Genomic DNA, 561,291 nt, shown 5'->3' with positions numbered 1-561,291 from the left:
CGACTCCCGCGTTCGGTTCCCACGGGGTCTGCGCGCGTCCTTCCGGGCGCCCCTGGTTGGGGAGGCCCACGTGAGGCTCCTCCGCCCTCCCCGACGCTCAGAGGACTGGCTTTGCACCAAGCCGAGAAGCTCATCGCCCCTCCGGGTGCCGGGGCTGGGGGCAGGTGCCGAGCGTCCTGATTGGCGCTGGCCCCAGTCCTGGGAGAATCCCCTGCTAGAGAGGCTGCCTGCTCCAGGGAGAAGGGAAGGGATAAAACAGCGCAGGCTGTTGCCTTCCAAAGAGGCTTCCGTTAGCTCCACTGCCTTTTTGCCTAAGAAATGTAAACTTGGAGTCGAGCGCCCTAGGAACGCTCGCGCGGGGGACTTGGCTTGCTACATACGGATTGGGTCCAGCACGGACGCTCCCAGGAAAATGAGAGTCTTAAGGACCAGGGTGTGTCGCTATCCACTGGACGTTGCCTTGAGAGCAGCCTGAAAGGCTCATCTGTTTTCCTGTTTCCGGCCCGCAGTGGTCCCTGGAAGTCCAGTGACACCTGATGTTCCCGCCGTCGAGGGGTACCCGGTCCTCGTGGCGGGGCAGGGAGTCAGTGTAAGATCAGAGTTGTGATGGCAAGATCTGGCAGGAAAAAGCAGGAAAGAAGAAGCAATGCTCTTCCCCACCCCACAACACAAGAAGAAAACGTTAACGGTGCTCTAGGTTTCTTGTTAAATCATCCTCTTGTAAAGTCTTTTAAAAGTTTTTAAAGTTGCTTATGTGCTGTACCCCAAACAATAGTTCTGACATCAGTAGTTCAGAAGATCTGCTCGAAAAACTTGACAGGATGAGGTGGAAACTCATCTTTTTGTCACTTTCTAGCACTTGCAAACTTTTGGAACTTTTACCTGTTTTGGCCTGTTTACCTTTCTCCTGACCCTGCTCTCCAGTCTTGGTTGGACTGACGGCTGGGGAGGAGGGAGGGATGGAGTCACCCAGGTTAATGCTCAAGGAAGGAGGGTTCTCCTCCACATCAAATGTTTTCCTCTTCATACCCCGGACAGTCTGGAGGATTCAAAGCAAAGGTGAATGAAGTATCTATTTGAAAAACAAACAAACAAACAACAACAACAAAAAAAAAAACCCTGAAAAACCATAGTCCCTCAGCTCAGGTCCTAGTTGTAAAGGAAGGGAGTAAGAAATATAGTACTTGGAGCAAACTTTATTATTCCTAAAGCACTTAAAAAAAACACAACCATCCATAGGCACACCTAATCATGCCAGCAGGTTTGCCATTCCCTCAAGACTCCACTTGTTTTTCCCTCTCTCTCTTCACAAGTTTTAAATTTTGACCTCAGATTTTCTTGTGCTGCCTTTTCTCACACAAAACCTCACACCTACATTCTTCCCTCCTCATTTCTCCTTGAAGACAAGGCAGTGAAATATGAAGAGATGCGTTATTTTGTTATAAACAATTATACACAGAGAAAATGAAGACAACATACAGCCTTAGAAATCACGATTTACTAAACCTTGTAATAACCACCCAGCTCATTGCCATCAACCCAGATCCCATTCCCTTTCATAAGTCCTTCCCCCTAAAGCAACAACTATCCTAACTTTATGGTAATTATTCCTTATACATCTTTATAGTTTTATCATCTTGTTATACATCTCTAAACGCTATAGCTTTTGAACTTTCTATAAATGGAGTAGTGTAGCATGAATATTTTGTTGTGTATCTGGCCTCTTCTTTCACTTGGTTATGTTTAAGAGGTCATCTATTTTTGTTGCATGTAGTTGTAGTTGGGGTCATTAAAAATAATACTGCTAACAACATTCTTGTATATACATATATTTCCTGGTGTGCAAGGGCAAGCTCTTCTGTAGTGTATATACCTTGGAGGGGAATTGCTAAACTATAGGGTATACTTATATTTAACTTTATCAGATATTGCCAGATAGTTCTCCAAAGTGGTCATAAAGTTTACACTCCCACCAGAGATGTACGATAGTTCCACTTGTTCCACATCCTTTTCAAAACATAATATTGTTAGACTTCTTAATTTTTCTCAATCTGATGGCTGTGGAATGGTATCAAAATTGTGATCTTCTTTTTATATCCCTAATGACTAATGAGGTTGTGCACTTTTACCTGTGTTTATAGGCTAATCGAATTTTCTGTTTTGTGAAATGCCTCTTCAGAACTTTATCTGAATCACAAGAATCCCTCAGGTTTCCCTTTTATAGCCACACCTGCTCCCCCTTGGCACCCCTTCCCATCCCTAACCCCTGGAAACCACTTGTCTGTTTATCATGTCTACAATTGTGTAATTTCAAAAATGTTATACAAATGAAATCATACAGTGTATAACCTTTTGGATTTTTTTCCTACTCAGCATAATTCTTTAGAGATTCATCCAGGTTTATTTATTGGGTGGTATGGATGTACAGGTTTTTGTGTATATGTTAAGTTTTCATGTTGCTGACATAAATACCCAGGAGAGCAATCACTAGATTGTGTGGTAGTTGCATGCTTATTTTATTTTATTTTTTTACATCTTTATTGGAGATAAGTGCTTTACAATGGTGTGTTAGTTTCTGCTTTATAACAAAGTGAATCAGTTATACATATACATATGTTCCCATATCTCTTCCCTCTTGTGTCTCCCTCCCTCCCACCCTCCCTATCTCACCCCTCCAGGCGGTCATGCTTAGTTTTTTAAGAGACTGCCAACTTGTTTTGCAGAGTAGCTGTACCATTTTTCCATTCCACTAGCAATGTATAAGTGATCCCATTTCTCCACGTCCTTGCCAACATTTGGTGTTGTCGCTGTTTTTAAGATTTTAGCCATTTTGATAGATCTGTAATGATAGCTCATGGTGGTTTTAATTTACATTCCCCTAGTGGCTAATGATGTCGAACATCTTTTCACATACTTATATGCCATCTATATTTCCATCTATATGTTCTCTTTGGTGAAATATCTATTTATATCGTTTGGCCATTTTCTAAATGGATTGTTTGTTTTTTTACTGTTGAGTTTTGAGAGTTCTTTATATATTCTAGTTCCTAGTCCTTTTGTGCATGTGTGGTTTGAAAATATTTTCCCCAGTCCGTAGCTTGTCTTTTCATCCTCTTTACATGAATACTTCTTCTTTTCTTCCTTTGCAGAGGAAGTTTTAAATTTTGATAAGGTCTGATTTTTCAGTTTTTCCTATTATGGGTCTTGATTACTGTAGCTATATAATAAATCTTGAAATTGGGCAGGCTGATTCTGCCCACATTATTCTTCCTATTCAAAATCGTTTTAGATCTTCTAGTTCCTTTGACTTTCCATTTAAACTTTAGAATAATCTCTATATCTACAAAGAACCTTGCTGACATTTTGGTAAGAATTAGGGAGAGAGCATTCAGTCTTTTCATCATTAAGTATAAATTAGCTGTAGTTATCAACTTGACAAATTTGCCTTCTGTTCCTATTTTTGTGAAAGTTTTTGTCATAAGTTAGTGTTGAACTTGGTCAAATACTTTTATATTGGTTTATATAACCATGTGATTTTTCTTTTTAGCCTATTAATGTGGTGACTTACATTGATTGATTTTTAAAATTTGAACAGCCTTGTGTCCCTGGAATAAAACCCACTTAGTTATGGTATATAATTCTCCTTATGTGTTGCTAAATTCTATTTGCTAATATTTTCTTAAGCACATTTGTGTCTATATTCATGAGAGGTATTGGTCTGTAGTTTTCTTTCTTTATACTGTCTTTGTCTGATTTTGGTATCAGGGTAATACTGGCTTCATAAAATGAATTGGGAAGTGTTTCCTCCTATTCTGTTTTCTGGAAGCGGTGATGTAGGTTTGATGTTGAGTCTTCTTCAAATGCTTGTAGAATTCTCTGGTGAAACTATCTGAGGCTGGAGATTTCTTTTTTGGAAGTTTTTAAATTACAGATTTAATTTCCTTATAGGGCTGTTAAAATTGTCTACTTCAGATTGGATGAGATGTGGTACTTTGCATTTTTCAAAGAACTGACATTTCATCAAAGTTGTCAAACTTATGGATGTAGAGTTGTTCATTGTGTTCCCTTGGTATCTTTTTGATGTCTGCAGGGTCTGTAGTATATTCCCTGTTTCATTCTTGAAACACTGGTAATTTGTGTTATCTCGTTTTTTCTTTGTCAGTCTTACTAAAGGTTTGTTGATTTTATTGATTCTTTCAAAGAAACAGCTCTTCATTTACTGATTTTCTCTATTGTTTTTCTGTTTTCGGTTTTACTTAGTTCTAATCTCGTCTCCCTTCTTCTTCCTTTAGGTTTATTTTGCTCTTTTTTCTTAGGTTCTTGAGGTGGAAACTTAGATTATTGATTGGAGACTTTCTTCTTTTCTAATACATGCATTTAGTGAAATGAATTTCTTCTCAGCACAGCTTTCACAGGGTCCCACAAATTTTGATATGTTGTATTTTCACTTTCATTTGATTCAATATGTTTTTTTTTAACTTCCCTTAAGATTTCCTTTTTGATCAAATGGTTATTTAGCAGTGTGTTGTTTGGTTTACACATGTTTGGAGATTTCCTGTTATCTTTCTGTTATTGATTTCTACTTTGATTCCATTGTGGTCAGCCTTCTTCTCTCCACTTTTTCTGTCCTGGCTAGAACCTCTAGTGAAATTTTTAATAGCAGTGGAGATAGCAGACCTCCTTGTCTTGTTCTTGATCTTAAGGGGGAAAGCATTCAGTCTTTCACCATTAAGTATGTTAGCTGTGGGTTTTTCCATAAATGTCCTTTATCAGGTTGAAGAAGGTACATTTTAATCCTCGTTTGTTGAGTGTTTTTTATTTTAAAAGGGGGTGTTGGATTTTATCAAATGTTTTCTACATCTATTGACGTGATCAAGTGGTTTCAGCTTTCATTCTGTTCAAATGGTGTATTATATTCATTGATTTTTGGATTTAAAACAACCTTGCATTCCTAGGCTAAATCTCACTTGGTCCTGGTGTATGATCCATTTTGTATGTTGCTGGATTTGATTTGCTAATATTTTGTTGCAGAGTTTTGCATCTATATTCATAAGGGATATTTGTCTGTAGTTTTCTTTTCTTGTAATGTCTTTGTCGGATTTTGGTATCAGGGTAATATTGATCTCATAGAATGAATTGAGAAGTGTTCCCTCCTCTCCCACTATTTTGGTAGTTTGTGAAGGATTAGTGTTAATTCACCTTGAAACAATATGATTCATCAGTGAGGCTATCTGAGTCTAGGCTTTTCTTTGTGAGTAGTTTTCTAATTACTAATTAAAGCACTTTATTTGTTATAGGTATATTCAGATTTTTCTGTTTCTTCTGGAGTCAGTTTCAGTAGTTAGCGTCTTTCAAGGAATTTGTCCATTTTTTTCAAGGTTATCTAATTTGTTGTCATACAATTGTTCATAGTACTCCTTTATAATCCTTTTTATTTCTGTAATGTCAGTAGTGATTAGCTTTTATTCTTGAGCTTAGTAACTTGAGTTTTTTCTTTTTTTCTTGATCAGTCTAGCTAAAGGTTTGTCAATTTTGTTGATCTTTTTCAAGACACAGTTTTTGGTTTCGTTGATCCTCTATTGTTTTTCTATTTTACATCACACTTAACTTCCACCCTAATCTCTATTATTTCCTTCTTCTTGCTTTGAATTTAGTTTGCTCTTTCTAGTTTCTTAAGGTAGAAGTTTAAGTAAATTGATTTGAGATCTTTCTTTTTTTTTCTTTCTTCTTTTTTAATATAGCTGTTTATAGGTATACATTTCTCCCTAAGCACTGTTTTCACTACATTCCATAAGTTTTGGTGTGTTGTGTTTTCATTTTCATTCATCTCAACTTTTTAATTTTCCATTTGATTTCTTCCTTGACCCATTGGTAATCTGGGAGTATGTTGTTTAATTTGTGCATATTTGTGAATTTCCCAAATTTATTTGTTATTATTATCTAATTTTATTCCATTCTGGTAAGAGAACATGGTTTCTATGATGTCAAATCTTTAGAATGTATTGAGACTTATTTTATGGCCTAACACATGGTCTATCCTAGAGAACATTTCATGTGCACCAGAGAAGAATGCTGTTGTTGGGTGAAGCATCCTATAGGTGTATGTTATATCCAGCTCTTTTATAGTTTGTTCAAGTCTTCCATATCCTTGTTGATCTTCAGTTTAGAGAATATAATGCTTAATGAAATAAGTCAGACAGAGGAAGACAAATACTACATAATATCACTTATATGTGGAATCTAAAAAATAATACAAATGAATGTATATACAAAACAGAAATAGACTCACAGATACAGAACAAACTTGGGGTTACCAAAAGGGAGAGAAAAGAGGGGAGAGACAAATTAGGGGTATGGGATTAACAGATACAAACTACTATATGTAAAATAGATAAGCAACAAGAACATACTGTATAGCATAGGGAATTATACCCATTATCTTACAATAACCTATAATGGAATATAATCTGAAAAAATACTGAATCAGTATGCTGTACACCTAAAACTAACACAATATATAAATCAACTATTCTACCAATTTAAATAAAACTTGAAAAAAAGAAACCCAGGATGAAGGATCATGTGGAGAAAAAGCATCACTTTTGCCATATACTATTCATGAGAAATGAGTCACTAAATCCAGCCCACACCCAAGTACAAGTGCACTTCCATTCACCCTACCCTAGAGTGTAACTCCTTTAGGATCTCAACCCAAAGCAGAGGGTGGTTTAGCAGCATCCCTACCTTTGGTGAACAATGGGCTCCAACTTTTGACCTCTAACCAGGATTATCAAATGCCCCCCAGTGTCCCAAATGTAAGGTTCATCTCTTTGGATTTCTATCCTCTCTTGGGGCTTTAACGCTAGTAATTCCTTATTAACTTGTTAGCTCTTTGATGCTTTTAAGATTTTAAACATGTTTTATCCAACCTTTTAGTTATCCTCAACTTACCCTTCAGGAGTATGGGTCTGTCACTATCAGAAGCAGAAGATCTCCAGTTGCATGTGTGAAGGTATTGTTTTTGTTTTAATCTAGGAGGACTTATTTTTGGGTAAAAATTCCGCCATTTGGCTAGAGATCTATAAGACTACATCAAGGAAAAAAGCAATTACCTACATCCCTTGCTCTCTTAGATGCATTCTAGTAAAGTAAGTTGTAACGTCAATAATATTTTTCTATTGACTTTCGTTATAAAATAAAAGGACCCAGGACCTCCCTGGTGCTCCAGTGCAGGGGACACAGGTTAGATCCCTGGTCAGGGAACTAAGATCCCACCTACTGTGTGGTGCGGCCAAATTAAAAAAATAATAATAGGGCTTCCCTGGTGGCGCGGTGGTTGGGAGTCCGCCTGCCGATGCAGGGGACACGGGTTCATGCCCCGGTCCGGGAAGATCCCACATGCCGTGGAGCGGCTGGGCCCGTGAGCCATGGCCGCTGAGCCTGCGCGTCCAGAGCCTGTGCTCCGCAACAGGAGAGGCCACAGTAGTGAGAGGCCCGCGTACAATCAATCAATCAATCAATAATAGGGCTTCCCTGGTGGCGCAGTGGTTGAGAATCTGCCTGCTAATGCAGGGGACACGGGTCCAAACCCTGGGCTGGGAGGATCCCACATGCCATGGAGCAACTAGGCCCGTGAGCCACAACTACTGAACCTGCGCGTCTGGAGCCTGTGCTCCGCAACAAGGGAGGCCATGATAGTGAGAGGCCCGCGCGCCGCGATGAAGAGTGGCCCCCGCTTTCCACAACTAGAGAAAGCCGTCGCACAGAAACAAAGACCCAACACAGCAAAAATAAATAAATAAACTAAAGGATTTCATTTCTTTAAAAAAAAAAAGAAAAGAAGAGTCCACCTGCCAATGCAGGGGACACAGGTTCGTGCCCTGGTCCGGAAAGATCCCACATGCCGCAGAGCAACTAAGCCCGTGCGCCACAACTACTGAGCCTGCGCTCTAGAGCCCACAGGCCACAACTACTGAGACCGCCTGCCACAACTACTGAAGCCCGCGTGCCTAGAGCCTGTGCTCCGCAACAAGAGAAGCCGTCGCACCGCAACTAAGAGTAGCCTGCGCACCGCAACTAAGAGTAGCCCCCGCTCGCTGCAACTAGAGAAAGCCCGCACGCAGCAGTGAAGACCCAACGCAGCCAAAAATAAATAAGTTTATTTTAAAAAATAATAATAAAATAAAAGGACCCTTTAGACAGGGACTACATCACCTCAACCTAGTCTCTTTGGCCAGTGGAAACATCTCTTCCTCCCTTATCTGAGAAGGCTGTTCCTGTCTTTCCAATGCTGTCTTGGTGTTGTCAGTATAATTGGGTAAATAAAAATTATTTTTAGCTAAAGACAGGTTTTGCTGGTGGAAGCTTCAAAAAGGAGTGTTAGTTAGTTTAATTTCTTCCATATGACCAACTCTGCCGTCTGACATTCAAGCCACATTTTAAATCAGAGCTAGGATTTAAGTTTTTCTTTTTAAAGATGTCAAATACTGTTTAATCAGTGATTAAGACCACAGATGTCTCTAGAGAGGGGTTAGATTATAAAATCCAGCTCAGTGGTTTTCTCTTATACAGTTCTAGAATCCCTTATCCACAATTTGAAATTCAAAAACCTCTGAACATCAGTATAGAAAAGATCTCATTTGAGAAAGAACCTGAGCCGATCTGACCTGATTTGGTGGCAAATCTCAAGCAACAGTGAGGCTATTTAAAATCTTTATTTATCTCAGTTGGTGCCAGTATTTATTAATTCTGCAAAAACACTGATGTATTTGAATGCCACTCCAGTCTCTGTAAGGGTTATGTTATGTTAATAGACAGGATATGCACCAAATTTCCTTTCTAAATTTAGGGGGGAAATTGATTTTCAAAAACTGTTCTCCATGAGGCAAGGGGAAGACTTTGTTGCTCCTGGGATGTAAAGAACAAGGAGGAAGAGAGGAGGACAGTGGACACAGGCACATGTCACCCCTTCCTGTGAACTTCTTCCCCCAAATCTTCAGCAAAGTTTCTAAACTGACAATATGCATTTCTGTGAGTGAATTTGTGGGTGTGTAGGAACAAGTGAAGGGGGTTGGCTTTGTGCCTGTTGCAGTGCAGGTCAGGAAGGAAGAACATGTGTGAATATACATGAGACAGAGAGAAATGTGAGAAAATGAGTTCTGAAAACTCCCAGAAATAATGCGGGTGTGGTCTTCTCTCACAAGTCTGGTAAGGTGTAATGAATTATCCAACAAAAAGGGGTGTGCTACCTCTGTGAAGGTCTGAATTTTATCTTGCATTTAAATTTATTCAACTTTGCATTTTCTTCTGTCTCCCTTTCTTGGTCTCCCCAATACAAGTGAAGCATCTATCCTCTCTTAAGATAAAGTCTTTTATTTTATAGTTGCTTCTTGGGAATCAGGAATTTTTAAAAATATTTATTTATTTATTTGGCTGTGCCAGGTCTTAGTTGTGCCACACAGGATCTTTGTTGCGGCATGCAGGATCTTTAGTTGTGGCATGCAGGATCTTTTAGTTGTGGCATGTGGGCTCTTAGTTGCAGCATGCGGGATCTAGTTCCCTGACCAGGGATCGAACCCAGGCCACCTGCATTGGGAGTATGGAGTCTTAACCACTGGACCACCAGGGAAGACCAGGAATCACGAGTTACTGGCTTGAATTTTAAATAATCAGGCTGCAAAAACAAATAGTATAGTCAATAGTCAAACGATTAACAGCATGAAACTTTTAATCAAACAAACTGAGTCTGGATCTTTTCACAGCCACAGTAACCTTGGGAAAGTTATTTAATCTTCCTTAACCTTAGTTCCTCAGCTGCAAAATGGGAGATAAATACTCTCTACCTCTTAAGGCTACACATACGGAGATTGCCTAGCCCAGTGCTTATGCAGAGTTAGTGTACAATAAAGACAGCTTTAAAAAATAGAGAGTTGCTAGGGTCCCTGACTCATCTCTGTGTGCTTCATGTTCATATCACTATCGAGCAACCCTTTTTACTTTCACACTCTAGGAAGCCTCTCTGAGCAGGTTTGTGTTCACATCCTCTCCTCTGGCTCCTCTCACCTGCCCTGGTGGCCAGGACAGGCCCATGCACGAGACTAAGCAACCACTTTACAGCCAGTGTAAACTGGCTGTAACTAAAAGCCAGCTAAAAGCCAGCTAAAAGCCAGCTGCTTTTAGAGTTGAATGTGGTCAGTCTCTTTTCTTGGGTGGGTGGGGGGCTGGTGGTGGTGGTACAAATATAACTCACTAAAACAATGTGCTGAAATGTATTATAATCATAGTAAAGTACTTTCTCACCACTGAGTTAAGGTAACTGGTACAGCAAACTGAGGGTAAAAAAAGTGTGTGGCTGTATGGGAATACAGTACTAACGCCCATACCCTGAAAGCTCCACCCAGCACCAAAGAGCTTTAGGGCATCTATGTTTCCATATGAAGCGAAGTTGACATCCAATTTCCATTTGGCATGGGCCACCAGAATATATTGAAGGATGAATCCGTTTCTGAATAAAAATTCACAAAACAGCTATGGGATAATTCAGTAAATAAGTAAAGAGCAATTTCTTATTCAGACTTGTAACCTATTTAAGTGGTTCCTGCAGTTGCTTAAATCAAAGGATAGTGATTTAAAGAAATAGAGGGACTTCCCTGGTGTTGCAGTGGTTAAGAATCCACCTGCCAGTGCAGGGGACACAGGTTTGAGACCTGGAAGATCCCACATGCCGCAGAGCAACTAAGCCCTTGTGCCACAACTACTGAGCCTGCGCTCTAGAGCCCGTGAGCCACAACTACTGAGGCTGTGTGCCACAACTACTGAAGCCCGCACGCCTAGGGCCTGTGCTCCCCAACAACAGAAGCCACTGCTATGAGAAGCCCGTGCACCGCAACGAAGAGGGGCCCCCGCTCGCCACAACTAGAGAAAGCCTGCACACAGCAATGAAGACCCAACACAGCCAAAATTAAAAAATAAGAAGAAGAAAGAAAGAAAGAAAAATAGAATTCGTTTGCCTTGGTCTGTTTTTAGCCACCTAAAACATAGGCAGGATATTAACGTATCTTTCTCAACACAATTATATATTTGGCAATTAATTCACATGGTTGGGAACCTCTCCAGGCCCATGTGAACTGGGATTATTAGCCTATCTTCACATGGAGATAGAATATATAAGTGATTTACTCAAGTTATGCAAAAGATCTGAATAGACCTAGGAACATCGCTGGCACCATAGTCTTTCTTTGCCATCAAGGATGTAGCATTTGTCTTGTTCCTAGAGGAAAAGTTTTCAGCTTCTCATCATTAAGTATGATGTTAGCTGTGGGCTTGTCATATATGGACTTTATTATGTTGAGGTACATTCCTTCTATACCTAATTTGCTGAAAGTTTTTATCATGAAAGGATGTTGACTTTGTCAAATGATCTCTATTGAGATGATCATACAATTTTTAATCTTTCATTTTATTAATGTGGTATATCACATTTATTGATTTGCATATGTTGAACCATCCTTGCATCCTGGGGATAAATCCAACTTAATCATGACATATGATGCTTTTAATGTGCTATTGAATTCTGCTTACTAGTATTTTGTTGAGTATTTTGCATGTATGTTCATCAGGGAAGCTGGTCTGTAATTTTCTTCTTTTGTAGTATCCTTGTCTGGCTTTGGTATCAGGGTAATGCTGGCCTCAGTAACAAGATAAGGATGCCCACTCTTGCCACTTTCATTCAGCATAGTACTGGAAGTCCTAACCAGAGCAATTAGAAAATAAAAAGAGACAAAGGCATCCAAATTGGAAAGGAAGGAGTAAAATTGTCTCAATCTGTAGATGATATAACTGTATATATATATAAAACCCTAGAGTCCACCAAAAAACTGTAGAATTCATTTTAAAAATTTAGTAAAATTGCAGGCTATAAAATCAGCATACAAAAATCAGTTGTACTTCTATTCATTAACAACAAACTATCATAAAGAGAAATTAAGAAAACAATCCCATCTATAATAGCATGAGAAACAATAAAATAATCAGAAATAAATTTAACTAAGGAGGTGAAACATCTGTATGCAGAAAACTATAAGACATTGATAAAATAAATTGAAGAAGACACAAATAAATGGAAAGATATCCCATGTTTATGGATTGGAAGAATTAGAATTGTTAAAATGTCCATACTAACTACCCAAGGTGATCTACAGATTCAATACAATACCTATAAAAATCCCAGTGGCATTTTTCACAGAAATAGAACAAGCAATCCTAAAATGTGTATAGAACCACAAAAGACCCTGAACAGTCAAAGCAAGCTTGAGAAAGAAGAACAAAATCGGAGGCATCACTCTCCCAGATTTCAAACTATATTACAAATCAGTAGTAATCAAAACAGTATGGTATTGGCATTAAAACAGACACATAGATCAATGGAACAGAATAGAGCACCCAGAAATAACACATGCAAGTATGGTTAACTAATCGTTGACAAGGGCTCCAAGAACACACAATACGGGGAAAGGAAAGGATAGTTCCTTTAATAAATGGTGTTGAGAAAACTGGATATCCACGTGTAAAAGAATGAAACTGGATCCCTATCTTACACTGCTCACACACACACAAAAATAACTTGAAATGGATTAAAGACTTAAATGTAAGACCTGAAACTGTAAAACTCCTAGAAGAAAACACATAGGGAAAAAGCTCCTTGACATTGGCCGTGGCAATGATTTTTTGGATATGTCATCAAAAGCATAAGCAACAAGTGCAAACATAAGTAGAACTACATAAAACTAAAAAGTTTCTGCCTAACAAAGGAAACAATAAACATAATGAAAAGGCAACCTATGGGATGCTAGAATATATTTACAAGCCATATATTTGTTAAGGGGTTAATATATAAAATATATAAGGAACTTATACAACTCAATAGCAAAAACAAAAACAAAATAATGATTAAAAATGGGCAAAGGACTTGAAAAGACACTTTTCCAATGAAGACATACAAATGGACAACAGGTAACATTAAAAGGTGTTCAACTTCACTAATCATCAGAAAAATGCAAATCAAAACCACAGATAGCACCTCACGCCTGTTAGGACAGTTTTTATCGAAAAGACAAGAGGTAACAAGTGTTGGTAAGGATGTGAAGAAAAGGGAATTCTTGTATACTATTGCTGGGGATGTAAATTGGTACAGCCATTATCAAAAACAGTGTAAAATTTCCTCAAAAAATTAAAAATAGAACACAGTAGGATCCAGCAATCCCACTTCTGGACACATAGCCGAAGGAAACAAAATCAGTATCTCTAAGGTATTTACACTCCCATGTTCACTGCAGCATTAGTCACAATATCCAAGATATGGAAACAACCTAAGTGTCCATTGACAGATGAATGGATAAAGAAGATGTGAGATATATATATATGAATAATATGAATATAAATATGACTCAGCCATGAGAAAGAAGGAAATTCTGCCATTGTGACAACATGGATGGGCCTTGAGGGCATTGTGCTAAGTGAAGTAAGTCAGAGAGAGAGACAAATGCTGCATAATATCACTTATATGTGGAATCTACAAAAGCTGAACTCACAGAAACAGAGAGTAGAATGGTGGTTAACAGGGGCTGGGGTGTGGGGGAAATGGGGAGACGCTGGTCAAAGAGTACAAGCCTTCAGTTGTAAGATGAATAAGTTCTGAGGAACTAACGTATAGCACAGTGAAGACAGTTAATAATACTGTATTGTATGCTTAGAATTTGCTGTAAGGGTGGACCTTAAATTTTCTTATTACACACACACACAAAGGTAACTATGGGAGGTGATGGATGTGTTAATTAACTTGATTTGTGGTCATCATTTCACAAAGTATACGTATATTAAACTATCACTTTAAAATACGTACAATTTTATTTGTCAATTATAGCTCAATAAAGCTGGAAAAAAGAAAAAATGGAGGACAGCAACATCACAACAACAAAAAGAGGAGGTAATATTTGCCCTCTAAAAAGACTTTATATAGCATATCCAGGCACAAGGGAAAAGAATGGTGTTCTCCTAATTAGCAAGCTGCTTGAAGACACAGGGGAATCATGATGAGGTCATTCTAAACACCGCAGTTTGGGCAATGCTGAGTCTGGCCAGAATGGCCTAAGTCCAGAGCATTATTTATTCAGGCCAAGGTGAGCACCACAAGTCAATATTTTCTTCTTATATCAGAAGTTATCATTAAAAATCTACCATATAAATTGTTTTCTCATATGTCACGTCTCATAGAGCCAACTGTCCTATTTCCTGTGGAAATTTCTTTGAAACCACTCTCCTACTATTATCATTGCTGTCCAAAGGAGAGCCCTAAATCTTTGTATTTAGCTCAGTATTGGTCTCCCAGGCTCTCACATCAGAAGTGATTTGCTATTGTCATCTGGACATTTGCTGCTACTTCACATCCAAACTCACATTTATAGTTTTTCATGGCATATCACCTCATAAATCTATATTCCTCTTTCTTCTGAGGCCATTCTGTCTGAACTTACCTTAACCCTACAATACTAAATATATTTGTCTCACTGATTATACTAGAAAAATTTTTGCTTCAACCTAATGAAGGATACATAACCATTTCAAAAAACGAGTGTGTTGGGGCTTCCCTGGTGGCGCAGTGGTTGAGAGTCCGCCTGCCGATGCAGGGGACACGGGTTCGCGCCCCGGCCCACATGCCGCGGAGCAGCTAAGCCCGTGAGCCATGGCTGCTGAGCCTGCGCGTCCGGAGTCTGTGCTCCGCAACGGGAGAAGCCACAACAGTGAGAGGCCCGCGTACCACAAAAAACAAACAAACAAACAAAAACACGAGTGTGTTGGATTTGTATCACTAAAACTAATTGTAGGCATTAATATACAACCTTTTCTTTTGCAAATTCAAATTTTGCAAATTTTAATTCCAAGTTAAATTTTAACAAATAAATTAAAATTCCAAATTAAATGCCTGGCTCAGCAAATAAATGTCTATGTAAACTTTTGAGCTTTCCTCAAAAAAAGAAGCATTTATTTCAATAATCAGCTGTGGAAACAAGATAGGGATAAACACTCATAATCTTTCCATTTATTTTCCCTACTAACGATGATCTTGAGCTTTATATTCCATCTATTTTTTTCATATATTTTCTGAGTGCAAATCAGTGCTTTTTTACACTAAGGGCTCACAAAAAAATATACAGATTCTGGTTTGAGATCCAGCATAATAACCTGCATAGACGGGCTCTTAATATTTTCTGCTGATGTCAACAAAGGTGTTAATTTCAGCCTGAAAAACAAACATCCCTATGGATTCTTTCTATGGCACTGGTTCCTATTTTATATCAAATGCAAAGAAAGGGAAACCAGGGGACCTTTTCCTTCCCAGAAACTTGCTGCCAGTGGTCTGAGGCAAGAGTCCAAGTATTGCTTTGACCCACTAAAATCACATCAGAGGCCAGATGTGAAGGCTGTCTGGCTGTACCATCTGTCACCCCGTGATTACCAGGATTGTTTTGCCTACTTTGGAGGAAAAGGAGGCCCTGCTCCTCCAGCACTGCTCCATGTTCCTAGAAAGAGGAAATCCATTCCTTTTCAAAAGTATACGAGGGTTACAGAAGCTTAGCCTTGATTCTCTACTACTGTTTTTGTTTTTGTTTTTTTGCGGTACGCGGGCCTCTCACTGTTGTGGCCTCTCCCATTGCAGAGCACAGGCTCCGGACACACAGGCTCAGCAGCCATGGCTCACGGGCCCAGCCGCTCCGCGGCATGTGGTATCTTCCCGGACCGGGGCATGAACCCGTGTCGCCTGCATCGGCAGGCGGACTCTCAACCACTGCACCACGAGGGAAGCCCTCTACTACTGTTTTAAAATCACTTTATGGAAGCCAGCACATGGCATCTTGATGGCTTCCCTAATGGCGGTCAGGGCTTATAACTGGGAGGATAAATGCCCCTGTGTGATATGAAAGGTGATTGGGCTGTAAGGATGGTAGGGGCTCCTTGCAAATACCCAGCCTGTCTTTCTTCTTGATTACCATTCTCAAACACTGTCCTCATTTCAGCCAGGGCTGATGGGAGGCCAGGCCCCAAAGGTAGGAGGCTGATGCTCAAATCTCCTAATGGAGCTTGACAGCAGCAGGATTAAAAGCACAAGTGCAGCACCCAGAAAACAGCACAGGAAAGCGTATGCATCCTTTCTATGCCCGTGCTCCTGCTATGGGCTCTTTCTTTTAGAGAGCTGAACCATAAGATAAATCTTTTCATAGAAACAGAGGTTTAAAAAAATAGTGATGAAAGGGCTTTGGAAAGTGGGAAAAGAGGACAGAAGTAAACTTTGCTGGGAGATTTCCAGGGGCCAGGATCTAGGCTTGTCTATAGAACAAATTCCTTTTGGGAAGCAGAGAGATCTGTGTACAAAAGACAAAATGACAGTTGCAGTAATACTATTATGCTAGGTAGATTCATTTGTAAAACCAACTATTGACTTATTCTTCCAGGGCAAGTAAGAGCCTTCTCAGACTGGCCCAGCCTTGTGACTTTTCCTCTTCTGGCATCCTTGGCACTGTACCTCCTGGGTCTACATTTCCACTTTGGCATTGAATTGTTGCTTTGCCTTGTTATTCAACTATTTCACCTGAGTATCCCTTGCCTCCCCAGTGAAACGCTAAGATCCTCGAGGGTAAAGTAATGCATTAGAACTAATTCAAAAGTATTTACAGTGTCTACACTATATACTCAGCTGAAGGGAATTCAAAGAAATTTAAGGGGCTCACAGTTATAGTTGGAAAAATAAGACACACAGAACAACTATATGTCAATGCAAGGCAATGACTGAAGTCACAAATACATGGGGTTATATAATGAATATCCATCAAATTGCTTTCAAAAAGGAGACAATGCTAAAGAGACATCAAGGGAGCGATTTAAGAAGCTACAACTCCAAGAGGAGAAGCTTCAGGATGGTGCCTTTCAGCTGGCAGAAGGAGAAACAGAAGGGTCCATTCTGACCTTATCCCCTTGAAGATAAGAAGGAATGTTCTTCTCTTTCCAGAACAATAGCTATCCAGCTAGCTACAAATACATTCGTTTACTGAGAATCTGGGATTAACTGATGCTTTAACAGGATTGACATGCTGCACATATGCCCAGGTTTTGAAACGAATATGGAGCTACTGCTTGGGACATGCGCTGGTGCCTTAAGGAAAAGGACTAGAGTGACTTAGGATAGACACCATTAGCGCTCTTCCCCTTCTGCTAGGGTAGTTTACCTTGGTTGTAAGTTGTCCAAGTTGCTTTGTCTTTCTATCCGTATGGCCATTTACGTGATCATAGACAGTGACAACTGGGAAATACGTCTATGTGGCAGACATTTCTCAAAAAAAAAAGACCAAAAGCAAACAAATCACAAACCCGCCACCACCCAACAATTGTCATATGAAAATATGCAAATGCCAGAAAACCTGTCTAGAGACAATGAATGTGGGTGCTCTCACATCTGTACTATGATTGAGCTGAAGGTGGGACCCAGCAGCAGAGAGGAAAAGGAGAAAAATCACTTCCTGCCTGGAATCTGGTATTTGGCAGCCCCTTCAAAGCACTCTTTCAGGCTGAAATGACTTGTCATCTGACCTCACCCGGCCAGCACCAAATGCACTCTGACAAGCCACTTAAGCACAAAGCCTTTCCTTTTACAATTCCTGGAACAGTAACTTTTGTCTATAGTCGCCAGAGATACAATCATTCACAACTGAGTCACTGTACATTCCCAGGACTCAAGACAATCAGAGATTGAAAATAGTTTTAGAAGAAAATGTGCTTTGAAGAGACATAGAAAGGACTAGGGATAGGAAAGATAATATTAAAAGTAGCTATGTGCTCACTCTGTGCCAGGTGTTGGTTTCAGCCCTTTATATGTGCTGTTTCATTTCATTTGTGCAACAACATGCCAGCTACTGTCCCATTTCTCTGCCCACTCACAGCAAGCCTCTGGAGTGAGTTAATATTGTCCCCACTGTCTCACTTCTCATTCATTCTTCCACCCATCGTAATCAAGCTCCTATCCCTACCCTCCACTGTCAAGGTCACCAACCATCTTCATGCTGGGAAACCCGGTAGACACACTACATGTAGCTCCACACTCAACCTTTTGGCAACATTTGGCAAAGCCGACCACGCTCTCCTTGAGAGCCTCAAAGGCTGGTCTTTCTCAGGCTATTTTATGTTTCTCATAGGGTTTATCAGGACCCAAAGCTATTTTGTGTCTCTCCATACTAGAATGTAAGCTCATTGAGAACAGGGACTCTGTTTCGTTCCCTGCTCTATCCCCAGGACCTAAAACGATGCCTGGCACCATTGCCCCTGGGATAAGATACTGGAGGATTAAGGGAAATGGATGGGAGACTTTTTTCTGTAGACCCTTCTGAATCTTTTCAAAGACTCAAGTTAGGGCTTCCCTGGTGGCGCAGTGGTTAAGAATCCACCTGCCAAAGCAGGGGACACAGGTTCAATCCTTGGTCTGGGAAGATCCCATATGCCACGGAGCAACTAAGCCCATGCGCCACAACTATTGAGCCTGCGCTCTAGAGCCCGTGAGCCACAACTACTGAGCCCATGTGCCACAACTACTGAAGTCCGCACGCCTAGAACCTGTGCTCCACAACAAGAGAAGCCACCTCAGTGAGAAGCCTGAGCACCCCAACGAAGAGTAGCCCCTGCTCACCGCAACTAGAGAAAGCCCGTGCGCAGCATCAAAGACCCAACACAGTCAAAGATAAACAAATAAAATAAATAAATTTATATTAAAAAAACCAACAACAAAGACTCAAGTTAAAGAATCTTGAAAAGTCATTCATTTCTCTCCCCTACCTTTTTGGGGCCATACCAAAGTGCCCCGAATGTTGTTTTAGAGGAAGAGGAATGGAGACCTATGGGAAGTGATTTTTATAGGTCACCTTGATAGTTTTGGTTTTCTTGCCATCTCACTCAAACCCAGATGTATTAGCAGTTGTTTTATTAGACATTGTCAGTAGCCACTTATGAATCTGAGAAAACATTATACTTGGGAAGATGGGCATTTTTCATCACCCTTATAGTCCTAGGCAAGTGTGCAGTGGGATTCCTTGATGTTGATTGTCCTTGGAAACTGGGAGCCAGTTCAGGCTTTATTAAACCTGGCCCTGGTTTCTGGCCACAGATGCAAACTTCTCATCTATAATTAAGCAGCTGATAACTTTACAGGAAAGAAAGGTGATTTGTGAGCCCAAGATAGATTCAAGATGGTACATGCCCCTCTCTCTGCCAGAATGTCAGACATGGCCTCTGTAGGTCTGGACGAAATAGTGGAAGTCACCACTGAGGTAAGGGGATTGTAAATCATGGAAACAGATTGAAGCACTCCACGGGGTTCTTTTCATGAGTCACTCTTCTTTCTCTGGGACCCACTGTGTTTGGGACAACCCTACAGAGTTCGTGTTTTAATACTTGCCAAGACTGAGGTTGTGAGCAACAGATTTACATACATAATGCCATTCAGTGATGAAGGAGATTTCTAATCTTCACTAGAATTCATATTTACTTTTAGACTAACCAATATTAATCCTTATCTAAATTCTTTTTATTCCCAAAATACTCCAAGTATTATTACAAAAGCTACTATTCCAAATTTCAAAGTTACTATTAGAGAAAGCTATTCATTCCTAAGGCTTTAGGGGCTCAGACATAAGTAGATATAAAGAAGGGAAGAGACTTCCCTGGTGGCGTAGTGGTTGAGAATCTGCCTGCCAATGTGGCGGACAGGGGTTCGAGCCCTGGTCTGGGGAGATTCCACATGCCGCAGAGCAACTAGGCCCGTGACCCACAACTACTGAGCCTGTGCTCTAGAGCCTGCGAGCCACAACTACTGAGCCCGTGTGCCACAACTACTGAAGGCCATGTGCCTAGAGCCCATGCTCTGCAACAAGAGAAGCCATCGCAATGAGAAGCTCACTCACCGCAACGAAGAGTAGCCCCCGCTCTCCACAACTACAGACAGCCCGCATGCAGCAACGAAGACCCAATGCAGCCAAAAATAAATAATAAATAAATAAATTCATTTTAAAAAAAGGGAAAATAAATTACATTTATTGAGTACCTCTTACATACCTAACATAGCTGAGATATTGGCATGAATTTGGGAAAATAAGTGTAAGTGACCAATATGCTTTGTAAATACTCTTCATGAAACATGAGTTATGGACAGCAACTGCTCTTAGAGTAGAGAAACCTTGGTATAGAACCAGAATGACTTAGAATGAGAGGAATCTGGATTTCTTGATTCTAATTTCTCACGCTGTCCTCTAATAACTGGGCAGTCCTCAACACCTAAATCAGGAATATATAAAATCGTATGTTTGGTCTTATCCACACTTTAAGAGACAGGATGGGAACTGGGGCATGGAAACACTCTTAATTCCACTGCAGACCCACTAAATCAGAAACTTAAAAGTGGGCCTATTGTCTGTATGTTCTAAAAGCTCCACAAGTGAATCTGACCCATGTCTCTGATTAAGATCCCATACAGCACTGTGTCCTGAGCCTCCTTTGTAGTCTGTGAAGTCAACAGCCCCGCTTGATCAGATATAGGCTTTTGCTCCAATCAAAAGACTTTTTTTAATTAACTTTTTTTTAAACTGAGACATAATTCACATGCCATAAAATTCACCCTTTTAAAGTGCACAATTCAGTGGCTTATTCATAAAGCTAAGAAACCATTTCCATTATCTAATTTCAGAATATTTTCATCACTCCAAAAAGAAACTCCATACCCATTAACAGTTATTCCCTATTCTCCCCTCCCCCCTAGCCATTGGCAATCACTAATCTACTTTCTCTCTCTATGGATTTGCCTATTCTAGAAATTTCATATAACTAGAATCATACAATATTTGGCCTTTTGTGTCTGGCTTCTTTCACTCACCGTAGTGTTTTCAAGGTTGATCTATGTTGTAGCATGAATCATTACTCCATCCTTTTATGGCTGAGTAATATTCCATTGTATGGATATACCACATTTTGTTTATGCATTCATCCATTTGTTGTCATGAGTCATTGGGTTGTTTCCACTTCTTTCACTATCATGAATAATGCTTCTATGAACATTTATGTCCAAGTTTTTGTAAGGACATCACTTTTCATTACTCTTGGGCAAACAGCTAGGAGTAGAACTGTCAGGTCATATGGTAATTCTGTATTTAGCCAGACTGTTTTTCAAAGCAGCTGCTTGAAATGTATGAGGGTTCCAATTTCTCCACATCCCCATAACACTTATTATTTTCTGTCTTTTTTATTATAGCCATGGTAGTGATTGTGAAGTATTACTTTGTGGTTTCGCTTTGCATTTCCCTAATTGCTAATGATGTTTAGCACCTTTTAGTGTGTTTATTGGCCATTTGTTTATCTTCTTTGGAGAAATATCTATTAAGATCCTTTGCCCATTTTAATTGGGCTGGTTGCCTTTTTGTTACTGAGTTGTAAGATTTCTTTATGTATTCTAGACACAAGTCCCTTATATATTTGCAAAAACTCTCTCCCATTCTTTGGGCTATATTTTCATTTTCCTGATGTATCCTCTGAAGTACAAAATTATTTTGATGAAATCCAATTTGTCTGTTTTTTCTTTCATTGCCTGTGTTTTTGGTGTCATATCCAAGAAATCATTGCTAATCCAAGGTCACTGAGATTTATGCCTGTATTTTCTTAGGTCTTTGATCCATTTTGAGTTAATTTTGTATATAATGTGCTGTAGGGGTCCAAGTTCATTCTTTCCAGAGCATATGCACAGCCTCAAACAGCTTTCTGGAATCTCAGGAATACGTACATCAGAGCTTTTCAAAGTTCTAGGTATATCTCATGCCCTACTTTTCTTTTAAGACTTTTGGTTCAGCTACTGTCCCAACTATTATCTACTGCCTCAGGCATTCATGATGTAAAATAATTGTCTCTGATTGTTTTCAATAAATATCCCCAGGGAATAAGTTGTTTGCACTGGTTGAACTCTGCCTCAAGTCAAATAAAGATATACTTGTTAGTGGAGTCTTCCAGGGAACTGCTAGACAGGTCAAAAAATAAAAGTTCTCTGGTAATGGGACTGTGAAGAAGCTCCAGTCCTACTGCGCCCCTACAGTAGCTGCCACGCTGCTGATTTTCACTGTGATTGTTGGTTTCAAGACCACCATGATGCTGGGGAAAGAGGGAGTGGAAATAGGGCAAGTTAAAATGCCACAATGCGTGCTCTTCTCACCAAGTTTTTCTTGAACTTTCCTCGAATTGCTGCAAGTCTTTGGTTAATTTCCAGAGTTCTGAACAAGATGATTCTCACAATGTTGCCAACGTTTTCTTTGCTTTTATGAAAGAGAGAATTTTTGGAGATCTTTACTCCACCAATTTCCCAGTTGGCTTTAGGTCCTGGACTCCTCAGCTGTCTCCTTCTCATTCTTAAATGACCACTTGGGATCCTAGTCCCCTCTAAGAGATCAACTTATCTATCTTTCCACTACATGCCAAAGAAATACCAACTTTAGCAAAAGAAAATGATGCATTTTTTTAAGAAAAGGAGCTTTGATTAGTTATAAGTGATTCATTGGAATGGTAAAAATGAAAAATTTCTGTTTCCAAAAGTCTTGAAGGGAGATAACTGTAGTTCAAGGTTTCTGCCACATGACCAGGTCCTCTCAGGGTGCTCTTCTTAGGAACATGGGGAAAGTTTCATAGACTTTGAGTTCTTAAATGTATGTACAGCAAAAGATACAGCTGGAGACGCCAAATGTGAAACAATATTATTCCCTGAACAGATTCAAGACACACAGATAAAATTCCTGCTTGGAATGTTATTGTTCTCTCTTCGCTTTCATACAAATAGATGTGGAGACAAGACATGGGAAAGAGTTATACTTTCTCTCTTTTTTTTTTTTTTGCCGTTCGCTGGCCGCTCACTGTTGTGGCCTCTCCCGTTGCGGAGCACAGGCTCCGGACGCGCAGGCTCAGCGGCCATGGCTCACGGGCCCAGCCGCTCCGCGGCATGTGGGATCTTCCCGGAACGGGGCACGAACCCATGTCCCCTGCATCGGCAGGCAGACTCTCAACCACTGCGCCACCAGTGAAGCCCCAAGAATTATACTTTCTGATAAGATCTTTGGACAGTTTCCTTTTCAAGGGGAGGTAATCTGATCCTCCCTATCCCCTATGTCCTCCTTTAGGCCTTCACTACTTCTACATGAATTATGGACTATTGCAATAACCTCTTAACGAGTGACCCTGTTTTCAATCTTGCCTCCTTCAGTCTATGCTTCATATTTGCTATCAAAGTGATCTTTACAAAGTGCATTTGAAATCCTTCAATGACTCCTTATTGCCCTCAGAAATCTCCACTCCTTTGTATGGCCTGCAAGGCCCATTTTCATTTGGCTTCTGTCTATTTGGGGCAGCTTTATTTCTTCATTACCTTATCTGCTCAGTGATCCAGTCGTACTGATCTACTTGGAGTTCCTCAGATACACTCTTCCCTTGCTCCCCACATCTCTATACCTCTGCACATGTGGTCTCTTTGCTTGGTGCATACTCACTCTCCACCTTATTTATCTATACACTTGTCTCTCAATTTATACGCAATTAATTAAGTGAAGAAGAAATGAACTTCTTTAAAAATAACCATGAACTTATTTAAAACTTACTCAGTTTAAATTCATGTCAGAAGTTTTGGATCTTGTGATGGCCAAGCTCAGAAGAAAGTGTCCTAATCACAGTACTGCACTACTTCCAGCAGGATGTAAGCTTGTTTCCTAGCAGGTATACACTTTCTTAATTTCTACATGGTACTATATGGTTCTGGTGTTCTCAAATTAATCTCTGTAAATGTATATGTGTTTTAAAGCACAAGGAAAAACCCCCACAAATTAACATTTCCATAGGCCCCTAGATGAAGCAGTGAAAAAAGGTCCCTGTTAGTTCACATAGGTGACAGATCAATAGTTGAGATTGCTGCCTAGATGAAAGTGCTGAGGCTAGATCATTACTGAATATCCCTATTTTTCTTATGGTGGAAAAACAGAGGAGAACATAGCTAATAAGGGTTGGGTAATACCACTAAATTCAAAACCTTTATTTAATAAACACTTTGCATACCATATATGCTTTTATAATGAGCTATTAGTTTCTGGTCATACTTATCTATCAAAGGGTAATTCCCAAAATGTTACAAGCCTGATTTTTAAACAAAAAATAGTGAGCTCATTTCAAAGTTTTATTAACTCTAGTGATGAAACCAGCAGGATGGCAACGTTGTTTTTAAAGGCAATGTGAAAACTTGGGATTTCTATAATTAATGAAGAAAAGAAAAAAGAATGGTGAAATAAATTTGCTAAGTTAGTTTCAATTTGGGTAATGTCCTACAGGACAATAAACTACAAACCTCAGACTTATCTTCTTTAAATTGGCAAAAAAGAGAATCACTTTATAAATTTTACAGACTTGTAAAATGTTTGGGCCATGATCAGTTGGGCAAATAAAGTTAGGTAGGCTCTTTAGAAAATGCCCTTAGCTTGACATAAAAGGTCATAAGATCATCTTTTAGCTTCTTTAGAGGTTCTGGGTATTTTCCTTAAACTTATTTTTTAAACTCCCCATCTCTCCCGCAACTGGAATATGTCTCCCATACTTCCTTTCTTCCTTTTGTGCTTTTGAAATACCTTTCCAGTGGTTTTTAAATACCTTCTATGCACTAAAACCGGAGACAGGTAATATGAAATTCAAAACCTAGCATAGGCGAAAACTTCAGAGAAGTCTTCCCTGCAACGTATCCTGCTCTCCAGCCCTAGGCTGGGTCAGGCCTTCTCTGCTGCCGAGGATACCTAAACATGCTCCACAGAGCATTTATCAAGCCTACAGTGGCTGCTCATCGGCAAGTTCCCGCCATCCTGCCCATCCTCTCACCAAACTGTGGAATCAATCCTTAAAGACAGGAACGACATCTGTCTTTAGCATCTAGCACAATGCCTGACACATGGTAGGTCCCTGGCAAGTATTTGTTGATTGAATGAAGAAGCTGGGCTTTAGCCATCCAGGACCAGTGGGCTAGACATTTATTCACACTTGGCTTTAGTGTTTCCTCTTAGAGCATATTCCTCAGTTTAAAATGGGTCCTTTGAGTTGGGGGAAGTGGAGACTTAGTTATCTTGGAGGAAATCTTTAACGGCCATCTTTCATTTTGTATGTGACTGGATCACACATTTTTGGACAAAGTGATGAAGAAATTTAACATCTTTTCATAGTTAAAATAATACCACTTCATGTTGCCACAGGTGAGGAATTAGAAACAAGGGAAACTGGCGTCTGTCTGGAGAAGGGGAGGGTTGATTAGGAAATAAAAGTGGTCTCAGTTATGATGAGCGTCAATGGAATGGTTTCTTCTTGGCATAGTTGCAGAACTTAAGTTAATTCTTGTATTACTTTGAGGTATAGCAGCTAAGAAGGGCCTATTTGGTCCTGGACATTTAAAGCCTCATTTTCTTGATTCATTCACTGCTTCTCCAAAAGACAAGCGCTCCAAGAAAGGTCATCGAAATGCTTATAGTCATTAGCTATTCCTTTTGACTTGGTTTTATCACATTCCCCTCCTAGATGGCTAAGTTCCCTGGGAAGAAGATTGGGGTTCGGGATAAAGTTGTAAATGGATCCCATCAGATCCTAGTTTTTGCAGCAGCGGAAATTTTATTAACCTTTAACATGAAAGTAAGGGTGCTGAACATTCAGCCTGAATGTTCCTAATGGTTGTGGACAGTCTGCTGGGCCTGCCCTGAGCATTTTGTTCTTGGGACATGATCTACTAAAATGATTGAAAACAGTGCTCTTACTCTGGTGCTCAAGGTGTAATCTTTTTCAAGTAAGATTATTTAATTAATTTTAAAAATTATTTTTGCAATTTGAATCTTATTTATTCCAAGATTCCCACCTCATCAAGGTGATAGGAAGGATAAATGCCCAGTGCCAAAACAAGTTTAAGATACTTCCTCCTAAAAAAAAAAAAAAAAGATACTTCCTCCTAGGACAATACCAAGAAAAAGAAAAACATGATGTTAAGCCAAAGGTAAAGGACTGATGGGGAAATCTTCAAGTTGTTGAAGCAAATATGCAGAGAGCATAGACTCTCTCCCTTTATATGTGCAATTGTTAAAAAAAAAAAGAGGGAAGATTTAGTCAGGGGACTAGATTTCACTATAAGACACTAATAGTTACTAAAAGTGATGGGTAAAGTTTTAAACTGGATAGCCCAATCCTGCCTCTAAAAAGTGAAACAAGGGTCATGCTGCCTAACAGGGCCTGCATGTGCTGTGATGGGGGAGGGCAGGGCAGGGCCCCTCATGGGGGGCAGCAAACAAAGGTCAGAGAGAGAAGAGTTGAAAATGAAAATCTAAGAATGCTGAGGATCAGTATGGCTCCTCCCCAGTTTGGCTGGGTCAGTTCTGCCTTACAAGATCTGGCAGGTGTAGGATTTCCCTCTAGAGCCCTGGGCTGTCATCTAAGGTGTCCTGAGTTCCAACTAGCATCTGGTCAGTTTTCACGAAAAGAAAGAACAAGTTCTTGCTACTGGCATTTAGTTGATCCCAAGGCCTCCTTTTTTTTTTTTTTTTAACCCTCTCTCTGCCTGGTCAGTTGCACTAGGGAACTGTCTTCTTTTAGTAAAGGATGAGCTCTTTTGGTAAATTTAGTACCATGGAAACAGGAAGTTTTACAGCCTGTGTCAAATAGGCCATAGTAACTTTTCATTGAATTAGAAAATGACAGCCCTCTCATTGAGTGACCAGTACAAGCTGAAGGTTCACCCGGAATGAAGGGGGAGAGAGAGAAGAGAAAACCATCCTCCCCCAAAGCTACTTCTTGCTCCATCTTCTAGTTTATGCATTTTAGCCATATTCCTACTACATTTCTGCAAACCGCTGTAGAGTTTTCTAGTTAGCAACTGCATACTGAGATGGTGATTTCTCTAATCAGTAATTCAGGAACATAACAGTGCAGAAATAAGGTGGGTTGCAAATTTACACAAAGTTATTGAGTAAACATTGTTATTCTAGTTGTTAACGATTATTTTTCCTACTGGGACATTCTAGGAGGAAATGATTTTCAGCGGCAAGTCTGCTTCTCGGGGCCCATGTGTGCACTCTCTCATCCTCCCTCTCCCGCTCCAACTTCCTGTTGGCGTCATTCGAGACTGACGCCAACAGGCTTCCTGTGCTTGCTTTAATTTATCTCTGCCCAGTGCATCGGGGTCACAGTGAGGTTAGAGCAGATGTTCTTCTCACTGCTGCTGCTTAATATTCACTTTGCTTTTTCTCTGGGGATTACCAGAGTAGGAAAAAACCTGGGGGGAGATGATTGGATATAGAGGGTGTTTGGAAGCTGTGGTGCTTTCTTTGGAAAGGGGGCAAATGTGGTCAGTCAGGCCCAATTCCCAATTTTGTTTTATCAGACAAGCAGGAACCTCAACCCCACTATAAGGTCCTTCTAGGTAGGAAGTATCTTGTTTATTCTCATACCCTTGGAGTTTAGCATGGGGCCTGGCATATAGAAAATAAACAACTTTTTGTTAAATAGGGTGCTGAGGGACTTGGTGATTGCCTGGGCAGAGAGACATGGACAGTCCCCGTGCCTTGACCCAGAATGTCCCAGGACAGAAGGACCATCACAGCTGGGATATACGTGCAATCCCCGCCTCAGCCAATAACCTCCTCTCCAAACCACACACTCTCCGGTTCTTCAAATATTTTTCATAAGACAAGTTGAAACAGAGGGGATATAACGCAATGGAAAGGAGCGTAGTCTTTTGAAATCATTCATTCATTCAACAAATATTTATCAGGTACCTATGTGCTATTGTTTTAGCCCCTTGGGTTATAATAGTGAACAAAATAGGTAAAAATACCTGCTTGTGGAGTTCATATTCTGGTTGCTGGAGACAGACAATACACAATAAGAAGTTACATCATACATTAGATGTTAGGTGCTATGGAAGAAAGCAGGAGGCACTGGGAGTGCGGGGTCAAGTAGTAATTTTCAAAATGACCTCTTTGAGAAGATGCAGATACTAGAGGGAGAAGACCCAAGGCAAAGCCAATAGTGGGAGCTGCCTGTTTTACTCGAGGAAAGCAAGGTCAGTGTGGGAGGAATGGAGTGAGCAAGGGGGAGGTTGTGGGGATGGGGGCAGAAGGTAATGGGGGGCACACGTCAGCTAGGGCCTTACGGGTAGGGTTGGCAGAGTTAGCAAATAAAAATATGTATTCCAGTTACATTTGAATTTCAGATAAACAATGAATATTTTTAAGTATAACTATGTCCCAAATATTGCATGAGACATACTTACACTAAAAAATGATTTGCTGCTTATCTGAAATCCAAGGTTAACTGGGCATCCTGCATTTTATCTGGCAATGCCACTGAGGGCCACTGTAAGGACTCTGAGTAGAACTGGGAGCCCTTGGAGGGTCTCAAGCAGAGGAAAGATTCCTTCCAACTTATGGTTTGAAAGTTTCTCTCTGACTGCTTTGCGGAGAACAGAGTGAAAGAGCAACGCAGGACGCAGGGAAGCCAGATGAGGCTGCTGAAGTAACCTGGGCTACACACCGTGATTCAGACCAGGTGGTAGGAGCAGGCGTGGTGGGGAAGGGGTCGGATGCCAGATACATTTTGAAGGTAAAGCCAGTAGGACTCCCCCGCAGATTGGGTGCAGGATGTGAGAGAAAGAGGAGAGTTGGTGATAACTCCCAGGGTTTTGGCCTGTGTAGTTAGATGGAGGGAGTTGCAATCACGTGGCTTACAGAAGACTCTGTACAAGGCATGGTTTTGGTTGCAGACAGGGCAAAGACCATGAGTTCCATTTTGGACCTGCTAAGTTTCAGATGTTTGGGTATCTGAGTGTAGAGGTCAAGCGGGCATTTGAGTATATAGTTCAGGAGAGAGGTCTGGGCTGGAGATAAATATGTGGGAACATATAGATGATAATTAAAAGCCATGGGACTGGAGGAACTCACCAAGAAAGTGAAGGCTGGTGTCCTCCAGCATTAAGAGGTCAGGGGGAAGTAGGAGGAGCCAGGAAAGGAGATGCCAAGCATTAACCAACAAGTAGGAGGGAACCCTAGAGAACGTGGCATTCTGAAGGAGAGAAAGGGCGTCAAATACTACCGATGGGTCAGGCAAGATGAGGACTGAGGGCTGACTCCTAGCATCAGCAATGTGGAGGTTACCGGTGACCTCTACAGGAGCACTTTCGATACAGTGGTGTGGGTGGAAGTGGAGGGGGTTTAAGAGGGAATAGAAGAAGCATGGTGTGAGACAATGTAGACAACTCTTTGGAGGAGTCAGACATTTAGTTCCTGCCACTTACTAGATGTGACTTTGGGTAACTTAATTTTCTGAGCCTCAAGTTTCTCCTCTTGTAAAACAGGAATAGTAATAGGGATGCTGTGAAAATTAAATAAAAGATGTAGAAGGTATGGCATATAATAAGTACTTAGTAAGTTAATATTAACATTCTTATGACACAATATTAATTTCTGTCAGTGTGGGCAAGATTCTTAACCTTTCTGTGCCTCAATTTTTTTATCTGTAAAACAGGAGTACTAGTACCTACTCCACAGTGGTGCTGAAAGGATTAAATGAGGTGATCTGTATAAAGCGGATAATCTGTAACAAGCAGCTTGTGGCACCTTACATAAACTCGATAAAGCTCTTATTATTCAAGCAATACTCTTGGGAATGATGGTCTACCTCTTCTGTAAATGCGGTGTTGCCCAGAAGTGAACAGGGTGCTGAACTTATATACGATCCTTGTGTTAATGTGACCCAAACTCATTAGCTTTTGATGGCAGCTGTCTCTGCTGCTTTGTGATGTGTACAGCCCTATGAAGTGACGGTTATTAGAACTGATTCAAGATCTTGTTGTGAGTCAAACCCATTCTCTGCACCATAGAAGTTGCTTGTCTTCACCAGAGAGTGAACTCACAAGAGTTAACAGTTGATTTCCATTTCCTCTATAGTCTTTTAACACAGGCTGCAAGATTCCTGAAGGCATTCTTAATCATTCTTGACGATCCAAGGAAGCCACGGACCTTCCCCCAAGAAAACACAAACACACACAATTTAATGCCCTGGGATAAGAAAATCCCTTTAAAGACTCAAAATGTGCTTAAATTGTAAGAATTTTGCTTTTTTTTTTTTTACAACAGAAGTTTATAAAAGAGGGTAAAAACACATCTGCTTGGAAAGTCCAAAATAAAGATGGAAAGGTGACTTTTTTTTTCCTTAGAACTTTTTCAATGGAGCAAGGTAGCATTAGTAGTTGTAGCTTCCAAATATGGTTATGTTGGTGTTTCCCCTCCACCTTCACGTAATAAAGATGGACATAGAGTGTTAAAGTCTAAGTTCTGTAAAGAGAGAGCTCTGTGACAGCTTCTTGTAGGGTCAAATTAGAAGAAATTTTAAAGTGTGGTAAGAGCATCCTATGAGAATTACTCCAAGACCCTTACTTCCCAAAGAAGTCACTTACGTCACTTTGTTTTTTTCAAGTAAAAAGAAAGGTTGGATGAAGTGAGCTCCAGAATCCATCCATTTCCACCACTGAAACTCTACAGTGCTGTGAAACAAAGTATTTCAAGGAAAAGATTTTTAGCACCAGGTTTGGCAACGGAATTCCTGTCCTAGAGCGCCACCTAGCAGTGGGGAGACAGCAAAACCCAATCTCGGAAGAACCACGTACTTCAATTAATTTAGAACACAACAGATTTTTTAAAATGCAGCTTTGTTGAAATATTCCTTTCACCAAATGTACTCTGAGAGGTAATTCAGGTAGAGAAAGTCTGGGTTTATAATCCCCAAGTTAAAACTCCCACGAGGTTTTCACACACTACTTCCACTCTTGCTTTCTGACCCGTTTTAGCAGCTGCTCCTCAAAGCTCAGCTGTGTCTGGTCTTGAAGAAAAGCCCAGGAAGTATCACCAACAAACTCTTAGCTAACGCCCTTTGTGACACCAGATCACCCCCAACACTCCTACAGACTCCTTCCAAAGACAGCAGGAAATTCAATTTCCTTAATGTTTCATATCAAGTTTCCAGTTGTACCCGTTTATCTTGTTGAATCAACTGGTTAACAAAGAATAAAAGAAAAGAGTTACTGCTGACTTCATGGTTGGTCATGTGCTTCCCACACTCGTCACGCTGCCGTAACACTTGGTCCTTTTTGAGAGAGGAGAGAAAAGCCACCACAACTCAGGCATATAACACCACCCACCTTAATCTTTTTTTTTTAACATCTTTATTGGAGTATAATTGCTTTATATTGTTGTGTTAGTTGCTGCTGTATAACAAAGTGAATCAGCTCTACGTATACATATATCCCCATATCCCCTCCCTCTTGCGTCTCCCTCCCACCCTCCCTATCCCACTCCTCTAGGTGGTCACAAAGCACGGAGCTGTTCTCCCTGTGCTATGCAGCTGCTTCCCACCAGCTATTTGGTAGTGTATATATGTCCATGCCACTCTCTCACTTCGTCTCAGCTTATCCTTCCCCCTCTCCGCGTCCTCAAGTGCATTCTCTACATCTGCATCTTTATTCCTGTCCTGCCCCTAGGTTCTTCAGAACCTTTTTCTTTTTTAGATTCCACATGTATGTGTTAGCATACGGTATTTGTTTTTCTCTTTCTGACTTACTTCACTCTGTATGACAGACTCTATGTCCATCCACCTCACTACAAATAACTCAATTTGGTTTCTTTTTATGGCTGAGTAATATTCCATTGTATATATGTGCCACATCTTCTTCATCCATTCATCTGTCGATGGACACTTAGGTTGCTTCCTTGTCCTGGCAATTGTAAATAATGATGCAATGAACATTGGGGTGCATGTGTCTTTTTGAATTACGGTTTTCTTAGGGTATATGCCCAGTAGTGGGATTGCTGGGTCATATGGTAATTCTATTTTTAGTTTTTTAAGGAACCTCCATACTGTTCTCCATACTGGCTGTATCAATTTACATTCCTACCAACAGTGCAAGAGGGTTCCCTTTTCTCCACACCCTCTCCAGCATTTATTGTTTCTAGATTTTTTGATGATGGCCATTCTGACTGGTGTGAGGTGATACCTCATTGTAGTTTTGACTTGCATTTCTCTAATGATTAGTGATGTTGAGCATCCTTTCATGTGTTTGTTGGCAGTCTGTATACCTTCTTTGGAGAAATGTCTATTTAGGTCTTCTGGCCCCTTTTGGTTTGGGTTGTTTGTTTTTTTGATATTGAGCTGCATGAGCTGCTTGTATATTTTGGAGATTAATCCTTTGTCAGTTGCTTCGTTTGCAAATATTTTCTCCCATTCTGAGGGTTGTCTTTTCAACTTGCTTATAGTTTCCTTTGCTGTGCAAAAGCTTTGAAGTTTCATTAGGTCCCATTGCTTATTTTTTTTATTTCCATTTCTTTTACCCATAGGAGGTGGGTCAAAAAGGATCTTGCTGTGATTTATGGTATAGAGTGTCTGCCTATGTTTTCCTCTGAGATTTTATAGTGTCTGGCCTTACATTTAGGTCTTTAATCATTTTGAGTTTATTGTTGTGTATGGTGTTAGGAAGTGTTCTAATTTCATTCTTTTACATATAGCTGTCCAGTATTCCCAGCACCGCTTATTGAAGAGGCTGTCTTTTCTCCATTGTATATTCTTGCCGCCTTTATCAAAGATAAGGTGACCATATGTGTGTGGGTTTATCTCTGGGCTTTCTATCCTGTTCCATTGATCTATCATTCTGTTTTTGTGCCAGTACCATACTGTATTGATTACTGTAGCTTTGTAGCATAGACTGAAGTCAGGGAGCCTGATTCCTCCAGCTCTGTTTTTCGTTCTCAAGATTGCTTTGGCTATTCGGGGTCTTTTGCGTTTCCATACAAACTGTGAAATTTTTTTGTTCTAGTTCTGTGAAAAATGTCATTGGTAGTTTGATGGGGATTGCATTGAATCTGTAGATTGCTTTCGCTAGTATAGTCATTTTCACAATGTTGATTCTTCCAATCCAAGAACATGGTATATCTCTCCATCTGTTTGTATCATCTTTAATTTCTTTCATCAGTGTCTTATAATTTTCTGCATACAAGTCTTTTGTCTCCTTAGGTAGGTTTATTCCTAGATATTTTATGCTTTTTGTTGCAGTGGTAAATGGGAGTGCTTCCTTAATTTCTCTTTCAGATTTTTCGTCATTAGTGTATAGGAACGCAAGAGATTTCTGTGCATTAATTTTGTATCCTGCTACTTTACCAAATTCATTGATTAGTTCTAGTAGTTTTCTGGTGGCATCTTTAGGACTCTCTATGTATAGTATCATGACATCTGTAAACAGTGACAGTTTTACTTCTTTTCCAATTTGGATTCCTTTTATTTCTTTTTATTCTCTAATTGCTGTGGCTAAAACTTCCAAAACTATGTTGAATAAGAGTGATGAGTGGGCAACCTTGTCTTGTTCCTGATATTAGTGGAAATGCTTTCAGTTTTTCACCATTGAGAATGATGCTGGCTGTGGGTTTGTCATATATGGCCTTTATTATGCTGAGGTAAGTTCCCTCTATGCCTACTTTCTGGAGAGTTTTTATCATAAATGGGTGTTGAATTTTTTCAAAAGCTTTTTCTGCATCTATTAAGATGATCATATGGTTTTTCTCCTTCAGTTTGTTAATATGGTGTATCACATTGATTGATTTGCATATATTGAAGAATCCTTGCATTCCTGAGATAAACCCCATTTGATCATGGTGTATGATCCTTTTAATGTGCTGTTGGATTCTGTTTGCTAATATTTTGTTGAGGATTTTTGCATCTATGTTCATCAGTGATACTGGCCTGTAATTTTCTTTCTTTTTGTAACATCTTTGTCTGGTTTTGGTATCAGGGTGATGGTGGCCTTGTAGAAGGAGTTTGAGAGTGTTCCTCCCTCTGCTATATTTTGGAAGAGTCTGAGAAGGATAGGTGTTAGCTCTTCTCTAAATGTTTGATAGAATTCACCTGTAAATCCATCTGGTCCTTGGCTTTTGTTTGTTGGAAGATTTTTAATCACAGTTTCAATTTCAGTGCTTCTGATTGGTCTGTTTATATTTTCTATTTCTTCCTGGTCCAGTCTCGGAAGGTTGTGCTTTTCTAAGAAATTGTCCATTTCTTCCAGGTTGTCCATTTTATTGGCCTATAGTTGCTTGTAGTAATCTCTCATGATCCTTTGTATCTGCAGTGTCAGTTGTCACTTCTCCTTTTTCATTTCTAATTCTGTTGATTTGAGTCTTCTCTCTTTTTTTCTTGATGAGTCTGGCTAATGGTGTATCAATTTTGTTTATCTTTTCAAAGAACCAGCTTTTAGTTTTACTGATCTTCGCTATCGTTTCCATTATTTCTTTTTATTTCTGATCTGATCTTTGTGATTTCTTTCCTTCTGCTAACTTTGAGGGTTTTTTGTTCTTCTTTCTCTAATTGCTTTAGGTTGTTTGAGATTTTTCTTGTTTCTTGAGGTAGGTTTGTATTGCTATAAACGTCCCTCTTAGAACTGCTTTTGCTGCATCCCATACGTTTTGGGTCATCGTGTTTTCATTGTCATCTGTTTCTAGGTATTTTTTGATTTCCTATTTGATTTCTTCAGTGATCTCTTGGTTATTTAGTAGTGTACTGTTTAGCCTCCATGTGTTTGTATTTTTTACAGATTTTTTTCCTGTAACTGATATCTAGTCTCATAGCATTGTAGTCAGAAAAGATACTGGATACGATTGAAATTTTCTTAAATTTACCAAGGCTTGATTTGTGACCCAAGATATGATCTATCCTGGAGAATGTTCCATGAGCACTTGAGAAGAAAGTTTATTCTGTTGTTTTTGGATGGAATGTCCTATAAATATCAATTAAGTCCATCTTGTTTAATGTATCATTTAAAGCTTGTGTTTCCTTATTTATTTTCATTTTGGTTGATCTGTCCATTGGTGAAAGTGGGGTGTTAAAGTCCCCTATTATGATTGTGTTACTGTTTGTTTCCCCTTTTATAGCTGTTAGCATTTGCTTTATGTATTGAGGTGCTCCTATGTTGGGTGCATAAATATTTACAATTGCTATATCTTCTTCTTGGATTGATCCGTTGATCATTATGTAGTGTCCTTCTTTGTTTCTTGTAATAGTCTTTATTTTAAAGTCTATTTTTTCTGACATGAGAATTGCTACTCCAGCTTTCTTTTGATTTCCATTTGCATGGAATATCTTTTTCCATCCCCTCACTTTCAGTCCGTATGTGTCCCTAGGTCTGAAGTGGGTCTCTTGTAGACAGCATATACACGGGTCTTGTTTTTGTATCCATTCAGCCAGTCTATGTGTTTTGGGTGGAGCATTAATCCATTTACGTTTAAGGTAGTTATCAATATGTATGTTCCTATTACCATTTTCTTAATTGTTTTGGGTTTGTTATTGTAGGTCTTTTCCTTCTCTTGTGTTTCCTGCTAGAGAAGTTCCTTTAGGATTTGTTGTAAAGCTGGTTTGGTGGTTCTGAATTCTCTTAGCTTTTGCTTTTCTGTAAAGGTTTTAATTTCTCCGTTGAATCTGAATGAGATCCTTGCTGGGTAGAGTAATCTTGGTTGAAGGTTTTTCCCTTTCATCACTTTAAGTATGTCCTGCCAGTCCCTTCTGGCTTGCAGAGTTTCTGCTGAAAGATCAGCTGTTAACCTTATGGGGATTCCCTTGTATGCTATTTGTTGCTTTCCCTTGCTGTTTTTAATATTTTTTCTTTGTATTTAATTTTTGATAGTTTGATTAATATGTGTCTTGGCGTGTTTCTCCTTGGATTTATCCTGTATGGGACTCTCTGCACTTCCTGGACTTGATTGACTACTTCCTTTCCCATATTAAGGAAGTTTTCCTTTCCCATATTAAGAGATTTTCCCATATAATCTCTTCAAATATTTTCTCAGTCCCTTTCTTTTTCTCTTCTTCTTCTGGGACCCCTATAATTCGAATGTTGGTAAGTTTAATGTTGTCCCAGAGGTCTCTGAGACTGTCCTCAATTCTTTTCATTCTTTTTTTTTATCCTGCTCTGTGGTAGTTATTTCCACTATTTTATCTTCCAGGTCACTTATACGTTCTTCTGCCTCAGTTATTCTGCTACTGATTCCTTCTAGAGAATTTTTAATTTCATTTATTGTGTTGTTCATCATTGTTTGGTTGCTCTTTAGTTCTTCAAGGTCCTTTTTAAACGTTTCTTGTATTTTCTCCATTGTATTTCCATGATTTTGGATCATTTTTACTATCATTACTCTGAATTCTTTTTCAGGTAGACTGCCTATTACCTCTTCATTTGTTTGGTCAGGTGGGTTTTTACCTTGCTCCTTCATCTGCTGCATATTTCTTTGTCTTCTCATTTTGCTTAACTTACTGTGTTTGGGGTCTCCTTTTCAGAGGCTGCAGGTTTGTAGTTCCCGTTGTTTTTTGGTGTCTGCCCCCAGCGGGTAAGGTTGGTTCAGTGGGTTGTGTAGGCTTCCTGGTGGAGGGGACTAGTACCTGTGTTCTGGTGGATGAGGCTGGACCTTGTCTTTCTGGTGGGCAGGACCGCATCTGGTGGTGTGTTTGGGGGTGTCTGTGAATTTAGTATGATTTTGGGCAGCCTCTCTGCTAATGGGTGGGGTTGTGCTCCTGTCTTGCTATTTAGCATAGGATGTCCAGCACTGTAGCTTGCTGGTCATTGAGTGGAGCTGGGTCTTAGCATTGAGACGGAGATCTCTGAGAGAGCTTTCACTGACTGGTATTATGTGAGGCCAGGAGGTCTCTGGTGCTCTAATGTCCTGAACTCGGCTCTCCCACCTCAGATGCTCAGGCCTTACATCCGGCCGGAACACCAAGACCCTGTCAGCCACATGGCTAGAGTGCCTTCAGAGTTGGAGAAGCTGGCCTGCAGTAGCCGTTCTTCTGTGCTGAACATTAGAATCACGTGCTTCTTCCTTGTTTTGCTCCAAAGGCAGTGCTCCACAGAGAAAAACAGTAGCCTTGAAAATAGTCACAGCTCTGAGATGGGTTTTTTTTTCCTTTGTGCTTAGTCGGATTTCACTTGCTCACAGCGGGCTACGTGCAGAGGCCTTGCACCTGGCTCTTCCGACTGGAGTTCCTAGTGTGGAATGGCTGCCGCCAGCACCTCAGCTCAGGCAGGCGTGTGCAGAAGTTGGGTGAAGGACACTTCATCCAAGATGGCATCTGGGGGCCGTGTCCCACATTAAATCTTTACAATATTTAGTGGGAAAATGCCACCATGCGAGATCAAAGAACCTGGGATTTAGATATCAGATGACCAAAATAAGATCATTTTCGGGGACATAGGGAGTTGCTAATCCACGGGGTTAAAACCTCAGTAACACAGCTAAGTTCTAGGGATCTGCTGTACAACACGGTGCCTATAGTTAACAATGTGGTATTGTCCACTTGAAAAATCTGTTTAGAGGGTAGACCTCCTGTTAAGTGTTCTTACTACAATTAAAATTTTAAATTCAGTTGCAGTAGTCAATCAGCACCCTATTTTTTTTTTTTTTTTTTTGGCAGTATGCGGGCCTCTTACTGCTGTGGCCTCTCCCGTTGCGGAGCACAGGCTCCGGACACGCAGGCTCAGCGGCCATGGCTCACAGGCCCAGCCGCTCCGCGGCATGTGGGATCCTCCCGGACCGGGGCACGAACCCGCGTCCCCTGCATCGGCAGGCGGACTCTCAACCACCGCGTCACCAGGGAAGCCCAAGCACCCTATTTATTTAAAATAAAAATGATTTTCTAACACAATCGTTCTCAACTCCTCATTCCCAGGCCAGTGTTTCCGAGGGATAAAACGCTCCAGTCTGTCACAGTGGCTCACGTATCTGTGTGTGGGAGGGAAAGTGGGGGGTGGGGATGGTGGGCTCTGTCAGATGAGGCAAAGGACGAGGAGATGGGCAGGCAGGACCGCGCAGCAGGAGTAGTTTGAACAAGTTGAACAGCAGCCTCCTCTAACCCCTCCCTGAAGAACCATCACTGTAAACTTGAAAGCTTATGGTGTGAAAGGTCAGGGCACGGTGTGTAGTTTTTCTTGTAGTTGGGATTATCCTCCTGCACAGTAGTTCTCGGCCCTTTCTGCTCATTGGAACACCTGAGACCAATAAAACCAGAACCTTTGGAGGATGATGTGGTCCAAGCTGGGGACGTTTTTGAAAACTCCTCCAGGTGATTAAAACACAGGGCCAGGATGGCAAACTGCTACCCTTCCTGTGGGCTCTGTAATGTCGGTAACGGTCAGTCACGAGCATTTTATATTTCAGTGTAAATCTTTAATTTAACCTTTGTCATCTAACAAGTTTAAAGCTGGTGGCAGTTTCCCTGCTCGTTTCTTTAGGTGCAAATCACTACACTGAATTCAAAACAGGAAAACCTCACAATATTAATCTTCCAAGTCAATATATTCTTAAAAAGTATTAATGGCATAAAAGTCATCAAAAACTAAAAAGGAGGTTCTTGGTAAGAAGAGTAGATTCTCTGGTGTCTTTCATTTTGCTCTTGCCCCTGGAGGCCATTATTTGGCACCATACATAGCGCTGTCACAAGCCTGCCCCCTCCTCTCCCTCTCTCTCATTACACAACTCAATTTAGCCCCAACTAAGAGGTCACCAGAAAGTCCACAAAAGCAGTTTATGTCCAAATTAATATATTAACCCTAAAGAACACTCTTAAATCAATTTCTTTTGTTTGAACACTGAACTGGAGTCTGTGGTGCTGAAAGAATTTTCTGGAAAATAAGATGGGAAGTCAGAGGTGGGGCTCCAAGAATAAAGAACGATAAACTAAAAGGAGCCAATTTGGTAAATCAAATTTTTCTGAGAGACGGCTAAGAGGCTGGTTGCTGAGAAGCTGCAAATGTTGAACTTAAATTTTTTTTTATTTTATTTTGGCACTTTCTTTCACAAGCCAAACCAGGAAAATAACCGAATACGGTTTGTGCAGAAGAGTGACCTGGACAAAATATCTCTGGTCCTTCTACTACTCAGTTGTCTGATCTGTCTTATCTGCTCTTTATTCAATTCGAAATGCAAAGTTAAAATGGGCTGTTTGCTCATATTTGATTAGACTCTTCCCAGTAATGCGTTCTGTTTAATAGATATTCAGAACATAACCTTGTAGAAAATAGATCAAGATTTCAATTGACCTTAATTATATCTTATTCTCTGTCCTGTTTATTCATTCACTCAATAAAATGTACTGAACATCTACCACCTGACAGAAAAGACATGAAGGTGGCTTGGCCTAAGGTGGTGGCAATAGCTCCACAGAGAAATAGAAGGACTGGTGAGATATTTAGGGGTAGAATTTGACAGCCCTTTATGATGGGCTGGATGTGGGACGAAGGGCAGGGAGCAGTCAAGAATGATTCTACTCCTAGGTTTATATCTGAGGTAACTAAGGGATGGTGGCAGGGACACCAGGGATGGAAGTGGTGGGCAGGGAGGAGGGCAATTTTCCTGTTCAAGAATGTGTAGGGTGGGTTTGAGTCACAGACTCCTAAAAAACAGGGAACAATTTTGTACGAACATGCACTTTCTGGGGAGACGGTCCTCAGTGTTTGACATTTATTTAAAATAAAGTTAATGACCCCATAAATGGTTAGGGATCACTGATGCACAGCATATAGAACTTGGAAATTCTTAAACATTACATTCAGGTCAAACAGATGGTTCTGCCAAGTTGTTCAAGCAAATGGTCTTTTTTTTTTTTTTAATGTAAATCTTCTCATGTGCCACAATCACATTTTTGGTAATGACAGGGAATATTTTTTTAAAAAATTTTTTAATTTTTTGGCTGTGTTGGGTCTTCACTACTGCACACAGGCTTTCTCTAGTTGCAGCAAGTGGGGGCTACTCTTCGTTGTGGTGAGGGGATTCTCATTGTGATAGCTTCTCTGTTGTGGAGCACGGGCTCTACAGTGCAGGCTCAGTAGCTGTGGCGCACGGGCTTAGCTGCTCCATGGCATGTGGGATCTTCCCGAACCAGGGATCGAACCCGTGTCCCCTGCACTGGCAGGTGGATTCTTAACCACTGCACCACCAGGGAAGTCCAAGCAAATGGTCTTTAATAAGACTATGTCTCAAGAGTATTCTATGCTTATGATCTGGTACAAGAACAAGGTAGCATCAGTGAGTGTTAATTTCATTCAACTTAGCCAAGACACTTGATAAAAATTCTGCAGAACTCTAGAATTTATATCAAAAACTAATTTCCACAATAAGTTGAATGACTTTGTAAATCTGAAAAGATTCTAAGCAAACCCAGTACAGAATGCTGGTTTGTTGATAATTACATGTTTGCTAGAACTGATTTGGCTTTTTTTGTAAAACTCACCATTTTTCTCTTAACGCAAGTTTTGAGGCAACTTTGCTGAGCCTCATCAATCTGGGTAAAGTCAACTGTTGGGTCAATTCCATGTAGAAACCAAATAAAGACCAAAAAGTTTTGGTGGAGTTATATTTCTGAATCCAAACAGTTTAACAAAGATAAATCTGCATCAACTGCAGAAAAAGTTGTCGAAAAACACAGTCTACCTGATCATAAACAGTTGTTCCACTGCCTAAAATGTGAGATGTAAGAAGGATGCTATCACTTAACTATAGCCAAATGTTCTACCCCTCTCCTCTCAATTTGATTAAGGTGGTGGCAGCAGCTCTACAGAGAAATAGGTGGACTAATGAGACATTTAGGAGGTAGAATTTGACAGGCCTCTGCCCCACTCCAGATGAATACAGGAATGTTATTACTTTTAAAATTCAGAAAAGAAAGGATAAACTTGTGGCTCTGGCCCATATCATGTATGTCTACTTCAGTTTCATCCTTCTAAGCAAAAGGAAAGACCAGTATCTGTTAAGGAGGAAGGTATTGTGAGGAGGAAATATGGAACATCCTATGGGGATATATTTTGCCTAATAGTATTCTAAATGGTTCATACACAGTCTTATTTAATTGACAGGTATTGTCATACACATGGTATGAGAAGAGATTTTTCACCAGAACATATGAGTAACAACACTGTAGTAACAGGATGCTTTTGTCAAGGAGTCATTTGTTGTAGTAAGAAATGAACTGAGCTCAGTCTTTGGTTTCTACCTGTGGTCCTGTGGAATGACAGATTAAGGAAGAGTTTGTACCAAACATCACTTAAATGGAGTTGAGAACCACCTGGAAATACTCTGCTCGAGGCAGAAGAGCTACTGCAGCAGACTCTGAATGTGGAACCAGGAAATCAAGGAAGTGACTGAAAGAGCACTGAATTACAGTCACAGCAAGATGGGCCTAGGTTTGTAATTCATGTGTGGAATAGTCTCAAAAGAGTATTTAAGAAACTGGAAGATGGTTTAGAAGGGTTTGATCTGTTGCTATGAAGGTGAGAAAGAAAACAAGTCTTTGAAATGTGGCTGCCAGGTACTTAAGAAAAGGCTCCAGTGTGAATGAATCTCCAATTTCATGGAATAAAAGTATTTACAATACAGCAAAGGTTTACAAAGGCCGAAGTACTTGAAGAATAAAGAGGTCATGCCAAAAATGAAGACATATATTTTGGTCAAGAAGAATGTCAAATATTTGTTTTCACAACTACACAAGAGATTTTGTATTTTACTCAACTAAGCTCTTTGGGTCACATATTTAAGTGACATTTTCGTTCCTGCAGAATTATCACAACAAAAACTATATAAAAAAAAACCTAGACATTTTTGACAAAACAAATTCCAACTTCATAAATACTTAAACAAATCAAACAAAATGCTGTTACAAACTCCAAAGATTAGGCTAATCATAATTCTTTGAGCCCAATAACTTCCCATTAGTTCCATAACATAAGTTTAGAAGGCAGAAATAGAGTAATATTTTGGTTTCCTCATCAAATTATTTATCTAAATTGCACCAAGAAGCAATAATCAAGTAAACATTGTTTCCTATATAACCATTTTTCCATAAACTAAAAAACATTTTAAAAATTTAACAGAAATATAAAACAAACTTTACACCAGACAGAAAGATAAAAGCATTTCCTGATATCTATGCTTATAATCAAGAAAATTTAGCTATGAATAAATTCTCTACTCAGTTTTGGGGTATGTCAAACACTCAATTTCATGTGAAAAGTGGCACACGATGATACTTCTAAAGTTGGAGAAGTCCTTGCCTGAGAAGTTAAAACAATTTCTGTCTACGTGGTTAAGAATGGCAGAGTTTGGGGCTTCCGGGAAGATGGCGGAAGAGTAAGACGCGGAGATCACCTTCCTCCCCACAGATACACCAGAAATACATCTACACGTGGAACAACTCCTACAGAACACCTACTGAACGCTGGCAGAAGCCCTCAGACCTCCCCAAAGCAAGAAACTCCCCACGTACCTGGGTAGGGCAAAAAAATAAAGAGACAAAAGGATAGGGACGGGACCTACACCAGTGGGAGGGAGCTGTGAAGGAGGAAAGGTTTTCTCACACTAGGAAGGCCCTTCGCGGGCAGAGACTGCGGGTGGCGGAGGGGGGAGCTTCGAAGCCGCGGAGGAGAGCACAGCAACAGGGGTGCGGAGGGCAAAGCGGAGAGATTCCCGCACAGAGGATCAGGGCCGACCGGCACTCACCTGCCCGAGAGGCTTGTCTGCTCACCTGCCGGGGCGGGCGGGGCTGGGAGTTGAGGCTTGGGCTTCAGTTGGAGCACCGACTGGCGTTGGCAGCGTGAACACAGCCTGCAGGGGGTTAGTACGCCACGGCTAGCCGGAAGGGAGTCCGGGAAAGAGTCTGGAGCTGCCGAAGAGGCAAGAGACTTTTTCTTCCCTCTTTGTTTCCTGGTGCGGGAGGAGAGGGGATTAAGAGCGCTGCTTAAAGGAGCTCCAGAGACGGGCGCGAGCCGCAGCTAAAAGCGCGGACCCCAGAGACGGGCATGAGACGCTAAAGGCTCCTGCTGCCGCCAACAAGAAGCCTGTGTGCGAGCACAGGTCACTATCCACACCCCGCTTCCGGGGAGCCTGTGCAGCCCGCCACTGCCACGGCCCCGGGATCCAGGGACAATGGTCCCGGGATCCAGGGACAACTCCCCCGGGAGAACGCACGGCGGCGGCTGCCGCCACAGGCTCGGCCCGCACTCCGTGCCCCTCCCTCTCCCCGGCCTGAGTGAGCCAGAGCTCCCGAATCAGCGGCTCCTTTAACCCCGTCCTGTCTGAGCGAAGAACAGACGCCCTCCAGCGACCTACATGCAGAGGCGGGGCCAAATCCAAAGCTGAGCCCCTGGGAGCTGTGAGAACAAAGAAGAGAAAGGGAAATCTCTCCCAGCAGCCTCAGAAGCATCGGATTAAAGCTCCACAATCAACTTGATGTACCCTGCATCTGTGGAATACACGAATACACAACGAATCATCCCAAATTGAGGAGGTGGACGTTGAGAGCAAGATTTATGATTTTTTCCCCGTTTCCTCTTTTTGTGAGTGTGTATATGTATGCTTCTGTGTGAGATTTTGTCTGTATAGCTTTTCTTCCACCATTTGTCCTAGGGTTCTATCCGTCCGTTTTTTTTCTCTTAATAATTATTTTTTATTTTAGTAACTTTATTATATTTTATCTTAATTTTATTTTATCTTCTTTCTTTTTTTCCTTCCTTCCCTCCGTCCTTCCTTCCTTCCTCCCTCCCTCCCTCCCTTTCTCCCTTCTTTCTTTCTTTCTTTCTTTCTACTTTTACTAATTCTTTCTTTCTACTTTTTCTCCCTTTTATTCTGAGCTGTGTGGATGAAAGGCTCTTGCTGTTGCAGCCAGGAGTCAGTGCTGTGCCTCTGAGGTGGGAGAGCCAACTTCAGGACACTGGTCCACAAGAGACCTCCCAGCTCCACATAATATCAAATGGCGAAAATCTCCCATAGATCTCCATCTTAACACCAGCACCCAGCTTCACTCAACGACCAGCAAGCTACAGTGCTGGACATCCTATGCTAAATAACTAGCAAGACAGGAACCCAAGCCCACCCATTATCAGAGAGGCTGCCTAAAATCATAATAAGTCCACAGACACCCCAAAACACACCTCCAGACGTGGACCTGCCCACCAAAAAGACAAGATCCAGCCTTATCCACAAGAACACAGGCACTAGTCCCCTCCACCAGGAAGCCTACACAACCCACGGAACCAACTTTAGCCACTGGGGACAGACACCAAAAACAACGGGAACTACGAACCTGCAGCCTGCAAAAAGGAGACCCCAAACACAGTAAGATAAACAAAATGAGAAGACAAAGAAACACAACAGATGAAGGAGCAAGGTAAAAACCCACCAGACGTAACAAATGTAGAGGAAATAGGCAGTCTACCTGAAAAAGAATTCAGAATAATGATAGTAAAGATGATCCAAAATCTTGGAAATAGAATAGAAAAAATGCAAGAAACATTTAACAAGGACCTAGAAGAACTAAAGATGAAACAAACAATGAGGAACAACACAATAAATGAAATTAAAAATACTCTAGATGGGATCAATAGCAGAATAACTGAGGCAGAAGGACGGATAAGTGACCTGGAAGATAAAATAGTGGAAATAACTACTGCAGAGCAGAATAAAGAAAAAAGAATGAAAAGAATTGAGGACAGTCTCAGAGACCTCTGGGACAACATTAAACACACCAACATTCGAATTATAGGGGTCCCAGAAGAAGAAGAGAAAAAGAAAGGGACTGAGAAAATATTTGAAGAGATTATAGTTGAAAACTTCCCTAATACGGGAAAGGATATAGTTAATCAAGTCCAGGAAGCACAGAGAGTCCCATACAGGATAAATCCAAGGAGAAATATGCCAAGACACATATTAATCAAACTGTCAAAAATTAAATACAAAGAAAATATATTAAAAGCAGCAAGGGAAAAACAACAAATAACACACAAGGGAATCCCCATAAGGTTAACAGCTGATCTTTCAGCAGAAACTCTGCAAGCCAGAAGGGACTGGCAGGACATATTTAAAGTGATGAAGGAGAAAAACCTGCAACCAAGATTACTCTACCCAGCAAGGATCTCATTCAGATTTGATGGAGAAATTAAAACCTTTACAGACAAGCAAAAGCTGAGAGAGTTCAGCACCACCAAACCAGCTTTACAACAAATCCTAAAGGAACTTCTCTAGACTAGAAACACAAGAGAAGGAAAAGACCTACAATAACGAACCCAAAACAATTAAGAAAATGGAAATAGGAACATACATATCGATAATTACCTTAAATGTAAATGGACTAAATGCTCCCACCAAAAGACACAGATTGGCTGAATGGATACAAAAACAAGACCCATATATATGCTGTCTACAAGAGACCCACTTCAGACCTAGAGACAGATACAGACTGAAAGTAAGGGGATGGAAAAAGATATTTCATGCAAATGGAAACCAAAAGAAAGCTGGAGTAGCAATTCTCATATCAGACAAAACAGACTTTAAAATAAAGACTATTACAAGAGACAAAGAAGGACACTACATAATGATCAAGGGATCGATCCAAGAAGAAGATATAACAATTGTAAATATTTATGCACCCAACATAGGAGCACCTCAATACATAAGGCAAATACTAACAGCCATAAAAGGGGAAATCAACAGTAACACATTCCTAGTAGGGGACTTTAACACCCCACTTTCACCAATGGACAGATCATCCAAAATGAAAATAAATAAGGAAACAGAAGCTTTAAATGATACATTAAACAAGATGGACTTAACTGATATTTATAGGACATTCCATCCAAAAACAACAGAATAAACTTTCTTCTGAAGTGCTCATGGAACATTCTCCAGGATAGATCATATCTTGGGTCACAAATCAAGCCTTGGTAAATTTAAGAAAACTGAAATTGTTTCAAGTATCTTTTCTGACCACAACACTATGAGACTAGATATCAATTACAGGAAAAGATCTGTAAAAAATACAAACACATGGAGGCTAAACAATACACTACTTAATAAAGAAGTGATCACTGAAGAAATCAAAGAGGAAATTAAAAAATACCTAGAAACAAATGACAATGGAGACACGACGACCCAAAACCTATGGGATGCAGCAAAAGCAGTTCTAAGAGGGAAGTTTATAGCAATACAATCCTACCTTAAGAAACAGGAAACATCTCGAATAAACAACCTAACCTTGCACCTAAAGCAATTAGAGAAAGAAGAACAAAAAACCCCCAAAGTTACCAGAAGGAAAGAAATCATAAAAAACAGATCAGAAATAAATGAAAAAGAAATGAAGGAAATGATAGCAAAGATCAGTAAAACTAAAAGCTGGTTCTTTCAGAAGATAAACAAAATTGATACACCATTAGCCAGACTCATCAAGAAAAAAAGGGAGAAGACTTAAATCAATAGAATTAGAAATGAAAAAGGAGAAGTAACAACTGACACTGCAGAAATACAAAAGATCATGAGGGATTACTACAAGCAACTCTATGCCAATAAAATGGACAACCTGGAAGAAATGGACAAATTCTTAGAAATGCACAACCTGCCAAGACTGAATCAGGAAGTAATAGAAAATATGAACAGACCAATCACAAGCACTGAAATTGAAACGGTGATTAAAAATCTTCCAAAAAACAAAAGCCCAGGACCAGATGGCTTCACATGCAATTTCTAACAAACATTTAGAGAAGAGCTAACACCTGTCCTTCTCAAACTCTTCCAAAATACAGCAGAGGGAGGAACACTCCAAAACTCATTCTACGAGGCCACCATCACCCTGATACCAAAACCAGACAAGGATGTCACAAAGAAAGAAAACTACAGGCCGATATCACTGATGAACATAGATGCAAAAATCCTCAACAAAATATTAGCAAACAGACTCCAACGGCACATTAAACGGATCATACACCATGATCAAGTGGGGTTTATTCCAGGAATGCAAGGATTCGTCAATATACGCAAATCAATCAACGTGATACACCATATTAACAAACTGAAGGAGAAAAACCATATGATCATCTCAATAGATGCAGAGAAAGCTTTTGACGAAATTCAACACCCATTTATGATAAAAACCCTACAGAAAGTAGGCATAGAGGGAACTTTCCTCAACATAATAAAGGCCATGTATGACAAACCCACAGCCAACATCGTTCTTAATGGTGAAAAACTGAAAGCATTTCCACTAAGATCAGGAACAAGACAAGGTTGCCCACTCTCACCAGTCTTATTCAACATAGTTCTAGAAGTTTTAGCCACAGCAATCAGAGAAGAAAAGGAAATAAAAGGAATCCAAATCGGAAAAGGAGAAGTAAAGCTGTCACTCTTTGCAGATGACATGATACTATACATAGAGAATCCTAAAGATGCTACCAGAAAACTACTAGAGCTAATCAATGAATTTGGTAAAGTAGCAGATACAAAATTAATGCACAGAAATCTCTGGCATTCCTATACACTAATGATGAAAAATCTGAAAGTGAAATCAAGAAAACACTCCCATTTACCACTGCAACAAAAAGAATAAAATACCTAGGAATAAACCTACCTAAGGAGACAAAAGACTTGTATGCAGAAAATTATAAGACACTGATGAAAGAAATTAAAGATGATACAAACAGATGGAAAGATATACCATGTTCTTGGATTGGAAGAATCAACATTGTGAAAATGACTCTACTACCCAAAGCAATCTACAGATTCAATGCAATCCCTTTCAAACCACCACTGGCATTTTTCACAGAACTAGAACAAAAAATTTCACAATTTGTACGGAAACACAAAAGACCCCGAATAGCCAAAGCAATCTTGAGAACAATAAACGGAGCTGGAGGAATCAGGCTCCCTGACTTCAGACTATACTACAAAGCTACAGTAATCAAGACAGTATGGTACTGGCACAAAAACAGAAAGATAGATCAATGGAACAGGATAGAAAGCCCAGAGATAAACCCACGCCCATATGGTCACCTTATCTTTGATAAAGGAGGCAGGAATGCACAGTGGAGAAAGGACAGCCTCTTCAATAAGTGGTACTGGGAAAACTGGACCAGTACATGCAAAAGTATGAGATTAGATCACTCCCTAACACCATACACAAAAATAAGCTCAAAATGATTAAAGACCTAAATGTAAGGCCAGAAACTATCAAATTCTTAGAGGAAAACATAGGCAGAACACTCTATGACATAAATCACAGCAAGATCCTTTTTGACCCACCTCCTAGAGAAATGGAAATAAAAACAAAAATAAACAAATGGGACCTAATGAAACTTCAAAGCTTTTGCACAGCAAAGGAAACCATAAACAAGACCAAAAGACAACCCTCAGAATGGGAGAAAATACTTGCAAATGAAGCGACTGACAAAGGATTAATCTCCAAAATTTATAAGCAGCTCATGCAGCTCAATAACCAAAAAACAAACAACCCAATCCCAAAATGGGCAGAAGATCTAAATAGACATTTCTGCAAAGAAGATATACAGACTGCCAACAAACACATGAAAGAATGCTCAACATCATTAATCATTAGAGAAATGCAAATCAAAACTACAATGAGATATCATCTCACACCAGTCAGAATGGCCATCATCAAAATATCTAGAAACAATAAATGCTGGAGAGGGTGTGGAGAAAAGGGAACCCTCTTGCACTGCTGGTGGGAATGTGAATTGATACAGCCACTATGGAGAACAGTATGGAGGTTCCTTAAAAAACTAAAAATAGAACTACCATATGACCCAGCAATCCCACTACTGGGCATATACCCTGAGAAAACCATAATTCAAAAAGAGTCATGTACCAAAATGTTCATTGCAGCTCTATTTACAACAGCCGGGAGATGGAAACAACCTAAGTGTCCATCATCAGATGAATGGATAAAGAAGATGTGGCACATATATACAATGGAATATTACTCAGCCATAAAAAGAAACGAAATTGAGCTATTTGTAATGAGGTGGATAGACCTAGAGTCTGTCATACAGAGTGAAGTAAGTCAGAAAAAGAAAGACAAATACCATATGCTAACACATATATATGGAATTTAAGGGAAAAAAATGTCATGAAGAACCTAGGGGTAAGATAGGAATAAAGACACAGACGTTCTAGAGAATGGACTTGAGGATATGGGGAGGGGGAAGGGTAAGCTGTGACAAAGCGCGAGAGAGTGGCATGGACATATATACACTACCAAACGTAAGGTAGATAGCTAGTGGGAAGCAGCCGCATAGCACAGGGAGATCAGCTCGGTGCTCTGTGACCGCCTGTAGGGGTGGGATAGGGAGGGTGGGAGGGAGGGAGACTCAAGAGGGAAGAGATATGGGAACATATGTATATGTATAACTGATTCACTTTGTTATAAAGCAGAAACTAACACACCATTGTAAAGCAATTATACTCCAATAAAGATGTAAAAAAATAAATAAATAAAAAGCAGGAAGGAATCGCAAACAGGAAAACTAGAGGTGAAACCAGGTGATGCTCACTGCATACAGTACCCTAAGTGGTTAATAAAATAATAAACGATGGAAGCACGACTGCTTCCCATCTACCACGACCCCTCCCTTAGCTGGGAATTGGGCATCTGTGCCAGGCTATAGTCTCCTGTTCTGCAACCTTCCCCGCAGCCCAAGCTCGCACCAGTTGCCAGTACGTGCCATCCAGTGGCTCTGCAGGAACACTCATTCTCTGAGGCAGGAAGACCTCAAACACTGGCCCCTTTCTGAGGTCCTAGGAGGGGAGAGAATTGGGTACCTCTGAAAAGGCATCAGGTAGTGGCAGAGCACTCCCCATGGATCCGAGGCAGGAGGAGTGTGCACTGGGTGAGACCCTAGGAGAATACACATCTTGGACACTCAGTCTATCTGTAGGTGCAGGGAGGAAGGAGCTGCCAGGTGTATGCATGTCACACTGCCACTTTTAGTACCTCGGTTTGGGCTGTTACATCCCCAGGAGCTACTCCTGCTTTGAAACCTTAAACCCCTAATGGCCCTTCTCTTGAGTACAATCTGTCCTTTATCTCCCTCTCCCCATCATTCTACCTGTACCTGTTCTTCAGCCTCAAATAGACCTGGTAACAGTCATAATCGTCATCACCACCATCATCATTGCCATCCTCAAGGCTACCACATACTGAGTGCTTACAATTCACCCAGCACTTCGAGAAATACTGTATGTGGATTGATTCCATTAATCCTCCCAACAACACTAAACCAATAATAATAGAGTTTTTAATCCCTTGTTCCCTCATTTAAAATATATATTTATTTATTTGGCTGTGCCGGGTCTTAGTTGCAGCATGCGGGATCTTTAGTTGTGGCATGTGGGACCTAGTTCTCTGACCGGGGATCGAGCCCCGGGCCCCCTGCACTGGGAGCACAGAGTCTTAGCCACTGGACCGCCAGGGAAGTCCCCCCTCATTTTCTTCCAGGCTCTTTCTGGATTTTTTTCCTTTCCTAACCAACTGTACTGCACAAGCCAAAGAGTTCTGAGTGCCTGCTACCCCCAGAGCCCTCCTCTGAGGAAAGTGGTTACAATGGTGGGGGGCGGTTCTTGTTCTGTCTTGTGTCATATCACTGGACTATGCTTCTGGTGCCAGTGGTTTAGTCTGGGGGTGGGACCCAAGCCCAAAGTGGCTATGGATAGGCTGGACATCAGAATGACCAACCACCCATGATATGGGTCTGTGAGAGTCTGTCTAACAGAGATGCTCCATATTGGATAATGACAACGTCACCCAATCAGATTTCCTCTGGAGGGATGAATGTGAGACGCACACTGGGACAATGAAAGGCAGCCTCCACAGAGATGACAAGATGACAGATGATAACCATGGTAACTATACGTACCTGGATTTGTGTTTACTAAGTGCCAGGTGCCCGGCTGAACGCTTCTCAAATTTTAGATTATCTTTCAGCAGTCTTACAACATAGATACTATTAGCACCTCCACTTTACAGATAAGAAGACAGAGGCTTAAGCAAGTTAATCCATTTGCCATTGGTTACACAGCCATGGTAGGGAGGAGATCCAAACCCAGGCAGCGGGACTGAAGATATTAGTCTATTTCTTTAAATAATAAACATTTTTAAGTTTTAAAAAGATTAACAGGGCTTCCCTGGTGGCGCAGTGGTTGAGAGTCCGCCTGCCGATGCAGGGGACACGGGTTCGTGCCCCGGTCCGGGAAGATCCCACATGCCGCGGAGCGGCTGGGCCCGAGAGCCATGGCTGCTGAGCCTGCGCGTCCGGAGCCTGTGCTCCGCTGCGGGAGAGGCCCGCTGCCGGAAAAAAAAAAAAAAAAAATTAACACTTGGTTGCCAGGGGAAGGGGGTGGGGGAACGAGGGATGAATAGGCAGAGCACAGAGGGTTTTAGGGCAGTGAAGCTACTCTGTATGATACTATAATGGTGGATACATGTCATTATACATTTAACCAAACCCATAGGATATACAAAGCCAAGGATGAACCCTAATGTAAACTGTGGACTTTGGGTGGTAATGATGTGTCAGTGTTGGTTCATCGACTGTAACAAATGCACCACTGTGATGGGGGATGTGGATAATGGGGAGGCTGTGCATGTGTTGGGGCAGGGGGCATATGGGAAATCTCTGTATCTTCTGCTCAGTGTTGCTGTGCATCTAAAACTGTTCTAAAAAATAAAGTCTATTTTAAAAAGAAAAAAAAAAAAGAATGGCAGAGTTTAAAGTATTCTGGTTCCAAAAGGCTAATGACAACAAGAACTTACTAGGCCAACTGGTGACTGACTAAATGAGACAAATGACACCTGTTAGGAACAGGGCTGCGTTCAAAGCACACGGACAAATTTAGCTGACAGGCGCCTTGGTTGGCATCTTGGAAAACGTCAAGATCTGAACGAGCCATCAGAAATGAAATCTTTTAAATGTCTTAGTGATGGCTCCTGCAAAATTATGAATAATGTGGCACTGTATACATAAGTAAAATGAATTTAATTCTGAAAAGATACCAACAGTTTGTTAGAAAGGCCTTGCTACCTAGTATAAATGTTAATAGGAAGCCTCAGAAGGACTGCTCTGTAATATTTTAGTTTCTCAACCCTGAAGATGCCCCCTACCCTGATTCAGATTCTTCAGCTGTACAACTGGCCCACTGTTATTTAATCTATCCACATTCAAAAATATGAGATCTTTGTAAATCAATCCCTCTCCCCACCAACACCAGGGGCTGCTCAGCTATCTATCAGAACCACCATTCTTTTGGACTTATGCCCAAACTGTGTCTTCTGGCATCAAATCATTTACATGACACAAGATGATGTTGCAATATTTTTCCTGTGGAAAGGGCCCTGAGGAGCTAGGAGTCAGCAGAAATGGGAATTTAAGCTGTGTGACCATAGGCAAGTCAGTCTTTCTAGGTTTCAAATTTCCTCATCTGAGGTCCCTGCTACACCAAAATTCTACAATTCTAAGTCTTTAGGTTAGACATAGTCTGACTGCAGGCAGAAGTCTCTAGTTATCCCCATACCTTGAAATGGACAACTGGCATCTCAAATGTGTGAGAGAGAGAGGGGAAAGACATGGCTCACTCAGCTGGAATGGCCGTCTTTTGATATCCCATGGTGTGTTTTTGGATGGGAAAGGGGTACTGGCACAAGCCACTGGAGTTAAAACCTGAGTGGCTAATAGTAAAGCCGCTCTCTATTCTACCCCTAAGGAGTTTACAACCAGGATTCTCCTGTGTGTTCTCACCCCCATTCCCTCAACACACACCTCAGGCCCCCACTTCCCAGTCAACATTTCTTGGGGACCATCACTACTTCTAATAGATCCTTAACACCAAAAATATGGGCGGGGGGAGGGCCTGTTCTAAGTATAGTAGATATCAACCCATCTTTTGTCAATAAAATATAATTAACCCTTAACCACGAGCATCTCCCGATATTTTGAACATTTCTTATTGCTATCCCTGCCCATATACAGAAACCTATTTATTCATTTTCAAATGATCTATTAAATTTGTTTGATGCTTTGAGCTATTTCAGTTAACTACCAAACAAAGCACACCTTCTGGGAGAAGGTAGGGAAACATATTGGCAGATTGGCTGTCCTAGTCAAAGTCAAGTAGTCAACATGTACGAGCCTCCAAAGGTTCATTCTTTACTCTGCTAATTCAAATAGGATCTTAACTATTCATTACTAAACAGGGTTCTGTCAAAGTGTGTTGACACTCATTAGTCTGACATGGGTCTGTCTAAATGATTCTCTGTGTGGCGATTTGCAAATGGATAGGATTCTGAAAGAGCCTTATTAGCACAGTGATTCCATTATCCCCATCTAACTGGCAAAGTGTGAAATTAGTTGCTGTCAGGTTACCCGGTGTTGGTAGAGTTCCTGCTGGTGGTTTTGTGCCATTATAGAGAGGGTTACGGTTTGACCTACTAAATATGTAAATACTGCTTCTACCAGATTCACCCTGCCGGAAACCCAATAATTGTCCATCTTGAGAAGTGATGAATATAACTCAATATTCTGGGTTTTTTCTCTAAAGAGTGAATTCTAAGAAGCATCATCCAAAATGAATTTTCTTCTTTAGAAACAAATTGTGGATAATTATCTAAACTTGTATGAAAAACAGCTTTTCCAGTTCATATCACGGTTGAGTATCACATACGAAATTTAACTGTCATGTGATATTTAACTGTTCATTGATCCTCCATATAACTCTCCAACTGTCTTCTCCAATAAAGATGTCTGATGGAAAATCACAAAAACCCCAATGGGAAACCTGTTCTTTCCGGGTCAACTATCACTGACGTTTCCAGACTACAGTTTTTTGGTCAATTAGTAAACCATCATTCTTATAGATATGTTGGAATTAAAGGTAAATCTGGATTTTAAAATTTTACTGCATTTAACATGTTTTCTCTAAAGTTTTTGAACCAAAACACTCAGTAGTTAGAGACTTTGGGTTAAACTTTGTTTCATGATCACTTCATTCTAAGAAAGAAGTTTCAACCAGTAATACTCTACATTGAAATGCACTCTGATATTTACTCTCATCTCACTCCCTTCCTCAGTGGACATTTTGCTGATTAAGTAACTGAGAAGGAAAGAGGAGACATTCCTTACTGTAGAAAGAGAGAAAGGAACTAGGGGCCAGTTCTGCCATTTAACGCCCAAACAGGAGGCCTTAGAAGAGGGGCTAGAAGGGTGAGAACCTAGTCATAGGCAGCGTGCCAGTAATTCACACCTCTTTCTCTGATTTTACCACTAAGAAATGCTTCTGTGTTGGATTTTTTACATTTGGGTATAAGTCTGGTATTTTATCACAAAGAAATTTGTATCACTCACATTCTTTAATTTCACCTTTCAGTCTTTTCTCCTGATGGTTTATACTATGAGCTAAACAGAATGTCACATAATAAATTGGACTTCAGAGAACATCATGTTATATAAATGCTTAAACAATACCACTGTTTAACTATTGTTACATTAAGGCTCCAGGGAACTATGATGACTTACAGAGATGGCTCAGCTAAGTTTCAACAATCGGTCTCTATAATTTTGCTGTCAGTCTTCAAGAAATTGCCTACATTGAAAGATAGCTTAATTTTTTTTTAATGTAAAAGGGTTCACATGACCAAAGCTTCATGGTGTGGATTTTCTTACTGATCCTAGTATTTCAAAGAAATAATGATGGTAAAGATTGGAGCCCTTGATTCTCTCTATGATATAGAAGTTTTCAAATGAGAAAAGGCAGCCTTAAAATTCAGACATCCTTTTTCTGGAAATAGGGATGTGAGAATTTTTGTCTTACCACATATGGATCACAAAACATTAGTTTTTCAGTTTACCTTTATCAGTCATGATATATACAAGAAAAACATTTATACACTGTTATAAAACAGAAACTAACACACCATTGTAAAGCAATTATACCCCAATAAAGATGTTAAAAAAAAAAAACATTTATAGAAACACAAAAACTCCTTTAAACTACTACATTGAACAAAGGTGAACAAAACCATACAGAAAAAGTAACATCCACAAAAATGAAAATTAACATTAAACATCAATACTTACACAACAAAGGGGACTGTTCGCATAACAAAGCTAACAGAGTCACACAGAAAGACAAAAGCATCAACTATCAAAATACTACTTTGTCTCAATACTTCCTTCTCTTTTGGCCTGGGGGGTCACCAGGCCCTAAGCATCTAGTTTATTTTTTCCTCCCTGCTCTCTCATGCTTCCATCCTTTTCACACTGGGGTACCAGTGCAGGAGTCTCCTGGATGTGGCCAGCCGCGCAGCAGCTCCTAAGGCAGCAGTGGCTGTGCTTCGAGGAATGTAGAGCTTCTGAGAAATCTGGTGCTCAGGAGACAAAATCAAAGACAGCTGGTCCATGGCTCCCTGACTCTTATCTTTGAACACTGTAATAGCATGGCTACTAGAAAAATCTTCATTCTCTAGGCTCTCTGGAGAGCTTTCCACTGAAAAAGAAAGAAAACACAGGTCTTTTCAAGAGGTTCTCACACTCTCCCATTCTAGATCTTTACTAACGTGTGTTACAACCATCTTCTGGTTAGGTGGTGCCAATTACCAATGGCAAATCAGAGAGAAAGAGACTCAGAAACCAGTCAAAAAATGGAAAGGAGATGAGGATGGGGGATCATGCACTGAGATAAAATAAATCTTGTCAGGATGAGGGCAAAGAAGAGAGGAAAAAATATCTACTTGTGAATAAGGAAGGGAAGATCTCTTTCTAGGACATCAAAAAAATAAATTGGGTATAATTCCAATTCCAGGGAAGAATACTTAAGCTCCCTTACTTCCTCCTCTCAGCAGTGAGCAAAATGGTGTCCCAGGGGCCTTCTCTATTGCGAAAGTGGTCCCAATTCCAAGTCTGCCAGCATAAAAACAAAACTGACCAAACTGACCATAAAAATGAAAATTAACATTAATTAACATTAACTGTGTTTGTTAAGAAATTCCAAAAGCCAATTATTAGCCACAAAGAGAATTCCTTGGGAATTAGTTTAACTAAGAAGAAATAATCTTTTCAATGGAATAAACTGCTGGGAACTCCATGCTGAGAGTTCTTAATAGCCACGGAAGTGGATACTAGCATCCTCACATGTGTACTCTAGACCAGGGCTACTGAAGGAGCTGGTCTATGAATTGTTTGAACCTGCCTGCAATGAGAGAAGGAGCTTTTGCCAACATATAAACCAACACACTGCTTCCTTCAAGAAAGTCCTCCTTTAGGAAAAAAAAAAAATCTAGGGGAGCTAAACAATGTGCTGTTGTGTTGTCCATCATCACAAATGCTTCACAGACTAGTACCGGTATGCTGACTACATTCTGAAAAGCACCGCTCTAGACCTTAAAATTACAGATTTCAAAAATTCAGAAAAATATCAGGTATAATCCAATATCTTATTTTGCATCTTTAGCATCTAGCAGCAGTAGCATGTGGTACACGTGCCATATAGTTATGATAAATTAAATTAAGGAGAATTTTACAGGATATTCTAAAAAGTAAAACTCTGACCGCAAGACTATAATTAATGCCCACTAGAGTGGAAAAGAGACAGTGAGTTCTAGTGAAGTAATGGGGCTTTACAGGAAGTCGTTGGTGAGCTCAGATTTTAAAAGGTATAAAAACATGAAAGGAGGGACACACGATGAAAGAATTTAAAAGAGTAGCAAAACTTCTGCTTCCAGACACGATGCTAATTAAACAGGGATTGAAAAATAATCTCTCCTGCTTTAAACAACTGAAAAACTGGACCAAGTATATAAAACAACAGCTTTCAGACACTGAACAACAAGCTCAGAGGACAGTGCTCCCTGAGAGACGGGAAACAAAGTGAGCCCTACAAGTGCCTGAGCTCACTGTCAAAATAAAGCCCAGGCTGCAGTACAGGGAGGGAGAGTCCACATTGAGCCTGGAGGTCTCCCTGTGCTGAGAAGACAGAGTTTGGAATTCATGGAGGCCAGGTGTCGGGAATTCGTGGGGGAAAAGTACAAGTGAAGAGGCAGCTGCAGAGACAGAAGAAGCCGGAGACCTGCAGAGGTCGCTTTGAGTCTTAGGCTAGGTAGCGATCTGGCTCACGTATGTGAGGGGACCACCAAGGCCAGGGAGAAAACCTACCTGAAAGGAGTAGGCAGAACAAACACTAGGCATTTTATACTGGGGCAAAATAGTTTTGTGTTCCCACCAGCTACAGTGTAAAGACATCCTAACACATAGGACATCAAGTCCCATCAATACCCTCAGAAAGGTACTGCCTAGCAGGGCCAACAGACTTAAGGCTTTTCTAAATCAGCCTAATGAAACCTAAAATAAACACAGAAATAATCAAAGCAATTTCAGGTAATTTAATTACATTCCTACCCCCCCCCAATAAATTATACATAGACAACAGGGAGGGAGGGAAGGAAGGAAGAAGGAAGGGAGGGAGGGAGGGAGGAAGGAAGAAAAAGAGATTCAGCCAACAATATATAATTCAGCATCTCCCATCCAATAAAAAATTACCAGATACACAAAGAAGCAGAAAAATGTGACTTGTAATTAGGAGAAAAACCAATCAGTAGAAGCCAATTCAGAAATGACAGATGACAGAATGCAGAAATGATACATATGCTAGAATCACAAGACAAGGGTATTACAATAGCTGTCATAAGAACACTCCAAGTATTCAAGAAGTGAATGATGAGTATGCTGAAGAGAAAGATGGAAGATAGAAGAAAGACCCAAACCAAACCCTAGAGATTATAAATTGAACTTCTGAGATGAAAAATATACTGGATGGGAAAAGAACATATTAAACACTGAACAAGAAAAGGTTATATGATGCTCATAGATCAGAAGACTCAATATTAACATGTCACTTCTCCCCAACTTGATCTAGAGATTAAAAAAAAAAATCCCAATAAAACTTTTAGCAGGCTTTCAGTAGAAATTAAACTAATCCTAAAATTCATATGGAATATGACCTAGAATAGCCAAAACAACTTGAAAAAGAGGAACAAATTTATATGATTTCAAGACTTATTATAAAGCCACAAAAATCAAGACAGTGGTATAAAGGCAGACGTAATAATAATAGAACAGAATGAAAGTCCAGAAATAGACCCTCACATATACAACTTAATTGGCTTTTGGCAAAGACATCAAGGCAGTTTAATGGAGAAAGGACAGTCTTTTCAATAAATCATGCTGAAACAGCTGAATAATTATATGTAATCAAAATAAACATTGATCCTTATATCACACCATACACAAAAATTAACGAACTGGATCACAGACCTAATGCAGGACCTAAAACTATAGAACTTTTATAAGAAAATGTAAGAGAAAGTCTTAGTTACTTGAGTTAGGAAAGATTTCTAAATAGGACACAAAAAGTTCAAACTATAAAGGAAAAAAAACCCAACAAATCTGATTTTATCAAAAGGAAAACTTTTGCTCTTCCAAGGATGCTGTTACGGAAATGAAAAGGCAAGCCACATACCTGAAATATTTGCAACAGATGAATCTGACAAAGGTTTTGTATCCAGAATAAAGAATTTTTACAAATCAATAAAAAGATAATCCAACAAAAATGCACAAATACTTGAACAGGTAATTCACTAAAGAAGATATACAGATGGTACATAAACACATGAAAACATAGTCAACATCACTGGCAAATAGGGAAATGTAAATTAAAACCACAATAAGATACCACCACACACCCACTAGAATGGTAAAATTTTAAAAGACTGGCAACATAATATGTTGCCAAGAAGATGAAGTAATCAGAACTTACGTATATCGCTGGTGTGAATTACCAAATGGTTCAGCCACTTTGGAAAACATTTTAGCAGTTCTTAAAAAGTTAAACAGGGGCTTCCCTGGTGGTGCAGTGGTTAAGAATCCGCCTGCCAATGCAGGGGACACAGGTTCCATCCCTGGTCCGGGAAGATCCCACGTGCCGCAGAGTAAGTAAGCCCGTGCACCACAACTACTGAGCCTGAGCTCAAGAGCCCGCGAGCCACAACTACTGAGCCCGTGTGCCACAACTACTGAAGCCTGCACACTTACAGACCATGCTCCGCAACAAGAGAAGCCACTGCAATGAGAAGCCCGTGCACCGCAACGAAGAGTAGCTCCTACTCGCTGCAACTAGAGAAAGCCCACGCACAGCAACAAAGACCCAACGCAGCCAAAAATAAATAAATAAATAAATAGATTTATTAAAAAAAAAAAAGTTAAACATGCAGTTAGCATATGACCCAGCAATTCCACTCCAAGGTACTTGCTGAATAGAAATGAAAAACATACGTCTACACAAAGAGCTGTATGTGAACACTCACAGCAGCTTTATTCATAATGGCCCAAATCTGGAAACAATCCAGATGTCTGTCATCTGGTGAACAGATAAACAAATTGTGGTATTTCCATACAACTGGGTACTACTCAACAATGAATAGGAACAAACTTTAGACACCAGCAACAACATAAATGAATCTCTAAAAATCACGCTAAATGAAAGAAATCAGACATAAAAACTACATACTGTATGACTCCTTTTATATGAAATTCTAGAAAAGGAAAAGTAACATGCCAGAAGCCAGAAAGTAGGGGGAGGGAATGACTGCAAAGGGATAGGAGGAAGCCTTTTAGACTGGCGGAAATATTCTATTATCATGACTGTGGTGCTTATTACAAGACTGTACACATTTGTCAGAACTCATAGCATTGTACACTTAAAAACTGGCAAGTTTTACTGTGCATAAACCTGACCCCGCCACCCCCCAAATTGCAGAAAAAAAAGAAGAGTGGCAAAGTGAAAGGGAACAATTGGAGGAGTTCAGACAAATGCTAACATCAGCAATTTTTCAAGTCATGTTCTGAAAAGATAAATGAAGGTTTTTAACAACATGGCAAACCATTGCATTTGTCAACTGTATGTTAACCTACCTGAACCAGAGTGTTTTTGTGAGGAATCGACCACTGCAGGAGTTGAGTTGAGCGCTGTGGACAGCTGAATTTGCTTTGGACAAGTCTCAATGCTGCTAGGCTCAAACTGGCCACCTTCTGCTGACTGCTGTGACTGGATAAGAGAGATGTAGAACTCCTCCAATTCGGGCAATGTGGGAGAATCTGAGGAACTCTTTAAGTTTGGTTGCTACAGAATGGGGAAAACGGGGCAAAAGCATAAAAAGTAACTGTTAGTTCAACAGTAAGAATTAAGTCTATTTTGTTTCCTTACTTATATACAAAAGAATATTTTCATATCATAATTAATAAATAAAACTCCCCACTTTTAAAAATCTAGATACTCTCTGGAAAACAAGTCCTTCTCTAACTTAGTGACCATTAATTCAAGAAGCATGTATTGAATGCATATTATGAGCAAACATGGTACTGAGGGCTGCCAAGGAAGAACGGCAGGGAATGAGAGAAATAACATTCACTGAGCACTCATTGTCAGGCACAATGTTAGGTTCTCGGCATGTGTTTCTTCAATGAAACATCAGAACGTTTTTCTAGGTTAGGTGTTGTTACATCTTCTTTATTACAGCTTCCTTTACTTAGCATAATGCTTTTTTACAAGAGGCTTACCAAGTTATCCAATGTCAACCAGTAAGCGACAAGGCAGAGAGATGAACTCAGGCTAGCCCATGTTCTCTGCTCCATCACACCGCCTCCCAGTAAATACGATCCCTCTCCCTAAGGAGCTCACAGTCCTCGGCTAGGGAAACAGTACACATGCTGCAGGTGGCCATGAAGAAGGCATTAACTGCATTCCGCAGCATCAAAAACATGCTAGGAGAACACAAAGGACTTAAAGGAGGGCTCCTCAGAAGAAGTGACAAAATGGAGTACTAAGAATCAGGGTTTGAGAGGAAAAGATGAACTTCCCAAACAAAGCCTCGATTTGGGCTAAAGCGAATGAAGTGCCAAATTGTAATCAACAGATCCTATATCCTACCACAGAGCCGCTGCTGAAATAGCTACAGTTTACAGTGACTCAGAGAATTTGTCTTCTGTGATGCTAACTAACTGGCACTGACGATTAAGTGGGCCCCGTCAGGACCAGGCCGTAATGAACCGACCTAAGTGGCTTACAGCCTGGGATCTGCCCAGGGTAAACTGAAACAAAATTTATACAAACAGAAAATGTAGCTTTGTGTGTTCTTCAGGCTGTGGAGTAGACATTTAATATCAGCTGGCATTCCTTTTGCATTCCTTTTTTCTTCCATTACGAAACACCTTGTTCATTTTCAAACATGGCTGGCATGGATGTGACTGATATATAATTATGTCATATACAAATGGCTGTGCCCCTTTATCTGGCAGCAAAAATGAAAACTCTAAAAGTCCACATAGCTATCCTGCCACACAATATGCTACTTCAGGAGAGCAAAGAGCTGGATTCAATTTTTTGCTTAATTTATGCAACTTCATGTATGTGCTTTAGCTACCCTTTAAGTTTATTCTCACTGAAAATGAGGTTCTTTCAATAAAGCTTCAGTGATAATTAAGTAAATATTAATATGGCAAACTTTTAGAGCTGGAAAGATCATTAATCCAAATCAGTCCTTGTAGACGGATAAACTAAGGCCCCAAAAGCCAACTTGTTCAAACTTGTGGTAAAGACTAAGCCACAGATGACAGAACTCCCAGACAGGTGTTTTTTACACTAAGCCCTGCTGCCTATTTTCAGGAGTTTAACAAAATCAAAATCAGAAACAGTTTTTTTAAAAGCTGTATCTTTTTCTCTTTCCTGATAAATATGATTTTGAAGAAAGACAAATTGTTAAAACATATTTAAATGCATGCTGACAGCTTTTCACACTGGAAAAAAAGAACCTAGGTGAATGCCTCCTAAATGTGTATGCCAGTACTGAAAGCAAGTACCTGCGGGCAACTTAAGCACTTAACTGAAAAGTAAGAGTCTCTTCCTCTAAACAGTGGTTTAGGGTGCTGCTGCTCAAAATGTGATTCACCATCAAGCAGCTTCAGCATCACCTGGAAGCTTGTAGGACAGGGAGAACCTCAGTCCCCGTACCAGATCTGCTCAGTCAGAATCTGCATTTTCACAAGATTCTCAGGTGATCTGTATGAACATTATAGTTTGAGAAGCATTGCTCTACCAGATTTATCCCTCTGTAGTTATCAACTACTGACTCCCTCGTAGTTGTCTGAAAATATACCTTTATGGAACTAGAGGTTAGTGGCAGATTTTCAAGAAACATGTTCATGATTTCTGAAACATTAACTTATGCAATCAAAAGCACAGCCCCAAACCACAACATACAACTTCATGCCCACTAGGATGGCTATAATTATTATTTTTTTTTTGCGGTATGCGGGCCTCTCACTGTTGTGGCCTCTCCCGTTGCAGAGCACAGGCTCCGGACACGCAGGCCCAGTGGCCATGGCCCACGGGCCCAGCCGCTCCGCGGCATGTGGGATCCTCCCGGACCGGGGCACAAACCTGTGTCCCCTGCATCGGCAGGCAGACTCTCAACCACTGCGCCACCAGGGAAGCCCCCTATAATTTTTAAAACTAGATAATAGCAAGTGTTGGCAAAGATGTGGACAAATTGCAACACTCTTATATTGCTGGTGGGAATGTAAAATGTTGCAACTGCTTGGAAAAGTCTGGCAATTCCTCAAAACACTAAACACAGAGTTAACATAGGACCCAGCCATTCAACTCTTAGGTATATACCTAAGAAAACTGAAAACGTATGTCCACATAAACACACATACACAAATGTCACAGCAGCACTATTCATAATAGCAGAAAAACAGAAACAACTCAAATGTCCATCAGCTGACACATGGATAAACAAAATGTGGCCTATCCATACAATGGATTATTCAGCCACAAAAAGAAGTAAAGTACTGATACATGATACAACATGATGAACCTTGAGAACATTACGCTAAGAAGCCAGACACAAAAGGCCACACACTGTATTGATTCCAATTATATGAAATGTCCTGAAGAATAAGTAAATCAATACAGAAAGTAAGATGAGTGGTTGCCTGGGGGGAAGAGGGTTGGGGAGTTTGGGTGGGGGTGACAGCTGAAGAATGCGTTTCTTTCTGAGATAATGAAAATGTTCTGAAATTCTTATGGTGATGATGGAGGCACAATATGCTAGTAAACTAGTGAATATACTAAAAGCCGTTGAATTGTACACTCTAAATGGGTGAACTGTATGGTATGTATATTATATCTCAATTAAGTTGAGGAGACAGAGGATGGAGTCTGAGCCCCACGAGTGCGGAGGAGCGTTGACAAACTCCTCAGGCTTTCAGCTGAGATCTCCAAAGAATCATGCTTTAGGAGTAAGAGCCACATTCAAGGACTAGGGACAAAAGTGAAATACAGCAGTCCTCACCAAACCTAAACCAAGCCTCAATATGTGTGAAGGTGACTGGCTGGAATCTGCCAGCCACTAGACAACTGAACCCTCTTTGGAGAGGAAGCTATTTCATCCAGAGCCTCTCTAAATTCCATAATGTTCAACATTCAATTAAAAAGAACCATGAGGTATGCTCCGCCTGTCTTTCCCCTCCCCTGAATGCCCAAAACAGGATCAAATGACAAGATCAAATAGAGAAAAAAGACAGTAAGAACACACTCAAAGGTAATTCAGATATTGAAATTATCTGCGAAAAACTTTAAAATAACTATGATTATTAACATGTTCAAGAAAATGGAAGTTACAGACAAAATTGAGGAAAATATGGAGAATTTAAACGGAGAACTGGAATCTATAAAATAAAGAATCAAATGGACAGTCTAGAACTGGAAAATAATATGTTTGAAATTAAGAGCTCAACGTGTGGGTTTAACAGCAGACTGGATCCTGTAGAAGACAGGACTAGTGCACTGGAATAATCAATATAAAACCTCCAAACAGAGGCATTGCAAAAGAAAAAAAGAGAGCGAACAAGAAAACAGAGCCCAAGTGGGACTCAGCCAAAAGTTCTAACATACGTAGAACTGAAATGCCAGCAGGAAAGGAGAGAGATAATGAGGCAGAAGCAGTGTTTGATTAGATGAATGGACCAGAATTTTCTAAAACTGATGAACAGTATCCATCTGCTGATTTAATAAGCTCAGTGATACATATGCAGAATAAATCCACAGGAAATCACATCTAGATAAATAATTATCAAAATGCTGAAAGCAAAAGACAGAAAAATCTTAAAAGAAGCCAGAGGGGGAAAAAAAAGACATACCTTCAAAGGAGCAATGGTAACTGACAACTGGCAATTCAACAGAAGCCAGAACATAAAGGAATGACATCTTCAAAGCATCGAAAGAAAACAGTGCCAACCTATTATTCAATACTCATGGAGAATATCCATCAGAAAGGAAGATTAAAGTCAGAAATATGGGAAATTAAACATCATACTCCCGAACAACCAATGGGTCAAAAAAGATCAAAGGTAATTAGAAAATATTCTGAGACAGACAAAAATGAAAACACACAGTATACCAAAATTTATGGGATGCAGCAAAGGAAGAATTAAGAGGGATGTTTCTAGCAATAAAACATTAAAAACACATTAAAAAAGGAAGGAAGATCTCAAACAACTCAATTTTACACCTTAAGGAACTAAGAAAAGAAGAACAAACTAAGACCAAAGTTAGCAGAAGGAAATAGTAAAAATTAGAGCAGAAATAAATGAAATAGAGAAAAGAAAAAAATCAATGAAACTAAGAGTTGTTTTATATATTGAAAATATAAACAAAACTGAGAAACCTTTAGCTAGACTAATGAAGAAAAAAAGACTCAAATGATATCAGAAAAGAAAAAACATTACAACTAATGCCACAGAATTGAAAAGGATTTTAAGAGACCATTACAAACAACTGTACACAAACTAACTGGATAACCTGAAAGAAATGGATAAATTCTTAGAAACATACAGTCTTGCAAGACTGAATTAGGAAGAAATAGAAAATCTGAACAGACAGATTACTAGTAATGAAATTGAATCAGTAATCAAAAACCTCCCAACAAAGAAAAACACAAGATAAGATGGCTTCACTGGTAAAATTCTACCAAACATTTAAAGAATAATTAATACCAATTCTTCTCAAAGTCTTCCAAAAAACCGAACACTCCCAAACTCATTTTACAATGCCAGCATTACCCAGATACCAAAGGGATAGTGGTTTTTTTCTGAAGGGGTGATGAAAATGTTCTAAAATGGATTATGCGGGTGGTTGCACAAGTCTGTGTATACTAAAAGTTATTTGAATTGCATACTTTAAGTGAATTACATGGTATGTGAGTTATAGTTCAATAAAGCTATTATATCTTAAAGAAAAACTACCTGAGAAACAAAATATAAAAGTTTATTTTATCCTAAAGCTAAATCTGTGCTTTAAGTAACCTACATTTCTGGAACAGACTGTTCTATGTAATGCAGCATACTTTTATCAATGATCCCATGCAAAGTAACCATATTCTGTAGAAAATATATCACTCAGAAGGTTCATCTTCCACAAATCTGCTTTTCAACAATTCTCCTAGACTTGAGTCCTTCATTTTCAATGTAATGCACAAAAGTACAGAGACCGTTAGCCAAATTTCACGATTCATACAAACACTCCTGCTGTTTTCAGGATGGAGAAACACAAAACAAACGGATTTTGCTCCAGGGTTAGTGTTTTCTGCCAAAGCAACAAAAAGAAAAAAACTGGCCTAGATGATAGGACAGATACAGAACTTAAAATGTATGATTAAGTGAAAATACCTGTTTTCCCTATCCCTAATGTAGAGGCTTAATCAATCTTTTAATTCTAGTCTCAGAATTTTTTTCTGGAGAGATGAATAACTACAGTAAGTTAACTGAAATTTATTTTTAAATAAACATACATTTTTATGTATATGTATTGTACCAAATGCTAAGAGAGGGATCATTAACCAGAATTTTACTTTCTAAAAGTGAAAGTATTTCCTCATGAAAACTTGTAACAATAACATTCGTTAGACATTTACATTTTGAATTCCGGTTGTGCCAGTATTTTTTTCTTGAGCACCCAGTCCTTCTGGTTTTTCAACTTCTACTTCCTTCCCACTCACAAGGCCTGAAGGCTGCCATGAATCATCCCATATAGCTTTGGGTGTAGAAAAACACCAATCCTATAGAGAAAAAAATTGCAACAATAAACTGAGACATAGTGCCATATGATCCAAATGGAGGATAACTTGGGCAAGGTAAAGGCAAAGAGGCAATGTATACTAAACAAGAAAAGATATTTATTAACTTTCTATATCAGTGTGAGTTTTCCCCCTTGCTTCACTGGTCCATGCTCAACACACTGAATTCCTCTGAATACACAGATCACATTAAAAAAACACAACTCTCTTTGTAGTATTTTCTTCAGTACTGTTTTCATGGTTAGATGATTTTCATGATCATCCAGTATTTAAATGGCACAAATAACAAGGGGCAACTTAAGTGTTGATAGTTCTTCTAAGAGCTGGTGGAAAATAAATTAAAATTCAAATATATAGGGCCCAATATTAGTAAATATACTCACTGCAGAGATCCAGACATAATATTACAAGGCAATGCAATAAAAATTAAATTAGGGAAAACTGTTTATTTCTAGATCCTAAGGCTGTGACTAGGTGCCAATGGTAAAACAAAAATCATAATGATTGATAGAATAGGTAGCCACAATAAGTCCATGGTTTACTCTCCCCTGCTTCATCCTGCCCCCATCCCTAACACTACCATCTTTGGTGAGGGGGGTGGGTGGGGGTGGGAATACATTCTTCTGAATTATTGTCTGATTAATCCCTATGAAATGCAGAATGCATAGCTTTTTTGAGGCTTGGACAATTACATTAATACTTCCTTTTGCAGTAGTGATTTGCTTTATGTTTTCCCAGGGATCTAACCTTCTGTGGCATTTCTTTACATGATGAATATGGTTTCTTTCCATCAAGCCTTGAGGTAGGTAAGTGGGAGGCAGCATCACTTCCTTCTCCCATTCCAGCCTGCAAAGGTATCCAGTTCTCATCCCATATATCATCATCTATGGTTACTGACTCCAGGCATGGCATTCCAGTGGGAATCTCATCCTAGAATGTATCAGGTGACAAATAAAACTTTAATTTATGATTCCTGTATGTATTTTGAAATTTAGGTTGAAAATTTTTCCTAACTCCAGGTAAAGATGGAAGTTTGAGTACATAATGTATTACTCTCTCTCCTGACACATCACCAAAATAAAATAATTTAAGGTATAAACTTAGGGTCAAAGAGAATGTAAAAGGAGAAAACATCACCTATGTTCTGGATACAGGAAATCAGACAACTGACAACTTATTATGCAGTCCTGAGAAAGTGGAATCCTGAGCTTGGAGCAGGAAAAACTGAGAGTCAACCCAAATGTACACCATAAATACTGCAAAAGTTCAGGAATTGCTCCTACGGAGTTTTTGGAATTGAGGGTGTAAAGTGGGAATGAAAACAAGAGCTCTCGTTAAAAGTCTGTGTAAGAAGCAGTTAGATCTCCAGGTACCCTCCCCTATTTAAAAAACCCAGGAAGCTACACCTCTTCCTCCTGCTGGAAGACTAGAGGTCTTCTGGAGGGTAAAGCTGAGGACGCTGCAAATATATAATAAAAACAGTACAATTAAATGAAGGGTTGTTTTATACTGAATATAGAGCTCTGTCACTCTCTTTTTGATAGCAGGACAGAGATGAGAGTAAAGAATGCAGAAACTTGAAGATAGATCCAATCTGATTATCCAGTCTGAACAACTGAGAAAAAAACTGGGAAAACAAACATACATACAAAAATAAAGTCTCAGGGAACTATGGGACAATACCAAAAGATTTAACATTTGTGTCGTCAAAGTCCAAGAAGAAGAAGAGAAAGAATGCAGTGCAGAAAAGTTATTTGAAGAAATGTGTCTGAAAACTTCCCAAATTTGGTTTGGGAAGACACAGACCTACAGATTCGAAAAGCTTAGCAAAACTCAAACAGGATAAACTCAAAGAAATTCGTGCCTACATAGATTACGATCAACATGGTGAAAACTAAAGACAAACAAATATCCTGAATGAAGCCAAAGAAAAATTACACATTATTATAGTGGAACAACAATTTCAACACTGCACATCTTGTATCAGAAAACATGAAAGCTAGAAGGAAGTGAAATGGAATTTTTAAAGGGTTGAAAGAAAAGAACTGGCAACCTAGAATTCTACATCCAGCAAAAGCGTCCTTTAAGAATGAAGATGAAATAAATACATTCTCAATGAAGAAAACAAAAATAATTTGTTTTCCACAGACTTGCCCTAAAAGAATCACTAAAGGGAGTCCTTTGAATAGAAAGGAGATGATACCAGAAGGAAACTTGGAATATCAGAAATCAAGGAAGAGCAATAGAAAAAGTAGATATCTGGGTAAATATAATAGACTATTCCCCTCTTGAATTTTTCAGAATGTTTGAAGATGGAAAGCAAAAAATATAACATTATAAATTCTCAATATACATAGTTATTATACATAGTAGAAAATAAAGAAGGTGGGAAGGGGTAAAGACCTATATGGTAGTAAGATACCTACATTCCACTTGAAGTGGTAAATATTGATTAATTCCACTGTGAAAAGTCAAAGGTGTATATTGTAATTCCTAGAGTAATCAGTACAAAACCATACATATACAATGAAAATGTAATAAGTAAATTAAAATAGGCTACTAAAGAAGAATGCTAAATAATAAAAGAATACTACCAAAAAACAGGAATACTAAAAGAAGAAAGGAAGAGCAAAGGAATGAAAAGCTGGGGAAATGAATAGAAAGATAATAAAATGGTAGACCTAAAATCAAAACATATTGATAATTTTATTCAATGTAAATGGACTAAACATACTAATTAAAATTCAGATTGCTGTGCCTGGACCTAACCCTTCCCACCTGCAGGCTGGAACCAGCCCTGGGACACCCAGAACCATGCAGCCAGCTGTGCTGGAAACCAGCTCCACCACCAGCAGACTGGCACCGCAGAACCAGACGACCCAGAACCTGGCCCAAGCCACCACACAAGGCAGAGCCTGGCAACCAACCAGGCTGAGAGCCAGACTTGACTACCAGTGCACCCACAGTAGTGGGCCCAGTCACAACAGAAGGGCCCATGCAGCCCACATGGGGGCATCCCTATAGAATATAGCTCTGGTGACCAAAGGGGAGTGTGCTGCTGGGCCCCACATGACGTCTCCTATATAAGGCCACTTTCTAAGAGCAGGATATGGAACAAACTAACCCAATACTTAGATATAAACATAGAGAATTAGGCAAAATGAAAAGAGGAATATGTTCCACATGAAGGAATAAGACAAAACCCTAGGAAAGGAACTAAGTGAAGTGGATATAAGCAATTTACCTAATAAAGAGTTTAAGGTAATGATCATAAGTATGCTCAAAAAATGCAGACGAAGAATGGATGAACACAGTGAGAAGTTTAACAAAGAATTATAAAATATAAAGAAGACCCAAACAGAGCTGAAGAATACAATAACGGAAATAAAAAATACACTGGAATATCAACGGTAGACTATATGATACAGAGGAACATATCAGCAAACTGGAAGACAGAGTAGTGGAAATTACACAAACTGAACAGAAAAAATAATTTTTTAAAATGAAGATAGTTTAATAAGAGACCTCTGGGGGCATCAAGCATGCTAACATTCACATTATACAGGGGTCCTAGAAAGAGAAGAAAGAGAGAGAAAGGGGCAGAGAACTTACCTGAAGATGTAAATAGCTGAAAACTTCCCTAATTTGGGAAAGGAAACAGATATCCAGGTCCAGGAATCACAAAGAGTCCCAAACAAGATGAACTTAGAGGTCCATATCAACACACATTATAATTAAAATGATAGAAATTAAAGATAAAGAGAGAACCTTAAAAGCAGAGAGAGAAAAGCAACTAGTTACATATAAGAGAACTCCCATAAGACTATCAGCTGACTTCTCAGCAGAAACTTTGCAGGCCAGAAGGGAGTGGCATGATATATGTCTACAACCAAGAATACTCTATCCAGTAAGGCTATAATTCAGATTTGAAGGAGAGATAAAGAGTTTTAAAGACAAGGAAAAGCCAAAAGAGTTCAGCATCAGTTTTACAAGAAATGTTAAAGGAACTTCTCTAAGCAGAAAAGACCACAACTAGACATATAAAAATTATAAAAGGAAAATCTCATTGGTAAAAGCAAACATACAGTAAAGGCAGTAGATCAACTACTTATAAAGCTAACAGGAAGGTTAAAAGATAAAAGTAGTAAAATAATCTATAACCACAATAAGTAGTTAAGAGATACATAAAACAGAAAGATGTAAAATATGATGTCAAAAAACACTATATGTGAGGTAGGGGAAGGGAGTAAAACTGCAGGGTTGTTACAGTGTGTTTGAACTTGAGATCAGCAACTTAAAATAACTATATATATGTGCTTTTAAAACTTTACATATATGTGTGTGTGTGTGTGTACATATATACATATACACACACACATACAGAGAGCAAGAGAGGGATAGGGAGGGAGGAAAAGGGGGAGAGTTAGTTATATATAAACCTCATGGTAACCCCAAACCAAAACTCTATAATAGGTATACACAAAGAGAAAGGAATCCAAACATAACACTAAAGATAGTCATCAAATCACAAGGGAAATGAGCAAAAGAAGAAAGGAACGAAAAGAACTACCAGAACCAATCAACAAAATGGCAATAAGTATATATCTATCAATAACCGCTTTAAATGTAAATGGACTAAATGCTCCAATCAAAAGATGCAAAGTGGCTGAATGGATTTAAAAAAAAAAAAAAGACCCATCTAAATGCTGCCTACAAGAGACTCACATCAGATCTAAAGACACACACAGACTGAAAGGGAGGGGATGGAAAAAAGATATTCCATGCAAATGGAAATGAAAAGAAAGCTAGGTTAGCAATACTTATATCAGACAAAATAGACTTAAAACAAAGACTGTAACAAGAGACAAAGAAGGATATTACATAATGATAAAGAGATTAATCTAACAAGAAGATGTTACAATTGTAAATATATACACACCCAACTCTGGAGCACATAAATACATAAAGCAAATATTAATAAACATAATGGATTTTATTATAAACAATAATAGTAGGGGACTTTAACACTCCACTTACATCAATGGACAGATCATCCAGATAGAAAAATTAATAAGGAAACAATGGCCTTAGATGACACAGACCAACTGGACTTAATAGAGGTATATAGAATATTCCATCCAAAAGCAGCAAAATCACATTCTTTGGATGTGCACATGGAACATTCTGCAGGATGGATCACATGCTAGGCCACAAAACAAGTCTCAATAAATTTAAGAAGACTGACATCATATTAAGCATTTTCTGACCACAATGGTATGAGACTATGGAAGTCAACTACAAGAAAAAGCTGCAAAAAACACACCAACACATGGAGGCTAACCAATATGCTACTAATCAAAAATGGGTCACTGAAGAAATCAAAGAGGAAATTTTACAAATACCTGGAGACAAATGAAAATGGAAACACAATGATCTAAAAAATCTATGGGATGCAGCAAAAGCAGTTCTAAGAGGGAAGTTTATAACAATACAAGCTACAAACAAGAAAACAAGGAAACAAGAAACATCTCAAATATACAATATAACCTTATATCTACAGGAACTAGAAAAAGAGAAACAAACAAAACCCAAAGTTAGTAGAAGGAAGGAAATAATAAAGATCAAAATATTGTAGAAATAAATGAAAGAGAGACTAAAACAATAGAAAAGATCAATGAAACTAAGAGCTGGTTCTTTGAAAAGATAAACAAAATTGATAAACCTTTAGCCAGACTCATCAAATAAACAGAATCAGAAATGAAAGAGGAGAAGTTACAACTGATACCCCAGAAATACAATCATACAAGACTACTAAGAACAATTATACACCAATAAATTGGACAACCAAGAAGAAATGGATAAATTCCTAGAAACATGCAACCTTCTAAGACTGAATCAGGAAGAAATAGAAAATCTCAACAGACCTATTACTAGTAATGAAATTGACTCAGAAGTTGAAAAAAACTCCCAACAAATAACAGTCCAGGACGAGATGGCTTCACAGGTGAATTTTACCAAACATTTAAAGAAGAATTAAAACCTATCCTTCTCAAATTATTCCAAAAAATTGAAGAGGAAGGAATGCTTCTGCATTAATTCTATGAGGTCAGCATCACCCTGATACCAAAACCAGACAAAGACACCACAAAAAAAGAAAATTACAGGCCAATATCACTGATGAAGCACTAAACTTGTAATTACCATACAACTCAACAATTGCGCTCCTGGACATTTATTCCAGAGAACTTATGTCCACACAACAACCTGTGTACAGACATTCATAGCAGCTTCATTTGTAATAGCTAAAAACTAGAAATAGCCCAAATGTCCTTCAACAGGTCAATGATGAAACAAACTATGACACATACATGCCATGGAATACTACTCAACAATGAAAAGATCTAACTATTGATACATGCAATTACTTGAATTATACTGTGTGAAAATAGCCAATTTCAAAAGGTTACATACTATATGATTTTACATAGCATTTTTTTTTGTGTGTGTGGTACGCGGGCCTCCCACTGCTGTGGCCTCTCCCATTGTGGAGCACAGGCTCCGGACGTGCAGGCTCAGCGGCCATGGCTCACGGGCCCAGCTGCTCCGCGGTACGTGGGATCCTCCCAGACCGGGGCACAAACCCACGTCCCCTGCATCAGCAGGCGGACGCTCAACCACTGCACCACCAGGGAAGCCCTTACATAGCATTTTTAAATGACAAAATTTTATAAATGGAGAACCAATTAGTGGGGAGAGGGGTGGTGGGAGGGAGTGGGTGGATGGATATAAATGGGGCAACACAGGGACCCTCGTGATGACAGAATTATCAGTATCTTGACTGTGCTGTTGCATACATGAACCTGCATGTGTTAATACTGTAGAGAACTAAATATACATACACACACACACACACACACACACAAATAAGTACAAGTAAAACTGGAGAAATCTGAACAAGATTGGTGGATTGCATCAATGTCAATATCCTGATCGTGACACTGTACTACAATTTTGTAAAATGTGACCACTGGGGGAAGTGGGTAAAGATTACATGAGATCTTTCTGTATTATTCCCTATAGCTGCACATGAATCTTTTAGTTACCACAATAGAAATGTCAATTAAAAAATAAAAAAGAAATAAAACTAATTCAACATTATCTTTGCCAGAAAACAGAAAAGGAAGAAATGCCTCTAGACTCATTTTATGAGGCCAGCATTACCCTGGTACTAAAACCATACAAAGATAGTACAAGAAAACTACAGGCCAATATCCTTCATGGAAATAGACATAACAATATTCAACAAAACATTAGCAAATGGAATCCATGGTGTATAAAAAGAATAATACACCATGACCAAATGGGGTTTATCCCAGGAAAGGCCAGTTTAATCCAATATTTAAAGATCAATTAATGTAATATACCATATTAATGCAATAAAGGAGAAAACATGATATCAACATATGCAAAAAAATCATTTAACAAAATTCACATCCATGCATGCATGATAAAACTTTTCATCAGGATAACAAAGACATCCTCTCTCACAACTCCTGTTCAACATCGTGTCTGAAATTCTAGCCAGTCCAATAATAAGGCAGGAAGGAAGATAAAGACACATAGATTGGAAAGGAAAAAATAAAGCTGTCCCAATTAGCAGACAACACTATTGTCTATGTAGAAAATCCCAAAGAAATCTACAAAACACCTCCTAGAACTAATAAATGAATTTAGCTAGTTCACATCATACAAGGTTGAAACACAAAAATCAATTTCTACATACTAACAATGAAAATATAGAAACTGAAATAAAAAGATATCATTTATAATTGCTCCCAAAGTAAATTAAATAATTAGGTAAGTATTACCTAAGTTAGCTTAATCTTTGTTAGCTTTAAATACCTAAAGATAAAACATGTTCTGTATATTAAAAACTGTAACACCTTGATAAAGGAATAAAAGAAAACCTAAATAAATATATATACTGTGCTCACAGATTAAAGATGTTAATTCTCCTCAAATTTACCTACAGATTTAATGCAATTCCAATAAAAATCCCAGATACAGATAAGTTGATTCTAAAATTTAAATGGAAAGGAAAAGGAACCATAATATTAAAAATAATTTTGAAAAAGAGTAAAGTAGGAAGAATCATACTACCTAATTTTAATAGGTATGAATCTACAGTAATCAAGACAGTATGCTACTGGCAAAGAAAGAGACGGATCAATGGAGCAAAATAAAGTCTAGGAATAGTCTCACACAAATATGGACATTTGATTTTTGGAAGGTCTACAAAGACAATTCAATGGAGAAAGCATAGTCTTCTCAACAAATAGCACTAGAACAATTAGACATCCATATGCAATAAAATGAAACTTAACCTAAATCTCACACCTTATAGTAAAATTAAGTCAAGATGTCTTGACACTGAAAACACTGTACATAAAAGAAAAAAACCTGATAAACTGAACTTTCTCAAAATTAAAAACCTTTCCTGTATGAAAGGCACCATTAAGAGAATGAAGTTACAAGTGGGAGAAAATATTTGAAAATCGCAAAACTGACAAAGGGCTATCCAGAACATATCCAGAACAAAAACCCAACAGTAAGAAAGAAAAAAAACAATAAAAAAATGGGCAAAAGACTTTAACAGGCATTTCACCAAGAAATACATGTGGATGGCAAATAAGCACTTGGTAAGATGGTCAGCATCACAGTCATTAGGGAAATGCAGAGTAAAACCACACTGGGATACTACTACACACCTATGAGAATGGCTAAAAATAAAAATTACTGACAATATCAAGTGCTGATAAGATATGGAGCAACCGGAACTCACACACTGCTGGTGGGAATGCAAAATGGTATACCCAGTCTGGAAAACAGTTTGACCACATAAACCAGCAATCCTACTCCTGATTATGTTTATAAAAAAACCTGTACACAAATATTTATAGAAGCTCTGTTCATAATTACCAAAACCTGAAATAACCAAAATGTCCTTCAGTGCATGAACGGATATACAAACTGTGGTACATCCATACAATAAAATACTACTCATCATCAAAAGAAATGAACTATTGACACATGCAACAATTTGGATGAAGGTACTATGCTGAATCAAAGAAACCCCTATTGGGAAGTTACATACTGTATGATTCCACTTATACGATAGTTCTGAAAAGGTAAAACTACAGTGACAGAAAACGTAAATGGTTGCTAGGGCGTTAGGGATTTGGGGAGATGTAATTATAAAGGGGTAGCACCAGGGAGCTTTTTCAGATGATGGAAGCATTCTGCATCCTGATTGTGGGGGTGGTTACATAAATCTATACGTGTATTGATAGGACAGTACTCTGTATACAAAGTCAATTGTGTACTGTATGTTGATTTAAAGAGAAAGAAATATTAATACCAGAGAAAATAAAAGTTATGCAGGAAAGGAAAATTTGCCATAACATACTACTTGGCTGTAAATAGCATTTACAGAGTCATAGCAATAAAATATTGAATGGTGATCTAATGGAAAGTTTGATATAACTATATTAGTAAGATGATGGTGGGGGAACAGAAAGGATATTTTTGTGGTGGGGGAGAAGGGATGAAAGAGAACTAAACCCTCATCTCTAGTAGGAAGAAGGGCATACATACTTAAAACTGAAGAATCAGGAAATAACATAAGCATGCTATTTAATGAAAGAAATCGAGGTAAATTCCAAAAAAAGCAGCTAAAAGAGATGAAAATGGTTGCTCGGTGAAATAGGAAATGTAGGGGAAGGGGTTATAGGGAACTCTAAGCTGTGTGTACACAAACATTTGTTTGTTTTTTTTAAAGCTGTGAATACATAAACATTTGATTAAAATAAAGTATATCCTTCAAAAAAGTTGTCAACATTTTTCCTGATGGGTTTTCTTAATACCGTTTCTCAATACTAGTTTCCATTCACTGCATAATTCTTGAAGACTGTCCAGAGAGATGGGATAGTAAAACACATCGAAGTCAAATAACGGCGTTTCTTTTTTCGTGATCAAGGCTATATTGCTGCAACTTTGGTCTTGGTGACTGTTGAAGAATTTGTAATTCATCTGTGGGAGATGCTCTGATGGCACTGGAGCAGTAGGGTTTAAAGAGCTATGTTATTCCAGTAACCTTCACTTATGAATTAATTACATTACATTAATTACATTAAAAAAAACTATCTTCCCTTCTCCTACCTCATTTTCTTCCTTCAGATCTTGTAGCTCGGAGATGGAACACTTTGGATCGTCTTCACAGCTCTTCTCTTGGGTTTTCAAAGAATTGAATTCAGAATCCTTTAACGGCTGCTTTGAGGTGATTGACTTAAGGTGACTGAAAGCCTTTTCATCATTAATATGTTGCTAGTAGATAGGAAAGAGAAATTATTTTATTTTCTATACTATTTCTAAAATCTACTTGCCTATAAATTCTGAGGGGAATTTTTTTCTATGGTTCATGCATATGCCGTATTATTTTCTAACTTTATGCATGACCCTAGGTCTTCCCATCCTACTAAACTAGTTCAGGCCGAAAAACATTTATGGAGTACAGATTACGTAATGTGTACATGGTAGCTCTGTGGATATAAAGATGAATGCAACAGGTCTCAGCTCTAAAGGAACTCAAAATATAGCAATGAAGACACACAATCAGATAATCACAGCACAACCTTCAGTGTACAGCCAACACAGAGATATGACCAAAATATCACTGGGGAAGGAGGATGTCTGCGAATTAAAGGAGATAACGCAAATTGTTAGGATGCCTAAAAGAAGAGTAGGAATTACAGGGAACTCGGTGTATAGAGGTAGGTGTATGTGTGTGTATCTGTGTGTGTAGCATATGGGAGTCTTGATATGTTAAAATATAGGCTGGGATAGGATAGAGGAGCTTTGGACCTTATCTTTTTTCAGAAAAGATGGCCTTATTTCATTTTCAGGACTGAACTATGATTATTTAAAGACATCAAACAGTGATGATAAGATATTCTAAAAACTTTTAAGGTTGAATTCAACTCACTATTTAAGAATCAGGAAATATAACTGTTCTAATCAAATAATAACTAGCAAAAATTCAGGTTTCAGAAAGCCAAACAAGCCCAATTAATTTTAACTAATTTTATTTTATTATTATTTTTTAATAAATTTATTTATTTATTTTTGGCTGCATTGGGTCTTCGTTGGCTGCATTGGGTCTTCACTGCTGTGCATGGGCTTTCTCTAGTTGTGGCGAGTGGAGGCTACCGTTCGTAGCAGTGTGTGGGCTCCTCATTGCGGTGGCTTCTCTTGTTGTGGAGCATGGGCTCCAGGCGCACGGGCTTCAGTAGTTGTTGCGCACGGGCTCAGTAGTTGTGGCTCGTGGGCTCTAGAGTGCAGGCTCAGTAGTTGTGGCGCATGGGCTTAGTTGCTCTGTGGCATGTGGGATCTTCCCGGACCAGGGCTCAAACCCGTGTCCCCTGCATTGGCAGTTGGATTCCTAACCACTGTGCCATCAGGGAAGTCCACTAATTTTAAACTAAAATGAAATCTAAAATGTTGACATCATTTTAAACATGCAGCAGTAAACATTCATACATATTTTTCAGAGTAGGTTAATCTCTCAGTAGTCAAATGGCCTTTTAAAAAATTTTTTTATTGAAATATAGTTGATTTACAATGTTGTGCTAGTTTCAGGTGTATAGCAAAGTAGCCTTTCCTTTTTATCTTTTCTAATAGTAAAAGTCCGCTAAAAAAATAACATCATCCCTATAATTTAAAAAGTCAGATATATAAAACATACTTACATAAAATAATATTTTCATATTTTATTCAAAGAAAAAAGCTTTGCTGTGTCCAAAAAAATAAATTTTGGGCTCTCAAAGTGAACCCAATCTATATTCTTAGCCCAGTATTTGTTGCCATGAGGAATATGAGACTCAGAGGACATGTCTATTTATCTGCTCATTTGTTGAAAAATCATTTAACTTATTACTTACTAATGTGCTTCACTTTACTTATATCTAAAATAGGGATCTTAAAGCACCAATCTGGTAAAGTGGTTGTGAAGATTAAATTAACTAGTACATGCAAGTACTTAGAACAGTGCCTGCCGTGCAGTATGAGTTCAATAAGTGTCGGTTATTTTTTTTTTATTATTGGTATTGTGGGATGGAATAATACATAATATTATTATTACTGTGGGTAGGAGTTGCCACAAGGTTTACAGAGAAAGTAAGAAATGAGAATACTTCAAGAAGAATCTAAGGAGTGTAGAGGGAAGAACAGCATTTGGGTCAGTGCAGGTAAGGTCACAACTGCAGCAAGGCAGCAGTGGAATTCAGTGTATGAGAGAAATCATACAGGAAAAGCATGGCTGAAGTAAAGGTTTAAACCAGCAAATGATGAGAGACAAGATAACTGTTAAGATTACTGCATAGTTTCCAAACTCTCCTAGGTTAGGAATGCCTCAGTTTTGTCATCAGTAAAATAAGGTTAATTATAGTCACTACATCACAGGGATTTTATAAGTATTAAATAATATATTTAAAGTGCCTTTTATAGTGTTTGGCATATAGTAAGTACTCATTAAGTATTAACAATAATAAAAAGAATATGATGATGTTTGCAAAAACCTCTTACCGTGGTATATAATTCTCTCTCTTTTGATTGTGGATTTATCTCTCGATCTTCATTAAAATAGTGCTGCTGGGAAGGAAAACCCAGTTCTGTCAGGACAATGTCCTCTGGCCCTGCACTGGATTTAGCGTATAAAGTTAAAGGGTTGAGGTCTCTGAAACCCTAGGATTAAAAAAATACGAAGGAAATTTAGTTTCTCAGAGAAAAAGTGAAAAAGTTAGCACTTCATAATTTTCAAATGTTGTGGAAATGCATTATCTTCTAAAATTTAAGTCAGATTTTTTTCTATAGTGATAGTTTTTGCTAGCCACAAAAATTATCAACATCAATATTAATGAAAATGTAGACACTGCTATCAATAATTACAAAATAAGAGACTGTTGCACTTCTCTAAGAAAACTTCAGAAAATTAAATAATTGGGGGTAAGACAGAATCCTCAATCAATTATTTAAAATAAAAGTATATTCTAAAGGAAAATAAGGCAAACGTAGTTTTTTGTGATCATGTGAAAATTAAGAAAGTGCTCTGCATTAAGAAGGCAGGAATCTCACAGATATCGCTAAAGAATAAATCAAATAACCTTCAGTATTAAATTCTCTTATACCTTAAACTGTTGAGATTAAATACAATACATTACAAAATACATCCAGACTGCTCCACCTTAGAAGGAACATTTTCTTGGCATACAATAGCATGGCCCTCTGTTCTCAAGACATGATGGAAATAGATGTCTTCATGTGAGGACGTATCACACAGAAAAATGTTAAGGATTCCATCTACATATTCATCCACTACCCCCACTAATGGCTTCAAACCACACAACTTCTGGAACTGCAAAATAGCTCCGGATGTCCAATGTTCCTGAAACACAAACAAGATATGAGATTCAGATGACAGATGCAAACATGAATTATAAAAAACATATACAAAAATGAATTCCTAATGAACTAGAGATTTTAGTGGGAAAATCAAAGCATGAAAATACTAAAATAACACATTTGAGGATATTTATGATTTGGGGATGAGAAAAGTCAGAATAAAGGAAAAATGATGAAAATGGGATAATGGGAAAAAATTTATTTTAATGTGATGAAAAACTTTCATGTTTGGAAATGTTTGAGTTAGATTATTGGAACAACCCTCCTACAGAAACTAAATATTCTAGATAAAATATTTTTTAAATATGTCCCCAAAGCATCAAAGAACTGACAAAAGTGTAACAAATTATCAGGCCAAAATTAAAGGGAAAGTGGGAACTATTTTTGCCTTCAGGGTACGTGCTAATCCAGGCAAATCTTCACTTCGGTTTTGATGGTCTCACAGGTCAAAGAGGACAGAAATCAAAGCCAGTAACCACCCCGAGAAGGGAGTCCCTAGGGGTTCATGCTCAGGATAAGGAGGAAAAGAAATAAACTAGCCTTCACATGGATTTGCAGCTCAATTTTCACATCACCTGGGTGATACACAAATCCTCAGGTTGTTCCTTTAAATTAACATGGCTCCAGACTGGTCGTACTGCTAGATACCTGGCAGAAGCGAATGTAAATCTCTCTGGAGGTAGGCAATCTCAATCTGTATTCAACCATTTTTACAAAAATTTTTAAAAGTCAATGAGCAGTACACAGACAAAGATAAAAAGCATATAAAGAGACAATGAATCACAAGGAAGAACAAAGAGAAACAACATAACTAATACAAAACCTCAAAAACTTTAGATATTTGAATTTCCAGATGAATTATAAAAGAACTAACATACTATGCTTAAAATAAAAAAACAAAATTAATTTGAAAGCTTCTGCGGAGACCTGCAATCTATTTAAAATTGATCTAGCAGAATTAAAGAACCAAGAGAACTTTTAGAAAGTAACAATATAATAACCAAAATTAAAAAATAGGTTTATTCAATAGCAGATTAGGTAGAATTAAAGAGTGTATCAGTAAAGTGGAAGGCGATTTGGAAAAGTTACCCAGAATGCAACACAGAAGACAGAAATATGTAACATACAGAAGAGAGGTTAAAAGATATGGAAGGTAAATTGAGAAGGTTTAACATACTTTTAATTATTCTAGAAAAAGAGAGGCAGAAACAGAGAGAGAGAGAGGGAATATAAATATGAATATGGGGAAATGACAATAATTGAAGAGATAATGGCTGGGAATTAGCCAGATTTAATGAAAAGTAACAATGCACAGATAAAAAGTCCAATGTACCACAAAGTACGATAAATAAGAATAAATCCACACATAATCATATTAAAACTGAAGAACACGGTTTTCAGACTTCAGAAACATGTTAGAGTGGAAAAACTACCTTTGTCTTCCCCTTTCAATCTACATTCAATGAAACATCCACAACTCAACAAAGGTGTCTCCGCCCAACACAATAGGGCACTGGAGAATTCCACACATCTACACACCCAAAGCTGGGTGTACTGGAACGCACAGTGGGGGCAAGGGAACCTCAGAGCCCGTGCCTGCAATCCTGGCCCTTCAACTGAGGCAGCGGAGCCCATAGCTTCAGAGAACCCAGTAGCAGCAGGGAAGGTGGTGCACACACTGTGGCCACCTGACCACTCCCGGCACCCATGACCACAGGCAAGTGGGGAGCAGCGGCAGTGGGGCCCGCCACCCTGTCCCTCCAGCATCTGAGGCGCCCATGACCCCTCCTCCCATCCCCCTTCCCCCACAGAAGATCCTGTGTCTCAAGGGATCCCAGACACAAGGAAAGAGCCAACCGTCCTGGTGACGACAGCGGCTCTGGCAGAAGCATGGCAGCAACGACCCTGGTGGCACAAAAAGCAACAAAGAAGGCATAGAGCCACACCTATTACAGGGTAGGTGGAGGCTGAAAAGTGCTAACTCTCAAATATGACCAGAGGCAGCTCAAGGAAGAGAAACCGAAAACTTGTGTGATGGTGCCACCTACCGGAGGGAATTTAACTCCTAACCTGTCATTTAATATTAAATGCACTGGCTCAAGAACACTTCATCAAACAACATGAAGGGCCACAGTGACATGGTACCACAAAAAGACAATGACAATTCTCCAGAAACCAAAGTTATGGAATGTTCCAATTTAACTGATAGCGAATGCAAAATAGCTGTTGTGAAGAAATTCAATGAGCTAAAAGAAAACTCAGAAAGGCAGTTTAATGAGCTCAGGAATAAAATGAATGAACAGAAGGAATACTTTACCGAAGAGACTGAAACTTTAAAAAAGCACCAAATAGAAATTCTGGAGCTGAAGAACTCAATAAATGAGATGAAGAATACATTAGTCTGGGACTAGAGCAGACCATATGGAAGAGAAAATTAGTGAGCTTGAAGACAGAAATCTAGAAATGATACAAGTAGAAGAGGAAAGGGAAGATATTTAAAATGAGGAAATCCTACAAGAGCTCTCCAACTCTTTAAGGACAGGCAACATTAGGATAATGAGTATCCCAGAAGGAGAACAGAGGGAAAAGACAGCAGAGAGATTATTTAAAGAAATAATACAAACCTGGGGAAGAAACTGGATATACAAGCCCATGAAGCTAAGAGAATATCTAATTACCCCTATGCAAAAAGACCTCCTCCAAGACATAATATTAAAATTGTCAAAAGTCAATGACAAAGAATTTTAAAGGCAGCCAGGGAAAAAAGAATGGTGACCTACAAAGGAGCCCCCATTAGGCTACCAGTAGATTCTCAGCAGAAACGCTACAGGCCAGGAGGGAGTGGAATGACATTCTCAAAATACTAAAAGATAAAAACTGTCAGCCATGAATACCCTATTTCAGCAAAGTTATCATTCAGATATGAAGGAGAAACAAAGACTTTCCCAGACCAACAAAAGCTGGAGGAGTTCATCAACACTAGACCTGCCTTACAAAACATGTTGAAAGGAGCTCTTCAACCAGAAAAAAAAATGGCAAAAATACAAAAAACTTTGAGCAAAGTAATAACAAGACAGAACTGGAAAACTGCAACTCTCTATCAGAATAGATTTTTAAACACTTTATTAATAAATAGTATAAAATCTAAAGGGAGAAAAACAAATATAGCTCTCTTAGTTTGATAACAACTCACAACATAAAAAGGGGTAATTTAAGAGAACAAAAACAAATTTTATAGGGGAAGAGGAAAAGGACGGCACTTGTATAGGTAAATGAATATAAGATGCTATCAGCAGAAAATGGACTATTTTAATTGACATGTCTCATACAAACTTCAGGGTAAACACAGAACATAAAAATAGAGCAGAGACACAAAAAACAGCAAAAGAGGAAGCTAAGAAAAATATCTTAGAAAACCACCAAACCAAAATGGCAGACAGAAACACAAGGAAAAAGAAACAATGGGGGGAAAAAAAAGAAACAATGGGAGAGTTAAAGCAACCAGAAAACAAAAGCTAAGAAGCCAACATCCAACTATCAATAATTGCCCTAAATGTAAATACACTAAATTCACCAATCAAAAGACACAGAGTGGCTGGATGGATTACAAAGCAAGACCCAACTAAATGTTCCCTCCAGGAGACTCACCTCAGCTCTAAATACAAACATAGGCTCAAAGTGAAGGGATGGAAGATGATTCTCCAAGAAAACAGCAGTCAAAAGAAAGTAGATATAGCCATACTCATATCAGGCAAAATAAACTTCAAATCAGAAAAGGTAACAAGAGACAAAAATGGACAGTATAATAAAGGGGAAAACACATCAAGGAGACGTAACAGCGATTAATATATTTGCACCTAATATAGGAGCACCAAAATATATAAAACAATTATTGATAGACCTAAAGAGAGAAATTGGCAGCAACATGTAATAGTAGAGGACTTTAATAACACCCCACTTACATCTATAGATAGATCATCCAGACAGAAAGTCAACAAGGAAACACTGGCCTTAAATGAAACAACAGACAAGATGAATTTGATAGATTTGTACAGAACATTCATTCCACCCAAATGCAGTAGACTATACATTCTTCTCAAGTGCACATGAAACTTTCTCAAGGATAAACCGTATGTTGGGATGCAAAACAAGTCTCACTAAATTTAAGAAGATTGAAATCATATCAAGTATCTTCTCTGATCACAATGGAATGAAATTAGAAATCAACTACAAGAAGAAAACTAGAAAAGTCACAAATACATGGAAACTGAGCAACATGCTACTGAACAACTATTGGGTCAATGAAGGAATCAAAGAAGAAATAAAAAATTACCTGAAGACAAATGAAAATGAAAATACAACATACCAAAATCTATGGGATGCAGCAAAAACATTACAAAGAGGGAAGTTTATAGCAATATAGACCTACCCTTAAGAAACAAGAAAAATCTCAAACAATCTAACCTTACAGCTAAAGAAACTAAAAACAGAAAAACAAAGGGCAAAGTTAGTAGAATGAAGGAAATAATAAAGATCAGAGCAGAAATACATAAAATAGAGAGTAAAAGGACAGTAGAAAAGATCAATGAACTAAGTGCTGGTTCTTCAAAAACATGAACAAAATTTGACAAACCGTTAGCTAGACTCACTAAGAAAAAAGAGAGAAGGTCCTGATAAATAAAATCAAACAAAAGGCAGAAATAACAACAGATATCACATAAATATAAGATTGTAAAAGAATATTATGAACAGCTATATACCAACAAATTAGACAGTCTAGAAGAAATGAACAAATTCTTAGAATCATACAAACTTCCAAGACTGAATCAGGAAGAAATAGAGAATCCGAATAGACTGATCACTAGCACAGAGACTGAAACAGTAATCAAAAGCTCCCAAAAAAACAAAAGTCCAGGACCAGAAAGCTCCACAGGTAAACTCTACCAAACAGTCATAGAAGATTTAATACCTATCCTTTTCAAAGTATTCTATAAAACTGAAGAGAAGGGAACATTTCCTAACTCATTTTAAGAGGCCAACATCACCCTGATACCAAAAGCAGACAAAGACAACACAAAAAAAGAAAATTCAGGCCACTATCTCTAATGAACATAGATGCAAAATCCTCAACAAAATATTAGCAAACTGAATTCAACAGTACATCAAAAAGATCATACTCCATGATTAAGTGGGATTTATTCCATACAAGAATGGTTCAATATTCACAAATCAATCAATGTGATACACCACATTAACAAAATGAAGGATAAAAGCCATATGATCATCTCACTGGATGCAGAAAAGGCATTTGACAAGATTCAAAGCCCATTTATGATAAAAACTCTCAATAAAGAGGATACAGAAGGGACATATCCTCAACACAGTAAGGGCCACATATAACAAACCCCCAGCTAACATCACACTCAAAGGAAAAAAATTGAAAGCTATTCCCCTAAGATCAGGAACAAGACCAGGATGCCCGTTCTCGCCACTTTTATTCAACACAGTGTTGGAAGTCCTAGCCAGAGCAATCAGGCAAGAAAAAGAAATAAAAGGCATCCAAATTGGAAAGGAAGGGGTAAAACTGTCACTATTTGCAGATGACATGATTTTATATAGAGAAAACCCTGAAGACTCCATCAAAAAACTCTTAGAAATAATAAATGAGTAAAGTAACAGGATACAAAATCAATATATAAAAATTTGTTGCATTTCTATATGCTAACAATGACCTAGCAGAAAGAGAAATTAAGAAAATCCCATTTGCAATTGCAACAAAATAAAACATTTAGGAATAAATTTAACCAAAGAGGTGCAAGATCTGTATATTGAAAACTATAGGGACTTCCCTGGTGGTGCAGTGGTTAAGAATCCACCTGCCAATGCAGGAGACACAGGTTTGATCCCTGGTCCAGGAAGATCCCACATGCCGCAGAACGGCTGGGCCCGTGGGCCATGGCCGCTGAGCCTGCGCATCCGGAGCCTGTGCTCCGCAACGGGAGAGGCCACAACAGCGAGAGGCCCGCGTACCGCAAAAAAAAAAAAAAAAAAAGGGCAGAGGAACAGAATAGACATTTTTCCAAAGAAGACATACGTATGGTCAACAGGTACATGAAAAGATGCTCAACATCACTAATTACTATGGAAATGCAAAACAAAACCATAATAAGATAGCACCTCACACCTGTCAGAATGGCTATTATCAAAAAGGCAAGAAATAAGTGGTGGCAAGGATGTGGAGAAAAAGGGAAACCTGTTGGTGGGAATGTAAACTGGTACCTCCACTATGGAAGACAGTACAGAGAGTCCTCAAAAAATTAAGATTAGAACTATCATATGATCCAGCTATCCCACTTCTGGGTATTTATTCAAAGAATATGAAAACACTGATCTGAAAACATACCTCAACCCCCATGTTCTTTGGCATTATTTACAATACCCAAGATATGGAAACAACTGAAGTGCCCATCAACAGACGAATGGTAAAGAAGATGTGGTATATATGTACATAATGGAATACTGCTCAGCTTTAAATATATATATATAAATGTCTTGCCATTTGCAACAACATGGATGGAACTTGAGCATTTTATGCTAAGTAAAATAAGTCAGATAGAGAAAGAGAACTACCACATGATGCCACTGATGTGGAGTATCAAAAAAAAAACGAATAAACAAACAAACAAAAATAAAATAATGTACAAACCAAACCAAACAAAAACAAATACATATATATGGAGAACACAGTAGTGATTACCAGAGGGGAAGGGGAAGCGGGGAGGGCAAAATGGGTAAAGGGGGTCAGGCCAACTACGGTTACAGATGGAAAATAAATTTTTGGTAGTGAACACGTGGTAGGGTATCCAGAAGTAGAAATATAATGTTGTACACGTGAAACTTATATAAGGTTATAAATCAACATTACCTCAATTACAAATAAATAATTTTGTTTCCTAAAGAGTAAATTTACAAGTTTCAATTTCATTAGCAGATAGTTTTAATGCCATCCTGAAATTGTTAAAAGCATAGTATCCTTTGAAAAAATATCCTAGGGCTTCCCTGGTGGCACAGTGGTTAAGAATGTGCCTGCCAATGCAAGGGACACGGGTTCAAGCCCTGGTCCTTTAAGATCCCACATGATGCGGAGCAACTAAGCCTGTGTACCACAACTACTGATCCTGCGCTTGAGAGCCCGTGAGCCACTGAGGTTGCGTGCCACAGCTACTGAAGGCCGCGCGCCTAGAGCCTGTGCTCTGTAACAAGAGAAGCCACCGCAATGAGAAGCCTGCGCACCGCAACAAAGAGTAGCCCCTGCTCGCCACAGCTAGAGAAAGCCCGTGCACAGCAACAAAGACCCAAAGCAGCCAAAAATAAATAAATAAATACATAAATTTATAAAAAAGAAAGAAAGAAGAGATATCCTGGATTATTGAGGTCTTTCTTCTATACAGATAGCAAATATCTATAAAATAAAAATCTATCCTGCTTTTTAAAAAAGCTGAAGAACACAAGTAACAAATACAAAATTTTAAAAACAGCCTCAGACAAAAAGGATATTGCCTTCAAAGGAACATCCATTAGATGGACAGCTGGCTTAAATATCATAAGGGAAACCAGAAGCCAGTGTAATGATAACTTCCACGTAATGAAGATAGTAACTACCAACCTAGAATTCTATACCTACTGAACATATCTTTCAAGAATAAGCACAAAATGATATTTTCAGGTGAACATAACTGAGTTTGCCATCAATAAACCCTCACAAAATGAAATCCTAAAAGATACAGTTCAAATAGAAAGAAAATGTTCCCAGAGGGTTTGAGCAGCAAGACTGAAGAGTTAAGAGACTGAGAAATACGTGACTAAATCTAAATGGATTTGTTATTATTATATGCAGTTATTTTCTTGAGAGGTTAAAAACAATAATGTTAATTACAAAACAAAAATAGATCAGAAGAGGACATTAAAGAAATTCGTGTTCTAATGTCCTTGTATTGCTACACACATATGCTGTACTTCCTAATCACTGAAATAACATAGTGGAATGATTAAAAACCTCTTCAAAATAAGGCGTACAAGGTGAGAAAAATAATAGGTAAGCCAGTGACTTTTCACTAGGGCCACTGGGTTCTCTCCAGTGCTTGCGAAGTTTAGCTGTCATCTAAGGATTTGGGCAGATTTTATATCCGTACAATGATTTTGGAATGCACCCATTCTATGGCTCCCTCCCTTTAAGTATTACACCCTAACTTCTAGCTGTTTTGCTATTCCCAAACAATGTCCTCTAATCCTGCAAGCCAGCAAGGCTGTAGACTGGGGAGTGACCTCAGGAAAGAAGCTGAAAAATTCCTGACTCACCTATTGCGGTTTGACTTCCAAGGGTAGACTTCTACTTTTCTGCCTGCTTTAGATTTTGTATATGAGAGTATTAGCTCACCAAACCAGAAAAAAGATATAGAAATAAAGACATGAATGAGATACATTCAGTTAAAAAAATTTATTGAGCACCTACCATGCACCAAACATTGATCTAGGCACTGGAGATACAGTGGTAAATATGACAGACAATATCCCTGATCTCAGGAATTACAATGTTGTATGTGAACAAACAATTAAAATAATACCAGATAGTGTTATAAAGATAAAACAAGGGACTTCCCTGGTGGTCTAGTGGTTAAGAATCTGTCTTGCAATGCAGGGGATGCCAGTTCGATCCCTGGTTGGGGCACAAAGATTCCACATGCCATGGGGCAGAAAGCCCGTGCACCACAACTACTGAGTCCATGTGCTCTGGAGTCCGTGAGCCAAAACTAGAGAGCCCATGTGCCACAACTACTGAGCCCGCACATTCTGGAGCCCATGCACCACAACTAGAGAGCCCGCGTACTGCAACTAATGAGCCTACACACTCTGGCGCCCGCACGCCACAACTAGAGAGAAGCCCACACACTGCAACAAAGAGCCCGTGTGCCTCAACTAAAGATCGCGCATGCCACAACTAAGACCTGATGCAGCCAATAAAGAAAGAAAGAAAGAAATATTAATGGTACAGATGAACCTATTTGCAGGGCAGACATAGAGAATGCACGGGTGGACACAGTGGGCAAAGGGGAGGGTGGGATGAATTGGGATATTAATTTTGACATACATACACTACTATGTGTAAAATAGATAGCTAGTGGGAACCTGTTGTATAACACAGGGAGCTCAGCCCGGTGCTCTGTGATGGCCTAGGTGGGTGGGATGGGTGGAGGAGGGAGGTCCACGAGGGAGGGGATGTGTGTATTCTTATGGCTGATTCACTTCACTGTGCGACAGAAACTAGCACAACACTGTAAAGCAATTATAGTCCAACTAAAATAAATAAACATTTTTTTTTTTAAAAAAAAGATAAAACAAAATGATGATGAATGACTGAAGAGGAAGAGTGCACTTTAAATTGACTGGTCAAGGAAGTCCTTCTTGGGGAAATAACATTTGGGCTTAAATTTGAACGACAAGAAGGAGCCAACCATGAGAATTCTTTGAATAAGTTATTTCAGTGACCAGCATGGGCAAAAGCCCTAAGGCCAGAAGCAGTTTAGGAAGGAAATTGCAAAGAAAACGAAAAAGGGAAGCCACCTGGCTGATATGAGAGTAACGGACATTGGCTATGAGTGGGTCACAAATTTAGCCCTGACCTCCCTGATGGAAGTACTAAAAAGAAACCTAGTCAGGGCTAAAATGCACCCTAGAAAACAATGCTGAGTAGTGACTCGCACAAAAACCATACTTTGCATAATTATTTATAATACTCAAAAATCAGAAGTGGACTGAATTAGTCTAACAATAAAGGGACAGTTAAACAGGCTACAATGCACGTTTAGCTAATATATTACTTATGTACCTATTAAAATTGAGAACTATAACATGTAAATGTATTTATGCTATAATGTTGAGTGGAAAATGGAATATAAAATAATATGATTACTATTTTATATAAGCCTAAAAACCCTACAAAACCCTCATCCCCAACATCCAATAAACTGAACTGAAAAACTCATATCAAATTTCTAAATTGAATGCATTTGAATGGTGGCATTACAGATAATGTTTTTTCTTCTTCTTTTCTCTTTATTGTGCTTTTCAGATTAAAAAAAAGTAAGGAATAATCCACGTATATGTTAGCAACTGATAAGTTATTTAGGTTAAACAGACAAATATGGTGTAATAAATGTGTATGGCATGTATAATTAAGAGTTCTGAGGGAAAAACATAAAATTAGGTGCATAACTATAGCTACATAAACCAATGTATCTATATGGATGAAAATGCCTCCTGCTCCATCCCACTCCAATCATCTCCCACCACTAGAGAATTCTTTAAAAAACATATATCTGGTTGTGGCAGTTCCCTTTAGTCGCTCCCCAGTCTGGACATTGCGTCCAGACTCCTGCACATGGCTATGGGTCTCCTCCTTAGTTTACTGTCTACTTCTCTGACATCATTTGCCATGCACCAATTCCAGCACATCCTCTATTATGCAGCCAAACAGAACCACTTAAAATTCCTCATATTTGAGATATTTCATGCTGCTCTCCCTTTGCCTGAAACGCCTTTCTTTTCTTGTCTGTCCAGTTGTAGAACTAATCTTCCTTCAAAGTTTCATGCAAATGCCACCTCTAGTATGGGGCCTTCTCTGATTACCCCGAACAGAGACGAGCGCTCTTCCTTTTGCATTTCTACCACACGCTGCAAAATTTTCTAGCAAATATGACACAGCACTATTATTTTTGTCTACGTGCCTATCTTTCATACTGTCTACAATGATTTCTTTGAGGGCTCATTCTATGTTTTATTTTTGTATTCTGAGAACCTAGAATTGTTCTTGGCATCAAATGTTTGCTGATTAAACAGGAAACAAGCAAACATACCTCTACTGGTCTCACCCAAGCCAAAGAACAGGGGATAGCCTGAGCTGGAAGCCTGGTGTAGCAGCACCTGCAACAGATAATCAAATATATGAATAGTTAATCATATTTCAAAACTGCATTTTATGGAATCTCTTATCCAGTCCTTGATTTAAGCTTTTCACACCATTTCAGAGTATTTTACTCATGCATTTTAAAATTAATGTCTTACACTTTAAAGTAACCTAAGAAATACACTTGTAAAAACATAATAGTCCTTGAAAACCATGCAATTAAAATATAGGTAGGATATGTATAACTGAAAATAAATAAAATATAGGTAGGAACAGTTCAACCTTCATGCTATATAAATGCAACTCTTCGCATGACCCAAAGAATGATTTTCTTAACATAAGATTGAAATTTAGTCTCATGGTTCATTCAGATTCACGGTCATGTGAAAGAAGACGTGAGAGATTATAATCCAACTGTGATTATAATGACCAAATGACCATTTGCCAAACCTGCACTAAGATGAAAGGGGGTGGAATGGAGGGTAGGATGGAGGGAGAGAGGCAGGAGAAAAGGAAGAGAGATCCTAAGCCCACAGAGTTTCAGCATTACAGCTCAAAACTTAAGTTGTCCTTATTCAGTTTATTAACTCACTTGAGGAACCTCAGGGAGGACTTCTGAACAGTTCCAATATTTCCAAAGTCTGGATAGAACACTTCAACTTCCTGTTTCCCAAGAATTCGATGGATAATGACCCGATACCACCACTTATCCTCAGAAATCCTTACACAACAGAGACGTCCCGGTTGGATAAAATACTCTGGCATGGCATATCGATCAGAAACCAGCTGATTAGAATAACAGCGCCTGCGGAATTCCATAATACACAGAAACCCATAGGGAAAGAAAAAATTAAAGATCATTTTTATTGATGTATCAAGAGCAGCAATGTCTTGGCAAAAAGCAAAGAAAAAAACCCTCACTTTTTCTGATTTGGTAATGCTTATTATTAATACCAATTAATTTTCTTTTTCTTGTCCAAATCCCTTCTCTTTATCAACAAACTTCTTCCAATAGAAACTTACTAAGTGATTATTATGTAACATTATGCCAGGTGTTCTTGGGTGGTAGGTGAGTATATAATGTGGTAAAGTTAGAAAAAACTTTTGGAGAGATACAAAGTAAATTATTCTTGTATGTGGCACCAATGTAAAAATCAGACATTTGTTGTACATGAATAAATCTAAAGTAACTGAAAATGTAAACATTTTACATAGTGTTTACTAACAAAGGACATGATTTTTCACTAGAGAAAAGATAATTTAGAGCAGTAGCTCTCTAAGTGTAGTTCACAAATCCCTGGGACCCTGATACCCTTTCAAAAAGTTCCTAAGATCAAAGCTATTTTAATATTTTAGTATTATTATGAAAATAGTTATTTGCCCTTTTCACTATGTTAATATTTGCAATGATGCTGTAAAAGCAAGGGTGGGTAAAATTCCCGGTGCCTTTGCTAAATCAAGGCAGTGGCATCCAACTATACTAGTAAACATTTATTTTTCACTGCCATGCATTCACATTAAATAAAAAAGAAAGAAAAAAGAGGCTACTTTCACTTAAGAGTATCCTTGATAGGGTTTCCCTCGTGGCGCAGTGGTTGGGAGTCCGCCTGCCAATGCAGGGGACGTGGGTTCGTGCCCCGGTCCGGGAGGATCCCACGTGCCATGGAGCGGCTGGGCCCGTGGGCCATGGCCACTGGGCCTGCACGTCCGGAGCCTGTGTGCCATGGCGGGAGGGGCCGCAGCGGTGAGAGGCCCGCGTGCCGAAAAAAAACAAAAATAAAAAAAATAAGAATGTCCTTGATAAAGCAATAAAAATTATTAAGTTTATTAAATCTCAACCACTGACTATCTTTTCAATATTCTCTGTAACAAAATGCAAGTACAAGTAAAATACTTCCCAAGTTGTCTTAATGAAAGGCACTTTTGCATTTCAGTTGTGAACTGAATGAGCTGCTTTTTGTGTGTGTGTATAGATTTATTTTTACTTGGAAGATGAACTAGACACTATTTTCATGGAATACCATTTTTGCTTGAAAGGCCACTCACAAACTATGTTTATTCAGACTTGCATATTTGCCACACATTTTCTCAAAAATGAAGCAAGCTTGCCACTTCAAGGAAAACATTGACAGTATTTATTGTCAATGATAAAATTCAAAAGCTTTCAAATGAAAATTAGGATTTTGGCAACGCTGCATCCACCACCATAAACATGACAGCTTCCTAATACTTAATACTTTTCTGATGCAATCAGTGATACTATTAATGAATGTGATTTTTTAAAGATATATTGTGTGATGAAACATGTCAACATCCGGAAGATCTATATAACTCAGTGAACCAGTATTTTCCAAAAGACCAACACATGATGTTTTAAAATCGTAGATGGTGGTAAAATTCAGGACCAGTTCCATTGAGTCCACACTGAGAAGTTCCCTATGCTTACTCTAATGTTAAGCTACTGCTGTCTTGAAATTCTTAATACTTTTTAAACAAGGAGTCTTACATTTTAATTTTGGACTGGAGCCTGCAATTACCTAGCTAGTCCTGGATCCATTCAAAGTGCAAAGGCAGAAAATGTATTTTAACATAGTAGAGTTTGAAAAGTTCAAATTCCACACTGAAACTAACTTCAAGAAACTACCACTTGTCAAGTTTCAGTGCACTATCAAAGAGTATTCACAATTTTCTGAAAAGGCTATTAAAATACTCCTTTTCCCAATTATGTATCTGTCAGAGGCCAGATGTTTTCATGTACTTCCACCAAAATAAAGTATTTCAAGAAATTAAAGACAGAAGCAGATACTGAAATCCAACTTTCTTCTAGTATGCCAGATATTAGAGATCTGCAAAAATGTAAAAGAGTGCACTATTGTAATTTTCATAAAAGTTATTTTTCATAAAATGTTATTTATATTCAGAAAAATGAATTTATCGTTATTTTTAAACAATATTTTTTACAGTTTTAATTTCTATATGATAAATATTGATAAACAAAAGTTCTCTTCGGTCCTTAATTTTTAAGAGCCCTGAGACCAAAATGTTTGAGAACTGACTTAGAATGAGATACATGAAAAATACATTGAAAACAACAGATTCCTACCGCATTTCAATCATCATGTCTTCAAGTAACTCTGATGAATCCCTGCTATAGATTCGGATGTAGAATTGACTAGGAGAGATGATACACTCCACAAAGACCCCCACGAGGGTACTGGTACCTAATGGGGGTAGTTTGCATAATTTCTTGTCCCGTACAGCATCAGGTGGGATATCATGATTTGCCATTGCCAAGTTGAGCTGTGATTTCTTAATTTCTACTTGCTACAAGTTAAAAAAAATCAAAGAAACCACTATAAATCTTTGAGTAACATTTCAAACTCTATGACAACGTTTCTTAAAATATATTTCATGAGTCACCTTTATCAGAATCACCTGGCAAATAATAAAAATGAAAATTCTTAGGCTTTAGCCCAGACTCACTCACTAGAAGTGAGGCCCAAAATTATGCCTTTAAAAAAATTCCCTAGGTGATCCTTACCTACATTAAAATATTAAAAGTACTGTCTTACGATATTAGGTAAAGAGTGAAAAGTGTGTCACACAACTGCCATATATAAAATTGAAAACATCGTACTTCAAATACTTAGGCTGAACTAAGAGTCTCATCCTACCCAGTTCTACCAACAAAGGCAACTTTAAAGAATGGATTAAATTTCAGGGCTTCCCTGGTGGCACAGTGGTTAAGAATTTGCCTGCCATTGCAGGGGACACGGGTTCGAGCCCTGGTCTGGGAAGATCTAACATGCCATGGAGCAACTAAGCCCTTGTGCCACAACTAATACTCAAAATTTTTAAGTACTTTATACTTTTAAGGCTTAATACTGAACCTGCGCTCTAGAGCCTGTGAGCCACAACTACTGAGCCCACGGTGCCACAACTACTGAAGCCTGCGTGCCTAGAGCCCGTGCTCCGCAACAAGAAAAGCCACTGCAAGGAGAAGCCCGCGCACTGCAACGAAAAGTAGCCCCCACTCGCCGCAACTAGAGAAAGCCCGCACGCAGTGACGAAGACCCAACACAGCCAAAAATAAATAAATTTATTTTAAAAAAAGAATGGATTAAATTTCAGACTAGTCTTCCGATCAAAAATACGGTTTCTCAAACACTCTCATTCTCAAATATATTATTTTCCTTCAGGCCTTTCTACTGTCCTCTAGAAAATATAACAGGCTCTCCAAACAAAATGTTTTCCTTCCATGAAAGAAGCCAGGTGTAAAGGGCAGAAGGCAAGAAGAGTAAGCAATTAATTCCTTAGTAACTACAAAATAAGTAATAGGAGATGAGAATACAAAAAGGGAGAAGTGTGTGTGGAGATATAATAAAGGAGAAAAACAATAAAAGCACCCTCTAACTGAGGCTAGGTGCAGGGGCAACCTGCAGCAGTGCTGAGGCATCCAGCTACAATAGAGCTCCTCAATTCTTCCCTCAAAAGTCCTGGAGGGTTGTGAAGCCTACTGAAACACATGGACAGAGAATCAGCAATGTTATCCTGAAACAACTGTTAAATCTTCGAAGACAACTGAAAAGCCTGAAATGAGACTCAAGGAAAGCTAGTTATACAAAACGCTGAAAACCAGAATAAATGCTGCATAAGGTGACTTCAGACCAAAGTTCTGGTCTAGCCTAAGAAATCATACATCTAGAAATAAGACCTTTCTCAAACAGCATTTTTGTCTAAAGAAACATTCATTCAGTTACTTTCCATAATGCTGAATCTCCAGGGCACACAGCCATCAAACCTTACTCACCAGCTGTAAAGGCTTTACCACCAGATTAGGCTTCTTGCAAATCTTCTCTTCTGGCTCTTTGTGGTTTTCTGAAGGGCAATCCTGTGTAGTCTCCTTGATAACAGTAGTAGACAGCGAATTTCTAGGGGGACTGGACACACAAGCTTTGGCTTCTATTTTCTTATCTGATTGAACTAAACATGAATTTCTGACTGATGACACAGCTCCATCTGAAATGACCAATAGCGGAGCCTATGTATATCTATTAAAATAATTTGGAAACTGTTAATAAGCACATTCTATGTGCCAGGCACTGGACAGATAATGAGAGATGAGAGATATGAACCTGTCTTTGCAGACCTTTCAGTATGGAGAGATGTAACAGAAGTTCCAGATGGGAACAAATCTTACGTTATTTATGTTGGGGGGGGCAAGTCTGATAAGGTTTTTTTTAACTTTGGTGAAAGGTTTTATTTTACAACATCCTGATTTCAATTTATTTCTTGTTCAGCTTTAGCTGTGAACATTCATTTGTTGCTTAATGTACAACGTATGTGACTACTTAATAGTCCATAATACAATGCCTTAATTTTTAGGGAATTCCCAAACCAATCACATATTTTGACCATACAATCATACAAATTTACACGTGTATGATGATTATAGGAGGCTGACACATTAAAACAGACCCCAGATAGACATAAAACCATAGTGGCTCCTAAAGAAATAAACTAGTAACTGTACAAAGATGTAGGTACAAGAATATTTATCACTGTATTTTTTATAATGATAAAAAAATGGATACTCTCTACATGTCCATTGACAGGAGACTGGTTAAATAAACTATAATACGTTACATAAAATAATTATATGTAGTCAAAAAGGAAGAAATAAACTTGTATATGCTGTTATAGAAAATTACCTCTATGAAGTATAAAAAGCAAGGACTTATATAATGTTTATACAATACTGTTTTGTGGAAGAAAATTATACATATGATAAATAATTATAGAGAAGAGGTCCAGAAAAAAACACTAAAACTATCACTGCTAGTTACTACCTCTGCATTGCTGGAATTGTTTAAACAAGCAAATACTGCTTTTGTAATTTTTTTCTAAGTGCAGCTAGGCTCACATATACATTTTAAAAAGTCTGGAAGGCTATATAAAAATTCTAATGGCAGTTTTGGTGGGAGTAAAATGTAGAGAAATATTCACTTTCAACTTTTTACTCATCTGTGCTATCTGAATTTTTTAGAATGAATGTAAGTTATTTTAATCAGAAAAATCAACAAAGATACATTTACATTTTGTAAAAAAAAACCCACAGCTGTCCACTTTAGCCACTTGTAGAAACTTATAAAAATGTAAGTATCATACTGTACTATAGATGGCAAGACATTACCATTATGGGAACTGAGGAAAGAGTATATGGGATCTCTCTGTGTTCGTTCTTAATAACTGCAAGTGAACCTACAATAACCTCAATAAAAATTTCAAAAGAAAAAAACCACTAAGCCAAACAAAAACAAAAGTCAAGTGCCCTAAATGCAACGTGATATCCTGGAGTAGATCCAGAAACAGAAAAAGAACAAAACTGATAAAATCGGAATAGCCTCTGGAGTTTAGTAAATAGCAGTGTACCAATGTTAATTTCTTAGTTTTGATAAACATATCATGGTAACGTAAGATGTTAAAATTAGGGGGAAACTGGATGAAGGGCATATGAGAACTCTGTACTATCTTTGCAACTTTTCTATAAACCTAAAATTATCTCAAAATAAAATGTTGTTTTTTTTAAATGACAACTGCTGAGTCTCAGCGCACACCCATTTATTCTGAACGTCCATATATTTCTAAGAACCTCCATATATTTCTAAAAAGAGTTAAGAACCACTGAACTATCTAGAGCTTCCCCCTCAGAACACCATTTCAGAAAATTTATTTCTTCAGAATTATTAAAAAATCTGGACAATGAAGAAAGCAAACTTAAAAAACTCAGATTTTAATACAGTAACCTCATTGCAACATATATCACCAGAAAGGAGGTCATTATATACAAAACATTTCCAAGGCTAATGTGTGATCTGTTTGGTTGATGTGGTTACAATAACGCCTATTTACATAACCAGTGCTTTCTTTTTCCTTGTTCTTACAGAGACAATTAAAAATCAGGTTTGCATCATATTGTAATTCAACTCACCAGGTGGTAGAGGCTTCATATCAGCATCAAACACCAGCAAGTCTTGTTCTCCTTCCCTGAACTCAACATGGAGAATGTCACTAAGAGCTCCAACAAGCTCGGTCACATTTAAGAAGCCCAGATTTTTGGGTGAAAGTTGCTCTTTAAAAATTACCTGTCACCAAAGCAAAACCAAAAACCAAAAAAAAAAACAAAACAAGAATATAACATATACAGATGCCCATGGACAATGCTTTAATTTGGACTTAACCAAACTAAATTTGTAAGGGTGAGTTAACTCAGGCATTACAACAAACCCTTGCTTCCATGCAAGTATAATACAAACCAAGAGACCTATAATCCCTCACCATAAACTTCTAGGCCAACTTCAAGTTCCTTTTACAGCATATGTTAAATTGAAAAGAAAATTAAGGGACATTTTTACCTCTCATTTTACACAATGTCTGATTATAAAGCAAAAAGTCTTTTTTAAAAAAGAGGGGAACACACAAAATACAAAAATCATAATAAAACTTGATATTTCTCTATTTTCAGAGAAAGAGTATTCACTACCACTTTCCACATGCAATAAAATACTATTTTTAAACATTTCCTTAAAATTTTTGTTTATTATTTCACCCTGGAAGTTGGGATAAATAGGCAGGTGTCTATGTATTTCCTATAACTGTCTGATTTTCTCGCCTTGGAAAAGAAGAACTATACCAAATACAGATAGAAGAGAATATATATAAGATAGATAACAAGTATGTTTGGTTTAAACTGCACAGTGAATTGGTAAGTTTGCCCTTGTTAATAAAGACGTCCCATTAAAATGTCTGAATTCTTAAACTTTTGTCTCCATAACCAAGGTAAAGCAGTAGAGCTAACCGTAGTTCTTGCTCTCTTCCTCTTGACTAGGTGTTAGTAGGAAATAAATCCCTGCTCTGACTTAATCACCTTGGGGAAGACCAACAGGAACACAGAGGGCAAACAGTTCTAAAGGATTGACCCTTGACAAAGGGTGGGATTTCTGCAGTGCATACTTCTTGTTGGTGTAGTAATGTTCTGAGACCCAACTCAACTCTTTATTGACTTCTCCCAGGACACTTGTAAAAATGGGGCCCAGCGTCAGTCAAGTCACGGTTTAAAGGGTCATTAGTATCACATCTATAGCCAATCACAGATATCCCAAGAGAGAAAGAACTGGTAGAGGACAGAAGAAGGGTGGTGGTGAGTTAGATTTGGTACTTCTACTTACTTCCTTGTACATTACACATTATGGCTTCTTTTCTTTTTATGTTCATTAGTCTAATGGTTTCTTTACCTTCTCGGTAAGTGCCCAGTACTATGAATGTGCAATTCAGCTGCACACATGACTAGGTTGGGAAGGATTCTTTTTAATGTAAGTTATCAATTTTTTGAATAAGTGATATTCAGAAGTTTTGAAAAGGTACACAGCAAAAACTTAGTCTCCAGCCCACTCCCATCCCTCAGTTGACCAGGAGATCACCTCCTTGGAGGTAACCATTACTACTAGTTTCTTATGCAAACCATCACCAGCAGATTCTTGTGAAACTTTCCAGAAACTGTCAAAACTTGAACATGCATCATGCTTCAACATAATAGATTACACCTGTTGTATTTTTTATGAATTAATACGGAGGTTAATTCCAAATCCTTATATGAAACACAGTTGAGTAATCTTATCTCAGAAGCAGTTTCTTTTAGTAAGTTAGTTTGGTCCATCCATTGATATGTCAAATACACTGCCCTAGGTCCTTTGTTATGCTATCTTCTTAATATACTCCCAACCATAAGCAAGAAAGTAATTGGTGTGTATTTCTACTCCCACTCTCTTACTTCTCTTCCATCTCCAATCCATTCTGGTTGTTTTATTTTTTCCTTAGAGTTTATATTTATGCCTTCAAATATATGTATATATCCTATTACATGATTTCATTTCCTCATGGAGTAGATTTTGTAGATGATACACTCATAGTGCAAACACTTTATTTTCTGCAAATTGGCAGCTGGACCCAGCGGCTTGATAAGACTCATGCTCCACCCCTATGACAAGACTATTGGTGATGCCATGTTCTAAAAAGAGGCACATATAATGTCTGGTTGTCTTTTTTTTTTCTTCTTGGTGTTGTTAGGAGCCATTACTGGTCGATGCGTGATCTACTATTTTATTGAGAGGCTTAACATAGTGATATTCTAATTCTATAAATTCTTTTTTGTTATTTAGTTGGAATATTTTATAGAGATATGCTCCCCTCATCTGCTATTTGGTTAACCAGTCCTACCAGTTCATTCAGGAAAGTGAGGTAAGTGACTGGCTCTTTCTCTTTATTTACCATTTTCTAAGGTAATGCATTGGTTCTCTATCATCTTCCATGATAACCAATTAGCATTTTTCTTTTTTAATTAATTAATTAACTTAGCAGGGGCTACTCTTTGTTGCGGTGCGCGGGCTTCTCATTGCGGTGGCTTCTCTTGCTGAGGAGCATGGGCTCTAGGCACACGGGCCCAGCAGTTGCAGCATGTGGGCTCAGTAGGTGTGGCTCGCAGGCTCTAGAGTGCAGGCTCAGTAGTTGTGGCACACAGGCTTAGTTGCTCTGCAGCATGTGGGATCTTCCCGGACCAGGGCTCGAACCCATGTCCCCTGCATTGGCAGGTGGATTCTTAACCACTGCGCCACCAGGGAAGCCCACCAATTCATTTTTAATATCATATGAACTCATAGAATTAAACATATTTGATGGGCTTCAAACCAGTGCAATTATTATCCTTATTGAAACCTGAAATAACACTTCACATGGATTCCTAAGCCCTTCTAATGTGAACCTAGTCTTTAATAGTCCTTGCTGGTCTGGAATTGTAAGATGTTCCAGGTTCAATTTATGCAATTAGAAATCCTTGTACATACAATTAAAATTATCTCATAATTACCCCCATATATCCCATAATAATAATAATTTTTTTTTTATTTTTATTTTTTGCGGTTCACGGGCCTCTCACTGTTGTGGCCTCTCCCGTTGCAGAGCACAGGCTCCGGACACACAGGCTCAGCAGCCATGGCTCACGGGCCTAGCTGCTCCGCGGCATGTGGGATCTTCCCGGACCGGGGCACGAACCCATGTCCCTTGCATCGGCAGGAGGACTCTCAACCACTGCGCCACCAGGGAAGCCCTCCCATAATTGTTAATATGCTCTATATCAGGGGTGCCCAACCCCCGGGTGGCATACTGGTACTGGTCTGCGGCCTGTTAGGAACAGGGCCGCACAGCAGGAGGTTAGCGGCCGGCGAGCCAGCGAAGCTTCATCTGCTGCTCCCCACTGATCGCATTACCGCCTGAACCATGCCCACCCCCGATCTGTGGAAAAACTGTCTTCTACAAAACTGGTCCTTGGTGCCAAAAAGGTTGGGGACTGCTGCTCTATATCACATTACTCAGTAGTCTCAGAAAAACAGTACTCACATTACCATCACCAGTATAATTAATAAAAGCAGTTTACATTTTTTTCCTATGCTCACCCCTTCTCTTTCTACCATTTTGTGTAACTGTCCTTTATATTGTCAGAGTATATAGCCATTATATACTATATTCTCTTCTTTCTAACCCTCATTTGGTCTTAGTTTTATAAGTGGTGCTCATGTTCAGTTCTTTTGTTGCTGTCCCTCAAGTGATTTTGGTTACCTGAAGTTCATTCTTCAGTAGACCCCTTGAGGTCTCACGGGAACAATGGTTCTTCAATTCTTGCATGGCGGCAATAGCTTGTCTAGTTCTGTATAGCTGAAAGTCAATTTTGCTAGCCATAAAATCCTTGGCTCACATTTTTTTTCCTTGAGTGTTTAAAATATGTTATTTTTTAAAATCCCTTTTCTTCTAAACATGAGAATGTTTAGAAGAACACTGAAGGGGGCTTCCCTGCTGGTGCAGTGGTTGAGAGTCTGCCTACCGATGCGGGGGGCATGGGTTCGTGCCCCGGTCCGGGAGGATCCCGCATGCCGCGGAGCGGCTGGGCCCGTGAGCCATGGCCGCTGAGTCTGCGCATCCGGAGCCTGTGCTCCGCAACGGGAGAGGCCACAACAGTGAGAGGCCCGCGTACCGCAAAAAAAAAAACACTGAAAATGTTCTATAACCTAATTTTGTCTCCTTTATAGGTCACTTGTTCATTTGTTCAAAGGATTATTTTTTTCTTTAAGTCACTGGTTCATTTGTTCAAAGGATTATTTTTTTCTTTAAGTCCAATAATTTGGTGTTTGTCATTCTGGGTTGATATTCTCAGGTATGCAGTGTGTTCTCTCAATATATAATTTCAAGTCTTCCATTTCAGTAAAGTTCACTCAAATTATAGTTTTCAACATTTGTTCTGTTCCATCATTGGTTTTATTTCATACGTTGGCTCTTCTCTGCCTGTTTTCAATGCCTGTTACTTTCGCTTCAATCTTTCCTGTTCATTTTTTCCTAGTATTTTCTTATGAAAATTTTTAAACACAGGAAAAGGTGAAAGACTTGGACAGTGAACATCCGCCACCTAGGTTATATAATTATTAGTATTCTGCTATATTTCCTTTATCATCTATATAGCCATCTACCTACCAAACCATCTTACCTTTTTTATGCATTTCAACACGAGCTGCAGACATCAGTACCCTTTACCCCAAAATATGTCAGTATGCACATAATTAACTGAGTTCAATATCTGTTAGTTTTTAAACATAAAATTTACATACACTGAAATGTATAAAACTTAAGTTTATCATTCAATTAGCTTTGATAAATGCACACTGTGTGCCGCAAACTCACATTTAAGATATAAAACATTTTCATCACTCAGCAAGTTCTTTCTTTCCCAGATAAAACCAACTCTCTTTTTCCACCATAAATTAGCTTTGGCTATCCTAGCAACTCAAATAGAAGGTATCCTACACTGTGTACTCTTCTGTTCAGCAGCAAGTGTTTCTCAAATTCATCCATGTTGGTTCATCTATCAGTAGTTGATTTATTCTTAATGCTGAATAGTACTTCATTGTAAGAATATACCACAGGGCTTCCCTGGTGGCGCAGTGGTTGAGAGTCCGCCTGCCGATGCAGGGGACACGGGTTCGTGCCCTGGTCCGGGAAGATCCCACATGCCGCAGAGCGGCTAGGCCCGTGAGCCATGGCCGCTGGGCCTGTGCGTCTGGAGCCTGTGCGTCTGGAGCCTGTGCTCCGCAACGGGAGAGGCCACAACAGTGAGAGGCCTGCGTACCGCCAAAAAAAAAAAAAAAGAAGAATACACCACAATTTCTTTATTCATTTTCGTACTAATAAATAATAGAGTTGTCTCCAGTTGTGGCTATTAAGCATAAAGCTGTTACAAATATTACTGTACAAGTCTTTTGGGGGAACAGAGGCTTTGATTTCTCTTGAATAAATAATTCTGGATCAAAGAGTAAATATACATTTATTTTATAACAAACTGTCAGAACATTTTCCAAAGTAGTACCATTTTATACTTGAACCAAAAACGTATGAGTTTACTAGCATTTGTGTTTATTAATCACTCATACATCTACATTTGTGAAGTGTCTGTTCAAATCTTTCTTTAACGGAGCTGTTTGGCTTTCTGTAATGGAGATATAGAAGGTTCTCTATGTATTCTGGATATGAGTCCTTTTTCAAATGTATGATTGTATATATTTCTTCCCAGTCTGTGGTCTGCCTTTTAATTTTTAAATGGAGTCTCCTAAATAGTAAAATTTTGATAAAGTCTCATTATCAATTTTCTTTTAAATGATTATTGCTTTCTATGTTCTAAGAAACTCTTAAATATCCCCAGATCGTAAATAAAGTTTTCTTCTAGAAGCTTTAATTTTGAATTTTTCCCATTTATGCCTATGATATATCTCTAATTTTTGTACATGGTGTGAGGTTGGGGTTGAGATTCTTTTTTTTTCCTACATAAGTAGTTGTTCCAGCATCATTTGTTGAAAAGATTTTCCTGTCCCCACTGAATTCCTTTGGCATCTCCATCAAAAATCACTTGAGTGCATAAGAACTGAACTCCTTATGTACTCTCATATATGACAAACTTATGGATTTGCCAGTATTTACAAATAGCCTACAAGAATTATGATGGAGACAATACTGAATCTATAGATTAATAACAATACTAAGCTTCTTACCCATGAGTGTTACAGCTCTCCATTTAGTCTTCTTTAATTTCTCTCAGCAATGTTAGTATTTTTCAGTACAGATGTCTTATGTTTCTTTGTTAGACTTATTTTCAAGTAATTTCACACTATTGTAAATAGAATTTTAAAAATTTCATTTTCCAATTGTTTGCTGCCTCCATATGGAAATATAAGATTTTTATATTCATCTATATATTATTTTTATTATTAATCTATATAATTAATATACAACTTTTTTATATTCTTAACTTTGGCCTTAATAAATTCACTTATTAGTTCTAATAGCTTTTCATGGATTCCTTAGTACATTCTATGTAGACAATCATGTTTTCTACAAATAATGACAGTGTCACTACTTCAAGTTTTTGTGCCTATTTTTTTCTTATTTTATTACACTGTCTAGGACCTCCAGTAAAACACTGAATTAAAGCCATGCGAATGGACATGGTAGCCCTGATTTTAGGGGGAAAGTGTCCAGTGTCTTACTATTAAGTATGACAAGCATAGGTTTTTCATAGCTATCCTTTACCAGGTTGAGGAAGTTCTATTCTATTCCTATTTTTCTGAGAGTTTTGATTACAAATGGGTATTAAATTTTGGTAATTCTTTTTCTGCATCTACTAAAATGATCATATGGTTTTCTTCCTTATTCTGTTAACACGGTGAATTATGTTAATTCCTTTTGAAATGTTACTCCAACCTTGTATTGCTGGGGGAAAATACCCTCTTGTTCACATATTGCTGGATCCAATTTACTATTATTTTGTAATATTTTTTATGCTATGTTATGATAAACATGATCTAATTGGGTTTTTTTGTAATGTCTATGTCAAGTTTTGGTAGCAGGATAATGTATTCATAGAAAATACTCCCCAACTCATTCTATTTTATGAAAGAAACAATGTATGATTAATATAATTTCCTCCTTAAAAGTTTGACAGAATTCACCAATAAAACCATATGGGCCTGCAGTTTTTTCTCCTTCTCCCTTCTTTTGTGGAGAGGTGTTTTTCTTTCTTTTGTTTTTTTTAAATAACAAAAATCCATTTCTTGATACTTACAGGGATATTAAGATTTTCTATTTCATCTTGCCTCAGTTGGGTAATTTGTGTCTTTTGAGGAATTTGTCCATTCCATCTAAGTTGTCAAATGATAGGTACAGTTGTTCATAATATTTCCTTATTGTCCTTTCAGTATCTGTAGAATTTATAATGATATAATCTCTTTCCTGATATTGGTGTTTGTGTCCTCTCTTTTTTTCTAATTTAACTAGTTAATGGTTTATCAATTTTGGTGATCTTACAAAGAATCAATATTTGGCTTTGTTAATTGTTGCTATTTTATTAATGTCTATTCTTGATTTTCTTATTTCTTTTCTCCTACTATTTTGACTTTACTTCGCTCCTCCCTTTTCTAGACTTCTTAAGGTAGACCTTCAGGTCAATGATGATTTTATACCTTTCTTTTCTTCTAATTTAGGCATTTTAGAGCTATAAATTTCTCTTTGAGCAATGTTTTAGCTGCATCTCACAATTTTTGACATGTTATATTTTCATTTTCAATTGGAAGTATTTTCAAATTTCCCTTGTGATTCTGTCTTTAATAAGTTATTTAGCTACATTCAATATCCTGTAATAAACCATAATGCAAAAGAGTATGAAAAAGTACACATATATATGTATAACTGAATGACTTTGCTGTACACCAGACACTAACACAACATTGTAAATCAACTATACTTCAATTTTTAAAAATAAGTTATTTAGTAGAGAACTGTTTAATTTCCAAATTATCTAGAGGGTTAATTCTTAGGTAATTCATTGTATTGATTTTTAATTTAATTCCATCTTAAAGAACATACTCTGTAAGATTTCAGTATTTTGAAATTTGTTGAGACTTATTCCATGGCCAACTACATGGTCCATCTTGGCGAATGTTCCATGTGTACCTGAACAGAATGTGTATTCTGCAGTTGTTGGGTACAGTGTTCTATAAAAGTCAAACAGATCATGATGGTAGAGAGTGTGGTTCAGATTTTCTATGTCCTTATTCATTTTTTTGACTATTTTATTAAATGCCAGAAAGAGAAAACCCCTATAATTGTGGAGTTAACTCATAATTAATTCTGTCAATTTTTAGATCATTTATCTTAAAGCATTATTAGGTGAATACACATTTGACTGTTGTGTCTTCCTAATTAACCATTTATCCTTATGAAATGTCCCTCTATCTCTGATGATACACTTTGCCTAGAATTCTGACTTTACCTGATTTTTTTTAGTCACTTCGATTCTTTTATGCTTACTGTTATGTATGATATATCTTTTTCATCTTTTACTTTCAACCAATCTGTATCTTTTTACTAACAATGTATTTCATGTGGACAGCATTTAGTTCCATCTCATAACTTCATTAATTGTAATATATACTCCACTACATTTGTGAAATTATTAATATAATTGGACTTACAGGTACCATTTTTTAAATTGAAGTATAGTTGGTTTACAATGTTGTGTTAGTTTCAGGTGTACAGCAAAATGATTGTTTATACACATATATTTTTCAGATTCTTTTCCTTATAGGTTATTACAAGATATTGAATATAGTTTCCTGTGCTATACAGTAGGTCCTTGTTGTTTACCTATTTTATATATATTAGTGTGTGTCTGTTAATCCCAAATCCCTAATTTATCCCTCCCTCCCTTTCCCCTTTGGTAACCTATATAATCTATGTCTGTGAGTCTGTTTCTGATTTGTAAATAAGTTCATTTGTATCATTTTTTAGATTCCACATATAAGTGTTATCATACGATATTTGTCTTTCTCTGACTTACTTCACTTGGTATGATAACCTCCAGGTCCATCCATGTTACTGCAAATGGCATTATTTCGTTCTTTTTTATGGCTGAGTAATATTCCATTGTATATACATACCACATCTTTTTTATTCATCTGTTGATGGACACTTAGGCTGCTTCCATGTCTTGGCTATTGTAAACAGTGCTACAATGAACACTGGGGTGCATCTATCTTTTTGAATTATGATTTTCTCCAGATATATGCCCAGGAGTGGGATTGCTGGGTCATATGGTAGCTCCATTTTTCGTTTTTTAAGGAACCTCCATACTGTTTCTCAATAGTGGCTGCACCAATTTACATTCCCACCAACAGTGCAGGAGTGTTACCTTTTCTCCACACCCTCTCCAGCATTTATTATTTGTAGACTTTTTGATGACTGCCATTCTGACTGGTGTGAGGTGATCCCTTATTGCATTTGCATTTCTCTAATAATTAGCAATGTTGAGCATCTTTTCATGTGTCTGTTGGCCCTCTGTATGTCTTCTTTGGAGAAATGTCTATTTAGGTTTGCTGCCCATTTTTTGATTGGGTTGTTTTTTTTTTATAATGAGCTATATGAGCTGTTTGTATATTTTGGAAACTGAGCTCTTGTTGTTCACATTGTTTGCAAGTATTTTCTCCTATACAGCTAACATTTTTGCTATTTAATTTCTGCTAATCCCATTTGTATTTTGTTTCTCTCAAACTCTGTTCCTTTGTTGTCCTTCAAGCAAAACAGCTGAACAGTAAACCCCGTCTTCCTTTGAGTTTACTATTTTTTTTTTTACTGAGTATTTTTATACAATTCCATTTTAATTTATCTATTGGCTTTATAGCTAACTCTACATTATTTATTGTTCTATACATCCTTAACTTTTCAGTCTTACTGTACTACTTCACATAAAACACAAGAACCTTGCAAACTATAGTTCCATGTACTGCCCCTCCACTCATTATGCTATGGTTTTCACAAATATTACGTCTACATGTTACAAACCCAATTATACAGTGTTATAATTTTTGTTTTAAACAGTCATATACTTAATTGATTTTTTAAAAAGTCTTTGATATATACCCACACATTTACCATTTCCTGTGCTCTTCAATCCTTCCTATAGATTCAAATACAATCTGGCATCATTTCCTTCAGCCGGAAGAATATTCTTTAGAATTTCCTAAAATGCAGGGCTGCTTACAATTAATTACCCATTTTTGATTATCTGAAAATACCTCTACTTTACCTTCATTCTTCAAAGTTCTTGAAAGATACTACCAAGATACTATACTACTGGAAATAAAAAATTGGGCAGAGTGGAGTTTTTTTGAAAACTTTAAAGATGTCATTCCACTGTCTTCTAGCCTTTACTGTTCCTAATGAGAGGTCAGCCATCATATTTAACATTGTTCCCCTCTATGGCAATGTGTCATTTTTCTTTAGTTGAATGATTTTCTAATTACTTTGAGTTTTCTGCAGTTTGACTACAATGTGCCTGTGTAAGATTTTCTTTGTATTCATTTTGTGGGCTTTTCTGGGCTTCATTTTTTTTTTTTTTTCCTGGGCTTCTTAAATCTGTAAACTCTTTCATAAAATTTACAAAATTTTCAACCATTATTTTCTCAAGAATTTTTTCTCTTTTCATTTTTTCTCCTTACCATCTTTCTCTCATCACAATTACACATATGTCAGGCCACTTGGTATCAACCCACAGGTCTCTCAGACTCTGTTTTTTTTTTTTTTTTTTTTGGCCACGCCACACGGCTCACAGTACCTCTCAGTTCCCCAACCTGGGACTGAACCTGGGCCACGGCATTCAAAGCACCGAATCCTAACCACTATACCACCAGGGAACTCCCAGATTCTGCTTTTAAAAAAATTTTTTTGCATTTATTTTCTCTCTCTGTTCTTCAGATTGGATCATTTCTACCAATCTGTTCTGGGGTTCACCGATGTTTTCTTCTGCCATTTCCAATTTGTTCTTAAGACACTGCAGTGAATTTACTTCAGATATTTTATTTTCAACTCTAGAAAATCATTTGACTTTATAATTTCTTTTTCTCCACTGAGGTTTCTTATCTGTTCATTTAGTGTGAACATATATTGCTTTACACTCTTTTTAATGTGGTTTTAAGAATTCTTTAAAACCTTTTTGCTAACTTCAACATCTGCATCATCTCAGGATCCGTTTCCATTATTTTTCTCTTCACCAAGGGTCACATTTTCTCTTCACCAAGGGTCACAACAAAAACGTGGGTTCTTGTTTCTTAATCTATCCAGTAATTTTGGTTTGTATCCTGGACATCATAATAGGTAAGCTGTAGAGACTGTGGAATCTTTTACAGGCCTTCTAAGAGTACTGCTTTTCGCTTAGTTTTAGCTGGGAGTTAACTTGACTAATCTTAAGTTCTGACTCCCTGTGGTGGGCAACAGCTGAAATAGATTCAGTTCTTTTAGCCTTACTAGGCTGCTTTGAGTCTGCCCCAGGCATGTGTAGTTCAACAGTCAGAGATTTCAGCACAATTTATGTGCAGAATTTGATGCTCCCTCTCTGTAGCTCTCTCCATCCTATGATTTCTCCCCTCATTTTTCAGCTGCTTATGTAGCTCCAAATCAGAAGCCGGTAAAACTTCTGATTTCTATCCAATCTCCAATTCCAAACAATGTATGGGGCCTGCCATCAGGCCAAAATCCAGGCAAACAAAAAGGTGCCATTCCCTCCTCCAGGTGCTGACTCCTTTCCAGTTTCTGCCTGCTTTTGGACAATTTCTAGTACCTTCAGAGAGTGATTTTGCATATTTTGTCCAGAACTTATAATAATTATCTTCACAATTGTTCCAAAATAGGCTACTCAGACATAATATTACCTTAATTTGTTGGCATGCCTGGGTTTCTCACTAGATTTCAAAAACCTTAGTGACACAGCCTTTTACGCCTAGATCCCCAGTGCCTCCCTCATTTAGTTTGACTTTCAAAATGGTCCTCGTTTTTACCTACCGTTTTTCTTAAGGAATTAGCTGTTATATTTTTTGCTCTTGTAATCTTTGAAGTTTAATCTTCATTTCTGAAATGATTTTTCCTTTTATTTATAATTCTTCCCTGAGTACTGTTCACCTTATTTCCAAATTCGTGTAATTCAGATTTATGTTGTTCTTTCATGTTTTGTATCACTTTCTTAATATATTTTTTTGAAAAAGTAGGTTTCAATTTTGATCTTTATTAGGGACATGTCTTTCTGACATGCCTTTATTGTCAGTAGATACGTTATTCTGCTCCTTATTCTCTTTTTTTCTTAAGACAATGATGCAATTTGACCCTGATCCTCTTCTGTTGAAATTCACGGAATTGTGAAATTCATTTTCCTGACTTACAGGACATCATTCTGGATTGCTTTCTGCTTCACAGAGCTCCTCCTTCCATTGTTTTCATATACTGTTTAAAAATACAGTAGGGGGCTTCCCTGGTGGCGCAGTGGTTGAGAGTCCGCCTGCCAATGCAGGGGAAATGGGTCGTGCCTCGGTCCGGGAGGATCCCACATGCCGCAGAGCGGCTGGGCCCGTGAGCCATGGCCGCTGAGCCTGCGCGTCCACATCTAAGACTTCTCTTTTTCTACTGTCCGTATCCTGCTCAATTTTTCATTAGTGTCTGTAAGGGAGCTCTGGCTGGTCAGTTTCAAGAATTCACAGGAGCTATGATGCTCCAGCCCTATTCAACTCTTACCATGAAACATTCTCTGCTATTAGATAAGTCAAATTATCATCCAGTTTCAGCTGCTGTTTTCAGAATGGCTTGCTGTACATTCTAGTGAATACCTGATGGCTATTTTGCAATTCTTTTGTCCCTAGGTCCATCAGACATTGGCTCTCTTGCTTCCCTGTTTTCTCCTGGCACAGACATATTATGAGGCTCTTGTGGCTGCTGCTGCTTACTCTCCAGCAATTCTTCATGGGAGACATATTACCCAATTTTGTTATAAATATTGTCTGTGGATTTTTTGTTTTGCTATCTAGTTTCTCTGACTGTTGTTACGTGGCACTTCAGGAAGATCCAAAAACTATGCTGCCACTGCACTATCTTCCCTTCAATTAGCAATTTAACAAAGGATCTTGAAAGAATGGCAGGCGGGTGCCCAGGTATTTCAAGAGGACAAATCACACAGGTAGCTTTTATAACATGTTGGATAAATAAAGGGTTAGTAAGTGTTACTACAAGTTAGAATAAAGGTTAAATTAAATCTATAATTATTATATATTTCTAATAATAACGTTGAATTTCTGCCGAAGTCTTTTTACTAAGAAGGGCAAAGAGCTTCCCTGTAACATTAAAAGCTTTGTTGATTCACAGACTTAGAGAATGAACTTATGGTTAGCAAGGGGGAAGGTGGGGTGGGGGAAGGATAGATTGGGAGTTTGGGATTGACATGTACACACTGCTACACTTAAAACAGATAACCAACAAGGACCTACTGTATAGCACAAGGAACTCTGCTCAATTTCTGTAAAAACCTAAATGGGAAAAGAATTTGAAAAAGAACAGATACATGTATATGTATAACTGAATCACATTGCTGTACACTGGAAACTAACACAACATTGTTAATCAACTATACTCCAATATAAAAACAAATCCTATTTTAAAAAAAAGGTTTATTTTAATTTCTCCAAGATTGTTGACTTTTAATCTTAACTCCATGAATTTTTATTACAGGAAGCTACTTTTGCTAAAATGTTAGTTGTAGAAAACTATTCACTTTGAGTTGTGAATCTAGCATAGGAAGTTTATTTTTACCCATAAATTTTGTGACAATTAAGTCATATTCTATTACTTTATTACTCTATTTTACACTTTATTCTTTTTATTTATTTTTGGCCGTGTTGGGTCTTCATTGCTACGTGTGGGCTTTCTCTAGTTGTGGCGAGTGGGGGCTACTCTTCGTTGCGGTATGCGGCCTTCTCATTGTGGTGGCTTCTCTTGTTGCACTGCATGGGCTCTAGGCGCAGAGGCTTCAGTAGTTGTGGCACACAGGCTCAGTAGTTGTGGCTCGCGAGCTCTAGAGCACAGGCTCAGTAGCTGTGGCGCGTGGGCTTAGTTGCTCCGACGCATGTGGGATCTTCCCGGCCCGGGGCTCAAACCCATGTCCCCTGAATTGGCAGGCAGATTCTTAACCACTGAGCCACCAGGGAAGTCCCTACACTTTATTCTGTAATTTCATTTTTAGATAAGTGACTTGACTTGTTAATCCAAAACACATCAAGACTCTTTGTTTTAGCTTTCTCTCATGGGCCTATTTGAAATAAACTTTTTGGCTCTAAAAGATTCATTTAAATTCACAATGTGAAATTAAGTTTTCTCCATCACTGAGGGATGATATGCATCTTTTCTAAGTTTTCTTTTTTTTATTCTACTATGAGTTTTAACAGTTATCGAACAATTACTACGTGGCAGGCACTGTTCTAATTACTTTATTTTAAGCCATTTAAACTTGACAAAACTCTATAAAGTAGGTAATATTATTCTGACTTTACATATCATCTATGAAATAGCACATAGAGGTGATGTATCTTAACCAGTATGCTATGTAGTATCTCACAACATCCGTGTTCATATGTACAAATATGTGACAGTGTTCATGACATAGTAGTTAAGAGTTAGGATAGTGAAGCCAGACTGCCAGGGTTTCAAATCCTGGCTCCACCCATTATTGGCTACCTGACCCTTAGGCAAGTTACCTTTCTGTGCCTCACTCTGTTGTGAAAACAAATGAACTGCTATAAGAAAGGCATTCCAAATAGAGACTGGCACGCCTAACCATTTTTAAAAATTGGGTAGATGGCAGTATCTGAATTATCATTCTGCAATGTGATTTTTTTTCACTAAAACATAATTGTTCCAAAAATGATTCATGTTGCATGGATGAAATCTAGTTCATTTATTTTATCTGCTACATATTACTCCATTGTATAAGTGTCAATCTCAATTTATTTATCCATTCTCCTACTGATAGCCATTTAATTTGTTTCCAGTTTTTTACTGTGCTGCAATGTGTGTGTCACATGTATGTCTGCATGTGCACATGTTTAAGAGTTTCTCTAAAGTGTATCTGTAGAAGTATTAATAGAACTCCTGAACCATCAGGGGTGCACATCCTCAAGTAAAGTGATATTGCCAAAATGCTCTCCAAAGGGGTTTTGTCCCACAAGCAGTGTATGAGTTATTCTGTTTCTCCATATCCCCACTGACACTTAGTATTATCAGGCATGAAAAATAACTTTTATTCTAATAATATAATAATAGTGGTAAAAATATTCTTCCTATGCATAATGAAGTATTTATTAAGAATCAGATTCTTAACTCTTTTAGTAAAGAAGAGGCCACCAAAATGCAAAGCAAGATGTTTAAGTTCTAGAGCATAGACTTGGAGGATCCAAGGAATAGCAACAAAATTTTTATCAATCATAAGCAAGCCATAAAAAAACATGGCTGGTGAAAAAGAAAACACTCACCTCAAACTCTCCAAGAAGTTTAGAAATAAGTAAACCCTCTGGAAACTTGGATACAACCTAATAAATAGAAAATTGAAATACAATATAAATAGACACCACTGGAATCCTGGGTGACAAAATATCAAAATAAGAAAGTATAAATTTAAAAAGTAACAAGGCAAAAATAACATTATTATTGAGTGAATGAATTTAAGTCACAGTATTGTTTTAAAAATCAGTTTCCAGGTTTTTTTTTTTAATATTTATTTATTTGGCTGCACCGGGTCTTAGTTGTGGCATGCGGGATCTTCGATGCGGCATGAGGGATCTTTAGTTGTGGCATGCAGGATCTTTTTGTTGAGTCATGAGGGATCTTTAGATGTGGCATGTGGGATCTTTTAGTTGTGGCATGTGGGCTTTTAGTTGTGGCATGCAGGATCTAGTTCTCTGACCAGGGACTGAACTTAAGCCCCCTGCACTGGGAGCGCAAAGTCTTAACCACTGGACCACCAGGGAAGTCCCAGTTTCCAGTTTTAAAAAAAGTTATAACAACCAAAAAAGGCAGTGAATTCCAACATTTCCAGAGTTGAGAAATCATTCTTGCATAATACTGCAATGCCACAACTCCCCAGAAATTCCTAGACAGTTCTTTAGCTCAGCTAACATAATTAGCTTTAGCTCACATAAAATAAATATTCTATGGCATAATTTCAAGCATTCTAAATGGCAGAAAAGAAATGCAATGCACACTATAGAAAATGCTGGAAAACATAGTTAAGCAAAGATAGTAGCCATTGTTGTCCATATGCACATAAAAATACCTTTACTGAATATGAAAATAAGGTCATTACTTCTCCAGCTTTTTAGTATCATATCACAGACTTCTTTCCATATCAGTAAATATAGATCAACATGTTTCCTAGTGAAACTGAGCAGGACCCTGTTGGGCTCCTGGGCACAGAAGCCTTTCCATGTCCCCCGCTTCTTGTAGGGAACAGACTCCAGCCTCCATGACCTTAATGAGTTCCAAAGGGCAGATATGAACAGCTGCTAATCCAGGAAGGGAAGGGATACAGAGTCAAGGGAGAAACAGCCAAGAAAAAACAGTACAGCCTTGGAACAGGGTCCTGGTTCTGCCTCAAAGGATATACATAACAATGTCTTTAAGCTCTTCATAGAATTAAAACATAACAAATGGAAGATGTCAGCATTCTTCATACCAGAGAAGACCACCTGAGGCCAGACTAAAGGAACCAGAAAAACTCATCAAGATTACCTGAGACGAGATTAAAGGAATGCAGTCCCTGCACACACCCTAATCTTATCAGCAACTCCACCCTTGAACTGTTGCCATAAAACTCCTCACCAAACTCCCCTGGGTTGGGACACATAGTTTTCAAGGCACGAGCCTGCTGTGTCCCCCTTTGCCTGGCAAAGCAATAAAGCTATTCTTTTCTACGTCACCCAAAACTCTATGTCTCCGAGATTCAATTTGACACAGGAGTACAGAGGCTGGGCTTTCAGTATCACTAGCTACAGTTTCTTCAAATAGTCAATATAATAAAATTTGTTTATTTAATTATTTATGGCTATTTCCTATTTCTCATCATCACAAATATTGCAACAATTATCTTCATACTTACATTTTGCATACTTGTGCAAATATTTTTAGGATAAATTCCTAGAAGTGGACTTGTTCTATCCCAATAAGGTACAAAAAGCTTTGTGTTTTCCTAGACCTTTCCAGATATTGTATCTTATTAAAAATTCTAATTCAAGCTTCAGAAAAATATAAAGTAAAACTTATTCCAAAATCCTATGACCCAGAGACAGTTGTTGCTGCATTTCAGAAAACATCCTTTCAGAAACCTTTTTATGCACATACATACTCACATTACAGTTTTTACATGAAAGGACAACACTAAACGTGCTATTCTATAAAACCTGTTTTTAAAGTCCAACAATATACCAAGAAGATACTTCCATGTAAATTAATCGAGATCCACCTAAACCTTCTTATGAACCACATGACACTCCCTAGTTTGGGTGGATAATGTAAGCAATTCTTTTTTCAATGAATGCTTAAGTGTTGTCTAGTTTTTTGTTACCATAAAAAAAGTCATATTGAACATCCTTAAATAAATAAATAATTGTTAATAAGTAAATAATTGTTGGACACTTTAGTCAAATGTCCAAACAAAAAAACAGGGTCTGAATGCACCAAGGTTTTTGCATTTCTCCCAGTAAAACCACAACAGCTGAAACAGAATAAAATAAGGCAGTAAGAGTTGTAACGATACTCTCGACCATTCAAATCAGAATTAACAGCTCCCACCAAAATTTTAAGCATACATACCCTTTGGCCCAACACAAAACAGCCAAAGAGCTTTCACAAATTAATGAGGAGAAACAATAAATTAGGCCAAGGACATGAACATGCAATTCACATAAGAAATGTAAATGGCTATTAAGCATATGAAAAGATGCTCAGTGTAAAAATCAAGAGGTATAAGTTAAAACAACATGATTGGATAGTGACATTTTACTGTCAGTGGGAGTGTAAATTTGCTCAAACCTTTTAGAGGGCAATTTAGTAATATTTATCAAAACAAAAATATTCAATACCTTTGGCAACTCTACTTCTAGATAAATGTTCAAGGACATTAACTGCAGCATTTTTTAATAGCCAAGGCTAGAAATAACCCAAATGTTAATAACGGATCTCACAAGTGAAATACGGTATACCAACACAATGGGATACCATGCACTGTTTAGAATAATACTTGACATACATACATATAAAACTGGTATTGGAAAGATCTGTAACTTTTAACAATGATTTATTGGGGTGAGGGGAAGAAAAGAGAATTTTTGGAGGAACTTACATTTTCTAACTAATTTTGAGAACATTAAAAATGTTTAGGAGTATGAAATTTATTTTTTTCTAATCTTAAAAGATTAGCCACTCCATTTGTAATATATTTGAAAAGATAGGAATAAATATAAAACTAAAATATTTGTAGGCAAATTAAAATTAACCACAAATGATACCCAAATGTATAATCAATTATTCTCATCCATTTCCCAGAAACAGCAAACACTTACAAGTTTTATCTTATGTTTTAGCTCTGGATTGATAGTCCCTCCAGGTCCAGTTTGTGCAATAACTGATTTGAAGGTATTCTCCAACTATGAAAAAACGGGGAAAAAATTTTCAAGTTACAGTCAAAAAAAAAATAGTCAAAGATAAATCTGAACAGTATTAAAGGAAACATCTATCAAAGGAAACGTACGTCAATCAAATGGAAGAATAGTGTTCCTAAGAGGCACTGTAACATTTCATACCCTATAAAATACATTTAGAGTTGATGGACTCTTTTTTTTAATATAGTTTTTTAAATTTTTATTGGGCTATAATTGACTTACAATGTTGTGTTATTTTCTGCTGTACAGCAAAGTGAGTCAGTTATACATATACATATATCCATTCTTTTTTAGAGTCTTTGCCCATATAGGCCATTACAGAGTACTGAGTAGAGTTCCCTGTGCTATACAGTAGGCCCTTATTTGTTATCCATTTTATATAGAGTAGTGTGTATATGTCCATCCCAATCTCCCAATTATCCCTTCCCCACTTCTCCCCTGGTAACCATAAGACTGTTTTCTACATCTGTGACTCTATTTCTGTTTTGTAAATAAGTTCATTTGTACCATTTTTTTAGATTCCACATATAAGCAATATCATATGATACTTGTCCTTTTCTGTCTGACTTACTTCACTCAGTATGACTATCTCTAGGTCCATCCATGTTGCTGCAAATGGCATTATTTCATTCTTTTTTTTTAACATATAGACTTTTTAATGTAGAAAGGTTTGAGGGTTTTTTGTTTGTTTGGGTTTTTTTTGGCCACGCAGCTTGTGAGATCTTAGTTCCCTGACCAGGGATCGATTCTGGGCCCTCAGCAGTGAAAGCGGGGAGTCCTAACCACTGGACCACCAGGGAATTCCCTCATCCTTTTTTATGTAGTTGGACTCTTTATAAAACTAAACACTGAAAATTTCCAGGATAATTAACATTCTCTATAACAATTAGATTGAGTCTTCAATTACAAAATCCCATACTCTTTTTTTTTATGCTTTTATTTATTTATTTTTGACTGCATTGGGTCTTCACTACTGCACACGGGCTCTCTCTACCTGTGGTGAGTGGGGGCTACTCTTCATTGCAGCGCACGGGCTTATGTGGTGGCTTCTCTTGTTGCAGAGCACAGGCTCTAGGCATGCGGGCTTCAGCAGTTGTGGCTCGCAGGCTCTAGAGCGCAGGCTCAGTAGTTGTGGTGCACGGGCTTAGCTGCCCCGCGGCATGTGGGATCTTCCCGGACCAGTACTCGAACCCACGTCCCCTGCACTGGCAGGTGGATTCTTAACCACGGCGCCACCAGGGAAGCCCCCAAATCCCATACTTTTACCCAGTAAAGATTTTTGTCACTAATTTTCTTCTGTTTATAAAATTATTCAATGTTTATTAAACACACTATTTAATGCAGGTTAGAGATGGGATGGTGGAAGGTCCCTGGGAGCCAGGAATATGAGTGAGCCAGGGCACCGGTGGAATGTCTCGCCTTAAGGAGACAGGAAGGAGAGCTCTGCTGTTGTAGTAGAAATGAAGAAGGACCAGTAGGGATACAGAAAGGCTCTGTAAATGTGGGGTCAGCAGGTGGAGAGAGTTACTATCTGATAGCTTCAGTATTCTCTCTGTGAGTTCAGAAGCAAGGCCCACTCCTGAGAATAGGAGGAAAGGAAAGGGAGCTCAGACAGCTGAGAAAGTGGAAAAATAAAGTTGAGGGAAAAAATGGATGATTATCTAAACTCAACAGGTAGGCAGTAAAAATAGGTGAGGCCTGAGTTAAGATAGCAGGGGTCAGAGGATTTTAGTAGAGAGAAGCCAATGGCATAGAGAGGCCCCAATATGGTAAAAAGATGATGCATGGGAATAACTGAAAAGATAAGCTGGAAGCACAGGAGGTTAGGAGTAGAGAGTATCATGGAACATATCCAGACACCAAGGTCCAGTGAAGAGCCACAGAGTGGAAACCTAAAGTAGAATGAAAGGGTGGGAGGGAGACACAAGACGGAGGAGATATGGGGATATATGTATATGTATAGCTGATTCACTTTGTTATAAAGCAGAAACTAACACACCATTGTAAAGCAATTATACTCCAATAAAGATGTTAAAAAAACAAACAGGTGAATAAAATTTAACAGGAAAGCAAATAATAAAATTCAGGATATTTTTAAAATTATAAAAAGTAGAATGAATGGAGTTATATTTAGAGCTGATAAGTAAATGTAAAAAATATACATTAGAAAAAACACAAAGATATAAAGAAAAATACAAATTACCTAAAATCCTATCACATAGACATAATCACTATTAATTTATTCCTTCTAAACTTTCTATTTTTTACTATTTCTTCATATTGCCACTTGGCCTGTCATTACTTACAAACTGTGTGACCTTTTAGGTTTCAGTTTCTTCATCTGAAAAATGAAGACAATCTCATTATCTCCTAAGGCTGACATGAAAGTAGGATCTGAGAAGGGGGAATTAGATTCCTAAGGTTATATCACTAACTTTCACAAAATGCCTCAGCCCTTGGTCTTAGGTTCTTTACATTTCTTCTGGATCTGCCATGAGATAATTCCCTAAAGCTCTCCCCAGTGAACAATGGGAGAACCTAAAGATAATTGATTTTTCACATCCCAACATGCTCCCACCATTTGAAGATTCAATACAACCACTTATTATAGTAAGTCCCCTACATACAAACGAGTTCCATTCCAAGAGCACGTTTATAAGTCCAAGTTGTTCGTTAAGTCCAACAAAGTTAGCCTAGGTACTATATAGTACTGTACTGTAATAGGTTTTTAATACTTTTCACACAAATAATACATAAAAAACAAACACAAAAAAATAAAGAAAACATTTTTAATCTTACAGTACAGTACCTCAAAAAGTACAGTAGTACAGTACAACAGCTGGCATACAGGGGCTGGCATAGAGTGAACAGGCAGGAAGAGTTACTGACTGGAGGAAGGAAAGGAGGTGGGAGACGGTAGAGCTGAAGGATCGTCAGCAATAGGAGACAGAGGGCAAGCTGCAATTTCACTCACACCGGACGCTGGTGGAACGCACGTTCGCATCTTTGAAAGTTCACAACTTGAAGGTTCATATGTAGGGGGCTTACTGTAAATTACCACTGTGCTAGGTGTTTCAGGGGACAAAGAAAGGGTCACTTTTCACAGCTACACAAAAATTCACCAATTCTGATAAGTTTTTTTTTAATGCATGTTGATATGACAGCTGTCACAATACAACCTAACAAAATTGTTTCAAATGAAGCTAAAGACAACTAGGTGCTACTAGAGCCATCTTATGGAAAAAACCGAACGAAGTTTTTAGCCAACCCAATATTTGCCAAGCCTGGGTTAAGATGTCAAAATGATAGGCTCTTAGCTAGGAACAGAATGCATCTCAAGAAGATAAGAGAAAAATGTTTTTTGCCTCAAGCTAGATGAGTAACTCAAGCTGACGTTAAACTGAATGCGGTGAGGGAGATTTTTTAAAGTCCAAGTAATCCTGGGACTATCTAGATAAGTAGATAAGTAGAGGGCAAAAGTTATAATGTTGTGGGGGAGAAGTAGGAGTGGGAGATAATCAGTGATTGACATGAAGAAAGTAATCAAGAGGACACCCTGATTTCAACGATGTTTTACTGTCAGATGCCTACATACCAAATAGAAAAAATGGACAATAAATCAAGTGAACAAAAGATCATAAATAGGGGCATAAATAAAGATGGAAACGAACCCACTATATATATATATATATGCCATATTCAGATAGGAGCCTACAGAACCAGAGAAGGGGCAGAGAAGAGCTTTGAATCAAAAAGATATACTCCTCAGAAAAATGGATGAAGATAGGAATAGGCAATTGATTAAAAATTAACACTGGCTAGCCAATAAAGTTCAACCTCTAATAAACAGACATTAATAGTCAGATATAGTTATTTGCCTATCAAATTGGAATATTATTTTTACAATAATGCTCATTTATTCATTTAACAAATATGTACTGAACACAAACTATGTGCTTCACATTGTACTCAGCACTGAATATACAGGGGTAAATAAACTAGGTATGATCACTGCCCTCATGGAACTTGCAGTCTAGTGATGGGAGACCAACATGAGACAGTCATATAACTACATAATTACAATTATGATAAACATTATGAAAAACCCACAGAGTGTCATGATAGAATACTATGCCTGAAAGTGTTAGGAAAGCAATGTGAGATCTAACTTAGACTAGGGTTGGTGAGGAGGGAGAGGTCAGGGGAGGGTGTTCTGAAGAAGTGTCCATTTATACTGAGTACTAGCAAAGGTACAAGGAAAGAAGCACATACACATGCATCTCATGTGAGTGTTAACTGAAACAACTTTTATGGAGGACAACCTAACTACATACATGATAAGCTATAAAAGTACACATTCCTTTAGATGTAGTGATTGCTCCTCTAGAATTTTATCCTGGGGAGTAACAGAGATATCTGCAAATGTGATCAAGATTTTCATCAATAAGGTTATGTTTAATTGCAAAAATAGCAACAGTCTAAATCCCCAAGTTTATGTGGAATCTAGAAAAATGGTACAGATGAACCAGTTTGCAAGGCAGAAATAGAGACACAGATGTAGAGAACAAACGTATGGACACCAAGGGGGAAAGAGGGGGTGGGATGAATTGGGAGATTGGGATTGACATATATACACTAATATGTATAAAATAGATAACTGATGAGAACCTGCTGTATAGCATAGGGTTTCTACTTTGCTATACAGTAGAAACCAACACAACATTGTAAAACAACTATACCCCAATAAAAAATAAAACATTAAAAAAAATCCCAAGTTAAAAAATAATGGCATATCCATAGTGCCATTAAAAATTATGTTGCATTACAATATTTAACAATGTGGGATGTTCATAATTCTGACTAAAAAAGCACGTCACAAACCTGAACCAGAATGATGCTAAATTTTATTTTTTTAAAAAAGAAAAAGTCAACTTTTCTGGGTGATAAAAGAATATGTGATTTTAATTTTCTTCTGTGCTTTCCTGTATTTCAAATCTTTTGCAATCTATCTGTATTACTTTTGTAATAAGAGAAAAAATTTAAAAAAGACACCTGGGTGGTATTTAGAAACATGAGGGTGGAAGCATTTTGGAAGGAAAATACATGAAGCTAAAAGCAGAAAGGAACAGAAGTTACGTCTCAGAGGGATATACAGCAGGTCTTTTGGCCATATGGTAAAACATTAATACATTTCTGATAAAGATCACAAAACTGGCACAGACACACATACAGGAGTGACGCTTTCAACTGCTCAAATATTTGCTAAGTATCTCATTTGACTAAAAACTAGGCAGTATGAAATTTGACTTGCCAAACTAAAAATTTCATCTGAACTCATGGGAAAATAGGCAGGGAACAGCTACTCTAAGTTGGCCAGAGAATGCAACTTCCAGAGAATTGCACTAAAGAACTACTGAAGGGCTCCTTTTGACAGTAATTGCTTAATAGATCCAGTTACTTGTTGAGGATACTCTTAACAGACACTGGAGCCAGGTCATCACGTGAAATTTAAAATCCTTCTTTTCTTATATTCAATACAAATCACAGCATCTAATTCATGTAAAAACTATCAATTATTTGAGTGAAAAAGTTAGTTGCAAACTAAGACCCAGCCCTGATTTTTAATTCATTTAAGATCAGAACTTCTTTTATAATTCCAGGTTTACCTACTTTAAATCTCATGCTGAATATTACAATAAATTTTCTAAAAGTAGGGCAGGATGGGGTGCTGATGAAATAATGTTAAGACAGGACAAGAAAAATTAAACATAAAATTCTCTCTCTGTGCATTTGAGCCACTACCTGCTTTACTGTGTATTGTACATCTGCAGTATACATTAACTAGATCCCCTTGAAAGACACAGGAATGCCTACTTGCCAAAAAACAGAAATAAAAGCAAAAAAACCCAATTTCCTCCTGGCTCCAGCAAAGTAACTCCTTAGGAGATAAAATTCCTTTCTCAATCCTGTAGGGGGGTCACAACAACCTACTAATTGCCTTGTTGAACTATGTAAACTGTCAGTATGTTACTTTGATGTATAACCCTTTGTCTCAAACACTGATGTAACTGTGCCTTGACCTCTAACAGGTGGAACAGTTTTCAGAGCTTTCTGAAAGACAAGGTTATAATTCCTGGGTTATAATTCTCAGGCTGGCTCGAATAAAATTTCCCATTTCTTTCTTAGATCGACTATTAATTTTTTTCATTGACAGTACTCTTAGTTGTAAGGCTGGAGAACAAAGAAATGTCAGATCCCTGTTACTTTGACCAAACACTCTTATGGGCAATAACCTGTTAATGGGAAGTGAAGTAACATCACTGTTAGCTGTAGTCTAGGTCTATACACTAAGGCAGAGAATTCTGAAGAGCTGGGCTGGACAGTGTCTGAGGCTTCATTCATTAGAATGATAACAGCTAATCCATACTTGCCCATTCACATTTTCATCCCTCATCTAAACTTCCTCTGAAGAGGTCAAAATAAAGGAAATTGAATAGAATGTGGTAAGTAGATTATTCATGTCTTGCAAAAACAGGGTTTAAATTTTTCTAACCATTTGCTTTTGTGAAATAAAGCAGGAAAATGGGAAAAGGTAGGATACTAATGAACAAGCCTGCCTGTTCCTCTTGCAGGTGAAAAAGAAGCTCCAGTCCTCATTTTACAAAGGAGAAACTGATTGTTTTCTAAATGTTTTTTCTATGACAAAAATAATATACGTTCACTGAAAAAAACCATAAAATACAGATGATCAGATGAGAGGCTGTCTCCCAGGCTACAGTCCTCAGTAAGGTCCCCAAATAAAACATAACTCACATACAACTTTTAGGTTGTGCATTTTTTTTCAGTTGACACAGTGTAGAACTGGCACAGAAACACAAAATTACACACCCCAAATTATAATCCAGCTAGATTAAAACTTTAAGTTTTCTTTTTAGCCATGAATCAAAAAGAAACCAATTTTTTTTTAGAGATTAACTATCATGCTATCATTTATTGAGGGTGTACAACTGTCAAGAACTATTCTAGACACTTTACAAATCTTAACCCATTTATGATACAAAAGTTATCCACACTTTACAGATGAGAAATCTGAGTTACAAAGAAGTTAATCAATTTGCCAAGTTTACATGGCTGAAAAGTGGCAGTGGTGAAGTTCGACTCAGTCAATCTAGTTCAAAACTTCACTGTCAACCATTCCCCCTCACCAATTCCCACACAGGTCAACTCAAATCTCACTTTCCCCTGGAAGACAGTCTTGACTACTTTAGTCCTTTCTATATCCCACATGACAGAATTAGCACCTACATTACAGAATGTTCTATATTCTTCATTCCTATGCAGCAGAAAGCATAAGGCACCAGAAAACATGAGATGTGGACCCAGGGGTGGAAAATGTATTTTGGGCTGCCCTGTTCTAGCTGTTTGTCTTGGGTCAACTTAACTTCTCTGGGTCTAGTTTTCTGCCATAACAATATTTTTCTCTTGAAGTTCTCATGAAGGTCCAGTAAAGAAACATAAAAGAACTTTGTAATTTTAAGGCACTGTCCCAATATTTTTCATGCCTCTCATTCTCTTTCTCTCTTAGTCTGTACCTAATTAGATTATGTCTCAAATTCAGGGCAATTCTTGTCTCTTCCTTTTTTCTCTCACAGCTTTCACAATTTTTCTTTGCTTATGACCTTTGCTAGGACATTGGTTGCTAAGCAGACTTGCTGAATACTGAAACATTCAGGGTCCCAGTCTTTATTAACCTCCAAAGCTTTATTTCCCAATGGACCCCCAGCCCAAAGATGACTCAGGAACCCAACAGGTCTTCTGGCCCTGGAGACTTGCCTGGCCTAGCACTCTGAGAGCATTACACAGGAGGCACAGAACACCATTTATATTAAAGTCACATTGATTTAGATTCTACTTAGTTACGTCATTTAGACATGGTAAATGTGCTTCTAACTCAGAATTTCGCCTTGGGCAACATCACGAGCTTGGCAAGTTTCTCTTTGGTGTCTAACCTTGTCACTTCTCTCCCCTCCAAATCAGCATGTAGAATTCCCATGATCCTTGGATCTTCTTTAAGGTAAATTAATCTTTTGATTTGTGTATATGCGTGTGTTACTATAAAATGGAGGTTTATGTTTTATTTATTCTTAGTGCAGATGAGCAGTTTAATTGAAGTCTTTGGATGACTATAATTTTGCGTAAGGCATTAGCACCAACAGTGGAAAGGTTAGGCATTCCATTGCTGTTAGGGTCTTAGACGAAGGGAATTTGAGACAGATAAATATTTCAAAACTCATCAGAACGACTAGAAAACAGATAATGCCTATTCTGAATAATTATTTCTCTTGTGAACTTTCAGAATTTTTTCTATACAAAAAAAAAGTGAGCTGATCCTAATTTAAAGTTCATTGCTGCATTGCAATTTGAATAAAGCTTCTAAAGGCTATTATTTGAGACTTCAGCTGGAAAAATGACACATCTAGTTGCCATGTGTTCACTAGAGTTAAATTTCCTAAGACTTATTGAGCATCTGCTTAGCATAGTAGGTCATTTAAGCTGAAAAAGATATGAGTTGTCTCCCTCTAGATGCTTATGCATATGCAGAACCATGAAGAACAATGCGAACAGACAAATCTGAGTTTAAGTTTTTGCAGTGAAACTTTCTAATTAAGAAATTATTTAACCTCTCACACCTCAGTTGCTTAGTCTGTAAAATAAGAATTATAAGTCTAATATCCCAGATATCCTGTTTTATGAGTAACTTAAAATGAGACAATATAAGAAAGTGCAGGGCATATCATGGTCTCTCAAACAAATAACAGTTCCCTTTTTGTCTATAATATACTGCAGATTATGATGAGTGAGAAACCAATTTTAAACCTTCAAGCGGGGAAGAGCTTTGTAGGTATGAGATCAGAGGCAGAAGTAAAAGAAAAAGACTAACAGATTTGATATTCCTAACTTGTGAACTTCTATTTCAAAAAAGGAAAATGACAATTTAGAAAAATACATTTCTAGCCTATGACAGCCAAAATTCCTTCACTTCACTAAGCAAAAATTGACTAAGCAAACTTTCTTCCACTCATTAAGATGAGCATATCTCAAGAGAAAAATAGGCAGAGAACAGATAATTCATCAAAATAAATTAAAGTGGCTAATAAACCATTTTAAAAGCTCGACTTTGTCAGTAACCAAAAATGGATATGAAACAATTAGACTATGTACAGCTTTCGGTCAGAAAAAATATTTTTGTATTTAACCCTGTTTCAAGAATTAACATTTGAGTTTTTAACAACCACATGAAATCCCATGGGTTATATAACCAAAAGGTATGGAGAAAACAGACACTAACATACCATTAGTTGTACAACTTTTCTGGATATCAGTTTGGAAAAAAATCATTTTTAAAAATGAAAATATTTTTTGATAAAATTAATGGGGCTTCCCTGGTGGCACAGTGGTTGAGAGTCTGCCTGCCGATGCAGGGGACACGGGTTCATGCCCCAGTCTGGGAAGATGCCACATGCCGCGGAGCGGCTAGGTCCATGAGCCATGGCCGCTGAGCCTGCGCGTCCGGAGCCTGTGCTCCACAATGGGAGAGGCCGCAACAGTGAGAGGCCAGCGTACCGCAAAAAAAAAAAAAAAAAAAATTAATGAAAAGGAGTCCAACAGTTAGTTCATTGTAACCTTCTGAATTTCAAAGATAAAGACAGGAATTGACAAACATACAGTCAGTTTATCTACCAAGGAAGATGACCATGCTGGTGTCAGGTCTCTCCAGCACAGGAAATGTCAGGAAAAACAAAAGAAATCTAAACAACGGGGAAATCACTATGAAAGGAACAGGAGTGAAAACTATCTTTTGGCAGTAGGACTGTGAGTAACTTTCTTAGGCTGAGTTTTCTGTATTAAGAAAACTTCATCATTCAAAACAAAGTTATGGCTCCCACTGTCCTGCCATAAACAGGTCGAAAATAATGAGTTACAGATGTTAAATAACAGTGCTGCAACTGAGCGGTGAGTCTTAAACTGCCTCACCTGACAGCCTGGAGAGTTCAGTCTGTAGCAGAGAAAGAGGTAATAGAAACAGATGAACTGAGGAGACAGATTCCAGTTTGGGGAGGAAAAGGATGCTAATACACAGGTAGGTATGGAGAGTAGGGATTGGCACAGAGAGATATAGCTCTGCAGGTCTGCAGAGGGACCCCTCAAGTTTCTGGATGAGTACTGATGTGTGCATAAGGTGGGGGAAGGGGATGTTCTCTGAGGCTGGGGAAACAAACGATAAGAAGCAAGAGGCCAAACAATACCCAGAGCTCACAGAGAGCTGAGAAACATTAAGTGCTCCCACTAAGGCAGAATGGAAGGACCTCTTAACACATCCAGGTGAATCCTCAGAAAGATAATGCCTCAGTGGTGGAGCCAAATTAGCTCTAGACTGAAGGTTTCTCTGGACTAGCAGTCTTAGCCTGCTAAGGGTTCTATAGCAAAATAACTTAGATTAGGTAGCTTTAAACAACAGAAATGTATTTTCTCACAGTTCTGGAGGCTGGAAGCCCAAGATCAGGGTTCCAGCTAAGAAATAAAATATCGCTTGCCATATCAGTAAATAAAGGATGTCGAAGTCATCAGCAATTGTAGCTACCCCAGATGGTGAGCCCTGATGGAACTCAGGATAAAAACAAGGAATGCCCACCATCTAGCAGCCATCGGACTGCAGCTACTTCCAACGGTGCAGCCTAAGGAAACTCAGGATGGGAAATCATAGGATACTGACCCCAGATAGCTGAGGTGCATATCAAAGGAATTATTTCAGTGAACCCAGACTCTTGCATCTTCCCCTACATAAAAAAGTGCTAAAAAAAAAAAAAAAAGTGCTAACTAAATTCCATAACTTGAGATATCTAGTTTTGTTTTATTTAGAGTAGTCTTTTGTTCCAACTACCTGGTATTGTTATAAAAACTCCTATATATCCTGGTTTTCCCCCCCTTCCTCTTTGGAACAGTTTTCTCAGCGTTTATCTGAGAGGCTGTCTCCCAGGCTTGGAGTACTAAGAATGTCTGCTGAATAAAACATAACTCTCTACTTACAGGTTGTGCAATTTTTTTCAGTTGACACAGCATAGTTGGATCCTGGTGAGGATTCTCTTTCTGACTTGCAGATGGCTGCCTTCTTGCTGTGTGCTCTCACGGCCTTTCCTTGGTGTATGCACATGGAGGAGAGCAAGCTCTCTGGTTTCTCTTCTTATAAGGGCACTAATCCCATCACGAGGGCTCCACCCTCACAACTTCATCGAACTCTACTTCCCAAAGGCCCCACCTCCAAATACTATCACATTGTGGGTTAGGGCTTCAACATATGAATTTTAAAGGAACACAATTCAATTGATATTACCCGCCCTAACAAATCTTAAAAGCAAAACTCAAAATGATCGATTCCAAGTAAATTAACTGAGTGAAGCTCAACAATTCATAATGTCTAGCAGCTAATCAAAGTTACCAGCCATGCAAAGAGGTAGGAGAATGTGACCACATCAAGAAGGAAAATAGGGAATTCCCAGGTGGTCCATTGGTTAGGGCTCCGTGCTTCCACTGCAGGGGGCACAGGTTCGATCCCTGGTTGGGGAACTAAGATGTCACATGCTGTGGTGCAGTCAAAAAAAAAAAAAAAAGAAGGAAAATAAATTCAAAACCCAGAAATGATGAAGATGATAAAATTAGCAGTTAAGGTCATTAAAAGTTATTATAAATCTTATAAATATGCTTATGTATATAAAGAAAGTATGAACATAATAAAGAAATAAATAAAGGACATAAAAGAGATCCAAGTAGAATATGTAGAACTTAAAAATATAATGTCTAAAATGAAAAATAATCTGGATGGGATTAAATGCAACAGAAGATCACTGAATTTGAAGACAGCAAGAGAAAGTACCTAAAATGAAGCACACAGTGGGGAGGTGGAGGGGAAGAGACTCAGAGAAAAAAAAAGAACAGAGCCCCAACAATCCACAAGGAAATAACAAGCAGTCTAATATAGGCATCCTAGAAGAAGAAGAAAGGGGAAAAAATACTTGAAGACAAAAATTCTCCAAATTTTCTAGGAGGGTAGATCTTATGTTAAGTGTTCTTATCACAAAAATTTAAAAATAAATAAAAATAGGGAATTCCCTGGTGGTCCAGTGGTTAGGGTTCTGCGTGCTCACTGCCAAGGGCCTGGGTTCAATCCCTGGTTGAGGAACTAAAATCCTACAAGCCACGTGGCATGGCCAAAATAAATAAATAAACATATAAGATAAATAAAATAAAATAAAAATAAAGAGGGCAGGTGATGAATATGTTTATCGTATTGGCTGTGGTGATGGTTTCAGAGGTATATAATTATCTCCAAATTCATCAAGTTGTATACATTAAACATATACAGCTTTTTGTATGTCAATCATACTTCAATAAAGATTTTTAATTAGAAATAAATTTCCAGATCTCATGAAAATTATAAAACTCATCTGCAAAAAGCTCAGTAAATTTCAACCAGAACAAATAAAGAAAACTCTACCAAGGGACACCAGAATGAAACTGCAGAAAAACAATGATAAAGAGAAAATCTTGAAAGCATCAAAGGGGGAAAAAAAACGCGTTATATACAGAAGAACAAAGAATGACTGTAGATTTATTGTCAGAAACTATGCAGACCAGACAGCAATGAAACTGTCTCTGAAGTTCTAAAAGAAAAAGAACTATCACCCCAGAATTCTATACCCAGAAAAAGTATCACTCAAAAATGAAGACAAAGACTTTTTCAGATGAACAAAAGCTGGGAATATTCATTGCCAACATATTTATGTTATAGGAAATGTTAAAATTTTCCAGGCAGAAGGAACATTATACTGAAGGGAAATTTGGGTGCAAAGGATTGGAACTTTTAAAAATAAATAGGTAATTTATTTTAATATTTTTATTACTTAAATGTTGCTTATTCAAAATAAATACTTTAAAGCAAAAATAAAAATGCATTAAGGAGCTTATAACATATACACAATTAAAATGTATCACAAAAATGGCACAAAGGATGGGAAGAGAGAAATGTAAATCTATTGTTCTAAAGTTCTTAATCTACATGAAATAGTATAATATTACATGAGGATCAACTGTGATAAATTAAAAACATATGTTGAGAACCCTAAGGCATCCATTAAAAATATTTTTAAAGAGTTATAACTAATAAACAAATAACAGCAACAAAACAGAACCATAAAAAATACTTAATCAGGAATAAGGTAAGGATGTCCCCTCTCACCTCTGCTTTTCAATACTGTTCTAGGAGTCCTAGATAATTCAATAAGATAAGAAAAGGAAATAGAAAGCACAGCTGACCCTTGAACAACATGGATTTGAACTGTACAGATCCACTTACACACAGATTTGTTTCAGTAAATATATTAAAAAGTTTTGGAGGTTTATGACAAGTTGAACAAACTTGTAGGTGAACCGCGTAGCCTAGAAATATTCAAAAAAATTTTAAAAGGTATGTCATGAATGCATAAAATACATGTAAATACTGGTCTATCCTTACATAGGCATAAGATGAGTGATATTTAATATAAAAATGTCTTCATTTTCTTACTTTTTTATAACTGTGCTTTCAAAGAATTATATTACTGTACAGTATGTCTCTCATAACTGGAGAAACTGCTCATCAGCCTATCATCACAGGTAAGTGTTTTTTTAAAAAAATGAAACAATGCTTCCAATACTGTATTATGAATATAATACTGAATGTCATAAAAATTTTATAAGTCATTCGTTAGTTAGGCTAGGCTACCATGAAGGAATCATATCGATTACTTTAGGCTATCATAAAGCAATCACATTGCTGCTTCTACAACATCAATGCATGAATCACTGTACCTGTAACTAATATTTTCTGTTTCACATTATCTTTTCATTTCTGATGTCTAGTTAGTAATATGTATAATATATACAGTGTTTTGTATCATATAAAACAATATTGATATAAGTACTGACAGATGGTTCATCTTCTTGATAAATATAGTAGAGTTCTGTAAATGTATTTTTCTTATGATTTTCTTAACATTTTTTCTCTAGCTTCCCGTATTACAAGAATACAGTATATACTAACATATAATATATAAAACATGTTAATCAAATGCTTATGTTATCAGTAAGGCTTCTGGTCAACAGCAGGTTATCAGTAGTTGTTTGGGGGGAGTCAAAACATATATGCAGATTTTTGACTGTGCAAGGGGTGGGCACCCCTAACCCCTGCAGTATTCAAGGGTCAACTGTATAATAATTCAGAAGGAAGAAATACAACTATCTTTGCTTGAAGATGACACATTTGTCTATATAGAAATCCCAAAGAATCAACCAAAAAACTGGAATGAATATGCAATTATAGCAACACTGGCGAATACAAAGTTAATAATACAAAAGCCAATCACTTTCCTATATACCAGCAAGGAACAAATGGAATTCTAAAGGAAAAACACATAGCCATTTACATTAGTGTCCCCAAAATGAAACACTTAGATATAAATCTAACAAAATAGGTACAATCTATATGAGGAACAATACAAAACACTGATGAAAGATATCAAAGAACTACTACTAAATAAATGGAGAGATATTCCATGTTCACAGATAGGAAGACTCAATACTGTCAAGATGTCAGTTCTTCCCAACTTGATCTATAGATTCAATCCAATCCCAATCAAAATCCCAGCAAGTTTTTTTGGGGGGATGTAGTGGGATAACTGAGGACATGGAAAGGAGACGTGACCCATGAGCCCCCCCCCCCCAGCAAACTGGGGGCTGGCGAATAAGCCAGAACTGCAAACAGTCCTGATTGCTTTGAGCCCCCCCCGGCAAACCGGGGGCACGCGAATAAGCCAGAGTTGTGAACAGTTCTGAATGCTTCGAGCGCCCGCCCGCCCCTGGCAAACCGGGGGCCTGCAAAAGAAGCACTGAGTGCTTTGGGCACTGATCCATGAGATGTCCTCAGTATAATCAGAGTGGTGGGAACGCAAGGAAATGTCCTTGTGCTACTTCAGTATAATCAAAATAATGGTGGGAACTTTGTGCTGTTCTTGCGCTCAAGGACGAAGCACGGCAGGTGCTCACGAAAGCCAATTATTGCTTGTATAATTAATAAAAACATAGGTTGCTGCTTTGGCACTTCTGAAATGTTAAGAAAACAAGTCTTAAAGTGTAAATCTAGATAATACTTTAATAAAAGTTACCACAGCAAGACAGACGGCGCTGTTTTGCCTGAGCGAGCGGCAGCCCTCTACTGCTGTGCTTTGGCACAATTCATCTCGTGTGATGAGCTTACTTTTGGCCCTGTCCTAAGAAATTACAACAGGAGGATATCAAGAAATCAATTCTAAAGTTTATATGGAGAGACAAAAGACCCAGAATAGCTACCTCGATATTGAAAGAGAAGAACAAATTTGGAGGACTGACACCATCCGACTTCAAGATTTACTATCAATATAAAGCTACAGTAATCAAGGCAGTGTGGTATTGGCAAAAGAACAGACAAATAGACCAATGGAACAGAACAAAGAATGCTGATATAGATCCACAAAAATATAGCCAACGGATCTTTGACAAAGAGAAAAGGCAATACAATGGAGAGAAGAGAATCTTCAACAGTAGTGCTGGAAAAACTAGACATCCACGTGCAAAAACCTGAATCTAGACACAGACCTTACACCCTTCACAAAAATTAACTTAACATGGATCACAGACCTAAGTGTAAAACAGACTATTAAAACTCCTAGAAGACAACATAGGAGAATACATAGATGACCTTGGGTATGGTGATGACGTTTTAGATACAACACCAAAGATATGATCTGTAAAAGAAATAAGTGACAAGCAGGACTTCATTAAAATTAAAAACTTCTGCTCTGTGAAAGACAATGTCAAAAGAATGAAAAGACAAGCCAAAAACTGCCAAAAAAAAAAAAAAACCTGCAAAAGACACATCTGATAAAGAGTTGTCATACAAAATATACAAAGAACCCTTAAAACTCAACAGTAAGGAAACAAACAACCTAATTAAAAACTGGGCAAAAGATCTGAACAGACATCTCACCAAAGAAGATATACAGATAGCAAAGTAAAAGATGTTTTACATCATATGTCATTAGAGAATTGTAAATTAAAACAACAGTGAGATACCACTATATACTTAGTAGAATGGCCAAAATCCAAAACACTGACAACACCAAATGCTAATGAGGATGTGGAGCAACAGGAACTCTCATTCACTGCTGGTGGGAATGCAAAATGATACAGTCACTTTGGAAGAGAGTTTGGCAGTTTCTTGAAAAACTAAACTAAACGCTTATCATACGATAGAGCTATCATGCTCCTTGGTATTTACCCAAAGGAGCTGAAAACTTACGTCTACACAAAAAACTGCACACAGATGTTTATAGCAGCTTTACTCATAACCAAAACCTGGAAGCAACCAAGATGTCCTTTAGTAGGTAAATGGATAAACTGCAATATATGCACACTATGGAATATTACTCAGCACGAAAAAGAAATGAGCTATCAAGCCATGAAAAGACACGAAGGAACCTTAAATGCATATCATTAAGTGAAAGAAGGCAATTTAAAAGGCAACGTTTGTATGATTCCAACTATATGACATTCTAGAAAACACAGAACTATAGAAACAGTAAAAAGATCAGTGGTTGCTAGGGGCTAGGGAGGAGGGAGAGAAGAGCAGATGGAGCACAAAGGATCTGAAGGGCAGTGAAACTATTCTGTGTGATACCACAATGGTGGATATATGTCATTACACATTTGTCAAAACCCACAGAATTTACAATACCAAGAGTGAACCCTAATGTAAACTGTAGACTTTGGGTGATTATGATGTGTCAATGGAGGTTCATCAACTGTAACAAAGGTACCACTCTGCTGCAGGATGCTCATAGTAGAAGAGGCTGCATGAATGTGGGGGCAGGGAGTATATGGGGACCCTCTCTACTTTCTGTTCAACTTTGCTGTGAACCTAAAATTGGTCTAAAAATTTTATTTTTAAAAATTAATCCAGGGCTTCCCTGGTGGCGCAGTGGTTGAGAGTCCGCCTGCTGATGCAGGGGACACGGGTTCGTGTCCTGGTCCAGGAGGATCCCACATGCCACAGAGCGGCTGGGCCCGTGGCCATGGCCACTGAGCCTGCACATCCGGAGCCTGTGCTCCGCAACAGGAGAGGCCACAACAGTGAGAGACCCACATACCGCAAAAAAAAAAAAAAAAAAAAATTAATCCAAAAGAAAAAAATAGGAAAAAACCCCACAAAAATTAGACTTAAATCAAACCATACCAGTAATTACACTAAATATAAATGGTATACACACCCCCATTAAATGACAGAGATTGACAGATTAAATAAAGAAGCAAGACAACCAAATACTGTCTAAAGGAAACACATTTTAAATACAAAACAGGTATGTTAAAAATAAAAGTATATAAAAAGATACACAGTGCTAACATCTAAAGAAAGCTAGCATCACTATGGTAATATCAAACAAAGTAGACTCCAAAACAAGGAACATTATGAGCCATAAAGAGGGACACTTCATAATGATAAATAGGGCAATTCATCAGGAACACATATCAATCCTAAATATGTATGCACCTAACAGAGATTTATAATATCTGAAGCTGAAAGGTAAAATAGACAAATTCACAATTATATTTGAAGATTTCAACACTGATCCTGTGGTAATTAATGGAAAAAGTAGGAAAACATCAGTAAAAATATAGAATTCCTGAATGACACTATAACCAACTTTACTAATTGACATTTATAGAACACTCTACCCAAATATAGCAGAGAACACTCTACCCAAACATTCCTTCAAAGCAGATATGAAACATTCACCCACATATATATATTTTGGGCCACATAAGTCTCAATATATTTACAAGGAATGAAATCAGACTATGTTTTCTTAACACAATCAAGTTAAATTATAACTCAACAACATCTCTGAAAAGTCCCCAAGTATTGGAAATTAAACAACATGCTGTTAAATAACCCGTAAGACAAAAGAAATCACAAAGGAAATTAGAAAATATTTTGAACTAAATGAAAATACATCACATCAAAATTTGTGAGATACAGCTAAAGTAGTACTTAGGGAAAATCCATAGCCTTAAATGTTTATATTAGAAAAGAAGGACCAAAATCAATGACCAAATTTTCTTTTCTTGCTCTTAAGGTAAATATTAACCCAAAATAAACAGAAAGAAGGAAATAATACAGATAAGCATAGAAATAAATGAAATAGAAAACAGGTGGGAAAAATCAATAAAACCAAAAGCTGGTTCTTTGAAAAATCACTGAATAAATCTTTAGCCAGACTGATCATGAAGAAAAGAGAAATTATCAATATTAGGAATGAAAGAAGGTGCTTCACCACAAATCCTACAGATCTTAAAAAGACAATGAGTGAATATTATAAACAAATTTATTTCAACAAATTTGACAACTGAGATGAAATGGACATCTTCTTGAAAGACAAAGTATCAAAGCTCATTCAAAAAGAAATGGATAATCTGGGACCTCCCTGGTGGCACAGTGGTTGAGAATCTGCCTGCCAATGCAGAGGACATGGGTTCAAGCCCTGGTCCAGGAATATCCCACATGCCATGGAGCAACTAGGCCCATGTGCCACAACTACTGAGCCTGCATGCCACAACTACTGAAGACCACACACCTACAGCCCATGCTCTGCAACAAAGAGAAGCCACTGCAATGAGAACCCTGTGCACCACAACGAAGAGTAGCCCCCGCTTGCCGCAACCAGAGAAAGCCCGCGTGCAGCAAGGAAGGCAGAACGCAGCCATAAATAAATAAATTTATTTAACAAAGAAATGGATAATCTGAATAGTTCTTTATCTGTTAAAGAAACTGGGTCTGTAATTTAAAATCATTACCCAAAAAATCCCCAGGTCCAGACTGCTTCACTGATGAATTCAGTGGAATGTTTAGGGAAACCTAATACAAACTCTTGCTAAAAAAAAGAAGGAAAACGTCCCAACTCAGTTCAAAAGGCCTGTATTACCATGATTCCAAAACCCGATAAAACATTACAAGAAAACTACAGAAAAATATACCTTATGAACATTAACACTAAGGTCCTTAACAAGAAAACAGCAAATCACATCCGGCAATATATAAAAAGACATGATGACCAACATGCTGGATTCATTCAGCAACATAAGGTTCCTTTAATGCTAAAAAAAAAAAAACCAAATCAATGTAATTTATCATACAAAGAGATTAAAAAAGAAAAAGCTCTACAGAATTCTGACTCCAATTACAATGAGTGTGAGGGTGTTTCCCCATATCCAAGCAATTCTTCAACACAAGCTGGGTGTCCTACAATTCAACTCAATTCTGACATTGGCGATTGCATTCAGATTCCAAGGTTAAGGGCCAAGTTCTACAAGACTGAACCCCCACCCCATCCTCTGACTTCAGATGACAATTGCAAGTCCAGGTTGTTACCTGAGCTTCTGATCCAGTGGCTACAAATCAGGTTTCCACAACCCTCTCCTTGGGTTCAATTTAATTTGCTATAATGGCTCAAAGAACTCAGAGAAACATTTTAATTACTAGATTATGGGTTTATCATAAAAGGATATAACTCTACACCATACACAAAAAGTAACTCAAAATGGATTAAAAACCTGAACGTAAGACCAGAAAACATAAAAATCCTAGAAGAAAACTTAGATGGTGAGCTCCTTGACCTCGGTCTTGGAAATGATATTTTGAATTTGACACTGAAAGTAAAGGCAGCAAAAGCAAAAATAAACAAGTGGGACTACATCAAACTAAAAATCTACGGCACAGAAAAGAAGACCTCGATAAAATGAATGGGAGAAAATATTTGCAAATCTTATATTTGATAAGGGGTTAATATCCAAAATATATAAAGGACTCTCACAACTCAACATCAAAAAAAACTAAATAATTCAATTAAAAAATGAGCAGAGGATCTGAACATTTTCCCCAAAACATACAGATGTCCAATAGGTAAATGAAAAGTGGCTTGATATCAGTAATCATCAGGGAAATGCAAACCAAACCACAATGAAATATCACCTAACATCTGTTAGAATGACTATTATCAAAAAGACTAGAAATAACAAATGTTGGCGAAGGTGTGGAGAAAAGGGAACCCTTGTGCACTGTTGGGGGGAATATAAATTGGTGCAGCTACTATGGACAACAGTACAGAGAAACACCATATCATCCAGCAACTCCACCACTGGGTATTTATCCGAAGGAAACAAAAACACTAACTCAAAAAGATATCTGCACTCCCATGTTGCAGCATTATTTACAATAGCCAAGACATGGAAACAACCTAAGTGTCCATCGAACGATAAATAGATAAAGAAGTTGTGGAATATGTATATCAGCCATAAAACCAGAAGGAAATCCCACAATTTGTAATAACAATGGATGAAACTTGAGGGCATTATGCTAAGGAAAATAAGTCAGACAGACAAATACTGTATGATCTCCCTTACATGCAAAATCTGTTAAACAAAAATAACAACAACAAAAACCCAAACTCTTAGAAACAGAGAACAGATGGGTGGTTGCCAGAGGCAGCATGCTGGGGGCGGGCAAAATGGGTAAAGGTGGTCAAAAAGTACAAACGTCCAGTTATTATCAGTCCTGGGAATGTAATGTACAGCATGGCAATTATTATTTATATACATATTAATTGTACATTAATAATAATATATATTCTATGTTAATAACAATATGTATTCTATAATTAAAAGTTGCTAAGAGAGTAAATCTTAAAAGTTCTCATGACAAGAAAAACAATTTGTAACGATGTGTGGTGATGGATGTTAACTACACTTACTGTGGTGATCATTTCACAATACATACATATATCTAATCCTGTTGTAATCCCGTTGTACTGAAACTAATATAATGCTATATGTCAATTATATCTCGATTTTTTTAATGAATGAAAAATAAATAAATAAAAAGATATAACTCAGGAAAAGTCAAATGGAAGAGATACATAGGGCAAAGTATATGGGAAGGGGCAAAGAACTTCCATGCCTTCTCCTGGCATGCCATTCTCCCCAAATCTCTAGGTGTTCACCAACCTGGTAGCTCTCTAAACCCAGACTTCTGGGGTTTTCATGGAGGCGTCATTATATCAGCATGACTGATTAATCATTGGCTATGACTGAACTTAATCTCCAACCCTCTAATTACATGGCTGACTCCAACAGCAACCCATCCTTAGGTGATTTCCAAAAGTTACCTCATTAAAATAACAAAAGATACCTCTATTGCTCTCTTTACTTAGGAATTTCCATAGGTTTTAGGAGCTCCGTGCCAGAAAAGGATGAAGACCAAATATATATTTCTTATTATAAATCATAGTATCACATCCTATAATCATCTCAATGGATGGAGAAAAATTCAATATACGTTCATGGAAAAAATTCTCAGAATCTAGGAATAGAAAAGTATTTCCTCAATCTAATATAGGGCATTTATAAAAATGCTACAGTTAACATAATAGTTAATGATGAAAAAATGAATGCTTTTCCCCTATAGTTAGGAACCAGGCAAGAAATTTTACTCTCACCACTTCTATTCATTATTAAACTAGAGAAACTAGCCTTTGTCATAAGGTAAGAAAAAAATTCATATAGATTGAAATGGAAGTAAAACTGTCTTTACTCCCAGTATAAACTAGAGTTGAGTTTATTGAGTACCTTGATTCAAGGTCACAGGATACAAGGTCAATATACAAAAAAAATTTATTTTCTACATACAAGCAATAATTAACTAGAAAATAAATTGACAATACCCTTTATAATAGTATCAGAAATATGAAAAATGTAGCTGTAAGTTTAACAAAATATATGCAAGTCTTGTTTACTGAAAACTATAAAACAGTGCTGAGAGAATTTACAGATCTAAATCAATGGAGAGCTATACTGTGCTCAGGAATCAGCAGATTCAATATTGTCAAGATGTCAATTCCACCCAAACTTATCTATAGATCCAATGCAATTCTCATCAAAATCACAGAGAGCATAATTATTTTTGGTAGAAATTGACAAGCTGATTTATATCAAGTTAAGTTTATATGGAAATTCAAAGAACCTAGAATAGCCAAAGCAATTTTTTTTTTTTTTTTTTTTTTTTTTTTTTTTGCGGTACACAGGCCTCTCACAGTTGTGGCCTCTCCCGTTGCGGAGCACAGGCTCCGGACACGCAGGCTCAGCGGCCATGGCTCACGGGCCCAGCCGCTCTGTGGCATGTGGGATCTTCCCGGACCGGGGCACAAACCCACGTTCCCTGCATCGGCAGGCGGATTCTCAAACGCTGCACCACCAGGGAAGCCCGCCAAAGCAATTTTTAAAAGAACAAAGCTGTAGGACCTAACCATATAATTTCAGCATATTATAAAACTACAGTCATCAAGACAGTGTGATACTTGCAAAAAGACAGATCAATGTAGATCAGTGGACCAGAATAGAGAGAGAGACAGAGAGTCCTGAAAGAGACCTACACATAGATGAGGTCAACAGATTTTACAGAAGTGCCAAAGTAATAAGGTAGTCCAGTGAGGAAAGAATGTTTTTCAAAAATAGTGCTGGGGATTCCCCTGGCAGTCCAGTGGTGAAGACTCCAAGCTTCCAATGCAGGAGGTGTATGCTGGATCCCTGGTTGGGGAACTAAGCTCTCACATGCCATGCCCCATGGCCAAAAATAAATAAATAAAATTAAATTTAAAAATAATAAAAAATTTAAAAATAGTGCTGGAATAATTGGCTATCCATATGCAGAAAACTTTGATCCATACATGGTACCTTACACAAAAATTAACTTGAAATAGACCTAAGAACTAAAATCAAAAAACTTATAGAATAAAACATAGAAAAATATTTTTGTGACTCTGGATTAACCAAAAATCTATTAGGTAGGCAAGAACCAAAAGAAAAAAATAAATAAATTAGATTTCGTCAAAATTAAAGACTTCCCCACAAAAGACAGGATTCAGGAAATGAAGAGGTAAGCAAGACCAGGAGAAAATATTTGCAAAACATGTCTCAATAAAGGACTTGTGGGCTTCCCTGGTGGCGCAGTGGTTGGGAGTCTGCCTGCTGATGCAGGGGACACGGGTTCGAGCCCTGGTTTGGGAGGATCCCGCATGCCGCGGAGCGGCTGGGCCCGTGGGCCATGGCTGCTGGGCCTGCACGTCCGGAGCCTGTGCTCCGCGGCAGGAGAGGCCACGGCCGTGAAAGGCCTGCGTACTGCCAAAAAAATAAAAATAAATAAAATAAATAAAATAAAGGACTTGTAACCAGCATACATAAATAACTCTTCCAACTCAATACAAAGAAAACTCGATTTTTAATAATGAGCAAAAGATATTATTAGACACTTCAAAGAAGATATACAAATGGCAAATATACTTACGAAAGGATACCCAATATTATTTATCATTAGAGAAATTTCAGTTAAAGCCATAATGAGATACTACTATACACACACTCAAATGGCTACTGTTTTTTAAACTGATAACATCAAATGTTAACAAAGATGCAAGTGGAACTCTTATACATAGCTCATGAGAAAGTAAAACTGTACAGCCACTTTGGAAACAGTTTGGCAATTTCTTAAAAAGTTAAACTTACTGTCTGACCCAACAATCCTACTCCTAGGTATTGACCCAAGAGAAATGAAGTCAATGTTCATACAAAGTGTAAGCAAATGTTCATAGCAGCTTTATTCATAATACCCCAAACAGGAAACAAATATTATCTAATGGTGAATGGATAACAAATTGAGGTATATCAGTACAGTGGAATGATACTCAACAAGAAAAAGGAACAAACCACTGATACATACTGGATGAATCTCAAAAGCATCCTGTTAAAGAAGCCAGACACAAAAAGCTAAGCATTAGTTAATCCCACTTATATGAAACTCTTGGAAAGTCAAAATTATACTTATAGAAAGCAGTGGTTGCCTGTAGCTGTAGTTGGGGAAAGATATCAACTACGAAGTGGCATGAAGGAACTTTGGGGAGATGATGGAAATGCTGTTTCTTGATTTTGATGGTGATTACACAACTAGATACATATGTTAAAACTCAAAGTGTACATTTTCAATGGGCAAAGTTTACTATATGTAAATTATGTTACTGAAGCTAATTTTTTTAAGTTATAGAAATGAAGCACTTTTATGTCTTTAATTTCCATGTGCTTATTTGGAGCTCTACTTAGGTTGTTATCTTGCTAACATAATCAGGCTTTTGTTGGCTTTATTCTAGTAGGTTTTACTCAAAGTCCTTCAGCATCATAGTCACAGAAAAATACCAGGATTGCAGTGCTCAGGGCCAGCCATTCAGGTGAAGATATTCATGAGTTAAGTTGCAAATATGCTCCTATAACTTTGGTGAGAAGCTGCAACTAGAGATACAGATTTGGGAGTCATCTGCAGAAAACAGTTGAAACCATGGAGTTGATAAAATTGTACTCTTTTTTCACTGCCACCTCTCACTTCTTAACTAATCCACAGAACCATAGAAAATGCTTAAGTTAAATGTGAAATAAGTGAACGACTTGAATTTTAAAAGGTCAGCTTTTCCATGAGAGCTAAGTAATAGCCACTGAATTTAAACACATTTTTGGTGTATTTATAACTCCAAAGTCGGATATCTCACCTGGTTTAATTTTTCAGTGTGATTCAGCCTTGAAGTCTCCACATTTGACCTAGAAGTATTCTCCACGTCCAGTATTTGCTTCGGTGGTTCCATGTTTGAAGTGGGCTGTGAAAAGCGTGCCATTGCTACTGGGGAACCTGTGGGATATGACCCTTGTTGCTTCCTTCTAAAAGGCTGGGTAAAAATTTTACCTTTTGCGAATAAAAGAAGAGGAGAGAAAAATTATCACTAACAATTTCTAGTTTTCTGGTATTTATATATAGAGGCTAGGCCCTCAACTTAGAACTAAAAATTAAGTAAGCTTACATTTTTATATTAAGCCAATAAAATTTACATACAAGGGAATGATTAGTAACCTACAGAAGAAAACCAAAAGATCATAAGTGTGTTACTGAAAGGTTGGGGCTATCTAAAACTCCACTTAAGGACACCTGAATATAATTACAAAGAGGCAGGATTCAATAGGTATAAACCTAAAAAGCTGTATCCTGTTTAGGAAACCAAAAAGTCTTCAAATAAGGAATCTGCTTGAATTATGCTTTTCAAACTGGATAACCATCTAGTGGTATGGGGGGAGGGGTGGGGAATGAAAAGCTACAGAATAAAGGATATTCTTCTAGAGTATAGATTTTTTTTCTTCAAGATTTGTATGGAGGGGAATACTACAGGAGAGGTATATTCTGTTATACAACATGAAAGACAGATCACCGGACTCCACTATGGCCTAGCTCTTTCTTTACCCTAAGATCAAGCTCACACACACAAAAAAATTACTTCCAAGATATCCTGATGAGGAATAAGGTACCGTGTATGGAGAAAATGAACAATTCAATCACTGGGAAGGAATATCCACCCCCCACAAGTCAATAAGTTGGCAAACTGCTTTATACAACTCAATCTCACGTAAGTTTAATAGCATGAGTTACTCTCCCAAAGTTTGAGCAGCGTAAGAATACTGATACAGGGAGTTCCCAGGTGGCCTAGTGATTAGGATTCCGGGCTTTCACGGCCGTGGCCTCGGTTCAACAGTTGGGGGTCAGAGAACTGAGATCCCACAAGTCGCGCAGCAGGGCCAAAAAAAATTGTTTTTAATTTTTAAAACAAATACTGATACGGTTGAGGTTTAGACTCAAAACACTCAGTGGCCCCTACAGCCTTCCCTGACCAGAGTCTGTAAACCCCCTAGCATATTCTTGTCAAATTACACTTCCCACCACAATTTAAATATTGGTTTGTAAATTCATGATATTCTCATGGTTCACCTATATTAATCTAAATACAAATTTTGAGAAAAAAAGAAAATCATTGAAACAGGCATAGAATTCCCCAAATAGGCAGTGTATAGATTCTATACAGTCAAGGGTCTAGAGGGACACTATACAAATGATCACATCAGTTTTCTGAGCCCTTAAGGGAGACAGTGATTGGGTAGGAAAAGCTCACTGAATGAGCAGTAGTAAGAGTTCAGTATCTAACTCTAGCTGTACCACTTTTCAAGTCATGAAATTTTCAGAAAGTCATTTAACTTTCTTGAGCTTTGGCTTCCTTAACTATAAGGATAAGATTGGGTTACTCACCCAACTTGTCTATGGTATGAGAATCCAAGGTAAATTGCTATACAAATAAGGTGGTTATCATTACACTACATCAATTACTACAATGCCTGCTAGGATATCAAAGATCAGTGTTAGCAAAGATCAGATGGCAAATGCTACAAACTAGTATTATTATTATTATTTTGCGGTACGTAGGCCTCTCACTCTTGTGGTCTCTCCCATTGTGGAGCACAGGCTCCGGACGCACAGGCTCAGTGGCCATGGCTCACGGGCCTAGCCTCTCCGCGGCATGTGGGATCTTCCCAGACGGGGGCACGAACCCACGTCCCCTGCATCAGCAGGCGGACTCTCAACCACTGTGCCACCAGGGAAGCCCTAGTATTATTTTTAAAACTTTTCATTTTCCATGTTATATCTTCTTTACCTGAACACATATAACTAATGTTCTTTTTCAGTACTCTAGAGAGAGCTGATCTTGTGTCTTCATAATAATAGCTACCACTTATTATGAGCTTACTAAATGCCAGGCACTTTACAGACCCCCATCTCAGCCTGACTCCAAGAGGTAAGTATTATTATTCCTATTCTAGAGATGAGGGAACTAAGACTTAGACATTTTAAGTAACTCGCCTGAGATCATATAGCTAGCAAGTGGTAGAGCCAGGATGCAACTTCAACAAACTGTTGAAGCTTAGCCATTACATACATACGTACATATGTACTACAACTGCTCCAAAGTCTGCTGATCTGCAATAGTTACCAGTGCTAATATGCTTACCTGCTGGCCATCCTCTCTGCTTTTCCTCAGATAGGCTCTTCTTCAGCATCAACAAAGAACCTGCTCTGGTCTGTTCTACAGAAATGACATCTGCAGCGGCATTCAGCGCCTCAAACATAGAGAAGAAGCCATACTGCACATACTGGAATGATCGTCCAAATCGCTTGGCAAATGCGTTCTCAAAATCAGAAAGGAGAATAGGAGATAACGTCAAGAGGTCTTTCAACTCACTCTTCACGACAGCTGGAAGAATAGGGGGCACCCTTCCTCGGTAAGGTACTCGCCGTTGAGATCTGGGCCCAAAGCGAACACTGGCCCTTCCCTTCTGCATGGAGTTTCGAACCTTATGGCTGCCCCTCTGTTTTGCAACTAAACTTGCTATTCCTTTGGTGGATTCATCTGGAATGGCTAAGGAGGTGTGAAAAAAGAAATCATATTTAGGTGAAAACTTACTTCCTTCTTTATTCTTTGCATCTGTGGTTATATAATTTGTAACTCTCCAAGGAGCTGTGTATATAGGTGACATGATAAACACGAACCCTTGCTTGCTCCATTTCTTGCATTTTAGACAACAGCTTGTTAGCTTCTCTACTACAGGATGAAGAATGAACAGTAAAACCCAATTTATTATCACTGCTGCTAATTAACTCCTGAAAGATCTGAAACTCTGGAGACGAACAATAAACTTCTCGACAATTATGTTTCTGTGCTTTATGAAATTTTAAACGTGATTTCATAATTTGAAGTCCCATTGTTAAGTTTCTCCTGACTTAAGGTGCAATAATATTAAATCACATGCACAGGGTAGTTTTTGTGAATGCACAGTATTCTGGGGAAGGTTTCTTGGTTGTGCTAAAGCTCTAACTCTGTCCACAACCTCTAAGGTGCCTATGATCCCTCTTCTCCCTCACAAAAGTAAAATCCCCTGCTGGGGATGCAGGATAATTGCAGAGCTAGAACAATTCTTTACTAAGTGATTATTATTGCAAAGTTCAAAGACCTTCAAATCTTAAACCTACCTTTCAGTATTACAGTACCGTCCCCACAGGGGTAGACACTGACAACATCAGGCATACCCAACACCAGCTCCATGGTGGACCGATACCCAAGGTTTCGGAGTGGTAAACGGTTGCCAACCATAAAAAGGTACTCCTTTTCCAACTGCTCTGGGGTCAAACCATCTTTGGTGGAAATGAGAAGTGACCTTATTTCCTTCCTCAGGCATTCCTGTATACGCTCTTGTTCAGACATTGCGCCCTACAAGACTTAAGACAGAAACACTGCTCGTGAGGAAAAGCAGGCAAACCCAAGATGGAAAAATAAATACAATAAGAAGTCTAAAATGGCCAATAGTGGAATACAAACAACTGAGATGCGACTTCTACAGGTGATGAGGCAGAAGCAGTACCTCGAGGGTGCTCTGAAACTTCGTTTAGCAAAGCCCCCATACAATTCAGTCTTTATCCCAACCTGTGTTGATTAACCCGTGTGCATCGCAAGAAATCCCTGCCACGGCCTAGTGTGTGAGAAGTCCGACTTCCTGGCTCGTTTTTCGGTGAAGCGTTAACTCGGATTGCTCGGGGTCTCACTCTACACTGCAAACTTCGTATCAGATAAATCTTTCGTCCACTCTTTGGGAACCAGGGCTGGGAAGGAGGCAAATGCAACACCCCTTTCCCAGCGCGAGGACAGGGCTCCGCGTAAAGACGCTCGCACCGGCATACTTTCTCCACCCCAAACCTATGCGGAGGATCCCCGCGTCCCCTTCCGAGTCAACGACCTCATCGTTGCCCACCCCCTCTCTTCTTCGCTCGGGCGACGGGTGGAGGTGGGGTCCCCTGCCCCGCTCCCAACGTCTCTCAAGGGTGCCGGCAAAATGGGGACTTGTCCTTGCGCCTGCCCCGGTGACTGCCCACGACCCAGGGTAAAAGAGGCAGGCCGGAGGGAAGCAGGCGAAGCGCCCCTCACCCTGGAGCTGGCGCCGGCGCTGCCGTTGTGGGCCTCGCAAAGTCAAAGGCGCTCCCTTAACTAGCTGCCACGTAAGAGGAGCTGCGAAGCGGGTTGCGCGCCTGCGCACTGGTGCCGGAGGGCCCGCGTGGCGCTCCCATGGCGCCGCGTTCCGGCCCCTCAGGGACAGAAGGTCGGGCAGGTCCTGGCTGCTCCGGAGTCTAGCCTGGGTTCAGCCGCAGTCCTGGGGCCGCTTGGCCGGGCTCCCAGGCAGCGTAGGTGGCCTTCTGGGATATCCGGCGCCTGCCTCTTGCGACGTGCTTGGAAGACACGCGGGGCGGCAGCGCGCAAGAACCCCTCCAAAGACCTCCCAGCCAGGGTCAGGGAGGGTCAGTCCCGCCCTACGGACGGGCAGCCCGATAAGGAGGCTGCGAGGTTCTTAGCCTCGGTGTGCCTCTCATTCACCCGTGGAGCTTATTTAAGGAAGAAAAATGATGCCCAGGTCTGATCGGCAGAAATTCTGATTCAGCAGGTCTAGGTCTATTGGGGGAAATTTTTAGGCAATTCTGGTGCTTGGTGGAGAATCACTGCTGAGCTAGATAGATGCAACTTTGGCTCCCGGAAGAGAGGAATGCGTGAGGCAAGGAGGGCTTCTTTTTTTTTTTTTTTTTTTTTTTTTTTTGCGGTACGTGGGCCTCTCACTGTTGTGGCCTCTCCCGTTGAGGAGCACAGACTCCGGACGCGCAGGCCCAGCGGCAATGGCTCACGGGCCCAGCCGCTCCGCGGCATGCGGGATCCAACCAGATCGGGGCACGAACCCGCGTCCCCTGCATCGGCAGGCGGACCCCCCACCACTGCGCCACCAGGGAAGCCCGAGGAGGGCTTCTTGAATGACTGGAGAACATTCCAGGTGCCCCTGGAGATGAAAGAGCTGGGAAACTAAAGAAGAGGATGTATTTGAGCAAACAACCTGGGGGTGTATTTATTGGATAGGTGGAAAGAGCCAGATTTATAAGGTGCTAGAAAACCAGAAAACAGTATATAAGAGGTGTAGACTAGAGAGGCATAGTATGAAGACTTTTACCTTAAAATATACAATCTAATTAAAGGAACAAGACAAACCAAAAGATAACCAAGGAATTCGAATCAAGAAGGAAATCAGAGCACACACATCTACTTTAGCTTCCATCTAAAATCCCATGACATTAAAAAAAAAAAAAAAAACCTCTAAAAACAAAATGTTCCATCAATGAACCAGGAATATTTTGTAATCTCTGAAAGACAGAAAAGATTTATGGGCTGGTTTATAGCAGAACGGACAGGGCTAAATAGCGCAAATTAACAAAAAGGAAAATTATGAGACATGAAGAATGGATCCAGCCAGACGTTCCAACATCTGAATGACAGATGTTACAGAAACAATGGAATGGTGGTGAGGGTTGGACGTTTAAAAAGAAGAAAATGTCTCAGATTTGAAGAAAAACACAAATTTTCAGATTAAATGGGCCATCTGAGTCCTTAGGATAACTAATGAAACTAAGATCCCATCCTAGACAAAACCTAGGAGAAAAAGAAGAGCTTTTATATAGAAACAGGTTACCTATAAAGCAATGGAAATTAGACTGCCATTGGATTTCTCAATGGAACAATATCTTCAAAGCTGAAACTGGAATTCTTTACCAGTCAAATCAGCATTTAAGTGGAGGAAAAGACATTTCAGACACGCAGAAATTCTGAAAGTTTATCATCTCGCTAAACAACTTGAGAATGACTCCAGCAAAATGAACAATGGATTGAAAAACGACATCCCAGATTTTCATCGCCAATTATCTAAGATAATAGGTAACACCTATGGAGCACTTACTACATGCTCTTTGCATAGATTATCAAGTTTTCTTCCCGATTACTCAGAGAAAGGGACAGTTATGATCCCCACTTTAAAGAGAAGAAACTGATAGAAATGAACAAGGATGTAAGAGTGATAGGCAATAAAAACAAAACTTTTGATTGAATATAGAAAGTTATTGGTGAGTAATGTAAAAAAAAAAAAAAAAGGATTTTTTACAAAGATATTCTGGAGCTAAGTCCCAGATCAATAACTGCTGAGTGTCAGGGGCTGAGTTTCTTCAATAAGGAGACCCCCTTTGGAAGAGTAGCTACAACTGGAATTATCACTTGCTTGGGTTTACAATAATGCACTGTCATTCTCTGAGACCTGTCAGACTTCTGTGATGGCTAAACTGGGAAGTAAATGGGAATGAGGTGGGAACCATCACCCTAGCATCTTTCACGCCTTTGATGGTGACACTCACCTCTGGAATTCTCCAGGTATGTGGTAATGCTTTTGATCTACTATTTTGGCACTCCACTTGGCATTTTCTTCCAGAATAGCCCTTACTCAATGAGTGAATGTGCCCATGTAGGAATTCTGTCAGTTGCTAAGATTACCTATTCCAGCTATTTACTTGGCAAGTAGGGTACTAACCACAGGATGAATTCATAGTCCCACTAGCCCTGCCCAAAGGTGAACTTGGACCAGAATTTAATTCATTTATCACCTAACCCCTATAAGCTCAGAATGCTGACAGCAAACAGTGACGTTTGTGTTTGTTTGAAATTAGTGATAGTTACTGAAAAGTTTAGTTCCTCCTTTTCTCCAGATCAGTTATCCATAAGGGACTGCAAGACCTTTGGGGAAAGGCTGGAGAAAAGGTTTGCAGTCCTTAGGTACAGTGTTTCAGCAGCATCCTTCTTTAAGAATATTTAGGCTACACGCAAGATGCTCTGGGTCTGGGATCTGATTTAGTTCTTGGAATAGGATTGACAAGTCATGTCGCTCACTCACGAGAGGCCTCTGTTCACAAAGACCAAGAATTGTTTTGTTGGTTTGTTTGCTTTTGTAGTTACACAAATCAAAAAGACTTAGTGAGTCCTTTGTTGAGTTCATTCCTTGGGATCCTACAATTAATTACCACAACCAGAGAGCTCTGTGAGTCAGGCCAATGTGTTTGCCATCCTGCAGCCTATTATGATGACCAGAGCCCACTTTTCTTCTGGTAATTAACTGTCTCCATCTGGTCTCCTCCCATCCCTGCTTGTATCTGGGAGTATATTTCCATTGCAGCTGCTCCTACCAGCATTCCTGCCTTAGAGAACAGCCAGTAACGAGTTTCTGTGTTGTGTGTTTTAAGCCTCTGAAGCTTTAATATATGCCTCATGACAAGTATGAGAGAATCTTTTGAAAACACAGCAAAGGAGTAGGTGAGTTAGAAGCTCCTGATAGAACTTATACAGCATTCCTACCTCCCACAGTTTTTTAACATTATGCCCAATTTGGGGCCATGTGATGTCACCGTTCAATTCTATTTCCCACAGCAATTACTCTAAGCCTTTGCCATCCCTATTAAACTTTTTTTTTTAATTTATTTATTTTTGGCTGCGTTGGGTTTTCGTTGCTGCACGCCGGCTTTTCTCTAGTTGTGGCCAGTGGGGGCTACTCTTCATTGCAGTGCGCGGGCTTCTCATTGCGGTGGCTTCTCTTGTTGCAGAGCACAGGCTCTAGGCATGCAGGCTCAGTAGCTGTGGCGCACGGGCTTAGTTCCTCCGCAGCCTGTGGGATCTTCCTGGACCAGGGCTCGTACCCGTGTCTCCTGCATTGGCAGGCGGATTCTTAACCACTGTGCCACCAGGGAAGTCCCCTATTAAACTTTTACACACTCCTGCCTCACCACTAGAAAGTGACTTTGCTCCGACTCCCAGAGACACACAGAAAGAGAAAGGGAGAGAGACAGAGAAATACTTTCAGCCATTCCTTCCTGGCCAAATCCTTGAATAAACTGTCCACACTCATTCTTTCCCACTTTTTCATCCACCATTCCCTACTCAATCCAAAGCAATCAGCCTACTACCCTGAACGTCTTAAGTCAGTCTTACCAAAATCATCAATGACAAATCTTCTAACTGACAAATCTTAAAGACTTTTCAGTCTTTTCATCTTAGATGATTTCTGCTGTTTACGCTTGGTGTCCCCTCCCTTTCTGAAAATCTCTCCTCTGTGGGTGTCTCAGATGCTGCTGCACTGAGCTTGGCACCTAGCTTTCTGCTCTTATTTCCTATTTCTCTTATTCCATTAAATGTCCATGCACACCAAGGTCTGTCCTTGGCCTTTCTCCTTTTTACTCTTTCCCCTCTTCCTGAGCAAGCTTTTTCACTCTCACGGCTTCAGCTTTGTCTGACGCCTTCCAAAACACGTGTTCTTTCAAGCAACAAATATCTTTTAGTTCCCACTATGTGCCAGGCACTGTTCTAAAATATGGAACTATAAGAGCAAAACAAAGTTTCTGTTCTCCTGGACCTTACTAAGGACAAACAAAAAGCAGATAAATATATATAATATCAAGTAATGATAACTGCTCTCAAGGAAAATAAACCAGGCTAAGAGGGAGTGAGAAGGGGCTGGAGTATTTAGAAAACACTTTGTTTAACTTCTATGAAAGTGATTCTCGACTTGTGGTTCCAGAGCAACAGAATAACCTAGGAACTAGTTAGAAATACCAATTATCAGACCCCATGCCAGACTTGCTCAACCAGAACCTGGGAGGAAGCGGGTAGAAGGAACCCAGCAATATGGTTTAATAAGCCCTGCAGGTGATTTTGATGCCCTCTAACGTGAGAACGGAGCTCCTCCTGCTTCATCTACCATGAATAGGTTACAGGTGCGGTCTAATAGACTGATTTTTTTTCTTAGCCCATAAGGGTAGCTTGAGGGTTTGGGGAAAAGGAGGTGCTGGGGACCCTCCAGCCAAAAGTAACCTCCACCCACACTTTTCAGAAGGCAGCCAAGTGGAGTCAGCTGGCATGCCCATGGGCCTCCAGCGAGCCATTTGATACTCACTGAATTTGCTGCGGGAAGCTGTGCGCTGCCAGGTATCGACTTCTGCCTCCGGGACCGCCCCTGCGAATCTTCGGGGGAAGTTCCCGTCTGGATGCGCACGGAGGCTGCGCAGCCGAAGGCGAGGCCCAGGGAGGGCGGGGCAGAGAGCCGGGTTCCTGCGCGGCGCGCTTCTGGCGCCTACAGCCGCTTCTGTACCTGAAGTTTCATCATTATTTTGAAGTACTCGTTAGGAAAAAGTTTGACTGGTTTTGAAATCCACTTGTACCATCAAGGGAAATATCAAAATCACATTTGTTGATGAAAGAAAAGATATTCAATTCTTTGTTCCACTGGTGTAAATTGTGTTGTAAAAATGGTTTTTAAAAGTTTTTAATTTCACAGTATATATATACACCTTAAATATGTACAATTCTTACTGCGATAAAGCTTGAAAATCAATGACTAAATAAATAAATTTAAAACAAAACTGTGGGGCTTCCCTGGTGGCTCAGTGGTTGAGAGTCCGCCTGCCAATGCAGGGTACACAGTTCGTGCCCCGGTCCGGGAGGATCCCACATGCCGCGGAGCGGCTGGGCCCGTGAGCCATGGCCGCTGAGCCTGCGCGTCCGGAGCCTGTGCTCTGCAACGGGAGAGGCCACAACAGTGAGAGGCCCACGTACCACAAAACAAACAAACAAACAAACTGTGAACACGTTTGTCATCCACGGTAACAAAAATATTGAAAGCTTATCAAAAAGCCTTGATTAGGAATTTCATGTAGGCGTTTGATCTGACAGAAGGCCTAGTTCTTGAAGTCCATCTGAGGATCACCTGGCTACCTCTTAATATGGCTCAAACTGGGTCTCCTCTGACTCTACCCAGGTAGAATTACTTACCCCCTCCTCTGTGTCCTCGTGGTAACATGCAGATCTGTGGTTCTCAGCCCTGAGCAGTTTTGCCCCCATGGGACACCTGGCAATGTCTGGAGACACTTTTGGTCACTGCAGCTGTTGGGGAGGTGCTCCTGGCATCCAGTAGTTGGTAGAGGCCAGGGATGCTGCTAAAGATCTTACAATGCATAGGAAAGCCCCCTACAACAAAGAATTATCTGGTCCCAAATGTCAACAGTGCTGAAGTGGAGAGACCCTGCTGTAGGTCCTTCTGTCATAACATACACTTTATCACATCTATGTGTTTACATATCTGTTTCTTCCTGTTAGACTCTAAGTTCCTCAAGGGCATGTCTTACCTTTACATCCTCAGAGGTGAGCAGTGCTAAACGTATAGTAAGTGCTCACTATGTATCTGTGGAATGAATTAATGAGAGAGGAGTCAAGTCAGTTTTATCGGCACCTAACAAGTGGAAAACTGCATCTCCAGGCAAAGAAGGCCAGAACATAAAACGCTTGAGAGCAGTATAATTAGGGGAAGTGGGTCTGACAGAGATGCCTGCAGTTATGACCAACTGCTCAACCTCTAAAAGTCAAAATCTCTTAAGTCTTCTATCCCCTCACCATCCTCCCCCGCCCCTTCATAACCCCACGTGGTCACCAAATTCTGCTGATATTCTACCTCAGAAATATTTCCTGAATCTAACCCATTCCCATTGCCAAAGTCAGCTCTCATCAGCATCACTTTCCTAGACCACTGCTGTGCCCTCCTGGTTGGTTTCTCTGCCATCTACAAATTGAGAAAGTCAAATATAACTCCCTGTAATCTCTTCCAGCTTTCAAATGATAAGATTTGCAATTTCATCTAGTGATAATGAATTCCAGTTTTTCCATTACATAAGTCATATAAATCAATATTCACTCTCTTCATTATGGATATAAAATTTCAAACCACTAAATGAGAATAAGTATATTAATTTAGAAAGCCTTGAAATCTATCGTGACCTTTGTTTTAGAAACAAACTCATAGCCAGCAACTTTAATTGGTCCTCCCCCTCTCCTAGTAACTCCGTTCCCACAGATGTCAGCCTCGTAACAAACCCAAACAAGGACTAAAGCGTTAAGAATTTAAAGATGTGTACATTAATATTTTCAGCAAAGGGATGACCAACACTTTCAATTAAAAAGGAATCTAAAAGAAAACAGCAACATCATTTTAAGAGTAGATGAGGCCAGCCAGCTACAGACTCGTGCTGCTGCCTCAGCACTCCCCAACTCCTCCACCTTCGAGATGCTGTGTTGACTTTTTTAACATGGAATGTTACACATTTTATCAGATATTGTCATTGTCATTCATAATCCCAACAGACTTGTGTTATAAGCAAGTGCTTGTGTTACTGTTATAAATGGATATAGAAAATGAAGTAGTGATGATATAACAGCAAAGGAGATGAGAACAAGTACCCAACATGGGCTCCAACACCAAGTATGGCTTTTTCTCATCAATTTTTTTCCTACAAGAAATCCCTCTATCTTATTGGGAGACAGGGTACAGCTTTTTTTTTTTTTTTTTTTTTGCGGTACACGGGCCTCTCACTGTTGTGGTCTCTCCTGTTGAGGAGCACAGGCTCCGGATGCTCAGGCCCAGTGGCCATGGCTCACGGGCCCAGCTGCTCCGCGGCATGTGGGATCTTCCCGGACCAGGGCACGAACCCACGTCCCCTGCATCGGCAGGCGGACTCTCAACCACTGCACTGCGCCACCAGGGAAGCCCCAGGGTACAGCATTGAGAATGTCATTTGGCCAACTATTCTGCCAATTCTTGGATCAAAAATTGAGGTACAATTTTAGTTTAAGAGTTTATAGCTAGGACTCTAGATCAAATTAATTCATAACAGAATCAAAGGCTGAGAAAAAAATCAATAAATGCTACAGTTTCATGCTTTTCCAAATAGAGAAATCTTTTCAGGATGATAAAAAGACTAATTATGTTAAATATCAACTATTAATTTTGAGTGAATACTAAATAATCATGTTACTTTTCCCCCTATGGGCCAAATGCAGCTTCAGAATTTTTTTCAGTATAGTGTTCTGGGCAGGAACTATTAACTGAGTCAGGCCCTTGAGAGGAAACATTTGTTCTCCCTATAATAATAATCAGGTTTAGAGAGTAAAAAACAAATCTATTTAAGTTACTTTATTACTAATCTTTTCATTACTTTATTCCCAGTGGCCTAGCATGGCATATATGGAAGAAAGTAATGGAATGGTTTTTCCAGAGCCAACTTGAGTTACTTCAGGTCCTCATTCTTTAATAAAACTTTTTGAGAGAAGAAAAAGCTATCACTATGTGAACTCAATAAATACTGAAAAATTTAAAGTAAGTGAACAATACAATAATGTGATCTGAGCTATCTGAGTAGAGTCATAAATCTCTACTTTGAATGGTTGTCTAGACCAACCTAGCATTCGGTGAGAAATTACTAATAGAGAATAAAAAAGAAATGATCTATTCAATGTTTCAATTTCCTCAGATGCAGGTGGGGCAGCTAACCCAGTTTGCTGCTGGATGGAGCATGGCCAGTGAACCTTAAAAAAGCAACACTCCTGCCTTCATCAAAGAAGCATGGGAACAGAGCCTAGCCAAGGACAAAAGTGTTCCTTTCCTAAAACAGAAGTTAAATCAGATCCCTTCTCTTCTGATTCTTCAAGAAGTAACATCATTAACAGGCTTAAGCATTAGTAAAAATAATAATAAATTAGTAAAAATAAAGAAATATACATGAGAGAGAGAGAGAAGAGGTCTGGAGAGAGAGAGAGAGAGAGAGAGAGAGAGTTCTGGGAGAATTTTCCTCTCCTTCCCCCTTTTAAAATGTAAATATTCCCAGGAGTAGTCAGTCAACACCTTTACCAGTGAAAATCTCAGCAGAAAGAGTAGGGCCAGGATATAAAATAAATTAGGAGAAAGAGGAAAGGTAACCTTGGGAAGATCTTAAGGGAGAAGACGGGGTTGCTTGGGGAGAAGTTTCTAATTTTACCTTAAAGTTACCCTAACTGGACGACCTTTTATTTCCCGTAAGCTCTTTAGTCTTAAGCGAGGACCACATACCCCATTCTATACGATATTTACAAATCATAAAGCAAAATGCCATCGCACCTTCAGCGGTTTGCGGGCCTCCGTAGTATTTCAGCTCAAATTTTCGTCTCTAGAAACACATTTTAAAACGCCATAAATTGGCATATGGGTTTTCACAAAAACTCAGTGTTGAAGGTGGCACCAAGTCTCAGGGGTGGCGCGCCCCGTCCACAGCTCTCCTGAGAAACAGCTGCCGGGTTTCACCCCGAGCAGAGCCCCGCCTGCCCACCGCCCAGGTCCCGCCCCCGCCCAAGGTCATTATAGTCCCCCGGGGACGTGCCCCGCATCCCTGCCAGCGACTTTGCAGGAACTGCGCTCCTGGATTCGGTCGTTCTGAGGATGGAGAAAAGGGCTCGGAGCTCCTCCAGAGAGGCCCACGGGAGAGGCAGCGGGTCCGCCCACAAAGAGAACAAGAGGGCGAAGGCCGAGAGGGGCGGCAGAGGCCGCGGGCGCCGGGACGCCGGGCCGGAGCAGTCGGCCCTCGGGCGGGCAGGGAGCCCGGGTGAGCCCCGAGCGCCTGCAGCCACCGTGGTGGACGTGGATGAGGTCCGGGGCTCTGGCGAGGAGGGCACCGAGGTGGTGGCGCTGCTGGAGAGCGAGCGGCCTGAGGAAGGTACAGCGGTCAGGCTGAGGCCCCGGGAGGGGGTGCGGCCTTTCCAAGTGGTACCCAAGGGATGTCAATTAAGGTGCAATGAGGCACCGCACTGAGAGCTTCCGAGGCCAGAGCAGCCTGCTGGACCTGCTCAGCTTCCCAGGAAATGAAAGCCGCGAGCTAGGACCCACCGACCCCTCAGTGGTGGAGACCAAAATGCATCAGAAGAAATACAAATAACATCAGCTAAATACCACTGTTCTCAGGGGTCAGCCAAGGATGGGAGGTGGGAGGGAGTGTGATCCAGGTTGGGGACCAATCAACATGGTTCAGGGCAACTATGTAGCTTATTCTCCTCTCCTCATCAGACTTTCCTAAAAGTATTTTACACTTTGCAGTGATCATACTTTCTAAAAAGTAGAGGCAGCAGAGCCAAGTAGAGAAAAGCTAGATCTCAGTTTGAATCTTAGCTAACTATTTGATCATAGTCAGGGACTTAACCATGTATCAAATGGGGACAGCAATAGTACGCACCTCAGAGGGTAATTGTGAGGATAAAATGAGATAAGACACTCAAAGCACTTATCTTGCGCAAAGCCTGGAGGGAAAGAAAAAAAAAACACCCTTGCAAGCTAAAAGAGGCAAGTTAGACCAAAGGGAGGGAATCACAGGGAAAGGTGTCTCTTTAGCTTCTGCAGGTGAAGGAACTCTTAGGAACAAATTTATCTGCTTCCAATCCTTTCTATAATGAGTGGAAGAAAAAACTCATTACACCTTAATTTCAGGGTGAGGGAGGTTTAAAGGAAGGTAAATAAGGAATAGTGTGTTATACTACTTTCTGCTGACTATGAAATTTTAACATCTCCTGGCTACCAGCACTGCCCTATATGCTGTAGCACTGAAAGCTATGACTTGAGAAAGATTCCAGCAATTGGGATGTAGTTTGTGTTGACCATGTTAATGCTGTTTTGCCTAACTGATGCCCTTTCATGGGTCAGAAACTTCTGGTCATTAAAGGGTTATTGGATTCACTGCTACAGTAGTGCTGATGTTAGAGGTCTGTAAGTATTGTGCTTCAGACCACATCGGTGGGGTAGGGAAGGAAGGGAGCCCCATTTTTGGAGCTCCTACTGTGTGCGAGGCACATGCTAGGTGTTTTACTGAGTATTATCATTCCCGTGTCACAGATGAGAAAAAATGCTGAGAAATTAAATAACTTGCCCAAGATCTACAGGTGGGAAGTGCAGAAGCCAGCATTCCAGAATAAAACAGTCTTATTGAAAAGCCCATCCTTGCAGGGTGCTGCCCCTGATTTCTGGTCATGGTTCCAGCACTGTCACCAACTAGCTGAGGCCTTGTGGGCCTCACTCAGTCTGTTCAGCTATAAAGTGACTAGAGCTTCAGGCCCCCCCCAAGCAATGGATGAGCCCATTAAGGATGAGACACCCTTGCTGAGCCCTTGTCTGGGAGGTTTCTGTGGCTCCCAGAGGAAAGGGGAACAGACATATCAACATCCCCTCTCCTTCTCACTAGTACCACACTCCCACAGCCAGGCTACCTAAGATTTGGGAGAAACTAAGAGAAGCTTCATTTTACTGAAATGTTGAGGATTCTCAGACTGTCGTATCTCAAGGCGCTTCCTGCTTTAACATGTAGTGTTTCACTATTCACTTACACTAAACAAATTGGATATTCAAGGAACTCATTCTAAGAGAATAATATTTTGTGAGTAAAGCTTCAAGTTAGATTTGGGTATACATATTAGTTTTCTGTTCACATCCCTAACTATGGTATGAAGGAATTTTGAGGACTTTCTTCACTTATAAAATATAAATTTTGTTGGTATGTGCATTTATTTATTTTTACTTACCATGGTTACCACTGGCAAATGAAATATATTTATAAGCTAGCAAACATGGCAATAACACTGTTATTGCTCTTAGGGAAGAATATTGCAAAAACTAATATGATGTTGATAGAAACACCTCTCCCAAAACTGCATCTCCCAGAGTAGGTTGCATGAGAAATAAATTCCATAGAACATGAAATTGCTTGGAGAAGATATCGCCTGGTCAAATGTTTGGGAAATACTAGGTTAAACAAAGCAAAGAATGCTTCTTTGCTGCAGGGATTCTCCTAGCTTCAATATGCCAGTGACTATTGGGAAGCTCCAGGAGTGGGATACAGTACACAATATTTCCTAAACTTGTTTGCTCCAGGAACACTTGCTTTGTGGAGCACCCTGGAGGATTAGTGTTCCGTGGGACACCATTTAGGAACTGCCATACATTGGCATTTAGCACTGAATTTGGTTTTGTGCTGGTGCAGCTTGTATATCTGCCCTCTTCGAGTAATCTGCACATCAATTTGGTGATGACCTTTCCAGTTATTTTGCAAGCATGGAAATCACATTTTCAGGCCTACTAATTAGTTATCCATTTCCTTCCCATCCCTTAAAAATAGACTTTTCACCATTTCTAATTTTAGTCACCTATTCCTCTATAAGATTTTTAAACTGACAAATAGTATCCCTTTGGCCAGTTTTCTAGTACCTGTGGATTAAAATTCTTGAGATTTCTATAACCATTACATTTAAATCATTTTCAGTATCCACTTCTCCTTCCTTCCTACATTCAACAAGTATTTATTGAGCACCTGTATGTGTCAGGCACTATTCCAGTCCTGGGACACGGTTTAAACAAGACAAGGCCCCAAGAAGCTTATGTCCTTGAGACTGAATTTTCCCTGATACCATTTCATTTATCACCCAAGCAACCTGGATGGCCTGAACTCCAGTTCCATATCACTTTTTTATAGGCACAAATGGGCTAATATTACCCCATATAGGTGATTTTCAAAGACTGTCTAAAGATCCACACCTGAAGCCAAAGGGGCTCTCATGGAGGAATTTCAGATATTGGGGCAAGTGGTAGATGGAGCTGTAATTTCAGGGAAGATGAACCTCTGGACACATGTGGTTTGAACCACTTCAAATAGAAGAAACTATGCAGAGAGGGACAAAGGGTCCTGTTTTTTCTCAAAATTATACTTCTAGAGGATACTAAGGAAATATCACCTAAGTATGGCTGTGTGTGTGTGTGTGTGTGTGTGTGTGTATGCCTTTTTGGCACATGCATATAAAAGGAGCACAGCTTCTGTCGTCTAGTTGGAAATGGATAGCTCAAAAGTAAAGCCAATCGTGTCTAACAAACTTGACAGCAATCTGCTTTTCACACTGAAAAATAAAGACTTAAATGGAACCTTTGTAATGCTAAGAGCCTTTGGAACATAAATCTATTTTGTAGCAATTTTATTGATCGTGTATTTTTAAGGTACCTCTTTAAGAGGGGCTCAGATAGAAAAAGTACTTTTGTAGCAGTTACCACTAGGTAAACATGAGTTTTAAATGACAACACCAGACGTGTAAAAAAACACAGTTTGGTGCTTTTATGTTTATATGTCATTTCATTCTTATGCCAGAGATATGAGCTATTCCACGAGATAGTTATTATGAAATAGTTATGCAATAGCATTTCCTTGAATAGATGAGGAAACTGAGAGGTTGTGTACCTTGCTTAAGGTCATTTGGACAGAAAATGGTGGAGCCAGAACCAGAACCCAGACCTTCTGCCCAGATTCTGTGGTTGTTCCAGTGTACCCTCCACTGCCTTTCCAGGAGCCTGCTCCACCTTCCATCTGCCCACAAAGCCCTTCACACAGACCGTGCCCTCGGCTCTGGGAACTGACCACGCTGATATCCAGCTCGTTCCTATTTCCAGCAAAGTCAGCAAACTGCTCTGACCCTAATACCAAGGACTGGACTAGAGGTGCTAGTCAGTGAATATGGTGAAGTTCCAATATAATTATTCTTTTGCTTTTTTTTTTTTTTTAAGGTACCAAGTCTTCCAGTTTAGGGGCTTGTGAGTGGCTTCTTGTCCTCACATCCCTGCTCTTCATCATTGTGACCTTCCCTTTTTCTATCTGGTTCTGCATAAAGGTGAGATTCCATGAGGACCCAATAAGTAATTTCCTGGTGCCTCTCACTGACTGCACCATGTCCACTCTCATTTCTGTGTTTTGGTACGTGCTGTCTGCTCTGCATGGAATGCCTTCACTCCCACTCACCTTCCAGGAGAGCTCTTACTCTTTATACCTGCTCAGAGATAACTGTGAAGCCTTCCTTGACTCCTCCAGACTGTCATTCCCTTCGACATGACACGATGATGCTCTCGTGTCATCCTACTTTCACATCAATTCTAGCAATTACCACATGTATAATATTTGTGGATACACAATCGCTGCCATTAGACTGAGAGCCCCTTCAGGACAGGAGCTATGTCTAGTTCATTGACACTCTATAACACAAAGACCAGCCCAGAAGAGGTCATGATGCCTACTCCTGACACCTCCAGGAAACTTCTCAGGCAGCTTCTATAGACCACAGATGATAATTACCTTGGGCCCACAGGTGGTTACACATGGCTGTCCCTGAAGTAAATGAAGACCTGTGTCAGTTTGGGAAGCACATACCAAGATGGAATTAGAAGTGCAAGAGATTTATGGGGTGGCATTGTCTGTGAAAGATTAAGGGGAGAGAGAATAAGAGTAGGCAGGGAAAACCTTCAGAGGATGATGCAGATCTGACACCTCTGATATGAGAAGGGGAAGGAAGGATTGGACAGAGTGCCTCAGACTGTGGGATACCTCCAAGAAAGTCTTGGCCAGACTGAAAGGGAGCTCCAGAGCAAAGTTTGCCTCATAGATGAGTCTCACAATGGGCAGAAATGGCCAAGCCCTTGTATCCCTGCCATTCTTAGTCATTGGCCAGAGCTGTCAGGGAAGAGCATGTCCTTGGCTGGAACGCTACAGATGCTGCCGGGGCTGTGGCCGATTTCACTCCCCACACAAGCTCTCCTTCCTCTTCTCCTTCGTCTTTGTGAAAGGGTGTTGGATTTTGTCAAATGCCTTTTCTTCCCCCATTGAGATGATTACATGGTATTTGCCCTTTATTCTGCCCTTTATTCATTGAATTTTGGATGTTAAATCAACTGTGTATTCCTAGAATAAGTCCCACTTGGTTATGATGTATAATCCTTTTTATATATTACTGGAGTCAAGTTGCTGGTTGTTTGTTGAGGATTTTTGCATTTATATTCATGAGAGATACTGGTCTGTAGTTTTCTTGTCTTGTGATATCACTGTCTTGTTTTGGTATCAGGGTAATACTGGCCTCAGAGAATGAGTTGGAAAGATTTCCCTCCTCTTCTATTATTTGGGAGAATTTGTGAAGAACTGGTATTAATTCCTCTTTAAATATTTGGCAGAATTTGCCAGTGAAGCCATCTGGTCCTGGACTTCTCTTTGTGGCAAAATTTTAAACTACTAATTCAATCTTTTAATTCTGGGTCTTTTTCATTTTTCTTTTTCTTCTCGAGTCGGTTTTGATAGTTTATGACTCTGTAGGAATTTGTCCATTTCACCTGTTACTAATTGGTATATAGTTGTTCACAATATTTTCTTTTATAATCTTTTTTATTTCTGTAAGGACAGTAGTGATGTCTCTGTCATTCCTCTTTGACTCCTGATTTCAGCAATTTGAATCTCCTCTCTTTTCTCTTGGTCAGTCTCGCTAAGTATTTGTCAATTTTGTTGATCTTGTCAAAGAACCCACTTTTGGGTCAGTTGATTTTCTCTGATGCTTTTCTATTTTCTATTGCATTTATTTCCACTCTAATCTTTATTTTCTTCTTCCTGTTTACTTTGGGTTTACTTTGTGCTTCTATTTCCAGTACATTAAGGTAGAAAATTAGGGTATTATTTTGAGATATTTCTTCTCTTTTGTTATAGGCATTTACAGCTATAAATTTTCCTTTAAGCACTACTTTAGTTACATTCCATATGTTTTGGTACCTTGAGGTTTTGTTTTCATTCATCTCAAAGTGTTTTGTTTTTTTTAATAAACTTTATTTATCATTGTGTTCTGAATTTACAGCATTTTAAAAATTTATTTACTTTTTATTTATTTTTGGCTGCATTGGGTCTTTGTTGCTGTGTGCGGGCTTTCTGTAGTTGCAGTGAGCCAGGGCTACTCTTTGTTGCAGTGCACAGGCTTCTCATTGTGGTGGCTTCTCTTGTTGTGGAGCATAGGCTCTAGGCACGCAGGCTTCAATAGTTGTGGCTCGCAGGCTCTAGGGCGCAGGTTCAGTAGTTGTGGCACACAGGCTTATTTGCTCCACGGCATGTGGGATCTTCCTGGACCAGGCTCGAACCCATGTCCCCTGCATTGGCAGGCAGATTCTTGACCAGTGCGCCACCAGCGAAGTCCCTCAAAGTGTTTTTTAATTTCTTTTGTGATATCTTCTTTGACCTATCAGTTATTTTAGAGTGTGTGATTTGATTTCCATATATATGTGAATTTCCCAAATTTCCTTCTGTTATCAATTTCTAATTTCATTCCATTGTAATCAGAGAATATACTTAGTGTGGTTTCAATCCTTTTAAATTTATTGAGTTTTTTTTATGGCCCAGCATATGGTCTGTCCTGGAGATGTTTCATGTGTGCTTGAGAAGAATATGTATTCTGCTATTGTTGGGTGGAGTTATGCATAGCTATCTGTTAGGTTTAGTTTGTTTATAGTGTTGTTCAAGTCTTTTCTTTCCTTGTTGACCTTCTGTTTAGTTGTTTTATCCATGATTGAAAGTGGGATAGTAAAGTCTCCAACTTTTATCATTGAATTGTCTATATCTAACTTCAGTTCTTTTGGTTTTTGTTTTATATATGTTGGAACTCTATTTTTAGGTACATATATGTTTACCATTGTTATACTTTCCTAACACATTGGCCATTTTATCGTTACACAATGTCCCTCTTTATCACTAATAACATTTTTGCGTGTTTGTTTTAAACTTCATTTTGTCTGATATCGGTATAGTCACTCCTACTCTCTTTTGGTTACTCTTTGTGTGGTATAGTTTTTTCTCTTTTTACTTTCAACCTATTTGTATATGTAAATAGAAAGTGTATCTCCTACAGACAACATATAGTTGGCTACAGGCTCTTCCTGAAGGGTGATCTGAGCACCTGCATGGCTGCCGTAAGGTCTGTAAATAGCTAATGAGTGATGCATGTAAAAGCTCATAATGCATCAGTCACAGCAATATACAAGATGAAATATGCTGTGACTACTTTGATTGGTGGAACCAATTATTTTTTAGATAACCATGACTCTCTGATCAAAATTCTGTCCACAGTCTCAAAAATTTTATACTTTTTCATTGGTTTCTGAAATTCTTCATTTACTAAGTATATATTTTAGAAATGTAAGTATTAACAGAAATTTTTTCTTGGTTCTCAAAGCCAAAGATTTCTGATACCTAGGATCACTCTCACACCAGGGTCTTCTGAAGACTTCATTTTAATCTCTTGGAGTGATTCAAAAGTATTAAATTTTCCTTTAGGTTATACAGGAGTATGAGAGAGTAATTATATTCCGACTGGGACATCTGCTTCCTGGAAGAGCCAAAGGCCCTGGTAAGAATGATCTTTTTTACCCCCCAGAGACTTGCCAATTTCTTCAATCCATGCATGTTTGTAATACAGCCCTCAGATTACATGAAGTAACTTGATTCATGATATCTTCATTTTTCAATCTGTTACTTGTAACACAGGTTATTAAGAAATTCTTCAGAGAGCATTACTACCAGGTCACAGTGACCAAAAGAGAGAGTGGATGCAAAAAGCTGAATGCCAGGGCCAGGCTGGCTGGAGTAGCAAGTAGGCTAGGACCTAAGACCAGGCACTGGTTTGAGTAGAACATGTAAGTGGTCTGAGTCCTGTGAATTCTCAGAGCAAAACTGAGCTAGTTCAGGATCCAGGGAATCAGAACACACCAGGCTAGATAGGCAAAGTTCAGCATCCAAGTAACAAATTGGCCTTCAGTTCATGGAAATTTAAGAAACATAGATTAAGCACTTCCCGTGTTTCATTGTTTAACTACAAAGGATATGAAGATGGATGAATTAGACATGGTCTCTAGTCTCTAGGACCTTAAAGTCTTACAGAGTTTGTATCCAGAAGTCCAAGCTGATTATGGGGCACAGATAGAAGTATCGTTAGTTTGAAAAGTCTAATAGTTGGGGTTTGAAGAGCTAATCCAGAAAGACATGAGAAGAAGCAAAGTCCCACTGTGCACAGATTGGAAAGGGTCCAAGTTCCAAGCCAGCTCTACAGAAACAGATAGAGAATAGACACCAGACTAGGAGACACAAATCAGTTTGAAGATTCAGAGCCAACAGATTGGTTCACACAGAAACAGAACCAGACCCTGTAGTTCCAGAACAGGGACTGCCTTGTTCTGGTTCTAGTTTTTGGTATCCTTCTCGATTGGGTCTGAGAAGGGCTAGTAGCTGGGTGGCTCCTCAGGGAGATCATGGGTGCTTGAGGTACTGCTGATTCCAACAAAGCTTTGGCTCTTGTACAAGCCTACAGTGTCCAATGGTCTCTCAGAAAATCTCAATAAATCAATCTAAAATATTGACTGCACATTGACCCTATACATTATATGGGGTGGGTGAGGACTAACTAGCCAACCAGAAGGCTGGTATCATGATGTTGCTATTCTGATTTCTTTGGGGCTCACATTTTAAGAAATACCACATGGAGGCTGCTGGCTCTAAAGTTCTTACACACACGGATTCAAGAAATAGTTTTACAGAGCACCTAAAAGGCACTAAGGCTAACGGGAATGCATAAGATGCTCTTGTTATAGAGTTTAAGTCTAGTGAAGGAGACAGATGTGTAACCCAATATCTGGACAGGTCAGCACCATGACCAAGGTGACCATACAGCCCATTTTGCTGGGGATAATCCCTGTTCATGCCTGTTGTCCTGGTGTAAGTCATAATAGTGCTCTCCTTTCACCCTCAAAAGTGCCCCAGCTTGAACAACAAATTATTTGGTAGCCTTAGTAACAACAAACACACCATGGGTGGAGGTGGGATATGGGGAGTTCTATGGGCAATTGGAGGCTAAGAAAAGCAATGCAACTTGACGCCAAAAGAGTGAACCCCAAATGGCCTCCATGCTAGCCATTCACCTGTCACTTCCCCTGCCCCCTCTTCTAGGCCTTTTCTTCTTTTTGCCCTGCCTGGATACCTACCACAAGGTTGACCTTCGCCTCCAAACCTTGGAGATACCCTTTCATGAGGTAAGCCAAGTGGTGGATTTTGCTTTCTTTCTACATTTTCCCTGGCCAAGCTACCACTTCTGGCCCAGAGGAAAATGACTATTTTTGCTCAAAAGTAGAAAAGAAAAAGAGATATGGGCTACATCAAAATTTAAAACTCCTTTACAACAAAGGACACAATCAACAGAATGAAAAGGCAACTTACAGAATGGGAAAAAAACTGCAAATACTATATCTGATAAGAGGTTAATATCCAGAATATATAAAATCTTATAACTCAACAACAAGAAAACAAACAATCCAATTAAAAATGGACAAAGGCCTTTGTGATGGTTAATTTTATGTGTCAACCTGGCTAAACCATGGTACCCAAATATTTGGTCAAATACATCTAGATGTTGCTGTTAAGGTATTTTTTTTAGATAAGATTAATATTTAAATCAGATGACTTTGAGTAAAGCAGATTGTCCTCCATATATGGTAGATAGTATATATACTTGACTTGAATACACATTTCAGTACAGACTTGAATAGACATTTCTCCAAAGCAGATATACAAATGGCCAAAAAACACATGAAAAGATGCTCCACATCACTAATCATCAGAGAAATGCAAATCAAAAACACAATGAGATACCACCTCACACCTATCAGGATGGCTCTTATTAAGAAAAAAACAGAAAATAATAAGTGTTGGCAAAGATGTAGAGAAATTGGAACCCTTGTATACTGTAGGTGGGAAGGTAAAATGGTGCAGCTACTGTAGAAAACAGTATGACAGTTCCTCAAAAAATTAAGAATAGAATTACCATATAATCCACCAATTCTACTTTTGGGTATAAATGCCAAAGAATTGAAAGCAGGGTACTGAAGAGATGTTTGTATACCTATGCTCATAGCATCATTTTTTTTCACAATGGCCAAAAGGTGGAAGCAATCCACATGCCCATTGATGGCTGAATAGATAAACAAAATGTATATGCCGACAATGGAATAATAATCAGCCTTAAAAAGGAAAGAAATTCCGGCATATACTACAACATGGCTGAACCTTGAGAAAAGTATGCCAAGTGAAATAAGCCAGTCACAAAAAGACAAATACTGTATGATTCCATTTATATGAGGAACATAGAGTAGTGAAATTCAGAGCAACAGAAAGTGAATGATGGTTGCGGGGACTGCCGGGAGGAGAGAATGGGGAATTGTTCACCAGTTTTCAGTTTTGCAAGATGTAAAGAGTTCTGGACACTGGTTGCCCAACAATGTGAATGTACTTAACACTACTGAATTGTGCACTTAAAAATGGTTAAGATGGTGAATTTGATGTTTTGTGTATTTTACCACAATTAAAAGTTAAATGTAGAGATAACATCTAGACTTCCCTGTTACTGATTCAGATTTATAAGCCTTTCCTAAACTGTCTCCCACTTTCAGTCTGAGGTTCTTTCTCATTCTTTCTTCTGGTAAATGGAAATGTGAATAAAAATAATATACTTTTAAAAGGCTTATTTTATATAATAAAATATAAAAAGGAGTAAAACTTATACCTAACCCTATCACCCATAGAGTTGATATTTTAGAATGTATCCTTTCAGACTTTTCTATATATGTGGTTGTAGTTTCAGACATATATATGTGTGTGCATTTGTTTGTGTATATATATATCACATCATACATACTATTTTGCAACATGTCTTTTTTCACAATCTATTGTTATCACTTTTTCATATATTACCTATGTTTCTACCTCTTTGTTTTAAACAGACACACAGCATTTCATCGTATGGATTTTACTCAACTAATTGAGTAACTGGAATTTACTTAACTAATTCCCTAGTGTTGATATTATTTCTACTTTTTTTATTACAATAAGCAATACTATGAATCATATCCTTGCAGCTAAACCCTTGAAATATATCCTTGTGATTAATGTCTAAAAATGGAAATGTTGTGCACATACATCTTTTAGGGCTTTTGATATGTATCACCAAACTGCCCTCTAGATGCACACTCAATACATTTGAGCGCTTGTTTCCCAGAACATGTTGCTCTTTTAGGAGATTTTTTTGGCATCGGTTTTAAAAGACCTGATATACAATCAACTGAATGTTTTCATGTAAGAAAACTGTTCCTGATTTTTTTTTTACAAAAGGATTTATAAGATTCCTTGAAATTGTGAGTTCTTTAGTGTATTTAATACAAACTCCATAATTAAAAAAAAACACGTCTATTTTGATTAAAGGGCGAGCCAACTACTCTTTCTTCTTACCATCATCTTATGCTGAGAAAATACCCTTTGAACATATTTAGCTCCTCTATCCTCATGTGGGAAAGGAACCCAAGAATCAGGGTTGTCATCCAAATTTTTTTTCTGCCTAGGTTGTAACCAAAGACATGTTTGTAATGGAGATAGACGCCATCTGCTACTACCGAATGGAAAATGCCTCTCTTCTCCTAAGCAGTCTTGCTCATGTGTCCAAAGCGGTCCAATTCCTTGTGCAGACCACCATGAAGCGTCTCCTAGCACATCGATCCCTCACTGAAATTCTTCTAGAGAGGAAGAGCATTGCACAAGATGTAAAGGTACTTAGATGAATTTAACACCAAGTATGCTGAAGTATCCCTTTATCTTTTATTCCTTTCTTCATTGGCCATTTACTGAATCTTCCATGTGCCATGCATTCAAAGGTACCGTCCTGTAAGGAGCTGACAGTTAAGAGGTTGCCAAATTGACCCTGAGCCAATCATAGGCACCAATCTGTGCTGATTAGTCAGTCATTGCCACAGTTTTTGTTCTCAAAACAAAAAGTGGCTTTAGACTCATTGTAAAGTGCCCACATAGCACAAGGTGGTGGGGGTGGCAGCTGGCAGGGGTGGTGGGGCTGGACAGGGTGGGTTGGTGGGACACAGAGATGATAAGGAATGCATCTTGGGACCTTACAGTCTAGTTGGGGAAACAAGCAAAGTTAGATAATGATAAGTTCAAATAAGACTTTCAGATGAAAAGAGGTAAGATGTCACAGACCCTTATGTGATTCATTACCCAATCCATCACCTAGATTTGATTGAGTTGGAATGATAGGAGGGAGAGAAAAGCAAGAGCTGCCTCACAAGCAGCAGCGTCTAGGCCGCAGGCAGCAAGCTCAGCGACCTTGCCCACAACCAGGGTAGGCATCTTCACTTCTTACCAAGACAAGCTGGCAAAGGTATTCAGAAGAGAGACGAGAACAAAGCAGCATTCTAGGCAGCTGGCCAGTCGGGCGGCAATTACCACCAGTGACGGAGCCTGTCATTGAGGCCATGAGGCACCCAAGCCCAGAACTGAGTTCGGAGGCTATGACTCGAGTCTGGCTGAAGGAAGACCTCAATAGAAGGAACTAAGGATCGAAGGCATTGATAATGATTGTGCCTGATGGGGCCTGAGCAGACACAGCTGAGAAAATGAAGTATCCAAATGTTCGTGACGTGTCCAATTCATCACTGATAAAACTGGGACTAGCATCCTAGTGGAAAAAGGAAGAATTCAGGAAATAAGAGAAGCTGAAAGGAGAAGAAGTTAGAACAAGAAGACACAGGGGAGTTTCTGCTCTGGAATTTAAAAACCACTCACGTTTCTCCCCTCTGCCCTCCCTTCAGCCTCTCTTCCTGTTCATCCCTCCCCTCCAAAGGATAAAGGATAAGGTCCAGACAAGCTTGCCCTTGTTATGTTGAATTATAATTTATGCATTTACATATTTTTCTTCCCATGCCATGAACTCCATAATGTCAGGGGTCATATTTTATTCATCTTTTGTCCTCAGTACCTGGCATGGGGCTGTTACACAGCAGCCAGATACTGGGTTTTTGGATGAGCGGATAAATGACTCAACTGTTGTAGCCTCACCTCTTGCTGTCCTTCCCCCAGTGTATCTAATCCTCCAGCGGACTTAGTGTTTCTCCAGTGTTCAGTGAGTCTATGCTTCCATGCCTGCTCTTAGGCTGTTCCTCTGTACCAAATATTTCCCTTTTCCCTACAGGCAAAATCATATTGTTCTTTAAGATGTCACCTCCTCTATGAAGTCTTTTTCAACATTCCTTCCTCCCATCAACCCCCTAAATTAGTCTTATCAGGGTTCCCAATGCACTATTTATCTAGCCACCAAGAAATCATCAGAAATAAGTTAAAAAGGAAAAAGAGTATGGCCCGCATATTGCTCCATGGCCTGCCCCCCTTTCCAGAACACACAATTCATTTTCTTCCCACTCCTGGGATGGGGAGGTGGGGAAGATGCGTGCCACAACAGGAAGTGAAAGCACCTGTAAATGAATATCATATGGAAGAGAATATCATATGAGAGAGAGACTAAAGATTTTGGTTCTCTAATAAATGCATTTTAGAACAAATTTAGCAAATATACCATCTCTATTATTTCCTATTGCTTCTGTAACAAATTACCACAAACTTGATGGCTTAAACTACCACCAATTTAACCTTACAGTTTTTAAAAAAAAATATCTATTTATTTATTGGCTGCATCGGGTCTTAGTAGTGGTGCGCAGGCTCTTGGTTGTGGCGCACGGGCTTAGTTGCCCTGCGGCACATGGGATCCTAGTACTCTGAACCCACGTCCCCTGCACTGGAAGGCGGATTCTTTACCACTGGACCACCAGGGAAGTCCCAACCTTACAGTTTTGAAGGCCAGAAGTCCAAAAGAAGTTTTACTGGGCCAGAGTCAAGGTGTCAGTCAGCAGGACTGGTTCCTTCTGGAGGTTTTGAGAGGAGAATTCATTTCCTTGCCTTTTTCAGCTTCAGGTGACCACCTGCATTTTTTAGATCATGGTCCCTTCCTCCATCTTAAAAACACAGCACTCCAACCTCTGCTTCCACCATCACACCACCTTCTCCTCTTCTGTAGCCAGATGTCCCTCCACTTCCCTCTTATAAGGACACTTGCAGTTGCTTTTAGGGCCCACCAGCAAGATCCAGGATAAACTCCCCATTTTAACAGCCTGGAACTTAATTGCATCTGCAAAGTCTCTTTTGGGGTAACACTCACAGGTTCCAGGGATTAGGGCATGGATGTCTTTAGGAGCCATTAGTCAGCCTACCACACCATCTTTAATTCCACAAATATTTGTTGAGTGGCACTGTGCAAATTAAACAACTTTTGCAAGGCCCTATAACGTTAAAACAAAACAGGGAAGTACATAATGAGAAATGTGCTTTCTCAGTGCAATGGCTATCGGTGCATAGGGGTGCTCTCCTCCCACCTGGAGGTTCTTACTGACATCTAAACTCTTCCCTCCACAGGTTGCCTTGGATGCAGTGACCTGTATTTGGGGAATCAAAGTGGAGAGAACAGAAATGTGGGTAGGAAATTAACCAGGAAGAACAATATGATAAAGGGAGATATTTAGGTTTTATTCAAAACTTCTATTTGAAAAATTACTTTCATTGAATGAGTACTGTAGCCATATTGGCATAAATTTGGAAGAAAGAAAAAAATTTACCTATTATCTCATAGCCATAACATAACCACTGTAACATCTGGGCAAATTACTTTCATATTTCTATGGATTTAAACATTTTTAAAAGATAAAATTCACATAACATAAAACTCACCATTTTTAACCATTTTAAATTACAACTCAGTGGTTTTTAGTATATTCACAGAGTGATGCAACCACCACTACCATCTAATTTCAGAATATTTTTATCATCTACAAAAGAAAGTCTGCATCCACTAAGCAGGAATTCTTCATTGCCTCCTCAACCCCTAGCCCCTGACAACCACTAATCTACTCTCTGTCTCTCTGGATTTGGCTACTCCAGGAATTTAATATAAATATTATAATCACACAATCCGTGGCCTTCTGAGTCTGGCTTCCTTCACTTACCTTAATGTTTTCAGCATCCAACCATGGTGTAGCATGAATCAGTACTTCATTCCTTTCTATGGTCGAATACTATTCTATTGTGCAGCTGGCTATACCACATTTTGTTTATCTACTCATCAGTTGATGGACATTTGGGTTGTTTCCACTTTGGGACCATTATGAATCATGCTGCAATGAACATTCATGTGCAAGTTTTTGTGTGAACGTGTTTTCACTTCCCTTGGGTATATACCCAGGGGTGGAATTACTGGATCATATGGTAACTCCATATTTAACTTTCTGAGGAACTGCCCATTTTTCTATCTATGTATTTTTTTATAGTTACAATCAGGGGGAAAATACAATTTTGTATCTTTCATGCAATACATTAAGTATTGTTCTCATTTGGTCAGTTCTACCCTTTTCAAAATCAGTTCTCTTTTATAAACTTAGATGACTTCCCCCATTATTAATAGTACGGCTCTTCGAGGCTGTTCTTCATTATTGAAATTTAACAGCCGGGATTTAGATTAAACTTTAAGTGGGAAAATGTTCGTAGTATATCAACACAAAATTTGTTTCACTTGTAAAGAGAAAACCATAACTCTACTATAGCATCAGTGATAAGAAAAATCAGCCTTTGAGGCACTGCCCTGAAGCTGCTCTTCCCTGCCCACTGTCTGCGCAGAGGTCGGGGGCCACACACGCTGCTAAATCAGGATTCGCTGTGCGTCATGAAATGACAGCAGGGAAGGTGGCAGGTCTGTACGAAAGCTCCAGCTGCTAAAAGCAGTGCTGCACACCTACCTACCCATGCCCTTTCTCTTTCAGTAAGGATGTGAGGCTGCCAGCCGGGCTGCAGCACTCGCTGGCGGTGGAGGCTGAAGCACAGAGACAGGCCAAAGTGCGGGTGAGCCAGCCCTGAGCAGGCCGTCCTCCTGCACGGCTGCTCCTTGAGGATCCCCAGAGAATCCAAAAGAAGGCCTCCTCGTGGAGAACATTTCCCCTTCGCTCCTCACCTATTCATCCAGGCGCTGGGGGGAATCTGGCTCGTACCCACACCACTCTATTAAAATTGCTCTCCTCAAGTGTGTTAACAGCCTCCTAACTGACCAACGTAAGGTCTCTTTTCCTGTTACTCCCTCTCTCTGAATTATTGGTAACAGTGACCTGCTCCTTGAATCTTGCCTTCTCCCTCTCTCCCTAAAGGCATCTCCCCGTGCTCCATCCCTCTTCTCTAGCACTGGCATTTTTCCCTGGGTAATATCAGTCACCTGTCACCTCTAGGTTAATGACACCCCGACCTGTATCCCTAGCCCTGCACAAGCTCTGGAGGGACAACCACGATCAGGGCCCAATTCCCTCAACGCCAGAGCTGAGAGAAGGCTGTGCTACTCATAGCCTCTACTCAGGCATGCCAGGGAGAAGGTGTGGCTGCCGGCCGCTCCTGACGAGTGAGGTGTGGGCGGGAAGGGTGTTGGGAAGAGAAAATGAGGACTGGAGGGGAGGTGGATTTCCCTTAAAGAACAGAACGTAGGTAAAGAAAAACCCCTAACTATGTAAGAGGGTGGATAACTTTGGAGCTTTGGTGGAGGAGGAAGGCAGTCCTCTGGGCAGAGTTGCTTCTGGATCTCTGAGTCCAGTGCCCTTTGCCCACTTTAAGGCGACACCTTTCCTCTAAATGGCAAAATCCTACTACTCTTCCAAGGCCCACCAGACATAGTAACTCCCCTAACACTTCCTCTATACTTGTCATGGCCCTTAAAAACTTCTACCCTAAATTACAATTAACAGTGTAATCTCTCTGCCTAAATCAAGATCCTTAAGAACAAAAGATAGTCTGCTCACCTGTCACACAGTAGATACTAGTGCTTGTTTGTTGAGTCACGCTAAGTAGGATTAAAACCTTCATGGAGCGAAGAAGAAAAATCACTTTGCTTTTCTTCACATCCCTTGTCTAGATGATCGCTGCGGAAGGGGAGAAGGCTGCGTCCGAGTCCCTGAGGATGGCAGCCGAGATTCTATCAGGCACTCCAGCTGCTGTTCAGCTTCGGTACCTCCACACCCTGCAATCCTTGTCCACAGAGAAACCTTCCACAGTGGTTTTACCTTTGCCATTTGACTTGCTAAATTTCCTGTCTTCTCCAAGCAGTAGAACTCAAGGAAGCATCCCTTTACCAAATCCTTCCAAACCTGTTGAGCCACTGAACCCTAAAAAGAAAGACTCTCCCATGTTATAGGAGGAAACAAGGATAATGTGACTGCAAAGAGGGCTGCCATATAACAGCTACAGCCCTAAGCAAGGCCCTCTGTCCTCACTTCCTGCCCTTTGGTTGCCATGTGGAATGCCCTTGGAATGTATGAAGTCACAATGCAGCAACACACGAGAAGACAGTGAAATCATGTAATGACAGAGAAGCCATATAACATGCTTAGGTGGATCATCTAATCAGAGTAATTATGGGAAAGAGCTTTAGCCAGCATTCTACTTTGGAAAGAATTTTGAGTCTATATGTGGCTAAATTTTGACTTCTGAAGATGTAGTTCAAACGTCCTTTTCTCTGTATGCCCTCTGGTCCCTTTGGCAAGGTCTTTGTTGCTCCCACAGCCCTTTCTACATGTCCCTATCATTATGCTTATCACACTCTGTTGTAATCTTGAGATGCAGGCTTCTCTCCAACTCTCCATGCAAGTGACACTTCCGTGTTTCTGAGTGAATGAAAGAAAAAGAGATGTACTTGGGCTGGATATAAAATTTACACCTAATTAAAGAACTTAAAAGGAATTATTTTTATAGAGACTCTTTTTTTTAAATAGAGAAATAAAGGACAAAAACACTTATCTGGTATATGTGGCTTAAAATCTGAGGAAGCATCACTATAAATATGGGGCTGATGTATTTTCAGGGTTGGCCCATACCCATCCCAGTGTACTGGTTTATTGGAGTTAAGGTAGCATCAAGGGTTGCTGGTCACTTTTCACCCCCACATGGATGGTTCCTGATTTCAGGTTGGCAAATGTTGGCAAGAGCAATGAAGGAGGAGGTAGGGCCATGCTGGTTCAGGCATAACCAGAAGCAGGAACAGAACAATAAGTGAATGCCAGGGTAGTAATGCAACAAGGGCCTTTATGACCCTTAATAATTCCTTTTAGCAAGGTTCTTTCTGTCAAGGGCAGATTTGCCTATATATCTGAGTGTCTGTGGTATCACCCATTGGTTGGTCTCCTCTGATGTCTGTCTCTAGTCAACATTTAAATTGCTCATTACCTTGCAGAGGCACCTTCCAGATCTGCTTGAGTAGTCTACGGTATCTTTAGGTACTTCCCAGCTGTTAAGGTAGGAGGGCTTAATGGGAAAGAATAATGGGGATAAGCTGCTATGAAACTGTGTGCTAGGTGAAAGGGTATAATGAATAGTCAAAGGCAAATTCTTCAGAGACCAGTTAGGTGAGTTGATAGTGTTGTCCACAAGGTCCTAGCAGCAGAAATCTTCTCTTGAGACCCAGGTGCTGTATTCCAACTGGTTACTGATCTTGAAATGATAGGTAGAGGACAAACTGAACAGTATAATCCAAATCTAGGATACATACTAGGGATACATACAGTTTTTCGCTGGAAATTTACAGAGTGGCAGTGTCTGAGTCAGTTCAGGCTGCTATAACAGAATTCCATAGACTGGGTGGTTTATAAACCACAGAAACTTATTTCTTACAGTTCTGGAGCCTGGAAAGTATAAGATCAAGATGCCAGCAGATTTGGCATCTTGTGAGGGCTCACTTCCTGGTTCATAGCCAGCCGTCTTCTCACTATATCCTCACATGGCATAAAGGGGAAGAGAGTCCTTGGGGGTCTCTTTTATAAAGGCACTAGTCCCATTCACGAGGGCTCCACCATCATGACCTAATCACCTACCAAACACTAATACCATCACCTCCTAATACCATCACACTGAAGGTTAGGATTTCAACATATGAATTTGGGGGGTGGGGTGGGGGGAGGACACAAACATCCAGTCTATTGCAGGCTGTAAGCTGATAAAAGGGATAACATATTCTAACTTGGTATTGGAGTACACCACAACCAAACAACATGGTTGTAAGAGTGGAACAAGTCTACCACAATGGTATTCCAGGGCATTTGGGGATTGACAGTGACTCTGGTCTAGACCTGCATTTATTGCACAGGCATGTGACTTAAGGGCTGGTGTACTGCAGGTTGTTGGACTCCAAATCACCAGAAAGAGGTCATCCTTTTTGACAGGACTAGAACAAATAATCCTAAAATTTACATGGAACCACAAAAGACCCAGAATTGCCAAAGCAACCTTGAGAAAAAAGAACAACGCTGGTGGCATAACCCTCCCAGACTTCAGACTATACTATCAAGCTCCAGTAATCAAAACAGTGTGGTACTGACACAAAAATAGACACATAGATCAATGGAACAGGATAGAAAGCCCAGAAATAAACCCATGCACCTATGGTCAATTAACCTTCAACAAGAGAGGCAAGAATATACAATGGGGAAAAGACAGTCTCTTCAACAAGCGGTGTTGGGAAAGCTGGACAGCTACATGTAAATCAATGAAATTAGAATACTCCCTCACACCACATACAAAAATAAACTCAAAATGGTTTAAAGACCTAAATGTAAGACATGACACCATAAAACTCCTATAAGAGAATATAGGCAAAAAGTTATTTGACATAAATCATAGCAATATTTTCTTAGATCAGTCTCCCAAGGCAAAAGAAATAAAAGCAAAAATAAACAAATGGGACCTAATCGAATTTAAAAGCTTTTGCATAGCCAATGAAACCATCAACAAACTGAAGAGACAACCTATGGAATGGGAGAAAATATCTGCAAATGTTGAGACCAACAAGGGGTTAATAACCAAAACATTGAAACAGCTCATACAACTCAAAAAAACAGAGAGGGTCATCCTAGGGGGGCTTAGCAGGGCTACCTTAGAACTTCAAGGGCAACTCCAGCTCACCAGCATATCAGGGTAATGCTGGAGCTCTGCAGTTTGGACTCCCCTATATCTGGGAGGCCTAGCAGGTCATTCTGCCAATGCCTCTGTGTTCCATATTCTTGGGGATCATGTCTGCATGATAAAGTATGTTCCTCCTCATTAGATGGCTCCTGGCTGCTACAATGTTCTTTGGCAGAGTCTATCAGGACTGTGCAGGTTCTGATGTCCTCTAGAATTCTGGCTTGTGTGTCAATGCCATTGCTGAGTATTTGAGCTGAGCAATAAGTAGAGAATGTAGAAGTCAAATTCCTTCAAAGAGGGTTCATCAACTGCACTTCTAGCTTTTCCTGAACTTGGGGAGGAAAAGTAGCACTGTAACTGAGAGCTTGGACTCTGCTGTCAGATATACCAGATTTGATCCAGACTCTGTAACTTACTAGATGTTTAACCTTGGACATGCAACTTATCCTGACATAAATGGGGATAAAAGTAGAACCCACCTCACAGAGTTGTTGTGACTAAATGCGATAATACATGTGAAGTGCTTAGCACAGTGCTTACATGAGATAAATGCTCAATAAATCATGACTATTACTATATTTCTGGTTTTAGCCCAGTAGCTCTAAATGACAGTAATTGGGCTCAACCAAATGGGAGCCTGGCCTCGTATACAGGTTGTTGTCCCCAGGCTTCAAAGGTAGCCCCAATGGCTAGGAGCTCCTGTCCCAGGGTTGTTGTTCTTGGACAGAACCAGCTTAAGAGTTTGTATATGAGGTCTCCTGTATTAGAATCCTCCCCACAATATTTCAAGCATTTGTTTCAAAGGTGTAGAGCTCTTTAGCATGATAGTAAAGCAAAATCTAGACAGAAGAGAAGAGTTTCTTCTCTTGATGAGCAATAGTTCCGGCCAGAAATCAGATACACTCTTCTTTCTTACCTGGGTTTGACTATTTGGGTGGCCAGGGTGGAAAATGGGAATGGATTACCAGCTGTACCTTGTGAACTTCAGGATCTGCTGGACATCTGGGATGGAAATATCTTGTCTGCCAAAGAGCAGTTTGCCTTGGTGAGACAGATGATGGGAACTGTTAATCTTATCTTCAGACTTTCAAAATTGTTTCTCACAGCTGGCCTAGAGATAGCCTGAAGTATGCCTCTGTCAGATCACGGGCTCATGGAACCCAACCCCTGCAAGTACAAGAGGATGCCCTCCAAACAAAAGCCACTGCAATCCAGAAAGGCATGCAGGAGCCCTTTCATCAGCCATTCCAGAACAACAGGAACACTGCCCAGGCCAAATGACATTGCTGTGTACTGGGATTGTCTAGGGAGCGTCTGGAAGGCTGCCTTCACTGGTCTTGCTCTCAGATGCACCACCTAAGAAGTCCTGCTTTCTGAAAAGCTGTACGTGGCAGAGCCCATCTTTGAGGTCAGGGGGATTGGTGGACTTGCTCAACAGTCCTGAATAGGAGATTGTCTTGAGGCTGTGGCAGACCTGGCTGGAATGAACTCTCCATTCTCCTGAGGCAGAGGTAGAAGTCCTGATGAATTCTAGACACTGCTTCCCATCAACATGGCTACAGAGGACCTCAACCTCAGGCACAGATAGCAAGCACTCCTGTTTTGGAGGTATGCAGGCCCTAGGCAACTGGGCTACAGCAGTTAGACTCCTAATTTTAGAGCAGCTCCTCTGCTTCCTGTGGGGAAATGTTTGCTGGTAGGTGGCACACTTATTTAAAATTCCACAAGTGGGCAAATAGTGCTCTAGAGAGTTGGGGCCTACAAGCAGAATTCTCAGCAGTCTTTGAAAGTGAAATGCAAAATGTAGGTTCCCCAGGCAATATCAGAGTCACTGATCTCCAGCTAGGAAAGGCCAAGAACAAGAGGAAAGCCCAGTCAATGTGTGCCAGAAAGCACCTGACAAGTGACCTGACCACAGTCAAGTCAGTAGGACCATAGCAGAGGACCAGAACTCTTGGGAGAGAATCACACAGTGCCCACATGCATGGAGTTGGTCTGGGTGTGTGATGAAGAACCAGGCCCGGTGGACTGGGGACTTGCTCCAAGTTCTAGGATTCCTAAGACACTACCACCTTGGCTTCCCAGGGACGTGGACCACATCACCACTGAGACTGGGGACTGGGACCCAGTGGAGTGTGATGAGGCACTCCAGTCAGCACGGCTGTCTGGACATCTGAACACAGAGTGGCTGGTCTCCTTCAACACAAGCACAACAGCCTCACCTGGCAGCCCCACGGACAGAGAAGTGTAGCAAGAGCTCCTCTCTCCACTCTGCTCAGGAGACCACCTCAGGGTGACCTTGAGATGTGGCAGGACTCAAGGACTATCTAAAACTTCCCACACATCAGCTACTTGGGAAAGTGGAGGCTGCCCATGATAACTTTCAGGGAGCAGCAGTGCAGAGGCCTTCTCTGTAGCATACTTTTTTTTTTTTTTAACCACCTAACATTCATGATGCCTTCCTACCAGCCTCCTGATTCTCTTTGGGTATTTCCTTCCCCCAGACTGTGTTCTGTCTTGGTGGAACAGCAGAGCAAGGTGTCCATGCTTCCCTTTAAGGAAGCTAAAGAGATCCCTGAAGTCTTCTCACCATCCCTGGTACATCCATGGGGTGGTCTGTGACTACGAGGTAGCCTTTCTCCCTCATGGGACTTTAAGAATAATGTAAGGATGGAAGAGATGACTGGTGTTCATTTGGTGGTAGCAACTGGGTGAGATAGTGAAGCAGTTTTGCTTCTGAAATCTAAAACTACCTCATCCTATCTGTTCCTAGCCTGATTCTTTAAGACTTTCCTTCAATCTCCTGAGCTCCCCAACGTGCTTTCAATAAATTATCCTTTCGCTTGTGATAAGAATGGCTTTTTGTGGCTCACAACCAAACCACCCCAACTAGGTCTATGGTACCAAACATCTCATTCTAATCGTAGTGGCACCAGGCATAACTCTGACCTTTAAGACAGCCTTCCACCCGATGGAGTGGACACATTCTGAGGGGCAAGACGCTCATGTTCAGGGATGGGGGCTGCTGGTTTGTATGGAAATGATGACTCATTCCTACAAAGTAGGAAATTAATTTTTTTAAAAGTAGGCTGAAATCCCACTGAAAAGCCCCAAATTTGCTAGAATCATTCAAGAATCTCTTCAGGAAAGTGAAAAGGGTAGGGCTGGCTCTGCCCCAGCAAGTGGTTAACTGGAAGCACAAGCCAGTAGCCTGAGCTGTGGCTTTCAGCTGGGCCATGAGCCTAGTCAGCTGTCTGAAGAATTTCATGTTTTCTTTCCCCAGAATTAAGAAGTCATCCAGTAGGCTTAGACTGACCCCAAACATTTTTGAGACCCACCTCACAAACACTTTGATATGTGTGGGCAAAGGCAGGCCTGACCAGTGGTTGGGCTTCAACAGGGCTGAGGACTCTGGAGTCAGAGGGTTTCTGAGGTTCAAGGAGCAGGCAAAGGCCTACAGTTCCAGGAGATAAATCCAAAGGAACACCAAGTATGCGGAGCCAAAGCAGGTGCAGAAAGCTCGGAGGTGTTTGGAGCCAGGGGGAGATAAAGCAAATGCAAGTGAGCCAGGAGCAGTGAAGTAGGAGGGGCCCCTGCTGAGCGACTGCCCAGACGTCCATTTGTCATTTGCAACATATTTTTGCAGCTTAGTCCATCTCTAAGCCTAGATGCATCCAGGGTCACGAACAGAGCAGACAAATGAGGCAACAAAAGTTAAAAATGGAGATTCTGGGTGAATCTTCAGCAACACTTAGCCCCTGTGAAGGAAGCCATCTGAGCAATGGCCTGGTGGCCCATCGCCATTGTCAAACAATCCAGACACAGGTCCAGCAAGCTGGGGGCTCTGGCACCAATCAGCTCTGTGACCCTGGGGAGTCTTATACCCATTTGGGGCCTCTATTTCATTCTGAGAAATGGGGATAACAGTGTCTCCTCCACCTACTTTGCAGGGTTATTGTGAAGACCAGATAAATCTTAAGAATGCCTGAAATAAGAAATCTGAAAATGCTGCAGAAACCTAAGGGCATTATCGGGATCCTCTCTCTCTCCCTTTTTTTTTTAGTTTATTTATTTTATCTATTTATTTTTGGCTGCATTAGGTCTGCGTTGCTGCACATGGGCTTTCTCTAGTTGCGGCAGGTGGGGGCTACTCTCTTCATTGCGGAGCACGGGCTCTAAGCACGCGGGCTTCAGTAATTGTAGAACGTGGGCTCAGTAGTTGTGCCTCGCCGGCTCTAGAGCATAGGCTCAGTAGTTGTGGCGCACGGGCCCAGTTGCTCCGTGGCATGTGGGATCTTCCCGGACCAGACCTCGAACCCATGTCTCCGGCATTGGGCAGGCAGACTCCTAACCGCTGCACCAACAGGGAAGCCCAGGATCCTCTCTTTAAATTGAAAAAATAATGCTTTTTATTTGCCACTCTTCTCTGCAGAGTTCAAAGTCCTCAAAAAGCATTATTTTCTTGACAGAAACTGACACTTTTCATAGACTTCTGCTGGGAAATCAATTGAAGAGGCTAGAAAACCTTTGCACAGCCTATTTTTAATCTTGGAAATAAGCTAATACACCGATTCCTTACAGCCATCACTGTGACTTTTAAAGAGAAGATGTCCCTGAGTTGTCTGTCAAGGCTTTTCTGGTAGCTGTTGCAAAAGGAGTCCCTTCAATCAAGCCACAATGTCCACTCAAAAGTGCAGAGATATCTGGGGTGGGTACAGTGACAGAAGCCATGGTGAAGCCTAGTGTCCTATGTTTGCTATTTGGATTTCATCCTGTAAGTGGTTTTAGTCCGAGTTCTGGATTTAGAACTCTCCTTGCGCTGTACCTCTGAAAAGACAAAAACAATTATTGTAGTAACAATATATTTACTGAGGACTTTTAACTTTATAAAGCATTTAAAAAATTCTGTTCTGCATGAGTAAGCCCCAAGCTACAAACTATTTGCCCAAAACTTGACTCTACATTGGTTATTGGGATTGAGAATGCATTTTCTCAAAGTTTCAGTGTAGTCAGTTAGTGGGTCCTGGAAAAGAGCAGTATGTGGTCAAGGAGAGAAGAGAAAGAAGAAGAATATTTCTTCCTTCCAGTACATACCCCAAGCTTGGTGGGAAAAAAAAAAAAATTCAAATAGAGCTAGTATCCAGAACCCTCCCAAATCCATCACTGTAGCCCTTTTGTATCTCCTGGTCCCTCCCTCCAGTGTCCCGTGCACAGACCCTACACAAGCCCCACCCTTGGGATGGGTGCAGGAGGACTTCTGCTGTCAAGCCTGCTCTCCCTGGCTGCTCCATGACACCAAGGTTCTCAACTGGAATCCTTCCAACTGGTGCTGCCACCTTCATCCCACATTTGACAGTCACCTTGTTCATACCCTGTCTTGCCCCCATTCCTAAATCATAAGCCTCACTTTGATCAGAGACTAAGCCATATTCATCCGTGTAAACTCTCCTCTCGATTCGTTTCTTCATTAATAACTCAGAACACAGTGATTTACTAATTGTTAAAAATGCCATAAAACAAAAATAAATGTCTTCCTACTCTATCCAAATCTCTTTACTCAGCATTCACAAGGCTCCTACCTTTGCCATATGATTTTCCATTCCTTCACTGCACAACTATCAGGAGAGAAGTGATCTCCCCGCACTAACTCGTATAAATATGACCCAGTATATGCCATATGCATGTCAGATTGCTCCAGGGGTGTCTGCATTTTTTAAAGGAGCTGCCTGCTAATTCTAAGAAATGTCTAACTTGTGGGTTTTTCGGAGAAATGTTCAGGTCACCGCATGGCATGGGGACTGCCTTGCTTAGCAGCCAGTTTCCCTAAGCTTTGCAAGGCTTCTCATCCTCTACTTTTGAGCCCCTGGCAATGACTTTGATGAGGGTGTGGAGGAGGGGAAGAGTGGCAGTAACCTAACCTTGTGTAGGTTATTGTTTGCAGGTTGGGGCCTAACTGTATATCGTTATCCTCTACCTAAAATTATTAAAACCTTTAAATTCTGGATTTAAACTAATCCCCAAGACTTTTATGGAAATGGACAAAACTAAAGTCACTCATTCCATGTTCAGGTAACCGCTCTAGTTTAACACATAGACCTTTTGTGTGGTTTGCATACAGTATTTAGTTTTCTGTAAACTGGAAAAAGTCTAGTTTCCAGATTATCAGGATAAAATTACACCACAATAGGAGAAGATACAATTTTTTTTTTTAATTCATGAAAACTCCCTCACATATATTCAGACGTAAAGCTAAAGGATTTTCACACCTGTAATGATTAACATTTTACCAGTTCAGAGTTAACAGAAGGGGAGAAAATGGGCTCACACTCCTCCTCCAACACTGATATGATATACCATAGCTGGGCCAGAGACTGTGAGGGGTTGGCTAACTTACTGCTTTTGCTGGGGGGGCATAGGTAGAGACAGGGGTGACAGAGAAAACAGAAAGTAGATATCTGCCCAGTACTACCCCTGGCACCAGGACTTGTCCTAGGAACTGACGCAGGTTGAAGATGAAAGCAAAAATCAAAAAATAGCCTCCAATATTGGGGATATTAAGAACTGCTTGAGGGCAGATTATAGATTAATTACAGGTAAGAAAATGAAGAGTTAAATTCCTTTTCCTATAGAATAAAGAAGATTATTTTCATCATAGACAATCCACTAAGTACTAAAAACTAAAGACAAAATTCCCCACAAACCTCTATCAACCAGAGACAATATATACCAATGTTTGGGCATATTTTGTTCTGGTTTTTTTTCTAGCTTTAAAATATTGTATCATATCCTGTTTCCTGCATTTGATATTTTAACATAAGAATTTCTCATGTCATTACAAATTCCTTGTAAATACCATTTTAATGGTTGTATAATATTCAGGTATTTTAACGTAGCATAATTTATTTAATCTTTCTTCCATGATTGGAAAGGTAGGTTGTTTTCATTTTTTCTTCTTAGATACAATGATACACTGAACATCTTTGTGCATTAATTTTTGTTTCTGTATTTAGGATTATTTCCTTAGACTAGATTCTCAAGAGTGAAATTATTAAGTCAAAGTATATGTGTATTTTTAAGGCATATCCATACATACACTCAAATTATTTTCTGAAAGAGCTATATCTGTCTGTCCACCCACAAGTATTATTTGTAAAACTAATTACTTTGCCCCCTCTGGCCAGCATTGTATTCTTTGCTTTTAAAAAGCTTTGCCAGGGCTTCCCTGGCGGCGCAGTGGTTGAGAGTCCACCTGCCGATGCAGGGAACGCGGGTTCATGCCCTGGTCCGGGAAGATCCCACATGCCGCAGAGCGGCTGGGCCCGTGAGCCATGGCCGCTGAGCCTGCGCGTCCGGAGCCTGTGCTCTGCAACGGGAGAGGCCACAACAGCGAGAGGCCCGCATAACGCAAAAAAAAAAAAAAATCTTTGCCAGTTTTATAAGTAAAAATTGTATCTCATGTTAGTTTATTAGTTACCACTGTTAGTCATTTGGTTTTCCTTTTTGTGACTTGTCTGAACAAGATAATTATATAATTATATGTGTGCGCATTCCTAGGAGAAGTACGAACTAGTAGATCATCACTAAAGATATTGATACTCTTCTAAAATATTTATGACCCAATCAAATTTTTGCTCATAAATACAACCTAAATGAAGCAAAATGAGAAAGCAATCCTCACCTTTCTTTGGAGATTTTGAGGCTCTTTCTACTGGCCTGATTTCTTCTTCTTCATTTTCTTCTTCTTCTTCAGATTCCTTCTCTTTATACTTCATCAGTATTTCCTCTAGTTCTTTCTCCAGTTCTTTATTTCTTATAAGGGTATAATGAAGTTTTTCATTCACATCATCAAACTTCTCCTCTGCTTGTCTGGCTCTGCTTTCAACCTCTCTGATGTAGACAAAATCCAGAGAAACATAATAAAATGGAAAGGTTTAGAAAAGTGCCTTTCATATCTAGAAACTCATCCAAAAAAGGCAGTGGGATTAGAAGAATATATCTGAACAGTACAAATAAGGGAAGCAGCAGCATCAATGTTTAGCCAAGAATTGGGGGCCTAGGGGCTACTCTGGATGGTAATGTCAGAGTGCAGACATGGTGTGATTTAAGAATACAATATATTTATCATTTCTTAGTGAAATCTGACTTTTGGGTATTTGGAATTCTCCATCAATAGCCAAGGAACCCCTTTTCAGTGGTTAATCTTGGCTTCTCTTTATTGATGTGATCCAACAAACAAATAAAATAGTGTCCCTTCTTTTCCAGCACCTTTAAAACCAGATCTTACAATCAAGAAAACCAGTTTGAAGTGTGTTTCTTAATTACTAGGGCACAAGTTATATGTCTATATTCTCTTCTCATAGCTTTCTTAGCTATTTAACTCTGTTGTCATTCCTACAATTTGGGTTATGTAACCTTCTTTCCTGCACACAATAGCTTCTCCCACTTTCATATATTTCTCTAGTTCATATCTTAGAAACATACTGAGTTGGATCCCTCCTAACACTCTACTCCCACCCCAGATATACACATACACACTTGACTTCCTCCATCTTCACTGTGGCTGAGGACAGATGTCCCTCCTGGAGAGTGTAGTTCACTGCCTCTAGCAGAAGATTTGAAGATACCCATCCCACTTGTAAGGAAAAAGGAAGCAGGAGAACCAAAGGTAAGCCAAGAAGCGTGCATTTCTCAGCTAGACCTCCTGGTCAGCAATCTTTGTCTTCTTACCATTGTGGTGTCTCATACTTACATTAACTTCTCCTGCATGCGTTCAATTACAGCCATTGTTTCAAGATACCTTGGGGCCAATGTACCTTCATTAGCTGATTCTCTCTGACAAAGAAAGTAGTACTATGAATGAACTGAGAGTCCCAAAGATAAATAGCCTCTTTCTTCAGTATGTTCTGGACCAAGCCTTCCTTTTCTACTATTCATGTTTATATAGCAGATGATTAAGCACACTCTTTTTTTTTTTTTTTTTTTTGCGGTATGTGGGCCTCTCACTGTTGTGGCCTCTCCCATTGAGGAGCACAGGCTCTGGACGTGCAGGCTCAGCGGCCATGGCTCACGGGCCCAGCCGCTCCACGGCATGTGGGATCTTCCCAGACCGGGGCACGAACCCGTGTCCCCTGCATCGGCAGGCGGACTCCCAACCACTGCGCCACCAGGGAAGCCCTAAGCACACTCTTAATACCAAAGAAGAACAGGGATTTCCTGTGGCCAAATACCATACCAGCTTGCAAATTATTCACACTCTGGTGGACATAAATTTGATTAGAGTTGTAAAGAAGAAGCAGGGAGAACAATATCAACAGAAAGAAGCAGGGAAAGAAGAAAAGATTTAAAAAATAAAGAGAAGGGTAAACATGTTTCTTTAATTAAGTTAAAGATCAAGGAAATTAACTATATCTTATTAATAATTTACTTCATTAAGCACATAACAAATTGCAAATTGCAAAATTCAATAAGATCTTTCAGTTCCTTAGGGAACTTCATAAATATCAAGGCAGAGAAAATATGAAAAAAATAAAACCTCTTTTACTTATTTTGACTCTATATTCCAGAAAACAAAATAAGAGGAAGACAAAAGAGAAAATTTAGAAGACAAAAACTATAAGCATATTTTAAAATGAATATTATGAGATATTTTCCTAGAACTGTGTACTTTTAAAAATCTCATTTATTCATGTTTCCCAAACAGAGGCAAGTAAAAGTTAAACCCCACCTTACAGATGGAAAGGGAGATCTAAGAGGATAGGCAGCCTGCCGTAATCACAGAATGATCTAGCTGATTAAAGCAAAACCCTCATCTAGGCCTCTCCATCCTCAATCACACATTCCGTTGCACTATGCTCGCTGTTTCTAAAAGCAAACCAGCGAAAAGAAACTGTATCAAACATTTTCACTTTTACTCTAGCTCTTTTACTCTCTTCTTATTTTCCCAGTCACATATTTTCCTCTTTCTGTTTTGCTTCCCCTTTGGGCAGTTTGTTTGGGAAGTAAATGCTGTCATTGTTCAGCCTGGACCAGCAACCTGGTCCAGGCTGTGCCTATACAGCACATACTACTAATTTATTTGTTCTTTGAATCCAAAAGAAAGGCTTCAGAGCAGAGGCATCTGGAAATGCAGTTCCACACATGATTTATATAGCTGCATGAAACAGTTTTAACTGTAGGTGGAAAGCAAAGTAAACCAGGACTGTACTCTGCTAACTGTACACATTTGAGCCTTCCGACTCTCTACTAATTCAACAGATAGATATTTAGTTACAGTGTGCGAGAAAAACATCCCTCTGTTTTGACACCAGCAAGTATTCTGTGGTCCATTTCAAACCCTCCAGCAGGAAATTCCCATGGTCCAAAATGCTGGACGTTGGGTTTCTAGAATTATGGCCTCCTCTATGTATGCCAGGTGACAACCTTCCCTGCATCACCCATGTACCGACACAGATGCCTCAAGGCTTATCACAGATACTGCCTTGGGCCCTCTTCTCATATTTTGAAGCTTCCTCTGGCTTTTATGCTCTTTTACCTGCTGTATAATAGAGACAAACATGGGCCGCACGGCTCTTGGAAGCAATCGCATTAGACCTTTCTTGTTCATGCCAACCTGCTGTAGCTTGGAGCTAGTCTCTCTCTCTGACTCTAATTATGCCTTTGGCCTTTTTGGCTTGGTCTTCCTGAGGTTTGACTCTATTAATGGACTTTAGATTGGACTAATAGCTCTGGCTTGAGCCTATCGCAGGGAGGATCTGGCTCTAGACCCAGTTGCTTGGAATCCAACACTCAGTACTGAACTCCTAGCCAGCCACAGTGGCCCTGTCACCTTTGGACATATTTTCTGGAACCACCAATTCCAAGGACTCTTCCCTGTTGCTGTTATAAGATGGGTAAGTTAGTTACTGCTCTTAATACCTATGCCTGGGGTACATGGTATTGTGGGAGGAAAACACAGGCTTCTAAGGGCCTCCTTCAGCTTGGTGAAAAAATACTGCTGATCCCCCAAGTCTGGCCCCTACTCTCCCTTCCAAAGGAGTTCATAGGTGATCCAGCAAAATCTCCCATTTTCCTCATACTTACAACTCTTTACAGACAGCCAGGACCTATGGTTTGAAGACAGGCCTAAAAGAGATGGTTTCTAACATCTTGCTTGTTAAAGTAGCTGAGCTGTAGGCAACCCAACTCATGCAGCCAGGCGGCAGTGCTTAGGGTCCACTGTAGCTCTGAGCACTTTGGGTAGCCCCAGGGAGAGCCTGCTGAATTTAGTCATCCCATACCTCCACCATTCGGTTGCAGTGTTAGAGCTCAGCTGCTTCTCCTCCAGGGACAACTTTGGAATGAGTCCAGTTCAGAGAGGGCCACAAGGGGTGCCCTGCAACAGGATCTCAGACCTGATTAAACTGGGCTGCACCTGAAGGCAGAGCGGCCTTTCCCCAGGATGAGCAGAGGCAGAGTCAATGCTGCTTACTGGGGTCACTTGATTCACCAGTGAATCAGGCAAGTGTCAAATTGGGTATTGCCTGAAACAGGCACAGCAGGCCAAGCTTTGTACACGGTTCCTGCTTTAAGTATGGTCTTCAGGAATTCCCACAAAGTCCTAATTTCCAGCGAATTGAGGAGAGTTTGGAATAATTGATAGTTCACCCCTTCTCCTCCTAGTTATGGTGGACACTAGGGCATCAGGTAACGATATGAATGAGGCCCTGGTTTAGCAGGCCAAGCAATTAGCCTGTCCAAGGTGGTGGTGACTTACCACCACTACTCCTGTTATCACTCATATCTCAACCCCCAGAAAATCCTGAGCTGGAGTCATTTGAAGGAGGAGATACGAGGAGCAACTGGAATTCTCCATGCTCAGGTCCCTAGCCTCCCAGTGGTCTGGAGCTGCTTCTCACTAGAAACCCAGGACCCAGCTATCTCTTGGCGCTCTCCTGCGCTATAACTCAGCTCCCAGAGACAAGACAAGTTATACCTGCAAACCACAAGGTTTCTGCTTCCCTATCCCTTCCTTCCTTTTCTCTTTCCTTCCCCAGTGTCAATCAAACATACTGCCTCTTGGGAGTTGTTTTCAGACCAGAAAGAGAGAGTGCCACTGCCCAGTAGGACTGGTGCCTTGGATCTGTATCCTTGCTAAATGGTTGCTTATGTTCTTAGGGCCAGAGGCTAAGTGTCTGTCAAAAAATAAATAAATTTTTTTTTTAAAATAAAGGAAAAACAAACAAGCAAACAAAAGCAAAAGAAAATTTTACAGTGAAACTTTAAACTGCCCTCAGGGAGCCCCAATGTCTTTGTGAATGGAAGAAGCACAGAGCCAAGGCCCTTCCTGCCCCATGAAGCCTGCAGTACAGTCCAAATCAAGATAGCACTTCCCCCAGCTCCGCTTCCTGCCCCGAATCTATGACCTCACAAGCCAGGTCAAGGACTCTCCATTCTCTGGGTACCAACATCTCCAAAGATCAACCTTGTCTTCACTTGCCTAGCACAATTAGGGGCCCTCTGTTTGAGTACCTCGTGATCCCTTTCTACCTGTCCAGTGGTCCGGCCACCATCCCATAGGATGAATGTGATTCTTCTTTACCTCCAGGAACTTGCAAGTACATCTGGATGGCATCTTAGTCTACTCCCCAGGCCTTATGGTCAATGAGAACCTGGACAGTTTGGTCTTCAGTGATCTATAGTAGAACATTAGCACCTTTTCAAAGCCTAGAGATAGACTTTCTGGGCCCCATCGTCCTCAGGTGAGCTAGCCACATAGCACCACACTGTTCCAGATGGAATTCTGGCATCCTGGAGCAGAAGTCCCACACCACCAAAGACAAGCACCACACCCTCCGTTTTGCCCCAGGCTACAGGTTCCTATTTTCCTGTCAGCTTCCTGACTCACTCTGGACCTGACCCTGATGCCTTGCCTGGATAGCATAGCAGGGTTTTCACCTCAGGGGAGCAAATCTGGGGCAGGAGGGCTTTGGGTGGGACTCCTGGGGGGTTCTCAAATAGTAAAGTGCTACCCTTTACCTGCCTTTTTAAAATATGTCTCATGACATTGCATTTACATTGCTTACCCTTACCTCTTTGCCTCACAGTCTTAACGACTGACATATTAACATATCATTTTAGAAACTTGTTGAAAAGGCATTATTTTGGGAGAATGTGATCGTAGCCTCCCCCCACCCCCATGTACCACTCTAACTCCAATGTTGGCAGCTCCTGCCTGACTCTCCACATGGTATCTCCCAGTTCTTCCTCCCAGAGTTGGAGTCTAGTTCCTACAACCCCCCTGGACATACATCCCTGCAATCTGCCTCTACTTTGGACCATGCTGCCACTTCAGTGATCTAGCTGCCATCCACCAGGACCCTCACCACAGCTCCTCACCCCGACATGCACCAGTGCCTATTCAGATGTGTCAGACTCCTAGCAATGAAATGGTTCTTAACTTTGGGGTTGAGAAATTTGATGATGTCTATGGATTTCTGGCACATACCCCTCTTCCCCAAGAAAATGCACAGTATGAAAACACATACAAAATGGTGCATACCATTTCAGGGGATTAGTGGGATGAAGCCCACCCAGAGACTCCTAAAGTCATGGCATCCTGTACAGAGAGATACCAATCTAGAGCTGACTTAAGTGTGAATGGTCTTAGAACATTTGTGAAGGAATTTTAAATCTGCTTTCCTACTGAGTTTCCATAGCTACTGTCTAAAGGTTTCCAATTTCCCAATAATTCTTGTGGTATCTTCTCATCACAGTTATCAATAGAGCCTGCTGAATGAATATATTTAAAACTTGGTCAAATACTGACCAAGACATTGTTAAGGAAAGGGATGAAATGCTGATTTGAAAGTGAGGTTTAGGACTTCCCTGGTGGCACAGTGGTTAAGAATCCGCCTGCCAATGCAGGGGACACGGGTTCAAGCCCTGGTCCGAGAAGATCCCACATGCCACGGAGCAACTAAGCCCGAGCGTCACAGCTATTGAGTCTGTGCTCTAGGGCCCACGAGCCACAACTACTGAAGCCCGAGCACCTAGAACCTGTGCTCTGCAACAAGAGAAGCCACCGCAATGAGAAGCCCACACACCGCAAGGAAGAGTTGGCTCTGCTCACCGCAACTAGAGAAAGTCTGCGAGCAGCAACGAAGACCCAACACAGCAAAAAATAAAATAATTAATTAATTAATTTAAAAAATAAAATAAAATAAAATGAGGTTTAAAGAAGAGAATGAAAAGTTTTTATAAAGCTAAGGTGAACAAATGAGTTTTTCCAAGGATGATGCTGGGAGAAAAAAATATCTGGAAAATATATTATTCAGGAGTTCCCTTGGAAAAGCTAAAAGTTATGTTAGATCCATATCATTTTTACAAATGTTAAATTCCCTAGTTATTTTTTTCTCTAGTTTTGAATTTCCTAGTTGAGTTTCAGCTACATACCCAAGAAGACAATACATCTGTTCCAAACAGAGGTTGGGAATGGACATTTCCGTCTACTCCAATGACTCGAATGAGTTTTTCCTTCTCTGTAGATGTTGAAGGTTTCTAGGGCACAGAAATACCACGGACGTGTTAGTGAGCTGGTGTGTGACACGGTGGCCTGGCAAGTTGCCTGGCACCATGTCTGAAGCTTTCGTTTTCCATTTGCTTTAATCATTCAACAAGCATTTTTGAAAACTTACAGGAAACACTGTGGGAGAAATTAGTGGGGATGGGGAAATGGGGACAAGGAGAGATAACAGAAAAACAAAGAGGATTTCTTCCGGACCTCAGGAACTCACAGAACAGTGGGAGAGATAAGCAATAAAATAATTATGGTCTACATGATTACTTTTAGCATAGAGGTGTGTTCCGAGAGCTATGTGCACCCAGAAAAGGGCCCTGCATTGTCTAGACACTCAGGGATTTTTTTACAGAGAAAATGATATTTGAATAGGAGTTTGTAAAATAGAGAGAAAAGGGCCTGAACTAAGGCCACAGAAGAAGGGAAGGAGGGGATTTAAAAGGTATGACAGACTTAGTGGCCAAAAAATAATATTTTCCATTTATTTTGCCTTTTATATGCCAAGCACTGTACCAGAAGTAAAACAGAAAATGCTGGTGAAAAGAGGCTTCGGTGTTATATAATATTTTTGTTCTGTTGTACTGCATGTAGAGTGAGTAGAGGATCTATGTCACAGCCTGGGGTCATGCCAACATTTAAACTACTCACAGAAGAAACACCCCAGGGAAGTAAGTTAAGACAAAATGGAGAGTGATCATGGGTTCTGAAAGCTAAAGACAATAGTAGTCCACCCAGGAATTAGCAAGGGCTCTTATGCCAGACTGAACTAGGTTTGAATGCTGGTTCTGCAATTTATAGCTATATGATTTTCAGTAAGTCAGTCAACCTTTCTGAGCTTCAGTTTTCTTATCTGTAAAATGGGGGCAATAATATTTACCTTGAGGTTGTGTTGTATAGATAAGAGTTAACATGTGCAAAGCATATAGGTCATGGTAGGCACACCATTATCAGTAGTTACCATTGTATTTTCATTACTATTATTATTACAGATGCCCCAAGAAGGGTTGTTTTTACTACTAATGCCACAGCAGGGGTGGAGACAGGATAAGGAGAAGAGAGGTGTGGATGGCCTGGGGGGAGTGAGAAAAGGCAGCTCAGAATGGGAGCTGAAGAAGTGGAGACAAGGAGTTTAAACAACTATTTGAAAAATATGGCAATGAAGGGATAAAGAAACAGCATCAGGGTGAGAGGTAGACTGTGTAGCTAACAGTAGTATAGGTGAATGAGGCTAGTGAGAAATGGCTGAATTTAGAAAGGAAGAGGAACACCCTATCCTTGGAAAATAAAGAGATAAGTGTGTCTGCAGGTATGATTAAACCTATATGAGGAAAGGAAAGAAGTTGAAGAGTTCACTCCAGATGCGCTATTTCTATATATATTCATTCTTTAAAAATATAAAGGAAAAGGAAAAAAATAATAATCTTACCTCTTCTGCTTTCTCTTCTTCCTTTTCCTCCTCAAGTTTCTTATCCTCCATATTTTCTTCATCCTTTTTAAGAAGCTTGCCTGTTTCAGGTGTAGTTACTTCTTTTACAGTAACCTGTGAGACAAAACAATATTATATTATAGCTTAGTGGATATAAATATTTTAGCAGAATACTAGCAATGTTTCCATTCAAAAGTATTTAATGAGCATTAATTTTGCAACTGGGCACTGTGCTAGTGATAAGGATACAAAGGTTAATAATAATCCCTGCCATTAAGCAGCTTACAATTCAGTGGACAAGAAAATGCTATGGCTACATATAGTCACAGAGTAGGAGCACTTAATCCAGATCTGGTATTGGGCAGGGGTGAAAGAGAGGGTTAATCAGGAAGGTTTCCTGGAGGACAAAATGTCTGAGTTTCTTCTTGAAGGATGAGTGAGGAGAAAAAAGATGGCACAAGGGAGTTCCAGGCAGAGAATGTTATTTGTACATGATTGGCTCTGAGAACAAAAGCAGTTCAAGAGGACAGAAACTTAGAGGCAGATGGGCAGGGGCACAATCACAGAGGACGGGCTAGAATATTATGCCAGGGAGATTGGATTTTATCCTGAAGGCAGTGAGATACCTATAAATCGATTGACCTGTTTTGCATTTTAAAACAATCACTCTAGCAACAGGCGAGTAGATTTAAAGAGGAGGAAGGAAGGGAAGGTGGGGTGATTGATTGAATGGATATGGGATGGTTAGGGAAAGGAAGCATCTTGAATGTCACCTGGTATATACACTATATACCACTACATAGGCCACTGCATAGATGATAATGCCATTCACAGAGATAGTGAACAAAGTTAGATAAGCAAGTTTGGGAACATAGATGAATTCAGATTAGGCTGTGTGAGTTTGAGGCACCACTAGGATAGCCAAGTGGAAATAAGTAAGTAGCTGAATTTGTGGATCTGAAGTTTAGATTGGAGGAATTTTGGCTAAAGGTAAAGATTTAACAGTTATCTACATTTAGTTAAAGCCAAGAAAATAAATTATATCGCCAAAGAAGAACTTGTGAAATGACTAGAGGATGAGGCCTTAGGACAGGAACCTAGTCACATAAAGGGTCAGGGAAGAATGAGGAGCCTGCAAAGGAGGGTAAAAGTTGTCTCAGAAATGTGAGAGGGCCACCAAGAAAGCCAAAAGAGAAGAGAGAAGGAGTAAACAGTGTTGAATATCTCAATGGAGTCTGCACAAATATTGACTGAAGACCATCCTACAGAAGTTTATTGCAGCAGTGTTTATAAAACAAAGCTAGATATAAGCTCAATGCCCAAGATAGGAAAATGCACTTAAAAATTATGGTATAAACCATACAATAAGTTATTTTATAGCAATTTAAAATTATGCTGTAGAAATTATATACATGGTATAGAAAAATATTCACAATATATTAGGATATTTTTCCAAAGTGAAAATACCTTGTTTTCATGATAACACACTACTGATGTAAAATATTTGAAAGCTACAGAGAAATTAATAATCTGAACCCTCACAGGTAACAACTTCTATCACTTTGCTGAATATTCTTCTACTCTGCTTTATATACATATAAACGTGTTCATACAAATGAAATAATAATATACGTTATGTTCCCTAATCTACTTTTCTCAATAACATATCGTGGGTGATTCTTATTTCACTACATAATCATCTATTTTATCTGTACAGAATCCTATTATTTGAATGTACCATAATTTATGAAACCAATTCCCTACTGATCAATATTTATATTGTTTCTGGTATTTTGCAATTATAAATAATGTTGTAATTAATATTCTTATACAGATATATGTTAGAATTATCAGATAGACTACATAGTTATACTTACACTTTTAAAGAAATAAGAGATCGAAACTGTGAAAGATTACAAAAATAATCAGACTTGAAAAAGAACCAAACAGAACTTCAACAATTAAATTTAAAACTCAACAGAAAGCTTTAATAGCAGATTAAACTCAGCTGAAGAGCAAATTAGTAAATTGGAAAGTAAGTCAGAAGAAATCATCCAGGATGCAATGCAGAGAGACAAGGAGATAGAAAATATGAAAGAAGGTTAAAAGACATGGGGGACAGATTCCAATATATATCCATTCAAAGTTCCAGAAAGAAAGGAGAGAGCAAATATAGTAGAGACAATAATTGAAGAGATGATGACTGAAAATTTTCTAAATCTAATGAAAGATACCCAGCCAAAGAGTCAGAAAACCAAGAGAATCCCAAGCAAACTTTGAAAAGAAAATCTTCACCCACATGTATCAGAGTGAAACTACAAAATGCCAAAGACAAAAAGAATATCTTAAAAGTAGCCAGAGGGAAGAGATGGATTAACTTCAAAAGAACTGACAGGGCTTCCCTGGTGGCGAAGTGGTTGAGAGTCCTCCTGCCGATGCAGGGGACACGGGTTCATGCCCCGGTCCGGGAAGATCCCACATGCCACGGAGCGGCTGGGTCCGTAAGCCATGGTCACTGAGCCTGTGCTCTGCAACAGGAGAGGCCACAACAGTGAGAGGCCCGCGTACCACAAAAAAAAAAAAGAACTGACAGCTGGATTTTCAGTTGTCAATTTGGTAACAATACAATCCAGAAAACAGTGGAAATAGTATCATAATACGTGCTGAGAGAAAAATCATCCTAGAATTGTATACCCAGAAAAAAAAAATTTAAGAATGAAGGTGAAATAAAGATATTTTGAGACAAACAAAAATTGAGTTTACCTCCAACAGATGCTCACTCATGAAAACTCTAAAGGTTAAGGCAGAATGAAAGAGGAGAAGAATTATTCAATGCAATCAGACAAGAAAAAGCAATTAAAGACATAATAATTGAAAGAAAGAGGTAAAACTATCTCTATTTATAGGTGATTTGATTGCATATCTGGAGAACCTGAAAGAATCTATTGAAAAACTACTGAAACAATAAAATAATTTAGTAGAGTCACCATACATAAAATTAAAATACAGGAATCAGTAATACATACACAGTTACCAATTAGAAGATATAATGGAAAAGAAGATCTTATTTAAAATACCAAAAAATAAAATAAAATACTCAGGCCTACCTTACAAGCAACGTGCAAAATGAGCAAACTATAAAACAGTACTGAAAGGCATAAAAGTAGACATCCTATATCTCATATACTTCATAGAACAGCTCAACAGCATAAACATGTCTGTTCTAAGTTAATACATAAATTTAATATCATCCCAGTTTTTAAGAATCATATATTTTCTAGAGGTAGATTATATAGAAGAATAAGTAAGAGAGAATAGCCATAAAACACCTGAAAAAGATCAGTGAGGAAGGGCTGGCCCTACCAGATCTAAAAATGTATCATAAAGCCTCAATAATTAAAAGATTGTGGTGATGCCTTGTGAATAGACAGATTAAATATAAAATAATAGAAAACCCAGAAATAGACTTAGGTTGAATATAGCTATTTTCAAATATTAGAAATACTGTAACAGAATAGATGGAAATACTATAATGTGGGAGACAAATCAGCCCTTTCATATCAACCCAGAAGACTGAACTAGGACCAGTAGGTAGAAAAAAAGCTACAGGGAAACAGGTATCATTTAGTTCAATAAAAGAATAATGTTCTAATAGTCACTGTTCACCAAAAACGAAGGGACTAACTCTGAAAGTAGATCTCCATCACTTCAGATATTCAAACATAGGCATAATGATCAAGCATAGGTGTTATACTAAGACTGACGCATCAGATGGTTGGTTGAATTCAACCACCTTTAAAATCCTTTTTGTTCTTAAGTCTCTGTGATTCCGTATAGGTTTTGAATTTTTTCCTAGATCTGATGTGCAGCCAAGATCATGTCTATGGTATTTCACTAAGTTTCTAAAACTGTACTGTAATTAAGATGTATAATGTTGTTGAGATGATTCAGTGGTTAATTCAAAATAATTCTGGCCAAGACGTGGGCAGCAAAGAAAAATGAGAATTTGTTAAAGGTGTATAATTTAGAAAGGTGGTGTTTCTTCGGTGTTTAAATGTAAAATAAGGGAGTTCCCTGGTGGTCTAGTGGTTTGGATACGGAGCTTTCACTGCTATGGCCCGGGTTCAATCCCTGGTCGGGGAACTCTCACAAGCCATGCAGTGCAGCCAAAATTCAAAAAAAAAATTTTTTTAATAAATCAATTAAATAAAGGTAAAATAAAAGTACTGCAAGTGTGTAGATAGAACCTTCCTTCTTAGACCCAGGAGCATTGACATATATGCCATCAGATCATACCTGTATAGTTTATGTCTCTGATAGCAACGGGAGCTTCTTCAGACTTTGCTGGAGGTGAACTTCCTCAAAGAGACTGAAGTAAAAATAAAGGTTTGTGACTGCCATTAAGTACATGATATTCATTGACTTGGGATCCTCAGTAAACAGGTAGTTAAAACTACGGGATTAACATAGTAATATGGAGAGTGTAGAATGAGAAGGGAAAACAAGCCAAGGACAGAATATCAACATTTAAGAGGCAGGCAGAGGTCAAAGACTAAAAGAAGGAGTGTGAAAAGGAATAAAGAAGTAGGAGAAAGACGGAATTTTGGTCTTGCAAGGAGAGATTACCAAAAAAGTGAATGGTTAACAGGAAATGCTACAGAGAAGTCACGTTAAATATGGGATTGGAGATACCTAGATCTGGCAATAAGGTCATTAGGGACCTTATAGTAGTTTTATAGTTTTAAGAAACTATAAGTTTCTTAAACTATAAACTATAACTTTAAGTTTTATAGTAGTTTTAGAGTTTTAAGAAAAGTGATTGTGATAGGAAGGAGGGAAAGTAGTAGTAAAGAAGAAGACAATATCAAGGGGTATATTTTTTCAGATGGGAGAGAGACCATGTTTATAGAGAGGAAGGCATTAAAGATACAAAAGAAAGAAGACAATGTGCATGGGATTAAGTACTCAAAGGAAGAAATAACCTTGGATGGGAAGACTGAGACTTCAGTGTGAAGGGAGGAGGGAGGGTGCGTGCAGAAGCAGAGAAGTCTGAGGCTATGACTCAGGAAGTGGCAGGTAACTCCCCTCTGAAAGCCATCCTTTCCTCAATAAAGTAGGAGGCAAAGTCACCCTCCAAGAAAGTGAGGAGAGACGTTTGGGTGATGATTCTCTTCTTTAGAAGGGAAAAGAGTTGCCAATGCTCTTGGTCACAACCAAAATTCTCTTCTCATAGAGCAAATGAATGAGGATTCAAAACATTGACTGGAAAAAGTCACAGTACCCTTATCTATTGAAATACAGAAAGAGCATGAATAATGACCAGTGCTAACACATGGCAAATACCTCTTCTCCAAGTAGGTGCCATTTTTCTTCACGTGTCAGTAACTTTATTTTCCTGCCTTTGAGACCAGAAAGGAGGTGAGAGCATGTGGTGATCCACTCATAACATTCTCTCTGAAAAGAGATAAAAGATAATCACTAAGCAGAAAAAATCAGATTACACCAACTCATTTATTCACTCACTCCTACTGAGGAACTGCTAAGAACAATTCCTCTAAATATAACTCCATTCAATTAACTTTGTATCAGTTCAGTTCAAAGATTTGTGCAGAAGTGATTTTCTATTAATATAGACCTAAATCATATCATCTCTTATTGACAGCGTTTGGGATCTGGGTTGAAATGGGACAAGTAGTGAAGTGCTATAAAACTAGATGCAGAAAGATTGTTGGATTTACTAAGGCCTAATGGTTTGCCTCAATAAATGTTATGCAACTGACCAGGGTCAACTATAATTGTATAACAACAGCAAACACTTACATGGCACTTTATTATATGCCAGACTCTGGTCTAAGTATTGTGCATTATCAACTCATTTGATCCTCATTATGAGACTATTACTATCCTCATTTTTTTTTTTTTGCGGTACACGGGCCTCTCACTGTTGTGGCCTCTCCCGTTGTGGAGCACAGGCTCCGGACGCGCAGGCTCAGCGGCCATGGCTCACGGGCCCAGCCGCTCCGCGGCATGTGGGATCTTCCCAGACCGGGGCACGAACCCGTGTCCCCTGCATTGGCAGGCGGACTCTCAAACACTGCGCCACCAGGGAAGTCCTCCTCATTTTTTAAGATGAGGAAACTGAGGAATAGAGCAATTAAATATCTCGCTCAAGGTCACATATATTACATTTATGCACTGTGCTTCAATTCTAATCCAGGTGGCCAGGGCTCTTAACCACAACAAAAATATTATTTCCCCTGCCCCAATAAAGTGAATGAGTAAAGAGTTGAAGCACTTTTTTGGAAAAGGTGCTCACCCCTTATCTATTGAGATACAGGATTTCACCATAGCAGGTCTCATCCCTGCAAAGAGAATAGAAAAACTACATTTACTTTACCAAGATCTTCTAACAGCTAAGATCTGGTTTCAATGTTTAAAAGATGCATTATTCCTTATTAGTGAGAAAAAGCAGAGGGAACTAGGAAACATTATTTCCTCTGGGGAAGGTGATCTGTTCACTCACACCATCAAAAAAACTGTACCATGTGGTGAAATAATTACCCACTTTAGGTCCTTGAAATAACCCATAAAAAGCAGTAATACGTCTCACATTTTTCCCATGATTAGACGTATTTATTTATTTATTTATTTTATTGATTTATTTTTGGCTGTGTTTGGGGCTTTGTTGCTGCACGTCGGCTTTCTCTAGTTGCGGAGAGCGGAGGCTACTCCTCATTGCGGTGCGCGGGCCTCTCATTGCAGCAGCCTCCCTTGTTGCGGAGCACGGGCTCTAGGCACACAGGCTTCAGTAGCTGTGGCATGCGGGCTCAGAATTTGCGGCTCGTGGGCTCCAGAGCGCAGGCTCAGCAGCCATGGCTCACGGGCCTAGTTGCTCCGCGGCATGTGGATCCTCCCAGGCCAGGGCCCGAACCCGTGGCCCCTGCATTGGCAGGTGGACTCCCAACCACTGCGCCACCAGGGAAACCCTAGACTTATTTTTAATTGTGGAATTACTGTGAAATGTCAGAGCCAAAAAATTTTAAAAATCAAATCCAAACCCTTGTGTTATGGATAAGGAATGGAAGCCTCTATAGGTAAAATAAGTTTACCACAGCTCTGTTAATGTCACTGATAAGTTTAAATTCTGCATTCAAAGGGTTAGGTTGATGTCTTACTGCATATCAGAAAAGAGGGTCAAACAAGGGAGATGAAAGTGTTAGGTTCTAGTCCTAAGTTCAACTAATTGGTTGTGACTTCTTGAGTAAACTCTTAATAGTCTTCATCTATTAAAAACAAATGAGGTTGTTGGTTTACTCTAGATGACCCCTATGCACTGGGTAGCTGGTAAAAACATTCACTGGCAGTGGGGGGGGATTCCCTAATTTGTAGCATTTGTTGATTTCTATAGTATATACTCCCACTATGGCAATTTCAATGGTATTCATTAATTCAGTATGTTATCACTGAATGTGGAATTGGGAAGAGGTCTGCACGGTCAGCTCTTGTGAGCCAGCATGCGCCTGCATCATGCCACTGCTCCTAAAGATCCTTCCAACTACAAAATCTGATGCATATTTTAACTTTATCGTGTGTAGAACAAAAGCATTTGTTAATTTTGCAAATAGTAATTATATTTTAAAAATCTTAGTTCTTCAAACTTGGTCAAACTTGAAAAAGAACAAATTTGGAGGATTTACATTACCTAATCTCAAAACTTATTTTAAAACTACAGTAATCAAGACAGTTTGATAATGGTGACAATGTTGACACAAAGATCAACAGAACATAACAGAATGTCCAGAATAATATGCACATGTATACGGTCAATAGATTTTCAACAAAGATGAAAAGACATCTTAATAGAGAAAGGATAGTCTTTTCAACAAACGGTGCTAAAACAACTGGATATCCAAATGCCAAAAACTGAACTTCAACCCATACCTGTCACCAGATAAGAAAAAAAATGGGTCACTCAAAATGGGTCACAGATCTGAATATACAAAACCTAAAACTGTAATATTTCTAGGAGAAAATCTTCATGGTGTTACTATACAAAATTTTTCTTATCTACAACATCAAAAGCAAGACCCATAAAAGAAAAAAAATGATAGATTGAATTTCATCAGAGTTAAGAAGTTCCCCTCTTTGAAAGATGTTAAGAGAAGAAACGGCAAGTCACAGACTGAGAGAAAATATTTCTAAATCACATATCTGATAAAGGACTTGTATCAAGAATATATAAAGAACTCTTAAATTCAATAATAAGAAAACAAGCAAACCAATAATAAATGGCCAAAGATTTGAGCAGACATTTCACCTTTTTTCCATAAATAGTTTGTTAATTTTATTTCACTTGTAATGGTTTAAATATCTCAATTATCCACTACCCAAATTATAAAACAATTGCATTTCTTTTTCTAGCATTTTTCCAGTTTTATTGCGATATTATTGATGTATAACATTGCATAAGTTTAAGATGTACAACATAATGATTTGATATATGTACGTATTGCAAAATGATTACTACAACAAATTCAGTTGTTGTGGTAACATCCATTACCTCACATAGTTACATCCATTACCTCACATAGTTATAATTTTTTTTCTTGTGATGAGAACTTTTAAGATCTACCCTCTTAGCAACTTTCAAATATAACTTTCACCACAGGAGATGTAATGACAAATAAGCCCATGAAAAGATGTTTAACATCATTGATCATGAAGGAAATGCAAATTAAAACCACAATGGCATATCGCTACCCACTTATTGGAATGTCTACAATTGAAATCACTGACCATATCAAGTGTTGGTGAGGATGTGAAGCAACTGGAACTCTCATACACTCCTGGCAGGAAAGTAAAATGGTTTAACCACTTTGGAAGACAGTTTGAGTTTCTTAAGAAGCTAAAAATACATGCCATATGACTTAGCCATTCCATTTCTAGATACTTACTTAAGACAAATGAGAGCAATGCACATGTACAAGGATAAGCATTGAAGTTTTGCTTGTAATAATAAAAAAATTGAAACAATTCAAACGTTCATCAATAGAGAATGGTTGATAAATAAACTGTGTATATCCATAGAATGAAATACTGCTCAGCACTGAAAAGCATGAACTTTTGATAAAAGCAACAATATGTGTGAATCTCAAAATAATTATGCTTAGTCAAAGAAGTCAGACAAATAAAGTTTACATTCCATAAGATTCCATTTATAAAATGAAAACTAATCTTTGGTGTTAGAAAGTGGATCAGACGTTGCCTCGGGACAGGACGAGGCTGCAAGGAGAGATTAAAAAGGGGTACAAGGAAACTTTGAGTTTGTTGGATATGTACTTTTTTTAATCATAGTGATTATTTTACAGGTGTACGCGCAGTTTGTTGTAAATCAATTAAACCTAAAAAGTCTACTTAAAACAAACAAAACAAAAGTAAGGGGAATACAGAGTTATTACCTTCATCTTATCCAGTTCATTAGGTTCCTTAGTAGGATTTTTTCCTAAGTGATCTACTTTACTCAGAGCCATAGCTGTTACCATCTCTTTGCAACAACTGGAAAAAAAAAAAAAAGAGCACACATACATTTTATTGTTGGTTCCTCTCCTAAGTCCAGATACAGTGGAAGTTTACCATAATAATTAAGCTACTGACTGACCAGAGAATAATTTGTTTCTTGCTCGGTTTCTCACTCTTGTCCTCTTCCTCCCCTCCCTTCCCGTCACTCTTGACCACTGGTAACACTGAATGGAAATGAAGGGGAAACTGGCTAGATTGTAAAAGCTACTTCCCAAATTTGAAGTAATCATAGTGACAGTATGCTTCCTAGTTAATGAATTACAATTTTTATAGACATCTTCTTTATTTGACAGGAATCTTCTAGCTTTTCAGATATAAGATTTTTTTCAGTTTTTGTTTTTTTAAGAGATGTTTTGGTTGGTGTTTAGTGAAATATGTAAAAGTATACCTTTAACTTTGCATGGAATTACACATGCAACTTATACCTACTCCCCCACCGTAGGTGCAAAAACGCAAGATGCAACTTATTTATGCAAGTAAGTGATTTGTTTTGTTTTGTTTACTAATTCTCACTCCCACATACATATACACTTCCCATCCTGCCTATGCTAACATTGTTTTCAAAGGAATTCTAAAGCCATTAAGAAAACACCAAAATCTCATATTCCAACATGGCAGTGTTGAAGCTAGTTTAAAAACCGAACTAGCATTTCTTTCAAGGTTTTAAAACAATCTTTTATTGCTGCTACTTAACTGACCTTCTTTCCTCTGCTTTTTTTTCCCTTAATTTTTATTATAGTTGATTTACAATGTTGCTTTAGTTTCTCCTCCGTTTTATGTCACATTTAATCTTCAAAAGGAAAGTAATAAAATAACCAGATAGTTTCACCTGCTCAAATAGATGGAATATCGGGACAACATTTTTGCCAGGGCAATCGCATCTAGCTCCAACTTGGCAATTCCTAGGTCACGTTTTTCAGCACTTTCCTCCTCCAACTTTATGAGAATATCTGGATCAGGAAAGTCAGGTACCATTAAAATCAGAAAATTTACCATCCATTGAACCATGGGTATATGCAATTCATCCATCTGTTTAAAAAGATGATTATAATACAAATGACCCATTTAAAATAAATCGAACAGTAAAAACCATATAAAAACAGAACTGATCATACCTGTGTCCAATTTTCAACAACACTATTATTCTTAATGAAATCAAATCATCACTACTCAACTACTGTAACCTTACTTTCTTTTGCTCACTATACTACATTAAACTACCCTCTTCTTTAGCTTGGTGAAGCATATTAACCAGTTAAGGCCACAGTTCCCACCAGTGTGCACCAAGGCATCCCAGGGCTTCACAGTGAGCTCTCAAGGATGCCATGGGATTTTAAATTCTTGAGGGAGATAATAATGATATGTGACACCTGTCAGACATAGCATGAATTTGACATGATTCAGTTTCAACCTTAGATACACTATATCACTTTTGATGACACCGTATCTTTGAAAGCTGGTTTTATTGGTGGTTGTGTGATTAAAAACAATTACTGTGTGAAAATCAAGGTGGGACAGGAAGTGAGGATGGCAATGTCCAATCTGATTTCAAGGTTAGAGAGGTTTTACAGTGCAGAAGTATATACATTCCATTAGTAAGTAATTTTGATTAAATGAGAATAAAAGGATTTTTTAAGTGGAGGCGGGGAGATGAGTGAAATAGATGAGGAAGATTAAGAAGTAAAAACTTCCAGTCATGAAATAAATAAGTCACGGGGATATAATGTGTAGCGTAGAGAATATAGTCAATAATATTGTAATACTTTGTATTTTGACAAATGGTAACTGAATCTATCATGGTGATCATTTTGTAATGTATAAAAATATCAAATCACTATGTTGTACACCTGAAACTAATATTTTAAGTCAATATACCTCAATTAAAGTTTAATTAATTAATAAAAGGGTTTTTTATTTCAATGAAGTTAAACTGAGACACATTAAATTTTACAAAGTATCTTTGGGCAAACAACAATTCCAATTAGGCAGTGCCAAACCCCAAAAATGGTTAGAGGCACTCTGTAGGTAGGAGCTAGGACAGAGATTTCTACAGAGGAGACACTAAGCAAAGCAAAGCAATTATTTAATTGGCTGTAACTTCAATGTTTGCCTTATTTAGGAAAATTTAGTTATCTGGCTGTTATGAGAGTTGTTCTTGAGTTTCATTTTTTCATATTCGAGAGGATCTAGCTGACTGTTTTAGAATTAGTTTTCCTTGAGTTTCGTTTTTTTGGATTCGAGTGCATCGACTCTGGCTTTGGTTTGTTTACACAGGCTACTAAAAGCACTAAAGCCATGTCCAATGGTCTCCTTGTTTACCTATTTTAACACGTATTATAATATTTTTCCAAAAGTTATACTAATATTTAGGACATAAATATTTAGTAAGCTGTTTGAACCTCCCTATGTAATAATAAATTGGACTGTGTGGTAATTTTTTTGGCTTAGGAGTGTGAAAATACTGGGGCACCCTTAGGCACTGAGAAGAGAGAAAGTTTGGGAACCTTCGCAAATGGCTTTTGCTGAGGCTGCGTCCCAGAAATAAGATGTAAAAAACTTTATGAAATGCAAACGTCAACCATTCTCTTCAATGCCCTATGTAGTCCCTTTCTCTGGTGAGTTTCTAAGTGTTCTTCTTGGCTTAAATATAATCTACTTTGAGAAGAATTTTTAACTTTCACTGGACTTAATTTGCTCCTTATCCTATGTTGCTATAGTACTTTGTACATATCTCTATTATAATTGTTTGCATATCTGTCTCCTCATTTAGTCTGTGAGTCTTTTTAAGGCATGGACCATCATTTTATCCCTCAATACCACACACAGTACTTAGCAGGGAGAAAGTGCTTAATAAATGTTTGTTAAATTAATGAATAAAAATGAAGCTTGGTAGTCTATCCTTGTACTAAAACCCAAACTTCCTGCCTCAAAAGAAAAGGCCATAAACGACCTAAAGCAATCTTTTTATAAAAATAAATTTATTTTATTTATTAATTTTTGGCTGCGTTGGGTCTTCATTGCTGTGCACGGGCTTTCTCCAGTTGCAGCGAGTGGGGGCTACTCTTCGCTACGTTGCACGGGCTTCTCATTGCGGTGGCTTCTCTTGTTGAGGAGCACGGGCTCTAGGCGTGCAAGTTTCAGTAGTTGTGACTCATGGGCTTAGCTGCTCTGTGGCATGTGGGATCTTCCCGGCCCAGGGATTGAACTCGTGTCCGCTGCATTGGCAGGTGGATTCTTAACCACTGTGCCACCAGGGAAGTCCCGAAAGTAATCTTGATTAGTGTATTTTTACACCTGAATTAACACATCAGGAAAAGGGCAACTCTTCCTGAGAAAGAGTTTAAAAAACCACTACCTTCTTTCCACAAGCCAAAGATATTTTCCCCACTAAGCCCCTGCTGCTACTCAATTACATTAATTCTTCTTAGAGAATTAATTAATTCTCTAAACTGTTCTTTCATATACCAATGGCCTGGATGATACTGTCATTGAAATAACTCTCATTTTCGCTTACAAAAAATATTAATAAATCCTTAAACCACCCCTGTGAAATAAACACAAATATGTGTTATCTTCATTTCATAGTTATATTAGAGAGATTAAATGGTAGAGTCAAGGTCATGCAACAGGTCATAGGTGAATTTAAAATTAGAATCAAAATAAACACACTTTCACTAAGATATGGAATCATTCTCTTTAATTAGATGGAGAGTGAAAATGATAATTTATAAACCAGAGATTTACTGTGATTCTGATATAAAATTCTTAAGAGAAACTTTAAGATTAAGTGTTTTTTCATAAAACGGCTTGTTTCAAATTTACTAATCTTTTCAGGGATGGCAAGTGGCAACACAGCCATCTCCTAGCTGATATAAAAAAAAAAATCACACTTAATTTTTCCCTTCAAAATACAATTGATGTTTAACAATGAGTAAAAGAAATTTACATTATGGAGCAGTCATTTTGAAAATGGAGAGTTGGAAGGATTTCCATCTTGGTATGATTTTGTTGCTGAAAATGATATATAGCTCACTTTTAAAAACTCTCAAATTTATATACTTGAAAATCTGGAAATATGTTTCTAATTCTTTTAAAATCTTACAAATAAAGTGTATCAACTGGTTGGGGATCTTTTGTTAGAAAAAAGAAATGCTACATTGCCTAATGTTTATAAGAACAACTGATTGACATTATGGTAGATGGAAAATTTTACTAAACAATTTGTTTTAAATCTTTACATAACTGATTGATGGAATTGAAAAATGAGCATTATTTAATAAATACAGCCAATAATAAACTTCTTCAATTTGCATTGTTCTTTTGTGAGCTATTATTTCAGCAATGACAGTCCTTAAAAACAAGTAACAAAGTAAACTGAACTTAGGAGCAGAACTTCAAATGGCTTTATCACTAAGTATTAACCTGTGATTGTAAAACAATTATGAAGCCTGTTCAATCACATCAGTTTTTTTAAAACCATTACTAAAAATTATTTTAAATATTATTCATTTCATCTCTTTTGACTATTTGTTTTTATTTTATAATGTACCAAAAAGGTTAACAGAGAAATTCTCATAAGTAATTTAGAAATAACTTGTTCAAAGATTTTTTGCTGATAGAGATACATGACAAAAAAAATATTTGAAGATCACTGTTTTAGACTGCCAAGCAGCACAGATTAGATGGAGTAAAGGTATAAAGAAAAAAACAAAACAAAACCAAAAAATCTGGAAGAAAATGGATCAGACAGGAAAATGAATGGTGGGTTAAAAAAAGATAAACTTTTCCATTTTTAAATACTTATACCAGTTAATATGGATACGCACAGTTCCTCAAGGAATGTATAATCTTGCAAGTTTTCTAGGCAGCTTAACTATATTATAATGCTGTAGTGTTAAAATACAGAAGTATATAAAATATAAAAATGAGAAGTATATAAAGGTACTTTCTAAATAATTCTATATTATAAAAATTGAATTCCACAATATTAAAAATTGAGAATATGATTCCCCGGAGATAATCCCCAATGGTTAGCTGAGTATCCAATGGTAAACTTACCGAAGAAGGGGTTAATGTAGCAACACCATAAAACATCAACAATGCTGGAATGTTCTTTGTTACTTCATTCGAGAAATATTTATTGAGTTCCACTATGTGAGAGGCACTCTCCTACCCTTTTTCTTCTTAATTTTGGTTGTGTTCTAAGTCATAGAAATTTCTCCCAAGCCTGGGGATCCCCTGGATCCATACTTCCAGTCTTAACATATTTGCTCCTCAACTCTTGATGTCTCTATGTTCACAACGTGCTCATAGACTGTGATATAATGCTTCATAAGTAGTATTCCCATACAACATGCTGATCTCTGCCTTTCAAATTCCCAATTTAAGCAATATTAAAATTAATTAAATTCATTTTATCAATTTTGTAAGGTAAAATATTTGCATATTAAGTTTACTTATAATAAGAGATTCCTGTATAAATTTAGATTATAATTAAGACTAGGAAGTGGAAGTAAATGTAAAAAACTAAGACATCCTTTGGAAATTATTATTTCATGATGTGCTAGTTAAGAATTCCACAGGTTTAGTTCTTCAGAACTGCAGGACAATTCCCTATTTGTTCAAATAACTGTAGACCAATAGTATTGTAGCATCTTGTCTTTCTTCTTAGAAACATGTTTCTGTCATTCCTTCAGCCAGTCAAGGGCACCAACATAAATTCTTAAAATGATTAATGCTATTGAGGGAAAATTTTTTTGGTATACCGAGTAAAGAGTAAAGATAATAATTAGATCTCAAAAACTTTTGATCATCTGTGAAGCTTCATTCCAAAGGCAGGAACATACTGCAGTTAAAAATCCACTGAGGTTTCCCTGGTGGTGCAGTGGTTGAGAATCTGCCTGCCAATGTAGGAGACACAGGTTCGAGCCCTGGTCCGGGAAGATCCCACGTACTGCGGAGCGACTGGGCCCGTGTGCCACAACTAGTGAGCCTGCGTGCCACAACTGCTGAAGCCTGCATGCCTGGAGCCTGTGCTCCACAGCAGGAGAGGCCACGGCAGTGAGAAGCCCACACAGGGGAGAGTAGCCCCCGCTCACCACAACTAGGGAAAGTCTGCGCATAGCAACAAAGACCCAACGCAGCCAAAAATAAATAAATAAAATGAATAAATTCATTAAAAAAATCCATTGAAAATCATTTCAGTAATTATATTATATAAGTTCCCATTTTTCCCTCCCAACCTCCTGCTTCAATTGGATAGGCATGACTTGGTTTTTCCTTGAAGAAAACTCCCAGCCAAGGCAAAAAATAATCTAACAAATTCCTACAAGTACATACTTGGCGCTGAAGTTCCATGTTACCATTGTTAACTTCATTGCCTATCTTCAAAAGCCATTGCTGAATCATGTTAAATATATGTGCTTGGAGTACCCTGAAGAAAAAAGCAAGTAAAATAAAGATAAGTGACTTACTTAAGAGTATGAAAGTAACTATTGGATAAAAGAAAGGGTTTTATTTGGCTGGGGCTAGTAAACTTCAGTGTGTACAACTGTTTGAGAGCTCAGAGAAAGGTGAATCAAACCCCTGAATTATCTTGTAGAATGGCTACTCACTGACAGCCTTCCTAACCTCACGAGGGTTAGGTGTAAGGCACTCTGGACAATGCAGACCTTACTTTCAGTGTTAGACCTCTACTGTAAAGACTTATTACACTCACTCCCTTTACATTTACTTCTAGACCACTGAGGCCACAAAATGAGAAGAATGAGTTTTAAAATCCTCTCAAGAGATCAACTTCCAACATGACAGTGGGAGGAGAAAAGGTGACCCACTCTCCAGTGAAATTAGTGAAAATTACTAAAACAAAACAAAAACCATTGAAAGCTTCTGGAAATGGTTCTAAGGACAAACAGCAACTGAAGAAACTTATATTCAAGACAATTTATGAAGATTCAGCAGGAAAGGCAAGAGTCTATGGTATTTGAACCGAAACTACTCTCGCTCTTCCCCTTTTCAGCTCAGGGAGGCAGAAACTCCACCCTAGACTGCTGTAGTTAAGAACCCAGGACTCCCTCACCCTCCAGCTCCCAGTCAGATGGCTTTCTTACTTGGAGGAAGAGGATGTCAGAGTTTTTTATCTGACCCCAAATACCCATTGCTGAGGCGAAGTACTGAGAAAATGCAGTTGAGACGTGGGGATTCCCTTCTACCCAGCAGAGAGCTATGGGAACTTACGAGCCAGAATCCACATCTATGTACTGCGGAACAGTACCAATAACGTTTAACGATGCATCCAACTGAGATTTCATTTCATTAATTTTTTCATTAAGTCCCTCCCATTCTTCAAGAAGCAGTTCAGGAAACTCCAGCAGCCTTTTCAACTTGAAAGAACAGAATTCAAGAGAACTAACCAAACTTGGAAGAATTTTAGAGATACCTGGAAAAGTGAGAAAAGCATTAACTTTTAGAAGTATTTGTAAGTCTACTATCAATAATAAATTATGAAATACTCATGGGCAGGGGCATATCTTTTTCCATTTTCTTATTATCCTACAGCTTGCCTAGCAGAGAATCTTGCAAAGAGTAGTTCCTAAATAAATATTTAGTGAATAAAAACTATGTAATCAGTGCTTTTCTGACTGATGGACTATTTCGTTGATAACAGTTTTTACTCTGTCTTCTCTTCTCAGCTGAGAATGAAATGCATTAAACCCAGAAACCATGAACTGCAGTTTCTGTTAAAGGTATTAATTCACTGAGTTATCCTGTTAAGAAGACAATGATGAAAAACAGCTTCTTCATGATTATAAGATAGTTAATAACAGAAACTAGAACAGATATAGTTCTTGAGTCATTTTTTCGGTCATTGTTCAGGTTTACATGAAGTTTATAGTTTTGGTCTGAATAACTATCAAGTTTGGATTCTAATTTTTGACTGATTCACTGTGAGATCATGGCAAAATACCCTCTCTATACTTTTGTCTAAACTCATTTGCAAAGTAAGAAATGAAAATGCTCCCATCTCAGAGATATATAAAGAGAAATAATTTAAAAACAAACTTTTTCTTGTCCTTGATGAAAATATTCTCACTACCTTCATCAGTAAACTTCAGTCTTTCAGGAGTATTCAAAATGATTTGTTAATTTCACTCTCATTCATCATTTTGACTTCCTCTTTTATTTTAAATCATTTACCACCTGGTTGCATATGTCTGTGAATATACTAAAAATCATCGAACTGTATAAATAGATGAATTGTACTGTATATGACTTATATCTCAATAAAGTGATGCTCCATGCTTTATTTTCCTTGATTTTAAAAACTATATGTATTATTTTGTTTTTAATATTAATTGTATTGAAAATAATAATTACTATTAAAATGCTTTCTATTGTCAAGCCATCTCATTATCATTATCATTGTTTTTTTTTCCTTACCATTATCCCCATTTATTCTTATTTCAAATTCTTTGTAGAGTCTTCCTGTACTTTTCACAATTTCCTCCATGTGCTTCTGCTCTGGTGGTAACTTTCCCTCCATACTTTTATGGCGACTAAATATCCCAAGCCCAATATCTGCCCAGCTTTCCTGTAAATGTTTAATTATCTTGAGACAATCATATTTTGACATTAGAAGATCCCCAGAAAATTTGTCTTTTTCTTCAGCCAACATCTAAAGAGTGAAAGGGGGATGAAGAAATAAGCACATTATTCACTGATTTCATCAAAGTCTACTCAGGTGACTCCTAAATATTTTGGAATTACATATCCTATTATTATTTGTCATACCATTTCTTCATATGACATATATTTTATTTTCAAAGTTAAATTTAATCAATTTTGATACTCTGTAAGATAACCCATAGTTTACCAGGGATGAAAATAATTATATTAAATCCTATATAGGTAAAAAAATTAGTGATAGGCAATTAAGTCTCACAGAGCTGAGCATTTTTAATTACTATTTGCTTTGGTAAGGATGTAATATTTCTGTTTACATGATCCCCACTAAACTGGGAAAGTTCATAGAATGTATAGGTTTTCATTTATCTTTTTAATCCCAAGCCCAAGTGCTATATCTGACATATCAATAAATATTTGTGGAAAAAATAAAGGGCAACCTATATATAAAGCCTGCCATTATTTATGACTCAGATAATGGAAACAAATCACCCACACTTATCAGTAATCAGTATAGGGAAGCACTGTAGCAGAGCAATTAAGGGTAAGAATTTTGGAATTGGAGAGACATGGACTCAAATTCTGACTCAGCCATTTACCATTTACAGATAACTAAGGCAAGTTAACATTTCTAACCTTCAATTTCCACATCTGTGAGATGGGGACTATAAAACCTGCCTCATGTGGATGCTACGAAGAATATGTAAAGCAACATGTGGAAAGCACCTTCAGCCTGACAAGTTAATGAATGAGAATTATTATTATTCCTACTAAAAAAAGAAGCATGATTTTTTTCAATTTTATCTATGCAATGTCAAACAGATAAACAGTAAAAAAAAAAAAGTCACTAAACTAGCTATGTTTTATATATGACAACAAACATCTTCAATTCTTAGAATATTCTGCTCAAATCATTCCAAAAGAAAAGAAAATGGTTTCCTGGGATCTGGATGTGATTTCATTAGGTCATGAGTTTGATGTTCACATTGGAGGATTTCAGTATCATATATTTTCCCTTGTCAGACTACTATAACATGATAGTAATTTGATTAATGAAACCTATTTTCAAAGTTTGAACCCTTTTAAAAAGATGTTATTAATAAACAAAGTGTGATATATACATACAATGGGATATGATTCTACCTTAAGAAGGAAGGAAATTCCGATATATGCTGCAACATGGATGAACCTTATGGATATTATGCTGAAGGGAATAAGTCAGTCACAAAAGGACTAATTCTATATGATTTCATTCATATGAGGTTGCCTGGAGTAGTCAAATTTATAAAGACAGAAAGTAGAATCGTGGTTGCCAGGGGCTGGGAGGAGGAGGAAATGGGGAGTTATTGTTTGTTTAATAGGTAGAGTTTCAGTTCAGGAAGATAAAAAAGTTCTGGACATGAATGGTGGTGATGGTTGCACAACAATGTGAATGTACTTAATGCCACTGAACTGTACTCTTAAAAATGATTAAAATGATAAATTTTATGTTATGTATATTTTACCACAATTTTTTTAAAAGATGTTATTAATTTTAAAAGTCCAATTTGTCCTAAAGAAAAAAGCCAGGTAGGGACTTCCCTGATGGCTGGGAATCTGCCTGCCAATGCATGGGTCACGGGTTCGATCCCTGGTCCGGGAAGATCCCACATGCCACGGAGCAACTAAGCCCATGTGCCACAACTCCTGAGCCTGTGCTCTAGAGCCTGCGGGCCACTACTACTTAAGCCCTTGTGCCTAGAGCCCGTGCTCCACAACAAGTGAAGCCACCGCAATGAGAAGCCCATGCATCACAATGAAGAGTAACCCCCGCTCGCCACAACTAGAGAAAGCCTGCATGCAGCAACGAAGACCCAAAGCAGCCAAAAATAAATAAATAAATAAATAAATTTATTTAAAAAAAAGAAAGAAAAAAGCCAGGTACATGAGAGGCACAGATGTTACTTATGTCCGACAATTAGATGAGAGAATCAGAACTACCCTAACTGCCACCCAAGTGTCTTTTCCCAATTTTTTTCTGGCAGCCTAACTTTGACTCGAAAATCTAAAATAGAACAGAAAATAGAATCTTTAAGAGTATTTTTAAAAGCCCCTGTAGTCTTGATGCTTTCCTTATCTTTCGTAAAACCTAGTACGGCATTTTTAAAGGATGAGATGTGACTCAGTTGTAGGTGAAGAGTGACAAGTTTACAAACAGCATTTTGATTACCAAGCTGTTTACTAGAAAGTCTTACCTTTTGCCACTGCTTGAAGTCTTGAACAACTGATTCAAATCTATTTTCTTTACTAGGGGATAGAATGTCTTTTCCACTGAAAGAAGGAAAAAGAGCAAGAGCATGGTCTCATAACAATATATAAACAAAGAAAATCATGAACCCACACATTTACAACAATTAATAATGTTTCTCCCTGATGATTTTCCCAAATGCCTTTCAGGTTCAGCCTCTCCCTCATAGGCATTTATTTTTAAATTTACAAATATAAATATAAATTCAGACACTAATCAGACCTGAGTAAGCAACTTACAGAGTCAGAGGCCATGACAGTATTAAAAGAGTGGTCTCTGGGTCCTCAGCACCCAAAATTAGGTCATCATAAGAATGATTCCTGCTGAACACAGCAGCCAAAACAATACATAAATAGAAAGGAAGCCTAAAGAACAATTAAAACTCAACATTTAGGTCAGGAGCCCCAACTTCTGTTAAGAGTTTCCTTTAATATCTTTTGAAGCCTCACAAGGAGAAAGCTCTTGATAAAGAAGTTCCTGAGGAGAAAGGGAGAAGGGAACCACTGCCACCTGTGCTCCTCTCCCAGCTCAGCTCAGTCAACACACAGTAGAAGCGGACAATGGCAGCAGCAACCAGCTTGGATATGTACCAGCTTCAGCTTCCACAACTTCCAAATCTACTCACTGGGAAACCTCTTAGAGCAGGTTTAGATCCAGGCAGGTTGGGTTTAAATCCCAGCCTCCAGGATCTAATGCCTGATGATCTCAGCTGGAGCGGATGTAATAATAATAGAAATAAAGTGCACAATAAATGTAATGCTCTTGAATCATCCCGAAATCATCCCTCCCAACCAGTCCGTGGAAAAACTGTCTTCCACGAAACTGGTCCCTGGTGCCAAAAAGGTTGCAGACAGTTGTCTTAGAGGATATGAAAAACTGAAACCGCTCTTCTCAATTCGAAATGGAAATGGTACCTAAATGTGTTTCCTCAACAGACGAAGCATCTTAAAGTTAAAAAAAAAAAAAAACTTTAGAAATCACTGAGTCCAGCCTGCATTCAAAGTACGGATTCCCACTAACCTTGGCTGTGATGTAGTCATCCAGCCTCCAATAAACTACTTTGTTAATTAACAAAGGAAGGCAGCTTCTTCCATTATCAAATTTCTCTAATTGTTACAAGATACGATATCCAATCAGAATCACCCTCCTTATAACTGCCAGTCATTGATTCCACTTCTCGGCACATACACTATGCTACAGAATTTGCAGATGGATCCAGATATTCAAGTCTGCCAAGAGTAATGACATAAGTTGACTTGATTTTAAAAAGAGAGTAAAGAGAAGAAAAGAAAGAGTTGGACTTAAGTGGAAGCAGCAGCAGTTGGGTACAGGGATCAAGATGATCAGAGATGATTTGCACCAGAAACTGCAAGACCATTCAAGCTCCTAGCAGGATTGTGCCCGTGTAAGGGCAGCTGGTTACCTCACCAAAATCAATGTTAGAGTAATTACAAGGTAAAAGAGAAACAAGATAAAAAGAGAGGAAGAATTGGACTGAGTTATCAAACATGACGTCATATAATCAGAAAAACAAGATTCTTGGAGACCCACGTATTATTTCTGAAGAACTGCTGCCATTTGACAAGGCCATCCTTAACACTTTGCAATTTTTCTCTTGTAGACTCTTCATTTTCTTCCACTTCCTGTTTAAATTTATTCACTAAGTTTCTCCATTTCTCCGTCAACTTCTGCAACAGTGCAACGTCTGCAGTGTCCTAGATAAAATGCATGGAATTAAACCACTTATTCATTTATTCATGTAACAAATACTTATTAGCATACACCAGGCCATTATTAATATTGCAATACTAGAGTCATATGTAGGAAATAGATCCAAAAATTGAAAAGATATTCCTTTTTCAAAGTATCAGTGACACTATTACACAGTCCCTTTGGTGGTGAATTTTTCCACAATAAAAAAAGCATTAGGAACAAGATTTTTTCCTTTGCAACATAAGCCCAGTTTCCTCATAGGGTTTGGCAGGCAGTGCAGTACATTGGAAAGAACAGGAATTTCAAAGCCAGACAGAACCAAATGTAAATCCTAGCCATTGACTGGCTATATAATCTTGGGGGATATTATTTAACTTGAAATTAATTTTTCTTATCTATAAAATAAAGACTCTAATATATATCTCACAGGACTGTTATAAGAATTAAATGAAATGAGTAGTGTAAATGGTTTGGCTCTAGAAACATACTAAATGCCACTTCCTTCCTTTTCAACCTAGTGTGCTCATTGAATTGTCTCATAATATTGCACAGAATGCATCAATAATGCAATTATTTCAATGAACACAGTTACATTTTTGTTTAAGCACTATAACTCTATAAGTAACATCTGCAGTGTTATTAACTTAGACAAATTGCTTAAATTGCTCTAATTATTACAGACAAATGTAAAGAAGGGCCTTTATTCACTTCTCCTTAGATTTTTCATTTTGCCCCCAATAAAGTACAAATATAAAACTATATTTAAAATTTAGTCTATAAATTAGGGACTCCCCTGGTGGCGCAGTGGTTAAGAATCCACCTGTCAATGCAGGGGACACGGGTTCGGCGGGGGGGAAGATCCCACATGCCGCAGAGCAACTAAACCCGTGCGCCACAACTACTGAGCCTGTGCTCCAGAGCCCATGCTCCACAACAAGAGAAGCCACCACAGTGAGAAGTCCACACACGGCAAAGAAGAGTAGCCCCTGCTGGCCACAGCTAGAGAAAGCCTGTGCACAGCAATGAAGACCCAACACAGCCAAAAGTAAATAAATTAATTAAAATTTTTAAAAATCTATAAATTAACAAAGGCTTCTTGTAGCTTCAACCCTCAACAGTTGAAGTCTCTTTTCCCATGACTTAAGTGAATTGAGCTTTACCTTAGTTGACAGCAGTATGATGAAATGCTTAGTATATTTATTCCAGCCTTTTTCATTGAGGTAAAGTCTTTTAGCCAACATGACTTTATTTCTTTCAATTACCTATTTTTAGAAAGTACTAAAATTAGGAACCTAAAACATTAACAAACCATTGTAATTTATTAAACCCAAACCAATATCACACACCAATTTTTCACTGAATCATTAATTCAATAACAATTTCTTATTTAAATCATGAACTAGGGGCTTCCCTGGTGGTGCAGTGGTTGAGAGTCCGCCTGCCGATGCAGGGGACACGGGTTCGTATCCCAGTCCGGGAAGGTCCCACATGCTGCAGAGCGGCTGGGCCCGTGAGCCATGGCCGCTGAGCCTGCGCATCCAGAGCCTGTGCTCCGCAATGGGAGGGGCCACAACAGTGAGAGGCCCACGTACCACAAAAAAACAAAAAACAAAACAAAACAAAAAAATCATGAACTAACTTGAATCATAAATTCATGTTTTCTAAAACTACTGAACTGGAACCAAATTGAACAAAGTATATAGCAGAGGTTCTCAATTTTATCTCAAAACCCCTTTATACTCTTAAAAATTATTGAGAACTCCGAAGAGCTTTTGTTTATATGGATTATATCTATTGTTATTTATTGCATTGGAAAACTGAAATTATTTAAAATATGTATTTGTTAATTCACTTAAACATTAATAAGCTCATTATATATTTAACATAGTTTTTCTGAAAAATAACTACATTTTCTAAAACAAAAAATAGTGAAAAGTACACACAGTTTCACATTTTTATAAATCTCTTTAATGTTTGCTTTAATAGAATAGAGCTGGATTTTCATTTGCTTTTGAATTCAATCTGTTGCAATATCCCATACCATGTAGCTTCAAGAAAAATCATATCAGAATGAGAATGAAAAAGGCAGAAGATAACTCAGTGTTACAATGACACTAGTTTTCACCTCATGAAGGGTTTTATGGACCTTCAAGGAGGTTCATGGACCATACTTTGAGAACCACTGATATACTGAATCAATTATATAGTCATTCAGTGAATGACTGACTGTTCAAGACACTGTGCACATATCGGTGAACAAAGTCCTTATTTTCAGGGAGTTGACATTATAGCTGTTATTTCCTATTAGGGATGATCCAACACAAAGCCCCATTAATTCAAGGTATTCTTCTACAGAAATCTCTTACCACTGGTCAGTTAGTTCTCTACTGTTTGAATACTTCTAGAGTGAGGGAACTCACTTGTCATCTTTTTTTCTCCTACTGAACATGCTAGCTCCCAGATTTGTTTCTTTTTTCTTTTAAACTGAGGTATAGTTGATGTACAATATTATATAAGTTTCAGGTGTACAACATGACAGTTTTTAAAGGTTATATTCCACTTATAGTTATTATAAAATATTGGCTATATTCTCTGTACTGTACAATGTATCCTTGTAGCTTATTTATTTTATACATAGTAGTTTGTACCTCAATCCTCTACCCTATCTTGCCCCGCCACCTTCCCCTCTCCCCACTGGTAACTACTAGTTCGTTTTCTGTATCTGTGAGTCTGTTTCTTTTCCAGGTTTGTTTCTTATGTTATATATTTACTTTCACAGTTGTTTTCTCTGGACATGTCAATGTCCCTTTTAAAGTTCTGCATCAGAATGGAACATCTGTGTCGTAGATGAGGTCTGACTATTAAAGAGGAAAATGGTATAAAAATTTGAATCTGTTGAGGGTCATAATTTATTGTTAATATTATAATTTCCAGATGTGAAATTAGGCAACCAACCAGCAAACATTTTAGAAAAATAGAACACTGTATTGTGGGACATTACTACTTTCCTAAAGCATCACTATAATTGTCCACAGGCTGCCATATTTCAAGTCAGTTGTCATCTTGGGTACCAAGGTAATAGAACCAAAGCGAGTTATCAAGTGATCGTAATACAGTTACATTATGTAAAAAAAATAAGAACCACTTTCCCTAGTTTATTAGTGTATAATTAAAGTTGAAAGTTTTAACATGTTCACAAACAACAGAAATAGAATTCTGGCTCATACTCATAGGTTCTGGTGGAAAAAAGAGCCCTTAATTGGACAATAGCCAGCTATCCAATAGAGAATAAACAAAAGAAAACAATGTAACTTTTCCTTTTCAAGGCCCATAATAGAATAGCTGCATTATTCATCAATTAAATATACATCTTTGGGCTTCCCTGGTGGCGCAGTGGTTGAGAGTCCGCCTGCCGATGCAGGGGACACGGGTTCATGCCCCGGTCTGGGAATGCCACATGCTGTGGAGCGGCTGGGCCCGTGAGCCATGGCCACTGAGCCTGTGTGTCCGGAGCCTGTGCTCCGCAACGGGAGACGCCGTAACAGTGAGAGGCCCGCGTACCGCAAAAAAAAAAAAAAAATATATATATATATATATATATATATACATATATACATATACTTCATTTTTTTAAATTTTGTCTACACGGAAACAACCTAAATGTCCATAAGCAGATGAATGGATACAGAAGGTGTGGTACACACACACACACACACACACACACACACACACACAGTGGAATATTACTCAGCCATTAAAAAGAACAAAATAATGCCATTTGCAGCAACATGGATGGACCTAGAGACCATGTGAAGTAAGTCAGACAGAGAAAGACAAACATCATATGACATCACTTACATGTGGAATCTAAAAAAAAAAGTACAAATGAACCTATTTACAAAACAGAAATAGAGTCAAAGATGTAGAAAACAAACATGGTTACCAAGGGGGAAAGAAGGGGTGGGAAGGACAAATTGGGGGATTGGGATTGACATATACACACTACTATATATAAAACAGATAATGAATAAGAACCTACTATATAGCACAGGAAACTCTACTCAGTACTCTGTAATGACCTATATGGGAACAGAATCTAAAAAAGAGTGGATATATGTATAACTGATTCACTTTGCTGTACAGCAGAAACTAATACAACATTGTAAATCAACTATATGCTAATAAAAAATTAATTAAAAAAATTTAAAAAAATTTTTTAAGATATATATATATACACACATACAATGAAATATTACTCAGCCATTAAAAAGAATGAAATAATGCCATTTGCAGCAACATGGATGGACCTAGAGATTATCATACTAAGTGAAGTAAGTCAGAAACAAAGACAAATACCACATGATATCACTTACATGTGGAATCTAAAACATGACAAAAATGAACATATCTGCAAAACAAAAACAGACTCACAGATATAGAGAACAGACTTGTGGTTGCCAAAGGGTAAGGGGGGTCGGGGAGGGAATGATTGGGAGTTTGGGATTAGCAGATGCAAGCTATTATATATAGGACAAATAAACAACAAGGTCCTACTGTATAGCACAGGGAACTATATTCAATATCCTCTGATAAACCACAATGGAAAATATGAAAAACAATGTATATATATGTATAACTAAGTCACTTTGCTGTACAGCAGATATTAAACACAACATTGTAAATCAACTGTACTTCAATAAAAATTTAAAAATAAAATAAAATTTTGGGAACTTCCCTGGTGGCGCAGTGGTAGAGAATCTGCCTGCCAATGGAGGAGACATGGGTTCAAGCCCTGGTCCAGGAAGACCCCACATGCTGCAAAGCAATTAAGCCCATGCACCACAACTACTGAAGCCTATGCACTCTAGGGTCCGCATGATGCAACTACTGAGCCCACGTGCTGCAACTACTGAAGCCCACACACCTAGAGCCCATGCTCCACAACAAGAGAAGCCACCACAATGAGAAGCCCGCACACTGCAACAAAGAGTAGCCCCCGCTCACTGCAACTAGAGAAAGCCCACATGCAGCAATGAAGACCCAATGCAACCAAAAAAAAAAGTAAAAAAAAAATTAAAATAAATAAATAAAAATTTTGTCTAGATTATTGAAACTGTAAAATGAAACTTTATCCAGCCAAAAAATAAGTTACGATTTCAGATGAACCAACCTTTACGGACAATTCATATGTGGCTGAGCTCCAGATATCTCTTTCTGCCATTAACTGTTTAATATCACTCTCCATCCTTCCTCTTTGTAACGTATATAAGTCATGATATTCTTCTACAATTCTAAAAGAAAAATTTAAAAACAGCTATATAAATACATATTTAAAAAATAATTTTGTTCTAAAGTAGGCAGTTTGTGCCTTTAAAACTCATCACAAGGTAATTATGGTATAACTTCTGGATATATTAGTAACACTAATATACACTGAAATAGAAGAAAAAATACTCACATTTCATGAATAAATCTTACAAAGGTCCTAAAGTAAAATGTTCAATGTATTGTTCCCTGCTCTAAACACTTTTCATCATATTCTTCTTGATTCACTAGAATTTTCACACCATGGTACTCCAGTGGTATAACAACACTATATCTAATGAAAAATTCTGAATACAAGTAGTAGTAATATAGCTGTTTTTCTTTTTTTTTTCTCACAGAATTTAGGATTCTTTATTAAGAAGAGACAAGCGCACAAAGCCCAATAATTGTGAGCTACATTTTAAAATTATATATAATTAGTATAAGATTTAAAGAAATTCTCCACCAATCAACCAAAAGCTTAAGTATAATTAAGTACATTTTTCTTAAATCTTTTTTCTTCTTGTTTACCAGAACATACCTTTTCCTTCTAACTTACACTGAAGCTTCTTTTAGAATTAAAATCCCTTCTGAGGTTAAATACAAACACAGAAGTTAGAAAGTGACTGGTAGCCTTTCACAAATCTTTTGAAAACACTTCCTCCTAAGGAACATTAATTTTTCTGTAAGAATAAAAGGTCAGTGACACAAAATTCTTCTAATTTTGTTGAAAGCCATTAATCGCCAACATCAGTTCCTAAAGCCTCCTTCTATTTGGAGGCATCCACTTGTTCAAACTGAGAAAAAATTAATCACTGTAGGTGGCACACAGATGAATGTACATATAAAAATTCAACAAGCAATAACCTTAAGAGTTATGCACTTTACTATCTAAAAGACCTCAATTTTAAAAAGGGAATTAATGACCCTTATTTATCTTTTTTTAAAATATCTTTATTGGAGTATAATTGCTTTACAATGTTAGTTTCTGCTGTAGAACAAACTAAATCAGCTATATGTATACATATATCCCCATATCCCCTCCCTCTTGAGCCTCCCTCCCACCCTCCCTATCCCACCCCTCTAGGTTGTCACAAAGCATCAAGCTGATCTCCCTGTGCTATGCAGCAGCTTCCCACTAGCCACCCATTTTACATTTGGTAGTGTATATGTGAATGAGTCTTATTTATAACAGTCAAAGAAAAAATTCAGAAACAACCTTAATGTCCAACAACAAGGGACTGGCCAAATAAAATATATAATGCAGCTCTATGATGAAAATACTCTGTAGCTAATTAAAGATCATGTTCTTAGGACTTCCCTGGTGGCGCAGTGGTTAAGAATCTGCCTGCCAATGCAGGGAACATGGGTTCGAGCCCTGGTCCAGGAAGATCCCACATGCCACGGAGCAACTAAGCCCATGAGCCACAACTACTGAGCATACGCTTTAGAGCCCACGTGCCACAACTACTGAAGCCTGCACTCCTAGAGCCCATGCTCCACAACAAGAAAAGCCACCGCAGTGAGAAGCCTGCGCATCTCAACAAAGAGTAGCCCCGGCTCACCGCAACTAGAGAAAGCCCGTGCGCAGCAATGAAGACCCAACGCAGCCAAAAATAATTAATTAATTAATTAAAAAAATAAATAAAAAATAAAGGTCATGTTCTTAATACTCTGGTACATAGGAAAAATTTTTGTGTACAACATAAAACAAGAAAACCCAAATGACAATAGTACATATTCAGTTTATATCATTTTTATAAAAAATATATAGAAAAAAGAAAAATATATTGAAATATTAATAGTAGTTAACTTTAAGAGAATTGTGAATGTTTTTAATTTTCTTATTTATGTGTTTCTGTATTTTCCAAATTTTCAACAAAATAGTCACTGTAAGAAAAAAATATTACCTACAATATCTAATCACACACACACAAAATGAACCATCCTACTTCAGAACCATCAATGTTTAAAGAAAATGAGATTTTTTTTTCTCTCTTTTCTTCCCCTTCTCTCTGATTTTAGATGTTTTGTTCTGATAATCGACATTAGCACAAAAGAAATTCTAATTTATTTATTTTTTAAAGATTTATTTTTTTTAATTTTTTTATTTTATTTTATTTTTAGCTGCATCGGGTCTCAGTTGTGGCATATGGGATCTTCATTGTCGCGTGTGGGATCTTCATTGAGGCATGCAGGATCTTTAGTTGCGGCATGCAGCATCTAGTTCCCTCACTAGGGATTGAACTCAGGTCCCCTGCATTGGGAGAGTGGAGTCTTAACCACTGGACCACCAGGGAAGTCCCGAAATTGTGATTTTTTTAAATTTATTTTTGCTTGTCTGTGTTTTCTAATTTTCTTATAAGGCACATGTACTGCTTCTATGATAATATAATAATATTTTAAATCAACTAAATAAAAATTAAATGCAATCATATATATCTTTTGATACATACCCAAGAGCTTCCTAGTAATCAGAACTCTAACAGAAAATGAAATAGAATATGAAAATGAAATAGAATAGAGGTTAGCAAACTACAGCCTGTGGGTCAAACCTGGCCCACCACTTGTTTTTATATAGCACATGAGCTAAGAATTTTACTTTTTTTATTTTTTATATATTTGATTTATATTTTTAATGGTTAAAAAACAATAGGAGAATAATATTCTGTAACACAAGGAAATATTATAAATTCAGATTTCAGTGTCAATAAATAAAGTTTTATTGGAACACAATCATGTTCTGGTATTGTCCTTGGCTGCTTTTGCACTACAGTGGCACACATTACAAAGGAACAGTTGATTGAGTAGTTGCATCAGAAACCATATCTCACCATCTGGCCCTTTACAGAAAAAGTCTGCTAACCTCTGAAATAGAATAAAAACATTAGGACCACAGCAGAGTCACTAAAATCTAAGAAAGAACTACACTCACACTACTAACTAGGAAAATGCAAACAAAAACCAGGTACTTTTCATATCTATCAGACTAATAAAAGATATGAGCAAAAGGGAAATCTCATACACTGATTAGAGGATATACTGGTACAACCACTTTGTGGAGTATCTGGTAACATCCAGCAAGACAAGGCTATGCATATCCTATGACCCGGTAATTCCACTTCTAGGTTTACCCCCCTGGAAAATTCGCACACAAGGAGACAAAAGATGTGTATTACAACAGTGTGTGGAAGAGTTAATATATACAATGAACTTTAACATATATTAACTCCTTTAAGCACTGTTGTAATTCAAAAAACTTCAAATGCTTCTAAACATTTTTATTTCTTGAAATAAGGTGTGAAGCAAGTATGACATAATGGCTAACATTCGGTAACTCACCTGGCATTCTTTTCAGCGTCTAAAAGAGCTTGTGCCAAAGCTCTGTGGGCCTTCTCTGCTTCCTTTGTTAATTTCATATCATGTGCCTGAACCAAACACAGCTCCCTGAAATAAAGGAAGCAAATTTTGTATTCATAGTTGAAGATTTTGAAAACGTTTCTACCTAGGAAATCAGATTTATACTCAGGAATCTTCTCAGTTATCATGTGTACATCTCTTCCTAGTTTTTCTACCTTATAAACCAAATCAAGAAATCTAGTGTTCATTCAGGTGGACTCTTACCAGGTTTGGCAATGGAATCAGACTGGCTAGAAAAGGCAGAAAGAAGATGGGGAGGATTCTCTAGAATGGAGTGAAGGCAGATGCTGGCAGGCAAGGCCTTAAGGCTGCTCTGTCCTACCCTCTGACATGCCTATCCTATCCTCTTCATTCTTGTCACTAATCATCTGGCCACAAGGTTGGTTGATCACTAAATGTGATTGCTATTATATATAATGCTTATTCTCTTTGGGATTTGAACCTTAACATCCATAATCATGGTGCTGCTCTGTAAACCAAGCTAAGATAAGCATCTCTATTTTGGAAGGAAGAACAAGAGTTTTTTCCCTATCAAACATACAACAGACCCCTAGTTTTGTGTTAACCTGTGTAACCCATGTCTCTACAGTTATATCCAGGTCTTTCTGTTCTCTTGCAAAACACGAAAAGAGAATCAGAGAGTCCTCATCTTTAATCATTCTACTTTCCCTGAGTATTTTTTACTCTCTTTAGAGACAGGGCTTTGATAAGCACAGTTTTTACCTGATCAGTTCCTCAATGACATTATTAAAATTGTACAGTTCTTCTAAAATGCGCTGGTCCATCACTCGCTGAGTTACCATGTCTTTGTAGAAGTCAGTCATATGCCAGGCAATTTGATCAAGCATTTGTACATACCGCTCTCTGTATGAGAAAGAAGGAAAACAAGACATCATGCAGAAGAAAAGGAAAAACAAGCCAGAAAATATGTGAGAGAGAAAGTAATGTTAGGGAAAGAAATAGCGAACAGATACTCACAAAAGATATGTGGGGAGAAAAAGACAGAAAAAGAAAAGGATCTAGGCTGTGAATTCCTGCCATGCTCATGAATGAATGCGCATTCCAAGTGAATGAACTGTGGAGAATTTTAATCAGAGTCATAAATATTTGGAATATAATGTCTGAGATGTAAAACAAAATAAGGACTTTTTTTATTTCTTCTTCTAAATTATAAACTCTATCAGGATAAAAACTATGTCTTACGTATTTACAAATTTACAACATCTAACAGAGTGCCTTGAATATAGTGGAATTTTTCTAAATAGTTTTTTTGGTAAATAGTTGAATTCATGAATAAAACCACTTTCTCAAACTGACCCAAATGTAAAAAGACACTAACTGTTTAAAAATAAACAAAGACAAAGAAGTCTTTAAGTGCTAAGAAGTAATTTCTCTTGCTTCTGAATAAAACCAAACAAAATATTTGGAAATGATCACAGATGATAAATTATAAATACTATAACTAAGCAGTCTTCATTTATTTTAAAGGTGATCTAGGTATTGTATTCTAAGCCTGAGACCCTAGAATTTTAATATCTTTGAGTTGAAATAATCATTTAGCTTGATCTCTCACCCACTGACAGAAAGAATTATCCAGCCCTTGCTTAAACACTTAAAGTGACAGGGAGTTTATCAGCTCAATGTGCAGCTCATACATTGGGACGTATCAATTTTTAAAACACCTTCTTTAAGACCCTCCCTCATGGCAATATAGAGACAAAATATTCTGAAGAGCCCTCCCATTACAACACAACTATATCCATGATAAAGCATACTTCTTGAAGCATTACTGGGCTCACAGAAAGAAATAGAAGTCTCTAGGGATGAAAAAACAACAACAAACTAAATACGGTAAGCTAACAATGGAGTGTGAAGTGGTAACCAGTATTCACTAGGAAAACCCAAGGTCAGAGGTGGCCCAGTAAAAATACCAACATTGGGTCCCAGAGACTAAGTCTTGGGCTTTCTTCAAAGTGGGCAACCTGGGAGTAGGGCTATTGGATGAAGCCAGGATTCCAGAAAAGAAAAAATACAAATCATCTCTTCAGGAAGCATCCATGATTTATACCCTGAGGATTTCATGATTAAGATTAGCCAAATATTAGTCACACAAGCAAAGACTGGAAAATACTCATGTAAATAAACCATCATGAATGAGACGCAGAAGAAACAACACACAGTAGATTTAGATACCAATGGTCTTCATATATTAGAATTATCAGATTTAGAATACAAAACTATGTATGAAATGTCTGAGAAATAAAAGATGGAATTTGAACATGAATAAGCAACAAAAAACTTATCAAATATGATGAGACAGATATGGACACAAACCAACAGAACTCTCAGGGGAAAAATGTAATTATCAAACTGTAAAACTCAATAGATGAGTTACAGCAGAATAGATGTAGCTAAAGAGAGTATTAATGTCCTGGAAAAAATACCCAGAATGCAGCACAGAGACAAGGAGGTGGAAATTATGAAATAGAGATAAAGAGACGAAGAGCATAGAATGAGAAGATCTAATATAAGTCTAATCAGAGTTCCAGAAAGAGAAAACAGAGAGAATAGAGAACAGACATTCATCAAAGAGATCATCACTGGTACTTCTCCAAAACTTATGAAGGACATTAATTTATACATAGGATTGTAGTACAGATATAGGTGCAAGAAATAAAAAAAGAAATCCAGAGGAACCAAATACACTCTCCTTCCTAAAATAACAATGACAACAACAAAAAAAGACACAGTATGTGAAACAATTTTTGACACTGGGTATCAAGCAATGAAAGAAAGTGATTCCTGAGACACCAGAAATAAATAAGGTAAGCACTATGATTGCTCCAACTTGCTGGCCTGAGAGAGTTTTCAGGCCATGCAATAAGGAGATGGAACCCGTGAGGACCCCACTGGACTCCCTAATTTAAGGAGACAGAGCTAAGAGTCTAGAAAGATGAAAGTGGCTAGAGTTCAGAGGACAAGCTACCAGGGAGAAAAGAGCTGCACAGAGAGCTCTGGAGGTCTACAGAGGGTCCCCCTCAAGTATTCAGCTAAGTAATGATCAGGGCATAAATGTGAAGAAACTTTCTGAGACCAGGGAAAGAACCATCTGAAAGGATCAAAGGTAAGAGTGCCTGGCACTCACACATGGCTCAAAATCATGCCTGTTCCACCTAGCCAAACTGGAAAAATTCATGATTCATGAGGCAGTGGATAGAATACAAAGAAAAGTCTAGTCTCAGTATTCAGGAATAATTAGCCCTAAATTGAGCACTGTTCTGGTCCTGCCCAAAGGTCCCAAAAGGTCAAACTGTTTTCAAGTAACAGTTGTGTCCCAGAATAAAGCTCAAGAATATTTTTAAGAGTACAAAAATACATAGTATCCAATAAGGTAAAATTCACAATGTCTGCCGTTCAATCAAAATTACCAAGCGTGCAAAGAAGTAGGAAAACACAACCATGAAGTGAAAAATCAATCAATCAAAACTGACCCAGAAATGGCATAAGTGTTAGAATTAACAGATAAGGACATTAAAAGTTATCATAACTATATTCCATATGTTCAAAAAGTTAAGGAGCATAACCGATTCACTTTATTATAAAGCAGAAACTAACACACCATTGTAAAGCAATTATACTCTAATAAAGATGTAAAAAAAAAAAAAAGTTAAGGAGACATGGATAGTATTTTTTAAAAGACCCTAACTGAGCTTCTAGAAATGAAAACTACAGTGTCTCAGATGAAAATACCACTGGATGGGATTAAAAGCAGATTAGATACTGCAGAAGAAAAGATTAGTGAAATTGAAGATACAGCAATAGAAGCTATCCAAAATGAACAGTAAAAGAGAAAAAAATAAAGATTTCAAAACATCAGTGACCTGTGGGATAATTTCATTATTAGTGGCCTAATATATGTGTAAATAGACTCCCCTGAAGAGGGGAAGGGCAGAAAAAATACTTGAAGAAAAATGAGCCAAAAAATTTCCATATTTGATGAAAAATATAAATTCACAGATCCAAAAATCTCAATGAATACCAAGCATAAGAAACATGAAGAAAACTACACCAAAACACATCATAGTCAAATTGTTCCAAAGCATATCATTGTTCCAAAGCAATGATATTCTGGCATTAAATGCCCAGAATTTAATGAATTCCACAAAATAATGGTCAGGAAATTTTTCATCAGATTAAAATTCAAGTGAGAGTAAAGAAACCAGTCTGGAAAGACCACATAACATATTACCTCAACTGTATGATGTTCTAGAAAAGAGAAAAAGGATAGAGACAGTAAAAAGATCAGTGGTTACTGAGGGTTCAGGGTGAGGGGGGATGGGAAGGGAGGAGGGATAAATAGGTGATGCACAAGGGTTTTTAGGACCATGAAACTATTCTGTATGATACTGTAATGTTGTGATACCGACTGATACCATATTTTGAAATCAACATGGACAAATTAGTGTGCTTTCCATGTGTAGTATATTTCACTAAGAAAACTTGAAAGAACTGGGGATGTTTAGCTTAACAGAATGCATAAGAGGAAGACAAAAAGCCTGTTTTCAAATATTTAAAGAGCTATAAGATGAAAGGAAGAATGGACTTCTTTTGAGGATTTTTAGAGTACAAAATTAGGATTAGCAGGTAGAAGTTATAGGAAGGTAGATAACACTTATATAAAAGAGGTGTTTAAATTTTTTCTTATGTGGAATTTGATACACAAAGTAATATCGGCAATGTAAATGAGGAATCACAATGATGAGATGACTACTAAGGAACACTTCGTAATTTTGATTAAGATATAATTTACATGCCATAAAATTCACCCTTTAAAAGTGTATGATAATGTGTTTAGTATATTCACAAAGTTGTGAAACCCTCAACCTATCTAATTCTGGAGTATTTTCATCATCCTCAAACACCTCTTAACGGTACCCGTTAGCAGTCACTCTCCATTCTTCTTTCTCTCATTTCCTGGCAACTACTAATCTACTTTCTGTCTAGATTTGCCTCTTCCGGACATTTCATATAAACTGAATCATACAGTATGTGATCTTTTGTGACTAGCTTCTTTCACTTAGCATAATGTTTTCAAGGTTCATCCATGGTAAATCATGTATCAGTACTTCATTCCTTTCTATGGTTGAAAAATATGCATTTGTCAAAACCCATAGAACTGTATAACAAAAGAATAAACCTTAATGTAAACTATGAACTTCAGTCAATAATATTGATATATTGTTTCATTACTTATAACAAATATACTACATTAACACAAGATGTTAATAATGAGAGAAACTGTATACAGAGGACAGAGGGGTATAGGGACACTCTCTGTATTATCTGTTCAGTTCTTCTGTACATCTAAAACTATGTTTTTTATAAATTTATTTTATTTATTTATTTATTTTTGGCTGCGTTGGGTCTTCATTGCTGCATGTGGGCTTTCTCTAGTTGCGGCGAGCGGGGGCTACTCTTGGTTGCGGTGCATGGGCTCCTCATTATGGTGGCGTCTCTTGTTGAGGAGCACGGGCTCTAGGTGTGCAGGCTTCAGTAGTTGTGGTGCATGGGCTTAGCTGCTCCATGGCATGTGGGATATTCCCGGACCAGGGCTCAAACCCGTGTTCCCTGCATTGGCAGGTGGATTCTTAACCACTGCACCACCAGGGAAGTCCTAAAACTATTTTTTTTTAAACTTTTTATTTTTTAAAAGAAAGTAAGGTGAACACATTTTTTAAAAAATGAATAGGTAAGTAACAAGCTGGGTGAAAATATTAAGTATAGTCAATCCTTGAACACTGCAGGGGTTGGGGTGCCCACTCCACTGCAGTTAAAAATCTGTGGACAGTCATCCCTTGGTATCTGTGGGGGATTGGTTCCAGGATCCACTGTGGACACCAAAATCCAACGATGCTCAAGTCCCATAGTCAGCCCTCTGTATCTAAGGTTTCAAATCCACAGATTTAACCAACCATGGATCATGTAGTACTCTATTTATTAGAAAAAAAAAAAAATCCATGCTTAAGTAGGCCCATGCAGTTTAAACTCACATTGTTCAAGGGTCAAATGTATGTATGTTTTAAAATACATTAAAATATATGTAAATATAAAATAAAATTATATATATAACAAAAGACTAGTTTCTGAGATGTATAAAGAACTCCTAAAGCTCAATAATAAAAAGACAAACAACCTGATTTAAAACTAGGCAAAAGATTTGAACAGACATTTCACGAAAAGAATATATGGTCAAGAAGCTCATGAAAAAGTGTTCAACATCAAAAGTTGGCAGGGAGGGACTTCTCTGATGGTCCAGTGGTAAAGAATCCGCCTTGCAATGCAGGGGAGGTGGGTTCAATCCCTGGTCAGGGAACTAAGATGCCATATGCCATGGGGCAACTAAGCCTGTGTGCCACAACTACTGAGCTTGTGTGCCTCAACTAGAGAGACTGCATGCCACAAATTACAGAGTCCATGCGTTCTGGGACAAGCACCACAACTAAAGAGCCCACCCGCCCTGGAGCCTGCACACCACAACTAAAGAAGAGAAGAAAAAAAAACCCGCATGTCACAACTAGAGAGAAGCCCGCGCATCACAGCAAAGAGCCCACGTGCTGCAACAAAAGATCCACATGCCTCAACAAAAAGATCCCACGTGCTGCAACTAAGACCTGACACAGCCAAAAATAAATAAATCTTAAAAGAAAAAAAAAAGAGTTGGCAGGGAAATGTAGGTTAAAAGCATAATAACATACCATTATACAACCACCATAATGTCCAAAATTAAAAAGAACTACATAACTAAATGTTGGCAAAAATATGGAGCAACCAGAACTCTCACACACTGTTAGCAGGAGTATATAATGGTATATACTGTATATAATGGTACAAACACTTTAGGGAAAAGTATGATTATCCTCCTGCATGCCGTGAGGCATGGCCAATAAATAAATAAATAGATAAACTTAAACTTACTTTATCATGTTTTGTACAACATGGGGAATATAGCCAATATTTTTGAATAAGTGTAAATGGAAAGTAATCTTTAAAATTTGTGTAAAAATAAACAATTTTTGAAAAAAATTAAAAAAAACAAACTTATAAACTAGCAATCCCATTTCTACATATTTACCCAAGAAATGAAAGCACATGTTCACAGAAAGATTCTTACAAGAATGTTCACAGTAGCTTTATTCATAATAGCCCCAAACTGGAAACAGTGCCCATCAATAGGAAAACAGATAAAGTGCGTTTTGTTCCATTCATACAATGGAATACCACTCAGCAATAAAAAAGAACAAATTGCCCATACATGCACAATGTGGATGAATTTCAAAAACACGCTATGTGAAAGAAGCCTTACATAAAAGAGTATATACTGTATGATCCCATTTGTATGAAGTTCCTAAATAGGCAAAACTAATCTAAGATTCAAAGAAGTCAGAACTTCTGGAGAAGGAGGGGTGGGCATTTCCAGGGAAAGAGCATTAAGGAACTTTGTGAGGTGGCCGTAATATCCTATATCTTGATAAGGGTTTGGGTTATTTAAGTGTATGGATCTGTCAAAAGTCAACAAATGCAGACAAGATTTGTTCATTTTATTATATGTAACTTTTACTTAAAAAGGAAAAAAAGGCAAATAAATAATGAACTCTGATTAATGACAGACACGCTGAAGTATCTGAGGGAAATACACTGATGTCTGCATTTTACTTTGAAGTACATGAAGTTGGTGGATAAACAGAAGCATGGCTAGATGGATAGACAAGCAATAAAGTGAGAACAGTATAATGTTAACGGCAGAATCTAGATATATGTGTGCTTACAGTAAAATTCTTTCAAATTTTATATGGGTATTTGGAAATTCCCTTAATAAAATATTGGAAAAAATGAAAATAACAATAATTGAAAAATGTCAGATGCCTGCATCCAAAGATATTTATAGTGTCAACCAAAAATAATTACTGCAGTAGCCCTATTTCTGTGTAATCTGAGTCTTATTCAGCTTATAACCAATCTGTCATTCTTCCCTCTATAAAAAATGGTTATTATGAACCTCTATTTCATATGAAACCCTCCTTCTACAGTAACAGGCCTAAGAGACAGTCGCATGAAAAGCAGAGACACACACAAGCTGATCAGAAAGACACAGAGCAGGGACTTCCCTAGTGGTGCAGTGGATAAGAGTCTGCCTGCCAATGCAGGGGACATGTGTTCAATCCCTGGTCCAGGAAGATCCCACATGCTATGGAGCAACTAAGCCCATGTGCCACAACTACTGAGCCTGCGCTCTAGAGCATGAGAGTCACAACTACTGAAGCCTGCGGGCCTAGAGCCCGTGCTCTGCAACAAGAGAAGCCACTGCAATGAAAAGTCTGTGCACCACAACAAAGAGTAGCCCCTGCTCTCCTCAACTAGAGAAAGCCTGGGCACAGCAACAAAGACCCAATGCAGCCAGAAAAAAAAAAAAAAAGAGCAGAAAACTATAGTGACAAGCAAATGGGGCTGATACAGAGTATTTCCAGGGCATGCATGGTGTTACCATTTATTGGGGACAGCTACTGGATCCTCACAACAATCCTGTGAAACAGGGAGGACTTTAGAAGATACCAGGCTCAGGACAACAGAAGTCTTCCTCATTGAAGGTAGGCCCTAGACCTTCAAAGAGCTCCTAACACAACAAAATGCCGGACAATAGATCATTCTGGACCTACTGAATGTTTCACCATTTCACAAACACATCATGAATGTTTGCAGCAACCACCCTGAAACCTCATTGCTTATCCCCACGTACTGTGTATTCTTAAACTCCAACTCTACCCCATTCTAAAACCTTAGCTTTGAAACCCTATTCTGATCCTAACTCTGGCACTTTAGAGTTAGTATTTTTGTCTCCCTAGTGTCTGGCTCAATTTTTCTTAAAGAAATTTGGCTTTGACTTGCCTGCCTATCTCTTTCTGTCTAGACTTCCTGGAATAGGGCCCCACCCTATTTTGGCCCCTAGAAGCTAACTCCTGAAATCAGCTGGAAGAGTCCCACTCACACCAATTCCTCATTAAAGGAAGGTTTGGATACACAGTTAGTTATCTACTTCCTCTGCAATGATTCCTCATCTATCTCTCCTGGCTTTGTTCTTAGAGTGACAACTGAGCCTTTAGTTGCCCCTATCCTCATTCTAATTGGGCATTCTGAAGCTCTTGATGGTGTTCCAACAACTTACCCCTTAGTATCTATTCTTGACCAGTCTCCTATTAATGGCTTTGCTCCTAGTTTCTCAGCACTGTCAGATAGGCAGACTCTGTTTCCACAAATCAGATAGTGGCTAATAGGGCAAGTTCATATTATTAATTCCCATTCAGGAGAAACAGATATTCAGAGAAATCTAATAATTTGCCTATGGTTTCATGGCAAGATGTGTAATTTGAACCCAGTATTCTAATTCTACTATTCCTTTCTGCTTTTGGAAAGTGCCATAGTCATAAGGAAAAGAATTATAGTAATAATAGTTATCATCATCATCTATAATAATTATCGTATTGAGCGCCTACTTCTGTGCTTGCATTATTCTATGAAGCATCTTAATGCCTGACACAGAGTAGAAACTCAGTAAATATCATTTAAGAATGGAAAATTTTCACATAGTGGGACTTCCCTGGTGGCACAGTGGTTAAGAATCCACCTGTCAATGCAGAGGATGTGGGTTCGACCCCTGGTTCAGGAAGATGTTACATGCCACCGAGCAGCTAAGCCCGTGCGCCACAACTACTGAGCCTGTGCTCTAGAGCCCACGAGCCACAACTACTGAGCCCATGTGCCACAACTACTGAAGCCTGTGTGCCTAGAGCCTGTGCTCCACAACAAGGGAAGCCACCGCAGTGAGAAGCCCACACACCACAATGACGAGTAGGCCCCGCTCACCACAACTAGAGAAAAAGCCCGTGCATAGCAATGAAGACCCGATGCAGCCAAAAATTAACTAAGTAATTAAATTAATTTTTTTTAAAAAAGAAAAATTTTTACATAGTTATTGTCTTCATTTACAAATAAGCAAACTAAGGGGTAGACTTTTACCAAGGTCACACACCTAGATGATGATTTAAAATCAGACTGGTCTGTCTCCAGAATCTATACTGTTTCTACTTTTCCATGTAGCACTTCACTCCCAATCATAAAAGAATATGGTGCCAAACATCCCAACAGAAATCACCTTAAGGAAGTTCTCAACTAATATATTTTTACTATAGAAAATATAATAGAAATGCACTTAGGTCCCTTATTATCAATAGAGAAATTACTTTTGTGATTTTCTTTTTTTTTTTTTTTTTTTTTGCGGTATGTGGGCCTCTCACTGTTGTGGCCTCTCCCTTTGCGGAGCACAGGCTCCGGACGCGCAGGCTCAGTGGCCATGGCTCACGGGCCCAGCCGCTCCGCGGCATGTGGGATCCTCCCGGACTGGGACACGAACCCGTGTCCCCTGCATTGGCAGGCGGACTCTCAACCACTGCGCCACCAGGGAAGCCCTGTGATTTTCTTAAAAGCAGATATAAATATAATTCTAATATAAAATTCAGGAGGAAACTGGGGTACTCCAATGACAGCTCTAACCTGATTTTGGATAGTAGTTCTCCTCTATCTGCACAGTCCACACTGACTTGTCGAATAAGTTCATGAAATACTATATTATAAATGGTCTGTTCCTTCTTCAATATATGAAATAGTTTGTGCATCTGGCAAAAGATAAGTAAGATAATCAGTATTTATTACAGTCTTGCCAGTAAAAAACATCTTAGGAGGTAAGCACTCAATGTGAATAAGTTTTAGAAACACCTTGATTAATTTGTTCACTTACATTTTCCTTTATAAACATATATAAAAAATGATATATTAAAAAAAAATCTATGTCTAATCATGCACCTTTTTATATGATGCACTGAGAAAGTCACAATATCACCACTATGTTATACCTGCCAAAAATACAAAATCTGAATTGAATAAGTACACATCAGACAAACCAAAATTAAGGAACATTCTATAGATATTGAGGTCAAGAAAAACAAAGAACGGTTTCAGATTATAGCTGTCTAAAGGAACATGACAACTAAAAGCACTGTGTGATCCTAGGATCCCAAAATGGAGGGGAAAATAGCTATAAAAGCCATTACAGGGACAATTAATAAAATTTGAAACTTGAATATGAACTATATTAGATAATACTATCATATCAATGTTAAATTTCCTGATTTTGATAACTACATTATGGATATATGAGATTGTCCTTATTTATAGGAAACATACCCTAAAATGTTTGGTGATAAAGAGGCATGATGTTGCCAGCTTACTCTAAAATGGTTCAGAAAAAAACCATACACATAGAGATACACAGAGAGGGAAAGAGAATGACAAAGCCAATAGGGCACAGTGTAAACAATTACCAAACCTGGGTAAAGGTTACAGGAGTGCCTTATATTGACCTTGTCTATAAGTTTCAAATTCTATAAAAATAAAAACTTATAAAACAAACGAGAAATAGCCCCATAAAGAAAAACATCTGTATCTATGTAAGACTGAAAGAGCTCTTTCATTAGGTGCAAAATAAAAATTATAAGTGATAAGAAAGCATGGTTTAATTGGCAATGTTTTTAGTGGTACATAAAATAATAAGGGTCTTATAATCAGTGGTGCCTTATATTCAATTAAATACAATAATAATGACTAAAAATTAATTATACAATGTTTACCACATGCCAAGCACTGTCCTAAGCAATCTACATTCATTATGTCATTTAATCTCTACAACAACCCTATGAGGTAAATAATATTATTATCTGTAATTTACAGATGAGGAAATCAAGGTACAAATACATTAAATGACCTGCCCAAGGTCGTCAGCTAATAAACGGCAGGGTCAGGAGTCCAATCCAGGCATTCTACCTCCAGAGTGCATGCTCTTAACCACTGGTTTACATTGATCTTTGTAATTACCTTGGTTGGCCCTGTATATGCCTGATTTTCCACACCAGCCCTCTCTAGCATAGCATCCATCACATCATTCAGCTGGACCACTTCTACTCTTTTATTAGGTTTCCTAAAAGATTAAGATGGCAGACATATATAATTAATGTTACAATAGGTCATGCTCAGATGGCAAAAGGAACATAATATGTATAAAGAAAATGTACATACTATGGAATATTAATGGTATTTTAAAGCGTTATACCTATATGTACAATACTAATCTAGTGGGATATCAATAATACAGTAAAACAAAATACAAAAACAAAACAAAACAAAAACCAACAAAAATGCAAATAGTATGATCCTCTTTTTCATAAAAGAAAATAATGTTCCACCTCCCAAAAAAACTCTATACCCCTATTGTGTAAGATTGTAAGAACACAGAAAAATGTGGAGTAATAAACACCAAGCTGGGCTTCCCTGGTGGCGCAGTGGTTGAGAGTCCGCCTGCCAATGCAGGGGACACGGGTTCGTGCCCCAGTCTGGGAAGATCCCACATGACACGGAGCGGCTGCGCCCGTGAGCCATGGCCGCTGAGCCTGCGCGTCCGGAGCCTGTGCTCCGCAACGGGAGAGGCCACAGCAGTGAGAGGCCTGCGTACCGCAAAAAAAAAAAAAAAAAAAAAAAAAAAAAAACACCAAGCTGCTAAGATCCGCTACTTCACAATATAAAAGAAAAGGGACAAGGGATAGATAAGAAAAGAAGCCTAAAAAAAAAAAAAAAGAAAAAAAAAGAAAAGAAGCTTATAGCAAAATGGAGAAACACTAATGGTTATATTTAGAATATAAAAGTATTTAAAATATGATCCAGCAATCCCACTTGAAATCAGGATCTTGAAGAGAGGGACTTCCCCGGATATCCAGGGGTTAAGAATCCATGCTTCCACTGCAGGGGGCACGGATTTGATCCCTGCAGGGGACTATGATACTGCCTGCCGCATGGTGTGGCCAAAAGAAAAAAAAAAAAAAAGGATCTTGAAGAGACATTAACACTCCCAAGTTCACTGAAGCACTATTCACAACAGCCAAGATGTGGAAACAACCCTTGATCCATTGATGAATGGATAAAGGAAATGTGGTGTGTGTGTGTATACATATATATATATGTATACACACACACACATACATACATACATACATACTGGAATATTGTTCAGCCTTAAAAAAAGAAGGAAATTCTGCAATATGCAACAACATGAATGTCCCTAGAGGACATTATGCTAAGTGAAATAAGCCAGTCACAGAAAAACAAATACTGTGTGATTCCACTTACATGGGGTATCTAAAATAGTCAAACTCATAGAATCAGAAAGTGGAATGGTGGTTTGCAGGGGCTGAGGGGAGAAGGAAATGGAAAGCTGCTCATCAATGGGCATAATATTTCAGTTATGCAAGGTTCTACAGTTCTGCTGTACAATACTGTGCCTATAATTACAATATTGTATTGCACACTTAAAATTTTATTAAGAGGATAGATCTCATGTTAAGTATTCTTACCACAATAAAATAAAATTTAAAAACAAACCCAAAAAAAACCATTTAAAATGGTAAAAAAAAAAGTGTTTTTAGCACTTTGATATTATTATAAATACGTAAAAAAACAATATGCAGGGCTTCCCTGGTGGCGCAGTGGTTGAGAGTCCACCTGCCGATGCAGGGGACGTGGGTTTGTGCCCCCGTCCAGGAGGATCCCACATGCTGCGGAGCAGCTGGGCCCGTGAGCCATGGTCACTGGGCCTGCGCGTCCGGAGCCTGTGCTCCACAACGGGAGAGGCCACAACAGTGAGAGGTCCGCGTACCACAAAAAAAAAAAAAAAAAAAAAAAAATCAATATGCAGTTGGACAAATGAAAACACTGATCAAATGATAGAATTGTAGGCAATTATTGTCTTGGCTTTCTGCAGTAATTTTAATATTTTTGTGTAATAAAGTACCAATAAAAAGAAGAATATGTGTATATAGTTATTCCTTCTTAGAAACACTCTCAAAAATAAACAATACTTACATGGATGGGAAGAGCAATAGTCTATTTTCACTATCTGTGAGGAGAGTAGTATATTTGCTGCAATAAATAAGACAGGTAAATATTATTGTAAGAAAACTGTCTGGTCTATTTATCACATAACAAGACATGAAAAACTTAAGACCTCACAGAATTGAGAAGCTTGGAGACAATCAGAAAGGTCCATCGTTTTACACACAAGAGGATACTTAAATAGCCTTAGACATCTACAGACACAGATATAATGATACTTATCACATTTTAAAAAATTTTAAGTAAAAGAGCTTTAATCACATTCCTCAGTGTATCACAATACAAAAATTTCTTTGATTCATTAAGAAAAATGACATTTCAAAGGTGGAAGAATGTTTTAAGGCCACTGAAGTCAACAAAGTTAAGTGACTAAACAGGTTATAAAATTAATAAGCAGAGCTGAAACTAGAAGCCAAGCTTCCTGATGCCCAGCATATTTATCTGTCCTCTGGAAGTACTTGCTTATACCTAAATGGGTATCACAATGAGAATCTCATGGTAATTCTTCAAATTCATTATTATTTATATATCTTTTTTCTTCCCCTAGTTAAAAAACACTTCCTTTGGTTCTGCCCCCTACTGGAACACAGTTGGTTAATAAGGTCCACTTTCAGAATTTAGATTAGTGAAAAATATTCAGGGAATATAAAGACTCAAAAACGTTTCAAAAATGAGTATGTGAGAGGGACTAGAAGCAATGATACCCCAGGAGCAATGAGTACATCTAGCACCCAGATCTTGGTTTCTAAGAACGCTTCTACACTAAAAGGCAAACAGTACTCCGTGGAGAAGTGACTCATAGCTCACTCCAAAGCTGGAGCTGGGAAATACAAGATGAACCTGAAAATCTTATTGAGCCAGAAAATAAGAGAACATTCAAAGAATGATGGGGACATGCCTAAAGAACACAAGAGCCAGCTCAAAGGATCTGGCATTAGCAAAATCAGGAAAAATTTGAACATCAATGATAGCAAAGAATTATAACTCACTGAAAAAAACAGAAATCTATGAGTCTATATTGTAAAATGGCAACTAATATATACAAGAATGATGGAGCTAAAAAAGTCATCAAAAAGATCTATAAATAGTGGGTTACAAGGAAATACACACTAAAGTATTTGGTGGCAAAGGGTCATGAGGGACTCCAACTTACTCTTGAATAGTTTTAAGAGTGTGTGTGTGTGTGTGTGTGTGTGTGTGTGTGTGTGTGTGTATTAAAGCAAATAAGGCAAAATGTAAACACTCAGTGAGTCAGGATAGAGGGTATACAGGAGTTCCCTGTCCCATTTTTGTAACTTTTTTATAATTTTGAAATTATATAAGAATTAAAAGTTACCCAAAAAATGAGTTCCGTTTAGTTCCCTTTGGCAAAATATTGTTCTGAAACCCACCATCATAAGGAAATGCCATTTAACATACGTATTGGATAAGGTAAAAAGAGTGACAGCTTCTGAGTATTTTACTATAAAACCTAATCCAAAGTTCTAGTTTTTTAAACTATGAAACATTCAAGTGTTGTTTCAGAAAATAAAAGCAAGATCCCATTTTCAATCCCATTAGCAGAAATCAAAGAAAACTTGAAATGACTAGTCTGAAGGCTGGAGCTAAGCCCTAGAGTGTGCATTACAGATTCCAATTTAGAGGGCTACTTTCCTTTGTCATTGCTCAAAACCATTCCCAAAGAGGCACAGCAAGCGTTCAGAACAAAGATCTATTTTTTTTTTAATTCAAAATTAAACAGTAGGAAAAGACAGAGAACGATTTAATCTAAACTAAAATCTCAAACTCTCTTTTTAAATTGAAATATAACTGATCTACAATATTATGTTAGTTTTAGGTATACAGCAAAATGATTCAGTTATATATTTTTTCAGATTTTTTTCCATTATAGGTTATTACAAGATATTCAATATCTTGTAATAGCACAGTTCCCTGTGCTATACAGTAAATTCTTGTTGCTTCAAACTCTTTTAAGTAAGACTTTTTTCATTAGTTTTTGATACCTTCCTTAAATTGTATTAGGATGGTAAGCCAGATGTTTACTCACTTCAGTGTAGATATTGCTTGGGAACATGAGTGAACTGCTCAGGTTCCTCTATGTCTGGGAAGTAGGAAACAGTTCAACTTGTCAGATATTCAGTATATACCACAGTACTCACTCATCATAACACTCCAAACCTGAAACTCCTGTATTTGACACAATATGAAATTCTTCAGGAATCAAAGTATCTGTTAGTTTCTTTGGCTTAAAAAGAAAGAAAGAACAACAAGAATGAAAACAAGCAGATGAAAAAAATTGAGTTTCACAAATCCTAATTTCTATACCAAAGGGATACTATTTATTAAGAGATTTTGATCAGAGAAATAACAATATTAGTAATATGGGTCATGGCAAGGAGTAATAAACTTTTAGCAGAGCACAAATTAAAAAATTAGCCAAGGGGTTTCCCTTGTGGCTCAGTGGTTAAGAATCCGCCTGCCAATGCAGGGGACGTGGGTTCGACCCCTGGTCCAGGAAGATGTCACATGCCACCGAGCAGCTAAGCCCGTGCGCCACAACTACTGAGCCTGTGCTCTAGAGCCCACAAGCCACAAATACTGAGCCCATGTGCCATGAAGACTGAAGCCCGCGCACCTAGAGTCCGTGCTCCACAACAAGAGAAGCTACCGCAATAAGAAGCCCATGCACCACAACAAAGAGTGGCCCCCGCTCACTGCAACTAGAGAAAGCCCACGCACAGCAACGAAGACCCAACGCAGCCAAAAATAAATGTTAAAAATAAATAAAATTAAAAACTAGCCATGAATTAAAGAACAATCTTGGTTTTAGTATTAATTACACAAAAATCTATTGACTTTAAAATTCAATAGGAATGTAAAATTTACCTTAGCAACAAGCCAAAAATAAGAATTCTACAATTCTTTTTTCTGCCTTTTTTAAAATTGAAGTACAGTTGATTTACAATGTTGTGTTACTTTCAAGAATTCTACAACTTTAAACTGTTGGTTTCTTTTAAAAAAAAATCTAGTCTCCTACACTGTATTATCCAGATTAAAGTAAATAACTGTAGTTTGGAAAATGGCTTAAAATAAGATATGTTTGATCATCTCCCACTAAATGCCCTTTTCTAGAAATAATTAGAAAGTGCTATGAAAACATAAACAATGCAGGTTGTTATAGTATGACATGGCTTTATATTTGGGGGAAATTTTTTTCTTAAGTAGAGAGAGGGAGAGGAAATTATTTGTCAAATACTTTATTTACCTTATGAGGCACAAGGACACCATCACGTGACTGTAATGAACGGTCCATTTGTGGGGGACAAACTGTGCTCTCCCTAGTCTCTCCTTTAACATATTTAACATCGTACAGAAAAGAAATATCCCTAAAAGATAAGAAAAATATATTTACAAAATAAATTTTGTTTGGCTACTGGATAAGAGTGGGTAAAGTCCACACACATCCTTCTAGTGGATACAAAGGGACACAAAACTGGTCTCCTTACCTCATACTTTACTAAGAAGGCTGAGGCATTAGGGTTTTCCCCCCCGCACTCTTCCTCTTCTCCAGGTCAAATTTCTCATTCGCCTTTCCTTCAGCCTCATGTTAAGATATATTCTCTTCCCCAGGATTATTTCCTCCACTTAAGTCCTTCATTTCATCTTTGCCCACATCCTTGGGGACCTCATTCCATCAATCCTAATTTCTGTGTATTTCCTTCTCTCTTGGAACATTCCCCCTGGTCTATAACTCAAGTCTTCTCCCCTTCTAAAAATCTTCCCTTGACCATACATTGTTGTCAAGTTACCTTGATCTATCTATCTCTCACTTTCTGCTAAACATCAGACTTCTTAAAATTTCCCTGCAGTTGGGAAATCATTCTCCAGAAAGCTGAGGATGACTTTCTACAGCTAAGTCATCAGTTCTCATCTTCCACTATTTTCCTGGAATATTTTCCAGGGTTGATCACCTCTCTTCTTAAAAACACTCTCCTCTCCTCTGTCCTCTGTATGACTGGACTCTCCTGGTTCTCTCATCCTACCTACCCCTTCTTGAACATCTCTGTGACCTCCTGCCTACCAAATGGAAATGCTCCACAACGTCCTGTCCTCATCCTTCTGTGCTCTCCCTATACTTTCTCCCTTGGCAATGCTATCAAATCTCACCTTATCATATTTGTTACCTCTAGATATGACTGAATAATTCTCCTTCATTCTCACTTTTCACCCTTCTATATTCACTAATTCTGTCAGTTAGCAGCACCACTCTACTCATCAAAAATCTAAGCATCCATAATTGATTCCATCCCATCCTTTGTCCTCAATATCTATCACTAACACTTATTAATTTTACAGTCACCCTCCTCTTGTCTCTTGCCAATGCCAAATCAAGGTAACTTTTGCCATGTAAGGTACCTTTTGCCATGTAAGGTACGTATCCACAGGTTCCAAGGACTGCAGTGAGGACATTTCAGGGAGGTCATTATCCTGTCTATCACACTACAGATCTTCACATTTTAAAAAGTTCCAACTCAGATGTCATTTGACATTAAAACTTTAATGTCAGTTTATTGCTGCATTCAGATATAGCTAATTGTTTTTTCAAAGTACTTCAAACATCTCATAACTACTAATTATTATATAGTAATAATTATAGCCATGGTCTGATGGCATAAAATAAAGTACCAATACTTATGACACCAAAGCCCCAGGACACAGGAATGAAGAGCCTAAATTTCTACCACTTTTTCTAGCACTGAGACATAGCTGAGTAATAACACCTTATATTTACATAGCAGTGTATAGTTTTACAAGTGCTCTTGCATTCATTATCTCATTTGTGCTTTCTATATCCCTGGGAGGTACACAAAATGGAGCAAGTCTATTATTCCCTTTTTACAAGTGAGAAAATGGAACTCAGAAAGACTAAATAACCTACCCAAGTATTAGTAACTGTAAACTTACTATTAAGTGATATTTCAGTAAGGAGCATGGAGGGAGTAAATTTTTTTTTGGAGGGAGTAAATTGATAAATTAACCATACACAGAAAATTAGCAGATTACAATCTTCACAGGGAAAATGTTGTAATTTTGGATATTTTTAGGAATGATATAAAAACAACAAATATAGACTTCCGGGAAGATGGCGGAAGAGTAAGACGCGGAGATCACGTTCCTCCCCACAGATACACCAGAAATACATCTATGCATGGAACAACTCCTACAGAGCATCTACTGAACGCTGGCAGAAGACCTCAGACCTCCCAAAAGGCAAGAAACCCCCCACGTACCTGGGTAGGACAAAAGAAAAAACTAAACAGAGACAAAAGGATAGGGACGGGTCCTGCACCAGCGGGAGAGAGCTGTGAAGGAGGAAAAGTGTCCACACACTAGGAAGCCCCTTCGCGGGTGGAGGCTTCGGGAGGCGGAGTGGGGGAGCTTGGGAGCCGCGGAGGAGAGCACAGCAACAGGGGTGCGGAGGACAAAGCGGACAGATTCCAGCGCAGAGGATCGGGCCGACCGGAACTCGCCAGCCGAGAGGCTTGTCTGCTCACCCGCCGGGGCGGGCGGGACTGGGAGCTGAGGCTCCGGCTTTTGTCGGAGCGCCGGGAGAGGACTGAGGTTGGCGGCGTGAACACAGCCTGCAGGGCGTTAGTGCACCGCGGCTGGCCGGGAGAGAGTCCGGGGAGAAGTCTGGAACTGCCGAAGAGGCAAGAGACTTTTACGTCCCTCTTTGTTTCCTGGTGCACGAGGAGAGGGGATTAAGAACGCTGCTTGAGAGAGCTCCAGGGACGGGCGCGAGCCGCGGCTAAAAGTGCGGAGCCCAGAGACAGACATGAGACGCTAGGGCCGCTGCTGCCGCCACCGGGAGGCCTGTGTGCGAACACAGGTCACTAGCCACACGCCCTTCCGGGGAGCCTGTGCAGCCCGCCACTGCCAGGGTCCCGGGATCCAGGGACAACTCCCCCGGGAGAACGCACAGGCGCGCCTCGGGCTGCAACGTCTCGCCGGCCTCTGCCGCCGCAGGCCCGCCCCACACTCCGTGCCCCTCCCTACCCCCGGGCCTGAGTGAGCCAGAGCCTCCGAATCAGTGGCTCCTTTAACCCCGTCCTGTCTGAGCAAAGAACAGACGCCCTCCGGCGACCTACACGCACAGGCGGGGCTAAATCCAAAGCTGAGCCCCTGGGAGCTGTGAGAACAAAGAAGAGAAAGGGAGATCTCTCCCAGCAGCCTCAGAAGCAGCGGATTAAAGCTCCACAATCAACTTGATATACCCTGCATCTGTGGAATACCTGAATAGACAACCAATCATCCCAAATTAAGGAGCCGTGTGGATGAAAGGCTCTTGGTGCTGCAGCCAGGAGTCAGTGCTGTGCCTCTGAGGTGGGAGAGCCAACTTCAGGACACTGATCCACAAGAGACCTCCCAGCTGCACATAATATCAAACAGCAAAAATTTCCGAGAGATCTCCATCTCAACACCAGCACCCAGCTTCACTCAACGACCAGCAAGCTACAGTGCTGGACATCCTATGCCAAACAACTAGCAAGACAGGAACACAACCCCACCCATTAGCAGAGAGGCTGCCCAAAATCATAATAAGTCTACAGACACCCCAAAACACACCACCAGACGTGGACCTGCCCACCAGAAAGACAAGATCTAGCCTCATCCACCAGAACACAGGCACTAGTACCCTCCACCAGGAAGCCTACACAACCCACTGAACCAACCTTAGCCACTGGGGACAGACACAAAAAACAACAGGAACTACGAACCTTCAGCCTGCAAAAAAGGAGACCCCAAACACAGTAAGATAAGCAAAATGAAAAGACAGAAAAACACACCGCAGATGAAGGAGCAAGATAAAAACCCATCAGACCTAACAAATGAAGAGGAAATAGGCAGTCTACCTGAAAAAGAATTCAAAATAATGATAGTAAGGTTGATCCGAAATCTTGGAGATAGAATGGACAATAGAATGGACAAAATGCAAGAATCAGTTAACAAGGACCTAGAAGAACTAAAGATGAAACAAGCAACGATGAACAACACAATAAATGAAATTAAAAGTACTCTAGATGGGATCAATAGCAGAATAACTGAGGCAGAAGAACGGATAAGTGACCTGGAAGATAAAATAGTGGAAATAACTACTGCAGAGCAGAATAAAGAAAAAAAGAATGAAAAGAACTGAGGACAGTCTCAGAGACCTCTGGGACAACATTAAACGTACCAACATTCGAATTATAGGGGTTCCAGAAGAAGAAGAGAAAAAGAAAGGGACTGAGAAAATATTTGAAGAGATTATAGTTGAAAACTTCCCTAATATGGGAAAGGAAATAGTTAATCAAGTCCAGGAAGCACAGAGAGTCCCATACAGGATAAATCCAAGGAGAAATACGCCAAGACACATATTAATCAAACTGTCAAAAATTAAATACAAAGAAAACATATTAAAAGCAGCAAGGGAAAAACAACAAATAACACACAAGGGAATCCCCATAAGGTTAACAGCTGATCTTTCAGCAGAAACTCTGCAAGCCAGAAGGGAGTGGCAGGACATATTGAAAGTGTTGAAGGAGAAAAACCTGCAACCAAGATTACTCTACCCAGCAAGGATCTCATTCAGATTTGATGGAGAAATTAAAACCTTTAGAGACAAGCAAAAGCTGAGAGAGTTCAGCACCACCAAACCAGCTCTACAACAACTGCTAAAGGAACTTCTCTAGGCAAGAAACACAAAAGAAGGAAAAGACCTACAATAACAAACCCAAAACAATTAAGAAAATGGGAATGGGAACACACATATCGATAATTACCTTAAATGTAAATGGACTAAATGCTCCCACCAAAAGACACAGATTGGCTGAATGGATACAAAAACAAGACCCATATATTTGCTGTCTACAAGAGACCCGTATGCTAACACATATATATGGAATTTAAGAAAAAAAAAAAAATGTCATGAAAAACCTAGGGGTGAAACAGGAATAAAGACACAGACTTACTAGAGAATGGACTTGAGGCTATGGGGAGGGGGAAGGGTAAACGGCGACAAAGCAATAAAGAGGCATGGACATGTATACATGTACATGTATACACTACATGTATACACTACCAGTAGTGTATATCTAGTATACACTACTAGATAGCTAGTGGGAAGCAGCCGCATAGCACAGGGAGATCAGCTCGGTGCTTTGTGACCGCCTGGAGGGGTGGGATAGGGAGGGTGGGAGGGAGGGTGACGCAAGCGGGAAGAGATATGGGAACATATGTATATATATAACTGATTCATTTTGTTGTGAAGCTGAAACTAACATACCATTGTAAAGCAATTATGCTCCAATAAAGATGTTTAAAAAAAAAAAAAAAAATAAAAAATAAAAACAACAAATATAATTTGCTGATTTGATCTAAAACAGTGTAAAGGTTAAGGGTTCGCTTTGAGGAAAAGCAGGGATTAAGCCCTTGTTTTTCAAGGTTTTGCAGGTCATGAAGCTATGTTACCTAGCTCTTCTCAGATGTGCAAATAAAAGAGGCCCTAAAGTCTTCTGCCTGATATTTTCCCTTCTACTAGGGTACAACAAAGAATAGGAGAGTAAGGGGACAAGTACATGAAGGCATGCAAAAGCAAATTTAAAACAAGTGAAAAGTCAACAGAGCCAGCACGTATTGCCATCCTCTTGATAATCATCATACACAAAAAGGTAGACCCATGTCCTCTTCAGATTGTATTCTGGTTCATTAAAGATACTTCAAGCGGGCTTCCCTGGTGGCACAGTGGTTAAGAATCTGCTTGCCAAAGCAGAGGACACCAGTTCAAGCCCTGGTCTGGGAAGATCCCACATGCCGCGGAGCAACTAAGCCTGTGCGCCACAAGTACTGAGCCTGCGCTCTAGAGCCCACAAGCCACAACTACTGAGCCCGTGTGCCACAGCTACTGAAGCCCGTGCGCCTAGAGCCCACAAAAAGAGAAGCCACCGCAATGAGAAGCCTACGTACCGCAACGAAGGGTAGCCCCCGCTCGCCACAACTAGAGAAAGCCCGCGCACAGCAACAGAGACCCAATGCAGCCAAAAATAAATAAATGTATTTTTCTAAAAAAAGATACTTCAAGCTTTGAAATCTTGATTCTATGATTTTATTCTCTGATTTAAAATCGATGATTCTATGATTTTACAATTTTTCCGATTCTGCTCCTCCCAAGGAAATCATACAAAATGAGATAACGATTCTATTCATCTGCATCTACCCAACTATTTTCCTTCTTTACCTTCCAGCTCCCGTTAGGGAAACGGGATGGTCAATCAGATATTTGAACTTATTTCTTCGAATAGGGTTATGCCAAACGTGGTCAACAGGGCGTGGAAGAGTACCCTGGGAAAAAGAAAAACATGAATACACAGCAGAGGGCGCTCTAGTCAAGTGAAATCTATTCTTAATCATTTTTGAGTATTTACATTAAAGGCATTTGAATATTCTATGGAAAAAGAGAGAGCAGAATTCTTATTTAATACCAAGTAGAAAGACTGAAACTAGGACAATTCATTAGTGAAAGAAAAATATCAAGACTAAGAGTAGTAATGATCATTTAGGTAAATCACATAAAAACAGGTTAATGGAAATACTCAAGTATTTCCTTGAAAATATGCAAAAGAGTTTAGTTTTCAATCTAGGAAATTAATTTTAAAATATTCTTAAGACAATCTGGATTACATAACATATGCTAAATAAATACTTAATGAACCGGATACCAAAAGATAAATGTTCCCAAGTACTTTATATATGTATATACACACCTTTGGGGTTTTAATTTTCTTAGGAGGCAGTAAGTTTTCAGGACAAGGACCAGCATTGGCTGTATAGGTCAGAGAAAGTAGAACTTCCTGAGGGATGAACTCATTCTGAAGGGAAGTAGGAAGGGGTTTCGACGGATCCACCAGACTTTTTTTCTCCCTTAGTTTAGGAAGTCCTAAGAAAATAATGGGAAAGAAAAGCTTACTGTAGTTTTTTTGAGAGTTAATTAGAGATTCCCAGGCTACCTCATCAATCCCATATATATGTTGCTAACAGAGAGAAACATTGCTTCCGGTTGCCAAGAATAGCAGCAATATTTAAAACACTGAAAGTCAACTGGTCAAGAAAAAGGAACTCATATTGTCTGCCCTACTCACACTTACATCAGACATGAGTTCAAAAACTCAGGTACAAAGATGAACCTCCATTATTCCAAATTCAAAGTTGAAAATTAAACTCACTTCGCTTGATCAACTAACCGAGATAGCATGAAGATGATGGGAATGTCTATTTTCCCTTTGATGTGAAAATGACAAAAGAAATCTCCTCTCCTCAAAACTGTCAAATTATTTAGTAATTTTTTCTATATAAGTTCAAAGGTGAAAATTAAATTGGAATATTTATAGAGTGAAAGCTATCTGAGTTGGATTTAAATGTAGAATTGGGATCCTTAGAAATGAAGAGAGTAGAATAATCTGAGCAAATTAGTGCAGTAAAACTCAGTATAAAGAGTGTTCTACTCAGTTTGACTAGGGCAGAGGAGTTATAAAGGTAGGGAAGTAGGCCTAATATAGGAAAAGGTCTCCTATACAGTCAGCAAGGAGGGGTAGGTTGTCAATCTTCTTAAAGAACTCTCAACTAATCTATGCCCCTCACATAGAATGGTTTGTTAATTTCTGTAAGGATGTATCATGCTTTGATCACCATCAAAACCTCTGAAGTTCACATTACCAAAAGTCTATCTCTTGAAAGTTTGGGATGGAGTCAGAATATCGGAGGAAATAAGGAAAAAAAAAAAGTTAGGTGGGACTTTAGCAGAATATCCCCTAAAAACAAGATGTAGGTGAGTTGGAGGAAGCTTTAACATAATGAGGGGTAGGAATGAGTCTAGCAGATTCTTTTTTTTTTTTTTTTTTGGCATGCAGGATCTTAGTTCCCAGACCAGGGATCGAACCCGAGCCCCCTGAAATGGAAGCGCGGAGTCTTAACCACTGGACCGCCAGGGAAGTGACTAGCAGATTCTTATTCCAGTACAGATCTGCATTTAGCTATATATGAATGAAAATCTTATACAAATAATTACTTTCATTCAGAATAATTACTAAAACCTGACACAAATACCCCAAAAAAGTACTGTTTCATACAACCATTGGTATTTAAAATAGGTTGAATTCAGAACAATATAAAACTCATTAGCATTTGAAAAAAATTACAAACACAGTCCTTACGCAGAGCAGTGAAAAATATTATAAAAGGAATGGCTTTTGATTTTATTGAAACAAATGTATTGGAAAAACGAAACTAATTAAAGTATCCTGAAATCTCAAATTAAGGAAAATAGTGAACGTATTGTGATTTCTGACTATGGCCATGATTATTTATGCCTTGAAGAACTTTACCTGTCTCTTCCTTGGATGCAGAGATTTTCACATTTTTGCCCTCAGGTGTTGACGTTGAGGGCGTTTTCGGGAGCGACATAGTAAGCAATGCCTCCTATCACTCTCTAGTAATTTGAAATAGCCCTCCAGAAAGCTAACCTAGAAACAAATCAGCGGCATTACTGGGATTTGGCAGGGCTGCCACATTGACCTGCAGGAAAGAGAGAGAAAGAGAGAGAGAATGAGAGAGAGAGACCCGTTAACTGTTTATGTTAAAATTGGAGTTTACAATTCATCTAGCATGGGTTTTCTTTGAGGAGACTTCCGGGCTCTAAAGTCCTCCGATGCGACTAAGAAGCCTGTGGGTGGATCAGAGTCTGGGCCCAGGTCGGGAAGTACACGCTCGGCCCACCCCTCCGACCACCGGCACCACCTGAAGGCGCCCCTCGCTCGAGGTCCCGGCCTCCCCACAGGCAGCGCCTGGCGCACGCAGCCCCACCGACTCGCGGTCGGGCAGAGTTCGCACCGTTTCTGCATCAGGAGTGATGGGAAACCGACACTTGCAGCCCATACCTGTAAACTGTGCTTCTCGCCAGACGTCTTGTAGCCGCACCTTTTCCCAAACGCCTGCCTGTCGTCATAGAAACCGAGGACCCCGGGCCTTAGCAACCCTCAATGGCGGCTGCCTTCGGCGGTGCCTGCGGAGGACTGAAACGGCTAAGAAACAGTCTCTCGGGGATCCCATGTGTTTTAAATCTCAACATAGATTCAACAGCAATGAAAAATAAAAATGTTTAATCGGGCCGTTCTCACGGAGTCAGAAAGTGTCTGGATCCAGGCGCTTCCGCGGCAGGCGGTCGCTCTCCCCCTGCCCCGGGAAGACTTCTTAGGCTTGTGACCAAAGGCGAGGTAGGACTTGAGCAAGTTTCTCGCATCACTCTGTCCCACTTTTTTGTTGTTTCCTCTGTTATTCTAAAAGCCACATTCAGGGGGAAATTGGGTAAACAAAAACTCTGTGTTCCCATCAGTTGAGGCATTATTGCAGAAGCTGCTCCTGTCCTTGGCATTTCCATCGAGTCTTCCTTGGATTATTAAGCACCGCCCGCGCCCCCCTCCCCATCCTACTCTTAACTTTCCGTGCAGGGGGAAGGCATTCCTAGGTCTAGACTTTTTTTGGCTGGAGGCAGGTAAGGAGACTGCACTTCAGGCAGAGCCAACCCAAGTCAAATCGTTGGGTCTTACTGCTTAAAAACCTGTTCTCAGGAAGTAATGGGATAAACACATTAGAACGGAGGAGCTGAGAGCCCGCCTCTTACCACCACCAGGATTAGCCAACTAAACTTGGGTCTGCTCGCCCAAAGCATAGCCTGGTTGTGATGAAGGAAAATAGAGTTTATTGGAAGGTGCTAAGCAAGGAGTATAGGCTCAAAAGACCTGAACTCCCCAGTGGCTTTCAGGGAAGGGTTTTTAAAGGCAGGGTTTTTAAAGGAGAGAGTCGCAGGTGCCTGATCAGCCTGTGGACATTTTTCTGATTGATTTCTGGTTGTTGGGGAGATAGCCAGGTGGTATTTCGGGAGGCAACATCATCAGCCTTATGGTTCCAAACGGTCTGGGGTCTATGTGCTTTTGTTAGCATGCAGTCAACTTCTTCCATTTGGTGGGGGAGTTAGTATATGTAAAAAACTCAAGGATATGGCTCAGAATATTATCTATAGCCTTTGGGTAGGAACTAAGGGCCATTGACTTTTGCTTTATAGCTAAACTATTATTTTACTTGACTGTTTTCCTTTCTTTCTGCATTTTCTCACTTCTCTGAATTTGCTCTTTGGAACTTGGGGAAGGCCTAGGAGGCTGAAGCTTTTCTGCAAACAAGAGGCAGGGGATGGGGGTGTGGGGCAGTGTCTTTCCCCCGGAAGACTTCACAGGGTCCTACTGCTTGGTTTCAGGATCATTTTGTATTAGGATGAAACCTTAATGCCAAGTAATGCTGGTGGATTCCCAGCATCTAGATGCCTCTAGTCTGAAAAATAAATTTCAGGAGGGAAGAAAACTTCTCTTGTTCAGTCATCATATTCCTTAGTACCAAGCATAGTGCCTGGCACAAACACCTTCAATACATGATGTTTGAAAATCAGCTGGACAGTTCTAATGCTTCTGTGTTTATATGCTTAAGTCTCTGGGTTTTGGGAGACTCATAATAGCTCACAGAAATATGAGCAAAGTGTTGAAAACAAAAACAGTACAATCTCTATGCCCCTTTTAATTCTTCTAAACACCTTGGGTATCTAAACATTTTAGCCTTTAGCCCTATATCCCATCATCCTAGGTTTTTTCTAGATTTTCCAAGAATTAAAATACACATAGCACACACATATTTCACCTTAAGGACTGGCAACCATCAAAACAGGTGAGGGGGCAGAAGCAAGGCACAAGCAGGTGGAAGGTAATTTTCCTCCAAAGTTTGTCTTCCTCCCTCCTCACTGGTGTCCTGACTCTACATTAGAGTTTGGAACCATAACCAGGATACTGAACTTCAGAGGTCCCAAAACTCCAGCATCAGTTTATACATGGTTTATCAAGCTTTTACATATTAGAAGAACAAAGTAATTCATCTTTCACATTCTTAAGTTTTAAAAAATCTTAAGTAGGGCATTGATAAGATGGGGATAAGTGAACAGATTCAAGAGATACATAGAAAGTAAAATCTAGGGACTTCCCAGGTGGCGCAGTGCTTAGGAATCCACCTGCCAATGCAGGGGACACGGGTTCGAGCCCCGTCCGGGAAGATCCCACATGCCACCGAGCAACTGAGCCCGTGCGCCACAACTACTGAGCCTGTGCTCTAGAGCCTTTGTGCCACCACTACTGAGGCCCGCGCGCCTGAAGCCTGTGCTCCGCAACAAGAGAAGCCACCGCAATGAGAAGCCCTTGCACTACAACAAACAGTAGCCCCTGCTCACTGCAACTAGAGAAAGCACGCATGCGGCAACGAAGCCCCAAACACAGCCAAAAAAGAAAGTAAAATCTATAGGATTTGGGAAGTGATTGGATCTATGATGTGAAGAAAAAGACATCAAATGTTACTTCTCATTTTCTATCCTGTGCAATGGTGTGGTGATTACACATACCAGTTCCTGACCAAAGGTCTGGGTTAAAGTTGTAGAAGTATATGAAATATAACTACAAGAAAAGATAACATAAGAACATTACAATAAGACCATAACTATTGAAGAATACAACTGCTACTCTTGGGAAACTCCTCTCATCATTGTGAATTATACACAATGATGAACGCTAAAATGTTGTTAAGACAAAGTATTACTGAGGTCTTTGATGGAAAATACCATAGCAAAATGCAAGCAGATAATAATTTTCCTAAATAGAAAATTTCAAGACATAGTAAAAGTGACACAGTTATAAACAGGGCTAACTGTGCTTCTTGATGTTGGCTGACTTCTGTGGCAGCTTTATACCACTCAGCAGTAGGGTCTTCCAGGGCTTCAGGTGGACAAAACAATATCTCGGAAGAGAGCCAGTCAGTGAAATCACCAAACATACCCTGAACTAGGACCAAACAAACACAGCGTGTGCTTATGCACCAATCTTTACCAACTCATTTCCTAAGTGTGAACAAGGGTGATACACACATCCATTTGTGCTTAAATACAGCACACAAAGCTCCCTGGAGTCTGAGTGGGAAGTAGGCCAGTATCTGTATTTAACATAACAGAAAAATGAAGGTATCAATCACAAATGTTTAAAAGGAGACGGTGAGAAAGAAACCTGGACACTGCTCAGCAAACACTACCCAGGGGAAGAGTAGTATGGAAGAGTATTGCTTCCATAAAACAATGGCATCTGTAAAACTGAAATGATGCTTCAGTCTGTCTTAGTTTTTATGTCTTGCAATTCACCGAAGTACCCTCCTTCGGATTTCACCTTATAATAGAGAGACCATTAAGGCGGGAGGGTTAGACCCGCGATAGAGGTTCCTGCTCAGCCATTGGTCGGCGCCACAGGGGGCCCCCTTCAGTCATTGGTCGGTGCCACAGTGGGCCCCTCCCCCAAGCGAGCCAGCGTCAATGGGCGACCCTTAGAGGGGCTGCTAGAGTGGTGGTCGTCAGGTGGAGAGTAAGAGGCAGATTCCAGCCTTCTCCCTGGGGCCCTCCAGCTCCAGCTTCGGCTCCACAGAGGCCTCACCAGGACCGCCCACTGGCCGGGCCCAGGCCCTGAGGCGGCAGTGAACCTCTCCCCCATCTGTGCCTCTGCAGCCTAATGGCAGCGGCCATCTGCATGGGACACAGCCTGGGGCATCTGGCCCCCACCGTTTGGGCAGCCTGAGGAGCCTGAGGGCCAGCTGGGTCCTGGGCGCCTGGCTCCCTCAGCCATGACAGCTGGGCAGTGTCTGGGGACCTGGCCCTGAGGGAGCCACCAACTGAGATCTGCCTCTTCAGCCAGGCCTGGGCACTGGGAGGACCCAGACTGGGTGCTAGACGAATGCTCCAGGGCACGGTAACCACCCACCCTCCCCGCGCCCCACCTCGCAGGGACTCCCTTCTCTTAGCCAGGCCTGGACCTCGGAGGGCGAAAGTTGAGCCTTGAAACCTTGCCCTTTCCTGTCAGAACAAAGGATAACGTTTATTTGTTATGTCCCTGTAAACCTGTCCCTGTTAAGTCCCACGATGTTACAGGAACATGGTGACCTGACCATGACCGGACCTCAAGAACAAAGGATCTGACACCAAGAAGTTTGCAACAACTAACCATGCCCCTCCCTCATCTTTCCTGTAAAAGGGCTTTGCTGAAAGACTTCAGGGAATTTGGGTTTTTTTTTAAGGCATGAGCCACCCATCTCCCTGCATGGCCCTGCAATAAACCTTTCTCTGTCCCAAACTCCAGCGTTTTGGTGGTGTTTGGCCTCACTGTGCGTCAGGAACACAGTTGCGTTTCGGTAACAACATGGCTGTGCCTTGAGGAAGAAATAGGCTTTTTGTCTGGTTCACAGCCTATCTTCAGTGCGCATCACATGGTGTTGATGCCATCTAGGCAAAAAAAAATCATCTTTCTCATTGTACAGTAAGCTGGGCTTCTGCAAGAGAGTAAATTTAGTGACCATGGCCAACCTGAGTATGCCACCCCAAGTGCAGTTTCTCATGCTACATTTACAAACTGGTGTTCCAGTTCTATAAGTCAGATTCATGAATGCAGTTAACTTGGGTCCAAACACAAGCTCAGCCTAAAAGGACAAGATCCTAAACTTTAGTAAATTCATCAAGGAAAATTGCCACACTGTGGCTTCACCCCCAGTGGCAAAGAACAGTCACTTGGTCCAAGAATCAGGGGCACATCTAATTTCCGAAGGGACTTCCCCCTTCCCACTCCTCTGGCACTGCAGAGGCAGGTGGGTAGAGCCAGACCATGGAGGCTAACTCAGTACTTCTTGGCTGTTATACTATGATATATGCTTCTATGTATAGAATGTTGTGATGTCAAATCCTACTCATAGTAGTTTCCTATTATAAGGAGATTCTTTGGAGGGAAGGGAAGCAACGTATCTTGCTTCAAAATTAGTTTTCCCAAGTCTTGTTTGAAAAGGCACACTTCCCAGTCAACAGATTTTCTCTTTTCATTAGAAACCTAAATCCATTTCTACCCACTGGGGAGCAGGGTGGGCAGTACACTTTTAGAAATACCCATTCACAAGTTTTAAAAGGCCAACAGGAAAAGAAGTCAAGCAACAAATAATGACCACAGAAAGAAAGGAGGCTCAAGAACCAGGGTCACTGCTTTTCTTGATGCAAATACAAAATCACAACTGGGCCCCATTATTTCTTTGTAATCTGTAACGTGGCTCCCTCCATTATCCTGAAAAAGAAAATTCTAACAACATTGTAAATCAACTATACTCCAATAAAAATTATTGGCTATATTCAGCATATAAAGCTGTGTGCTATTAAGGTGAAAACCATTTATGAACATGAAACACATAGTTAATATAAGGTTAATATCAAACTTGAGTTACTTTTAAAATGAGACATGGTGTTTTTCCAAATTTATTTACCACATTCTTCACATATGCAATTATTTTGCCCTTTTGTATGTATTCTTTTTAAAGTTTAAAAAATGTTAATGCTAATACAATGTGTGCTAAACAAAGTGATGATACCAGTGATTAGACAAAGATATAGGGGGTGGGGGAGGAGGAATTGTAATTCAGGAAAAGAGCAAACAAGAACGAATTAGAAAAAACCTCGTTAATTACAGGATAACCCTTATAACAACTTCAGATTCCCGGGACTTTTCTGCAGCTCTTAAAACACTATGGGTTTAATGCACATGCTGGAAAGGTACCAACACATGAAGGAAGCTGCCTTACTGGCCCCAATGGCAGAGCCTTGGCTAGGGCTTCAGCTCTCTTCCCACCCAAGTGGCATGTTTGCACATGGGAATTCAAACTGTATCCCTAAGAGAAGAGAAATACACCTACCATCTCATTAAGACAAACTAAAAGAACACCACAAAGCATGGTGAAGTATCTGCTAGCATAAAGGCTAGAAGAAAGCATTTAGAAAAAGAGTACGGAGACAGTTTTAGATTTTTTAAAAAACTGCATAACTTCTGAAATTAAGCCTTTATTTTTCTCAAATCCAAATTAGCTATTTAAAAGTCTTTATACTTCACAAGAAAAGAAGGAAACTTTATTAAGGGTTTTACAGATTGTACAGCTTTCCTACTAACCTAAAGCTTATGAATTTTATCAGTATCTACCGATTTTCACACTGGACATTAAATTCAGGGTGGGGAAAAGCACGGGTGGACCAAGTAAGGACTCCTCTCCACTGCAACCAGAGTAGCTGTATTCTACCTCCTTCATAAACTGGCTTCCAACACTCTGTGACCTGATAGAGACTTTAGTGATGTTAGAAACTAATCAAATACTTACATAAGCTTCACTAACAATATTCATTTTATTCCTCAAAACATTTACGTCCCAGTTCCCTCCATTTCTGAGCCATAATCATAAAGCCTAGAGATAAGATATGTGAAAGAATGTCCAAGGCAGGTCTTTCTTTGATAGTAAATATATATACACACACACATATATAACTATTATATAAATTACATGAAATTTTGCATCAGCAAGCAAGTCATTGAACTATCTTCCATTAAGAAATTCATTCTGCCTTCCAAGACTAGAAGCATCCTTACACTGGCAGAAGTAAGGCCTCATTAGCTTCCGTCCTCTCCATAATTTCTAAAACTTAAGTATAAAGTATACACACTAGTTCTAAACACGATTTAATACTTAGGTAAAAGCATTTCTTTTCAGAAGCTTGCCACTCTACCCTAATGCTAAACAGATAAATCTGAAAGTATCAATAATTTTGGAGAGCTGGAAACAAGAATGCTTTTAGCAATCCTGTTAAATTCTTACCAATTCTATTATGTGAGAGCCTGTATCTATCAAGGTGCAAAGCCAATTCACCATCAGCCTGAGAGTCTATTTAAAAGTATATATTCTTGGGAGTGTGCAGCATTTGAAACACCCTCCCGCCATCCCAGGTCTTTTTTTAAGGATTCCAATGAAATAATAGTAAGGATTTAGGTTTGGAATTTATGGAGAGTAAGAAAATAACGAGGCCCTATTTCTGCCTGGGCTAGTGGTTTGCAGCAACCGAATGAGGTAGTTATTAATCCCCATTTTACAGGTGAGGAAAACTGTGGCTCTGATAAATTAAGCAACTTTGGGTGCCACTGCTAGTAAGTATGGGGCTATCTTAATCACAAGGCTGTGCATGGACTTTTTTCACCACACCAGTGGTTTTCAAACTGGGTATTGGGGGTAAGAGGAAATGGATATAACCAAACAAGGGCTCCAGCCCTGCATCCCTGTCTCAACCAGAAGCAGCATGATTTACATGCTGGGCTTAAGCCTAACAATTTTTTTTTAAAGGTTTCGAAAGTAACATGTATAAATTACTATACCACACCAGGCCACCTGCTTACTACAGCTATGTTAGTTCATCTCCGTTATTTTCCTCCAAAGAAAACAATGAACTTTACTCAAAATTACTTATGACCGCACAAAACAAAAATATTTTTGCATAAAAGACTTCAACAATTCATGCTATGTAGCCCACATGACCAACTTCTAAAACATAAATGTTGTTAGGTTTCCTATAAAGACTTCAGGATTCAATTTTTCAGGTAAGTATAATTTTTAAACTATGATAAAAACTGCCTATACTAAATGAATTACTTCTACAACATAATCTGTGTATGCAAATATAGAATACTTACTTTACACACTTGTACTCTCTTAACCTGCAAATATCATCCACTTTCACCCTGTAACTATTGAAAATGGAAAAAACATTTCCACTACTCCTTTTGCTTCCAAATGTTGTGGTTACCGAGAGGGGTAAAAGCAGCCTCAATTTTCTAATTAAGCTCTAACATGAGGAAGCAACTTTACCTAGGCAATTGCAGTAATTAATCCACCAAAAACAAACAAAAAACCCCTCCATTTTTCCTCACTACCCAGAATTGAGAATAAGAGCTTCTAACAAATTTATGACAAAGTTAGAGATATTAGTTGTTCTCTTAGATAACACACCCAAACTAATGATTACTATCATTAATACTTTATAGGAAAGAAACTTTAAACTCATTACTTTTCTTTTTTTTAAAAAAATTATTTATTTATTATTTTATTTTGGGCTGCATTGGGTCTTTGTTGCCGTGTGCGGGCTTTCTCTAGTTGCGGCAAGCGGGGGCTCCTCTTGGTTGTGGTGTGCGGGCTTCTCACTGTGGTGGCTTTTCTTGTTGTGGAGCACAGGCTCTAGGTGTGCGTAGTTGTGGCACACGGGCTTCAGTAGTTGTGGCACGCGGACTCAGTAGTTGTGGCTCTGGGCTCTAGAGAGCAGGCTCAGTAGTTGTGGTGCATGGGCTTAGTTGCTCCGCAGCATGTGGGATCTTCCTGGACAAGGGCTCGAACCCGTGTCCCCTGCATTGGCAGGTGGAGTCTTAACCACTGCGCCACGAGGGAAGTCCTGGAATACCCTTTTAAAAATAACCTTCTTTGAGGTACACTTTTGTCTGTTGAGGTTGGATTTGCCCAAACTCAACTGGACCAAAGGTATGGGAAACTTAGCTGAGACCTTGCGGTATAAATTAAGTTGTGACTATTAAGAAACTTTACTTACCTTCTTGTGAGATTCAAACTAACTTTTTGAAAACAATTTGAAAAAGATTTCTCAAAACTTTCTGGATAGCAGTAGGGCTGCTAGAATACCAAGATAGTTTCTCAAGTTGGCTGCTTCTCAAATTTTGGGTAATTCATAAGCCTCCCTTCTTTGGGTTGAACCTACATGGTCTTCAAAAACCCTTCCAAAGCTCAGTCTTTACCAACATAATCATGTGTCATTCAAACAACCAAAATAATTCCTACACACCACACTGTATTAGCTATAGGCATCTGATAACATGGAACATCACACAATAAAGTACATTTTCTTGAAAATGATCACCTATTAATTTATTGCAACTAAAGTACACTACCATTAGAAGTATAATAATTGAAAAAAAAGTATAATAATTGAGCAAATGCAGAAGCCAGCTTCTGTATCTTTAATATTCCCTTTAATATTAATGGTGGTGATTAATACTTATGTAACAGACTTACTAGTCTGAAAAATAATTCATGTCAGTATTTATTAGATAAAATAACTGTACCAAAGGTTACTTCTAAATAACTTCAAAGAAGTTATTACCTGAAAGTTTAAACAACAAAAGTTATCTTCCACATAAGTTCCACAATAAAATAATTTAAACACATTATTGACTCTGCAAGTTCTTTTAAAAATTACTATAGAAATTAAAAGAGGAAATATTTTTCTTTGTCCTGTGCCACTTCTTTTTCCCTTCCTACTTCTGTCCCCTTCAATATATAATATTATGGATGCAAACTCAAGAATTCAAGGTGAAAGGGATAATTTTGCTTCACAGATATCACGACCTACACTGTATAGCAAAAACAAGATAAAAATAGAACTGAACTTTAAAAAAAAAATACAAATTAGGATATATAACAAGATTATCTTTGGAAAAATAGATATTTTCTCTTTACTAGAAATAGCAAAACATTCCACATTATTTTCTTTCCCAATTGCATGGTTAATGAGCATACATTCCAACAATGCACATGAAAAAATTTCTAAGCCAGGGGTACTTAAATGATTTCTTCATCAATGTTTTGGCTAATTCAGTGGCCAAGAAAGCATGATGTTTAGTCTCAAATTAGATGCAATCAAGAAACAAAACAGAATTTCTGATGTTTAAGCTGATATGACCCAGCAAAAATCTGTCATTATATCAGCTACAAGTCTCCCTTCTCCCAAAAAGGAAAAAATTAAGAACTGCTTAAAAGTGTACAAGCTTCCAGGAAACTTCTAACAGCTCAGCTTCAGGTGACCTAGTAATGGAGTGAGCCATCTGTAAAGCCTGGAGTGGTCCAAATAACACAGATAACTTCAGTAACGGCTGGAAACAGATGCTGGCCCCAAATCAGGTAGAATACCCAATCTTCAGTCAAGGAAGGAAACAAAGTCCAAGCTTCTAAAACACATAACGACAAGTCCAGGAACGTGGCCGGATGTAATCCAGAAATGTGGGCTTTAAGGGGAAAAAAAAGAATGGAAGAGTAGTTTATTTGTGTGCACTGTACGTATGAGATATGGGGTAGATAGGGGGTGTTGATGTTACACATGGCACGTCTCTAAAATGCCTCCCAGCATTTCAGTAACCTTCAAGCTATAAGCAGCTCACTAATTCAAAAGATGTTCATCATTTTTATCTATAGCACAGATTTACTTGATTTAGAAGCTTTACATGAAGCTAAGTCCAGTAAACTCTACACAACTGCATGGACTCCTGACCAAATTCTAAAGAGGCACTACCTTTTTTCTGTATCTTGCATTTTGTTTTAGCACAGTCCTATTTTTAGTAGCCCTAAATCTAAATGGTGGTAGGTTAAGGATGATAATATACACAAATTACTATAATACAAAGCTTAAATTACTGAATTATCTAAACGAGGAACAGATGAAATAGTATGAAATTTCAGAAATAGAAAAGAGATTAGAGCAGGAATTTAAAAAAGCTTCATGGGGACTTCCCTGGTGGTGCAGTGGTTAAGACTCCACGCAGGGGGCCTGGGTTCGATCCCTGGTCAGGGAACTAGATCCCACATGCATGCCGCACCTAAGAGTTCGCATGCCACAAGCAAGGAGCCCATGTGCCACAACTAAGGAGCCGGCGAGCCGCAACTAAGACCCAGCGCAACCAAGCAACCAACCAACCAAATAAATAAATAAATAAGCTTCATGGACACACTGCATCCTAATCAGATCTTGATAAAATCTGACAGGTGAAATCTGAGTGCAAAGAGCAGAGTGACCAGAGACAGAGTCCAGAGTCCAGAGCAGTTAGTTCAAATGCACAAAGGGGACTCATAGGAAATAAGGAGGGGATGCGAGGGCAGCATAGCAAAATCAGGGTGGACAGAAGCTTTGGGAGAGAAACTGATTAATTTGATTTTAAACATCTTCAGTTATAGGTATCCGTGAGAAATACCCAAGCAGATGTATCAAGAAGCCCCCCACCCCAAATATTTGGGAGTTTTCTACAAGCAGCCGAAAACTAAAGCTCTAAGAATGAGACTCTTACAAAATTACAAACAAGAAAAATACAACAAAAACAGGGAAATGGGCTCCTAGGCATATGAGTCTAGCTGGACATTTTTATAGAGTTCATTACTTCGGGAAGGAAGAGGTAAAAGATGCATATTTGGGGGTGGGGGTGGATACACATGCCACTGGGAAAACCTTGGAGAAGACCTACATTTTCAGGGCACAGGAAGAATATTAGAAGGAGCTAAAGAAAAATCAGATAAAGAGAAAAAAAAAGAGAGAGAGAACCAAGAACTAGGAGAGTTCAATGGGAAGAAAACCAAAGAAAAGAAAAAGTTCAAGGACAGTGCAGTAAGATAAGTTACTGCTTTTACGCCACATTTCCCTCCCCTTAACATTAATTTATCACCATCTCCACTACTCCCTTCCCCTTAACACTGCCCACCAACCCTCACAATCACGGGACAAATAGGTTACTTCACCACTCCAGCCTGATTGATGACTCACATTTTTCAAGGGGCAGTGTTGACGTGCATACCACTCTTGAGAATAAAAGCACAGGAGGACTCCATTGCCCGCGAAAAGGGAAGTCCACATCAGAACATTCCAAATTGGCCTTTTCCGACTATCATTGGCAATGAAGTTGAAAGCCACTGAAGTTAGGAAAACAACAAAAAATATATATAGTCATCAAAACAAAATCTACCAGGAGATGAGGGGCCTCAGATATCTGCTACAATCATTTAGTTATCATAAACAGCATCAACTGTGTATATACACGTTCTATGCTGGCCATTGGTCCCATAAGTACAAATGAAGCTTCACTGTTTAAATTTATTAATCAGTGATTATTTGGAAAGCAATCAGTATTCAGAACAGGTGAAAACATATTTCATGGACGCATTCCTATTCTAACTTGTCCCTCTCCACCCCACCCAAAAAAGGGTTAGTTTTTTTCAAGGAGTGAACACTGAACAGAGTTTAAGAATGGCGAGGTTGTTTATCGTTTTTATGAGCTACCAAGTCAGTGTTATCTACAGTCTTCAAGAGCTTATTTAGTTCATTTCTCTACATCAAAGTGTAAGCATCCTGCAACAGAGTTGTACATAATTACTCAAAATTAATGTTCTTACCATCTGATAAACAAACATTGCCTTGAAATGGTATTACTATCTAGTTTTCTACTTTGATTTTATATTTTATTTTCTAAATTTCTTTTAGCATAATACTCAGTACTCAGGAGATGCCAAGATACTTACTTCCAAAGAACATGAAGAGCACGAAAAGCACTGGATAGAAAAAGTTCAAGCAAACAGCCAAGGCATATTCGTGCACTACAGCAGACACAGCAAAGACAGCTAACATGGCAGCTGACTTGAACTTCTTTGTGAAAAACTAGGGTAAAAGGAAAATATTAGAGGCAATTTTCAGAAAGTAAGTAATTAAACATGAAGTACATAAGACTTATAATTAACACACACTAAAGGTACCTATTATATTCATATTTGATTTTCTAAGTCTACTTGGAGTAATCCAATGTACTAAAATAATGACAAAAACATCTATGCTTAAAAATCCTTACTTTACTAAATGACATATTTTCAAAACCATTAATGTTGAAAGATCGAGCATATTTTCAAAAACATTAATAACTTATATTTGTAACTCACTATGGTTGACAAAACATAGTTTTCATTGCTAAACGGACACATCAAATCTAGAGTAGCATTGTACAGTAGATTGGGCAGGTACCATTTTTACAGGTAACAAAACTAAGATTTAGAAACAAGGGACTTGCCTCCATAAGTCAAATTACATTTATAAATGAAAGAACATTCGAATACTGTGCTATTTGCACCACAACACACTGTCATTTAACCAAATAGTGCCCTTACTTAACAATTCAAACCTGCAATCCAGAGATACCAACGTTAATCAACCATGAGACTCAAGACTACGTTTCTTCAGTCTAAATAAGCGATGCTCTAAAGAATGTCTCAAAGACATATATTAATAATCTATATCGGAGAGCTGTAAATCCGAACATAGGTGGTTTCTCCACTTCTAACAAAGGAAGAAAAACAAAAAAACAAATGGAAAAAGCTTGGGCAGATTATTTGCTGGCAATGAGACTCCAACAAAATGATCCATTACTGGTGGATCATTTCAACTTCTCCAAATGCCTGCAGGCATTCTTACTTTGTAGTCATGTAAAATCAAAATCCAGAGCAAAAACATGGTCTTAGTCCTAGTAACTGTAGATACTGGTCTCTAAGCAGTGCTATTCAAAGCAGAAGGTTTCTTAAGACATTAACGGCTCACAAGAGCATTGAAGACAACTAAGTATAACTTCCTCCAGCTGTACAATAGTAATACTTTCTGGAAAAGAATCTCCATTTCTTAAACAACATTAACTAAATCTCGCTGCTTACCCAGAGAAAGTCCTTGTAAGCATAGTAATATAGCCAGTCATGGACCACCACATTCCAGGTCCTGTAATAGTTAGAGTATGATGTGGAGTTCCACCAGTCCTAAGGAAAAAAGCAAAGGTATACATATACACAGAACCAAAGCAAAACCTACTCCCAGGGAATATACACACATAATATAACACCTAGAGTGTGTTATGATAAATTGTTAGTCCATACACTGATGTCAGAAAAATCTTCAAAGGCATTTTGGTTATTAGTGTTCAATGTGACATTAATCCTAGTTCTATGGATGATTAAGTTCCCAGGTTCACTATCTCTTTATCACACAAGTTATGATGGAAGATATACAACATAATCATTAAATCTAATGTTCATCTAAATAACAATCAGTAAATCCCCCTTAGCTTGCTAAAACACAATGAGAGAATTCTAAGGTCACACAGACTTAGATAGGGTGATAACCCTCAAGAGCAGTTTGCTGGTATCATAGACAGCAAAATTTAAGTTGTACCACGAGTGAGATGGGGGCTACCTCCAAGTTCTGGTGCTCCTTTATATATATCCTGTTTCTTACTCTAAGATCAGACCAATGGAATAAGACATAAAATTTGCAACACACACTCGCTGCTTCTTTGAGAAAGGAGGGGTAGGCTTGGAGTGTTGCCAAAACATGAACAGACAAAATTCTAGAGGGCTTCAGGTGGGATTACAGAACACTGTGAACCACTCTGCCTCTACTCTACAACTTAATTCCAACTTTGGAAGTGTAAGAATACTATCTGAAGCAGAATTAATGCCTTTCAAAGTAAAGGAGGGAAAAGTTACTTCCTTCATGAACTGTTCAACAATCTTAAATAGAATAATTTGCTGAGATCACTCCTACAGCACCAGACAGCCGATTTCAAATGAATAAAAAGTCAGCAAAGTCTCAGAATGCCCTCTGGACACCTGCTTTCCCACTATAATCACCAATACAGGATCCAGCAGGAACCAAATGCGGTACTAAGGGAGATTTAGAGGTAGAAGAAAAGACAAGACTACGTCACTTAAATCAGTAATAGAATTTCAGACAATATTGGTAAAACCTGTGGAAGAAAACGATTTCACAACATTTATGTTAAAAAGCTAGTAGCTAACAATGCTCAAATACTTAACAGTGAGTACACAAATAAAATGTGAAAAGGAAGATGAGTCCAAGTACACATTACCTTATAAAACATCCTGTCACCAAAGCGTAACATCTCAGCAAAGGCATTGAGCCAGCAGTGCAAAAAGGCAAAAAAACTAAGGAACAGTATCAGCACAGCTAAAAATAAGATGAACAATATTAAGACTCTTTCCAAACAGCTCACATACCAATCAGTTAATTATATGTCGTCATTTGCTTAGCTGGAATTATTTTGTAAAATAAAAGCTATTATTCCAGCTTACCCATTCCAGAAATGATAGAGTATATTTTGAAAGTTAATTATTTTAACCTAATAAAGAAATAACTTTCTTCCAAGTGGGTTTTATAGACAAAAATGACCCAGCCTGTTTTTAATGGAAATGCCTAGATGTATGGCTTAACTTGGTGGTAAAAGTCCTTTAAAATCTGGCCATGTATTCCTCTAAACCAGCTGTTTAAAACTGGGAGAGATTTTGCCCCCAGGAGATGGCTGGCAATTCTGGAGACATTTTTGGTTATCACAATTCAAGAAGCGGGCCTTGTGCTATGATATCCAGTTGTTAGAGGCCAGGATGTGGCTAATATCCTACAATGCACGTGACAGCCCCCCAAAGAAAGAATTATCCAGCCCAAAATGTCAATAGTGACAAGGTTAACTTATCTCTGCCTCTACTCCCAATGTAGCAAACATCATCCGCAACTGAACTTCTGCCATTCCAAAATACTCCATGCCTTTGAATCCACCCCACTACCTGGAAGCAACTTTCCACCACCCCTCTGCCCGGCAAATGCCTATTTATTTTTCAATACCCAATGTTAAATGTCATCTCCACTATGAGACAAAGTTCAACAGCACCTTAGTATATTATATATTACACTATATTTTGAAATACCCATTTACATGCCCATCCTTTTCATTCACTTGTTTTTTCAAAAAATATTAGCCTACTATGTATAAGACAATGTAGGAGAGACTATGACTGGCTATAAGATACAATGCTTAAGCTTATGGAATTTGCAGCTTAGTGAGGAAGACACACATATGTAACACATATCCCATCAGAGGGACAGATAAAATAATTTATTGGAGTAAATCTTGAGGGGCAATCAGGGAGGATTACTAGCAGATGTCTGGGAGAGAGGGAGAAGAAGAAAGAACGTGATGGCAGGAAGCAATACCAACATATAATGGGTAGAGGAAAGAGAAAGAGTAAGTAAAGGAAACTGTAAATATAACTAAACTGCAAGCTTCCAGAGAATAAAGAGTATGTATGTCTGGTTCACTGCTATGTATGGTATGGCCAGAAAGACAGGAGAATAAGTGGCAAGACAGACTTCAAAATGTGGTCAACAGCACCCAATGCTTCATGGAGATCAAACAGAATAAGGGCTAAGCCAACTACTGGAGGAGATTAGAGATTTTAATAAAGGCCATTTCAATGGCCTGGTCAGATTAGGAGCAAGATTACAGTGAATAGAGAACAGGAAGATAAAGCATGAATACAGACTATCCACAGTCAGAGAAAGCAAAACTTGAGTGAAAGAAGACAAATGGAAAGATTGGCCAGGGACTGGAAGGATGCTTCACCTGTCAGATAGATGGAAAGAGGTTAAAGATGGGTATAGATGCATAGATGAGTTTATAGCGAAAAGCAAGTAAATCAAAGGTGCTCACACGCAATGGCTTTCTATTTTCCTTGCAACTTTATGAACAGCCAAATTAACCAGTACCCATGTTACCTGGCAAGATGGAGTTAAATATACATAAGACCAGAACACGAGCGCTGAAGGGCTCCTGTTTGATATTCCGAAACAAGGGGGTGCAGAGCCTTTCAAAGACGTAGTACACATAAAAAAAGCAACCAAAAACCTGGAACACAACAAAGATAATTATAATAAAGATAGCTTGATCAGGAACGATAAAAAGTGATTTTTTTCCTTCAAAAGAACATATATATGTGACCTGTAAACTAACGTTTACACATATATTCCATTTAACACTAGTATATAAGATTGCCGAACTGTAATCCTTCAGAGAGAGTACTCAAGCCTAATTTCTACCACACCTATTCCCAACCCTTTACCAGATGGCATTTTTAAAAGATCAGACTCTGGAATCTCTTTTTCCTGCTACATGAAACTCATAACAAAAGAACCTATTTCATAAATGGGTATTTGATTGACACAAGATTTTAAAATGGGATCTTCTGGGATTTATGATTCTGATAAGGGGTTGAGGGAGTGTCATACCACATCCACACAGATATACATCCAAAAATAAAATAAAAAACAGAACGGGAGGGGGAATTTAATGTAGATGCATACTGAAGTAACCAGATGGAATTATTTTACTTAAAAAAAATTTTTTTTTTAATTGTAGAAAATTAGTTTTGACGTATTGGCAAAGCAAACACCATTTACTGAACTGGGAATAGTTTAAAGACTTCAGTAAGAGTTCTAGGGCTTCCCTGGTGGTGCAGTGGTTGAGGATCTGCCTGCCAATGCAGGGGACACAGGTTCGAGCCCTGGTCTGGGAAGATCCCACATGCTGCGATCCCACTACATCCCTAGTAGCAACTAGGCCCATGAGCCACAACTACTGAGCCTGCGCGTCTGGAGCCTGTGCTCCGCAACAAGAGAGGCTGCGATAGTGAGACGCCCGCACATCGCGATGAAAAAGCGGCCCCCGCTCGCCGCAACTAGAGAAAGCCCTCGCACAGAAACGAAGACCCAACACAGCCAAAAATAAATAATAAACAAATTTTTTTAAAAAAGAGTTCTAGAGCTCCCAGGAGACATGAATTAAACAACACTTTAAATATATTAAATTATTATTATATTCAAATCCCCATCTCCCACCAGTCAACAAACCTTAGGCACAAAAAAAAATTTACCTGTGCAAACTGCATAGCCACATAACCCCATCTTACAGTGGGTGTCCTAAAATGGAAGAAACAAAATTACTTTCTAAATAAAGTAAATAAATGAACTTTTAAAAAGGTCCTCACAGTATCTTCCCACACAAAATATCTTTTTTTTTTTTTTTCTGTTATTTTTTTTGCGGTACGCGGGCCTCTCACTGCTGTGGCCTCTCCCGTTGGGGAGCACAGGCTCCGGACGCGCAGGCTCAGTGGCCATGGCTCACGGGCCTAGCCGCTCCGCGGCATGTGGGATCTTTCCAGATCGGGGCACGAACCCATGTCCCCTGCATCAGCAGGTGGACTCTCAACCACTGCGCCACCAGGGAAGCCCCCAGAACATCATTTTTGACATAGGAAATACTTGTACAATTCTGTCAAGAATGACTGAAATAAAATCAGATTGCTAGAATCACGATTTGGGGTTTCCCATGCCAGCAAGAAAATTAAAACCCATTCCAACTGCTCTGTAGCCCTACATGAACTGGTCTACCTACCCCACCTCCTTCCTGGCACACTCCTGGTGCTACCCCATTTCTGCTTCATAATGCCATTACCTGGGATAGTTGTCACGGTAGATGAGGGTAGGAGCAAATAAGAAGTACAAGTACTGGTTGACTGTGGGTACTGGAACAGTGCCTGGAAAAGGAAAACTATGCTTAGACTGGAGGCTCTTCAATTTCTTTCAGCAAAACTGAAAGAGGAAAATAAGCACAGAATAGGGAAGACAAAAAGCTACCTCTCCTTAGCTCATGTTGTTTCTTCCTGCTCTCCCAAAATGATGACTTCTTATTCCTCAATTAATTGAATATTACCAATCCCTCTAAACTAAGTTACTCCTGTGACTTAGACATAACTTCCAGAGTTTGAAGTAGCAATTCAAGAAAAGTAAGCACACGGGGTGTAATGGCTCTATTAACATTCTATACAAATAACGCAGAAGTTGCAAGAGTCTAATGATCAATGTTTTAAATTTGGGGAACCAAAGGTAAAACAGGAACAATCAGGAAACAGTGAGGAGGTCTTTCAGATCATATATACATTTTTTTCCTCCCCTCCCAACAGGTTTCTTTTTTTTTTGGATCCTTGTATTTAAAATCAAACATAAATGTCTACAGAATGTAATATGCCATCCCAGTAAACACCAAAGGTTGAAATACCCTGTGAATAATCCTTTGACTTATGGAATTACATACTTGATTTCTCCTTGGCTGAATTGAGTACCCGAGGCACATTCTCTCTGACAAATGAGTGGGCCTTCATTATCAAACGAATCTACAAAGCAGGGGGGGAAAAAGATGAATTTTCTTTCACTGTCTTGTCTCTTATAAGCAACCATGGAACAGCACTAGATTATAAACAAAGAACTTAATTTTGTATATACCAACTCAAACTCACTTTTATGGACTAAAACAAATGAAAAACAAACTCTAAAGAGAGACATGTTATTACTCAAATTATTTTGCAACTAACAGCACCATCTGTTACAGGTATATTACAAATTAAGAAATTAAAAGCCTGTTCAAAGAAAGTCTCCTGAAAGGGTCCTTTCCATCAGTCAAAAAGAGCATTACAGACAGCCAAACCGAGCATTACAGATAGCCAATAAAAGTCAGAAAATTCTGAAGGGCGTACAAACAAAATAAATCTTTTAGATGGCTATATGACAAAACAATGAATCTGACACTTCAAAAGTAGAGTTTTTAATTACAAAAATATTTTATACTTTAGATGGCTTCTACAAAAAGTGTTCAAGAACAAAATTTGAATTCATCCAGAACAGTTCAGTGTAATTTATTTCAATTATCAAGAATCAGAGAACACTGAAGGTAGAAGGAATTTTAAAAGACAAGGTGATGGAGCTTCCCTAGTGGCGCAGTGGTTGAGAGTCTGCCTGCCGATGCAGGGGACACAGGTTTGTGCCCCGGTCCGGGAGGATCCCACATGCCGCGGAGCGGCTAGGCCCGTGAGCCATGGCCGCTGAGCCTGCACGTCCGGAGCCTGTGCTCCGCAACAGGAGAGGCCACAACAGTGAGAGGCCCGCATACCGCAAAAAAAAAAAAAAAAAAAAAAGACAAGATGATGTAGTTTAACACTTTAATTTTATAGATAATAGCACAAAGAACCAGATATGAAAATTTATCCAACTAATACAACAAAAAATAACAATTATTATTAACTAAGCATAGCATTGTACTGAGCAACACTCAAAACCTTACCTGTTCGAGTATAACAATGAATCGGGAAGCTGGTGGTAGTGTATACACTAATACAACATAAAGTGGTCCCAAACCTAGAACTCCAGTCTGGAAGACCACAAAAAGGAAGCAATGCAAGACAGAATGGACTACTGGATGAGAACTCCTGTGATAGCCTCTGGCCCAGCGTTGAAACAGGAAATAGGGAACTGTAAGTGTACATAAGAACATGGTGCACCACGTCCACATAGCAACAGTAAGTTTGCCAAAAGCGTAAGACATGAGATTGAACTCAAGCACTAGCCTGGGGGAAAAAAGCACAGAGAAAGAACACATAAGTGGATTTTTAATAAGCACTGATTTATAAAATTAAAAACTTTCAGACCCAAAACTTTCAACTTTAGGAGACACAACAACGCTAATACACAGAAGTCATGGATGTAACACATGTGCTCCTAAGCCTCAGCTTCACAACTTATTTATCTATTTTCTAAAAGCTCTAGGATAATATGGTCTTTGAACATAAGATACCTAAACTACTAACCTAAGGTAACAAGACTCTGAATTTCTCAAAGATTAGATTCTCACATTAATACATTTTAAACTCTAAAATACGCTATGGCAAAGTAAATACTTAAAATATTTAAATAGCAATAATTTATGTACAAAAGATGATTTTGCAGAATGAAATAGTACAATTCGAAAATCCAATATACTATTATGTTTATCTCAAATTTTAATTTACTAATAAAGCACATAATTCAATGTATGATTATCACACTGTCATTTTTAGTTATAATTTGATTTTTATATTAAAAAAATCACGTTTTTCAAACGTTAAATTCCAATAACTACCTATTTTTAGAAACAACCTAAAATGCATACCATAGCAGAAAAATTGGTAAGTCGTATATACAATATTCTCTCATTTAGGAAAACTACCTAGAAACTACTAAGATGGTCTATTAAAATAGACCATTTTAAAAATAAAAGTCAGGGCTTCCCTGGTGGCGCAGTGGTTGAGAGTCCGCCTGCCGATGCAGGGGACATGGGTTCGTGCCTCGGTCCGGGAAGATCCCACATGCCGCGGAGCGGCTGGGCCCGTGAGCCATGGCCGCTGAGCCTGCGCGTCCAGAGCCTGCGCGTCCCGCCTCCACAACGGGAGAGGCCACAACAGCGAGAGGCCCGCGTACCACAAAAATAAATAAATAAATAAAAGTCATAAAACTTCTAATATTCTTTATAGTTGTACTTTTCAGGAGGGAGAACTCTCACCCTCAAATCAACTGCTTTGGGATTTTCTGAAGCAATTTAACCAAATCATCTTTTTTCAAAATTTAAATATAGTGAAAACTCCCAACACCCCATGCATCAACTAAGCAAACAGATATACTGTCTTACCTTCCTTCATCAATGTAATCTACTACAAGTGTGCTGAGAATGAAGAGAATGAGGAGGGCAATGAACATGTGATATATCGTTCTGATGTGGTCCACCTCAAACAGCTCACTGTAAATGTAGTTCCAATAAAATTAATCGATATTTAATTTTAAAACACCATATATTAAAGACTTTACTTCAAAGCAGTTCAGAAGATGCTTAATCCACACTCCAAAAACATCTCAAACAGTAATCACAGAACATTACTCATGAATATCAGTATTCTAATGAAGAAATCAATGATAAATAATCAACTCAGATAACATTTCAAAAGACACATTCATTACCTACTCAAAATGCACCTTTAATTTTCAATTCACAAATGAAGTTGCCACAATTAATTTACACTTCCTATTTTTTCCCCCATAAAATCTACACAATCGGGGTTCTAAAATAAGTAAATCTGAGAAAACTATCAAGTCTCAAAAGTTGGCTAGCCAAAGAAGAGATGAAAAAAACTTATGTATCAAGAAGACAGCACCACCGAAACTCTCTTGAAGTGGTTTACCTAATTAGAAAATTTCTGTTCTAGCAGCACAACTTCAAGGAATTTATCAGAGGACCAATAACCATTCTTACCTCCAACTCCTCCTTTGAAACTAGATACAGAACCAAAAGTTCAGAAAGGAGGACCAAGAGATGGCAAATGTACAAGAAGAAGTATCAAAACCAATGTATTACATGAATACAGAACAAACCTATTAAACATTCATAGAGTACTCAGTGATTCTAACCATCAGAATAGTTTGATTTTTTTAAATGCAAAAAATTAAAAAAAGCAGCTAAAAATACTCACTCTAAGAGAGATCGCCTTATAACAAAAATCTTTCCATGTTCTGGAGGTGCTCTCAGATCTCTGGGAAGAGCAAAAAATTAAAATATGAGTACTTCAAGTATTACAAGAAATTTAAACCTATGGATAAGAAAAGCAATATTACCAACTACAACTTAAAATATTAACTGCCTTCTCACTATGACCCAGGTACTGTGTTAGGGTTTTATGCATGTTTTGTCATTTGCTTCTTCTGAACAATGCTGTGAGGTAGGTGCAGACATATCTGATTAGGAAGGAAGAGATGTTAGACAAACCTAACTAGAGCAGCACTCAAAAGACCCCACAGCCCAGCCCCTATGGAGATGCATTCCTGGCATCACAGGCTGACAACCACTCTTCCTTCTCTTAAACACCCCTAAGGACAAGCCTCCAGCCATACTTTCCTCAGTTCACATACTATTTTGGTCTGTCCTCCAAAACTGCACTGATGTTTATGATACCCTCCCCTAAGGTCTTCCAACAATCCCTAACAGCCTCCTGATCTAAAAGGTTACCTCCAGTTACTAAAACCTCACATTTTAACATCTAACATTATCACCTTCTTTAGGGCTTCTTGCAGTACCATTAGCACTTCTGCTATGGTTAGCTATTCTGGTCAAAACAGTTCTCCAGAACAGGACAGAGACCAAAGAGGCATAAAACCAAGGGAAGTACAAAATGGCAAATTAGCACACACTGGCCTTTGATAGCCTTCCCTCTACTGCTCTGGATGACTGACCAATTAAAATAACGTATACTAATTGCTCTGTACTTTATTACAAGTACTGTATAGGGTACAATAGAGAGGCAGTATGAGACATAGTGAAGAGCACAGACACTGGGTTCAAATCCCCACTGTGTAATCTTGGAAAACATTTAACTGCTTCGTGCTTCAGTTTCCTAACCTGTAATATGCAGTTATATTATGTGCCTCACAGGGTCATTGTTTGGTTTAAATGTAAAGCATTCAACAAGCGTTAGCTATGTTATTTTATAAGTCAGCATGGTCTTAAATGAGGTATGCATGTTTGTTATAATCCACGTATTAAGATGAAGAAACCCAGCCTTCAACTGTTTAAAACAGCAATACATGGCTAATAAAAGGTAGTGCGGTGTGAATCCAGGCTTTTTTAGTGCAATCCACATTGAGACCACTGAGCTGTGCTAGAGTAGACTTGTGCATTAAAAGAAACTATTACTCATACTTACTTAGCTCTGTGGCTGTTCTCTCCTTCAAGAACAGAAAAGGATGTGAGGGTACAACCACCATTGTCTAATGATGCGGATTTTTCAATGAGATTGGTCACAAAATCATCAAAGTGACTGCCAACTTCCTTCATAAAAAAGGGCTTCAATTCCTAGAATTTTAAGACAAATAAAGGAAAGCATTAGGAGCTAACTAGCTTATGAGTTGTTGACATTTTTTAAAGGGTTCTCCTAAATAGAGCTGGATCAAAAGGAATCCATGATAAGTGAATTCACAGGAATAAAAACAGAAAAGTGATTTCTACAGCTGACCTGTAGTTTCAGAAACTGCTACTGAAAAAGCAACATGATGATTTGTCCTTTTAAGAATGTATACCCTTTGGACTTCCCTGGTGGCACAGTGGTTAAGAATCTGCCTGCCAATACAGGGGACACGGATTCAACCCTGGTCCGGGAAGATCCCACGTGCCACGGAGCAACTAAGCCTGTGTGCCACAGCTGCTGAGCCTGCACTCTAGCCTGCACTCTAGCCTGCACGAGCCACAACTACTGAAGCCCATGCACCTGAAGCCCATGCTCCGCAACAAGAGAAGCCACTATAATGAGAAGCCCACGCACCGCAACGAAGAGTAGCCCCCACTTGCCACAACTAGAGAAAGCCCACACGCAGCAACGAAGACCCAACGCAGCCACAAAAATTAAAATAAATAAAATAAAAATTTTAAAAAGGCATGTATACCCTTTTAGGCATAAATCAAAGTAATCACCTACTAAATGAACTCCTACGAATGATATACAAAAACAAAATAACAGAAATGCTAAAAATGACGGTATTTTTCTCTCTTCCAATTTCTATATGGAAAACAAAAATCAATATTATGTCACCATTATATAATCTTAAGTCCCCTTTCTTCTCAAGCAACCCCTTCAGTGCCAAGTGTCCAGTGTTTATATTGAATATTTTAAGTCATGCCATTTCTCTGTGATACCAACATTTATACAATAATGTATACTCTTACCTCCACAGCTACATATTTATCTAACTATAACACACACTTTTATAACACAGATTATACATTTTAACACTTTAAAACTTAGTTTTTGAAAAGTATGAGGCAAAAAAAAAATTTTCTTCGAATTATAATGGGCCACCTACTGTGGATGCTCAAATTGTAAATTGTGGTATTTTAAAATTGGCAGGGGCTTCCCTGGTGGCGCAGTGGTTGAGAGTCCTCCTGCTGATGCAGGGAACACGGGTTCGTGCCCAGGTCCGGGAAGATCCCACATGCCGCGGAGCGGCTGGGCCCGTGAGCCAAGGCCGCTCCGCAACGGGAGAGGCCACAACAGTGAGAGGCCCGCGTACCGCAAAAAAAAAAAAAAAAAAAAATTGGCAGGACTCATCTACACAAAGGAAAACAAAGTGTTACTTACTAATTTTTCAAGAAAAAAAATGCTCTCTCCTCTAACTATATTATTTAGGTTGAACCTAAAATATCTGAAGTAGCCTTTTTTCTGGATTCTGTTTTTGTTTTTGTTTTTCTGGACCGTTTTAACAAGAGCTTGGCCAAGTCTTTTAAAAGTAAAGCCTGAAAATATTAATGTATCTAATGGAACTATATGAAGGCTTTTCAAACTACTTCCTTCCAGAGTTCCCAAATGTTTTTAGGGTCCCGGGCAGTGAGAACTGGGCGCAAAAGGCTTTCTGTGTTCCCCATTTCTTGTTTGTAGGAAATAGGCTTCATTCAGCCTCCTTGACCTTCCCTGAGTTCCAAATGGAAGGTTCAAACAGCTGCTTATCAGGGAAGGGAGGGGATGCAGAAACAAGGGCTGAGCAGTCAAGGAACAGCCTTGGGACAGGGTCCTGGCTCCTCCTCAAGGAATATACTATATCTTTGAACTCTTCTGCAGAACAAAGGCCCCCACCCAGATGGAGGATGGCAACCTTAGGCTGAGTGCAAGATTCCTGGAGCACTGCCCTGTTACCTCACCACCAACCAATCAGAAGGAAGCCAATACACCCTACAGCCCTCACCCCAAATTTTGCTTATAAAAACTTCTACCTCCAAACTGTAACAAGGAAGAGCCAATTCTGACTCCAAGTTGGATCTGTTTCTTTTACTTTAACCTTTGCGTTTCGTTGCTTCTGTTATTATAATCACTGTCTATAGCTGTAAGCATACATAATGGCCTGCCACAGGGAACCCTGTCCCTCTGTCTGTTAAACTAAAAGGCCTTTGTTCAGCTCACAGAGAGACATTCTGACCCTGCCCACCTTCATTCTGAAATTTTTCGATAGGCATGATGCTGTTACCGAGTCCAAGCTCGCTCTGCTCGCCGCACAACAGGCCAATAAATCGGGGGATGAGGTGTTGAGGCAAAGAATATGACTTTATTCGGAAAGCCGGCAGACCGAGAAGATGGAGGACTGGGGTCTCCAAAGAACCATCTTATCGGGGTCTGGATGCCAGTTTCTTTTATAGAAGAGATGGGGAGGAGGTGAGGAAGTAAAGTAAAAAGGCCATTCATCTTGCAAAATATGTGTTAATTTCTTCTTTTCTGTAGCCATTCACAGGTGGGCAGGGTCAGATTGTCTCCCTATGAACTGAACAGAGGAACTTTAGTTTAACATTCAGGCAGAGGGGCAGGGTTCCCTGAGTCAGTCCATTATGTATAATAACAAAAGCAACGAAAAGCAAAAGTTAAAGTAAAAGAAACAGATCCAATGTGGAGTCAAAATTGGCTCTTCCCTGTTACAATGCTTCCCTAACCAAAAACAAAACAAACACCCAAAAAAGTGGCACTTGAAAAAAAAGGAGCGGGAGGTGGTGGTGGTGGTGGTGGTTATTTTCTCATTAAGCTCTAGCACTGGACTGCTTAATAAATGAAGGTTTTTTTCAGGTACAAAAATGCTGTCTCGCGTAGAAATATACTAAAAGAGAAGAAGGGAAAGAATTTGTTCATTCCACTAAGTGCTAGGTGTAGTTCAGGGCACTGCTGCAGGCACTGGAAATACAACAATGAACAAAACCTAGTGCCTGTCCTCATGGAACTTAAAATTCCAGTCGGGGTAAACAGGACATACAGTATGCCAGATGGTGTTAGGGAAAGAAATAAAGAGAAGGGTCTGGGGGAAAGAGGGTGCTATTTTTCATAGAGAGGTCAGAGAAAGCCTCAAAAATAAGATGACATTTGATAAAATGTGAAGAAAGTAAGAGGGCAAGTTAGTCGATAACTGTGGGAAAAGTACCAGAAGAAGCATAAGGGTAAAAAGTCCTGAGGCAGGAACACCCTTGACGTGTTTGAGTAATAGCAAGGAAATAGGACATTATAGTTGAAGCAAAAGAGTGGTAAGAGTTGAGGTCAGAAAAGATGGGGGAGGGTGGCAGGAGAGGGGCTAAACCATGTAAGGTCTTAACACTTTACCCCCTATTCACATTAGTCCACTGAAATTTTATTCAACACTAAAAAAGGAGCCTGGAATCTTTTAACTAGGATTCCTCATACTCTGGATCTAGCACCCTTCCCAATTAAGTATCGGGTCAAGTAGACCAGAAGCATGGGGGAAAAAAACAAGCCATAATGATTGTTATAAAAAAATCAGTAAAAGCTGATATTTATCTACCCAACTCAAATTAAAAATACTCAACTTCTCACGGCACAAGTTCTTGTGCCTTACTCACTACTCGCCCACAGATGAGCCGCTGCCATACATGCCCCAACACTTGCAATTTCCAAAGCCTACAGCAACCTCCTTATCCTCACCCTCCTCATCAATTGAACCATTCTCTTTTCCCCTTCTTTTTCTCCCCATATTCCAAAACTCCTACTGTAAGCAAAGAATGTTGCCCACCATTCCAGTTCTACAAGGATCAAGCCACTGCTACTGCAGTCACCCACCCTTGAGGGGAATTCAGGATGGAGAAAACAAGGAAGCATTCTGTGCTTTGGATATACTGACCCCTAGACAGTAAATTGCACACTAAGGAAAATTTTCAAATGGCCCCAGATTCTTGCATCTTCCTGTACATAGAAAAGCACTAAAATCATTAATTTGAGATGTCTATTCTTTGTGATTAGCAGTAATCCTTCTATGCTTGACTACATGTTTTTCCCAGGCAAAAATCTCATATATATCCTGGCTCCTCTCCTGCCTCTTTTAAACAGTCTCCTCAGAGCCACTAAGAGGCTATTTCTTGGGCTATGAGGTCCCTGAATAAGGTTCCTGAATAAAACTTAACTCACAACTTTTCCCTTTTGAGTTGTTCTTTCAGTGGACAGTGAAACTGAGCAGGAACCTGCCGGGCCCTCCCAGGTATAAAAGCCTTCGTGTTTCCTGTTTCTTGTTTGTAGGAAAAAAGCTTGAGCCTCCTAGACCTTCCCAGAGTTCTAAAGGGCAGATTCATAGAGTTACTAATTAGGGAATGCAGAAACAAAGGAAAAGCAGTCAAGAAAGATGGTTCAACAATAAAACAGAGTCCTAGATCCTCCTCAAGGGATACACATGACAATCTGATACATATCTTCGAATTGTTCTAAAGGAACAATTCCAGGTGGAAGATGGTAACTGCAGGCTCAGACCCCAGACTGGTCTCAACCAGAAGGGTGATTTGAGATTCCTGGAACAGCACCCTGTTACCTCACCACCAACCAATCAGAAGAAAGTCATACATCCTACAGCCACCACCCCAAATGTTGCCTTTCAAAACTCTTCCCTGAAAACCACCCGGAGTTCATGTCTTCTGAGCATGAGCCACCCATTCTCCTTGTGTAAGCAGATAGGGTAGGGGGTCCTCGGAGAAAGAAAACTAGGCATGGTTTTCTTGACATATGAGAAGGCATTTTTGGCCTGAGTAATATTGTGATCTAAGCCTGGTCACAATGCTTGCCCTTGAACAGATCTTATAATTCATGATCTTAAGGGAAGTAAGGGAATGCAGAACAAAGGAAAAGGAGTCAAGAAACAATAGTCCTAGTTCCTCCTCAAGGGATATACATAATATCTTTGAGTTCAGCAGAACTAAGGCCCTCACTCGGGTGGAGGATGGAATAATGACGTTGACCCTCATGACTTCAACTAAAGCTTAGACTCTGTGGACCTTTGGCCCAATTCTATGCTTCTCAGCTCAAGCCCCTTCATGAATATGCATGTACCCTTACCTTAAAGCTTCCCCAATTTTGCTGTTGGGGAGATCCCCAGTGTTCTCAAAGGAATAAATCCTTCTCCCGCTCTCTGCCTTGGTTGTGTCTTTTGGCTTGACACCCACCAAGCAGTGAACCCAGTTTTTCGCGTAACACTTGCTTGGTCCTTGCAATAAACTTTTCTCTGCTCCAAACTCTGATGTTTTGGTTGTTTGGTTTCACACTGCACCAGGCACACAAACTTGGGTTTGACGGCAACAGCATGAAGGCACTTCTTAATGCTGATGATATAAAATTCACATTTTATGGCAAGACGAGAAAGATTTAAACATAATATTTTTCTTTGCCTGTTTGGACCTCCTCCCTCCCCTTTACTGTGTATTGTGCATGTGCATTAACCAGACCTCCTTAGGAGATAACATTCCTTCTTAATCTCATCAAGGGTCACAACTCCTTAGGAGATAACCTTCCTTCTTAATCTTGTAAGGGGCCCCAAAGACCATGACCTACTACCTGCTTTTTACCTCTAGATCTGGATTGCGTAAACTGTCAATAATCTGTCATTTAAAGTACAGCCCTCTATCTCAAAAACTTAATATAACTGTCTATGACCTCTCACAGGCAGACAGTTCTTGGAGCTTTCTGAGAGGCTGTTCCCAGGTTATAATCCTCAATTTGGTGCGAATAAAATTTTCCACTTCTTTCTTAGAAGGACTTACTAATTTTTTTCATCAACGATGCCTTTGTCTTCTTTCTCTATTAGGAATTAAAGTTGATTGAAGCTGCTGCCACTGGGACGCAAGGAAGAACTCTATTGTGGACACTATTCAGTTTCCTTAGCCTCCTCCTTTCATGTATCCAAGTACTGATAGAAATAAAGAGTGACTGCTTATTACTGTCATTCCCTTTGTAAGAGGGAAACACAGTACAAGAAGTGCTCCACTTCTGCCTTCTAATGAGTTCTTCTATTGCATGAAACTCGTGTTTATTAGAACTTCAAAACGTGACAATAAATCTGTCTAAAAATTTCTATCAGTAACCTGAAAAGGAGACAAGCTTATAGGCTTTCTAATTTACTTATCTTCTCAATCTCATCTCTATTAACATTAATTTCATCCAGCCCATGGACTATATGATTGTCCCAGCACAACAGATAGACAGAAGAACAGAAGGAAGGAGGCAGGCAGTTAACTAGAAACTAGAAAAGCAAGGTGCTTAGATAATCTATCAAAGAACCTCATTTTTAAAACAAGCAGCTAAAGGAGACAACCTCTAAGATTCTAAGAATGGGGAACAACCACCAAGAAGCAAAGATTCTACGGGTGGAACGCAGTGAAGGCACCACGAGTGATCAGAGACGAGGCTGGAGAAGCAAACAGGGTCTACAGTTCATGCAGGTTTTTTAAGGTTTTTTTGTTTTGTTTTTTTTTGCCATGTCACTCGGCTTGTGGGATCTTAGTTCCCCAATCGGGGATTGATTGATTAATTGATTGATTGATTTAGGCCACACCATGCCTTAGTTGCGGCACACGGGATCTTCAATTGCAGCATGCGGACTCCTTAGCTATGGCATGCATGTGGGATCTAGTTCCCCGACCAGGGATTGAACCCGGGACCCCTGCATTGGGAGCATGGAGTCTTACCCATCTGACCACCAGGGAAGTTCCCCCAACCGGGGATTGAACCTGGGCCCTGGGCAGTGAAAGCAAGGAGGAGTCCTAACCACTGGACCGCCAGGGAATTCCCCCATTTTAAGAATTTTTCATTTTATCCTAAGGGCAACTGAAAACCAATAATGTTTTAAGCACAAGGTTTATAAACATATTCAGATTTGCACTTCAGAAAGAGAACACTTCTAAAAAGCCTTCCAAACAGAGGTTGCTTTGGACTGAGTCTTAAAATGTGAAAAGAGCAGGGTCGTTTATGGATAAAGTAACCCTTACAGAGGCATGAAAAAATTATAAAGTAGGCTGAGAGAAAGAAACACAAAATAAACATGTATACTCTGAGTAGAGTATAAAATATTATACTCTGGAACTTCCGGGTTGGTGAACCCATGGTGACGCAGGGAGAATGGCTCACTCAGAGAGCATGGAACCTCCGCACCCTTTCCCCATACTTGCCCTGTGCATCTCTTCCACCTGGCTGTTCCTGAGCTATTATATCCTTTTATAATAAACTGGTGATCTAGTAAGTAAAAAAAAAATTAAAAAACAAAATATTATACTCTGGGCTTCCCTTGTGGCACAGTGGTTAAGGATCCGCCTGCTGGGGCTTCCCTGGTGGTGCAGTGGTTGAGAGTCCACCTGCCAATGCAGGGGACACGGGTTCGTGCCCCGGTCTGGTAAGATCCCACATGCCACGGAGCGGCTGGGCCCGTGAGCCATGGCTGCTGAGCCTGTGCGTCCAGAGCCTGTGCTCCGCAACGGGAGAGGCCACAACAGTAAGAGGCCCACGTACCGCAAAAAAAAAAAAAAAAGAATCTGCCTGCCAATGCAGGGCGACACGGGTTTGAGCCCTGGTCTGGGAAGATCCCACATGCCGCGGAGCAACTAAGCCCGTAAGCCACAACTACTGAGCCCTCGAGCCACAACTACTGAAGCCCGCGTGCCTAGAGCCTGTGCTCCACAACAAGAGAAGCCACCGCAATGAGAAGCCCGAGCACTGCAACGAAGAGTAGCCCCCGCTTGCCGCAACTTGAGAAAGCCCACGTGCAGCAACGAAGACCCAACGCAGCCAAAAATAAATAAATAAAATAAATTTTAAAAATATATATATATTATACTCTGACTCCACAAGGTCATATCACTAGTTCATGAATTACTTGTTTCTCTGATTTACCGTCTGGCTTTGCACAGAGAATCTTTTAACCTCACAGTGGCATGGAACCAGAAACCTGACCTTTTCGGGCAAAGCAAGTAACACAACAGAACAGGTAATACAGTGTTTAAATTGAATCCCCAAGAGAGGGCTCCCCTAACAATTCACTCTAACGTATACGGCATCTTATTCTTTTCCATCATTGTACTTAATACAATCTAAAATGCTTTATATTTCTATTTTTTGGTGTCTTAATGTCTATCTCCCCCACCTGACTTTAAAACCATGTCTATTTGTTAACCACTCTACAGTCACCTCTCAGCAAAACAACTGCCAAGACTGTAGGTGTTAAATATATTTCCAGACAGCTTTTGATATCAACTCCTGCCCCCGAAACCCCTACTCATACCACTGCTTGCTTTATTCAGTATCTATTATAGAGCAGAAAGTAGATATCTAAAACAAAACAAAACTACATAGCCCTGATTTCTCTGTGGAAAATATAAAGGGAAAGGGACTAAAAATCACTACTGTTCTTATTGTTGATAACGGCTGTTAATAATTGAATGACTGCTTTATGCTAGATACTCTCTTAGGGCCTTTTAAATATTATTTCTAGTCTTAAAACAGTCTTTGAAGTAGGCAATAGAATTCCTATTTTACATATGAGAGATCTAAGCGTGAACAAGTCAAGTGATGTGACTTACCCAAGGTCACCACTTGTAGGCTATAGAACTAGGATCAGAACTCCAGTCTATCTGACCTCAGAGTTCGCATTACATTATATTGCTTTCCACTGTACTTTATATAAAATAGTTTCTATATGATTAGCACCATAAGCCAAAAAAGTAAAACCTAAAAAGTCAATGATGTACATACATGTAGCCTGAAAATGGTAGGTAATCTAGTAAAAAGGTGTTGTTTGGCTTAGTTCTATTACAAACATTTCACTTGCAGGCATCAATGTAGAAGAGGTTTAAAGTCCTAAACAGTGCACTGTAATAAATTCCTCCTACATAGTCAAAAAAAGTCTTGAGTATAACTGTTACATAATCCTTAATACAAGAAGCCAAAGGTTCAAGATAAACCAGGAACTAATCAAATTAGAGCTCTGAATTTTAATCCCTTTTTATTTAAAATAAAATTCATCCTGGGCTATTTCCCAATTTAAGTTAGACTACAGTATTCTTGATATCATATTGTTATCAGTCTAAACTGAGCTGAAACACATTTATTTACCTTAATCTACTTAGGTAGCTCCTGCATCTTAACTATCCAAATGGTATATATTACAGTTTCTCATCATCACTGCCTACCTCCTTCACTTCATTAGCCATTATTAAATGCTAGAAAACCAGAAAGGAGTAAAAATATTACATTCCCAGTAGTTACCATATGATACATCTGTACAAATGACTATCATGAAATAATTTTTTAAAAATCACATTTTCAAAGAATATTTTAACACAAAAAAAGCCACAAAATGATGTTAAGAAAAATATACAACTGAATATATAAATGGATGCTGATTTTGCTAATGTATCTGACACACATGCCTGCATGTGTCTACTTGGATCTGTGCATACGATATAAGAAGGAAAACAAATTACGGGAGAAAATAAACCAAAATATTATCTCCAAGTGGTGGGCATATGGGTGGTGAGTGTTTCCTTTTTATACTTTGTCTCATAAATTTTCTGCAATGAGCCTATATTACTCCTATAATCAGAAAAAAAAACTACATTAATTAAGAAAATATATTCCTCCTGTTCTTGAAACAATCCTCCTGTTGTGATATGGTATCATAACATTAAAATAAAATCTTTTAAACCTTGCACTTTTTTCCTAAAAGAAAGTACCTTATCTAAGATGCCACTGATCTTTGTTTGGCACTATGGAAAAAAAAGCTGCCAAGTGAATTACACTACACAGCACAGTGTTTTCTTGTTTCCAGAGACATTACAAAACAGAGAGTAACCATCACCTGTAAGATCTTCAACAGAGCTCTAAAATCATGTAATTTCTTACCAAGAATACCAACTTACAGTGACATCACCTTATAGCTTTCAATGAACCTTTTAAAGGTATCTAACTCAATTGCTGTTCCTCTTGCTTATCCATTTTATACATAGTATTCTCGGCTAGCACGAGAACAGAAACGACGTCTTCAAAATCTCAGCACCTAATGTAGTGCCTGACCGACAAAGGAACCAAGTAAGTGTTGTTCATGCAACTAAATTACTGAACGTTCCTAAGGGGCAATGCGGCAGGTACATTTCTTCATTTTGTAAATAAGTGATGAAATCATAAAGAACAATGAACTGACTTTCCCAAGGTTCATCAAAGCAGACTAGAGACTAATACATTTATTTATGTATTTAAGTACAATGAGAAAAGGCAGAAAGGGAAATAGAAGAATGCAGTCACACTTACACAGCCAAAAGAAGGTAAGATTTGACCAGAAGATCAGGGGTAGTAAACTACAATGGATAGTTATTATAGTGACTGTTAATTGTCAACCTATCATTTCTCACCCCCTTCCTTAGTACTAGAACCCCTAATTTTTACCTGGGCACCTAAATGCCCAGAATCAATAAATTTCCCAGTCTCCCTTTGCACCTAGGTGTGGCCAGGTGACTAAGTTCTTGCCAATGAGGTACAAGCAGAATCGGTTTGACAAAACCTCCAGAAAAACTTCCTTAAAAGGCAGCTGGGGGGCTTCCCTGGTGGTGCAGTGGTTGAGAGTCCACCTGCCGATGCAGGGGACATGGGTTCGTGCCCCAGTCCGGGAAGATCCCACATGCCGCGGAGCGGCTGGGCCCATGAGCCATGGCCGCTGAGCCTGCGTGTCCGGAGCCTGTGCTCCGCAACGGGAGAGGCCATAACAGTGAGAGGCCCGCATACCGCAAAAAAAAAAAAAGACAGCTGGTACCTGTTCCTTGCCCCCTTTCTTCCCCTATATCAATTCTGCTCTTTGAAACTCAGATGAAATGGCTGAAGCCACTTGGACAATGAGAAGACAAATCACAGCCTACAAATGGTGAGGCAGGGAGGTAGAAGGAGGAGTCGCTGAGGACCAGAGTCACCATACCAGCTGTGGACCTCTCACCTCTGGATTATTTATACAAGAGGAAAATGCACTTCTATCTTGTTTAAGCCACAATTACTTGTGTTCATCTTGTGTTGCTATTACGGCACAAGCTAATCTCAACTTATACAAATGATCAAAGAATTTCTGGGCAGAAAACCCTTCGACTTGTCTTTCCAGCAGTCTGCCAACAAATCAAATAAGTTGGCACTATCCAAAATCTTCTTACTTTACTTGAACAAGTGATAAGCCATGAAGAGGAGGCCTCGTTTGCAGACATGCCATTTGAGTCGTACTCATTACAGATTGCTCATTTAATGGTCAGGCAGCTGCACTAGATACTAATATGAAAAACAACACTAGAAATGCTATATAAGAAGCAAGCGAAATATAAATATTTTTAAGAAGAACAGAAAGTAATTTTTCATCCCTTCAATTTTCACACTAGACCTAACATTTCCTCTATAAAATTGTGTACATTAATAAAAGTTCTACAAACATCGATAGTAAAGATATCCTCTTTTCTCTTCTTAACATACTCACTTTCCTCTGGAAACTGTCCTCAAAGGTGAGGACAGGAACCCCATGTCCAGGTTGGGGCTGTACTATATGGCCCTGCCCTTCTGAACAAAATTCAATTCTCTCTCTCATAGACCTGAAACTCTGAGCTTAGAAAGCGTGACTGGAAACCTTATTAACTGAAAAATTCAGAAATAGCTGAACTCTTGCCATTAAAATAAATATCCTTTCCAAAGCCTGAGTGTGTTCGACTTCTCCTAGGATTCTATGAGATACATTAATCTTTCAAATACACTTCCTTTTATGCTTAAATAAGGCAAAGTAGGTTTCTGTTATCTGCAACCAACAGAAAAAGTATAAAACAATGTTAAACAAAGCTAATTTCTCTACTAATGTAGAGAATGTAGCTCTGATGTAGCTGGTTGGAACCTAATCATTTGAATCTCCCTTGGACTGTTCCAAGATCTTTAAAGGCTTGTTACAACACAATTCTAAGGATTTCAAAAGGTCATGATTCAGAGTTACACAGTGCTCTATGACCCCACTAGCACCATATTTTTTTTTAATTAAGTACTTCAAAGTTTTTTTTATGACAGCATTTAGACCTAGAAGTGACCTTAAAAAATTCAATCAGTTCAACCCACTAACGTCATCACCTCTCTCATTTCTCTTCCCTTAGGACTAAAGAGCTTGCTCAGTACTTGACAACCTTCTTCACACCTTTCCTTAATAGGAGCTCCTCTATCTGTACATATAAATTTTCACTGAATTCTTTGTAAGTTGCCATATTTAGCAAATAAAAATACAGGAGACACCCCCCCAATATATATATTTAGGACAGTTGGTTAAATTTGAATTTGATAAACAACTAACTTTTTTAGTCTAGGTATGTCCCGAATATTGCATGATGACCAACAAACTATCTGTGGTTTGCCTGATATTCAAATTTAACTAGGCATACTGTATTTTATCTAACAACTCTAGTGCCATGGAGCCGAAAGAGTTGCCCAGTAAGAGCTATAGGCTATTCCCTTTACAACAGGAAGCAGAGAATTAGGAGCAAAAGTTTAAGTTAGCTACACAATGATGACACAGATTGTTAGAGCTGAAGGGGACCCCGGAGATAACTAGTCCAGTGTTCTTACTTTAAACATTAGGGTAAGAGTGGCCAGCTGGGTTGGAACATGACACCAAATTACAAATGACTAGAAAGATTGTTCATTTTCATTTGTCTCTAAAATTATTTCTAAAAACCCACAAGGGAAAAGAACAAGTAAATTTCATGGCTCTGAACAATATTCACATACCTGCCACCTCAATGGTCATTGCATATTAGTAAATGTTACTAACAAAGCAAAACAACAAAAGAACATAACCAGTTAGACATCACTGTTATGAATGGGATAATTTAAGTAAATAAGATTACATACATAAAGCACCTACCTAATATAAGGCCTAGCCCATAACAGGACTTCTAAATGCAGTTCCCTTCTCCTCCCTGTCCCTATTTACTCAGTCTAGAATACTAAAATATTACAGTAGCTTCCAATCTGGTCTCAGTGTTTCCAAACTCTATAGAGTATCTTCAACTTTGATATCAGTATAGCATTCCTAATGTATCTCCCTCAAAAACGCTGCAATTAATAATGGCAAGATGTTCAATCTCTTCAGATACCAAATTGCCAATTAAAACACTCCTAAGTCAAATCGTCCATAAGTTCCCCAAAGGAATTTTGGTGATTCACTCAGAACAAGCAGTGTATAACAAATAGAGTATATGCTAAGACCTTAGAAGTATAAAAGGGAGGACATCATTTCAAGCTGGGGTATTTAGAAAACTTTAATTTTTTTTATATTTAATTAATTAATTAATTAATTAATTTATAGCGTGTTGGGTCTTTGTTTCTGTGCGAGGGCTTTCTCTAGTTGCGGCGAGCGGGGGCCACTCTTCATCGCGGTGCGCGGGCCTCTCACTATCATGGCCTCTCTTGTTGCGGAGCACAGGCTCCAGACGCGCAGGCTCAGTAGTTGTGGCCCACGGGCCCAGCCGCTCCGCGGCATGTGGGATCTTCCCAGACCAGGGCTCGAACCCGTGTCCCCTGCATTGGCAGGCAGATTCTCAACCACTGCGCCACCAGGGAAGCCCTAGAAAACTTTAGAAGCAGCAGCATTTGAGTGAGAATTTGAAGGATATACAGTATTTTGATTGGTGAAGGTAGGAAGTTAAAGGAAATTTCAAGTAGGAAGAGCTTCATGAACAAGGGCATGAAGATAGGAAAAAAAAAGGCTTACAATCTAGCCCAAATTTTATTTTTCTTTCTGTCATGCTCCACCAGGGGCACAGATGCTAATCAAGTGTAATTTCCAAGACACAGTTTAAGTTTCTTTCCTCCATACCTCTGTTCAAGCCATGCCCTCCCTCAATGACCGGGAACAAGTCTTGCACAACACAGAGTAATAAATAATACTAGCTAAGCCAACCTCTACCTTTCCCTCCACTTCTATTCCCTTTCTTCATCCATTTCTTTCTCTCTCCTTCAAATCTTTCCAACTGACCAAACTAAAGAATAATATTATTCACTGATTCATATATAAAGTAGAGAAGTAGAATATTCTCTTTAAAAACAAAGTTTCAACTTAAATCCTTGAAACATTCCCTCCATTCCCCCTCTCCCCTCCCCTTTTTCTTCTCACTCTACATTCCCTTTCCTCTTTGGGTTACTGATGCTGTATTTTTTTTAAATTCCCCTCCCACCTCAGATTTTTAAAATAAATAGCAATGACAGCAGGGATGGACTGCGCTTTCACGAATGTGAAAAACGTTCCCTCACAAGCAGAGCACAATAAGGGCTTTGTGTTCTTTCTGGGAAGGGGACAAGGAGCAGAAGAGGAACAGAAGGGGAATCTGAAAAGGAATGGAAGGTGTCCAGCCCGTCTAAAGGAATAAAGGTCAGGAATACTCTGGTAAGCCATAAAAACAAAATTTCTTCATTGTAATGACTAAATTTGCAAGAATGGGCCCTTAAAAATAGCACATATGCCTACAAACTAAAGAGTTTTCTTTTGTTAGCCAAAATTATAAATTAGCCCTCAGAGAAGTGCAAGTGACCAAATCATCAAGTCTTCAATCTCTTATAATGGGATAACAAATTTTTAACTGGAAAAGACATTAACCAGAAATGGCCTTGATCACTGTAGTTTTAAAGGCTTACACAGGTAACCTAATGGAATCAGGAAAAATAAAATGTAACACATTATTAACTAGAAGTCTAGACTCTCAGTTTCAAGTATAGTCAATATACCTTTTGAATACCACTTTATAAAGCAATGTAAAGTGCTTATATTGTAGAAAACACATATATACCTCCGGAACTGGGGGCGGGGGGAGCAGGGAGATATCACAATGTTAAGCAAATAGGTACTTGTAGTAAAATGTCTAGTGAGAGCACCATCCCTGGACTCAAAAAGTGCTGGATCTCCAACAAATGAGATGACAGTGAAAATACCCCAGAACTGGAAATAACTGAAAAACTAGCTCTCACAATTACAAAGACACTAATATCAAAGTGAATGCAAACAATCTTGCATATACTGTTTTATGAAACAGGATAAAAATATCTAAATTTACAGTATTCTATATAAATGCATATATATGCATGCATGCATATGTAACTAAATTAATAAAAACAGGGCTATTTCATCCACATCATTGGATGTTTATATATTCAAGTTGGCCAATAATTTTTTTTCTTTTGCTGAGCACTTATGTATTTTTGTACCATATAAGTCATTTGCTTTTCAGGTTTATTATTTATTGACTAATCTCCTGTGTTAGAATGTGAGCTTCCTGAAGAAAGGGCCTTTTATTTCGATTAGTTATGTATCCCAGGGCTAATAACAGAGCCTGACATGTAGAAGGTGTTCAAAACAGTGTCAGGGAATGAATAAACTGATAAGCAAATTGCCTAAGTTCACAAGGTAGGTTATAGAGGTGGGTCCGTCTGACTCCAAAACCCAAGCATTTCCACTAAGCCTATGTTAGTACAAGTTATTCACATGCTTGGAGGAAACCATTCACTGAAATAAACTTTTAAAAAGAATAACAGACATGTTGTATTTCAAAGGACTCTTAAAAACCTTAGAAATTTTGGAAGTGATCTTATTGGGAAAACGAGAGGCTGCCTTGGATTTGAAGTCAACTTACCTTTGGCACACAGAGTATTAGATTGTTTTTATATAAAATTATTTATTTTTTAAATTTATTTTTGGCTGCATTGGGTCCTCGTCACTGCGTGCGGGCTCTCTCTAGTTGCGGCAAGTGGGGGTCACTCCTCACTGCAGTGTGCGGGCCTCTCACTGTGGTGGCCTCTCCCACTGCAGAGCACAGGCTCTAGGCGTGCAGGCTCAGTAGTTGTGGCTCGCGGGCTGTAGAGCGCAGGCTCAGTAGCTGAGGCGCACGGGCTTAGTTGCTCCATGGCATGTGGGATCTTCCAGATGAGGGCGCAAACCCGTGTCCCCTGCATTGGCAGGAGGACTCCTAACCACTGTGCCACCAGGGAAGTCCCAGTTTTTTTTGCTGTTTTTTTTTTAAGTGTTCTTTGTCCTCCAGAATTTCCTGAGGTCACTGCTGAATTCTAACTTGTAGAACTGTTTGCTCTGCTTGAAATGTCTGTTATTTAGTTATTTTTTGGCTGTGCCACACAGCTTCCAGGATCTTAGTTTCCCAACCAGGGACTGGACTCGGGCCACCACAGTGAAAACGTCAAGTCCTAACTGCTGGACCGCCAGGAATTCCCTGAAATGTCTTGATGTTGTTTGTGAGTTGATATTTCTATTTCTTCTACATCCATAACAGGGAATCTACTTCTAAATTCAGATTCAATGTTTATTGAAGGCCTATTATTTACTATGAAACATGATAGATACTTTCATAAAGCACCTACACAAGCACTTACACAAGCATTCAACTGTATCATGTTTGCTAAAATTGAGTTTCACTGGTAAAAGCCAGAAAATGAGAGTGACAGATGATAGTACAGAAAAAAACAAAAAACAATCTGGTTCTTACGTAGGAAGACGAGATGGCAGACCTTATTTTCCTGTTTCATGTCGACTGCTAAGAAAGGTAAATAACTCTTTATACAGTTTAGCATTAAAAATTGTACTGAATAAAACTCTGTACCCTAAAACTCTACATTTTTGTTTCTGGAAGAGGGAGTTACTTACCTCTGCCTCTGCTGTCAACTGTATCTTCTTTGCTATCAGCTGTTTTAAATCAATCCGACCTAAGGAAAGAAAAAAATATAACTTTTAAGTTGATGGAGATAGTTACCTATCAGCATTATTTAAATCGTGAAGTTGAAAAACAAGCAAAAAATGACGACTATGTAAACTATGGTACAACCACAAAACATGATACAACTCTTAAAAATGAAGCATGGGCAATATAAATAGAAGGAAATTTATACATAAAAATGCTAAGTTGAAAAAAAACAAAACTACTATATGTACACACAGTACTTACAACTATATTAATCATAGGATGCTGACAGTATAGGAAATTCTGACAGTAGAGGAAATTAGTTTCTGTGAATGGATCCTGCAACTATGAGTAGTAAAATGTACAAGCAACAATAGAAAAACTAAATAAATCGGACTTGGTCAAAAATTGAAAAAAAAAAAGTTTCTGCTCCAAAGAAGTAAAAAGACGCAAAACGGGGAAAAACACTTGCAAATCTGATCCGGGACCTGCATCCAGAATATGTAAAGAACTCCTACAACTCAATGGTAAAGACGAATAGTCCAACTTAAGCATCTGAAAAGACATGTCTCCAAAAAAGATATACAAATGGTCAATACCATCTGAAAAGATGCTCAATATCACTGGCCATCAGGGAAATGCAAATCAAAACTACAAAGAAATATCATTTCATACCCACTAGGATGGTTATAATCAAAACACATAAGTGTTGGCCATTGTACACCTTAAGCTAATACAATGTTATGTGTCAATTATCTCAATAAAGCTAGAAAAAGAGTTGTACAAGCAGGAAATTTTGAGAAGAGCATTATTTCAGGGATTGGATGTGATAGCTTTTCTGTAATACAATTAGAGAGTGTTAATAAACACTTGTAACAATGATGTTTATAAGCTTGGTACAAATAAAACAGAGTTTATTATTTACTATTTTTAAATTTTTTTTGTTTGTGTTGGGTCTTCGTTGCTGTGTGTAGGCTTTCTCCAGTTGTGGTGAGTAGGAGGTACCCTTCGTTGTGGTGCACGGGCTTCTCATTGCGGTGGCTCCTCTTGCTGCGGAGCACAGGCTGTAGGCGCACGGGCTTCAGTAGTTGCGGCACGCGGGCCCTAGAGTGCGCAGGCTTCAGTAGTTGCAGCACATGGGCTCAGTAGTTGTGGCTCATAGGCTCTAGAGCACAGTCTCAGTAGTTGTGGCCCACGGGCTCAGTTGCTCCAGAGACCTGGAAGCAACTGAGAAGTTGTGGGATCTTCCTGGACCAGGGATCGAACCCACATCCCCTGCATTGGCAGGAGGATTCTTAACCACTGCGCCACCAGGGAAGTTCCAAAACAGTTTTTTAAGTGAGGAGAAAAAAGCTTTGACCAGAACATGGAGAAATTAAAACCCTCCTACATTGCTGGTGAGAATGTAAAATGACACAATGCTTTTGAAAAAGTCTGGAAGTTCCTCAAAAGGTAAACACAGAGGTACCATTTAACCCAGAAATTCCACCCCTAGGTAAATACAAAAGAGAAATGAAAACCCCCCTCCCATTTATAGAAAATTAAAAATCCAAGCCTCCAAAAAAGATCTAATAAGATCGCTCATTATCCTATGATATTCAAGCAACTAATTTTAACATTTTGGTAAATATTATTTGTCCTTTTACTTTGGCAAAAATTAAATAATAATATTAAATATAATATTATAAATATACATACTATAAAAACAGAGTCATTATGAATACTGTTTGGTAACCAGTTTTCATTTAACATATTGTTAGTATCTTTGCATATCATTATATGTTCTTCCACATCATTTTTATTGGTCTACTATTCTATTTTTATGGCTGAAATAGAATTTATTTAATCCTCTATTGGACATTTTGATTCTTTATATCGTTTCACAATATTCCACTTGGAAAAAAGGCATGGAGAAGGTCCAAAATGCACCTAATGAAAGCTCTATAAGGAGACGAAAAATTTGAAGTAATAATGGCCGAGAACTTCCTGGAAGTGTTAAAAAAGAGCCAATCGTCAAAGGAAGATCAAAGAATCCCAAGCAGGGTAAAGAATCATCATAGTGAAACTGTGTAACACAGAGGTTTATTTAAAAACAAAACACAAAAGGACTCTTAAAAGCACCCAGGAAGAAAATATCACCTTCAAGAGAACTGCCATTATGCTGAGTGTCTGACTCATCAACACCAACAACAGAAGCCGGCAAACAGTGAAATAATATCTTCAACTGTTGATAATAGTGAAGTTTATGACTGGGAAGGAGGCTAGAGGTCATATCGCAGAGAGCCTGTGCGTATCACAACAAGGGCTTTGAGGAAACTAAGAATTTTAAACAGAATAGTAACTGATCTGATATTGGAAAACCCCACTCTCTGGCAGGAGAGGAAGAAAGGACCACATAAGAGAAATGCAATAAATCCTGACAAGAAATGATGTCGCCATAAGCCAAAACAATAGCACTGAGAATGGACAGGAGAGGATAAATTTTGAAAATATTCCCAAATTGGTAACTTATTAGGTAAGAAATATGAAGGTAAAACAAATATCCATTTGATTTTTCCATGAACTGTAAAAATACTTTTATTTAGTTCTCTACCATCTATGATCGGACCATGGATTCATAAATAAGTTATTTACTTCATAAATAAATGAATACAGAAACTTCTTTCCTTCAACTAATTACCATAGGGGGATGGGGAAGAAGACGCCAAAGATTAATTCTCACTACCTGTGCATCATTCCCAAAAGTAATCTGTCTATCCATAAATAACCTAACCACCATTCAAACTGGCTTTGAGGAGTCAGGGTCTGGAAAGCAGGGAAAGAGTTTTTTCTCACTTAGACTAGAATCTCTAAAGGCCCCGCTCCAAGTGACAGTAAAGTTATATAAAGTCAAAGAAAAATATATTAAAAATCCAATTCAATTCATTTTCTTTCACCTTAAAACTAACCTCACACAATATTCAAAATTACTTTCTTGCTACTCACCCAAACTTAAATGTCATAAAAATCAAAAGAATAATACTCTAAAAGCTAACATCCAGTGATTTAAAGAACTATATACAGGGACTTCCCTGGTGGCACAATGGTTAAGAATCCACCTGCCAATGCAGGGGACGTGGGTTCTATCCCTGGTCTGGGAAGATCCCACAAGCCGCAGAGCAACTAAGCCCCTGCGCCACAACTACTGAGCCCACGTGCCACAAATACTGAAGCTCGTGCACCTAGAGCCCATGCTCCACAACAAGAGAAGCCACTGCAATGAGAAGCCCGTGCACCGCAACGAAGAGTAGCCCCCACTGGCCGCAACTAGAGAAAGCCCGCACACAGCAACAAAGACCCAACACAGCCATAAATAAATAAATAAACAAATGTTTAAAATATATAAAATTAAAATTAAAAAATAAAGAACTATGTACAGACACCCAACCACATAAGTCAACTCAAAGTTTCTAAATTTCTAAAACATTGACCATGAAATAGGGATAAGCCAGGCCTGAGGGTCATGCAATTTCTGAAATACCTGCCTAGATCTATTAATATCACTAACTGATAACTGATCATTAACTGATAATACCTATTAGTAGACCCAAAGATAAATCCTTAAAGAAAGCTCCTCTAGATTTTGTTTTTTCCTAACCCTCTTATCTCTAAGAAGTCAGGCTTGCGACATTTATCTTCATGAACACTACCTCACCCTTGTAAAGTCTACAACATTGAATTGAGTATTTAAAAATTTACTCCTTGAAGTATCAAAAATCTAATTTGAACCAGTTTTGACAAAGACCTTCCTAAAATTATTACATGCTTTACCACCTTAAAAAAAAAAAGAGAGACTGTACATAATCTTTATGTCGAATAAAAGATCATTTATTGCACTGTGCTATTATAGTGACACCTTTAGTAGGACTGAAATGAGAGCAACGGAGCCCACACTAAACAGCTCCAGAAAGTTGTGCCTTTCTACTAGGGTTGCTTCTTCACGGCTCTTCACCAAATCTGATTCCTGTAACAATCCTATACTTAGCTACTATGCCAAATTTACTGCCAATGTTACCCAGAAGGAAAAGATAAATAACCAAGCTTATTAAATTAGTAACGCACTTATTCATTCAATTATATACTCACTCACTAAATAAAAACCCTCTGAGAACCCAATACATACGGGGTACTAGGCATGTATTCCAAACCCCTCCTTTAGGATCGCAATAGAAGTATGCAAACATAGATAATTACAATACACAGAAGGGCTGTGGGATCATCAGGGTGGAGAGAGCTTTTGCAGAGCAAGTCAATATTTGAGCTGACTCAACTGATAAAGAAAAATCACAGTGCACAAGGTATTAGAAAGATTATTTCAGGCAATGGAAACAGCATGAAGACTTGTAAGGACTTGGGTTTTCTGGGACTTGACCCTGAGTCAAATGCCTCTAAGTGCCAAGCTCTCTTTGCTTTACAATACTGTACTTAATATAGGCTTTTGCCTAAGGGCAGCTTTTAACTCCTTACCTTCTAGGTTACCAGTTACTTTCTAGATCAGTGCTGCCCAACAGAAACATAATGTGAACCACATTATGTAATTTAAAATTTCCTGGGAACCACATGAAAAACTAAAAACAGGTGCAAAGTGAGTCTTTGAAATGTGGTATGTATTTTACAACTTTGGTGTTATCTCAATTCAGACTAGTCACAGTTCAAGTGCTCAACCGGACCAGACTGAACAGTGTAGTTCTAAATCAGGGGTCAGCAATTTTTTTCTGTAATGGGCCAGAGAGTAAGTATTTCAGGCTTTGGGGGCCATATGGTCCAAAAGCACTATACAGCCATAAATGAATGAAAGTGGCTGTGTATGACAACTCCTGTTCTAGATGGCTGAATTTACCGTGAGTCTGGCTGACAAAACTGACAGGTATGCACAGTTATTTTTTATAATCTCACCTGACTGTGGTGAACAATGCTGGTTGCCTCCACCACAAGGGCATGTGTTTCATTCCCCTTGCCAGAGACTGATTTAAGAATGGGCACGAGCACCAGTCAGATATGGCCCACTCAGGTTTAACTGAGAAGAGTGTAAAGGAACTATTGTATAAATGTGTGGGCAAATTTAAGAAAAGCAACAAAGGATGGTGTAGCATTCTAGGGCTAGTAACAAGCAACAGGAAAGCTGTTACTATCCTGAAAGGGCAAAGGAGGGAAATGGTTTAGGAAACCCAAAGAGAACTCCCTGGAGAGAACTATTAGATAGAAGAGATGGTTACTCAGCACAGAGGGAACTTATGTTATAAACACACACCTTACTCTCTGCCCTTGGACCTCCTATCAATGCCACCCACCCCAACCATGACCGAACCCTACCAGAAACCAGAGGGCATGGAAGCCATTTGATTGTGCCCGGGGAGGCTGATGCTCTGGACTCTAAGTAGGGTAGAAAAGAGTAAAGAGGTAAAAGGAAGACAGCATAACTTGTAATCTAGTTCTGGCCAGTGAGACATGAGAAGTCTGTTGGGCAATTTCTAGGAAAGATTTCATTGCTCTAAAGAGAGGCACAGGGAAACGGGGTTCCTTCTGATGGAAATTATTCTTTTGCTTTCCCAGTTTTCTTACCCAGCCTACAGTCACTAACCCTCTGTCATTATTTCTATCCTTCCCTCATCAACGCCACTAATTTCTTGGACCCACCTAGCCACAACCCAATCCCAGATATTGCCTGCTACCTGCTTTCTCTGATTTCAAACTGCCATGCACTGCAGAAATATAATACAGAAAATGGGCCCACTATAAACTGTTGCTGTCTAGCGTTAACCAGGCCTGCAATAAAAATGAAATCTTTGTCTCTGCCTCTTGATGAATTTCTATAATATTCCTCCCAAGCGTAGTTCCAAACATTTTCCACCTTCAAGTCCCAGCCTTACAAAGCAAACTTCAGTTGATCATTTTGGGGACCAACTCCTGAAATGTCTTCTATCTTAGTTTTCACTATCTTTAATCCTCTTCTCCACTGTTCCTTTGTCAGAGGAAGGGGTAGCCCATCTCTTTTTCAAGACTACCCCTTTAAACTATATTGCCTTGATCCTTTGAGAAACTGTTCAAATCATTCAACACACTGAGCCATTTATTTTGTCCACATTACATTCAGCACCAAAGCAGTCTTTAAAAATTTTCTGAAATTATGATATTGATGTCATAAGTGGTACTCAAAATTTATCTGCGAAGTATTACATATTTACTTAACGTTTTGGAAACAAATATGTAACTGAAACAAACTATCACTTCATAGAATTTACTGCTTAGGATGAAGATTCCTCTTTTTAGTGAAATTTTCTTTAAATTACATAATAATAAATATGGTACAGAGATAATGGCAAAATTATAAATAACTGAAATTTTGGAAACAATGTCCTTTGGAAACAAACAACAGCCCTTTCCAATGAACCTCTTATCTTTCAAGACCCAACTCATGCTGTCTTTTCCTTTTAATATAAAATGTCCTGGAAAAGTGGTTTGTACTTCCTATCTTCACTATCTCACTAGCAATTCATCCCCAACATGTTTCTGCAACTCTTCCTTTTCTGGAGTCACTATGGCCTCCAAATTTCTAAATTCTCATCCTCATTAAACTTGCTGCAAGGAGTTCCCTTGGTGGCCTAGTGGTTAGGATTCCAGGCTTTCAATGACAGGCCCCCAGTTCAATCCCTGGTCAGGGAACTGAGATCCCGCAAGCTGTGTGGGATGATATCATATATCGCTTATATGTAGAATCTAAAATGTGATACAAATGAACTTATTTACAAAACAGAAACAGACTCACAGACATAGAGAACAAACTTCTGGTTACCAAAGGGAAAAGGGGGTTAGGGAGGGATAAATCAGGAGTTTGGGATTAGCAGATACAAACAATTATATATAAAATAGATAGGGAATTCCCTGGAGGTCCAGTGGTTAGGACTCGGGGCTTTCACTGGTGTAGGCCCAGGTTCGATCAGTGGTTGGGGAACTATGATTCTGCAAGCTGTGCAGTGCAGCCAACAATTTTTTTAAAATAAGAAAAAAAAAAAAAAAGATAAACAAGGTCCTACTGTATACCAAAGGGAACTATATTCAATATCCTGTAATAAATCATAATAGAAAAGAATATGAAAAAGAATATACATATATATAACTGAACCACTTTGCTGTACACCAGAAACACAACATTGTAAATCAACTGTACTTCAATAAAAGATTTAAAAATTAATTAATTTATTAAATTTTAAAAATCAAGGCCTACTTATAGTGACTAAATTCCTAACGATGACTAAGGCCTACTAGGCAGTGATGAATCACCATTTTTCAGGTTCCATTTCTTTTAGTTTCACTTCTTTTAACTAGCATTTTCTTTGTCTCCTTGTGGTAAGTACAGAATTAGCTAATGTGTAGGCACTGACTAGCAGGTTTTTACCGCCTAGAGAAGTTCAAACTCATTTTAAAATCCTGATAATTTTCTAAAAAACTCTCATTGACCATGCCTTAGAAGATCTTCACCCCAGCTTCACCTTGCTCTCCATAGAGATATAAGTAATCTAAAAGAGTCATGTGAAAGCCATCTTTATGTCTAAGGATGGTTGGGTTTAGGAGTAGTCCTTTAAAGAACCAATCATTTATCAATCTTAGAAGCAAAAGGGGAGATACAAAAAAAAAAAAAGTATAATCCATCTATAGGGACTTCCCTAGGGGTGCAGTGGTTAAGAATCCGCCTGCCGGGCTTCCCTGGTGGTGCAGTGGTTGAGAGTCTGCCTGCCGATGCAGGGGACATGGGTTCGTGCCCCGGTCTGGGAAGATCCCACATGCCGCGGAGCCGCTGGGCCTGTGAGCCATGGCCGCTGAGCCTGCGCGTCCGGAGCCTGTGCTCCGCAACGGGAGAGGCCGCAACAGAGAGAGGCCCGTGTACCGCAAAAAAAAAAAAAAAAAAGAATCCGCCTGCCAATGCAGGGGACACAGGTTCGATCCCTGGTCCAGGAAGATCCCATGTGTCACTGAGCAACTAAGCCCATGCGCCACAACTACTGAAGCCCGCGCGCCTAGAGCTCATGCTCCGCAACAAGAGAAGCCACTGCAATGTGAAGCCTGTGCACAGCAACAAGGAGTAGCCCCCGCTCGCCGCAACTAGAGGAAGCCCGTGCACAGCAACGAAGACCTGACACCGTCAAAAATAAATTTTTTTTAAAAAGGTATAATACATCTAAATCCTCTATTGCTCCATCGACCTCAAAAACCTTTCAAAATTGTCTACTAATCATATGTCTACACTACAGAGAAAGGAACCTGAACTAGAAATGAGGGTCAGTATATAAATATCATACAGAAAATGAGATTTAATAGATAATGTTGAAACAACTGGCTGGCCATTTTGAAAACCTGTCAAATTAGATCCCTAGCTCACTTATTATTCAAAATAAATTTCAGATGGATCAAATATTTGAATCTTAAAAAACCCAGGGCTTCCCTGGTGGCGCAGTGGTTAAGAATCCACCTGCCAATGCAGGCGACATGGGTTCGATCCCTGGTCCAGGAAGATCTCACATGCCGCAGAGCAACTAAGCCCGTGCGCCACAACTACTGAGCCTGAGCTCTAGAGCCCATGTGCCACAACTACTCAAGCTCACGAGCCACAACTACTGAAGCCCACGCACCTAGATCCCATGCACCGCAACAAGAGAAGCCACTGCAATGAGAAGCATGTGCACTGCAAGGAAGAGTAGCTCCCGCTCGCCACAACTAGAGAAAGCCTGCGTGCAGCAACAAGGACCCAACACAGCCAAAAATAAAATAAATAAAATAAAATTAATTAATTAAAAAAAAATTTTTAAGTTATCAAATTATCAGCTAGTAACTCCCATTTCTTTTAACTAATCTTCCTAAAATGAACCAAGATATCCAAACTCATTCTTTTGACCTTAAAAAGTACAAAAGGTACTAATTAATATTCAATAACTTTACTGCTGCTTTTAACTATGTCTCATTGTACAAAACCTTTTTCAAGCAAAGTGGAATCTGTCATCTCTCAAAATGCCATAGAGTTTATTCAAAAGGTCACATCATCCATGACTGAAGAAGGTTGAAGAAACAGGCACTCTCATATGGCTACTGGGAGTGCAATATTTCCAGAGAGCAATTTGGCAATACCCACCCAATAAATCTTATGACCTAAAAACAATTTCTTGGAATGTAGCCAAGGAAAAATCATAAACACTTGAACGTTTGCTTATCTGTACTTTCTAAAACAAATATGTTTTGCTTTTATTCTAAGGGGAAAAAAAATGTGTTCTCAACCTACTCAGTTGATCAAAGCTCTATGTGGACTGGCCAGTTTTATGATTAGATGCATAAATTGGATGAAGGGGCTAAATTACAGAATAACAATGATATTAACTTTTTTTCATATATTTTTGCCAAGGGACTCTCAATCTTTACAAAAGGCAGGTTGTTCTCTCTGTTCAAATACTTATGTACATATCTCAAAGAACACTGAAATTGAATAGAATTAGAAGTATATTAACCAAGTTAATATTTGTTAAACACTTAAAACAGTGCCTGGCACATGATAAACTGTTAGCGGTCATTATCATATTTACTCATTAATTAGCTATCAAATGAACAATGCAGCAAAAAAAATGGTAGTCAAGAATAGGCATTACCTGTAAATTAAGAGAAAGGTAGAGAATGTCCCCAACCTGATAAAGGGCACCTACAAAAATCCACAGCTAACATAATTAACAGAAAAACTGAAAATTTTCTCCCTAAGATCAGAAACAACACAAGAATGCCTAATGTCCACTCTTGCCAATTCTGTTCAACATTTTACTGGAAATTCTAGCAAGGGCATTGAGGCAAGACAATGAAATAAAAGGCATGTTGATTGAAAATGAAGAAATAAAACGAATTCTTATGTGCAGATGGCATGATTTTGTATATAGAAAATACTACAAAACACACACACAAAAAACTCTTAGAGCTAATTAATGAGCTCAGCAACGTTGCAGGATACAATATCAATATACAAAAACCAGCTACATTTCTACACATTAGTAACAAATGATTGGAAAATGAAATTAAGAAAATTCCACTTACGACAGCAGCAAAAGGAACAAAATATTTAGAAATAAATTTAACAAAAAAAGTGTAAAACTTATCAACTTAAAACTATAAAACATTGTTGAAAGAAATCAGAGACCTAAATACAGGCATACCTCGTTTTATTGCACTTTGAAGATATTGCAGGATTTTTTGGTTTTTGTTTTTACAAATTGAAGGTTTGTAGCAACCGTGCACTGAGCAAGGCTATCGACACCATTTTTCAAACAGCATCTGCTCACCTCATGTCTCTGTCATGTTTTGGTAATTCTCACAGTATTTCAAACTTTTCATTAATATATTTGTTATGGTGATCTGTGATCAGTGATCTCTGATGTTACTACTGCAAAAAGATTACAACTTGAGGAAGACTCAGATGATGGTCAGCACTCTTTTAACAATAACGTATTTTTTAATTAAGGTATGTACACTGTCTTTTTTTAGACATAATGCACACTTGTTTACAGTAGTAGCATAAACATAATTTTTATATGTACTGGGAGACCAAAAAATTCATGTGGACTCACTTTATCGTGATACTCATTTTATTGCGGTGGTCTCGAACCGAACCCACAATATCTCCGAGGTATGTCTGTAAATAGAAAGACATCCCATGTTCATGGGTTGAAAGACTTAATATTGTTAAGATAGTGTATTAGTTTCTTGCACCTGCTGTAACAAATTACCACGAACTTGGTGGATTAAAACAACAGAAATTCTCTCTCAGTTCTGGAGGCCAAGCTGAAATCAAGGTGTCACGGCAGGGCCCCACTCCCTTTGGAGGCTCTAGAATCCAGTCCTGGCTCTGCAGCTTGTGGTAGCTAGCAGCATTCCTTGGCTTTTGGCCATTGCACTCCAATCTTCATAGCCAGCATCTACAAATCTCTCTCTGCTCCATCTTCAAATCACCTTCTCCTCTGTGTGTCATCAAATCTCCCTCTGCCTCCCACTTATAATATACAGGACTGCATTCAGGGCCCAGGTGCTATTCAAGATAATCTCAAGATTCCCAACTTAATTATATCAAAGACCCCTCTGCCCCCTTTTCCTGCCATATAAAGCAGCATTCACAGGTTCCAGGTTTTAGGACCTTTTGGGAGAGGGGGCATTTTCCAGCCTACCACATATGGCAATACTCCCGAAACTGATGTGGATATCCACATGCCCAAGAAAGAAGTTGAACCCTTAACTTATACAATATAAAAAATAACTCGAAATGGATTATTGACCTAAATGTAAGACCCAAAACTCTAAAACTAGAAGAAAACATAGGACAAAACCTTCATGACACTGGGCTTAGCAAAGATTCCTGGATATGATACCAGAAGCACAGGCAATAAACACAAAAATAGACAAATGGAATCATATCAAACTTAAAAACTTCTGTGCAAAGAACACAGTCAACAAAGTGAAAAAACAACCTATGGAACGGCAGAAAATATCTGCAAATCATATCTGATGAAGGGTTAATATCCAGAATATTATAATATTATAAAACTCCTACAACTCAACAACAAAAAAGCATATAACCCAACAAAACAAAATGGCCAAAGGATATGAATAGATATTTCTCCAAGGAAGATATACAAATGGCCAACAGGTATGTGAAAAAGTGCTCAACACCACTAATCATTAGGGAAACGCAAATCAAAACCACAGTGAGGTATCACCCTACACCCATTAGGATGGCTACTATTAAAAAGACAAACCAACCACCAACAACAAAAACAGAAAATAACAAGCACTGGTGAGGATGTGGTTAAATTGGAACCCTTGTGTGCCACTGGTGAAACTGTAAAATGGTGCAGCCGCAATCAAAAACATTATGTCAGTTCCTCAAAAAATTAAAAATAGAACTACCACAGAATCCAGCAATCCTACTTCTGCGTATAGATCCAGAAGAATGGAAAGCAGAGTCTTGAAGAGATATTTGAATACCTGTGTTCATAGCAGCAGCAGTATTCACAGTAGCCAAGAGCTGAAAGCCAAGGTACTCAGAAGTACGTGGGCCTCCAGCAGAGAAACAGTAAAACTGTGGGACTTCTCGGCCTCCATCTGAGCCAACCCTTCATAATAAATCTTTTTATATATCTATATATATATCCTATTGGTTCTGCTTCTCTGGAGAACTCTGACTAAAACACATCCCAAATGAGAACTGTCACTCTAAGAGCTGTGTCTCAAACTTTAACCTGCATATGAATCCCCCAAGAACTTATTAAAATGAAATTTTTATTCAATTAAGTGTGAGGTGGGCCATTTCTAACAGGCCCCCAAGAGGTGCAGATGCCCCTGGGCCTGGCTGGTAGGCCACGATGACTGGCATGGCGTGGTGTCCTTTAAGCCCTCACTACTCAAAGGTCACATTTTACCCATCTGCTCACTCCCCCAAAGTGAACCAATGTTAAAGTAAGTGGAGAAACACATGCAATTTTCAGATCAGCATTAGTTACATTAAACCAAGGAGGAGGTCAGACTTCTTGTTTTAGGCTAAACAATTCAATTTTTATTATCTGCATTAAAACCTGGAATGATTAAAACTTAATGAACTGAGGCTATAAGGAGTACTGAAAACATGTGGAAATTAGAATAGTCTAAAAGCTTTTCTTTAAAAAATGGGACATAGTGAGAAAATCATACTGGTAACAGAAAGTTTCAATAAAAAGACAATGTGAATTAGCACCCAGTCCCTAAATCAAGGAAGGGGAAAGTTTCTACCCAATGTTGGCGTACCCTTTTGCACAAATTTCACATTTTATATCACACCGAAACTAGTCCATATGACAATATAAATATTTCATAAATAGCTAATTAAGAGTCCAACAATCAATAAACTACATTATGCAAACTTAAGCAGCAACATTTATATTCCTGGATCCAGCTGCTGTATTTAATTTACAATTAAATTTAAGTAGGAAAAGCAAAAGCTCTTCTTTATGAAAGAAGTCTCAGGATGCCAAAGACAACCTGTCTCAGAAAGTTCCACACCTATTTGTTAACCAAACAAGCCTCAAATTTCAAATCCTCATTGAAATCAAACCTATACAAATGTCACCGCAAAAATAAATAGCCTGATTCAATAGATAACATCAGTTGAAGTTGTGTTTACAGGTCTATCAATCTTAAGCACAAACCTTGACCTTAACAAGTACTGTGTCAGTCTTCTTTGTATTCATGTTAAGCAAACTTGGACATGAGGACTAACAAAACTCCCCCAAGATTTATAACCTAGTATTGAACTAAGTTAGGTACCCTGCTAATGACTCTCATTAAGCTCATTACACCTATTAAAAGAGTAATTAGTAGCACTTATTTATAATAATCTAATTATGCTAACGGCAGGAGAGGGGTTCTCATTCACTTAACTTGGAGCTCCATGAAGGCAAACACATCTGTATCAATCACTGCTGTAGCCCCAACACCTAGCAGGACACCAATAATTATTGACAGGTTAGGTAGTTGAAGGAATGAATAAATGAATGAATGATGTCGAAAACATAGTAGATACCCCAAAAATGTTCAATGAGTTAATTTAAAAGGGCTTACTTTCTAGTTTCTTCGTTACCAGATATATAAAACTAAATTAAAGCATACATTGCAAACTCCACTTACATCAATAAAGCTCACCTCTATGAGAGGTGCAGCAATTTACACACCAGTGTCACCAGCAGTATCTAAAGCAGCTGTGACTGGCAACTAAACCAATGTGTTCCTTTCTATTCTTTTAATCAGTTTATTTTTCTCCCCTGCACTTTACAGTGCCTACCAGCATATCCATTTATAAGAGAGCTAAAGAGATGGCAATCCTTGCTCTAGAACACTGAATTTGTTGCCTATTTCATTAATTCACCTCAGAAACAGAAAAGCCTCACCGTTACTAGGTGTCTCTTGGCACTCCTCTGTACAGTCTCTCTGGCCTTCTTCCTTTTCCTCAGCATGTTTACTGGACTTCGACGGCCGTTTTCTTACAGACATCTTCTCTTCGCCCAACATCGTGCTGTCTAGGAAAGAAGATATAAAAAGCTTTAAGTATCCGGCTTAGGCAAATTTCACAATATCACCATATTTTTAGGGAAGGCAACAAATGATATAGTCTCTTCCTTCTGTTTTACTTTAATCACATTTAAGCATTTTCCGAGTACCAGATACTATAACAAATACGAAGAAATTGGTCTTTATAAAGTAATTGGCTGGTTTCAAAACACAGCCCCCATTCTTAAAGAAAATTTAGTTGAACAAACAAGGCGTAAGTACATGAAAAATTAAGAATTAAATAAAAGTTAAGTACAAAGATGCCACAAGGTAGAGCACAATCAGTAGTCAAGTCAATGGTAAAAACAATACATACCTGAAGTGCAGAGACAGAAGAGATCATTAAGAGGTGCAAAGGTTTCACAGAACAGAGGGTATGTGACCTGAGTCTTGAAGGACGAGAATGGAGCACTTCACGGGTGAGAAAGGATGAAAACAAGGTCCTTGTAAGCCCTGTTCAGGGGACCATGACTGATCAGACTACTTCACTAGAGGACAAGAAACAAGCTTTCGTCGAGTAATTACTAACTACCAGGACTCTGCTAGGTGCTTTAAGTTTTCTCCTCTAATCTTCAAAACTCTGCAGAAAACTTGTTATTACTCCTGGTTCCTATATGAGGAAAAATAAGGTTCCAGGTAGTTACTGCCAATGCCTTCCACCCACACACCAGGAGCATACCAATGGCTGAACAAGCTGAGTTTGAACAAGCACATCATGGGAAACTGTGGGGCATCTTGGTAAGAGAATATTAGAAAGGACTTATTTAGGATTTGGATTTGACTACGTGATTTTGGGGGAGAGCCCAAAGAAGCGGGGGTTCACTCTGGCTTGAGTGCTGGCCGAAAGCGAGGACAATGTGATGATTGGGTATACCAACAAATCTCTGTAGGGAGGCAGACCAGAGGGAGGCTAAAGCTGTAATTGGTAAAGCATCAACAATCATTCCCAGTAGCCTGGAGAGGGGAATGTTGGATATTTTGTGACTTGGGCTACATGCATGTCTTTACCTGTGTTAAGACATGATTATAACATGGTCTTCTGCTTGTCTTGACCCATCATATTCAAAGAATGGCTTTGTGTGATGCTGATGTTCAGTGAAACCGTTTGTGTTCAACAGGACACCCAGAAGGCCTAGCTCTCAAGTTCCAGGCTAGGTCACAGCAACACCACGGCCTAGCTGATTGCACCAGGGCAGCTCCAGGACACCAAGGACTGTTTGCTTCTTCTCATTACAGTAACTTGCCCAAGTCCACAAAGCTAATGGCAGGGTCAGATTTGAACCTGGGTCAGATCCAAACTACAAACACCACCCACTATTTGGATTTTTTTTTTTTTTTTAAGTTGGTAACAGAAAAGTGGTGAGGGAAAAAGACTTGAAAAAAAGAACTGGGGTCAAACTGTAAAGGCCTAAAAATTAGGACTTTTTTTCAGTTAGGCGGTAGTGAGACATTTTAAAGCCCTGAAAAATATGATCAAAATCAAATTTTAGGCAGATCAATATCGGGACAGTACAAGGTTTACCCCAAAGCAGTGTTTTACTATGTAGAAGTTTTCAGCAGTCTGAAAGCAAAACATAATGAAGTACTCACTACATTACTTTTAAAATTCTAAGATTATGGTCTTTTTAAATGGTTATGTTTAAATGTTCTCTTCTGTATGCAATGGAGTACACGGTGAGCTTGATTGTTTTCTTAAATATCACTGCTTGGCAAAGTAAAAATCTGACAAATCTAGATCAGTTTCCTTCTATTTTTTTCCGAAATCAAATGAAACAGAATTATGGAATAGTAAATGAATATATCAGGTAGAAATTTTAGGAGACCAATAAGATCCAGTTAAAAAGAGGAACCTAGGAAAGAGGTCAGGGCAACTGGTAAATTTTAAAATCATTTGTGTAACAGTGACAGAGGAAGCCAGAAGAACATCTAATTCTCCAACAGAAAAGATTAGAGAAGTGAGAACTGACAACTAAACTCTGAGGGATGCCCTCAAGTAAGACAACAAGAAGTAGACATCAGGGACAAAAACAGAAAAATAAAAGATGTTTCAAAAAGGAGTTATACAGGAGTTAATAGTGTGGAATTAAAAATAGGGACTCTACTTCTGAGTGCTTAGGTGCTTTACGTGTATGATTATTTTAATCTCTACATAATCTTTAAAGTAGGTACTACTACTTTATTCCCCCAATATTGTCTTTGGTCACCATGTCTTCCCATACACTCTTTCCTGTCTCTAGAAAGCTGTTTCTCCTCTGCCCTTTCTAGCTAATCTTACTCACCATTCAAAGTAACAGTCCCAGCAGCAGCAGTAACAACAACAGTTCTGACTTAATGAGCAGCTGTTTTGTCCCTACCAGGCACTGTGCTGCTAAATCCTTTAAATTTTCTTATTCAACCTTTACAATTTCAGAGGTAGGCATTAGCTCATTTTACAAGTGAGAAAAATATAGGTTACGGAGGTGATTTAATTTGCTCCAAATCATATAATTCTCCAACTGCAGAACAGGGATTCAAAACCAGAACTACTGGATTCCACAGCCTACACTGTAATCACCAGATGGCCTTGACTCACCTCATCTGCTAAGGTTTCTTTGACCACCATCTCTCACCTCACCGTCCTCTGTGGTCCAACTGCACCCAGTACATCCTGTCACACTAAGATACTCAATGAGCAATACTATCTGCCTCTTACACTCAGCATAAGCTTCTTAAAGACAGGGACTAAATGGTATCTTCTCTTTGAATTCCCAAAATCTAGTGGGGCGTATCTGGAATATGATAGGTATATATTAGTACAGAAAGTGATGTACCAGTTAATACCACAACCAATTATTCTGAGTAATAAGTTCTCTAAACTCAGAGGAAAATGTATGCTGGCAGAATGCCAATGAGCATCATCTTCACTGTTAACAGCTTTATACCTTCTACTCAACAATAAGACCTACAACAATCGTTCTTAATTGGGGGTGCGGGGGCCCCCTAGACTAAGGGTATGCAAAACCTACTTTGAATATTTCAGTAACTGAAATAAACAATTATACATTTATCACATAAAGCAAGCAATACAGGCTAACTAAAATAATGTTACTTTGCTTTTGGCTGAGACTGTATCAACTCAGTGAGAAATCAGTTCTCTCTTGCTGATCAGAAGGCGAAAAAAGGGCTTCCCTGGTGGCGCAGTGGTTGAGAGTCCGCCTGCCAATGCAGGGGACATGGGTTCATGCCCCGGTCCGGGAAGATCCCACATGCCGTGGAGCCGCTGGGCCCGTGAGCCATGGCCGCTGAGCCTGCGCGTCCGGAGCCTGTGCTCCGCAACGGGAGAGGCCACAACAGTGAGAGGCCCGCGTACCTCAAAAAAAAAAAAAAAAAGCTAAGGCACAGGTACTGAGTTTGCACAATTACACTGCCATAGATCCATCGACGTCTTAGAAGTGAGCCAAAGAAGAAAACACTAACTCTTCATAAAAAGCTTTATGTCATAGTCTATGGTATTTGGCCTCAATTTCCTCCGTTAGCAGGAAGAGAGAACCATAACACAGCGGGGAAAGCACAAGATTTGGTATCACAACACCAAGAGGTAAGTTAACATCTCTGCTCCATCATATTGCATCCTCAGGTAAATCCTCCAACCTCTCAATCTGTTTCTTCATCTAGAAAGTTTAAAATACTACTGCACACACACACACACACACACACACACAGATAATACACACTAGAGTGCCAATATTCTATTAACAACCTAGCTTAAAAAATTAAGTGAATCTGATCCCTACATATCTATGCCCTGTACGCTAAATGACACAGTCATATCATCCCTCAAATTCTACTTGTGTTTGCTCTTAATATGTGCTAGATGAGGGTAAATAAAGTTCCATAATTATACACTTTCTCAAATGCAGCTCAAGCACCACGTGGCTTCCAAGAAAGCATTAACAAATTTTGTTATTGTCACACATACAGATGTAGGAAGGATAACTATTACTTACGCCTCACCTCAATTTTAACCAAATCCTCATATCATGTAAATCATAAGATTATGAGATGATGTCTGAATTGAGCTCCTCCTGCCATGCATGTCAGTAACAGTACATGGCTGTTGTGGCAGAAAATGGAGGGAAATTACAGTAATGCTCAGTTCAACTGTTCCTTCTCTACACAAATGGATCACTTTGGCCTCTGTGTGGAGAGCAGACCACAAGGAGGGCAAGAGAGTAAAAAAGGAACACCCTGGCAATCATCCTCCTAGCAGACTCCTGCAATCATCCAGGTGAGATGAAGGAGAGCTGAACGTTCTGACCACTCATTCAGGACTGTGAATCCACCCCCTTACCAATCTAGACACTAGCTAGCCAGACTATTTTAGCTGTTGCAAAGTCAAAAATTCAAACTGAAATTAATTCTAAGTGGTTTCTAGGTGCTGACATGGATCACTGCCCTTATATGTGAGGTGTACCATAGTTTTTTCTTGCCCTCCTATTAACACAGGAGGGGAAGTTATCCTCCTCGTTTCCTCTTACTTCCAGGTCGCCGTTCCTCGTTCCCTTCCTTAAATACCTCAGCCAGATTATTACACCTGATACTTCTCTTTGTTGTATGTTCTGTCTTCCTGATCACTCCCCTCCTTTACTGAGGATGTGAACACCTCACTCACTCCCCCTTTCTCCCTTCCACCAATTCTTCCACACTTCTTTCACTTCAACATTTATGTACTAGATCCAAGCTCCTGGCCTCCAAGCTCCTTGACTTCTTCCTTTCTCCAAAAAGCTGTTCTTATGTCCCAGTCACATCTTCCCCTAGAACTTACTGTTACCAACAACTGCACCATGTCCATAATTTTCATTTCTAGCGTCTAACGCTCTGATCACCACCAGTTCACTTACTGTGATACCCTCCTTTCCTCAGCAGGTCCAGACCTCCCTGAGCTCCAGACTCCTATCCAAAGGCCCACCGGACACCTTTATGTAGGCAAATGTCTTACAGGCATCTCAAACTTTAACATGACCAAAACTGAACTACTGATGTTCCATCCAATTCCATTCTTCTGTCTTTCCTAATTCCGTTAATGGAACTAGCAGTCAGTCTTTGCCCAGATTAAAAACAAAAAACCCAAAGTTATCCTTGATTCTTTACTTTCCCTTAATCAATCCAACAGCAAGTCCATTTTACTCTGTCTTCAAAATATATATCACATTCTAAACTTTTCACCACATCCATCACGTTCACCACAGTCTAAGCCACCGCCACCTCTCACTGTAGTAGCCTAACTGGTCTCTCCTCATCTTCTCCCTTCTGGTCACACAGGGCCCAGAGTACCCTTTTTTTTTTTTTTGCGGTACGCAGGCCTCTCACTGTTGTGGTCTCTCCCGTTGCGGAGCACAGGCTCCGGACGCGCAGGCTCAGCGGCCATGGCACACGGGCCCAGCCGCTCCGCGGCACGGGGGATCCTCCCGGACCGGGGCATGAACCCGCGTTCCCTGCATCGGCAGGCGGACTCTCAACCACTGCGCCGCCAGGGCAGCCCCAGAGTACCCTTTTAAAAGGTAAATCTGAGCAGGTCATTCCCCTGGCTCAAAATCCTTCAGGCACTGAATTCTGTTCCAAGCCCTCACCATTGTCTAGTAACTCCTCCATGATCTGCCATTCACCTCCCGACCCTCCACTTCCGACTACAATTCTCATTGCTCATTCTCATTACTTTGGCCTTCTGCTGTTTCTTGGTGAAGCCAAGTTCACTCCCACTTAAAGGTGTCCGCTATTTCCTCTATCTGGATTATCTCCCCCAGACACCCTCCCTCAAGGATTTCCCCCTCACTTCATTCAAGTTCTCAAATGTCCCCTCCCCAGGGACTCCCCTATCTACCCCAACTAAAATAAACACTCTCACACCCTGTTAGTCTTATCCCTTACCCTGCTTTATTTTTCTTCAGTGCACTTATTTCCCAATACATTATAGTTTTAATTGTCTACCCCACAAGACTAATCCCCATGAAAAGCAGAATTTTGACTTGTTCACCATTTTATCCAACTATCTAGAACTTTGCCTGGAACAGTCTGTACTTAATACATGAATGAATGAATAGTTATCAAGCATTTTCATACACGGTAAGGAAATAAAACAACTTCCCTTCACATGTTCATGCAACAATCATCAAGAGGATAGTATGAGAGTTGGAACTCATGTTCATTTCTAACTTTACCTGTTAACACTAAAAGATAAACATAGACCCCAGTTTGGGGTTTAAGTTGTATGGATGTACATAAAAATGATCCGTTCTAGAGCTTAAGACTTTTCATCAGCATCTGCCATTCTGGACCCAATTAGAAACCCAGGCTGTCTAACAGACTTTGAAAAACAGTTTGCTAACAAATGCCATGACTTTTACTTCCCTGGAAAATCTCTCAAACTTGAGAGATTTTTCTCCTGAAACAATTCAAATAATTAGAACATTATTAGAATTGCTGGTAAGTCCCTTTTAATGTGTACTTACCACTGGCTACAATTTCTGATAAGATCTTTGTATACATTACCTCCTTTAAACTTAACAATAACCCTGTGAGGTAGGTAAGCCTGTCCCCAATTCACACAGAAAAAAGTAGTGACAACCAGAAGCATAATTATAGACAACCGTAAGAAAGAAAACTTTGAAAGTAGGAATCAACTTTAAAAAAGAGAAAGCAACCATAGGTCTTTTCACATAGGGTTAAAGGGCTTATGTTTCTTATGAGTCCCCCAACACATTATTGTATCAAAGCAGACCTGCAGGGACTTCCTTGGTGGTCCAGTGGTTAAGAATCTGCCCCCCAATGCAGGGGACATGGGTTCGATCCATGCTTGGGGAACTAAGATCCCACATGCTGCACGGCAACTAAACCCACGCCTCCACAACTAGAGAGCCCATGCGCTCTGGAGCCCGTGGGCCACAACTAGAGATAAGCCCGAGCACGGCAATGAAAGAGCCCCCGTGCTGCAACTAAGACCCAACGCAGCCAAAAAGAAAAAAAAAAAAAAAGCAGACCTGCTGAATTCATGCTGTTTTTTTTGTTTTTCGGTTTTTGGTTTTTTGGGCCGTGCCACGCGGCTTGCAGGATCTTAGTTCCCCTACCAGGGATTGAACCTGGGCCAAGCAGTGAAAGCCTGGAATCCTAACCACTAGACTACCATGGAACTCCCCTGAAGTTCATGCTTTAATGACCCTGGCACATCTTGTAAAACGCTATGGTACTTTAAACATAGAAGGCAAGGACAAAAATTTTAATTTGCCTTGAAAAACAATTTTTTTAAGTTTTGACACGTAAAAGGTACGTGTCAATTATCTGAAAATCCATGTATTTTAAGCACCTCTTTCTACAATGATGTTAGATGTAAATACAGAGGTCTACCCCATTAACTGTTCTCACACACTTACGCACACACGGTGTCAAGAGAAGGCACAACCAACCACTTAGAGAAGTTGCATAAGTCCTCATGGAGGTGACATTAGAGCCAGAGTTCAAAGAAGACATAGAGGTTTGCCAGGCATCAAAACAGAACCAGAAGAAGAGCACTCTGAAAACATGAACATGTACAGACCTTGGTGACAGATCCATTATTTCAAACATTTCATTGACATCCACTACATGCCAGGCCCTGGGATACAAAGATGATTAAACAGTCTGAGCCCTCAAGGAATAAAAAACTACTAAGAGAAAGATATTAAAAACATAATTATAGGAGTATTACAGAACAGTAATTTAGATGTATGTACATGAAGGGAATACAGGCCTGATGCCCAATAGAGCTCAGGGGCAATTAGGAAAGGTTTCGAGAAGTAGGTAAAATCTAGGTTAAATCTTAAAGGAAGAGAAGGGAAAGGCTGGAGCACAGGGTAAATGGAAGGGCAAGGACAAAAGGTCAAGGGTCCTTAGGGGCAATTCTAAGGAGTTTGGAACTTAACACACAAAACAAGGAGCTGATAGAGGCTTTTAAACAGAGGGTGACTTATATCTGTCTGACTTGATATTTGCCTTTTAGTAAGAACTCAGGCAGCAATGTGGGGATGTGCTATTGGCAGTGATGGGGCCCAGGGCGGGCTGCCCCAAAATATGCCTCAGTGGCATACTGACTATTTTGAAGAAAACAGCGGTTGCAAGGGGGAGACTGTGACCCTCCTCTCTGTCTCCTTGAAAACAGGAAATAAATCTCCCACATAAAAGGTGCCCTTCCTGTAATGGAAGGTAGAAAGACACCCTTATCACCAGAGATGGGGAGTTCAGGGCCCAGAGACCTGTATAAGGAAACACCTGCCACTTCTTTGCTAATTTACTAACCAAGCCCAAACTTTGCTTAAGTTCCTTACTAATTAAGCACCCAAACCTAAGCTTCTTTGTCCTGTCAATTCCTCTCTAATTTATTGTTGGTCTAAAACATATAAAAGCTGCCTACTTTGGCCACTTCTTAGGTCTTGTTTCTATGAGACCTCCATGCACACGAATCAAAGATTCTTTTTTCTCCTGTTAATCTACCTCCTGTCAAGAATTCAAGAGGGGTTAAATCAACTATACTCCAGTATAAAATAAAATTGTTTTTAAAAAGGTTAATTTTATGATATGTATATTTTATCAGAATAAAAAAGCAAATACTGGGGGGGAAAAAAGAGAACTCAAGAGGGGTAAAGGGGGAAATTTTGCCCTCCTGGATAACAGGGAGAACAATGAGCTCTCGCAATTGATAAGGGCCTAAAGTAACGCTCAAATGACATGTATTTCTTAAATGGACAAATGATTTCATGAAGAAGAGATAAGAGAGATCGGATAAATTTACAAACATTAAGCTGAGGCATCTATGAGATATCCAGGTGCCTACATCCAGAAGGCAGTTGGAAATACAGATCCCAAGTGAGTTTCCTAACTAAGCCTACGGGTGTGCCATTAAGCTAAGTAACTACAGGAGAAGAGAAATGAGTAGATAAGTTCGATATGATATACCGGTGAGTCAGGCAAGTGATTATCGCCAACAGTCAAATGAATATACAAATCTGGACTAAAGAGAGAGATGTGGGATTCATTGGTGTATAGGCAGCAGCTAAGGCCAAGCACAGGAAGGAAGTCTCAGGGAGAGGCCATAAGTCAAGAAAAGAGATTACTTAGGAAATAACAAAGCTAACGTTTGCCTAGTACTTACTTTGGCTCATTTAATCCTCACAACAATCTATGTGGCAGATACTATTAACCCTTTTTTCTTTTGGCCACGCCACATGGCTTGAGGGATCCCTGACCAGGGATTGAACCCAGGCCACAGCAGTGAAAGAGTCCTAACCACTGAACCGCCAGGGAATTCCCACTATTATCTCATTTTAGAAGTGGTTAACATTTTCCAATATTACAAGGCAATTAAAGAACTGAAAAAAAAAAAAAAAAAACAAGGCCTAGGAAAGATTAGAGGAGAACCAGGAGCAAGCAATGTTCCAAATCAAGTTAGAAGATACAAGAGGTAACCTACGGTCAATACCATGGAAAATTCAGGTAGGACCAAAAAAATACAGGAAGAAAAAAAAAAAGAGCATGGGGCGCTGAATATTTCACAATCTGGGGACATTAGTAGCTACAATTTACATGCATAATTAGTTTCAGGAAGAAGGAAGTTTCAGGAAGAGAGAGAAAGAAACATATTGAATTGGGTTGCAAAATGAGTTGAGGAAGTGAAAATCATGATCATAAGACTAGTCTCACAAGAGGTGCAGCAATAAAGGAAATAGGCACTCATGTTTATCATGTCAGTAACATTTAAAGTGCTGGGTGCCAGGGTCAGTGCATCACATACCTCACTTAAAATTTCCATTTAAAAAGGTGCAAAAGATTCGGAAACACTACTAAACTCAGTCACATGACAGTAAGTGGCAGCAGAAACATTTACACCCAAAGTGGCATAAAGTTGACTAGCTATTTTAAAAATACAACACACTGAACAATTATTTCTTAAGAATCCAACCAGTTCACTGGTTTTGGAATGTTCAGTGTGGTAGTATCTAACTTGCCTTAAGAAAGCGAAACAAAAAGAATTGGATTGAACCACTAAAATGAATCACGTTGGAAAGAAGTGTTCACTTCAGCCTGCCTGCAGTGTTCCTTATTAATAAAGCTTTCAAAAGCACATTTAAATCTATTAAAAAAAAAGAAACATTGAACAGGAACACCTACTCTAGGTGACGACTTTGTTACATCACTCCCAGGTTCAGTAGGGGTAAAGAGAAACACTTTACAGATACAATTCAAAACAAAAGAATTCAAAACAGATACAATTCAAATTCAAAAGAAGAAAGGGTCCCTTTCTTCTTTCCAAATAAAGGTTTGCCCTAGTACAACCCTATATTTACATATCAAAGAACTGGCTTATCAATTAGCAAAACTAAAGAACACAAATTCTCATTTACACCTGTATGGTCACTATAATCATTTATCCTATGTGGTAAATTCCATAAATAAATTTTGTTAACTGGCCTTTGTTAAAAACTTTTTCCTTTTCCTTCCCAAAGGAAACAGGTAATCTCTAGTTAATATTTTTCATTCAAAAGTTCCCTCCTTGAGACTTCCCTGGTGGTGCAGTGGTTAAGAATCCGCCTGCCAATGCAGGAGACACAGGTTCGATCCCTGGTTCGGGAAGATCCCACATGCCGAGGAGCAACTAAGCCCGTGCGCCACAACTACTGAGCCTGCGTGCCACAACCACTGAAGCTCGCGTGCGTAAACCCCATGCTCCGCAACGAGAAGCCACCGCAATGAGAAGCCCGCGCACCGCAACGAAGAGTAGCCTCCGCTCGACGCAACTAGGGAAAGCCCACGCACAGCAACGAAGAGCCAATGCAGCCAAAAATAAAATAAATAAAAGCAATCATTAAAAAAAAAAAAAGAAGTTCCCTCCTCTGTCCTCCAACTCATTCATTCTCATTGCGCCAGGTGCTGGGCCAGACTGCGAACTAAGACCTAAATAAGATGGACTAGCCCAGCCTTCATGAAATTTACATGCTAGTAGAAGAAACAAAGCATCTAAGTAACTAACGCAGCTCATTACAATTGATGATTAACTGCAGCTAAGAAAAATAGAGCGCTAGGAGGGTTTAACCCCCCACAGGATGGATTTCCTGAAAAAGTGATATTAGGGCTGATATTAGAGGAAATGAGCCAATTAGAGGTGAAGGAAACCCCTAAAGACCAGGAGATAGTAAAGAGAAAGAGGCTTTCTTAGAAGAACAAAAATAAAACCGGTGTGGCTGGAGCCCAGATAGCTCAAACTGAACTGGAGATAAGAGTGGCAGCAGTGTTTTGATCTTTATCCTAAGAATGTGAAATCTTGAGAGTTAGCAGCACATGATGCAATGAGACACGTGCATTTTTAAAGGAATAGTCTTGAATGCATCAGAGCTCCTTCCAAAATCCATCCTTATGCCTAAACAACACACAACTTCCCTAACACCAATACCGCCCAACTTAAAGCAAGGGGAAAAAAAGAAGAATGCTTCGAGTTGAATTCGACTCGAATTCAAGGGACTCTGGAAAAAAATTAGTTTAAACAGCACCCACCTGAGAGCTTATAGGTGTTTCTCGCTTACAAATAACTTCTAAACATACATATCATTTAAACTGCATGGCTATTAACATTTAAGAATGACAGAAACTTAATCACATCCTAATACTTCAAAATAAAATGAGTTGATTAAAGGTTTTGGTATCCAGATTTCGATGTCTTGAAGTACCACCTATCCCTTCACACTTTTTTCCCCTAAAATCAGTCAGAAGCTGACACTTTGAGTGCGTTTTTGGTTTCGCTTTTTAAGGAATAAAATGTATTCTAATTCATAACTTTCTTTACTACTGGCTTGAGAGATGTCACAGGATTTGGGGGGACACCAAACAAACCTCCAAGGTTTAAAAGGCTGCCAGCCATACCGGCGCCCGAAGGTAACTTTCCCGCCCGCCCCATCCCCCAAACTGCCCAGGACTCGCGGAGCCTCCCCCTCCCCTCAGCCCAGGACAAGGCCAGGCCCCCGGGCCAGAGTTGCAGCCGCCACTTCTCTCCCCTTCTTCTCCGGCAGAGGCGGGTGGACCCTGGCAGGAAGTGAGGAGGGGACTGGGGAGCATGGGCATTACCTGGGGCCGGAGCCTGGCAGCGGGGACCTCAGCAAGGAAGGCAAAGCCGAGAAGCCGTCACAGCGCGGCTGGCAAGAAGGTCGGCTCCTAGCCGCTCGCTTCCCGGCTGCCCCAGGCCGCCAACGCCACCAGCCCAACAGCAAACGAATATAACGCGCCCAACTCCCCAGCCCCTCCGCCCCCAGCCTCGCAGCCCGCTACGCAGCGTCATGCGCACGGCCAGCGCCGGCTGAGGCTTTCATTGGTGCTCCTGCCCGCCGTCAGGCTCCGCCCACCGCCCACGGCCGCCCCGCCCCTCCCCGAGTGCGCGGGGTTCCCAGGGCTAGAGACCCACGCTGGCCTTGGCCCACTAAGCGGGAAGCTTTGCGCGAGTAGACCTTGATTCCCGCGACAGTAGCTTGCTTTCCATTTCTACCCCAGCGATTCAATGTTCTGCAGAAATGGGACCGAGGCAACTTGCTGCCTGTCCGAAAAGGAGCCCTGCATGGTAGCGCGGAACTGACGAGTCTAGTGCCTCTTCCAGAGACTCGCAGAATCCGCCTATAGAACTGTGGAATATTGCAGTTTGAACTGACCCCCTAGGACAACTAGAAGCGCTAGCCAGAAGCGTTTGTCATGGGATGCTTTAATGCTTCGAAAATTGTTCTCAACTGTGTCCTTCAGCGAACTAGATAAAGAGACAGTAAGGTAAGTGAAATACCGGGGCAATGAAGTAATTTAAAAGGGGACTTCACAATTAAAGAGAAAATAATGATGCAGAGAGATTAGGACATTAGATACAATTAGATTGTATCTGTTTAGATCGCTTAGATTTTATGAAGGCCAATACGTAGGTAAAGGTAGGTGAAAAGGGAATGATGTGGGCAACAGGGACTGAAGGGCCACACTCTCAGCCTGCAAACCAGTACGAGCTAACCTAGCCTGTCTAGTCAATCCAACCCTACACTATCAGGTTGAGATGGCCACCCATGACCCGGTCAGGCTGCCCTGAGCAAATGGATCAAGGTTACCTAAACTGACTATTCTCGGTGGACCTTTTAACAAAGAGATTTATATAAGTTCCCCTGGCCGCCCAGAGCACCCAGCATTGTTCACCCCGAAGCAGAACCTGGCTTCAGCGTTCAGTCAATTCAGGACTGGCAGTCATTGGCAGGCACACCCAGTTTACCTCTTCTACAGTTGTGATTGCTAATTCTGCCACCTGGATGACAATAGGATCTGATACATCACCTCTCCCCTCCTACCAGTTTAAGAGCAGTAGGAACACAGAGACTCCTTTCTTTAAGACTGCTCACCACTATATACACATACTAAAAAGGCTCGTTTTTTCCCCTTGTTTCGTTTATTCATTCAAAAACTAATGTATTTTGTTCTTGGTGCTAGGGATACAGGAGTGAATATAACAGAAGCCCGGCACTTAGATGCTTATATTTCTAGTGGAAAAGATAACTTTTTAAAAAAAGTAAATAAAATAATAGCAGGTAGTGATGTGTTAAGAAGAAAACAAAACAGAGTGGTCAAGAAAGGACTTTTTGAGGAGATGATCTGAACTAAGCCTTAAATGAGGAGGAGCCAGCTATGCCAATTATGGGGAAGAAGAGCATTCTAGACCGAGGACATGGGTGCGGAAGTGCTAATGCTGAACAACGTTGGCTTGTTTGAGGAACAGAAGGCCAGGAGGCCTGAAACACCTTGTGTGGAGGGTATGAGACTGAGGTTGGCAAGTTAAGCAGAAGGCTAATCCTGTTGTTTGGATTTTTTGTTTGTTAAGTTATGTCTTGTCTTGTTTTTTAAGTCAACGTATTTTGTAGAGAATGACTTGCAGGGGGTTAGAAGTGGAACAGGGAGAAGCCAGAGAATGATAGAGAGCTATTGGACAAGTCCATGCAATATATGATGGTGACCTGGATTAGGGTGGTTGCTATAGAAACAGAAGTTGAAGGATCTCAGGATATTTTCCTGAGGTACAGGTGTGAAGAAAGGTGGTAAACAAGGTGACTCCCAGGTGGTTTTCTTAAGCAAGTAGGAGGATGCCATTTAGTTCAAGGGGAAAGATCATTTAATATTACTGGAGGGACCCTGAATGCCTCTGCCCAAACTCCAAGCCTCTCCCACCACTGACCTGAAAATCTCACATCATTCACTCCTTGGGATCAAGGCTTGGTTAAATATGAATGTTGGCTTTATCACATTCCAAAAACCACACGTACGGAACTTGTATTAGTTGCTAGGAATCTAAAGATGAATAAAAACAACTGTCTATTGGGGAGATTGACAATAAGTTAGCCATTTCAAGACAAGTAGGACAAGTATTATAATAAGAAGGGATAATAAAAGTGCCTACCTTGGTGGCAGGGGTTGGGGGGTGGGGAAAGGAAGCTGGGACAAAGTGAGAGAATGGCATGGGCATATATACACTACCAAATGTAAAATAGATAGCTAGTGGGAAGCAGCCACATAGCACAGGGAGATCAGCTCAGTGCTTTGTGACCACCTAGAGGGGTGGGATAGGGAGGGTGGGGGGGAGATGCAAGAGGGAGGGGCTATGAGGATATATGTGTACATATAGCTGATTCACTTTGTTATACAGCAGAAACTAACACACCATTGTAAAGCAATTATACTCTAGTAAAGACATAAAAAAATTAAAATTAAAAAAAAATTTTTTAAGTGCCTACCTTACAGGGTCACTGTAAGGATGAAATGAGTCGATGCCTACAGAGCTCCAAGTACAGACGCTGGCATATAGAAGTAGTCAATAAATATCAACAGTTATTTTACACTTTTCTACACTGAGGTTTATCATTATTTTTGATGTTGTTATCTTCTGGATTCAGTAGGAGCAGATAGAATGATTATCACAGCCTGCTACTCTAGGAGAGGCAAGGTTGAATGGAGGAAGTCTACCTGACTCTAGCTTTCTGAACCAGTAGGAAGAAAGAGAAATTTAATTGGCAGGCAAGGGAGGAGGGATATTCTAAGCAAAAGAAAAACAAGGTCAAAGGCTAACAAGACAAGAGGGAGCCAGAACTAGAGCCAGAACTATGCAAGAGACTGGAAAGTAGTTGAGTATTGTTGAAGTGTAGGTTACTTACCAAGAAGTGGCAAGAGATAAAGTTGGTGTCAGGGCTTAAGAAATGGGAAAAGAATTTGAAAAAGAATAGATACATGTATAGGGATAACTGAATCACCTTGTTGTACACCTGAAACCAACACAACATTGTTAATCAACTATACTCCAATATAAAATAAAAACTTAAAAAAAAAAAGAAATATGTAGACCATGCTGAGACATTCTGACTCAGACTCCCATAGACAGTGGGGAGCCAGTAAAGGATGTTAAGTAGGGAAGAGTCATGATTTAGGAGACTGTACTGTACTAGAGGAAATGAAACTGAAGGTGGAGAGACCAGTTAGAAGGGCATTATAGTACTATGGATGAGAGATGATAAGTGCCTAAACTAGGGCAGTAGCAAGTGGGGTGGGCATATTTGACAGAGATTTAAACAGACAATTAACAGAATTAGAGAGTGTTTGGATGTGGTGGTTCAGGATGTATCCAGGATTTTCAGCATAGCAGGCTGGGTGGCTGGAGTTAATGCTGACTGAAGTAAGAAAATGCTTCCTGGAGAAGGACGAAGAATAAGCTTTACTCGGGTTAATATTTAAGCTGCACTAGTCCATCTCCAACTGAGATCTAAAGAAACTGAACAAGAAGCAATCAAGATTTGTTTAATTTTACAATAAAAATAGCTCTAACTTTTTTTGCTGGTTGTGTCAATAATGCATACTTACTGCAGAAAATAAAATCAGGTACAGAAAAGCACAAAGATAAAAGCCATCTAAAGTCCTACCACCCAGGGATGCAGCTAAACTTTGATGTGGGGAAGGAAGAGAACAGTGGCCTCAACCTGGGGACTGAGCCATATCACAAGAAGACACTGGGGTCTACAGGGAGCCAGAACGGGAAACTGAACAGGAACCAAATCGGGTTTTAAAATACAAACATCTCAATTCTTTTTTTTTTTTTAAGAAAGGTTGTTTTTTTTTTTTAAATTAAATTAATTAATTAATTTTATTTTTGGCTGCACTGGGTCTTTGTTGCTGCCTGCTGGCTTTCTCTAGTTGTGGCGAGTGGGGACTACTCTTCATTGTGGTGCGCAAGCTTCTCATTGCAGTGGCTTCTCTTGTTGCGGAGCACAGGCTCTAGGCACGCGGGCTTCAGTAGTTGTGGCTTGCAGGCTCAGTAGTTGTAGCACACGGGCTTAGTTGCTCCGTGGCACGTGGGATCTTCCCGGACCAGAGACCAAACCAGTGCCCCCTGCATTGGCAGGGGAATTCTTAACCACTGTTCAGCCAGTGAAGTCCAACATCTCAGTTCTTCAAAGAGTCACATCTCCCTTAATGATACCAAACAAGCAACAAATCTTTATCCCATTTCAAATATGTGTAATTTCTCCATTGGCACTCAGGCGTAGTGAAAACATAGACTCATCCGGAGTTAAGGTTTTGTGACTAAGTTAGTACGAGGCAAGAGTGTAAATCAGGACAACCTTGATTGGTATGTCCCTGAAAACTCTTGGAGAGTTGGACTCCTCTCTTTTTTATGTATTCTTGAAGCATCCAGCAAAATATGTAAGAGCCACCTGAAAAATATATTGAATGAGTTAATGAAGCCAACTGAAATATAAGATTGTGGGCAAACTAATGAGAGGTCAGACACAACTTCATTCCTTGTCTTAGTGATTCAGTCATCTTGCATGCTGTCATCACTTGTTTTTCTACAAACAGATTTCTTTATATACAGGGAAGAGTGCCACCTATCCCTGTTAAGTGCCACCTATCCCTGTTAAGAGTGCCACCTATCCCAGCTTGACTCGATAGACTGCCTCTAGCTCTAAATAGCAAAGTATTACATTTTAGGCACTGCCATAGATGTAATAATAGTTCAGGTAATATACACACATAAGAAACACCCTCAAGATTTCCTGAATCACCAGATGATTTTTTTTATCTTACTGGAACTAAGTTGGTATAAATCTAAAGAAGATTCTGGTCAGTTAAGACGATATGGTAAGACCTAGAGAAACCACTAAGAAAATAACTCCAAAAAATATAGGGAAAAAATCATTAAAGAAATTTAAATGTTACACTAAGGAATATTCAATTAAAGAAAAAAAGAGTAAAGTAGGAAGAGATGAACAAAAAAGACATGAGACACAGAAAACAAAAATTATAATGGCAGACATAAATTCAACTATATCGATAATAACATTGTGTGAATGAATTGAACAGAATACATTAATAAACAAAATCCATCTATATGCTACCTATAGGAGCAGTTTAGATTCAAAGATACACAGAGGTTGAAATTAAAAGAATGGAAAAACATGAATCATTCAAAAAGCAATCATAAGAAAGCTGGAGTGGCTATATTAATATCGGATAAAATAGACTTTACAGTAAAAATATTTAAGTGGTGCAACCACTTTGCAAAACAGCCTAACAGTTCAGCATATAATTGCCATATGACCCAGTAATTCCACTCCTAGGTATATATCCAAGAGAAACATTTGTCCACACAAAAACTTGTGCAAAGTATTCATAGCAGCATTATTCATAATAACCAAAAAGTGGAAACAAACTAAATGCTTATCAACTAATGAATGAATAAATAAAACATAGTATATCCATATAATTGAATACGATTCATCCATAAACAGAAATGAAGTACTGACGTATGTTTCAACGTGGATAAAACTTGAAAATATTATGCTAAGGGGAAATAAGACTGTCATAGAAGACCACATATTATATGATTCCATCAATATGGAACATCCAGGATAGGTAAATCTGTAGAGACAGAAAGAACATTGGTAATTACCCAGAGCTGGGAGAATTGAGTGGAAATTGGGAGTGACTGCTAAGAGATACAGTTTCTTTTGGGGGTGATGGAAGTGTTCTAAGATTGATTGTAGTGATGGTTGTGCAACTCTGTGACTACACTAAAAACTATTGAATTGTACACTTTAAATGGGTGAATTTTATGGTATGTGAATTATATCTAAATAAAGTAATTTTTAAATACAGAAAAAACTAATATAGAGGTCTGATTGGTGGTTACCTTTTGCCAAGTTATCAATTAAGAGAAGGCATGAGGGAGCCTGCTGCTGTGTTAGAAATATTCAGTGTCTTGATCTGGGTGGTGATTACATGGGTGTTCACAAATGTAAAAGTTCTTCTAACTATATACTTAAGTCTGTGTACTTCACTACATGTAATACATCAGACAAAAAGAAAAACATTTTTAAATGCCAGTTTTATTTAAATAATATGACTTAAAATATTGATATTCATTAATTATATTTTATTTTTCCATTTTATATTTATATATATATTATATATATAAATATATATAATTTATATTTTATAATATTTTATAAATGAAATAACTTAAAACATATGTTAAAATAATTTTTATTTTACATTTTACATGTACTTTCCTAATGAAAATATATTCAACACATTCAATTTTTGTACACTTTAAATTCTACTACATTTTGTATACTAATACTTTGAGTCATTACTGTAGATAGTGCACAAAAAATGAAAATCTTGATGATAACATAATTAATGATTTTGTTGATGATGGCAAGATAAAAGTTATGAAATAAATACATGATAATATATGAATTACATAGGTTTTAATTTTATTCCCCATCCAGATATCATTGGATCATCAGCCCAAAATCTAGACACATGCAATAATATTTAAATTGTAATATTTGACATTTTACTTCTCTTTCAGTCATACAAAAGTTATAGCTTTAGATATATTTTCCCATTTGATTTTTATAAAGGTTTATTGTTGATATAAGAAGATATATTTTCTTTGATAGTCCTGTGTGAACTTGATTTATAACTTTTAAAGACTTAAACATAAGGCACGTGGGCCTCAATTTATTCTTTGGTTCTCAATCCCACAAATGTTATTGGTGGGCCTACAAATAGCATGTGTGACCTGCCTTATTTTAGAAGTTTTACAAGTTTTGTTTTTCATATTTGAGTCTTTAATCATCCACTTGGAATTTATTTTTGTTTGATACAAGGAAAAAACTTTAAATAGGTCCAATTGAGCATCTTTTCTCAACTGAAAACTCTATTGTATGTCAAGTTCCCAAAGCATGGTCTGTTTCTGTGCTTTCTTGTCAGTTCCATAGACTTATTAATCTTTTTGTCAATACCACATTGTTTCAATAATTACAACTGAATGTTAAGATTTTTTTCAATCTAGTACGGCATGACTCTCTTGCCTGATTTTTCTTATTCAAGAATAGGCTATATCTCACTATTTATTTAGTCTTCCTTAATGTCTTTCAATAAGCTTTTATAAATTTCTCCACTAAGATCTTATACATTTTTTCCAGATTATTTAACAGTTTTTGTTGCTACAGTAAGGCTATCATTTTTAAATAAATGTTCTTTTTTGCTGCTCGTATAATCATATCTAGAAGTTTTACTAACTGTTCTCATTAACTGTTCATAGATTCTTTCTCAGTTTTTCATGTAGGAATCATATCATCACCAAAGAATTACAGGGTCATGTCTTCCTTTCAAGTTCTTTCCTTGTCTTGCCTTATTACACTGGCTAAGGCCTGTAATACAATGGTGAGTAGAGTGGGGAAAGTGGGCATTTCTGTCTTTTTCCTGGTTTGAAAGAGAGTGTTTTTAATGTTTTGCCATTAAACATGATGATTAGGGTAAGTATTTTGAAACTAGCCTTTATTAGATTTAGAAGTCTGATTGTATTACTAAATTACAAAAAGCATATATTTTTGTACATCCAGATAATAATTACATGTTTACTGTTATGTTGTACCTTGCCTCCAAGATGTCCCCAAAGGATTCTCACCTCCTGGTACTCAGAGTCTTACGTAATTCCTCTTGTATTGTACCAGAGTAGATCTGTGTAATCCACAGAACATGGCAGAGTGATAAAATATCATTAGATTAGGTTTTAAAAGATATTATGGCATAAGGTTACAAAGGATCATAAGAAACTATGAACAATTATATGCCAATAAAATGGACAGTCTAGAAGAAATGGACAAATCCGTAGAAATGTACAATCTCCCAAGACTTAACCAGGAAGAAATAGAAAGTATGAACAGATCGATCACAAGTACTGACATTGAAACTGTGATTTTAAAACTCCCAACAAACAGAAGTCCAGGACCAGATGGCTTCACAGGCGAATTCTATTAAACATTTAGAGAAGAGTTAACATTTGTCCTTCTCAAACTATTCCAGAAAAATTGCAGAGGAAGGAACACTTCCAAACTCATTCTACAAGGCCACCCTGATAGCAAAACCAGACAAAGATATCACACTTACACACAAAAACTACAGGCCCGGGCTTCTCTGGTGGCACAGTGGTTGAGAGTCTGCCTGCCGATGCAGGGGACACGGGTTTGTGCCCCGGTCCGGGAAGATCCCACATGCCGTGGAGCGGCTAGGCCCGTGAGCCATGGCCGCTGAGCCTGTGCGTCCGGAGCCTGTGCTCCACAACAGGAGAGGCCACAACAGTGAGAGGCCCGCGTACCGCAAAAAAAAAAATTACAGGCCAATATTACTGATGAACATAGATGCAAAAATCCTCAACAAAATATTAGCAAACTGAATCCAACAATACATTAAAGGGATCATACACCAGGATCAAGGGGGATTTATCCTAGGGGTGCAAGGATGGTTCAGTATCCACAAATCAGTGTGATACACCATATTTAAAACTTGAAGAATAAAAACCATATGATCATCTCAATAGATGCAGAAAAAGCTTTTGAGAAGATTCAACACCAGTTTATGATAAAAACTCTCATCAAAGTGGTTATAGAGGGAACATACCTCAACATAATAAAGACTATGTATGATAAGCCCACAGTTAACATACTCAATGGTGAAAAGCTAAAAGCATTTCCCCCAAGATCATCCTTGTTCCACAAGACCAGGTTGCCCACTCTCGCCACTTTTATTCAATACAGTATTGGAAGTCCTAACCACAGTAATCATGCAAAAAAAAAAAAAAAGAAAAGAAAAGGAATCAAAATTGAAAAAGAGGAATAAAAATGTTATTGTTTGAAATGATATGATACTACACATAGAACATCCTAAGGACCCCACCAAAATACTACTAGAGCTCTTTAATGAATTTGGTGAAGTTGTAGGACACAAAATTAATATACAGAAATCTGTTGCTTTTCTATACACAAAGAACTAACTAATGGAAATTGAGAAAACAATCCCATTTACCATAGCATCAAAAAGAATAAAATACCTAGGAATAAACCTACCCAAGGAGGCAAAAGACCTGTATTCAGAAAACTATAAGACACTGACGAAAGAAATAGAAGACAACACAAGCAGAAGGAAAGATACACTGGGTTCACAGACTGGAAGATTTAATATTGTTAAAATGATCATACTACCCAAGGCAATATACAGATTCAATGCAATCTCTATCAAAATACCAAAGGCATTTAAAATTATTTATTTATTTTTTTATTTATGGCTGCGTTGGGTCTTTGTTGCTGTGCATGGGTTTTCTCTAGTTGCGTTGAGCGAGGGCTACTCTTTGTTGTGGTGCGTGGGCTTCTCAATGCGGTGGCTTCTCTTGTTGCGGAGCACAGGCTCTAAGCTTGTGGGCTTCAGTAGTTGTGGCATGTGGGCTCAGTAGTTGTGGGGCATGGGCTCAAGAGTGCAGGCTCAGTAGTTGTGGCACACAGGCTTAGTTGCTCCACGGCATGTGGGATCTTCTGGGACCAGGGATAGAACCCATGTACCCTGCATTGGTAGGTGGATTCTTACCTTTTTTTTTTTTTTTTTTTTTGCAGTACGCAGGCCTCTCGCTCTGTGGCCTCTCCCGTTGCTCCAGACGCGCAGGCTCAGTGGCCATGGCTCACGGGCCCAGCCGCTCCGCGGCATGTGGGATCTTCCCAGACCAGGACATGAACCCGCGTCCCCTGCATCAGCAGGCAGACTCTCAACCATTGCGCCACCAGGGAAGCCCGGTAGGCAGATTCTTAACCACTGTGCCAAAGACATTTTTAACAGAACTAAACAAATAATTTTAAAGTTCGTATGGAAACACAAAAGACCCCAAATAGCAAAAACAATCTTGAGAAAGAAGAACGGAGCTGGAGAAATCACGTTCCCTGACTTGAAATTATGCTACAAAACTATAGTAATCAAAACAGTATGGGGGGGTGGGGGTGGCAGGATGAATTGGGAGATTGGGATTGACATATATACACTAATATGTATAAAATAGATAACTAATAAGAACCTGCTGTATAAAAAGTAAATAAATAAAGTAAAATTCAAAGAAAAACAGTATGGCAGGACTTCCCTGGTGGCACAGAGGTTAAGAATCCACCTGCCAGTGCAGGAGACACAGGTTCGATACCTGGTCCAGGAAGATCTCTCATGCTGCAGAGCAGCTAAGCCTGTGTGCCACAACTACAGAGCCTGCACTCTAGGGCCTGCGTGCCTCAACTACTGAGCCCACGTGCTGCAACTACTGAAGACCACGCACCTAGAGCCCTTGCTCCACAACAAGAGAAGCCACCACAACGTGAGGCCCATGCACCTCAATGAAGAGTAGACCCCACTTGCTGCAACTAGAGAAAGCCCACGCACAGCAACAAAGAAGCAACGCAGCAAAAAAAAAAACCAAAACCAAACAAACAAACACAAAAACCAACCATTATGGCACTGGCACAAAAACAGACACATAAATCAGTGGAACAGAATAGAGGGCCAGAAATAAATTCACACACTATGGTCAATTAATCTATGACAAAAGAGGCAAGAATATACAATGGGGAAAAGATGTCTAATCTGTCCAATAAGTGGTTCTGGGAAAACTGGACAGCTACATGTAAACGAATGAAATTAGAACATTTTCTCATACCATATACAAAAATAAACTCAAAATGGATTAAAGACCTAAATGCAAGACCTGAAGCCATAAAACTCCTAGAAGAGAACATAGGCAGAATATTCTTTGATGTAAATTGTAGCCATATTTTTTTGGATTTGCCTCCTAAGACAAAGGAAACAAAAGCAAAAATAAACAAATGGAACCTAATTAAGCTTAAAAGCTTTTGCACAGCAAAGGAAACCATTGACAAAATTAAAAAAGGATCTACTGAATGGGAGAAAATATTTGCAAATGATATGACCAATAAGCGGTTAATATCATATATATATGTATACATATATACACACACATATAGACACACAGACACAGCTCATACAACACAATAACAAAAAATGAACAACCTGATTAAAAAATGGCCAGAAGACTTAAATAGACATTTTTCAAAGAAGACATACAGATGGCCAACAGGCACGTGAAAAGATGCCCAACATCACTAATCATCAGAAAAATTTAAATCAAAACCACAATGAGATATCATTTCACACCTGTCAGAATGGCTATCATCAAAAAGACCATAGGCAGCTCCCTATTGCTGGAGGAGAAAAGTGCCCCGGATCCTTTCAGGACTCTTGGTCTTTTGGAAGCGACCCAAATAGAGTGAGGGAAGAGGGAGGAAAATCCCCTGGATCCCTGCAGGGTTAATTTATTCAAAAATGAAATAAGAGAAAAATACTCAACACGCAAAAGTCTTGTGAAGAAAATGAAGGAAAAGCACCGAACATGCCAAAGGCTGAGGAAGACCGCCCTATGGAAGCTGTACCACAGGAGGCAGAAAGAAATCCTCAACCTTCTGAAGAAGGTGTAAGCCAGGAAGCAGAAGGAAACCGTAGAGGAGGGCTGACTCAGCCTGGTCAGGGATATAAAGAGGACACTCCGGTTAGGCATTTGGACCCAGAAGAAATGATAAGAGGAGTAGATGAGTTGGAAAGGCTTAGGGAAGAGATAAGAAGAGTAAGAAACACGTTTGTGATGATGCATTGGAAACAAAGACATTCACGCAGGCGTCCTCATCCTGTGTGCTTTAGGCCTTGAATTCTTTTTTTATTTTTTGTCTGATATTAAAATCTGGTGCCTGCTTTCTTTCTGTTAGCATTTTCTGATGTATCTTTGACTTTTGTTTTATTTTTAATCATCTGGTGGAGTTTTGCTTTAGGTAGTGTCCTTATTACCAGCATCTGGATTTTGTATTTTGACACATTCTCCAGGTCTGTTTTTCAATTGGGAAGTTTCACACATATGCATGAAAATATGTTAATTCCATATTGTAAAGTAAAACATAACAGGTTACAAAGTAGCATATTTAGTATCAGCTCACATATGTAGGAGAAAATCTCAAATTGCGTGTGTGTGCGTGTGCGTGTGTATACATAGATACATATATCAAAAATTTAACTGTGCTTATTTCTGTGTGGTGTGAGTTTTTTTCTTTTTGCTCATATGTATTTTTTAATGAACACGTCACACATACAAAAAGAATTAAAGTTTTTTTTTATAATTAAGAGTCAATCAAATAATTTGCAACCAGCTTATAAGGGCAATGGGGGCACCTAAATTCTTGAAGAAAGAACTATTAAAAAAAAATGTAAACCTCAAATTACCTCTGGATCTCTTAGCCAGGGGAATAAAACTGGCAGTTATCACAGAAAAAAAAAAAAAAAAAGACCACAAATGACAAATGTTGGTGAGGACGGGGAGAAAAGGGAACACTTGTACACTGCTGGTGGAAATGTAAGTTGGTGCATCCACTAGGGAAAATAATATGGAGGTTCCTCAAAAAACTAAAAACAGAACTACTTTATGATCCAGTAATTCCACTCCTGGGTATATATCCAAAGAGAATGAAAACATTAACTTGAAAAGATACATGTACCCCAATGTCATAGCAGCATTATTTGCAATAGCCAAGGTTTGGGAGCAACCTAAGTGTCCATCAACAGAAAATGGAGAAAGGAGATGTGATATATATGCTCAATGGAATACTCTTCAGCCATAAAAAAGAATGAAAATTTGCCATTTGCAACGATATGACTGGACTTGGAGGGTATTATGCTTAGTAAAATAAGTCAGAGAGAGAAAGATAAATACTGTATCTTAATCTAAGAAATAAATGAATGAATATAACAAAAATAAGCAGACACAGATATAGAGAACAAACTAGTGGTTACCAGTGGGGAGAGGAAAGGGTGTAGAGATAAGATACGGGTAGTGGATTAAGAGGTACAGACTACTATGTATAAAATAAATAAGCTACAAGGATATATTATACAGCACAAGGAATATAGCCAATATTTTGTAATAACTATAGGTAGAGTATAATTATAAAATTGTGAATCACTCTGTTGTACACCTGAGGTTAATAATATTGTAAATCAACTGTTCCTCAATAAAAAAAACCCCAGAAAACCATATTATGGTATAAGTTTAGACATATAGATCAATGGAATAGAAGTGAGAGTCCAGAAAAAAAAACAAACCCTACATTTATGGTAAATTGGTTTTGAGAAGGGTGGCAAGTCACTTAAATGGAGAAAGAATAGTCTTTTTCAACAAATGATGCTGAGTCAACTGGACAGCCAGATGGAAAAGAATGAAGTTAAACATCTATCTCAGATCATGTACAAAAAACCTCAAAATAGAGCTAAAACTATAAAACTCTTAGAAGTACAACATAGGCCTAAATCTCTGTGACTTTACATTAGGCAATGATTTCTAAGGTATGACACCCAAAGTACAAGCAACAGTAGAAAAATTAGACAAATTATACTTTATCGAAAGTACTTGTATTGAAAATATATAAAGAACTCTTAATTCAACAATAAAAAGATAAAAACCCCAATTTTAAAGTGGGCTAAGAAATTGAATAGACATTTCTCCAAAGACCTAATAGCCAATAGCACATGAAAAGATGCTCAATGTCATCAGTCATTACGGAAATGCTAATCAAAACCACAATGAGAGGGACTTCCCTGATGGCGCAGTGATAAAGAATCTGCCTGACAATTCAGGGGACATGGGTTCAAGTCCTGGTCCAGGAAGATTCCACATGCCACAGAGCAACTAAGCCTGTGCGCAGCAACTACTGAGCAAGGGCTCTAGAGCCTGTGAGTCACAACTACTGAGCCTGTGTGCCAGAACTACTGAAGCCAGCACACCTAGAGCCTGTGCTCTGCAACAAGAGAAGCGACCTCAATGAGAAGCCCACGCACTGCAATGAAGAGTAGCCCCTGCTCACCACAACTAGAGAAAGCCCGTGTGCAGCAACGAAGACTCAACGCAGCCAAAAATAAATAAAATAAAATTAATTAATTAAAAAGAAACAAAAAACTACAGTGAGATACTATTTCATACCCACTAGGGCAGCTATAATAAAAAAGACAAATAGTAACAAGTGTTGGCCAGTATGCAGAGAAATTAGAACCCTCCTATATTGTTGGTAGGGAGGTAAAATGGTGTAGCCCCCTTGGAAAACAGTTCGGTGGTTTCTCAAAAAGTTAAACAGAGAGTTACCATACGCATGCTCATATTCCTTGGGGTGTCTCTGAGGCCTAGGTTTAAAGTGCATTTTCCCAGAGAGTATTTGAATTTGCTCTGCAAGGTACTTCTGCCAGGTGGAGAAGTAGCCATCCAAGCCCACTTTAAACTACATTTTTAGTTGGAATCTTTTGTTTGTTTTTTGCATAGTTCAGAAATTTTGCCAAAGTCATGTTTTTCCTCCAACAAAACTTAAGTTGAGACAGACAAGAGTCACTGATAAATCCTTCTGTGTGGTATTTTCTTCCTTGTTTATAAGCTGAAGTAAAGTACTGTATCTCCTTGGGGTTCTCAGATCCATGTAGGGATTTCCATCCAATCTTCCACCATAAGGGGACAAGCCTTTAGTTTTCTCTCCTGCTCACTGCACCTGTTAGAACTCAAGCTTTAGGCCATCCATGTAGACAGATGCCTCCAGAGCAAACACCAACATTTGATTATATATATATATGTATATATATACATTTTTAGGTGTCCTATACCAGGAGAGTTTCTCCAGACACCTAATCCTCCATAATGCCCGAAATGAAAAATCTGACAAAGCATATTTGTGCAGAAGTTCACATTCCCCATCCACCCCCATCTCTAAGAAAAAGTCTTTAAGTAAACACTAGTCTCTGGGAAAATGTACCTTGTTCATTCTGTGACTTTTTACCCTCTGGACATTCTCACATCAACTATGGTTTCAGGAACACAGTGTAGGAGGGAAAGATTAGATTGAAAAGTTAAGTTGCAGTCACATTAAAAGTCTTAAATGCAAAGATAGGAATATTTGGATTTCCAAATTATCACTTTTTGATTCAATAGGTTGAAATTCCATGACAGACATACTTCCAACTAACAATATATATATATTTTTCAAATAGGTTCTTTCATTCAAACTATTGATGGAAGAAATTTTTACATACTAAGGTATGGGGAAATAATTCTAGCTTATACACAAATTAACTTGAATTTTATGCTAACTAAAACAGCCCGTTTGTGGCCTATCAAACATATGTTGTACATCTGCTTTAATTATTAAAGAAAAGGGTGCATTGACCATAAGTAAAGAATGCGCATGTTAAAAATAAAAATTAAATGCCTCCCTTCCTGGGACACCAATACTGGTATTCTTTCAATGATAAAGACTCCCTTCCTAGGTACCAAGGCCACACTGACTCACTGTGTACATGGTGATCTGGTTTTTTGAAGCTTTGAAAGAATGTATCCCTTGTTTGACGTTCTTTGTTCTTATAAGATATAATACTGCTGAAAACCATGCTTCTCTGGAACAATTCCTCAGAGTTATCTGAGAGGCTGTCTCCTTGGCTATAGCCCTCAGTTTGGCTCAAATAAAGCTCTTTTCTATTCTTATTACAGATTGTTTATTGATTATTTCCATCAACATTGCTTGGCATAGTTGGCAGGATATCAGAAAAACCCATCTGAGGTTACCTGGAGTCTATACTGGACCAGCGCCTTGGTACCAAGCACAGCCCCTTGAGCCCCCCTGGCTTCACAGAACCCTCAGGTGCGTTGGTGAGTTTTTCCTGATATCTAGATCTCCTTGTATTAAGTGACAGTCTATGACTTTTATTTGAGCTGTTATCTTAAGCCTTGGAGTCTTAAAGGGGTACTGTTACATTTCCTAGGTGAAGAGGACCTAGGGAAAGATCCTAGGCAGAGGGTCTGGGAGTATAAACTTTAAAAATTGTGAATCACTATACTGTACACCCATAACATATAATGTTTTATATCAACTATACTTCAATTTCAAAAAAATAATGATTATATTTTATGGCCTGTCTACCTAAAAATAGTTTCTCCAATTTTTGGTAACTTGAAACTTCAGAGTTTTGCTAAGTTAAATTGAATGATGAGAATTCATTGAATATCCAGATCATTTCTCATTAAGATAAAATACTGAAACATTAGTTGCTAAGCAAGTCTAAGTTTACCTACTTTTCTTACTAAAGAAAAACTAAAGATATTTGGATTTATTAGACCTATGTCTTATACCACATTGAGGGAAGAATATTATAAGAAAATGTACGTTTCTAGAGGTTATAAAATGTGTTCACAGATTTACCAATCAGAAAGTGCTGATATGACAGTTTACAATAGCCTGCTTCTCAAGAGATTAAGGTTTTTTAAGGGTTAAAAATTATAACATAGGTGTAATTAAAGCTACTAGAAGTAATAAGGGAAGCATTTCAGTATACAAGGAAAATAAGATGTATGTTTTCAGTAAAAGGAGACAAGAAGAATGGAAATGCATTTTGTTAAGGGAAAAGAAAGTGATTTTGTCCTGAAGCACCTCAAAGAGAGATATTAAACTAATTAGGCTTATTTTGTATATTAAATTACATGGGAAGCATTGTCAAATAAAAGGTAACATTAAGCCTTCTTTATGTTGTGTTTATATATAAGTATTTGAGAAATTATATGAAATTCATATAAATCTTATATGTCCTAACATAAAATGTTATTTGTCATCAAAATTTAGGCTCACATGAAAGGGACTGAACCTGAGTATTAGGGAAATACCCTAGGTGACTTTCATACAAAAACAACAATGACAGGGACTTCCCTGGTAGTCCAGTGGTTAAGATTCCACGCTCCCAATGCAGGGGGCCTGGGTCAGGGAACTAGATCCCACGTGCTGCAACGAAGATCCCACAGGCAGAAATTAAGATACTGCATGCCACAGCTAAACCCTGGTGCAGCTAAATAAATAAATAAATATTTAAAAAAAAAACAAAAAAAGCAAAGACAACACCAACAGAATCTGTAAAGATTATGGCACATGTAGATAAAGTCCATTCTGTTTCTGCAAAAATTTACCCCTCATTGTCAGACTTTTGCCATCCTGATGTCCTGGTAACATGGCAAGAGTCTGCTCCTAGATCAGAGAAATTAAGATGGGTAAACAATAGCTGTGAATTATAAACAGTCAGGGCTATGGGAAACCCAGAACAGCTTGGCACTTCTTGGCTCCCTGGCCAACCCCATCTTTTTGTTTGAAGGTTAAAGCCTCCCCTTGCTGCAAGCTGATGCCCTCACCATGAAAAAGAAACTTAGAAAATGTGTTTTCCACTTGGGGTATAGTTCTACAGTCTCCAGTGATCAAGGCAGCCACTTAACTGGGCAAATCAACAAAAACCTCACAAACTTCTTGAAATTATCACTGTCAATACTATCACCCTCAATCATCAGGCAGTGTGGACAGAACTAATGGAAAAAACTAGACTCAAGTAGAACAAAAATTAATTACATGGCTTTGAATGAACTGATAAATATGATTATAATTTTACATCTTTTTGTCTGAAATATTACTAGCTTTTAATCTTTGTTGTCCAGATGCAAGGGAAATTTTCGCCTTAAGCTAATTATGACTTACAGCAATTTAGTAAATTATACCCTTGTTAAGAGAATTGAAGCATTTACCTTTTATCTCTACCTGATCCCTCCAGAATTTGGAAACTCTTAGGTTCCCAGCAGGAGCTTTCCAGGAAGGAAGGAAGGCCACTTCCTGGCAGGTGCAGTAACCTCAAGATATTTTGGACCTCAAGAAGAGAGATATCCACCTAAATCTGTAGCTATTGCACATGGGATCTGATGACAAGTCCTTGGCATGGCTCTCCTGGCCTTGAGAGGTCTTTTAAAAGTTCAGTTTGAGATTCCTTATGAAAAGTTCCAGCAAAGCAAAATTTAAAACAGCCTATACGATCAATTATACTTATGTAAATAATCAGGCCAAATTTACTGAAACCAGACTTATTTAGCAAACAAACTGGTTTTAATTTAACTATATTTGATAGAAATAGGATAAGTTTAAAGATAAAACATTATGTTTCAACAATATACCTTTATGGATATTAAGTTTTAGTGTTACTGTCTTTGAGGTTTGGTATTTTCTGCCTTCTACTCCCTAGTTGGCTTCTTGTTACTATGTTACATTATAATAAAATTTAATTGAATTATTAAAAGGATATTCTAAGCTTGTTTCTGAAGCTGATCACAGTAATGTATCTTTGGATGAAGATCAGTTGCCCCATGACCCACAACCAGGGGATTATACATACTGGAGAAAGACATCAATAAAAGGACTCTCTCTCCAACCTCGATGAAAGTGCCCTTATCAGGTATAGTAGCATATGCACAATAAAACCGAAGGGCATTGACTCTTTAATTTATATTTTCTACTTAAGAAGGGCCTCTGCACTGGACTGGTCTATGGAAAGAACTGCTGACCTCCAACAACACTCACACCAGGATAAGAAAAAGATGACAACAGTAGTAAACAGCTTACCCAAGAACCCAGACCAGGACTGTGAGACCCATTCTACTAGTTCAGTTGAAAGCTTACCAAATGTTTGTCCCCCTATCAAAATCTAAAGTTATTGTTTTACCTCTATCTATACTTTTGACGCTGTATTCAGGATGGCAAAAAAAATTCTTAGTAAATTTATCACAAAGTATACTTCTGGGGCAATGTAACCAATTGTTGGATCTATCATCAAATTCCTCAGTCAACATAAGACCAATATAGGCCCCTCTTAATACCTATCACTGACTTTCAGATGTACTTAATATTGCCATCCCTCTAGACCAACCCCCCTCTGGCCTAACCTTTCACGTTCAAATTCTTCAACATACTAGATGGACACATTAGTGTGTCCATCTAGTATCCTCAGATACTATCCTCAGTCCTCAGAGACTGAGCACAACTTACCCCAGGATCCCTTCACTCTGTCTCTTACTCTATTGAAAAATGTCTTAAAGAGAAAAATGCAAATAAATTATGCCAGCAACTCCCATATGTTAAATACCATGCAGATGACTTTTGGAAAGCCTACAAGAGAAATGACCCATAGTTTAATATTGTGTTGACAAAACTTCCAGTTAATAAGGCTATCAATGAGAGCACTCTGGGAGGGATCACTTGTGCTCCCCCAGGTTTTGTCTTCATATGTGGTACTGGAACTGATCCACTTTCCCAAGGATGGGCATATAAACGTCTTAATAACTGGTAAATAGAAGATTTATATTTATAAGGACATTATGTTACCCCATTTTCTGTACATAAGGAAACAGATGAACTTCCTTCCTTTCTTCATTACAGAGTCAAAAGATTCATGTTAGCAAGAAACCAAGATACCTGGTGGCAAGATCTTTTGGGAATCCTGGTTCCTAATGCAAGAGTATATGCAAACAAAGAGATGATCAGAAATCTATCAGCCACTATTGGTCAAATAGCCAAAAGACTGTAAAAAGCATTTTAGCACAATAGACACCCCTAAATTCCTTAGCCCAAGTAATATTAGATAACAGGGTAGCCTTAGATTTTCTTTCTTTTTTTTTCTAAATTAATTAATTTATTTTTGGCTGTGTTGGGTCTTCATTGTTGCATGTGGGCTTTTTCTAGCTGCGGCGAGTGGGGGCTACTCTTCGTAGCCGTGCGTGGACTTCTCATTGTTGTGGAGCGCAGGCTCTAAGCGTGCGGGCTTCAGTAGTTGTGGTGCGCAGGCTCAGTAGTTGTGGCACACAGACGTAGTTCCTCCGCAGCCTTTGAGATCTTCCTGGACCAGGGCTGAACCCATGTCCCCTGCATTGGCAGGTAGATTCTTAACCACTGCGCCACCAGGGAAGTCCCTGCCTTAGATTTTCTACGGGCTAAACAAGGAGGTATTTGTGCTATTACTCATACTACTTGTTACACATATCAATACCTCTGGAGAAGTTGACACACCCAGAAAAAATTTCCCCAAAAGCAAAATGGTTACAAGATGTAAGAAAAACTAACCCTTTAAATGATCTGTTCAGTAGACTCCCCTCAGGAATAGACAATTTTTTTCTGTTTTGCTTTACAGACGATTATCATTGTCACAGTATGTATTAGTATTCTTTTCCTAGCTATCATGACATGTATCACTGCTTGCTTTAAGCCTACTGCTAAAAGCATGTGTACAATATTTGTGTGACCTTTCAATGCAATTACTAAAGTGTACAGTCTCTAAAATATTTTCCCATTCGCATACCTGTGTGCTTGTTCACTATATCTGATTAGTTTACCCTCAATGTGGATAACTAGCAAATCTCTATACACATATAAACAAACAAAAAAAAAGAGGCCTAGTCCTGAGGGACATGATGGACCCAGGGCAAGCAGCAATCACTCTGGCATCAGGGGACAAATATTTTGATCATCAATGCTTTCTGTTGAAAGATTTACAATCTAAAGGGGGAAGTGATGAAAGAAATTTTCACATACTGAGGTATGGGGAAGTCATTCTGGCTTAAATGTAGTTAACTTGAATTTTGTACTAACTAAAACAGCCTGGTTTTAGCTTACCAAACATACATTATACATCTGCTTTATTTTATTTTATTTTTTTATTGAAATGTAGTTGATTTACAATGTTGTGTTAATATATCTGCTTAAATTATTAAAGAAAAGTATGCACTGACCAGAAGTAAAGAATGTCCATGTTAAAAATAAAGATTAGGGAATTCCCTGGTGGTCCAGTGTTTAGTACTCCACGCTTTCACTCCTGAGGGCCTGGGTTCAATCCCTGACCGGGAAACTAAGATCCCACAAGACACGTGGCATGGCCATAAAGTAAAATAAAATAAAATAAAATAAAATAAGATTAAATGGCTCCCCTCCTTGAATGCCAATGCTGGTATTCCTTCAATGGTAAGACTCCCTTCCCAGACACCAAGGTGATACCAACTAATTGTGAACAGGGTGATCTCTTTTTTTTGAAACGTTGCAGGAATGTATCCCTGACTTGTTTGATGTTCTTTGTTCCAACAATATATAAAACCATGTGAAAACCATGCTTCTCCAAAGCAGTTCCTCACAGTTATCTGAGAAGCTGTCTCTGGGGCTATAGTCTTCAATTTGGCTCAAATAAAACTTTTCTATTCCTACTATAGATTGTTTATTGATTATTTCCATCAACACAGCTAACTGGTTCATGTGTGCCTGACACTGGTTTCACGCTGTATGGAGTAAAAGAAATCATTAAAGACAAGTTCTGTCCTTAAGTAGTTTATAAGGAAACGTTTATCTGGGAAACATTTCTTGTATGCAAATAATTACCACATAAAGCAAAAGAAGTGCTAAATTAATGGTGAGAGTTCAGACAGCTAAACAGGTTCAAAGTAGGGAGTAGTACTTCCAACGTGGGCTGGGGGGAGGGTGACCAATGATCCTGGTTTGCTGGGGACTGAAGGGCTTCCTGGGACACAGAACCTTCAGAGAGAAATGCAAGATAGTCCTGGGCAAATAGGCCAGCTGGTTACCTTAATAAAGGCAGTGTTATAGGCGGAGTCAGAGAAGGCCTTGTGGAGGACAGGAGATGGAAATTGAAAAGAACCCTGTAGAATAAGTTGGATTGGATTGGCTACCTTCATTAATACCTTTTACATATATACAAACTAACCCTCTTCACCACTCTTACCAATAGCAGTCCTAACAATTGTGCAGTGATTCCATTTTCGTGAGTACTTTCTTTTGATTGTCATGTGGGTTGAAATCTTTTATCAAACATTGGCTTCTACCTTCACTATTGTACCTGTGTATCCTACATAGTTTTCTAATTTCCAATTGCTCTACTTCCCTTCAATACTGTGTTAAATGAGAGCTTTTTGTAATGCCTCCTCCTCTCCAAATGTATTAAATTACAATGGAGTCTGTATGGGTGGGTCAAAAATTAGAAAGAAGGCTGCTTAGAAGCAAAAATGGGTCTTCATTTGAATACAGATTCTCATAAGCAAGAGTTAGCTGACCTTAAACCAGAGAGGGGAAGTGTCCACCTATGTGAAATACTGTAAACGAAAGCTTATCAAACTTTAATGTGTAAAGAAACTACCACCTCCTCCTCCTATCCTGTAAAACTTGCAGATTTTGACTAGTAGGGCTGGGAGGGCCTAGGATTCTGAATTTCTAATAAGCCCCCAGGTGATTCCATTGCTGCTGGTCCTAGTACCATACCTGGGGTAACAAGGCTGTAAAGCAGAAAGGCCCTTTCTGGCACCTGTACTTGCCCAAGTTTCCCTCCACTCCCTAAAATTCTTTTACTTTGCTGCTGAGTATGAAAGTCCACCAATTATACTTTCTGAAACAAGGTGCAGATATATTCACTACTTAACATTAACTTGTTTAATCAGATAGTTTTCCTCATTATACCCACTGAGTTAGGAACTTTAAGAATGGACATTGATTATTGTGGGTAAGTCATAAAGAATTTAGTAATGAGTCACTGTATTAAAGGGTGAGCATAAAGGTGGAACATGAAGAGTTTAGGAAGAAAGGTGGGTATTGGGCACCTGCAGAGTTCTGTGAAAGCAGGGGCACTTGGGGTTCTGCCAAAGGCCATATTAGCAAATAGGAGGAAGTGGAGAGGCGAGAGGCTATTTATAATGAACCTCATAGTTTCATAGCTTTGCGTTGGGCCAGTCTGAGGAAACCTGATCCTAATAAAAATAGCAAGTCTAGTCCTTATTTTGTATAGAAAGATAATATGACGCCTGTATATATCAGTAAAGATTCACTGTTTTTTCTCAATTTGCTTATGCAGTTGCGAAATTCAAGAAGTTAGTTTGGTAAATGCACATGCTAGTTGAAACTGTAGGAAATGTCTTCTAATAAATATGTAAGATTTCAAGATAGGATTTAGAGCTAAAATTATGACCAGTGACTGACAATACAGAATAATAGTGCTTAAATGAGTCAGAGATCACCGAGCCTTTTTATCCTATGGATGCAGAAACTGAAAACAAGCAGGTTTAAATGGATTTCTCAACTTCGTTCAGGTAGTTAATATAATAGTGTGGACTTGACTACCATGACTGTTGACTTTTAACCAAGGGCTTTCTATAATACTATGTACAAGTTAAAAAACCCAGGTTAACATTTCCCAAAAGGTTTCACATTTTAACGTAAGTTTTTTTTTTAATGTATATAAGTGTTTTTTTTTGTTTTTGTTTTTTTTTTAGGCCACACAGCATGTGGGAATCTTAGTTCCCCAAGCAGGGATCGAACCCATGCCCCCTGCATTGGGAGCGCAGAGTCTTAACCACTAGACCATCAGGGAGGTCCTATATAGAAGCATTTTTGTGCTTAACGATCTTGTACTTAATGGTTCAATTACTTTTGACAAATTTCCAATTTTTTGAAACTTTTCTTTTCTTTCTTTCTTTCATTCTTTCTTTCTTATAAATCCTTGTGTCACGAGCTCCATTTTAAAAAAATTTCTAGGAGACCTATGCAATTTATTATAAATGAGATCAACACCAAGATAAACCCATTTATTTTCTGAACATATTCCAGGTGTCACCAAGAGCCCTCCTTTTTTTTTTTAACATCTTTATTGGAGTATAATTGCTTTACAATGTTGTGTTAGTTTCTGCTTTATAACAAAGTGAATCAGCTGTATGTATACATATATCCCCATATCCCTTCCCTCCTGCACCTCCCTCCCACCCTCCCTATCCCACCCCTCTAGGTGGTCACAAAGCACTGAGTTGATCTCCCTGTGCTATGCAGCTGCTTCCCACTAACTACCTATTTTACATTTGGTAGTGTATATATGTCAATGCTACTCTCTCACTTCGTCCCAGCTTACCCTTCCCACTCCCCGTGTCAAGAGCCCTCCTTTTGATAAAACAGTAAAATCTCCTCTCTTATCCTGAAAGGAAGCCTGGTTTTCTTCTGAAATTCCTCCACCTACTATACACATATTTCCATGTCTGAATTTGGATAGCTAAAGGCAGATGCGAAGTAGAAGTTAGAGTCAAATGAGATATACATGTGGGTCCTGACCTCTGATGTTACCCCACCTGTCAGCTTAGCCTACTTGGTTAGGACACACCTTGAAGCAGTTGGAAGGTAAATATTAAACAAATAAAGGTTAGTATGTACTACTTCACAATGGACATTGTAAAGCAGTGAAATTTCTCACCAGGAAAGTCACAGACTAATATGTTACTTTCCCAGGCTCCACCTTCCCCCTTGTCAAAAATGTATTATGATATCAGACTTTCATACTCTAATGTGAGTTTTTTTGTTATGTTTTTTATTTTTTTTGTGGTACGTGGGCCTCTCACTGTTGTGGCCTCTCCCGTTGTGGAGCACAGGCTCTGGACGTGCAGGCTCAAGGGCCATGGCTCATGGGCCCAGCCGCTCCGCGGCATGTGGGATCTTCCCGGACCGGGGCACGAACCCGTGTCCCCTGCATTGGCAGGCGGACTCTCAACCACTGCGCCACCAGGGAAGCCCTCTAATGTGAGTTTTAACTCAACTTATTGCATTTTCTAAAACAATTTGGATCTTATACCTCTGTGCTACTCTACGTAAGAGTGACAAAAATGTGAGGTCTCCAATCTTATCTGTTACTGACATTGGTAGAGGACAAGAAAGCATTGTTTTAGTGGAGAAGGTTTTCAGAACCCCTGAAATCTCACTTGGTAGAGAACAGACTATTCTGGCATTATGGTTCTGGTGCCCGCAGGTTAATTCATTAGGTAATAAAGCACAGAGTTCACTATAGTTAGCCTAAAAGGTGAATGCAAAATTTTGGATTCAATGCCTCTGAAAACCTTTTTAGAGGAGTTCTTCAAATACAAGAGAACTGAATTTATGTTATGCCAGCAGGACTTTCTTTTTAGTGCCCCATTCAGTGGAATTTTATTTGGAATACTTCTGGATGTTAATTTATAATGTCTTCAGGACTTATGTTTAAACAACATGTTTTTAAATAGATTACTTTAGAGGCTGATGAATCAGAATAATAAAAATAAGAAATATGTACGTTCATTTCTCAGAGGAAAGGCATTAGATAAACCCAGAGTAATATTGGTATTTATTGTCTTAAGATTGCTCTTTCTTTTCCTAGCTCAAGAAAATGTACTTAATAATTTTCTGAATGTCTCTAAAAGTCCGGATGTCATTTCTCTATGTTGAAATTTTGTCTGTTTTAATGACATTTAATTTATATACAGCAAAGCTCACCTGTCAGAGATATTTAATTGTCCTGTAAATCGATCCAATGAACTAATCACTGCTAATGTTTTAACAGGTATGGACTTATCAATGTGTTCTCTAATAGAATTACACTCTGGGAACTTTTCAAAATAGAGTCTTACCCAAAGTCAAGATTCTTCTGGAATGATTCCAAGGATGCTTGCAAATCTGTGGTCAGAGTATTTTGGAACAGACAGTTCTCAAAACAATCTTACCACATAGACCCTTAACTAGCAGCCCAGTCCTTTATAACAGTATGGCTGGACTGCCTGTATAAAAATTTTCTCTATAATTACAGAGCTAAATGAGAATTCCCCTTTCTGATGTGTAGAACCTTTTAACAGGTCAAGAATGAGATAGTATAAAGTAAATCCCTTCAGTGTGAGAGACAGAACATAGCATGTAGAAATCTGTGCTTTCCTTTTTAAAATAAATAAATAAATAACTAGCACACATCCCTCTAATACCTTTTTTACCAGAATACCTTTAAATACAATCATCTGGCAAATGAATAAATATTTACTGAGCACCTACTATGTGTCAGACACTATGCTGTGTGGTTTTAAACGTACACATTTCATTATTCTTACTATACCCATTCTTCCCTTTTATAAAGCCAATCCAGTGTTTACAATGCTTACAATCAAGGCTCTAAATTTCACATATGTAAATATAAATAAAATGGTTATATGATTTATATGTCCATTAGACCATATTACTTGAGGTAAAAGACTACCTCTGAGCCTGCGCCTAGTCCAATGCCTGCCACTTAGTACATAGGATCTCATTAAATCTTTTTTGAATAATTCTTTTTTTTGGGGGGCTGGTCCTGTGGCTTGCTGGGTCTTATTTCCCTGACCAGGGATCGAACCCAGGCCATAGCAGTGAAAGGGCCAAGTCCTAACCACTGGACAGCCAGGGAATTCCCTGGAATAATTCTTAAAGAAATTGTGGAATGGTTTGTTGGACAGATCATTGTGATTAGTTCTTCATAAGTGTATTACTGATATAAATGGTGTTTCAAGTTACTGGGTAAAGGGGAGTAATATGTGAACTTGACCTTCCTCAACAGTGCTTTGTACGTAATGGGTACTCAATAAAGATTTAATTAAATGGGGAATTTTAAAAAGCATTGTGAGGGGTACAAAGCTCTATATGACATGGTTTTATAAAAATATATGTAATCAGAGACTCCACTTCCCTAGTCCCCAGGCTTGGGGTTTACTCATGCCCTAGTTTTTCCTCAGAGTGTGAATACTGGATCCTTGTAGTCTAGGACGCTTGGGGAATCCAGGGTAACCAGTGCACAGAATTTCTTGCTGCTATCATGAAATGGAATGCTGATAGCAAATGGCAACTGGCCTCTACAGAGTGCTGGCTGGTCCTCTGTTCTGGCTTCTGCCAAGGCACTGGCAGGATACTTGTTCATAACAATATCCTCTATCCACATGCACTGCTGCCTTATGGGCCATAATCTGGTTCTGGACCCAGAATCAGGATGTGCTCAAGTATTTGCTACTTTATGGACCCAAGGCTCTGGCTAATTTTTCTCTTTTCCTCTTTGGAAGCAGGGCAAATTACTGTTAAATTTAGCTCCAAACGGAAAGATACATTGTTTTTCTAGCCTGAAGTTCCAGCCAAGCCTTCATCCTCAGAGTTATGACCATCTTCTAAGTCCCTGGGCCCCACAGAAGAGAAGAAATAGCTCTTTATATGTATTTATGGGCCCTCCTTCCTGTACTTTCCTTGGTTCCTGCCATGGGATTCAAAGAATGGACAGTAACTACCTTTTAGGCAGCCAAGTGGGCGATGGTCTTGCTTGGACGTGGCCAGCCCCCATACTGCCTATTTTCTGTTGTTTTGTGGGTATTCCAGCCTCTTTTCTCCATCTTGGATCCTTTGCTACCTATGAAAGGAGAAAGAGCTTCTATCAGCCTTGGGATCCTCTTTTCTCTGGGTTCACCTTTGTTTCTTGAAAACTCCAAAACATTCCTTAGCTTTTATGGTTCTCCTTTGTGCAGCCTTCTATAAATACCCATCTTTTCCCGAGCAAATAAAAGCAAGGACATAGCTGGGCTGTTCCTTCTGGGCTTAAGAGTCTTTGATGATTACTCCCAAACAAAGCTCAGAGCTGCTAACATTCCCAATTGACTGTAGGGACCTTAGAGTGGGTCTTGATGGCTCTTTGAAAAGGATTAAGTCTTCTTTTCCTCTTTCAGAATTAACCTCCTTAATTCTAGAAATCTTGGAGGCAGTTTCACAGCTTTAGCCTATGTCTCTGCCCTTCATTAAAAGCAATGTCTCAGGCTTCCCTGGTGGCGCAGTGGTTGAGAGTCCGCCTGCCGATGCAGGGGACGTGGGTTCGTGCCCCGGTCCGGGAGAATCCCACATGCCGCGGAGCGGCTGGGCCCATGAGCCACGGCCGCTGGGCCTGCGCGTCCGGAGCCAGTGCTCCGCAACGGGAGAGGACACAACAGTGAGAGGCCTGCGTACCGCAAAAAAAAAAAAAAAAAAAAAAAACAAAGATGTGATACAGTAACATATATGCATTTTTATTAATCCATTAAATAACAAGATCTAGGAATGTGTGATAGTTAATTTTATGTGTTAACTTGACTGGGCACTAGGTGCCCAAGTATTTGGTCAAACATTCCTGGTGTGTCTGCGAGTGTGTTTCTGGATGACATTAGTATTTGAATTAGTAGACAAGCAAAGCAGATTGCCCTCCCCAATGTAGGTGGGCCTCATCCAATCCATTGCAGGCCTGAATAGAATAAAAATGCTGAGTAAGGGAGAATTCATTCGCTCTCTGCCTGACTGTCTTCAAGCTGGGACACTGGTATTCTGTCTTGAGGCTCAGACTTGGACTAAAACTTACATCATTGGCTCTCCTGGGTCTCAGGCCTCCAGACTCAGACTAGAACTATACCATCAGCTTTCCTGGGTCTCCAGCCTGCCAACTGCAAATCTTGGGACTATCATAATTTCAAAGTAGTAATGATTATATGAGTGTAAACAGTATCTTGAGGTATGTTACAACATGTATACAACAACTATAATATTATATGAATATACCTGGGACATAATTCACAGGAGCTGCTAATACTACTGTGATTTGTTGCCTACATTCATAACTAAATAAAGGAAATATTAACTTTCAGTTGGGGTTAGTGAAAATAAAGACGTAATTTGTTTCCCATGTTGGTTGGAGAACACTGTTGGTTCTCTGCCTGATCTCCTCAGATCCTTTGTAGGGGTTCCCTCTGCTAATCTCACAGTTTCTATTACCTTTGCTTTACCAGCTTTCACCTGAGACATTTCAGAGCACTGTCCTTGGGCTATGGGAGCCCTTTGTCTACAGATGTAGAAATTTGGAAATGCATGGGTGTTTAAGTCCAGAGGGCAGCCATGGCCAGTAAGTGACTGGTGAGGATGTATGACAACCCAGCTTCTTTGCTTTGAGGTATAACATATGCTCCAGAGTTCCCCTGTTGGATCAAGCTGAGGTTGGAACTTTGCCTAAAATTGCATCCTATCATTATTCTGTTTTTCCCTCATTCCTGGTTAATCCTTAATAAGTCACTTGCACATGAATCCTCATTTCAGTGTCTGCTTCCAGACAACTTGACTTAATACACCATCCAAGTTACAAATCCTTAGGTCAAGAATCCCTGCTCTAGGAAAGTGGTTGGAAAGAGTTTGAATACTAGTGTATTTGAGTTTTAACTTTCTGCTCTCAGCAAGTTATTCTTGAAAGAGATGAGTGTAGGCTAGAATTGAGCTGGACTCAATTCAGGCAGAGATCAAAGAGGATGAGGAAAACCCAGAGATCATGAGCCTTATAGGGCTGGGAAATCCTATGGCTTCTGGATTCCAAATATTAAGGGATAAGATTAAAAAAAAGCCTTGAGAGAAAAAGGCTCAGCAAGACTACTAAGTAAACAAAATGACAGCTGTGCGGCAATTAGGCAATTACGGATGTTTTGTTCTCTGCCAGCCCTTAAGGTAACCACTTTTTAGGTGAAAGAGCAAATCATGAGGTAAAGAAGCAAAGAATTAAGATGACCCTGAGAAATGGATCTAGATGTAGCAAATAAAAATACAGGATACCCAATGTTTTATCTGGCAACCCTAGGTCTAGTAAATAACTTTGGGAGTAGTTACTGGCACCTGAGTCTCAAAGCAAATAGATGAGAAGAGCCAAGTTCTGGAACTTGGAATTGTATTGATAAAGAACCCACAAGCCTAGTCTATAAAGCTTTTGCCTATCCAGGAAATTTTAAAACAGCTCTCAAGCCTCCACATCTGCATGGGCAGGGAGCACACTGTGAAAGCCCCCAAAGATGATGCACTCTCTGACATTGGCTTCAGATGTGGCCATGAAGGATAATGGAAAAGGAAGAGCCTCTTAGAAGAGGGAGCCAGGGACTGCAGAGAAAATTGGGAACAGAAATTCTTCCCAAAGAGCAGGACCATGGTCTAATCAAGGAAATTCTTCCACCCCAAGACAGAGGTCTTCACAGTGCCTGCGCAGCTGGTTTTCACAATTGCAAAGGACTGGCAACTGTGTGTTACCTCCTGTTCTTCTTGTTCCTGAATGGGGGTTGGTTTGTTTGTTTGTTTTACTGTGGATAGTATGTCCTAGCTCTGTCATTGAATGTAGGGGATAGGAGAGGACAATTTACAAAAAACTTGTTTTCCTAATTCTAAAGTCATCAGACCATGAGGAGCTATACCCAGACCTAGTGGAAAATACTGTGTCAGCCAGTGATCCTGGATTTTGAGCTTGATGTAATGACTGGAAGAGACTTTGAGTTGTTTCCCTTGGTGCAGAAAGAGGATTGTGTTCTGTATATGGTAAAAAGGATGAAATGGATATTTGATGGCCAGGAGAGAAGACTGTGGCAGAGACCAAACCCATGTTCTCTTCTTCCTGGGCACATAGTTTGACAACAGTTCCTAGTCTTTCTTGCAGTTAGGTGTGCCCATTTGTCTGAAAAATATAGTAACTTCTAGGCCGGGTCCATAAAAACTTCCCAGGATTGGGGAATTCCCTGGTGGTCCAGTGGCTAGAGCTCGGTGCTTTCACTGCCAGGGCCCAGGTTCAATCCCTGGTCGGGGAACTAAGATCCCACCAGCCATGCAGCATGGCCAAAAACAAACAAAAAGCTTCCCAGGAGTGACCCTTCATGCTTGTCCCCTATCCCCGACTTCTGATCACTGGAAGGTAATGATCCCCAGAGCAACCTTGGGAACACAATATTGAAGGTGGCAGAACCACACGGAGGAACTTGGGTACTTGAGTCACCATTCAGAGGAGAGCTGCCTAAGAGAACCACCTAAACAGAAACACACACTTTGGACTGTTGGGTGAATGAAGATTATGCTAAACTACTGAGATTTTGCTGACTCACCTAATATTAAGGTTAAGCGGCTCTCAAAATATGGCCCCAGACCAGCAGCGTCAGTATCACCTGGCAACTTGTTAGAAATCCAAATTTTCAGTCTCTTACCCAGATCAGAACTCCAGAGATGGGGCCCAGCCAGCCTCCAGTTGATCCTGATGCACACTGAAGTTTGAGAACGACTGACTAAGGAAACAGCTAGTGTTAACTAATACAATATCCAAGTGGGCAGTCCCTAAAGTGGACCAGTTTACTGTTCCTATTGTTTCACAGTGATGCTACTGACCACTGGTCTAACTCTACTGACAGAAGATACTGGTACCCTTCTGACCCTGATCTCAGCACAGGCCATGATAGAAGCTTGAGGGAGGATGGTCCTTTTCATTCAGTGATAAGCTCATCTAAGGTTGATTTTCAAAGGGGTTTCATTGGTGCTCGTTTTTCTCAGACCCATTACCTCATAGACCAGGCACCACAAGAGCACTGTGTCAGTTAGGATGATCGACTTGTCCTGGTTTGCCTGGGACTTTCCTGGTTTTAACAATGAAAGTTTCTTGTTCTAGGAGACGATCCCCTGTCTCAGACCATCTGGGACTGTAATAGGGAAGAACCTTCATTCTATTACAAGTTAATCACTAAGGGGTGCTGCCTATAAGCTTAAATTATACAAAACGGCCCATCTCTGGGAACCCTGCCTTCCAGGTAATAAGCATTAAGCTAAAATACCTTTGTTTAGCTCACAGGAATCATCCTGACCAGGCCCACCTGTGAATGACTGCAAGCAGGAAGAAATGAACACATCCCCTCTGGAGGCTGACCAGAACCAGAAAATGTTTGACTTTACTCCCTTCCCTTTTAGTATAAAAGAACCCTGAATTCTGACTCAGGCAAGATGGTTCTTTGGAACACGAGTCCACCATCTTCTCGGTCTGCCAGCTTTCCAAATAAAGTCGCTAATCCTTGCTCCAATGACTCGTCTCTTGATCTGTGGGCCTGTCACACAGCAAGCAGTATGAGCTTGGACTTGGTAACAGGATGTTTGGTCACCTTAGTCAATGTGGGTTGAAATGTTCACCATTTGTGACCCAGAGCCTTTTCTCTCACAAGGGTGATCCATAACTCAACAAGTCAGGAAACTTTTTATTTTCAACTCCCAAACACAAAAGTCCTAATTACAGTATCTTTCCAAGATAATTGACCTACTCATCTTTGAAGCCAGTTACCCTGACTGTCTTATAGTTCTCTGCACACCTGCTTTTGTGGATGTGTGATTGCCGGGGTAGGGGTGGGGGATCTCTTTCATGGTCAATGGATAAAGATGACCAAAGTAACTTTCAAGTGCTTATCTCACTAAAGGGAGGGAGGAAGGGTAGGTACATTGATGTGTACCCCAACTTTATTTTTTATTAAAATTTTTTTTTGCATTTTATTTTATTTTATTTTTTATTGAGGTATAGTTGATTTACAATATTATGTAAGTTTCAGGTGTACAACATAGTTAAAATTTTTAATGTTATTAAAAATTTATAATTATTAAAAACTATTGGCTATATTTCCTTTGCTGTACAATACATCCTGTAGCTTATTTATTTTATACTGTATCCCAACTTTATAATGCAAGGTAGAATGTTAACTTTGCTGTGAATAATACACAAGATAAGGATTTCTTGGGACTTCCCTGGTGGTGCAGTGGTTAAGAATCCGCCTGCCAATGCAAGGGACACGGGTTCAATCCCTGGCCCAGGAAGACCCCACATGCTGTGGAGTAACTAAGCCCGTGCTCTAGAGCCCACGAGCCACAACTACTGAGCCTGCATGCCACAACTACTGAAGCCTGCACTCCTAGAGCCCGTGCTCCGCAACAAGAGAAGCCTCTGCAGTGAGAAGACCGTGCACTGCATTGAAGAGTAGCCTCCACTCGCCACAACTAGAGAAAGCCTACACACAGCAATGAAGACCCAACCCAGACAAAAATAAAAATAAAGAAATGCACATCCTCTATTAAAAAAAAAAAGATAAGCATTTCTTCTTTCCTTAATTTCTTTAGGACTCATTCAGAGCACTGGTTTTCAATGGTGGGTGTGGGGTACATATCTAAGTTAAGTGGGGGAGATTTTTTTTTTTTTTTGCAGTATGCAGGCCTCTCACTGTTGCGGAGCACAGGCTCCGGACGCGCAGGCTCAGCGGCCATGGCTCACGGGCCCAGCGGCTCCGCGGCACGTGGGATCTTCCCGGACCGGGGCACGAACCCGTGTCCCCTGCATCGGCAGGCGGACTCTCAACCACTGCGTCACCAGGGAAGCCCTGGGGAGATATTTTTTGAAGTACAAATCCTCCAGTGATGTGGAATGCTGACTGGCCCTTAAATCCTGCCTGCTTCAAACTCATTAAAAACCTGGGGTTGGTTCCAGGACCATCTTCGGATTTGGGGTCCAATTCCATTTTAAATAAGAACCTTAATGTTCAGGCTTATGTACAATTACATGAAGTTTTAGCAACTTAGGGAGGGAAATTCTAAAATGCATTCAAATGGTTTGGGTTGATCCAGCACATGAAGATTAAGTGACCTCTCACACTGTTTTAATCCTACATTATGACCTTGTAGCAGTAACTATCTGTGAAGGAAAAGAATGATGACAAATGAAGATGAACTCATTATTTTATAATGGCTTGATAACATCATCATTACAGGAAGAAGTCCATGGACTTTGGAGCCAAACTACCTAAGTTTGAATTGTAGCTCTGCTACTTACTAGATATGTGACCTTTGGGCAAGTAATTTCATCTCTGCCTCAATGTCCTCATCTGCCCATTTAACCGAGCAGTTATAACAAAGGCACAATATTGAGCAATAAAAAAATCCTTTTAAAAAGGGATGGAAATGGGGGAAACAAGTCTGAATACTTACGCTGGTTTATTTGTGTCCTGTGACTTTATTTATTATTCTCACATCTCCCAGTTTGCAACCTAGTTCACGTGTGCCAAATGTTTGTAGAATCATATAAATTGAGCTTATTTATGTTCTGTTTAGAATTCTGAGGCATGATTAGACTCTTTGATCTATGTTGACCAAAGAAAAATGTATGTCTTCAAATAATGACTGCTCTGGAAAAGTCCTCGGTAGCAAATAGCGACAGATTTCTTCTATCCAAAGAGGACACCTAGAGGTTACTTTTGTAACGTGGTTGCCTATCCTGAAATGCTTTCCAAATTCTGTTCTTCACAGATCCAATCATAAATCATTCATCACAGATCCAGTAAGTCCAAGTAGAATAAATGTTAATGTGTAGCTAATCTTTAAGGAGAGGAAATAGACCAAAAGAGGTTACATTTGTTTTCCAGGCACAGTAGAAGTACATTACAAGGTACAGAAGAGCTTTCAAATGTGATAGGTGGAGGGAACAGTTATGAAGGAATGTTTGGGGGACATTTGGGGAAATCTGAGTATTGACTGAATGTTGGGTGACGTTATTGAGTTCATGATGATATTTTAGGTATAGTTAGGGCATTGTGCTCCTGTAGGAGAATGTTTCTGTTCTAGGAGATGCAGGCTGACATATTCAAGGGTAATGTACAGTTGTCTGAAACCTAGTTTCAGATGTTTTGGCAAAAGGGAAGTGTCCACACATGGAGAGAGATGAAGCAGGTGTAGCAAGATGTCAACAGTTGGTGAATCTAGGTGGGGAGGAATATGAAGCTTCATTATACTGTTCTTCCAGCTTTTCTGCACACTCAATTTTTTTCCAAAAGTTTCAAATTATAATGAAGCATTGAGCTAAATCACTTAAAATGTTAACTGAATTTGTATCTTAACTTGTGACATCTCTTGTGCTGTTTTGTTCCTGTGTTGATATTTAACTTTTTAAGTCTTATATTCCCACTGTATTGTAATCACTCACATGATTATCCACTGCTCTTTGTATCTCTCATAGGAGACACAGCAAACACTCACAAATATTTGCTGACGCTTGAAAAAAACCTGATAGAAAACTTCATAGCTCCCCACTTGTGCCCTGCTCTCACTGACCTTATTTAGGGCCCGGAGGATGTTTCTTTCTGCCCTTTCTCCAACCCCCAGCTTCCCCTGGCTGACTCACGTTCATCTTCCAGATTCCCATTCTAGTGGAAGCCTTCCTTGCCCCGCCTCTGTGCTCTTAGGTCATTTCCTGTCTCTTAGCACTTCATTATATTATAGTGCCTGTTATCTCAGCTGAATACCCCATTAGACTATAGTTTTCTTGAGAAGGGATTTTTTTTTTTTTTTGGCCTTTTCACAGCTGTAACCTTAGCCCTGACACAGTATCTGGCACATAGTAAGAACTTAATAAATATTTAGTGACTGAATGGCCAATGCTAGAGTGGCCAACTTTTTAGAGAGCCAAACTGGAATACTGCCCTACCAGATGGCCCCCCTCCCCAAATATATGTGTGTGTGTGTAAACTATACACATATGTGCTATTAATTTCATATAAAACATTTTAAAATAAGTGTTTATTTTGTATCAAAGTTTTAGGAAAAGATACAATAATGCGTGTTAATCCATGTTAACTTGTTTGGTATGGCCTAACTAATTCAGTTCAGTCTATTTTAGACTGAGTATTGATGTCTTTGGGGGAGAGGAGAAAACTTATGATTGATTTAGAAGTACTTGCCTTTCTCACTCTGGATTTGTGAGATTCTCAGAGTCAGAGCTTTCACTTCCCCTTCACAATGTTCAATTCCAAATTCTTTTCTGCAGATTGTGTAGTATGCTCTGTTTTGGTTATTTACTTTCTTAATTGTGCTGCATGGCTCCTTCCATCTACCTCTCATTAAAATAACACAGTTGTCTAACTTTCTTTTTCATGTTTAGATGATGCCGGTGTAGGTGTTGTAATTGTTATTTTTCATTACCTGAATTCTTAGAAAATTCACAGTATTCACAGTGTTAATAGTTAAACTAGTACTATCTTGATACAAAGCATAATAGTTAATCCACAGGCAAAGCCAAAAATGGATTGTTACAAGGCATTTAAATTGCCCACTTAAATTGTATCACTCCTGGCAAGGCAACAATGGATGATTCATTATTGTGAACTGGTAATTAAGGTTGCCAACATCAGTTTCAGGAGTAAAAACGGCAACCAGTGACTACACAGGTGGGGTAGTTTGTGTTGGGAGCCATTTGACTCTAAAAACAGTGTTGCTTTCAGACTGTATTTTTGTGGGCTGCCACAAGGCTTTTGCAGGTTTCCCCCAACCTGTTGCACCAGTGTGGGAACTTTGTGTCCTGTGGAGGGGTTTCCCATTAAGTGGGACTTTTCAGTGCTACAACCCTGGCAAACTAGGACCATTGATCACCCTAGTACTGGCAGCAATCCCTAAAATGTCAGAAAGACATAAGCAAAGAGAACGTCAATAATCAATTTTCAGAAATATGTTCCTTTGAGACTGTAAAATCAATTCTTAACCAAAAGCTAATTAATAGGTAACTTGTCAGCATATATCAAAAAAAGCAGTAACCACTGAAGACAGCCATGGTTCATTAAAAACAATTCTAATGTACTGTTGTTCATTTTAAAGTACCCTTGTTTCAGGACATACTGTGTAGCACAGGGAACTCTACTCAATATTCTGTGATAACCTATATGAGAGGAGAATCTAAAAAAGAATGAATATATGTGTATGTATAACTGAATCACTTTGCTGTACACCTGAAACTAACACAACATTGTAAACCAACTATACTGCAATAAAATTAAAATATGAAAAAAATAAAATACCATTGTTTCTTTTCTCGATAAGTTTATTAGATTAGTCAATGAGGGTAAATTCATAGACCCATATATGTTGATTTTTTTTTTTTTGGTAAGGCATTTAAACTGTCAACTGAAAAAATGCACAACCTATAAGCTGAGAATTATGTTTATGCAAGGACATTACTGAGGACTATAGCCCGGGAAGATGCCTCTCAGACAGCTCTGACGACTGTTCCAAAGAGGTAAGGGAGGAGCCAGGATACATAGAAATTTTTGCTGAAAAAAACCCGTAGTCGAACATCAAAAGATTACTGCTAATCACACACGAAAAACAAACGTCTCAAGTTAATGATTTTAGTGTTTTTCTATGTATGGGAAGATGCAAGAGTCTGGGCTTGTTAAATTTATTCCCTTGATATGCATCTTAACTATCTAGGGCCAGTATCCTGTTTTTCTCCATCCCAAATTCCCCTCAGGGTGCACCGTTGGGGGTGGCTGCAGCAGTGGCTGATGGCTTTATGGCCACAATATGCTTTGTTTACTGAAGAGGCAGGTGACATTCCTTGTCCACAGAACTATTTGAGAGTACGTTGCTGATGAGATGTGCCATTATTCCTTAGTACATTAGTGTGTATTTCCTATAAGCATTCTCTTGTATAATCACAATACAACTATCAGAATCAGAAAATTAACATGCATACATAGGTACCTTGTACTTCAGACCCTATTCAAGTTTTGCGAAATGTTTCTTAGAATAAACAGACCAATCCAGGATGATGTTGTCTTTAGATTGTGGTGCCTCTTTAGTCTCTCTCATTCTGAAATAGTTCCCCAGTCTTCCCTTGACTTTCATGATGCACTTTTGCAGATTACAGAATGTAGAATATCTCTCATTTTGGGGTTTCAGTGTTTCCTGATGATTAGATCCAGACTCATTTTTGGTAGGAATATCCATGTTCTCTCCTTGCAACCTATCAGCGGGACCATGATTTTGATTAGTCATGGTGACGTTATTTATTTTGATCATTTAATTAAGATGGTATCTGCCAGTCTTCTCCATCGTAGTGTCTCTTGATTAATAATTACTTATGAATAAATATTTTTTAGGGAGGTTCTTGAAACATGTACATAACTCGTGACTTATCAAACTTTCAAATTATTTATATATTCATTTATATAAGTATGGACTCATGGCTTCCTATTCTATTCAATAGTTTTCTCCCTTTCCATATCTCTAACCTCCTTCTCAAATAGTGAGAAACCTGGATTCCATTATCCTGACTATATTTACTTTTTTCCTAATTATTTATTTTGATGCTTGTATTTTCCAGATTTGTAAATGAGAGCCCGTTCAAGCTAGCCTTTGCGTTCTTTTGACGTGCCCCACCTTCTCTGAGCATTGCCTTCTGGCATAGCTCTAGAGTCAGCTATTTTCCTGTCCCAGACCTGTTTCAGACCATTTCTCTAAGAAGTTCTGGTTCCTTTTAGTAGAGAATTGTATTTAGAAGCCAAGATCTAGGCACTAGATGTGCTATTGCTATTGGGGTGTTTCTGATCTCAAATCTTTTCATGGATAGAGTAGGGAATATTATATATTTTAAATTACATATCATATTTCATAATTAGTAATAAAAACAGATTTACATTTCCATCTATGTACATGAATACACCCAGGGCTGGCATCGTGGGCGTGAGACCTGTGTGGTTACACAGGGCCCCTCACTTAGAAAGACAGCTGCACTTGGTTTAATGCTCTGCTCTCACCATCTTGAAATTCTTAATTTTGAACAATGGACCCCACATTTCCATTTTGCACAGAGCTCTACAAATTAAGTAGTCAGTTCTGAATACACCATAGGGTTCCTTTTAGTTTTTTCTCTTTCTATTTCTGTAACTCCTTTCTCTGATAGTAAGAAACCTGGCTGAAATTATGAATAAATTTACTTATTTGATTATGCCCCTTCTAGGTAACGAATTTCCCATAACTACTGCTTCCTCCCTGATGTGGATACTCTCCTCATGGCATCTAGGCTATGACACCCCATGCTGAGCCACCACTTCCACATGGTTGCACTTCCCACAATATTCAGGTTCTGACAGTTCATGCAAGACTGCTTCTCCATGGAGATGCCCTGCTCACCCCACTTGGACTCTGACACTCTCTTTCCCCACTGGCTGGCTGTCCTCCCCACACAAATTCTCCTTTACTTTGCTGGGCCTCTGACAATCCATTCCAAGCTGCCCCTCTGTAGGTATAGTGTTTATACAAACGAAGAAACAAATGGATATAGACTAGCCTAGAATAGAGAATATGAGTATATCACAAGAGTAAGCACTGTTTCCTGAAACTTTTTAAAGTTCAGTCATATATCAATGTATGTGTGTGTATGTGTGTGAACATACATGCATGTATGTGTGTGTATAACTGAATTGTATTGTAAAATATACTTTTTACTATGGAGCAGGGTAAAATAAAATTCAAAAACCACTGGTACATACAGTATGATCCCAATTTTGCTTGAAAAAAGCAGACCCCGCCTCTATACACAAAGTAACAATATGAGGTGATGGATGTGTTAACTAACCTTATTGTGGTAATCATTTCACCTTGTATACCTTAACCTTATACGGTGCTATATGTCGATTATAACTCAATAAAGCTGGAGAAAAAAAGTGAACCAACTTTTAACAACTGAGGGGAGGCTTAAAGGACAACTTTCATTTCTTAATCTATGTTCTGTATTACTTTAATTCTTAGGACAGAGGAAGTTGTGTATTTATTTTAAAGATAAAATTAAAAATGTGTGTGTGTGTGTATATATATATATATATATATATATATATATATATACACACACACACACAAACAAAGGAAAAAACTGAAAGGAAAAACACCAAAAATATTTATATCTGAATGGTGGTATTATAGACAACATTTGCATTCTTCTTTATAATTTTATACATTTTCTAAGTCTCCTGAAATGAGAATTTATTACTCTGGTAGTTTTCCATTTACATTTTCAAAAGAAATATATTTGACAAATTATTTGTAGAAATGATAGAAAGTAGAAATTTCTAATGTTCTATTAATAAATACTTAATGGCCACTTTGTGTATACCAGGCACTGTACTAAGTTGTTGGGAATACGCTGGTAAATGAGATCAACCCACTTCCTGCCCTCATGGACTTAGAATCTAATGAGGAAGACAGCTATTAAACAAGTAATTACAATAATGTGGGATAAGCGTTGGTAGCAGGTATTGAATTCCTTTGAAAGTGCGTAGCAGCGTGAAGGTGAGGTAATCTAACCTAGACTAGGGTTTGGGAAGTCTTCCTAGGGGAAGACTTAGGCTAAGAGCTAAGAGCTAAGTAGGAGTTAGCCAGGCAACCTGAAAAAAGGACTGCATTTTAGGCAGAGGGAATATTGAGAAGTAAGTTCAGCTTTCTTCTTTTGCTGAAAGCAGACTCACAAGAGATGTAGTTGTGGAGCTGGAGAGGAAACAAGGAAGCTGAGGAAGGTCTGGCAAACCCTCTTAAGGGAAACATGCGAAAATGTCTTTGCAGCTTCTTCCATCTGCACTTGCAGCTTTTCTAGATAGCTCAATGGAAAATATAGTAGTTCTTGAAGCCACTAAACTAGTCACTTATTCACTAAAGGGAGACACTTGTGTGTACAATAAAGGACGGCACTTCTATGAGATTTTCAGCTTCTTTTTTTTTTTTTTCAGGTCTTCATTTATTGCTAGAGGTTTCTCTTCAATTGTGAGAAAGTTTATTACTGATCACTTCAAAACATTAACATGCTGGGAAAGATCCTAATGGAGTAGCACAACTTACGTGTCTACAGACATCATTCTCCAATTTGCCATTTATGGATGAGTAATATGCATTAAATAAACATGGTATTTTATGGCATTTGTATTGACTGTATTGGTTGTATTGATTAGGATTATAACAGAAAAACAGCTCAAACTAGCTTAAGAAAAAAAATGGATTATAAATATAAATGCTTGTTTTTTCTCCCTGCATATCAATTCCCTCCTCTTCTCTGATCCAAATGAGGGGAAACATGGCTGCCAAAATATCTTGCACTTTACATCTCACAGTCCAAGTTCTCAAAGAGGGGCTGGCCTCTCTCAATTCCAATTCCAAAATGTCCAGGGGAGGATTGTAATTGGCCAAGCTTGGGTCAGCTGACCATCCCTAGACCAATCACTATGGCTGGGGGTTTGAGAGTGAGGCAATTTTGTGTTGTTCTGAGAGCTTCACATACATTAACTCCTCATACAACCCTTGAAGGTATACATTATTATTAACCTCATATTATAGGTAAGGAAATTCAGAGAGGAGTTTTCAGAAGGAAGGCATAAACATTGTAGCAAATGCTGAAGTTTGCCCAAAGAAAATGGTAGCACTTCTGGTATTCCCCTTCCCGCCTTTTCTGGTATTCCCCTTCCCCCCTTTTCTGGTAACTCTTCCCCATTACCCCATCCAGAGAAGTTTTCATGTTCTTCTGTGACTTGCTGTTTTATTTTTCAGTAAACTTTGGAGATCTTTTTAAGCCCTATATACCTATTTCATTCTTTTTTTTTCAACCAGTGCTTAGTATTACATTAACTATTCCTATGTTGATGAACAGTTACTTTGGATTAAATTTTTCACTATTAGAAACAATACTGTGGGATGAATTGGGAGATTGGGATTGACAGATATACACTAATATGTATAAAATAGATAACTAATAAGAACCTGCTGTATAAAAAAATAAATAAAATAAAATTCAAAAAAAAAAAGTAGAATGAGGAATAAAAAAAAAAAGAAACAGTACTGTGTGGAACTTCCCTGGTGGTCCAGTGGTAAGGAATCCACCTTACAATGCAGGGGACGCGGGTTAGATCCCTGGTCAGGGAACTAGGATCCCACATGCTGCGGGGCAATTAAGCCCGTGCACCACAACTACTGAGCTGGTATGCCTCAACTAGAGAGCCCGTGTGCTGCAAAGTACAGAGCCCACCCGCCCTGGAGCCTGTGCACCACAACTAGAGAAGAGAAAACCTGCACGCTGCAACTAGAGAGAAGCCCACGCGCTGCAACAAAACATCGCACATGCCTCAGCAAAGATCCTGCATGCCGCAACTAAGACCCGACGCAGCCAAAAATAAATAAATAATAAATAAGTCTTAAAAAACAAACAAACAAACAAAACAATACTGTGGGAATTCCCTGGCGGTCCAGTGGCTAGGACTCCAGGCTTCCACTGCAGGGGGCCACGGGTTAGATCCCTGGTCGGGGAACTAAGATCCTACAAGCCATGTGGCGCAGCCAAAAGAAAACAAAAAACAAAACAAAACAAACAAAACCAATACTGTGACCATACTTGAACATGTATCTTTGTGTAAATGTAAAAGTAATTTTTAGGAATTGCTAGGTAAAAGAATATATGAATTGTACACATAGCATGTATATTGTGTTTACAAACTGAGTATATGTATTGATAGATACTGCTACAAAGACTGGTTTCAATTTACACATGGGCCAGTTTGTCCTTCATACTAACCTCAACAACTCTAAACAGGTAACTTCTAAAGCCTGGGGCATAGATAAGGGTTAATGTGGGCCCAGAGAAGGGACATCTAATCCAGCATGTCAGTTAAGCCTTCTTGGAGGAGGTGACTCCTAAGCTGAGTCTTAAAAAGACAAATAGGAGTTAGACAGTAAAAGAAGTGTGAAATGGATTTAAAAGTTAAAGGATGGAAAATATCTAGTGTTAGTGAGGATTTAGAGCAACCAAAACTCTCCTACATTACTTGTGAGAGTAAAATTGGTGAAGCCACTTTGGAAAACCATTAGATAGTATCTACTAAAGCTAAACATCACGTATCCTTTGTTCCAGAAAAATACCTAACAAAATGCATATCTATGGTCACCAGAAGACATGTACTAGGATATTCATATGAAAGCCATGCTCATCAGCAATAGAATGGATAAGTAAAGTATACTATAATCTCATACAATGAAACACTATACAGCAATGAAAAATAAATGATCTGCAAGTATAAATGAAAATATGAATGAATCTCAAACACATAATATTGGGTGAAAGAAGTCAGACACAATGATTACATACTGTCTGATTCCATTATATAAAGTACAAAAATATGCAAAAATCAATGTATGCTATTAAAGTCAGTATAGTGTTACCTTTGTGGAGTTGGGAGGAAATGCGTAGAGACTGAAAGGGAGCATGGAGAAGGCTTCTGAGGTACTGGTAATGTTCTGCTTTTGGACCGAGATGCCGATGACATGGGTGCATTTTAGTTTGTGAAATTCATCAAGCAGTACACACACACATGCTTTTCTATATGAACATTATGCTTCAATAAAAAGATGGAAATAAGAGAAGGGGGTATTTGCTTTCAAGACAGAGGAAACAGCGTAAGTACAGACACAGAGGCTTGGTGAGTTCACCTAGGAGCAGCCCTTAGAATGGAAAGAGAAGGAGACCTTGGGAGTGGGAAGGAGACAGGAAATTTACTCAGTAGTGGGAATAAGATTGGCCTGGATCCCTTCTGATTCTAAGAATCTATGCTTTTATGATTAGCCCAAGGCCATATAGCTAGTTAATTGTCAAAAATTATAAGACCCTATGGAAGACTGAAAACATGACCATAATATTTTGCTGGTCCTCTTATTAAGAGGTGGAGCCTATTTCTCCATCTTTTAAAACTGGGCAGGCCTGTGACTTACCTTCATTAATAGAACGTGGTGGGAGTGATGTTGTGAGAGCCTTGGAGACTAAGACTCAAGAGATGATACAGCTTCCGCTCTTGCTCTCTTAGAATACTGAGCCACTGTGCTTTAAGGAAGCTCAGTGTTATGGATTGAATTTGTTCCCCAAAATTCATATGTTGAAATCTTAACTCTTTTTTTTTAACATATTTATGAGTATAGTTGCTTTACAATGAAATCTTAACTCTTAGTACCTCACCATATGACATTAAGAAATAGGGTCTTTACAGTACACACACACACACACACACACACACACACACACACACACACACACACACGGAGAATGCCATGTGAAGATGAAGCCAGGGATGGGGTGATGCTATGCACCAAGGAACACCAAAGATTACCAGGAAACCACCCAAAGCCAGGAGGGAAGCAGAGAACAGATTCTCCATCACGGTCCTCAGAACGAACCAACCCTGCTGACACCTTGATCTCAGACTTACAGTCTCCAGAACTATGAGAAAATAAATTTCTGTTGTTTAAGTCACCCTGTGGTACTTTGTTACAGCAGCCCTAGCAAGCTAATATACCTCTTGTTCTCCAATAGGTTAGACTGTTTACATTAGCTTGCTAGGGCTGCCATAACAAAGTACCACAGATTGGGTGAGTTAACAGAAATTTATTTTCTCAATGTTCTGGAGACTGTAAGTCTGAGATCAAGGTGTCAGCAGGGTTGGTTTCTTCTGAGACCTCTCCTTGGTTTGTAGATGGCTGTCTTCTCCCTCTGTCTTCACATGGTCGTCCCTCTGTGTGTCTGTGTCCAAACTTCCTCTTCTTATAAGGACATCAGTCATACTGGATTAGGACCCTCCCTTAGGGCCTCATTTTAACTTATTTACCTCTTTAAAGACCCTATCCTCAAATACAGTCACTTTGTGAGGTACTGGAGGTTAGGGCTTTAACATATGAATAGGGAGGTGGGTATAATTCAGCCCACAAGAGGCCAGTGGAGGAGAACCGAGACAGCAGCACCAAATGCTAGATATGTGAATTGCCAACCTTTCATCTCAGCTGAGCCTCCAGCTGAATGCTGTTACATGAGTGAGCCTAGGTGAAATCAGCAGCAGAACTATTCAGACAATCCACACAATTGCAAGAAGTGATAAATCGCTATTGTTTTAAGCCACTAGGTTTTGGGATTGTTTCTTATTCAGCAATAGATAACTGAAAGAGAAACCCATTTCACATAAATTCTAAGCCAGTCTCAGTTCCACTACACTAGTTAGTGGTAGGCTACATGTTAAATGGATTGTTTAGTCAGCTATTTCATTATTACCATAGAAAAGGAGTGGTACTAATTTACTTTTTTTAATTAAAAACAAATTTTTTTTTTGCGGTATGCGGGCCTCTCACTTTTGTGGCCTCTCCCGTTGCGGAGCACAGGCTCTGGACATGCAGGCCCAGTGGCCATGGCTCACGGGCCCAGCCGCTCCGTGGCATGTGGGATCTTCCTGGACCGGGGCACGAACCCGCGTCCCCTGCATCGGCAGGCGGACTCTCAACCACTGTGCCACCAGGGAAGCCCTGGTACTAATTTATTAATTTAAAATGAATAGATATTATTGCTACTAGTAACATTTATATAGCACTTTGCCAATTGTTTGAAATAGTCTCTTAATAATTTATAAAGTTTTTTAATCCAAGAAGTATTGAATCATAGACCCTTGGGGCTAAAAGGAACAAGAGGTCATTTAATCCATCTCCTTATCTTCAAAGAGAATGACTTATTCTATGCCAGCCAGGTAAGAATCCTCCTTCTCACTGTCATCCAAAAAAACTTTGAAAAATATCGATCTGTAAATGGAACTGTATTTGGCCCTCTATAGGCCTTTAAAGATTTAATACAACAACAGTTCAAAGACAAACCATACATAAAACCCAAAGTACTGCATGTGCAAACAGCTTAAAAAGAATGGCTAAAAAGGATATGGTATGTACAGGCAATACTCGGACATACTATGGCTTCATTTCCATACCATTGCAATAAAGCAAATATTACAATAAAGTGAGCCAAACAAATTTTTTGGTTTCCCAGTCTATGTGAAAAGTTATGTTTATACTCTACTGGAGTCTATTAACTGTGCAATAGCATTGTGTCTAAAATAACGCCACAATATACAGACTTCAATTAAAAAATACTTTATTACTAAAAATGCTAATCATCATCTAAGCTTTCAGCGAGTCAGAGAAGTAACATCAAAGATCACTAACCACAGTGGCTCAGTGGTTAAGAATCCACCTGCAGGGGACACAGGTTCAAGCCCTGGTCAGGAAAGATCCCACATGCCGCGGAGCAACTAGGCCCGAGCGCCACAACTACTGAGCCCACGTGCCACAACTCATGAAGACTGTGCATCTAGAGCCTGTGCTCTGCAACAAGAGAAGCCACAACAGAGAAGCCCGTGCACTACAATGAAGAGTAGCCCCCGCTCGCCGCAACTAGAGAAAGCCTGCATGCAGCAGCGAAGACCGAAAGCAGCCAAAAATAATAAAATAGATAAAATAAATAAATTTATTAAAAAAAAGATCACTAACTGGAGATCACCATAACAAATATAATAATAATGAAAATAATAGTGAAAAAGATTGAAATGTTGCCAGAATTACCAAAATGTGCTACAGAGACACAAAGTGAGCAAACACTGTTGGAAAAATGGTGCCAACTGACTTGTGTGATGTAGGGTTGCCACAAACCTTCAATTTGTTAAAAAATGCAAAATCTGTGAAGCTCAATAAAGCAAAGTGCAATAAAATGCGGTTTGCCTGTATATACAACAGAATTTTATTCGTGAAAAAGAAGGGAATCTTGCCATTTGTAACAACATTTGTGTTAAGTGAAATAAATCAGACAGAGAAAGAAGACTACTTGTATGATTTCGTTTATATGTGGAATCTTAAAAAGCCGAACTCATAAAAACGTAGACTAGAAAGATGGTTAGTAGGGGCTGAGGGGGAGGAGGATTGGTATTGGTCAAATGATACAAACTTCCAGTTACAAGATGAATAAATTCTGGGGCTCTAATGTACAGCATAGTGATTATAGTTAATAATACTGTATTACATACTTGAAAGCTGCTAAGAGAATAGATCTTAAATGTTCTTACCATAAAAAGAAATGGTAATTATGCGCCTGCTAGAGGTATTCGCTAACTCTATGGCAGTAATAATTTTGCAGTATATAAGTGTATCAAATCAAGGCACTGTACACCTTAAACAATGTTATATGTCAGTTAAATCTCAATAAAACTAAAAAAAGGGTTGGTTGGCCTGGGGTGACCCAGCACTGGAGCCTACAGGCCCTTTGGGGGGTTGATGGCAGACTCTGGGAGGGCTCACGCCAGGGAGTGCCTCCCAGGGTTTCTGCAGCCAGTGTCCTTGTCCCCGCGGTGAGCCACGGCCACCCCGCTTCTGCGGGAGACCCTCCAACACTAGCAGAATAGCACACATGATTGCAAAATGTGGTAAGCTTCATGACATTGGTCTTGGCAACGATTTCATGGATATGACACCAAAAGCACAGGCAACAAGAACAAAAATAAACAAGTGCAACTACATCAAACTAAAAAGCTTCCGCACAGCAAAGGAAACAATCATCACAGTGAAAAGGGAATGAGTGTCGCTATACTGGGACCCACATTTCAAGATTTGGCAACAAATGTGAATCGCAGTATCAGCAGTCTTCCTCTGATTTTTGTGGGCCGTGACTCTGGATATTTGGGTGGCTCTGTGATTGGTGGAGTTCTTTTTGACAATATGAATCATTTTCTTCTTTTGGGGGTGTCAATGTTCGCTACCACAATTGGTCTTTATCTTGTTCCATTTTGTAAGACTGCGGTGTTACTGATTGTCATGATGTCCATCTTTGGTGTTTCAATTGGCATTCTGGATACAGGTAATCCTATTGCTGGGAATAAACCTAACAAGGAGAAGACAAGCATACAAAGCCCAGGGACATTACTGGATATGTGCTGGCCCATAAAATGGTATAAGTTTTGTGAAAACTGTGAAACCACAAAGCAGTCTCAATAACTGATGACTAGTTTAAAAGTTTCTCTGTTTTATATAAATATATAAAATAGAAAGGATAATAAGAACAAAATAAAGATTAACAGGTATAGAATTCAATGCATTCCTCCCTCAGTAAAAAATTTCTGGGGCTTCCTTGGTGGCGTAGTTGTTGAGACTCTGCCTGCCGATGCAGGGGATGCGGGTTCGTGCCCCGGTCTGGGAGGATCCCACATGCCGCGGAGCGGCTGGGCCTGTGAGCCATGGCTGCTGAGCCTGCGCGTGCGGACCCTGTGCTCCACAACGGGAGAGGCCACAGCGGTGAGAGGCCTGCGTACTGCAAAAAATTCTGTACTTGTACCATAGAATAAAACGTTGAGTTAAAAAAATAAATAAATAAAAATAAATAAAACTAAAAAAAGAAGAAAAATGCTACATATGAAATTACATTTTTCTTCCAATTTATCTACACAAATATTTTGAGCCCATGTAGGTAATATAGACAGAGATTAACATAACTATACAAACATATGCATTATATAGGTAAAAGAAAAGATTTTGAGAAACATGACAGCTCCCAAATATTTGAAGGGCTGTTGTGTAGAAGAAAAGTGAAATTTATTCTGTGTAGCTACTGGGTGGAACTAGGACCAGGGGTGAAACAGATGGAAGTTTCAGGGTGGCATGTGTCAGTTTACCTTTAAGAAGAACTTTCTGACAATTAGAACTCTTCAAAATAAATGGGCTCCCTCACTGGAGTTATTGTACAGGGAATTCCAGAAGATTATCCTAGATGACCTCTAAGGTTCTTTCTAACCCTATGACATTGAGCCGTATGTCAAAATTAAACACATTTGGGGGATGTAGAGGGAGGTAATTGACTTTTATAGGCAAATAATTGTTAACCAGCTGTGGTTATTTTAGGTAGGGGCCAAGTAGAGTACAGGGAAACTATTATGTCTCTATGGATAAGTCTGAGATTTTCCTAAGAGGGAGGCAGGATCTGAGTAGAACCCTGAACACTGTAAAGGGAGTCATTTGGGCACCATACTGGGGAGAATCTGAGTATTGCAAAAGTCAGAGTTAAAAGGAAGACATCCTAGAAATAGGCCTATTGGATAAAACATATATGCCTGCTATAGAAGGGGTGGGTATTTGAGGAACAGGAGCTGATGAACATTAGGCAATTATAATCCAGTGTATCCTGGAAAATAATTTTGAAACATCAGGTGAAAAATTTAGACATTGTACATGATGAAGGGGAGGGGAAGCACAATCAAAGCAATGAGAGGAAGAAGTATTTTTCTTTTAGTGAATTGCTTGGTGAGGAACCTAGAAAGAAAAGGGTAGCAGCAGGAGAATCCAGCAGAGAGATGATCTGAGTCTAAATGAACACTGTATCCATATAGACAGAGAGAAAGAAATATTGACTAATATGGGAGAAAATGTAAGGATGTGGCAATAGCCTGGAAATCCAGATGGGTAAAGACAGGGACCAGTGAAGCATTGCTTACCAGTTCCCTGCTTCTGGAAATAGTGGTATTACTCCGATTATAGGGAAGGTAAAGATGATGAGCATCTATGTCTTCATTGTGCCTTGTTGGTGTTGACGATGGGTTTGATTTTTGGGGCCGTCCCCTGGCCACTGCTCGGGTGAGGCTGTCCCTGTGCTACTGTGTACCATCCCTGCTCCTGTTTTTCATCTGGTTTCTGCACCTGCCTGGAGTTCACAGCTGCCCTCATTTCAGCTTGAGCTAATACTACTTGGGATTGTTTTAAATGTTTTAATCGTTTTAAATGTTTAATTGTAATTCTCAGGTGAGTCACTTGGGCTTGGTTACATTGAGATGAAATAGTGTCCTGCACCTAAGTAAGTAGGTTTCTCCCTGGTCTTTCAACACCCCCACCCCCAATTCTGAAAATTCCCATTTCACTTTGAAAAACATCTCCACTTACAAGATATTTGCTTCAGTCTAGGCAGGATCTTAAGACTCTCTGGTAGAGGAATATTCATATGCTAAACAAAGGTAATATTTCACATGCAATAGTTCACATGTGCAGGTAACTGGTGATGACCAGGTAGGAATGACTAATAAAGTGATATATGATTCCACCTGTTTTTATTGGTTGATTGGTGTTTTTGTTTTTAGTTAAATAAAGGTGGCAGGTGGTGGATAGGGGCTCACATGAATAAATACTGTAGACTTTGTTTTATTATCTAAGCATATACCACTTGAAAAAAATTAGGCCTGGAAAAGTTGATGGATTTCTGAAAACATTACATTTTTTGTACTAATAGTAAGTGCTTGTATGACACTTTTTATATGCCAAATACTGTTTTTTTTTTTTTTTTTTTTTTTTTTTTTTTGCGGTACGCAAGCATGTGGGATCTTCCTGGACCGGGGCACGAACCCGTGTCCCCTGCATCGGCAGGCGGACTCTCAATCACTGTGCCACCAGGGAAGCCCTCAAATACTGTTTTAAGTGCTTTATGTATATTAACCAATTTAATTCTCACAACAGCCCTGTGAGGTAGGTACTGTTGCTATCATCATCACTTCACAGATGAAGAACTGATGCACAAAGAGGTTAAATATTTGTCTAAGAGCAAACGAATATTGAGCCCAGTTTTGACCTCAAGCACTTAAGTGCCTCCCTTAACCACCGCACTATACTACACTTACCCATTACATACTATGAAAGAATTAGAGAAGCCAGACCATTATCCCCCAAATTAAATTCTCTCAGATAATAAAAATCAAACAACAAACCAAATCATGGCTCTATGACCACCCTTATCCCTTGTCAATGATTTTTTTTTTCAGTAGTTGCAACACTTCAGGAATTAAAAGGAAAAGACAAAGTATTTAAACACAGGAAAACTTTGACCAAATGGAAAATTCATATTGTATCCAGTGCTAAAGCATAGTGTTTCTGTTCCCATCTGGTGGGCAATTTCAGTTATTTCTGGTCATACCCTGGATGGCAACGGAATAATTTCAGAGGACTTTTATAGTAGTGAGTATTAATGGTTCATCTAAGGTCAGCCCGGTTCTATGAAAGACATGTAAAGGAGAGCTGTATCCACCTTTTTCCCTGAAATTTATCTTCCCAATGGTTGTTTCGTTGCTTCTTTGCAATGGCTCCCACATCCTCTGCTTTAAAGCAAATTTTCAGTGTGGTACCTCCAATAGTTGATGCTTTTTCTAAAGGAAATAGGGAAGCTAAATGAATAGCTAAAGAATAATTATCAAGTTCTTTGAGAATGTAAAAAACTGGATCAATATTAACATGCAAGAATGCTCAGTAGGGGGGAGATGATAAGTGAATATTTATACATGTATATGTATGTGTGCGCGCATTAAAAACATTTCTGCCTGAGTCACTGTCTTTAGACAACATAAGTTAAAGTTCTCATTCAGAAACAGGGTCAAAGGTAGTTTTATTTTTCTGCTTTGTCATCAAAGGAGACCTGACCACGTGCACTATATATAAAGCATGCCGGTAGGAAGATTAGCTTTACTGTCAAGCAATATAAGGGTAACAGAAACACACGTGGTTACACGGTAAAGGAGTTCAAGAGGAATTCATAGTAATACGATAGGAGGAACAGGGTCATAACTGCTTCTCCAATGAGACTGTAGAGTGCAGACAACCGAGGGGAGTGCAACTTAACATTATGAAATAGTTTCAAAAAATTACAATGAAATAATGTACCTTTTTATTATCTTCATGTAAATTTTATATCATTTACTTTTGACAGTAGGTCGGCTTGGTGACGAGGGTATTTAAAGGAATTCTCCCGGGCATTTTAGGGAGCCTCACCTGGATGGCAAGCACCAAACGCCTCGTGCTTTTCTGTCCCAACTGTGCCTGCTAAAGAGCGAGCTGTGCACCTGGGGCGCTCAGCGCGACTGATTGATTTGACAGGTGGAGGTGGGACAGGGAAGGCTCTAGACTGACCAACTCTAAAAAAGGCGGTAGCATGTAGAAACGAACGTGGGAGGAGGTGGCTAAGGCGGATTCGGATGTGGGAGGCCGAGGTGCCGCGAACGAACCGAAGGGCCGAAAGACCTGAAGCAGCGGTAGGCGTGCCAGTGAGGTAGGTACGGGGGCTGCGGGGGACGGGGGCGAACCCACCCTCCAAGGAGAAGGGAGCGCGCGGACTAGCCGGGGCCGGGGCGGGGCGGGGCGGGGCGGGGCGGGGCCGGGCCGCCGGGAAGCCCTCCCTCCGAGTAGCGGAGGTGACTGGTCGGGTGGGGGGCGGGAGACGCTCTGTCCCACGCTCTCCTAGTGCTCGGTGGTTTAAAGATGGCGGCGGCGGCAGCGTTGAGGGCGCGGAGCCGCGGAATGGGGAGGGAAAAGGAGAATCTGTGAGGCGTCGAGAGGCAGCGCAGCGGCTGCTGTGAGGAGTCGGGTGGGGAGACGCCGGTGGCCGGACCGCTCAGGGCCGGGGCCTCGACTGGGAAGGAGAGGCCAGAGCAAGCGCCTGGAGCCCGAGGCCGGAGCCGAGGAGGAATGTGACCACGGGTCGGCGGGGGCGCGGGAGTACGCAAGTGCAGGGATGGGGCAGCAGGTGGGCCGCGTCGGGGAGGCTCCGGGGCTTCAGCAGTCGCAACCCCGCGGGATCCGGGGCAGCAGCGCAGCCAGGCCCTCCAGCCGCAGGCGGGACCTGGCGGGGCGCACCGCAGAGGCCGGCTTCAATATCTTCACCCAGCACGGTGAGTGTGTCCGGGAGCCGGCGTGAGGGCGTGGGGAAGGCCGGAGGTGGGGTTGAGGCGGGGTGGGAGGCAGACAGGCAGCTCTAGGGGGTCGAGGGGTGCCCAAGAGTGGGGGCGGAATCTGCTGCCATCTGGGCCAGTCACACCCCTCCCCCCCTCCCGTCTCCAGCCTGGCTGGCAGCTCCCGGGGGCGGAGGAGGAAAGAGAAGTGGTCTTAGGGACCTTGGATGGACTGTCTTCTGCACTGGGACGCGACTGTGGGGCTCGGGGAAGACGGTGGATAGTGTCCTCAGGGGAGAGAAGGATGAAGGGAGGTGTGAGCTCAGTCCAGGTGTTAGTAGAAATCGGTCGTTAGCGAAGGGAGCATGAGTTGTGCCTCGAGGGACTGGGAAATAGGAACTGAATCTCAGCAGGTAGTGGCCTTTGAAGTATATACGTATAAATCAGGCAATGAGCAGTGTCAGGATAGTGAAGTGTCCTGAAATACCCTTCTACGGGAAAGATAAGGGTAGTATCTTAGCACTTTGAATTTCTTTTTTTTTTTTTTTCCAAACTGGAAATGAAGGGCTTTGCCAAACCATCCTCTGTGCTGCTCTTTTGAGTAGGACACATTTCTGAGATGGCTGGCAGGGGTTAGAGGTTGGTGGGCATCGTTAGGACTTTGGATACAAACAAGAGTTTTTTTTCCTACCAGGTGTGCATATATATATATATATATATATATATATATACACACACACACACACACATACATATTTACATCCTCTATATGGTCTGGAACCTATTACTTTGTCCTCATTATCAAGGTATTTTTAAAACAGTTGTCTCCAGACTTGTGATCACGTACTCCAAGAATTTATGTATCTTTATTACTGTACTAATGGGTAACTTAGAAATGTACACAGAAACAGAATTTAAGAAAGGATGAGATGAAAAAATAAATATAACAAGAGTTGTAATAAATTTTTTCCAGCAGCCCAGTGGATCCTTTTGCACTTCCTCTGAGCTGCACCCACACCACTTTTGAGGCCACTTGTCTAGAGGAAGGAAGAATGGAGCAGGGGGAAAAAAACCAAAATTAACCTTCATGGAGTTGAGATACCCTAAGACCTGAGAGAGGCTGAAGAGATAGATGTGACTTCTGTATAAAGGACTGGCTAGTTGAGGTTGGATGAGAGGTAGCAAACTGGACTTTCACTGAAGAGCCATATGGAAAATAATAAAAGATAAAGGAGGGTATTCTATACTGTGTAGTGTAGGGAAGACGAGGAAGGAAAAGAAGTGTGAACTATTCCTCGGAAATGGAGTTTTGGAGGAAGTTAAGACAAATGATAGTATACAGAGAAAGAGATGAACCTTAGAAGCTGTGGCTGCTGGGTGAGTTGTATCAGAGTTCTGGGTTTGGACTTTGTGAACAACCTGAGTTTCCTAATGGAAGAGGTATAGGTGATTTGGGCCATTCAGGAGTTACGTGTCTACTCTAAAAGATGTGAGTGAGCTTCTCTTCCAGGTATATAAACATTTTATGAAGGTGCCATATAAGTTAGTCTGTATCGAAATCACTTCCAGAAACATAGCAAAGAATGGGTGAATAGTTTTCAGGGAAGAAATGATCCAAGTAGCTTTGCTTTGTGGGACGTGTTAGTTATGTATTAAACTTGGCCCAGTAATGGTGATCCTCTTCCTCTAGCATCTATTCAGGATGTAAGATTTTCTGAGAGGGAGGAGGTCATGAAGAATGGAATAGGAGGAGATTTTGAAGGATGAATAGGATTTGGATCTATGGAGCAAGAAAAAGAGGGCAGGCTGTGCAGGAGAAACAAGTGTGAACAATTGAAATGAATGTAATTTGTTGATGGACTAGTGAGGAGACACATCTGTCATGAGTTAAGCAAATCCTCTAGGAGTGAATCCTAGAGCAGAAATTGCAAGAATCAAGTTCTGGTCTTGGCTCCACCTGGCTGGGTGATTTAGTCACTTAACATCTTTGGGTTTCTTTATCTGTTAAATGTTGGATTGGATGATCTCTAAGGTACCATCTGACTCTTAAGATGTTATGATTCTACTGATAATTGAGAAGCAGTGGGAAGAAAACTTTGAATACGTTGGGTTATGGGCTGGGTTATTGAAAATGTGGCAGAGGAGTTTATATCCATTTACCTGATTGGTTAGTTTATAGGCTATGTAAAGAAAGCCAAGTGTGAGGTGCTGAAAGCCTTAGCCTTGAGTGGAGGCAATGGAAACAGGTGGGGTGAGTTTGAGGGATATTTCATGCATTCAACAAAGAAAAGTTTTTTGAGCACCTATTATGTACTGGGCCCTGGGGATGTTGCTGTGAGTATAACAAGGTCCCTGTCCTTGTGGAACTTAAGGATTTTATGATTTGGTTTAGAGGATGAAAGAAGAAAGGACGACTTTGGAATACTTAGGCATTCTGCCTGGATTTGAAACCTGGCTTGACTGCTTATTATCTTTGTGACCCTGGACAAGTTATTTAACCTTTTTGTGCCTTGGATTCTTCATTTGTAAAATGGGGATAATAAGAATACCCGGTAATAATAGTACCTAAATTAATGAGTTAATATGTACAAGGCACTTAGGATAGTGCCTGGCATGTAGTAAGGGCTAAATATGTGTTGGCCCCGGCCATTACTACTACAACAACTACTACAATTAAAAATAGGGATGAGTCAAAGATAATAAGTTTTGAAATTGGCTGTATTGACAAGTTTGGAAGTTAGAAGCTGATTGAAAGGATGGGAATAGGGTAAGTTTGTTGCCAAAGACTAGTATGTAAAGAATAGAATTGGCAAATAATATAGGAAACAAAGGTTAAGTGAGTACTGTTTTTAGACAGATGGGTGTTTATAAACTTCTATAGCTCAGAGTTTCTCAACCTTGGCAGTTATTGCCATTTTGGGGTGGGTCGTTCTTTGTTGTGGGGGTCTGTCCTATACTTTGTAAGATGTTTAGCAGCATCCTTGGCCTCTGCTCACTAGATGCCAGTAGCACCCCTTTCTGGCAAACTACCTCACCGCCTCCCCCCCAGTTGTAACAACCATAAATGTTTTCAGACATTGCTAGATTGCCCCTAGATGAGAACCACTGCTTAGAAACACATGATAAATTCTGGTTTGAATGAATAAATTCAATTAGATTCAAAAGCTTCTCAGTGGACCTGTTGTTTGACATTTACACAAAAAACCTGGCAACTAGTGTACGAGTCACTGTCTTGAGTTTCAGTATTGAGGTATTAGCACATAATTTCATATACGAAAGTTAGGTTTGACTGTTGAGTTTACATGTAGGTTTAAATATAGATTAAATATTGTATGTAGTCAGTAAAAATGTATGTACGTTACAGAAATGGGTTTATCAGAGTCCGTGATTTTTCTTCTGTAGATAAAAGAAATGGTGTTTTCTCATTGAAAATGGGAATGATGTTTTTTTATTAATATGTAAGTTGTTATAATAATTTGCTTTGCCAAAAATGCCTTTTGTGAATGTAATTTAGAAGGAATAAAAATAATTGGGCTGTTTTTTGGTATGAAAGAGGTGAGTGCTGTGTGATTTTTCTGAAATCTGCTGTTGAACCTTTTTGGTGAGCTGATGTTTTGTGACTAGTAATCTAGGGTTGAATACCTCCTTGTCTTTTTAATATCTGACATACATTACAACAGTTGAGTGATTTCACTTCAACTTTACTTCTTTCTCTCACTCATTTGCTGTAAATGCTATTAAAAATTAACCTTAAATTGTGACGTTTTGAGTAATAAAACTTTTCCCTTAAACTCATCAGTTTAAGTGGTCTGATTTCTTTATTTAGGATTTGTAGTTCATGTTTTAGTCTTTGCAGAATGAAAGATGTCGGCACCACAGGTTGAAAATGATACTGTAGAAAAGAACAGGAAGGCCGTTGCAAGGGAATTTTAATTATGGTGACCTAGTATAGTGGCTACTGATTCTTATGAGAACCAGACTTTTAAAAAGAAATCAGCTGTTAGGTTTTTGCTAACCTCCAAATCTGTGTAAGTTACAGGTATCTGGGTGTGTCTGTATTTTTAGAAAAGTGACAAAATAATTTGTGGTACAGATTCTTTTATCACAGCCCAATTGACAGTAAGGTCCCAGGTAAATTTTGAAGTCTGAAGTTTCTCCTTAAGGGTCTTCAACTTGCTTTAAAAAGAAAAACCAGCATCTTTTCCCCTTGCAATTACTATACTATATCATTTTTTTTCTCTTTACTCTCTCTGTCAAAATCAGTAATGATGACATTTGTGTAGTTTTTTTTTGAGTTTATGAACACCTTTTATGTCCTTTATCTTATTTGATCTTTACAATTACAGTTGGCCCTTGAACAACATGGGTTTGAACTTTCAGGGTCCACTTACAGGCAGATTTTTTTCAATAAATATGTACTATAGTTTTATCGCAGTTGGTTGAATCCAGGGATGCCAAACCTGGATATGGAGGACCACCTGTAAAGTTATAAGAGGATTTTCGACTTCGTGGAGCGTCGGTGCCCCAACCTCCTAGTTGTTCAAGGGTCAGCTGTACTCTGAAATAGGTGGGGACAGATACTAATCTTCCCATCTTATAGATGAAGAGTTAAGAGAATTAAGTGACTTCCCAAGGGCATACAGCTGTTAAGTTATGGGCCTGAAAACTCAAGCCTTTGTCTCCAAATCTTGCCATAGTGTAGAGATTTAGAGAACATGGGTTTTATTTTATTTTATTTTTAAAAATGCATTAAAAATATTTTTATTTGGTTGCATTGGGTCTTAGTTGCGGCAGGCAGGCTCCTTAGTTGTGGTATGTGAACTCTCAGTTGTGGCATGCATGTGGGATCTAGTTCCCTGACCAAGGAGCGAACCCAGGGCTCCTGCACTGGGAGCGTGGAGTCTTAACCACTGTGCCACCAGGGAAGTCCCAAGAAGATGGGTTTTAAAATTAGATAGAATTGGGTTCAGATCCTGCCTTGTGTCTGACATTAGTAAGTGGTTTACAACTCCAACCTCAGCAGGTTGTTGAATTAAATGATAAAATTTTGTAAGGCTCTAAGTGCTCAGTAAATGTAGTTTTGTTGTTGTCATTGTTATTTACCTCAAGATGGTTGTCAAGATTACGTGGGTCTAATGTGAAAATGTTTTGTAAACTAACTCAGACGCTGCTATTGTCATCACGATAGCATGCTAAAGTGTAGAATTGTCTTAGTATTTATATATATATATATATAAAATTAATTAATTTATTTTTGGCTGCGTTGGGTCTTCCTTTCTGTGCATGGGCTTTCTCTAGTTGCGGTGAGCGGGGGCTACTCTTCATTGCGGTGTGCAGGCTTTTCACTGCGGTGGCTTCTCTTGTTGCGGAGCACAGGCTCTAGGCGCGTGGGCTTCAGTAGTTGTGGCACACGGGTTCAGTAGTTGTGGCTCGTGGGCTCTCCAGCACAGGCTCAGTAGTTGTGGCACACGGGCTTAGTTGCTCCGCGGCATGTGGGATCTTCCTGGATCAGGGATCACACCCGTGTTCACTGCATCGGCAGGCAGATTCTTAACCCCTGCGCCACCCGGGAAGTCCAGCATTTATATTTTAAGTCTCTGTTTTGTCTAAGTCTCTATTTTTCTCTCAAGTGACTCTTGATTATTAAAGGACTTTCAGAAAGCAGCAAAAAGGTAGGGAAATTTTGGGGATCTGAAATCACCTTAGACCTGCCTTCCTTGAGGGTAAATGTTATCTTCTTAGGATTATTTTTCTTATGGGTCTTTCTTACTCTTTTCATACTGTTGTTTTTCTTCCTTCACAGAAGTTGAACTAGAAACACAGGCCAAGGCATATGTAAAGTTTAGGTTGAGACCTCATTCTAAGCTGGCACATTTGTTTGCTAGTTAATATTTAATGATTTTTTATATTGTAATCTCCTTCATCTGACATCCTTTAAGAACTTTTTGTGCCTCCTTGTATTATTTTTACCTCTGGTTATAAAGTTTCTTGTTAAAAGCATTTTTTTTTTTTTTTCGCGGTACGCGGGCCTCTCACTGTTGCGGCCTCTCCCGTTGCGGAGCACAGGCTCAGCGGCCATGGCTCACGGGCCCAGCCGCTCTGCGGCATGTGGGATCTTCCTGGACTGGGGCACGAACCCATGTCCCCTGCATCGGCAGGCGGACTCAACCACTGTGCCACCAGGGAAGCTAAAAGCATGTTTTAGTAGAACTTTTATATTCTTAATTTTGTGAGTCAATTTGGGCTTTTTCTCATATACTATGTGTGTAAGATTTCAAAATACATAATGTTAACCTCATCAATCGTAACAGATTTCTTCTGGAATAGATAAATTTGGAGTGTCACTGTTGATACTTCACCAGATCATATAGAACGATTCTCAAATTTTAGTGTGGAGACCCAGATTGTTGGGTCCCATCCCCAGAGTTTATTATTTAGGTCTGAGGTGGGATCTGAGAACCTGCATTTTTGATAAGTTTTCAGGTGTTGCTGAAGGCTGCTGGTTGGGGCCGCACTTTGAGAACTGTTGGTAATGTGAGATTAAGAAGAGTGGTGGATCGGAAGTAATTCAAAGATTGTCAGTTGTCAGAAACATAATGTATTAACTCTTCTACTTAAAACTGGTTCAGAAGTCCATTTGTTGCAAGTCTAGTGTCCACATGCAGGTGTCCACTGTCTTATGCCACTTTTTTTGCGGCAGGAAGAGATGCTTTGGCCTCAACTTTTTTTTCTTAAATCTCTAAAAGTTCATATGTAGGTCTGTTGAGAGGTGCACTTTTGAAAGAATCTTGTGTCAGGAAAAGGGAGTTAAGACACACAGAGTTCTGCTGACAGACTTAGAGTGGGCCTTAGTCCCTGGAAGAAGCTGTGAAGAAATAATTGCCACTTATTGAGTGCTGTGTGCCAGGCATGTTCTGAGTACTTAATTGCAGGGTTTTTTTCACTTAAACCCCATAAAACCTTGCTTGCTCAAATTGAAAAAGATAAGAGACCAAAGAAATTGGGATACCTATTTGTGATTCTGTAGTTATGTGTGATGATGCCTAGTTTCCTTTTGGGAGTTTGTGTATATGTACATATGTATATGTACGTGTGTGTATATAGGAAGATTTTTAGTCGTTTTTTTTACCCTGTCTCTCTTGAGACCAATGATGAGGGTTTCAGAATGGTAGACCAGGGTTAGATCTATATACTTACTCTGTGGCTATGGATTGAGACTTAGATATTATGGCCTAACAAATGGAGCAGTAGGGCTCACAGTGCAATTTGAAATCTCATGGTAATGTTGAACTATTGGCTTAACCTCTAGACTTAGTATTACTAATGTTTCTTATTTAAAGACTTTATATCCCCCACTCCCTCTTGATAGATTACAACTCTCCTTTTCTCCTTGTATTGGAAACTATGTAGCCACTTAAAGTGATCTATTTAGTTTATTAATATGCAGCTTATAAAGACATTTCTTTTTCCTTTTTAGGTAGTATGATAGAATTAAAAAAAAACTAGTTTAACACTCTGGAGTATTTTCTATGTTTCTTTATTCAGTTATTTTACAGTAATTGCCTGTGTTAATATCTCAGAATTTTTAGGTATAATTTAGAATTGCTGTCCAAAAGAATGATGTTGCTTAAGTAGATATTGATGAACACTCTCATGAAACAGTTAATAAACTAGTCTTGTGTGTCGGTGAGTGGGGAAGTGTGATATTTTGTATAATAACTGTTGGTTACTAATCTCTGCCTTTTTGGGTTGAGGGCATAATTTCAGTATGTAAATTTGTGATCATTGTACTAATTAGAATGATTTCTCAGTTCTTTTATTTTTTTTAAATAAATAAATTTATCTATCTATCTATTTATTTTTGGCTGCATTGCGTCTTCGTTGCTGTGCACGGGCTTTCTCTCATTGCAGCGAGCGGGGGTTACTCTTCGTTGCTGTGCGCGGGCTTCTCATTGCGGTGGCTTCTCTTGTTGTGGAGCACGGGCTGTAGCGCATGAGCTTCGGTAGTTGTGGCTCACGGGCTGTAGGGCACAGGCTCAGTAGTTGTGGTGCACGGGCTTAGTTGCTCCGCGGCATGTGGGATCTTCCCGGACCAGGGATCAAACTGTGTCCCCTGTACTGGCAGGCGGATTCTTAACCACTGTGCCACCAGGGAAGTTCCAGGTCAATTATTTTCAATTGAACTCTCACTCAAATAAATGCACAGATAAATGCACATTAACTATAATACTGTGACAAATTTTATTTTGGTTGCTTAAAAAAATGAGACCTATATTGAGCTTCTTCTCTGTCTTTGCTTTGTTCTGTAAATGTGCTGAGTCTATAGTGGTGGTACTGTGGGCTCCTCTGTAGTGAACTCTGCCAGTATTGGCTTTTGATCCAGCAGAACACAAAGCTCAGCAGGCCCAGGCAATTTATATTCCCTGGTTTGCTTTTCCAAGGAGAGGGAGGATTTAGAAAAACTTTCACTTGATGTGGTCAAGGTCAAAGAAAATTTTCTGTGGCTTAATATAATATACAATATGTACATATACAGTTTTGTTAACATGTTCCTTTCTATATGCTAATTCCAGCAAGTTAAAATAACAATACTGAGTTAGTACTAAAGATTGCCACTTAGCATTTTGTGGTTCCAGATAATTATTAAGAAAACTTGGTAATTTTCTTAGGGAAACTTAAAAATTTTCCTAAGACTAGCAGTACTAACAGGCATAATTCATATCACCGATCTTTTTCTTATAGGAAAGAAGCGTTGACACTTGAAGGTTTTTGTTATAGTAGCTTTCTTTTATTAATGTTGAAATTTGCATTTTTTAATTGTGTGAAAATATATAAAGGTATCTCAATGTAAAAAAAAATAAATCAGTACAGAAGCATGTAGATTAGACATGAAAGTCCTCTTTGATGTTCCGACCCATGATCCATATTCTCTTGTTAGAGGAAACTACTGTTCATGGTTTGATATGTTATTTTCCCAGAACTTTTTATGTATTTATATTTATGTGAGTGCACATATTAATACTTCTCTTGCCATTTCATAAATGCAAGTAAATGCATTATACAGTATGAATTTTTTTCTCTCAGATTTGTTTTTTGCATTTAATATGTCTGGAAGACCTTTCTATGCCAGGATGTGTACATTTCTCATTCTTTTCAATAGCTTTATAGTGTTCTGTGCTCTCGATATATATTTTAACCATTTTGTTTAGATGTTAACCATTTTCTTATTGACGAATATTTGTTTACGAGATTGTTAAAGATCTGTTTTCCTCATATTTTTCTTATTAGCAGCTTGAACCTTTCTGAAATTTATATATACATATTTGAGGTTGGAACCAACTTAATGTTTTTCCATTGTACTAATAATTGAATAGTTCATCAATTTCCACTGCTTTGAAGAGCTGTATTTCTTATATATTTAATTCTCAAATGTCCACATATCTTTTTAAAACTCTTTCCATTGTTCCATTCATCTTTATTTCTTCCTGCACACTGTTAACATATTTTAATTATGGTAACTATATTATAAGCTTAAAATATATATGTTTACCTGGGTAGCTCCCTGTTATTGTGTTACTTTTCAGAGTTTATTTGGTTGTTATTGCATATTATATCTTCCAAAGATTCTTAGGACCAGATTGTTAAGATTCAGAAATCTTGATGGGATTTTGATAGTGATTGTACTGAATTATAGGTTAATTTGGGGGTGAATTGACATTGCTGCATTATTGTGTCCTTACATCTAAGAATATGGTGTCCCTTTGCCAGTCTAGGTCATCTTTGTGTCCTTAAGTAAAAGATTTTTCCATTGGTTTCCCATTGTTTTTGGACATTTCTTGTTAAGCTTATTGGTGGGCTTCTTAAAATTTTTGTTGTGATCATAAGTGTAATTCTTCTGCATTACATTTCCTAATTGCTAGTATATGAGTAGTGATTTTTGTTTGTCAGTCTTGGGTCTGGTCGCCTTACTGTATTCATATTGCATCTAATCATTTTCCCTTTAATTCTCTTTCTAGGAAGGCAACCAGATTTTCTGTAGTAGTAACTTTCTACCAACACTTTTATTTTCTTAAAACTGATATTCCTAGAGGCCTTTTTTTAAAAATAAGGAAGAGTTTTAAGCTGTTATTACTATTCATTCTTTATCACACTTCTGTACTGTAAGGCGTTTGGTTGGAGGAGGCATGGTGGAAGTAGGAGTGGGTTGCAGGGAGAGAGACCGTCTATCCTTTTTCTTAATGAATTCTGGTTACTATTATTGGTGGTAACAATACATGTTTCGTCCATTTATTTTCTACAAAATAGCTAAGGTATATATAGTACATATATCTAAAGTATATATATAATAAATGTATATATACACATAAATATCATATATATATTATTAAGTGTACCTTCAGAGAAATTGCCTGGTGTTTGTGTGTGTGTGTGTGTGTGTATATATATATATATATATATATTTTTTTTTTTTTTTCCTTTTTTTTTTTTTTTCGGTACGCGGGCCTCTCACTGTTGTGGCCTCTCCTGTTGTGGAGCACAGGCTCCGGACGCACAGGCTCAGCGGCCATGGCTCACGGGCCCAGCCACTCTGCGGCATGTGGGATCTTCCCGGACCGGGGCACAAACCCGTGTTCCCTGCATCGGCAGGCGGACTCTCAACCACTGCGCCACCAGGGAAGCCCTGCCTGGTATATTTTAATACGGCAACTAGAAAAATTGTTTCTCTACATTTTGCATTAAGAAGTGTCATTATTGGTGACTAGCGTCTAGACTAAAGCATACAGTTTATGTTTTTGCACCGAGGGGAATATTAAGTTTGGTAAATACATTCCTAATGTTGACAATTCATAGTCACAGTGCTACATCAGTAGTTGAGACCTCTGAACATTGATTTTTGGTAAACGTAAACCTTTTAGCTATGAAAAAGATGTATTCTGTGGATACTATAGAGGAGTTCCGGATTCTCTCCAGATAGCATCTGGACTTGTGTTTAGCTTCTGAATCAATATATATATTTTTAACTATGCCGATAATCCATTAGCTAACTCGAAGACCAGATTCAGTGTGGAATGATTAATTCTGTGAAACTGAGAATTAACTTTAAGGAGGTATGAAGAAAGAATATTTTCTTTTATAAAAATGTATATTTATCAGAAGTTAAGTATCTGATCCCAGTAAACTCTTGTCTATTCTTCAGAAATAGAAATAAAATGTGAAGAAAGCATTTTTTTTAAAAAGTATTTCAAACATACAGAAAAGTAGAGCACATAACAGAATGTCCAGGTACCCGCCACCCAGATTTAACAAATGTTAATATTATGTCACATTTTTTTTTTTTTAAATTTATTTATTTATTTATTTATTTTTGGCTGTGTTGGGTCTTCGTTTCTGTGTGAGGGCTTTCTCCAGTTGCGGAGAGCGGGGGCCATTCTTCATCGCCATGCGCAGGCCTCTTACTGTCGTGGCCTCTCTTGTTGCAGACCACAGGCTCCAGACGCGCAGGCTCAGTAGTTGTGGCTCACGGGCCTAGTTGCTCCGCGGCATGTGGGATCTTCCCAGACCAGGCTCGAACCCGTGTCCCCTGCATTAGCAGGCGGATTCTCAACCACTGCGCCACCAGGGAAGCCCGTGTGTCACATTTTTTAAAAAAGAAAAGATTATAGAGACAGTTGAATACCCTTTGCAGACCTTCTCAAACCCATTCTTCTCCCTTCCTATCCTGAGTTTTATACTACCCTGATGGTGTTTATCCTTCCCTTCTACATAGTTGCATTTTATATTCCACTTGTAATTATCTGTAGAGGGTGTGTGTGGGGCAGGCGCCAGTTTGTAGCTTTGTATGTTTGAAAGATTTACATAAATTCTATGCCAGATGTATCATCTTGCAACTTTCTGTTTCTATCCTGTGTGTTTCTGAGATATATCCATTTGAAATATTATAGTTCAGTATTCCACTGTGTAACTATACCACAGTTTATTCAGAATTTTTCATATTGATGGTGGGTTGTTTCCAGTTTTGCATAAATTAGGTGCTTGGAGTTGCTATTTGCTCTGACCAGAAAACTCTTTATAGTTATTTTTATCAGAGATATATGTGGAGAGTTTATAAATAGTCAAAGAATATGACAAGATTTGAAATGGAAAAAAAAGAAAGCAGGGCTTCCCTGGTGGCGCAGTGGTTGAGAGTCCGCCTGCCGATGCAGGGAACACGGGTTTGTGCCCCGGTCCGGGAAGATCCCACATGCCGCGGAGCGGCTGGGCCCGTGAGCCATGGCCACTGAGCCTGCGCGTCCGGAGCCTGTGCTCTGCACCGGGAGAGGCCACAACAGTGAGAGGCCTGCGTACAGCAAAAAAAAAAAAAAAAGAAAGCAGCCCCGTCCCTCTTCCTAGGTTGGCACTGTCCAGTATAGTAGCTAAAATGTCCTTTGTCCTCATTGAGAAGAGCTGTATTAAAATACACACTACATTTCAAAAACTCAGTATGAAAAAAGTGTAAAATATCACATTAATGTTTTTATGTTGATTACATGTTGACACGATAATGTTTTAGATATGTCAGATTAAATAGATTAAAAAAATAATAAATGTATTTATTTTTGGCTGCGTTGGGTCTTTGCTGCGCACGGGCTTTATCTAGTTGCAGCGAGCAGGGGCTACTCTTTGTTGCTGTGCACGGGCTTCTCATTGCGGTGGCTTCTCTTGTTGTGGAGTACGGGCTCTAGACGTGCGGGCTTCAGTAGTTGTGGCTCCCGGGCCCTAGAGCGCACACTCAGTAGTTGTGGCGCACAGGGTTAATTGCCCCATGGCATGTGGGATCTTCCCGGACCAGGGATCGAACCCATGTCCTTTGTACTGGCAGGCAATTCTTAACCACTGTGCCACGAGGAACTCCCTAGAATAGATTGTTAAAATTAATTTTACGGATTAAAAAATTTAACCTAGCATCCAGAATATGTAAAATGACATATTTTTGCTCACATTTGTGGCTTGCATTTCTGTTGGACAGTTCTGCTTTAAATGGTAAGCTCTATGAGAGCAGGAACTTGATCTTGTTCACCACTGGAGTCCCTGTACCTTTAACAGTGACAGGCACAAAGTTGACCCTCAATAAATTTAAATGAATTGATACATTTAACAAGAGAAGTTATTTTTTGCATTGTTCACTTAGGAATATTATACCTGGCATGTTACAGTGCAGAGTTCATTCCATAGAGGTGCTTTGAGTTTTCTTTGCAGTTACTGATTGGAAAAAAGTTACTTTAAATTTGGCTTTATTATCCTGTGTGTGTTTTTCCTTTTACTACCGTATTTTTAGCTTAACTGCACTTTTAAGTCTTAGGATTTCATAATGTTTTCATTCTGTCTTTATCATTATATTTTTCATTTTCTATTTTATTCTGTTATTAATCCTGCTGTTTGGGAAAATTCTAATGGATTTGTAAGTTCTTTGATCTAATTATTTCAAGTTATTTGTTCCTTGAAATTACTAGCTGTCTTCAAAGAGAAAAGTCATCTTGGCCATGGGCTGTATCAGGATGGCTTTAGCTCTGGCAAATTTTCTACCACGCTGTTACTTTTTCAAGTCTGAGGTCATGCTTATCCTTTTATGTTTATCTGTTTATTCTTTTTTCTTGGCAACATATAAAATCTTTTTATTTAAAAAATTCTTCCTCTTTTTTTTCTTCCAGTTTATTGGGATATAATTAACATATAACCTTATCTAAGTTTAAGGTATACAGCTGTTGATTTGATACATTTATGAATTGCAGTGTGATTACCATCATAGCAATTAACTGACACTTGCATCAAATCACATAATTGCCATTTCTTTTTTGTGGTAAAAACATGTAATATCTACTCTTTCAGCAACTTTCAAATATATAGTATTGGTATTATTAGGTATAATCACCATGCACTATATTAGATCTTCAAAACTTGTTAATCTTATAACTGGAAGTTTGTACCCTTTGACCAGTGTCTCCCCATTTCCCCCGCTTCTTAGGCCCTGTTAACCACCACTCTCCTCTCTTGCTTCTCTGAGTTTAGCTTTTTTAAATTCCACATATAAGTGATATACAGTATTTGCCTTTTTTCTGTCAGACTTACTTCACTTAGCATAATGCTCTCAAGGTCCATCCAAGTTGTTGCAAATGACAGGATTTCTTCTTTCTCATGGCTGAATAATATTCCATTTTGTGTGTGTGTGTGTGTGTGTGTGTGTGTGTATATGTATCTCCCATCTTCTTTATCCATTCATCTCTTGATGGACACTTAGGTTGTGTCCTATCTTGGCTGTTGTGAATAATGCTTAGTGAACGTGGGAATGCAGATATTCCTTCAAGATGCTGTTTTCATTTCCTTTGAGTATAAACCCAGAAGTCGGATCACTGTTCACATGGTAGTTCTATTTTTAGGTTTTTTTATTATTATTATTTTTTTGTGGTACGCGGGCCTCTCACTGCTGTGGCCTCTCCTGTTGCGGAGCACAGGCTCTGGACGCGCAGACTCAGCGGCCATGGCTCACGGGCCCAGCCGCTCCGCGGCATGTGGGATCTTCCCGGACCGGGGCATGAACCCGTGTCCCCTGCATCGGCAGGCGGACTCTCAACCACTGCGCCACCAGGGAAGCCCTATTTTTAGTTTTTTGAAGAACGTCCATACTGTTTTTTGTGGTGGCTGCACCAATTTACATTCCCACCTACAGTGCAGAAGGGCTCCCTTTTCTCCACACCCTTGCCTGCCAACCCTATCTTTTTTTTTTTTTTAAATGATAGTCATTATAACCAGCATGGGGTGATACCTCTTTGTAGTTTTGATTTGCATTTCCCTTGTGGTTAGTGATGTTGAGCACCTTTTCATGTACCTGTTGGTCATTTGTATGTCTTCTTTGGAAGAATGTCTATTCAGATTCTCTGCCCATTTTAAACTTATTTTTCTTTGTGTCTTTCTTTAATTTTTGGCCACACCGCGCGGCTTGCGGGATCTTAGTTCCCTGACCAGGGATTGAACTGGCACCCTCAGCGGTGAAAGCACGAAGTTCTAACCAGTGGACTGCCAGGGAATTCCCTGCCCATGTTTTATTTATTTATTTATTTTTTTGCAGTACGTGGGTCTCTCACTGTTGTGCCCTCTCCCGCTGCGGAGCACAGGCTCCGGACGCACAGGCTCAGCGGCCATGGCTCACGGGCCCAGCTGCTCCGCGGCATGTGGGATCTTCCAGGACCGGGGCACGAACCCGTGTCTCCTGCAGCGGCAGGCGGACTCTCAACCACTGCGCCACCAGGGAAGCCCCCTGCCCATGTTTTAACTGAATTGTTTTTGTGTTATTGAGTTGTATAAAATTCTTCCTCTTAAAGCTTAAGAGCTTGGTAGGTAGATGTTTGAGGAGTCTGTCTTAAATGATTATTTCTCAGTCTTTATATCATATACCAACTGTCTTTGGTTGTCCTTCTAGTTCAGGAAATTTTGACTCTTTCCCTGGTTTCCACATTATTTACCTTTTCTATTTCCTCTGTTGTCCTTATATTTATAGATTAGTTCTCATTGATCTTTTTTCTATACCTCACCATTGGTTTCTTACTATTATAAAGTTTCATCAAATTTATTTTTGATTTACTTGTGTTGAACTATTACTCTGCTGTAGTCGATTCTTCTATCTTAGCAGTTTTCTGTGGGTAATGTGTGTGAGTAGGACTCTTAGTTACAAGTAGGAGAGACCGACTCCATATTATGTAATACCTAGAAAATTTATATGGAGATAGTGGAGGCTCAAGAACAGGAATGCAGCTAGGCTGGCCCAGAAACAGGACGTGGAAGGCTGCTAAAAACTCAGGAAATATTTATTTTCTGTCTCTTGTTTTGACTTCTGTTTGCTCACTTTATTCTCTCTTAGACATTCAATTCATACCATACTTGCCTTCTTTTTTTTTTGTTTTGGTAATCTCTTCTCTGACCAAAAGGATGGTCTATATTAAACTTTAATTTCTTAGTCTCGGTTCCAGATTCCCAGGAGAGTAGCTGTGATTGGTGGTCAGATCACCTCCATAATATTGACATTTTGGGTTGAATGGTTCTTTGTGTGGGTTATCCTGTACATTGTAGGGTGTTTAGCAGGATTGTTGGCCCCTGTCAACTAAATGCCAGTAGTGCTCACCTTCTAAGTGTAACAACCAAAAAATGTCTCTAGATATTGCCAAAATCCCCTTGGAGATAAAATCACCCCTGGTTGAGGACCACTGATCTAGAATGTATTTAGCTGCTCTGGGCCTACCACTGTGTGAGATTGATGTTTCAGGAGAGTCTTTGCGAGCTAGGCAGGTACTCAAAATGCTGTAATTATTTTCTGTTTTTTGTAGCAACTATAAATTAGCACTGTTTTTCATTATTTTTAGGTATTCCTTTTAAAAATAATTTTTTCTTATTTAAAGTATTTGACATTAACATGTTTCTTATTAAAATATTCAACTAGAGGGACTTCCCTGGTGGCACAGTGGTTAAGAATCTGCCTGCCAGTGCAGGGGACATGGGTTTGATGCCTGGTCCGGGACGATCCCACATGCCGCAGAGCAACTAAGCCCATGCGCCACAACTACTGAGCCTGCGCTCTAGAGCCCGAGAGCCACAACTACTGAGCCCATGCTCCACAACTACTGAAGCCCGTGCACCTAGAGCCCATGCTCTGCAGCAAGAGAAGCCACTGCAATGAGAAGCCCATGCACCACAATGAATATTAGCCCCCGCTCGACGCAACTAGAGAAAGCCCGCGCGCAGCAATGAAGACCCAATGCAGCCAAAAATAAATAAATAAAAAAATAAAATCTTCAACTGGAGTTGTAGTGCTTACCATTTTTGGCCATTTCCCTGAATCTCTAAATTTTTCAATCTGCTACAGGTTTATATTTTTTTTCCTTGAGGGTGAGTGTATGTATATATGACGGTGTTGGTTGTTTTAAGATAAAATTTATGACTTTGGTAGCCAGCCAGACAGAGGTATAAAAATTTAGAACTGGAGTAGACCTTAGAAATTATGTATTCTGGGACTTCACTGGTGGGCCACTGGTTAAGACTTCACCTTCCAATGCAGGGGGTGCTGGTTGCATCCCTGGTCGGGGAGCTGAGATCCCACATGCCTCGTGGCCAAAAAACCAAAACATGAAACAGAACCAATATCATAACAAATTCAATAAAGACTTTAAAAATGGTCCACATCAAAAAAGAAATTATGTATTCTGATACACTTTTTTTCTGGCTGTGCTGCGCAGCTTGCTGGATCTTAGTTCCCTGACCAGGGACTGAACCCCAGGTGCTTGGCAGTGAAAGCGCAGAGTCCTAAGCACTGGACTGCCAGGGAATTCCCAGTATTCTGGTACCCTTGATTTACAGATGAATAAACTAATGGTTAGGCAGATGAAACAAGTTGATCATGGACCCATATAGTAGTAGAGCACAGAAAGATTAGAGTCTAACTTTTATTATTTTTCTAGGTTTAGTTTCTAGTTACCTTTGGCGCCCATTTTTTGTTTTTGGTAGTATTACTTATGTAGTAATACTTATTCAGCATTTATATGTTAGTCTACTTCAGGTGTTATCTCATTTAGTCCTTGGCAGATAAATGATGAAAGCGGTCTCACAATAAGACATGTCTAACTCTAAATGTTTTGCTCTTAACCATTGTGCTTTAGCAGTATAATAGCATTGGGAAAGGATTGGTTGCTGTGTCCTGGACACTTTATTCTACCCTATCACTTAATCCTCAACACAACCCCAGAAGCTATATATATTTCCTGGTTTTACAGATGAAGATGTTTAGCTAAGAGAGAGTAAGTCTCCTACCTTAAGGCCACATAACTAGTAGGAAGCAGAGCTTGACTCAAGTTTTGTGGTTTTCCCAAGTTTGTGCTGCACCTAGGGGAAGATGTTCTGCACTGATGCTCCACTGTCTTCCCAAAGCTTTCATGGTAATAAAATAGAAGGAGAAATACAATATAACATATACAATTCACTTTATTAAGGATTAATAAATATTACCATTTTATTTTGAGACTAGCCTTCATGTACTTGTTTTGTGCCTTCTTAGATATTTTTTATTTTATTTATTCTTTTTGCCACACCGTGCGGCATGTGGGATCTTAGTTCCCTGACCGGGGATCAAACCCTCACCCCCTGCATTGGGAGTATGGGGGTCTTAGTCACTGGACCACCAGGGAAATCCCCTTAGATATTTTTTAGAATTGAATTTAAAAGAAATACTAATAAAAGATAGCTAGATAATTACTATTAACAGGAAAATATTTCCTTAAAAAACTATATTTAAGAGATTACTGATCTACCAGGAATGACTTTGTGTTTGTTACCTAATCTTGATGTAAACAGATTTTTCACACTTGCAGTTCTTGAAGCTTTTGGGTTTTCTAGTTGAGTGCTTTCAATTATAACATCAGTCAGTGCCATTTATAAGCATGCTGTTAATACCTATGGACTCTGGTGTTAGACTATGTGGGTTTAGATCCTGGATTAGATTTATGATTTAGCATACCAATATCTTGACATAGGTAGAAAATAAATAACTTGCATGGGAATACATAATTTCGAAGGTCTCTTAGGGTTCTGAATTTTTTATATGTCTCTGTTTCCTCATCTGTAAAATAGTCATGCTAATAGTACCTGCCTCATACAGCTGTGAGAATTAAATAAATATTACATGTAAAATTCCCAGAGGGTGCGTGCTGAATGGTAAGTACTCAAAAAGTGATAGCTATTAACGTTTTTTTAAAGTTGCCTTTCTAACATGTTTATTGGTTAATGTACTTAACAATTACGGTAGCATTAAGGCTGAGATAATCTTGAGACCTTAATACAAGATAGTATGTTGTATTTAGGCTTCTGTCCCTTGATTTAATTCCCAGATTTCAGTGCTTCTGGATATATAGTTAAGTATAATGTATAGTTTTATTTTGGTACAGTTATCAGCATTCTGATTGGATATTTCTAGCACTTCACTTAGGTAGATCACAGTCTTTCTCTATCATAAAGGGTACTTTTCTCTCTCACAAAGGTATCATCCTGAAATACCTTTCCATTCATATGAATAGAAAAGTTAATTGTAGGGGCCTTAAGAAAAAGGTGGGGAGGGGAATGGTGAACCAGTGGAGCTAACTCCAGTGGAAGCGTGTGTTGTATGTGTGTACACTGGAGATCATGACACTCCATCGGTAGGAGTCGTGGTATGTCTGGGCCTCATGGAGACTGGAGCTAGTAAGCCATTAGAAATTAAGACTGCATACTCCATCTTTCTCTTTTAGGGGCTGCAAGGTTTTGGCATCGTTTTTGCTCTCTGTATCTGTTCAGTTTTCCTTTCTTCCAGCTGGCTTTCTCGGTTTCAGCTTGTAGTACATGGAGTGTAATGGCTGCTCAGCTTCTTTATCATGATAACTCTCAATGTATTCTTTTGGCATTTATCCCTGCTGCTAAATGGCTCAGTCTTTCTCTCTTGTAAAATTTAAATCATTTATTTATTTATTGAATGCTCAGTACCTTTGCATAGTTCAAAAATCAAATGGTATAGGGACTTCCCTGGTGGCACAGTGGTTAAGAATCCACCTGCCGATGCAGGGGACACAGGTTTGATCCCTGGTCCAGGAAGATCCTACATGCTGTGGCGCAGCAAAGCCCATGCACCATAACTGCTGAGCCTGTGCTCTAGAGCCTGCAAGCCACAACTACTGAGCCTGCGTGCCACAACTACTGAATCCTGCACACCTAGAGCCCATGCTCTGCAACAAGAGAAGCCACCGCAACGAGAAGCCTGCGCACCACAACAAAGAGTAGCCCCCAATCGCCACAACTAGAGAAAGCCTGCGTGCAGCAACGAAGACCCAGTGCAGCCGGAAATAAATAAGTTAATTAAAAAAGAAAAATTTCTTAAAAAAAAAAATCATATGGTACAGAAGTGTTTCTGCCATCCCCTTTCCCTGGCCACTCAAATTTTGGCAATCCAAATCACCAGTTTCTTATGTATACTTCCAGATAGGTGTGTGTGTGTATATATACACACATATATATACATATATATATATACACACATAACATACATATATGCATGTGTATATGCATGTGTATCCCCCCAGGCTTTTTTTTTTTTTTTGAGAACAATGGAAGCATATATACTGTTTTGCACCTCACTTTTTTTTTTTTCCCACTTAATTTATCTTGGAGATTCTTTCATGTTAATAAGTAAAGAACTTGCTTTTCTTTTTGTTAATGCATGACATTTCATTGTATGGATGAATTATATAATTTGGTTGTTTCAAACAGTGCTGTAGTGAAAAATCTTATGTATCATTTGAAACATGTGCTAGGTATAGCTGTAGAATAAATGCCTTGAATTGGAATTGCTGACAAAGGATATAGGGATTTCAAAATAGCCACTTATTGAATAAACTATGTTTATTCACCATTTTGTATAGTAAAATCCTGTGTGCATTTGATTCTGTTTCTGGATTTTCTGTTCTTTCTGTTGATTTGCCTAATTATGTGCCAGTATCACACTGTTTTAGTGTATTTTTATATTGTGTGGTATAAATAAGAATATATAGACTTTTGTGCTAAAGAATGGTGGTTAAGAATATATAGACTTTTGTGCTAAACTGCCTTGCTTTAAATCTTCACCTCCTTAGCTGTGTGATCTTGGGCAAGTTACTTAACATCCCTATAATTCAGTGTCCTTATTTGTAAAATAGAGATGATAATACCTATCTAGTAAGGTTGTTATTAGGAGTAAATGAGTAAATTTATATAAAGTGCTTAGAAATAGCGTTTGACATGTAATTAGTGCTTTATAGGTATAAGCTCTTTGTTGTTGCTGCCATCCAGTAGGACTAGTTCATTTCTCTTTATTTTCAGAATATTCCTGGCTATGCCTGCTTGCTTATTTTTTTATATTAACTTTAGATTCAGTTGGTTTGTCTAGTTAGATTAGGTTATAGGTTGGTAACAACAGCTCCCCACCCCAATCTCAGTGCATTAACACATCAAAAGTTTGTCACTCATACTACCTGTTCAGTGTAGATCAGTGTGTGTTGGAGGAGGGGGTCTTGGCAGAGGTGGGAGAGGGATTCTGCCTATCTTTTCTCACCCAGAAACCCAGGCTGTTAGTCTTACACCGTCATTCTATGCTGGCGGTTGCGTTGCAGAGGGAAAGAGAGAATGGTGAATCAAGTACTAGTGGAAACTTTAAAAACCAGAAGAGATGCTTGGCATCACATCATGTCAAGGGGATGGGGAAGGTGCCGTTTTGTTATGAGCCTGGGAGGGCAGCTAGAAATATTTGATGGAGAGCAGTAATGACTACCTTATGTTTGTTCTGCTGGTTGCTAAATATTGGGTGATTCTTTGTGTTGTATGCAACACACTAACCCCCTGCCTTAGAGAGAAGACCCAAATTTCTATCTAGTAACTATGTTGAGCTCAAACTCTAGAATCTCTGAGTCTGTCAGATTCAGAGGAGGTTCCTTTAGGCCCAGAGAGCTGTGAATGAAACAGATGTTATCAGCTGGACTATTAGAAGAGCATCCTATTAGTCTCAGGCTCCTTGGTGGTTGTGGGAGGAGAGATATGAAAGGAACTTCCACTTTCAACTCTACATATGTCTATATTATTTGAAAAACAATTTTTTTTTTTACAGTTAGCAGGTGTCGTGTAAAGAGAAATATCTTAAGACAACCTACCACAAAAGAATCCTCTTATCTCCTATTTACACTAAATTAAATAATGTATAATAAGTGGCACAGTCAGAGCTGGACTGTAATGTAAGACTTACTTCAGCCCACTGTGCTTTCCATTATACCAAGCTGCCTCTCTTAATGCATGAGCTTCTGTGTTATAGCTTTCTTTTTTTAAAGACTATTTTAATGTTTTATTTATTTATTTTCTTATATTTTTTGGCTGCATCGGGTCTTAGTTGCAGCATGCAGGATCTTCGTTTAGGCGTGTGGGATCTTCCGTTGCGTGCGGGTTTCTCTCTAGTTGTGGCCTGCGGGTTTTCTCTCTTTAGTTGTGGTGCGTGGGCTCCAGGGCGTGTGGGCTCTGTAGTTTTGCGGCATGTGGGCTCTCTCGTTGAGGCGCGGGAGCTCAGTAGTTGTGGCGCGGCATGTGGGATCTTAGTTCCCCGACTAGGGATCGAACCCGTGTCCTCTGCATTGGAAGGCAGATTCTCAACCACTGCACCACCAGAGAAGTCCCTAGCTTTCTAACAATAATATAAATGTAGTTTTTTTTGTTATTTGCAATGAATATAGAAAGAGAAAAAGCAGTTTACTTTGAGGAGGATAATTTTGGGGAAAATAATGGAAGTGAAGAATGATCTAAGGTCTTAGGAGGACCTCAATGAGAGGACAGTCTGTACTAATAGGGAGGATGATGGTGCATGTTAACTGACTTCTAACTTGAAGATCTTTCCTGGAGTATTTTGTTTTACTTATTTTTGATCACTGAGTTTTGAGGGGACAGCTTACAAAGCTAACAGAAGAATGGCCGGCCAAGTGTGAAATGTTTGTTTTTTGTATTATTTGTACAAGTATAAAATGTTTATTACACAGATCTTGCTTCATCTTTAGAAAAAGGGGGGAAAAAGCCATATATTTACTACTCGTTTCTTTCATTTCTTTAAGGGGAAAGGAAAAGAATTAATTTTTTCTTATTACAAAAGTGGTATATTTCATTATAAAAAAACAGAACATAAGCAAAAAGTAAAACAAACCCCAAACCCATCTTCCTGTTTGGGGACAACAATCATTAAAGTTCTCGTGTGTAATCTTTTAAACCCTCTTTTCATAGTTTGTGTTGTTAATCAAAAAGTATATAAAACATACATGCAATTTTTGTTAACTGTCTTTTTTTCACTTCATATATTTTGAAACTTTGTAAATCTTAAAGGAGAAAGGGGTTTTTTCTTTTTGGTCCTCTTAGAACTTCTTTTGCATTTATTCTTCCTCACATTATTTAACACCCATACTTTTGTCTCACACTTTTGTTATTCCTGTGTCCTTAGTTAGATAAGTTCTTCATTGAAGGCTTCTGTATTCTTCATTCTTCTAAGCTCATTATTAAGTTTATTTAAGGACAGGATACATTAATGGGAGAGATTGTAGGGGAAAAAAGCAGAAGACATTTCAGCAATTATTTCACGGTACAGATCAGTCACTAATTCAGTCCAGCATTGTTTAATTTGCTGATATAACCCCAAAACTAAGAAAGTACGACCTTGTATATATATATTTAAAAACCTTTCCTTTTTTTTTTCTTGTGGTACGCGGGCCTTTCACTGTTGTGGCCTCTCCCGTTGCGGAGCACAGTCTCTGGACACGCAGGCTCAGCGGCCATGGCTCACGGGCCCAGCCGCTCTGCGGCATGTGGGATCTTCCTGGACCGGGGCACAAACCCGTGTCCCCTGCAGCGGCAGGCAGACTCTCAACCACTGCGCCACCAGGGAAGCCCAAAACCTTTCCTTTTTTTAAGTTGAAGTAAAATATTCCTATGATGTTAATTTTTTAACATGACCCTTTGAACAGAGCATACTTTGTCTGAGGCATTAACTCAGAAATGTGGAGGAGGACAGCAGGGTTGTGTTCTATTCCTTTTAAAATGTCATGAGTTGTTTAACTTCTTTCAAGAAGAAGGAAGTGTGGGTTAACTGTCTAGTTTTTTTTTAAAATAAATTTATTTATTTTTGGCTGCATTGGGTCTTCGTTGCTGTGCACAGGCTTTCTCTAGTTGTGGCAAGCAGGGCTTACTCTTCGTTGTGGTGCGTGGGCTTCTCATTGCAGTGGCCTCTCGTGTTGTGGAGCACGGGCTCTAGGTGCGTGGACTTCTGTAGTTGTGGCAGGCGGGCTCAGTAGTTGTGGCTCACAGGCTGTAGAGCGCAGGCTCAGTAGTTGTGGCGCACAGACTTAGTTGCTCCGCGGCATGTGGGATCTTCCTGGACCAGGGTTTGAACTCATGTCCCCTGCATTGGTAGGCGGATTCTTAACCACTGCGCCATCAGGGAAGTCCTACTGTCTAGTTTTTAGGTGGTGATTTATAAAAGGATAGCACTCCAACAATGTTAACAGCTAATTTGTAAATGTACATATTAACTAGAAATGTGTAGAAATGTAATGGAAGTGAGGTCCCCTTTTTTCCTTTTCCTTAAAGAAGCATTATCGTTATTGAGTCTGTTGCAGTATAAATGATCAATAATATCTATTAAATTACATCAAATGATTTTATCCCAGTGTGCTAAGATTAATTTTTTACTGTCTTTAAATCTTAAAAGGATTTTTTTCTCACAGGTATTCTCCTTAAGGTTAGATACAGAATTTAATCATAACATTGTGTATCTAGTGTATTTGTGGCTTGTAAAAGAGTTTTAAAAGTTGGGCATAAGCAGCTGATAAGTTATAAAAAAACATATAAATCTCAGGAAAGGAAACTTTAGTTAAAATGACAGGAAATGGAGACACTTTTTTTTTTTTTTTAATGTTTGGCCGTGTTGGGTCTTTGCTGCGCGCGGACTTTCTCTAATTGTGGCAAGCGTGGGCTACTCTTCGTTGCGGTGTATGGGTTTCTTATTGTGGTGGCTTCTCTTGTTGTGGAGCACGGGCTCTAGGTGCACGGGCTTCAGTAGTTGTGGCATGCGGGCTCAGTAGTTGTGGCTCTCTGGCTGTAGAGCGCAGGCTCAGTAGTTGTGGCGCACGGGCTTAGTTGCTCCGCGGCATGTGGGATCTTCCTGGACCAGGGCTTGAACCCGTGTCCCCTGCATTGGCAGGCGGATTCTTAACCACTGCGCCACCAGTGAAGTCCCTGGAGACACATTTTGGATAGAAAACAGGGATCACCAAAAACAAAACAGCAGCAGTATGTTGTTTCCAAAGAGAACATCTCAGCGGTGCAGAAAAGACTGAACATAAGCAGGGTTGAGACCGATAATCCTTAGAACCCCCTGCTTACAAGGTTGGCCCTTGGCTGGTGTCTAGGAACTTTGATTTTGGGAGGGTTTCCACCATTCTCAGAACTGTGAAGAGTGGCTCACTGTTGTCTAAACTGTTAGTACAAACAATGTGGTTTATGCTCAGCACCTAATTTCCTTCTGGGAGTCTGGAATTTTGCTGCGTGGTAGGTAGAGGTTGCCTACGTGACCAGCCCTTAAGAAAAACCTTGGGTACCGAACCTCTAAGGAGCTTACCCTGTAAACAGCATTTTACACATGTTGCTAAAACTCATTGCTGGAGGAGTTAAGTGTGTCTTTTGTGACTCCCCTGGGAGAAGTCTCTTGGAAGCTTGTACCTGATTTCCTGCAGACTTTTCCCTTTGCTGATTTTGCTTTGTATCTTTTAGCTTCAGTAAATCATTACTTAAGTACAACTGTGTGCTCAGTCGTCGTAGTGAATCATTGAACCTGGGAGTGATCTTGGGGAAGCCCCCCAACACAACAGTGGATCAGATAAAATTATAACTGGAATCTACCATGCTCATGGAAAAAGCCTCTACATGGAAGTATTCAATAGGTAGATGTCATTTTTTTGGTTTAAGTTATGTCTAAATAGGGTAGTAGATAGAATAAATGAAACTAAAAGTAGTTTTGGGGTCTATAGGAGAGGGAAGAAAGCTCTTAATCTGTGACTGAGAAACTTCTGTTCAAGGTTCTATTTTTGTGAAGCTGGATCTTGGTGTCAGGCTATCTGCTAAGGTTCTGTACTTTATAAAAATGTTATTCTAAAAGGAGAACTTGAGGCAACAAATGTGACTCAAAGCACTATGATGTAGAAAGTACAGGGGTTTTGGAGCTAGACAGATTTGGGTTAGAATTGTGGTTTATTAACTATGTGAATTGTTTGAACTTATTTCCTCATTATAAAATGAGGATAATACCTGCTGTATGGCTGGCTTGATTATTAAACAAGATAATGTATACAAAGCTTCTCCCACTGTCTTGCACAGAATTGTCTTAAAAATTGTTAGTATACTTTTTCTGCTCTTCAAGATACAGAGAGATTGGAGAAATTGAAAGGGGAAAAAGGAGAGAACGTGAAGCTTGTGTTTCTCTTCTCCTTATTGGTTTGATGTGAGGTTGGGTGTGAAGGTTAGTGAGGAGAGAAGAATCATTAAGTTTTTGAAAATGGAATTTTAAATTTATCTCCAAAATCACCCAAGGGAACTTTTCATAGTTTAAGAGCTAAGAATATCATTAAGTACAAAGGCAAGAAGGGGCTAGGGAAGGCATAGAAACTTGATGAATGTTTTTCTGTACCTTTATGGTGAGGTTGTCATGAATTAGTTGACACCTGTGTGTTACCAGGTTTCAGTAACTGATTAAATACATCCAACGTCTATTCTCCCATGATGAATACTCCCAGGTAATAATGGGACAATTTGGACTAATTTATAGGCATGATTTCCTATTAGAATTTTTAGAATCAGTGTTTAGAAATAGTGGCATCTTAAAACAGAATTTTATAATTCTGATGTATGTATGTGTTTTTGTTCTTTTTATAACTTTATTTTTGAAATTTATTTTTATTTATTTATTTTTGGCTGTGTTGGGTCTTCGTTGCTGTGTGCGGGCTTTCTCTGGTTGTGGCGAGCAGGGGCTACTCTTAGTTGTGGTGCGCAGGCTTCTTATTGTGGTGGCTTCTCTTGTTGCGGAGCACGGGCTCTAGGTGCCCGGGCTTCAGTAGTTGTGGCACGTGGGCTCAGTAGTTGTGGCTCACGGGCTCTAGAGTGCAGGCTCAGTAGTTGTGGCGCACGGGCTTAGTTGCTCTGCGGCATGTGGGATCTTCCTGGACCAGGGCTCAAACCCTTGTCTCCTGTATTGGCAGGCGGATTCTTAACCACTGCGCCACCAGGGAAGCCCTATAACTTTATTTTGAAAGTTAACATTATAGAACAGTTGCAATAAAAAATTAAGAACTCTTTTACTCTTTGCCTTGTTTTCCCAATTGTTAACATTTTGTTTATTATGTTCCCTCCCTCTCTTTCTACCTTTTCCTCCTTTGCCTCCTCTGCTTAACCAGGAGTATGTATCAACATCACCTGTAGAATATTAAAAAGAAAAAAGTGTGTTCCTACTGAACCAAGCAGGTACATTTACTAGGCTAAATCCCACAGCCTTGAAGTATATCTGCTTTAGTGTTCACTTTTCTCAGTATATTATTTTATTATCCCCTGGGTTCCATTATTGCTATTGAGAAGTTAGCTGTCATTATAATTATGCTTCCTGGAGGCAGTCTATCATTTCTTTTTGGTGGTTTTGTAAATCTTTTTGTCTTTAGTATTTAGCATTTTCACTACACAGTAACTACTAGGTATAGATTTCTTATTATTTATCCTGCTGGTAATTCTTTGTGCTTTTTTTTTTTTTTTTTGGCCTTGCTCCATAGGTTGAAGGATCTTAGTGCCCCAACCAGGGATTGAATCCTTGAGCCCTTGGCAGTCAAAGTGCCGAGTCCCAACCATTGGACAGCCAGGGAATTCCCTCTCTACTCTTTTCTTTTTCAACATTGTTTAGACATATGTTGGACCTTTTGTTCTATTCTCATGTTGCTTAACATCTGTTCTGTATTTTCAGTTGTTGTATCACTGTGCTACATTTTGTGTATTTCTTCAGAGTGCTCTTTACCTGATCTAATTAGCTATTTAATCCATCAAACTTCTAATTTCAGTGATTATATTTTCCATTTCTGCAAGTTCTATTTGATCCTCTTTAAATTGTCTTTTTAAAAACTGTGGTAAAATACACATAATATAAAATTTACCATTTTAACAGTTTAAGTGTACAGTTCAGTGGCATTAATTACATTCGCATTGTGTAACCATCGCCACTATCCATCTTCAGAGTTCTTTTCATCCTGCAAAACTGAAACTCTGTACCTATGAAACAATAACTCCTCATTTACCCTTCCTCCAGTCCCTGGCAACCACCATTCTACATTTTCTCTATGACTTTGGCTACTCTAAGTACTATAAGTAGAATCATACAATATTTGTCCTTTTGTGGTTAGCTTATTTCATTTAACATAATGTCCTTAAGGTTCATCCATGTTGTAGCATGTGTCAGATGATATTTCATTGTATGCATGTTCCACATTTTGTTTATCCGTTCATCTGTTAATGGACCACTTGGGTTGCCTCCACCTTTTGACTACTGTGAGTGCTACTGCTATGAACATCGGTGTACAAATACGTCTTCGAGACCCTGCTTTAATTTCTTGGGGGTATATATCCAGAAGTGGAATTGTTGGATTATATGGTAAATCTATATTTGAGGAAGTGCCATACTGTTTTCCATAGTGGCTGCATCACTTTATGTTCCCCCCAGTACTACACAGGGGTTCCAGTATTACCACATAGTCATCAACATTTATTATTATTATTGTTTTTTTTGGTGGTAACCATCCTAATGGGTATGAGGTGGTATATCATTGTGGTTTCAGTTTGCACTTACCTAGTGATTAGTTGAGCATCTAATTAGTTGAGCAAAGATGTTGAGCATCTTTGCATGTGCTTATTGGCCATTTATATATCTTCTTTGGAGAAATGTCTATTCAAGTCTTTTGCCCAAAAATAAATCAGGTTTATTTTTTTGTTGTTGAGTTGTTGGTCTTTTTTTTTTTTTTTTTTGCGGTACGCGGGCCTCTCACTGTTGGGGCCTCTCCCGTTGCGGAGCACAGGCTCCGGACGCGCAGACTCAGCGGCCATGGCTCACGGGCCCAGCCGCTCCGCGGCATGTGGGATCTTTCCGGACCGGGGCACGAACCCGTGTCCCCTGCATTGGCAGGTGGACTCTCAACCACTGCACCACCAGGGAAGCCTCTGTTGGTCTTTTTTGATAGTGTCTTTCGTTTCTTCATTTACTATCATCATCCTCTTTTTCTTTAAACATATACAGTACTTTATATATATTGCAGAGTAACCAGTTACTCCAGAGTTTAGCAGCTTAAAACTACCAATATTTATGATCTCACATAATTTCTCAGTGTCAGATATCCAGAAGTTTCTTAGCTCAGTGGTTCTGGCTCAGGGTGTCTTGTGAAGTTTCAGTCAAGCTGCCAGCTGGAGCTGCAATCATCTGAAGGCTTGTATGGGTCTGGAGGATCTGTTTCCAAGATGGCTTATGCATGTGGCTGCTGGTGGGAGGCTTCAGTTCCTTGCCCCATGGGCCCCTCTGCATGGCTGTCTGAATGTCCTCATAGTATGGCAGCTGGCTTTTCCCAGAGCAAGTAATCTTCGAACAGAATGTCATAATTCTTTTTATGACCTAGTCCCCAAGTCACACGACTTTACATCCATCTTACTCTATTTGTTAGAAGTGAGTCCCTAATTCTACTCCAAGGGTAGGGAATTAAGCTCTGCCTCTTGAGGAGAGGACTATCAGTTTGACAAGGAATAGATGAGAACAACTCTAGTACTGTGTTAATGCTAGTAATGAAGTAGTTTTTAACAACAAACTAAAACTCTAGAGAATAATCTTAGATGACAGAAGCAAAGTTTACCTCTTACAGGTTTAATGGGGCCAATACTAATAGTATTTACATGTGGCTGACATTGTTCTAGGTGGTTTACACATGTATTGCTTAATTTTCACAGCAACCTAATAATAGAACTAATGATAGAACTCTCTAAGTAACCTAATAAAATGAGCAGCCATTATTTAAATAAGTCAATAAAAGGTGAGATACATAGTGCTATGAGAAGCAATAATAGTGAAATTTTACCTAGTCAGGGAGGTTAGTGCTGATTTAGTTGAGATCTGAAGGATGGAGAGTTATTAAATATATTAGTAGATAGGAGTGGGGAAGAGTGTTTCAGATAGACGGAACAGAATGTATAAAGACCATGTGGATGGAGAAAGCATGGTAGCATTATTTTCAATGTGTTAAGTATAATTGAAAAGGCTTTGTATACTTGTATTCTTCATTAGATTTTGCTCGATTACTTGGCATAAATATGAAATAGTCTATTAGTTTTATGTATATAGAGTGTCTTAAAAATTTGTTTTTAAGTTATTCTTCTACATATTATCAGAAATTACGTGGTATGTAAAAACATTTTCAAGCCTTTGTCAGTAGTTTCTCAAATTCATTTTTTGTAACCACTAGCTCTTTAAAAGTATTCTGCTTGATATTCATAATTCGATTGTTCACATTTAGATCAGTGAGGTAATTTGAGTAATTTTCTTTTAATATTCTCCCTTTATCTTTAAATTTTTGTCATTTTGATTATCGTGTGTCTTGATGTGTTCCTCTGCAGGTTAATCCTGTATGGGACTCTCTGTGCTTCCTGGACTTGTGACTGTTTCCTTTCCCAGGTTAGGGATGTTTTCAGCTATTATCTCTTCATGTATTTTCTCAGGCCCTTTCTCTCTCTCTCCTCCTTCTGGGACCCCTATAATGTGAATATTAGTGCACTTGATGTTATTGCAGAGGTCTCTTAAACTGTCCTCATTTCTTTTCATTCTTTTTTTTGCGGTGGTGATTTCAACTACTCTGTCTTCTAGTTCACTGATCCATCTTGGCTGCTCTCCTTTTTATGGTATTTTGAGTTACATTTGTCATATGTTGAAATGCCCCAGGAACACTTTGGCCATATCCTGGGTTACTCCCATGGAACCACTGCAATACCTCCAGACACAAAGCCTGAGGCTTCAGGCACCGTGGAGATTGCCACGGGCTTGGCAATCTCCTTCTTCCACGTAATTTTCCTAGTAAACTTCCTTTGCTTTAAATTATATTTTTAGGAAGCTGTTAAAGAAGATTGATTTTACATTTCTAAATTCATGCTCAGTTTATATAACAATTCTTGGAAGAGATTATATTTGAAACATTGGAAACAGTATTTTTTCAAGAAACAGATTTGGTTCTGTCTTGCAGGGCCCCTACTGACTTCAAAATTATGAAATTAAAAAAAAATGTTAACATTGCTTTGACCTTGGAAAAAATCTGCTTTTCAGGTAAGAGTTTTAGTGAATTTGTCATGCTCAAATACTTAAAAGTTCAGTTTAATAACCAAAACGTTCCTCACTAGTCCACTAGGGGAGACTCCAGTACTTAGGAAGAAAATACAGTTGCTACTATAGTTTATCTCTTGCTTAATAAAATTATTACTTTTCTGCTTGCTTACATTAAAAAAAAGTATACTTTTTAGGACTGGTTTGGGTTATTAATTTGACAATATTCATCTGTGGAAGAATTTACAGCATTTTTTTCAGCTTTATTAAGGTATAATTGACAAATGGTAATTGTGCATATTTAATTAAGGCATCAAGTTGTATGTTTGTTATGTTTTGATATATGTCGATGATACAACAGGCATGATGTTTTGATGTGTATACATTGTGAAATGAACACCACAGTCAAGTGAATTAACATATCCATCACCTCACAAAGTTATCATTTTCTTTTTTTTAACTGTCTCAGCAAATTTCAAGTATACAAATACATTATTATTATTATTTTTAGCTTTGAGGCATTTTATTATAAAAAGCTGGTACTCATATACATAAATGAGTAAGAACTTAAATGCTGCTTCCCGTTTTGTCATTTTGGGCTCAAACCCACCTCTGTAATAGCCACCACTGAAGGAGATTTTGGTAGACTTTGAAAAACTTGTTTTACTTGAGGCTCCATATGCTTCATCCTTGCAAAGCATAATGGCCTGCAAATCCTGCAGCAGCATATGGTTCCCGCTCGGCTCCTCTGCTTCCACTGGGAGCGTGGTTCCTCCCACCCCACCAACTCTATGCCTCTACCACAAAGCGATGCTGCCACCACCAGCATGTGCAAAACATTATTTTTAACTCCAGTCACCATGCTGTACATTAGACCTCCAGAATTTATTCACCTTGCATCACTGAAACTTTGTACCCTTTGACCAACATCTCCCAGATTCAAGAAAGCAATTTAGGCTCTTGTGCTTACTAGGAAAAGGTTATCACACTTAATGTTTCAGAAAATACTTCAGTTAGCCAAAAATATATTCTTTATTTATTTTTCCTAAGCCCTTTTTTGATTTTGTCTGTGATATGATTGAATGAATTTTCTACATATCATGGATTTCATTCCTGTATGCCTTGAACATAGCTTCTTAAAGTGACTTTGTCAGATTTAACTCATCAATTCATCTGATTTCTGCTATTTATAAGTACAACAGATGGGTGAAATCATGTGCCATGATGATAGCATGCTTTGAAAAATGTTTCCATTTTTCAGACAGTCTGGGATAAGAGCAAGTATATATATTTGTCCATTGAAAATAAAGGTGGTATAGGGATTACTGAGAGTTTGTTTTAATTTGAGCTTGGGTGATGATTTTATAGGATAGTATGGTGATAACAGTGTTGGGTAGAAGGGCTGTGTTTGACTTTCTCATATTGTGTTTTTTTTTTTTTTAATCTCTATCTCCCTAGCAAAATGGGGAAAGAGCTAGAGAGTGTTGGGATAATCAGGTCTTTTAGTTATGCATCTGGTTAGATTGACTAGCATGACCTAGATACCAGCTATGTATACCTATGGTAGAACGAGAGCCAGAGTATTCCTATGAACCATTTTTCGTAACTAGTTCTGTAACTGCTGAGTATGGTTAAGTTCCCTGCTATGTACAATGATTAATCAATAAATGAAATGTGACTGGTTCACGTTTTGTTGTATTTTGACTAGAGGAAAGGCAAAATGTCACAGTGTCACTGTTAGACTCTCTTGCTTTTAATACTTTTTTGTTTGTTTGCAATGTGTTTTTTTTTAAAGTAAACAAAACAAAAGAAAGACCATTGATAGTGTTTTTGCTTAGGTCCAAACTTAATTTTTATATGACAGGTTCCAACTGATTGTCATTTTTTTCTCTGACTTCAATTGAGGGAGTAATTAATTCTTCTATCTTTCATATAACACTATATAAACTGTTTCTTGGTAGTTTTGGGAAAACTCTTGGGTTTTAAAAAAATTTTTATTAAGTAGAGATTACTTAAATGTTGTGGGAATATGTGTACATAGTTAAAATGGTTTCATACAGGAAGATTGTCGTATCACGTAACCCCTAATATTTTAATATACAGGAGTTGGAAAAGTATTCAGCATTATCTGAATTTGAAAATTAAGTGCAGTGGTCTCTTATGTTATAGCTGGCAGAAATCAGTGTTTATTCTTTCAAGTATGGTTTTATAATTCTGATCCTTTGTGATATAATACAAGTATAAAGTCCTGGGAAGGTCGTTAGGTCTAGTGTTGATCTGTGAAGGATTTCATTACTATTGTCATGCTGGGTTTTCTCTTCTGAAGATGACCTACTTCACATGGCCTTCATGTCAGTTGAGAGGAGCAGTGTTTTCAGGAGAACTGGGAGTAACTTCCTGTCTAACTTGGGGATTAGCTGTGGTTAGCGTAGATAACAGGAAGTGACTGAACAGCTGCTTCCACTTTTCCCTTCCCAACCTTCTCACCAACCCCATTACCAGGGCTAGGACTTTAAATTCTGGCTATACTGAAGCATATCTTAGAATATTCTTTGTAATTGCTGTCTTTGGTGACAAAATTTCTGATAACAATGTCCTTGGCAAACAACCTCATAATTAGTTAGTAAAGGTATTACCACACTTGGCTGTTTTACCCTACCTGAATGAACTAGTGAATGTAGCTAACAACTTGTTAGTGACTCTTACAAGAGTAAGAGAACTAGTTAATATGATTCAACAGTAAGGGAACATTTAAGAAGGGAACGTAAAAGTTCTTGTGCTCTGAGAAATTCCTGAAAAACCTTATTAAACTATCCCAGGACATGAATAATGTCATATTTTTACCAGTAGTGTTCCACATCTTGAAAATGCAGAATTGAACTGGGAAGTTTATGTAATTCCAGCATCAATATTACTATCAAATTTTAAAATGTTATTAAAATTAATAGAAAGTTAACACAATATAATTCAAGATTGAAGTTAGCACATTAATATAATAAATGAAAAGTTAACACACTAATATAGTGTTAACACATTAAATAGTTCAAGATTTAAGAGGTACGCATTTAATTATCCCGTATCTCTCTCCCTTTAGCCATCCGGTTCTCTTCTCCAGAGGCAATATTTCCAGTTTAAATACACTTTGAACATTTATTATTTAAAGGACTTCTTTGGTATGTGTGAATAATTAAAGTTGATAGCATGGATTTTAGAGTCAGATGTTTAAACTTTTAATTTACAGTTGTTCCTCAGTATCTGCAGGATATTGATTCTAGGGCCCTCTGCGGATGCCAAAATCTGATGATGTTCAAGTCTCCTTTAAAATGGTGTAATATTTGCATATAACCTACACATGTCCTCTGTATACTTTAAATCATCTTGTGATTACTTATAATGCCTAATACAATGTAGATGCTATGTAAATAGTTGTAAATACTGTGTACAGTATTTTCGCCCTAAGAATCTTTGCTGCAAAGAATTATGCTGGAAGCAGTTTCACTGCACAACTACTTGACCATAAGACAATTTTGCCTTAAAAGATAAAATAACAAAAGTAAAAGAGAGACTTTAAAAAGGACCTGATGAAACATGAAAAATTGAAAACAAAAATTTAAAAAGATCCTATTGTGAAAAATGAAAGTAAAAAACATACTTGAATATATTTAAAGTGTTTGGAGATTCATGGTTATAGTTGTATTCGGCTGTATTGGGAATAAAGCGATACTTCTTTCTCAAAGTCGAACATTGAGGATTCAGGATCTAATGCTGGATGTCAGTTCTTTACAGTATAAAAAAAATTGCTGTTAAGTGTCTTCAGCTCTCCCTAGAAGTAAAATGGAAAAGGGATGCTGCTATTTCTTATCAATATATGTAATGTATATAACTGGTAGTACACATCTCGACTACATTTAAGTGTTCCATCATGTGCCCAGTCCTTATATTTCATCATATCATCTAAGCCAGATTCAGTGCTAAATATCAAAATTCTGTCTACATCATGTTCTTCACTATTGAATAGCAAAATATGTTCACCATTTTCAAGAAACTTACACTCATCAAGAATCACGTGGACTTCCCTGGTGGTGCAGTGGTTAAGAATCTGCCTGCCAATGTGGGGGACACGGGTTCGATCCCTGGTCCAGGAAGATCCCACATGCCGCAGAGCAACTAAGCCCATGCGCCACAACTGCTGAGCTCACGTGCCACAACTACTGAAGCCTGAGCGCCTAGAGCCCTTGCTCCACAACAAGAGAGGCCACTGCAATGAGAAGCCTGCTCACTGCAACAAAGAGTAGCCCCTGCTCGCTGCAGCTAGAGAAAGCCCGCATGCAGCAACGAAGACCCAATGCAGCCAAAAAAAAAAAAAAAAAAAAAATCATGTAACCATTTCTTTTTGGGGGGATAGGAGGAGCTTGAGTCTTCTTTTGCCTCCAGCTTCTTATGTCGAGTGATAAAATTGGTAAAAGATGGCATTAGAGAACAAGCTGTTGTATCTGAATTAGCTAAAGAATCAATAATTAATGCTCTTGAAGGCTTGTGAATTATTAACTGCCTCTTTTGTGTTTGCTATAGCTTGGTAAACTTTTGGTTTTGTTGGGTGGGAAGGATGACTGTGCCCCCCAAAAGATTTGCAAAAACTGATAGGTTATAGGCTTCCCTGGTGACGCAGTGGTTGAGAGTCTGCCTGCCGATGCAGGGGACACGGGTTCGTGCCCTGGTCTGGGAGGATCCCACATGCCGCGGAGCAGCTGGGCCTGTGGGCCATGGCCGCTGAGCCTGCACTTCCGGAGAGGCCGCAGCAGTGAGAGGCCCGTGCACCGCAAAAACAAAACAGAACAAAGAAAAACTGATAGGTTATCATTTTCTAGTGTAATGAAACCTAAACTGTTGATCAGTTATTTTATCTTTTATGCAAAACGGTCTTATGGCCAATCCGTTGTTTGGCAAAACTGCTTGTGGCTAAGTGTCTCATGGTGAAAATACCTAGATCCTGTAAATACAGTATAAATGCTATGTAGATAGATGCTGGCATGCTGCTAATTGAAGTTTTGCTTTTTGGAACTGTCTGGGTTTTTTTTTCTTCCCCTGATTATTTTCCATCTGTGGTTGGTTGAATCTGCCAGTGTGGAACCCACGGATATGGTGGGCCAACTACATTTAATAGTTGCGCTTTCTTGGTACTGGGAATATGGCATTGAACAAATGAAACCACCTACCTTCATGGAGATTATTTTGTAGTGGGTAGAGACAGGCTCTTTTTTTTAAATTTACTGTATCTTGTGATGAGTTCTGAGAGTAATATAAAGCTGGGTAAATTAGAGTGATAGGGGAAATGCTGTTTTGGATTGGGTGGTCAGAGAAAGCCTCTGGTAGGGTGACATTTCAGTTGAGAATTGAATGATCTGAAGGAGTGAGACTTAAGACTTTCAGGAGAAAAAAATATTCCAGGAAGAGGACCATCAAAGGCAAAATTCTGGAGAATATTTGTAAAGCAGAGGTTTTTATCCTTCCAGAATGGCAGAGGAGGCTGGACTGGATAGAGAGGACTGGCTCAGGAGGTGAGTGCTAGGAGATAATACATACAGGGAGAAAGAAGGTAAAAGTTGTGTGTAGGATGGGGATCTATTGGTGTAGGGGGGTTATATTTTAAAAGGTTCAGTCTGTCCACTTTGTGGAGAATAAACTCTTGGGGGCCAGAGGTGAAAGCAGAGAAACTAGTTATGAGTCTAAAATAGCCATAGGATATGCAGCAGTGTACTGGATACAAAGAGCTTTATCAAAGTTAGTTTGGTGTCGGGCTTCCCTGGTGGCGCAGTGGTTGAGAGTCCGCCTGCCGATGCAGGGGACACGGGTTCGTGCCCCGGTCCGGGAAGATCCCACGTGCCGCAGAGCGGCTGGGCCCGTGAGCCATGGCCGCTGAGCCTGCGCGTCCGGAGCCTATGCTCCGCAACAGGAGAGGCCACAACAGTGAGAGGTCCGCATACCGCAAAAAAAAAAAAAAAAAAAAAAAGTGTCACCAGTCAGCTTGATTGTGTGTGTGTGTTTCTTCTCCATCCATATTGATTTTAGGAGTAGGAGAATAGAGAATTTAATTTAATCAAGCTTGTGATTTTGCAAAGTGAGTGTATCCAAGTGAGAGGGGAGCGAGTGATTATGTTTATGGATCATGGAACTTAAACTGGGTAAAGAGAGAAGAGGGGACTTCAAGGGGTGATGGACAATGAAAAAATAGTTGAGTCGGTAGGTTTGAGGTCCTGATGGGATCAAATTATGATAAGCGTTCATGTACTGGAAGGAATGAGTTAGTAAGATAGAATATATATTCAAAATGGGTTGCGTGAAATTTAGATTATTGAGAAGGGTGCATTGCACCCTCAAGTGTGTGGCTGAGGTAAGGTTAAATTTAGTTCTCTGATCTTCACAGCAACCCTATAATGTAGGTAGTGTAAGCATCATTGTTCATGTTTTATGGATAAACAGACTGTAGCTCAGAGAGGTTGGACAGTTTCCCCAAGGTCACAAAGCTAGTAAGATGGCTACCTAGGACTCAAACTCCATTACTCTCTCAGTACTCACTCCTCTACTATACTGTATCAAGTTTCTGAAAGATGGTGACTTGTTATCTTCTCTTTGAACCTAAATGGCAGTCTCAAGTCAAGACTTTGAGAAATACACATGAAAAAAATTGTTTTCCTCTTCAGGAATCTTCAGAGACTAACATAGTGATGAGGGTGATGTTAGAGGGGTTCATTGCTACTGTTATTACCTAACTGATCTTACTTGAACACACACACGCCCACACACACACACACACACACACACACACACACATACACATACATTAGATGCTTAAATAAGACAGTTTTTTGTTTAAACTTCCTTTTGTAAGGAGGCTTAGGGTGGGTGGGGGACAGGACAAGTAGGAATGTACTATTGTTTCAGCAGCATGCCTGGACAGACAGCTGTGCTGTTAGAATGTGTCTGCCCAAATTCATGTGCATTCTTTATGGTGGCAGTTTGCACCATGGCAAGTCTCTAGGAAAGGATAGTGGGCTACTGGATGGTGTCCATTTGGGATATGATTCTCCTCTCTCCCCCAGTAAGATAGTAATTATCATACTTTTTCTTTGTGGTTTTAAACATTTTGCTTTGTGATAGGAGGCAGACTTTGAAGAGTTCTTTAACTGTGAAGGAAGAATGAGTGAATTATAATTAAGTATAGTATGAACTAATGTGTTTACATTTTTGTAAAATGTTTGCCAGAGTAGAAAAAATAGGGTGCCTAAATTGCAGTTGTTTTTTCTTCTCTTTTTTTAAAATTGTTTTTAATTGTGGTAAAATACATACAACATAGAATTTACCATCTTATCAGGTAATGTTTTAATATGCTCTAGTTTTATTTTGTTAATATAATATTCTGTTTAAAATTAGTAGTTCCCTGTGGATGGCTGTTACGAATTTTGGTCAGAGGAATTCCTCTACATTACCACTCTTCTATCTTCTACCTGCTACTGGTATGGAAACTGTACCCCATTAGAGTGGAGTCTGGTGACAGAATAAGAGAAGTAGTAGACTTTAGCTGCTGATGTTCATACAGTATCTTTGAAACATGGGTCATATCAGCTCCTTCCTTCTTTTCCCTTTGAAGCCTTCATGCCAGCTCCTCAGAGAGATTGTATAGGAAAGCCTGAATCACAATGTATTGATCTTGATCAGAGTGTATCTGATCTTGTCATTTCCTTAATAGCTTTCATTGATTTCTTACCATCTTCAGGATGAGGTCTAAACTCCTTAGCAGAGCATCCAAGGCTTTCATAATCTGGTGCCTGCCTAGTCTCAGACATGCTCTCTAGGCTTCAGCCATACTAAAATACATGTTGTTCTCTAAACATGGTCTGTGCCTGGCAAGTAGTAGGTAGTCTAGAAATATTTCTTGAAAGAATGAAAAAAAAATACATATATGTATATATATGTATGTATCACAGTTGTACTTTTTTACATGCTAACATGCTGACTTTTATTCCACAGCTAACTCTTGGCTTTCCTTTAAGACTCAGGCCAAGAATCCTCTTTTAAGAGGCCTTCTCTGCTTTTGGCTATACTAGTTGGCACTCTTGCTCTATGATACCAAAACATTCAGGCCACATCTCTGTATGTAACCATGATAATTACTTTTTTATTTCTCCCACTAGTATGTGAGGTTCTTGAGGGCCAGGGATCATGTCTTATTTACCTCGGTACTCCCTAGCTCTTGGCCTATTCTTCAAAGATACTTTCTATTACAGAAAACTTTTAAGATAGCTGTTCCTCTTGTTTCCTAATATTTACATTATGTAGCATTATATATTGAATATTCCTGGCTTTTAAATTTCACTTCTTCGCCTTCCCAAAGTGAAAATTGCTTCGACACTTGACTTGTGAAATAATCAGTATTCCAGTGAGTATGTTTCATAAATCAAAATCAGTATAATATGATTGCTTATTATGGGATTGGGATGTTAGGTAGGAAGATTAGAATTGCAGACTTCATCTTCATGTGGAGGAATTATCTGAGCTCTTTAAATAATTGAACAAGATTATGTAAGTCTTACCCTTCTAGATCAGTACATCTGAGTTTGCACATTTTAAATTGGTGATTCGTTAAATTGTTCCTACTTAAGATGTAACTATTGTTAATGCATTTGTGTTTCCTAATTTCCACTCTCTTTTTGTCAATCTTGCTTTCCTTCCTATTCTTGACGTCAAAAGTTGTGTCATCTGGGTATTCCTTAGAATTAATGACCTAGTCAGTGGGTGATACATGTTCTTACAAGAAGGCTTTATGATAGATGTTCTTCCTTTTTAGAGTCCAGAATCTTAATCATTTTACTTTAAGTTTTTACTCTCTCTGTTACTAAATCTAGTTGTGAAATTATTAGGTGAAACAATATTCAAGGAGAGTATAAGCATACTAAAAATGTCTTGGATTTTTTGGCATGAATCTAGGTACCATAAATACTTATTATATAAACAGCAACTGTGTGAAAACCTGAATTTATTTAGATTTACTTAAATTTATTTATTTATTTTTGGCTGCATTGGGTCTTCGTTGCTGCACGCAGGTTTTCTCTAGTTGCGGTGAGCGGGGGCTAATCTTCGTTGTGATGCACAGGCTTCTTATTGCGGTGGCTTCTCTTGTTGTGCAGCATGGGCTCTAGGCACACGGGCTTCAATAGTTGTGGTTCGCGGGCTCAGTAGTTGTGGCTCGCGGGCTCTAGAGCTCAGGCTTAGTAGTTGTGGTACACAGGCTTAGTTGCTCCATGGCATGTGGGATCTTCCCAGACCAGGGCTCAAACCCGTGTCCCCTACATTGGCAGGCAGATTTTTAACCACTGCGCCACCAAGGAAGTCCCTAGATTTATTTAAAATAATTTTAAAAAATTAAAGTGTGGGATTGAAGACATCTCTGTTGTGTTTTTTCCTGGGGTAGACCAGCTTTTCCGTGCCAGAACTACCTGACTCCAGCTCAGCTTTTATGGGATTTACTCTTAAAATTTTTTTGTAGTGCTATAAAATATATATAGCAAAGTTTGCCGTTATAACCACTTTGAGTGTACAGCTCAGTGGCATTTATTACATTCACAATGTTTTGCAGCTATCACCACTCTTCCCAAACCTTTTCTAACAACCCAAGCAGAAAATATCACCAATAAGCAATAACTCCATTCTTCCCTCCTCACAGCCCCTAGTAACCTCTAATCTACATTCTGTCTCCATGAATTTGCCTAGTCTAGATATTTCATGTAAGTTGAATCATACAATATTTGTCTTTTTGATTCTAGTTTATTTCAATTAGCATAATGTTTTCAAAGTTCACTGTGTTTGTATCAGAACTTCATTCCTTTTTATGGCTGAATAATCTACTGTATGTATATACTACTTTTGTTTATCCATTCATTTTTTCTTTCTTTTTAAAATATTTATTTATTTTGGCTCTGCTGGGTCTTAGTCGCGGCATGTGGATTCTTAGTTGCGGCATGTGGATTCTTAGTTGCGGCATGTGGATTCTTAGTTGCGGCATGTGGATTCTTAGTAGAGGCATGCATCCGGGATCTAGTTCCCCGACCAGGGATTGAACCTGGGTCCCCTGCATTGGGAACGAGGAGTCTTACCCACTGGACCACCAGGGAAGTCCCTCCATTCACTTCTTGTTAGGCACTTGGGTTTTTTTCTACCTTTTGACTATTGGGAATAAATGCTGCAATGAACATTGGCGTGTTAAGTATCTGTTTGAATCCTTATTTTCAGTTTGTTTGAGTATATACCTGGGAGGGGAATTGCTGGGACATGTGATAATTCATGGGAGGGGAATTGCTGGGACATGTGATAATTCAATGTTAAGCTTTTTGAGGAGCAACCAAAATGTTTTCCGCGGAAGCTGACCATTTTACATCCTTACCTGCAATGTACTGGGATTCATTCTTAGGAGATAATTCTACGTATAAGGCCTTTAACTAGTTATATATTACCTTGGATGAGTCTGTTAATTTCTCTTTCTATTTCAGTTACTTCATCCTTAAAAATGGGGCTTGAATTAGATAATCTGTAAAGTTTCTCCTGTCTCTTAAATTCCATGGCTGACATTACGATGAATTTCCATGATGTTTACATTCCCAGTTCTTTTGTCCTCTCCTCCCCTTTTTTAAAAAAAAGAGCAGTTTGTACAGTGGGAGACAGAACCTCTATATGCCTCTATATGTGGTACAAGTATATTCAAGTCTCCAAATACTTTCTAATTCTTATTTGTTAGATATGTTCATAGTTCAAAGTTAGTTTATTGAAGACTTTTCAAGCACATCTACATTGAAACATCATAAACTTTTATTAAACTGTATTCTGTGGCTATGAAAATCATAACTTGGGCAGAACTTTACTTTTTGCACAATTTATGTCAAAAAAGGTTTTGATACACACCATTCTACATTAGTGATATATATATTGTATTTACATATTATATGTTGTATATATTGTATATTGAATCACATAGTAAAATACTTATCACTTATAAGAAAGTAGGTTACTTTTAAGAGTGTAGCACCATTTGCATATAGATAATTATCTCTAGATACTTAAAGAAAACTTGAAATAAAGGGGAGAAAACCATCAAGGATAACTGCAAACTTAAAACACACACAAGTATATTTACATATAGCACTTCAATTACATACCAAAATGTATTACACATATAATGAGTAGAGAGACCAGAAGTCTTGGATCTTGTGTTATGGGCATTCTGTTAGAAGGCCATGACACTCCAATAGGCCATAATGTGTAAAGGTAAAGAAGTTTTAGTAAGAATTTTTTCCTTGGCTACTGATGACTGAACAGGGAGAACAGTATGAGTAGCTCTTATTCCCGGACCAAAAACTCACTTTTAAACTGGTTATGTAACTTGTTAATATACAGTTGACCTCAGCTTTGCAGGAAAAGGGCCATCTTTTATTCTTAAGTATTTAAAAAGTTGATTTTAGCACCTATTGTTTTCCAGGTAGCCCCAGAAAACAAGATTTGTGAAAGAGGTAACAGTTTGTCTATTCTTGCTGTCCTCAATGAATTACATGAAGTAATTGCCATTCAATTAAATGAATTGGGAATTCCCTGGCGGTTCGGTGGTTAGGACTCCGCGCTTTCATTGCAGTGGGCATGGGTTCGATCCCTGGTCGGGGAACTCAGATCCTGCAAGCTGTGCAGTGTGGCCAATAAATAAATAAAATTAAATGAATTAATTGCTATTAAATCCAAGGTTCCTTATTTTCTTATTTGGGTTTCAGTGGCTAAAGAAGGAAGCAGCGATAACAGCTCATTGACCTTCTGATAGTGCCTTTAGACCCAGGGCAAGATACTCCCAAAGACCGACAGTCTTCCTGAGGATGACTGTAGTTGGAAGGGGATGGTATGTCATGACTATTCTTGGAACTTGACTTGGCTGTTTCTATGCTTCTTTGGCGGAAGCCAGAAGGGTTGGGTTGGATCTCAGGGCATCTTTGGAATAATCAAGATGCTTAGTGTAGCAGCCCAGCTTGCAACCAGTTTTTGTTTTATTTTGTTTTACAGTGTTTTTGTTTGTTTGTTTTTTAATCTCTTACAGTGTTTTTAATCCTTGTTCTTCTTGCCAGTAACAGACACCTGTGCCTCACTAGTCCCTCCCTTTCCCCTAGGCTAAGGTGTTAAGTTAAAGTTGATTTTTTTCTATTGATAAACTCCCTCCTAAGTTTGGCTCATCAAAGTCTAGAGTTTTACTTTGAAAAAATGATCAACTACTTGTATTTTTTTTACCATAGGAAAATGTAACAACATTAAAAACTAGTTGCTGTTACCGCATAGCACAGGGAGATCAGCTCGGTGCTTTGTGACCACCTAGAGGGGTGGGATAGGGAGGGTGGGAGGGAGACGCAAGAGAGAGGAGATATGGGGATATATGTATATGTATAGCTGTTTCACTTTGTTATAAAGCAGAAACTAACACACCATTGTAAAGCAGTTATACTCCAATAAAGATGTTAAAAAAAAAAAAAGGCTGACAGCACCAACAGTATATCAACTGAACGTGGAAAAATGGAACTCACAAATGTTGCTGATTGTAGGGCAAATGGTATAACCACTTTGAGAAACTGTTTAGCACTTATGCTTTTACTGTTAAGAGTACACCTATCCCATGACCACCATTTCATTTCTAAGTATTTACTGAAAAGAAATGAAAGCGAGAATAAAAAAGCAAAAAAAAATGGATGTTCATAGCAGTTTTATTCTTTTTTTTTTTTTTCGGGTATGCGGGCCTCTCACACTGTTGTGGCCTCTCCCGTTGCGGAGCACAGGCTCCGGACGCGCAGGCTCAGCGGCCGTGGCTCACGGGCCCAGCCGTTCCGTGGCATGTGGGATCCTCCCGGACCGGGGCACGAACCCGTGTCCCCTGCATCGGCAGGCGGACTCTCAACTACTGTGCCACCAGGGAAGCCCCCAGTTTTATTCTTAATAGCGAGAAACTGAAAACAGCAAAATTGCCAATCAGGTTAATGTATAAGCAATCTGTGGTATATTCATATAATGGAATATTAGTAACAATAAAAACATTTCTGATATACAAAAAAAACCCCAAAACTAGCTGCTGTTAATAACGGCCTAATAAGGCTTTTGTTTTCTTGAATAGCACTTGACTATCCCAGATATTTGCCTTCATCTCCCAAAGTGAGTGGCTTTTAGAACTTTCAGAACTCTTTTACGCGTATAGTTAAAAAGGAGTGATAATTGATTTGTGTCAATTTCTTGCAACCTCTTTTGATTGTGGAGAGAGTGGTAAGAATTTTTCTAACCAGTAATCTCCTTTATTAATTTGCTTCATATTCCCTTTCATCAGCCTTAATGCCTTACTGGCTAGGGCATGAGCTCACATTCTCATTTATTAGACTTACAAGACAGCATGCCAGACAGTAGTAAAACTTCCTAGGATATTTGTCTGCTGAGAGATTAAAATTAAGAGCTAGATGTTTATTCCTTTTTAAAAAATAAATTTATTTAATTTTGGCTGCATTGGGTCTTTGTTGCTGTGTGCGGGCTTTTCTCTAGTTGCAGCGGGTGGGAGCTACTCTTCATTGCGGTGCGAGGGCTTCTCATTGCAGTGGCTTCTCTTGTTGAGGAGCACGGGCTCTGGGTGCATGGGCTTCAGTAGTTGTGGCACGCGGGCTCAGTAGTTGTGGCTCACGGGCTGTAGAGCGCAGGCTCAGTAGTTGTGGCGCACAGGCTTAGTCGCTCTGCGGCCTGTGGGATCTTCCCGGACCAGAGCTAAATCCTGTGTCCCCTGCACTGGCAGGCAGATTCTCAACCACTGCATCACGAGGGGAGCCCTAGATGATTATTCCTTAAGGACATCTATTTAAGGAGAGTAGCTTTCCCCTCCCATCCTACTCCTCAGATAGCTAATTTATTTCCTTTAGGTAGCTTCAGACTTGTCTGTTCTAATATTCTAAATACGCCACCAAATATTTGGTAAACTTTTACTATTGTGAAGTATTCTTGGCTGTGGAAGTCTAGTCTTTACCAGCTCCAAGTGACTGGTGGTGGCTTTTCTTTTTTGAGGCTGGCCAGGGAACAGAAGGCCAATTCAAGTGGTAAAGGGAATAGAGTAAAGGAGCTAGCTCAACATCCAATATCAGCCTGGTCTTAATATTCTGCCCCTCTTTATTTTCTTTCTGGTTTTGGCATCCCTAATTTCCTATTCCTTCTCTGCCCATGTACATTTTCCACCTTGCCTATTTGTGCCCAAACCCAAAAACAAACAAAAACCCCAAGAACCCCCTATCTTATATATTTTCTCCTGTTTTTGAAATAAAAAGTGCTCTGAGAAATTTCACAGGGAGTAGCAAAAGGTAAAGGCACTAAGAGGAGGTCAGGGGATAATCTCTCTTTTATCTTTCTCTACCTTCTCTTTTTTCGCTTAGAATCAATAGAAAAGTTGAGGGATATTAAAAAAAAGTTGTAGAAGGTTTTAAGACTATACTGTGGACTGAATAAAGTGTAATCATATATATTTCAAAATATTTCAAACTAATTCTCAGGTGTATATACTGGTAGAGGGGATTTCAGCAAAGAATATCAAAGAAGAATGAACTATAGTACTGGAACGGCTTTGGGTGTCTGCAAGTAGTAGGGATGGGGTAAGCTTCTTATTCCTTGATCCGAGGCGAGGAGGTAGGAGTAGGGGAGTAGTATGTTCCCGGGGCATGCAGGGGAGGGGAGGGAAAGTCAGAGACAAAGGAAGAGAACATGTTATGAGTGAAGAGATGCTCCACAGCTGCTTTTAAGGCATATACATACATAGGTCAGAATACAAAAAAGTGGAATTTTTTTCTTCTTTACCTGAAATTTGATATGAATACACACATGCACACACACAAATAGTTAATAAGGGGAAACTGTAATAAAAATGGTGGTTTACCAATATATTTGAAGCTTTTTTTTTTCCCCCTTGCAAGCATGAAGTGTCATGCTTCAGGGTTTTTTTGAGTGTTATTGTAATTTATTCTTTTAAAAAACATTTGTTTTGCTTCTGTATAGTCATATATCCACTTAGGTTCAAAAGTCATTCTCTTCTGAATTAGTATCCAGATAAGACCTATTTATCACAATGACATTTTAAATAGCTGATATAACATTTGATATCATATCTAATGGAATTGATATGTATCTTAAATCTTCATCTTTAGGTTCTCTCCCTTCACTCTTTTTTTTTAATTTGGCTGCGTTGGGTCTTCACTGCTGTGCGTTGGCTTTCTCTAGTTGCGGCGACTCTAGTTGCGGCGAGCGGGAGCTACTCTTCGTTGCGGTGTGCGGGTTTCTCATCACGGTGGCTTCTCTTGTTGTGGAGCACGGGCTCTAGGCGCGTGGGCTTCAGTATTTGTGGCTCGCGGGCTCTAGAGCTCAGGCTCAGAAGTTGTGGCGCACGGGCTTAGTTGCTCTGCGGCACGTGGGATCTTCCCAGATCAGGGCTCGAGAGAACCCACGTCCCCTGCATTGGCAGGTGGATTCTTAACCACTGAGCCACTAGGGAAGTCCTTCCCTTCACTCTTAATATTGTTTTGTGCAAAGGAAAAGGTTATTATTTCTAAAAAGACAGTGAAGGCCTTTGTAGCTTTAAAATTTGTTACTGTGTTACTCTAATTATATCAGCTATTTCCTAGAAAATGCTTCAAAATGTATCTTGACGGTTTTGGAAGAATGTATGGAAGTTTTTTTTTTTTTTTTAACTAAAACTTTTCTTTATAATTTATGATTTTTAAAAAAGTTTAATTATTTATTTATTTGGTTGTGCTGGGTCTTAGCTGCAGCAGGCCGGCTCCTTAGTTGGGGCTTGCGGGCTCCTTTAGTTGTGGCTCGCGGGATCCTTTAGCTGCGGCTTGTGGGCTCCTTTAGTTGTGGCTCGTGGGCTCCTTAGTTGTGGCACCTGAACTCTTTGTGGCACGCATGTGGGATCTAGTTCCCTAACCAGGGATCGAACCCAGGCCCCCTGCATTGGGAGTGTGGAATGTTAACCACTGCACACCAGGGATACATCTTGAAGTCCCTAATTTATGATGTTTAATACAAGTTTCTAAATGTCCAAATAAGGTTTGTTATATACGTATTTTACAGTGCAGAGTTCCCCATAATATTCTGGGTAGACATTTGTCTGACCATTTTAATTTAGTATTTTCAGAAGAGATTTGCTTGCTTTTTGGCCAGGGTTAAAACAGAGCTAGTCCATGTGTATTTTTTAATAGGGATAGAAGAATAGGCTTTATGGCATGATTTTAGGAACACCAGCAGTATCTCTCTGTCTGCTAGTTAATGGCTAAAATTCTTTTTTGGGGGGAATTTCTTTCATTTTTCACTGTGTAACCTATTAAGATGTAGATATCATTATAGTTAGGGAGGTGGTGGGATTCAGTGCCATTATATGTGCATTAACATCTTAGTAGGGACTTCTGTGGCGGTCCAGTGGTTAAGGAGCTGTGCTTCCAATGTAGGGGGCACAGGTTCGAACCCTGGTCTGGGAACTAAAATGCCACATGGCCAAAAACAACAACAACGACAACAACAACAGAAATCTTAGTAGAAGTTACTTATTATTATCCTTAAATTCTAAGGGTCTAAAGCACAGTTTTTCTGGAGACCTTGCCTGGAGGAGTAACACCTTAGCTCTTGTGTAGTGAAAATAAATGGAGTCCATTCTCCTCCTCCTAATACCACTCTCCAATCAAAGATAAAATTACTTCAGTCTTTCAGATAGAAAAAGATTGACCTGGGACAGTGTGTATGTGCATTCATGTATGTGTGCATATAGAGGGTAGTAGGAGTATCGTGAGGGGTGAAAGTCCTTGGGAAGTAAGGAGACAAATTCATAAGAGAGGTCAGGAAAGGAGGGTACCTGTCCATCAAGGCCTACTTTATGATCTTCCTTAGAACAAGACCTGATTAAGGAGTTACTTTTTCTTGAAGTGCAGCATATACCAACTTTTAATTCTAGTGTTTGCTATTTGAAAATGCTGATAACCTCTTATTATTTTTAGGATGATTTAATTTTCTTTTTACTTTGCCATGAATTATTTTAAGCTCTTGCTTTGTGATCAGTTTTAGTGAGGAGAAAGGTAGTTATATGTGGTCTCTATTGGGATTTCCCCCACTGTGGGAGTGTCTCATAGCATCAGTAAGGAACATTTGTGACCAGTAGTTAGGTTTGATGATTTTATTGTTCTTTTTCTGGGTACATGAAAACTCATTCTGTGAAGTCTGACAGAGTTCCTTACAGAATTTTATGTCCATTTCCTTGTATTTAGGTGTAGCATTATAAAGTACATGTTGTACTTTTATTTCATAGCAGTGTAAAATGAACTTATTCTAACCAAATCTCTAACTTAGATGTTAAGCTCTGAGAGCAGTCTCTATATCTTTCATCTTTGTATCCCCCTTAGTATCTTGCTAACAGTAAAACCCTGCTGTAAGTGGGTTCACAACGTGGTGTGTTATAAAGAGGTTAGTAGAATTATCAACGAGCTTCTGCACAAATGGCCCATCACCAGTCATGTTATATCACCATTATAGTCCCTTGAACAGAGTAGTAGTTCAAAAATTTTTGAGTGAATGAGGATTTCTGTGTGTATTAATTAATGCTAACACAGATTACTGAAGCTTACACTTTCCATTTATTTCTTTTATTCTCAGATACAACTGTGTTGGGGATTTGTATTGTGTATTTTTTTTAAGAGAGAGGTATTATTTCATGTTTGGTCTTAATGACTAAAATAACCTACCCTGTTAGCAGGTTTTTCTAGAGTTGGATAGAATGAAAACAGTGTTCTTAATTCAGCAAGAGCTACTTTAGGTTATTTCCTGTATTTGACTTTCCCTGCTTATAGTTTATATAATTGTTTAAAGTCCCTTGATTTTGACTTTCAATGCTTCTCCTGGTATGCTTGGTGTTTTGAGAGACTGGTTAGATTCCTTTTGTGTGCAAAAGGGTTTATTCTTGTTTGTATTATACTTTGATGATTTTCATCTGGAATTGCTCTTTAGACGTGATATTTATCTAAATCTCAACTTTCTGAAAAATTAAGGCAAGCAGAAAATGGGAGGAAATTCTAACTCAGAGGTCTTTTAATACTTAATCAGTATAACCAAGCAAACCTGTTTTAAAGATAAGAATAGTTTCCAGATTAAGTTCATCTATATCATCCTCTGTGAGTATTGTGGAGAAACTTAAGTTTCGACTGTAATGAACTCTGAGTCAGTAAGTATATTAACCAACTCAGTTTTGACTGACTTGAATATATTATTTGGCCCCCAGAGTAAATTTTACCATTACTTATTGGATATTTTTGGCATTATTAATATTACTAAATGAACTAGAATTTGGCTGAAAATTTGAAGCCTCAGTAACTGGACAAGTAAGTCATGCTAGTTAGTGTCATACAGCAGTGTTTTTCATACTTTTTTGTTCACATATTTCCTAAAAGGACTTCTGGAAGATCTAGGTTAGAAGAGGATGTAACTGTAAAGGTGTAGCATGAGGGAGATGTACGTATCTATTTTGTATCTTGTACAAACAGGTGGTGATTACATGAATCTATACATGTATTAAATTCACAGGACTGTATACACCAAAAGAAAGAAAATAGATGTGTACTCTCTTGCACATGTTTTTGGTGACATCTAAAAACTTTTTATCATAAGTTTAAATAATTGCAAATTATGTAATTTTTTAAAAAAATATTTTTATTTATGTATTTATTTGGCTGCACCGGGTCTTAGCTGTGGCATGCGAACTCTTAGTTGCAGCATGTGGGATCTAGTTCCCTGACCAGGGATCGAACCCAGAGCCCCCTGCATTGGGAGCGTGGAGTCTTAGCCACTGGACCACCAGGGAAGTCCCAAATTATGTAATTTTTGATGTGTTATAAATAATGATATTTTAAAATAAAGCTCTTATATCATTTTAAAAGAAAAAGTATCCAGGAATCTAAATACTGCAGTGATTTATCACTTATCATTACCATTTAACAGCTGAAAGTTGTAAATTATTCTTGTTTTCTTCGGATTTGTATTTCTGCCCTACTTCCCTCATAGAATTTTATCCTAATGCTGCATTATAGTGACTCCCCAAATACCATATCATAGTTCTCTGCACCTAAGATAGGTAGATAAATTGAAATTGGATATTTTTTAGTTTCTCTGTGTTTAAAAATTTTATGATTGATTTAGGATTTAAACCTGTTAGTACATAATCAAAACAATATGAATATATTTTTGATAATTAAAAGTAAGATTTTATCGGAAATGCATTATATCAGCTATTGCTGCAAAAATGCTATGTAGTAAATAATCTGAAATTTGCAGTGGTTTAAAACAATGTTTTTTCCCTCTCATGAGTCTCTGGGTCAGCTGGGTTTTGGTTGATCTCAGCTGAGTTTGACTGGGTTCAGCTGGATTTGACTCCAAGCTCATAGGTCTGCTCTGCATGTCTCATAAGCTTCCTGTGGAGAAAGTGGAAACACAAGAAGGGTGAGAAACAAACACACATGAAAGCTCTTAAGGCTCTAATTCAAAATTGGGGGACTTCCCTGGTGGTCCAGTGGGTAGTACTCTGCGTTCCCAATGAAGGGGGCCTGGGTTCGATCCCTGGTCGGGGAACTAGATCCTGCATGCATGCCACAACTAAGAGTTCACATGGCGCAACTAAGAAGTCTGCCTGCCACAAGATCCCGTATGCCACAACAAAGATCCTGTGTGCCACAACTAAGACCCGGCGCAACCAAAATAAATAAATAAATATTAAAAAACAAAACCAAACCAAAATTGGGCAGAGAAAGTCATATGACCACGCCTAACATCATTGAGGCCAGGAAACATACTATTCTAGTGGTAGGTAACTGCAGCGTCTTTTGGCCAAGGATTTGGATGTATAATTCTATAACAGGGAGGAACTGAAAAACTGGGAACAAGAGTCCAACCTATTTTGTGCATCTTTTAATGAGTTGCTTTCTCTCATGTCCATGGATATTATTTACTAGAATGAGATACCTAAATTGAGATCTGAAGCAGTAGGAGTTAGCCAGGAAAAATCTGGGTAGGGGCAGTGGGGCACAAAGTATTTGGGGGTGAGGGAACAGTATTTGCCAAAAAAAAAAAGAGGGTTTGGGGAATTATTGAGTATGTGCAAAGCATAAGATGAGAGGCCAGGTGTTTACCAAAAGGAGAATGGGTAGGAGAGTAAGGCCAAGGTCCCTGCAAAAGAACGTTTTATGCCATGTGAGGGAGATTAGACTTTAACTTGAATGCAGTGGGGAAATCATTGGAAGGTTTTAAACAGAGTAGTGATGTAATCAGATTTTCCTGTGAGCTAGAAGAAAAAAATCATCTTTGGCTGTTTATGCGTATTAGATTGATGTTAGATAAGACCAGAGGCTGAGAGACCAGTGAGGAGACCACTGCAAAAACCCAGGTGAAGAATGAAGGTGGCCTAAACTAAGGTTGTGGAATTAGGGCCAGAAAGAGGTATTGTTGAGCCACAGAGAACTAATTTGATCTTTTCTTAGCCAGCGAGTACATTGGTCACATTCTCCCATTTATATGTAATTTGAATGTTAGAACAAGGGCAGTTTTTCAATTAACATATGTCCTCAATCTTTAATTTTATAAAATGGTGTGACTGTTAGCAATATCTGTTAAAAATGATTTTACTATTTATTTACTATTTGTAAATAGTAAAGTTTAATACAAATGTCAATTATTAATATTATGCAGGATGTTCTTCATTTGAATTCCTTGGGAAAATAGTTAAGTGAATATGTTGTTCTGTTGAGGCAAAGAGAAATACTATTTAACTATTAGCTCAGTGACGTAGTGTGTATTGTGTGTATTTTCTATTTCCTTGGTTTAACTATTTGTCCCTTCCTCCATAATCCAGAATATTCAAAATACGTATTTGAAAGAAAAACTCTTGAAATTGTTACTGCTATTAATGGCTTCTAATTGCCAACAAGATAAATCTGAAATTCTTGGTGTGGCATTCAAGGTTCTCCAAGATTTGGTCCTTGCTTACCTCTCCTACTTTAATTTTCTTAGCACTTCATTTCATGCACATACGTGCCTCCGCACAAAGAACAAACAGAAATCCTGGGGCCATACTAAGTTTTTTTCCATTTCCATCATGTGCTATGCAGTTTGCTGTCATTGATCTCACTTTACTTCAGATGGTTGATATAAAAATGACTTGTATGTCTTTAAATTGGAGGTGATGGATGAGGGCCAGATTTCATCTTTCCAGTTTACAGATATATCCCAAGTGCTTGTTATAGTGTTTGGTACAAAGTGGATGTTAGATAGATATTTGAATAAGTAATAAATTGATGAATTAATACTGAGAGTTAGGCATTTTAGAATTTCCTATGGATTGAGTTATATTGTTTCTTTATGTGGGCACAGACACATCATATACATTCCATGCAGAAATGTGTGTGTGAATGTGTATGTGAGTATATGTAAGCAGTTGTTGCATGCTCCCCTAGTCTCAGTGAAACAGCTGACTGCTTGGATTACAGAGGATTGTATTGTAGATCTTTAGGAATGATCTAGGTTTATTTGTGAGTCCGTCCCTAGGAATGTCAGCTCTGAGCTTGCATTGAGGTCATTGTACCAGGTGCTAGTTACATTGCCTTTGAGAATTCCATGAGGGAAAGAGGATTGGCACATTCCTTTCATCCCTTAGATATTTCATTATCTTTTGCCTAAACAACATAGGCAATGATGTGTTTCTGCCAAGATGCAAAGATCTTGGAATGCTGAATTCCACACATTTTATGTGTTTAGGAAGGCTATTACTTTCCTCTAAACTTTTGTCACAATTCTGAACAGAAGGGTATTTATATCTAAAATAAGTGTGGAAATTTTAGATTGTCAGGTGAAGCTGTAAATTCTCATCTGTAGGTATTACTAAAATTTAGTGTTCTGTGATATGATATTTACGGCATGACTTTTTATTATTTTCATGTAACTGATGTGAAAATGTGCTTCAGCCCCATTTTTTCCTTTTTTCTCTTTATTTTTAAAATTATCATACAGTAAAATTGATTTTTCTGTTTGTTTTACAGTTCTTTGGACTTTAACCCCTGCAGGTCTGTGTAATCCCATAATCAGAGCAGTTACATCATTCCAAAAAACTTTCATGTGCAATCCCTTTGTAGTCACATCTTTCTTCTACCCCTAACCCCTGGCAACCACTGGTCTGTTCTCTGTCACTACACAATTGACCCTTGAATAACGTGGGGGTTAGGGGTGTCAGCCCTGTGAGCAGTAGAAAATCTGGATATAACTTCACAGTTGGCCCTGGTGTCTGCGGTTCCACATTCATGGATTCAACCAACCACAGTTTGTTGTAGCACTGTAGTATGTATTTAGGGAAAACTTACGTATAAGTGAACTTGCACAGTTCAAACCCATGTTGTTCAAGGGTCAACTGTAGTTGTGTCTCTTTAAGAATGGCATATAAGTAGAAGCGTACAATGTGCCTGTGAGACTGGCTTCTATTGTAAATTTAGCAAAATGCCTTTGAGATTCAAGTTGTTGTGTGTATCAATAGGTCATTCCTTTTTAATTGCTGAGTAGTATTCCATTGTATGGATGTACCACAATTTATTTGTAAATCTGTTGAAGGACATTTAGGTTATTTCCTGTTTGGGGCAGTTATGACCAGAGCTGCCATAAATGTTTCTGTATGGGTTTTTGTGAATACAAGTTTTCATTTCACTAGGATAAATACCTGTGAGTGGAATTGCTGAGTCATATGGTAAGTGTTTGTTTTACTTTATAAGAAACAGCCAGGCTGTTTTCGAGAGTGGTTGTATCACTTTGCATTCTCCCTAGCAGAGAGTTCCACTTGGTCAGCATCCTCAGCACTTGGTATTGTCAGTGTTTTTCATATTAGCCATTCTAATAGGCATGTAGTGGTATCATTGTGGTTTTAATTTGCATTTTCTTAGTGGCTGCTGATGTTCAACATCTTTTCATGTGCTTATTCACCATTTATATAACCTCTTTGGTGAAGTGTCTGTTCAAGTCATTTGCCTGTTTTTTTTAATGGGTTGTTTTCTTAGTTTCTTAACCCATTTTTGTTTGGCCTTTGTATATCCTAAGTAATGTTTCTTGTTCTTATCAATTTTCTTATTAAAAGACAGTGTCACAGGACTTCAGAGAAAGACTAGCAGCCAGGTTTTAGAAGTGGGTTACTCTAGGGACTTCCCTTGTGGTCCAGTGGTTAAGAATCCACCTTCCAATGCAGGGGACGTGGGTTCGAGCCCTGGTCAGGGAACTAAGATCCCACATGCAGCGGGGCAGCTAAGCCCATGCGCCATAACTAGAGAGCCCACGTGCCACAACTACTGAGCCTGCACACTCCGGAGCCCATGTGCCACAACTAGAGAATTGCCTGTGTGCTGCAACGAAGAGCCCGCTTGCCACAACAAAAGATCCCGTGTGCCGCAACAAAGATCCTGCATGCTGAAACTAAGACCGGATGCAGCCAAATAAATAAATAAATTTAAAAAGAAGTGGGTTACTCTGTAAGTCATCCTGTGATTTTGGCTACATTATTTACCTGATAAGATTATTATAAAAATTAGATAATTTTAATTCATGTGTATGAAGTGCTTGACATAAAGGTGTGTTCAAACCTTTCTCATCCCTCTCAGTTCATATTTCAGAGTGCCTTCCCTGGGATACTAGTTGTTTGTTTGTTTGTTTGTTTTTTAATATCTTTATTGGAGTATAATTGCTTTACAATGTTGTGTTACTTTCTGCTGTACAACAGAATACTAGTTTTTTGAGATGCTTAAAAATAGCAGACTGAGGGCTTCCCTGGTGGCGCAGTGGTTGAGAGTACGCCTGCTGATGCAGGGGACACGGGTTCGTGCCCCGGTCTGGGAGGATCCCATGTGCCATGGAGCGGCTAGGCCCGTGAGCCATGGCTGCTGAGCCTGCACATCCAGAGCCTGTGCTCCACACGGGAGAGGCCACAACAGTGAGAGGCCCACGTACCGCAAAAAAAAAAAAAAAATTGCAGACTGAGAAAAGAAATCTGAGATATGCTACGTGCTGTAGCTGCCTTTTGGATGGCTGCTATAAACATGAGTATATTAATGACTCTAATAAGTTAGATATTTCTTTGTTGTAAGACTTGTTTTATTCAGTATTGTGTGACATCTACTCAATCTACTTTCATGGAACATACTTTGGGAAATACTGACTTATTAGTATGTTACCCCAAATAGTGTGGCACATGATAAACACTCATTATTTGTTAAATATATAGATACATGATTTCATTTAGTTTTAAGTCTTGAAACAAGCATTTAAAAAATCATATGCTTTTAAAAAGAAATCTCTTTTTATGACTCATTTATTCCATTTCTAAGGCAGTTCTAGGCAGTAGTTTGAACATTTGATTCCTATACCAGTACCATCAATTTCACCTCTGGGTGATAGTAGAAATGCAGATTCTCAGGTCCCACCCTAGGCCAACTGAATCAGAAACTCAAGAGTGTTTTCTCAGAGGAAAACCTGTGTTTTCCAACAGGTTCTTCAGGTAATTCTTGTGTGCACTAACGCTGAAGAACCCACTCTGGGGAATCACTCAGTTTGGGGTTTTGTTAGCAGAGGAGCAACAACTGAGAAGAGAAGATTCAGATCATCTAGGTCTGACTAGGATTAACCAGAATATCTTTTTGTACTATCTACTGATGTTGAAAAACTTTATAAAACACATTAGAAAACTCATACAACAGATTGACTCGTTTTATTGCCTTAGACAGTAGTTTTCCAATTATGGGTTGTGAAATCAGTCCAGTGGGGAGCCACCCTAGCAGTTGAGATGGTAGAGAGGAAAAGAAAAGGGAACATAAGAATGCGTCACATGTAGTAAAAATGTTTTATGACCGTTTCATTTGTACATGTTTGTAAGCAAGGTCACACTATCACATATTTTCCTTGGATTACGGGTTGGGAGCATATAAGGTAGAGCAGAAGTGCTGTAGAGGGAGGAGCACTAGATTCAAAGTCTGAAAATGGGCTTGAGTACCACTCAGGATTTTTGTCAAAGCCCTATATATTGTAGGATTGTTGTAAAGATTAACAGTGGGGCAATTTGCCATCCAAGGGACATTTGACAACCTTTTGAGGCATTTTTGGTTTTCACAGCTGGGGATGGGGTGCTATTGGCATTTAGTGGGTAGAAGCTAGGGATGCTGCTAAACATCCTACAATGCACAGGACACCTCCCCAAAACAAAAAATTATCTGGCCCAAATGTCAGAAGTGTCATGGCTGAGAAACTCTCAATTAGATGATTCCATTAAAAAAATTGTGAATTGTCATAAAAGGTACGTACTATTTTATTAAAAATTTAAGTATTTTAGGAACACTTACGTTTCAGTATTATCTTTCAAAGGTGAACTTTTATTATAAAGTATAACATGTAAGGAAGATGAAGGAAATTGGAGCAAATCTGTATGATCTTGGATAAGTTATTTACCTGACAGGATTATTATGAAAATTAGATAGTTAGATGTGCACTAATTAGATACATACTAATATGATAATTATATATATATTTATACATGTTCCAAAAGGTTGGTATTCAATTTAAATAGCGTTTTTTAAGTTGAATTTTGTTTTATTTTTTTGTGTCTAGAAAGACAGTAAACAAAGCAATATTTCATTTTTAAACCATACGACCTCTTTATTTTATTTTAAAAAATACATTTATTTATTTATTTTGGCTGTGCCGGGTCTTAGTTGCAGCACGTGGGATCTTTAGTTGCCGTATGTGGACTTCTTAGTTGTGGCATGTGGGCTTTTAATTGCAGCATGCATGCAGGATCTAGTTCCCTGACTAGGGATCAAACCCTGGCCCCCTGCATTGGAAATGTGGAGTCTTACCCACTGGACCACCAGGGATATCCCTTAAACAGTGTTTTTTTAAAATTTTTTTAAAACTTCTTTATTAGAGTGTAATTGCTTTACAATGGTGTGTTAGTTTCTGCTTTATAACAAGTGAATCAGCTATACATATACATATATCCCCACATCTCCTCCCTCTTGAGTCTCCCTCCCACCCTCCCTATCCCACCCCTCTAGGTGGTCACAAAGCACCGAGTTGATCTCCCTGTGCTATGCGGCTGCTTCCCACTAGCTATCTATTTTGGTAGTATATATAAGTCCATGCCACTCTCTCATTTCGGCCCAGTTTACCCTTCCCCCTCCCTGTGTCCTCAAATCCATTCTCTACATCTGCATCTTTATTCCTGTCCTGCTTCTAGGTTCTTCAGAACCATTTTTTTTCTTTAGATTCCATATATATGTGTTAGCATACGGTATTTGTTTTTCTCTTTCTGACTTACTTCACTCTGTATGACAGTCTTTAGGTCCATCCACCTCACTACAAATAAGTCAATTTCATTTCTTTTTATGGCTGAGTAATATTCCACTGTATATATGTGCCACATCTTCTTTATCCATTCATCTGTCAGTGGACACTTACGTTGCTTCCATGTCCTAGCTATTGTAAATAGAGCTGCAGTGAACATTGTGGTACATGACTCTTTTTGAATTATGGCTTTCTCAGGGTATATGCCCAGTAGTGGGATTGCTGGGTCGAATGGTAGTTCTATTTTTAGTTTTTTAAGGAACCTCTATACTGTTCTACATAGTGGCTGTATTAATTTACATTCCCACCAACAGTGCAAGAGGGTTCCCTTTTCTCCACACCCTCTCCAGCATTTATTGTTTATAGATTTTTTGATGATGGCCATTCTGACTGGTGTGAGGTGATACCTCATTGTAGTTGTGATTTGCATTTCTCTAATGATTAATGATGTTGAGCATTCTTTCATGTGTTTGTTGGCAATCTGTATATCTTCTTAGGAGAAATGTCTGTTTAGGTCTTCTGCCCATTTTTGGATTGGGTTGTTTGTTTTTTGGATACTGAGCTGAATGAGCGGCTTGTAAATTTTGGAGATTGGTCCTTTGTCAGTTGCTTCATTTGCGAATATTTTCTCCCATTCTGAGGGTTGTCTTTTCATCTTGTTTATGGTTTCCTTTGCTGTGCAAAAGCTTTTAAGTTTCATTAGGTCCCATTTGTTTATTTTTGTTTTTATTTCCATTTCTCCAGGAGGTGGGTCAAAAAGGATCTTGCTGTGATTTGTGTCATAGAGTGTTCTGCCTATGTTTTTCTCTAAGAGTTTTATAGTGTCCAGTCTTACATTTAGGTCTTTAATCCATTTGGAGTTTATTTATTTATTTTTTAATTAAATTTTTTTTTTTTTGCAGTACGCAGGCCTCTCACTGTTGTGGCCTCTCCCGTTGGGGAGCACAGGCTCCAGACGCACAGGCTCAGCGGCCATGGCTCACGGGCCTAGCTGCTCCGGGGCATGTGGGATCTTCCCGGACCGGGGCACGAACCTGTGTTCCGTGCATCGGCAGGCGGACTCTCAACCACTGCGCCACCAGGGAAGCCCTGGAGTTTATTTTTATGTATGGTGTTAGGGAGTGTTCTAATTTCATTCTTTTATCTGTAGCTGTCCAGTTTTCCCAGCACCATTGAAGAGGCTGTCTTTTCTCCAGTGTATATTCTTGCCTCCTTTATCAAAAATAAGGTGACCATAGGTGCGTGGGTTTCTCTCTGGGCTTTCCATCCTGTACTGTTGATCTATATTTCTGTTTTTGTGCCAGTACCATACTGTCTTGATTACTGTAGCTTTGTAGTATAGTCCGAAGTCAGGAGCCTGATTCCTCCAGCTCTGTTAAACAGTGTTTTGATAGGTAGGAATGGTGCAGAAAATAGAGTAGTTGTATAAAAAAATGATTCTGTATCAATACAAGCAGCTTCAGAGAAGCTTATATTTAAACACATTACATCAATCCAGTTCAGGTTATTTGAGAGATTAATATAATCCTATGTTAGCCAAGTATAAGAAAGTGTAGCTACCCATGGCTTTTAATCAGAATTCCAGGAAGGCTGCAGGGTAATGATATTCAGCAAAACAACCCAAAATGGCAAATTTTGAAGGGATAGGCAGAGGTTCCACCATATTCTCTAGCCTCTTTCTTTTTTATTGAAGTATAGTTGATTTACAATGTTGTGTTAATTTCTGGTGTACGTCAAAGTGATTCTGTTTTTTGTATATATATGTACAGACATGTGTGTGTATATATATATATATATTCGTATATATTCTTTTCAGATTCTTTTCCATTATAGGTTATTACAAGATACTGAATATAGTTTCGTATGCTATACAGTAGAACTTTGTTGTTTATCTGTTTTATATTATAGTATTGTGTATCTGTTAATCCCATGCTCATAATGTATCTTCCCCTGCTTTCCCTGTTGGTAACTATAACTTAGTTTTCTAAATCTTTTTCTATTTTGTAAATAAGTTCATGTGTATCATTTTTTTAGATTCCACATGTGATATCATACGGTATTTGTTTTTCTCTGTCTGATTTCACTTAGTATGATAATCTCTAGGTCCATCCATATTGCTGCAAATGGCATTATTTCACTGTTTTTTATGGCTAATATTCCATTATGTATGTGTGTGTGTATATATATATATATATATACCACGTCTTCTTTATCCATTCATCTCTTGATGGACAGTTAGGTTGCTTCCATGTCTTGGCAGTTGTAAATATTGCTGCTGTGAACATTGGGGTGCCTGCATCTTTTGGAATTAGAGTTTTCTTCAGATATATGCCCAGGAGTGGCATTGCTAGGTCATATGTTAGCTCAATTTTTAGTTTTTTAAGGAACCTCCATACTGTTCTCCATAGTGGCTACACCACTTTACATTCCCACCACCATTGTAGGGGGGTTCCTTTTTCTCCACACCCTCTCCAGCATTTATTATTTGTAGACTTTTAATGATGGCCATTCTGACTGGTGTGAGTTGATACCTCATTGTAGTTTTCATTTGCATTTCTCTAGTAATTAGCAATGTTGAGCATCTTTTTATGTGCCTGTTGGCCATCAGGTATGTCTTCTTTGGAGAAATATCTATTTAGATCTTTTGCCCATCTTTTGATTTTTTTTTTTAATATTTATTTATTCTTTTAACTTATTTGGCTGCATTGGGTCTTAGTTGTGGCATGTGGGATCCCTCGTTGTGCCAGGCGGGCTCTTCGTTGAGGTGCGTGGGCTTCTTCTTAGTTGTGACGCATGGGCCCCAGAGTGCACAGGCTCAGTAGTTGTGGCACATGGGCTCTCTTGTTGTGGCACGCTGACTCTAGAGCACTCAAGCTCAGTAGTTGTGGTGTGCAGGCTTAGTTGCCCGGCGGCATTTGTTATCTTAGTTACCTGACCAGGGATCGAACCCGTGTCCCCTGCATTGGAAGGTAGATTCTTAACCACTGGACCACCAGGGAAGTACCGGGTTGTTTGTTTATTGATATTGAGCTATATGAGCTGTTTGTATATTTTGGAAATTAATCCCTTGTCGGTTGCATTGTTTGCAAATATTTTCTCCCAGTGCATATGTTGTCTTTTTGTTTTGTTTATGGTTTCCTTTTGCTGTGCAAAAGCTTGTAAGTTTGATTAGGTCCCATTGGTTTATTTTTGCTTTTACTTCTTTTGCCTTGGGAGACTGACCTATGAAACATTACTATGATTTATGTCAGATAATGTTTACCTATGTTCTAGGAGTTTTATGGTGTCATGTCTTATATTTAAGTCTTCAAGCCATTTTGAGTTTATTTTTGTGTGTGGTGTGAGCAAGAGTTCTAGCTTCACTAATTTACATGCGCCTGTTCAGTTTTCCTAACACCACTTGCTGAAGAGAACATCTTTTCTCCATTGTATATTCTTGCCTCCTTTGTCAAAGATTAATTGACCATAGGTGTGTGGGTTTATTTCTGGGCTCTCTATTCTGTTCCGTTGATCCATGTGTCTGTTTTTGTGCCAGTATCATGCTGTTTTGATTACTGTAGCTTTGTAGTATTGTCTGAAGTCTGGGAGGGTTATGCCTTCAGGTTTGTTCTTTTTCCTCAGGATTGCTTTGGCAATTCTGGGTCTTTTGTGGTTCCATGTAAATTTTAGTATTATTTGTCCTAGTTCTGTGAAAAATGTCATGGGCAACTTGATAGGGATCGCATTAAATCTATAGATTGCTTTGGATAGTATGGCCATTTTAACAATATTAATTCTTCCAATCTAAGAGCATGGGATATCTTTCCATTTCTTTGAATCATCTTCATTTTCCTTTATCAGTGTTTTATATTTCTCAACATGTAAGTCTTTCACCACCTTGGTCGGGTTTATTCCTGGGTATTTATTTTTTTTGATGTGATTTTAAAAGGGGTTGTGTTTTTACTTTTTCTTTCTGATATTGCACTGTCAGTGTAAGGAAATGCAACTGATTTCCACATGTTAATCTTGTACCCTGCTACCTTGCTGAATTCGTTTATCAGTTCTAGTAGTTTTTAAAAATTTATTTATTTATTTTTTATTTTTTTTAGTTCTAGTAGTTTTTGTGTGGAGTCTTTAGGGTTTTCTATAGATAGTATCATGCCATCTGCATATAGTGACAGTTCTACCTCTTTCCTTCCAATCTGGATACTTTTTATTTCTTGTCTGATTGCTGTGGCTAGGACTACCAATACTACATTGAATAGAAGTGGTGAGAGTGGGCATCCTTGCCTTCTTCCAGATGTTAGCAGGAAGTCTAGCCTTTTTCTTAAATAGATTAATCTCTTAAATTCATAGGCAGAAAATCAAGAAATCACCTGAACCAGAAACCCCATCATAAACAGCTGTTGCTGATAATTTATGAAACAGTTTGTCAGTACATTTGAGGCACTGTCTTGTCTAGGACTACTTACCACTCCTTCACCAGCAAGATGTGATAATCTTCATGTGCTCTGTGACTATTACACTGTCTGTTACCTTAGTTGTGAGAAGAAAAGAGTTAGCATAGATCCCCTCTGTGAACTGGAAAATTAATTGATCTTGGACATCATGTTCTAAGGATTCCAGATTAAAGAGATTATCTGTTCTTAGAGTATGCATCTTACCCACATTAAAGTTGGATGAAACCAGCTTTCATCTGATCATCCAGTACAGTCTGATAGAAAAGGCAGAAACTTCATTGCTAAGGTCTGAAGATAGGGCTTGGTGTACACTCCTTCTAATTAGCCTTTTCATCTTCACCGACCAAATAACTAACTTTTTATACAGCTCTTATTTTGTATCAGACACTGTTTTAACATCTTTACATACAATAACATTTAATTCTTATGCCTCTTCTATAACAGTAGGTACTATCATACTGTCCATTTTTGGTTGTGGAAACTGAGGCACAGAAATGTTAACTTGATGAAGGTCACACAGTTACTAAGTGTAGAACTAGGATTCAGACACAGGGAATCTGGCTTCAGAGTCTATGCTCTTAACTACTATGCTCTACTGCCTATTTATACTCATAACAGCTGTCTTGAAGGGCAGTTTTAATTAAATCAAATTTCGTGTGCCTAACACTTCACATGTGTAAGGTACTCATTAAATCAGTCATGATATTATATATTCTTGTTAAACACAACTAGAAAGAATTCTGCAAAGCATGCCTTCAAAACGCCTCTTTTTATTTTTTTAATAGCAGTTGTCTTTTTTTTTTTTTTGGCTGCTCTGGGTCTTCGGTGTGTTGCTTGCAGCGCATGGGCTCTTTGTTGCGGTGCACAGGCTTCTCTGGTTGTGGTGCATGGGCTTCTCTAGTTGTGGTGCGTGGGCTTAGTTGCCCGTGGCACGTGGGATCTTAGTTCCCCGACCAGGGATCAAACCTGTGTCCCCTGCATTGAAAGGCGGATTCTTTTTTTTTTTTTTTTTTTGCCCGCGCCGTGTGGCATGGGGGATGTGGGATCTTAGTTCCCTGACCAGGGATCAAACCCGTGTCCCCTGCATTGGGAGCGCGGAGTCTTATCCACTGGACCACCAGGGAAGTCCCAAAAGGCGGATTCTTAACCACTGGACCACCAGGGAAGTCCCTAAAACATCTCTTTTTAAAAGCTAGAAATTATATATCTAAATAGGAATGCTTTAGAAAAATTTCCCCACATAATAAGGAGTTATTTTGAGATGATCATGTGTTTTTTTCCCTTTAGTCTATTAACTTGGTGTATTGCATTGATTGAATTTTTAAATATTTATTTATTTATTTATATTTGGCTGCGTAGGGTCTTCGTTGCTGTGTGCGGGCCATCTCTAATTGCGCGAGTGGGGGCTACTCTTCATTGCAGTGTGCGGGCTTCTCATTGCGGTGGCTTCTCTTGTTGTGGAGCGTGGGCTCTAGGCACGCGTGCTTCAGTAGTTGTGGCTCGTGGGCTCTAGAGTGCAGGCTCAGTAGTTGTGGCACACGGGCTTAGTTGCTCCATGGCATGTGGGATCTTCCTGGACCAGGGCTCGAACTTGTGTCCCCTGCATTGGCAGGTGGATTCTTAAACACTGTGCCACTAGGGAAATCCCGCATTGTTTGATTTTTGTATGTCGAATCAACCTTACATTCCTGGGATAATTCCCACTTGGTATGGTGTATAGTCCTTTTAATATGCTCCTGCATTTGGTTGGCTAGTAATTTATTGGGGATTTCTGCATCTGTATTTATAAGATGTATTGATCTGTAGTATTCTTGTGGTATCTTTTTCTGGCTTTATCTTTTCTTTTCTCCTCCTTCATCATGGAAAAGACCTTGTTTTACTCAGCCATTTCCACCTTAGATCAGAAGTCAGTTTTACGGCATAAGTACAGAAGGCCAAACAATCAGGTGATTGTGGAGGTCCATAAAACATTCTGGTTTAGGCAGTTCAGGGCACATGATCCTTGGCATAGGAGGATATTTAATAAAATGCATATGACTTTGTAATACTATCATGGTTCTGTTGTGCCATGCTGTAAATAGGGTGGCTTTATTTGTTTTCAGAGTTATTTATTTATTTTTATTGTCTTATTTATTTATTTATGTTTTCAGAGTTATTAATTGCCCACAATTTCAAGGCTTATAAATGTTAGAGGCAGAATTTCAAATCTTACTCCAAAATTGTCTCTGGTTATAGTCATAAATTAAAATAAAAAATACATATAGTTTGCATTATGTGGTCTGTTTATCTGAGAAAAGGGATATTATATTTTTATCATTGTTAAGATGAGGATTAGTGGTAATAGATATAAGTGCTTGGTAATAGATGTAAGTGCTTGGCTTGATACAAGTACTCAGCAACTGTTAGATGTTAATTTTCTCCCATTCTCTGTCTTCTAAATTGCTCCTAAATGATATGGTGCTCAAAAGTCCAGAATTTAAGTTTTGCTCCTGTGGGGTTAATATAACATTGCTTTTTTTCAACCTCTTAACTTATTCTTCCTTGTCCCTTATTTCTTTTCCTCACAGTCTGGCTTAGCATTTAGGAAGAGTTTTGATATCTGATTTATATTCTTCCTCAGTCTGTCCTGTAAATGTTACTAGTGAGCACAGTATTCTGCCCTTCCATCATCAAGATATAATCAGTGGAAATGTAGCAAAACTGAAAGGGGAAATTGAAATTTGTAACACTTTAAATGCACAAAGCCACTGCTCTCTTGATCTGGGCCTCTCAGATATCCTGGTGAAGAAATTCTACTAGCTCCTGCTCTTAAGGATTCCGTATTTTTATCTTTTGGATACCTCTAAAGTATTCTTTTTTCCTCCTTTCCTCCCTCCTCCCTTTTCCTCCCCTTTCTTCCCTTTTCACCTACAACTCTCACCTGGATATTTGAACTAGTGACCTGGAAAGACATTATTGGCAGTGGTGGTGGTGTTAAAGCAGAGTTTTTTTTGCTGCCCTGTATGATTTTACCCCACATCATAAATTAAGCCAGTGATAACAGTGAACTTTGAGTCATAGTACACAGTTACATAATACATAGTATTTATGTAGTACTTATAGTACTGTGTATTCTCAGACAGATCATTTAGTAAAATAACTCTGAGAGCTTTATTAACTAAGATGTATCTTTAAAATTTTTCAGTAATTTCGTAATTTCACTGGTAGTCTTGTTTTAAGCTGGAGAGAAGTACAGAGTTTAGCAATGAAATTATATGGATTGAATCCTGAGCATGTTTTTATAGATTATTTGAACAAATATATATATATATATATATTATTTTGAGCCCTAGACCAAAAGAATTTTGTAATTTGAAGTATGTTTTCTTTCCTTCTTACCTCTAACACTCGTGCTGTAGGGAAGGTTCTATTGCTTTGGACAGCCATTGCTGCTGAAATAAGGGTAATGAATCAGGTCTTTGTTTCTTTTAGTTAAGTCCATTGGAAATATCTGAATTCAGCCAGTAGGAAATAGCTTGCAGCCAGGACCCAAGTATAGAGAGTGTAGTATATACACATACACATGCCTCTTCATAGACATTGGAAAACTAGCTCCACCAGTCGGAAACAGGAAAGACCAGCTTTTTTGACTTTTAGCATCACATGAAAGGATTATGTTACTAAGTTATCTGCAGAGCAGTGACAGGTGTCCTAGAGGGTAAGGTTAGAGGACCTTCAGAACTATAAGAAATATTTCCTAATGAATGCCCACATATACAGTATTTTTTTGTTTGAGATGTTTGTGAGATGAGCCGTACATTAAGGGAAGCCTTTTGTTCAGCTCATTGTTTCATATTTGAGGACAAATCAAAAGTAAAGACACAGTGTTTTGTTTTGGTCTAAATAAGATTCTTCAAAGAAGAAATGAAAGTTGTCAGTTAAAGAAAGGTTATATTTTTGGATGCATTCTGAGTTCGGGCATGACCTACACAAATTTTTAAAAGTCTTCTGAGTCATTGTGCCTTAACTCTGGAAAAATTTGTAATTACTCTGCTGCTGGGAGTAAATTCCAGCAGTTTTCAGTTTCCTTTGATGGAATCCATTGGTTGGTGAGCACATGTATATCATTCTGATTAGTCTCTTAGGTTTGACTCTTAAATGTCATCCTATGTATGGACAGATGAATCAAGTTCATTCCACTTGGGGAGTCTGGCTGTCTTAAAATTCTTCTCTAGAAGGTAAGAAGAAAACATTTCCCAGTAGTTGTTTTTGTACCGCTCTCTATTGAGGCAGCCTTGAATAGCGAAAGGAGCATGGGCTTTGGAGTTATACATGACCTATGGTTTTGAATCCTGGCTTCACCAACTAGCTCTGGAGCTTGAATAAAATACTTAGCATTTCTGAGCATTTGTACATTGGTGATAATAAAGCCTGTCCTTCAGGGCTATAGTTAATAATATTATAATTTGTAATATATCAATTAAAGTGTGTAAAGTGCCTGGTTTATATATGCTCCATAAGTGGTAGCTATTATTATAATCAAAGTGTAGAGAGAGCTAAAATCGCTTTGAGTCATTTTTAATTTGCATGGAAAACTCATGCTGGCAGAGTTTTGTGAACACTAATTAAAAAATACTGAGTGCCTACTATGTGCAAGGTACAGTGATTAGTATAGAGGAAAATTAGTGATCACGTTGTTGAAGGCAAACAGCTATCTGTTTAAATAATCTTATCTGCAAATGGCTGGGTGACTCTTTCCCAAATGCAAATATTTTAATACTATCTTACGACAACTATACCTTCAAAAAGAGGGCAAATGATAGTGTGAGAAATAATGAGAAGGGGGTGCTATTAGAGGATGATACTAAATAATTCTCTTAGAGACAGCACAATCCCTAAGTTCCCCTTACATCGCTCCTTTAAACAGGATTCTCTTTCAAGAATGACATCTGCACATGGAACTAATAAGCAAGGCAGGATACACTTTGTTATTAGAAGGAGTTTTTGCTTCAAGCCTATTGAAGAAATACAGTTAGCTAGGACCAAGTTATAGATCTTACCTCTTTTGTTTCATGAAAAGACCATACCTTCTAAAAAGAAGCAGGAGAAAAACACAGTAGACAGAGAAAATGTGGCCCAGTCAACATCTCTGAATATAATAAATTATAGCAAGTTCTCCATTTCCTTGAGGGTGGAGTTGAAAGTCAAGATTCTAATTCAGTTTTGTGAGGAGAATAAAGATATGCGAATGGTGAGGAGACATCATCTTCTCTTTTCATGGAGACCAATACATAATTAAGTATGGCATTTGAAAATAATCAAAATTATAAGCTCATTACAATAAATTTCTGAAATATTCAGACTTTGAAAACTTTGCTATTTGATTTTGGGAACATGTGAGGACTATTTTGACTTTTGGGCAGTTGATATTTTGGCCACAAAATGGGTAAAATACTTTAGGAATAGATTATAACATATGTTTCATTTTAATTTTGTTCATCCTTGAAAATTAAAATTGTTTATGCTTTATAAAGATATAAAAACTACTTACCTATTGATAAAGTTGCTTTGAATTTCTTTCTAAAAAGCATATTGCTTTTATAAATTTTGGATCTTAGGAATCTGAATATGTAGAACAAAAATCTAAATGAAATAAATAAAATTTGCACATGTCCCAAACAAATCTATGAACTAAATTCTTTCTATTGCCAAGTTCCAAATCTTAAGTTATAGGAATTGGTAGATTATATATTAATTTTAATCTCAAGGCTAAAAATTGATGTAAGAGTATGTGTTAGAGAACATATTTAAGAACAAGATAAGAAAGAGACTGGTTATAAATGTATGAAAAATATTATCAGTAGTTATTTCTGAGTGATGGGATCCTGATTGCTTTTAATTGTCTTCCTTCCTTTGTGTTTTGGATTCTAGAAAATGGGCAAGGATTGCTTCTATAATTAGGAAAAAATGATATGTCAACAGATATTAAATACATATTTTAGGAAAATTAATGAGTAAGGCATATAATTTGCAAATATTTTCTCCCATTTATAGCTTATCTTTTCATGCTCCTAACAGTATCTTTCAGAGAACAAAAGTCTGGTTTTGCTTGTTTTTCTTCACCTTTTATGCCTTATTAAAAACTTTATTGGGACTTCCCTGGTGGTGCAGTGGTTAAGAATCCGCCTGTCAATGCAGGGGACATGGGTTTGATACCTGGTCTGAGAAGATCCCACATGCTGTGGAGCAACTAAGCCCGTGTGCCACAACTACTGAGCCTGTGCTCTAGAGCCCGTGAGCCACAACTACTGAAGCCTGCTCACCTAGAGCCAGAGCTCCGCAACAAGAGAGGTCACCGCAGTGAGAAGCCCGCACGCCGCAATGAAGAGTAGCCCCCACTCTCTGCAACTAGAGAAAGCCAATGGGCAGCAACAAAGACCCAATGCAGCCAAAAATAAATAAATTTATTTTTAAAAAAAGAACAACTTTATTGACTTTTTTCTTTTTCTTTTTTCTTTCCTTTGTGTAAATGAGAGTTTATTGACGAAGACAAAGTCAAGCTTCCCCAACTGCCACCCTACCCAAGAACAGATCCCAACAATAAAAGAACAGTAAGCATTCTTAGGGCAATACTTGCGCCCCCCTCCCCAACTCCATAGTTCCAGGGTTCACAACACAGGCACACGAAACTCAGGCAAGGACAGACACTTAGGGAATCTCTGACCAGCAAGAGTTCTGGGGGTGTGTGGGCTTCCCTTTCCCTTTGTAAGATACCAGCTGATGTTATAAAGACATATTGAGGCAGAGGAAAGGGGAATGCAGGGCAGTCTCCACTCTGTTCCCCAGTTGGTTCCCCAGTTCGGCCAAGCTTGAAATGAGCCCAAAGGGAAGCTGTGATGGAGGCAACAGACTGTGTCTCTTTAGGAGAGAGGTCCTTTTCCATGGAGCAGAATCCCTCCCTAACTGCTCAGGGGCAAACTGGGATGCAGCCTCTTCAAGGAGTGAAGAGTTCACAATTGGCTCAAAAACTTTATTGACTTATGATTTACATTCTATAAAACTTACATTTTAAAAGATGTACAATTCCGTGATTTTTAAAAAATGTACGTAGTTATGCAGCCGTCACTACAATATAGTTGTTAGAACATTTCCATCACCCATAACGTCCCTTGTACTAGTTTGTAGTCAGTCAGCATTCCTAACCCAGTCCCAGGTAACCACTAATCTCCTTTTCTCTACATATGCTCTTTTTGGAGATTTCATATGAATGGAGTCATGCAATATGTAGACTTTTAATCTGGCTTCTTTCATATAGCATGTTTTTAATGTTCTATGGAGATATAGATCCACATATCATAAAATTCACCCATTTAAAGTGTATAATTCAGTGGTTTTTAGTATATCCACAGAGTTCATCAATCATCAGTACAATTTAAGAACATTTTTAGAAGGCCCCCAAAGAAACCTTGTAGCCATTAGCAGTCATTCCATATTCCTCCCCACACCCCCACTCCTAGGTTACCACTAATCTACTTTCTGTCTCTATGGATTTACCAATTCTAGACATTTCATCTGAATGGAATCACAGAATATATGTTCATTTTGACTGGCTTCTCTCACTTGGCTTAATGTTTTCAAGGTTCATCTATGTTATAGCATGTATCAGTACTTCATTCCTCTTTATTGCTGAGTAACTTTATCCATTCATTAATTGATGGACATTTTGTTGTTTCCACTTTTGGGTGTTATGAATAATGCTGTGAATGTTCATGTACAGGTTTTTGTGTGGACATACGTTTTCATCCTTTTATTTTTAACCTACTTATGTGATTATATTTGGTTTTTGTTTTGTTTTGCGGTACACAGGCCTCTCACTGCTGTGGCCGTCTCCTGTTGCGGAGCACAGGCTCCGGATGTGCAGGCTCAGCGGCCATGGCTCACGGGCCCAGCCACTCCGTGGCACGTGGGATCCTCCCGGACCGGGGCACGAACCCGTGTCCCCTGCATCAGCAGGCAGACCCCCAACCACTGCACCACCAGGGAAGCCCCTGTGATTATATTTGAAATGAGTTTCTATTAGATAGCCTATAGTTGGATCATATATCTGCCATATGTCTGTGTTTAGGCTATTGTCCTTTAATGTAATTATAAATATGTGGATTTAGGTCTACCATTTTATTTTATTTTTTTAACATCTTTATTTATTTATTTTTCCTTTGATTTCCATTTGCATGGAATAACTTTTTCCATCCCCTCACTTTCAATCTGTATGTATCCCTAGGTCTGAAGTGGGTCTCTTGTAGACAGTGTATATATATATATATATATATATATATATATATATATATATATATATATATATATATATGTCTTTTTTTTTCATTTTAACATCTTTATTGGGGTATAATTGCTTTACAATGGTGTGTTAGTTTCTGCTTTATAACAAAGTGAATCAGTTATACATATACATATGTTCCCATATCTCTTCCCTCTTGCGTCTCCCTCCCTCCCACCCTCCCTATCCCACCCCTCCAGGCGGTCACAAAGCACCGAACTGATATCCCTGTGCTATGCGGCTGCTTCCCACTAGCTATCTACCTTACGTTTGTTAGTGTGTATATGTCCATGCCTCTCTGTCGCTTTGTCACAGCTCACCCTTCCCCCTCCCCATATCCTCAAGTCCGTTCTCCAGTAGGTCTGTGTCTTTATTCCTGTCTTACCCCTAGGTTCTTCATCACATTTTTTTCCCTTAAATTCCATATATATGTCTTAGCATACGGTATTTGTCTTTCTCTTCCTGACTTACTTCACTCTGTATGACAGACTCTAGGTCTATCCACCTCATTACAAATAGCTCAATTTCGTTTCTTTTTATGGCTGAGTAATATTCCATTGTATATATGTGCCACATCTTCTTTATCCATTCATCCGATGATGGACACTTAGGTTGTTTCCATCTCTGGGCTCTTGTAAATAGAGCTGCAATGAACATTTTGGTACATAACTCTTTTTGAATTTTGGTTTTCTCAGGGTATATGCCCAGTAGTGGGATTGCTGGGTCATATGGTAGTTCTATTTGTAGTTTTTTAAGGAACCTCCATACTGTTCTCCATAGTGGCTGTACCAATTCACATTCCCACCAGCAGTGTAAGAGTGTTCCCTTTTCTCCACACCCTCTCCAGCATTTATTGTTTCTAGATTTTTTGATGATGGCCATTCTGACTGGTGTGAGATGATATCTCATTGTAGTTTTGATTTGCATTTCTCTAATGATTAATGATGTTGTGCATTCTTTCATGTGTTTGTTGGCAGTCTGTATATCTTCTTTGGAGAAATGTCTATTTAGGTCTTCTGCCCATTTTTGGATTGGGTTGTTTGTTTTTTTGTTATTGAGCTGCATGAGCGGCTTGTAAATTTTGGAAATTAATCCTTTGTCAGTTGCTTCATTTGCAAATATTTTCTTCCATTCTGAGGTCTTGTTTATGATTTCCTTTGCTGTACAAAAGCTTTGAAGTTTCATTAGGTCCCATTTGTTTATTTTTGTTTTTATTTCCATTTCTCTAGGAGGTGGGTCAAAAAGGAGCTTGCTGTGATTTATGTCATAGAGTGTTCTGCCTATGTTTTCCTCTAAGAGTTTGATAGTTTCTGGCCTTACATTTAGGTCTTTAATCCATTTTGAGCTTATTTTTGTGTATGGTGTTAGGGAGTGATCTAATCTCATACTTTGACATGTACCTGTCCAGTTTTCCCAGCACCACTTATTGAAGAGGCTGTCCTTTCTCCACTGTACATTCCTGCCTCCTTTATCAAAGATAAGGTGACCATATGTGCGTGGGTTTATCTCTGGGCTTTCTATCCTGTTCCATTGATCTATCTTTCTGTTTTTGTGCCAGTGCCATACTGTCTTGATTACTGTAGCTTTGTAGTATAGTCTGAAGTCAGGGAGCCTGATTCCTCCAGCTCCGTTTTTCGTTCTCAAGATTGCTTTGGCTATTCGGGGTCTTTCGTGTTTCCATACAAATTGTGAAATTTTTTGTTCTAGTTCTGTGAAAAATGCCAGTGGTAGTTTGATAGGGATTGCATTGAATCTGTAGATTGCTTTGGGTAGTAGAGTCATTTTCACAATGTTGATTCTTCCAATCCAAGAACATGGTATATCTCTCCATCTATTTGTATCATCTTTAATTTCTTTCATCAGTGTCTTATAATTTTCTGCATACAGGTCTTTTGTCTCCTTAGGTAGGTTTATTTGTAGATATTTTATTCTTTTTGTTGCAGTGGTAAATGGGAGTGTTTTCTTGATTTCACTTTCAGATTTTTCATCATTAGTGTATAGGAATGCACTAATGCATTAATTTTGTATCCTGCTACTTAATTTTGTATCCTGCTACTTTACCTGTGCATTAATTTTGTATCCTGCTACTTTACCAAATTCATTGATTAGCTCTAGTAGTTTTCTGGTAGCATCTTTAGGATTCTCTATGTATATAGTATCATGTCATCTGCAAACAGTGACAGTTTTACTTCTTCTTTTCTGATTTGGATTCCTTTTATTTCCTTTTCTTCTCTGATTGCTGTGGCTAAAACTTCCAAAACTATGTTGAATAAGAGTGGTGAGAGTGGGCAACCTTGTCTTGTTCCTGATCTTAGTGGAAATGCTTTCAGTTTTTCACCATTGAGGACGATGTTGGCTGTGGGTTTGTCATATATGGCCTTTATTATGTTGAGGACACGCTGCTATATTTAAAATGGATAACCAACAAGGCCCTACTTACTGTATAGCACAGGGAACTCTGCTCAGTGTTATGTAGCAGCCTGGATTGGAGGGGAGTCTGGGGGAAAATGGATACATGTATATGTATGGCTGAGTTGTTCTGCTGTGCACCTGCAACTATCACAACATTGTTAATCGACTATACTCCAGTATAAAATAAAAAGTCTAACAAAACAGTTTTACTTAAGAATTTCCTTGATTAAGCAGTAAAAATGATTAATTTTATAAAAATCTTGATTCTCAGGTACATGTCTTTTTAGTATTCTATGTGACAAAATGGAAAGTATGCATAAAGTACTTCTGCTGCTTGCCAAAATATTGTGGCTGTTTTTAGAGAGAGCCATGTGCAATTTTTGTGTGTTTTGAGCTGAACTGGCTGTTTTTTTCATGGAACACTATTTGCACTTGAAAGATTGAACGAGAAACTATTCAGATTTGGGATTTGGTAGACATTTTCTCAAAAATGAATGTAGTGAGTTTGCTCTTTCAAAGAAGACAGGTATTAATTGTTGGAAATGGTAGAATTTGAGCTTTTAAGCAAAAATTAGAATTCAATAAAATTAGTAACCATCATTCTGATCATGACAACTTCTTAAAACTTTTGTGATGAGGTTGATGGTGATAGTAATGAATAGGATGTTTCAATGTTATATAACAAAGTATGTCAACATTTAGTGAAGCATGATTTCCAGATGATCAATGCCTGATGTTAAAAAATGCAAAGTACAGAATAGACCCATTCCAAGTACAAGATAAACCAACAATTTTTTTTTTTTTTTTTTGTGGTACATGGGCCTCTCACTGTTGTGGCCTCTCCCGCTGCGGAGCACAGGCTCCGGATGCGCAGGCTCAGCGGCCATGGCTCACGGGCCTAGCCGCTCCGTGGCACGTGGGATCCTCCCAGACCGGGGTATGAACCTGTGTCCCCTGCATCGGCAGGCAGACTCTCAACCACTGCGCCACCAGGGAAGCCCTCCAACAAATTTTAATTTGACAGATTATGAAAATTTTGTCTGTGTGGTTTCAGATTTCAATTTACAGTTAACCTTTGTTGGGTTTTGGTGTGGTATCAAAGAAGAATATCCATAATAATCTGAAAGAATGTTAAAATATACCTTCCTTTTATACCTCCATATCTGTGTGCAATAAGATTTTCATATACTTAAACAAAAATAACATCACAGCAGATCAAATGCAGAATGAAGATTCTACTATCTTTTTTTAAGCTAGATATTAAGAGATTTGCAAAAAATGACAATGTTACTCTTAATTATCTTTTCAAGGGTAGTTATTTTTAATAAAATATGTTAACATGAGTTTATTGTTATTTTAAAATTAATATTATAGTTTCTCAGTTTTAATTTCAAATATGATAAATAATGATAGATGTAACCCACATAACAGAGGTCTTTGGAGACGTCAGTAGTTCTTATTTTTTAATTAAAAATTTTTAATTATAAAATATACATAACATAAAACTTACCTTTTAAACTATTTTAAGCTGTACAGTTTAGTAGCCTTAAGTACAGTCACCCATTTCCAGAACTAGAACAACTTCTAGGTATTTCACATAAGTGGAATCATACAATATTTGTCCTTCTGTGCCTGACTTATTTCACTGAGCATAATGTTTTCAAGGCCCATCTATGTTGTAGCATATATTAAAATTTTATTCGTTTTTATGGTTGAATAATTTTCTGTTGTATGTATCACATTTTGTTTATTTGTTCATTCTCTCTGTACTCCTGGTAACAATATAGGAGCCTTAAAAATGTAACTATTAATTATTGGTAATTTAAATAGCAGATTTACTGATTAAATAGTAAATCATATGGTATAGAATGTAGATATGTATAAAATATGAATTATGGAGCTCCTTTGCCTTTTATTTTGTGTAATTTAGGGAAGGAGAAATTCAACCCAGTATTTGAAATTCTGAGTCATTAATTTGAGGTAACCCATTAGTCATTTAACTCTTGCTTTCCCCATGATGTTAACAGTACTGGCTTCATAAAAGTTAATTTCTTTGAGTGCATAAGGTTTTTTTTAACACTGTTAATAATTACCTACATCAAAGTCATTCTTTCTTTAAGTTTACATTATAATTTTGTAACATCTTTATTGAAGGCTATTTCAGTTTTGCTATCTATAATTTTACCATTACCTTTATTGACCTGGAACCAAGCACAGTGGCTTGTACATAGTAGGTACTTAACAAATATTTCTTGAATCAATGAGTATTCTTAGGTGTACAGTAACACATTCTTGTATTATTTTTGTAGTTTATACCACTAAAGTCATCCAGTATTTGTAGATTTTACTAATTTCCTATAAGGTTCTTAAGTTTTATTTAACTTTGTTCCTATGTATTAACAAAGATTAGGCTTTCACTTTTAAAAGTTATAATACTCAAAAGTTTTCAGCACTATCATGCCATGTTTTTAACCTTTATTAAGCTATAATAGAGCCAAAATTTTACTGAAGGCCATCATTTCCTGGCTTCTGTGCTTATGAATCAGACTGTAACTATTTCTTTGACTTTGGATTTGTGGTTTCGTGAACTAATTTAAGTGATGCAAAAGATGAGTCTTGTTAGGGGTTTCCTCTCTTAAAAGTGTAAACACTTATTGTAAATGCGTTTTCTTCAAGGAAACTTTTCTCTACAGTCTCACTTCATTATCACTTAGGAATGAAATCCCATCTATATGTACTAATCCCTACGTGTTGTATTATTTGTTACTCGTGTGTCGGTTTTTACTTATTTTTTCAAAATGTTCCAGAGGTTTTGAAGTATCTCCATTCTGACTCAGTGTTTTGCTAATTACTAGACATTTTCCTTTATGTAACTCTTCACCCACTTTGGACTTGTAAACGCTTACCCTTCCATTGGTTCCTTCTGGCTACTGAGAACATGAATGAGTGTCACATGCTTATGGTATTGCTTGTCAGAGAGTGGAATTCCAAGACTTCCTCTGTACATAGATCAGTTAAACTTTTGTGCTTCTGGGCAGAGGAATGGTCTTTGGGACAGCTCTGCTTCTACCTAATTGTTATGGCAGAGATCAGGACACATCGCTTTGCTGCCTGTGCAGTGAGGCCTCAGAAACTGCTCTACCCAACTTGACAGGTATGATATAAGAGTGATAGTTTGGGGAGGGTACATAATCACAGTAAACAAGCATGAATGGAGATTTCAAAAAATTAATATTATCTACTATTATCATCTTTATTCTTGGCCAGTGAAGCTTCATGTGTTTTTTTTCCCTGGTATTTCATAGTAGGGCCTTAGTAAGTACCTATTGAATGAAAGAAATGAATGACATATGATATTTTGTAGTTTTAAGATACATATGGCTTGGTATTGAGAGCAATTGATTTATCTAACCACCTTACACGTTTTTAAAAGAGGCGTTAAAAAGTATTAGTTTCTTAGGGGCTTCCCAGGTTGTCCAGGGGTTAGGACTCTGCGCTTTCACTGCCATGGGCCTGGGTTTGACCCCTGGTTGGGGAACTGAAATCCTGCAAGCTGTGCGGTGCAACCAAAAAGAAAAAAAAAAAAAGTATTAGCTTCTTAGAGAATATGCAGTCAGACAAAGTAGAATTCTAGCAAGATAAGTGTTCGTAAAAATGCTTGGAAATGCCTAAACTGAAATTTTTGAATATTAATTTCTCCAATTACTACCTGACAAATTTCTACCTAGAAATTTCTTAAACTTAGAAATTTCTGCTAAAAGTTATTGAATGACTAATTGGTAAAAAGTGTTTTTAATAAAATTAAACATTAATTTTAATTAAACATTAGACATTATTTAAACAGTAATTAAACATTAAACGTTAAATTTAGGAATTATCTCTGAATTTGAGTTTTATTCTGGATTTTAACTTGTTTAATCCTGATAATTTACTTTGTACAAGCTGCTACTTCTATGTTTTACCTTATTTTTATTGTTTCCTACAAGTGTATTAGTAGAAAAAAGTAATAAAATTACATTTTCTTAATAGTCACAATGTATTTCTGCTACCTGGGTCCTATATTCCATAAGTAAAAATTAGAGTCTTCTGTTGTGTCATCTTAAGTCCATGATATACCTCAACAATAGTGAGTAATGAAAGATAACTCACTATCTAAGTTACCTCATGTATAGTAGTCACTTGACATTGTTCAAAAATAAAACATTCCCAGCCTACACACTTGTATTCTGAATCATCCAGATTTGACTGTTTTAAGCCCATGAGGAAAGTAGCATAGACTAGACCTACTGGATAACACGGTGGCATTTACTTCCTATAGGTCCTCCCCCCTCTTTTTGTCTTCATTCCTTAGCTTGCTCTCCCCCATTTAGTTCTTTAACTCTTTATGATTTAAAACATGTTCATTCCTGGCCTCAGGAAAATGTTAGGATGTTTCTTGTCTTTGGAAAATTTCCCCTTTTGTTTGGTGCTAGTGGGTAGGATGGTGTTTAAGTGGATATCCTGTGCAGGCGGATTGTACAGGAAATAGAGCCTTAGTACTGTGAGAACAAAAGAGTGGGAAGAAAGAAGAAACGAAGGAAATAAGATCTTTTTTTTTTTTTTGCGGTACGCGGGCCTCTCATTGTTGTGGCCTCTCCCGTTGCGGAGCACAGGCTCCGGACGCGCAGGCCCAGCGGCCATGGCTCATGGGCCCAGCCGCTCCGCGGCATGTGGGATCTTCCCGGACCAGGCACGAACCTGCATCCCCTGCATCGGCAGGCGGACTCTCAACCACTGTGCCACCAGGGAAGCCCGGAAATAAGATCTTTTGACTTGACCAAAAAGACTGTAAAACCAGAGATGGGAAGAAGGGGATTGGGGGATAAAAAGGATTGTTTTCCAAGTTGTGGTTCTTTTAGTACTTTGGTCTCAGAATTGACTGTTTTCCTGTATTTATTATTTTTTATATATTACAGAAATGTACAGTATTTTTTAGCCTGTATATATGTTTTAAGTTTTCATAAAATTGTGCCACAGGTCTCATTCTCTTTTCTCCTTTTGTCAAATAACATGGTTTTAAGAAGCTGACTTGCCTTTAAAAATCCTCCTTTGAGCTTGATGGAGTTCCTCTCCAGTACAGATGAATCACATGTCATAGACATATTCTTGCACTTTGACAGTCTGTCATTCTACTATCGTCAGAGCAGAATTCCTGCTCATCCAATTTAAATGCTTTCTCTTCTCTGAAACCTTTTCTGACTGCAGAGTTTTTTTTTCTTATTCTGTCCTCTCATAGCATCCTCTGTGAGTATAGCAGTATGCATGGTTCATTTATTCAACAAATTGTTTTCAAGAGCCTCTTATATGCATTCACTGTTTGGGGTGCTTGGAATTTATTAGTGAACAAAGCAGGCAAGAATATCTGTCCTCCTGAAACTAATATTCTAGTGGGATGAGGTAATAGTTGATGTGAATGTGATGATAAATAAATTACATATTTTACGGTAATAAGAGTGATGGAGGGACTTCCCTGGTGGCACAGTGGTTAAGAATCCACCTGCCAATGCAGGGAACATGGGTTCGAGCTCTGGTCCGGGAAGATCCCACATGCTGCGGAGCAACTAAGCCCATGTACCACAACTACTGAGCCCACTCGCCGCAACTAGAGAAATCCCGCGCACAGCAATGAAGACCCAACACAGCCAAAAAAATAATAATAAACATATTAAAAAAAAGTGATGGAGAGAAATACATTAGGAAAGGAGGCGTGGGGGATGTGGAAGTGTTGTCAGGAGTAGATGCATTTTAAAATAGGATGGTCAGAGAATGCCATACCAAGAGGGTAACATTTGAGTGAAGTGTCATGTGGATGTCTTGGGGAAGAATGTTTTAGGTGGATGGAAAAGCCAGTACAAAGGCCCTGAGGTAGGAGTGTGCCTGTCTTGTTCAAGCAACAGCAGGGATGCCAGTAGTCAGAATGAGGTAAAATGGGAGAGGAATAGTAGGAAGATGAATTGGGCAAGGTAAGTTGCAAAGGGCCTTGCAGGCCCCTTGTAAGGACTTTAGCTTTTATTCCAAGATAAGGAGCCATCAAAGAGTTTTGAGCAGAGGAGTAAAGCAATCTGACTTATGCTTTAAAAGCTGGTTGGTGTGTTAATAGTCAGTAGAGAGCTAGGATAAGAAGCATGGAGATCAGTTAAAAGTCTAGTGAAATAATCTAGCTGAGAGATGATGCTGGTGACAGGGCAGTAGTAGTGGAGGGGGTGAGAAATGGATAAATTCCAGATACATTCTTGGAGGCAGTGCCAATAGGATTTCCTGATGGATTGGATGTCGTCGTATTGGAGAGCAAAAAAGGAGTCATGAATGATTCCAAGGTTTTTTGTTTTTCTTTCCCCACCTTTATTGATATAATTGACATGTAACATTGTGTAAGTTTAAGGTATAATAATACATAAGTGTTGATTTGGTACACTTTGGTAATGCAAGATGATTACCATCATAGCATTAGCTAATACCTGCATCATGTCACATAATTACCATTTCTTTTTTTTGTGGTAAGAACAATCTCAGTCTAGTCTCTTAGCAATTTTAAAATTTATAATACAGTATTATTAGCTATAATTACTGTGTTATACACTAGATCCCCAGAGCTTATTTATCTTACAGTTTGTACTCAAACTTCCAAGGTTTTTGGCCTGAGGAACTGAAAAGATGGACTTGCCATTAACTGAGGTGGAAAATTCTGTGAGAGCAGCACATTTGGGGGAAAGAATGGATGCTAGTTTTTTATAGTAAGTCCAAATAATGTTATTTGTGATTTTTAATCTTTATATTCTGAGGCCCAGCATGGTGCGTACTGTATAGTAGATGTTCACTAAAATCATTAGTTTTGTAAATCTTAGATTTTAAATATACTGGTTTTCACAAAGTAAGGTATAAATATACAGTATTTGTTGTTTTGGGCCTGATAGGATTTAAGAGTTAGCTTCAGTGTCTACTTGATTACTGTTTCTGACTTGGTAGTACAGAAGTTCTTGTTGCCCTTGATTTTTGTTCCTCTTATAATGTCAAACAAGGGGCACTTTCTTTTATCTAAAAAGAAGGAAATATACTTGAACTGTTTGACAATCATTAAACCAAATAATAATCATAAAACATTGTAATGTGTTACCACTATCACTGGCAAGAAACATTTATCATTGTGGATGGAACATGTGATATTCAGTATAGAACCTAAAAAATATTAGAATATTCTCTGTACTTCTTTTTGGCAATTCTTTTCATTTTAATAAAGTAGCCCAATGGAAATTCCATTAGAGTAGATAATATTTCATTAGAATGGAGAAAAACATAGTACCTGAGACCAGTTTGAAGCATGTTTTATATGATATAGTATTTTGTTTGTTTGGTAATCCTAATTTGTTATCTTAGTATATATAATACAGCTGTTCCTATTCACTATAATTCTGCATTTAAACAAGAAGCAAGGTAATCTATTTCAAATTAACTTTTCAGGACATATGGACATATCTTCAGATTTGTTGTAACATTCTTAATGTAAAACAATTTAATTAGCTGTGAAATTTTTAAAATATACTCTTTTAAAGAGGAGGAAGGAATGTGAAGAAGTGAAATAAACTGTTAGAAGAACATCCAACCTATAAGAGGAATTTCTGCCTATATGATACAGATGGTTATGAAGTCATTTTAAAAACATTGGTTAATGCTATTTTAAGTTTAAAAGGCATCTCACTGTTTCCTGTCACTTATATTTTTGTGTAATTTGGTTATTCATTCAGTCAACAGTTACTGAACACATATTATGTGACTCTTGCTAGAAAAGAGATACAGTTCTTATGCCAGGGAGCACATTGTGAAGTTGGGGAGACGAACATAAATTGAGGATAAAGATAGGAGGTGTTACTGCAGCAAGTGTAATGCTTTTGTGAGCACAGGGAGGAGGAGCATGTGAGGCTTCCAAGCGGAGATTATATTGGAGTTGAGTGTCATATCAATAAAATGAATAGGACTTCCCTGGTGGCTCAGTGGTTGAGAGTCCGCCTGCCAATGCAGGGGACACGGGTTCGTGCCCCAGTCCGGGAAGATCCCACATGCTGCGGAGCGGCTGGGCCCGTGAGCCATGGCCGCTGAGCCTGCGCGTCCAGAGCCTGTGCTCCGCAACGGGAGAGGCCACAACAGTGAGAGGCCCGCGTACGGCAAAAAAAAAAAAAAACAGAAGTCAGCCAGTCAAAAAAAAAGGGTGGAATGAGTTCGCATTCTAGGTAGATAGGACTATGTGAACAAAGGCAAAAAGGTAGGAAGCATCGTGGTGTATGTTCAGATGTAAAATTTGAGATGTGGAATGGGGGAGAGGTGAAGCTGGAGGAATAGGTAGAGATCTGATAATAAGAGACCTTGTAGGCCATGTTAAAGAGATTTTAGCTTGATGGTGAACTATTAAAGAATTTTAAGAGTGACATGGTCAAATTTTTGTTTTAAATAGATCACTTTGCCAGCTGTGTGGAGGATGGATTTGAGGGAGACAAGACTGGAGGCAGTAGTCCAGGTGAGAGATGATGGGAATCTGAACTAAGACATTGGCAGTACAGAAAGAGAGGAGGGAATGGATTGGAAAAGAAATAAAATCACAGATTCAAGGGTTTTTCTTCTTCATGTATGATAAAACCAAGTTTAAATTAAAAATGAGTGGAAGGAGAGGGAGAGAGAGACATACTAGAAAAGTGTTGTTTTTATGACAGAGGCAGTTGGATAGTGGCAGATTGCCACAAAAACCAGTTTTTAGTGATTAAGAACATTGCTACTGAAAGATGAGTGTATTTTTTGTATAATCATCCTGAACTGTGAGAAGCAGGTGATCTTTAACTAAGATGGTATAGGGATCACCTGTTTGTGTAGTATAACTAAATCTAAGAACCACAATGCCTTGAGGAAGAAACCAGGTGTTACAAGGCTTCAACCAGTACACATGATAGAAACTCAATAAATCATGTCCACTGCTGGCAGTATTTTCTAGAGCCCTAAGTTAGTTATTTTATAAAAATGTACCACTTAGGAAAAGAAAATAGGGTAAAAAATTTTTTTCATTAAAACAGTTAACAGTTGAAAGCTGTTACATTATAGACAGTGCATGGTAACACAAAGGTATTTTGGGATGCCAAAAATATTTTGTATTAAACCAAAATATTTTTCTGTTATTTAATAGATAATTTTAGGATTTTTTTCTAAAAGCACTATTTCTGTAATTTTCTATATGTAAATGGAAGGTCTGGATTAATACAATCTGTACATATTTCTTAAAATCTCTGTTATCTTTTCCACAATTTGTTTTATATGGAGAGAGTAAGGGGAGAAAGGTACTTTGGGAGGACTTATAAAACATAACTATTCCTTCTTAAAACCACTGTCACCTAGACAAAATATCTTGTGTGTTTTATAAAATGAACTGCCATTTCTTTTTGAGATTTCTTTTTTTATTTTGAGGAAACTGTGCCTTTCCTATTCATTTATTTCTGATTTTGGTTAATGCAGATAACAGCTAAATGCTCGTTTTGTGTTCTTTTCTCTATCTTGTTGTATTTTCAACAAGTAGACTTCTCTCCTGCTTAGGAGATGGTGCTATTTTGCTCTTTCTTTATGACTCCACAACTATGTGAACAGTTTTGTTCCACCCTGGAGCCATCAGTATAATGCCAGCAGCTAAAATATTGTGTATGTACTGAATTCAAATGAATTTCCATCTCCTGGACTTCCTGTGAACTCCTTTCTCTTTATGTCTTTCAGAAGCCTTGCACCGCCCCTATGGTTGTGATGTTGAACCCCAGGCCCTGAATGAAGCCATCAGGTGGAGCTCCAAGGAGAACTTGCTTGGAGCCACTGAGAGTGACCCTAATCTCTTTGTTGCACTTTATGATTTCGTAGCAAGTGGTGATAACACACTGAGTATCACTAAAGGTGAGCTTCTATGTAACATCCTCTCACTTTTCAGTTTTTATTAGTGGTTAAGAAATAAACGGGTGTATTCTAGATTCTGCCTCTGACTAAAATTAGCTAGGCAATTTGGGCCCAGATACCTTTGGTTCATTCTTTTTTTTTAAACCTGTGTAGGGGATAATGCCACTTTATTTACTTTATAGGATTTTTATTAAGGCTAAAATGAGACGAAGTACTTTAGAAAAAACACCACACGATATATACATAGACTTTACTCATTCTCAGAATTCTGTACTATACGTAATATGCCAGCATTCACCTGCCACAAAGGTAAGGTTTACCGTACACCTCTTCTCACTGGACTGTGGCTAAGATGACATGTTGCCAGACCCCAGTGCTACTCTAAGTGTTGTTCGTGGACTGACTGCCTATTTGAGAACCATTCGTTACCAGTCTGCACTGAGATTAAGAACTTTCACTCAAAATGTAAAACAACTACATTGCTAAGTACACTATTTATTATTTAGTTCAGCTGACATTTTCCTTTTTTGGAACAAGACTTTCAGCAGGAAGAAAGTAATCCAGTGATTCACATTCTGGCACAAGCATCTTGTTGTGGACCTGCTTTGAGTAGCACTGGCCTAGACAACTTACCTCTCATTTGTGTTTATATGGGTTAGTGAAAGGACTAGTAGGAAGGGTTTCTATAGTAGTAACACTCTCAACAGAGTAGTAGTTTATTTTCAGTAGTAAATTCTTATCAAAGGGAACATCGAGAACATGTCCAGGTAAAACCAACCATTATTGGTTTTTTGAACAAGGACAGAAAAAGTGAAACTGTTTTGAGAAGGAAATAGTATAGGACATTCTCATTGTGTACGTGAGTTGGATTGCTAATCTGCTTAATCTTTTCTTGTCTTTTCATTTATGAAAGCTTCCTACTGGGAAAAAATAAGATCCAGGATAATTTTTAGCTAAATGAAAATGTAACTTCAGTGATTATTTGTCGAACATATTCTTTTTATTTGTAAGGGTTCAGAATGAGGTATTAAATGGGAGTGCATATACCAAATTAAGAAGACAGGTCTTCACTCAAGGAATGTTACCGTTAAAATAAAATTTTTATATACATCAATTTTTAAAATCCAGCCAGATTCTTCAAAAACAGAAATCCTTAAAACTGAGTTTCTCAAACTGGGGTATAGGTATCTCCCAGAGGTACATGTGCAAGGAGGTTTCAAAAGTACAGGAAAAGTAAAGCGCATTATTATCTCCTAACATCAATTTACTTAAAGATTTTGGGTAGTTTTGGGGGCAGCAGGTTGGTGATGGTATTTGTACATGTGTGGGGGGCTGTGTTTTATGATGGGAGGAAAATTTTACACAGAGGTTTAGGATAAAACAAAGGACTTCAAAAGCATTTTATACTGCGTGGTAGGTAGTCTCTTTGGGCTACAACACACTCTTTTACCTTAAGATGCTTCAGTGGAGAAGTTGGTGAAGTGAAGACTCAGAACATTCTTTCCTAAATATAATTTTCATGTCAGTTATTTTCCAAGATAGCTCAGTCACCAAGGAAACATTGATAAAGAAAGCCTGTTGATTCATCAGTTACCAGTAATGGCAACTACTAGTGTGCAGCCCAAGAAGTGTGATTCCCGTTATCTTATGACCAACAGTGATTTCTTTTAAAACCTACGAAATGCCAGGTTTTTATCCAGGTTCTTATTAATATAAAACAATGTCATGCTAAAACTAATTTATGATTTTAAAAGATAAGAAAAATATTTTAAAAATAAAATAGCAATACTTGTTTTAGTTCCTTCTTCAAAGATGATATTTTGCTTGAATTAAAAAACAACGTTCTCCCAGGATTCCTCTGGCAATAGGGCCAATGTTTATATCCATTGTCAATTTCCATGGTATTCAAAACTTCCAGAGTGGAAAATTCTCCTCCTAACTGCTAAAAAGAGAAAAACAAACAACCAAAAACCTAGGGAGTTTGACTGTATCCTGATTATGATGACATGTCATTATCATTTCTTTGTAAGGAAGCAACAGTAATGTACTTGGTAAAGAACTTAGTCTGTAATTCTCATTCTCTTAGAGTAGTGGAGAAAAACTACAGACTGACAAGTCTTATTTAGCTTTTCTGGCAGCAGTAAGATTTTTTTTCCTCTGCAGATATGGTTGGGGAGTATTTATCAGTACACATGCATTTCCACCACCACATGCCCGTACACTACTATATACCTATATGTATATATATTTTTTGTATGTGTGTGTGTGCATGTGCACATGCATATACTCATGTTTTTTCTCATTGAAATGTCTCACATCCCAGGGTCTTGGGTGAGGTGGTAGGGGCTAATAGAAAGTTATCCTATGACAAACATTTCTGTAGACTGCTGAAAAAAGTTAGATGGCTGCCAGAATAGTAATTTTGAGTTGTTCCTCAACAGCCTTTGCCTGATAATTACTGAGCCATATGCTTTTGATTGCTCTGGAACTGTATAGGAAAGCTTGCATCTCTCAGATATGGGAGCCTAAGGCCTTATAAGGGTTCTTTAAGTTATTTATCACTAATGATACCTCTTTCACCTTCCCTGTTTTGCCTGTGCTGCAAGTACAGGGGCAGGGTGTATGTTTGGGGAGTCTAAAGTTGATGTTCACAGCTTTATTAGATCAAGGACATTGAAGTTGATAGCAAAGATAACTCCGAGTAACTTGTGTCTTGGGTTCCAACTTCAGACTCAGCTTCCCTTTGCTGCACACTAATTTGAGAGGAGCAGATAGGGGTGATTAATTCATCATGGGGAATGGGAGGGAAATTGGGAAATTCTGTTTTAAAACTTGAGTCCTGGAAAAGATTGTGCTTCGGGAGTCCTCACTGCCCACCTCCACCTCCAAGTACTTTTCTTTCTGAAAATGTTGCTGAAAGCTCTGTGGTCGGTTCCTTTTTGTTCTTTGTTTTTTTTACATTGATGGTTTTTGTAGCCTTTGTGCCTACTGAAATTTAGAAGTAACTTTGTATTTTACATGTCTTATCCCTAATCCTTGATTGTGGTTAACACTGAACCATATATAAGATACATTCCCTGACAGACTGTTTTGAGGAAAAAATTAATTTCATTTTTTTGAAGAGTGAGACTGTGTCATTTTCCAGACATTTGAATAACCTTTTTATCTTTGTATGCTACCTTAGTTGCATACATGGAGTTTCTGGTTAAAAACCTTCAAAACTCTGTAGGTAATGTCAGAAAACCATCTCTTAACTATGCTGCTTTTGTTTAAGCTATGAGCTAAAGATATCAATCAGGCTATGGTGACAGCCAAGTTTTCATTATTTCTAAAAATTTTGTTGGCTTAAAAGTTCTTGATTCATTTTTCAGTGAGTTTTAAGTTTGACAGTAGACTGCTTCCATTTGAGGTAGTCTTAACATCTTTTCTTTCATTCTGTGATGACCTCCTGGCCAGGTGAAAAGCTACGAGTCCTTGGTTACAACCAGAATGGTGAGTGGAGTGAAGTTCGCTCTAAGAATGGCCAAGGCTGGGTGCCAAGCAACTACATCACCCCAGTGAACAGCCTGGAGAAACACTCCTGGTACCATGGACCTGTGTCTCGCAGTGCAGCAGAGTATCTACTCAGCAGTCTAATCAATGGTAGCTTCCTGGTGCGAGAAAGTGAGAGCAGCCCTGGGCAGCTGTCAATCTCGCTCAGGTATGAGGGACGTGTGTATCACTACAGGATCAATACCACCACAGATGGCAAGGTAAGACTGGCTGGCAGCCACCTCTAGGTGTGGACTGGCTGCTCTTTAGAAACAGTATTCAGAACGACTAAAGAATATAGTTTTTATGTCTGATATGAAATAAACTAATCACTGACGTGAGTTTGAGCTATTTGGCATGTGAGAGAGAGCTTACTCTTTTCAAAAGAATATGGTAATGGAAATTAAAAACAGTATTATGTTAATAGTTTAATGATGAGCTAGATTTGAAGGTGAAGAATGAAGAAAACAGCTGTATAAGTTAACTGTTCTCATCATCATCAGTGTATAAGTATGCATATATGCATCCAGTACATTATGTAGAATTTATAAATTAAACCTTGTATCTATGAAAATTATAATGATCTCTACCAGAAAGTTTACCGAGTAAGAATTTAGAATTTTCAATCAGTCATTTAGCAGTTTATATGTTAGAAAGGCCAACCATATAGAAATGGCCATATTAGAATGGAACTGTTTTACTTTATAAATGGTAAAGTATAGGCTTATGTCAGTTCTTCTGTTGAACAGTAAATTTAGATTGAATTGTTTCTTCCACTCTTTCTCTCTTTGTGATATGCATAGTAGGGGAAAAGCACACAGGCTTTAAAGCAAGCAGATCTGGTTTGCTGGGTAACTCCATCATTTATTAACGTTGTGACCTTACTTAAGCCTCAGTTTCCCATCCCATATTATTGGATTCTTGTGAGGATTCAGTAAGATAATTTCCATAAAACATAATGGCTGGTAAAAAGTAGGAGATAGTAAGTTATTAATTTTCTTTCTCTTTTGCATCACCTTACAGACGTATTTTTTCTTGATGAAACCAAATAGAATCAGATAAGTGATGATGTAAGAGAGACTCAACAGATCTACTTCTGGTTGTATACCCAATAGAAATGAGTGCATATGTGTACAGAAGACATGTACAAGAATGTTCACAGCAGCATTATTTATAGTAGTCAGAAACTAGAAACACCCAACTGTCTAACCACAGTAGAATGAATTAATACATTGTGGTATATTCATAAAATGGAATCTCGTACAACAACAAAATTAACATAGTACTGCTACACACACTCTCAGGAAAAACTGTGACCCACCAGCTGCCTACTTTTGTAAATAAAATTTTATTGGAATACAGATACACTCATTTGTTTATGTATTGTCTATGGCTGCTTTCTCAATATTACGGCAGATTTGAGTAATGACAGAGACGCTATGGCCACAAGCCTAAAATATTTACTATCTGGTCCTCTAGAAAAGTTTGCTGACCCCTGTCATAGATGAATCTCATACACATAAAGCTGAGCGGAAGGGGTTAGTGATTGCCAAGGGATGGGGATGAGGGGAGTGGGAATGACTGCTAATGGGTATGGGGTTCTTTTGTAGGGTGATGAAAATGTTCGGGAATTAGATAGTGGTAGTGGTTGGACAACCAGTGAATATATTGAAAAACGCTGTATTGTACACTTGAAATCATGAATTTTATGGTGTTATATATGAATTATATCACAAAAAAAAAGTTGAGTGTGAAAGAAAGCAGGCACAAAACTACTTATTGTGTGATTCCATTTGTATAGGTATAGTTCACAAGCAGGCAAAGCTAATCTAAGGTGTTAGAAGTCAGCAGAGTGGTTACATTTGCAGGGGTAAATAGCTGGGAGGGCACGAGGGAGGCTTCTGGGTGCTGGTAATATTATAATGCTCCATGTGGGAGATGTTTACATGGGTGAGTTCACTTTATAGAAATCATCAGTTCTCCATTTATTAATTGTATACTCTTCTGTATACACTAGAAATTTCTTTTTTTAAAAATAAGCAAGCTCCCTTGGGAGATAAGGCCCAAAGAGTGCTATCTTACTTTATACTTCTTACTGCTTATCACAAATTAACTACTATTTTGTTAACAACTCTGAAATAAAATTGTGGCTTTTTGTAAAACGGCCTAGACACTCAAAAGCACATCTTAATGAAATAAAAATTATAAGATATTTGAATACCCTCTCCCTACCAAAAAAACTGAAATCAGTGTTTTTCAAATTATGTTCTGTGCAAGATTCTGAGGTGGTATTTCATAAATTTTTACAGGAAGCCAGTCCCCTCTTACCTACTTTAATCGGCGTTTCTCTTCCTTTATCTTATATATTTGGGTTCCGTAGTCTTTTTGCATAAAAATATTTGAAGACCAGTGATCTTGATGATCCAGAGAGAGATTTTGGAAGCTTTTCTCCCTCAAGACTAGAGCTACTTTAGGAACCATAGGAAGAGTGATTTAAATGAGATTAAACTGAAGTTCTGTTTCTCCCTGCCATCATGGTTTAATTCTTCCATTTACCTCAATAGATAATTCCTTATTTTCATATTTTATTAATCAGTATTTTTAAAACTGAAGTATAATTGGTATATAATGTGTTAATTTCTGCTGTACAGCAAAGTGATTCAGTTATATATATATCGACATTCTTTTTTTATATTCTTTTCCATTATGTTTTATCATAAGATATTGAATATAGTTCCCTGTGCTATACAATAGGACCTTGTTGTTTATCCATTTTATATATAAATCTTACATCTGCTAACCTCAACCTCCCACTCCATCCCTCCCCCAGTCCCCTCCACTTGGCAACCACCAGTCTGTTCTCTATGTCTGTGATTGTGTTGCTATTTCAGAAATAAGTTCATTTATGTCATATTTTAGATTCCACATATAAGTGATATCATACGGTATTTGTCTTTCTCTTTCTGACTTACTTCACTTAGTATGATAATCTCTAGTCGCATCCATGTTGCTAGAAATGGCATTATTGCGTTCTTTTCTATGGCCAAATAGTATTCCATTGTATATAGGTACCACATTTTCTTTATGCATTCATCTGTCAATGGACATTTAGGTCGTTTCCATGTCCTGGCTATTGTGAATAGTGCTGCTTATTTTCGTATCTTAAGACCAGTGAAATAATGACCTCTTTTAGGTTGGTTTAGCTTTTCTCCACTCTCCTCACCAGGTTTATGTAACTGCTGAGAGCCGCTTTAGCACCTTGGCCGAGCTTGTTCACCATCACTCCACAGTGGCTGATGGACTGGTAACAACACTACACTACCCAGCACCCAAGTGTAATAAGCCTACAGTCTACGGTGTGTCCCCTATCCATGACAAATGGGAAATGGAACGAACAGATATTACCATGAAGCACAAACTTGGGGGTGGTCAGTATGGAGAGGTTTACGTTGGCGTCTGGAAGAAATATAGCCTTACGGTTGCTGTGAAAACATTGAAGGTGGGTTGCTGAGAATTACAGTTTTCAGGCATCTTTTTCTTTTGTGCTGAATCACTTGGAAATATCAGCTTGCCCTTCTTTAGCTTTGGAATGCTTTCCACCCACTGGTGCCAAGCACATCAGCAAATTGTGATGATTAACCCTGGTGCCGTTGCTGACAATGCAGGGGCATATTATTCACTGAAATGCAGTGAAATCCACATGTGGGGAAGGTTTGTCTCTGGAGGCTGTTGATGTAGATCTTGGTGGGAGGTTAGAAGCACATTATTACTTGTAAAAGCAAAGCAAGCTGCTTTCCTTCCTCAGGACAACCCCTGCTGGACAGAATTCTTCATGCATTGTTGGAGAATCATGGGCACTGTCTTTTCTTGTTCTGTCCTTTATCTCCCTGCTGCTTGTTCCTCCCATCTCCATGAGATTAGATCACTTTTTCTTGTTCTTCATATTCACAGAAATCTTTTTCCTGATGCCACCCTCTTTCTCCTTTAAGCATCCTGGTATCGAATTACAAGTTTTGTCACTCATTCCATTCTCTGAAGATTTCTCATATGCCTCAGTAGCTCTGGCATGTCACTCGAAAGGACTGCTCTTCACCTATGAGTAGTAGTCAGTTCTTTTGCAAGCACTTATTAAGTGCTTGTTCTGAGTGTGAAACAGTATGTACAGCCTTGCAGATATGCTTTGCTCCTTAAGGAATTTGTCAGGAAGATAAATGTGTAAACAGCTAACTGTTGTCTCCTCTTTCAGAGGCTTGAGGTATCTAGGGAAGTAAACTAACAGAGAACTGAGTTATCTATCCAAGTCTTTTGTGTTTCACTTGTGATAGGACATGATTGCTGAATTTTACTCACCCTACTAAATTTCACTCCAGTTTCAAATACTGCATAAATTCAAGGAGACATTTTCTTAATTGGACTTGTATAGAGCATATTATTTTGTGATAAAATTTCTTGAAGTAAGTGCTAAAATATTCAAAAGATACCACCTTTTAAAGCTGAAGTTTTAGGATTGTGAGTTGACTCAAATGATTAAGATGGGGCTTGTCCCTTTCCTCTTTTTCTTTCTTATCTTCCCCCCTTTCCAGGAAGATACTATGGAGGTGGAGGAATTCCTAAAAGAAGCTGCAGTGATGAAGGAAATCAAGCATCCTAATCTGGTACAACTACTAGGTGAGGACGCTTGCCTGAACCATAGGTTTCTTCAAAGATACTTGTCCCCCAATACCCTGTTATCTCCAAATCCTTCTTTTGAATCACCATGGTGGAAGCTCCTAGTACAAATCTATTTCAATAAATGGTTGTTGTTTTAATCAGCAGTCTCTGTGTTTAAAAATTACCCAACAAACAGTGACCTGGATTGATTGCAATGTATAAAACTGCCCAGCTTATGGTAATTGCCCCTGACTAAAGTTCAGAATCATTCAAAATGATACTAAACCAAAAACTGTCCCAAAGGTTTTTGCAAAATAAACAGGCATTAAGCAAAGGTCTATGATTAAAGTCCTTCTTTTATCATAGTCATAAAGAGGCATTAAGCAAAGGACTAAGATGAAAAATTGTGACCGCCCGTCAGTTTACCTTTACAAGCAGAAAGTGCTGTGCTGTGATAGATTGGCTTCTCACCTATTCAGATCACAGAGAAACCTTTGACTGAAACCATTGCCTTTTAAAAATAGGGCCACTTTCTTCGGGTGTTCATTGCACCAAACTATCCCAAAGGAAGTAGTTTCTTTTGGTTTTTTACAAGGAGTCCTCCATGTATTAGTGAAATCCTTAACTATGGAAACAGTTATAATCTTTTTAAAAAGCATTATTACATTCTGGGCTCACACAGCCTTCAACATATGCACAATTGCTATTACTTTTAGATAAACATTGTTAGCATGCAGTTGAGGATGGGAATTGTGGGCATGTACAGAACTCTAGAAGTATCAGTAGTCCTGACCCCTTAATACAAGTAACTGCTTTTGCTCAAACAGGCATATACTCAAAATGCATGTGAATTTCCAGAGTGTGATATCAATGGAAGCAGAGACTTCCAATCAGCCAGCTTCTTAACTTCGCTGCATTATTTTTAGAGAATGACATGGCAAGAAAGGAAAAGATTACGGCTGAACTAGACTTTAAAAATTGTCCATTTTTCTTGCCAAAGTGGTTTGGAGTGTTTGAATATATACTAATAAAGCAAGCTCTATTTGAACTATCAGGTGTATGTACTTTGGAGCCACCATTTTACATTGTGACTGAATACATGCCTTATGGGAACTTGCTTGATTATCTCCGAGAATGCAACCGAGAAGAGGTGACTGCAGTTGTACTGCTTTACATGGCCACTCAGATCTCTTCTGCAATGGAGTATTTAGAGAAGAAGAATTTCATCCATAGGTGTGTAAAACCTGATTATCGCCTATGATTAACCATGAAGCTGCCTTGCCTGACATGCAAATAAAGGAAAGAATATGAGAACCTTCCCAGAAATTTTCAGATAACTCAGGAAAGTAATTTTCTCTTTCACAGGGACCATTGTAATGTCATTTCCTATAAACCTACTGTGTATTCTGATTCAAGTATTAATGCGGGGCCTTTGCTGTTCTCAGAACAGAAAGCTGTTTATTTTGCCCGAGGCTATATCCAAGATCTTTTTGCTCCATCTAGCGGCTTAAGTTTAAAAATAGCTTTCTGTCTTAGTAAAAAACTTGAAACCTTGTAGAAGAGCATATGTCACTCACCTCTGAAACCTATCCCACTGTACTTACAAATAGGAACCCGTTTTCTGAAGCCTGCTTTATTGTGGCATCACATAACCGCCTCTTGATGAGTACTCTACAAGTGATGTATAATTAGTGGCTTTCTACCATGTCAGCAATTTTCATAAAACACTGTATCTGTCAACAGTTACTTATCAACTCTGCTTGTAGCACAAAGAACCGATAACAGAGCATTCATGACCATTTTCCAGAACCATCTGATTGGAATCACATTTGGCTTCTCTTTCCCACAGAGATCTTGCAGCTCGTAACTGCCTGGTGGGAGAAAACCATGTGGTAAAAGTGGCTGACTTTGGCTTGAGTAGATTGATGACTGGAGACACCTATACTGCTCATGCTGGAGCCAAATTTCCTATTAAATGGACAGCACCAGAGAGTCTTGCCTACAATACCTTCTCAATTAAATCTGACGTCTGGGGTAAGGTTGGAAGGGACGTTTTTCTGTGTTTTGTCATTTTCTTTATAAGTAAATGCTTAATTCTTTAGAGGTTCTCTTTTATATGATCAGTATCCTTTGCCTTTACACCCGTCCTTCTTCAGTCATTCAGCAAGCATTTATTAAATATGTACTATCTGCGAGGCACTTACCGTAGAAAGAAGTTGTAAAGAAAAAAGTTAAAAAAGTCCCTGCCTTCAGAGCACTCACAGTCTAGGTATTATATTGCACTGAAGTTCTAATGATCCTCTCTGTGAAGCTCCCTGTTTTCCACATTAGGCTTTATTGCTTATTTCTAGAGCACTGTGACACAGAGTAGCAACCTCTTTTCAAGGAAGGCATGAAGTTTCATCTAGAATTTGTCCTTGTAACTGATCTTGTTTCTACTGCCCTGAAAAGAAATATGATTTAGTAGAGACTCGGGGGAAAGAACAAGTCTAGAAGTTTGGATTGTGGGCCAGTGGAAATAGTTGAGGATTCTAGGTCATATTTTACCAGAAATCTCAAACTCAGGAATAACCTGTGAGAAAATCAAGCAAATTCTTTTTTCACATGTGAATTTTATCTGATTTTAAATGAGTCCATTTTTATATTATTCCTCTAGTATTAGCTGACTTAAAAATTCTGAAATTCATTAAATAGATCGTAAATTGCTCTAAGAATAGTTTGCTTATGCCCCAGACTTCTTATATGGTCATGGTTTATTTTCCCTCATTGAAGTAAAGGAAATCCAAATAAAAATTGGGAAATCTAAAGAAAACTGTCTTTAAAGTGAAGTGTTCCTTCAGTGAAGTGTTCCTATGGAAGATATCTTCGAAGAACAAGTCATGTTGTAAGAATTATAAGAGTATACTAATGTTGTAATAGTGTGAATGTTACCCACAATTTGAAAGAGAAGTTACCTAATGGTATAAAATAAATAATAAATCAGAAGAAATATAAAGCTCTTTTTTTCATCCCTTTTGCAGCTTTTGGGGTGCTCTTGTGGGAAATTGCTACATATGGAATGTCACCATATCCAGGTATTGACCTGTCTCAGGTCTATGATCTGCTGGAAAAAGGATATCGAATGGAACAGCCTGAAGGATGTCCCCCTAAGGTGTATGAACTTATGAGAGCATGTGAGTATTTTTGCATATTTTAATTTTGAAGGTTTAAGTGAGCAATTCAGGATGATTAACAAAATTGAAAACATTTTTTCCTCTCAGTGTTGTAAGATTGTGTCCAGCCTCATGACATAGAGTTAGTCAGTGATCAGCCTGTTGGGATATCGTATGCTCTACCAGTGAGTCTTATTGGAATCCAAAGAGTCATTCTCTGTGGCCCAAATATTCACCCAATTTTCCACAAACATTTGCATATATAATAGGATAATAAGAAATTGGGTTTGGAGATTAGGTAGGGGAGGGCTGCTTTCAGCTACATAAAATGATTGTTAAAGACTATGGAGAATGCATGAAATTGACTTCTGTGATGAATAAAAGCATCTGACTTCTTAAAGATGAGAAAGTAGGAAGGTGAGTAGTGAATTAAACTGCAGTGTGTTTGAATATGTCTTGTTATTTTCCCATTGAGCATTGTTGTTGCCTACTGCCCTGTCTTTGTCAACTGTGAATTCCAAGCTCCGCCTTTGATATACTGTTATGTTTCTGAATGTGTACAACTGATTATTTATAAGAGTGAGTTTAAAGACAGGTTTTACTACTTTTCATTTTTCCAGTGGAAGAAAACTTGTCATTTTCTAAACCATCTCCCCACCCTTCTGCATCCCTATAGTAGAGGGAATAGGAGCTGAGGCTACATAGAAGGATTGGCCCTAGGAAGTGGGTTCATCACACCTCTGAGTCTGGAACTAAGAAACAGCTGCCTCACTATCATTGTGAACTTGCTGTAACTCTGCTTTAACAAGCATGTGTCCTAATGCATGGAACTCACCATCAGGGTGCCCCTGAATATTTAATTCCTGCAAGAAGCTTTTAATACTGTTCTTCTTTTGTTACATAGGCTGGAAGTGGAGCCCTGCTGACAGGCCCTCTTTTGCTGAAACACATCAAGCTTTTGAAACCATGTTCCATGACTCCAGCATTTCTGAAGGTGAGAATCTGGTGATTTACTGTCAGTGGTGGCTAGTTCTGAGTGCTGGGGATGATAAAAACATTTCAAAAATTATAGATTCTTATAATTTGGGACTCCATTTCAAGATACTGAATTCTTGGCCTTTATTATTCTTGTTTTGCTTTTTTTTTTTTCTATTTTAAGATGTATATTTGTGTCTCTAGCTCATATTAATTAGAAATTAATTCAGTCTTTTCAGGAAGAGTATAAGTTCAAGTTCAGCGGTTAAGCATTAACACAATGCAGGAAAGAGAAGAGGAAAAAATGAGAATGAAAAATATTTCAACTCTCTAAACCACACCTATAAAGACAGAACCAAGTCATAAAAGCAATATCCAGAAATTCCATTTCTGGAAATAGATCTTAAGGAAATAATTAAGAGTATGAACAAAGATTTAGCTGTAAGGATGTTACATCAGAGTCTAGTTTATAATATTGAAAAATTAAGAACAATCTAAATAGTGTGCCAATTATTATATCCATGTAATTGAGTAGTTAAAATGATATTCTTAAATATATTGACACAGAAAGTTTAGAATGAGAATGTTAAGCTATGAATAGTGAGAATCTTTTTCTTATCTAAAAAACAAACAAGTATATGGACACATACAGGAAGTTTTCTACTTCTGTGTATAATGTCTCTTTAAAATTATCTGCAAAAGTGAAACAATAAACTTGTTATAAACAGAGGGAGACTATTCCTAGAGAGCTAAAAACAAACAATTCTTAGTTATACTTGCCTGTTAGACATTTTGGTGTAGTTCCAGAATTGTATACATACTTTTCAAATTTTTCTTTTCCTTCATAATTGAACAGATAACTTACTGTTTAAGTTCAAGTTAAAAATGTTAGAAGAGGAAATCAGCTAAGCTGATTTTTGTCTGCTTCCTTAGTGATTTATCATGTCTAGGTAAGAAGAAAGGAGGAAGTAAAACACCAAAGTTTAATGAAAAGTATTTTCATCCTCGTCCTTTAATGTATGGAACTTCCGCAGCTTGGGGAGGGCACAGCTTGCCCTTTGGGCCAGATTGAGCAGCTGCCTATCACAGCAGTCTTCTTTCCTCTGTTGCTTTATATCCTATGCAGTCAAAGTGGTAGAAGTCGTAAATATTGGTCAAAGAATTGGGTGCTTCTGTGTAAACGTTTAACTTCTGTTGAATCCTTAGCTAAATATTTCTGCTTCTCTTGAAAATGTTATATTCTTTTAGAAAAGCAACCGTATCAATTTTCAAAGCTAATTTCAATTAAAAATTGCTAAGCAAAAAATTTAACATTATTTAACACACATTTTATTAAGTATTTAATCTGTGGTAAGCACTATACTAGGTCTGAGGACATAGAGATAAGACACAGTTCTTACCTTAAAAGGATGTATATTAGTTGTAAGTGAAAGAAACTTAGCTCAAACTTTTCTTAAGCAACAAGAGGAGGATTTATTGCCTCATAACCAAACCATGGAAAAGCAGGGATGGCGCTAACCTCAGGGTCACTTGAAGCCATGGACTCAAATAGCTTCAGGTCTCCTTCCCTCTTCTCTTTCCTTCCCACACCTTCACCCACCCAATATCTCTTTACGTTTGTTTCTGCGTTAATCTCATCCTCCAGGTGGCATAGAACACAGTTGTCAGCATCCTCATGTCTGTCTCGCAGCTGCTCTGTGAGAAAGGAATCTCACTGGCATGGCTTGGGTTATGTGCCGTGTACCCACGCTTGTGGGGGGTCAGTTTTGAAAAATAATTACCAAAAAAAATTGTAAATTAATTACAAAAATTCACAATTTAATTGATCCATACTTCATTTTTGTTCAGGAATGAATAGCAATGTCTGCCTTATTAGTAAAAGCTGCAAAACCCATGACTGCTTTTAATCAGCTGAGACTTACTAATGGGGTGAACACATTTTCAGGAGCCTCATTTGCTTCACTGGCATGAAATGGAATGGATTGTATCTACCTTCCTTTTTATGCAAGGCGCAACCTGAAAATAAAAATATGTGCAAACATCCGTTTGCTTTGTTCAACCTCTGAACAAGCGCTTAGTAAACAAGGATATCCAGATGACCAATGAGCACACAAAATCACCCATCATCAGAGAAGTACAAAATAAAACAGTGAGATGGCCATTACACATCTATCCCAGAATGGCTAAAATTAAAATCAAACAAAAAAAACTAACATCAAACTTTGGTAAGCATGCATGGTAACCAGAACCTTCATACAAGTTAGTGGGGATGTAGATTGGTCCAGCCAGTTTGGGGAGGTTTGGCAAGACCCAACAAAGCTGAATTTATGTGCTCCCTGTGACCTACCTGCTCCTATACCCAGCAGACGTGCATAACACTGAAGCCAAAGACACATAGTACAATAGGATGTCCCTAGCACTATATTCATAATAGCCAAAAACTAGAAACAAATATTCATGAAGAAGAGAATGGATGAATTTTGGTGTATTCATGCATTTGAACAATACACAGCAACAAGAAAAACCCTTGCCACATGCAGTAACAGGGATGAGTCTACAGATAGAATGCTGAGCAAAAGAAGCCAGACACAAAAAGTGCATAGTGTGTGATTCCACTTACATATTTTATACTCCATTCTTCAGTTCTTCTCAGTTGTATGCCTTTCTGAAAAGAGAAACTCCCATTTTTTGGTCATGAAATTGTTCTTTTTATTATTCCCCTTGCCTTCCTCACAGAGGTAGCCGAGGAGCTTGGGAGAGCTGCCTCCTCCTCATCTGTTGTTCCATATCTGCCCCGACTACCTATACTTCCTTCTAAGACCCGGACGCTGAAGAAACAGGGGGAGAACAAGGAGAATATTGAAGGGCCACAAGATGCCACAGAAAATTCTGCTTCCAGTTCAGCACCAGGTATGAATGAGTCCGTAGGCAGGTAGAGTCAAACTGCCTTTTTTAAAGAGCCTTGGGGTATGATGCCTTTATTTCCACTTTCCTGCCCATTTTCCCTGAGGAAAGTGTGGCTGGCTTCTGTTTTATTTACCACTCTAGTCCTCGGCTCTGCATTGCCAGTGTTAGTAGTCCTGATCTGTCCGTCCAGCATACAACTCTGCCTCCCACTCCATCTCCTAAACTCCTGATTCCCAAATAGTTACTGTCTTTACAGTTCCGGCAACAATTTCTTCATTGAGTCTGATAGATGAAGCCAGGTTATGCTGTAGTTTCTAGAGAAAAGTTGAATGCCGAGGTAAAAACCAGCGGATTATTTCTTTCCGTTTATATCCCATATTGCATTTGGAACAATAGCGTGAAATGATAATGTATTTATTAGTTTCCTCTGAGTCCTGCTAACACTTGACATTTAATAGATGCCAACAGCACTCTTACAGTTCAGCCTTAGTAACTCAAATGAGTCACTTCTTATTTTTCACATTACTGATTGGCCGTTTTTTATCAGGCTTCATTAGAAGTGCACAGGCCCCCAGTGGGTCCCCAGCACTGCCTCGAAAGCAAAGAGACAAGTCCCCCAGCAGCCTCTTGGAAGATGCCAAAGAGACATGCTTCACCAGAGATAGGAAGGGAGGCTTCTTCAGTTCCTTCATGAAAAAGAGAAATGCTCCCACACCCCCCAAACGCAGCAGCTCCTTCCGAGAAATGGAGAATCAGCCCCACAAGAAATATGAACTCACGGGTAACTTCTCATCTGTTGCTTCTCTACAGCATGCTGATGGGTTCTCTTTTACTGCTGCCCAGCAAGAGGCGAATCTGGTGCCACCCAAGTGCTATGGGGGTAGCTTTGCACAGAGGAACCTCTGTAATGATGACAGTGGCGGGGGTGGGGGCAGTGGCGCTGCTGGGGGTGGGTGGTCTGGCATCACAGGCTTCTTCACACCACGCTTAATCAAAAAGACACTGGGCTTACGAGCAGGTAAACCCACAGCCAGTGATGACACTTCCAAGCCTTTTCCAAGGTCAAACTCTACATCTTCCATGTCCTCAGGGCTTCCAGAGCAGGATAGGATGGCAATGACCCTTCCCAGGAACTGCCAGAGGTCCAAACTCCAGCTGGAAAGGACAGTGTCCACCTCTTCTCAGCCAGAAGAGAATGTGGATAGGGCCAGTGACATGCTTCCCAAAAAATCAGAGGAAGGTGCCGCTCCGACCAGGGAGAGACCAAAAGCCAAACTTTTGCCCAGAGGAGCCACCGCTCTTCCTCTCAGAACCCCCTCTGGGGATCCAGCCATTACAGAGAAGGACTCTCCAGGGCTGGGGGTGGCTGGAGTGGCAGCTGCCCCCAAGAGCAGAGAGAGGAATGGTGGGGCACGACTTGGCATGGCTGGAGTCCCAGAGGATGGCGAGCAGACAGGCTGGGCTGCCCCGGCCAAGGCTGCGGCGGTCCTCCCGACCACTCACAACCACAAAGTGCCAGTCCTTATCTCACCCACTCTGAAGCACACTCCAGCTGACGTGCAGCTCATCGGCACAGACTCTCAGGGGAATAAGTTCAAGCTCTTGTCTGAGCATCAGGTCACTTCCTCTGGAGACAAGGACCGACCCCGCCGGGTAAAACCAAAGTGTGCCCCACCCCCGCCGCCAGGGGTGAGACTACTGCAGCATCCGGCCGTGTGCTCAGACTCCACGGAAGAGCCCACGTCAGAAACACAGGAGGGAGGGAAGAAGGCGGCTCCAGGGGCAGTGCCCATCAGTGGGAAAGCTGGGAGGCCTGTAATGCCTCCACCTCAAGTGCCTCTGCCCACATCTTCCATCTCACCAGCGAAAATGGCCAATGGCACAGCAGGTACTAAAGTGGCTCTGAGAAAAACCAGACAGGTGGCTGAGAAAATCTCAGCTGACAAAATCAGTAAGGAGGCCCTGCTGGAATGTGCTGACCTACTGTCCAGTGCAATCACAGAACCTGTGCCCAACAGCCAGTTGGTGGACACTGGACACCAGCTGCTCGACTACTGCTCAGGCTATGTGGACTGCATCCCCCAAACTCGCAACAAATTTGCCTTCCGCGAGGCTGTGAGCAAACTGGAACTCAGCCTGCAGGAGCTGCAGGTGTCTTCTGCAGCTGCTGGTGTGCCCGGGGCAAACCCTGTCCTTAACAACTTACTGTCATGTGTACAGGAAATCAGTGATGTGGTGCAGAGGTAGCCACCGTTAGCCGGGTGGGAAGATGCACACATTTCTGAGGGGAGAGGAAAAGGGACTTGTTTTCCTGTGTTCTCGTTTCAAAAAGTGGAAGACTGATACTTGAGTGTGTTTCTGTGAAGTACCTCAGATCTCTGAGTTCTCACGTTTACAGGTTCATCTCAAAAATAACAAAAAGCAAAACCCATAGGAGAGGGAAAATAGATGGGGGCAGGGCAGTTGTGGACCGTATTGGAAGCTGCACTGGGACATCAGGGAACATGCGTATGTCGTGCCATGAAGAACCAAATCCAGCCCGTTCTTACCTGGAGTGATGTGAGCTGGTTAGGGCTGCTCCAGCAGGGCCGCAGGGACTGTGCCCAGACAGTGCGTTGGCTGTGGCACTCATTCTGCACCACACAGAAGGGAATTGACTTGGGGCCCCAGTAGGTACTAATGGTGATTATGCTCCAACTCATCTAACTTATTGGGTGGGACAGAAGAAAGCTGGGAATGTGCCAAGAGAAGTTTTGTTCAAGGCTGTTGGAAGCTACTGTTAGCCTCGCTTCCACAGGTCACTGCTGCAGTAAGAACTGCAGATCAGATGGCTAGATGCAAACTGGGAAATGTGGTTCTGTCAGTATGCTTCTGTCCTGTTTTCCATAGGTGTATTAATTGGTACAGGAGGTAAAGAATGCTAGGAAGTATATTTAGGGAGATTGAAGCCTTCTCCTAAAATCTTACATTACTTAGCAGAAGCCACTTCTCCCAGGCTAGTATATTGTTTCCAAATGGATCAGGATTGGCTTTCTGCTTGTTGGTGCCTATCTTGTAAACCATAGGCATAGGAGTCTCTTTGGTAATTCTTTTCTCCCCCTTGCTGGGCAGGCTGTCTTCCTTTATTCCTGGCAGCATTCAGGGCATTAACCAACACTGAACATTATTGAAAACAATGGTCATGTACAGGTCTCACAGGGGAATCCTTTTCTGTTACAGTGCCCCTGCATACTGACATACCGGCAAAGGACTTGAGCAGCTATATGTTTCTTTATCAACTAAAATGCCAGGGAAAGGGTGTCTTCTTGAAATCCAGTGGTCAGCCTAGAGGTCTGTGACTGAGTGGAGAAGCTGGCTTGGTCCTAATGGCTGTTTCCCCTCCCTCCCTTATCACCTTAGACCCAATCTAGGTGGAGAATAGGGAGAAGCATTCTCTCACTCTACAGTTTCAAATGAATCACCCTAAATTATTCTCACATGCTTTTCTCCTCTCACATACTCCCCCTGCCAATTGTTGTGCTTGTTTGTAAAGATCATATTGGGAATATTCTTTGATATTTATTTTATCATTTCACCTCTATTTTAAGAATGCATAGTTGAAGGAGCAAGTTATTTTCGGGGGACACCAATTAGATCCCAGAAACCTAATGATTCCTTTTCCTTCCCTATTCAGTTGTTGTTATGGAAGTTAATTAGGATCACTTCTTAATTTAGAACCAAGTCTAATTGGTTAGATATTATTAGTACTTTCGACATCAGGTCTAATTCCAGTGACCACTTCATTCTCTTCTTAAAACTTTATGCCCTCTCCATTCCTGCCTCCAAGGAGAACGCAATATAAAAAAAATACATTTTTTCCTCCCAAAGGAATATTAACTTAGGAAGATAGGAATTCAACATTGATGAACAGTGAGTTTTCTTCCTGGCTCTGTCATCGATCCACTGTCAGGCCATAGCCCCATCTCTTAATCTATTAAATGGAGGTAATGATACATGTTATCAAGGGTGTTTTGCAAATAAGTGTATAGTTATCCCTTTGAGAGTCTCTCTGGAAAGCTCTTCAGTGCAGTATTGTTATATATGAATACAAGTTTTTCATTCTCTTCTTTGCTCAGCAGCAGATAATGAAATTTAAAACTGCTGAGATTATACTAATTGGGCTAGAATACTAAGGGGGGAAAAGCGTTTTGGATAGAGTTTGGCATCTTTGACCAAGGAGGAAATTTAGTTTTCATTAGAAAGAAAGGAACTGATTCTTACTGTGGGTGTTCCAGAGGAGTCCCAGGCCAAGAGAAGGATAAGAAGGGAGGAGACAATACCGGGCATTCCTTTCAGGGGTTGGGTGATCTCTGTCTGTCTGTTACCTACTGGTGGAGCACAGGCAACTAGTGATCTGGCTAATCTCCTTATAATGGTTGGAAGAGTTCCCTTTAACTTGGATTTAAAAACCAACAGTCCTCCTACCTTCTTCTTCGCCACTCTCCTTCATCATATATTTCCATAAACTTGAAATCGTTTTAGCAATTAGCCTTTTAAGGGTGGGGCAGGGAAAGCTAAAACTTTGGAATATTGTTATGCTGCTTTTTAAGTTTATCCCTGTCATTGTGGATGCAACTTGAGGGATTCTAATTGTTTTTCAGGGGATTTTTTTTTTTTTTTTTTAAAGCAAGGGATCTTTCCTTGAGTGCTCTGAAAATAAGCCTTGGAGGAACACTACTGAGTGTATTTAAGCTCCCTGGTTTTCTCATCGAAGAACAGTCTTTGAGGGTGGGGGCTGGGTCTTTCTCAGGTGCCGCACCTGGCTCTGCCTCGTCCGCAGTAGGTGCTCAGTAAGTTCATGAACAGAATGGATTTTTTTCTCATCACTGTCAAGAGTAGCATTGACTGTTGTAGCACACCCAGCCACGTGATGCTTTAACTGTGTAACTTCAGGAGTTGAGGGCTCAGGGTTCAGGTTAAAGAGGCACTGTCAACTTACTATAAAAGTGTAACTTAGGTTTTTTCCATTATCTACTTGAAAAGGACCAGATTTTTTAAATAACCATAGGTAAATTTAAAAGTTTGAATTCAAAGCAGAGAAAACTGCTTTTAGAAACTGAAAATGTAGTTTAATTCTTATCTAGTTTGAAAACAAAGCAGATAGCAAAAGCCCTTCTACAAGGTGTTGAAAACTTTCTAAAGTGGTTATACGTATTGTATACCTTTGGGGTTACCACACCTTCAGTCTTTTCATGCACAGATAATATGATTTCAGTTTAAATTTACTACCTTAAAATGCAGTGTTTAGAATACATCTTGATTGTGCTTTACGTGAAGTATTTTCTTAAAAGGCTTTGTGTAAAAATGTGTATATTTTCCTACAGATCTCCATCATGATTTTCAGAGATATAGCCTTAAAAAAAAATTGGCCCTGAGAAATTTATTCAGTGTTTCTCCAGATGACATTGAGGTTCTTATAGTGGAGACCCTTTCTCAGCTGAATTATGGGGTTTAAGTTAGAATTTTCTTACAATTCAGTTGCAAGTTAGCTAGTAAAATAGTGCCCAGTTAATAAAATGCTGACTTTCCTAAGGCACCACCCATATTTATTTAACAAAATCATGGAGATTTTGAGCTTCAAGGATACAGTTTAGATAGTGGTTAAGAGTTTAGACTCTAAAGCCAGTCTAGAAGGCAAGTCACTTAACCTTCCTGGGCCTTAGTTTCCTCATTGGAAAACAGGGATAATAATAGTAACTACCTCAGGGTTGTTGTAAGGATTAAATGAGATAATGTGTGTAGAATAGTTAGCTTGAGTGCCTGGCATGTAATGAGTACTCCATAAATGTTAACTACTACTACTATTATTATTAACGCTTATTCCAGTGAGTCTTAGCCAAGGATGTGCAACAAAATTTCCTGGGGTTTAAAAAAAGAAAAACAACAAAAAACCTGATGCGTCGGCCTCACCCCAGATCAAGAATTCCCCGTGGGGTTGGGTCTCAGCCAGTGTGTTTTCCAAGAATCTCTCCAGGTGTTTCAGACACCCAGCACTGTGTGAACACTAGCAATACCCCAACTCTTTTTTTTTTTTTTTTACAGCTTAAGAAATTGGAAGAGAGGATGGTTAAGTTACTTGCCCATATTCTCAGAGCAGTTAATTAGTGGCAGAGCCAAGGCTAGAGTTGGGTCTTATTCACTTTCTCATTGTGGGGTCTTTCCACCATTCCTGTTGCCTTGTGAGACACTGCAAAAAAAAAAAAAAAAAAAAAAAGGCTCAGACAATCAGTCTGCACAGTGCTGCACACTTTCTAAAGCACACCTTCCTGGCATTCCCTGACCTTAAGGGACTTGAATGTTGAGTAATGGCAACACTAGCAAAGCAGGCATTCAGTAGAACTCAGTAATTTAAAAAATTATATGGGGTCATTCTTTTGGACAGACCTCAGCGACACAGCAATCTGCACTTTGTAATAAAGAAATAACAACTTAAGTTTTAAAAAACCTAGTCCTACATTCCTTTTTCTTAAAAAAAAAGCAAACTTTATTGTTCCATATCATTTTGATAGCTATGAGGTAATGTATATGAAAGCACTTTGAGAAAAGTATCAAGTGTAATATAACTATAAAGTTGTATTATTAATGTCTATTGAGAAGTTAAAACAGTTAATTAGATGTTGATTGACTTACAAGCTTTTGCCTGTGGGGGACCTGAAAATGCAGATATATGAACAATCAGCTCTGTAATTTATCACATTTTAAAATATGAAACTGCTAAATGAATATGTGCAGGTATAGTAAGTGTTTTGCTAAAATTGTAGCTCAGTGCTGAATAACTTCAGAAAACTAGGGACCAACTTTCTGGTTTAATCTTTAAAAAATAGTAACATGTACTCACTCCAGAACAAAGAAGCTCTTCTAGGGACCTTGATTCAAGAAGAATGTGGCCCTCTCATCCTTGAACGTTTGTCCAGCACATGCTCAGCCATTTAGTACCCTAAATGTGGGAGCAGACTCGTTACCTGTTCATGTTGACAGTGTCTTTTTTAACCTATGTCCTGCATAGTTTTGTTGGGTTTTTGGGTGGGGTGGGGTGGGGGCAGAGATGGGATGGCTGTAGAACCAGTGCACTTTGGGAATTACTTTTCTGGGATTTCCTACCAGATGTAGATGAGCTTGATATTCATCATCCCTGTTTAGTTTTTTTTTTTTCCCCCTAAGAGGAGTAGCTGAACATAGCTCACCTATTAAATTATTTAGAAAAAGAGTAAATTGCTTTGGTGGCCACATCTGAGTTTGTAGCTCTACTGCATTCTGACCTCTCCCACTCCCTTCCATTTTTGCTACCGATGTCATCGTTACTATCAGGCTATGCTCCCACAGGAGTCCATGTTGAGCTGACAGGGTTGTCTACATTTTTATTCCTGATGATTTTGGGGTTTCATCATCTTGCTTACATTAACTTGTTCTACCTGGATTTGGGGGCCATCTCTGTGCTCCAAGCATCTGTTATGACCAGTCATCTTTAGGTAAGTTTCTCTGGATATAAGTTTCTTCGTATGTATTGATGGACTTCAGCTATCTATATCTCTGTCTTAGCTTCTGTCAAGCCAGTAGCTCAGTTCTTTTGTAAATTCCTGCTTCAGTCTGGGATATGTGGGAGCAGGGGAGAAATAGGGAAAGGCAGCCCTAAGGTTGCCTGTACCTTCCACGTGACAACACAGGGAAATTGCTGTAGGCCTCACTGGTCAGAGAGGAGAGGCCTTGGGCTGGTTCTGAAACTTGTCCCACTCTTAACAGTCAGGATAGAGTTCCAGTTTTCCAGCTATCAGACTTTTAAAAATATAATACAAGGCTAGCTTTTTTTGGCAAGCTAACAGTGCCTGGAGTAACAATTACTGTTACCTGCTTTGTTGCAGCTCTGTTACAGCCAGAACTTCACTGCCATTCTCTGCCCTCCTGTATTACTTGGCGGGGGCGGGGGGTAGATTTCAGGGCTGCGGAATGAGCTGCACCCTGCTCCAGAGCATCTACCCAAGTGACTTGTCTTAGCTCCAGCCTGTCTTTTGTGAAGTTTACTGCAATGTCCCAAAAGATGAGTTTCTGCTCTGGGGCTGCTGGTTTTCATGCCACCCACCTGAGGTTTATATGTTCTATTGTATCTTGAGATAACAAGTGTGCAAGATGATATTTCCTTCACTTCTGACTCAATATCCTAGATCCAAAGGACAGGAAATTAGGGAAGATTCCACCCTGTGATAATCAGGGTAAGAAGATCCAATGTTTCTCTCCAGGTGAGAAGGCCTGGGCAGGTCATCTTGATTCTGGGCTGACTTGGAGTGGTAGAGATCATTCCTAGAGGATTGTGCCTTCAAGGATGGGTTTCATGTGTTTTGCAGAAGAAAAGATTGTCAGCTAGGTTGATGTTGCACAAATATCAGACTAAAACTGGTGGAAATGAACTTTTTGGTAGCAGTGGCTCAAAGCCCCCGTCAGTGAGATGTTCTCTCCACATGGGGTGCTGATTTGGTAAATTGCTGCACTTTTCTCCATCCCCTTGGTGAGCTGGGGGGAGGACGCTCTAACTGGACCCTTCCCACCCTCCAAGTGCACTATGTACAATTATGAGTTTGAAATTGTTTACCTCTCCTAGAAAAATTATATCCTTTACCCTCTCCATTGCTCTGTGACCTGAACACAGTAGCAAGGCCCTGTTACCTCAGCCTGAGGTCACAGATGGCGTGTGAGCAGATCTTCAAACCTGCAGACCATCTAAGGGAAGGGACATCTCCTTGTAAGTTGAAAGGCCAGGCCCCACACACGTGCACACCGACTATGTCCGTTCTTTGAGATTCTTTGTTCATCATTGTACTCGAAGCAGCAAGTTTCCGGATCCTGCATGTCATTCCAAGCTGCTGAGCTATGCGCACAGGGCTTGAGGTCTTGGATCATTCTACTTAACTCTAAAACACGGTGGAGGTGGACTGTCAAATGCCAGCAGGCTTTAAGAAAGGAGATACCAAGGGTGTGTATGGTTGGAGCTCGCTTAGATTTGCTTCTGAGCCTCAGGAGCTTTAAATCATGTCATAAACTTTAGTTACAGAATGGGACTTTTGGTTAGTAAAATTTTCACATATAAAGGCAATTAGTCTTCAGCAGTTCTAACAACAATAACACAGATATGCCACATAAATTTATTCTTGATTCGGAAGGTACTGCAGGATCCTGCAGTGCTTTAGGGTCATTGGTGGAGAATCCAAATTCTGTACAATTCTGAAGTACCGTACCGTGTGTTGTAAGTAGCAAGAATGCCAAGAGGCAGATGTTTCCGGTAGATGAGGGCCAGATAACCAGACTTCCTCCATTTTGACAAACCAGTTTTCACTGTGACCACTCTTCTTGGGACTTCATCATGAGGGAAATTTGCTGAGGTCTTGAGAAATCACCCTGATTAGGCTGATTGTCCTTCAGAGAAATGAGTATTCAGCAGCTAGAAGGAACAATGAGGTACTCATCTTAACAGTTCTCTAGGGCATATGTTTGAAAACCCTCATATCTCAGATCTGTGTAGAGGGTACATGCGATTGAGTCCACATTACGTACATACACTGTTGTTGTGCTAAGAAAGGAGGGGAGTGAGAGAGGAGTTAATCAGATCTTTCCCTGTGGTGAATGGAAGCTGTGCCCTGGTTAGTGTGTTTGCCATGAACAGGCCGACTGAGCTGTTAATGCATGCTCAGAACCCCCTGTCTCCTGGGTAGACCCCACGCTTTTCCTTCTTTGCAGTCTGATTCTGTCATGACTATCAGTGGAGAAACCCCGGTTTTGTGCTTGCTTGGCAAAAATAAGTTTGAACATTTCAAGGTGGTTGATGGAAGTTTGTCCTTAAAACGTATGATTCAGATTCTTTAAAACTTGTTTAATATTTATACCAAAGGTCACGCTCTGCAGGTGTATGTGTGGTGGGTGCACAGAGGGGGAAGTCTGGAGGGCCTACCCCTGTGTGCATTGCTAAGGGGACACAGTGAGACAATATGGGATTTAATTGAAAACACATCAATCATGGGTCACACTACCAGTGTTGTCAGGTATTTGTTCTTAATTGTTATTGTAATATATTTTCAGGTGTTTTGTTTTTCTAATTTAATACTTTCACCCTGTTGTCTGACTGTGAACTGCTAACAGTGTTAAACTTGATGTAAATAATGAGGCCCTTGAAAGGGGAATGCTGTCTGCCTGTTGTCTCACAAGGCTTGCCAACTTGTGTTTTATTTTAAATAAAGGTTGCAATATTTTATTGGCAATGTGGGCTTGTGATTGGAGTGTTTCTCCTATAATTTTAACTGATGGGTAATCTAAGCATAATTTCTCTCTCTCTTTACATAAAATAGATATCTGTAAGGTAAAGAAGCTGATTTTAGCAAGCATCCCTCTGGCATATTCTTTAGAATGGTCCTCTATGGGGGTGGCTACTCACCCTTTGATGGATTACAGTTTTGGAAATGGCCAAAGGCATCATCTGGACCCCAGCTGATACATAAGGTGGGTGATGTGTGTGTGGGTCTGTCCATCCATCCAACATGAGGTGACTGTAAAATGAGGCTTAATTCTCTCAAAGTTCATTCTGAGGACAGTTTCAAATAAGTTGTAAAAATGTTTTGAGCCAAAGCAGCATTAATGGAGTAAGTGTAGAACCTCACAGGGAACGTTCTAGTCTTGTTTGACTTGGTCTTCAATTTAAAAAAAAATGAATGACTCATTGCTTTTAGAAGTAACATTTTAATTCAGGATGAGTAGGATATACTCAAGCGATGCACGCATACAGTCCAATCAGAATGGCTGTTGTAGGGGAGCAGAATTTGCCACCCCAAAATATGCCTCTTTGGCATAAGGGTTATTTTAAGCTGGTTATCTTTAAGAAACTGCAGACACAGGCGAAACCTGAGTAACTAAGTTACCCTTTTGTAAGAGATTTACAGTTGTAAGGGAAATCTCCATTTGTAAGGGTGTCTCCCTTGCTCTACCAAGAAGAGGAGGATGAAACTCTAGAAACTTATCAGTGGAGGAGGTGAGGACGTAAATTTGCATAACAACCTCACAATTGTTTACTGTGCTTTTCCTGGTAACCGTCCATAACTGACCTACCAGCCCCAATATCTGCTTTTGTCTTTAGCTGAAAATAGTAGTTAAGGTGATAGTTTCTGCCATTTTGGAGTTAGTTTTCCTGGGTCTCTCTCATGTGTACATTTTACTAAACTTTTGTTTTTCTCCTGTTAATCTTATGTCAATTTAATTATTAGGCCAGCCAAAGATGCTAGAAGGGGAAAAGGAAAAACTGTCCTCCCTGACCCTGTAAGCATCAGTTTATACACCTCCTTAACATGCCACTTTCGGTCCTTTTCTCCCATGCATTTCTGGTTTAGTTTAGGAAGGCTTGTTTCAGAGTCATTCAAGGAAAACTTCCCATTGTTTCCACCCACTTTCCAACCTCCCATTGTTTCCACCCACTTTCCAACCTCCCATTGTTCCACACACTTTCCACACCCGAGGCTATGGCATTTGCCAAGAAAATCATTTTAGAAACATTGTCATTAATGCATAGGAATTGGAGTTGGACTGCCAGGGTTGAATCCCACTCCTTCATTGACTAGCTCTGTGACTTAACCCAAGTTATTTAACCTCTCAGAGCCCCAATTTTCTCAGTCATTAAATGGTGATTAAATTGGTCCCTAAGTGTTAAGTATTACATGAAGTATCGACTAGGCTATAGAGCGCTTAGCACGTAGTATGACACATGGTATGTTTGCAAATGTTAGTTACCTAAAACAAAACTTGCAGGGTTCCAAGAATTAGAATGGAGGGAAAGGCCCAGCCTGGGCTTTGAGTATGGTGCCAAAACTGACAGCAGTTTTACTAGGTTTTATTATTCTTAAAACACCTAAAGTTCTGTGTGCTGAGTACTTGATAAATATTAATTCATTTAATTCTCACAGCCCTGTGAGGTGGGTACAGTTATGCTCATTTTTACAGAAGTGGAAACCAAAGTTAAACTGAAGCCAGTAGCTTTCCCCGTGGTCTCAACAGCAAGCAGCAGGTGGCGGAGCCGCTGAGCAGAGGAGTCTGGCTCCAGAGGAGTGTTCGGAACCACTGCAGCCTGCTGCTTGTTTTGGTTCCCGAGGTATGAGATTCAGACCCAATGTTTATGACATCAAACATGGCTGGCCAGTGCTAAAAGCATGTCAGCTGCTCTGTGGCTCTGAGACCTAAAGCTATAGAACATACCTTTTAAAGTGTGTATTTACAGAGTTTAGATCTGAGTATGTTACAGGATTGGGTGGCTGCATGCTGTTCCTGAAATGCTCTGGAGTGAGACAAGGAGCCAGCACCTAAAACCGGCCCCCATTTTATTGTGCAGTTAGGCCAGGTTTACGTCTGTCCCGTGGGTGGTGTAAAACTAAGTTCCTTTAATTCATGTGAGTATTGATTGGGTATCTAATGTTGCTCAGGCTAGGTACTGCCTAACCTAGAGGTAAATGAATTCAAGTAAATGAATGTAATAAAGTGTTAAACAGGAGAGAAGCAGAAGTGTTCCATTTTACCAGGGCTAAAGGTGAGAGGGTTGGGAGGACTGTAAATAAGAGGGCCACGTGAGGTGATGACACATATAAAAGAGCCGTGTGTAATTCCGTAAGTGTGGTAGAAGGGAAGAATCAAGGGAAGGGGAAAAACACATAATGAGCACCTCCTGTGTATAGAGGCACAATGTACACATTTACACATGGCCATTCAATCCTCAACGATGACTGTTTTTCTTTTTAAAGCTGGGAGCACAGGAGTGCTGTTTTCATATATATAAGGGCAGTATGCTGTGGATGCCTCTTCAGTAAGAGGTTGAGATAGCCTGGCTCAGCTGATGTGGTTCCAAAGCAAACTGAAGTAAACTGGCAGACGAGGCAGTCACCCTGTCAGCTCTGTGAGTGCCAGTATATGTCCCCCGTCTCCACCAGTCCCCATCAGTGTTACCTGGCATGTGGAATTTTGCTGAGTGAGCACGATTACTAGGGCTCAGTAAGAAGGTAAGTAAGCCGAGGGTTTTAGAAAAATACAAAATTTTAATCTTTACATATGATAAAATCATGTCAAGGTCCCTAACTTAAAAAAAAATAATTTTAATTGATTTAACTCTGCAGAGCAGAACAAGGCTTAGCCTACACTGACCTGATCTAAAAAAAAAAAAAATCTTCCTCTGTGCACTTTTTCCTTCAGCCTGAGGCTCTTTCCTGATCTCACAAATAGAAGCTGATCAGCTTCCCTCTGGGAATAACAACTTGAAAGCTAACCCACCCAGTTCCTGCCACTGGTAAGCAGAAGTTAATTTTTCCCTTCTCTGTCACTGAGGATACTGCAGCCTCAGGCCCAACCCCCAAGTCCAGGCATCTGCAGGCAGGAGCTGATATGCTAATAAATCCTTGGGATTTATCTCCTACATGACTTTCTCCAACCAGCTGGCCCACATTTTGGAATGTGGCTCTGTAAGGCACCAAGTGATTTTAAGAATTGGCTGTGTCTCTGATTTAAGGCCTCCCTTTTACATACCACTTGTGCTTGTGGCTGCTGGATGCTAGCCTGCCCCTCCAACCCGTTACGTCCTGGACAGTGTGCTGACAGGCCCCAGGATCCTATTAGTGGAAGGAAGGCAGCTTTGGGAAGTTGTCATCTGGCTCTCAAGGCATGAAATAGTTAATTCTCTGGGAAACAGATTTGCATCCCTGAGAAGAGAAGAGTTGTTCCTCCTTGGGGACGTACACCATCATCTTGGCGATTTCATCTAGTGCCTCTTCCGTGTACAGGAGCTCCTGGCTCAGGAAAGCATCACGTGCACACAGCCTCACGTGACGGTACTCCAGTGGCAGGAAGGGGATGAAGAAGTCAATCAGGTTTTCCTTCACAAGACAGCTGTGTCCAAAGCCACTGTCTAAAATCAAGAGCAAAGTTACATGGAGTCTGACCTGGGGCTGAACCCAACTGGAATTATGAGGTGTCCCCCACCCTTAGGCCTGGGCAAGGTTTGTTCTTATATGCCAACTCCAGGAGGGCTGTCTGAACTTTATGTCAAGAACTATGCAACTGTGTCTTCCTTTAGGGAAACAGGGCCATGATTAACTGGATGTGTGAGAGGGGGAGAGGGGCTATGCCTGCCAGGTTATGGTCTCATTGGATGGCAGAAAGCAGAAGGTGGAGTCACCCTACCTATCCAACTGGAGGCTGAGCCACTGAGGCTCTCACAGTGAGACTTTCTTCCTCAGGGTCTGCATACTCCATAGACCACTGCCTGTATGGCCACGGCCAACTACTCCCTTACAAAGGACTTTCAGAAAAGGACTTCAGCTTTCTTGGCACTTTTCTAGTGCCTATCTGAAGTTGACAACGAGATGATTATATGACGCATCCTCTGTGATCCTGAATGCCCTATCTCATGAGTACACCTTCTAGTACATACGCATCACCCTCCTCCTCCCCTCTCAACAGAGGCTGGGAGTCACTTACCTGTGGCTTCCACAATCCCAGCCTGGAGTTGGGGCTCCAAGTGCTCCATCCCAATTTCTTCCCGGGACCACCCAGCCTTAAGCAGGTTCAGGACTACCTCATTGATGATATTGCCCGCAAGGTTACTGAAAGAGACAAGCCCGGTTAACAGATTCTGTTGTTGATTTTTTTAAATTGAAGTAGAGTTGATTTACAATATTGGGTTAGTTTCAGATGAACAACAAAGTGATTTAGTTTTATATATATTTTTTCAGATTATTTTCCATTATAGGTGATTACAATATTGTTGGGAAAATTTTCCATTATAGGTGATTATAATATTGTTGTTGGGAATATCGTTCCCTCTGTTATACAGTAACTCCTTGTTGCTTATCTATTTTATATAGTATCTGTAAATCCCGTACCCCTAATTTATCACCCCCCCATTCCCCTTTGGTAACCAGAACTTTGTTTTCTACGTTTGTGGATCTATTTATGTTTTGTATATAGATTCATTTGAATTATTTTTTAGGTTCCATATATAAGTGATATCACATAATATTTATCTTTTTCTGACTTACTTCACTTAGTATGATATTCTCTAGGTCCATCCAGCAAAGGCAATATTTCTTTATTATGGCAGGTTAACATTCCATATTGTGTGTGTGTGTGTGTGTATACCACATCTTCTTAAACAAATCGTCTGTTGATTGATAGGCATTTGGGTTGTTTCCATGTCTTGGCTATTGCAGAGTGCTGCTATGAAAACTGGGATGTTAAAGAACAGCACACTAGTGCTGCTAAAGAACACTGCATGTATCTTTTCAAATTAGAATTTTTATCATTTCTGGATATATGCTTAGGAGTGGGATTGCTGGATCACATGGTAGCTCTATTTTTAGTTTTCTGAGGAACCTCCACAGTTTTCCATAGTGGCTGCACCAATTTACATTCCCACCAACAGGGCAGGAAGGTTCCCTTTTCTCTACACCCTCTCCAGCATTTATTATTTGTAGACTTTTAGATGATAGCCATTCTGACCAGTGTGAGGTGATACCTCATTGTGGTTTTTTTTTTTTTTTAATTTATTTTTGGCTGCGTTGGGTCTTCGTTGCTGCATGCGGGCTTTCTCTAGTTGCGGCGAGCGGGGGCTACTCTTCATTGTGGTGCACGGGCTTCTCATTGCAGTGGCTTCTCTTGTTGTGGAGCATGGGCTCTAGGCCTGTGGGCTGATCAGTAGTTGTGGCGCATGGGCTTAGTCACTCTGCGGCATGTGGGATCTTCCCGGACCAGGGATCGAACCCGTGTCCCCTGCATTGGCAGGTGGGTTCTTAACCACTGAGCCACCTCATTGCTTGGAATTGTGAGGGGACAAGGGAAGTCCCCTCATTGTGGTTATGATTTACATTTCTCTAATAATTAGCAGTGTTGAGCATCTTTGGATGTGCCTGTTAGCCATCTGTATGTCTTTGGAGAAATGTCTATTTAGGTCTTCTGACCATTTTTTGATTTTTTTTTTTTTTGATATTGAGTTGTATGAGCTGTCTGTATCTTCCGGAAATTAAGCCCTTGTTGGTTGCATTACAAATATATTCTCCCATTCCGTAGCAGGTTGTCTTTTCGTTTTGTTGATGGGTTCCTTTGCTGTGCAAAAGCTTTTAAGTTTGATTAGGTCCTATTTGTTTATTTTTGCTTTTATTTCTTTTGCCTTGGGAGACTGATCCAAGAAAATATTGCCACAACTTATGTCAGAAAATGTTTTGCCTATGTTCTCTTCAAGGAGTTTTATGGTGTCATGTCTTAGATTTCATTATTTTTTATTTGGCTTCCAAATGGATAAGCTGACCACTGAGCTAGATTTTACCTGAGGCCATGAGCCCCCAGCTAGAGAGGCTGGGGGGTTCCCTGCTCAAGTTCAGCTGCTCAGCCAGACTTCCCCTGGCATCTATAGCTGGGGAAGCTGCTTATGACGACACTCTTCTACTTCCTGAAGCTGTGGCCCGACTCCTCCTCCTGCAGGAAGGCCTGCCAGGCAGGTCATCTGTGTACACGCAAGACCACAGTTGCATCAGCTGAGGCAAGACCTGCCCACTGCCAAGGGATTGCCCAATCCTGCATTCCTCACAGGAGGCAAAGGTGGGTTTACCTTTCCATGGGCTGCAGGACAGGCATCCAGGGTGAAAGGGAGAGGAAGAGGATTCACTTGCTCAGCCCCAGGGGCACAGACTCCAGTGCCTTCCCCATTTCTGCCCAGAAAGCCACCTGACACTAAGTTTCTTGAGAGCATAAGCTTAGCCTGTTTGTGGTAACCCAGTGCCTAGCACCTATCAGGCGCTCAATAGTTATTAAATGTTTACTGAATAAATGGACATCTCTGCATGTTTATCTACACTATCTCCACCTCCCTTCTGAATTTCTTCCTCCACGTTACAGGCTTTATCTCACCCACCAATACATAACCTGGGCCCCTTTTCTATTCCAACCCCACCCCTAGTCTTCAGCTCCTCAGGCACCAACAATTACACCTTTAAACAGATGTTGCCTTCCCGGAACACTTCAATTCCCTTGCACAGCCTCCCAGGTTGCCTGCTGACTGGGAGGTCTGAAGGGATCAAGGGACAGAAGGCACCTCTAGAAACTAACTCTCTCCCCTGGCTCTGGGACAGGACGACATGAAATCTCACCACAGAGGAAAGAGGCTCAAAGACCTCTCCAGAACTGTGATCACAAAACCCAGCCTTAACTGCTAAGTCTTCCCTGAAGAACAGATACAAACTTGACTCTCTCTGAACCTTAGTTTCCTAATTTGTAAGATGAGAGCCTTGAAGCAGACAATTTAAGAAGCCCTCCTTAGGTCACCTTGGATTCAGTGGTCAGTCAAAAAATAGACACTTCTGTGAGCACCTGCTGTGTGCTGGGGTACAAGGCCTTTGATTCCATGAGTAACTGACATTTGTATAGTTCTCTGCATTTTTCAAAGCCCTTTCTATCCATTCTTTTTCTGACAGCAGCCCAAAGAGAACAGGCATTAATTACCCTCTTCACTTTACAGCTTCAACGGCAGAGGCCAGTAGCTCTGATCCCCAGAGTTCCACTGTGCCTGTCCTGCCCCGTGACTCCATTCCCAGAGCCTTCTGTACTTGGTAGAAATGGGCAAAAGTAGTCAATGTTAGTAGTTAGTCAATGTTACTAACTACTAACCAAGTAGTTAGTTAGTACTTGGCCAGGGGCCCCAAATTCCTCAGGCCCAGATGAAGGACTGGCTGAGTGCTGGGGCAACTGTAGCCATAGCCCCACTACACCCCCTGCTTCAGCTGCCACCTCCTCCTTTCCGCCATCCGACACCACCACTTTGCAGGGGGGCCAGCAGAGCCGCTAGGACTTCACTTCAAATAGCAGGTTTAGGATTTTTTTCAGGATTAAACCACTGGATTTGTTTACACCATCAATTTGAATCAGCTGTGCTTTTCTTTTAAATATAAGAGTCCTCACCACACAGGTAAGGTTATTGTAGAAATCAAGTCCAGAGACACCATCTTCCCCCCACCTATCACTAGACTAGCTGAAAACTTTGGGGTTTAGAGGTGCTGCTTTCTGGCTGCCCGAGGCAGGGGTGCAAGGTGCTGCACCGCACTGACAGCCTGGCTGGCCCACGGTCTCCAGACAGTCCACCCAGGCCTGTTGGGGACCACTGGCTCTCACAGGCCGGTCCCACACCGGGGCCACTGGAACTGGAAGCCATGTCCTTGCCTCTCAGTCACCAGTGTGCATCTTCCTCCCTAGGGGCTCAAAGGCTCCTTCAGGGCCAGTGCAGCCTCTGCATCCCCTGCCACAGTAGGCCCAAAGGGTAGCTTGTCCACAGTGGCTCTCTTCTTGGCCCTGCCTCCACTCTGCCAGTGTCTGCTCATCAGGACCCCGTGGCCTCAGACAGTGCACAGACGCCGGGTCACTAGGGGGAAAGGGCAGGTGGTGGGACAGGGGCACTGCCAGCAGGTCAATGACCAAAATACTACAAACGCAAATATTTGCCTAGAGATAGCAGGGTCACCTGGGTCGCATTAGGAAATCCTGGCAACAGCAAGGGTGAGGTTTTCCAAGCTGAGAACTGGTAGGGAAGTCAGTGCCCTGGCACCTCGAGCCAAGCTGGGGAAAGGTCGGCCACAGCCACAAGGCAGAAGCAGGCTTGGCCTGGTAGGAGGAAGGAGGGAGGAAGGAGCCAGGCAGTGGAGCGGGGAAGAAGCCACGCACGAAGTCAAAGGATCCCTGCAATAGAAAGGGCGTCCTGAGGTAGCTGGGCACTAGGCTTCCTTCTGTTCTGAGAAAAGGACTCTGCCTGCAGGAATGGTTCCAGGGGTCCCCTGCCCCCACCCCCTGCCAGGGCTTGGGTGGAGAAGCCTTGGTGAACCAAGGTGATTCCTTATTTTGCCTCCTCTGCATTTTGGAGCCCCTACCTAATTCACTGCAACAGGAAGAGATCTGCACTTCTGGGCTACCTCAGAAGGTGATAAGTAGTATCACAGAATTTACTGTCCTTGCCTCCTAATTCTGATCACTCAAGTCATATCAGAAAGTCCTTCTCTGCTTTTCTCTGAAAATCACCTTTGGGGGCTCCCAAAGGCCCTCCTTTGCAATGCATTGTAGCATCCCGTCAGCCTTATTTACGGACCAGGAAGGACTTGCCACTAACACACCAAAATCCCAACCCAGCAACAGTTTAAACTGGTTCCACCTTGTCTTGTGGGTCCACAGTGAACCAAGATCTGCCCTCCACAGCTCACTCCTTCACACATTCCAAGCCTGGATGAAAAACCCGACTCCTTACTTCTCCTCACAGGGTGTACCCTAAAGCTGGGGGAAATCCCCTAGCAAGCATGTACTGGCCTGCGGGAGGCGGGTGACAGTGGGGAGGAGTGGTTTGGCTTCCACTGAGTGCAAGAAGCTGCTTGTGAAGCATTCAGGTTGGGCCAACAGGGACCCAAACTTGACTGCTAACAGACCTTAGGCAGGACTTTCTGTTGGAGCTGCCATAAAAAGATAGGATTGGACAGCTTGATTTCAAAATTAACTTTTTGCAAGCCATTTCTAGAGCCTGTGGCACACAGTAAGAGGGAACTCCTAGTGTGTACATTTCCAACTATATTACAAACTTTAGCAATCAAAGCAGTATGGTACTGGCATACAAACAGACACACAGATAAATGTAACAGAATAGACTCTGGAAATAAATCCATACATATATGGTTAATTAATTTACGACAGAGCTATAAGTATGCAATGGGGAAAGGACAGTCTCTTCAATAAATGGTACCGGGAAGCTACATGCAAAAGAATGAACTTAACTGCAAAAAAATGCTGGAACTGACCAAACAAGATATCCTACAACCAAAGACAAAGAAGAAGCCACAATAAGACAGTAGGAGGGGCATAACTGTGATAAAATCAAATCCCATACCTGCTGGGTAGGCAACCCACAAACTAGAAAATAATTATATCACAGAAGTTCTCCCACAGGAGTGAAAGTTCTGAGCCTCACATCAGGCTCCCCAACCTGGGGGTCTGGCAACAGGAGGAGGAGCCCCAAGAGAATCTGGCTTTGAAGGCCAGTGGGGTGTGAGCACAGGAATTTCACAGGACTAGGGGAAACAGAAACTCCACTCTTGGAGGGTGCACACAACGTCTCATGTGCATCAGGACCCAGGGAAAAAAGCAGTGACCTCCTAAGAGCCTAGACAAGACCTACTTGCTGGTATTGGAGGCTCTCCTGTGGAGGCAGGGGGCAGCTGTGGCTCATTGTGGAGACAAAGACAATGGTGGCAGTAGTTCTGGGGAGTGCTCATTGGCGTGAGCCCTGCTGGAGGCTGCTATTTTCTCACCAAGACCTGGTCCCACAACAGCCTTCAGGCTCCAGTGCTGGGACCTCAGGCCGAACAGGGCAGAAACACAGCCACACCCATCAACAGACAGGGTGCTTAAAGTCTTCCTGAGCATACAGCTACCTGCTAAACATACCCCTTGACATGGCCCTGCCCACCAGAGGGACAAGACCCAGCTCAACTGCAATCACAAAAAGTTAATACAAAATGAAAAGGCAGAGGAATGTGTCCCAGATGAAGAAACAAGATAAAACCCCAGAAGAACAACTGAATGAAGTGGATAGGCAATCTACCTGAAAAAGAATTCAGAGTAATGACAGTAAAGATGATCCAAGATCTCGGAAAAAGAATGGAAGCACAGATCTAGAAGATAACAAGAAATGTTTGTAACAAAGACCTAGAAGAACTAAAGAATAAGCAGACAGGGCTTCCCTGGTGGCGCAGTGGTTGAGAGTCTGCCTGCCAATGCAGGGGACACGGGTTCGAGCCCTGGTCTGGGAAGATCCCACATACCGCGTAGCAACTAGGCCCGTGAGCCACAACTACTGAGCCTGCGCGTCTGGAGCCTGTGCTCCACAACAAGAGAGGCCGTGATAGTGAGAGGCCCACGCACCACAATGAAGAGTGGCCCCGCTTGCCGCAGCTAGAGAAAGCCCTCGCACAGAAACGACCCAACACAGCCAAAAATAAATAAATTAGTAAATTAAATAAAGAAAAAAATCTGTTAAAAGGTGAGGAAGGCAATCCTCATAAAAGTAAAAAAAAAAAAAAAGACAGATGAATACATAACTGAAATAAAAAATACACTACAAGGAATCAATAGCAGAATAACTAAGGCAGAAGACCGGATAAGTGAGCTGGAAGACAGAATGGTGGGAATCACTGCCATGGAACAGAATAAGGAAAAAAGAATGAAAAGAAAAGAGGACAGTCTAGGATACCTCTGGGACAACATTAAATGCAACAACATTCACGTTATAGGAGTCCCAGAAGGAGAGAGAGAGAGGACCTGAGAAAATATCTGAAGAGATAATAGCTGAAAAATTCCCTAACATGGGAAAGAAACAGTCACCCAAGTCCAGGAAGCACAGAGTCCCAGGCAGGATAAATACAAGGAGGAACATGCCAAGACACACAGTAATTAAACTGACAAAAATTAAAGACAAAGAAAAAATACTAAAAGCAACAAGAGAAAAACAACAAATGACACACGAGGGAATTCCCATAAGGTTATCAGCTGATTTCTCAGCAGAAACTCTGCAGGCCAGAAGGGAGTGGCATGATGTATTTAAAGTGAAGAAAGGGAAGAACCTACAACCAAGAATACTCTACCCAGCAAGGCTCTCATTCAGATTCAATAGAGAAATCAAAAGTTTTACAAACGAGCAAAAGCTAAGAGAATTCAGCACCACCAGACCAGCTTTGCAGCTTCTCTAGGCAGAAAAGAAAAGGCCACAACTAGAAACAAGAAAATTATGAATGGAAAAGCTGACTGGAAAAGGTGAACATACAGTAAAGGTAGGAAATCACCCACACACAAATATGATATCGAAACCAGCAATCATGAGAAAAGGTGAGTACAAATGCAGGATATTGGAAATGCATTTGAAATTAAAAGACCAGCAACTTAAAACAATCTTGTTTATATATAGACTGTTATATCAAAACCTCATGGTAACCGCAAACTGAAAATCTGCAATAGATACACAAAAGAAAAAGGAATCCAAAAACAACACTAATGTTAGTCATCAAATCACAAGAGAACAAGAGGAAAGGAAAGAAAAAAGACCTACAAAATGAATCCAGAACAATTAACAAAATGGCAATAAGAACATACATATCAATAATTACCACAGGACTTCCCTGGTGGCGAAGTGGTTAAGAATCCGCCTGCCAATGCAGGGGACACGAGTTCAAACCCTGGTCCAGGAAGATCCCACATGCCATGGAGCAGCTAAGCCTGTGTGCCACAACTACTGAGCCTGTGCTCTAGAGCCTGCAAGCCACAACTACAGAGTCTACATGCTACAACTACTGAAGCCCGTGCGCCTAGAGCCTGTGCTCCACAAGAGAAGCCACCGCAATGAGAAGCCCGCGTACCGCGATGAAGAGTAGCCCCCACTCGCCACAGCTAGAGAAAGCCTGAGCACAGCAACAAAGACCCAACATAGCCAAAAATAAAAAATAAATAAATTTATTAAAAGGATTACCTTAAATGTAAATGGATTAAATGCTCCAACCAAAGTACACAGACTGGCTGAATGGATACAAAAACAAGACCTGTATATATGCTGTGTGTAAGAGACCCACTTCAGACCTAGAGACACATGCAGACTGAAAGTGAGGGGATGGAATAAGGTATTTCATGTAAATGTAAATCAAAAGAAAGCTGGAGGAGCAATACTCATATCAGACAAAATAGACTTTAAAATAAAGACTGTTATAAGAGACAAAGAAACTACATAATGATCAAGGGATCAATCCAAGAAGATAAAACAATTATAAATATATATGCAACTATATATTTGAGCACCTAGATACACAAAAGGAGCACCTCAATATATAAGGCAAATACTAAGAGCCATGAGAGGAGAAACTGACAGTAACACAGAAGAGTGGGGGACTTTAACACCCCATTTTCATCAATGGACAGATCATCCAGACAAAATCAATAAAGAAACATAGGCCTTAAATGATACATTAGACCAGGTGGACTTACTTGATATTTATAGAGCAATCCATCCAAAAACAGAAGAATACACATTTTTCTCAAGTGCACATGGAACATTCTCCAGGATTGATCACATGCTGGGCCACAAAGCAACCCTCGGTAAATTTAAGAAAACTGAAATAATATCAAGCATCTTTTCCAACCACAACACTGAGGTTAGAACTCTACAGGAAGAAAATGGTAAAAACACAAACACGTGGAGGCTAAACAGTATGCTATTAAACGACCAGTGGATCACTGAAGAAATCAAAGGGGAAATAAAAAAATACCTAGAGAAAAATGAAAATGAAAGCACGATGATCCAAAACCTAGGGGAGGCAGAAAAAGCAGTTCTAAGAGGGAAGTTTATAGCAGTACAATCTTACCTCAGGAAACAAGAAAAATCTCAAACAACCTAACTTTATACCTAAAGCACTAGAGAAAGAAGAACAAAACCCAAAGTTAGTGGAATGAAATAAATCATAAAGATCAGAGCGGAAGTAAATGAAAGACAAAGAAAACAATAGAAAAGATCAATGAAACTAAAAGCTGGTTCTTAGAAAAGATAAACAAAATTGATAAAACTTTAGCTAGACTCATCAAGAAAAAAAGGGAGAGGGCTCAAATCAATGAAATTAGAAATGAAAAAGAGAAGTTGCAACAGACAACAGAGAAATACAAAGGATCATAAGAGACTACTACGAATAACTATATGCCAATAAAATGGAAAACTTAGAAGAAATAGGCAAATTCTTAGAAAGGTACAATCTCCCAAGACTGACCCAGGAAGAAACAGAAAATATGAACACATCAATCACAAGTACTGAAATTGAAACTGTGATTAAAAAACTCCCAACAAGCAAAAGTCCAGAACCAGATGGCTTCACAGACGAATTCTATCAAACATTTAGAGAAGAGTTAACACCTATCTTTCTGAAACTATTCCAAAACAATTGCAGAGGAACGAACACTCCTAAATTCATTGTGAGGCCCCACCACTCTGATAGGAAAACCAGTCAAAGATACCACAAAAAAAGAAAGTTACAGGCCAATATCACTGTTAAACATAGACACAAAAATCCTCAACAAAATACTAGCAAACCGAACCCAACAATACATTAAGAGGATCATATACCATGATCAAGTGGGATTTTACCCCAGGGATGCAAGGATTTTTCAACATCTGCAAATCAAAAAATTCTTCAACAAATTGAATTATAAAAACCATATGATCATCTTGAAGATGGCAGAGTAGGACGTGTGCTCACTCCCTCTTGGAAGAACACCAGAATCACAATTAAATGCTGAACAATCATTGACAGGAAGACACTGGAACTCACCAAAAAAGATATCCCATAAGCAAAGACAAAGGAGAAGCCACAATAAGAAGGTAGGAGGGGCGCAATCACGATAAAATCAACTCCCTTAACCACTGGGTGGGTGACTCACAAATGGGAGATCAATTATACCACAGAAGTCCACCCACTGGAGTGAAGGTTCTGAGCCCCACGTCAACCTGGGGGTCCGGCAACAGGAGGAGGAATTCCCAGAGAATTAGACTTTCAAGACTAGCGAGGTTTGATTGCAGGACTTTGAAAGGACTGGGGGAAACAGAGACTCCATTCTTGGAGGGCACACACAAAGCAGTGTGCACATCAGGACCCAAGGGAAGGAGCAGTGACTCCATAGGAAACTGAACCAGACCTACCTGCATGTTGGAGGGTCTCCTGCAGAGGCAGGGGCCGGCTGTGGCTCACTGCAGGGACAAGGACACTGGCAGCAGAAGTTCTGGGAAGTACTCCTTGGAGTCCACCAAAGAGTCCACCATTAGCCCCACCAAAGAGGCCGTAGGCTCCAGTGCTGGGTTGCCTCGGCCCAAACAACTAACAGGGAGGGAACTCAGCCCCACCCATCAGCACACAAGCGGATTAAAATTTTACTGAGCTCTGCCCACCAGAGTAACATCCAGCTCTACCCATCACCAGTCCCTCCCATTAGGAAGCTTGTACAAGCCTCTTAGATAGCCTCATCTACCAGAGAGCTGACAGCAGAAGCAAGAAGAACTACAATCCTGCAGTCTGTAGAACGAAAACCACATTCACAGAAAGACAGACAAAATGAAAAGGCAGAGGACTATGTACCAGATGAAGGAACAAGATAAAACCCCAGAAAAACAACTAAACCAAGTGGACATAGGCAACCTTCCAGAAAAAGAATTCAGAATAATGATAGTGAAAATGATCCAGGATCTCGGAAAAAGAATGGAGACAAAGATCAAGAAGATGCAAGAAATGTTTAACAAAGACCTAGAAGAATTAAAGAACAAATAAACAGAGAAGAACAATACAATAACTGAAATGAAAAATACACTAGAAGGAATCAGTAGCAGAATAGAAGAATGGATAAGGGACCTGGAAGACAGAATAGTGGAATTCACTGCTGTGGAACAGAATAAAGAAAAAGAATGAAAAGAAATGACAACCTAAGAGACCTCTGGGACAACATTAAATGCAACAACGCATTATAGGGGTCCCAGAGGAGAAAAAAGAAAGGACCGGAAAAAATATTTGAAGAGATTATAGTCGAAAACTTACCTAACATGGGAGAGGAAACAGTAAACCAAGTCCAGGAACACAGAGAGTCCCAGGCAGGATAAACCCAAGGAGAAACATGCTGAGACACATAGTAATCAAATTGACAAAAATTAAAGACAAAGAAAAATTATTAAAAGCAACAAGGGAAAAATGACAAATAATGTACAAAGGAACTCCCATAAGGTTAACAGCTGACTTCTTATCAGAAACTCAACAAGCCAGAAGGGAGTGGCATGATATATTTAAAGTGATGAAAGGGAAGAACCTACAACCAAGATTACTCTACCCGGCAAGGATCTCAATCAGGTTCGATGGAGAAATCAGAAGTTTTACAGACAAGCAAAAGCTAAGAGAATTCAGCACCTCCAAACCAGCTCTACAACAAATGCTAGAGGAACTTCTCAAAGTGGGAAACACAAGAGAAGAAAAAGACCTACAAAAACAAACCAGAGCAATTAAGAAAATGGTAAGAGGAACATACATATCGATAATTACCTTAAATGTGAATGGATTACATACTCCAACCAAAAGACACAGGCTTGCCAAATGGATACAAAAACAAGACCCATATATGCTGTCTACAAGAGACCCACTTCAGACCTCGGGACACATACAGACTGAAAGTGAGGGGATGGAAAAAGATATTCCATGCAAATGGAAATCAAAAGAAAGCTGGAGTAGCTATACTCATATCAGATAAAATGACTTTAAAATAAAGAATGTTACAAGCGACAAGGAAGGACACTACATAATGATCAAGGGATCAATCCAAGAAGATAGAACAATTATAAATATATATGAACCCAACAGAGGAGCACCTCAATAAATAAGGCAATGGCTAAGAACTATAACAGAGGAAATCGAGAGTAACACAATAATAATGGGGGACTTTATTGCCTCACACCAATGGACAGATCATCCAGACAGAAAATTAATAAGGAAACACAAGCTTTAAATGAGACAACAGACCAGATAGATTTAATTGATGTTTATAGGACATTCCATCAGAAAACAGCAGATTACACTTTCTTCTCAAGTGCACATGGAACATTCTCCAGGATAGATCACGTCTTGGGGCACAAATCAAGCCTCAGTAAATTTAAGAAAATTGAAATCATACCAAGTGTCTTTTCTGATCACAACGCTATGAGATTAGAAATAAATTACAGGGAAAAAAATGTAAAAAACAAACACATGGAGGCTAAACAATACATTACTAAATAACCAAGAGATCACTGAACAGATCAAAGAGGAAATCAAAAAATTCCTAGAGACAAATAACAATGAAAATACAATGATCCACAACCTATGGATGCAGCAAAAGCAGTTCTAAGAGGGAAGTTTATAGCAATACAAGCCTACCTCAAGAAACAAGAAAAATCTCAAACAATCTAACCTTACACCTAAAGGAACTAGATAAAGAAGAACAAACAAAACCCAAAGTCAGTAGAAGGAAAGAAATCATAAATATCAGAGCAGAAATAAATGAAATAGAAACAATAAATGAAATAGCAAAGATCAATAAAACTAAAAGCTGGTTCTTTGAGAAGATAAACAAAATTGATAAACCTTTAACCAGACTCCAAGAAAAACAGGGAGAGGACTCAAATCAATAAAATTAGAAATGAAAAAGGAGAAGTTACAACAGACACCGCAGAAATACAAAGCATCCTAAGAGACTACTACAAGCAACTCTATGCCAATAAAATAGATAACCTGGAAGAAATGGACAAATTCCTGAAAGGTATAACCTTCCAAGACTGAACCAGGAAGAAACAGAAAATATGAACAGACCAATCACATGTAATGAAATTGAAACTGTGATTAAAAATCTTCCACCAGGGGCTTCCCTGGTGGCGCAGTGGTTGAGTATCTGCCTGCTAATGCAGGGGACACGGGTTCGAGCCCTGGTCTGGGAAGATCCCACATGCCGCGGAGCAACTAGGCCCGTGAGCCACAACTACTGAGCCTGCACGTCTGGAGCCTGTGCTCCGCAATAAGAGAGGCCGCGATAGTGAGAGGCCTGCGCACCATGATGAAGAATGGCCCCCGCTTGCCACAACTAAAGAAAGCCCTCACACAGAAACGAAGACGCAACACAGCAAAAATAAATAAATTAATTAATAAACTCCTAAAAAAAAAAAAATTTTCCAACAAACCAAAGTCCAGGACCAGATGGCTTCACAGGTGAATTCTATCAACCATTTAGAAAAGACCTAACAACCCATCCTTCTCAAACTCCTCCAAAAAATTGCAGAGGAAGGGACACTCCCAAACTCATTCTACGAGGCCACCATCATCCTGATACCAAAACCAGACAAAGATACTACAAAAAAGAAAATTACAGACCAATATCACTGATGAATATAGTTGCAAAAATCCTCAACAAAATACTAGCAAACAGAATCCAACAACACATTAAAAGGATCATACACCATGATAAGTGGGATTTATCCCAGGGATGCAAGGATTCTTCAATATACACAAATCAATCAATGTGATACACCATATTAACCAACTGAAGAATAAAAGCCATATGATCATCTCAATAGAGCAGAAAAAGCTTTTGACAAAATTCAACATCCATTTATGATAAAAACTCTCCAGAAAGGGGGCATAGAGGGAACCTACTTCAACATAATAAAGGCTATATACAACAAACCCACGGCAAACATCATTCTTAGGTGAAAAACTGAAAGCATTTCCTCTAAGATCAGGAACAAGACAAGGATGTCAACTCTTGCCACTATTATTCAACATAGTTTTGGAAGTCCTAGCTACAGCAATCAGAGAAGAAAAATAAAAGGAATCCAAATTGAAAAGAAGCAAAACTGTCACTGTTTGCAGATGACATGGTACTATACATAGAGAATCCTAAAGATGCCACCAGAAAACTACTGGAGCTAATCAATGAATTTGGTAAAGTTGCAGGATACAATATTAATGCACAGAAATAGCTTGCACACCTATACACTAACAACGAAAGATCAGAAAGAGAAATTAAGGAAACAATCCCATTCAACACTGCAACAAAAAGAATAAAATACCTAGGAATAAACCAACCTAGGGAGGTAAAAGACCTGTACTCAGAAAACTGTAAGACACTGATGAAAGAAATCAAAGATGACACAGATGGAAAAATATATCATGTTCTTGGATTGGAAGACTCAGTATTGTGAAAATGACTATCCTACCCAAAACAATGTACAGATTCAGTGCAATCCCTATCAAATTACCAGTGGCATTTCTTACGGAACTAGAACAAAACGTCTTTAAATTTGCATGGAGACACAAAAGACCCCGAATAGCCAAAGCAATCTTGAGGGGAAAAAATGGAGCTGGAGGAATCAGACTTTGACTTCAGACTATACGACGAAGCTACAGTAATCAAGACAATATGGTATTGGCACAAAGACAGAAATACAGATCAGTGGAACAGGATAGAAAGCCCAGAGATAAACCCACACACTTATGGTCAACTAATCTATGACAAAGGAGGCAAGGATATACAATGGAGAAAACACAGTCTCTTCAACAAATGGTGATGGGAAAACTGGACAGCTATATGTAAAAGAATGAAATTAGAACACTCCCTAACACCATACACAAAAATAAACTCAAAATGGATTAAAGACCTAAATGTAAGATTGGACTCCATAAAACTCTCAGAGGAAAACATAGGAATAACACTCTTTGACGTAACTCACAGCAAGATCTTTTTTGACCCATCTCCTAGAGCAATGGAAATAAGAACAAAAATAAACAAATGGGACCTAATGAAACTTAAAAGCTTTTGCACAGCAAAGGAAACTATAAACAAGACGAAAAGGCAACCCTCAGAATGGGAGAAAATATTGCAAATGAAATCAATGGACAAATGATTCATCTCCAAAATATATGAACAGCTCATGCAGCTCAATATTAAAAAAACAAAAAATCCAAAAATGGGCAGAAGACCTAAATAGACATTTTTTCAAAGAAGACAGACAGATGGCCAAGAGGCACATGAAAAGCTGCTCAACAGCACTAATTATTAGAGAAATGCAAATCAAAACTACAATGAGGTATCACCTCACACTAGTTAGAACAGGCATCATCAGAAATCTACAAACAACAAATGCTGGAGAGGGTGTGGAGAAAAGGGAACCCTCTTGCACTGTTGGTGGGAATGTAAATTGATACAGCCACGGTGGAGAACAGTATGGAGGTTCCTTAAAAAACTAAAAATAGAATTACCATATGACCCAGCAATCCCACTACTGGGCATATACCCAGAGAAAACCATAATTCAAAAAGCCACATGCACCCCGATGTTCACTGCAGCACTATTTACAATAGCCAGGTCATGGAATCAAGCTAAATGCCCATGGGCAGATGAATGGATAAAGAAGATGTGGTACATATATACAACGGAATATTACTCAGCCATAAAAAGGAATGGAACTGGGTCATTTATAGAGATGTGGATGGACCTAGAGACTGTCACACAGAGTGAAGTAAGTCAGAAAGAGAAAAACAAATATTGTATATTAACGCATATATATGGAATCTAGAGAAATGGTACAGATGTACCTGTTTGCAAGGCAGAAACAGAGACATAGAAGTAGAGAACAAACGTACAGACACCAAGGGGGGAAAGCAGTGGCAGGGTGGGGTGGGGTGGTATGAATTGGGAGATTGAGATTGACATATATACACTAATATGTATAAAATAGATAACACGGGGTCTACTCTTCGTTGCAGTGTGCGGTCTTCTCATTGCAGTGGCTTGTCTTGTTGTGGAGCACGGGCTCTAGGTGCTTCAGTAGCTATGGCACATGGGCTCAGTCGTTGTGGCTCGCGGGCTCTAGAGCGCAGGCTCAGTAGTTATGGCGCACGGGCTTAGTTGCTCCGTGGCATGTGGGATCTTCCCAGACCAGGGCTTGACCCCATGTCCCCTGCATTGTCAGGCGAATTCTTAACCACTGCACCACCAGGGAAGCCCCCTCATTTTTGCCACTTTTATTCAATATAGGTTTTGGAAGTTCTAACCATGGCAATCAGAGAAGAAAAAGATATAAAAAGAAAAGGAATTCAAATTGGAACAGAAGTAAAACCATCACTGTTTGCAGATTACATGATACGATACACAGAAAATCCTAAAGATGCTACCAGAAAACTACTAGAGCTCATCTGAATTTGGTAAAGTGACAGGATACAAAATTAATACACAGAAGTCTGTTGCATTTCTATACACTAACAACAAAAGATCAGAAAGGGAAATTAAAGAAACAATCCCATTTACCACTGCATCAAAAAGAATAAAATACCTAGGAATAAACCTACTTAAGGAGCCAAAAGACCTGTACTCCAAAAACTGTAAGACACTGATAAAGAAATCAAAGATGACACAAACATATGTAAAGATATACCATGTTCTTATATTAGAAGGATCAATATTGTCAAAATGACTATACTACCCATGGCAATCTACAGATGCAATGCAACCCCTATTGCATTATTGTACCAATGGCATTTTTCCACAGAAATAGAACAAAAAATGTTATAATTTGTATGGAGACACAGAAGACCCCAAACAGCCAAAGCAATCTTAAGAAAGAATAACAGAACTGGAGGAATCAGGCTCCCTGCCTTCAGACTATACTACAAAGCTACAGTCATCAAAACAGTACGGTACTGGCACAAAAACAAATATAGATCAATGTAACAGGATAGAAAGCCCAGAGATAAACCCATGCACCTAAATGTCCATTAACAGAGGAATGGATAAAGAAGATGTGGTACATATATATAAAGAATGAAATATATATAAATAAAATATATATAAAGAATGAAATAATGGATGGACCTGGAGATTATCATACTAAGTGAAGACAGAGAAAGACAAATATCATATGATATCACTTATATGTGGAATCCAAAAAAATGATGCAAATGAACTTATTACAAAACAGAAACAGATTCATAGACTTAGAAAATAAACTTATGGTTACCAAAGGAGAAAGGTGGAGGGGGGGAGGATAAACTGGGAGTTTGGGATTGATATATACACACTACTATATTTAAAATAGATAACCAACAAGGACCTATCGTATAGCACAAGGTACTATGCTCAATATTGTGTAATAACCTAAAGGGAAAAGAATTTGAAAAAGAACAGATACATGTATATGTATAATGAATCACTTTGCTGTACACCTGAAACTAACACAAAATAATCAACTATACTCCAAGGAGCCTTAAAGCTCCTTCACTCTATCTACACTAAACACTACACAAGAAAAACTATGATTACTCTTCCCTTCATGACCACTAGCCATAATATGATTTATTTCCACCTTAGCAGAAACTAACCGAGCCCCTTTCGACCTTACAGAAGGAGAATCAGAACTCCTATCTGGCTTTAATGTAGAATATGCAGCAGGCCCTTTCGCCCTATTCTTCCTAGCAGAATATGCTAACATTATCATAATAAATATATTCACAACTATCTTATTTCTAGGAGCATTCCACGACCCCTACATACCAGAACTATGCACAACAAACCTAATCATCAAATCGCTACTATTAACAATATCCTTCCTATGAATCCGAGCATCCTACCCCCGATTCCGATATGACCAACTAATACACCTCCTCTGAAAAAATTTCCTCCCACTGACACTAGCTCTCTGCATATGACACATCTCACTGCCCATTATAACAGCAGGCATCCCACCCCAAACATAAAATAAGAAATATGTCTGACAAAAGAATTACTTTGATAGAGTAAATAATAGAGGTTTGAGTCCTCTTATTTCTAGAATAATAGGAATCGAACCTACCCTTAAGAATTCAAAATTCTCCGTGCTACCACACTACACCATAATCTATAGTAAGGTCAGCTAAATAAGCTACCGGGCCCATACCCCGGAAATGTTGGTTCATATCCTTCCCATACTAATTAACCCATTCGTCTCTATCACCCTACTAACAACCATCGTCCTAAGCACAACAATTGTAACCATTAGCTCCCATTGACTGTTCGCCTGAATTGGACTAGAAATAAATATGACAGCCATCATTCCTATCATAATAAAAAAACCTAATCCTCGAGCCACAGAAGCCTCAGCCAAATACTTTCTAACACAAGCCACAGCATCCTCATTACTTATACTAGCAATTATTATTAACCTAATACACTCCAGCCAATGAACCATCATAAAATTATTCGACCCAACAGCATCCATTCTAATAACAATAGCTTTAGCCATTAAACTAGGATTATCCCCTTTTCACTTTTGAGTACCAGAAGTTACACAAGGTGTTCCCCTAAGCACAGGACTAATCCTACTTACGTGACAAAAACTCGCACCCATCTCAATCCTTTATCAAATTTCACCATCAATCAATCTACACCTAATAATTACTATATCCTTCCTATCAATTCTAATCGGAGGCTGAGGTGGACTAAACCAAACACAACTCCGAAAAATCATAGCCTATTCATCAATTGCTCACATAGGATGAATAACCGCTATTTTATTATACAACCCAGCCCTCACCCTAATAAATCTATTAATTTACATTGTAATAACCTTCACCATATTTATACTACTTATTCAAAACTCCACTACCACCACACTACTACTATCCCAAACATGAAATACAATACCTGTTATAACAACCTTTACTATGCTTACCCTACTCTCCATAGGAGGACTTCCTCCACTCACAGGCTTTATACCCAAATGAATGATTATTCAAGAACTAACAAAAAACGACACCCTCATCCTACCCACCCTCATAGCCATCACAGCTCTACTCAACCTATATTTCTATATACGCCTTACCTACTCCACAGCATTAACCCTGTTCCCCTCTACCAACAACATAAAAATAAAATGACAATTCCACTCCACAAAACAAATAACCCTTTTACCAACAGCAATCGTACTATCCACAATACTCCTACCTCTTACACCAGCACTCTTTATCCTACTATAGGGGTTTAGCTTAAATAAGACCAAGAGCCTTCAAAGCCCTAAGCAAGTATAATTTTACTTAACCCCTGCCCAATAAGGATTGCAAGACCATATCTCACATCAATTGAATGCAAATCAAACACTTTAATTAAGCTAAATCCTCACTAGATTGGAGGCATACATCTCCCACGAACTTTTAGTTAACAGCTAAATACCCTAATAAACTGGCTTCAATCTACTCCCGCCGCGAGAAAAAAAAGGCGGGAGAAGTCCCGGCAGGATTGAAGCTGCTTCTTTGAATTTGCAATTCAAAATGATTATTCACCACAGGACTTGGCAAAAAGAGGACTTTACCCCTGTCTTTAGATTTAGTAGTCTAATGCCTACTCGGCCATTTTACCTATGTTCATAAACCGATGACTATTCTCTACCAATCACAAAGACATTGGTACTCTGTATTTACTGTTTGGCGCCTGGGCAGGAATAGTGGGTACTGGTCTAAGCTTGTTGATTTGTGCTGAATTAGGTCAACCTGGCACACTTATCGGAGACGACCAACTTTATAATGTTCTAGTAACAGCTCACGCCTTCGTAATAATTTTCTTTATGGTTATACCTATCATAATTGGGGGATTTGGAAACTGACTAGTTCCCTTGATAATTGGAGCCCCTGACATAGCATTCCCTCGTCTAAACAACATAAGCTTCTGACTACTTCCCCCTTCCTTTCTACTACTGATAGCATCTTCAATAATTGAAGCCGGCGCAGGAACAGGCTGAACTGTATATCCTCCTCTAGCCGGAAATCTAGCACACGCAGGAGCCTCAGTAGACCTTACTATTTTCTCTCTACATTTAGCCGGTGTATCTTCAATCCTTGGGGCTATTAACTTCATTACAACTATTATTAATATAAAACCACCCGCTATAACCCAATACCAAACACCTCTCTTCGTCTGATCAGTCTTGGTCACAGCAGCCTTACTCTTACTATCACTACCCGTCTTAGCAGCCGGAATTACTATACTATTAACCAATCGAAACCTAAACACAACCTTTTTCGACCCAGCAGGAGGAGGGGACCCAATCCTGTATCAACACCTATTCTGATTTTTTGGCCATCCCGAAGTATATATTCTAATTCTGCCTGGCTTCGGAATAATTTCACATATCGTTACCTATTATTCGGGGAAAAAAGAACCTTTCGGGTATATGGGAATAGTATGAGCTATAGTTTCTATTGGTTTCCTGGGTTTTATTGTATGAGCTCATCATATATTTACAGTTGGAATAGACGTAGATACACGAGCATACTTTACATCAGCCACTATAATTATTGCAATTCCTACAGGAGTAAAAGTCTTCAGCTGACTGGCAACACTTCACGGAGAAAGTATTAAATGATCTCCCGCCCTAATATGAGCTTTAGGCTTTATTTTCTTATTCACAGTAGGAGGTTTAACCGGTATTATCCTGGCTAACTCATCCCTAGACATCATTCTCCACGACACCTATTATGTGGTTGCCCATTTTCACTACGTGCTTTCAATAGGAGCTGTCTTTGCCATTATAGGAGGTTTCGTCCACTGATTTCCACTATTTTCAGGCTATACACTTAACCCAACATGAACAAAAATCCAATTCATAATTATATTCGTAGGTGTAAATATGACATTCTTCCCACAACACCTCCTAGGCCTATCTGGAATACCTCGCCGATACTCCTACTATCCAGATGCCTACACAACATGAAATACCATCTCATCAATAGGCTCCTTTATCTCACTGACAGCAGTCATACTGATAATCTTCATTATCTGAGAAGCATTCGCATCTAAACGGGAAGTATTAGCAGTAGACCTCACCTCCACAAACCTTGAATGACTAAACGGATGTCCTCCACCATACCACACATTTGAGGAACCGGTATATGTCAACCTAAAATATTCAAGAAAGGAAGGAATCGAACCCCCTCTAATCGGTTTCAAGCCAACATCATAACCATTATGTCTTTCTTTATGAGCGAGATATTAGTAAAGTCTTACGTAACTTTGTCAAAGTTAAATCACAAGTGAAAATCCTGTATATCTCCATGGCATACCCCTTCCAACTAGGCTTACAAGACGCAGCATCACCTGTTATAGAAGAACTCCTACAGTTTCATGACCACGCATTAATGATTGTTTTCCTAATTAGCTCCCTAGTCCTCTATATTATTACACTGATACTTACAACCAAATTAACACACTCTAGTACAATAGACGCTCAAGAAGTAGAAACTATTTGAACTGTCCTCCCAGCCGTTATCTTAATTATAATCGCCCTACCTTCTCTACGAATTCTCTACATAATAGACAAAATTAACAATCCCTCCCTTACCGTAAAAACAACAGGACATCAATGATATTGAAGCTATGAATATACCGACTATGAAGACCTAAATTTTGACTCATACATGATTCCAACCTCGGACCTAAAACCAGGAGAACTACGATTGCTAGAAGTAGATAATCGAATGGTCCTACCCATACAAATAATAATCCGAATACTAGTTTCCTCAGAAGATGTACTACACTCATGAGCTGTTCCTTCCCTAGGTCTAAAAACAGATGCAATTCCTGGACGCCTAAACCAAACAACCCTAATATCAACACGACCTGGCCTGTTCTATGGACAATGTTCAGAAATCTGTGGCTCAAATCACAGCTTTATGCCAACTGTTCTCGAATTAGTACCCTTAGAGAACTTTGAAAAATGATCTGCATCCATATTATAATTTCATTAAGAAGCTAAACTAGCGTTAACCTTTTAAGTTAAAGATTGAGAGTTATAAACTCCCCTTAATGACATGCCACAACTAGATACATCAACATGACTCCTTACCATTCTCTCTATGATCTTTACCCTCTTCACATTACTTCAACGAAAAATCTCAAAGCATTTTTATTCTCTTTCCCCCAAACCAATGTGCACTAAATTACAAAAACAACAAACCCCTTGAAATCACACATGAATGAAAATCTATTTGCCCCTTTCATAATCCCGATTATACTAGGTATTCCTATCACTACTCTAATTATTATATTTCCCATCATACTATTTCCAACACCAAATCGATTAATCAATAACCGTATAATCGCTATCCAACAATGACTAACCAAACTCACATCAAAGCAACTCATAGTTACACATAGCCTCAAAGGACAAACCTAATCTCTAATACTTATCTCACTTTTCCTATTCATCGCTTCCACAAACCTCGTTGGAATATTACCCCACTCATTTACACCTACTACTCAACTCTCTATAAATTTAGGCATAGCTATTCCATTATGAGCTGGCACTGTCATTATCGGTTTCCGTAACAAGACAAAAATATCCCTAGCCCACCTTTTACCACTAGGCACACCCACCTTCCTAATCCCTATGTTAGTGATAATCGAAACTATTAGCCTATTTATTCAACCTTTAGCTCTAGCAGTACGGCTAACAGCTAACATTACAGCAGGTCACCTATTACTACACCTAATCGGAAGTGCAACTCTTGCATTAATAAATATTAGTCTATTCACAGCCCTCATCACATTTACCATCCTCACTCTATTAGTCATCCTCGAATTCGCCGTAGCCCTAATCCAAGCCTACGTATTCACCTTACTAATGAGCCTATACTTGCAGGACAATACATAATGACCCACCAAACCCACTCATATCATATAGTAAACCCCAGTCCTTGACCACTTACAGGAGCTCTCTCAGCATTTCTTACAACATCAGGCCTAATCATATGATTCCACTTCAACTCAGTAATCTTACTGACTTTAAGCTTTTTGACAAATACCCTAACAATATACCAATGATGACGAGATATTGTCCGAGAAAGCACCTTCCAAGGCCACCACACACCAACCGTTCAAAAGGGGCTTGATATGGTATAATCTTATTTATCTTATCAGAAGTCCTATTCTTTACAGGCTTCTTCTGAGCCTTTTACCATTCAAGCCTCGCCCCTACTCCTGAATTAGGAGGCTCCTGACCACCAACGGGTATCCACCCTCTAAATCCACTAGAAGTCCCACTCCTCAATACCTCCGTACTATTAGCTTCCGGTGTATCTATCACTTGAGCCCATCATAGTCTCATAGAAGGCGACCGCAAACATATACTCCAAGCTCTTCTCATCACAATCATACTTGGCCTCTATTTCACCCTACTTCAAGCATCAGAATACTATGAAGCCCCATTTACAATCTCAGACGGAGTCTATAGCTCTACCTTCTTCGTAGCCACAGGCTTCCACGGACTACATGTCATCATCGGATCCACTTTCCTTATCGTCTGCTTTATACGCCAAATAATATTCCACTTTACATCAAATCACCACTTTGGCTTCGAAGCCGCTGCTTGATACTGACATTTCGTAGACGTCGTATGATTATTCCTCTATGTATCAATCTATTGATGAGGTTCATAGTCCTTTTAGTATTAACAAGTACAACTGACTTCCAATCAGTTAGTTTCGGTACACCCCGAAAAAGAACAATAAGCCTTTTATTAACGTTACTGACGAATACAACCCTAGCCTTACTACTCATACTTACTGCTTTTTGACTCCCCCAACTAAACGTCTATGCAGAAAAAACCAGCCCTTACGAATGTGGCTTTGACCCAATAGGATCTGCTCGTCTACCCTTTTCCATAAAATTTTTCCTAGTAGCAATTACTTTCCTCCTCTTTGACCTAGAAATTGCTCTCCTACTCCCTTTACCTTGAGCAATCCAAACAAATAACCTAACAACAATACTCCTCATGGCCCTATTCCTAATCTCCCTACTGGCAGCTAGCCTAGCCTATGAATGAACCCAAAAAGGCCTAGAATGAACCCAAAAAGGCCTAGAATGAGATAAATATGATACTTAGTTTAAAATAAAACAAGTGGTTTCGACCCACTAGACTGTGATCTAAACTCACAAGTACCAAATGTCTCTAGTCCACATTAACATTTTAATTGCCTTTACAGTATCCCTCACAGGTTTATTAATATACCGATCCCACCTAATATCTGCATTACTATGCTTAGAAGGCATAGTACTATCATTATTCATTCTAGCAGCCCTTACAATCCTAAACACACACTTCACTCTGGCCAACATGATACCAATCATCCTCTTAGTATTTGCAGCCTGCGAAGCAGCTATTGGACTAGCCTTATTAGTCATAGTTTCCAACACGTATGGTACTGACTACGTACAAAACCTTAACCTCCTTCAATGCTAAAATTTATCGTTCCTACTATTATACCTTTAACTTGACTATCAAAAAGTAACTTTATCTGAATTAACACTACAACCCACAGTTTACTAATCAGCTTTACAAGCTTACTTCTACTTAACCAATTTAACGATAACAGCCTCAACTACTCTTTAACATTTTTCTCTGACTCCCTTTCCGTACCACTCTTAATATTAATATGACTTCTCCCCTTGATGTTAATAGCAAGCCAATCTCACCTCCTAAAAGAACCACTTGCCCGAAAAAAACTCTACATTACAATACTAATTATACTACAAATCCTCTTAATTATAACCTTTACTGCTATAGAACTAATTATGTTTTATATTACATTTGAAGCCACATTAATTCCTACTCTCATTATCATTACCCGTTGAGGCAACCAAACAGAACGACTTAACGCAGGGCTCTACTTCTTATTTTATACACTCATGGGATCTCTCCCGTTACTAGTAGCACTAACGTATCTACAAAATACAGTAGGCTCCCTAAATTTCCTATTATTACAATACTGAGCCCAACCATTATCAACTTCCTGATCTAACACTTTCATATGATTAGCTTGCATAATAGCCTTCCTAGTAAAAATACCCCTTTACGGACTACATCTTTGATTACCCAAAGCACATGTAGAAGCCCCCATTGCAGGCTCAATAGTCCTTGCAGCTGTACTACTAAAGCTCGGAGGCTATGGAATACTACGAATCACATCAATTCTTAATCCCCTAACAGAACACATAGCCTACTCTTTCCTTGTACTATCCCTATGAGGAATAATCATAACCAGTTCTATCTGTTTACGCCAAACAGATCTAAAATCACTAATCGCATACTCCTCAGTCAGCCACATAGCACTCGTCATTGCAGCCATCCTTATCCAAACCCCTTGAAGTTACATAGGAGCTACCGCCTTAATAATTGCCCATGGCCTTACATCCTCCATATTATTCTGTTTAGCAAATTCAAACTACGAACGTATTCATAGCCGAACCATAATCCTAGCACGAGGCCTACAAATTTTTTTTCCCACTAATAGCTACCTGATGACTATTAGCATGCCTAACAAACCTCGCCCTACCCCCTACCATCAACCTGATCGGAGAACTGCTCGTAATTATATCAACTTTCTCATGATCAAACCTCACTATCATCCTTATAGGAACAAATATTGTAATTACAGCCCTCTACTCCCTATACATACTAATCATAACACAACGCAGCAAACACACACCATATTAACAACCTTACCCCTACTTCTACACGGGAACATACCTTAATAGCCCTACACATTATCCCCCTCCTACTCCTGTCACTAAACCCTAAAATCATTTTAGGGCCTCTCTATTGTAAGTGTAGTTTAAAAAAACCGTTAGTTTGTGAAACTAAAAACAGAAGACAAAAACTTCTTACTTACCGAAAAAGTATTGCAAGAACTGCTAATTCATGCCCTCCACACTTAACAATGTGGCTTTTTCAAGCTTTTAAAGGATAGTAGTTATCCATTGGTCTTAGGAACCAAAAAATTGGTGCAACTCCAAATAAAAGTAATAAACTTATTTACTTCTTCCGCCCTACTCACACTACTCATACTGATCGCCCCTGTTATAGCATCTAGTACAAACCTCTACAAAAACAAGTACCAACATTATGTAAAAAATATAACCCTCTTTGCTTTCATCACCAGCCTGATCCCAATAATAATATTTATCCACACAAATCAAGAAATACTCATCTCAAACTGACACTGAATCCATACCCTTAAACTAACACTCAGCTTTAAAATAGACTACTTTTCACTTATATTTATGCCCGTAGCACTATTCATTACATGGTCTATCATAGAATTTTCAATATGATACATGCACTCCGACCCTCACATCAACCAATTCTTCAAATATCTACTTATCTTCCTCATTACCATACTTATCCTCGTCACAGCTAACAACCTCTTCCAATTATTTATCGGATGAGAGGGAGTAGGAATTATATCTTTCCTATTAATTGGCTGATGATTCGGACGAACAGACGCTAATACAGCCGCTCTTCAAGCAATCCTATATAACCGTATCGGAGACATCGGATTCCTTCTATCCATAGCCTGATTCCTACATGATACAAACGCATGAGACTTACAACAAATCTTCACACTTAACCAAAATCCCCCAATCCTCCCTCTTATAGGACTCACATTAGCCGCAGCTGGAAAATCAGCCCAATTTGGTCTACACCCCTGACTACCCTCAGCAATAGAAGGTCCCACTCCAGTTTCAGCCCTACTCCATTCAAGCACAATAGTCGTAGCGGGAATTTTCCTACTTATCCACTTCTACCCTCTAACAGAAAATAACAAATTTATTCAAACAATAATACTTTCTCTAGGTGCCCTCCCCACCCTATTCACAGCTATCTGTGCCTTAACCCAAAATGATATCAAAAAAATCATTGCTTTTTCCACCTCCAGTCAACTTGGCCTAATAATAGTGACATTAGGCCTCAACCAACCACACCTAGCATTCCTGCACATTTGTACACATGCTTTCTTCAAAGCTATGTTATTCCTATGTTCCGGCTCCATCATTCACAATCTAAACAATGAACAGGACATTCAAAAGATAGGAGGACTATACAAAATCCTTCCCTTCACTACAACTGCCCTAATCATCGGCTGCTTCGCACTAACAGGAATACCATTTCTCACAGGATTCTACTCTAAAGACCTCATCATTGAAGCCGCCACTTCGTCTTATACCAACGCCTGAGCCCTACTACTAACACTAATCGCCACCTCCCTAACAGCTATTTACAGCACTCGCATTATTTTCTTTACTTTACTAGAACAACCTCGCTTCCCTCCTCTCTTAAACATTAATGAAACTAACCCCATACTAATTAACCCTATTAAACGCCTATTAATCGGAAGCATCTTTGCCGGATTTATTCTCTCCAACAGTATACCCCCAATAACTACCCCTCTAATAACTATACCTTTATACCTAAAACTAACAGCCCTTATAGTAACAACCCTAGGCTTTATTCTCGCATTCGAAATTAACACCTACTCAAAAAACCTAAAGTATCCCTATCCATCAGACTCTACTAAATTCTCTACCCTGCTAGGTTATTTCCCTACAATTATACATCGCTTACCCCCTCACCTAGTCCTAACAATAAGCCAGAAATTTGCAACCTCCTTGCTAGACCTAGCCTGAACAGAAACCATTCTACCAAAAACTATAGCTCTCATTCAACTAAAGGCCTCCACACTAACTTCAAACCAAAAAGGCCTTATCAAACTCTACTTCCTATCTTTCCTCATCACTATAACCCTTAGCATGCTACTATTTAATTACCCCAAGTAATCTCCATAATAACCACCACACCAATAAACAAAGACCATCCAGTGACAACAACCAACCAAGTGCCGTAACTATACAATGCAGCAATCCCTATAGCTTCCTCACTAAAAAATCCAGAATCCCCTGTATCATAAATGACTCAATCCCCTAACCCATTAAACTCAAACACAACATTCACTTTTCCACCCTCTAAAACATACAACACCACTAAAAATTCTACCACCAAACCTAAAAGAAATCCCCCTAATACAACTTTATTAGAAACCCAAACCTCAGGATACTGCTCAGTAGCTATAGCCGTTGTATAACCAAACACAACTAACATTCCTCCCAAATAAATCAGAAATACTATTAGACCTAAAAACGAACCCCCAAAACTAAAAACAATTCCACATCCCATAGCACCACCCACAATCAACCCTAAAGCACCATAAACAGGTGAAGGCTTTGAAGAAACCCCCACAAGACTAATTACAAACATAGTGCTCATAATAAAAACAATATATATTGCCATTATTCTCACATGGACTCCAACCACGACCAATGACATGAAAAATCATCGTTGTAATTCAACTACAAGAACCTTAATGACCAACATCCGAAAAACACACCCACTAATAAAAATTCTCAATGACGCATTTATTGATCTTCCCACTCCATCTAACATCTCCTCATGATGAAACTTTGGCTCCCTACTAGGCCTCTGCCTAATCATACAAATCATAACAGGTTTATTCCTAGCAATACACTACACGCCAGACACCTCAACTGCCTTTTCATCAGTCGCACACATCTGTCGAGATGTTAACTACGGTTGACTCATTCGATATTTACACGCAAATGGAGCCTCTATATTCTTCATCTGCCTTTACGCCCACATCGGACGCGGCCTATACTATGGCTCTTATATATTCCAAGAAACATGAAACATTGGCGTACTCCTACTATTAACAGTTATAGCTACTGCATTCGTAGGCTATGTCCTACCCTGAGGACAAATATCATTCTGAGGCGCAACCGTTATCACTAACCTCCTATCAGCAATCCCTTACATTGGCACTACCTTAGTAGAATGAATCTGAGGTGGATTTTCCGTAGATAAAGCAACACTAACACGTTTCTTCGCTTTCCACTTTATCCTCCCATTCATCATCACAGCATTAGTAGCTGTTCACCTGCTATTCCTACACGAAACAGGATCCAATAACCCCACAGGAATCCCATCCAACATAGATATAATCCCATTCCACCCCTACTACACAATCAAAGACATCCTAGGCGCTTTACTATTAATCCTAACCCTGCTAGCACTAACTCTATTCACACCTGACCTATTAGGAGACCCCGATAACTATACCCCAGCAAATCCACTAAGCACCCCTGCACACATCAAACCAGAATGATACTTCCTATTTGCATACGCAATCTTACGATCAATTCCCAATAAACTAGGAGGAGTACTAGCACTACTACTTTCCATCCTCATCCTAATCTTTATTCCAATACTTCAAACATCCAAACAACGAAATATAATATTCCGACCCTTTAGCCAACTCTTATTTTGAACTCTAATCGCAGACCTCCTAACCTTAACATGAATCGGAGGCCAACCTGTAGAACACCCATACATCATCGTAGGCCAATTAGCATCTATCCTATACTTTCTCCTAATCTTAGTGCTAATACCAACAATCAGCCTTATTGAAAATAAACTCTTAAAATGAAGAGTCTTTGTAGTATAACAAAATACCCCGGTCTTGTAAACCGGAAAAGGAGAACCCCATTCCTCCCTAAGACTCAAGGAAGAGACATTAAACCTCACCACCAACACCCAAAGCTGGAATTCTACATAAACTATTCCTTGAAAAAGCTTATTGTAGAGTTACCATAACACTACAGTACTATGTCAGTATTAAAAGTAATCTGTTTCAAAAACATTTTATTGTACATATCACATACACATATACACATGCATATTAATATTTTAGTCTCTCCTTGTAAATATTCATATGTACATGCTATGTGTTATTGTGCATTCATTTATTTTCCATACGGTAAGTTAAAGCTCGTATTAAATTTCATTAATTTTACATATTACATAATATGCATACTCGTACATATTATATGTCCCCTAACAATTTTATTTCCATTATATCCTATGGCCGCTCCATTAGATCACGAGCTTAATCACCATGCCACGTGAAACCAGCAACCCGCTCGGCAGGGATCCCTCTTCTCGCACGGGGCCCATACTCCGTGGGGGTAGCTAACGGTGATCTTTATAAGACATCTGGTTCTTACTTCAGGACCATTTTAACTTAAAATCGCCCACTTGTTCCCCTTAAATAAGACATCTCGATGGGTTAATGACTAATCAGCCCATGCTCACACATAACTGAGATTTCATACATTTGGTATTTTTTATTTTTGGGGGGGGCCTTTAAAAACTTAAAAACGTTTTTAAAAATGGATTAAAGACTTGAACTTAAGACCTGAAACTATGAAATTCCTAGAGGAAAACATAGGTGGTAAGTTACTTCACATTGGTCTTAGCAAATATTTTTTGGATTTGACACCAAAAGCTAAGGCAACAAAATAAAAAATAAACAAGTGGGACTACATCAAACCAAAAAGCTCCTGCACAGCAAAGGAAACCATCAACAATACAAAAAGGCAGGGACTTCGCTGAGGTCCAGTGGTTAAGACTCTGCGTTCTCAATGTAGGGGGCCCAGGTTCGATCCCTGGTCAGGGAACTTGATCCCACATGCTGCAACTAATAGCCTGCATGCCACAACTAAAAGGGCCCGCATGCCACACCTAAAGATCCCGCACGCAGCAACAAAGATCCTGTGTGGCACAACTAAGACCCAGTGTGGCCAAATAAATAAATAAATAATAAAACAGCAACCTACTAAATGGGAGAAAATATTTGCAAATCATATATCTGATAACAGGTTAGTATCCAAAACATATAAAGAACTCATACAACTCAATAGCAAAAAAATAGTCCAATTAAAAAATGGGCAGATCTGAATTGACATTTTTCCAAAGAAGACATACAAGTAGCCAACAGGTAGACAAAAGGTGCTCAACATCACTAATCATGGGGGATATTATGGAAATCATAACAGGTATGAGATACCACCTCATACCTTTTAGAATGGCTATCATTAAATAGACAAGAAATAACCAGTGTTGGTAAGGCTGTGGAGAAAAGGGAACCCTTGTGTATTGTTGGTGGGAATATAAATTGGTGCAACCACTATGGAAAACAGTATGGAGGTTCCTCAAAAAATTAAAAATACAACTACCATATGATCCAGCAATCCCACTTCTGGGCATTTATCCAAAGATAATGAAAACACTAACTTGAAAAGATATCTGCACTCCTATGTTCACTGTAACATTATTCACAATAGCCAAGATAAGAAATAACCTGTGTCCATCAACAGATGAATGGATATAGAAAAAAATGTGTGTGTGTGTGTATACATACATACATACACACACACACACATATATATAATGGAATATTATTCAGCCATAAAAAAGAAGGAAACCTTGCTATTTGCAACAACATGGATGGACCTTGAAGGCATTATGCTGAGTGAAATAGGTCAGACAGAGAAAGATGAATGAGACAAATACTGTACAAACTTCAAGTAATAAATAAGTCATGGGGATGTAATGTACAGCATGGTGGCTTTAGTAACTAATACTGTAGTGCATATTTGGAAGTTGTTAAGAGAGTACATATTAAAAGTTCTCATCACAAGAACAAAAACGTTTTGTAACTAGTATGGTGACAGGTGTTAACTAGACTTACTGTGATCACCTCACAATATAAACAAATAGCTAATCACGTTGTCCACCTGAAACTAATATGTCAATTATACCTCAATTAAAAAAGAACACTTAATGTCCTTCTAAGAGGGGACTCCCAGTGTCCCTCTCTCAGGAGGCTATGTACTAACTGGGGAGTCTGAGGGGAGCCTCCCCATCCTAAGAGAACCATGGAGGAGGTCAGATGAGGGACAGCTTGTCCTCCCCAGGCTGGTCCTGGGAGCTAGTTAGCTGGCCTGTGCTGGGGGAGGGGATGTCAGAGTCCTTCAGAAGTGCTTGGCAGAATCAAGGCAGGAGCAGGGAGACCTAAGGCTCTCCGCCCCTGCTGCCACCCAGTCAGCTGGGCTTCTGTTTTCTCTCCTGGAGTTTGTGTTGGTCTCCCTTGTGGAAAAGGGTGGGCAGCCTAGAAAAGCGTGGAAGCCCTCCACCGCCGGCTTACAGGCCAAGTAACAGCTCCCAGGCCTGGCACACACAGCGCCTGGACAGGGTTCTTCCTCCCCTCACCCAGTCCTCCTGACTGTCGTTCCCCAGACCTTACCTGAGAAAAAGAAAGATGGTTCTCGGGGACTTGGCCCTCGGGTTCTCGGGGGCCTGGCGTTCCAGGTGTGGCCTGAGGGCCTCTAGCAGTCCTGGGTGCAGCTTCTCAGCCTCATCTAAAATGAACAGGGTCTGGTGGCAGTGCTCCTGCGTCTTCCTGATCTGGCCTGCCAGCTGCTCCTGCACAGAATACAGGGAGCTGCTGAGGTGCAGTGAGAGGCACCTTCTACCCCCGCGGGCCCTGGTGAGGCACTGGTTTCCCCAGGGTGCCTGCAATGGATCACCTGGAGCTGGCTTCCACCGCAGAACCACCAATCCAAACCTCTGGGGGTGGAGCTAGGGCATCTGCCTCTAATGAGCTTCCCAGGTGATTCTCCTGAGCCCTGAGGTTTGAAAGCCAACTAGGTGGAGCCAGCCTGGGGAAAGGGAGAGGGCCTTTGGGAAGTGGCCCCAGCCATGCTCCCTCCCCTTCAGGATGAGGTTCCATCCCAGAACTAACCCTAACTCACCCTCCCCAGGGATAGGATTCAGGCTTTCACAGGGGGGTGACAGGCAGAGATAGGCTTGAATGCCCACAGGTGCCGTCTTGAACTCCCACAAGCACAGCACCCGCTGGCACCAGGCTGGGCTCTCGGGGAAGAACCCAGGGGGGGACCTGTTTGGGACCCAGCCAACTCAAAACTGGGGTTCCCCACCCCAGGCAGGATTGTAAGCCCTCTAGTGAAAAGATGCTGCTCTACAGGGTTCAGGAGAACAGGGCCAGCTCCTGCCCCAGGGTGGGGTGTTTTAGCAGAGCCCACACTCACCATCCACCTCTAGCCTTCCTGGATTCTGACTTCAGCCCCATCTCCCCATAGTGTGTGTGAGAGGATGGGCAGGGATGAGAGTGATTTTCACAGCGAGGAAGCTGAGATTCACAGCTGTTTTACTGCAAAGCCAGCCAGTTCTTTCTGGGAAGGCCCGGCTGACCAGCTGCCTGCCCTTAGAACACATTAGCCTACCCCTGCCCTCCTGGGCTGCACTGAAAGATTGCCAGGCAATCTGTCCTCAAAGGCTTACATAATCTTCCCAGGTTAACACACTACAAATATTGGAACTAAAAGCCAAACGTAGACACAACCACCTCTGTCATGCTGCAGTGGGGTCTGGTCATCGTCTGGCTAACATGTCTGAATGAAACCCAAAATAGCAGAGCAGCAGAGACACTTTCTGCTCTCCACTTGTTGACATATAATGAGTAGTTTGGGGAAGACATGGAAAAATCACTTTCGATAAGCCTGTTTAAAAAAACAGTGGGATATGCAACTTTCTGTCCAATATAATTACAGTGACATAAAAGAGCACAGGGGAATGGCCTGAAGGAAGTACACCAAAATGCTAACTGTGGCGGTGTCTGTGTGGGGAGATCATGATAAAGTTTTTGCTTTCTCTGTTCCACACTTCCTGAGGCCTTTCCACTACTCCTGTGACAGAAAAATCAACACACGAAGTCTCTGGTTAAGCTCAGTGTCTGGCCTCTCCTGTATGGCTGGGAGGGCGACAGCTCGGGACGAATAGCGTTTGGGACATCACTCTTTCCTCCACATGTTCAGGGCCTCATCTGTGTGGAGTGGATGCCTCTGTGGGTTACAGGTTCCCTTGCAACTGCGCCCCCGTCCTCCAACCGCCACACCCAGGGCTGGCTTCAGCCCCCCTCCCAGCACGGGGGCCTGCGCCTCAGCTGCCGGAGCCTTAGCCGGGCTCGGCCCCACTAGCCCAGCTCCCCGGCACGGCCGGCCTCACCTGGTACAGGTCCACATACTTGTGGTGAGGAAAGTGCAACGTGGCGATGAACACCTTGACACAGTCGCTCCTCAGCCCGTCCCGGTACAGGTTCTCTGCCAGCATCCGCGCCACGAAGTTCTTGCCTGTGCCAGACCAGCCGTGGAACGACAGAGCTAGGGCCTTGTCTGGCTGGGGCAGCTCCAAGTAGCCCCTGGCTGCTGTCAGGACCAGCTCCCGGGCCAGGTGCTGGCCGTGCAGGCGCACGCGCAGATCCGCCTCTAGGCCTAGGGCCAGGAAAGAGCCATGCTGAGAGGTGCCCACAGGTGCATCCCCACCAGGCTCGGCGACAGCTGAGAGACTGAGCGTCTATGAGGTGGGAGCCATCCTGTTTGATGGCCTCAGGACAAGAAGCCACTGGGCAGACCTTGCAGCGGAAGAGATTCAGGGCTATTTTCTGAAGAGTATGAGAAATCAATGTTGACTTCACCCTTTCTGAAGGTCCTGAAGACACCCCAGAAAGGTTGGCAGAATCCCATCCGGATGAGGAAGTTGCTCCCACCCAGAAGTTTCAGGACCCCCTAAATATTTTATGGAGACACCCTCATTTTATTCATTCTAATTCAATTCAGCAAACACCTAGTGGAGGCAGCTAGTGTGTGCAAAGCCCTCCTCCAAGGCTTTCCTTCCTCTCAGCCATGAGGTTGCAGGGTTTCGATCAGGAGCCGTGGTGGAGACAGGGAGGGTGTGCTGCCAGCTGTGGGCAGGCAGAGGTTGGGTCCCTTCATCCTAGCATTTTCCTGAATTACCTCCCCTCCCCACAGATTCCTGGGCCTGAGGGTCATGTAAGGTCCAACCTGTGAAGTTATTGATGATCCTGCAGTCCCCACTGTCACAACAGTCCCGGAAGCTGCAGTACCAGGTGGTCAGGATATCCAGGTACTGCTGGCCCAACAGGGGAAGGCTCCAGCCTGGAAAAGGAGGAGCTGTGAGACAGGGACGGAGCCCAGGGCCCGGGGAGAGCTGAGCACTGCCTCCCTTCTCCCGTCCTCTCTCCAGAGCCACTCCCTGCTGCTCTGCCCTGGGCCTTCCTTGTGCCGCACTAGGGAATGGGCACAAATGGGCACCTCCGGCTATGAGGAAGTAGATGGCCTTGCTATATATAGATGCAGCTCCGGCTGCAGCAAAAGCTCAGTTTACTCAACAAATAAGCCTTAAGCATTTGTGCCAGACGTGTAAGAAACCCAAGCCCTGCCTGCAAGGAGTTTGGAGCCTAGGAGGGAGACACATAGTAACTGGTGATTATCATTCTTCCTACTTGCTTTGGATTGCAGAATCATCTGATCACGGCCAACCCCAAGTGTCTCGATTCTTTTATCAAATGTCAATTTGAATATGCCCAGCATTAGCAAAAACGAAACAAAAACCATTCACTGGAATTTAGAACTCTCGATTTAAATGGAAGATGTTTCTAGCACCACTGCAGCATTACCGTTACAGTACTATTACAGGACCTAGAAGTAACGACATCGACTGCAAGGAGCTTCAGAGATCACTGGGTCCACGACCGTGACGTGACAACCCTGCCTCACAATTTGTCAGTGACAGAGAATAAATCAGAACTCAGGTCCGGTGGACTCACAGCCCAGCCTCCGCCGCCATAAGCAGCAAAGGGGAAGAAGGTACTTGGGGGTGTATCCAACCGGGGACTTTCCTTAAAGCCATCAAGAAGGTGGGCAAGGGCAGCTCCTTGGAATGATGCCAGGGCAGGTTCGGAGACAGCAAGGAAGTGTGATCCGTCTGGAGGAGTCAAGAACGGGTGACGTGGGGGAGCGCAGCCAAGTCCACTCGTAGGCACTAGGGCGCTGCGCCAGGGCTGGGAAGGAGGGCAGTGACGGGCCTTCCTGGTCCCGCAGAGGCTCCCTGCCCTCAGCCTGGCCCAAAGGCTGGGCGGAATAGCAAAGCCGGCGGCTAAGGCGCCCGCCTCGTGACCCCGGTCACAATGGCCCAGAGCAGGCGCGAGGCTCTGACCTCCGTGCCCAGATTCCATCGTGCCTCGCGCACCCAGTCCGCGCTCTCCCGCCCTCCTGAGCCGGCGGGTCTTACCCAGGGGCCGCGCCGGCTCCTCCTCATCCTGCCTGCATCCCTCGGGCCACACGCGGCAGCTGAAGAGAGCCCAGTAGCGTCTGCAGAGGGCGCCGGCCGCCCTCAGCCGCTCCCGCAGGCCCTGGAAGGCCGGGCAGGACCCGGCCTCACCCGCCTCCTCGGCTCCCTCCCTCGGCCTCGCGCGGCCGCCGTCTCCCCACGTGCCCGGGGGCGGCAGCAGCAGCAGCAGCAGGAGCCAGAGCGGACTCCGCGGGCCGCGAAGCATGGCCGTGTCGGCAGCCGGTCCCGCCGCCGCCGCCCGTCCTCCACGGCCCTTTCCAGCCCCGGGTGGGCGGGCGGCGCCGGCACTTCCGAGGCCCGGATTGGCCGGGGATTGGCGTTGCCACGGGAACCGCAGGCGGGCAGAGCTCGCCTCCCATGTGACCCAGGGCGAGCCAGACGCCGGCCGGGAACCGAAACCCGGATGGTGCCCCGGAGGGCATCCCGAGGCCGCTTGCAGGCGCCGCCCACCCACCGGGGACTCGCTGCCAGGCAGCAAGCAGTCTCTTCTGGGTGATTGTGGTTGCAAAGAAGTTGAAGTCAGGCCTTAAGATGGCCACTGTCAGTAATCACCCAGATACTTCCGGGCAGCTCTGGTGGCCCATCTGAGGCCTACTTAACACGGGCACCCACTTGTGCCCTGTCCCGTGTCTGCAGATCAACTTCTTGCCAACCTGTTAGACGAAGTCGGGCAACCATCTCACCCAGGAGTTTGAGTTGGCCAGGGCAGTCAGCCGGGGCCTGGCTCCTCTACAATGGGAAATGAAACAGAGTAGCAAATAATCAGCAGGTTTCCACAGCTGGAGTCCACCAAAAGCAAGAGGAAGCTGGTGGGCTCCAGTCTGGAGATATTGGGGCTTCGGAAGCTCCCAGAGCCATGGGAAAATCACGAGGTCTCATATCAATGTTATCATAGCCCATTAAAAACAAGTTAGGCCGAGTACTGGGTGCACTTCCTTGGCTTTAAGTTTGCAACTTTCAAACGCTTGTGGCTGTGAGCAGCTTCTCAGACACCACTGGCAAAAGACCTTGGAGCCTCTTTCCTGGGACTCTGTTCTCATAACCTGAGCAGGTAACAAGGTCGCTACATTTTGGAAGAGCTTAATGCATTTTTCAAAATCACCTGAGTTACTGAAGCCACTGGCCTAAGAGCCGTCTTGTCCTAGAAAGAAACTGCTGTCTCGAAATCATGGGACTTGACTAATTTCATAGGCTCAGTGGCTTTGAGGCTGGCCTCTCCATACAATAAGGTGAATCCTAGCACCAGATCTGTCACAGCCAAACTGATTCATATGTTCATCCCAGTCTCTTAGATAACACTCAACGCCAGGTCTGTTCCTTCCTCAAGAGCTCACCAAATGTGCTCCTGCCTTTAATTCAAACAGCAATAGAGAAAGAAAAAGACTTACAAAAACAAATCCAAAACAATGAACAAAATGGCAATAAGAATATACATATTGATAATTTACAAAAAAGAAAAAAAAGACAAGACAAACAGCTGCATATATCAGATAAGCACCTGTGTGAGGATACCAAGAAAGTGAAATTGAAAAGCTACATTATGTATGCATATTGTATGTTTTAGTCATTCAGAGGGACGTCAGAACTGAACTCAAACCTTCCACAGAGCAGTTGCTAGTACACCAGCGCTGAGTTGTCTGCAGTCAAGCTCGTGAAACCCTTGGAAGGACAGTTAACAAGGAACACACCATTATGCTTATTTGGAAATTGAAAACATTAACTCATTCAATAAATGTTGTTTGAGCATGAATGGCAATCTAGTATAGTGATTAACTGAATGGCCCCTTTTCTGATATGTCACTTTGGGTGTTACTTAACTGTGCTATGCCTCAGTTTCCCCACCTCTAAGAGGGGATAATAAAATGGTCACTTCATAGGCATGCTGTGAGGGCTAATGAGCTTATTCAGTTCTACATTAACCTTTATTATTGTAAATGCCCCCGCCTTGGAGGAGACTGGTCTACACAGGAGGCTTTGGAAGACTTTACTTACACTTGTGAGCTTCACAGGTGAATTTATGGTGATAAAATTACTAGTATTTACCCTGGCTTCTTTTTTAAAAAAACCCATGTTTTAAGACTATGGAAATAATTCTCTACTGGTAACTTTCATGTAGGTCTGATAATTTTTGAGATTGGATTTTTATTTGGATTTCACATTTCATGGTAAATAAAGCAGGTAGCTTGGAAGTTCTTGGACAATTTGATTTCAAGACATCTTTTTCCGGAAAGAGTAAACTTTTTTTTTTTTTTACCAGATCAGTCCCACATAGAAACAATGAATCCAAACACCAGTTTTTAGCTAAGCCTCTATTTCAAGTAAATTGCTAATATTTCATTCTCAGTGCTTGGAAGCTACTGGTTGTAACTCTAGGAGCAAGATCTCATAGATGATGGGGACATCTAGAGGCTTTTGTGAAAACTACGGGTAGCTTTGATTCCTTAGTGCTACTCATGAATGGCCCAAGGACCAGTGGCACTGGCATTGCCCTGGAGCTTGTTAGAAATGCAAACTCAGGCCCCAAACCTACTCAATCAAAATATGCATTTTAGCACAGTCTTTCAAAGAGAAAATGGGCACACAGCACCTTTATTGAGGTCATCTGAATGGGACCTAGTTTTGCAATTAGACAACTTCCCTACCCCGCTGAAGGCCGTCAGAACACCATCCGCCTTGAAAACAACCTTTGGGTAAAAATCAAGTCTTGATCGCCAAATAAATTTGGCATGTAATAAGCAAACTCTGAAAAGATAAAATGAATGTTTCACAGCTAATCTATAAGCCAATGGCTCCTTTAACACCTATGAAGAGCAACTGAAGCATCACAGTGGACTGAGACTTCCTTTCAAGAGGCAGGGCACACCTGATGAAAACCAAAGGAAACCCCTGAAGGGTTATTTCTGGTGACCCACGTACTGAAAACAGAGTACAGGCCCAGGAAGCTCTGTGTCTTCCACACACACGGCTTTGCATTTCTGGAGTCGGGTTCTACACACACCACATGTCAAGCCTGGATTGATCTCCCCTTCTTCCCCAAGGTAGGTCTGCCTACCTCTCACTCTCAACCTCCTGTGATTCTTTCCTGCTCCTTATTTCCACTCTAATTCACACGATTCCTGAGGCATTTGGTACTTCACAAGTAGTCTCTTCTGCTAGGACTATGGGCTCCTTGAAGGAAGGGACAGTCATTATCATCTTGATGGCCTCCAGCACAAGGCCCAAGTGTCTACTGAAGACCAGTACTTTACACACTGTGACTTCATTCTCTAATTCCCTCGGATTTATAAAGTGGCTTATCTTACAGAATTCACCCATGCTAAACCAGTGGTTATGACCATTCTTGTCTATTTTACAAAATGAGGGCTGCTAAAAATCAGTTTTTATAGGCAAATACAGTGGGTAAAATGAGCCCATAATAGAACCTCTCCCTCCTTACTCCCAGCTGCCTTTTCAGGCTTTAATACTGGTCTTTCTGGTATGCTTGAGAAGAAAATGAAATCTCACCTGGAAAATGATCGTATGAGGTGAGTCAGCGAGGAACCTGTTAACTAGGCTTTAGCCTCCCTTTGGTATTCAAGTGCAAGTGACAAAAACTGGCACAAACAAAAATGCTACAAATCAAGTAAAAATCTTGAGAACTCTGCTCAGTTGTTTGGTTGAGGTTTATGATGCTGCATTTCCATTTCAAAATTTAAAAGTCTGGGTGTCCTAAGAATTATAATCAGGGCAGCTGGTCTCTTCTTCCAGGCCTCTATGATACTGTGCTGACAAGTTCTTTGGGATTCATAATTCTTTATCTCTAAAGAAGCTGAAAGAAAGAAGTTAACTATTAAATAAACAAAAAGCACCTAAGAATTATCCTACTGAAATTCTCGGTTCAGTCACAACCTGATATGGGCCTTCTGAAGACTAGTGAGAAGTGTAAAGGTCTCATCCGTAGATTCTGTGAAACAATCCCTGTGGAAGTTTATGTGGATGAAGAAGATGTAATCTTCTGTCCCCTAACAAAACAGGAAATCGCAATTGAAAACAATGGAAGTATCCTGAACCGGGGTGGGGAGGTGGGGAAAGAATGAGGAAAAGATGGTACATCAGTACTTATTAAAATCTTTATTCATTTTCTTTCTTTCAGAATTGAAACCCACAGAACACATTAGAAATTTAGGTGCATATCTGTCTTGTTTGGTATCTTACCAAGCACAACCTCTATTTGTGCAACAGCTCTGAGAGGAAATCCTTGGCAGATCAAAACAGAGGGTAGTGGTTCCTACACCTCTCTTTGAAGCAAATAAATTAACTTCCCAGTAAGTTATTCCCAGTTCCCCCACAGACATTTTGTATTTGTGAGTAACACCTTAGTTCCTTAAAACCCTGTGGCAGTAGAGTATCCAGCCCTCACCTTTTCAACCCAGACTTGAGGCGTCGAAGGGGGAAAGCTGGCCTTCCCCTGCACAACAGTCTCATGAGGCTGGTCTATGTGCCTCGGGCGTCGGCCCTGGCTAGCACAGGAGGTGTTTGCTGAACGGATATCTTTATGTCACTTAGATTCACTCTCAGAGACTAAGAGAACCTTTTCCTAGCTTCAGGTTCTTCAGCAACAGTGTTTCCCTGTGTCAAAATAAATACATTTTTTCTTGTTAGAATACATATATGACTATATATATACATATACCTTGACTCATGTTTCCTGAAGCCCAAGCTCACAAGACGACTCACATAAGACAGCTCACTGATAGATGCTGTTTACCATCATTTGAGGTGTGGTCAGGTAATGGTCAAACAAGAATACGGAAGCTGTGGAGAAGGGAGAGTGAAGGAACATGGTGGATGGGAGGGGAAGGCCAAAAGTCTTTTTTTTTTTTTTTTTAAAGAAAGGAAAAGATGGATTTCTTTGGAAGAACTTGTTGCCTTCAGGTGACATGGAATTTCTGCCATGTATAGGATTCATCTTTCCCAAAATAATAGGATGTACCTGAATTCTCCCATTTCCTTATTAGATTTCATTTGACATATTAATCCTGAGTGCAAATAGGGAGAAATGCCTTATTAATAAATTATTGAGCAATACTGAGTAAATCAGATCCTATTAATGTTTTGCACAGAAAATTATTTACCCCCAAAACCCAAAATATAGCTTCATATTAAATGACAATTCTTGAATGAAACCTCTATACCCATATTCGCCCAAACTATGGAATAAATATATTGGGTTGGCCAAAAAGTTCATTCAGGTTTTTTGTAAGATGGTGTGGAAAACCAGAATGAACTTTTTGGGCAACCCAATATTTAAGAAGTGGAAGAAGGGGGGTAGGAAATGGTACTCAGTTCTGATTTTCTTAGTTTTATAATATTAAAATGTACCCACATCTACCTTTAGATGTTAGCTAGGCACGCCCAGGTTAGGACTGATCAAAAACCCTTCCAATGACCCCTGTTTGATTATAATAGTCCTCGATTCTAAAAGATAAACCATAAAGAGGACAGTGTTACAAAACTTAAAAAAAAAGATATCTACCTCTTTTTTGAAACAGAATTTAGTGTTTATGAATTTTAGGGCTATAAGCTTATGGTTGGTTTTTTCCAAGATTCTAAACGTACTTTTGCAGCTTAATCCGATCCTGACTTAGAAAATAAATTTATATTCTAAGCATCAGTTCACACCACTCTATTAGCATAATTCTAACTTTAACCACTATACATTTGAACACCTTTTAAGATCATGAATTTTAAAATAGGGAAAGAGAATGAGATTATACATTTTCTGCAATGTTTGGGAAAAAGAATGAGGCATTTTTCAAAGTAGCTTTTCCTCCTACTTTTTTCCTTAGCAGAATCTTCTGCCTTCAACATCATGAATAAAGTTCCCAGTTTGGGAACAGCTCTTATTCATTTCACTGGGGCATACTGAAGGTATCACATGTTTGCAAGAAATTTAGTTCAGCTAACATTTACCAAGGAGAGCAGCGTTGACTTCCTTCCCACTGTCCCTCCAGCTGGCTCCCTGATGCTCTGAGGTAAGCACCATCCAAGGTATTCTCAAGCTCAAATGTGAACTCCCCTGGATGCACATAGTAAATGAGTTTAAATTGGGATTAATGCTTCCTTTTGTTAACACTAGCTCAGTGTTTTGTGCTACTACCTGTCTTCTTAAATTCAATAGCTTTTTAAAAATAACTCAGCCCATTCTGTGTACATCGCCAAATGTACATACTAAGTACAAAAGAGTCCTAATTTCATGTTACTTTAAGTGTTGTCTTTTTTTTTTTTTTTGCGGTACGCAGGCCTCTCACTGTTGTGGCCTCTCCCGTTGCGGAGCACAGGCTCCGGACGCGCAGGCTCAGTGGCCATGGCTCATGGGCCCAGCCGCTCCGCGGCATGTGGGATCTTCCCGGACCGGGGCACGAACCCGTATCCCCTGCATCGGCAGGCGGACTCTCAACCACTGCGCCACCAGGGAAGCCCGGTCATGTTACTTTAAATTAGTTTTGGGGTACTCAGTTATCTTTCAATTTGAGAAAATTGGGGCATAAATTCTAAACTATTTTTGAAAGGGTGGCTACCTAAAACTGGTCTCCAATAGCTGGCAGTAAATTTGTTTAACCACACTGTTTAAATATTAGTGTCTGCTTCACAGAAGTCAAAACTGCAACAGTCCCCAGACAAAATGCAGGAGAGAAGCACCCACCTCTGAGGGCACGTGAGTGGGCACACCAGGCCTAGTTTCCTCTGCCCTGTATTTTAATGCAAGTGCTTATATGTCAAATCGCTTTGGCAGAACACAGAACTAAGCCTGTTTTAGCAACTTGAAATTTGAATGTGCTAATAGGAGACGGAAGGACAATACTACATCGTGGGTTCAGAACTCCAAACAAGATTAAATGATGAAATCAGGGTTTGACATAAATCAAAATCTTAAGGCTCTTCCTGGTAACCACCTTAATTTTAAGGCTCAGAAGGCTTAAAATCTTTGTTTCCAGCCTTCCACATGGCCCAAATCACAAGATAGGTCCAGCCACCAGCAGGATCTAAACTATATTATCCGTAGGAGCGAGCTGGCTTTCCTCACAAGAAAGGCACAAGTAGGATCGCCAATCTCTTGGGAACAGCAGCTTTAATGACCAAATGCCTTGAAGACAGAAGTGGAAATTCATTTTAGAAATCAGGATGGCAGAGAAGACAGGCAACCTAACTCTTATTCAAGCTGTTATTTCAGTTTGCTTTGATAATTTGCAAAGGATTTGCCTGCTCTGGGCAAAAGGAAAAAAAAGTCTCCATAACAGAATTGTGCTTGGGTTGTAATGGTAGGTTCTCCAGGGACACTCTTTTGGATTAATTTGGACACAATTATGAGAATGCAAATCTTACTTAGGTACAAGTCATGCTTGCTTTTATATACGTTAAGAACTTAAATACAGGGGAACCTGTTTTTCACTAATTCAATCACCGCCTTGATTCTGGTTCCACCAAGTAGGTCTCTCTCTCTTCTTCCCTCCTTTAAGAATCATCAAAAGCACCACCTACTCAGTTAAAAGCCCAAACATCTTTCTTGCTTTTGTCTTTCCTCTAATTCTATCTTAAAAACATAGTCCCTCCAACAGAGCATGCTACTTTGGCTCAACAGAATGCTGGGTTACTTGCTGCCACTCCTTAGGAAGCAGTAAAATTTCCAATTTGACTAGTCCTGGTAAGAAAGGACTCAAGAGATTACAAAGTGTTTTCGGAAAATCCACAAGTGTGGAGAAAGGATTATAAGGATGGACTCAAAACACATACTCCAGAACCAACCCCAACATTAATCTATTCAAATATCACACCTCTAATTTGTCCTTTGGCATGAGAATTAATACTGACCAACCGTGACACCCACTGCTAGAATGGGCATACGCCGAGGAAGTCAGAAGGTGGTTCAGCAGGTACAGCTCCGTGGTCTGAAACTTGTAGTCTTTGCTTCAACTTCTACTACAGCAAACACCAAGGCCACCCTGTCCCCTATCACCAGAATGTGCTGCTGGCCATTTCCAATCCACCTCATACCATTCGGAATTGATTGTGCTGTTTCTCTATCTTTGTAAAAAGAAGTTTCACTTATTTTGTGGACAATTACAAGTGGGAGAGAGGCATCCTGTCTTCCACCAGCACTGCGTCCATCCCAAACTGGTCAGTGCACTGCTTCACGGTGGCCAGGACACTCAGGAGCCGCTGGTCCACAGCGTCTAGGTGAGGATCAGAGAGCACTGGGGAGATGGGGTCATGGGCCATGGCAGATCTTAAGGCAGACTTCAGCACACCATTCTTCAGGGAGTTCAGTCTGTTCCAGGTAGAAACCCGAATGCTGGGAGAAAAAAAGTTTTAGGACAGGTTACATAAAACCTCTCACTATCAAATGGAGATTAAAGCCCGCATAGCAGACGAAAGTAAAGAAATAATTATGTAAAATATCTCAACTAGAAAAATAATTTCTGTTTTAGAAGTAGCTCTACATTATGAGTAAGTAACATTACCACATTTTGATATTTCTTTCTCAGTAATTAATGAGAAATATATACAATATTTACACATGTTCACTGCAGTGCTATTTGTAACAGGAAAAATGTGAAACAATCTGAATGTCCAACAACTGAGAAATAGTTAAATAAATTATGGCTTATCCATTCAAGGGAATACCATGCAGCCATTAAAAGCAGTTATGAAAATTCAGTGGCATGGGGAAATGCCCATGATATAATATTGAGTCAGGGAAAATAGTTGGAGGGAAAACACTCTTTTACTCCAAACCTGTGGGGAAAGAAAATGTGTGTATAAGCATACATACAAACATACACACACGATTACAATGAAATCACTGGAGTGTTAACAGGAGTTATCCTTACCTCTTAATAAGTAATTTAATTTCCTTCCTTTTATGTTTCTTAATTAAAAATTCTAGCAATATTATAAATAGAAAAAGTTTAAGGATACCTATTTTTCTCAATTATTTTACCAACTAAAGAGGATCTCTTGTTATCTTAGAAAAAAAGTATTTACCTCCCTGTGGGTAATGTGGGAATTACTAGGTATGCATTAAAGTCTGACTCTGCATGAGGCAGGCAACTTGTTCTGCAACCATTTAAAAAGTAAGAAAGCAAGGATCTTCGGATAAAGCATGGCAGGGATGGACAAGCACAGAGTCAGCGTGGTTTTACTCTTCTGAAAAATACTACAAGTGCCTAGAGCATTAGAGTTCCCCCTGTGTGACGAAGGTATCACTCGATTGCCTCTCAGCTCCAAGTTCACTCTTCATATATGCCCTGCTATAATGGACAGAGGTCCTTTAAGCATCTCTCCTCTTAGGCTTTCTCGGTAGAGGATACTGGAAGGAGACTGCAGAAGGAAGAGGTTCTCCAGACGCTTCTGGCTGCTGTACAGTGAGTGGGTCAGTAGTGTGCGGGGAAGGTCAGCAAATGAAACTCTGCCTTGGCCACATTTCCAGAACAGGTAGGCCCACCATGATGTTGCAGCCTTGGCCTGGCTTGGTGATAACTTTCCTAAGGCCCTCTCAACATGGAAACCACAGCCCCCAAAGCCACGCACCCATGCTGGTGCCCCAATTCCCTGTGCAGGCCCACAAATAAGCCTTGCCTGTAGCCTGGAGGGTTTCTACTGAGTCGTTGCTCTCTCGGTATGTCATGCTACCACCTGCTGATTGCCTGTACCCTGCCTGCATTCTGGAGGGCTGCTTCCTGCACTCCCAGCACCTGCAAACTAGCACAGTTCTCTGCTATTCAGTGGGCTGAACTATACCTTCTCCACTGAGGTCAAAACCCCAGGCTTGGGGAGGGGGATCCCCTTCCAAGTTTGTTCTTCCTTGGGTACTCTCCCTCAGCTCTAGTTTTCTTTTATAGTCACTCTTGTATGAAAGAGTTTAATAACTCTTATACTAAACTTTCCTGTTTAACCCACCATGTCTTTTCTATATCCTGAGTGGACCAGACTGATAGCACTATTAAAACAAAAACATCTTCCTTCACAGATACAGGTTTTGATTGGATGTATCACTGCTTCCCAATATTAATGAAGATAATTAAGGGTTGCCTAGGTAAACACTTTCTGCAGAATATTGCTGTTATGAAAAAAAGAAAGAAAAGAAAAGTAAAACAGACCAGTCGCCAGAAGAGGCAGTCTCACATGATCAGTGTGTCTCTGGGAGCCGAGCAGTAGGAAGCAGCTCTCCTGGACCTGCACTTTTGTGTAGCCAAGCAAGGTGGGTCCCAGCTGATTCTTAGTGTTCATGCTTTTAAATCATACTGGCAACGAAGATCTGAAAAGGAGCTCCCGAGAGCCCAGTCTTTATCTCATTTTCTTGATTTACTTTTTAATTTCTTGTTATCTAATACAGACTTTTAAAAAATCAATTACTAAATACCTACGGAGAAAGCTACTTTTGGTTTACACAATTTCAAACTGAGATAAGCAAACCACAGGTGGGTTGTGGTGTTGAGTGAGAGGACTTGAAACCACAAGGTAAACATAGTACAGCAACTAGGGGCATGGGTTGCACTAGGTTTTGGGTGGGGGGGAGTGAGGACTATATTCTGATATTAAAACAAACATGGATATACATTATTGGATAAACTGAAAATTTCTACTCATACAAAACTCAAAATGCATTCTGAGCTTTGGGCTACACTGCTGTGGAAACCTTTCCCTGATCCCCTACAGCTCAGGATCTCCAGGAGGTTCGGGGTTAGAAAAGCATGAAAAGTGCTGCTCAGGTATTAGGAAGTTTTAAAGCCAAGCAAACTGATGTACTGTTACCTGAGCCTGGAAAGGAAGGCAATGCAGGCAAATGTACTTGACTGCATAACTTACATGCAACACTGATAGAGAGGGGCAAGAATGCTTCTCTCATCCAGCGAGGGGTTCCCAAAGCTGAAAATTAAATGAAAAGTTAGTGAATTAGGTGGAAGCACCCGTCCCCTTCTTAGCATCAAAGCAAGAACAAATTCCATATGAAACGTGAATGTGATCCTGGATAATTTCATGCTCCCACAGCTCAAATCACTTAAATTAAAAATAAACAGGGCATGACCAATTAGACACAGGATTCCTAACAGCTTGTACTGCAGCATCAAACAACAAATATACTCCTTTACAAGGATCCTTTCTCCTGCCAGGATATTTCAAGGTGTTGAAGCATAACCCTCCTAACACGGTATGGAGTCCACAGACCAAGGGAGAACCTGAAGACCCCCAAACCCGAGAAGGTTTTAAGGGTATGTAGAGCAATAAAGGCTACTGATATTAGGTTCTCGCAAACAAGCAGAGAAGGTCATTACCTGTAAAAAGAAGTTATACTTGTTCTACTTTAATATTACCAATCAGAAAAAGACTTAGATTACTGTATTCCCTACAAGAAAGTATATGGTCAGATTCAAACTGTAAAAACTGCTCACAGAGGCTGGGAAAACAGTGATTCAAAGCAGATGTAAAAATGCTCTTAGTAATTCCGAGTTAGAAAAGGAGAACTGATTCTGGAAAAACTGTCAACCTTCCACTCTTTTCCTGGAAGCTCACCTTAATAGCTGGAGGGTCTGGTAGCCCTCAGCACAGGGCAGGCCCACAAATAATAAAAGGCAAAGGCAATTATTTCAATGTGTATTTCCACAGCACATGATCAGTTTTACAAGTAAGGATAAAGATATTCAGGAACTGAAAATATAGTATAAATGAAAATGAAATACATAGCACTGGTCACTACCTGCTTTGCTGGGAATGGGAGAGGCAATGTTTGCTGGCCTCTCACTCTCTGTAGCTGTCACCCCCTTTCATGGAGTATGAGGCACCTGGTGCTCAGTATGAGGTGGTGGCCTCCTTAGCAAATGCTGCCTAAGCATTCTTCGCTGAGTGTCCATGTCTCAGCTTATTCTCAGCAACCAACGTTAACAATAGTGACTCATATTCTTTATCCATTCGAAAGAACATGTGGTACATATATATAATGGAATATTACTCAGCCATAAAAAGTAATGTGGATGGATCTAGAGACTGTCAGACAGAGTGAAGTAAATCAGGAAGAAAAAAACAAATATCGTACATTAACGCATATGTGTGGAACCTAGAATAACGGTACAGATGAACAGGTTTGCAGGGCAGAAATAGAGACACAGATGTAGAGAACAAACATATGGACACCAAGTGGGGAAAGCGGTGGGGGGCGGTGGTGGTGGGATAAATTGGGAGATTGGGATTGACATATATACACCGATATGTATAAAATAGATAATTAGTAAGAACCTGCTGTATAAAAAAATAAATAAAATAAAAATCAAAAATACAAAAAAACAACCAAAAAAACCCCCCAAAAAACCCAGTAGTGACTCAGAGCCTGAACAATTCCAGCTCCAAGGAAGTATTCTATTTAGCAAACATTTATTATGTGTAACTAAAAGTGTGGCACTTAACTGGGTACCATGAAGAATGCAGAGTGCAAACTGAAAATACAATGTGCTCTTCAAATAGCTCAGGCCTAAATAAGGACATTCCATTTATTCAAAATTAATAAAATTGTTTTATTCAAGATAAAAGTAACTTGTCTTTATATACAAATACTAAGCAACTAACTGCTCTCCTACTCATAATAGAAAAAATCTGGGCCTAGACTGCCATAAAAATAGCAAAAACATCCTATCAAATAAACTAATTTTTTAAACTGTATGAATCTTTGGATAGAATAATTTAACAACAGCTACATTTCATGTTCCGTTAACGATGTATTTCTCAAGATTCTGAACAAGCTAGTCAAGAAAGAATGATGTAAGTAGCAATAAATAGAAGACCTTGGTTTCCAGTTGTCTGTGAAGAGAATCATACTCTTTGACTCTTTGGAAAAAGTGAGTTTTCCACTTTTTTAAAGTCCTCAGATCCCCGAAGGTGAAAGGAGTACAAACTCTGAACAAGCTGGAAGGATGGGTGCCAATGGCAAAGACTCCGAGTGGAAACAAGAAGGATGCCTTCTGTTGAGCCTGTTCTGGAGGTTTTCCAGGATACCCCAGAAAGCATTCTTCTTGTATACACAGGACCCCTAACTGACAAGGAGAGTCCTGCTGGTCCTACCTTTTGGCATTATCGAGAAGGATGAGCATACTAGCGCCTTCATCGTCTTGAAAACTCTCGTAGTGATGGCGGTCAGCATTGCCAATCAGGTAATCAAAGACAGCTGTATCAATGATGTCCAAGAGGCGAGGGCCAGAGTCATAAGGGGACGTTTTCTTCACAGCGTCACAGTAGCTCTCATCATACTCCCACCTGGAGGGAAGCAGCATCACCAGGGTTGTTCACTGAGTGCCAGCACCACACGTAACATTGTTTAAAACACAGAGAAGAGAGAGTCCCTGACTAGCAGGTTTTCCCCTGAACCCCCCATAGTCCTTTTTAGACTTGGACAGAACCCTGGCTCCTACACAGGGTTGGCACCTGTCCAGGCACAGGAGAGAATGAAGTAGTGGCTCAAAGGAGCATTTACCTGGCTAATTTGCCCTCTCGGTAAGTCCTGCCCCATGGGTGTCGGTGTTTCTGTAGAGGCCACACATCTGGAAGCCAAAGCGTGACAGACCCCTCCATCGTGTCTCCATCAGCACAGGCTGGCTCTGTTTCTCGGCAATAATAACACTTCCCATAGAAACAAGTATTATTTCCTAAAGGAGAGAATGGAACCATATACACTTACAGAAAAAGGATAACTCCAAATTCTCCCCAAACAATGAAGAGAGCAGCTCTATGTGAAAACAAAGATCCTGAGCTTATTTTTAAATCTTTATTTATTTTCTGTATAGGAAATAAAAGCACATGGTGTAAAAAAAATTCAAAAGGTACAAAAGGATATATACGAAAAAGTTAAGTCTCCCTTTCCCTCTCTGTCCCTTCTACCCAATCTCTCCCAGAAGTCAACTACTGTCACAAGTATCTTTCTGAACTCACTTTAAGTAATGTCCTCTTCTCCTTCAGCAGGACTGACATTTTGGCCAGAATGCCCAGGGGAGGGAGAGAGGGCATGTACGAGGCCAAGCCATGGACCAGGACTTTGGTTACATGCGGAGTGGGGAGTAGGGTCTAGAGCAAATGAGTAAACAGTATGAGGATAATGGGAACCAGGTTTCTCACAGATGGAGAAGGGAGTTTAACATATAAAAAGAGAGAAGGCCAGAGTAAATCCTGCAGTGTTGAATTAGAACTGGAGATATTGATTTGAATTGATGGTTTTAAAACACAGAGATATAAAAGAAAGTACAAATGTTTGTGTGTGTATATGTATGCATATATATACATACGCATGTATATATATATACATATTTTGCCCCTTTAGAAAACCTGGAAACAATAACACTCAGGTAGTAATGAACACACTCACATATCAGTTTCTAAATATCATTTTAATACTATATTAAAAGGAACCAGGGCTCCCTGGAGAAACAGATGACCCCTAGGGCAGGGGCAGGGAAAGTACAAGATGAGCCTGGGTCATACTGCTATGCCAGCTGTAAGGAGGCACTCAGAATGACGGGGACATTCCAAATAACACAAGAGACAGTTTGTAGGGGTTCCCACTGGCCAAATCTGGGATAGTTTGAGCATCAAAATAAATAATAATAGTAACAAATTGTAACTGAGTAAATTAAGAGTCTACGTGTTCATAGTGATATAAATAAGTAAACAAAAGTGGGGCAGGGCGACGGGAGCTCTACTCATCAAAAGAATGGCAACCAGTAAGTCTAGAAGAAATGACAGAATTAGCAAATCACCATTTGGCAACTATCACATTAGTAACTGATTCGGGTAAGAATTATCAATGAATTCTAAAACTGGTGGGCAAAAGTTTCATGAGGATAGAATATTTATATAGTTTTGAGTTTCTCCCTACAAAGTACTCAGTAATTATTTATTAGTAAGTATAAAATACTGGAGAAACCTTGCAGACACTCACCATCTTAATCATGCAACTGAATGCAATATCCTAGATTGAATCCTGGATGTACATAGGCCATTACATGGACAAGTGGCAAAATCTGAATAGGATCTATGAATTAGATAGCAATATTGGATCAATGTTCAACTCTTCATTTTGATGGTTGAATGTTGTTGTGTAGGAGAGTGTGCTGGTAGTTGGGATATACTCACTGAAGTCTTAAGGGAGCATATAATGCTGTAATGGATATTCATGTCTGCAACCTGTTCTCAAATGATTCAGAAGTATTAACAATTGAGGAATCTGGGGGATTCTGGATCATTTCTGCAACTTTTATGTAAATCTAAAATTATTTCAAAATAAAAAGTTAAGGAAAGTAATGCTTTCTTTGCTCTCTACCTCTACAAAATAATAGCCATCAAATGAGCTAATTCCCTACACCCAGAAAACCTCACATGCTCCTTTAATGATTGTTTATGTTCTCATGTATATGTGTCCTTGAAGAGACAAACAGCACTCAAACTTTTTAGTATTTCCAACCTCTGGCATAGTACACACTAAATAGAAACTAATCCACTATATACCCACCCACAAAGCTGATTCTGTCACTCTCCATTACTTTACAAACTTTTCTAGGTAAAGAAGATTTGAACACTAATTGAAAGATATACCACATTTATTTTTTAATTATAAAAATATAAACTTGTAAGTTTAACTTGATCCATCAGAAATACCAACGGATCTTTTAGAGGGTAACTAGGTATGACAATTTTAAAGATCATAAGAAAAAATAACTAGGAACTGCTAGAAAATTGTTAAAATAACTGCAAAGAGAGGGGACTAGACCTACCAGATATCAAAACATAGTATAATGCCTCAATAATTAAAACATTATAGGGGACTTCCCTGGTAGTCCAGTAGGTAAGACTCCACACTCCCAATGCAGGGGCCACGGGTTCAATCCCTGGTCAGGGAAATAGATCCCACATGCATACTGCAGCTAAGAGTCCGCATGCCGCAACTGAGAGTCTGCATGCCGCCAGAAAGATCCCGAGTGCCGCAATGAAGACCCAGAGCAGCCAAAATAAATAAATAAAATAAATATTAAACAACAACAACAACATTATAGACCAGCTCATAAACAGATTTAATGTCCAATGGAGCAGAACAGAAAGTCCAGAAACTAAAGCTAAATAAAGAAACTAAATAAAGAAAATTTACTACAGGGAAAAACAAGAGACTCTTTAACAAATGCTATTGGGACAACTGATAGCCATCTGGGAAAAAAAAACAACAACAGTGGAGCCATACTTCATTACATATACCAGAAGAAATTCCAACAATATCAAAACCTTAAATGCAAAAAATAAAACTATAAAGGTACTAAAAGAAAAAAAAAAAGCAGAATTCCTCCATAATGTTGGAGTGAGCAAGGCTAACTATGATTCAAAATCAGAAAATCTATCAGAAAAGATGGACTGATTACATTAAAAACAAAAAGCTTCTGTAAGGCAAACACCCCCCCAAAAAAATAACAAAACAAAAAACTATAAGCAAAGTCAAAAGAAATTAAAGAATTGGGGAAAATATTTATATCTCATATCACAAAGGGCTATTATCCTTCTTATGTATGAGCTCCTGTAAATTGATAGGACCAATGACAAAGCTAAAAATGAGCAAAGGGGACTACCTGGGTGGTGCAGTGGTTAAGAATCCACCTGCCAATGCAGGGGACACAGGTTCGAGCCCTGGTCCGGGAAGATCCCACATCCCGTGCAGCAACTAAGCCCATGCGCCACAACTACTGAGCCAGCGCTCTAGAGCCCATGCTCCATAACAAGAGAAGCCGCCGCAATGAGAAGCCTGCGCACCGCAACAAAGAGTGGTCCCCGCTCGCTGCAGCTAGAGAAAGCCCGCTTGCAGCAACAAAGACCCAACACAGCCAAAAATAAATAAATAAATACATAAATGTATTTAAAAAAATGAGCAAAGGATATGCAAAGACAAAATACAACAAATAAACAAATAAAAAGATGCTACATGTGAAACAAACAAAACCCAAAGTTTGATAATACGTTGTTGTTGAGGCTAGCGGGGAAGAGGCATTCTCATACATCACTGTGGAGAATGTAAACTGATTAAACACCTATGTAAAAATGTATGTGCCCTTTGACCCAGCACTTGCACTTCTGGATATATTTGATCATGTATGAAATAAAATATGTACAGGGTAATTTTGGGCAACAGTGGTTGTAAAAACAAAATACTGGAACTTTTATGTCCAACAAGGGCCTGGTTAAATGAATTATGGTAGATCCATACAATGGAGCATGATGTCCTTTCGATATTTTTTAAAAATTGTGAGCTGTGGGAATGTATTACTGATTCAAAAAACAGAAAAACAAAACAAAACATTGCTTGGTGTAGGAAACCTGTTGCCTATGTGACAAAATCCAAACTTCTGAGTTTGGTAAATAAGACTCTTTATAACCGAATGGAGTCAGGTGTACTGGCTAAAAGTGCAATCTAAGGTCAGGTTTGTGGGATCAAAATATAAACTCTAAATAGTCATTAGACTGCAAGACATTGGGCATGTAATTTCACCTATCTAAGCTCCCTCTGTAAAACGGAGATAATGTAACAGTTCTTCCCTCCTTGGGTTGTGAAGAGTGAAAGAGACAATCCCCAGTAATGCTCAGCACAGTGCCTGACCCATTGTCAGAGACCAATCAATGCCAGCTATTTATTATGAATAATCTGGTTCCAATCTACCTTTCCAGACCTCAATATTCCGGTTTTATAGCCATGAACCTGAGGCTCCGAATCTTTCACTATTTCCTGAATGCGCCAAACTTTTAAAACTGGTTTTCTGATGACCTCGATCTCCATGCTCTCCTTGGATGAACTACCACCCATGATAATAAAATCTACAGCTCCAGCCCACACTTCTTGCCTAAGCTACAGATTTTAGCTCCTAAATAACTAGTCGACATTTACTCCTGGATGTTCCTGTCAAGGTGAGATTCTGCACCCAATTTCACTGTGTGTGGGTTTTCCCCCACCACCAAGCAATTCTTGGACACCAGCTGGGTGTCCTACAATTTAACTTAATTCTGACACTATCTACCCGGAGATAGCATCAGACTCCACAGGTTAAGGGCTCAGTCCCATAGGACTGCCCTCCACTTCAGATGGCAATTGCAAGTCCAGGTTGTCACCTGTGCTTCTGACCAGCTGGCTATAAATTAGAGGTCCCTATGAGCCCCTGTTTGGGTTCGATTAATTTGCTAGGGTAAAGAATATACAACAGGGAGAGGACAGTCTCTTCAATAAATGGTGTTGGGAAAACTGGGCAGTCACATGCAAAGGAACGAAACTGGACAACTATTTTATAACATATGCAAAAATTAACTCAAAATGGATTAAAGACTTGAACTTAAGACCTGACACCATAAAACTCCTAGAAAAAAACATATGCGGTGAGTTCCTCGACATTGGTCTTGGCAATTATATTTTGGATTTGACACCAAAAGCAAAGGCAACAAAAGCAAAAATAAACAAGTGGGACTATATCAAACCAAAAAGCTTCTGCAAAGCAAAGGAAACCATCAACAAAACAAGAAGACAACCTACTGAATGGGAGAAAATATTTGCAAATCATATATCTGATAAGTGGTTCATATCCAAAATACATAAAGAACTCATACAACTCAATAGCAAAAAAAAAAATCCAATTAAAAAATAAGCAGAAGATCTGAATAGACATTTTTCCAAAGAAGACATACAAGTGGCCAACAGATACATGAAAAGGTGCTCAACATCACTAATCACAAGGGAAATGCAAATCAAACCACAATGAGACATCACCTCATACCTGTTAGAATGGCTATCATCAAAGAGACAAGAAATAACCAGTGTTGGTACGGCTGTGGAGAAAAGGGAACCCTTGTGCATCACTGGTGGGAACGTAAATTGGTGCAGGCACTGTGGAAAACAGTATGGAGGTTCCTCAAAAAATTAAAAATAGAACTGCCATATGATCCAGCAATTTTACTTCTAGGTATCTAACTGAAGAGAGAACAAAAACACTAATTCAAAAAGATATCTGCACCCCCATATTCACTGCAGTACTATTTACAATATCCAAGGTATGGAAACAACCTAAGTACTCATCAATGTATGAATGAATAAAGAAAAAAAATGTGGTATAGATACAATGGAATATTACTCAGCCATAAAAAAGAATAAAACCTTGTCATTTGCAATAACACTGATGGCCCTTGAGGGCATTACACTAAGTGAAATAAGTCAGAGAAAGATAAATACTGTATGATCTCACTTACAGAATCTAAAACAAAATGAAACAAAACAAACCCAAGCTCACAGATACTGAGAACAGATGGGTGGTTGCCAGAGGCTGGGGGGTCGGGGGGTGGGAGACATGGGTGAAGGGAATCAAAAGGTACAGACATCCAGTTATAAAATAAGTCATCAGGATGGTGACTATGGTAAATAATACTGTACTGCATATTTGAAAGCTGCTAAGTGAACAGATCTCAAAAGTTCTCTTCACAAGAAAAAAAAAATTCTGTACCTGTATATGGTGATGTTTGTTAACTAGACTTATTGTGGTGATCATTTCACAATATGTACAAATACTGAATCATTATGCTGTACATCTGAAACTAACATAATGTTGTACAATTATACCTCAAAAAAAAAAATTTGCTAGGGCGGCTCACAGGTCTTAGGAAACCAGTTTACTCCCTAGATTACTGGTTTATTACAAAGGATATCAATCAAGAGCCAATGAAGAGATACATAGGTCGAGGTCCTGAACAAAGACGCTTCTGTCTTTGTGGAGTTTGGGGCCTGGCATGGTGGCACATGGAAACTTTTGGTTCACCAACCTGTAGAGTTCCCCGAACCCCGTACTGTTGGAATTTTTATAGAGGCTTCCTTACGTAGGCAAGATCAATTAGTAACTCCAGCCATGATCAGTTATTTCCAGCTCCTCTCCACTCTCTGGAGAAAGGGCAAGGGTGCGGGGCTGAAAATTCCAAGCTTCTAATTATGGCTTGGTCTTTCTGGTGAAGAGCCTCCATCCAGGAGGCATCCAGGAACCAACTCAGAATCACCTCAGTAGAATAAGATATGCTCCTAGTGTTCCTACCACTTAGGAATTTACAAGGGTTTTAGGAGCTGTGTGTCAGGAACTGGGGACAGAAACCAATGTATCTATTTCTTATTATTTTACACAAGGAAACAAAATATCCAAAATTAAATTCATTATCTTCCTCTGCTCCATCTCCCTAAGTCTGCTCCTTTCTATATATTCCTAAGATAGCTAACAGCTTCATTATACACTTAGTCATCCAATCCAGAAATTTAGGAGTCATTTTTAACTTCTTCCTCTCTCTCAATTGTCTCACTCAGCCCAAATGTTCACCAAATTCCTTCCATTCCAGTTCTTGAGTATCCCCTAGATGTCCAGGTTTTAGTTTGGACTCACTGCAGGTGCATTTACTACAACAGCCCCCAAGGGCTCTCATCTCAGCTTGCCCTTCCCAATTCATCCTCCACAATGCTGCTACAATTAGTTTTCTAAAACTCAAATCTGATCTTTCCACATTCAAAGTCTTTTCCATGGCCTCCCAGTGCCTAAGGAGAAAATCTTTACTTCAGCTCAACTACACAGTCTCCTGAGCTTGCCATGCTCTTCTCTCATTTCTTGTCGCTGTTGTCTCTGCTCTGTCCTCCACCTAGAACAGGGTTAACTCAGGGAGCCTGTGAACTGGATGGAAACAAAATTACATTTTTATTTTCACTAACTTCTACCTGAAACTTAGCATTTCCTTCAGTTACGATGGTAGGCAGCAAACCATAGTATTAGCGCTACCTGTGACTTTCTCAACAGAAGAAATCAATAAATTTTTCATATCATATTAGCATTGCTGCAGATACTTCAAAGTATCATTTATATTTATGGTCCGAAATTAAGGTAGTTACTAGATCACTCTAAATCTTGTTATTTAATGTGTAAATAACGAAGCACATGTTACTCTATCACAAATTAGCTTTTTGTAATTTTAGGTTAAAAAATATATACTTCAATATTATTAGTTTTGTTTATAAGTCTACGTATTTTAATTTATGTATTTAAAAACATTATTTTGAGAAAGGATCCAGAAACTTCTCTAGACTGCCAAAGGAGTCACTTGCACAAAAAAAGGTTAAGAGTCCTTTTCCAAACCTAGGGTGTTCTTTCCCACTGTATCTTCCTGCAGGATTGCTATTCTCCCTTTAAGACTTGGTTGAAACTATCACCCCAGCCCTAACTTCTAGACCCTCTCCTCTTCCCCTCCACATTCCCACAGGCCCTCTGTATATGTGTGGCTCCCCCATTAGATAAAGCTCCTTGAAGGCAGGAAGGTGTCATTCATTTTTGTATATTCAACACCTAGTTCAGAGCCTGCCACACAGAGTGAAACAAAATTTTGTTCAATAAATAAATGAATGGATATAGAAGAATATACGCAGATCAAATATTTTAGTCTCAAAATCTGGGTTTGAATCCTGGCTAACAATTAGTAGCTTTGTGAATTTGGGAACATCATTTAACTCTTTTAAACCTCTTTCTCAGGTCTGAAATGTGGATAAATCTTCCCTACTTATTGCACTCTTGTCAAGAGGATTAAATAAGGTAACTGTGTGAAAGTGCTTTGTCAAGTTGCAAGGGCTATACAAAATTTAGCTATCATTATACCAAGTTATCTAGTAATACATTTTAAAAATTGTGCTAAGGTCAGTCCATCATTTAAAACCCATCTCCAGCCAATCCCTCTACCTGCCTGCTATGGACTGAATGTTCACGACCCCCCTAGAATTCACATGGTGAAGCCCCAATATGGTGGTATTTGGAGGTGGGATTTTAGGGAGGAGTCCTCATGATGGGATTAGTGCCTTTATAAAAGACATGATAGAGATGATTCCTCTTTCATTCTTTCTCTGCAGTGTGAGGATGGATACAGGAAGAAGACTGCTGCCTGTGAATCACAAAGAGGGCTTTCACCAGAACCCAACCATGGTGGCACCCTGATCTTGGATTTCTAGTAACCAGAACGGTGAAAAATAAATCCCTATTGTTTAAGCCACACAGTCCATGATATCTTGTTATAGCAGCCAAACTAAGACACTGCCCTATGCTGTACAGTGTATCTAGAAGCTTTTCTCTAAATGTACCAGTGCTTTGTACTTTCAGGTCTTTGTGCCCTCATTTCCATTATACTTCCTGTTATTGTGCCCAATGCCCTTCCCCCTTTGCAGCCTGGGTAGCGTCTATGGATTCTTCAATACTCAGCCCAAGTGTTAATAACCTCCTTATAAACCTTTTTCTGGCCTCTCCCTTCCCCTGCACCTTGCGCAATATAGGAGAGTTAACCTTCTCTGAGTCTCTAGACAGCAGGCCTATTCTTCCCATCCATCAGGAATGCATGTTTGCCTAAGCATAAAATTGGACAAGCAGAAGTGATTAGAAAATATATGAAACAAATCAGTGACAGTGTATGCTTTTGGTTATTTGCAAGAACAGCAGAGCCCTAGCCTGATAAGTTTAAATTCTGAATGATGAATCTGTCAAAAGTGCTTTAAATATTCAGTTTCACCTCATTATAAATGTAAATCCATTCACTCTAGCAAAGCAAGTTGAAGTTCATCTTGCAATGTCTATTTCAACAGTCATATCAACGCAGAGTACTGTGTCATTGAAAATGGCACCCTGAGGAGGCTCAGACAAGAGACCACAGCACCTCTGAATTCCTCCCATTCTCATTATGTCTGCAAGGAGAACAGGAGTGAGAATTCCAGCCCAGACCCCCTACCTCAGAGTGTGACAACGGAGAACAGAGGCCAGAGGGATGGCAGTCAATTCCACACACAAAGAGTTACATAGGCTAACCTTTGCAGAGTGGGAGGAGGCAGTGGTGATCTTCCAGGCCCAAGGGCAACCCTACAAGGGAATTTCTGACGCTCTTATAGAGTTGCCTTAAGGTGTGCTCAATTCTCAGGAGATAGGAAACAGTTCCCAGGAAAGTACAGGAGTATGAAAAAAACCACCAAGGCAATGATACACAGACAGTAACTGATTCAGACCAAATTTTGAGTTTGAGATTTAGTTTAAGATCAAGCAGAAGGAAATAAAGTTATCCCCTAATTACACTGTCGTAAATGATCTCACTTCCTACTTCAGAGACACACAAAGCGTGCATTAGGGAAAACTTTCAATTTCCTGCCATCCACCTTTAGATCTATTTCCCCCAGTACTGTGAGAACAAGTTGCCTGATTTGCTTTTGTAGTCCCTTGAGTTCTTCAGTTCCTAAAAGTCATGAGCCAGCTTGCTCAATGATGCCCCATTTAATTTATTAACTATTCCCTTACCTAAACGTCCTCTATAACCTCCTTACCTACAGTTAGGAAGGTGCTCAAGAGCTGCTCCGTGGCAACAGGCTTGATCTCTGTCCGCAGATTAACAAATCTGCCAACCACCAAGGGGGCTCGGCGGAAACCCAGAATCCTGGTTTGGAAGGTTGAACAGAAGAGAAAAATCTTTGGGGATATATTTTAAACAGTAGTCTTTTTTTTTTTTTTTTTTGCCTGCATTGTGCAGCTTGCGGGATATTAGTTCCCCAACCAGGGATCGAACCGGGCCCCTGGCAGTGACAGCGCAGAGTCCTAACCACTAACCACAGGACTGCCGGGGAATTCCCTAAACAGTAGTCTTAAAAATCATGGTTAATCGTGTTAGGTGTGTAAAGGTATTGCTGATTGCTGGTAAGTATTTTTTAGAGGTACATATATTTGTGAATTTAATATCAAGATGTAAATAATTTATGTAAGACAAATCTAGCAAAATGTGAGCAATTGTTAAACCTAGGGAGTGGGTATATGGGTTCACTATACTATTCTTTCTACGTCTGTTAGAAATTTTTCATAATAAAATTTTAAAATTAAACAAAGCATTAAAAAAAATTGGGCCTAAACCCATACAGGGCTTCAAACCTTTACATAAAACATTGACAGAAAACTACACAGATTAATCTAAAAGGATAAACTCACAGGACAACTTAAATATAGATACATTTGAAGATGCTTCTAACGGTCTAAAAGTGCAACCTTATCGTTGAGCACCATCATTTTTTTTTAAAAAGAAATTTTCTGGCTAAAAAATACACACTCGCTGAAGAAAAGTTGGAGGGGCAGGATTTGGAACACACAGAAAATTTATGGGAGAAAATTAAAATCATCCATAATTCCACAACTGAGAAGTAACTACTACCATTTCAGCATAAGACCAGTTTTTCCTTCACACATATATATAAACACATACTCACTCTTGTGTGTATATACACAATTGAGATTATGCTATATGTACTTCTGTCTCCTGCTTTTCACTCATCATTGTATCATGAGCCTTTTCTCATGTTATTAGAAAAGCCTTTAAAAATGTCTGTGCACATGGGGCATATGTATATGTATAACTGATTCACTTTGTTATAAAGCAGAAACTAACACACCATTGTAAAGCAATTATACTCCAATAAGGATGTTAAAAAAAAATTGGCTGTGCAATAAATAATCCGTTGTTCAGGGCTGCTGACTGACTCTGTCCTAAACTCATTTTTAGAAAAGCCACAAAAGCAAGGAGATCAATAGATGTCAAAATATCACAAAAAATGAGAGAACTTCCTGAGGCCAGAGGAGGTGGTTAAATCCTAATGTAATGGAGAAATAGCAACCCAGAGCAGAAAAGTATAAGGTGGGAAAGAAAGTGGGGAAGTATTTTTTCTCCCCATTGACTGTTGTCAGACCTTCAAAGAACAGCAGCCACTTAGTGCTGGGAAGCTGTGTCCAGTGGCACCTGAGCTTGGATGGGGCAGTTAACAAAAGGGGTAGGGGGACTGGCCACAGAATATCTTTCAGACTTTGAGGGAGGGAAGGGCTTTAAAATACAAGACCCCCAAAGCGCAGGTGATAAATTGAAACGTTATAGGGACTTCCCTGGCAGTCCAGTGGTTAATACTCGGTGCTTCCACTGCAAGGGGCACAGGTCAGATCCCTGGTCAGGGAACTAGGATCCCGCATGCTGTGTGGCGAGGCCACAAAAATAAATAAATAAATAGAAACATGATTATATTTAATTAACATCAAAAGTAATTTCCATACAAAGACCACTTCACTCTAAGTTAACAAACAGGTGTTGTGCTGTGAAAAGGAGGTACTAATCTCTACCCATAATTGGGGGAATATAAAATAACAATGAGATACCACTTTACATATATTAGATTAGCTAAAATTAGTATGTTGGATAATATAAAATATTGGTATGGATATGGGAAAAAGATCTTCATGAACTGCTGGTGTCCATCAACAGAGAAACAGGAAGGGGTTTAGGGATGAAGAAAATAAGGAAACAAACGAGGTCTTAGAAAGACTGATTCTAATGTGCAATTAAGTGATGAGTAGGATTTATCCAACTCTTTCCCACTAGGCCTTAGAAGAGGCAGTGAAAATTCATGGTTGTGAACAAACATTTATTTAATTCTTCCCTTTCATTAGATATTTAGATTGCTTCCATATTTTCACTACTGAAAATGCTACTAGCTAAGATCTTGGTGTACGTATCTTTGAATTTCTGATTCTCTAGGGTACTTCCTAGAAATATCTGGGATGCTTGCATAAAAAGGTAGTTACTCATTCAAAGGGTATGAACATTAAGGTTTTTGATACATAATACAGGAGTTCTTAAAAGAATGACTGAACCAATTAACAATGACACAAGCAGTATACGAATGTCAATGTATTCCTGCCAATAAAGTATTATCTTTTTTCTAATCTTTGCCATTTTCAGTAGGAGAAAATAGTATCCCATTGTTTCAACTGGATTTTTTTTTTTTTTTTTTTTTGGCCTCGCTGCACGGCTTGTGGGATCTTAGTTCCCTGACCAGGGATTGAACCCTGGCCCACAGCAGTGAAAGTGCAGAGTCCTAACCACTGGACCACAAGGGAATTCCCTGGATTTTATTTTATTACTGGTGAAGATGAACTCCCTCTGTCATATTTATTAGCAATCAATAATTTCTATTCAACCGTGTTCTTAGACCATTTTCTACTAGCATTTTAGAGAATGTGTAAGATTTTCTAAACATTTATATATTAAGGCTATTAATGCTTAGATTATATTAGATTCAAGTATTTTCCTCCTAAGTTTGTTTGCTTTTAAATTTTGTTTGATGTTCCTTGACATATGAGTTAATTTTTTTTAATTTAGTTGAATCTATTGAGTTTTTCTTTGTGATTTTTAAATTATTGCTTTTATGCTTAGAAAATCCTTCCTAATCCAGAAAAAAGACAAAAATTCACCTTTATTTTCTTCTGGTTTCCTTATAGATTCATTTAAAAAATATTGTCAATAATTTCTTTTAAAGTCTACCAATATGCCCTGATTAAAGAGCTGATCAGAGGAGCAGCTGGGATACTAGACAATTCAGTTACAAGGATCCTGACTAGTAACTTGCTAAAAAAGTATTAATTTTCCTAGTTAACTTATACATTTAGAATTCACATCTATTTTCCTCTTAGAATTATCCTGGTTATTGAAGCTGTGCATATTTTGTATGAAGGACAATAAAATTCACATATATGTCATGCTATATGTTTCTAGCATATGAGGATAAGTGAGTATTATTTAAAACAAAACAAAAATCAGGACTGCCAGGCCCAATTAATGACCAGTTCAATTTAGGGACTTGAATTCAAACTCTGGTTTTCTTCCTGCCATTTTATTTACCAAGAACATCTTCACTCATGCTAATGAGAGAGGGCATAACAGAATGAAATGACCTAAAAAAGCCTGGAGTTAAGACATTTACTTTGGTATTCCTAGTACCACCCAAATAATGAGGAACTCATACAAATTTAATGGAATTAATCAGTTATCTAAAGTAGGTAACAAGTTAAAGTTATTAGATTTCGTTTTTTTATTACATTCCTTTGAAAGGCGTCCACAAGTCCTCTCCAAGATATTTCTAAAAGGAAACAAAACGAATGTAACCCACTGTGATTACACATACCTGTCCAAATGAAAGGCTGCTACCTCTGCATTGTGTCTATCATAACCAGCATAAGGTTCCCCTTCTACCACATAGTCTCGGTTATACCTGCAGAGTGAACGGGAAGCACAGATGCAGACATGAATTACATCAGTACCAGAGGCGACAGCACAAGAGGCAGAATAGAAATCTGCAAGCCTGATTTTGCTCTAGAAAACTTCTCTGTCAATCCTGAGAACAGTCATGGATCAGCATAGATCACTGGTTGATGTGGTGAAGATGAAGTGGAGAAGAAAACTAGAATTATACATCTACCTCTGCTATCATTCTATGAATAAAACACAGATGTTATTTTTACCCCTCTAAAAGACTTTCAATGTAGCTTAAGTAAAACTATAAGGTACTTTTCTGGAAGGTGAGGACCATCTTTGTATCTTCAGCACAGTGTTAAACCTATAGTTCATGCTTAATAAATGTCTACTGAAATGTTTATTAGACTAAGCTGAAGTAAAAGGAAAATATGGCAAGGCTTACCAGAATGGCTATGGCAAGGCTTATTAGAGAAGTTTAAATTTCATGGGGAAAAAAATGGTCCGGATATGCCTCTGTTTTTGTTAACAAGGAGGCAAAGGTACATTTGCCTTCCCTGTTAATGGGAAGAACTAGATGCAATTCACCTATGACCTCTACTGTTCACTTGCATTTCCTCAATCAAAAGGAGACCTATCAGGCTTTACAAGACAGAAATAAGCTGAGAATGATGTGAAGAGGAGGCACTCCACTAAGGACACTTGGATCTCCAATGCTGAAAAGGCCATGGGGAATTTGGAAGCAGTACTGTACAAGGCAGTGACCTTCAACATAAATGACCACAGAGTACAAAGTAAAACCATGTCCACCAAACACATTTTCAAATCAAAGTGATGAAACATTTATGTTAGAAGACAGACACGCAAAAACACCTGGTTGGACACCAGTTTCTTCCTAGCATGGTCAATATACTCAAACGTATTTTTTTGTTTCTAGTGTCAAAGCATCATTTAGGCTGCCAAGGATTACACCTGTTACCTCCAAATTAAAAGTCTCAGTTTTTAAACAGGACTGCAGCAAAAGCTGACACTATTCAAGCACTTCTCTCTCCACTACAGCTGCAGGCTGTCCATAAAGCTGGGCGACAGTCCTTGAATACCTTATTTCTCAGGGCTCCAGAGGAGCCACAGGAAGATTTGTGGTGCTGTGCTGTCCACTCCTTTCAGTGAAACATTAGAGAACTTTCCAGTATATAGAAAGGCTGCTTGGAGTGAAATGTAAAACCCTAGAAAAATCCGGGAACTTTGGGAGTAGGCTGGAGAAACAGGGAGGGAAGGAAAAGGGAAAGGAAGAAAAATCAAAATGAAAGAACTGCATTGGAGTCCGAAGGTCTGAATCCTTAGTTCATGCTTTGGTTATGAGAAAGAAGGAAAGTCAGAACCCTGGATTTCATTTTCCCCAGCTGTAAAATGAGTAGTTGGACTAGTTGCTCTCCAAGGTCCCTTTCAGCACTTCCTAAGATCAGTCATTGACTTCTACCCACCCCCAGGCCCTTGCCGTCTTGTTCCTTTCCCACCATAACTGCCGTTTTTCCCTGTGAAAATCAATTTAGTTCCAGAAAGGATACAGCTATTGGGTTGGCCAAAAGGTTCATTCAGTTAGTGAACACGTTGTTCAATAAAGATCTTCGTGAAAGTGAAAAATGTCTTTTTTTACTTAAAGCCCCATTAACGTTTTGGCCAACCAAATATACTGAAAAAAATCACTTTTATAATAATGTAGTAAGGAAAAATGTGCAAATAAAGGCATCACTGTATTCCTATATATTTCATGTACTATACAAATCTTCCATCTCTGGCAGGAGGACATGGACAACCAGGCTCCAGAAATGCTGAACCACAAGTGGCTGTTAAAGAAAGGTGCACGTCTCGACTTAGCAGAAAGGTCTTAGATCCTCCTCTCAACAAAGCAATCCATCTTAAGTCACTGACAGAGCAGCAAAATTCATACAGTAACTGCCAATAAATCACTCCTATCCTTCTGGTGAAGGACATCAGAATGTGACCAAGAACATTAATTTGCACTTACACTAGGACTAAATAGCCTCAGAGGCCCGCAGGGTCAGAATAGCAATTTGCTGGGTGTTTGGGGGCTGGAGTCAATTTCTACAAGCACTTAAATGTGCACCCACTTTCCCCACCCCGGGAGAGTGCCAGGTGTAATCAGCCCAGGTCAGTGTGTGCAGTGACTAGAGCGCTATCACCTACTGCAGGTGCCCGACAGCTTGCGGGAGGTGGGGCAGGAGCATCTCTGGAGCTGGGCATAGACAAGGGCTCTTCAGAAGGTGATGGGGGAGGAAGGGGCCGCACTGACAAGAATAAAGAGCTGGGTGTAGAGAGGAGGACCAGGCTGTGAGGGGCTGGCCACTAGGCTGTGCAGGCTGGGTTTTGTCTGGTGAGCAATGGGAATCCCTAGACGTTTTAAAGTTGGGGAGCACAGTGATTATATGGGTATTTGGGAGAAGAATGAAAGTGGATTTCAGGATGGTCTGGAAGAGGAAAGTAATGGGAAGGCTTCAGTGGTAGTAAGAGATATGAGATAAAGCAACAGTGACTAAGGTTAGCTTATGCATTTATCTGCTGCCACGTCCACTAGTCACCAGTCTGGCCTCTTCCTCCCTCCAGTTATGCTTTGTCTGAATACCCCAGTCCTATCTGCAAAGCACCTGGACTAATACTAATGTTGCACACCATCAGTAATATCTGCCTTCTAACACTTCCTGCTGTCCCATCTCACCTTCAATTCTTAGTGTACAAATAGTGGGTGTGGAGAGGGTATCCTTTTATTTAAACACAAAATGCCTGCAACTCATCTCTTTTTACATGAATTTAATTTCTGTTTTTAGTCTGTCTTCTTTCCATCACTCTGCTTATGCTGCGATCTCTCAGGCTACAAATCAAGAGGTCAAAGATCATATTTCAAAAGGAAAGTAGCAAATTTTTGATGATGGGTGATCCATGTCATCTCTCTTACAGGAAGGCAAACAAATTTAAGAGAATCACACGTGTGTGGCAGAACACAAGCTGCTCACACTCTGACATCTCCATTAGTTACTGCAGGGTGATCTTGTCAAGTTATTCTTTCTCAAGTTATTCTTTCTAAGTCTCAGTTTCTTACTCTGGAAATAAGAACTGTAACTGCCCACAGTTGTGACAAAGGTTAAAAGCATTAACAGATACAAAAGTACTTAGTGTAATGCCTGGCAAATGGTGTGCATGCAACAGAAATTAGATCCAAGTCCCACATAACTATGCTTTTTCCTCATTACCTGCCAATCAGACTTTCTATTCTCCAAAAGTCTACTGCATTTTAAAACTTTCCTAATTTCCACATCTTCCACACACCATACTGCCCAGTTCCAGGCAAATGCAGATCCCTTCCATTTCTGGAATTCCAATAATATTAGCTCTCTGCTTGCCTATTATCTACTGATATTTGAGCCATGAAGGGAGCTAAGCCAACTACTCTGGTCACAGTTGGTTTTTGCACCCCTTCACTCCATATTTCTTCTCCCACTCCAGCAAGAGACCCAAAGTTATGTGTTACAATTTTCTCAAAAGCTCTACTGAGGAATGAAAAAAATGTTTAGTACACAGAAAATTTTCGACATTACAAATTTTGAGAAAATCCACTAGTAACTAATACCTGTCAAAAGAATATAAATCACCATCATGTTAACCTATTTCAAATTCATATATAAACAGAAAACTTTAAAAAAACTAATTATACTATAGAATGGCCACACGAATTATCTCTGTAGATCCTTAAAAAAATCCAAAGGGATCACTGTCTAACAACATATGATCTAGCCCTCTCTAGTTCAAATTTGGACTGAGGCAACTAAAATGGCCCAGTTCTCTGCTTAAAACAGGTAAAAGAAACAACAATGAGATATCACTACACACATATTAGAATGACCAAAATCCAAAACACTGACAACACCAAATGCTGTTGAGGATGTGGAATAACAAGAACTCTCATTCGCTGATGGGAATGTAAAACGGTACAGCTGCTTTGGAAGACAGACTGGCAGTTTCCTACAAAATGAAACATACTCTTACCATATGATCCAGCAATTGTGCTCCTTGGTATTTACCCAAATGAACTATGAACTTACATCTACACAAATCCTGCACATGAATGTTTATAGCAGCTTTATTCATAACTGCCAAAACTTGAGTAGGTGAATGGATAAACAAACTGTGGTACAGCTATACAATGGAATATTATTTAGAAAAAAAGAAAAAGAAAAAAAAAAGCTATCAAGCCACAAAAAGACATGGAGGAACCTTAAGACACAGAGAGAAGCCAACCTGAAAAGCTTACAAAAGGTATGATTCCAACTATATGGCATTCTGGAAAAGGCAAAACCATGGAGACAGTAAAAAGATTAGGGGTTGCCAGGGGTTCAGGGGGAGGAAGGGAAGGATGAATAGATAGAACACAGGGGACGCTGAGGACAGGGAAGCTATTCTGTATGATACTGTAATGGTGAATACTTATTATAAGTTTATTGAAACTATCACAGAATGTACAGCACAAAGAGTGAACTTAATGTAAATTATGGACTTCAGTTAATAAATTAATATTGGCTCATCAACTGTAACAAATGTACTAATTTGATGGAAGATGTTAATAATTGGAGAGACTGGGGAAGAGAGGGGAGGGGATATATAGGAACTTTCTGTACTCTCCCCTTGATTTTTCTGTAAACCTAAAATTGCTTAAAAAATAAAATAAAGCCTATTAATTAAAACAAAACCAAAGCTCAAGTGAAAGAATCACAGCTTTAGTGCTAAAAAGGACTTAAGTCACCCATCCAAAACCTACTCCAACTCTGGGGAACTCCTACTCCACAGCATCCCTGACATGTGGTTGCCCAGTCTTTAATTGTACACTTATGGTGACAAGTTGCTTATTTCCTAACCAATTCATTTTGTATCTCTAACATCTGGCACATAGTAGATACTTGACAAATTTCAGAATCAAGGATAGCTCTAACTGTAAAATGTGCAGTCTAATATTGAACCAAAACATATTCCTATAAATTTCCCTTACTCAAAGAATCATGGAACATTAAGAGCTAGAAGAGACTTCAGAGATCTTCTAGTCTCTCCTTCCCATTTTACTGAAGAGAATACCAAGAGAGGGAGATGAGCACTCATATAAATCCCAAGTTACAACTAAACAGCACAGATAACTTCAAGATGAAGACTTACCGCTTAGGTTTGAAGACAACTTTCTGTCCTCCTTCAAGTATCAGTAAGGCTTTCAGTTGTGTCCCTTTATAACCTACATCAGCTTTAATGATTTTCTTGGTGGCCATGGCATGCATGATTGCCCCCAGCTCTGGTGTCTCTTCAGGGTACACTTCCCGGGGAACCACCCACTGGGCTGCAATCTCCCAGGGAGACTGCAAGGTGTGGTCCAGCTTGGACACCAGCTCTACCCGCAAGCCAGCCATCATTCGGTGAAAGGCCCTCTGGTCCTCCCGGTTGGCAGCTGATGTATCTAAGTTGTCAATCAGGAAAACTTTGGTGAAGATAAAGATGACAAGGAGAATTGCTAACAGCACGACTCGCTGCTTTAGCTTCATGGTGACCTCTTTTCCTTCTCCCCTGACTACTCTCTCTCACTTATCAAGGAGAGCAGGTGGTGATTGTCAGCAAGGAGATTCCATGATTATACACACTGGTCCATTTCTTCACTGAGGTGCCTCCCACAATTCCTGCAAGCCCAAGTATAAAGCACAATTCAATCAGAATTCTGTCCTTCCATCCCTGAATCTTTTGCAAGCCTCAAATATATTACTCACCATTTTAGCCTTGCTAATCCTATGCCCGAGAAGACCCAATAATTTAAAATGAACTGGTCCAAGGAAGGACCTAATAGTTAAGAACCGGGTACATTGAAAATTTAAAAGCAAATACTACCGTTTTAATAGGGTGCAGAGCCATCTAGGAGCCATTTGGATGGCTACCAATTCCTAGAAACCAAAACAATAGGAAAAAGCACAAAAAAGTAAAACATTGAGATATGCATAACTCCTTAACTTTCATTTTTACCTTTCAAAATCCATAAAGGACTTTTGAATATCCAAAACCACCAGTATTTGGTAACTTTTCAGTTATCTCCTCCAAATATAAGTTTTATGACACGTTATAACACAGGAACTCCTAAAAATGCCAAAGAGGGTACAGAGGAGAGTAATAACTCCCTCTCCAAATTCAAATACCTAGCAATCCTGGACATGTCATATCTGCTATTCATGTATTTAAATACAACAAACACCCAGATATATATCTCTACTTAATCAGTCTTCTACTAATTATTTTTCAAAATTAAAAACCCTGTAAAATATGGATAATCAAATCTGGATAAATTAAGTAAAGGAAAAACATATCGCTATACCATCTGGCTATTAGTAGAACATGACCAGAAAACTAATGAAACCTGGTACTAGATCAACACCATGAAATCTGGACTGGTCAGGCACATAACAAAGATACTGATGCCACAGACATAAAGAAGTGCTGCTTCCAGTGTGGGGCACAACACCCTCTGGTCAATTCTGAAGCTAAAAGATTCCAAATACAAGATTTTTGCAAGGGTGTCAAGAACATACAATTCAGCCTCATTTGCATGCTGACAGGTTGCTTTCCACTCCACAGGGCCATTTAAAAACATGCACAAGCTCACTTTGCTACATGCCTACAGGCAGCACGCACTGGGCTAAGACAAAGATGACAAGAAGATAACAGGGTGTTGCTTCACTCTCCAATTCATTTAACAACTCAAACCATTAATTGAAGAAATAAAACCAATACAAAAGATAGGACAAAAGATTCAGGCTGAGACACTCCCACCCAAACTGGAGACTGCTCCCCTAGTATCAGCTGGAAACACATCCAAAAACAGTCCACTAGAGCAACAGTGTGCTCTAAGGGCAGCACCTTGCTCAGAGCTTGCTGACATGCAGTTTATTCGTGGTGATTAACCTCTCTTCCCATTCATTTTCATAAAGATGGGAAAGCCAGAGTCACATTCAAATTCTAATTATCTCCAGCCACCTGATTTGTTGCATCATCATCTCCCAGGGAGTACATAACGCTATTAGCTGAAACACAGACAACTCAAGTACATCCAAAATGTAATTGTGATGGTATCAAGTTTGGTGTGAAACTCAGTAAAACAATTCCCTGTGATTACTGATAACAGCAATGCTAGTAGAGCAGATTTCAGAGATTTTTGCTAGTTCCAACATGACCTAAACCACACAACTTCTTCAATTATTTGTTCAGCAGTACACATCTCTGGCTGCAGTGGTAAAAGGTAGCATGGAAATCTCCCTGGGTCAGCAATCATTTCCTCAGCACATCCAGCTGCAACTACCTCCTGCTGAGGTACAATTCTGGCACAAAGGGGTCAGATGAACAGCCTTTCACTTCCTATAAAACCCTCCTCGGGACTAAAGTCTGGTTAACTCGGGAACTTCTAATGATGCTGCTCATTTCATTTAGAATGAAGAAATTCCTCCCTTATGCTATATAAACAAATTATATCTAAACATTTAGCACAAAGGTTACGGAGAGTGAGGGCTTTTTGTTTTTTCTTTAAATCACCAATGCAATAGGAAGTTCTAGTAGCTCCAAAATTCAAACAAAACAAAGTGAGTCTGTATGCTTTTCAATTTTGAAACCTCATTACCTTCTGATGGGTCTCAGAAGAGCACATTCATCAGTTCAGGGCTGCAGATAATTCATCCACTCAACTAGGACAGAAATTTCTATTAAGTGAACTGAAGAGTTCAACTGTTACCTCACTTCACTATTTACTTCTGCAGATTAGTAGTGAGGGCAGGTTTAACGAAGGGGCTGAACAAGTTTTCTTGTTTGTGATTAGTCACCACAACCTGGTAGAACAAGAAAGACTGCAATTTGACACTGTTCTCTACAACTGCCCGTCATGCCCACAGCCATCAACTTCATTTAGTGCTCAGCACCTTCTACTGGATCCCTGAAAGAACTGCCTCTGGGCCTCCAGGTTCTCCAATCCAGACTAGATAATGCAGCAAAATCATATTTCTAATCACACACCATTTTTGAGTTCTATAAATCCCTTAGCAAGGCATTAAAGCCCTACCCTAAATGACTTCGGCCAATCTACATTGCTAGGCATCACTCTCATTCTCTTCACTCATCACTTGTCAGCTTCCACCACAAACATGGTCCCCTAAGTCACTCCTCACTGGAACTCTCTCAAAATTCCTCTAGCTCTTATCTTTTCTTCCTATCTTCTGCTTAAAGCCTAATTAAGCTTTCAAAGGCCATCTCCAAAGCCATTTCTGGTCTCTCCTCACACTATAGTAACTAACCTCTCTCACCTTTAGACCAGTACTTAACTACATTCTGCCTTATCCAGTGTCTTCTTGTATGTCGTTCTCAATCCCCCTCTCAGAATCCTGGCTCCTTAGTGGTCTTAACTACCTTTGCACTCCCTGCAGTACGTAGCATAGTAAGGGTACCTGCATTATTCACCTAAACTGAACAAACTACTGCAAATGAGGCTATGCAAGTATCTTAGGACTCTGCTGTTATTTTCCTCGGTATTCGGTATCAAATGAGTGTGTATTAACTGGCACCTTAATGTTGGCTGTCCTTAATTAGCTCTCCTGTTTTTGGGAATCTACTTCTCTACCAACACTCTACTCAATTTAGTTGGTGGTTTCAGACTACAGTCTCTTTTTCTAAGTACTGACAGTTCAGAAAGAGGTTTTCCTTTAGCTGGAAAGCTGCTACTCCTTCAGCCTACAGGGCAAGCACAATGATCTTCAAGAAATCGACAATGTAGAGGTTTTAGCGGAATTTTTACAAAAAGTCTATGAGTTTGCAAGACTCCTATTCCAGAAAAATGTATTAGATGCACGATACAGAATAATTCCATCCTCTAATAATGGCAGACTCTTTTACTCTTTACAATTGATCCCCTTCTCTCCTGTATGCTTGAGAGGGGAGGGTACCCAAGACAGTTTCCATGCTGTATTATCTTCTTTTCTTACTTGAGATAACAGCATACTATGCACGCTCTGCAAACTGGGTTTCTAAGAGGATCCCCCCTTTCAGATACTAAGAAAATGAAAGCAAGATCACTGGGTATATCCCAAGTTATTCATGAAAACTTCTCTTGCATTCCCAGGAGCCTGCCTGCTATATTTCATGCCCTCACCTCCTGTATAAATGCCTCCAACAGTGTAACATTGTCCAGTTATATTATGGTCATTTATTTTAATGTTTCGGTTATGTGAAACAGAGCCTACCTCAAAGAACAGTCTCAAGGTAACAACATAACTCAAAAAATGTTAAATATAAAAAGGCAAGTGTGTAAGTCTTCACACTAAAAGCTGGTATAAATTCCAAGACTGGAGTTCTGGAAGGTAGAAGCTTATTAAGGAATTTTCGTACTGAACCCTGGTTCCACTCTCAGCTCCATCAGTGAAATGAGGCTTGATATGGAAGCTAACATTTCATTCCTGTCTCTCTCTCTCTCTCTTCTCTCTCTCTCTCACACACACACACTATCCTACACATTTGATAAGCGTTTCATAAGGATAAACTTATGACTAAAAATTGTTTTGGGAGAAATAGGTTCACATAGAAAAAGGAGAAGTCTTAGATAAAGACTAGAATCCTCTGTTCAAGAATCTGGCTGATGTCTGGAGGAACACATACAGAAATACACATCAGTGCAGAGATCTGTTAGTCATCAGCTGATAAAATTCAATATATGTGGCTGCTGAGGAACATGCAAAGACCGCACCCCAACACTTACTATAATACCAAGGGCTCCCACAAGCCACCAGTGAGGTTCCAAGCCTTATCAGTAGCAGTGCCACGTTGAATCGCCCTCTGATCAAGTGACAACCTCACGCTACTTCTCCGAAGGTCACGGAGAAGAAATCCCAACTTCTGCTCATAGCAACTAAAGTGAAGCCTTCAGTAATACTCTTTTTTTGTGCTTCCAATTCAGCGGTCAAATCAAGTTCTTACCACATGAAGGGAATGTAACGTGCTTTGTGAGTGTCAAATACCGGAAGAAAACATTCTGTATGAACATTTCATGCAGAGGGCTATTAACAAAGGAGATAGTGAAGGGGGTAGGATTTATTATATAACTAGTAAAATATCTTATCATGTTTACTCACACAATCTCCTCACCCTTGATCCTGAGTAGAAATTACAAGGACACTTTTACAAACTTCTTCTTTGGTCACTGTTGGTCTCAGCAAACCTCTGAAGGTTTGGTTAGTATAAAAAGTAAGACCTGAATTTAATTAAGAGTTTTTGGTTGACTGTCTACAAAGACAGACACCAACAATTCCTCCCATCAGGAGGTGGAATCTATTTTTCCTTCCCCTGAATCTGGGCTAGCTTTGTAACTTGCTTTGATCAACAGAATGCTGTGGAAGTGGCTGTGTGCTAGGTGTCTTAAAAGACCTAGCAGCTTCCATTTGGGGCCAAGCTACTATGTAAAGCAGCTCAGGCTAGACTACTGAATGATGGGAGACCTGGCCAGCCCCTAGTTATTCTGGCCACTCCAGCTAAGTGCCAGACACAGAAGTGAAGCCATTAAGGGCATTCCAGTTCCAACTGAGGCCCCAGCTAAATACAGCCACCCATCTGACTCCAGCCTATATCATTTGGGCAGAAGAACCAGTCAGCTGGGCACAGGTGATCTATACAGTCATGAGAAACAACAAATCATTTAGTCTTAAGCCACTACATTTGGGGGTAATTTGTAAAAACCCAGCATTCTCACATCTATTCTGTCCATATCAACTATTTGGGAGACATTAAATTAACCATTAATACAAATAAAGATGGGATTAATAAATAATTAAGGTCTCTTAAAGGTAACACAAGAAAAAAACAGAATCTCAAATGGATCATTTACTAAAGTCCTTTTACATACTTTAGAGCAATCAAGGCTAACCTTACACACTCACAAACTCACACAACTATACACACCCAGTTTATAAAGCCTAACTTTAAACTTCAGCCAAAATTACAACCCTTTAGTACAACAACAAAAATTAAAAACACACATACTTTCACCTTGGGGTAAGTCTGATATACTGCCCTTTTGTTAATTGGTGGTGACATTAGAGCACTGTGCTACATTCTTACTAGCTGCCCCCTAGAAATAAATGCAGTCTCTCCTGATGGTTAGTGACAATTATTGTAACTAAAATAAAGAGCATTCAGAAATCTCTCCACTTATCATTGTGTGTTTCTAGCTAGGAAGTCAAAACCTCTAATACCAAATGGCATCCAGTTTTTATTACATGAATAAATCCCTATTATCCTCAGAAAACCAGCCTACTCCTGCACTGCCACCACTGCCCACAACAGCGTAATACTGTTCTTTTTCACGTTCAATTGGGAGTCTTCAACTAAGACAAAATCTAACAACAAGTAATATCATTAATCAGTATCTACATAGTTTTCCTTTCCCTGCTAATTCTCCACTTAAGAAACAGCTTAATTCACCTTCTTTCTAAATATAAACTCTTCTGTAGCAGAGGGGTTAAGAATATGTGCTCTGGATTCAGAATGCCTGGGTCTGAATGCCTGCTAACCTCTCTGGGCCTCAGTTTCCTCATATGGAAAATGAAATAAGAACACTATTACCTGACTCACAGAATTGTTAAAAATGAATGTCATTACCATGCGTACTGTGCTAAAATTAGTGCTTGGACAACATATAGTAATTTTTGTTGGTCATTATTACCGTATCAAAAACCCAAAGATGACTTCCTGAGGAGAAAGAATGACAAAGAAAATAACCCTCATTGGTTATGTTGTCTTCTGGGTTACACAGTTGGGGGTTGGATACCTATGTTGCATTACCACGAGTTCTAGTAATCTTATATTCCTGGACTAAATCCTTTCCTAAATTTGAGGAGTAGCTAAGGCTGGAAGCAAGTAGGTTTCTTCAGAGTGGGTACCAAGTGAAAAAGAAGACTGGGAGGTTATGTCACTAATTTGACCAACCTGTTTCTCTTCTCTACAAAGTTCAATTCTACCACATTCAATGTAAGTGAAACAGATGGGGAGCATGAACTTTTTCTATTTCACAAAAACAGCTGAATAGAATGCCCTTCACAATATTCTTCAGTTTGGAAAATTAAATCTGTGTTTTAAAGATGACAGCTTTGCAGGTCCTAAAGCTTTTAAGATAAGCTCTGAAGTAACCTAAGTTACAGGTACAGAAAATCAAATCTCCATATAGTCTGAATTGGTTCAAGTATTATATATTTCTCACAGTTTTCACTTCCACTTAAATATTTATTCACATATGTAAACTTTTTTTTTCGGTAAATCCTCTAACAGTTCCCTGTGAAGGAAGGAACGAAAATGATCACCAGGCATTAATGAAGCATAAAGTAGCCTTTCTTCCTGGTGTGAGAGTAAAACTGAAACAGGCTATGGAGTATTTGTTCCCTCTTTGAAAAAAATTCAATTCCTGCAACCTGTCCCATTTAAACCTTGATTTAGGGCAACCCTCTAATGCTCTTCCTTGAAAAATGAAAAGAAAAAACCTTCAGCTCATACTGCTAGTGAGATTTGTTCTAAAAAACCAACACATGCAGTGTTCACTGATCTAGAAACTCTAAGGAAATGCCTAAGAATTTGCAGTCTGTTTCAAATGGGCCAGGTATAATGAACTTTCCTAAGTTACAGGTATTTCACTGCTCAATTATCGGTATCTAACAATCATTTAAGGCTATATAGAATATAATTACTATATAGCATAGAAATATGGAATTTCAAATCATATAACATTTACTTCAGATTTTCATGTTTTCCATCTTTATTGTTCAGTTCACTACAGTTCTTGAAAAGGTATGTAAGCTTTATTCAACAGTGACACCTCACACTTTTAACTTTATGTTCTAGGGTCTGTCAAGCTGACAGGCCACAGATCACTTTAGAAATAGGAACCCCAAGCAGGTCTGTGCTGAGTTATGGCTGAGTGGCTCCAGGCACGATCCCTTGTTATATATGAATATAAATGCACACACACACATACATACACACATATATTTTTTGGCATGCCTGTCTCCTCTACCCTATTGTAAGTTCCTCAAGGACAGGGGATATATTTTACTCTCTTTGTAGTTCCAAGTAACCTAGCACAGTGCAGGGCACATGAGAGGTACTGGATAAAATGCTTATTGAATAAAAGGAGTGAAGAGCACGGGAGAGGGACCTTTACGGTTATAAGAATTTCTTCAACTCTTTGGTTTAAAGATGGCCTCTTTTTTTTTTTAACAGACATAAGGAAACTAAGTCACATAATGAATTCAGATATACAGTACAGTAAGAATGTTGAAATGTCAAATATGTATACCAACTTTATATCCTCAATTTTAAATTGCTGCCTTCTGTATACCCTGCTTCCATCTTTCAAGGCAACTGCTATTGCCAAGCTGGTGTCTGGTGTTGGTTGGGACTGGGAGTAAAGATGATCTGGAAATGCTAACAGGAAGATTGGAGATGGTCCAACATTGCCCAAGAATGATACAAGACAGGGCTGGAACCAAATTTTCAAGTGTTATTGGCAATGCTTTCTGAAACGAGAACCAAACACTGGTATTTCCATATCATTTTCTTTTTTCTACAGAAGGAACTACAGGGACATAAATGCACCTATACAGAGGGCAAATTCACTATCTAAACCAAGGATAAGAAACAGGAAATGAACAAAAGGTCTTTGGGCAGCCAAAATAACGGTCACAAAGTTCATCCACTAATACAGAAGAGGCAGGCAGACCCTCACTAAGCCTATTTAGCTGTTTTGCATTCAGTTTCAGGAAGCAGTGTTATCTGCGTTGCTACTCCACAGAAGATCAGAAGCTGCAAAAATTTTAAAAAGGGCAGCAGGGATGCTAACAACAGCAAAAGTACAGCTTCTTCACCTCTGAAAGAGACAGATTGCCTACTGAAAGCAAATTCAAGAATTCAAAAAGCAGAGGGGACTAACAACTTACATATTTCAATCACCTCAAAGCCCTACAGGATTACTGTCTGTAACCATAACCTCAAGTCTATAAAGGTTTCACTATATTACTTAAAAAGACAACAAAACATATAATACATTGTAAAAAATTCTTCACAAAAATATAGCTAAAATAAGAATTTTTGCACCCAATATCTTATTCCCACACTGCTATATAAAGCAGAAAGTTAGCATTTAAGAGCATGGAATGATCAACTTCACTGTCTCATCCTGTACTTGGTTGTGTTTCACATTCATAATTTCATATTCCTTGACCTCCTTTTAAAATGTACCCAAATTAACACCTTCCCCTCCATTGGGTAGTTACCTTGCCAGAAAGTAGTCTGCTAAACACACACCAAAGCTCAATACCTTTCTGCATCAGCCTTCATTTCTTATCTCATACTGGGATAATAGATGCAACCCCCCAAACTCACCAGGTCCAGAGCTAGGCCTTCCCTCTTCTGATTTTGGATATGAATGACTAAAGTCACAAGTGAGAGCTTTGCATTACATTCTCTCCTAAATGGCTCTAGCAGTCATGTTGACATTATAAGTTGGTCAAAAGCTAGTTTCAGTTGCAAAGTAAGGTCTTCTGTTCTGTACCCCAGGTCTGTGCCAATGAATTCATTACTCCCTGAGTGTTACAGAGGCAGCTCAAGGAAGGAAAAGAGGGAGAGATTTACAGGTGTGGGAGAGATTTACAGGTGTGGAATGAGGAGCATTTCGGGGAGGGATAACTCCCCTCTCCCACCCCCAATATGAAGGACCAGAAGACGCACACAGTCGGGTCAATGATACTGGCATGGCCAATACCAAGAGCTCTAGTTCTTCTATTAGTGCAAAAATATTGTCTACCAATCCAACTGCTCGGTGAGCCTAGCCAGAGAAAGGTGCAGAAGCAGGTCTGTGAAGCTGCACCCAGGCTGCAGGTGGCTAGAACACCACCCAATCACAAAATTAGATCTCAAGGCAGCTCCAGCAAGTAACATCCTTTACAGATACCCATCTCAACAGAACTATTTTCAACAGGAATCAGAAACACAATTTCTTGGCTTTTTTTTTCTTGTAAAGAGGAATTAAACAATTTATCATCTGCCTAGAATATTTCCTCCTCCCGCATACTGTTTTCCATTTATTCATTCAACCACCAAACATTTACTGCACACCTACTATGCACTATGCACTGTTAGGTGCAAAAAGAAAAGTACATCAATCATCATCACTACTACACCAAACTGTAGTGCCTCATTGTAACTGTGCTTCTCACCCCACCACTACCTGGCCCTTAGTCCCAGAGTGGCCTGACATCACCTTCAGAAGACAGTCTCCTTTTTACTGTTTCCAACTATGGCCACAGAATACAAAGAACAGCCTCCTGTTTCTATTATGAGATTGTAGCAGTCACTGAGAGACAACCACTGTGGTTGCTATTTTAAAAAGTTGTCAATTCAAGAGCTGAAGTATCTGGCTTCACGGTTTATACCATTAAAATGATGGTCATACAAAGTGTAGGAAGCTGAAGTCTGCCCTGCAAATAGAAGAAACAGAAAATTTCATTTAGAAATTCAAAATTCAGAAAAGACAAAAAGCAGAGGCTTTACACCAGTCAGAATGGCCATCATCAAAAAATCTAGAAACAATAAATGCTGGAGAGGGTGTGGAGAAAAGGGAACACTCTTGCACTGCTGGTGGGAATGTGAATTGGTTCAGCCACTATGGAGAACAGTATGGAGGTTCCTTAAAAACCTAAAAATAGAATTACCATATGACCCAGCAATCCCACTACTGGGCATATACCCTGAGAAAATCATAATTCAAAAAGAGTCATGCCAAAATGTTCATTGCAGCTCTATTTACAATAGCCCGGAGATGGAAACAACCTAAGTGTTCATCATCGGATGAATGGATAAAGAAGATGTGGCACATATATACAATGGAATATTACTCAGCCATAAAAAGAAACGAAATTGAGCTATTTGTAATGAGGTGGATGGACCTAGAGTCTGTCATACAGAGTGAAGTAAGTCAGAAAGAGAAAGACAAATACCATGTGCTAACACATATATATGGAATTTAAGAAATAAAATGTCATGAAGAACCTAGGGGTAAAACAGGAATAAAGACACAGACCAACTAGAGAATGGACTTGAGGATATGGGAAGGGAGAAGGGTAAGCTGTGACAAAGCAAGAGAGTGGCATGGACATATATACACTACCAAACGTAAAATAGATAGCTAGTGGGAAGCAGCCACATAGCACAGGGAGACCAGCTCGGTGCTTTGTGACCACCTAGAGGGGTGGGATAGGGAGGGTGGGAGGGAGGGAGACGCAAGAGGGAAGAGATATGGGAACATATGTATAACTGATTCACTTTGTTATAAAGCAGAAACTAACACACCATTGTAAAGCAATTATACTCCAATAAAGATGCAAAAAAATAAAAATACATCTTAAATATTTAAAAAAAAAGCAGAGGCTTTAACGCTGTGTGAAAGAACTGGAGTCTACAAATGGAAGTCAACAGAATGGACTAAAAGTCAAGGAATTATCAACTCAACATAAAGAAATTCTATGACATAAAGGATTAGATGATAGAAACAGGGATCTGTTTGTTCCCTATTCAAAGAACCCAGGGTGTGTGCTTTCCAATTTTCATTCTTTAACTAAATCATGGCTATTTTCCTACTAGCTCCAGAGAAACAAAGAGAACAAATCAATCTCACATTTTTACCAGTCACACTGAAGAAAAGCTATGAGCTCCAAGATTTCCTGATCATCTTTTACCACCATTCATTTCTATCACTGCACTTTAATGTAAGTGAGGCTGACTCTGAATTGCTTGCTTATGCCTCTTAATTCTCTTTTGACAAGCACTTTCAAAGGTGGAAGGCCCTCCTGTTGATTGATTCCACTGAACAGTTCTAGGGGCCAAAGTCCAACATCTCCACAAACTTCAAGTTATTAATTTAACGCAAAACAATTTTAAATCTACCTTAGACTGGCTCTAAGTCTAGGCAAATAACTTAGCATCTTTAACACCTGTATCTCAGTTTCTCAAGGACATGTCTTGATGATAAATAACAATGTATGTGGAAGAGCTCTAAGGCTTAGCTCAAAGGTCCTGCATAAATTTCAGGACTGCAATACATAGAGCACACTGAGGTCTCTAACCCAATTTAAAATAATCAACCCCATGGGACTTCCCTGGTGGTCTAGTGGTTAAGACTGCGCTCCCAACGCAGGGGACCTGGGTTCGACCCCCGGTCAGAGAACTAGATCAAGTAAAAAGATCTCGCATGCCGCAACTAAGACCCGGCACAGCCAGATAAATAAATAATAAAAAATAATCAACCGCAATGAAATTTATGCATTAATTTACAACACAAGGAGGATAGGAATAGTTAGTAAACAGTAATCATAGTTATCGTTTTACATAAAGTCCTGCAATTTAAAAGCTAAAAGACCCACATTCCTGTTCCTTCTTTTCAAGGTGAGAAATCAAACCTCTGAAGGGAAACTAGCTGGGTGGGGATGATACTGATACTTGGTCCTAAACTCAAGTCACTGTACCCAGCATCCCTCGTTTTCCCAAATTATAAACTCCTCACCCTTCCAACTGACGATATGGCCATTTAAAGGACTAATAATTCCCTAACAACCAATCACGTCCTGTCCCCTCCACTTTCACTCCAACATCCTTCTACCCCTTCTCTTCCTACCAAGAGACTTGCAGGTAACAGAAGCTTGATTAGAATGAAACTCTTATCAGATCCCACAATCAAGGACGCAACTTGACAACTGCTCACGCTCATCATTAATGGCAACGTTTCGGTTCGCTTTTAATTGCGGGACCACAGCACCCGGAAATGAAATCTCAAGCGCAACCCACTTGGGACAACCGTATCATTTCCTTAAGTTCTGCCCGACTGCGAGCGCGGGGTGCACGACCCCGAGGAGACCGCGGACCCCTAGGCACGGTTACCCTGCCTCCTGCCTCGGGCCTGGAAGTCACTCGCACTTCTCGGCCACGAAGTGGGCCCGCGGGCGCGCGATACAGCTGCCCCCCCGGGCCGCCGCAACGGGCACTCGGCGGGACACGAGGGCGGCACCAGGGCCAGTCGCCTCTGGGGACCGCGTCCGGGCGCGAGGGTGGGTCACTGGACTGATCCCGGGCGGCTAAAGGCGCCCCAAGGCGCCCCCAGGTAAGGCCCGCGCCTCAGGCGGGCAGAGGAGGCGACGAGCTCGGCCGCGTCCCTCCAGCCACGACGGCCGGTAGGAGCCCTCTCGGGGTCAGCGAGGCGGGGCGCGCGGCCCGGGCCGGTCTCTGAGGCAGCCACCGTTCGTTGACCGCTCTGGGCACTGGTGCCCGGCCCCTCAGGGAGGCGCCCCGCCCCCAGACGGCCCCAGCCCGGCGCGCGCCACGCACCGCGCCCCGCCCGCGGGTGGGCCTGCACTTTCCCGCCCGCCCTCCCGCCACCAAGCCGCTCACCTGCGGCGCCCTAGGCTCGCTCCATGGCCGCCCGCGCGGTGCGGTGCGGCGCGGCCCCGGCCGCCCCCGCCACCTCCGGGAAGGGGCAGCCCCACGCGGCGCTCACCGCCCCCAGCCGCCGCTACTGCGGCTCCCGCTCACACCCGGCCCGGCCATTCCCTGGCCACCTCACCCCGCGGTCCCACACCCACCCCCCCGCCTCCGCGGCTCGCGACTGTTGGTACCTTCCTAGCGTAACGCCTTCCCCGCGGCCAATCCAAGAGCTTCTTCCGCGAGGCCCCACCCCCGCCCTCCGGTGGGCGGGCCTACCGGACCTGATCCGGACCGCCCGCCTTAACCTTTTGCATCCCGGGCTGGTCCGCTTAACTCTCTTGACGCAGGCTCACGCCTCTTCTGCTTCTCCCTGCCGCCCCGCCCCGCTTACGTAAATGGACCTCTAACTTCTCTCTAGCCTTAGCTTTTTCTTTCCTGGTTTTCGTGAGCACCTAGGCAGCCAGTCAGCGGCACTGGAAGTAGGGGTCCCTTAGGTCAAGTTCTGTTTGTGAGAAGCAATTTCCGTCCTCCTTTTGCCCTTTTCATTTGCCTCGGCTTCTGCTTCTGCCTATATAAGTGTAACCCCTTGCCCAAAAGAGGCCAGCCTTACCATAGTGAGCGCTCTTACTTCGGACCAGACCAAAGCTCCCTG

At 39.4% G+C, this 561,291-nt stretch overlaps 8 protein-coding genes and 2 long non-coding RNA genes across 35 annotated transcripts; 4 read left to right on the top strand and 6 right to left on the bottom strand.

The window, feature by feature from the left end:
• Window positions 1-54,850: 54,850 nt before the first annotated feature.
• Window positions 54,851-150,383, bottom strand: TDRD5 (tudor domain containing 5). Its single transcript, XM_067714513.1, has 18 exons — window positions 150,304-150,383; window positions 144,482-144,727; window positions 143,463-143,870; window positions 141,129-141,319; window positions 116,260-116,343; window positions 113,176-113,232; window positions 97,677-97,830; window positions 95,496-95,704; window positions 93,789-94,009; window positions 91,278-91,490; window positions 90,636-90,702; window positions 79,505-79,705; window positions 78,847-79,005; window positions 76,426-76,590; window positions 66,955-67,137; window positions 66,046-66,189; window positions 59,987-60,194; window positions 54,851-55,508 (listed from the first exon to the last, which is right to left on the bottom strand). The coding sequence occupies exons 2-18, from the start codon at window positions 144,711-144,713 to the stop codon at window positions 55,261-55,263; spliced, it is 3,144 nt and encodes a 1,047-aa protein (XP_067570614.1). The 5' UTR covers window positions 144,714-144,727; window positions 150,304-150,383; the 3' UTR covers window positions 54,851-55,260.
• Window positions 150,384-154,617: 4,234 nt separating this feature from the next.
• On the top strand, window positions 154,618-172,726 carry NPHS2 (NPHS2 stomatin family member, podocin). Its single transcript, XM_067728784.1, has 8 exons — window positions 154,618-154,921; window positions 158,794-158,897; window positions 162,359-162,431; window positions 164,024-164,106; window positions 166,465-166,668; window positions 169,376-169,431; window positions 170,773-170,851; window positions 171,903-172,726. Exons 1-8 carry the CDS (start codon window positions 154,648-154,650, stop codon window positions 172,179-172,181), a joined length of 1,152 nt encoding a protein of 383 aa, XP_067584885.1. The 5' UTR covers window positions 154,618-154,647; the 3' UTR covers window positions 172,182-172,726.
• Window positions 168,469-172,204, bottom strand: LOC137219750 (uncharacterized). Its single transcript, XR_010941231.1, has 2 exons — window positions 171,790-172,204; window positions 168,469-169,395 (listed from the first exon to the last, which is right to left on the bottom strand). It is a non-coding gene; the product is annotated as an uncharacterized lncRNA (long non-coding RNA).
• Window positions 172,727-179,462: 6,736 nt separating the features above from the next.
• AXDND1 (axonemal dynein light chain domain containing 1) lies at window positions 179,463-248,253 on the bottom strand. 7 transcript variants are annotated; one of them, XM_067728777.1, is made up of 26 exons: window positions 247,927-248,246; window positions 247,375-247,564; window positions 245,758-245,930; window positions 245,232-245,335; window positions 239,220-239,340; window positions 238,114-238,199; window positions 235,925-235,981; window positions 233,888-233,990; window positions 232,511-232,632; window positions 222,629-222,769; window positions 221,828-221,932; window positions 218,352-218,472; window positions 214,342-214,443; window positions 213,020-213,183; window positions 211,416-211,491; window positions 208,939-209,173; window positions 207,736-207,937; window positions 206,839-206,932; window positions 201,329-201,528; window positions 200,379-200,475; window positions 196,264-196,374; window positions 190,921-191,034; window positions 189,371-189,475; window positions 183,690-183,772; window positions 182,619-182,827; window positions 179,463-179,767 (listed from the first exon to the last, which is right to left on the bottom strand). In XM_067728777.1, exons 2-26 carry the CDS (start codon window positions 247,451-247,453, stop codon window positions 179,697-179,699), a joined length of 3,075 nt encoding a protein of 1,024 aa, XP_067584878.1. In that variant the 5' UTR covers window positions 247,454-247,564; window positions 247,927-248,246; the 3' UTR covers window positions 179,463-179,696. The 7 variants fall into 7 exon arrangements, 6 of the variants coding, with proteins under 6 accessions (XP_067584878.1, XP_067584879.1, XP_067584884.1 ...); XM_067728778.1 differs by lacking the exon at window positions 222,629-222,769; XM_067728783.1 differs by lacking the exon at window positions 247,375-247,564 and having other exon boundaries at window positions 247,927-247,972.
• An 8,715-nt stretch (window positions 248,254-256,968) lies between these two features.
• Window positions 256,969-314,504, bottom strand: SOAT1 (sterol O-acyltransferase 1). Of its 3 annotated transcripts, none has more exons than XM_067728766.1 (17): window positions 314,308-314,504; window positions 302,501-302,637; window positions 302,025-302,153; window positions 288,012-288,070; window positions 271,223-271,371; window positions 269,996-270,055; window positions 269,161-269,268; window positions 267,781-268,063; window positions 266,758-266,836; window positions 266,119-266,200; window positions 265,538-265,583; window positions 264,384-264,513; window positions 262,684-262,781; window positions 261,476-261,574; window positions 260,303-260,438; window positions 259,551-259,696; window positions 256,969-258,027 (listed from the first exon to the last, which is right to left on the bottom strand). In XM_067728766.1, the coding sequence occupies exons 3-17, from the start codon at window positions 302,143-302,145 to the stop codon at window positions 257,971-257,973; spliced, it is 1,653 nt and encodes a 550-aa protein (XP_067584867.1). In that variant the 5' UTR covers window positions 302,146-302,153; window positions 302,501-302,637; window positions 314,308-314,504; the 3' UTR covers window positions 256,969-257,970. The 3 variants fall into 3 exon arrangements, with proteins under 3 accessions (XP_067584867.1, XP_067584868.1, XP_067584866.1); XM_067728767.1 differs by having other exon boundaries at window positions 302,501-302,595; window positions 314,308-314,500; XM_067728765.1 differs by lacking the exon at window positions 302,501-302,637.
• Window positions 314,505-314,588: 84 nt separating this feature from the next.
• LOC137219740 (uncharacterized) lies at window positions 314,589-354,911 on the top strand. 4 transcript variants are annotated; one of them, XR_010941226.1, is made up of 4 exons: window positions 314,589-314,994; window positions 330,200-330,350; window positions 351,110-351,237; window positions 354,725-354,911. It is a non-coding gene; the product is annotated as an uncharacterized lncRNA (long non-coding RNA). The 4 variants fall into 4 exon arrangements; XR_010941225.1 differs by having other exon boundaries at window positions 330,200-330,358; XR_010941227.1 differs by lacking the exon at window positions 351,110-351,237.
• On the top strand, window positions 315,926-327,105 carry LOC137218779 (transcription elongation factor A protein-like 8). Its single transcript, XM_067726305.1, has 2 exons — window positions 315,926-316,010; window positions 325,965-327,105. The coding sequence occupies exons 1-2, from the start codon at window positions 315,926-315,928 to the stop codon at window positions 326,336-326,338; spliced, it is 459 nt and encodes a 152-aa protein (XP_067582406.1). The 3' UTR covers window positions 326,339-327,105.
• Window positions 354,912-366,042: 11,131 nt separating the features above from the next.
• On the top strand, window positions 366,043-474,597 carry ABL2 (ABL proto-oncogene 2, non-receptor tyrosine kinase). Of its 8 annotated transcripts, none has more exons than XM_067728761.1 (13): window positions 366,043-366,517; window positions 447,631-447,693; window positions 448,929-449,099; window positions 452,556-452,851; window positions 455,857-456,129; window positions 457,214-457,298; window positions 458,336-458,513; window positions 459,130-459,314; window positions 460,301-460,453; window positions 461,337-461,426; window positions 464,144-464,317; window positions 464,862-465,095; window positions 465,405-474,597. In XM_067728761.1, exons 1-13 carry the CDS (start codon window positions 366,361-366,363, stop codon window positions 466,559-466,561), a joined length of 3,216 nt encoding a protein of 1,071 aa, XP_067584862.1. In that variant the 5' UTR covers window positions 366,043-366,360; the 3' UTR covers window positions 466,562-474,597. The 8 variants fall into 8 exon arrangements, with proteins under 8 accessions (XP_067584862.1, XP_067584864.1, XP_067584858.1 ...); XM_067728762.1 differs by lacking the exon at window positions 366,043-366,517 and adding an exon at window positions 442,162-442,299; XM_067728763.1 differs by lacking the exon at window positions 447,631-447,693.
• Window positions 474,598-477,385: 2,788 nt separating this feature from the next.
• On the bottom strand, window positions 477,386-515,195 carry TOR3A (torsin family 3 member A). Of its 2 annotated transcripts, XM_067728775.1 has the most exons (6): window positions 514,857-515,195; window positions 513,608-513,721; window positions 512,772-513,037; window positions 510,991-511,169; window positions 478,841-478,965; window positions 477,386-478,268 (listed from the first exon to the last, which is right to left on the bottom strand). In XM_067728775.1, the coding sequence occupies exons 1-6, from the start codon at window positions 515,119-515,121 to the stop codon at window positions 478,018-478,020; spliced, it is 1,200 nt and encodes a 399-aa protein (XP_067584876.1). In that variant the 5' UTR covers window positions 515,122-515,195; the 3' UTR covers window positions 477,386-478,017. The 2 variants fall into 2 exon arrangements, with proteins under 2 accessions (XP_067584876.1, XP_067584877.1); XM_067728776.1 differs by lacking the exon at window positions 513,608-513,721.
• A 3,816-nt stretch (window positions 515,196-519,011) lies between these two features.
• On the bottom strand, window positions 519,012-560,965 carry FAM20B (FAM20B glycosaminoglycan xylosylkinase). Of its 7 annotated transcripts, XR_010941229.1 has the most exons (9): window positions 560,607-560,761; window positions 547,275-547,783; window positions 541,987-542,073; window positions 538,321-538,430; window positions 528,418-528,589; window positions 528,009-528,200; window positions 525,765-525,824; window positions 522,768-523,248; window positions 519,012-519,524 (listed from the first exon to the last, which is right to left on the bottom strand). XR_010941229.1 is itself a non-coding variant. In XM_067728769.1 (8 exons), exons 2-8 carry the CDS (start codon window positions 547,649-547,651, stop codon window positions 523,017-523,019), a joined length of 1,230 nt encoding a protein of 409 aa, XP_067584870.1. In that variant the 5' UTR covers window positions 547,652-547,783; window positions 560,831-560,965; the 3' UTR covers window positions 519,012-523,016. The 7 variants fall into 7 exon arrangements, 6 of the variants coding, with proteins under 6 accessions (XP_067584870.1, XP_067584869.1, XP_067584872.1 ...); XM_067728769.1 differs by lacking the exon at window positions 560,607-560,761 and adding an exon at window positions 560,831-560,965 and having other exon boundaries at window positions 519,012-523,248; XM_067728768.1 differs by having other exon boundaries at window positions 519,012-523,248.
• Window positions 560,966-561,291: the final 326 nt, after the last annotated feature.

This window comes from Pseudorca crassidens, chromosome 2 (assembly GCF_039906515.1).
Source record: "Pseudorca crassidens isolate mPseCra1 chromosome 2, mPseCra1.hap1, whole genome shotgun sequence".
NCBI lineage: Eukaryota > Metazoa > Chordata > Mammalia > Artiodactyla > Delphinidae > Pseudorca > Pseudorca crassidens.
Note: the sequence above shows the minus strand (reverse complement) of the source record. Positions and strands in the feature narration are given on the sequence as shown.

Coding starts and splice junctions, on each gene's coding strand:
- LOC137218779 (XM_067726305.1), top strand. CDS start 315,926: ATGGGTGCGGAAGTGCTAATGCTGAACAACGTTGGCTTGTTTGAGGAA. Junction 316,011..325,964: donor TGAAACACCTTGTGTGGAGG/GTATGAGACTGA, acceptor TTCAAAAATGAA/ATAAGAGAAAAATACTCAAC.
- AXDND1 (XM_067728777.1), bottom strand. CDS start 247,453: ATGTCGCTCCCGAAAACGCCCTCAACGTCAACACCTGAGGGCAAAAAT. Junction 245,931..247,374: donor TGCATCCAAGGAAGAGACAG/GTAAAGTTCTTC, acceptor TTATTTTCTTAG/GACTTCCTAAACTAAGGGAG. Junction 211,492..213,019: donor CAGTTCTTCAGAAATAATAC/GTGGGTCTCCAA, acceptor TCCTTCTTTCAG/TGGAAAAGACATTCTATCCC.
- TOR3A (XM_067728775.1), bottom strand. CDS start 515,121: ATGCTTCGCGGCCCGCGGAGTCCGCTCTGGCTCCTGCTGCTGCTGCTG. Junction 478,966..510,990: donor ACCATCTTTCTTTTTCTCAG/GTAAGGTCTGGG, acceptor TGTCTCTTTCAG/TAACCTTGCGGGCAATATCA. Junction 478,269..478,840: donor TGGGATTGTGGAAGCCACAG/GTAAGTGACTCC, acceptor TCTTGATTTTAG/ACAGTGGCTTTGGACACAGC.
- FAM20B (XM_067728769.1), bottom strand. CDS start 547,651: ATGAAGCTAAAGCAGCGAGTCGTGCTGTTAGCAATTCTCCTTGTCATC. Junction 538,431..541,986: donor GCAGCCTTTCATTTGGACAG/GTATGTGTAATC, acceptor CTTCCAAACCAG/GATTCTGGGTTTCCGCCGAG. Junction 528,201..528,417: donor CGAGAGGGCAAATTAGCCAG/GTAAATGCTCCT, acceptor GCTTCCCTCCAG/GTGGGAGTATGATGAGAGCT.
- SOAT1 (XM_067728766.1), bottom strand. CDS start 302,145: ATGTTGGGCGAAGAGAAGATGTCTGTAAGAAAACGGCCGTCGAAGTCC. Junction 266,837..267,780: donor TCATTGTTATACTCGAACAG/GTAAGGTTTTGA, acceptor CCTGCTTTGTAG/ATTCGTTTGATAATGAAGGC. Junction 260,439..261,475: donor CTTACAAGGACTTTCTCTGG/GTAAGCAGCGAG, acceptor CTTTTACCCTAG/TTTTTCACAAAGAAGTTCAA.
- ABL2 (XM_067728757.1), top strand. CDS start 366,361: ATGGGGCAGCAGGTGGGCCGCGTCGGGGAGGCTCCGGGGCTTCAGCAG. Junction 366,518..447,630: donor CAATATCTTCACCCAGCACG/GTGAGTGTGTCC, acceptor TGTTTTAAATAG/ATCACTTTGCCAGCTGTGTG. Junction 449,100..452,555: donor CACACTGAGTATCACTAAAG/GTGAGCTTCTAT, acceptor CCTCCTGGCCAG/GTGAAAAGCTACGAGTCCTT.
- NPHS2 (XM_067728784.1), top strand. CDS start 154,648: ATGGAGAAAAGGGCTCGGAGCTCCTCCAGAGAGGCCCACGGGAGAGGC. Junction 162,432..164,023: donor TGGAAGAGCCAAAGGCCCTG/GTAAGAATGATC, acceptor CCCCTCTTCTAG/GCCTTTTCTTCTTTTTGCCC. Junction 170,852..171,902: donor AGAGACAGGCCAAAGTGCGG/GTGAGCCAGCCC, acceptor TCCCTTGTCTAG/ATGATCGCTGCGGAAGGGGA.
- TDRD5 (XM_067714513.1), bottom strand. CDS start 144,713: ATGTCTGAACAAGAGCGTATACAGGAATGCCTGAGGAAGGAAATAAGG. Junction 91,491..93,788: donor GACATGATGATTGAAATGCG/GTAGGAATCTGT, acceptor GGAATTCCGCAG/GCGCTGTTATTCTAATCAGC. Junction 79,006..79,504: donor AAGAAAATGTTCCTTCTAAG/GTGGAGCAGTCT, acceptor TTTTAATCCTAG/GGTTTCAGAGACCTCAACCC.